The 555,732-nt window shown below is 43.0% G+C and overlaps 3 protein-coding genes across 14 annotated transcripts; 1 reads left to right on the forward strand and 2 right to left on the reverse strand.

Moving 5' to 3' along the window:
- Positions 1-78,513: 78,513 nt before the first annotated feature.
- SCGN (secretagogin, EF-hand calcium binding protein) lies at positions 78,514-100,189 on the reverse strand. 2 transcript variants are annotated; one of them, XM_084848115.1, is made up of 11 exons: positions 99,910-100,180; positions 98,259-98,329; positions 91,588-91,680; positions 91,178-91,267; positions 89,058-89,114; positions 88,651-88,728; positions 83,984-84,039; positions 83,622-83,667; positions 83,440-83,499; positions 80,287-80,355; positions 78,514-79,132 (listed from the first exon to the last, which is right to left on the reverse strand). In XM_084848115.1, exons 1-11 carry the CDS (start codon positions 99,980-99,982, stop codon positions 79,004-79,006), a joined length of 822 nt encoding a protein of 273 aa, XP_084704241.1. In that variant the 5' UTR covers positions 99,983-100,180; the 3' UTR covers positions 78,514-79,003. The 2 variants fall into 2 exon arrangements, with proteins under 2 accessions (XP_084704241.1, XP_084704242.1); XM_084848116.1 differs by lacking the exon at positions 83,440-83,499 and having other exon boundaries at positions 99,910-100,189.
- Positions 100,190-129,730: 29,541 nt separating this feature from the next.
- CARMIL1 (capping protein regulator and myosin 1 linker 1) lies at positions 129,731-369,260 on the reverse strand. 2 transcript variants are annotated; one of them, XM_084850111.1, is made up of 37 exons: positions 368,411-369,260; positions 363,659-363,756; positions 254,361-254,411; positions 249,601-249,660; positions 246,496-246,617; positions 245,590-245,687; positions 245,154-245,224; positions 244,899-244,972; positions 239,125-239,200; positions 236,912-237,000; positions 236,033-236,127; positions 232,885-232,971; positions 224,302-224,405; positions 222,120-222,197; positions 221,952-222,028; positions 219,192-219,296; positions 216,612-216,681; positions 208,799-208,880; positions 207,013-207,112; positions 206,863-206,917; positions 201,864-202,036; positions 195,084-195,152; positions 178,900-178,993; positions 177,866-177,964; positions 176,841-176,969; positions 176,519-176,650; positions 173,895-174,070; positions 171,487-171,574; positions 169,905-170,054; positions 151,233-151,299; positions 149,042-149,238; positions 148,691-148,797; positions 143,832-144,261; positions 141,386-141,458; positions 136,510-136,743; positions 135,264-135,404; positions 129,731-131,715 (listed from the first exon to the last, which is right to left on the reverse strand). In XM_084850111.1, the coding sequence occupies exons 1-37, from the start codon at positions 368,448-368,450 to the stop codon at positions 131,579-131,581; spliced, it is 4,128 nt and encodes a 1,375-aa protein (XP_084706237.1). In that variant the 5' UTR covers positions 368,451-369,260; the 3' UTR covers positions 129,731-131,578. The 2 variants fall into 2 exon arrangements, with proteins under 2 accessions (XP_084706237.1, XP_084706238.1); XM_084850112.1 differs by lacking the exon at positions 135,264-135,404.
- Positions 369,261-423,791: 54,531 nt separating this feature from the next.
- On the forward strand, positions 423,792-483,562 carry LOC146347205 (cytidine monophosphate-N-acetylneuraminic acid hydroxylase-like). Of its 10 annotated transcripts, XM_084850087.1 has the most exons (16): positions 425,798-425,954; positions 426,444-426,572; positions 426,898-427,185; positions 439,470-439,673; positions 441,819-441,910; positions 445,200-445,309; positions 449,873-450,063; positions 454,915-455,062; positions 456,846-456,927; positions 457,715-457,852; positions 467,176-467,311; positions 469,956-470,099; positions 471,262-471,436; positions 473,257-473,373; positions 480,164-480,279; positions 483,135-483,562. In XM_084850087.1, the coding sequence occupies exons 3-16, from the start codon at positions 427,175-427,177 to the stop codon at positions 483,214-483,216; spliced, it is 1,746 nt and encodes a 581-aa protein (XP_084706213.1). In that variant the 5' UTR covers positions 425,798-425,954; positions 426,444-426,572; positions 426,898-427,174; the 3' UTR covers positions 483,217-483,562. The 10 variants fall into 10 exon arrangements, with proteins under 10 accessions (XP_084706211.1, XP_084706215.1, XP_084706217.1 ...); XM_084850085.1 differs by lacking the exon at positions 425,798-425,954 and adding an exon at positions 423,792-424,145 and having other exon boundaries at positions 426,444-427,185; XM_084850086.1 differs by lacking the exon at positions 425,798-425,954 and adding an exon at positions 424,040-424,145 and having other exon boundaries at positions 426,449-427,185.
- The last annotated feature ends 72,170 nt before the right edge of the window (positions 483,563-555,732 follow it).

A 555,732-nucleotide genomic window follows, 5' to 3' on the forward strand; every position in this document is an offset into this window, starting at 1 on the left:
GGGAGTTTAACTTTTCATTTCCCTACCACAGCTGTAACAAAAATCACCTCTTCTAAGCTGCTATTTGCATTTCAAGGGAACCCTCCATTGATGACAATGAGAGTTTCTCTTGACATGGAAGTGACATTTCAGTTGTTGGCAATTATTGTTCATAAGTTCCACATTGAGCAGGAAGGAAATGGCAATACAAGTCTTAGGAGCAAAGTATTCAGTTGTTAATTAAGAGCCACTTCCAATGGAAGATTTTGCAACATTATTCCTCTGGGAAAAATTGCTATGAACAGAGAATATCACTGTTTTCCACCTGTCCGTACTTTGGGGTGCACTTCGCCACTGCTCCTGATCAAGCTGTGCATTGATCTTTCCCACACCTGTTCCCAAGGTTATGTCAGAAGACATTGGTGCCAATTTTGAATCACCACACATCTTGATTGTTCTGCCGGATCAAGTTCACATGGAGTCACTCTGATGCTCAAATGATCCCATGACATTTCTGTATTAGAGAGATCACAGAGAAATGTTAATGCTACTGGTACTCATACATGGATGAACAGTTTGGAATATAAATTACAATATGAAGAAGAAAAATGCGCACAGTGTTCAAACGTAAGGCAAAGCCCCTGTTGGTGAATTTCCCCACAGGGGTTTTTGTTAAGACAGAGGCCATCATTCTGAATATTTAAGGCATGGGGGGGCAACCCTGAAGCTTCTCCTTACGCGCAAACTCGGCAAGGGTGGGTTGTTGGGGTGGTTGACAAGCCACCCTGAACCCATGGGATGTTTTAAGGTTGTGAGTGGCTTGTCAACCACTTCAACAACCTACTATGGTGGGTTTGCACGTAATGAGAAGCTATGATGTGCCCCCGTCGTGCCCCAATATTCAAAATGCTGGCAGCCGCCACAGCAAAAAACCCCACAGGGAAATTCTCCCATAGTGGCTTCTCCTTACATGTGAACAGAGCCTCTGTGTGACAGAAGATGGACCCAAGTGTGCAGTAGAGCTTCCATATAACCATATCTGAAACACAATTAACCCCAAATTGAAATTGATCTACAGTCTGATCTAAGGGTGTGTTTGCATCACCCCGCTCCTGTCCGAAACAAGAAGCGGCAAGCTATCTCTGTGTTATCATTCTTCCTGCTTGGAACGTTGTTGTTCTGTTTTTTGGGGGGTGTATTTAGTTCTCACCTGCAAAGGATATCAAGGAATCACAGCATCACAGAATTGTGGACCATCTAGTCCAGGCCCCTGCTGAGCCAGGAGATAGGAGAAGAATTACTTGTGCGTACGCATCACACAACTGGCTCCAATGCTCCAGTCCTAACCCAGTGTGGTGTAGTGGTTAGAGTGTCAAATTAGGGCTGGGGAGATCCCAGTTCAAATCCCTACTCAGCCAGGAAACTCACTGGGTGACTTACCTTATTTGATTGTTGTCAGGATAAAGTAGATGCGGGGGGGGGGGGCAGAGACCCATGCCTTGAGCTTCTTGGAGGAATAAGTAGATGGGCGTCTCTAGCCTGCTGTTTGTAAGTATATAAACAGTTTATAAGTGCAGGCCATAGTGCTTCTCAGCCAGTGGACCTGATCCCAATTAAGCATGGATAGTATCTTTAGACATGACATGGAAGACTGTAGAATAGTGAATCATTTTTTAATGAGGGATTCACTTTCCTACAATAAAAGTCAGAAGCAGAAATTCCTAATAAATTACACCAGCAGTGTTGCTAGGCATTTAAACGATTTGGGGCCAAGGCCCAAAGGACACAAATCTGCATAAAATCTCAGTGGCTTTCGATACCATCGACCATGGTATCTCTGGATAGGTTGTCTGGGTTGGGAGTTGGAGGCACTGCACTGCAGTGGTTCCGCTCCTACTTGGATGGCCGACTCCAGAAGGTGGAGCTGGGGGATTACTGCTCTGTGCCATGGCAATTGTGCCATGGGGTTCCACAGGGCTCTATTTTATCCCTTATGCTGTTTAACAACTACATAAAACCGCTGGGGGAGGTTGTCTGGAGGTGTGGGCTGAGGTGCTATCAATATGTGGATGACACCCAGTTCTACCTCTCTTTCTCATCAAAACCAGGTGAGGCAGTAGCTGTTCTGAATCAGTGCCTGGGCACGGTAATGGACCGGATGAGGGCCAATAAACTGAAACTCAATCCAGACAAGACGGAAGTACTGTTAGTAGGTGGTTCGTCTGCCCGGCTAGGTGATATTCAACCTGTTCTGGAGGGGGTTGCACTCCCCCTAAAAGATCACGTTCGTAGTTTGGGGGTGCCCTTGGATCCAGAACTCTCACTTGAGGCACAGGTGAAGTCAGTGGCACGGAGCACTTGTTATCATCTTAGGCTGGTATACCAACTGTGCCCTTATCTGGACAGAGATAGCCGAGCTACAGTTATCCACGCTCTGATAACTTCTCATCTGGATTACTGCAATGTGTTATACGTACATCAGGCTGCCTTTGAAAATTGTCCGGAAACTTCAACTGGTCCAAATAGGGCAGCAAGATTGTTAACAGGGACTGGCCTGCGAGCTCATATTACGCCAGTACTTTTTCAGCTGCACTGGCTGCCAGTCCATTTCCGGGCCCAATTCAAAATGCTGGTATTAACATTTAAAGACCTTAATGGCTTGGGGCCAGGTTATCTGAAGGCTTGCCTCCTCCCATACGTGCCTGCCTGGACCTTAAGATCATCCTCAGTGGCCCTTCTCCATGAGCCCCTGCCAAAGGAAGTGAGGCGGGTGGCTACTAGGAGGAGGGCTTTTTCTGCTGTGGCACCCCGGCTCTGGAATGAGCTCGCTAGTGAGGTTCGCCTGGCACCTACATTGTATTCTTTCCAGTGCCACATGAAGACCTTTTTATTTTCCCAGGCATTTTAGCTTTCTAGACTTTTAGCTTTGCTGTTTGAAATCTGTATTTTAAATTCCTACACTGCTGCTAGGTTTTATTGTGGTTGTATTGTTATATTGTGGTTTTAATGTTCTATATATTTTAAATTATTTTATTATGTGCCGTTTGGTTTTAATTTTTGTGAACTGCCCAGAGAGCTTCGGCTACTGGGGGGTATAGAAATGAAGTAAATAAATAAATATAAATATCTCAAATATAACAAATTCTTCAGTTAATTTGTACCCTTACCCAGATCATCTGAAACCAATGGAAAATGTCCCCCCCCCCCAAGCTTTAATTGCCATGCAGGGGAAAATTTTGGGTGGGTTACCCAAAATTTTGGGTGGGTTACTCTTTGGGGAGAGTTAACCCTCCCCTCCTCAGCTGCAATCCCCATTGAAAATTTCCCCCTGCGTGGCAATTAAAGTAAGGAAAACCCCTTCCATTGGCACCAATGGACAATTAAGGCTCTGCGGAATAGATTTGGGGCCCCTGAAAAGAGATCCAGGCCCAGGGCTAGCAAGGACCTGATGACCACCCAAATATGGTACAAACTGCAACAAAATTTCCCAGTATATATCTGGGGAAAGCAGCCAGTGTGAATATACCAGAAAGTTTGCTATAGCAGCACAAAAATGTTTGTATCAATCACTAAGGGCGCAATCCTATGGGCATAGGCGGCCACTTCCAAACTCGGAGGTGACCACCTAGCCAATGCAGGGCAGGAGAAGCAGAGCAGGGGATGAGGCTGGCAGACAACACATAGGATGTGTTGTACCAGCATTTCCACCTTCTCTGCCCTGGAATGCCCCATTTGGCCCCCTCCACACTCCTCTTCCAAGTGAGGCAGTGCAGAAGGCTGGGAAGGTCAGTTCTCTGGGAACTGATCTCGCAGTGCGGGCTCCGAGGTCTGTTCCCGGAAAACCACATATCCTATGGCCGTCTAGCTGCTGACTAGCGGCCCTAGGATTGCTCCCTAAGAACACCAAATTGTCAGAAGACATGATGTGTCTCTGACACTTCAGTAATATACTCTGGTAACACCAAGAGATATGCTGCCACTGCAAATAATTGGGATTGGACAACTACTCAAACTGCAATAGAACTAAAGGAGCAATCCTATGCATGTTTAGACAGACAAATGTCCTACAACTTCAAGCACTGTTAAATCATGCTCACGACTCATGAGTAAGTAACATTTTACTAGCCTAACTCACAGTTCAGTCCTATGCATGTTTATCTAAAAGGCCCACTCTGCTTTACAGGAGTGTAGATAGAATCAAGGCCGTAAAAGCTCAGTCTGCTTGGACATGCTCGGTTGACATTTCTGATGTTTAATACTTTCTAAAAGTTAGCTGAGTATTTAGCATCTTTTCCCTCGAAAACAAGTTGATTCTGTGGTTCCCCAGGGGAAGGATTGTAGTCAGAGGAAAGGTTCTTTATGGCCATTTTGCCCTCACCCATTCCCTTAAACCAAACATTAGCAATAGTACTCTGATATCTACACTGTAAATTCAATCGGCAACTAGAGTTATCACCATTTCATTGCTTCCACCATTCATTTCCCCCACAATGATATCTGCAGTGCCTATTTTAAATCTCCAGCTTATTTATTCAGAAATGTCCTAGTTATTTATTGTGATTTTAATCATCTGTCAAAGATTTCACATTAACATCTTAGAAATAGTTCACTATTCTTTATATGGCTTGGTTATCTTTTGGGGCTTCAGGGAAGGAGGAGAAGGAAATCTAAACTTGTGACCAGTGGTGGCACCAGAAAAAAAAAAAAATGCTGGGCACAGAAAGGGTTAGAGTTAATTTCAGGGTTAGTGGGATAGGTTTCTGAATGAGAAATAATTATATCTATCACATCAGCATTGGCTCTATTAACAGTATGGGAAGAACAAATGCAGAAGTGACATCTAAGGAATTAATTGTGTTCATGCCGATGGCAGCTTGTAGGCTAATAGCTAAAAGTTGGAAAACTGCAGGTCTTCTAACACTGTTGGTACGTGGAGCTGTATCAACTTAAATAAGCTAAAGGAAAAGTATCCTGCCTTGCTTAGGATAGGCGGCCACCTCTGAATTCAGAGGCGGCTGCCTATCTAGTTAGGACTGTGCCTTAAATAGAATGAATTTATTGGAATTCATTATTTCTGTATTTTCCTTGCTCTGCTCCTGTCCTTTAGACTTGTTTCCTCATATTTTCTAAAAGCAGCAACAGGGGGAAAGAGTGATATCAGAAAGCAAAGGGAAAGACAAATAGCATGTTCTAGTCACAGATTTTTGTCCTGGAGGAGTAAACGAATGGGTCTTTATCTCATAACTGCCCTTACTGGCTTCCTAAGCCTGAAGCACTCTGGGAAAGGAGGTGGCAGGGAAAGTGTAGTCAGTGCTACTTAATAGATCTCTAACGCCAGGGCCAGACCTACCATGAGGGGGTTGCCTCAGGCAGCTAATTCTGGGTGTAACGAAAGGGTAACGAATAGTAGTTTAGAGAACAATCTTATGGTCCCTGGGAGAGCATCCCAGGGAACATAGGTTTGTTCAAAGTCCCCCTCCTGAGGCTGTAGACACTGCTATAATCTCAGGAGAGGGACTCTGAGTTGTGATCCCCCTCCACTACCCTCTTGCAGCCACCATGAAAAGAACTATGCCAACTGCTTCCCACGGTTGCAAATGATGACTTGGAGGGAGGGAAAGGGGGCACTACTGTGGGTGGAGAGCTAGAGGAGAGGAGAGGCCAGGATACAAGAAATCCTATGGCTTCTGCAGCCCTGGCTCAGCCTTGAGCAGTGTGCCTTTTCTAGATGGGCTCAAAGGCCCATCTAGAGGAAAATTTTGTAAAAGGAGGACAGAGAGACAAAAATTGCCTGTTGCTCCTCCGGCCCTGCTGGCAGCAGTCCAGCAGGGCACTGGATACAATGAAGTATTTTTATGGCCAAAGGACGGGAAGAGGCACAAGTGGAATTGTTTTAATCAATTTTAATTCTGCCTGTAATCCACCTTGCATGCCATATTTTAGTATTCAAATCAAACCAATCAGTCAATACATTTTCTGCTTCAGATGCCAAAATAACTTGACTGGTTTTGGGTACTATGCACATTGACTTCCAGGGGTGGGCACCATTTGCTGCTTTGCCTCAGGCAGTAAAATTTATTGAACTGCCCTATCTTAATACCAATTTAGAAGTAAACAGGGTTTAATATATTTCTACTTCCAAATCTGGCACTAAAAGCTGGCTAGGGGCTCAGTGTTTGAAGCACCTTGTGTTTCTAATGTATTCTTCAAGACAAGTGCAAACGTTCTACCAAGGACATTGATCTTGTGCACACCTTCTGATAAACCCATACTTTGTGTGGTCTTCTTCGTAATTTTAGGCTTTACAGTAAAGAAGTATTTTCTCCAGCAAACTGAGAAAATACATTTTTGGCCCGTGTTATTTTTGTGACTGTAAACAATCACTGTGGTTACCACAAATCATCTGGGTGGTTTTGCTTCCTGTTCTCTTATAAAACTCTCCTGTGTATTTTGCTAGCTCAGAAGACTGATGACAGGTAAAAATGGAACAAAAAACATTTACATTTCTGTGCAACCATTACAGAATTCCTCATTCCATTTGCTACCATCAGTCCATTGCAGCCTTGGTGAATTCAACACAATGGTAGCAGTATACATTTAGAGTTATGAAATCATTGTTTAATGTGGTTCCATTTAATGTGTCCAAGCCTTATAAATTATTTGGTGAAGCAATAAACAGTGTTCCATTAGCTGTTATAGCCTAGATCCTGTGGATTTTTATGCACGTTGGCTCAGGAGTTAAATATGTGTAATAGACTTTTTAAAAAGTATGACCTCTACTGTGAATTTTATTGGTGTTCATTCCTTCCTGATGCATGTCTTCTTATGTTGATAACTACTTTATAGAGAGCTGGCAGCTGATACAGTTGCTAGTAAAATATCATTGTTCCCGCTGCCCTCATCTCACCTCCCTACCTGTCTTTCTTTCTCTGTATGCCTGCTCTGTGAGTCCATTTCTGGCAAGGGGAGGAGGACATTTAGATGGGGAAGCAATAGGGGAGCACAGTGGGAGTGAGTGGGAGTGGAAAAGACATGAGGGAAAGCAATGTGGGCTGGGTTAAGGTGAACAGCAACAGAGGTGGGACTGATGGGAGAAGGAAAGGGGAGAGGAAGCTTGTTATGAGGCTGGTTTGAGAAGTGGGGCTCCCCCCGTACCGCAATATTCTCAGAAGGGCCTGACAGCAAATCTGTCAGTGGCCCCAATTCAAAGGCATTTTAAACCCAGTTCTTCATCAAAGGCAATCTATATATTCCTTTGATTTTCTAACAATAATTCAGAGACTTGAATTATTCCTTCTCGAGAAAGGAAACTGAAGGAATATATTAATTTGATCCTGGTTAAGAGCTGTGTTGTATATTGTTTGATGACATAGATTGAGGGTATCTGCACTTTTGTAATATTCTTTGCTATTGTGGGTGTGACAAACCCCTACTCCTAATGTAGCTCAACAGTGTCGCTTAGAATGCCTAGTAAGTTGGCAACATGCTGGGCACCTAAATAGGCTCATATGAACTCTTTCTTCACCAATATGCATCCAAAACATAAGCTTTTTTTTTTTTTTTTGCGCAATAGGCTGTCTGGTTCAAACAGGCTGGCTCTTTTGAGATGTAACTTTAGGGTTGCTAGGAAGGTGGTTTCAGCCACTAGGAAATTTTCTGAATCCAAGACTGTACTCCAGTAGGCAACATGTAACTAGCCAGGTTAGACTGACTTTTTAAAATTTATTTGGAGTTCTGCGTGTGTGTGATTCTTGCCTTCCCTTGTTTATCTCTTTACCCCACCCCAAATAAACTCTTTTTAATATTTGGACATTTGGGTGTGTTGTTTTAGAAAAGAGTTCTCAGTAAATTCTTCCCCACATGAAGGAACACATGGCTACAAAGCTATCGCTTGTGTTCTTACAAATTTCACAAGTGTTGTAATTGTTAAGTTCTGTGTTTCTGGGCTTTCTGGCAAGAAAATCCAAAGCACCTTCTTCTTTTTCTTTTTCTTCTTAGAGCTGGGCTGAAGGGAGGAGTCCTTGGCAATGGGGTTCAGAAACTTCTCTAGCAGTTGGACAGACTATGGTATATCAGGAGGTTCACCCTGACTGGTGGTAGCTTTGGGGGGAAACTTGTAGGAAAGGGTGCACGAGTAGGGAATGTTATTGCCCCTCCCAGATCTGTAACACCAGGATAGCCATTCTGGTTGTGTACTATCCCATATGGGTGAGCTTCATGCGGGACACTTGGTTTATAAGCCTCCTTTTTCCTGAAGGAGACCCCTGCACTGCCAGACAAGTTGCCCCAGGTTGGTAGAACTTCAGAAGTGAGTCCCAAGGTAGCTTGAAGAGCTGCTGTTAGAGGAGGGGAAAATGAAGAAACCCCAGTCAGTGTGTGATTAAGTTTCAGGACTAGGCCAAGACAAGACCATGGTGGCTATGTCAGGAACAAGACCAGGAGTGTCCATTGTCCAATCTAGTCAGGATTTGTAATGTGGGCTGGAGCCCGAGATGAAGATGGAGCCGGAGTAGGAAATGGAAAGCTGCCAGAATAGATGTTCTACATTGTTGACCAGGCAAGAGCACAAGCTTAGGCCCCTAGTATTTATACCTGGTCTAGCCAATTCAGAGGCTTCAAATTGCTTGCCAACCACAAGGGCACATGCTGTGATAATGGTCCACATTTTATTTTAGCAGGGATTTTGTTGTTGCTGTTGTTCTATGTCCCTGAAAATCACAGCACACCAATGAGAATCCCTTCAAAATATAACTCTCAGGCTGTAATTTTGAGCCTTCTTAATATCAGTTTTCTTAATCTAAAGCAAATGAAGCTACTCCAAAGTATTTAGCACTGCAAGCTAATGAGACGCAATAAACTCTTCGTTAGTGCATTGGCCAATAAACAATTAAGAAGAGGTCTTAAACATTTTTGCTTTTAAACCTCAAGTCTACTAACGGTGGAATCATTTGCATGTATAGCCAAAATAAAAGTCTTACAATTCCTGCATGCGCCAGCGAGCATGGCTGGCTGGTGTGATGCTGGGAGTTGGAGGACTTTTTTCTGTCTAAACATGCATAGGATTGCATCCTAAGCTGTTTTGCTTTCTGTTCTTGATTTAAACTAAGATTATATTAAGGGATGGCCAGATTTAGTTCCCAAATAACTAACTAGTTCTCAAACATTTAACATAAAATGGTACATTGATTTCCTATTATATACCAATAAATTTTTAACAAAGGAAATCTCTTGGGCTTATCAAACAGCTAATGGTCTGAGAAAGCCTAATTTGTCAGACCTTTGAAAGCAATAGTTTTCTCTGAATACGTCATGTTCCTGGGGTTGTGTGGACTAAATATCGATTCAGCCTTACATCCTAAACTGCTTCTTCATTACCTAGAAGCGCAGCTACCTCACTTCTTTAAAACTAGATTCTGAGAATAATTTAGGATGCAATCCTATGGCCGCTAGTCAGCGACTAGACGGCCACAGGATAGGTTGGTTCCCGGAGAACTGACCCCCACCCCCTCCTGCACCACCTTGTATGCAGTGTGGTTTGGCCTCACACTCTGTGCTTGGAAGAGCAGCAAGGAGTGGCAAAAATGGTGCATTCCTGGAGGTGGGCCGGGGCAGTCGGAAATGCTGGTACAACACATCCTATGTGTTGTCTGGCTGCCACTTCCCATGCTCCGAGGTCCCGAAGCCAGACAGCCAAAATTGGCTGTCTAGCCATGAAAGCAGGGTCAGGGGAGCGAGGAGGAGATCTGCTCTTCACCACTCCTCCCGCCCTGTACTGGATAGGTGGTTGCCCCCGGGCTTGGAGGTGACCATCGATCCAGATAGGATTGCTCCCTCCACCTCTGTTTTAACTTTAATGAGCCCATGCCTGCATTGTCCATTCCCACTGATATTATGTGGTGAAACAGGTCAAAATAGAGAATATCCTAATTTACCTAGGAATTACAGTCAGGGCCAGAAATATTGGAACAAGGATAACTGTTTTGGCACTTTGCCTCTGTACACCACCACATTGAAGTTGAAAGGAAACACACCCAGATGGGAGTGAAGTCAGGACTTTCAGCTGTAATTCAAGGGGTTTGACAAAAGTGGGGCACTAACCATTCAGGAAGTACAGCCAGTGGCATACCCGCCCCATCGTTGGTGGTTCATAAGTAATGGAACAAATGGCTGACAAGCAGCTGCATGGCCAGGTGTGGCCTGTTTCCTGGGTACCCCATGACCAATCAAGCAGATCAAAGGCCTGCAGGTGGTTCTGAGTGTTACATTTGCATGTGGTAGCTGTTCACTGGAACTCCCAACATGAGGTCCAAAGAGGTGTCCATGCGAGAGAAGGAGGCCATCATTAGGCTGAGGAAACAACATAAACCCATCAGAGAGATAGCAAAAACATTGGGAGTGGCCAATACAACAGTTTGGAACATCCTGAAAAAGAAGGAATTAACTGGCAAGCTCAGCAACCGCAAAAGGCCTGGAAGACCACGGAAGACAACTAAGGTGAATGACCGCAGAATTCTGCTCATGGTGAAGAGGAACCCTTTCACAACATCTAGCCAGGTCAAGAACGCTCTTGCGGAGGTAGGCATGTCATTGTCAACATCTACAGTCAAGAGACGGCTTTATGAATGTAAATACAGAGGCTTCACAACAAGGTGCAAACCACTGGTAACGCTCAAGAACAGAAAGGCCAGATTAGCCTTTGTCAGCAAACACCTAAAAAAGCCTGTCCAGTTCTGGAATAAGATTCTTTGGACTGATGAAACCAAGATTAACTTGTACCAGAATGATGGGGAGAGAAAAGTAGGGAGAAGGAAAGGAACAGCTCATGATCCAAAGCATACCATATCATCTGTCAAACATGGTGGAGGCAGTGTTATGGCATGGGCATGTATGGCTGCCAATGGAACTGAGTCACTGGTGTTTATTGATGACCTGACTGCTGATAAAAGCAGCAGGATGAATTCTGAAGTGTATAGGGCTATACTTTCTGCTCAGATTCAGCCAAATGCTGCCAAACTGATAGGACACCACTTCATATTGCAGATGGATAATGACCCAAAACATACAGCAAAAGCTACCCAAGAGTTTCTCAAGGCAAAGAAGTGGGATGATCTTCAATGGCCAAGTCAGTCACCTGATCTCAACATAATAGAGCATGCTTCTCACTTACTGAAGACAAGACTGAAGGCAGAAAGACCCACAAACAAGCAGCAGCTGAAGGCAGCTGCAGTAAAGGCCTGGCAAAGCATCTCGAGGGAGGAAACTCAGCATTGGGTTCCAGACTTCAGGCAGTCATTGACTGCAAAGGATTTTCATCCAGGTATTAAAGGCAATCCTTAAGTTTGAAATGATGTTGGTTTGTTCCATTACTTATGAGCCACCAACGATGGGGTGTGTGTGTGTGTGTATGCCACTGGCTGTACTTCCTGAATGGTTAGTGCCCCACTTTTGTCAAATCCCTTGAATTACAGTTGGAAGTCCTGACTTCGCTCTCATCTGGGTGTGTTTCCTTTCAACTTCAATGTGGTGGTGTACAGAGGCCAACTGCCAAAACAGTTATCCTTGTTCCAATATTTCTGGGCCTGACTGTATGTAGGATGACCCTACATTGGCACCATTCACGTAGCACTGCTATGCTACTGGCATCATTGAGAAATGGTTGGTACCTGTTATTGGTTGCATTCAGACATAATACTTAACTATGGTTTAGTGCAGGAACAGGAATCCTCGAGCCTGGCGGCCTAATCCAGCCTGTGGAGGTTCCAAATCTGGATCACAAAGGGTTGGGCACCCTCCATGAGTCCCTTCTTCTCCCCTCCCACCCTGGCCTGGAGGCTTTAGGAGGAGGTGGGGGCGAGAAATCCCCTTGTTATCTGCAATCTGGCCCCCATACCAAAAGTGATTCCTGGGCCCAATTTAATGTTATGAAAATGAGCCTCAAGCTCATCCATGCTCTCCTCCTCTGGCAGAGCTCTGAGGAGAACCGAAGCGTTTGCTTCCATTTTTAACTGCAGTTTTGTGTTCTGTCTAAACCCAAACCAGCCATTGATTGTTTTAGCTATGATTTACTGAAAAGCCAACTTCAAATCATGATTTAAGATTAACTACAGTTTAAGGTTTGGATGTAACACTAAATTGCAGTTAATTGAAAATGGAAGCAAACACTTCCAATCTCCTCCTCACAGCCATGCCAGAAGAGGAAAGGAGAGTGTGTGAACCAAAGGCTTGTATGTATAACACTAGATTATGAACCAAGCCACTGTGTGTAGTCCAGAAAGATGTGGGACAATGCAGATGGCCTTGGAGAGAATTAGATTACACATTAAACATGTTCAATACAGAGGTTCAGATATTGCCTAAGGTCCACTTCATCCATGATACTTTTCCTACAAGGAGTCTCTATTTAGGAAAAAGAAGCAGGTATTCCATCTCTTGTGAGTTGTAACTTGTGTTGATTTTATATGAGTCTATGGATGAAAAAGCTTCAATGTGCACTTTCTGTCTGAATCACAGGAAAAGAAACAGTTCTGCCACACCATGTATTCAGTGTACACATTTCTTTCCATGTGAAGTTTATCTCTGTGTAGGCACACAAATAATGTATGAGTGGTTCCTACAAATATGTCAGTGTTTCCAGCTGTGGTTGTGGCCCAGAATATATTCAAGATATGTCAGATCCTTTTTTCTACAGCCTACTAACCTTCCACCATATCTTTGATATAGGGAATGGCTGAGACTAAATTGTGAAGGCACGTGATATATGTATTCTGCTGAAGCTAAGAGAGACTGGAGGGGGGGTTGAATCATATTAGGACATGCTGCCGGGGAGGAAGATGTAATCTTTCCTAACTCCCTGTACTATTCCTATCTGAATTTTCCCCTTGAAGCTGTTATTGTTTCCACAGGAGAAAATATGCAGGTACCCATGTAGAGTGGGAGGATGAATTCAGACTCAGAAAATTGCATGGGGAAAAGGGTTAATCTTGATCCACCAGGACCATGGCCTTGGTCTAATTCTCCTTGGTTTGTAAAAATAAAAAATATCCCAACATCATGTCCAGTTTGTCCCTAGGACAAAAAAACATGTTAAGACTGTATCTGCCTAATGAACTATTGCACTATTTAACCAATTATTATCTGAGGTATTTAACTGACAAGGTGGTGGGAAATTGCAGATATCACACTGTATTTTTCTGTGCTAACAACTGAGACACTTTCATTTTGTTAACATTTCCCAGAGAGTAATTTTCTTCATGGTTACTTCATAGACCTATGCACCACTTCTCTCTTGTGCGTAAGGATTATTTCCTTGAGTAAGGGCTAAAAATGATCAGACCCATAGTTCTAGTCAGCAGTGTAAGTGAAGAGAAAATATTTTCCCGGAACAGCCTGATTTTACTGCATTCCACAGTCGTGTGTGCAAGTCTGGGTTACCATCTGTTCAACAGCAGTTCATGCAAATCTGACTCCGTGTACATTTCATCTGACTATCCAGCTGATCTCAAGACATAAGTTTTGAATTGTGAATATGTCAGGTAGGAATTCCTACAAGCTAGGCTTCAGCAGTATGCGAACCGAGAACTACCGGAAGTACAAGCTGGGTTTTGAAGAGGCAGAGGAACTAGAGATCAAATCGCCAACTTTCGCTGGATCATGGAGAAAGCATGGTAGGAACAAGTCCCAAGGGTCATTGAAAATCACGTCCAGGTACTGACCCACAGGATGTTTTCTCTGCTGCCCACATAAAATTTTTAGGATTATGCACAGGCGAGTCATTCTCCAGTCCCTATGCATACCACCCAAATCTAAGCCATGCAACAGGGATGTCTGATGTTACCATGCTGGTGCCTGCAGCGGTACGCTGTACTGCTGTAAAGCTCTTGAAAATGGAGGTGTGATCCACAAGCAAAAATGGTTTTCTTGTAATAATGTGAGAAGAGGCATCATACGCTGTAGCCAATGACTGTTCATATACTGGGTAGTATCCACTGCTGCCCTTGTGCAGGCAGACCAGGCATGCTGGAGGGGTGCACACATGGTCTCTACCACTGGCAGCTGCAATATAGCACTTCCAGGGAGAAGCACCGCAATGAGCGGAAATGGAAGTCATGCCCCTTCCAGAAACAAACATTTCTGCTTGTTGTGGTGCTTCCCCCTGGAAGCACTACGTCATGGCTGCCAGCAATAGGGGCTGGCCACCTGTATGCCGTCACATTGGATACTACCCAATGGACCCATAGTAGTGCAAACTTTTAAGTACTTTTACTGTGTAAAAAATTAATTAAAGAATAACAATCACCAGAATCTAAAATACAGTGATCCATGTGTAATTGTAGTTCTTATTTGAATGCGTGCCTTTCACTTGCACATACTCTCTATGGGTTGAATCCAGAATCTGCTCTGCTCACAGAAGGCCCCTCCATCTGAGTTTTGAGGATCTGCTGTCTCCCACCCTGCTGCTCACCCCATTCAACAGCATCTCTTGACTATAGCATTTTCAGGGGGCTGCATGGGCTGCTAGGGGATGGAGGAGGCAGCGCAGTTGGTCTAGTGTCTAAAATCTGGATCCATGCCTATGTATGTATGTATTTATTTTAATTGTAAAAAAATATATATGCTGCCCTTTGATACAAATATTCTCCAAGTGGCTTACAGAATAAAAGATAAAACAAATATCATACCAAATAACAAGATGAACATAACACTTGGGGCACAATCCTATGCAAGTTTAGACAGAAAAAAGTCCTACAACTCCTAACATGCCCCAGCCAACATGCTGGGATTGCATGGCTGGCTGGGGCAGGCTGGGAGTTGTAGGAGTTTTCTCTGTCTAAACATGCATTGGATTGTGCCCTTAATTATTCTGCAAGTAGAATTCCGACTGGACAGGCACCCACATTTTAGGGCTGACAGGTAACCCTGAACGTATGGTTTCCTGATGGATACTAGCAGAGAAATGTTTGTTTGTTTTTATCCCTGAGAAGGAGACTGACAGTGCAATCCTATGCATGGCTATGCAGAAGTATGTCCTATCTCAATTGGGTTTATTCCCAGATAAGTAGATAGGGGATTAACAGACATTAAAAAAAAAACACTTTAATGCAGTGTGAAAGTCTCTACTTTTGCTCAGTCAAGGTGGGGAGGGAGTGTTTAACCCTTCCCCCACAGTTTACCCAATGAAATTGACCCCCTAAAGCTGCTCTTAGACCTTCTCCTGTGGAAAAAAAAAATGCAAGCATGATACAAATATCAGTATTTTTTCACTGAGGGGACAACTGTCTGTTTGTTTTCTGTTCAGGCAGGGCAGTTGATAGCAGTTTTGAGGGGCAATGTAGATCAGGGAAATATCATGGGAAAGAGTTAAACATCCCTCTCCCTTTTGCTGCTTAAGTAAATTGTTGCCTGATGAAATTGGGAATGTCCCATGGCCAGGGCTGGTCCAAAACATTTTGCTGCCTGAGGTGGAATGGCACACTGTGCCCCACACAACCCCCAATTCAAGGTGCATAGTACCCACAGCTGTGCAATTTATTTTGAGGCAGAAAATCCCACAAGTGACTGTGCCTGGGAGTAAAATTGCAACAACAACAACAACAACAATACTAAGTATTAATTAAATTGTTAATGGTGGCACAACTCCATTGGATGCAACGCAATAACTTCATTTATTTAAAGGTTGCTTGGGCAAGTCCTCCTACCCCTCCTTTCCACCCTCCTCTACTTACAGTTCTGGTGTGATCCTTTCCTGCTGGCAAAACATGACTGATTGCTATCTGAGGTCAGTCTTGATGCTGGATGTCAAGATAAGAGTGGGAGACTAGCATGGCCACAGTTATTTTGTGAGGAGTCATAGAAGCTTTTAGACGTCAGGTTTTAGTTGTTAGTTCTAGGCTGTTCATTGTTCTGTTTGTGTGATTCATTGGGGACATGTGCAGAATGGGGGGAGAGGAGAACCATGATTATCAGCCATTTGCTTGCTATTGAACAAGTTTATTCTGGTTATCAGACATGCTGATGTAGATCCAGTTTGCATATAGGGGTTCATCAAACAGGGGCAGAAATCCACGTCAATACCGGGACTTTCTCCATCTGGTTTCATTGCAGGATTAGATCAGGTTCCTTTACACAGTTGTTTCTATCTTGTTATATTTCATTCCTTACCTTTTCGCGGGGTGACTACTTTTCCGCGAAAAGCCATTACATTCACTGGGGGCATCATGAAATTTCCTCCCTGGTTCCTGCCCCTTTCCATCCCCTCACAGATTACTGGTGGTTTGGTTATGATTGACATGCAATGCGGGTGGACAGCAACCTCTGCCGAATTGCCTGAACCCCACCCCCACAAGCACTGGTTTCCTGGCAAACTGCTGGAATGATGGCATATTAGCCATTCTGTGTTGTGGAGTAAGCAGCTGAAGCTGGGAGCAAAAGTTGGTGCGTTGCATTTAGTTATGGCACAGTGGCAAGCCGGCAGGTCAATATACCGACACGTTCACCATCCTGACATCACTGTTACCATCATCATGACTGTGCCCCCAACAACCCCAAACCAAGCAGGTTTTGTGTGCTATGGGAAAAGTACATAGGCAGGCCATTGTGCCCCTGTTGCACAGGCTGAAAAAATACTGCAATTTTCCATTTAGGGATAACACAGAATAGGCAGGGGGAAACAGGGGGGAAATCACTGGAGGATTATTATTATTATATTTATATCCCGCCTTTTCCCAATACTAGGACTCAAGAGGCTTTACAACATTAAAACTTATACAGTTAAAACCTATAAACAGAAATATAAATACAAGTGTACAAAAGTTAAAAATATAATTAAATCATCAATATTAAAACTGTAAAAATTATGACATCATGTAATGGATCCGCAAACTTCCATGAGTCGCCCATCATGAATGTGCGACAAATTGCATGTGTAGAGATGCCTGTAATGACAACCCATGGGTTGTTGAGGCTGTGCAGAAATGACTGAGCGTGCTGCCTCTTGCCCTCTCACCATGGCTTAGCATCCGCTTTCCGAAACAACCAAGGTTATTAGTCGTGACTTCTGAACCTGGTACACTGGGTTGTTGAGGGAGAAACAACCTAGAATTTAACCCATGGTTTGTTGTGGGGTTAAAACTCTGGGTGGTCTCCTCTTCAACAACCCAGAGTTTGGGGTTCATACATCATGCCAAACAACCCAGGAATTCTAAAAAGAATGCAAAGCAGACATGGTGAGCAGGTGGAAAGCAGTGTGCTCACTTGCACCCACACAGCCCTGACAAACCATCACTTAATTAACCCATGATTGGTTGTTACATGAAAACCAGGTCATACTTATTCTCAGAAACCATACAGAAAAAATGTTGCATGTGATTAAAGAGTGTACTTCCATAAACAAATGAGTTATAGCTTCTTTAGATTAATTCTAATATTGACCTGTATTTCCGCTGCAACTCTCTAAACTTTATGTTGTTGTTCAGTCGTTCAGTCGTGTCCAACTCTTCGTGACCCAATGGACCATAGCACGCCAGGCCTTCCTGTCCTGCGCAGTCTCCCGGAGTGTGCTCAAGTCCATATTCATTGAATCGGTGATGCTATCTAGCCATCTCATCCTCTGCCATCCCCTTCTCCTTTTGCCTTCAATCTTTCCCAGCATCAGGGTCTTTTCCAGGGAGTCTTCTCTTCGCATTAGGTGGCCAAAATATTTGAGCTTCAGCTTCAGTATCTGTCCTTCCAATGAGCACTCTGGGTTGATTTCCTTTAGGATGGACTGATTTGACCTCCTTGCAGTCCAGGGGACTCGTAAGAGTCTTCTCCAGCACCACAGTTCGAAAGCATCAATTCTTCAGCGCTCAGCCTTCTTTACAGTCCAGCTCTCACAGCCATACATTACTACTGGGAAAGCCATAGCTTTGATTATACAGACCTTTGTCTGCAAGGTAATGTCTCTGCTTCTTACTATGCTGTCTAGGTTTGCCATAGCTTTCCTCCCAAGGGGCAAGCGTCTTTTAATTTCATAAAATTAAAACTACAGTCTTAACCGTACCGTCTGCGGTGATCTTGGAGCCCAAGAAAATAAAATCTGTCACTGCTTCCATTTCTTCCCCTTCTATATGCCAGGAAGTGATGGCACCAGATGCCATGATCTTAGTTTTTTTAACGTTGAGTTTCAAACCAGCTTTTGCACTCTCCACTTTCACCCTCAACAAGAGGCTCTTTAGATCCTCTTCACTTTCTGCCATTAGGGTGGTATCTTTTGCGTATCTCAGGTTGTTGAGAATTCTCCTGGAAATCTTAATTCCGACCTGTGATTCATCCAGCCCGGTGTTTCTCATGATGTACTCTGCATATAAATTAAATAAGCAGGGCGACAATATACAGCCTTGTCATACTCCTTTCCCAATTTTGAACCAATCGGTTGTTCCATGTCCGGTTCTTACTGTTGCTTCTTGACCCTCCTACAGGTTTCTCAGGAGACAGGTAAGGTGGTCTGGTACTCCCATCTCTTTAAGAATTTGCCAGTTTGTTGTGATCCAAACAATCAAAGGCTTTAGTGTAGTCAATGAAGCAGAAATAGACATTTTTCTGGAATTCTCTTGCTTTCTCCATGATCCGGCGAATGTTGGCGATTTGATCTCTAGTTCCTCTGCCTCTTCGAAACCCAGCTTGTACTTCCGGTAGTTCTCGGTTCACATACTGCTGAAGCCTAGCTTGTAGGATTTTGAGCATCATCTTGCTGGCATGTGAAATGAGCGCAACTGTACGGTAGTTTGAACACTCCTTGGCATTGCCCTTCTTTGGAATTGGCATGTAAACTGACCTTTTCCAGTCTTGTGGCCATTGTTGAGTGTTCCAAATTTGTTGGCATATTGAGTGCAGCACTTTAACAGCATCATCTTTTAGGATCTTAAATAGCTCAGCTGGAATACTGTCATCTCCGCTAGCTTTGTTGTTAGTAATGCTTCCTAAGGCCCACTTGACTTCACTCTCTAGGATGTCCGGCTCAGGTTCAGTGACTGCACTATCTTGGCTATCAGGGACATTAAGATCTTTCCTGTATAGTTCTTCTGTGTATTCTTTCTACCTCTTCTTAATCTCATCTGCTTCTGTTAGGTCCCTGCCTTCTTTGTCCTTTATCATGACTGTCTTTGCACAAAACGTTCCCTTGAGATCTCCGATTTTCTTGAAGAGATCTCTAGTCTTTCCCATTCTATTGTTTTCCTCGATTTCCTTGCATTGTTCATTTAAGAAGGCCTTCTTGTCTCTCCTTGCTATTCTCTGGAAATCTGCATTCAGTTGGGTATATCTTCCCCTTTCTCCCTTGCTTTTTGCTTCCCTTCTTTCGTCAGCTACTTGTAAAGCCTCATCAGACAGCCACTTGGCTTTCTTGCATTTCTTTTTCTTTGGGATGGATTGAGTTGCTGCCTCCTGAACAATGTTACGGACCTCCATCCATAGTTCCTCAGGCACTCTGTCTATCAGGTCTAATCCCTGAAATCTATTCCTCACCTCCACTGTATATTCATAAGGGATATGCTTTAGGTCATACCTGAATGGTTTAGTGGTTTTCCCTACGTTCTTCAATTTAAGCCGAAATTTTGCAAGAAGCAGCTCATGATCTGAGCCACAGTCAGCTCCAGGTCTTGTTTTTACTGACTGTATAGAGCTTCTCCATCTTTGGCTGCAAAGGACATAATCGATCTGATTTCGATATTGACCATGTGGTGATGTCCATGTGTAGAGTCGCCTCTTGTGCTGTTGGAAAAGAGTGTTTGTTATGATCAGTGTGTTCTCTTGGCAAATCTCTATTAGCCTTTGTCCTGCTTCATTTTGTACACCAAGGCCATGCTTGCCTGTTATCCCGGTGATTTCTTGACTTCCTACTTTAGTATTCCAATCCCCTATGATGAAGAGGACATCTTTTTTGGTGTTAGTTCTAGAAGGTGTTGTAGTTCTTCATAGAACTGATCAACCTCAGCTTCTTCAGCATCAGTGGTTGGGGCATAGACTTGAATTACTGTGATGTTGAATGGTTTGCCCTGAAATCATTCTATCGTTTTTGAGATTGTACCCCAGTACTGCTTTTTCCACCCTTTTATTGCCTATGAGTGCTACTCCATTTCTTCTAAGGGATTCTTGCCCACAGTAGTAGATATGATGATCACCTGAATTAAATTTGCCCATGCTTGTCCATTTTAGTTCGCTGATTCCCAAGATGTCAATGTTCAATGTTGTCATCTCATGTTTGACCACCTCCAGCTTACCTTGATTCATTGATCTTACATTCCAGGTTCCTAAACAATATTGTTCTTTACAGCATCGGATTTTCTTTTCACCACCAGACACATCCACAGCTGAATGTCCTTTCGGCTCTGGTCCAGCTGCTTCACTCTTTCTGGCGCTACTTGGAAATTCCCTCTGCTCTTCCCCAGTAGTATATTGGACACCTTCCGACCTGAGGGGCTTATCTTCCGGCATCATATCTTTTAGCCTTGTGATATGTTCCATGGGGTTTTCTCGGCAAGAATACTGGAGTGGGTTGCCATTTCCTTCTCCAGTGGACCACATTTTGTCAGAACTCTCCACCATGACCTGTCCGTCTTGGGTGGCCCTGCACGGCATAGCTTATGGCTCCACTGAGTTGCGCAAGCCCCTTCGCCACAACAAGGCAGTGATCCATGAAGGGGCTAAATTTTATAATCTGATATTAAGGCATGAGCAGCAATGCTAAGGTTCATACTGGCAATTTTGTTCCCTGGATCTTGGTCAGACTGGTACAGAGAAATAGTCAGGTGAGAACAGAAGCGATACTACTGCTGGTAGTAGTAGCATTATTATTATTATTATCATCGTCGTCGTCGTCATCACTACCACCACCACCACTACTTTCCATATGTACCTACACATGCAGTGAGATTATCATCAAATGCCCTTCCCTGTATGCCCCTGCAAGCTGAGCTATGGGGGGGGGGCACAAGAGAAAGGACCTTTTCAGCCAGCCAAGGCCCTTTGTTTATGGAATGACCTCCCTAGAGAAGCTCTGTGACATTAAAGAAGGCACCAGTTAAAAATCTTTGTATTTTCACACACTTTTAAAAACTGGTTGTTGTTTTTTACCTTGTCTTACTCTGTGGAATATCTTAGCCTTGTAAACATATGTTGTTTGGTATGGTTTTCTCTTTCTCCATCTTTGTATTGATAATTTAACAGTGTTTTAAAATTCTATTTTTGTATTTTATGCTTTTAAAACTGCACGCCTATACCCACTTACCTGGGAGTAAGCCCTGCTGAACTAAGTGGGACTTACTTCTGAGTAGACATGTAAAATATGGCATTATGGGCCAAAACAGACTTTACTTTTAACTCCATATTTAGCAGCTACATCTCTTTTTTTCATTTTTACTCTACAGTAGGAGCCAGGCCCCTGATCCAGATCAGGACCCTAGCATGAGGGGTGTGTGTGTGTGTGGGGGGGAGGCTTTTAGGATCAGGATTGCCCCCCCTGCATCTACCCTAATTTTTTTTTAAAGCAGCTGCTGCAACATATGAATTCATAGTAGTGTTTGTATAATCAAACAATATTCCGGGCCAAAACAATGTACATTTCCAGAGAATATTAGTTGTTGGGTGTCTAATAAATTCAATAAATAAACCTATTATTATTATTATTGTGCCATCACAGTACTGTGAGAAGTTTCTTTAAAAATATAAACAGGTCCTTTAAAGAGCTTATAATTCAGAACAGTCTCCTGACTCAATGACTCGGTTCGCATGATCAAAAGAAGCCACAGTGGCTTGTTTTAATACCTACTGTGTGCCAGCACATGCCAGGTGCCATTTCCCTAATTATCTACCCGGGCACAACTTGTCGTGTCATCCAAACCCAGGCGGCATGGTTTGAGTGGAAAACAACCTTCAAATAACCCATGGCCTGTTGTAGGGTTATATCCATCCATCCATCCATCCATCCATCCATCCATCCTACCTCCTAATAGTAGAAAACTAAATATAGGACCATCTTGCTCATGGTGGTTGTTCAGATAGTGCTGAATAGCAGTATGTGTATAATCATTAATTCTTTAGTACAGCATTTCTTGTCAATACAGATTTAGTCCTTCCAAAAAGATTATTAAGTTGATATAATTGTTAATTCTATGAAGATGACTTAATTATAAACTTCTGTTTTGGCAATTATATGTATATTTTCTGGTAACCTTTGGATTTGTTTGGATTTGTTTGCTTGGCTTAAATATTTGACTTAACTACTTATGTGAAAAGCAATACAACTGAAATATCATGTGATAAAAGAAAAAGAATAGCAGTAGACATCATCACTGTATAGACTCTTGCTGCCTTTTGACATTCAGAGAAGAGAAGAAAGTTTAGCATATTTGGCTGCAGAAACTATGGTATTTGCCTCTAGGTTGTATTGTTTTGTGACTTTGGGTAGTGATTTTAAGCACATTCTCAGCTGGAAATATACCCTTTTTTAATTTACAGAAGGATCAACTACAAAGAACCCAGCCCCAAGCAGGATTATGCCACTGTTTTAGCAGACTGTATAGGAAGCATTTCCATAAGAATATACAGTTTCTTCTTTCAGGATCATAAGGAAAAGATATCAGGTATTCTTGAGAATTTATATTGGTTCCTGTATCATTTCCCAGAGATTTCCTGTTGAAAGTCCTTTTCCAGAATTGCCAGCAGTTGAAAGGAACATCCCTATTGTACGTGAACTCTTTCACCTCTGACTCCAGCACAATACAAAAACTCTAGAAATCAATGCCTTCCTGGTATTCAAACACTCATTTTATGAACTGCTGGCATGCTGTATATATATGAAGGTACTTAAAGTTCTTATTGCCAGTAACTAAGCCTTAGGAGAGGCATTTCAACCTTTTAAAATAGCTGCACAAAATCTGGGGAAACTACTAAACAATTAGTGATTGTAGACAATAGACAATAGCTAGATAGACCAAAGGTGTGACTTGATATAAGGCAACTTCCTATATTTTTAAGATGCTTCTCGTAACTACGTTTTTGCGTTTCACAATGGCCTATGACACCCTACCCCAACACAGTATGAGCCGACTTATGTAGATAAATGTGGCTGTACAATATCATTTTTCAATTCTCCTTCTGCTGCTAAGTTTTTCTAAGACAGTTGTAAACAGCACATATTTGATACAGTGTTTCTATTACATTTGGCCACACACTTTACAAAACAGAGTTTATAAGGAATTTATTCTGGTATTGCTTTAAAGATTACAAGAAAAACTATAGAGGGGTAATTGAAAGACTAGCCAGTAAATGGCCCCTTATCTCCTGAAAAGGGAGTTGAATGACAGTGAAAAAAAGAGTGAGGACTGTGAGATAAAGCAGGTTATAGGGCGAGTTAAATTCCTGGACTTTCCTGTAACTGGATTTTACAAAAGGAATTCTTTCACTTGTTAGTTCCACCCAGCACAATGTCTTTCCAGACCAGCCTCCCTTAACCTGGTGTTCTCTAGATGTGTTGAACTACAACTGCCATCATCCCTGGCACATCTGGAAGGCACTACAATAGGGAAGGTCAGTTTAGATACTTCCTACCATACTTTTTGAGACTTGCAATTTCTGGTACAACTGATCAATTATCCCCTATTTATATTTACATGAGTATCCGCTTCATATTGATGCATGTTTTATATCTACGATTAAATTATTAATTTAACAGGGAGGTATGAAAAATGTCTTTGAATTACACAGATGTGTGAGAGTCTGCAAACAATGCAGTATGTCTTTTTTAAAAAGCACTCTGTACTCTTAGTAACTTCTGTAACGACGTCTCCATTAATTTCAGAAGCAGATCCTCCATTCACAACATGCAGTATATTAGTTAGAACAGCCATGGAGTTCTGGTTCAGTGGCACAATCTTTGCTTCTTTCCTTATGTGAGCATCTTCTTCATTGTTTTAAATAAGAACATAAGATGAGCTGTGCTGGATCAAATCCATTGATCCATTGATCAAATCCATTTCAATCGGGCTTCAGGCCTGGGCATGGGACAGAAACGGCCTTGGTCGCCTTGGTGGATGATATGAGGAGGGCTCTGGATAGGGGTGAATGCTCCTTCCTTGTTCTCCTCGACCTCTCAGCGGCTTTTGATACCGTTGACCACGGTATCCTCCTGGACCGCCTGGAGGGGTTGGGCATTGGAGACACTGTATTGCGGTGGTTCCGGTCCTTCCTTTCCGGCAGGTACCAGAGGGTAGCACTGGGAGAGGAGGTTTCGGACCCGTGGCCACTTACTTGTGGGGTGCCACAGGGTTCCATCCTCTCCCCGATGCTATTTAACATCTATGTGAAGCCGCTGGGGGCTATCATCAGGAGGTTTGGGGTGCAGTGTCATCAATATGCGGATGACACGCAGCTCTACCTCTCATTCAAATCTTCACCAAGGTTGGCTGTAGAATCCCTGTCCAAATGTCTGGAGACGGTGAGTGGCTGGATGGGGAGGAATAAGCTGAAGCTGAACCCTGACAAGACCGAGGTACTTTTGGTGGGAGACAAGAGGAGGCTGGGGGATGTTGACCTGGTGTTGAATGGGGTACGGCTACCCTTGAAAGACCAGGTCCGCAGCCTGGGGGTCATTTTGGACTCCCAGCTGTCCATGGAGGCTCAGGTGTCAGCTGTGAGCCGGACAGCGCTGTATCAACTCCATCTGATACGGCGGCTGCGCCCCTTCCTTCCCAACCATCTGCTCCCATCGATAGTACATGCCCTGGTCTCCTCTCATTTAGACTACTGTAATGCGCTCTACGTGGGGTTACCCTTGAAGACGGTTCGGAAGCTGCAGCTGGTACAGAACGCGGCGGCTCGCCTGATTAAAGGCAGCCGCCGGCGAGATCACATCACTCCAGTGCTGAAGGAGTTGCACTGGTTACCAGTTGTTTTCCGGGCCAAATTCAAGGTGTTGGTTTTGACCTTTAAAACCCTATATGGTTCCGGCCCAGCCTATCTTAAGGAGCGCCTCCAGCAACACCAGACAGGCTGCTTAACAAGATCAGCCTCAGATGGCCTTCTCTCTGTCCCATCAGCCAGGACAGCTAGACTGGTGGGGACGAGGGAGAGGGCCTTTTCTGTGGTGGCCCCCACTCTGTGGAACTCTTTCCCTAGGGAACTCCATCATGCCCCCTCTTTAATGAGCTTCCGTCGTGCATTAAAAATGTGGTTGTTCAGGCAGGCATTTGGGGTGGGTTAGGGTATTTTAAAAAAAAAATTATGGTAGAATTTTATTGTTTTAAATTGTTTTATGGTATGTTGTACATCGCCCAGAGTGGCTGGGTGACCAGCCAGATGGGCGATTAATAAATTTAATAATAAAATAATAAAAATAAAATGAAAGGCCTTTCTAGTCCAGCATTCCTCTGGGAAACCCACAAGCAGGACACAAGTGCAAAAGCGCCCTCCTGCTCATGTTCCCCAGCAACTGGCATACAGAGGCCTCTGATACTGAAGGTAATACGCAACCATCATGACAAATAGCCATTGATAGCTTTATCCTCCATGAATTTGTTCAATCCCCTTTTAAAGCTGTTCAAGTTGACGGCTATCTTTGCTTCTTGCGGTAGCAAATTCCAGTTTAAATATCTGCTGTGTGAGAAGTACTTCCTTTACATTTTAAAATTTTTATTTACTACATTTTCTGAATCCTAAAGAACAAGTCGGGTACAACGAAGTGTTGCAGTGAGAGTGTTCCATTCTACTCCATTCTGTTCCCCATCCCACCCAGTTTTCCATTTATCCCCCAACTGTCATCATGCTCAGTCTTTAATGGGCTATTTTGGGATAGGGGTTCCCCTAATTTTTGTTGTGGTTTGTTTTTTGCCTTTCTGCAGATCTTAAAGTTCTTGCTGATTCCACCCTCTTGTGCATGGGTGGTATCATTTTGAATACATAAGGAATGACACTTGGAAAACTGAGATAGCTGTTGACGTGTAAAAGAAAGAAAGAAAAACTTGAGCATGGCACAAATGGGCAATGCACATTTTGGGTTGGATCCAGAATCTGCCTCCTGCAAGAGGAAGGTCTTTGCTGGCAGAAGGTCCAGGTCCCTCTGCCTAATTTTTGGGAATCCCTTCTCTCCCCCGACCCCACAGCTCACCCCATTCAGCAGGGTCTCCTGACTATCTCTGTAGCATTTTCAAGGGGCTGGAAGGGCTGCCGCAGGAAGGAGGGGAAGGGGGAGTCCACTTCTACCAGCGCAGTTGATCCAGCTTAAATCTGGATCCAACCCTTTGTTTATTAAATAGGTTCATTAAACCTATCATTTTTATTAAAGATGTTGATAGGGTTATGCCAGAAGGACATCTGGCGAAAATGAGCACAGAAAAGTGGAAGTTACTGCATCCGAAGTTGAAATGAAATGGAGCAAGAGAAATGCACATTCTCCACCAAACGTCTGTGACATTGATCAGTCCACAATAGGATCTTAGGCAAAGGATGGCTAATGACCTGACACATCCCTTCCCCTCCTGCAGGACCACATAAGCTCCATGTGTGGCATGGTTGTGCCATACAGAAGCCTATTAGGTATGTGGGCACCCACTGCACTGTTCCCAAGTCTGGGTTTGGTGGCAGAGCTGGTGTGAGGAGGAGACAAGCTGCTGCTTTGCCTTGGTACTGGGGCCCCTTGTGCCAGATTGTAGGAGCTACATTCTCAGTGCCACAAAAGCTCATCATAAGCCATTTCCCCACCCCCTCTCTTTTAGAGATTTAGCCAAGAAATGGAGGAGGCATCCATAATAACAAGATGATTGTGAGCCAAGTTGTATGCAGCTGCAAGGAAGCTGTGCAGCTGATTATTGATGTATCAGCCAAACAAAGGGTGCCTGCTGTTAAAAGGCAACAGTTTACATGGCAACTGGGAGAGCTTCACCTCTTCTCAGCTCTGCTTTTAGCTTTTTGATGAGCACAAGCTTGCTGCTTCTGAGCCAGAAGGCAAGTTCAATACAGAGTAGCACACCATTCATCAGTCTTAAAGCTGTGTATATAATCTTTGTTCCCAAGCTGAAAAGGGAACACATCTGGAAACCTCCTACTCCAGTGCTATTGGGAAACCAGCCAAGGGGGCAGATGATCTGAAGCTGCCAAAAGGTCTTTGAATATCAGCTATTGGGAAGCAAAATTGATAGCTAGCTAGATGTCCAGGTTGCTGCTCCACACTGAGCCTTAAGTAAACAACAGCAACCAGTCCAGAAATACCAACCATACAATTAACATGGACCAAAGCTAAAAGCCCTGTAGCACCCTGTTCTCCTTCTGCAGAATGTTAGTTCCTTCCCCGTACCTAGGGAGGCCACTTGTAAATCACCCAAAAAGAGGACAAAAGAGGACACAGATTTGCATAAAATTTGCATGTTGATTTATATGTAGAGATATAAATTTAGAAATAATTATTATAATTTAAATAGAAATACAGTACATCTTACCATGGTGTGGAAGACTGACCGGGTGACCTGTGTGCCTCGCTCGGTCTGCTGTCCAGGTGCTGTTGATGGGTAGCTTCAAGGCCCAGCTGTTCCTTCTGTTGGCTCTTTATTTCGGAGTTGAACTAGACATCTCTTTAGATAGAGGACAACTTCAAAACTGAGGACAGTCCTCTGGCAGGTCTTCAAATAGAGGACTGTCCTCTGTAAAACACCACCCTACGTCTAGCATGTGTATTCAGTTCCCAGTTTACTGCCTCATTGCAAGACTTGAACTTTGTGGATTGAACAGTGTGATAAAACAGAGATAAATTGGGATCCAGATGCTTGGTGAAGCAATCATGAAATCACTTCACAAGAAACAATGCCAGAGCACACATTTTCTCAGAGTGAGTGCACCACATTCTATCAGCTGTGGTTTGGAATTGACCCCATTAATTAAAATTATATAAATTACATATAGCTGAAATAACTGAATGAGGATCTCTGACCCTCTGAACCGTGCTGTTTCCAATGCAGCTCTTAACACCTAAGAAAGTACTATGAAAGACAATGTACATACTTTTGAATAATATCTTCCAATTTCACAGCTGGGCAATACTTTTATTAGGACCAACCAAAATTTCACAAAAATGTGCAAGCTTTCAAGTTCTCCAGAACTCTTCATCAGGCTAGGTGGTAAAAAGAGCAGGGGACAAGGGAAGAAATAGCAATGCTCAAAAATTTGACCAGGTGTTGCTGCCATGAGGTCTGCAGCATAGATAGGCCCAGTCTCAAAAGGGAGATCAGCAGTCATATTTGTAAGTAGTTTTTTTTTTTTTAAAGTTGGGATCTGATTAAATGTTTGTTCAAGTCTTACTGTATGATGTGAACCTCCTTTTGAGAGCAGTCAGTGATGATGTTCAGTATTTACTCTGATCACTGGAACAAAGAAGTTGCTTCAGAGAAGAAAGAACTGTCCTGACAGCTAGTATCAACCTGCTTTAGAATTTCACATCTTCACCCTCCCTTCCCTCTCCATTCACCCAAGACTAACCTGTTTGCTTACTTTTCACAGGGAACACAGCCACTCCACATAACTGAGGAGGAAAATAAAGTGTGGCTGCCATCTACAGACAAGTTGAGTATTTCAAACAGCTTCACGTTCACACATAGCTGGTTCTGAAGATGAAAAGGTAGTGACAATGGTTTTACCTCGCCCTGAACCTCTACAACAAGGGTGGGCAGATTTAAGGCTTGTGGGATTACTTTGGGTTTTACTAGAACCCCAAGATCCAGCAACCAGAGCTAGGTGCAAAGGACATTTACACAAAGAATTCTGAGCCCAGGAGTTTGTTTCAGGTACCAGAAGAACAGAAAGAGCTCAGTCCCTGCACTCACAAAAACTACTCCTGGGGCCGATCTACATTGCACCCACCATCGCAATGAATTCGGTGTCCTGTCGGGTTAAACGCTCTTGCATTAAAACGTGATTATTCACACTCACCCATTTTCCCCATTGCGGTGCTTCATCGAATGCGCGAGCTCGGTTCACACTCGAGCGCTGGGCTGTTTTCCTGCGCGCGCTTGTCTGATCTCGGATGCTAAGCGGGGTCGGCCCCAGTCAGTAGTTGGATGGGCGACCGCCTGGGAATCAGGCTTCCTGCGCAGAGCTGGGTGTTGTTGTATCCCCTCAAATGAGACTAAGTTTTACCCCCTCCTATCCCCGCTCCAGATTTTTTTTTAATTAAGGCGTTATCCACGCAGAATCGGGGCTTCTCCGCGATGTTTTTTTTTCTAATTCAGGCATGATCTTTGAAGATTGGAACTTGTGAACAGGAGGGAAATACAAATGCCGCTGCATATGGAGGTGGGGGAGGGGACTACGACTGGATATGGTAGCAAAGGTGGAAAATCAGAGCACATTAAGGGGAAATACCAGGATATCAGGGTATTGAAAGTGGGAGAACGGAGGTGGGAAATTCCGGTTCCAATTCGAGGTGGCCACTGCGTAGTGTGAAAGGCAGGCAGTGAAACCTCATTGGAAGCGAAAAAAGGCGGTAAGTGTAGATCCAGCCCTGGTTACCCCAAGCTTTCTTCATTTCAGCAGTATAATTTAGGGTGGGGTCATTTTTTTGCTTGTTGTTAAACAGTTGGGAACCAGAAGTCCTTGTCAATCTACTGCAGATATCACAGCAATCAGTAGATCTGTTGTCTGCCCACCAGTGCAATGCATACAAGGAACACAATGACCTCATCACTTGCAAAGGGAAGCTTTTGCATTCTTCTTGGGACTTGGTGAAAACTACAGGACAAAACCCGTCTTGGCTTTCATGTGTGACTCTCTGAGAAGGTGCTGAAAGCATGTTTTCATTTTGTATAAGCTGACATATCATTGACATCATCTTCTTACCTTTAAAACTAGTTAGGGCACATAGTGGGTATGGTTACAGACAGTCCTTGGTTGGACTGAGGACTTCACAGAGTGGCTTTTAAAATGCTTATTGCTTTGCAAATTATAGTGGTTTTATACTGTACACCTCTCGGCAACTATCCAATCACAGCTTCTGGTATACTAGCCTTCCGCAACCTGGTCCTCCCCACTGGCCCGAGAAATGTTGGACTACAACACTAATCACCCCCAGCCAGCATGCTGGTTGGGGATGATGGGACTTATAGTCTAACACACCTCGGGGTGTGTGCACGGCAGGTTGGGAAAGGCTGTGGTATACCTTATAACAAAAGCTTCAAAGGCTTCTTTCCCCAACCCCCCCAAAGGCTCATGTTTTTACTGAACCAGAAAACCTGGCATGCTCAAGCTCAGAATCACAATACATAAAGTCTTCCCTGGAGCACAATTTGCCTCTTATACCATCCTTGGATTACAGTTAAAGCATATGAGCAGCTTTTCTCTTTCCCCCATGAGCTATTCATCATCATACACTCATCTCATCTTCCTTGTCTGTCCATGCATTCTTTATTCTTTCTGTCCTGTATTTTGCCCTGTGGGAGAAAATTTCACAAGGTGTTGGTCATTATAGCCACAGCATAGTCACAGGTGAAGGGGGAAGTATTTGGAAAGTTTTATTTCATTTTATTAATAACCTGGCAACAGTGATTTGGAAGGTTTTACTGCCCCCAAACACTTCAACTGTGCATCTGCATCTCCCCTGCCTGAGCATACAGCTCTTTAGGGGTTACAGACTGGGGTGGGGGGGATGATTTCCCTACTGGTGGACCCCATCTTTACAAGGTTTCCTCCCCAAAAGAATTATTGATAGGCTGCCACCACTACGGTTGCCAGGAGTCAGGATGAACCTCCTGGCAACCTTGGGATGTCCAGTTCTTTGGGGAGTCTTTGAGCCCTATTGCCAAAGACCCTTCCTTTCAGCCCAGCCCTAGGACAAAAAAAAACCCAGAAAGGCACTTTGGATGTTCTTGCCCAAAGTCTAGAAACAAAGAACAAAATGGTGTGAAAATCTTCAGAACAGACGTTTTAGTTTTGTAACCATCTCATCTCATAGTCACCTGTGACTATGCTGCGGCTATAATGACCAACACCTTGTGAAATTTTCTCCCACAGGGCAAAATACCGGACAGAAAGAATAAAGAATGCATGGACAGACAAGGAAGATGAAATGAGACAAAACTACTACATGGAGAAGAGTTTCAAGTGAGAAATTTCTTTTTAACACAATGCAGCCAAATGTCCAAATATTAAAAAAGGAGTTTATTTGGGGCCAGGGAGGGGGGAAGACAACAATCACACCCACAGAATTCCAAATAACATCAAAAAGTCAATCTAATTTGGCTAGTTACACGTTACCTACTTGAGTAGAGTCTTGGGCAGTATCTAACACAACACTACCGCTAATGGAAATTACATTGTGCTAGCATAAGTGACTGCCAGTGCAGTGCCAATAGCTCTTGCTGGTGCAATGGGTGGGGAGGTGATCTTAGCCGATTCCCTTTTGAGCTTCCTGCATCGCCTCTCATGCAGCTCCAAAAGGTCCTCAAGCCCGCCAGAGCAGCTTTTCAGGAGGCATAGCAGGCTGTAGGGAGCGCATGTGCAGAGCTCCACTAAGTGCTGCTCTAGATTCAACACAGTAGGATTGCTAGCTCTTGAAATAAGAACTTAGGAAGGAGCCTGTGGGAAGGAGGACCAGCCAGCAGCTGCACCAGGTGGATCCTGAGCCTGCTTCTGCCCCCGCCAAACAGGTACTTAAGGTGGGGCTGCCAGAGGCTGCTCGGGAAGGAGCACTTAGTGTCGCACTTGGAGTCGCAGGGAACAGGACCTGAAGACCCACCCACCTGCCTCTCCAGAGACACCAGCAGCCACAGATACCAACAGCAAATAGCAGCAGCAGAGGGCAGCAGCTTTAACGATGAGGGAGAAAGGGGCAAACATGGACTTTATCTGCTCCTTCTTAGCTGCTGTTCTCTTTTATCTTTTATATTCTTTTACACTGTTGAACATTTTTATATCCTAACATTTTAATATGTGCCTGGGAGGACTATTGAGCAACTCAGGGGGTCGGGGAGGTGCCACTATAACTGTGGTCACGGGAGGCTGACCCGGTATGTATTACTGAGACCTGGATGGGGGAATTGGGAGGGGTCACTCTCTCCCAGTTGTGCCCCCCTGGGTACTCAGTGCAGCACCAAAACCGACTCGAGGGTCAGGGAAGGGGGGTTGCTGTGGTCTATAGGAATTCAATCTCCCTCTCCAGGCTTCCTGCTCATTCAAGTGCAGATCTTGAGTGCTTGTACCTTGTGTTGGGTACCCGGGACAGATTAGGGATTCAGTTGGTGTACCGCCCACCCCGCTGCCCATCAGACTCCCTGCCTGAGCTGACGGAGGTGGTCTCGGACTTGGTGTTGAGGACCCCTAGGATGATGGTCCTGGGGGATCTCAACTTCCATGCTGAGGCCGCTGTATCCAGGGCGGCTCAGGACTTCATGGCCTCCATGACAACCATGGGGCTGTCCCAACATGTCATCGGCCCAACGCATATAAAAGGATACACGCTTGATCTGGTTTTCTCGACTGGGCAGGAGGATGGTGATCTGAAAGTGGAGGAATTAACATCTGTCCCTTTCTCATGGTCAGATCACTTCCTGCTGAGGTTTAGACTCCTGGCAGCCTTCCCCCTCTGCAAGGGTGGGGGACCTATTAAAATGGTCCGCCCCTGGAGATTAATGGATTCTGAAGGATTCCAGAGGGCTCTGGGGGATTTTCCTGCTGGTATGGCTGGTGCTCCTGTCGAAGCCCAGGTCGCTCTGTGGAATGCAGAGATGACTCGGGCGGTTGACACGATCACGCCCAAGCACCCTCTCCCTCTGAGCAGAGCCCGGCCAGCTCCTTGGTATACACGAGAGCTGAGGGCAATGAAGCAAGAGGGGAGACAGCTAGAACGCAGGTGGAGGAAAACTTGTGCTGAGTCTGACCGAACACAGGTAAGAGCCCACTATCAAGCCTACTTTGTGGCGGTGAGGGTGTAAAAGAGACAGTTCTTTTCCACCAGCATTGCATCTTCTCAGTGTCATCCAGCGGAGCTTTTCCAAGTGGTTCGTGGCCTGTTACATTCTGGGCCAGGGCGAGAGACAGTGGAACCCTCGGTGGCACGCTGTGACGAGTTTGCATGGCACTTTGAAGATAAAGTCGCTCAGATTCGTCATGAATTGGACACCACGATTAATACAGTTCCATTGGTAGAGGCGTTCAGAGCACCGTCTGGTCCAGTTTTATTGGATGAGTTTCAGTTACTGAGGCCTGAGGATGTGGACAAGGTGCTTGGCCAAGTCCGATCGACCACTTGTGTGCTTGACCCTTGCCCTACATGGCTTATTAAATCAAACAAGGAGGGGATGTCCGGCTGGGTCCAGGAGGTTGTAAATTCCTCCTTGAGAGAGGGAGTGGTGCCTGCCACTTTAAAAGAGGCAGTAATTAGACCACTCCTGAAAAAGCCTAACCTGGACCCAGAGGATGTTAATAATTATAGGCCAGTGGCGAACATCCCCTTCCTGGGCAAGGTGCTTGAGCGGGTGGTTGTAGGACAGCTCCAGGCACTGTTGAATGAAATGGATTATCTAGATCCATTTCAATCGGGCTTCAGGCCTGGTTTTGGAACGGAAACTGCCTTGGTCGCCCTGTGGGATGACCTCTGCCGGGAGAGGGACAGGGGGAGTGCGACCCTGTTGATTCTTCTGGATCTCTCTCAGCGGCTTTCGATACCATCGACCATGGTATCCTTCTGGTTAGGTTGTCTGGGTTGGGAGTTGGAGGCACTGCATTACAGTGGTTCCGCTCCTACTTGGATGGCCAACTTCAGAAGGTGGTGCTGGGGGATTATTACTCTGTGCCATGGCAATTGTGCCATGGGGTTCCACAGGGCTCTATTTTATCCCCTATGCTGTTTAACATCTACATGAAACTGCTGGGGGAGGTTATCTGGAGGTGTGGGCTGAGGTGCCATCAATATGGGGATGACACCCAGCTCTACCTCTCTTTCTCATCAAAACCAGGTGAGGCAGTGGCTGTTCTGAATCAGTGCCTGAGCACGGTAATGGACTGGATGAGGGCCAATAAACTGAAACTCAATCCAGACAAGACGGAGGTACTGTTAGTGGGTGGTTCGTCTGCCCGGCTAGGTGATATTCAACCTGTTCTGGAGGGGGTTGTGCTCCCCCTAAAGGATCACGTTCGTAGTTTGGGGGTGCTCTTGGATCCAGAACTGTCACTTGAGGCACAGGTGAACTCAGTGGCATGGAGCACTTTTTATCAGCTTAGGCTGGTATACCAACTACGCCCTTATCTGGACAGAGATAGCCTAGCTACAGTCATCCATGCTCTGATAACTTCTTATCTGGATTACTGCAATGCGTTATACGTGGGGCTGCCTTTGAAAACGGTCCGGAAACTTCAGCTGGTCCAAAATAGGGTAGCAAGATTGTTAACAGGGACTGGCCTGCGAGCTCATATTACGCCAGTACGTTTCCAGCTGCACTGGCTGCCAGTCCATTTCCGAGCCCGATTCAAAGTGCTGGTATTAACATTTAAAACCCTTAATGGCTTGGGGCCAGATTATCTGAAGGATCGCCTCCTCCCATATATGCCCGCCCAGACCTTAAGATCATCCTCAGCGGCCCTTCTCCGTGAGCCCCTGCCAAAGGAAGTGAGGCGGGTGGCTACTAGGAGGAGGGCTTTTTCTGCTGTGGCACCCCGGCTCTGGAATGAGCTCCCTGGTGAGGTTCGCCTGGCACCTACATTGTATTCCTTTCGGTGCCAGGTGAAGACCTTTTTATTTTCCCAGGCATTTTAGCATTTTAGCTTTCTAAACTTTTAGCTTTGCTGTTTTAAATCTGTATTTTAAACTCCTGCACTGCTGCTAGGTTTTATTGTGTTTGTATTATTATATTGTGGTTTTAATGTTCTATATATTTTAAATTGTTTTATTGTGTTCTGTTTGGTTTTAATTTTTGTGAACCGCCCAGAGAGCTTTGGCTATTGGGTGGTATAGAAATGAAATAGATGATGATAGATAGATAGATAGATAGATAGATAGATAGATAGATAGATAGATAGAAACTGGCTGGCATCTGAGAGTGCAAGCCTAAGGGCTGTGGTGGGTGGGTGTGGGTAGCCTTGGATAGGTCAAGGGGGTATTGTCATGGGGCAGGCAGAGCCAATAGTTTCTGGTGGGCCAGGGTTGGAGCCCAATTGTTACTAGGGGATTACAAGAAAGATCCCAGCACAACTATTCACCTACATTATACATCTTTAAAAAAGAAGTCTGTGACAGGGAAAAATAGCCCTCCTCTTGCTTTTCTGGCAACTGGCAAGAAAACAAGGATGGACAGTCTTCCCTTAAAAAAAAAGAAAAAAAGTTGGGAACTCTATTATATGAGAGTTTATGCATGTGCTTAACTTAAAACATATGCTCAGTACTGGGGATTAATTCCCAGAGATGGGCCGAGACATTTTTGAGGTTGGGGCAGAAAATCTGAATGGTAGTCGCATGATGTTAAAAATATAATAAACGAAATAATCAACAGTTTGCTGTGCTGCTCTGTAATGGTACCAATGCCAGCTCCAGGTTTTTGAGTGCCTTTGGGCAAGAAATCCTCAATGGGTCCCCTCCCTCAGTTGCCACTGCTTTGACCCCCCCACCCCATCGCAACTGCGCAGCAATGCAGCTTTGAATCTGCATGCCCTGCGATACACTTGCAATGTACTGTGCGCTTCCCTTACAGACTCGCCGTGCCCTTTTTTTTGGCCATTTTACTGAAATGTGCAGCTGTGCAGTCCCACGAATGTGGGGGCGCGAGACTTCAGTGGCTGTTTTGTATTTGAGGGGCTCTGCTGTGTCTTTCTGTCCCTTTTTAGGTTAAAGTGGGTGTTCTGTGCTCCTTCATTTCTGCACTATCAGTTTGTCAGTTCCCCAGCCCGAGACTCTCGCGATAGATCTCACTCACAAGCGTGAGCGCTACGTGCCTAGCCATCACTCTGAAATGGTGGCTGGAGCAATGCTGGTCCTCCTGCAAGGCTCCCCGGCCCCCAGCCCTTGGGTCCTGTGAAGATACAAAGCTGGAAAACTGTGTGAAAGTGTGATTAAATAGATGAAAACGCCCTTCTTTGCCTCTGTAACTGTGCAGCTGCAAAGGGATGGGGGAGTAAAGGGGCGTCACAGAGCGATGCAGGCACTACGCATGCCTTCAACACACCCACTGCAAAATGCAAAGTCGGTTCAGGGAAGGAACAGACAGCCCGCAACCGCGGGGAAACCCGTAGCAAACCCAAAAAATCGCAGTAAAACAACTCCTTGGAACTCTGCATTTTCCAGGTGAAAACCACGGATGGCTGCAAAGTCATGACTGTGTCATCTATCACGAAAGACCTCAACTCATACCCGCCCCGGAGTAAAAGCCTGGTGTAGATGGGGCCCTGAGTCTACCTTCTCACCACCATTGTCACCAGCTGCTACATGCCCTCATCTTCTTTCTCATCATTGCAACCACTTGCTTGTTTGACGGGCAGAAAATCAGGGAACAAGTAGGCAGTGGCACCTCCTGCTCCTCTTCCTCTGGGCCAAAGTGAGAGGTAGATGAACAAGCAGGTTGCAAAGGTAAAGAGGAGGAACAAGTCCAAAGGGCTCTTGTCAGTGGGCCCTTGCTGGGGTGTGGGCCATTGGCAGGTGCCCAACCATGCCTAATCTTTGATGCCAGCCCTCCTCATCTGCCTCGTGAGGAGGGTTGCTTCATCCTGTCTAATGAGAGGACAGGTAATTGTTGACATCCCTAAACCCCTTTCGTACTCATAAACAGATGATAATAAAATCATGGGTTTTACCCCGTTTCTTCAATACATGATCCTACTTCATCTGGGGGTTATAAGATGATGGCATTAATGATGGTAGAATACAGAATCCGAGCATAGTAATTATTCTAGAGTAATATAGGGTGTTTCTGTGTGGTATTAGTTCATAGCATATATTGTACATAATGGCACACATTTTCATATTGACATACGGATATTCTCACTCTGTGATAGTCTTGGTAACTGATATACACACAATTAATGCTCTCCTGATAGTGTCCTCTAGTAGTTTATCAATGGATCAACAACGGTTGTGCAGGGAAAACAACAATACAAATAGTTGTCATCATCTTCTAAAAAGCAACTGCACTATCTCCCCTTATATCAATACTGCTTAGTCCTATATGACTGCATTGCAGTGAAAGATTAAGACAAGCGGTCTCTTAGGTTTATGATACCCCCAACATATATTCAGCCTTTTCTTGAAAATTTCCAAATAAGATTTCACAATCTCCTATCCCTTAAGCAACTTCTATTGGTTAGTTCAACTGCTTCTTCTAGTTCAAGTACGAAATACACACTGAAATGAGAAACATTAATGTTAAGCAGGGCCAGATCTACACCTTGTGTCATATCGCTATGATCCCATCATGGTGATGGTATATCCCTCTTGCACATTTATACTTTGTAGTGCACACAGTGACATCTGTTGCAGTATTTTGAATAATACAGACTAAAAGGCAGGAAATAACACTAGAAAGGTGGTATGCGTAATGCGTAATGTGCCCCAACAACCATCAGTTGTAAGCAATGTATATCTCTAACTATATTTGCAAAGTAAGTCATATTGCAAGCTCCAGTTCTCCCTCTAGCAGGTAGGTGGCAGAGTTCAACTATCTGTGTTGCACAATGCGAGACTGGAAAATGGCAAGAAAATAGGAGGAGGAGGAGGAAAATGGAATAAACAAGATGAAACTGAAAATCATTTCATTCAAGAATGTGAGTTTCATCCTCAAAACTCAGAAGGCAGGACGTTAACTGGTGGGAATGATAACAGCTTTCAGATGGCAATCCACTGAATGCCAGCAATGGCATCTCATCAGTTCTTACAGCTTGTCCCAAGAGTAGTAAAAATACAAAACACAATCCCATAAATTTTAGCCTTTCTGGTTTCCAGAGCTAAAAAAACCTCTGGGAAATGAAACATGAAATGCAATGCAGATGGAAATTACAAACAAAATGAACAAATTCAATTGGGAACAAATTGCAGAAACTTCAAGGGTCATAATCTTCTATTAGCTCCTTATGGCATCACAGGTGCTCTGGCACTCTTCATCAGCCTGGTGCCCAGATGAAGGCTGTGCAATAGTATCTAACCATCAGCCAGCTCCCCTTCTCTGCCCTCAAGCTGTATGGCTGGCCTAGACCGAAGACAGGAGGAACTGTCATTCTTGGTTCTAGTTTCATACTAGGCCTATTCTCATCACCCACTTGAGCCTGTAGCAGATGCAGTTTTGGCTAACCCATGATGACCCTCAGCCATATTGCCATAGCCTGAGCAGATTGTGTGACACCTGTTCTGAAGTCAGCACAGATCACCTTCCGGCACTTGATTGTACCTGCCACTTTCAAGTGGAGTTGCAAATAATGCCACTGTGAGATATCACTGCCAATGGCTAATATTCTGAAGACAGAGGAGCTTAAAATGAGGCTCATTTCTCTTGCCTCATAAATTCTCTCAGACTAGCAAGATAACAATATTCAGAAAGCATCCTCTCCAATGCCTGGATAGATTTTATGGGATCTGTCATGGTGAGGGCAATACCATCCACCTATAAATCTGATTTTATGGTTGTGAGCTGCTTTGAGAACTGTTATGGCTGGAAAGCAGCATACAGAGATTGTGAAATAAATACATCCATGCCGAGTTCAGAAAGTGTAGCTGGCAGTTACACAATCTGCTCAACCCAGGGCAGTGTGGCTGGCCATTCTTGTGGGATAAACAAAAACTACAGCTGCCACAGGCCCATCATGGGCTGTTTAGGGCACAATCCTATGCATGTTTAGACAGAAAAATGCCCTACAGGTCCCAGCGTTACCCAGCCAGAATGCTGGGATTTGTAGGACATTTTTCCATCTAAACATGCATACGATTGCATCCTTAATATGCCATTGACACAGTCCTGTCCAACTTTGTGCCCTCCAGATATTTTTGATACAGCTCTGACCCTTCCTGATCATTTGCCCTGCTGGTTGGAGCTGATGGGAGTTGTAGTCTCAAACATCTGGAGGGCACCAGGTTGGGGGAGCCTGAAAGGTAGTTAAATCAGCCCAGAGGACTGGCTTAGTTTTAATTTCACATAGCAGAATAATGATAATTGCTGGATTCTCTGTAGGTATTACTGTTAACCCACCCCCTGAAGGTAGCAGAACTTGCACGTGTAACATAATGGATGTACATATGTTAAATGTAGACAGTTTTCAAATTGCTTATCAGCTTCCTTGCACTGAGTGTGAATGGATTCTTCCTCTATCACTTGTATGTAGCAAAAGCCCACACAGGCCCATTTAAAAGTAGCTGCCAAATACATGAAAATATTTTATACAGGGCATGTAGAATAACAGAATGCCTGAAAAGCCTGGGCATCTCAGAGGAGGATAAGTGTCGGAGGTGTAACAGTCCACAGGCTAATCTAGTACATACATTGTGGAACTGCTCAGTAATGATGCTCTTCTGGTTTGATGCACTAACCAGGCTCAACGTGGTCCTGGATACCTCACTGAAGGTAAAAGATGCCCGTGCCTTAGTTGGTTATATCCCAGGCATGCTGCTTGGTTTAGTAAGGCTAATGGCTAAGCATATTTTCCTTCAAAACTGGAAAGCAAAGCAAACCCTGTCACATTCCCCCACTCCCCTCCCTCCAAGTCTGAGCCTAGCAGTTGCAGGTCCAAGAGTTCCAAAGTGGTCAGCACAAACAGGGATCAGGCAAAAGGCAAGGTCTCAACAATAGGGAAGTCAGAGAATTTCACCACGAATCTCGGGGAGGCCAAATGCCAGCACATTCGGCCCCCGAAATCGGTGGCGAAATGGTCTGCCACCCCCCCGCCACCCCCGGGACGGGACTTACCTTGGGCAAATCTTCCTGGCAGCGGCAGCTCCGGCGGCGGTTCGGCGGCGGCGGCTGCAGCAGCCAGTCTTCAGCTGCCGCCGCTGCCATTTCCGGTAAAAAAAACCCCAAAACAAAAAAACGTGATAGGCTATGTAAAGATTTACGTAGCCTATCATGGCTAGATTTTTAAAAAATACCATTTGTGTTCCCCTTATTTTCGCCGTAATCTATGTAAATTTTTACGTAGACTAGACGTGCCAAAATAAGGAATGCAAATGGCGGCGCCCATGGGCGCCGCCATTTGCGTACGCACATTGTTGTTTTTTTACTCAGCCGTGATAGGCTACGTAAACATTTACGTAGCCTATCACGGCTGACTGCAGGGACGCAAACGGTAGCGGCTACAGCCGCCGCCATTTGCGGACCTGGCCGGCCAGGATTCGGGGGGGTAGGGACGGAGCGCCTCCACCCCCGGCCAGAATTTCGGGGGGGAGGGACAGAGCGCCTCCCCCCCGGCCAGAATTTCAGGGGGAGGGACGGAGCGCCTCCCCCCCACCTCGAATCAAATTTCGTGAAAAGGTAAGTGACTTTCGTACATCCCTACTCAACAGTCTAGGTAACAGACAACAAGGTCCCAAGGCAACACAGCAGACAAGGAGCAGGCAGAAGGAGGGTCAGAATTCAGTCCAGAAGTACTCAGACCAAGAATCAGGCAACAGAAGCTGGATTCAGGAAGGTTTCCAGCAACACTCTCAGCCTTACCCTGCTGCTTTTATGCAAAGGCTCTCAGAGCCACACCCAAGCTTCAGATGCGAGCTGTTAGTGACTGTAGCCGAAAAGCAAAATACAGCTACAGGGCAATCGACAATGTTGGTAACTCCATTAATAAAGAATTAACGTTCTTAGCTGTTGGCTAGAATTGTATTTTGGCAATATAGCCTATCAGCCACTTTTGTCAGATATCCTCAAAATGGGGGGTGGGGGATGGGATATTACAGCTAGTCCATAGTTCAACAGTATTTTGATTTGTTTTTGTTTTTTTATGGGATTCTGGAGTGTAAACTATTCTCCTAACTTGCCATACATACATCTTCTTGTGGACTTTGGCACCCTAGATATTTTGTACTGAAGAAGGGCATAGTTGAAGTACAGATTTGCAGTTGCAGGGTTAGAGCTACCTTTGTCATCTAAATTCAGCCCATCTGGATATTTGCAGCAATGCTCCCGTAAAGCTAATAAAATAAACAGCACTAATGCAGGAAATGATATCAGTAACAGCACCTCAAGGAGGCCCTGCCTTATGCAGGGTTGCTGGGAGTTCATCAGAGATTCCGGTGATCTTTGAACAGTCAGTAACAAAGGCTTGCTGCCTTTTGTTTTAGTAACACATGAAACAGTCATGACCTCAGTGACAAAGCTGATCTTTGCCAGCAAGAGATAAAAAAAATTAGTGGATAAAAAAATGTAGAGGTGGAGAATGGACTTTTATATTACATGGTGACATGTAATATTACATGGTGACAAAGCAGGGCACAGAAACAACTAATCAGCTTTGATGTGGAGCAGATGTAGCCCTGCATTCCACAGGAAGAGAATGTTTGAGGCCCCTCAGAAAGCAAGAAGGAAGTAAAAAAAACCTACAACAACCAGCAAACATTTTTGAATTAATTTAAATGTAAGAACGTTCCATCCAAAGCTTTCTGCTTGAAAAACAAACATTTAAAAGATTTTAAAAAATCAAAATCCAATGGAAGGTGGAGATATACAATAGATGAAAAACGGAAGAAAAAAGTTGCAATATATTGTTAATTTAATTTTATATAAAATCATTAGAAGAATCAGAAGAGGCTGTGTGGTGTGTCGTATGGTTTTTCCACTCTGTTGATTATTTAATGCAAATATTTTTTAAAAAGAAACTCCAGTCTATCATTCCTCCCCTTAACCTGATGCAGTTGCGTTGTGCTACTTTTACCTCTTTACAAACTCTTTACCTTTAAAATATTCTAAGTGTTTTGAGCCATTCCTTCAGTGGAAGAATCTTACCACTTTTCCAATATCCACCAATAATTCATTAAAGTGCTACCCTTCCTTCACTGGATTTTTCAGAGCCACTACAGAGCCACCCAGCCACTACAACTTCTAGTCATTTTTGTCAGACCACAAATATCCAGATGAAGTCTAGGGCAGCTGAGTAGACATGTACAGAATTGCACTGTTAGACATCTTCTCCAGTGAAAGGAAAACAAAAATATGTTATTTTTATATTTCAGCACATGCTTTTTTTCATAACATGGTATTTTTTGCATTCTGAACTTCTCAAATGAATTTGATTTGAAATATACCGAAGAAATCTCTCTGGCGAAGTAAAACCATAATTGTCTCCAGCCCCTAACAACTGCGTATTGAAACTACCATTTGAAGCACCTGGAGGTCTCATTCAAGTAGGACACTATCATGTAGGTGAGAATATAAGAGCATTCAAAAAGGTTTCAAGATGGGTAATTTCTTTCATCTAGGATAAAAAAGATTACTTTGGGAGCATGTCTGACTCTGTATTTTTGAACAATAGTTTACTATGGTCTTCCCAGCCAGAAGGAAGCGAAAGTAAAGACTGACAGGGTAATTACAGAGGAACAGAGCCATGGCAACTGGTGTTGTCTGCAAATTTCTGAAGTTCGCATTGAACATAATAAAAGATGCAAAGAACGGGATGATTGAACCATCTGTACAGAGGGCAGTGGCAACCAGTCACGGTTACAGGTGGTCTGTTTAAGTATTCGGAAAGGATGGTTAAAATTTGATGAGGTGGGAAAAGATGGTGTGATAGGCTAGTACAGGAAGAGTGGTTATTTTTTTCGCTTTATTTCAAAAGGATAAATGTCGGTGGCTCCTGCCTGTTACACAGCAGTGTTCCTGGATGGATAATCACACCTCTTAGAGAAGAAGTTGCCTGGTATGTACATTGTATGGATGGTTCCAAGAGCAACTGGTATAGGAGACAGCTGGGCAAACTTCACGTTTGTGGGATATACTTTGCTTCTGTTTTTAACTAAATTCCTGAGATCCACCACCTAGAGCCAGGTGTTTGCATAGCTCAGCCTTCCCCCACCTGATGCCCTCCAGAAGTGTTGGACTACAACTCCCAACCAGGTTGGGGAAGACTGGCGTAACCGCTCAGACATACATGTAGAATTTTAAAAGGCCAAAGGGTAAATCTGAGCACATGCTCTTTAATTACCAGAACTGAGCTCTTGGCCTTTTCAAAGAAAAATCCATTGCTGGTTGGTTGCTCCCACCCTCACCCAAGTTTCCTTCATTCCTGCTCCCAGAGAGCGAGCGAGCGAGCGAGCAAGAAATGCTTAGTAGCTGCTATTGATAAAGAGCTGCAAGTGAGAAAGCCGAAGTCACCCAAAGATCTACCACCAGTTCTGATCTATCTTTTGCTCATCCCTGCTATAGCACAACTCCATCTTGTCCAGTGTGTATTCCTAGCACCATTTTGTAGAAGCTCTCCCCACCCCATTACCAGAGTGGGTGGGTGACCAAAGGGTGGAAGCAGTGGAGGAGGACACTTGGGGAACATTAATTCTTGCCTGTCTGCTCACCCTCTACAGTGCTGCAGTGTGTGTTTTAGAATGAGAAGCAGGACAGATCGCCGAGTTTGCGTCTTTTCTTCCTCCTTCCCCACCCCCTTTTCCTTATGTGTCATGCATATTAGATTGTAAGACTGAGGGCGAGGACTGTCTTACTACTGATATTTGTAAGCCCCTTTTGGGTACAGAGCAGGGTAAAAATGTGGTGTTGTTATTAATAAATCAGTGGGGGATAATCTCCTTGCAAGGCTATTCCCTCCCCCTAACTCCAGCAACCCTACATGTCCTTAATTAGGCTGGCTACTTCTGAATCGCCAAAAAAGGGTACAAAAAAGGACGCCAATTTGCATAAGCTAATCTATATGTATAGCTGAGAATTTAGAAAGAATTATAATAATTTAAATAGAAATACGGTACATCCCGCTATTGCACAATGATCTTCAGTATATTTCAGTCAGGAGCCACTTCAGACACCACCACTAAGGCAACTTGGGGCCTTTCCTGAGCCATGGGGGCCCTCTCCTCTTCCCCCACCTGGTCAAGCAGCACTGCTGTGCACCAGGCTGAGCTGGGGGCTTTTTCAGGCCTCTACTCCCCATTGCCTAAGCAACATCTCAGTCAGTCACCAAGTGATCAGTGATCAGAGCAAGTTCTGACAGGCTCACTTGGTCTTTGGACTGGGTTAGATCATTTTCTCATCACTGAGAGAGGGGTCCGCTCTTTTTCATGCTGGAAAATATTCCAGCGCAAGTCCAAATTGTTCTCTCACTCAACCATGCATACAATTTCCTCTTAAATGCCTTGTGCAGTGCACCACTGCAGGTAGCCGATCACATGGCTCTTAGTCTCTTGGGCTCCCTTGCCGCCTCTCAATGGCTGATTGCTCTGGCATTCTCCTCTTTCTTATCACCTGCCACCTCATTTTATGGTGGGCAAGAACCCTCCCAAGGTGGCTTACAACAATACAATCCCACATGATAAAAACCCATAGAATGATACAGCAGCTAAGATGCATAAAAACAACACCAGCAATAAAACATCTGCCTAGATAGTAGTAAAATCTACAGCACAGTTGCATCTTACAGCTGCTGAGCGACAGGTCTCCTGGCAGGTCTCTGACAGGTCTCCTGAGCGACAGGTCTCCTGACTCCCTGAGGCCTCCTCTAGTAGTCCAGATCACAGCAGCTGGCCCACTGCTAGAGCGAACAACAAGGCAAAGTTAGAGATTCCCTGCTGAGAGACAGCAAGTAGTGCAAACAGAGAGAGAGAGAGAGAGAGAAGAGGAGGCGGACAGCCATACTTGAGGTAATTTGGAGCAGCCAATGGTTCTTGGGTTTGCAGTGAAGAACAGCATGTTAGCGTGGAAGACTGTGATCAGGTGACCTGTGTGCCTTGCTCAGCCTGTTGTCCAGGTGCTGTTGATGGGCAGCTTCAAGGCCCAGCTCTTCCTTCAGATGGTTCTTTATCTATATACTGGCCTTGGCTGGACAACCTTTCAAATACAAGACACCTTTCAAAATAGAGGAGAGTCCTCTGGCACCTCTTCAAATAGAGGATTGTCCTCTGTAAAAGAGGGCACGTGGCCATCTGACAATATATGGTGCTCCTAGGCCTGTGCTTCCCAGACCTATGAAACTTTGTCATATGGAAAGGCCATGCTTCATTTGGAAGAAACAATACATTGGGGAACTGACACAGGAAGCGTTTCCAACAGTGTTTGAAATGAAGGGATAGGTAGGGGCTCCTCACCACAGTGGGAAAGCATTCAAATTACAATACTTGGAAACACTGAACATTAGTCTGGTGCACTGATTCTTTGGCTACCATCACATTTTCAGTCCTTTTCTCTGCTACCCTGAGCGCATGCAACAAAGATGAAACCCGCATTGGTTGAGCTTTGATTTGCTGCTGTTGTTGTTTGTACCAAAGGGAGCAGTGATGAATTATCTTTCTTTTGCACAAAATCCCCCCCCCCCGACAACCCTGAGAGAAAACTGAAAATGTCCCCTCCCAGAAATGCTCTTTGCCCCTTCTGTGTTTTCCCCGGTATTTTTCCCAGCTACATTTTCTGCCTCTGCAGCTTCTATTTTTTGGAGCCATCCATAATTGCTGAAAGCTTAGCAGCCATGTGTACAGTATGCTGTTGAAGTAGCAGTTTACACAGGCGGTGTCTCTATAGAACGGTGGCCTGTTCACGAGCCTAACAACAGTCCTGCATATTTTCAAGGTATTATCCCATATGCCAGGAGTGTTGAACTGCTTTCAGCCTGAGGACCGAACTTAATTTCGGAAAAGCCCTCACCCAGGGGCGGGGATGGGACATCACAGTAGTGGGTGGGATCAAAGGTGAAAGAGGTGGGGCCAAACACAAATGGGGTGGAGCCAAATACCAGCATATTTTTGCTTAAAGCTCTTACTGCAACTAACCCATAGGAGAGACATTTCAACCATTTAGAATAAGGAAAAACCATGGAACCCCAGAGGGCCAGATTGGGACTGCAGGCAGGCTGGATTTGGCCTGTAGGCCTGAGGTTCGACACTCCTGATATATATGAACAGCAAATACATTCTACAAGTGCCGATTCTTACGTAGCCAAAATGGCCCCATTCGCGTAGCAGAAGGAAGAGGTATAAGCAGCCATCTTTGGGAAACCCCAAGGTTTGGAGAAGTACCTAAAAAAAAAATATTGGGAGGAACAACAGCCTAATAAAGACTGAGCATGCTCAGGGACCACGGAATGCTGACTGACTGTTGAACGAGGGTGGCTGGGAGGGAATAGAATGGAGTATCCTGGAAGAGGACATGGCTGGCTGGAACCCTGAACAGGAGCACTCCACTTTGCACCATTTTGTTGCAAGTCCCGCTTAGATAAGAACTGATTGTTCTCCATGTATAACATGGAAAGAAAATGAGTTCTCGTCTTAGTGGAATCAGACCGTCACCAGAGGAGGTGGGGGATATATGCAGGGGGACAATTGGACAAGCAAGTAAAAAGTGCCTTTCCTTCAAGTAACCACAAGGGTCCGGCAACAGGGGGCAGGCGGAGAGGTGAGCTATTTGTTTGGGGGTTGCTTGCCTCCTTGCTCTCCTCTGGCACCACCTAGGAGCACTCACACGTAGGCACAGTTCATACAAGTAATGTCCAATGGGCTGGCTTAGGCCTGGAGATTCCGCACCCCTGCTGTAAATGGAAAGACTGGCACAGCTACCTCTTGCCCACACGTACAGCTACCAAGAAAAGCAGAAGTGCTCCCATACTATTGAGGGCCACTTCCCTCAAGGAAAATCACTCAGGGGCAGCGTACTCGGTGCAAATGAGGCTGGAGTTGGTGGCAAGTGAGGCCGAAACCATAAGTGGGTGAGGCCAAAGCTGGCAGTGGGGCACCCATTTTCTTTCTGCCACCCCCCCTCTCTTTAAGTCTCTCTGCCACTTCTCTCCCTATCGAGCCCTCCACTGCAGCAATTTGGCTTAGAAAAAAGGCTACATTCACACGAATAAAACCTTCTTTCTAAGTCTAACAGATGTGTGTGTGTTTTCATGCAGTGCATAGGGAAGGCAAGGCTAAACTTTTCCTCTCCAGCTTCCACCTGAAAATCACCCTCACAAGGGAATATAATTTAGGTAAAAAGCTCCCATTCGCATGAATGGGAACTTTTTTCTGTACACGTAATGTGTTTGTGGGGGGGGGGTGAGAGAGAGAGGGGGGGTGGAGCAGGTCAAGGAGGGGAGACTGTTGGCTGGTTCCAAAAGCACCATCTGCTGCAGGATAGATGTTCCCCACCCATGTCATACTGCGTAGAGCTACGGCATACATGGAGCAGGTGGTTCAAAGCCCGGTGAGCTGGGTATCTAGGAGCAGGAGGGCAAAGAGAGTTTCCTTGGTTGCTCACCATAACATATGTTTCCTCCATACTGGTGGTTATGTGAGAACAAAGAGCAAATTAGACTCTTCAAATCTCTTGTATTCCAAAAATCTAAACGTATGCAAAATATTCCAAATTTTGGCTTTTTTGATGGAGAGTGCTGACATACTGAGACAGATATTACAGAGACAGACCCTCCACCACTCCTTATCTAGGTCTTGCCTCTAGAGGAAGTAAAAGCTGACTTCTAGACTGGAACTGCTCACTGTTCAATGTAAAAGAATTTCGTTTCTATTCACAAATCATGTGAACATGTCCCCTTTGCAATCCCAAACACAAACACAACCAGGAGCATGTTTCTTTTTGAGAAATGTTCACAAATTTCCAAATTTGTGAACATGTTTGAAACATTCGTATTGAAATGTGCATTTCCCCAACAATACACATGTTCATGCTTTAGTTAATAGGGGGGAGAGGGAACTTTCCCTGTTTGAATGGCCAAAAACAGGTTGAAAATGAAAATGGGAGTGAGCTGAAATTATAGCCTTAAAGTGTTTTTTGGAGAATTTAGGCAAGCTCAAAAATCACTGATGCTTGTGTTTGGGTTTATTTCAGAAGGAAATTATTTTTTGTTTGATTCTGTATATTTGCAATGTTGTAATAAGTTCCATTTAAAAATAAATAAATTGCTGGTTCTCCCATCCCTACTCAAGGTTATCCTCACTCCTTTTTTTTATTTTATTAAGGTGTTCTGCACATGGATGCACTTGGCACAAAACAGGATTGGGGAGAGGGCCAGAGTGGGGGGAACATAGAACTTGATGTGTTGCAGTGAGGGAACATAGGCTCTTCCTTTCTTTTCCTTCCAAAGAAACCTCCCCACAAAAAACTCCTAACCCACTGGAGACTGTGCATGCATGGTGGCATGGCACCTCGAGAGCAGAAAGCAGTGTGGTAGCGGAAGCCCTCCACCAGCTAAGGCTGCCAGGCTGAAGGAAAGAAAGCAACTGCTACATCCCTTTTGCTCTAGCTGGGCCCCTCTATACTCAAGAAGGGTGGGTGGTGGGTGAGGCAGCTGGCTCCAAGATGGGAGGTAAGGAGGGAGAGTAAAAGGAGGAAAACTTCCTCTTCTTTCCGCTGCTTGTTTTCTCCCTTCCATGACTTTTTTCCACAGGTCCACACTTACCTTTAAAGTGGTATAACTCTAAGGACCAAACTACATGTGATGTGATGCTGAGTTGAATGGAGTTTGAAGGGTTTTGTTTTGTTTTTTACAAAAACAAAATGCAGCAACAGTGGCTACAGGCTGAAGCAGAATACTTGCACAGGCTGATGAGTGGCTCCAAAACCTTTAATTTCTGATAGTTTTTCTGCTGAAAATCATGCCCCCCCCCCAAGTGGCTTCTCCCTGCCAGATGTGATTTATCAGCAGAAATAAGTGCTAGGGTTAAGACTCCTGCCCCCAGTATGTGAGGTCCACTTCAGATTGACTGTATTTGCTTGAAGAAAGAGAGACGCACCATCAAGAAAAATGTGCACCCACTGAGTGATGTGTAATACAGCTTGAGAGCTATTTTCAGCATTAGAACTCCCCCCTTGCAGATCTTTCATTTCAGACTGCAGTCTTTGCTGCTGAATTCCATTAAATACAAAAACCATGGAATGGGAGTGGGAGGGGGACTACACGCAAGTTAGCATCATGTGCAGCCCTAAATGAATACACCGATGTTGGTTCCCTTAACTGTTAAGATTTAACATCCTATGTATAATTGTTCTTAAAATACTGTAATATAAGACTGTTATTTATTTATTTTATTTTATTTATTACATTTATTAATCACCCATCTGGCTGGTCACCCAGCCACTCTGGGCGATGTACAACAAAAACAATTTTAAACAATAAAAAATATCCTAACCCACCCCAAATGCCTGCCTGAACAACCATGTTTTCAGTGTGTGGCGGAAGCTCATTAAAGAGGAGGCATGGCAGAGTTCCCTAGGGAGGGAGTTCCACAGAGTGGGGGCCACCACAGAGAAGGCCCTTTCCCTCGTCCTCACCAGCCTAGCTGTCCTGGCTGATGGGACAGAGAGAAGGCCATCTGAGGCTGATCTTGTTGAGCGGCCTGTCTGGTGTTGCTGGAGGCGCTCCTTGAGGTAGGCTGGGCCGGAACCGTATAGGGTTTAAAGGTCAAAACCAACCCCTTGAATTTGGCCTGGAAAACAACTGGTAACTAGTGCAACTCCTTCAGCACTGGAGTGATGTGATCTCGCCAACGGCTGCCTTTAATCAGGCGAGCCACCGCATCTGTACCAGCTGGAGCTTCCGAACAGTCTTCAAGGGTAACCCCATGTACAGCGCATTACAGTAGTCTAAACGAGAGGAGACCAGGGCATGTACTACTGATGGAAGCAGACGGATGAGAAGATAAGGGCACAGCCGCTGTATCAGATGGAGTTGGTACAGCGCTTTCCGGCTCACAGCTGACACCTGAGCCTCCATGGACAGCTGGGAGTCTAAAACCTAAAACCTATGTTAGACCTACAACATAGTAACTGGTGAGCAGGAATGTATGAGAAATTTGTTTTTGTTTTTTATCAGGATTTACCCAGTTTGCACCTTCCAGATTGAACATGGACTCAGACACAATCTGCTAGCAATGTCATTTGCAGGCATAAAAAAAAGTCCAACAGCATGCATACATTTGAAAAAAATCCGTACTTTTGAAAAATGTGTGCAAATACACTTTAATCAATGAGAGAAGAATGCATACATTTCAAAGATGTGCACAATTCATGCATTCCGTTGGAAAAATGCGTATGAAAATAAGCACGGATTTTCTTGCGAAAAGAAAAAAAAACAGGCTTACAATCTGATACAGACTTGAGTCAGAATGAGCTTCAAGATGGAATTCGGAGAACTTTGGTGAGCTCAAGTTCTTCTGCTTTGCACATCCCTACTGGTGAGCTAAAAGTCACCACAGGCAATAGCAAACGTTAATCCTCTCCCCAAGTGTTGCTAATTGTTTTTCTGTTTTTCCCGCAGGGCTTCTGTGCCTTCTGTGCTCATCACAAGCTATGTGATGAGAAATTCAGTCAATGAAGTTTTCCCCCATCACCACTGCATCTGCAAGCCAGGAGAAGTAGAATCTGCCAGACAGGAGCCTTGCCAGGAGAAAACTGGCAACCTGAATCATCCATGAGCCATTAATACCATGGAGCATAATCCTTAGCCCTCAAGACGTAGGGTTACATCACACAGGCAGAGAACTCCACATCAATGCCAGTTCTTTCCCCATCCAGTATCATTGCAGGACTGGGTCCTTCTCTTTTGATGGCTGTCCCCATCAGGTTATTTTTCTTTTCTTTCCTTCTCATGGAGGTGGCGATGCCTTTCGGGGTGTAGCAATAATTCTGCCCCTTTCCCTCCCCTTACATGTTACTGGTGGATGGGAACTGACACGCTGTAAGTCTGCAACCCTCAGCACACTTACTTGGGAGTAAGCCCCGCTGAACTTAATGGGGTGTTTTGAATCAACAGAAGATGTTGATTCTGAGTTTGGTGGTGTGGGGGATCAGATCTCTCCCCCTTCCTTTTAGGAACCCTCTTTTCCCCACAATCAAGAAAAGTGCTCAAGCATTTACATGGCAGATATGTGGTTTGAGAGAAATGCACTTCTTTGGCATCATCTGGTGCTGCTGTTGCAGAGCGGGCAGCATGCTGTGGCCAGGATTTGGGCAGTTTGGCAGGGGGGTCGCCTTGAAGCAAAGGAGAAAATTGCCGGCGGGAGGCAGGGTTGGGCGCAGATCTTTCCTTCCTCAGCAAGGCTTGAGCAGAGGCAGGAGTCGCCCTCCAACCGTGCACCCTCCTCTCCTTGCAAGGAAGGGAGAGAGCACAAGCCCTCATGCCTGTCAAATCTGCTCGGTCTCCTTCCGTGCAACCCTGCTCAGGACATGACCTGCAGCCCATTCTCAGTGCCTTTGTCATCCTGACCGTGCCCCAACAACTGAAAACAAATGCCCACAGCCGGTTTCTTTCGCTATTGGAGAATTTCACAGGGAGGTCAGGGCACTCCTGTTCTGTGGGCTGGAAAAAATACATTTTTTGCGTTTGGGGAAAACACGGGATAGGCTGGAGGAAATGGCAGGAGACACCCTGGAGGGTAACATCGTCATCTAAAGAGCCCGCAAACTTCCGTGACAGAGCCATCTCAAAAGCAGGATAAAAGCTCCATGTGAAGAAGCCCATAGTGATGGCCACCAATTTGGATGGCTTTAAAAGGGGTTTAGACAAATTCAGGGATGATAAGGCTATCAATGACTACTAATCCTGATGGCTATATGCTACCTCAAGTATCAGAGGCAGTCTGCCTATGTACACCAGTTGCTGGGAAACATGGGCAGGATGGTGCTGTTGTACTCATGTCCTGCTTGTGGGTTTCCCATGGGCAGCTGGTTGGCCACTGTGTGAACAGAATGCTGGACTAGATGGGCCCTTGGTCTAATGCAGCATGGCTCTTCTTATGTATGTTTGCATTTAATGTATCTGATCTTTTTTTAAAGTAGTAGCTGGGGTGAGTGGGAAGGGTAAAGATTAGGAGCGTGGTGTGGGGATGGAATTCACTTAGCAGCAATTCAGCTCAGTTAGTCTGATTAGCCAGTTTAGACTCAGGATGTCATGATCTTGGCCCCTCTTTAGATGGCAACATGTATTATTTCACCTATTTCAAAATATGGTAAAGCCAACCCTGCTGAGTTTGAGGGCCCTCCTGTTCATTCAGCTGAGTGGGGTCCTGGTCGTTTACCCCAAAGTACTGTCCTAATGGCACCACTGATCAAGGATTTTTGCCATCAGGGCAGGACTTTATGGAGGGTAGAGATTTTTGTCAAGATTGTGGTGAGGGAGCAACAGGATTCAAAAACCTGTCCTTGCACACCATAGTCCTAATCTTGACACACACACTCCTCATGGCTGTTATTAAAGAAAAAGAAAAAGTGAAACCATACATTTCCACTACCATCTAGTTTGGTTCCAAGACACTGGCCTTGTTCGCATGTAATAACAACCCAGAGTGTGGGCTAAGTATGGTTTGTCATTAAATCATGGGTTATTGTTATGTGCAAACCCTGCACTATGGTTTAACTATGTGTTGTTAACTATGAACAGACCAGGAAGAGAACCAATAGATTGTTGTTGGGTTGTGAACTCTGGGGTTGTTCATGGTTAACAACTCATAGTTAAACCACAGTGCAGGATTCACTCGTAACAACAACCCATGATCCAATGATAACCCATGATTCAACCCGTACTCTGGGTTGTTGTTACCAGAGGTCAACATGTCCCATTAAAGCCCTGCTATTTATGCAACTGTTGCCCAAAAAGTACAGTTTATCATGTAGGCTTCAAACTCCAGTTATTCAAGGGCCAAGCACATGTAATATCCTAGACTTCATAGCTTTGAAACTCATCCTGTACCTATGAACTCAAATTGTTTTACTTGGCAATGAAACTCTAAAGGTGTTTTATATATATATAATTCCTTTTGATTTGAAAAGGACTTGTGCTGGAATTTCTTATTACAATAATTCAAAAGAAGTTTTAATGAAAAGAGAGGGGGGAAATTACTATCTCTCATGTTAGCATTAACAAATTCAGACCTAAAGAAAAGAGAAAAATGCAAGTCTCCCAATACCCCAGCCTTCCCTAACCTCCAAATGTGTTAGACTAGAACACCCATCATCCTCAGGCAGCATGATCAAGGCTGCAATGACCTCTCTCCACAGAACCAAATGGAACTAGAACAACAGAATAGAATAGGAAGCAGTGAATTTTTTAAAAAGGAAGATGAGAGAGAAGCAACAGCAGCAAATAGTGAGACAGCAGAAAAGACATGGGAGAAAAAAAAGAGGAAGGGGGTTGAAGCCCAGCAACATTTGGAGGGCTACACAGTCCCCATTGCTGTTTTAAAATGACTTTTTATTTCAGATCAGTAGCACCCTTACCTGCTCCTTGTTTCTTTCTCTTCTTTATAACTGCCCCCACTTTCTGCCTTCCTTGTTTTCTTTCTTTCACCCCACCATTCTCTCTCGCAATCCATTCATGCATAAGTTTCACTGAATACTATGGGACTTACTTCTGAGTGAACACACCAGACTGTACATCTCATCCCTGCCACCCCCTCCAGCCCAAGCCCCATACTCCACATACCCAAACCCTCCCCTCAGGTGAAAGCCTTGAGCTCAGCGTGGCTGGATGAGTGGTGGCGGTTTGCACCACAAACTCCCGCTGGCTGCCTCTGCTTTTCTCCTCCAGGTGGGTAGTTGGCAGCACAGCAGGAGCAACAGGTAGTTCGCGTTGCATGGCAGCCATGATGTACGGCAGCAGCTGAGGATGGCCAGGTGTCCTATTTTGCAGAGGACAGTCCTCTGTTTGAGGGTGTCCTGTATTTGAAGGGTTGTCCTGTCCAATCCTGGTTTAAAGATAAAGAGCCATAAGAACAGCTGCCCATCAGCAGTTAGCCCCCAGACAGCAGGCTGAACAGGCAGACACACAAGTCAGTCTTTCACACTGTGGGGAGATGTACTCTATTACTATTTAAATTATATTTCTAAACTGAAATAGCTTATGCAAATTGGAGCCCTCTTTTCTGATGATGCATTTCCTCCTTTTTCGAAATTCAAAAGGCCCAGCCATCAATTCTTTGGCTGGCTGGCTGGCTGGCTGGCTGGCTGGCTGGCTGGCTGGCTCCCCAATCCCTTGCTGGCACTTGGGTTAGATAATAGGAACAACTCTGCATGCTTCCAGACACTAGGGGGCGACAGAGAATGTGTTGTACCAACAGATGCTGGCTGCTTGCTTTGTTCATCTCCCTTGTTGTCCTGTAACTTAATCTGTTCGTTTCTCCTACTCTCTTCCCCTTCCTCTTTGCTTCTGCAACAGGCAACATGTGCTCTGTCCCTGAGGAAAGCAAATAACCATAGCTCATGCCTTTGCTTGCTTACATGCATCCAGCTTTAAGGGGTGCTTGTAGCTGAACAGCGTTCGCCTTCTTCAACAATGTGTATAAAAGCACTAATAAAGTAAGATGATTTGAACTTCTTCAAAACTGGCTCTAGCCTGCATTTATACCCTCTAATACTAAATGCTGTGTCACTACGCTTTCTTTGTATAAGGCAACTCTGCTGTAAGTCACACCAGGCTATCCAACAGCTTGAACAAAGTGCTGCGGGGCAAAAGCCAGGAGGGTTGCCAGGGCGACTAACAGGTCCACTGAGCTTGCTGGGGCTCACAGAGCATGCGTAGCTTGCCACATCATATGGTGATGGGCAGCAGAAGTGGTAGCACCATGATCTGCAATGGGCAGACGTGAGGCCAAGCCAAGCAGTCAGAGAAAAAATGGGCATGGGGTGTGGGCAGTAACGGTGGCAGGGAGCCCTCACTCATCTGTCGCCACCAGAGGATAGCACCTCAGTTCACCTGATTATAGGGCCAGCCTGTATAACGGACTGCGAGGGACCCTTCATGGTGCATTTGAAACTCCTCTGTTTATTATTACTTTTCATGCAAACATAACCTGATAAGAGCAGAGATGGCTGCCTGGGTCTTGTGCTTTTTCAACGTTCTTAAAGACATTTTAATCAGGTCATCAGATGATAACACTTGATAGATGGTAAAGTAAACTGGGCTACCCTTCAGACTCTCTTCTATCATCATCACCATCAGGATTGCATCTGCTTCTACTCGGGCAAAACAGCAGTTGGCTCAAGTGAAGCAAAGATTTTGCACTCAGTGGCCTCATTTGCTGCATCATGTTTTGTTTTTACATTTGCTCACTCTGGTCAGCCATAGATGCACTCGACAGCTGCCCAGCAACAGAAGGGCTAAGTGGCCTTCGTGACAGATTGTTCTGTTTAATGTCCTGCTCTTCCCTTCCCTTGAAGGAGAGCTATCAAGGCTGGTGTATTATGCTTCATATGTTGAAGCTAAACTGAAACTTGGAACATAATGTATTTTTAGTAGCCAGGATGTCTGAATACTAGAAAATCCAAGCAGGGTTCATTACAAAGAGAAGCATTATCACTTACTACCCTTTCATACACTTTTAGATGAACATGGGGCGGAGGGGAATCAATATTATAGGTGTTCGGGGGATTGTTCTTGAGTAGTTCAGCTCAATCCTGTCTGGGAAATGCTGGGGAAAGGATCATTCAGCATCCCCGAAGGATTCTGCTCATGGAGTCCTACAGGATTCCATCACATTCTCTATCAACATATATATGAAACTACTAGGGAGGGTATGGTGGTGATTTAGACTTAGCACTTATGTGCTATCTTGATGCTGATGTCTCTATTAGTTTAATACCTTTATTAGTCACAAGACTAAAGTCACAGGAAATGGTAGAATTGCTCATTTTGTGACCTTTTAGTTGGCCTAATAAAGGCATTACACTAATATGTACTTTAGAATTTTCTAATGGCCAACACAATTACTTTTACTTTCTATATGCTGATGTTCACTCAGCTTGAGGCTTCTTTATCATCTGACTGGCTGTTACATACACACCTTGTTCACACAACACATGCCAGAATATGGGTTGAGTATGGGTTGTCATTGAATCGTGGGTTGTTATTAGCATGGCTGTGTTCACACAACACAAACCATGGCTTGTTAACCCACAGTTCTCAACCCAACAACAAACCATGGGTACTTTTTGTAGGTTGTTCATGGTTAACAAACTATGGTTTGTTAGTATGGCTGGCTTTACATAGCACATCAACCCACGATTTAACAACCCACAATTCAATAACAACCCGCACTCAGCTCACACTCAGCCCATACTGTGGCTTGTCCTGTTGGGTGAACTCAGCCATAATGTCTGTCTGTGACTAGAAAATGTACAGGAGTGAGCTGAATCAAATTGAATTTAGGTAGGCAAGAGATCAAGACAGAAGGAAGGCACACACATGTTGTTCATTTTGTATTAACTTACAAGGCACTCAAGAATGTAATAGGACATACTGTAGATTCACACCCCAGCCAGCCAACAGCCAAAATTGACCTTTCACTTTCAATAAGAGAAGAGATGTATATTGGCAAATACAAGAGGGTTGGACCTGACTTAGTTAAATTTGGAGTAGACCCATTGAAATAAATAGCACTTAATCAATAGGACTAACTTATTTTCCATTGATTTCAATGGATCTATGATAAGTCTGGATCCAACCCAGAGGAAGTAAACTCACAAGTCTTGGAGAATAAATAAGAAACATACTGTATCCTTCAGTCTACAAGAAGGGGCATCATTCTTGTAACTGCAGAAACCTTGCATGTAAGCCCACTTACATACAAAAATGTTCCCGCATTTCTGGAATCCAAACCCCAGTCCTAGACCAGAGGCTAAGTAAATCACTCTGGGTTCACTACACTCTTTCTTCTCACACAACCAGCGTAGATCTCATCATGAGATCCACATGGGCCTTCATATTCAGATCACTGTAGTTTATGGCCAGGGAATACCCATGCTGGACATTCCCATCATGTTGCTCCCAATGAACTTTGGAATGTAATCTTGCTGAGGTGTTCCACCACGAACCAAGCTTTCTTACCTAATCCTTACAATTGCAGTGATGCTCTTGGATTTACACTCCCAGGTCTCTTTGTGCCCCATGACACCTCTGCATTCAGGCTTGTTTCCCCTGGCTACCTAGGCTGTTACTGGCATCTTTTCCAGAACTTGAATATATTTATGTTAATTCAGTGCTCACTGTGCTGTTTGTAGGGACTTTTACTTTACAGTACCAGCTCGAAGACTTTTACTGAATTATGGTTCTCCCTTTGATCAGTGAATTATTCCCCTAATTAGTCTATGAATATTAATAACTGCTAAGCACAGTGAAGACAGGTGTCCTAGTGCTGCATTTATTTCTTTTGGAGAAAGCTTGTTTCATGGAAACATCTTTGTATTGTTTTTTCTAAAGCAGATTTTTTAAAAAATGGAATGATGCCCACCTCTGCAGCACATGCTTTTGGAGAAATATGATCTGGGATGCAATGTCATTTGACCACATTTTAAATCAAGAGAACACAAGTAATAGAACGTGGAACCATGAGTCATTAACAGTTGTAAAGGTCACCCAGTTCCAAATCTGGCACATACATTTTTGTGGGGGGAATTTGGAAACGTGGCACAAATCCTAACAAGTAACTCCAAAACAAGTCTAAGTGTTGCAGAAATTACATTCGACAAATCATGTTTACACCTTTTATTGCCTCCTGAAAACCAGTACAAGTATAGAACTAATCGGGTTTTGAGACAAACTACTACATCTGGCAATGGTTGTATAGGGCAGCCTGGAGCGCAGCCTTGAGATCCCATAAGTAAAATGTTCTGTTATTAAAGGTTTTCCTAGCCAGATTAAGAGAAAGAAAGAGCATGTGTGTTCTGTGACAACACTGCCTGGAATTATGTCATCATCAAGTGCCTGGGAATGGGAGTCTCCTACGAGATCAGGGTGAGGCTTATGGTGGGGCAGGGAAAACATCTGCATAAGAGCCCAGGCATCTGGGGAGGGGCCTGTTTATGAGCACTTTCAACATTACGTTAATTACTCTGCAACAACCTCTGTGCATAGTAAATAATTCGGGAACATATTCTAGAGCAGGAGTGGGCAACATTTAGGCCAAAACACCTGGAGGTCTGCAGTTCTAGAGCATACACTCAATTCACCCAGGGCATTTGCCAGACCCAATGGATTCACTGTCAATTCATGGGAACTGAATGCACCGTCTAGAACACATGTAAGTAGACTTCAGGCTTGCTGGACCCATTTTGCTTTTTTTACTAGGTTGCAAAACAGTGGCTTAGAGCCAATTACCTATTTTGCCGCATGAATTACACTCTAGTATAATTTGTGGGTTTAATTTTTGTGTACCACCCAGAGGATTTTGGCTATTGGGCGATATAGAAATATAATAAATAAATAATATGATTTGCATATACAGATCTACATCTGAGCTACTACTGATCAGAAATTCATACAGCCTAATTTCTGTGTGCGCGTGCGCACACACGTGTCTTTTCGTCGCTACTGTTAAAAAATTGGGGAATTAGAAATCACTAATTTGATTTAGTGCAAAGCCTCCAACAATCTACCACTAGATGAAGATATACCTTCTGTGTTCTGCACTAGAACACAGGCAATACCAACACTCCTTGTATCTGTCCTTTGGAGGGGTCTATTACCAGATCAGGTAATTCACTTAAGCAAGCGGCCTTGTGCAAGTCATCTTAATTTCCTCATCATTTTTGCTTTTATTTTGTTTTGTGGGGCTAAAACTGGATCACCCAATGCATGCCACCCTGAGCTCCTTGTGGGGAGGGGAAGTAGGGTATAAATATGATAAATCAACAATTCTATTTTTAGTAGCCAATCCCAATGTCTTTATGATTTATCCTTTGTGTAATGGGCAGTAGGAAGGAATGCAGAGTTTGATTTTTTTTTTTTAACCACTGAGAAGCATGCTGTAGCCACCCATGTGTACATCCTTCATTCAGTGTTCTTCACTGCAAGGACCAAGAGCCATTGGCACTGGCAGCTCCCAGTCACTTCAAGTGCTGCTCTTCGCCTATCTCTCTTCTCTCCCCGCCGCGCTCTCAACCTCTCTCTTTTTGCAGTACCTGCTCACTCTCAGCAGGGGCTTTCTAGCTTTACCTTGTTGTTTGCTTTAACGGTGGGATAGCTGCTATGATTTGGGCTATCAGAAGAGGCTTCCAGGCATCAGCAGCTGTAAGGTGGGGGAGGGAGAAAGAGGAGAATGCCAGAGCAAGCAGCCAACTAGCACTGTGGGGGAGGAGCCCAAGAGGCAAAGAGCAATGTGATTGGCTAGCTGCAGTGTCTTCCTTAACAGATGGTAGAGGAGAAACTGAATGTGCAGATGTCAAAGTTCCATTTGTGACCTGGAGCATCTCTATACCAGCCTAAAATCCCATATTTAAAAAGGGGGCTTTCTGCTTCTGTTTTAAATGCAGGATCACAACGGACTCCCTTTAGACATGTTTTCTTTCCCCCTCCTTCTCCCCCTTATCTGTGTCTTCCACGTGTTTCATTGATCTAGCGCCTCTTCTTGCGGCTTTTCCTTTTTCACTGAGGGAATGCAAGCAGAGTAATTTGATACCTCATTATCTCCAATCTATTTAAAACTGGAACAAAGGTCATTTAGTGCAGGAGATGCCCTGGAGGTTAACGTCATCTAAAGAGCCCCCAAACTTCTGAGAGTGAGCAATCCCAATAGCAGGATAAAAGCTCCCTGTGAAGAAGCCCCTTGACTCCATGAGCAACTCCTTAAGGATCGCTTGCCTCCGTAAGAGTCCCACCTTCCTTTTGTTACTTTCCCCTTTCCTCTAATATGGGATTTAGGCTGTAGATGTGGGGTGACTGACACTCTAGACACAGGGTTTAACTACAACAGTTTACTAGTAGATTTAAAGCAAACGAATTACAACCAAAGGTAATTACACAAGAGAGTTGAGTGATACATAAGGCATTAAGTGAAAATTTGCAAAATGCAACTTCCTTTATCGTAGCTGTCCTTAGACTTTTCTAGGTTGCTTCTTCCTGCTCAGTCTTCAGACTCTGCTCTCATTTCAGGCTCTGGCTGCCTTGCTCTGGCTGCAGCCTGCTCTTTCTGATTCTTACTGGCTCTCTCTCCCTCTTTTATACACCCTCCTCCCTCAAAACCTGAAGTACAGCTTCAAACCTGAAGAACTGAAACAGACACTTAATGGAAGAAATGAAACTACTCCTCTCAGGGTTACCCCCTCCCAACAGAAACTCCAGGCCTCTAAGCCTGACCTTTCTTCCTTTTTCCTCTGTAGGCCTCAAATCTTCACAGCAGGCAAGGGAGAAACGGCAACATGGACATGCGCTGCAAGATTTTGCAGTACAGAGTAAAGCAGGGCACTCTCTCAGGGCATTTCTACTGCAGCCTAAAATCATGCTTTTAAATGGAGCTTTCTGCTTCCATTTTAAATGCAGGATCACAGATGACTCCCTTTACATGCACTGCCTTCCCCCTGCCTTCTCCCTGTATCTGAATCTTCCATCATCTTTCATTGATCTTGCTCCTCTTCTTGCTGCTTTAACTCTTTGCACGGAGGTAACTGAAGCGGAACACAACAGGGTAATTGGATAGCTGATTATCTGCAATCTATTTAAAAACAGAACAAAGGGCATTTAGTGCAGGAGGGTCACGGCATCGTGTAATGAGCCTGCAAACTTCCTTGAAGGAGCAATCTCAATCGCAGGATAAAAGCTCCATGTGATGAAGCCCTCAGTGATGAGGAAAAGATCCATACCCATCCAAGGACTAAGTGAGCCTCTCAGACTTTACCTGCCTGGTGACTTGGCAACTGACAGAGGCCTAGCCTGGACAACTTGGAGGGGAATGGGAAGCAGAGGCTGTAAAAGCCTCCAAGTCTGGTGCACTGCTGAAGTGGGGAAAGGAGAGCCCCCCAGACAAGGAAAGCCCCCCAAGTGGCATCGGTGTCAGTGTCTGAAGTCAAAGTGGCTCCTGCTTGAAAATGATCACTGCCTTAATTCTTCAAGACCTCTTGCCAATTAAAGTCCAAACTGATTACTATATGCTGTTACCTACAAGTTGAACAGAAAAAGCCACAGTGATAATTAAGGGAGGAAGTTAATTGGAGTAATTCATTTCAATGCATCAAATTAGTCTCCAAGCCTCTATTCTGCTCTGTTTGTAATTATGAAAAACTACATAATGCTGGAACACCATGATTGCTCCCAGGTAAGATGACAGATGCTGTACAAATATAAGAGCTGGTCGATTTCCTTCAGCCTCATTTGCAACTAAGAAACCAAACAATTAAATAGACTTGGATGAGAAAAAGAGAAAATGCATGTCATAAAACCAAGCCACTGTTTTGCAAGTTGTCTCAAGCTGTTACTACTTCTTACTGTTGCTGAATTAAGTTCGTGTTCCATCAACCAGCTCTGATTGATTTAGAAGTGCAAATAATGTGATGATACCTAAATATGAAATTTGCATAATTTATTCTGCTTTGGGCAAACTTTATAAACCTGGCTTTGTAGGGTGCAAATTGTGTTTTTTGTTAACATGCAGCAGATAGGAAAGCCTCTGTCTTTACAAGCAATTGCTCCAGTGCTGATTTAAATCAATGGGCTTAAAATTTCACTTAGTTAAGCTGGCTTTGTTTGTGAATGGAGTAGGAGCATTTAATACCCGGGTGTTATCTTTGCATTCAACTAAGAGTAGACGGAGAACTTTAATCATAAGAACATAAGAAGAGCCATGGTGGATCAGACCAAAAGTCTATGTAGTCTGGCCTTATGGTCCCACAGTGGTCAACCAGATGTGTATGGGAAGCCAACAAACAGAACATGATGCAATATCACCCTCCCACTCATGCTCCATAGCAACTGGGGTGATATGTAGCCATTGAGAGCCTTTGTTGTTGTTCAGTCGTTAAGTCGTGCCTGACTCTTCATGACCCCATGGACCATAGCATGCCAGGCCTTCCTGTCCTCCGCTTTCTCCCGGAGTTAATTTGTCTAATCCTCTTTAAAGCCACCCAAGTTAGTGGCTATCATTGCATCTTGTGGTAGCAAATTCCATAGTCTGACTGTATGCTATGTGAAGAAGTAGTTCCTTTTGTCTGTTCTGACTCTCCCACCATTCAACTCTATCAGATGAAGCCAGGTTCAAGTATTATGAGGGAGGGAGGGAGGGAGAAAGTCTCCCTGTCCATCTCTGCTCCCTGTCCAAATACACTCTTCTTTCTAGAGCTGCACTGAATGGGGGCTCTATCTAGTCAAATCTAGAAACAAGGATTATTCCCTACAAAGTGATTCATTAAACTGGCACTGAATATAATTTGCTTAATAATTAGATCTAATTATTAAATTGCAACCCCTCCTCCCAACCTTGAACATCTGTTGCAGAAGACCAAGTGAGAACTGTAAAGAGTTATTATACATTAGAAGTTGTCCATCTCTTCTCCTTAGTCCTCTGGTGGAGTGTGAAGCATTTTTCTCACGGTCCAATGCATCACATGCATTCAGTTGCCTCTCACTAACAAATTTGCCCATGCTTATGTCAACGTTTTATTCACTACGCAAAGGGCATCAAAACAATGCAACCCAGTGCTGAGTCTCACAACCTGCTCAGTTTGGGTAGCATCTGTGACAGAAACTCAATCCTGCCTTGGCTTAGAGCAGCATCCACCTGTGGCAAAGCAGAAATCCAATGTCCCCTCCTATTGTAGTGGTGTTCCAAGGGCAAATCTGGATTGAATCCAGTGCATGCCACAGTGCCAGCTTCTCATGGCTATCTCACCATGGACTGGCACCACTTGAAGTTAGCATGGCTGATTTTTGTCTCGGAGCTACAGTAGGCTGAGATGATTGTAACAATTAGTCTCCCAACTGAGGAGGGCTCCTTCACACATGGAGCTTTTATCCTGTGATTGAGATTGCTCCTTCATGGGCTCTTTACATGATGCCGTGACCCTGCTGTGACCCTCCCGGCTGTCTCCTGCACTAAATGCCTTTGCTCCATTTTTAAATAGATCTCAGATAATGAGCTATCAAATTACCCGGTTGTGTTCCTCTTGAGTTCCCTCCGTGAAAAGAGTTAAAGTGGCAAGAAGAAGAGCAAGATCAATGAAAGATAATGGAAGACTCAGACACGGGGAAAAGGAGGGGGGAAAGGAAGCACGTGTAAAGGGAGTCAGTTGTGATCCTGCATTTAAAATGGAAGGAGAAAGCCCCGTTTTAAATGCAGGATTTTAGGCTGGTGTAGAGATGGAGGGACTACAGTTCAATGGCAGAGCACATGCTTTGCATATAGAAGGTCCCATCTCCAACTGTTTCATTTTTTTTTAAAGGATCATGTAGCAGGAGGAATGTGAAAGATCTCTGCCTAAAATCCAGAAGAGCTGCTACCAATCAGAGTGAATAATACCAGGCTAGACGGACAAAGAATCTGACCCAGCATAAGATATCTTACCTATGTATCTACAACATGCACGCTGTAAATTTTTAAAAACTAAAAGCAGCCATGAGCAGCTGAAAACTCAAGTGGAGGATGTATGGGTGGTGATGGTGGTGGTGATTTTCCTTTTTCGGCCATTGTCATACACAAAATTGTGCTCCCCCACTGCTTTTCTAGCCTTGGAGAAAAGATGTAGGGCACTCATTTCACCATGGCATCATAGTGCTAACATCACCCATTGGTAATAAGTTATTTGTAATATATTTAGGAGAAGGATCCTGCACTCAGCCAGATACTACTCTGTTCTATTGATTAATTGTAAGTGTACACATAAATTAGCATATGTGACTCTTTTTTATTAAGCATTTCACCTTTTTTGGAGTTTCAGAAGTGGTCATCCACTAGGTTTACCACTTCTAGAGACTAGCCTCCACCCTACCCTTTACTCAATTAGGCTCAGAAGATTTCTGCATACAGCACACTCACTTTATTTGTACTGGAGGTTATTACTTTACCTATTTTTCCAGTGGCAGAACAGGGTAAAGCAGACTGAAAAAGGAGCAAGGAGTCATGTGACAGACTGGGAGAAAAAAGGGAGCAACATATCACTTTTCCAGAAAATGCTGAGCAGATGAGCTGAAGGAGGTGAATAATGAAAGGGAAAAGGGAGAATTAAAAAGAGAGAGGTGGAACCTGGCCTCCCATTATCCAAGTGCTAATGGAGCAGAGAGTGGAAGGACTCTGAATGAAGGGTTTTTGTCTTGACATATTAGCTGGGCTGTCTGAGATTCTCTGGGTAGATAGACAAGTTGATGTTTCTCTCACAGAAAGAGAAAAAAATCATATCCATCGTTCCCAGTTCCACAGCAAACCTAGCTTTTCCTAGCTTAGAGTCAAAGGCTTGATCTCTGTGGCTTAATTTAAAACACTGATGTAAACTCTCCAGTTTGCTCAAGTACCCATTTAATAAAGCCAATCTGGTGAGTATCAGAGAGACTTCACTATGTGGCGGGACCACATTCTAAAGAAATGTTCAGTACATAAAAATTATAGGTATAAGTCAGACTAACTTTTTCACATTTTAAAATGACTGCGTGTATTGGGTCTTCAGGTTGTATAGACTTTTATTCTTAAGGTGGCCATTGAGAATAAGGTATAAAACAGGTGGAGAACATTATAGAAATGTGCTTATATACTGTTGTCTCTCAATTTTGGTCTTTTGCCTTGCCTACTTTGTGTTTGGGGCTTGTGGTAAGAAGCCTTTAATTAATCTAGAATATATAAAAACCTCTGGTTATAACATGTTCCAGGTTTCCATTCATACACTGGAGCAAATCCAAGAAATTTGTTGGGTTTGAGAGCCACAACAATATGAGGAAAATAACACCACAACACATTGAATGAACAGTGTAATGCAGGGTTTTTTGTTTTGTTTTTAAAGATGTATAAAAGGCTGGCAGGAGATGTTTTGCTGTTCATTAATATCTAAAAGCTTTTTAGAAGAAAGCCATGTATGTTTTCTAAAAAGCAAAATATTATGTTACACAGTTCTTTTCTGAAAATAGCCCCTGTATTCTAAGTAGAAGAGATGGAAAAATAATCCTCCGAGAGATTGCAGTAAATAAAATACCCTTTTAAAAAATGAACGTTGTAAAAGGGGAACAAATGTCATGTGGGTATATTGGTACTTGTTGTTCTTAAAACCAGCCATATTGCACATTCCATACAATAATTGTTTTAAAAAATGGATTTGGTATACACTGAATACACTTTAGAAACCAGAGAAACAAATACAAAAAGAACATAGAACAAAAATGTAAACAAGAAGAACTGGCTGGGTTTTTAGCTCAGAGGATGTGAATCACCTTCCTTTGACTTCTGAACAAAGCCATTTCATGCAGCATTTTCAGTATGATTTAGCATTAAGGTTCAACACTCCTACTATACACACTTACTTGGGAGTAAGTCCCATCAAAGACAGTGGAGCTTACTTCTGAGTAGACATACATAGGACTGCTCTGTTAAGTATAGTCCCCCCCCCCAGTTGTTGTTTTGCTCTGCATTTATTTTAATTGTAATTCTGTATTGATGTGCTTTCACTACCCTGATAGCTTTACTGAAGTGTGGTCTAAAAATCTTTTAAATACTTAAAAAAAACACCCAATACTGCCCATTTCAAGAGCGGGACAATGGGGAAGGGAAGCAGATCCATAGGTAGGCTGTTGTTGTTGTTGTTCAGTCGTTCAGTCGTGTCCGACTCTTCGTGACCCCATGGACCATAGCACGCCAGGCCTTCCTGTCCTGCGTTCTCTCCCGGAGCGTGCTCAAGTTCATATTCATTGCATCCGTGATGCTATCTAGCCATCTCATCCTCTGCCGTCCCCTTCTCCTTTTGCCTTCAGTCTTTCCCAGCATCAGGATCTAGAAGCAGAACTGTACCAGCTAAAAATATGTATCGTTTAGTAAGACTGCCAGATAGTTATTCATGAGAGAAGAATGCAAAATTATATCCTTGCACATGAACATTGTGTAGAGAGGATGTTATATTTGGAATGATTTGACAATGACTTTCCTAATTCTGTTTCTTTTGGGAAGTTGAATAATAAGGAAATGACACATGAGGGTAATCAGGAGAAATTTAGAGTTCAATAATGGCCTTCCCAGAGATTGTCCTTGTGACGTTCCTGTCTCTGGGTTATTCTCCCTCCCATTTCCATATGCTTGAAACTGAAAAATAACCCCAGGACATCTGCCTCACCGAATCCCAAAGCTTCAGCCCTTTTACCTTGTGTCAAGGAGACACCCACTATGTTAACTGTTTCCTTTAACTGATATAGGAGTAGTAACAGGAAAATAGATTTTTCTAATTTGGGAGCATTAACAAATCAAGCTGAGAAATGGAATTATGTATATAAATAATAAAACAAATACAATTTTATTATTTACAAGAAAGTTTATAAAGGTTATTATTTAATCATCTTATATGTACTCCTAACCTATCCACCTCTTCTAAACCCATCACCCAAACCAGTCTCACTAGATGTACATAAACTGGGTCCCTAAACCCTAAACAGTTGAGACTGTTCAACTGCAAGTCTCTGTTTTAGACCCCTGAGAATCCTACTCACTCACAAGCCCCACCCACCTTTCACTCACACACCAACATTCCATTCATTATGTCTTACCTGGATAACATTCTGCAACTCAGACACAAACATTTACTTTACCATGCATATGTTACAGTCCTCTATTGATGGGTATTAGCCATCATCATCAAAATTTCTTAGATGGCTTTCTCAAAAAAGAAAAAAAAGATTCAAAGCAATTTACGATAGAATTAAAACATACAAAATTTAGGCTGGATCTACACTTACCACCTTTTTTTGCTTCCAATGAGGTTTCACTGCCCGCCTTTCACACTATGCAGTAGCCGCCTCAAATTGGACCCGGAATTTTCCACTTCCGTGCTTCCACTTTCAATACCCTAATATCCTGGTATTTCCCCTTAATGTGCTCTGATTTTCTGCCTTCACTACCGTATCCAGTTGTAGTCCCCTCCCCTCCTGTCCATATGCGGCGGTGTTTGTATTTCCCTCCTGTCCAATCACAGCTCTCAGTGGCCCCATGTCTTCTTCCAGCTACCAAACACATAGCTTTCTCAGCAGCCCCCATTTCCTCAGCAACAAGCAAAGGGCTGGATATGCACGCGCTTGTCTGATCTTGGAAGCTAAGTGGGGTTGGTCCCGGTCAGTGCTTAGATGGGAGACCTCCTGGGAATCAGATCTTCCTACAGTGAGCAGGGGGTTGTTCAAATGAGATTAAGTTTTACCCTCTCCTATCCCCTGCTCCAGATGTTTTTTAAAAAAATTCAGGCGTTATCCTCGCAGAATCGGGGCTTCTCCATGAATGATCTTCAAAGATCATGCCCCAATTAGAAAAAAAATTGTGGAGAAGCCCCGATTCTGCGAGGATAATGCCTTAATTAAAAAAAAATCTGGAGCGGGGATAGGAGGGGGTAAAACTTAGTCTCATTTGAAGGGATACAACAACCCCCTGCTGAATGCAGGAAGCCTGATTCCCAGGTGGTCGCCCATCCAACTACTGACTGGGGCCGACCCCGCTTAGCATCCGAGATCAGACAAGCGCGCGCAGGAAAACAGCCCAGCGCTCGAGTATGAACCGAGCTCGCGCATTCGATGAAGCACTGCAACAGGGAAAATGGGTGAGTGTGAATAATCACGTTTTAGTGCAAGAGCGTTTAACCCAACGGGACACTGAATTCATTGCGATGGCAGGCGCAATGTAGATTGGCCCCAGGGGTGGACAACCTTTTTACTGTTGAGAGCTATATTCTTTAACAGGTAATCTGTTGGCAGCTGATTTTGGTGATGGGTGGGGCTGAAGCCAGTGGTGGGCAGGGCCAGAGCTAAAAGTGGGTGTATTGCCCCCTTTCACTTTCTGCCTCTTCCTTCCCACTCAGCTGGCTGCCAGGGAAGGGACAGGTCACTCTTGCCTGAGGTCTGAACTCATTGCATGAAGAGAGCTTTTGAAATTAGGCCGAGGGGCACATGAAATTAAGCTGCAGGTTGCCCACTCCTGCATTAGACTAAAATAGGTTTAGGGCATGGTATCATTGTATCAAAAGGCCCTTTGGCTCATATGGTTGCATTGTTGTGTCCTAATTAGAAGATGTTGCAGGATTAGGGCCAGTTTTGCAAGCTAGAGTTCCTTTCCACAAATATCACTTTTTATGCAATTGGAAATTATGAACAAGCAATCCACCCCACTCAGTGTTGATATTTAGGCCGATAAACAAGATGTTTCACTAAAGTGAGCCAGTCCTGCTTCCCACTAACAATAACTCCCTTTCATTCACTACCTCTGTTGTTCCCCTTTACTTCTCCAAGCATTTCATGCTGCAAATGCAATTGCTCATGGAATGAGTGAAAAAAATACAGGTGCAGCTAATGGCCGAAAAATAGTAGTAATAATAATAATAGTCCTTAATTATCTGCTGCTGTCTCTCTCCGACAAAAAAAAGAAGGCAGTGGGGGGTCTTTCATAGCTATGTCCCAGCATGTAATTACACAACAATGCCCCATTAACTGTTTCACTTCATCAAAGCAACTTTCTGTTCCCAATCAGATGATTGTTACCATTAGCCATCCATTTTAAGAGATAATACCGGTAATTAGGGTGTACCTCATGATGGGTTATTATTATTAGGTGGCAGATGCTAAGCGATACTCTTGTTGGCAGCTTTATAGACAATTACTTTCATTAGTGCCAACAATATTTTCTTGCTATACAAACACACACACAGGCAGCCATGTAGTTTAATCAAAATATTGTAGCATTTTGTTATGTTTTTGATTGTATTTCTGGCTGCTGTTCAGATTAGTATCTTCAAGAGTCAAAGAACTGAATATACGTTTCTCCTTATACCTAGGTATGCTCAAATGGTCCCTATTTATCAGGGACAGTCAATGTTTGCTGGTAACTGTAGCTGATAAATCACTGTCCTGATCAGGACTAGCCCAGGACATTTTGCCGCCTGAGGTGAAAGGCAAGATGGCGCCTCATTATTCCACATCCAGAAGCCAACTAGACCAGCATTTTTGAATCATATTCAGCGTCCTCCGCTACAGGCGAGCTTAGGGCTTGCAGGGCAGGTGACAGGGCATACATGGTTCTGTTCTCCAAAGCAGGGGAATGGCCAGAGGGGAACTGCCACTGCTGCCTCCCTGCCCCCCACCCCACTAGAGTGGCCACTTATGCATCACCAAAAAAAGAGCCAAAGACAATCCAGGTTTGCATAGAATGTGCATATGCTAATTTATATGTATAGAACTAGATCTAGAAATAATGACTAATTTAAATAGAAATAAAGGGCAGTATCCTACCAGGCCACTGTGCTCCCACTGATTGTATTGTGCTAGCAGGAGTGACTGCTTGCACAATGGGGATTTAGCATTTCTGAAAAGTAACCCTGGAAATGAGTGAAAATACTCTTTTTGGGACAGGTCAGCAGAGTTCCCTCTGAGAGCTTCTCTGACCTGCCTCATTCCAGAAATGAGCATTTCCACCCATTGCAGGCTACTTTTAGAAATACTAAATTCCTGTTGTGCCAGCAGTTGCTCCTGCTGGCACATGGGTGCAATAATAAGTCTCTCCTTCATGGAGAAGACAGCAGCCAGATGTCCTGTGCGCTTGCTCGGTTTGCTGTCCAGTTGCCATTGATGGCAAACTTCAAGCTCCTGCTCTCCCTTCTTAAGGTCCTTCATCTTTAAACCAGACTTGGACTGGACAGGCCTCCAAGCCTTGAAATAGAGCAGGGGTGCACAATGTCCTGCTGTGGCTGGGCTCAGCCCTGTAGCAAACTAGGTGTCAACAAAGCCCAATGTCAAAGCACAGTATTACCAGTCCAGGAAAACAGGAGTCCGCAGCACAAGATATCAGTCCAGAGAGAAGGAAGCAAGGATTCAAGATACAGGGAACTGAAAAAAGGTGTGGTTCTAGCAAACATCAGGTTTCAACTGATAGCATATAAACTGGAGTTTCCAGAGCCCCACCCAGGGCTTAGCCGAAACACATCAGAGGCTTCTAAGGAAGGCCCTACTCACAAGGAGTCATTTATCCAGACCAGATCACCTTTTGTCTGTCAAAAGTTGGTACAGGTGTGCCTAGTACTGAATCACTAGAGAGCAAATGATTACAAGAGGGATGGCTAACAAAACCAGCTTGCTGCACCCCCTGAGGCATTTTTGCCTGGTCTGACACTGTGACAGGGCACTGCCCAAACTGGTCCACACCAAAAAAATGAGTTGAACACAAAACCATCAGCAGGATTAATTGACCTTGAAAATGTTGATTAGCTAATGACCAAGAGACAGGATGGAGTGAAGAGTTATCTGCAATGGGTGAGGTCGATGTATTAAATTACCCTGCCCACAAGACAGGTTTGGGCAGTAATAATTTAGAATGAAATGATGGCATGCCAAAATGCTTTAGTTGAAAGATTGTATCTTTATAACCTATTATAATTTCCAGTATAATAAATGGAGTTACCTCAGGAAAGTATTGGAAATGGAAGCCCCACAAATGCGCATTTTGAGCTGGGATCATTTTCACACACTCAGAGGGGGCTGCCAGGCATAGCACCGCTTTTACAAAATTGCCTTATCCAGAAAGCCCTGCTATGGACTGAAAACAAGAAAAGATTTGCACATAGTGCCATAAGCATCTAAATACCACCACCACCACCCGGCTCCTGAAATTATTGCTGGAAAAGTACTTGTGTTCTCTCTGAGGAAGAAACATGATGCTTAAATATATTGGGTGACTGAATTGCTGGAGTCCTGCTGGGTAGTAAAAACAAAAGAAACCACCAGCATTTAGAATGGCTGTCTAACTAGCATAATGGACTGAACCTAGCAGGCTGCCTCAATGCTTTCTGCAAGTGCTCATGGGGATAAAATTGGCAAAGTAGGTCTAGCTGTAACAATGACTAACTGAAATGCCTGGGGGCCTGGCATCGTTTTTTGAAGAATAAGAGATTTTCTCTAGGGAGTGGAATATGTTGCTTCTGCAGTAAAAAGGGGGGAAATGCCTGCTTGGCATGAGATCAGTTTTTGGATGGCTCACTTTGGAGGCCAAGATTTAAAACAAAAATATTCCTTTTTTTTAGTGAAGGGTAATGAACAACCTTCTGCTTATCCGACATGAGTAGTAGAGAGCCAACCTATGGCATCTAATCTTACTCAGCTTTGATGGATCTTTATTCTTGTGAAGATGGACCTTAGATACTTGTACTGGGTTCTTGATGTAGTGTTACATTTGCCCCATGGGCTTACCCAGGTTCTGCTTTCTTTGGAAGGAGGTTACTGTAGTCTTATGGTATTTGTAGTATTTTATTTTATTACAAATATACAGATTGAACATAGGTGAGGTACACAGCATAAATTCCCCACCACCAAACTCCACTACCACCCCCATCTGATCTCCATGGAGAGCCCCATCCCAGTGCTTCCACAGCTTACAGCAGGGTGGGCAGAAGTTAGATTTGGATCTACTGGTAGATCTCAGAGTGATTTGCAATAGAATTTCTGGCTCCCAGTTGCTTTACAATAACAACAAAATAACTCTTCCCCTCCCCCTTCCCTCAATTATGCTGCTGAAATGAAGAAAGCTTGAGGTGATCAGGCGTGGATTATTATGGGGCAGGACTGTGAGCCCTGTTCAGTTCTGGGACTCAAACACATTCCTGGGCTCAGAATTCTTTGCTTCTAAGTCTTTTGCACCCAGCTGAAGTTGGTATAGCTGGGGGATTCTAGTAAAAAAACCAAAGTAAATCCCACAAACAGTCCATCATGATTTATTTAAGCTATGCTGGGCTGTGATGCATGCTGGTGGCCGTTTTGAATATTCAAGCCACAGCTTGTTGTGTTATCTGAACCAATCAATCCTCTTTGATTGGGTAACCCTCTTACCCTGGTCTGTTCAGGGTAATGCTAAGGTAGTTTAACCCTCGCACAGCCCCTCCACTTAGATGGCAACATGACAAGCAGTGGCTATGGCTTGAATATTCAAACACAGCCCAGCACATGCTGGCATGAGCCACAGCCCACTGCGGATTAAGTAAGCCATGGTGGGCTGCACTGATCGTGCCAAATTTTCAATGTGTCTGTAGATGGCAGCCACACTGTATTTTCCTCCTCAGTTGGTTGGTTCTAGTCAAAAAATGAGGTAGATCATGCAAACCTGAAGCCTGCTCACCTCTGACTTACCAAGACCCAAACCCATCTCTCCCTCCCTCTCTCTCTCTCTCTCTCTCTCTCAAGTGTTCCGTTTAAAATTGTGTAGAGGGAGCTCTGGCCCCAGCCCCTCCACTCCACTCCGGACTTGCCCCTTTTGAGAGGGGAAGGTCTGCAGTTAAAGTGTAACCGCTTTCAAGTGAAGGTGATTACAAAGCTCTTGCTGGATGGGGAACCTTAATAAGGCAGCTTCTATTGTTTCTTTTCACACAAAGGCCTGGATTACATCATCCTTAGATAGGCTGGGATGGCATGCCTTTCTACCCCACTCAGAAGACTTGAGGAAGAGCCAGCTATTGAGAGAAATCAGCCAGCAATTTCCCTAACAGAAGATGTACCTGGCAACTTTACCACTAACTATTAAGGATATTTTGGCAGTCCTTTTGGCTCCATTAATCCTTTCCTGCCCAAACCCCCAGTCTTATAAAATTCTAAGGGGTGTGTGTGTTAAATGGTCCAATAGCGGAGCAGAGAGAAGTCTACAAACCTGTGTTGTAGTAGTTCCTATTTTCACAATGAGCTATGACTTTGAAGGAGCTTTGCACCCGAATCATGCATGCCAGCTCCTTCTCTATGCAATATGAACACATTTATTTTATAACGAGTCAAGAGATCATAATAAGTCACTGCTTCCTCTTAAACACAGGTTTCTAACACATAGGTATACCTAAGACCTAGACACCTAGATACATCCGTGTCATAGACTCTTGTCCAATCTGGCTGATTCTAGCACACTGGAATAGGCCATCTGTTTCAATTATGGCTTCGGATAGCGCTTGCTTGACTTGATAGTCCCAGGGCCTGCTAAGGTAACATGTGGTCCAGGGTTCTGCATATCCTTCCATGTTGCAGATTTTTTGCACAGCCACGGACAGACCTTGTAGTTTATAGGGCTGCTGGCCAACCTAGTGAACGATCAGATGCTGTATGGTTTGCAAGAGTTAGATGCACCAAGTTAATCAGAACCCTGCATGGAAAAGACACAACTCTGTGCCAGCATGACTAGAACCATTCCATTACAGTTTCTGGACTGGCTGCTTCTACACCTGCAGTTGATGATGGCATTTGGCTCTTGATTGTGAAGGGTATGAATGCTGCGATGGTTCTGGGAAAGAGCCAGGACAGTATTCCAGCTTGGCTTGGTTTTACAACTGGTAGCAATGTTGCCATGAGAACTTGCTTCGAAACTTTTGAAGGCAATACAAAAAAGAATGGAAATTTGGAACACACTGTTCAGTAAACAAAGAACTGTCCTGCATTTTGGAGTTGCTCTGCATAGCAGGATAAGCATTTGTGTAGTGGTTGAAAAACTTGCAAACAAAAAACCCACCATGGGGGGCTCCAGTTTCATTTTTTCAAGTCTCTCATCAACAAAAAAAAGCTCTTCGTGTTTCATAGTCTCTTGCTAAATTTCCTTTGTGCACTCTAGATTTGTAATACCAGGAAACCAGGATAATTTCCTTTTTATTTTGGGGGGGGAAATGAGCTCAGCAAGATTTATTTATCTTTTGCTTCTGAAAATACATAATTTCGGACTCTTGTTTTTGACTGGAGTTGGTGGAGGATTCTCTAACAGTTTAAGGAATAATTTAGAATTATTTCCAGGTAAAATAGCCTCTTTCCCTCCATCCCCCTCTGAAAGTGGAGTGTCAATATGGACAAGCAGGCAGCAAACTGAATGTGATTTAAGGGTTCAAGGCAGCCACATACATTTGAATCTTATCCAGACCAGATGGCTTGTATAAGCAAGTCTCTCTTAGCCACAGCTGCCCTCTTCCAAAACAGACAAGCTTCTGAGTTTAACTAATGTGTGCTACTTTCCTATGCACTTTGGAGCAATGAACAGTCACATGGGGATAAGGAGTAGGGAACTAGACCCATACCTACATGCATACAGCCAGCTCCAAAGTAGCTTATTTTCTACTGATGGATGGTGCCCAGGTGAGCCATTTAGGGAAGGGAATACACTGGTGTTGTGTTTCAGATCATGCATGATTATTCTTAGCAGGCACGTATATTTGTGGCTGACTGGCTGGTTCTTCACATGTAGCAACTCTTTTTATATACAATGAATTAACAGTGCAATCCTATATATGTATGTCTACTCTGAAGTAAGTCCTTTTGAGTTCAGTTGACTTACTCTCAGGTAAGTGTCCATAGGATTGCAGCCTCAACATACTAGGTGGTATATATGCAAAAACCACAAAGTCTTTTGCTATTAAAAAAAAGAAAAGAAAGGTGGCTGGCCTGCGTTAGTGGCATTGCCACTGCTACTATTGTGCTATGAAAAAAAGGAACCATAACAAATGCTTTCAGTACATCCTGCTATGAATTTTGCCCTCCTCCTGAAATGGAAATTCTGCTTCTGCCTATCGAGGTTTTCTGACACTCTGTTATTTTATAGCTGGAAGCAGTTTTCTTGAATTTTAAGAACTTAAACCCAACTTTACAAACTTAACAGGTTTTTAAATTAGTCTGTCTTGGGGGCATATGCTGAAATAATTTAAATGTGACTACTCTTTTCCCAGAGATTAAAGCAACTCTATTATTTACATTTGTTTCCCATCCCTGCAAGCAACAAAAAAGCAATCTAGTAAGTTAAGCTGAAGGACAGTGACTTGCCACAGGGCCTTCCCAATATGCTTTCGAGCTGGGGGGATGTTGAGATTTGACAGTGGGGTTTCCCATCCAGCCCAACACTCCAGTCTTCCCCAACCTGATACCTTCCAGATGTGTTCGACTACATTGCCATCACCCCCAGCTAGCATGGCTAAACCGCTACATCAACCAATCTTGTCACAGTTAAACCCCACCCAAAAGAAAAGAGCACCCTCAAGGAAAATAAAGACATGCCAGCCCAATTGTCAATCAACATTAACAAAATAATTTTCTATCCTAGTAACCAGCCAGAGCCCAGGTGCTCCATCCCTAAAATGGGTGGGTGGATCACACTGCCTGATTGCCATCTGGATAAGGAGGGAACTATGCCCATAAAGGCCCTATTCCGGCCCCTCAGGGCAAGTCTCATTCATGGAACCAAAGTGCAGCCTCAGGCTTTGTGAGACCCTTAGACAAGGAGTGGGGAACTTGACCCTCCAGATGTTGCTGGACTACAATTTCCATCATCCCTGACCACTGGTCATGCTGGCTGGGGCTGATGGTAGTTGTAGTCTAATACATCTGGGGGGCACCAGGTTGGGGAAGGCTGCTTTAGTCACTACTCCATATTAGTTCTTTTGCTGGCACTGTTTCTGTTCCAGAAGTATTAAACAAAAATACTGTCAGATTGAGTGTAATATAAAGGAAGTGAAGCGTATTTGAGTCCCATTAAAGCATTTAAGTGAACAATGCTTAATTTTATCTGGATTGCAGCCAGTATACTTGGCACACAATGAAAGCTCATGGAAGGTGAAGGTACAGCTGGCTATAGAGAGAGAATAACAATGAATAATAATATGAAAAGGAGGCACGAAACGAAATATTTCTCATTCTCCTGGTTATACTGTTTTTTCCTTATAACTGGCTGAGCCAACTATGTTTAAGTCTCCCATTTGACATTCTATTTGCTTCTAACCCTGTTTGTAATATAGCAACTCTCTTGAACACTGAGATATCAGAATGACATTTGAGTCACAATTCTCTCTTTCAAGTTCAAATGTTACCTCAGATTCCACACCTATTTTCAAAGGGAGGGGGCAGGAAAATGCAAAAGCCCCAACCTGAGGTGGCAAAGTCTGTAGGGAGGAGTGAGTGTTGGGGCGGAAAGGAAGAGGCAGCCATCTTTAAGTCCTTGAAGTTGTGAGGTCCTGGCATATGTTGCTTAAGGGTTCAGTCCTATGGACTGCGCTCTTGCTGCTCAGAAGCCCCCAAACTTGAAGGATTTTGAGATTCCAGTGCTGTGCCAGGCTGAAGCTGGCATGGCAGGAGGACTGGCAGAGGTGATCTTTGCCTTCCCGTCCTCTGATCTCCTTTATTTTTGCTAGATGGACTGTTTAGCCTGGCTAGTAAAGGTGCTTCGGAGGGAGAGGGAAGGAGGCTAGAAGGGGCTCAGGATAACTCATATCCTGGCCTTTCCAGGCTCCTCCCTGCCCCGTCCACTGACACACACCCTTTCTTCCTCCTCCGAGGTTGCTTTTCTGGCCTTCGGAAGGCAGCTAGCATGGTTCTTTCCATGCTGGCTGCGAGGGAGTGGGGGAGGAGGATTGGATCTCCAACTCCCCGTTCAGAGTTCTGTCTCTGACCTCAGAGGCGGGAATCTGAGCCATTGTATGGTCTCTGGGATGCTCGCCCAGGGACCACAGGATTGCTCTCTCTCAGTCTCACAAGGCCTGAGTCTAAGCTTCGGTTCCACTTGCACCAAGAGGCAGGAAAAGGGCCTTTAAAGGCCTAGTTCCCACCTTAGCAACATGTTAATCAGGCAGTACAATCCGCCCACCCATTTTAGAGAGGAAGCCCCCTGGGATCTGGCTGGTCACTAGAAAGGATTGTTTTTGTTAGTGCTGATTGTCCATTGGGCTCAGTGGCCATGTATCCTCTTTTACAAAGGACAGTCCTCTAGCTGAAGGGCTGCCAGAGGACTGTCCTCTATTTGAAGGTGTACCTTATCTATATCTTGACTAGTCCAAGACTTGCTTGAAGATAAAGAACCATAAGAACTGCCACCCATCAACAGCACCTGAACAGTAGACTGAAGAGACAGGCACACAGGTCACCTGGTCATAATCGTCCACATTATGGTGAGATGTACTGCATTTATCTTCTTATGGACATTTTCAGGTTTTTAAGACACTATATATGGTGTGTGTAGGGGGGTGCAGGTTGGGGTGAGAAATTGTAAACAATGAGGTGAGAAGGAAATTAAAGGCAAAAATATTTAATGAAGGAAAGTATCCTTTTCATTAAATACTTCACAGCCGTCCCCCGCTGCATTTCCCTTAAAAAAACAAAAACCCAACCCATTTGCAGGCTAGGTAACAACTCTGATCTAAAGCACAGTCATATCATATGCTACTTTCCCTCCCAGCAATATGGGTATAACGACCATGAACTACTTTGCAGTGCTAGTGTAACCCATAGTCAGCCACAGTACCCCCCCCATCCCACAATAAGGATATAATGGCAGATTTTATTTACATTGGCAGGTGTTTTTTAAATAGTTACAAATGCAGTAAAAAGAAAAGAAAAGGAATTTTTGTGTGTGCAAGAAATAAGACCTGAGCTAGAAAGAACACAAACTCTTTTAATTCCTGCTACCCATTGTTTCACGCTGGATATGCTATTGCCCAATCATAGCTACACTAAAATTCTGAATTTCCCAGTTGTTTTCCACAGGTGTTAATCACAATTCCATGAGAGTAGACCCCCACCCCAAAGTTGGGGGGGGGGCAAAATGAACCAGGAAGTCCCTTCTGCAGACAAGTCTTTACTCTAGACTTATCTCTATGGCTAAATATTGATCCTAGGAGAAACTCCACTCATTGGCTAAGCACACTGAAAGGTTGTAGCAGGCACATTTTTCACGGAATGATTGGACAAAATGCTTGTCCATTTCTCACAAAACAATTGGAATGCGCCTGAATATTTTGCCTCATATTTTGGATTCTACAAGGACAGGAGACTTGTTCTTTTTACTTGAAAACTGGGAACCTGGGCTTGTTCTTTTTATTTGAAAAATGGGAATCTGGGCTAGCTCATGGGCCCTCTGAGATATTGGGCCAGGGGCTACAACCCCCTTAGCCCTGTGTTTAGTCTGGTTATGAGGAAGTCAGTTGTGACTGTCTTACTGAAAATTTGTGAGACATCCCATAGTTGCAAATAACTTTCCCTGGTTTGAATTATACATAATATTTACATTGGGTTTACATTATATACAAAGACACCTATCTGTGACAGGACTAGGATTGCCAAAGAGGCAAGGGCATAAGAGTCCCATGGTGGGGAAAAGCAAGCCATATTAAAGATGGATTTGATTCTAGCATAATCTGGGGAGGGAGACCAAATCTGAAAAGGCTTGTATAAGAGGAGAGAGTTGTCAAAGGCTAATCTATGGCTTGATGCACACCAGAGAGATGGATTCTAGGTGCACCAGGAGGAAAGGAGCTGGAATGGAAGGGTACTAAGATCAGACCCTGCCAAATATCATCTTCAGGAGCCTTGATCAGGGAACAGGCTCCATTCTGAGATGAGAAACGCTTTTTGCTGTTTCTGTCCAGCAAAATCTCTGCTGTTTCCAGCTATGTTCTGTTCTGCCACTTGATATGTTCCATGAAAGAGAGAAAGACACCACATCAGCCACGTATTGCATGACCACCAGTTTGTGGAGTATTACATATTCTTGTAAATATAGACACCAGCTCTATCTGTTTTCTAAACTGCTGCTTTTATTCTTATGCACACACAGTGAGCTGCCTCCAATACTATAATGCTTGCATGCCTTAAAAAAGAAGTACAGTCAGTTTCATACATCACACAGTTGTCACAAACATGGAGCACTGAGAAGAAAAAAAGGGGCAGTGGTTTTAGGGATGTAGCCTAGGGAATGGAACGTAATCAAACGTAATGTTATGTAGCAGCAGTCCTGGTACAATGACCACATGTCCTTCTGATAGACCAGTTAGAAATCCCATAGATAACATCTCCTTTGGAACAGCTTGGAACTAGTTACTGCTCATCATCACATGGTTTCTATTTGGCTGCATCTTTGTAAATGAATATTCATATCCACTGTGAGTTGCCCCTATCTTTTAGGTTCAGCATAACAGATATTATTAACACAGCACTGCAAATGTTCTACCAGCACCAGCAGGCTCTCGCAAAAGACAAGAACTGGCAAACCATCGGAGAAGCACATTCAGGCCTACGGGGTAATTTTAATTCCCAGACACAAGGCAAGTTCAGATTTTTGAATTTTTCCATCCTTGTTCACATCACAATGGCGAAGCAAGATCTGGCGGAACTTGTCCAGGTCTGTGCCGCTAATGCTGGGCTAAAAGGGAGGAAAAAGAGAGAGGGATGACCACTAGATGACAAAATATTCTTCTTACTTAGTAGTTACATTTCTAATATTAAATATTTATGAGGATTATGCATGCATGTAAATATTTACTGTACTTTTAAATCACCCACTCACCAAAGTTCTCTGGGCAGTGTAGAATACATTAAAAACATACAATACAAAAATTAAACAGAAATTAAAAATAGCCCAGAATAAAACTAAGATAAAACCAGCAGCAAAGAATAAAACCATCTCAGCACATAAATTATGATTAAAAGGCAATGAGAAGAATAAAGGGGAGATTCCAAGCAAGTAAAAACCATCAGTCCACAACAGAACTGGAGTCAGTTTGGGCACGATCCTATCAAGAGAGTCAGCAGCCTCTGACTATCCTATGCAGGGTGGACAGAGCACGGACGGGATCCTCTCCTCCGTGCTCCAGCCACCCTGCATTTGTGGCTAGATGTGCATTTTCACACATCTAGCTGTGGCTTCGGGGAGGGGGAGGGAAGGGGCCTGGAGACCTGATAGGAAGCTATCTAAAGCGGCTTCCGCAGTCTCCTCCCCTCCCCACCCATGGGATTGCCCCCTTTTCTCCCTCTCTGCACTCCATTTACAAGCATGGAGATGGCGGCGTGGGGGAAAGAACTGTGCCAACTACAAGGGGTAGGGGGTGGGAAGCACGGTTTCTGGAAAGCGAGGTCAGACAACCTCAGTTTCCAGAAACTGAAAAATCCTATGGCTCTCTAGACAGTGTGTAGTGACCATAGGATTGCTCTCCCTGTTATTTGTTCTTATGACATGTTTTCAAGCTAATGAGCTAAGGCATTGGCAGTAGGGTGGTCAAAATATTCTTCTTACTCAGTTACATTTCTAATATTAAATATTTATGAGGATTATGCATGCATGTATATATTTACTGTACTTTTAAATCACCCACTCACCAAAGTTCTCTGGGCAGTGTAGAATACATTAAAAACATAAAATACAAAAATTAAACAAAAATTTAAAATGGCCCAGAATAAAACTAAGATAAAACCAGCAGCAAAGAATAAATGACCTCTGAGATATCTTCAAACTCATGATTCTAAGCAAGTTTTATAACAAAAACTATAGGGGAAAACATGAAACCATTAGGAAGTCACCTTAACAAGTTCCATCATATCTTTTACAAACCCATCCACCTCTGGGCCTTCAAGTGCTCCTGTCTTGCTCTGGAATATATATAAAAAACATGCAGTTTTGTAGAATAAGCATATATACATTGATAGTTTTCTGCCTGTCCTCTTTCTGACAACATTATCTTCAGCCTTGCAAGTTATGTGCCAGGGGCATTGAACCTCTTTCAGCCTGAGTGCAACATTCAATTTTGGAGAAGCTCTTGGGGAGTTGCATTCCAATGGGGGGTGGGGCAAAAGGGGCAGTACCATCTGGGGGAACTCTGGAGGGCTAGATTGGTATCCCATGCAGGCCAGAGTTGGCCCACAGGTCTGAGGTTAAACAGCTTGGCTACAAGCCTATGGATGTTCTATGCCAACTGAGAAAGTAACTGCATATTCCTTGTATTCATGGTAAGGCTCTCTCTTGATGTCTGTCAGGGAAATGTAGGGATGTACGAAAGTCCCTTACCTTTTACGAAAGTTGATTTGCGGTAGGGGGGATGCGCTCCATCCCTCTCCCCGAAATTCTGGCCGGGGGGGAGGCGCCCCATCCCTCCCGCCGCGAATCTTGTCCTGCCGGGACTGCAAATGGCGGCGGCCATAGCCGCCGCCGTTTGCATCCCTGCAGTCAGCCGTGATAGGCTACGTAAATGTTTACGTAGCCTATCACGGCTGAGTGAAAAAAACAAAAACAAAACCACGCGTACGCAAATGGCGGCGCCCACGGGCACCGCCATTTGGGTTCCTTATTTTGGCACGTGTAGCCTACGTGAACATTTACATAGACTACGGCGAAAATAAGGGGAACGCTTATTTTCACCATAGTCTACATACATGTTTATGTAGACTACATGTGCCAAAATAAGGAAAGCAAATGGCGGCTCCCATGGGCGCCGCCATTTGCATACGAGCGGGTTTTTTTTTCCCCACTCAGCCGTGATAGGCTATATAAACATTTACGTAGCCTACCATGGTATTTTTTAAAAATCTAGCCGTGATAGGCTACGTAAATCTTTACGTAGCCTATCACGTTTTTTGTTGTTGTTTTTTTAACTTGGAAATGGCGGCGGCGGCAGCTGGTCGAAAGACCGGCTGCCTCAGCCGCCGCACCGCCACTGCACCGCTGCCGGAGCCGCTGCCACCAGGGACATTCGCACAAGGTAAGTCCCATCCTGGGGGGGGGCGGGGGGCAGACTGTTTCGCCACTGATTTCGAGGGGCCGAATGCGCTGGCATTCGGCCTCCCTGAGATTCGTAGCGAAATTCTCTGACATTCCTAGGGAAATGACCATCAGAACTTATTTAAACATCAGCAGAGGAAAGTATAACAGCTGTGCTTCTGCTATAATGCAGGTGGTAAGTAATGTATTGTGATATGGCACTTGTAGCAATAGCTTCTTTTTATCACATGGAATGAAACAGCAGTAGGTATATCAATATATGCTTATGGGTTGAAATCCACTGGAGATAAACCAAATTGAGGGAAGTGCTAAAGACATTGTGATAACTAACTTCTTACATTCTCAGTTACCAATCAAGTCAAAGTTATGCAAGGTTTAATTGGTATAGTCCAGTAACTGAAAAGATAAATGAGTATGGAGTTTCTGAAATGTTGTGGAACAGCTTAGCTATTTGTCTGCTACATCATAGGTTAAAATTGATTCATTATTGATAAAAACCTTCCACTGGATATGGCAGAAATGGGTGCCTCTAAATCTTCCTCTTATTTGTGTCCTGCAAAGAGTACCAGATGCTAAGGATAAACATCCTGGGATAGGTATCAGATCTAAGGACAGGCAACTCTGGTGACAAGCAGCTCCAGAGGACACCTGTCAGGGCTATCTACTCAACAAATTTATTTATTTATTTATTCATTCATTCATTCATTCATTCATTTCATTTCTATACCGCCCAAAAGCTGAATCACTCAACCGCTGAAACTAATAGTACAAACAATTCGTCTTCATTGTTAAAACTGACAGCGCTGACCTGCATGACCAGCACTGAGCTAACATTTGTTTTTTTGTCTTATAAGCAGGAAAATGTACAACATGAGTGGACATTCGACAAAAGATGCACATGTGAGTGAGTGTGATCAGATCCATGCATGCACATTTTTCAGCTTATATGTCAGACATAAATCATGTATTCTGATTGTGCATCAAAGTCATGAAATGTGTTACCAAGTAAAGCATTCAAAAGTTAAACAAATGAAGGGGGGAAGGTGCTTCTCACCTGGAGCACTGTTTGGTCTAGGACCAGCCCTGATAGATGTCACCTTTGTGCTCTGAGCTTCCCAGGGGCTTCTGTCTAGCTACTGCAGGAAACAGAATGCTGGACCATTTGTCCAACCCAGCAAACCAAACTATAATCCTTATAGATTACTGGAGCATTAAATATCTCCCATACAATTGGGGATGTCAGAGAAATCTGCAACAAACAAAACCACATGAGTTCAGATTTTCATGAATCTGACCCATGGATTCTGCAGTGGACTGGCTTCTCCCGCGTTGGGTGGATTCCATGGACTTGAAGACCAGTTCTCTAACTTTCACGAATTTTGCAGAAATTTCATCATAGAAAAAGACGCAATTTTTTTAAAACCCAGCCAAAAATGCTCATTTCTCCCATAGGCTAAAGTGTAAAAATGGGAATTTGGGGGGGAATTTGCACATTTTTGCACATGCAAATTTATGCAAATTCAGGGGGCAAATCTGATTCCATCAATGGGCAGATGACAGAACAAAAGGTGCCTGACAATCCATGAAACACAGATGGAATGGTTTTTACACATTCCGGCCGTCTCTGCATACAATACATGACCACCTACTAGAAGGTGAAGGTAAGCGTAATGTTGCACCAGTGCCCATGGCTTAACTGGGGTTGAAAGGCAATCTGTGGATGTTTTGGCAGCCCCTCTCCACGACTCACCCAACAACATAGCATAAATGCCTTTATAATGTACTACTGAACTATGTGAGGAACTCAGGAATAAACATTAGTGAATTCACACCAATAGGGACTGTGACAACACAGCATCAGTAAGATGCTTAAACATTATTCTAGACTCCCTCACTCTGTAAGGCTTGATGATGTGACACCTAATCAGCAGTAATCCCAAACCTACAAAAAAACTTACAACATCATAGTGTGCAAAGATTTTCTCAAAATCTCTCTTCCTTTCTTCTGAACTACATGCCTGAATGGAAGAGGGGGAAAGAAATAAGGAATAGGTTGGGGTGTTTTTTGTTTTTTTTTAAAACACCTTCAGAAACTGAGGAAAAAATAGTAACTAAATGCACTGAAAATTACTGTACTTACATCCAGTTTAAACTGAAGGAGAAAATTTTCCTGAAGAGCCAGAATCCTAAATGGAAAGAGCCAAATCATCATATTCCTAGATATTATCACCTCTGCAGAGATAGGCAGTTCTGCTTGACAGATCTCGCGAAGACAGACGATTATGAGAAGCAAGCAGGCATTTTCAGAAAGAGCAGCATGCAACACGAAAAGGGTTTCCATCTTTTTTCTAGACAGATGTTCTGAGCCTTTAGCAGGTGCATGACAGGCAGAAATCAATGTGTCACTTTTAGGGCACAGGGACATATTGGTGAGGAAAGCTACACCTGTTGAAGCTACTGCAAATTCCACAAGCCCATTCTGAAGTAACAGAGGCCATCTACCTTGCCAGGTCATTCAGATCCAGCCTCCCATCTTTATTTTTGTCAAAGAGCTTCATCTAAAAAACAAAAGGAGGAAGGCTTTGTAAAATTGTTAATATAAGGAAAGATGGCAAATGACTATGCAATCAATTTTTACTGTTCAGAGTGATATTGCCTGTGCTGTTGTGAGTCATGAGCATGGATCAGTTGTGTTGTGGCTTGGAGATGCCATTGTAAACCCACCCCAGATTTCTTCTAGGGATCTTTGGTCAGGGCAACACAGCAACTTTGAAAGGATGCTTTATGGCCCTCCATCCACCTGTTCGGCACTTAATATATGGGTGAGTATGATATAATTTCCTTCTTTCATTCCCAAATTATCTTTCTCCCCAAATACCCCACTGATGTGATATTTTGTAGTGTCTTTTCAGAAACCAGACTAGAGGTCTCCAGGGACAGAGCAGGCTAAACATGAAGGAAAATAGATATCAGATTATTTTGTAAGCCACTCTGAATCCTAGGGGTAGGGTAATAATTATATGCATGTGCAGGTGAAAGTTCTTGCTGCCAATAATTAAGCCTTAGGAGAGGCATTTTAACCTTTTAGCATGGGAAAGAAGATGCACAAACACCGGGAAACCACCAATCAGGGGAAAGGGGGAGGGGAGTGGCATTCCAGGGAACCCAAGAGGATTTGGATTGGGACCCAAGGCCCACAGGCCTTAGGTTTGACACCTCTGGTCTAGAGGTTGGAAGATATCAGCCAGCAGAGGAACAATTCTTGTGCTCTCTTCCTTGAGATGCACAGGTAAGTGAGCATTTTATCTTGCTAAGCCTTGTGAATATATTTGGCACTGGCAAAAAGCTTTGCCTCTATAGGAATATGCTTACAGTTAGGAAATTTCAGGCGTGTCCTAGCATCAAGATGCTCATCCCAATGAATATGACAGGCTTTCTCCTCTGTCTGCAATATATTCAGGTTTTGCTTAACAATATTCTGATTGTTCCCTTCTGGACTGATTTGCTTCTCTTCGCAGTCCCCCATCCTTTCCCAGCTATAACTCTGTTGCAGGGCACAAGAAAATGGCCATCATTTTTCAGAAAGACGGGGTGGGGAAGAGGTTGAATAGAGTAGAAGTATGAATAATTCATGATAAAAGGGTGTTGAGAAACTGGATTTAATTTTTTAAGTGCATGAAGATGATTTGGTGTATTGCATAGTTAGTCTGCAGTTCTAAAATATTCAGTGCTGGGCTAGTAGTTAACCTTCCTTATATGAATGTTATCTGTTTATTGATAAAGCTCTGAAAATCCCATGGTGAGGTAGTGGGAAATCTTTCCCAGTTTCAGCTGCACCTCCAGTTTCAACTAACATTTGCTAGAAACTCTCAGTACACACTTTCTCTGCTTCTGCCTCTTCCAAACTGCCGACTTCTATTTCTCTCTCACACACACACTTTACATCTGTCCCCATGCCTCAGCTGGAGGGGATCACCTTCCCCAAACTCTGATGGGGATCTCATTTAAAAATGCAGAGAGATCCTCAACTATCTCCTAATTGTTAGATCCCATTGAGGAAACTTCAGCAACCTTCCCAAACTATTAACCAATGATCTGTCAACCACCAGCCACAACAGCTGGAAATGCCCGGGATCTCTTCACAGTAGATGACTAAATGGAATTCCAGGCAGAACTGGGACAGTAAGTCTATGCTTTATGGGTTCCTATAGGAGCCTTTCACCAATCTAACTAGAAGAGGCCTGTGGTGGCAGTTTTAATACTAGTCATAATGGCAGTGTTTGGACATAAAAGAAAACATGGTTTAGTGTTACAAGAGTGAGCCTAGCCTCTCCTGGGCTCACATACTTCTCCCTCACTTCTCCTCCTCCAGTGTGGTTATGAGGAGATTGGAAGCTTCCATTTCCATTTTTCATTAACCACATGTTAGTACATCATCTGACACTGTGGTTAATCTTAACTATGGTTAGTGAAAAAAAGTCAGTTTCATAAACTATTGTTTGACGCTGGCTTGTTTCCACTAATCATAGTTAAGATTAACTACAGATTGTCTGAGTTCAGATGGAACGACAAACTGTGGCTAATCAAAATTGAAAGCAAAAGCTTCTGAACTTCTCATAGCTATGCTGGAGGAGGATGGGGTGTACGCAAGCCATGGGGGAGGCTAGGCTTGTTCTTGTATTGCTTTACTATGGTTTAATGTTATATCCAGCTCAGCCCAGTATAAGCAGTCTACTTTTTTCCTATACACTCTTCACAAAACACTTTCCAGAATTTTTCACAGATTTCATTTTCCCCCACTCAGGGGCCCCATTCATATTAGTGGTGTGGGAGCTGCTTCCTCATAGTGTCTTCCCATCCCATGCCACTGTGGTAAACGTTTGAATACCAAAACCACTTGCATGGTTTAATTTGAATCAGGGCTCATTACTAGAACCTGTTTTAGTTGCAAAGGATCCTGTAAGCAAAATTACCCACCAAGAATTGGACAGATGCAGAGACAGCAACACTCTCAAGATTTAGTAAGCAGAGAGTTAATCCAAGCAAAAACCCCATGGAAACACAACATATGGATTTTTCATATGCCCTGAACTGTCTGTTGTTCAGTAGACAAAGGTGCTGTTTTATTCAATAGAAGCGTATTGTGTGTCTCAAATGAAAGCCCATTGCTGACAGGCTGACTAATATTATCATGACCCACTATTCTAGCCAATGAATAATAATAACCTTAGTCCTGATGTGATTATTTTGGTAGCCTAGGTAATGTGATTTGCAGATGAATAAACCAGTAATGAGCTTTCCTTGCATGTAATTTTGACAAAATGTAACTTTGTGGATTACAGAATGCTAAAACACACACACACACACACACACACACACACACACGGGATATACTAACGACAGTACAATCTAATATACCTGAATGGCTTCAATGCTGCATAGCATTGTGCCCCAAGTTTCAAGTGAGGTAGATACATTTTGGGAGATGTTGCATAACCAGTGGCCTTTTAAAATTCAATATAATTTCCCCCTTCCCCAGATGCATTCGAGACAGTTACAGCTGGAAGGGGGTGGGGACATAGCCGATTAGTGCTAAGATTCCAAGAATGATTTTCTCTTCTTCTGGGAAACTTGACAGATGAGGTTTAGGACAAAACTCTCACCTTGGTCAGATTGGCTGATCACTGGATTTACTTTCATCTTTCCTACTACCTTGTGTCATAATGGCTGGCCACTTGTATTTCACTCACTAAAGTTTTTCCTTTGTGTATGAGCACTCCTGGCATGATGTTGTCTTCATCCTTTGATACCACAGACACTGAATGAAGTGCTTACAACACATAGTATTATGGTGGCTCTGGTCCTTCCTGGATGAAGGGTCCCAGGAAGTGGTGGTGGTGGTGGGACTTCTGCTCCACCCCATGGCCACTGGCCAGTGGAGTGCCACAGGGTTCCAACTTGTCCCTTGTGCTTTTCAACATCTACATGAAACTATTGTGGGAAGTAATTTGAAGGTCTGAGCTGTAGTGCCATCAGATGAGGATGATACTCAGCTCTACCTCTTGTTTCCATCTAATGAAGCTAGGGAGGCCACTGAATGCCTGATTCGGTGTCTGGAGGTAGAGGGTAAATAAGCTGAGACTTAAGCCAGACTACAAGGAGGTACTGTGGGTAGGGAAACCGACCAATATGGATAGTGGAATGCATCTTAGAGGAGATTGTTCACTCCCCCGAACAACCAACTGCACAGTTTGGGACTGGTCCTGGGCTTGGTGCTAACTGGGGAAGCTCATGTGGCAGCAGTGGCCAGGAGCACTTTTTACCAGCCTAGGCTGGTATGCCAGCTGCAACTCTGTCTGGAAATGGAGGATCTTGCCTAGTTATTCATGTTCTGGTGACATCCAGGCTGGACTACTGTAATGTGTTCTATGTGGGGCTGCCTTTAAAGATGGTTTGGAAACTTCGGTAGGTGCAGTATACCGCTGCCTAGATATTGATGGAGACTGGGTGGTCTGCTCATGTGATGCCAATACTGTGCCAGTTGCACTGGCTGCCAGTGCATTTCCAAACCCAATTTAAAGTGCTGTTTTTAACCTTTAAAGTCTTAAATGGTTTGGGCCCAAGTTACTTGACAAACCACCTTTTCTTGCACTAGCCTGCCCGCACTCTGAGGTCATCAGTAGAGGCCCTTCTCACCTGTCTGCCACCAGGGGCAGTTAGGCTAGTGAGTACAAGGGAGAGGGCCTTCTCAGTGGTGGCCCCACACCCCTGGAATCAGCTTCCATCAGGGGTTCATCAGGCCCCTTCTTTGCAGGTCTTCAGGAAGGCTCTGAAGACTCACCTGTTTTCACTGACCTTCCCGTAGTACATGAGTTGCAGGTTTTATTGGTGATATATCTGTTTGTATAGAATTTTATTGAATATTTATTTATTGAATTTTATTGTATTTGTTTTGCATTGTTTTGCCTTGAGAGGTTTCTATCCTCAAAGGTGGCCTTAAAAGATTTTTAAAATAAAAATAAATCAACACAGCACAAACACAACACCCAATATCTAATAGTGATCCTTTGCTACATAGATCCATCCTGTACAACAAATCTTTAGCCTGCTTAGAATACCCAGGAATTACAAAATTAATGCAAGGAATAAGTATTATGTCCGCTGCTTACCATGGTGTCAGTATATTCCTGCAGCTTTGCCTTAGAAATAGTTTTCCCATGTTGCTGAAAAAGATCTTTCAGAAAGTCCTGTTGTCAGGAAAGAAGTAAAAAATCAGTTTTTACTATTTCTGATTCATACGGAGGGTGCAATCTTATGGGGATAGTCGGCCGCCTCTGAACTTGGAGGTGGCCAACTATCCGATGCAGGGCAGTCGGAGAACGGAGGGGATCTCCTGCCCTGCACTCCGACTGCCCTGCATTTGTGGCTAGACAGCCAATTTTGGCTGTCTAACTGGGGTGCCTTGGAGTGAGGGTGGGGGGAGGCCGGACGGTGCATAGGAAGTGTTATCCAAGGATATCTATTGACTAAAGAAGGCATCTGGATAAAGCACAAGAAGAATCTCTAGAGAACTTACTTTGAGTTCACCAGCTGAAATAAAACCACTGCTATCAGCATCGTATTGCCGCCAAATCTGCAGGGGAAAAGTTAGTAAGACATTACTCTTTAAAAACAGGTATTTAAGAAGCACATTTATTACAACATCATTTAGGAATGAGTTGAAGAACATCAGAACTGTCTGGATATCAGGGGTTTGGGCAAGTGATTATATTGTAAATAAGGGCTCTAACTAACATGGGATGGGGTTCAGATAACTGGAGCTGGTTGTACTCCTTCAGTGATTTGTCTGTATGTAACTTGTACTCCCTGTTGTACAGCCATACAGCCAGAGAAGAATGCATGGTATCAGATGGAAGTCTGGGTCTTCCCTTCTGCTTATTCAGATTTGTTATGTGCCCATGTGAATAACACAATGACTAACTGACTCATCCTATTCTCCTGTTCTCAGTCATCCTTAAGGTAGCCTATATTAAGCTGTACTTTTAGACTGAAATGATACACCCAGCTTAGAAGAGATTTTATTTTGAAAAATTAACTTTCCAGTATAATTGATGGTACCTATTCCTGAAAAAGGTGATGCATACACCTCAGTACATACATAAACATTAAAGAACTTGGATACAGAAATATCTTTTGTGATTCATTGAAAACCTTGAGACAGATCCTCAAAGGATGTGAAGTTGTGGCTTTTCAGTTAATTAATTAATAAGCAGCTTTTAACTAGCTTTTCATGAGCCTTTGGCACATGTTGCCATCATCTTGTTAAGCTTCCCCCCCCCGATATAGAACTTACCTTTAATACTGTTTGTTCTGCCAGGGACGGGTGGGAGGAATACAGGTGTATGTGGCACAGGTGTATCAAGACTATATTTTTCCCCTGGAGCAAATGGCAACTGAAGGGCAGATTTAGATTAAGAAAACTACATAGGGGAGATGGCTAACCTCCCCAGTCTCCGCATGGGTCTCCTGATCAAATTAGCAACCTTCCCCATTTAGTTAAAAAATAAATAAATTGGGAGATCACTTGGATAATGTGTAGGTGGGCCTTTAGATGTAAAGCGTATAATGGATCCATTCCAGTATCCTAGACAATTGGGGGCCAGATGTTTGGGACTTGGACTCCCAGAAGTCTCTGCCAGCGTGGCCAATGGTCAGGAATGTTGGGAGTTGAAGTCCAGAACATCTGGAGGTCTACTTTATTCCCACGCTGTCCTAAACAATACTACAGATTGCCTGCCTCCCACCCCTGTAGCTGCAGGCAAGTCAATCCCAGATTTTATATTGGACTGGAAAAATGGGAGAGAGCATTCTGAGAAGAAGAACTAGAAAGTGATTAGCTGTATGCTTGTATGGTGGCAAGGAACATGAAACCCTCCAGTACATGTAGCCTTTTAAGCATCAAGTGTCATGTTTCCAAGGTTCCAAAATACAAAGGCACAGCAACATTAAGCAGGACTTCTGGGGCGGCGGAGGGGGGGGCGGTAAAGTGAAAGTTAAAAATAATATTCTTGAATTTAATAAGCAGCTCATAAAAGTTGCCACCAGACCATGTTAGGCAAGATGTTGCCTCTTTCATAGCGGATACATTCTGTACTGGATTGTGTAAACTAAGAAATTGTGCTTCACAATGGATAGGTAAGGATGGTGCTGTGGCTGCAAATAAACATAAAGCAGGGGGTTGGGGCAATTTTTAGAGCAAAAGTGGTGTGTGTGTGTGTGTGTGTGTGTGTGTGTGTGTGTGTCCTGCCCTGCCCTGCCCTGCCCTGCCCTGCCCTGCCCCACCACCCATGGCTTACCTCCCTCCTGTCCAAAATCTCTGGAGCTTTTTCTTTGACCACATTTTAATACTGGAAGTGAGCCCACCTGAGGAAAAAGCAATGGGGAGGAAACAAGGCTATAGCTGTGGGGAGGTAACTACAGGTTCCTCTCACTCCTGTACCCTCTTTGCTCTAAAAATCAGATCCTCCACCTCCTGCTTTATACTGCAGTCCTGGATTTAAACAAATGGGTTTTTTGCTGACACATGCAGTTTGGGCCTCAGTGTGCACCCAATATACCAACCTGATTTAATAAAAAATCAACAACTTATCAGCCATACTGAAAAATTGGCCACACACAGCATGAAATCACACCCACCCGCATGAACTCCACACTGTTGTCCAAAGGTGTTTCTCTTCGGAAGAGCAGGAGAAAGTTCTCATCCTCCAACAAGATCATATTTGCAAGCTAAAACAATAGTCATATAAAAGAAGAGTTTACATTTGTGTAATGTAACCACTACTCTCAATCCATATGCTATTGTGGAGTACATGATATATGGGCTACATCCCAAGGTGAGGCATGGGGCAAGGCAGAAGGAGAAATAGCAAAACAGTGGCAGCAACAACATCTAAATCAGAGCACATTGCTTCGTTAAAAGAACATTTGGACACATGGTTCAATGCTGCATGACCTAATAGCATTTGTGACCCACTCTCTGTTGTGCAGTCATCATTCCTCAATTCCCTATGACCCATCTTCTAAAAGTTCAAAATAAAAGCCAGTACCTCTTGTATCTGTAAGCGTCCATCTGCAGTCACATCATACGTGGACATAAATCGTTTTTTCACCCTCTGAACCTTTTCTTCTGTTATGGTGCTCTGTGATATGAAAAGCAACAGACTGACCTTACAGTTATGGATAACACTAATTTTCTGAGTATGATACATTATGTCCTGTCTCTTTAAGTTCAGCCATGCAGGACCTGCAGCGTATATATTCCTTATGCTGAAGGGAAGGGATCTTGTAGTAAGAGCCAGTTTGCTCTGGTCTGCTAATAAAGACTCACAGTTTAACACACCTTGCATCCTGCCTAGATTGGAAGACATATTTGGATGCAAAGTGGAGGACATGAACAGGCAGGCATATACACACACACGCACACACAGAGTATCAGTTACTACACAGAGAATCACAAGACCTATAACAGTTCAAGAGCCATTCCATCCTTCTCTGCAGATATAAAAAGGATTATGAGAAGAAAAGACAAAGTCATGGAAGCTTGAATGTACCTTTACATCTATCCTTAATTAGCAGTTTAGCTGAGAATGGGAGACGATGGTGTTACGGAAAGCTTAGAGGATGTAGCAGTCAGGAAGATAGACAAGAACTTTATTATCTCTCTCAAACAAGAACAGAACAGCAACAGGAAACTCCTGACCCCACACAGATACAATTAAGTCTAGTGCCACCTAGTTACTAAACTATATAATGACACTGTCCACACAGATGGAAACAGAGAGCTTCCATATTGTATAAAAGGCTCAGGAGCAGGCAAAAAGTGGAAGACATTGAAATTGTCTCTGAAATATTCCAAGAACAAACTGAGCTGGATGAGACCCACTGCAACAAGGGCTGAAACACAAAAGCATTCCAGGCAACAGTTGCAAAAGGAGTTGACAACAGGAGAAAACAACACCGCTGTTTCTGAAAATATGTGTTGTGGCAAGATGCATCTGGCCCAAAAGCAGTAGCATGTCATGCATGTGGAAAATTAAATAGTTTTGCCTCCTTGAGTAAGACAACCAACTCACCCTGCAGGGATAGCTAGGGATCCCAGCCTGAAATAATTTCCAGAGGGGTAGCCATGTCAGTCTGTTGTAGTAAAACCACCTTCAAGACAAACACATCTGTTATGATGTAAAGTTCCATGGACCAGAGTCCACTTCATCAGATGCATGAAGTGTAATCCTCAGTTGACAGTTACATATGGGGGAAATGTTTTAAGCCGTGGTTTAAGGCCAATGAAATGAAAAAAGGTATAGCCTGTGACAATTCATTTGTATATATACTTGCCAACTGAGGATTGCTCTTCATGCAGTGGAACCTAGTCCACGTAAACGAATGCTATAATAAATGTGTTAGTCTTCAAAGTGTTGCTGTACATATGACGTATCTTCAATAAAAATAGCAGACTCATTTTCCAAGTGAACATCCTTATGTAACCAAAAATGGCATCAGCCATGCACAACAGGGAGGGGTCAACAGGTTTGGAAGAAATCCCAAGGTTTGCAGAAGGACAGCAGATATTTAGGAAAAGAAACATAATGGGGGAGCCTGCCAAAAACAGCTGAATGAGCACTGACAATGTTCGCTGGTTGGTGTGCGCGTGTGTGTGTGTGCGCACGCATGCGCATGTGTGGGCAGCGGGATGGGGAATGAAAACTGGGGAAGGGAAATAGAATGGAACGCTATAAAAGGAAGCATGGCTAGCTGGCATTCTGAACAGAAGCATACCATACTGCAACATTTTGTTACAGGTTACACTTGTTCCTATAGAGTTCAGTACTAATAATCTGCTGGCATACTACTGGAAGCACTGCAGTCTGATATTGCATTCCTATCTTATGGTGATCTGTTAGGATTTCAGATTTTCAGAATATGAAATCCTAACAACAACAATAAGGAGGTGCAGGACTACACATTTTGCCAAAAGCATCCACCACAGCACTTGTAATGGCTATGAGAAACAGCTACGTCAGCAGAACATTTTGAGAATGAATGCAAGTGGGTCCAAAGTATGCATCCCTCAATGTTACAGAGACCATTAGGAAACAATGTTATGCAGGAGCTGCACAGAACAGTAGCCAGCCAGTGGTAAAGACTTTGCTACACAAGGTGACCTGTGAGTAACTGCCAGTGGGATATGTTGTTACAGTGACCTTACTTGTAATTGCCCACCTCTTAGTAACCAGATAGTAACCAGATAAGGGTGCAATCCTAAATCTGCTTAGACAGAAAAAAGTCCTATAGCTGGCTGGGGCATCCTGGGAGTTGCAAGACTTTCCCCCCATCTAAACATGCACAGGATTGTTACCTAAGATGTATAAAAAAAGGATTCTAGCCTTAATACAGGGACACTACTGATGTGCTCACCCTGGGGACTGCATAGTGACTGCATAATTTCAGTGGCTTCTCCCAATATCCTCTTCAGACCTTTGGATGATAATCCAGATTATATTATATTATTAGCACAGTCCTATGGGATGCACCCTGGGTACTTGTAAGCCTCTGAACTCAGAGGCGTATGTGTATCCAGTGCAGAGCAGGAGATGCCTTGTGCCTCCCACTCTGCATTTTAGTGATTTTGCCCACCTAGTGGAGGCTTCAGTGATGGGGAGGGAAGGAGGCTGGGAATAGCTCATAGCCCCACATCCCCAGTCTCCTCCCCTTCTCTGGGAATGCCTCCTTTCCTCCCATCTCTATGCTCCATTTTGTGATCCCAGAGAGGTAGCCCGCGCAGTTCTCTCCATGCCAGCTAGGAGGGGGAGAGGGAGGGAGGGAGCAGACAGCGCAGTTTCCTGGCTCTCAGCTCAGAGTCCCGTCAATGAGCTTGGAGCCAGGAAAATGAACAATCCTATTTCCCCCCAGACACTGTCTAGGGGACATAGGATTGCTATCTCCTACAGTTATAAGTTCCCCTATTTACATGTGTGCACCCTTTTTCACTGACACCCTCATCTACCCTGAGGGAGATATAATGGCATTCTTCAAACTGTTGTTGCCAATTCAACAACAATGAGAAGAGGCAGTTTTGGATCCCTACTGTAGTGGATCCCTCTTAAAAAGTCATGCCCAAAAGTTCTCCTTTTGGACATTCACAAAAATTAAGCCCAGGACTCCACAGTACACCAAACTCAACTGAAAAACACTGAATTCCCGTTTCCTCCACCAGTGTTTATTCCTCCCTTTCCGCATTTTGCATGCCTGCTGGCTTTTGTCATTCTATTGTTTTTCCAGCTGGGGTTGCTTTCTTGCATTTAATGCTAGATGAGAACACATCAGAGTAGCTGAGGGGGGAAAAAACACAGAGCTACAGTGGTCATTAGGGAGAAATAACAACAGGGAACACAGAGGTTAAAAACAATCATTATGAAACTGTTTGCTATTCAAACAGAGACAACTTTCAGAGCACATAATGCTATCTATTTTATTGCACTCTAAATCTTCAAAGCACAGAAATAGCAACTAATTCTTCTTCATTATAACCTTGTTAGATTGCTAGGTAAGCATGCTCATATCACTCTGATGGACAACAAAGATGGTCTGATAACTTCACATGGTGGATAAGCCCCTGTGAAAACAAGGGAGATTTTATTCTGTTCTCCACCTCTGTGCTCTTACAGAATTATTCCATTCTTAGGGTCTACAGTACAGCAACACTAGGGAAGAACTGTGCATCAAATGCATGCAGAGGCATAACTGACTAACACCTTAAGCACAGCAGAGGGTGCCCATTTCCCAACATAACGTGGGGGACAGCATGGTACTTACAGATAAAGAACTGTGATGAGGGATGGGTGTTAATCCCTCTTGCACCAGACTCTTCTCTCCTGAAAATGCTCCTCAAGGCCTTTTTTCTCCAGCTAGGCTTACTACTGGCTACAGAGCCTGGCAGTAAACACTAACAATTAAGAACTGGTTGGAGGGGGAGGGAGCTGTAGGAGAGGACTGGTGGATGACGGAAGAGTTAAGCACAAGCTCCTATCTGCAAATCTTCTTTCAAATGCTCCCCAACTCACCTGCCCACCTCTGCATGAACGTTATTAGGAACCAGGGTTGGGAGCCTTGTATTGCCTTCATAGCGTTGTCTAGTTCTTTAAACAGAATGCCAATGCCACCAGAGGAAATACCATTGTGGGCAAAGCTGGGTCAGTATCATCAAGCCCAAGGTCTTGGCAGACTTCAGTTCTGATAGGAAGCATTTGGTGGAAACCTGGACTTCGGAAGAGCTGGGGATGGACTCTGGCAACATCGCTGAAGAGTGGAGTTCCGAGCTAGAAGCATCCCCTCTTTTTGAAGAAGCCATTCCTCTGGACAGCCTTCCCCAACCTAGTGCCATCCAGATGTGTTGGACTACAGCTCCCATAATGCCCTTATGAGAGTTATAGCCAACACATGTGGAGGGCACAAGGTTGGGGAAGGCTGCCTTAGGAGGTTTCCTTGGGTTGTATCCAATGTTAGTCTAACTCCCATTGATTTCAATGGGTCTGTCTAAGTAGGACTAACATTGGATACTACCCTTTGTCCCCTCCCAGATCTCAGCTCCCACAGATGTAAGCCTGCCCTACAACCCCCCATTTACTCTTCAGAGTGCTTAATGTTTGAGGGGAGGGAACAACCTAACTTCCCTTAATATAAAACACCCAAATGGAATCCCCCACACTTTCTACTCAGTCTGGTTCATGAGAAGCACATGTTGTACCCTTATTTTTATATTCCCACTTCCTTTCCCTTTCCTGACAAATTCTGGAAGGGTTTAATGAAGTTGAACTTTCTTACTGAGTGCCTTCCTACACAAGGTTTTTACTGTACACTCGTGACTGCTCATTCATGGTAGTTTGCAGGTCCTTTACATGATGTCATCCTCCCCCAGGGCCTCTCTCATGCTTTGCAATCATTATCATGTTTTCCACCCCCCATTAAGGAGGAAAGTCTGGTATTATTCAGAAATGGCGGAATGAGAGTCTCATGTAATTGAACAATTCCTCTATACCACAGCACCATCTAGTGGTTGTATAATAAAATACATAGAAAGGCAGAGAAAGAACACCCCCCCCCCCAGAAAAAAGTATGTGTAAAGGAGCCAAGCTTAATCCCACAAAGATTCTGGAAGCAGAGCCTCCAGAAAGGTGTGGGATAAAAGCCTCATGTAGAAATGCCCTGAAACAAGTGCTAGCAAAAAACCACTGAGACACTGACACTCACCTGTTGTTCACACATTATGAAATACATTCTGTCTTGAAACAAGAATATTCAAAATGCAAGTGAAGAAAGAAGACTGTATGAAGCAGCCTGCAATGTTCACCATGAAGAATTTGAGCCCATTTTCACTCACTAGATGTACTACATTAGGCGTAGCCAATCCAATGTCTTCCAGATGGTTTAGACTGCAACTCCCACCAGCCCCAGCCAGCATGGCCAATGGTTGGGGATGATGAAAATGGTAGTCTAAATATCTGGAGGGCACCAGATTGTCTACCCATGTACTACATCAATTATTGGTTATTCCAAGGGCACACAGCAACAGTTCAGAAAGAATTTCTCATCATTCAAGGGGTTCCCTTCTCCCTTCTCTCTCATGACTTATCTGTCAATAGAGAATACAAATCCAAAGTTGACATGAGTTAAGACGTTATCCATTTAGGACAACTGATCACATAAACAAGCTCATAGTAGTCTTCTAGTGTTTCTTCATATCCTTTATGGTATGGTAATGCTAAATAGAGAATAGGCAAAGAAAGCACTTGTCAAAGGTTGTCTGCTCTTTTTCACTGTTTTGAACAGCAGGCAAACAAAAATAAAGGGGCACTATGTCAGCTGAAATGAAACAGAAGATGACATGCATATAATTGGGCATGCAGTTGACTCTATAGTTACCCTTACAGCTGTTTCTAAACAGATCCCTTTTCCTAAGCAAGTGTAAATTAACTCTGGAGAAAGCCCCATGTTAATTGATTTTAGAAACCAGAATATTGCATCTGCAAAACTAATCAGCCCTGTTTTGAATGAGCATACACACACACAGCTGTTCTCCTTCCCTTCATCCAAACTAATGTCTATGCAAGCCTCTTGGTTCATTAATTTAACTAAATGTGGAGGGTGAGTGTGTGTGTGTGTGTGTGTGTGTGTGTCAGTTTACTAGGGAAACAGGTTTGCTTTATGCCAGAGTTATGACCACTGAATGGGGCAGGGGCAGTGTGGAGACGCAGCACAAACAGCAATAATGCGGTTTGTACACCTGTTGCAAAAAGAACCTAAGTGGAACTTTTGCTGCTAATAGAGAACAATGTTTTTTCCTAGGGAAACAAATAGCCAGGGTGACAAATATGGTCAAACACTCATCATAATCCAAAACAGCAGGCATCAGATGGCCAAGGCAATGCTTGGGGAGCCCTTTAAAAATAAAAATCTGCCTTTCAACTGTTTTGCAGGGAAGGAGAGAGTGAATCCAGACTCCAGCATACACACCTCCAGGTGTTGGAGGTGTGTATGCTTTCAACTGTTTCGCAGGGAAGGAGAGAGTGAATCCAGACTCCAGCATACACACCTCCAGGTGTTGGAGTGAGGAGAGGATGTTTCATTCAGCACTCATTTGCCCACAGGGTTCCCCATCCAGCTAGGAATATGTGTACTTCATGTTTATCCTCACATGCAGATAATATGATGCAGTACTTACCTCACTGCCCAATGTTTTTAGCAGATGATGAAAAAAGTTATCAAGCTCCTTCCCTGCTATGTAACCATTGTCTAAAATTAATTAAAATGTAGATATATTATTGGACATGTAGTGTTAATATTTGGAGTTGACTCTAAACCCAACAAATTACACATACCATAAACATTTCATAAATCTTTGAATGCCTTATTTACTTAGAGAAACTCAAATACATTTAACCAAACTGGCATGCATAAGCAATATGTCAATGTTGTTGGTTTTTTATATTTCTAGTTAAAAAAAATGCAATTAATTTATTATGATTTTAAATTCAAGATTTTTCTTCTTCATCTTCAAATAAATAAAAGATAGAAGCTTTTGGCAAAATTCACCAGAACCTTCCCTTTTGACGGAAATGAATGGAACTGTACCAGATGTACAAACTCAATGTTTATAGAAAGGGATCTGCCTCAAGAATTGTATTGGCACAAACATGGGAGAATCTGGGTACAAGGTGCAAGTTACTTATCCCAGAGTAGGTTCCAATAACTGTGGAAAGATTTTTGGCATATAGAACTCTGAAGCAAGTGAAAGAGGAGAGAAGGGGAAAACACACACTTATCAGAAAATTAAAATTTAGATTTTAATTTAGAATAAATAAGATCTGACTGAAATCTATGTTGAATTAAGTATTTATCTTAATGCAGATAATACATTCAGAGTGATATTTAATCAGGAGAGATGATTTAGACTGTAAGCTCCTTGGAGCAGAGACCTCTCCTTTTGCTTCTGTAACTCTGTAATGCATCATGCACATTGACTGCAGTATAATAATAATATTGTAAAGACTAGCTTCAGTACTGAGATACAGTAATGCTTATTTTAACCAGTAAATTAATTGGTTAAAATCAGGCAGTTATCAAGTAACAGCACATTCCTAGCCATGTCTGCCCAGAAGAAAGTCCCACGGAGTTCAGTGGGACTTAAATCCCAGGCAGATATACATAGAATTGTAGCCTAAATGGCTCAGTCAGACAACAGCCGTAATTCCACTATCCTCTGTCAAGCTGTCTCCCATCTACAAACGCAAGACCCTTCGAGATGATCGCGGGAATACAAGTATCTTGGGGGGCCAAACAGCTGCATGTAGAGGCATCAGATGAGGATCTGCTAGACCAGCCCTCCCCAACCTAGTGCCTTCCACATGTTTTGACTTCAACTTCCATCAGCCCCAGACAGCATGGCCAATGGTCAGGAATGCTGGGAGTTGTACTCCAAAAGAGCTGGAGGGCACCAGGTTGGGGAAGGCTGGTGTCCTCCACATGTGTTGGACTACAACTTCCATCATCTGGCTGGGGGATGATGGAAGCTGTACCCCAATACATCTGGAAGGCGCCAGGTGGGAGAAGGCTGTGCTGGATGGAACCAAAGCAAAAACTGCCCTCCAAGCCAAGAGTGTGAATATAAACTACGGACGAGCACTGACGCTCCCTCCTGCATTCACGCGGCGCCTGGGTGCCCTTCAGATGATTTGGGCTTCAGCGCCAGCCGGCACGGCCAATGGTTAGGAATGCTGGGAGCTGTAGTCCAAAGCCTCTGGCGGGCACCAGGTCACGGAGGGCTGTCCTGGGCGCTTTGCCCGGTTCCCGTTCCCCGATCGGGGCGCGCTCACCGTCGGCGTCGAAGCGTTGCCAGAGGCGCAGAAAGCCGGCCGCGTCCAGGCCCTGCAGCGGACCGCTGTCCATGGTGCTGCTCAGCGCGGCGGAGTTCTCCGGGCGGACGGAGAGCTCCCAAGCCGGCAAAGTTCAGCCCGGCGCGGGCCGCTCCCTGCAGGCTGCTCCGGCTGCTGACCTCGAGTGCCGGCGCGGCGGCGGGTTTTCAGGAGGCAGCCAAGCTGGAGACACGCCCCGCGCTGCCTGCCAGGCTCCCACCTGCTGCTGCCTGGGGAGAAGGTCGGAGCCCGCCAGAACGCCAGGCAAAGCCTGCCGCCGCCGCCGCCGCCGCCGCCGCGCCCGCCGGATCCGCGCTTCCTCTCACAGCTGCTAGGAGCACGGGCTCGGTGCCCCACCAGTGGGGCATGGTGCCCTCCCCGCCGCGGAAAGAGACTCCTGGAGCCAGCTTTTCCTTGCCAAGAGATCAGCGTAAAGAGAAAGTATCGGGGAATTTATTGGAACGTGTTCTCAGGAGTAGCACTAGCTCAGCCTCCCCCAACCTGACGCCCTCGAGATGTGCTGGACTACAACTCCCACCAACCCCAGATCGCACAACAAAATTGTCAGGATAATGGGAGTTGTAGTCCAACACATCTGGGTGCCACATTGCAGAAGGCTGCACTAGCCATTGGTAAAAGCAGGTATATGAAAACAGATGTGCAAGCTGGAATTCAGAAGCCACTCAACTTAAAAGGGCCTTTAAAGGAGCTACCTTGGGGGAAATGAAACAGCTGTACTAAGGGCAGTATAAAAGTGATTCATTGGTACAATTGATTCACAGCTACGTTCCTGGCAGGAAGAAACGTGGATTCTGAACCTTGCTTGAAATAAGTCTCTTTTCTTCTTCTTGCCATCCTGCGCAAGATAGACCATTGCTCTTTAAATTATGGCGACTCCTGTGTTCTTACTTTTCAATATCCACTGACCTGTGATTACTTAGCATATGTCACCACCAAAACCATACAATTCTGACCCCACATACTGATATTTATCATTATTTTAACAGGCTGAGAGAGGAAAGATAGCAAACTGCCAATTTCTCATCACCACTTACTTTTTTGATATGTGAATGTTGATACACCTTGACAGTTGCAAAGACTGGGGTGTACAATAATAGTTTCAAGTTAGAAGACATCACAGAGAATATTTCTCTGATAAATATTCTGGATGAAACTGGATTATTTTTATTCGCTGTATTTTTATCCTTTCCAGACAATTCTTATCTTCCAAAGCAACTCAGATCAATAAGAAAGTTAGGACCCACCATTCCCTATCAAACAACAGTAATGATGATCAGTGTGATGTAACAAATTCTAACTTGGACAAAAAGCCAACGTTGTATATAGTCAGGGTTATTCTTAACATCCCCAGTAGTAATGTATGGCTGTGAGAGCTGGACTGTAAGGAAGGCTGAATGCCGAAGAATTGATGCTTTCGAACTGTGGTGCTGGAGAAGACTCTTACGAGTCCCCTGGACTGCAAGGAGGTCAAATCAGTCCCTCCTAAAGGAAATCAACCCTGACTGCTCATTGGAAGGACAGATACTGAAGCTGAAGCTCAAATATTTTGGCCACCAAATGCGAAGAGAAAAGTAACTGGAAAAGACCCTGATGCTGAGAAGGATTGAAGGCAAAAGGAGAAGGGGATGGCAGAGGATGAGATGGCTAGATAGCATCACCGATGCAATGAATATGAACTTGAGCACGCTCCGGGAGAGAGCGGAGGACAGGAAGGCCTGGCGTGCTATGGTCCATGGGGTCACGAAGAGTCGGACACGACTTAACAACTGAACAACAACAATTCTTAACATCACAGCTACGGTTAGAAAACCACTTTGCTTATCTCTTCAGCCAACATGGTAACAAAAAATAAGAATGCATCCCTATTGCTTTTCTTGTTCCCCCTTTCTCCTTCCAGTATTCATTTTCAGTTAGTGAGATTCCTTTATCAAAGGCTTAAATTTAACTGAAAAACAAAAAAGAGCCAAGGCAGCAAAACAAAAGGTGTCTAAATGAAACCCTAGAGAGAGAAAAAGAATGCACACAATACAGTCCATGTTTGCCCAGCTGCTCCATCTATGGGTGTGCAAGTTTGATTTGCATGTGTGGTGACAGTTTTACTGTATTTGGTTTATCTGACTGAAATGGAGTCAGACCACTTTTTATGGGTCTGTGTACACCACTTCATTTCTATATAATTGGAACCTACTAATGGACTCACAAAAAGCTTTGTTGTTGTTCAGTCGTTAAGTCGTGTCCGACTCTTCGTGACCCCATGGACCATAGCACGCCAGGCCTTCCTGTCCTGCGCTCTCTCCCGGAGCGTGCTCAAGTTCATATTCATTGCATCAGTGATGCTATCTAGCCATCTCATCCTCTGCTGTCCCCTTCTCCTTTTGCCTTCAATCTTTCCCAGCATCAGTGACTTTTCCAGTGACTTTTCTCTTCGCATTAGGTGGTCAAAATATTTGAGCTTCAGCTTCAGTATCTGTCCTTCCAATGAGCACTCAGGGTTGATTTCCTTTAGGAGGGACTGATTTGACCTCCTTGCAGTCCAGGGGACTCGTAAGAGTCTTCTCCAGCACCACAGTTCGAAGGCATCAATTCTTCGGCGCTCAGCCTTCCTTATAGTCCAGCTCTCACAGCCATACATTACTACTGGGAAAACCATAGCTTTCATTATGCGGACCTTTGTTGGCAAGGTGATGTCTCTGCTTCTTACTATGCTGTCTAGGTTTGCCATAGCTTTCCTCCCAAGGAGCAAGCATCTTTTAATTTCATGGCTACAGTCACCGTCTGCAGTGATCTTGGAGCCCAAGAAAATAAAATCTGTCACTGCTTCCATTTCTTCCCCTTCTATATGCCAGGAAGTGATGGGGCCACATGCCATGATCTTCATTTTTTTAATGTTGAGTTTCAAACCAGCTTTTGCACTCTCCACTTTCACCCTCAACAAGAGGCTCTTGAGATCCTCTTCGCTTTCTGCCATTAGGGTGGTATTGTCTGCGTATCTCAGGTTGTTGATAATTCTCCCAGCAATCTTAATTCCGACCTGTGATTCATCCAACCCGGCATTTCTCATGATGTACTCTGCATATAAGTTAAATAAGCAGGGCGACAATATACAGCCTTGTCGTACTCCTTTCCCAATTTTGAACCAATCGGTTGTTCCAGCTCTGGTTCTTACTGTTGCTTCTTGACCCTCATACAGGTTTCTCAGGAGACAGGTAAGGTGGTCTGGTACTCCCATCTCTTTACGAATTTGCCACAGTTTGTTGTGATCCACACAATCAAAGGCTTTAGCGTAGTCAATGAAGCAGAAATAGACATTTTTCTGGAATTCTCTTGCTTTCTCCATGATCCAGCGAATGTTGGCGATTTGATCTCTAGTTCCTCTGCCTCTTTGAAACCCAGCTTGTACTTCCGGTAGTTCTCGGTTCACATACTGCTGAAGCCTAGCTTGTAGGATTTTGAGCATCACCTTGCTGGCATGTGAAATGAGCGCAATTGTATGGTAGTTTGAACACTCTTTGACGTTGCCCTTCTTTGGAATTGGAATGTAAACTGACCTTTTCCAGTCTTGTGGCCACTGCTGAGTGTTCCAAATTTGTTGGCATATTGAGTGCAGCACTTCAACAGCATCACCTTTTAGGATTTTAAATAGCTCAGCTGGAATACTGTCATCTCCGCTAGCTTTGTTGTTAGTAATGCTTCCTAAGGCCCACTTGACTTCACTCTCTAGGATGTCCGGCTCAAGTTCAGTGACCACTTATACCACACTAAATCAGTTAAGGTGCCAGGAGGCTTTGCTTCTGTGGCAGACTAACACAGTGACCCCTTTGGAAATTCATACCTAATCCTGATTCCTGTACCAGTTATTTATCTGATTCCAGGTGTGTGTGTTTTAGTGTGTGGTTTAGCACATCAAAAAATTGGGACAAATCTGGGTAAGATACATACAGGTGGAATTCTAAATTGCTTAGATGAGCATTTTGCATTACAGAACCCGGAGGGAGCTATCCTATGGCCGCTAGACAGCAGCTAGATGGCTGTAGGATATGGTGTTTTCTGGGAACCGACCTCAGTTCTGGGAACCTTCTCAGTTCCCGGAGAACCAACCTCCCCCCACTTCCACACTGCCTCTGAGGCAGCGTGGAACAGCCCCATCCTCTGCACTCACAAGAGAAGCGCAGAGCAGCCAGAAAGGGGCATGGCTGGGGGCATTCTGGGGCAGGGAGAGCGTAACTGCCTGTATGTCACATCGTATGTGTCGTGCAGCAGCCTCCTTCCCCACTCCATGCTCCCATGGCTAGACAGCCGCAATCAGCTGTTTAGCAGAAAAAGCAGGGCAGAACAAGCGTGGAGGGAATGATCCCCTCTGTGCTTCCCCTGCCCTGCTTTGGATAGGCAGTCACCTCCAAGTTCGGAGGCGGACGCCTATCTAGATAGGATTGCTCCCTTAGAGACTGTTCACACAACGTGTTAACTCATACTCAGTGGTTGAGTGTGGGTTGTTTTGAACTGTGGGTTGTTTGTTGAACCGCTGGTTATTGTGTTGTCTTAACACAGTGAGGGTGGCTTGTTAATCATGTAGCATGGCTTATTTTTCTTGAACAAGCCACCTTGAGAACCCATGGTCTGCTGTTGGATTGTTCAGGATGGTTAACAAGCCACCTTGACTGCATTCAGACATGATAACCCACCCTGCAGAAAACATGCTGTGTTCAAACATGCTAACCCATGGTTCAACAAACAACCCACAGTTCAAAACAACCCACCCTCAACCACTGAGTGTGGGTTAGCATGTTGTGTGAACAGCCCCAAAATCACAGCCTTTGTCCTCTCTTTCTGCACTTTCTTCATAACTTTCCCCATGCTTTAAAACTTTTAAATCAGATTGTTGCACAGCAATCCCTATGATTAGATCCTCCCTTCTTTGTGCTCTGTACAACTTCTAGCTACTTTGCAGCCCCATGACAGTACACTTAACTAAGGGCAAGGTGTCATAATTTCCCCCAAGGAACCATGGGAATTGTAGTTCAGGGGATGGGGAAGGCCACAACTTTGAACAATTTTCCATACCTTTACAAAAATACAGTTTCCAGGGATATTTGGGGGCAGGAGTCTTGACAGTAAAGCAAATAAGATAGTACAGAAATAGTAACATTGGAACAATGAACCAACATAAAGTTGAAAATGTTCCTATCAGAGGGCCCAATGCTTGCATTGGTGAGGGGAGAGAGTAGGCCTGGCCTCCTTATTTTTTCTGCTATCCCCAGTTATTATTTTTTATAAGGCTTAGGGCACAATCCTATTCATGCTTAGACAGAAAAAGTTCCTACTACTCCCAGTGTTCTCCAGCCAGCATGGCTGGCTAAGGAACCCTAATCTATCCTGTGGCACCATCTATGGGGCAGAGCTGATTGGAAATTCAACTGACCCACCCCCAACAAAATACCCAGGAACAAGAGAAGGTTTTAGATATGTGTGGAGCACAACAACCACCACACAAAACATTTGCAAGGAACAAAATCATGAGAATTGACCCAAATACAGAAGTCACTCGCTAATAAAAACTTGCTTGGCTGGATGGTTTAGAGCTTCACCACACAAGAGGAAAATCCCACATCCTTACTGGGGTTTCTGCTCCCAGATTCTTTGTGGAATTAAGATTGGCTCCTTTACATGGGCAGACACATGCTTTGAATTGGGGAATTCATTTCCTGGCAAGTTCTGTATGTTTCACTTTCAGCCATTAGATGGCACTGTAGTTATAGCAGAACTGTGCAATTATTATATACAGCTGATATATGGGATTAACATTCCTTCTCGGGTTATCTCCAATCTTTTGAAAAGCAGGATAAAAGTCAGAGAGCACAGGAGATGACCTGAGGATAAGGATGTCATGTAAAGGACCCGCAAACGTCCATGAGTGACCAATTACAAGTGTGCAATAAAAGCCTCATGTAGAAATGCTCAGTCACATCAGGGGTGCAGAACCTCTTTCAGCCTGAGGGCACAAGTATATTTTGGAGAAGCTTTCGGGGACCACATTCCGGCCAAAAGAGGTGGATCCAATATACCAGAAAATACCAGCATATTTTAGTTTAAGGGCACAATCCTATGCATGTTAAGACAGAAAAAATTGCTACAACTCCCAGCATCCCCCAGCCAGCCTGTCCAAACATACACAAGATTGCCCCTAAAGCTCTTGCTGCCCAATACCTACACTTTAGGAAAGGCATTTCAACCTTTTAGAATTGGGGAAAAAAAGTGCACAAAAGCCAGGAGCCCATGGAATGATCTGCGGGTGGGAGAAAGTAGGCATGGCCATCTGGGGAACCCTGGAGGGCCAGATTGGGACCTCAGGTGGGTCGGATTTGGCTCCCAGGCTAAGGTTCTGCACACCTGGTTTAAATCAACCAACGAGAGTAAGGGATTCGCTTTAAAAGAAGGCTGCAGTAGACGAAGATGATGGCTGAGGGGAAATGGGGCTGGTTCAACATGGGTGGGTGAGGCATGCTGGGAGTTGTAGTCGAACACGTCTGGAGGGCACCAGGTTGGGGTATGCTATGCTAGCTCAAAGGCAACCTGGAAGCCTATGTTAAAGTAACCAGGACTGAAAATCTTGGATCAAGTTTGGTGGAAGTTATAGTTCATTTAGAGGTCCCATTTCCCACATACTTGCCTTTTGTGTGCTTTTTGCTATGTATTCCCCTGTATTAACATTTTCATAAATATAATACATAGAAATTCAATGAAGCTAATCTTACGTCAATAAAACCCACCAACCTTTTATGATAATTGAGCACAAAACATTTGGATGTGTGAGACCATTAAAGAAAAAGGCACTGCCACCAGAATAGAAGTATTTAATTAACACCATGAGGTCCTAAACTGAGTAGAATCACTATTGTGCTATGGATAAAAGGTTTCTGAAATGTTCAAAGTGGTGTCTAGAACAAGAATTGCTTCCATATCTAATGGATGGGCTTAAGCAAACCCTTTTATTACTCCCTCTACCACAATTTTCTGAGTGGGAGGAGTAATAGGGGAAGCTAGGGAGAATAAAGAGCAATGGGTGGAGAGGAATAGAATCAGGCAGCCTTCTTCTTCCTAGTTCTTGGCATCTACAAAGTTTTCTTTTCTTTACTAGGTATGGAACGTCCACACACATCCATTGTAAAAGGGTATTCTTCAGTTATCAGTTCAGTTAGATATTAAGGAATTGTACTGCAGACAGACAAAATCCTACAAGCTAGGCTTCAGCAGTATGTGAATCAAGAACTACCGGAAGTACAAGCTGGGTTTCAAAGAGGCAGAGGAACTAGAGATCAAATCGCCAACATTCGCTGGATCATGGAGAAAGCAAGAGAATTCCAGAAAAATGTCTATTTCTGCTTCATTGACTACGCTAAAGCCTTTGATTGTGTGGATCACAACAAACTGTGGCAAATTCGTAAAGAGATGGGAGTACCAGACCACCTCACCTGTCTCCTGAGAAACCTGTATGAGGGTCAAGAAGCAACAGTAAGAACCGGACATGGAACAACCGAGTGGTTCAAAATTGGGAAAGGAGTACGACAAGGCTGTATATTGCCACCCTGCTTATTTAACTTATATGCAGAGTACATCATGAGAAACGCCGGGCTGGATGAATCACAGGTCAGAATTAAGATTGCCAGGAGAATTATCAACAACCTGAGATACGCAGACAATACCACCCTAATGGCAGAAAGCGAAGAGGATCTCAAGAGCCTCTTGTTGAGGGTGAAAGTGGAGAGTGCAAAAGCTGGTTTGAAACTCAGCATTAAAAAAATGAAGATCATGTCATCTGGCCACATCACTTCCTGACATATAGAAGGAGAAGAAATGGAAGCAGTGACAGATTTTATTTTCTTGGGCTCCAAGATCACCGCAGACGGTGACTTTAGCCATTAAATTGAAAGACGCTTGCTCCTTGGGAGGAAAGCTATGGCAAACCTAGACAGCATAGTAAGAAGTAGAGACATCACCTTGCCGACAAAGGTCCGTCTAATCAAAGCTATGGTTTTCCCAGGAGTAATGTATGGCTGTGAGAGCTGGACTATAAGGAAGGCTGAGTGCCGAAGAATTGATGCCTTCGAACTGTGGTGCTGGAGAAGACTCTTACGAGTCCCCTGGACTGCAAGGAGGTCAAATCAGTCCCTCCTAAAGGAAATCAATCCCTCCTAAAGGAAATCAACCCTGACTGCTCATTGGAAGGACAGATACTGAAACTGAAGCTCAAATATTTTGGCCACCAAATGCGAAGAGAAAACACCCTGGAAAAGACCCTGATGCTGGGAAAGATTGAAGGCAAAAGGAGAGGGGGACAGCAGAGGATGAGATGGCTAGATAGCATCACTGATGCAATTAATATGAACTTGAGCACACTCCGGGAGAGAGGCCAGGACAGGAAGGCCTGGCGTGCTATGGTCCATGGGGTCACGAAGAGTCGGACACAACTGAACGACTGAACAACAACTACAGACAGTGCTTTGGTGTTCTTAGTGCCATTGCAATGGAGGAAGTTGGGGAAAAAACTAGAATTAGTTGGCTCTGCCTCCGCCTTCTACTGGCCACCCTGCCTTGTCCTAGTAGCCCCAATGGGTTCCATCTGCCACTGCACATGAGAGTTTCTTTGCAGAAACCTGCCTTTCTCACTTTCCCCATAAAATTAGCATTTGGGCAGCCAGTTTCCAAGATCACAGGCTCCAGTGTGATGCTGGGGCTTGGATGCCTCTTCTGCACCATTTCATCACAGCCATCATTATTGCATAGTTCTACCAGCTACTATTCTTGCAACCTTGCCTTGAAGATAATGTGTTAGATGGCCTCAAATACAATAAACCTCCTTGTTTATGGCTTTTGCAGCACCCTGCCTCCCAGGTGCTCTAGCCTGGATCCCAGTCCCTGCTCCTTATAAAGGAGGACATTATTATATAATAGCAAAACACTGGTTGTTGTTCTGTTTCAGGACACTGAAGGTGAGAGCTTTTCTATATGAGCCTCTTAATTGGCTGTTAATTCGCTGTATGTACTTTTGGTTTCATCACAGAAATGAGATCTGAGCAGTACACGAAGAGTGTTTGCTCTTTTTTCCACTGCATGACCTCTAGGTGGCACTGTGTTATAGCAGAATAGCACAAATGCACAACAAGGCATCGCACTTCTTTCACTTTCACAACTAAGGGCGCAATCCTATGTTGATAGGTGGCCACCTCCAAACTCAGAGGCGACCGCCTATCTAACGCAGGGCTGGAGAAGTGCGAAGGGGATTGTCCCCTCTATGCTTCAGCTGCCGTGCATTTGCAGCTAGACAGCTTAATTTGGCTGTCTAGCCATAGGAAGGCAGAGTGGGGGAGGAGGCTGCCGGATGACAAATAGGATGTGTCATACCGGCATTTCTGCCTTCCCTGCCCCACAACGCCCCAGTTTTACAGCTCCATGCTCCTCTTCTGAGCATGGTGCTGTTCTGAGCTGCCTGCCAGGCAGTGCAGGAAGGGGTGAAGGTTGGTTTTTCGGGAACTGACCTCAGAGTGCGGGCTCCAAGGTCGGTTCCCAGAAACCCACATATCCTATGTCCATCTAGCCACTGACTAGAAGCCGTAGGATTCCTCCCTAAATGCCACATTTTCCCAGCTCTAAAAAAACTCACTGAAAGTGCTGGTTAGACACAGAAGCGAAACTGGAGGATCATGGCATCATCTGAAGAACCCGTAAACAACCGTGAATAGCAAGTGATGAGCATATAAGTGCCTCATGTAGAAAACCCCTTATACAGGGTTCTTCAAAATGATGGACCCAATTTCAAAGCAGTATATTTCATGAAAGCAACATGTTACAATTACACCAGAAGTTACAAACAGTTTAATGAGTTATCAAGTTTTACTAACCACTTTATAAATGCTCTATGCGCACATTGTGATGGTTAACTTTACCGCTTAGATGAAATGTTGCTTCATCACTAAAAATCAAATGCAGTAAGAAGCTGTCATCCTCCATGTTCTGTAACATCACATCACTAAATTCTACACGCTTTCCTTTGTCACCTGCATGAAGAGCCTGTACCAATTGCAACTGGTATGGCCTCATGATTAAACGTCACCTTAACACATGCCAGACAGTCGTATGAGAGATTGCAAGTTCTCAGCTGGCACGATGAGTGGACTTGCGCAGGCTACGCTGAAGACTCTCTTGAATTCTTCTCACATTTTCCTCTGAAGTGCGTGGTCACCCTGTGCTCTTCCCCTTACATAAACAGCCTGTTTCCTCAAATTGACAGTACCAGCGACAAATGCTCTTTGGCATTGGCAGATCAGTGCCAAAACACCATTGAAACGCACGCCGCACCGCAATTGTGGATTCAGTCCTGCTGAACTGCAGAACATAAGTCCTGTGTTGCGGGGTCGCCATCTTGCGAATGACTGAGGCTAGGAGCTGTTTGTGCACTGAGAGAGGCATCTAGCGGTAATCATCTGAAACTCTATGCCCCAGCCTTTCAAGTGGTAAGAGTTTCATTCATGGGCGGTTCGTGATTGCAGAGATATAGCGATTTCAAATCAGGTCCATCTTTTTGAAACACCCTGTAATAAAGGCATATGTTGAAAATGACACGACAAACCAATCCTTAGGACAAACTGCAGCAACAGATAAATTGTCAGGATGAATCTCCTAACTCATCCTAGTCTGTCCAGCTGCTTGGAGAGTTCCTGAGCCCTTCACCAAGGATCCCTCCTTTTAGCTCAGACCTAGGAGAAAATAACAAGAAAGGTGCTTTGGGTTTTCTTTTCCAAAGCCCATAAACATAGAATTTAACAACAACAACAAAATCCTAAGAACACAAACAGTAGCACTGTAACCAAGTGGGGGAAGAGTTGAGTAAGAAATGCCTTTAAAAACAACGTGGCCAAATGTCCAAATATAAAGAAGTTTATTTAGGAAAAAGGGGGGAAAGAGAAAAATGAGGGAAGGCAACAATCACATACATACACTGAATTCCATTTTCTAAGAAAGGTCAGTCTAACTTTAGTCATGTTGCCTACTTGAGTACAGTCTTGAGTCCCAGAGCATATGCAGAGTTTATTATGGAGATTAGTCTCAGAGAGCATCTTGGCCCTCAGTTAGATAGTATATGGCAAGCCCTAGAAGGTCAGAGTTAAGCCTTCTTTTATGGGGATCTTCATTCAGTAAAGGCCAGTCCTTTAGCAGAGATGGATGCTTGTTCTGTTCAATAATGCAATAGCCTGCATTTCTGATGTCAGTGGTCTAGCCAGCAAATCAGAAAATTACGCAATGGTTGGACTCACCTTCTCAGTTGCTATAAATATACATTTCAAAAGCTCAAGCTGGTTGGAACCAGTCAATCTATTAAAAAAGAAGAGGATGGAGGTTTTGGTTGCAATTTTTGAAAACAAACCAGTGAGATAAGTTTATTCAGGTAGCCTGGCAGGGTGCTAGCTGACCAGATGCTCTAGAGGGCACTATGGAGCACTTCCAGGGAGGTAATGTTCTGTCACTGGCAGCTGTAAGAGACCCATTTATGCAACATTACAGGCTTGAGTAATGTTGCATAAATGGGCCCTTTATGGCTGCCAATTACGCAACATTACCTACCCAGAAGTGCCTGAGCCACCACTGTTGCACCCAATGGCGGCTTGCTAGGAGGAAGGGTGGCCCCGCAGCTTTGCTGGGTACTCACCAGGTCATGATGAAACGCACATGCCACTGTGAGTAGGGGTGGGCGGCGGCGGCTCAGTGAGAGCCCAACCAAGCTGAGTGCAGGTGAGTCCATCCATCCCTAATTACAGCCTGGCCTTTAGAAAGAACCGTGTCTTGTTGCACCTTAAGACTAACACACTGATTGTGGCATGAACTTTCATTGGCAGTCTCTATTTAATCACTATTTGCCGCTGATATGTGTTTGTCTCTAACATGGCACAGATGGCCATTTTATGAATCTCCAGAAAAAGAGGAAATACATCATCAAAAAAGAATACAAAAGAGGATGCTGGTTTGCATGATATTTACATAAGTTCATTTATATGTATAGATGCTAATTTAGAAATTATTGTAATGTAAATAGAAATACAGTACATCTCACCATAGTATGGAAAGTGTGCCTGCCTGTTTAGCCTCCTGACTAGGTGTTAACTGTTGATGGGCAACAGTTCTTTATCTTTAAACTGGGCTTGGACAGGACAAATGTTCAAATACAGGACGGTCCTCTGTCAACCCTTCAAACAGAAGATGGCTCTCTGTAAAGCAGGACACCTGGTGTTATGACAGTGGGAGGGGGGATAACTTCTCCGCCTGGCGGATCCCTTCTTTATGTGGGTTCCCCAGGAAAAGAACCTCTAATAGGCTGCCACCAGTAAGGATGAACTTCCTGACACGCTCTGTCTGTCCAGCTGCTTGGGGACTTTCTGAGCCCTACTGCCAAGGATCCCTGCCTTCAACCCAGACCTGGGTGAGGCGGGAGGTACTTTGAACTTTCCAAAGGCCAGAAACAGAGAACTTCATCAAGACCCTTTAAAATTTTTAGAACACTAACAGTAGCTTTGTAAACACACAGTCTTTAATGTGGGGAAGAGTTGAGTGAGAAATCCCTTTTAAAACAACACAGCCAAATGTCTAATATAAAAAGGAGTTTATTTGGGGGGAGGGAGAAACGAGGGGGGGAACAGGGAAGGCAATAATCACATACATACACAGAATTCCAAACAAAAATAAAAAAGTCAGTCTAACTTATCTAGTCACATTACCTACTTGAGTACATCCTTGGGTCCTTGAGCAAATGTCAAATTTATATTGCAGAGAGGATGTTCAGAGAGAGAGAGAGAGAACACATCTGGATTCTAGTTAGCTGGTATCTAGGACAACTCTAGAAGGACTGAGGGGATCTTTTTTTAATGGGGATCTCTGCTCAGTAAAACCCAGTCCCGTTGCCGAGATTGATGGCTGGTCTGTCCAATAACATGATAACCTCCATTTCTGACGTCAGTGATTTAGCCAGCAAATCAGAAAACTAACTAGTGCCTGGACCCACCTTCTTAATGACGGTAACTTCAAACTCAAAAGCCCAAGGTGGTTGAAACCAGCCAGCCATTTCAAGGGTTAAGGCTTTGTCCTTATTTTGGAAGACAAAGAAGGCTAGATAAAACTATTCAGGTTTCCCACCAGGGTGCCAACTGACCAGATGCTCCAGGGGCCACTGTGGATCTATATCAGAGTTAGGGATTTGTCACACCTGGCCTCTCTTTACCCACAAGTGGCATGCAAGTTGGGAGGGCAGCAATTACAAGAAAAGGTGGTGGTAAAACCTTTCCCATTTTTGATCACCTTCCTCCATTGCTGCCTTGCTATGGATCTCTCTGCATACCTAGTGCTGAGAGGTGTAAATCTGAAAGCTGAAGACTCACCTTCCAGAGTCTTACATCCTTTGGGGATCTAAGTGCAAATTGAGTCTAATGTATGAAACACAAATGGTATTCTACATTTAGCATAGTCCTTGTTAATTTTAAAAGTCTGAAAAGTGCATTTAAGTGGATGCAAAACCAAATATAATATTATGATAGGGAATGAATAGCACTAATTAAATTGTCTGCATCTGTTTTTTGCTGTTAATGATGTATTTTGTCTTCACGACTGTAGAGTAACACTACAAACAAGCTAGAATTCTCATACAATACTGAATGTGTTGACAAAAGTGACTGCAGTTGCTAAACCACTTTGCATTTGCTATTTTATGCTCACAAGCAAAGCTTTGCTTGCAGAAGAAAATGGTTGTCTCGCAAATGCATATCCAACTTCCTGCTCCCCTGAAACTGTCAAAAGCTGTTACAAGATTCAATGAACTTCCTTCAACCCTATTAGCTGTAAGATGTTGCTAAAAATATTGAATTAAGTATTTCTATGACTGCAAGACTATCAGTATACGAACACTATGCCAATAAATAATACATCCTTCAGTATCCAGGGCCACCCTCTGCTGGAGAAAGATTGCTGTGCTTGAGGGCCCATTGGCCTAACCTAACTACTAATTGAAGGCAAAAGGAGAACGGGACGGCAGAGGATGAGATGGCTAGATAGTATCACCGATGCAATGAATATGAACTTGAGCACGCTCCGGGAGAGAGCGCAGGACAGGAAGGCCTGGCGTGCTATGGTCCATGGGGTCGACTGAACAACAACAACAACAACTACTACTACTACGTCATGCTTTCTATAAGAAGTCGGTTGGCCACTTATGGATCACTCCAAAAGAGGAAATGCATCATCAAAAAAGAGGACAAAAGGTGATGCCAATCTACATATGTTCATTTATAAGTCTAGATGCAAAATTAGAACAAATTATTATAATTTACATAGAAATACAGTAGATCTGAGAAGAGTGGCTGCTCCTCCCAATGCCAGCCAAGTCCCCCACCACCTACATCCTCACTGTTAGATCTGTGATTGGAGATAATGAGGGACATGCTCCTGAGCACTGCTTGCCCTCCCAGTTGGGAGGGGCACAGATAACAAGGGGATTTCTCCAGGGGGTGGGGCTTGGAGGCCAAGTGCCCACCCCCTGTAGGAACCAAAGGAAGCTCTGTAGGCTGGATGGGGAACCTATGCAGGCCAGAGATTCTCTGACAGATGGAGTTAGATACAACCATGTCCCCTATGTCTCAATATTTTTAGTACTAATTTGCAGACTACCAACCCTCCTGACAAATGCCTTTAGTGCTCTTATTATGCCAATGGAAGGTATATTGACTTCAGGAAGAGAGCCCATTTCAGCTGGTCTTATTTCATTTATTCATTACATTTCTATACCACCCAATAGCCAAACCTCTCTGGGGGCATCTCTTTTTGTTGTTTATTCGGTCAGTCGCTTCCAACTCTTTGTGACTTCACGCCAGAGCTTCCTGTCAGCCGTCGCCACCCCCAGCTCCCCGAAGGTCAAGTCCGTCACCTCCAGAATATCATCCATCCATCTTGCCCTTGGTCGGCCCCTCTTCCTTTTGCCTTCCACTTTCCCTAGCATCAGCATCTTCTCCAGGGTATCCTGTCTTCTCATGATGTGGCCAAAGTTTTGCCTTTAACATCCTTCCCTCAAGTGAGCAGTCTGGCTTTATTTCCTAGAGTAAGGACTGGTTTGATCTTCTTGCAGTCCAAGGCACTCTCAGAATTTTCCTCCAGCACCTCAGTTCAAAAGCATCCATCTTCCTTCGCTCAGCCTTCCTTATGGTCCAGCTGTCGCAGCCATAGGTTACTACGGGGAAGACCATTGCTTTAACTATGCGGACCTTTGTTGTCAGTGTGATGTCTCTGCTCTTAACTATTTTGTCAAGATTTGTCATTGCTCTCCACCCAAGAAGTAAACGTCTTCTGATTTCCTGGCTGCAGTCAGCGTCTGCAGTAATCTTTGTGCCTAGAAAGACAAAGTCTGTCACTGCCTCCACGTTTTCTCCCTCAATTTGCCAGTTGTCAATCAAGCTGGTTGCCATAATCTATTATTGACATAATAGTCAATAAAACAGAAATAGATGTTTTTCTGAAACTCCCTGGCTTTCTCCATTGCATTTAAAACGGGGCTTTCTGCTTCTGTTTTAAATGCAGGATCACGACGACTCCCTTTTTCACCCGCTTCCTTTCCCCCCCTCCCCTTTCCCCCTCCTTCTCACCATATCTGAGTCTCCCATTATCTTTCATTGATCTCGCTCCTCTTCTTGCCACTTTTCCTCTTTTCACGGAGGAAACTGAAGTGGAAGTTGGAACACAACGGGGTAATTTGATAGCTCATTATCTGTGATCTATTTAAAAATGGAACAAAGGGCATTTGTTGCAGGAGATGCCTTGGAGGGTCACGGCATCATGTAAAGAGCCCACAAACTTCTGTGAAGGAGCAATCCCAATCGTAGGATAAAAGCTCGGTGTGAAGGAGCCCTGGGTGCTTCTGAAAAACTAACACCCTAAAATACAACCTTATTTCTTGAACAGCTGCAATATCAGTGGTCATTTGGCACATCTTTATGATCAATATTGTCTTTCAAACATCTTTCCCTCCAGTTCATACATTATGGGTGCAGTATGAAAGCCGCAGTCCACGTCCTCCCATGAAAAAATAATCTCATTAACACTATCAGCTCCCAGATGTGGTCCTGAAAGCTAGTTTGGAGTAGCAGCTACCAGAAAGAGCTGAAAACCAGGAAGTCCCTCATTCATATCTCATTTCAACCAGTTGGCCTTAGGGCAGTAATGATCTCTGAGCCTCAGCCACCCATCTGAAATAAAGGGATAATACTACTTCAGTTATGGTAAGGGCCACCACCTCCCCAGCCCTGCAGAACATGCTTTGAAAGTGCAATTCCAGCAGGATCCACATTTCCAAAGGGCTCTGTCAAAGGTGGGCAACTCATGGTGAGAGAAGTCAAGGGGGAGGCATCAGGGGCCCCATGGGTTTGGGGGCTTTGTGCAGTCCATGGTCTTCCCACCTCTGGGTTATGTCAATGGTTTGGGTTAGCTTTTTGAAAGGTAGGTTTCTAGCTCTGAATATCAGTACTGACAACATTTCTTCAATGGACATACTTGCTAAGGGTAATTTAACCCAGGGTAGGCCTGAGTATAATGGATACTCAAAGGCTCACTAAGGGGTCTTTGAACGTTGAAATGAACATTCAGTGTGGAGGGAGTAGATCAAAGACAGGTGGATAGCTGAACAAAGTTGATGCATTACGTTTAATTTGGCTCCTGCTATGCAAGAATGCAACTGAAAAACAAAGAAAAATTAGATTGTACTTTTCACACTCAAAACAAACTTCAACATTTTAATAGGACCTAACCCAATTTTTTAAATATTTGTTCTCAACAGCTGTGGTCTGAAGAACAGAAGGGGTTGAAAAACTTGTAGCATTCCCAACAAATAGTTACACCAGTAAGTATATATTGCTTTACTTACACTGATACTTACAGATACTTTTCTTTGGATGTGTGAGGCCCACTATAACCTTGTTAGTTACAGAGGTACCATGTCATCCAACAAAAAGCAACTCGCCTCAGCGTTTATAGTGAGTAAAAATCCCCTCCAGTGACCAAGGCAATCTCAGGGAGGTGCCATGTTCTCGGCTGTTTTGTATATCAAAAGCTAAGCCTCTATGCTAGCTTTCATTTGGTGCTTCTCGCTCTCCAGCCCTGCACCTCATAAGGGGAAAGGGGGAGTTGCTTCCACAGGAGTGGAGGGAGACCTGCAGCTACTATCCATGTTGTTCTTGTCTGAACTGCTGATGTCATTTGTATCTTGTCACACTCCAATCCTGCACCTCATAAAGGGCAGGGAAGGGGAAACCACTTGCTCGGAAGAAGGAGAAAGAGCAGCCACTCCAATCCCTTGAGCTGAGAGGCCCCAGTATGTTTTTGGTTGTCACGCTCCAATCCTGGGCCTTGTACGAGGGAGCTGCTTGGTCAGGAGAGGAGAGAGACATAGAGCTGCCCTCCAGCATCATGTTCTTCATACCTGAACTGCAAGGTCTTAGGTGTTGCCATTTGGCCGAAGAGTGAGCTGCTTCCTCAGATGGGAGGAGCTGAGAGCCACCATTCCATCTCTGCGAGGCTCCAAGGCTCCGTAGGGAAAAAGCAGTCAAGAACAGCCGCACGCCAAGCAAAAGCACTGAAGTGTGTGTGTGTGTGTGTGTATATATGTGTGTGTGTGTGTGTGTGAGAGAGAGAGAGAGAGAGAGAGAGAGAAAGAATGACAGAAAGACTAATGACAGAGTATTCAAAAATATATTTAAGCTGAACATTTTGGCATCTGCCCTCATCAGTAGCTCTGCTGTTAAATTTTAACAACAGAGCTACTGATGAGGGCGGAGCCTGAAATGTTTAGCTTAAATATATTTTTTGAATATTTTGTTGCTAGTCTTTCTTTCTTATATATTTTACATTAAGACTCACTGTATCCACAGTGGATCCAGAGCCCCCTTGTTGTTTTGCTGTTGGGCCACCTTTCACCAGCCTCCCTCTTCCTCCCCCCCCCTCTCTCTCCTTGGAAAGCAGGCTTTGTGAACCCCTTTGAGGCATTGCAGCTGAGCTCTCTTGGCATACATGGTCCCTAGTTGCTGCTGTAGTTGTTTTGCAGCTGTTGAAAAGATACAAAGCCATTGGAGTGCTGGCCCCCAAATCGCAACTGACAAGGGCGATCACCATTGCATGCCTCCTCTATAATGTTCAGAGTGGTGTCTGCCAGTTGTGAGGCATTGCACAATGCTATGGGACATGACCAAGAGATGCAAAAGGCAGGTTGCTGTGGTGAAGCAGCTGTTTTGCCTCTCTCCTGACCTGAGGGCAGGAAGAGCAAGGAAGTCATGAGCAAATAACCTGCTTCACTTCAGCACCAGCTCCTTTTCCTGCTCCAAGTGAGGGAAGAGGAGAAGAAAAGCACAGAAGCCTATGCCAGGAAAGACCATCTCTCCACAGGAAGCCTCTTTAACTCAGGCTTTGGGGTCAGAGCACTACAAAACCATGGCTCATGTTCCTGCCTAAAATGGCGCCTCTCTCCTGCAAAAGAAATACACTGCTGAAGACAAATTCAAACAGTGTCGCAGCAGCTCAGATACAGGACAGCCGGTACCTGTAGGAGAGCCACCAGCCAGGAAGAGGGAGTGCCTGCTGCTGCTGCTGCTGCTGCTGCGGCCACCACCGCTCTTCCTGTGGGCTTCTGCCTGCCAGACTGCCACTCCCTGCAGGACCAGGCCCCCAGGTACTGAGCCAGCTGCTGCTGACTGTCGCCACCTGTTCCTCCTGGAGGAACCATATAAGCTGGCTGGCTGAGGTGGCCTGGGAGAGCCAGTATTGGCAAAGGGGATGTTTTGATTTTTGTTTTAACTGTTGGTGGGGGGTGGGTTTGGGGGGGTTGAGTTTTTAGGGGTGGGTAGCCTGCCTGATAGGCGGGAGCGAGGGGGCATGTGTCCAGTGGGGGGAGTGTTGGGGGCCAGACTATACCGAGGCTGGGCGGCAGGCGCTGGCGGAGCACTAGGGGCAGGCCATGCCTGGTAAGGGGAACAAGGGAGAGATGTGTAATATCTGTGCCCTGTTCTGGGCCTGTCCAGAGCCAAAGGATGGATGGGGGAGGCAGGACTCCACCTTCTGGCCTTCGTTGCTGCTCTGCAATGCAGGTCTGTTAGCCAGAAAACATCTGTCATCCAGGACATGATCTGGGATGAGGGTGCAGACCTGGCATGTATTACGGAGACCTGGCTGGCTGAGGCCGCTGCTCCAACTCTGGTGGCCATGTGCCCAGCTGGGTTTTCGTACACACAGCAGCCAAGGGCTGGGGATCAGGGAGGGTGTGTGGCTGTTACCTACCTGGTGTCCTTGGTCTTCACCAGACCCCTTTTCTGGGAGACCAAGGTTGCTGAGTGCATGTACTGGAGGTTGGGCCCAAAGGGCAGTCTGGGGATTCTGCTCGTGTACCACCCATCCCGCTGCACGACTGACTCCCTGGCTGAGGTGCTTGAGGTGGTCTCTGATGTGTGTGTGCAGTCCCCCAACTTATTGGTGTTGGGAGACTTCAATGTACATTCAGAGGCCATCCTCACGGGGGCACCTCGGGACTTCATGGAGACCATGGCTTCCTGGGAGCTGTACCCTATTCCAACTGGGCCCACCCATGTAGCTGGTCATGCACTAGACCTTGTATTTGTTTCTGGAGAAGTGGGGAGTTTCTTCCAGTGTTTCTGGGAGTCGGGGGTATATCCACCATGCCCTTGTCATAGTCAGATCACTATCTGGTGATGTTGGACTTCTCTGTTCCACATCCCCTCCGCAGGGGTGGAGGACCCATTAAAATGGTCCGCCCCAGGCATCTTATGGATCCGAATGGATTCCTGAACACGCTTGGGGATTCTCTGCAGCACACAAACAGCCACTCAGTCACGGCCCTGGTGGGTGGCTCGAATGCTGCAATCACTGGGGCATTAGATGAGGTGGCTCTGAAACACCCTCTCCCCCGGAACAGGGTTTGAACTGCACCATGGTTTAATCCACGGTTTGTTGTTGTTGTTCAGTCGTGTCCGACTCTTCGTGACCCCGTGGACAATAGCACGCCAGGCCTTCCTGTCCTGCGCTCTCTCCCAGAGCGTGCTCAAGTCCATATTCATTGCATCAGTGATGTTATCTAGCCATCTCATCCTCTGCCGTCCCCTTCTTCTTTTGCCTTCAGTCTTTCCCAGCATCAGGGTCTTTTCCAGAGAGTTTTCTCTTCGTATTAGGTGGCCAAAATATTTGAGCTTCAGCTTCAGTATCTGTCCTTCCAATGAGCACTCAGGGTTGATTTCCTTTAGGATGGACTGATCTGACCTCCTTGCAGTCCAGGGGACTCGTAAGAGTCTTCTCCAGCACCACAGTTCGAAAGCATCAATTCTTCGGTGCTCAGCCTTCCTTATAGTCCAGCTCTCACAGCCATATGTTGCTACTGGGAAAACCATAGCTTTGATTAGATGGGCCTTTGTCAGCAAGGTGATGTCTCTGCTTCTTACTATGTTGTCTAGGTTTGCCATAGCTTTCCTCCCAAGGAGCAAACGTCTTTTAATTTCATGGCTACAGTCACCGTCTGCGGTGATCTTGGAGCCCAAGAAAGTAAAATCTGTCACTGCTTCCATTTCTTCCCCTTCCATATGCCAGGAAGTGATGGGGCCAGATGCCATTATCTTAGTTTTTTTAATGTTGAGTTTCAAACCAGCTTTTGCATTCTCCTCTTTCACCCTCAACAAGAGGCTCTTTAGATCCTCTTCTCTTTCTGCCATTAAGGTGGTATCATCTGCGTATCAGAGGTTGTTGATAATTCTCCCAGCAATCTTAATTCCGACCTGTGATTCATCCAGCCCGGCGTTTCTCATGATGTACTCTGCATATAAGTTAAATAAGCAGGGCGACAATATGCAGCCTTGTCGTACTCCTTTCCCAATTTTGAACCACTCGGTTGTTCCATGTCTGGTTCTGACTGTTGCTTCTTGACCCTCGTACAGGTTTCTCAGGAGACAGGTAAGGTGGTCTGGTACTCCCATCTCTTTACGAATTTGCCACAGTTTGTTGTGATCCACACAATCAAAGGCTTTAGCATAGTCAATGAAGGAGAAATAGATGTTTTTCTGGAATTCTCTTGCTTTCTCCATGATCCAGCGAAAGTTGGCGATTTGATCTCTAGTTCCTCTGCCTCTTCGAAACCCAGCTTGTACTTCCGGTAGTTCTCGGTTCGCATACTGCTGAAGCCTAGCTTGTAGGATTTTGAGCATAACCTTGCTGGCATGTGAAATGAGCGCAATTGTACAGTAGTTTGAACACTCTTTGGCGTTGCCCTTCTTTGGAATTGGAATGTAAACTGAGCTTTTCCAGTCTTGTGGCCACTGTTGAGTGTTTCAAATTTGTTGGCAAATTTGTTCCCCTTCATGGATCACTGCCTTGTTGTGGCGAAGGGGCTTGCATAAGTCAGTGAAGCCATAAGCTATGCCATGCAGGGCCACCCAAGACAGACAGGTCATGGCGGAGAGTTCTGACCAATGTGGTCCACTGGAGAAGGAAATGGCAACCCGCTCCAGTATTCTTGCCAAGAAAACCCCATGGAATGTATCACAAGGCTAAAATCCATGGTTACAAGCCATTAAACAGGAGGTGAGATGGCTAGAGCGCAGGTGGCGGAAGCCTCGCTCCGAAGATGCTTGGACACGGGCTAGAGCGGTATCTTCAGCCAATCATGTGGCGGTGAAGGCAGCAAAAAGGAATACTATGCTGCCTCTATCGCATCTGCAGAGTGCTGTCCCAGGAGGCTGTTCCAAGTGGTCTGGAGCCTGGTCAGTCCAGTTGCTCCGGAACCGCTGGAGTATTCTAAGGCCTCCCGTGAGGCCTTGGCAAGGCACTTTGTGGATAAAATTGATTGGATTAGGAGTCTTATTCTGTGCGCTGTTTATACAATTAGCGAGCGAGAGGTGGTCTGTAGCAAACTGGATTTGTGGGTTCGGTTCCAGCTTCTTCCTTCTGATGAAATGGACAAGGTGCTTTCATCTGTAAAGCCAACCACCTGCTTACTTGATCTTTGCCCATCTTGGGTCATTATGAGCTGCAGAGAGAGGCTGGGTGAGGGGATCAGGGCGGTGCTGAATGCCTCCCTTGAGGAGGGAGTGATGCCATCAGCCCTCAAGGAGGCAGTGATAAGACTGTTCTTAAAGAAGTCCTCCTTGGATCCCCAAGTTTTGAACAACTTTCACCCAGTCTCGAATCTGCCATTTTTGGGTAAGATTATTGAGTGGGTGGTGGCGATGCAGTTGAAGGCACACTTGGAAGAAGCCGATTATTTAGATCTGTTTCAATCGGGCTTCAGGCCTGGGCATGGGACAGAAACAGACTTGGTCGCTTTGGTGGATGGTATGAGGAGGGCTTTGGATAGGGGTGAATGCTCCTTCCTTGTTCTCCTCAACCTCTCAGCAGCTTTTGATACCGTTGACCACGGTATCCTTTTGGACCGCCTGGAGAGGATGGGCACTGGAGACATTGTATTATGGTAGTTCCAGTCCTTCCTCTCCAGCAGGTACCAGAGGGTAGCACTGGGAGAGGAGGTGTCGGACCTGTGGCCGCCCACGTGTGGGGTGCCACAGGGTTCCATCCTCTCCCTGATGCTATTTAACATCTATGTGAAGCCGCTGGGGGCTATCATCAGGAGGTTTGGGGTGCAGTGTCATCAATATGAGGATGACACGCAGCTCGACGTATCATTCAAATCTTCACCAGGGTTGGCCATGGAATCCCTGTCTAAATGTCTGGAGACGGTGAGTGGCTGGATGGGGAGGAATAAGCTGAAGCTGAACCCTGACAAGACCGAGGTACTTTTGGTGGGAGACAAGAGTAGGTTGGGGGATGTTGACCTGGTGTTGAATGGGGTACAGCTACCTTGAAAGACCAGGTCCGCAGCATGGGGTCATTTGAGACTCCCAGCTGTCCATGGAGGCTCAGGTGTCAGCTGTGAGCCAGACAGCACTGTACCAACTCCATCTGATATGGAGGCTGCGCCCCTACCTTCCTAACCATCTGCTTCCATTGGTAGTACATGCCCTGGTCTCCTCTCGTCTAGACTACTGTAATGCGCTCTACGTGGGGTTACCCTTGAAGATGGTTCAGAAGCTGCAGCTGGTGCAGAACATGGCGGCTCGCCTGATTAAAGGCAGCCGCTGGCATGATCACATCACTCCAGTGCTGAAGGATTTGCACTAGTTACCAGTTGTTTTCTGTGCCAAATTCAAGGTGTTGGCTTTGACCTTTAAAACCCTATATGGTTCCGGCCCAGCCTATCTCAAGGAGCACCTCCAGCAACACCAGACAGGCCACTTAACAGCCTCGGATGACCTTCTCTCTGTCCCATCAGCCAGGACAGCTAGGCTGGTGAGGACAAGGGAGAGGGCCTTCTCTGTGGTGGCCTCCACTCTGTGGAACTCCCTCCCTAGGGAACTCCACCATGCCCCCTCTTTAATGAGCTTCCGCCACGCACTGAAAACTTGGTTATTCAGGCAGGCATTCGGGGTGGGTTAGGATATTTAAATAATGTTTTAATGTATAATTTTCCTGTTTTAAATTGTACCATTGTACATCGCCCAGAGTGGCTGGGTAACAGGCCAGATGGGCGATTAAGAAATTTAATAAACAAACAAACAATTTCAGTAGCCTGCTGCCTGCCAGCCAGGCAGAGCTGGTCTGGGAGCTGAGGGGAAGCCCTTCTCTTCATGTCATTCTTGCTAGAGAACCTTGCTGTCAACCAAACAGAGGATCCTTCCAGAATGAAAGCCTGCCCCATGAAACCCTGAAAGTGGTGGGGAATCATTTTCAGCCCATGGGCTGAATTCAATCTTGGAGAAGCTCTCAGGGTCTGCATTCCAGTGGAGGGTAGGGCTAAAGGCAAAGTGGGCAGGGTTAAAGGCAAAAGGTGTGTGGCCAAAATACCAAAAAACCCAGCATGTTGGAGCTTACAGCTCTTAAAGTAACTCAGCTTTAGGAGAGACACTTCAACCTTTTAGAATAGGGGAAAAAACTGCACAAAAGCCAGCAAACCACCCAATGGGAGGGGCGAAAGGGGGTGGGGTGAGGGTTGGAGAAAGGGTGTGTGGCCATTTGGGGAATCCTGGAGGGCCAGACTGGGATCCTGGGCCTGAGCTTCTCCACTGGTGGCTTAGGGAAGACTTAAGATCAATGGCTACTAGTCCTGATGGCTATATGCCACCTCCAGTACCAGAGGCAGTGTGCCTATGTACACCAGTTGTTGGGGAACATGGGTGGGAGGGTGCTGTTGCGCTCATGCCCTGCTTGTGGGTTCCTGGTCAACAGCTGGTTGGCCATTGTGTGAACAGAATGCTGGACTAGATGGATGTTTGGTCTGATCCAGCATGGCTCTTATTTTCGTAAAACGGTTAGAAAATGGGTAGGGTTGGACTGGAAAGCTAGATAGCACCTCTTCTTGGCAACTTAGCTGGACCCTATGCATAGCCAAGAGGAGGTGTTGACTCAGATGTGATAACTGCCTCTACCTAGCACCTCAGAAGAACTTGCTGGTTTTCCAGTGAGGCTGTTCACACAACATGCCAACTCACATTCAGTGGTTGAGTGTCGGTTGTTGAACTGTCGGTTAGCGTGTTGTCTGAACCCAGGACATTTTCCACAGAGTGGCTTGTTAACCATGCAATGTGGCTTGTTGACCATCCTGAACAACCCAACAACAAACCAAGTAGTCTCCAGGTAGCTTGTTTGAGAAAAATAAGCCACACTGCATGGTTACTAAGCCACCCTGTGGAAAATGCCCTGGGTTCAGACAACATGCTAACCCACTGTTCAACAACCCTCACTCAGCCACTGAGTGTGGGTTAGTGTATTGTGTGAACCCAGTCACTCTTTTGTTGTAGGGGAGGGGAAGGGAAGGAAATGCTCAGATACATTCTACCAGTGTTAAGGGCAAGCTGTCCATACCTGCCCACACTGTGTTGGCCTTGATCAAGGAATTAGCAACCAGCCCCAACATTTTTATTTTCAAAATTAACAGCACGGTATTAAAAAGGAGCCAACATACATAGTAATTGAATGTGGGAATCCTCCCTTACTCTATGAATACTGATTTGATAATCATATCTAGTGAGGCAGAACGTATGTAGCTGCCCTTTTCCCAGTCTCCAGCTCTTTAATAAATATTGAAGATTGTATTCACAGTGTTTTGGAAGACAGAACTGATGGGAAATAGGGAAAATATACTCGCTTAATTTTTATTGTTTTCACTGTGCCTTTCAGCAGAAATTAGAGGTTAACTTTGCTCAGTTCAAGCAAATTGGATTTGGCCAGATAGCAGTTCCTCCCTTCCCCTTCCTGGGCTTGGTCAATCTAATTAAAATAATTCTTCTAAGATAGCTTTTATCCTTCTCTGGCTCTTTTCACCTCATCTTACTGGAAGAAGAAAAATGACTCAAAAGGTGGGGACTCCAGGGTCAGTTTGATTTGCTCATCAGATATAATTAAAGACAACCCCCTTATGATAATGACATTACCCAAATTATTCCTCTAAAGAAAGATGAAGCTTTGCAGTGGCTAATCTCTAGTTCTCCTGGGCTGATTCATTCCCTCATGGGCTACTTGTTCACTTTATATTATACAAATCGAAAGAAGTTAATCCTCTAAACTCAGAGGGAAGGGCTACCTTGGGGGCAAGCTACATGGTATATGTAAATTCCTGGACAGCTTTTTAAAAATGAAAAACAACCTTGAGAACCTGTATGCTTAACCCTTTGACTACCAGCCGTTTTTCTTCTCAAAGCCCCCCCCCCCCCCGCTTTTCCTCTTGTCAGATCCCAAATGTGTTTTTACAGTGGTAAATTGCACACTGGGTCCTTGCAAAAGAAATGAAAGGACAGCACTGAGAAGAAAAGGCCTAAGCATCACCTATTGCTCCTCCACTCAAAAGAGGAGCTGCCCAAGGCTCTTTTTCCATCTTAAAAAGAAAGAAAAATTGGGGGGCTTCATGACATGAATTTGCATATAACATCTTGTTCACTCTTTAACCTTTCAAGCTAAGGCTGTAATATTTTTGGCTACCAATATTTAATGATCACAGTTAATGGACCCAGATACACATTGGTGCTGGTTTCTGCTAACAAGAGCTTTATATAGATGCAACACAGAAAAAGAAAGATGATTCATTTACAGAAACAGTCAATTTTGCTTGCTATATATTCTGGATTGGATCAGCTGTGCTGATGGAAATGGACATCCCCACCCTTTCTTCCCACAGCAGACCCTCCAACCTCCTGAAAATGCTAGTTAGGAGACCCTGCTGAATGGGGTGAGCTGGGAGGAGGGGGGTCCCCTCAAATTGGGTGGAGCCCTTCCTGTTGTGAAAGGCAGATCCTGGATCCTGTTTTAATGGTGAAAGCTGCCCCAGAATTTTTATACCGAATGGTGATAAATCTATTAAATAAATATTGGGATAATAGAAAATCTAGTATGCCATTCAGTTCCTCTTTCTGGAAATGCCAGGGGTACAGCTACTACTAATTCAATTGTCCTGTCATCATGGCATTATTCCTTGTAGCCTTTCCAATTGCCCGTACCAATTCTTGTCCTAAATTTTTAACAATCTGTCAACTCCTCCCCATTTTATATCATCTTTACTAAAAGCATACATCCTCATAAGATCAAATTCATCAAGGTCAATGTGGTTAGAGTGTTGGGCTAGGAAGATCTGGGTTCTGGTCCCCACTTGGCCAGTCACCAAATCTCAGACTAACCTACCTCACAGGGTTGTTGTGAGAATAAAATGGAAAGGAGGAGGATCATGTAAGCTGCCTTGGGTTCCTTGCAAGAGGAAAATGGTGGTGGTCATGGGGGTATAAATACAATAACTAAATAAGGCTTTCAGATTGTACAGACCTATAGTGGACTGCTCTGATGAAGGTTTTATACTGATTGTGAATTAACTTATTAGCACAGGAGACTTTTGCTGCCAGCATGTGTATGAAAGTGTAAATCTAGTTAAATTTGGATATGGATTCCTATATTTTACAATAATCCAACAAAACTAAATATACATGCCGAGATCCACCCATGCAGCACGTTTCTTGAAAGTTTCCACTGCAACCTCACATACTTCTAAAGCAGCAAAGTGCTTTTTAATTTAAAATAAAGATGTGCCTTGTCAGTAGTGCAAGTGCAAATAAAAGATGAAAATCGCTTCTGGCTGTGTGAATTGTTTTCCTTATGTGTGCATATATACGCTTAGTTAGATTATGTTCTAACATCGTAAAACAATTCCTTTTAAAACAACAAGAAGCAAAAAGATTTCCATGAAAGAGAGCTAACAAGAGGGAATCAACCCCTTAGAAAGACAGGTACAACAATGAAGAGTGCACTTCAACAAGATTGCCACTCTTTAGATGGGGAACTCTGAAATTGGACCCCTCCACCCATCCAAAGCCCTGCAGGGCAGAGTGGGTGGAATGCCTCCTGTTCGATCTTAAAACACATTTTCAGCTAGACAAGTCTCTTAGAATCTTGTTCAGGTTTTCCCTCCCCAAAGATTGCAGCTGTGTCTATGGATGGGGGTGGGGAATTCGCACCATCCTAGGGTCCCTGGGATGACCTCCAGGGTACCATAGGATTGCTCTGTCTGTCAAAAATAATCTCAACTTGCATTAGAAGATGTTGTGAGGGTACACTTCACTACTGGGGGAAAGTGTTTAGAAGGTGTTTGAAGTTCAAACATTTGAAATCCTAAAAATAGTCCTAAGGGATAATCAAAATTACTAGCGGTAAGCATGCTAAGATGTTTGATAAAATTGTATCATATTCAACAACTCTGAAATAGATCAAAATGGACAATCACCAATATTAGAGGTACTTGCTTGTCTAAAATGTAAGCCGTTCCCAAAACTTACTCATTGTTTTCAAGAAAGTGTGTGTGTGTGTGTGTGTGTATATAAGTAAGTAATAGAAAAGTGTGGTTAAAAAAAAAATACACCAAGCCAACAATAAATAAAACAGATATCTTGTTAAGAGTCTCAAGATTAGTGGCTGAAAAAGCAAAGGTGAGAAGAATGCAAATATTAAAAATGGAACTTTATTCTAATGGAGCAGAACACAAGGCCAGTTCTCTAAAGAAACACACAGCACATAGTTCAGGGGCATAAGGCTTTAGAATAGTCAATAAAACAGAAATAGATGTTTTTCTGAAACTCCCTGGCTTTCTCCATTCTCCAGCGGATATTGGCAATTTGGTCTCTAGTTCCTCTGCCTTTTCTAAACCCAGCTTGTACATCTGGCAATTCTCGTTCCATGAATTGCTGGGGTCTACCTTGCAAGATCTTGAGCATTACCTTACTGGCATGTGAAATAAGTGCCACTGTTCGATAGTTTGAACATTCTTTGGTGCTTCCCTTTTTTGGTATGGGGATACAAGCTGATTTTTTTCCAATCTGTTGGCCATTCTTGTGTTTTCCAAATTTGTTGGCATATGGCATGCATCACCTTGAAAGCATCATCTTGCAAGATTTCAAACAGTTCAGCTGGGATACCGTCATCTCCTGCTGCCTTGTTATTAGCAATGCTTCTTAAGGCCCATTCAACCTCACTCTTCAGGATGTCTGGCTCTAGCTCACTGACCACACCATCAAATCTATCCTCGATATTATTATCCTTCCTATACAGATCTTCCATATATTCTTGCCACCTTTTCTTGATCTCTTCTGCTTCTGTTAGGTCCTTGCCATCTTTGTTTTTGATCATACCCATTTTTGCCTGGAATTTACCGCCAATGTTTCTAATTTTCTGGAAGAGGTCTCTTGTCCTTCCTATTCTATTATCTTCTTCCGCTTCCGCGCATTGCTTGTTTAAAAATAATTCCTTATCTCTTCTGGCTAAGCTCTGGAATTTTGCATTTAATTGGGCATATCTCCCCCGATCACTGTTGCCTTTTGCTTTCCTTCTTTCTTGGGCTGCTTCCAGTGTCTCAGCAGACAGCCATCTTGCCTTCTTGGTTTTCTTTTTCTTTGGGATGTTTTTTTTTGCCGCCTCCTGAACAATGTTGCGAACTTCTGTCCATAGTTCTTCCAGGACCCTATCTACTAAATCTAGTCCCTTAAATCTGTTCTTCACCTCCACTGCATATTCTTTAGGAATATTAGTGGGCTCATATCTAACTGATCTGTGGGTCTTCCCTATTCTCTTTAGTCTGATTCTAAATTGTGCAATAAGAAGTTCGTGATCTGAACTACAATCAGCTCCAGGTCTTGTTTTTACTGACTGCATAGGTGTCCGCCACCTTTGGCTACAAAGGATGTAGTCAATCTGATTTCGGTGTCGACCGTCTGGTGAAGTCCATGTATAAAGTCGTCTCAGTTTTAGGTTGTTGGAAGAGAGTGTTTGTTATGCACAGTGAGTTGTCTTGGCAAAATTCTATCAGCCTATGTCCCCCGTCATTTTGTTCTCCCAGACCATGCTTGCCTGTAATTCCAGGTGTCGTTTGCCTACCCACCTTAGCATTCCAGTCTCCTGTAATGAAAATAACATATTTGTTTGGTGTACTATCCAGTAGGTGCTGCAGATCCTCATAGAACTGATCTACTTCTGTTTCTTCCGCATCTGTGGTTGGGGCGTATATGGGACGTATACAGTAATCCAAATATACGCATCTCAAATACGCTTAGCAAAATCACTTTTTTCTGTTGGTTTGGAATGATATGGGGCAGGATGCAAATTAAATGAAACATTTATTTTATTTGAGATTATTTGGATGATAAATTAATAGCCTCCTATGAAATGTAAATAAGTCCTCATAATTATTTCTAGATTGGCATATATAAAAATTAGCATATGCTGATTTTATGCAAATGTACCAACTGACATAGCCACCTGTAGCATGGTCAGGGCTGCTCACTCCAGAGAGCGTTGAACCACATGCCACTGCCAGCGGCATGCACAGCACCACCAAGCGCTTGCAGTGCCATGTGGAATGCTGATCCACGCAGGCCAACAACTTTGGTATGCGATACTGGCACGTGCAGCAGTTCCCATGCCAAAATGTGGCACATCTCTAAGCTTCACTAGAACCAGTGGAACTAGAAAGAACATTAAAAGCTTCTGTTGATTTCAACGTGACTCAGGTGCAAATAATGAAAATCAGGAGTGTGATCCACCGAGTTCTATTTCTGCAGGTGTCTCATTGAAATGAATGGGGTTGGTGTAAAAGGAGCAGTGCATGATGGATTGCATCACAGAAGTATGCATGAAATTATGGGATGACATGAACGGAAACAATGACTGACCTTTAACAGGATACATTGGGGTGGGTCCACATTAAAGTATTTACGGTTTATTATGTATAAAAATGATCTAAAACAATTTTAGAAGCTTGGGCAGTATCCAATCTGCTTACACTATTGACGTACCACTAGCATGTGACCTCATCTCTAGTGGTATGCCAATAGTGTAAACTGGTGCAATGGGTTTCCCTGTAAAACCTGCTTAAACTATTGGTATACCACTAGAGGTTGCTTACACTAGGGGTACGTCAATAGCATAAGCAGATGGCAGTGTTGGATACTGCCCTTTGTCTATATTTTTTAATGTACTTGAGGCGAAAACTATAGACTTAAAAATTATATTCAAGGGCAACAGGAGAATATATCTTAAAGATTAGAGATTTCTATTCCAGTTGTAAAATCATTTTTATTGGTACAAATATACATTATGAATAAAATTCCTTCAGCCTGTATTGCAAAAAGATGCCCGTGAAACATATGCAAAGAAAAAAATGCAGAATTGCTTTTACAGACAAGGAACTACTTTTCTTTTAGAAGTACATGTGAAAAGTTAGAGAGGATGCAGACAGACCCTAAGGCGGCCTCTAGGAAATACCAATATGAATAAAATGTCCATTGCCCTCATTCCAATCAACAACATACATTTACTTATGGATGTGGAAGCATAGCAAGGTATTAGTAATTCTGTTTTCTTTGTTGTGCTTTTGAACAGTTCACAAATGTAAGATTGTGTTCTTATATACAGTACAACAAACAAGGAAAAAAGCCTCCCAAAGAAGAATGTAAAAATCATATCCAAGCATCTAATATATATTATTTATACAAATTATTTTATTAGTGTGCTCTGTTGATATAATTACAATGTGCAATTGCATTCAGCAAGAATATATTTATAAAGTTGCGTGCAAGTTTGACACATTTACATTCAGCAGTACAACACCTCTCCTGCTGTACAGTGTGGGTTAGTGTAAGGAAATGTCCAGTTCATTTGCTTGGGGGTTTTTCCTCCCAAAGCAAGGCATTATTTTTGTAGCTGCTTCAGAGAAATTCAAGTAGAAGATTTGGAATAGTTGCTGGCTTTAGCAAAGGCATGAAAAGGAATGTCTGAAATCGTACAAGTCAGAAATACTAGAGAAGCAAATTCATGAAATGCAATTAGCAGTGCAATCATTGCCTTTTCTTAAACCATAAAATGCTTCTCTATAAAAACAGCTGATGAAAAAGAAGGGTAATTGATAGCTATACCCTTTTATTACAAAAGACCTTGCACTGCCAAGCACATGACCAACCAACTAAACAAAAATAAAATCTTTATCTGCTTCTTCTCCAGAATCACTGGACTTGCTTCCTTGCTGGCCATCTTTACTTAAAGACCGCTGCTTCTGCTCCTGGGAGTCATAAGACTGGTATCCCGGGCTTCTCTTTGCTCCTGTATCAAAATATAGAATGTTTAGCTGGGAAAAGCTCAAACACCGCTAGATTACTCATCAGGCACTCCCTGCAGACCAGGAATAAGCCAGGACGTTCTATGGTTTTATTCCCATTTTTCTTGAATATCATCCTGAGAATTCTGTGCAACTCAAATGTTTGTATCCTGAATTCTGAACACTAGCTGGTGCTGGTCCAGACCCAAAGGGTCTCATATATAGTACTGGCCTGTTCACGGCTGGCACAGCCGATTATTACAGCAATCACCATTTTTGTTTTGCAGTGGAGGAGCACTGGGGCCAATCTCACAGAAATGATGGGCAACGATATGTTAGGTGCTGCAAAGGGATCCATGTTCAGCTTGCCCATGCTAGGTAACAGCAATAATCTCGTGTGTGTGTGTGGTGGTGGGAAACTAACTTGAAACCAACAGAAGGTGACAGAAGTATGATGATGTAAACCAGTCATACACCAGGACTTGTTTATGTTGAAGACATAACAGCAGCTTTTATAATAAATGAACCTATCAATAATTATTAGTTTAGAAAACTGGTGAAGCCAAGATGTTGGTAGTATTTAATCAAATAAAAGTCCACAGTATAGCCATTTCCTACAACGTCTTAAGAAGTAGCTAAGTTAATAGCAAGCTATTACAGGCGTACAGACAACTTGTCACCTACAAAGATAAATGGACTGATACTAAAATCCTCTTATACTGCACACACTGTCAAACTCATTTCATCATAGAGAAAGGGTGGGTAAGTATAAGCAGGATCCTCTGCCACTGCTATTTAGAGCAAAATCATTGCCACAGCAAGGATGTTATATGGAATGCACAAATCAACAGTTAAACCACGAATTAGCAACCTTTCCTTAAGACAATAACTGGAATTGCTCTTGCTCTCTTTAAAGCTCTGATGACTTACTCATATTCTCAACAAATTACAGAAGAAATTGCTCCACATTTGGTAACTGAGCACATCTGCTTGTTTCTCATTATTCAGCACAGACCAAAAAGAGAATTCCACTCTAGTTATCATTAGTAATATGAGAACATATTCACAGGAAAGCTAAATGAAAGATTAAGAAGCCTGAGAGAAATGAAGGAAAGGGTTGAAAACCTATGTGTTTTAAAACTAAAAATCAGATTTAAACATTTGATTGCTAAGCTGCAATACACTGCATTTAGGTAATTCAAAGCCCATTTATATCAGCACTGAATACGTAAAATACAAAACGTTATTTTTTGCTGGCAGTGCTTTTGTTCAGCACATTTAAGAAGTGGCAGGGATGAGAAACAGCTCCTACCATATAAAATTGAGAACATGATTAAAAACGTGTTCATGTTAGTTATAATTTTGTGCTATTCATCAAGACGGCAACTCTCTGAGGGACATGTGAACCTCTCTCTTTTTGCTTAAATGTACATTACAGTTCAGTTTTTTCCATGGTCTGTTATACTCACAAAAGGAAAATGTAAGTAAGTCATCAGTGCTGAATATTAAAACTCCTATTCTGGGTTGCTACTATGGTATGGTGAGATGTAACAATTAGTGATTTGCCCAAATTCATATTATTTTGTTCATAATATGAATGTGTCACCAACTTGGGACAAAAAACTAAGGATCTACGAGGAGATGTACAGATGTAATATGTGGAAACAAGGAAACCTTGTGTGAAGGAATGAAATTGATCATCATTTTGAGTTTTGTTTTTAGTTATAAAAATAGCTGCTTTCCATTTAAAGGGTAAGTTAGGGCCTTCCAGATGTTGTTAGTCTCCAGCTCCCATTAGTCGTAGCCAGCATGGCCAATATTCTGGGCTGGTGGGAACTGTAGTCTAACAACATCTGGAATGCCACAGGTTCCCTACTTCGGTTAGAGGTTCAAAAGTTCAGCCCAGGAAACTGAAATTTAAGTGGGGGTACGGAAAGAAGGCTAGATACTATGGGAAAAAGAAACTTACCAAAACTCTGACCACCTTTTTTAGGGTCAAACTAAAGGGGACTCTGAATACATAGCAAGCAGCTATGTCTTTTTTCCTTTCTCCAAAGTAAGTGTGGGGGACCTGATCTGGATAGGGACCCCAGGGTGTGTGGAAGGGAGGCTTTACTCTTCCCTTCTCCCCTCCACACCCCCATCTGCAGTGGGCCCAATCCAAATTGGGTGCCCCATGCCTCCAATTTCCATCTCCCAAAAGGGATCTATTCTGTAAATGGAATTTCTTTTTGGCAATGCAAATTGCAAATCCAGGGGTCCCAATCCAAACTGGGACCACAGTGTTACACCTAAAATTTAAATGTACATTTAAACCATCATTGTGGCAAATGTTCACGTCATACTAAGATCACGGTCAAAGAACCGTGATTGGCTGGAAGTCCCTATATTCTTAGCGAAAAATCTAAGTTTTGCCTCCTTGTACTGTGTGAAATGCCCCGAACATCATCATACTGCTCTAATTGGGCTTTTCTGCACTTTGCTTGCCTGACAGCAGATGCAGCACTGAAGACATTTCTGATTAGTGTTCAGATCCCATTTATGGCAGATATACAAGGTAACAGAAATTCAAGTGATGGGGTATGTGGGCTAAACTAGATGTGACATTAAATTCTTCTTTGCATTGAATGAGCAGGTTTTTTAAAAAAGGCAAATACATAGCATCACTGGGTGGGGAGCATGATAATTATCAGAATCACAGCAAGTGGGGAGGGGCGATTTACCCTTATCTCCCCTGCTGAGTTCCTGAGGAAAATCCCTTCTCTGAAGCTGGTCTTTGCAATGGCAAGAAAGCCATTACTGGCACCAAAAGAAATGCCATTTTCAGAAGAGAAATCATCCTTAGGAATGCAGCATGGAAGAAAAGGGTTAAATTCCCACTCCATGCCTGCTGGGATCCAATAGTTATCAGACCTTTCCAGCAGATTCCATTTGCATTTTTTTTTTAAAACCCTGAATGGTAAATGCAAAAGTACATTATTAACATCAAGTCACCTCAAGTTTAGCCCTGTAAGTGAGAAGGAAATGGATGACAGAGGCTGCAGCTGAACATGAAAGATGATGGGAGAGGTGATTAGTACCATGAGCTAGAAATGGAAGCAGTCCCTATGGAAGGAGATATGGCGTCAGAGAAAGAGAGCACACCCACATGTGCACATGCAATTAGAATACATAAAATAGGTAAGCATACACATTATTACGACCAAACTGGCCCTAGTCATAACCATGAAGATTGAAAATGGCTGATTTCCAATAGGTGTGAGCCAGTGTGGAGTAGTGGTTAAAGTAGGGGTTAGAGTGCTGGACTGGGACTTAGAAGATCTGTGTTCTAGTGTCCACTTGGCCATGAAGCTCACTGGATGAATTTGAGCCAGTTACTATTCTCAGGCTAACCTACCTCCCAGGGTTGTTGTGAAGATAAAAAGGAAAGGAGGAGGACTATGTAAGCTGCCTTGAGTTCCTTGCAAGAAGAAACAAGGCGGGACATAAATGTAATAATAATAAATTAAACATTTGCACCAGAAAAAGTCATCAGGAAAATATACATTCCTACCTTCATGTGAAAGAGATCTGATAGCAGGCTGGGAGCTGCTTTGATCATCTTTTTCTTTATCAGAAGGAACTCTTTTCAAAACAGGTGGAAGCAGAGCGATTTTAGGGGAACCTGGACCAGATGGAGACTCTGGGATGTCCTCTGTGGAAACACCAGGTGCACAAAGTCAGACAAATCCCATTTCCAGTTGTACAGCTTCCAGTAAAATCACCTACATAACCAACCAACCATGCAAAGGCATTTAATATCAGCCTTCAAAATACTGTTGGGACGTTCATCTATCCACTGCTCTGCTCCCTTGCCTCTCTTTACCTGTCATCACGCTATATGGAAGGGGGTAGGCAACCTGGTGTCCTCCATATACCAGGTGGCCCAAAAGTAGGTACACAGTTGTTTAGAATGTTGATGGGAGGGGGAGAGAATGTGTGAGTAGAGGATGTGTGGGTGGAGTCAGAATGACAGTTGGAAAGAGTAAGTGACAGGGAGTGACAGTTAAATCAGTTAAGTGTAGAGAGTGAGGGGAGTGAGGCCCTTAAGTAGGTATACGTAATAATGTAATAAAATGCAAATAAACTATACTGTATACCTACTTTTGGGCCACTCTGTATTTTAGACTACAACTTCCACAAACTCTGGCCATTGGCCATGCTGGCTGGGCCTTATGGGAGCTGCAGCCCAAAATATCTGGAGGGCACCAGGTTGCTGTCTCCTGCTCAGTGGAGGCTGGTGGCTCTGATGTCAGTGGGGTGGTGAGTCCGCTCCGGGTTTTAGTCAGAACCAGTCAGAATACTGAAGATATCCAAGGTGCTCCACACTCCTTTAGGGTTCTGACTGGTTCTGACTGAAACCTGGAGTGGATTCACCGCCCCACTGACATCGGAGCCACCAGCCTTCATTGCTGTATGGCTTCTCTCCTTCTCTGTTGTCATGATGTGATAGGAAGTTTGTTTAAATCAGACACAAGAGAAATGTAGTAATCTTGGGGACCTTTAGGCAGCAGTATAATGAAAAGTTACTAATTAGTATAGAGTGTCTAGGGAAATCTCATTCTTTCTCATAATTTACCATTAAAATCCCATTTTTAGCATTTAAGAGGTTATTTAGGATTAGCAGGGAAGAACAATTAAAAACTAACACTGAATGAAAAAAAGTCACAATTTTCTAAAATTTATTCAGGATGTTACAATTTACTTTTCACACATCAGCCACTGGTTTAACACTATTGTTGTTTTAAAAGGTTTCTCACCAGTCCGAGAGGCAGACCGTGGCTTTTGAGGAACTGTTGGTCGTCCTGCTAGGCTGGGCTTTATTGACTGAAGGGGAGGCTTTGGACTGGTAGATGTGCTGGAAGAACTTCGTGTCCTTGCCCCAGTTTCTGTCTTTGGTTCTGTTTTTGAATTTTTTTCTGATGAGACTGTGATGGAGTCACCTTTATTCAGGGCAAGCCAATTCTCTGGAGAGGACTGATGAGGTTTAGTTACTGAAACAAAAAATGACCCAGCAAACACTAAGATCAAAAGTGCTAAAGTTTTAATATTAAAAGTTTCTAGTCAACATAGTTGCAGAGAAAAACAGATAGACATGGAGGAATATGTATGGATTGCCAATAAGATATGCTACTACTGTCTCCCATGACCCCTTTGTTTTGACCAATGAGAATAAAGCCACTTTGACAAGTAATTCCAATGAGGCAGCCAGTACATTCTTCATCTCAATGGGCAGTATCCAATGCTGCCATTTCACCACTGACATGGCACTAGTGTAAGTAACCTCTATTGCAATGTGAATAGCGTCTGCTGGCATGATAGGTTTCCCCAGAAAATCTGTCGCACCAGAATACACTATTGGCATTGTGCTAGAGGTCACTTATGGTAGTGCTATGTCAATTGCATAAGTGGAGTTGCAGCACTGGATACAGCCCTGTGGTAGCATTAGAAGGAGAACTTGCACCCTGATTCCTAGAGTGTTTAGGCCTACATTTCGCTGCCTAGATTTTTGCAAAGTGGCTTGGCCATGAGTTCCCCCAGTAGGACAGAGGAGGCATGGCTGACTTCTTAAGGGGGCACAGGTTGATTCTTTCTACACATGGAAGAAGGATGGGATAACTGGATGTAGTCCCCCTTTCATGGAGCATCTTAGACACAAGCCAGACATAAGCTTGATATGAAGGTGTGCACCTGCAGAATACTCACCCCCTTCCTATCTGAAAATACCTTCATCTCTCTCTTGTTCTTTGTTCTCCGGTAGCTTCAGAGTTCCAACAGAAAGTTTTGTCAAGCAGAAGAGCACTGGACTGAGTTTAAAGAGCCCCAATGTGCCCCAATTGACCTTGTCTCAATATGAGTCTCTGCCTCCAGTTAAAGTGACTGGGGAGTTGCCCCATCCTGAAGACTGTTGTCCAGATAGTGCACCAGAGAAGGAACCAACATCCTTTGGCAAGATCAAAGGATCTTGACTCTCTATCTTTCAGCCTAAGATAGGTGATCACAAACAACAGTGAGGTAGTTTGGGGGTGTATGAATTTCAGAGCTCCAGAAATAAAATACAAGGTTTTCTTGTGAATTACAAGATAGTATGACAGAGCAGACTGGAATTCCTTATTCATGTTAACTCTCCAACGGCAATCCACAGAACATAAAGATGTTCAACTCCGCCCAAAGGTCCAGTTTTCTTATTCTCAAAGCCAATAGGAGGAGCCGCAGTTCAGTGTTAGAGCACCTGCTTTGCATACAGAACATCCCAAGTTCGATCTCTAGCATCTCCAGGTAGGGCTGGAAAAATTCCTGCCTGATACCCTGGAGAGCTGCTGCCAGTTAGTATCAACAATACTGGGCTACACTGACCAATAGTTTGACTCAGTATATGTTGGTTTCCTATGTTCCTAAGCCTAGCTTGTATGTGTATGTGAAATTCAATCCAATTCTTCTACTTGCACAGTTTATAATTGCATATAATCCTACCCTATTGAGCTGCATGGGCATTTAATTAATGCAGAACATTATAGCCACAATTCATGACTTGGCTCAGCTAACTGCTATGTTACTTCTTACAGCCCTGCTGACCCCAGGAATTCAAAGTAAGGTGATTCAAGATGCAGGGCACTTTCCAAGATATTCTTCTAGTTTATATAGATATTTTTGCTTTTGCATTGTATGCATGTAGTGGGTGCCTGTAAGTGTTCAATTCATGGGAACAAGATGTTCTTCCAACTTTTATTCATATTTTTGGTGTGTTTCAGAATTATAGGTATAATTTGAACATTCTTACACGTCCTATGAGAACAAAATGTTACCTGTCCCAAACTTATTTTAATATAGTCCATAACCTCCCACTGGTGAAATACTCCTAACCCAAATTCTGTTGCCTGTGAGACCTTCTTCCCCTTTTATCACCTAAGGTACAGATCAGGGTATTTCACAGACAGGGCTTATGTAGCCAAAGCACAAAAGCTTTCCAGCACATATACACTGTATGCATAATGAGCAAAATAAATGTTTGTGGAGTTGGCCACATGTGCTGATCTACATGTGGTTTACACACTATTTCTTCCACGGAAGTGCATTCCATGCATCAAACTATCATGCACAAACAGCCCTTACAAATGTTTTCAGTTATAGAAACTGCCCTGAGATCTTGTTTGGCTATTATGTACTTCATCTACCATGAACTCCTATTTTCCCCAGAATTCCAGTTATAACACTGTACTGAATCGCTTCTTCTGTTTCTTTAGTGCCTCTGCTACTGGGAGAAAAGGGTCTGTCGTGAAGGCAGTGTAGTTTTGTGAGCAGAATGAGAGGGCCATCTTGATGGTTGCTGCAGGAGCATGTAGGTGCTGGACAAGCTGGAAGACTAAGGGCAGGAATGTATAGTGAGAAGAATGCTCTGAGGCAGAATAAACGAAGGACAAAGGTTCAGGAACTTGAAAGAAGAATGAGTGGACAAGGCAGGAGGCCTGACAAGAAGAAGGGTACAGGAAAGGCCAAGGAGAAAACTTTTACAGAGCACAGAGACAGGAGGAGCTGTTTACTTTTGACAAAAAGGGAATATATAGTCGGAAAGTTTCAGAAGCTGAAGAAGCTGAGAAGCCAAAGAAACAGTGGCAGCAGCAGGAGGAGGCTAGTTTGAAGGAGGCAGCTATTTTACAGCCCTGAAGTTTCTGACATGACAAGTAGTCCATATATTTTAGAGGAATCACAGAAACATGCCATGTTTGTCATGGACAAGGAACACTATTTCTGACAATGATCAATTCCATTCTGCTTCTTCGCGGGGATCCTCCAGTCTACAATTCCTTTAAAAACTGTGAAGTGTTTCTTACTTGTTCATTTGCATTTATAAGGCAGTTCTATAAAGGCTCGAGGGCAAATGCACAGCACACACTCAGAGCCACTTCTGTGTTCGCAGCCTTAGTGCCTGGAATTTGATTTCTAGGCTTGGCATAGATGATGTTACTAGTTGATTATTCCCTGTTGGGAACTTTCCAGGTTAGCTTCCCCACGGTATAGTCACCATGCTGTAGTGAATGAAAATGACGCAACTGACAGGCAGCTAAGCAGTTGACACCAGCTACATGCAAGGCAGACCAGAATTATCTCCTATAGAGGAAGTCAAGGAATATAGCAAAGTAGGTCAGCTTTCATAAATGTAAGTAACAGGAATTATTCTGGTTATAAAAAAACCTGGGCAGAATATGAATAAATTCATTGCACTTCTAAAGCAATCAGACTACAAAAGGGTTTGAGGGAGAGACTTTAGGAATCATAGCCTAACTGCCAATCTGTTTGGGGCACTTTGATGGAAACAAAGAGGAAGATTTTGCTTCCTTGTATGTGATAGGTTAAGCAACTCTCAAGGGGGCTGCTAGACAAGTATCAAATTTATTCTTCTGCCTTGGTACCAGTTTTTATCGGTGGGGTTAAATGGATCCCTGGATGCTTCCTTAAAAGGGTTGTTGCATTATCACTTTGCTGCTTAGAACAAGCAAACCAACTAGAACCCAGCAACGAGACACTACCTTTTGGCCCATAGTGGGCTGGAATCTCTACCTGGTGAAATTGGCCATGGAGGAAGGAGAGTTAGTCATCCTAGGAATCGGTGGATCCTAATGGTGACAAAACTCCTTGCAAAGATCTACCTGAACTTGGCACCAGGGCTGATCTGTTCAGGGGGTGAACAGCACCAATGATTTCCATGGCCAGTGGTGTGATGCATCATGCAGTCATGCAGACTATGAGCTTTATCTGCATAGTACAATCAAGGACATTAACAAAAAGTATTACTTCCTCTAATCATTATTTTATATGTCTCAACAGGCTTATTCAGGCACAGAGTGTGTAAAGGACCGGAAGTGCCTGGGCAGCCCATGCCCCCAATGTGTCCCTGTATGTATTTAAGCTCCACCCCCTGACCTTTGTGTATTTAAGGGACTGCTGCCTGTCTCACTATGAACCTGCCAGAGTATTAACATCTGCAGGACAAGCCCTTTTGAGAGCGTCATTAACCTCAGGGCTCTTGTGTCACTGACTTTCTCATGTGTGGCCCAAATTGTGGAATGCGCTCCCTCAAGAATTAAGATTTGCCCCCATTCTGTTGGCCTTTAGAAAGGGTGTGAAGATGCATCTTTTCAATTCAGCCTTTTAAAATATGTAGTTTTTAAAGTTTCTATTGTTTTAGGGTTTTATTATTTAATTGTTGTACAGTGCCTTGATGGTCTTTTAACAGATAAGGTAGTATAGAAATGTGAAAATAAATAAATAAAATAAATAAATTCAGCTGAAGGAGGTTTCCAAGCAAATTCAGCTAAACTTAGTCTCCTTATGATTGGGAACCCCAATAATGCAGGGTTCCTGATCACTGGGAGGCTTCTAAGTGCACTTAGCTGAACTTACTTAGGATCATTCTTTAGTCCTTCCTTTTTCACTGAATGCGTGAAGGTAAGGATTGGAGGGCTGGGGGATATAAGACTGGCTGCTACAGATTTTGTGCCATCATGGGTTCAGGCTGAATGCGTGAATAGGGCTTAAGTTATCAGCAATAGCAAGCATGCAGGCAATAGTTTCAAATTAATAAGGTCTCATTTTGCCAGCCTTACAGAACTCTCTAAGTAGGTTGGAGCAACACACCTGTACCACCTCCATCCAGCCGTTCCAAGTTCACTGAGAGATCTGTCGAGTCTTTTGCATCATTCCCTAGTTTCTTTAAAACAAACAAAGAGCAAAGTGATAAAGATTCTTTTAATTTTTTTTACTATATAAACTTCTAGGTCTCCTTTCCAAAATGTAGATCACACATTTCATTTAAGTAGGTTTATAAATCACCATTTCCCAAAGCTCAGAACTATATCAAACAACTGTAATGTGGGGCTGCCTTTGAAGAGTGTCTGGAAACTCCAATTTGTATAGAACATGGCAGTCTGATCACTAACTAGGATTCAACTATTGAGAACATATTATGTTGACATTAAAAGAGATAGATTGGCTGCCAATTTGTTTTGCGGCTCAAAGTGCTGGTCTTAGCCTTTAAAACCCTGACCACAAAACCTGCCTGCCAGTTAAGATCTACTTGAGAGGCTCCTTCCCAGGTGCTCCCATCTTCTGAAGTATTGGGGGGGGGGGGTGACTAGAGATTGTCACCACTATAAGGGTGTTAATTCCAGTGGTTAAACTCTCTCCCTAGACATGTGCATCTGGTGCTGACTCTGCTATCTTTTCAGTACTAAATGAACTCTGTCTTGTAATCCTGTGTTTTTAATAAGGTCTGAGATCCTTTTAACTGCCTTTTGATGTTTTAACTGGTTTTATCAGCTGTTTTTATTGTTTTCTATTGCTGCTTTTAATTGCTTTTATTGTAGTTTTACCTCTTTTTTTTTGCTTTTAACTTTATTGAGGATAAATGTGACAAAGTAGGATAAACAAACATTTATCCTGATCTCGTAGCATACCTCTATTTCTCCTGGATTTTCTTCACCCTGCAAATATCACTTGTGGAAAAATGCCAAACAGCTTTCCTTTTGGCCTTTGTATACTTATTTTATAAAATGTAATACAACAGCAGGCAAAATATCCTTTTGTCATGATATTACAATAATATAGCATCAACTTAATTGTAATCCTGTTAGAGCAGTTGAAATACCATTTAAGAGGCTACTACTGTACTGAAATAGATAGTCATATGGGGATCACAATGCCTCTATGAAGGTATGTGAATTCCAGAGTCTTGCTTCAGATCACTACCACCTGTGTTTCCCATCTTCATCAGTTTTATGTGGCATCAACAGCTTTTTCTTGACAGTGTGCTACACCACAGGCATTAGCTATTACTATCATAGTAGATCCAATACACCATTTCAGTAGTCTCAAACCCTACAGAAACATTTCTATGTTATAGGATGACTAATATAAATTATTTGGTATTCTGTTGCCTTGAACTCCCTGGCTTGACATCCCCACACCCTCATCAACTTTCACTCTAAGCATCCTAAGGATATTAGGTCAGAGCAATGGATCTATTGCAACAGGGGTAAAATATACTAGGATGAAAGAAGATAAGAGTGTTGATATTATGCTAATCACACAAAGTAATATGTGTGACTAGCCAAAATGAAATGAAATGAAGCTTGTTAGAAATGAAGTTGTTTCATTTTTCTAAAACAAAAACATGACATGTACATAGCAAGAATGCTCTTGACTGCTATGGGAGATTTAACTAAAATAAAATAGCTAATAGAAGAAAGCCACTTAAATCATCTGTCTATGTGGCCCTGTTTATCACATCTCTTCAACCACTTTGCAACTACTAAAATAAACCCTAATAATCTTAGCTAGTAGAAAAAGCAGAAAATTAGCTGTTTATTTCAATGCAACTACTTATATAAACAATGTAATTGTTAACCTTTTCAATATCTAACTTAATTTCCTAGCTATTACAGGAAATATCATCATCTAAAACTGATCTGCCTGACTCCCTCTTGCTGGAGAGTTCTTAGTTTTAAACATTTTGATCTGCTAATTAATCCATGCCACATAACCTTATTTGTATCTCATTTGTTTCTGTAGTTAATATTTGGCTCTTCAAACACTAGGTGGAGTAAGACTACCACTAAATATTTGCTTGGAGACTAGTTGACTATCCCCATTCACTTATCTGCAGCATTCATGCCAATTCACACATCAAATTCAAAGCAAAAATACACACACGCAGCATTTGCCATCTTTCATTTAGCACACACCTGCTCATCGTCAGTAACTGTAATAATACTGTACTAGGTCATGCATCAAGTAGTAAATTCCTTATGGTTTTGTTTCTAAATCAGCTTGATGTGAATTTAAACAGCCATCTGTATCTTAAAGCTTAGACAATATGCTAATTTATCTTAATACATATAAACATGTAGAAACTATATGTCCTAAGGAGGATTTTGAGGATAACCTCCTTGGCTAATATCAAATGTCTCAAGATAGCCACCAATATGAGCCACATTATTTAATGCTATTATAGGAATAATCTACTTGTAAGAAACATTAACTGCTAGGAACTGGCTTGGACAACTAAAATGAAAAGATCCCTCACCTTTTGTGCTGATGCAGCTCTCCTCTCCTGTTTGGCTTTCATCTCTGCTAGAAGGCCACTGCCCATCACTTGCACCCCATACCGACGCCCTCCTTGAGGGCTGCCTTTACTGTCACTCCTCTCAAGTTTTGAAGTATCCTCTGAGGGACCCTCTTCTACGGATTCTGGTGTTTTTAATTCTTCAGTTTTTTCAGTGCTGCCGTTCTGCTCAGCTGATTTAACCTCCTTCTTTGTAGTATCCACTGTAGAGCCTTTTACAACACCTTTGGGAGGTGAAGGTTCCTCTGACACCAGTACTGTTTGGGGACGTTCAGATTTGGACCTAGATTTGATTAAATTGAGAAAGCCACTTTTTCGAGAATCTCGTTTTTTCTTGTCATCAGCTGCTTCACCAGATTCACTGGTGTCTGAGCCTTTTGTTGAATACTTCCTAACGGATAAAAAAAGAGAATACATGTAAAACATAATGGCCTCACTTGGATAAGAATGAGCATGGGTGAGCTTTGGGCTCTCACATTCCCCTTCTTCTCTCCTCCTCTGGTATGGAGATCAGAAGTGTTTGCTTCTGGTTTTGACTAACCATGCTTTAGTGTTATGTCTCCACCTAAAAAAACTGCAGTTAGTCTTAACTATGGTTTACTGAAACAAAAAATCTTCAAACCCTGGTTTATGAAGCCAGCTTGTTTCAATAAACCATAATTAAGATGAATCGCAGGTTAGGGGGTTCAGCCATCACCCTAAACTGTGGTTCACTGAAAATGGAAGTGAAAGCTTTTGATTTCCTCCTGGGGAGGGGGAGCATAAGAGCCCAAGGCTCAGTCAGTCTTGTTCACATAACACTAAACCAAAGTTTAGTGTTACATCCAAACAAGACTTATGAGGGGTTTTAAATATTATTATTAGCATTTGATTTAGAGTTTCAAGTTGCTTCTCCTGGAAATAGCAGTTCAGTCTAGTTTCTGAACAGTAGTTTCCATCTTGGAAAACTCAAATGTCGGTCTGTGCATAGTTACCAAAAGTAAGCTACTTACCTTGCTTCTCATGTTTCATATTCAGGCCAGCACTGCCACCCAAGTAGCTGAACAGCTAGTTCTAAACATTCTTCTATTAGTGCAGTTATGCCAGCCCTAAACACACTTAATTGAATGAACAATCCATTGAAAGAAATCGATCTTATCTTTCAAATAAGTGTGTTTATGGGTATGGTATAAAGTCATTGAAATCTAAATAAATATGAATGTCCTTTCTGTGAGACAACTCTGCTTTCTCTAGTATGTGTTATCTGGGGACTAAACTGTCATGTCTCTAATTCTGCTATGTTCTCTTCTCCCCTGTATGAGACGGATAATTGGTCCATATACTTCACTAAGTATATGGTCTAATTTGACCGGCAACAGTCTTTTCCAGCTCCCTCCTTGAGAGGTGAGAGAAGAACATGGAATGAAACAAGAGCATGTTATAATTAATCTAGTATTACAAACTTCACCCAGATTCAAGGGTATGTACATTTTACTGTGATACATTCCTTCAGCGTGGAATCATTTGCCTGGACAAGAATTATAGATCACCTGGGTGTGGCATCTAGCCAAACAGTTACTACTATAGCATTGGAAGGAGAAGTCCACACCTTCAACCCAGCAATGAATTACAGACCACCACTCACTATCTGCCTTTGAAATAACTTTATTTTGAAGAGACAACCAAACAGAGTAACGTATGAATGTGTGTTATGTGTCTGAGGACACTTACGTGGTATCATGAAGTATGACGAAAACCCACCATAAGACATTTTATTTTGGTTTCTATCCCCTTTTTATTATTGTTGTTATTTCTGGGTGTGTAATGTGTGTTGGTTTGTTATCACTTTTTTGGTTGTGTTATATAAAATATATATATTTAAAAAACAATGGGGTATTAGGACCCAGTGAATATTGGCTGAATTTTGGCTTGCAATCTGAAAGGAAACTGTTGGAAAGGCTGGAGAGATGAAGAAAGAGTAAGTAGTGAGTGAGTAAAAGAAGAGTAAAGTTAAAGTAAATGAGGAGTTGAGAACTTCCTAGGTCAGGGGTCTGCAACCTTGGGCATTTTGAAAAAGTGCTCTGGGCACCACCACAAATTGGCTGTAGGGGGTGGGCAATCACGAACATTATGGGAGCACCCCTCCTTATCTCTGTGTGTGTATATTTATGTACCCTGTGTGCGCGCGCTACTCTCTCTGGCTCTTCTCTCTGTCTCTCACTCCTCTTTTCTCTCTCTCTGGCTTATTTCTCTCTGTCCCTGTCTCTCTCTTCTTTCTTTCCCTCTGGCTCATCTTTCTCTCTGGGTCCTCATTTCTTTCTTTCCTTCTCTCTCTGGCTCCTCTTTCTTTTCAATGTCTTAAATAGGAAGGAAGAAAGCCCTTCCTGCTGAGAAACGGCTGGAGGGGTTGAAGTTGACCCCCCATCAAGGACCCTATTGCCACAAGGGTACTTGATGGGGGTTGACTTTGCCCGCCCAGCCATTTTTTTGGCAGGTAGGACTTTTCCTCCTCCCTATTTAAGATAATGGGCAGATCAGTCTGTTGTCTTGAATAGGGAAAGGAAAAGCCCCCCAGCCAAAAATTGCTTCAAAAGTCCTTGCCCCATGGGTCCTTGATGGGGGTGGACTTCACCCCCCCAGCTGCTTTTCAGCAGGGAGGACTGCCCCTCCCCTGCCATGCAAGTGAATGGAGGACTTGCTCCATTCAGAAGGGGAAAACAGAAGGGGACCTCAGGCTGCAGAAGGGGAAAACAGCTTGACGGGGACCTCAGGCTGGCTCGCGGGTGCAGTGGCGCTCGTGGGTGCCACATTGGGAGATGCTTGTCCTAGGTTGCCAAGGAGAGGTAGCTGTCTTTAATCAACTAAAAGCAGCCCTTAAAATTAGCCTTCCCCCAGCTAGTGCAACAAGAGAATTTGATTAGAAATCTCCCCACAGCTAAAGACAGCCACTGAAAACAAATATTTAGAAACTGGAAATATGTGTGTGTGTGTGTGTGTTTGTGTGTGTGTTTGTGTGTGTATTCATTCCAGTTGTTTAAGGATAAGACGTTGTTATAACAAATACAAAAATATGAATATTTAAGAATACAACCTAAAAGTGCCAACAAAGCTACCCTGTCTTTTCAGCATATATCCACACTTTCAAGATATTTGGATAGCCAGTCAGCAAGAAACTTTGATCATACAAATAAGTGATGCTAACATCTTACAATGACAGTTTAGCAGTTTTTCATAGCACCTTTTACTAGCAATTTGCTACATAGCAAAGAGAGTCTCATACTTCATTCTGTTGATTTTCACCATCTGCTTGCAACTTAATGGCTACTTTCACTTGCTTAAGTTCCACAGTATCCAGTAGTTTGCACATGCCATTTTCTCAACTTCAGTTTTTTAAAGTGAACGTCAAACATGAATAAACCATCATCTTATGCAACTATAAATTAGCCTCATTCATGATGCTTATATTTTGTTTGTAACTTTACACTGAAAGAATAGTTTTTTTTAGCATTTGGTTCTGTTAAGCATACATGCAACTTGTGGACTTTAGGATGGGTCCTTGCTCTGCAGAATTGTATGTATTCCCTATGGCTCAATTACTTAGACAAGCTGATTATAAATAATGTATCTTTATATGAACAGAGAAGTAAATCTTATTGTCAATTCATATTTAAGTGGGTTATCATAACCAGGTAAAAATATATTCAGTGTGCTCCATGAAATAAGAATTTAGTGCTGTATCATATTTAATAAGTTGCCTCAAAATCATCACATTTGATGTGTGTATGTCTGTGTGCATTTGCATTATTTCATTTGCATTATTTCAATGCTGTTTGGCACACTTTTGTTCCACTGGATGCTGTTTCTCGGAACCTTGTTCCTCCTTCTTTTCTGCCATCACTCTTTTCAGCTTCATTTGCTTAGGCTGCTGTTTATCCAAACTGGCTGTGGCAACCATGTACAGTGCCATCACATCACATGCAGCATCGTGACACCAACAAAATCACGTAGATTGCCACAGCCGATAGAATTAAATGGCAGTAAGGGAAAAGAAGGGAGAAATGGTACAGAGAAGAAAAACTTAGAATGCATATGAATTTGTTCAAAAGAGAGTGTTGCAAATTGCCCAAAATGGGAGGCTCGTTTGGACATTCATGACTGGACAGAGCAAGTAGTTTCCAAAATGGGAATAAGGCATGCCCACAGCTGCTATCCTTCCATCATAGCGCCTAAGACTGACCCGCCAGCTGTTGCTATGCTGACAAGTGGGAAAGAGGACAAGAGGCTTAACAGAGGCAGTGCCGATTGTCTGCTAGGTGATGCATTCAGGCTGAAGGAAGACCACACATATACCTGGGGTTCTAGACATGGGATTCATACCTCAGAGCACCCCTTTGCACAGGCAGTACAGAATATTTGTGAGTGGAAGCCTCTTTCTGCTTATAGATCTTTTACACTGCCCTGGAACAACTGTCTCCAGTCGTTAAAGGTCACAGAATATGAACATTGCCCATTACTACTATTTAACACTATCTCTGCTGTTATCTCAGTTGCTACCATAATAAATCCCAATGAAGTAAAGTGGTACTATGCTGACGTAAATGACAAAATTGGCTTTTAGAATACATTATTAACTTTGAAATACAAGTAACTATGCTAATTTCAAGCAAGCAACAGAACACACTTGCTATTTGGCTTCGGCTTTGGGGGGAAAATTCCAAAATCATTTTGATTTTTAAAAAGACAAAAATCCCATCCAAAATGCTCCTGCACCCTATATAATGAAGAAGAAGCGTACAACAGCTTCTGCTAACTTGTTTAAGAATTAATTTTTAAAAACTTACTTTGAATCCATTTTTGTCACTTTCTTGGTGAAAAATTCATCGACACCTTCATCTACTCTTCCCATCAGACCATTCTGTTCTCCATCTTGAGGAGCTGCAGTACTCACCTAATAAAGATATATAGTCTTATTTAATCTAGAAGTTTGAAGGTTCACGACCGCTATTATGGCAGTCAAAAGAAATCAATTGCCTATTGGTTTCCTTAAGAAGGGTCTGACAAAGGACAGATAGGTAAGCAACATAACAAGGCAGAGTTTGACTATCATGCATCTTAAGGCATGGCCTTAAATCTCATAGGCCATTCAAATACACAAGAAGCAAAATGTCTTCATCAGCAACATGTTCACTCACAGCAGCTTGTGTTGGCTGTTGTTTTTTATTCCTTTTAGGCCTTAGTTTTGTAAAGTGCTCCAGTTTTTTCCCTTCCTCAGAAGGCAGCTCTGAAATGAACCCAGATGTCCGTCTGTCCAGCCTCCCAGAAGGGAATGGGGGGTCTTCTATGTGGATAGGAACTTCCTCCAGTGCTTTGTCCAAGTCAAACTCCATCTCTAATGGAAATATTTAAACTTTATTAGGTTTTAATTTCTCTCTGCAGTCAGGTATGTCGAGGTCCAAAACAAGCATTACTTTAAATGTGTGTCTAGCAGCGACGCCTTAAAAACACACACAAAACTATAGAGTAAGTGAAGGCCTCTGATCCAGATTGGGATCCTGAGGAATAGGGGGCTTTTAAGATCTGGATTGGATCCCCTACTCTAGAGTAAAACTGAAAAGACATAGCTGCTAGACACACTTTTAAAGTAATGTCTGCCTTGGGCTGTAAGATGAGCATAATTCTGAGTCAATGACCTCACTTGGTAAGAAGGGGCATCCGTAAGCAGAGGAGTCTGAGCTGGCTTGGACTAATGGCCAGACCATGCATTGACCATTGGAACTGAGCCTCTGGGCTACATGCTCACTCCTCCCTTCCGTATTTCCTGGTTTTGCAGCAAACAAAACCTAGAAACCATGGTTTGGATATGGTTTTCATTTCAGGTTTGCCCAGTTTGGATATAATAGCGAACTATGGTTTGTCTTAAACCAGAAAATGCAGGAGGGAATCTGAGTCCATGAGGGAAGGGAAGGAGGAGCATGCAATATTGAGGCTTGGCCATAACCAGACCTATAGCATCTAAACATTGTTTCTTTCACAGTATCTCTAAATACAGAATTGCAGATCTCGAATGGTATAGGTACATTCTTTGTAGAGAGGCAGGTTTGTGCATACCCAACACCCCTTAAAATACCTTGAACATCAGTGTCTTTTTTTTTTGCACGGTTAACTCATATAAACCAAAATATATGATTTTGCACGGTCCAAAATAGGGCAGCAAGATTGTTAACAGGGACTGGCCTGCGAGCTCATATTACGCCAGTACTTTTCCAGCTGCACTGGCTGCCAGTCCATTTCCGGGCCCGATTCAAAGTGCTGGTGTTAACATTCAAAGCCCTTATCGGCTTGGGGCCAGGTTACCTGAAGGATCGCCTCCTCCCATATGTGCCTGCCCGGACCTTAAGATCATCCTCAGCAGCCCTTCTCCGTGAGCCCCTGCCAAAGGAAGTGAGGCGGGTGGCTACTAGGAGGAGGGCTTTTTCTGCTGTGGCACCCCGGCTCTGGAATGAGCTCCCTAGTGAGGTTCGCCTGGCGCCTACATTGTATTCCTTTCGGCGCCAGGTGAAGACCTTTTTATTTTCCCAAGCATTTTAGCATTCTAAATTTTTATCTTTGCTGTATTAAATCTGTATTTTAAACTCCTGCACTGCTGCTAGGTTTTATTGTGATTGTATTGTTATATTGTGGTTTTAATGTTCTGTATATTTTAAATTGTTTTATTGTGTGTTGCTTGGATTTAATTTTTGTGAACCGCCCAGAGAGCTTCGGCTATTGGGCGGTGTAGAAATGAAATAAATAAATCAAGTTAGACTAGAGCAGGGGAAGCAATCTGGTGCCTCCAGATGTTTTAGACTACAAGCCAGTGTGGTGTAGTGGCAAGAGTGTTGGACTAGGAGCTGGGAGATCCGGGTTCTAGTCCCCACTCAGCCATGGAAGCTCACTGGGTGACTTTGGGCCAGTCACAGACTCTCTCAGCCCAACCCACCTCACAGGGTTGTTGTTGTGAGGATAAAATGGAGAGGAGGAGGATAATGTGAGCTGCCTTGGGTTCCTTGCAAGAGGAAAAAAGGCAGGATATAAATGCAATAAATAAATAAATAAATAAATATCTCAGCTAGCATGGGAATGGTCAGGGGCTATGACAGTTGTAGTCCAAAACATCTGGTATCCTAGCATTGGAAACAAAACATAACCAACACAAACCCTTCTGACTTACCATGACACTCCTTCAAGAGACTGTATTTCAAAAAAATCTACCTACTGAATCTGTGCCATAGTAGTGCACCAGGAATTTTAACCAGAGGAGCTTATTTCCTATAAATCAAAACTTAAGGAAGTAGCTTAATACATTATGGATAAACAGAACCACCACAAAAGAATCATACTTACCAAAAGCTCTGGATACAGGCCTTAGCATTCTACTGTGGATACTCTTCCTTTTAGATTTAGGAGTCATCTACAGTTCAAAAAGGAAGCAAAATTTCAATGGCTTCTTCCCACATCTTAAGTGGAGATAAGGAAGTTAACTGTGCCTTTTTAGCCATTAACTCTGAATAAGACTAGAGTATATTAATCTTTATACTACAGAGTCAACACAGCTGTGAAAGATGGAGCAACCTACATTTCATTCTGGATCACAAATCAAGTGTATTATTAATTAAGCTAACTCTTCAGAAATATTTATAGAGATTGCTGTGTTGGAAAGGACCCAAGCTTGATGTTCAGAATTCAAAGTGAGTTTGCAACATCATGATGTTTATTTTTATTTCTTTAAATGTGGTTTGAAGTGACATAAAGGGGGAATACAGAGAACAGATAAATTCCGTACTACAAACTGTGCAAAGTGACATTCTTGAGAAGTTATTGAAGTCAGGTGGTAATGTTAATGTTGAACCTGAAACTTTGTACGCTAGACAACTGTTAACTTAAAAATGCTACAATAAATAAAATAAACCCAATGATGTCTATCTTGTATTCAACCAAAGTTTACTCTTGTCATCATCTTCTCTATCCCCATCCCCCACCTACAGTACCACCTATGAGTTACATATGAAGATTTAAGACTTTACAGCTATAACTGTCTAGTAATTTACAGCATACCGGTTTGCTTAAAGCTCCAACTTTTGGAATCATGCAATGCCATGAGTACCTGTCATTTATCTGAAAATAGGAAAGTCTTCACAACTGTAAAACAAAGCTCAAACATAAAGATTAATAAAGAAGAAAAATAAAACAAAAAGTCTACACACACTTATTTATTTAATTATTTATTTATTAAATCTCTGTATTTCATCTTGTTATGAATTTCAGACCATGGTAAACTCTGAATGGGGAGTCTCTTCCGATATATGCCAATCTGGCCTCTAGCTGGTCCCTTCACACCAGATTAAAAGAACCAAGTAGCCCCAGGCAATGACCTTGCATACATTTTTTCATGCAGCACCAAACTGGTGGGCCTCAATTCTAGCTAAAGCTTGAACTGTCAGCACCATTAGAAGGATACTAAAGGAACAGAAACCCAAAATGGATGAGAAGATTCATACTCCTAATGCCAACCAGTTTATTAAGGTTTGCCTTATACCAAGGGTCTCCGACCTCTTTGGGTCAATAGGCATCTGGAATTTTGAAAGACTATCATGGGCGCTCTTACAAAATGGCTGCCACGGGGCAGCTTGCCCAGTCATAAAATGGCTGCCATGGTGGGCATGACCAGTCACAAAACACTCATTTCTCAGAAGGCAAACTGGTGAGACTAAAAGAACAGTAACTTACCCAAGAACTTAATACAAGGCAGAGGTGGGGTCTGAGCTCCAAAACACAAAATCATTATTTTCAACCCAAAGAAGATGGTGCTGAAGGGCAACACTTCACATTGCAGCATACCAGATTCCCAGGTTTTTTTTTAAAGCATAATTAAAAAAAAAACCTTAAGTAAAATAAAAATCAGGAGGGGCAGGAAGACTGGTGGGCACAAAGAGAAGTGTCTGTGGGCACACTAGTGGGCACAAAGAGACTGGTGACTGGTGGGCACAAAGAGACTGGTGACTGGTGGGCACAAAGAGAGGTGTCTGTGGGCACACTGGTGCCCTGGGCACCAGTTTAGAGACCCCAGTCTCGTACAATATCTGTTTTAATTAAATATGAGACCTAGATAGAAGAAACCAATATAATAGCTATTGAATAAATTGCACTTCACTTCAGAAAAATGCTACAGACTCTTTGGTTTCTGATTAAGTTCTGCCAAAACATATTTGAAGAATGGAAGACTGCGTTGAGCATTTACTGATTTTAAGATACAGCCTTTGACTCCACTGACAGAAATGAACTATAAACAAATAGTTGTCAGTTTTAGAAGATACAGGCTGAAGTAGAACACCAATCCATCTTGGGTGCACTTCATACATTTTGACTAGGAAGGTCAGCAATGTCTGCTGACCACCTTGCTTTTTAAATGGTTTATTGATGCCATGGTTCACGTTGACAATGATGCCAACTTCTCCCCCGCCCCCCAATCCCATCTTCCTTGCATAGGAAGGCAGGCCAGCTACTGTTTAGCTGTATACAGACAACATTATAGAAAACACAACAGTACTGTATCATTTACTAGTAAAGACAGTGATCTCATTATAAATGACAGTAACAGGAAGAACTTCATGGAACATAATTAAATGCGCCATACTACTGTGGCAAACACTGAAGCACCAGTTTGAAAATAATGCATGCTATTTCTGTGACAGAAGTCATAAACATTAAGTTACACTCTAAACATTTTTGTGAGTATCATCATAGCAGCTCTACAAAAATAAAAGCAGGCAGCATTGTATATTACAAGAGCAGTTTTACACACACACACACACACACACACACTTTTTGAGGATTTTTAGTAGGCTTTATAAAAGAGGAACTGTTTCAAGGTAGATGTGGCCACCCACACTGAGTTTCCCCCCTCCATAATGCACAATAAAATATACTAGAGTCCTGACATTACCAAATTGTTTCTCCATCCTTGCCAGTAGCCACCACTGACATGAAGTAAGGGTAGAGAAATGCACAGCATGATGATATCAGAATTTAGGTAAGTTTTGTTGTTGTTGTTGTTCAGTCGTTCAGTCGTGTCCGACTCTTCATGACCCCATGGACCATAGCACGCCAGGCCTTCCTGTCCTGCGCTCTCTCCCGGAGCGTGCTCAAGTTCATATTCATAGCATCGGTGATGCTATCTAACCATCTCATCCTCTGTCGTCCCCTTCTCCTTTTGCCTTCAGTCTTTCCCAGCATCAGGGTCTTTTCCAGAGAGTTTTCTCTTCGCATTAGGTGGCCAAAATATTTGAGCTTCAGCTTCAGTATCTGTCCTTCCGATGAGCAGTCAGGCTTGATTTCCTTTAGGATGGACTGATTGGACTTCCTTGCAGTCCAGGGGACTCGTAAGAGTCTTCTCCAGCACCAAAGTTCGAAAGCATCGATTCTTTGGCGCTCAGCCTTCTATAGTCCAGCTCTCACAGCCATACATTACTACTGGGAAAACCATAGCTTTGATTAGACGGACCTTTGTCGGCAAGGTGACGTCTCTGCTTCTTACTATGTTGTCTAGGTTTGCCATAGCTTTCCTCCCCAGGAGCAAGCGTCTTTTAATTTCATGGCTACAGTCACCGTCTGCCGTGATCTTGGAGCCCAAGAAAGTAAAATCTGTCACTGCTTCCATTTCTTCCCTTTCTATATGCCAGAAAGTGATGGGGCCAGATGCCATGATCTTCGTTTTTTTAATGTTGAGTTTCAAACCAGCTTTTGCACTCTCCTCTTTCACCCTCAACAAGAGGCTCTTGAGATCCTCTTCGCTTTCTGCCATTAGGATGGTATCGTCTGCATACTGGAGGTTGTTGATAATTCTCCCAGCAATCTTAATTCCGACCTGTGATTCATCCAGCCCGGCGTTTCTCATGATGTACTCTGCATATAAGTTAAATAAGCAGGGCGACAATATGCAGCCTTGTCGTACTCCTTTCCCAATTTTGAACCACTCGGTTGTTCCATGTCTGGTTCTTACTGTTGCTTCTTGACCCTCGTACAGGTTTCTCAGGAGACAGGTAAGGTGGTCTGGTACTCCCATCACTTTAAGAATTTGCCACATTTTGTTGTGATCCACACAATCAAAGGCTTTAGCGTAGTCAATGAAGCAGAAATAGACATTTTTCTGGAATTCTCTTGCTTTCTCCATGATGCAGCGAATGTTGGCGATTTGATCTCTAGTTCCTCTGCCTCTCCAAAACCCAGCTTGTACTTCCGGTAGTTCTCGGTTCGCATACTGCTGAAGCCTAGCTTGTAGGATTTTGAGCATCACCTTGCTGGCATGTGAAATTAGCGCAATTGTGCGGTAAGTTTGACTAATCATTAAAGCAACTTGTGGCCTCCAGATTATGTGAACTGCACCTCCCATCATGCCTCACCATTAGATATGCTGGCTAGGGCTAAGGGGCATTGCAGTTCAACAACACCTGGAGAGCCACAAATTGTTTTGAATTAAAGAGAGAGAAGGCAACTCAACAAGGGGATGCCATTTTCACCAGCAGCCCCATGCTTATCATAAAATGAGAAGTTCTACTCTAAGGAACTGGATCTCAGAAAGGAAGTCTGATATTTTTTAAATAACCCTGAAGCTTTCTTCTGCAGGAGTATAAATGATGGATGGCAGGTACAAGTATTTTTCTGCATTTAACTTTCTGTTAAAATATTTATGGCTGCTAATTAGAATTTTTAGATTTCAAGGGGGGAGGATAGTTCTTCTATAAGCTTGTCGAGTCTAATATCTATCAGCTGCCTAGGTAACCAGCTCTTGGACCAAAAAGTGCAAGTTAAAGAAATGAAATGATTTCAACCAGTTAATTGGAATCGAAGGTGCACGCCCCATAGTGCAACAATTAGGAAGCTGCCAAATGAGCCATCATTTCCCCATCACAATCCTTTTCTTTGCTCTAGAGCAGTTTCTCTGGCATCACTTTCCTGCCATGCAAAAGTTGATCCATGCCTAGTTGATCTTATCCATACCCTTGTAAGTTATTTTCCTGGTACCTTCTACTCCTCTTTTGTAAACTAATAGGAAGACCCAACTCCTGCGTACCCTCCTTGAATTCCTGCTGGAAACGATGGACATTAAAAGGAACAGCAAGGCTTATGCCTGCAATATGGAACTTGAGAGGGGAGTAAGAATGGAAGCCTCTCTCTCTCTCTCTCTCATATACACACACACACCTGGATAGGAAGAGGTCACAACTGTCATTGCTTTCACAATTTCCAAAGCATTGACCCTGGGGTGTTAATGACAACCTGAGAATTGGATGCAAATTGATTCAGTCTGCCTGTTGGGTAAACCAAGGAGCAAGCGTAGTCCAAGGCAGCAAACATAGCAACCTAGTGTGGCTGCTGAGCGGTCCCCACAGGTCTGTATGGCCCAACTCCACAAAGAGGTCCCATGGGGCAGTTGTGGAGAGTCCACCTTTGCTTAAGTTTTCTGATACATCTGAAAGCTTCCCATTTAATTGCCAGCCTTTGTATGGCGGTGATCTTGGGTAATCTTTGGTGTTAATTTGATCACCATACCATTCTCCCATTCCAGTTGTTCACTCTTTCTTGAGTAATGGCAGGGGTGGGGAGGTTTCCTTGTGGTCTTCAGCACCTAGTTCCTTGTCCACTTCTATCTCTGGGGAGTCTGACTTGGGATCAGTGGGCTGAATGAGCTTGTTTGATATGGGAGCAGAATCCAATCTCCTGCATTCTTTACATTTGAAAATTGGGGCTGAATGGGAGGATACACAGTTTTGCTCATTTTCCCTACACTGGTGTCGACAATTGCTTCTGTTTGGGTGAAGGAAAAAGGATTCCCATTCCTGCTGGCCTGGTCTTGAGGAAAAGGCGTAATTCATGGAGTGGAAACTGGAACACTAACCCAATTTATGACTGCAATGACATGACATGCTGTGCAACTGCTTTCCTGTTAATCTAGCTGCTGCCACAAGTTGGAATAATTCCATTTGCTTCTATCCTAAAAGGAAAAGGAATGGTTGGGAAGGGGCAGAGGGAGAAATAAGTCTTGCCTGGAAGTTACACTGGGTGTGCTGGGCTGCGGTCCTGCCCAATCCCATCTCTCACCAGCATGGAATGGTGGAAAGTGGTAAGATACCTGGGCTATGTGCATGTGCAAGTCAAAAGCTCTCTGTCCCTCAGTCCTGTAGGGCCATGACATGCTCTCACATGCAGATAGTTCTAAAGTAGCAATAGTGAGCTCAAATATAGCTATGCTTCCTGGTCACTAGGACATCAGGAGCACTTGCTCAATGGAGAACTCTGCATGCCTCCTGTCCAGATGGAAGGGGCAATCCCAAAGGATTAAGAATGCTCTCCTGGCTCTGGGAGAGAATATGTGCTAAATCCCATTCTATGTTTTTTGAGAGACTGGAGCAGTATAGGTACCAACGTGTTTTTATGACAGCTTAATTCATGGATCTACCTTATTTCATTAACCATAGCCCCTCATTTTGCAGTCAAATAAAATTAGTGGAAAGTAATCTTGTGTTTACCTTCTCCCACACCAACCTGCCCACATTTTGAGGTCATCAACAGTGGCCCTTCTCACTTGCCTGCCAACAAGAGCAGTTAGGCTGATGAGTACAAGGGAGAGGGCCTTTTCAGTGGTGGCCCCGCATCTCTAGAAGCAGCTTCCATCAGGGCTTCCTTGAGCCCCTTCTTTGTAGGTCTTCAGGAAGGCTCTGAAGATGCAACTGTTTTCTCTGGCTTTCTCATAATCTGTGGGCTGCAGGTTTTATTGGTAACATGTGTTTTTTTATGGTTTTTATAGTATTTTATTGTAACTTTACTGCTTATTTGTATATTTTTGTATGGTTTTCATTTTGTACACCACTTGAGAGGGTTTTACTCTTCAAGGCAGCCTAAAAATAATAATAAATAAATAAAATAAATATGACAACCTTGATGTTTGTGGGTGAAGATGGTTATAAAGCGATTAGCATTTTTTGTGCTTTTACACTGTATAGTTTCATTATAAAGCCATGTTTAATCAGTATGTTAAGGCATTCTTTTAAAGGTTCTGATCATTCAACTGAATTTGAACAATTTTCAAACACAAGCACTGATCTAGACATATGATAGATCTGCAAATTGCATTCATTCATCCTAAAAGGCAATCCAATTACGGCTGCCTTACAGATGACATTTCCCTTACTCTAGTGCAAGGGTTGGCAACATGGCGACTGTGGGCACAGAATAACCTGCCAGGATCTCCAAATTCATTGAAAAGACTCCCTCAGGATCGTCTCTTCTTCCTCACCTGCCATCTATGTCCTCCCCACTGCCACACTCACCTCAGCAGTCCTAATGTGAAAGCAGGAGGTGAGCACAGTGGCGACAGGGCTGGGGGAGGAAGCAAGCATGGTGGCTGGTGCCCATGGGAACATTTTTCAACACGTGAAATGTGCCCATGATCCCAAAAAGGTTGCCTACCCCCACTCTATTATTATTATTAATTTCATTTCTATACTGCCCAATAGCTGAGTATCACATAAAACACAACGTAGGACACGATAATAATACATGTGCCTATTTAGGCGAATACACCTCTGGGAGTGCACTCTAAATAACAAATGTTCCAACAAGAATACCAGTGTTAAAACAGATATGTATGCTTTTCACACATGGCACTGTATATAATGGGGCGCACAACCATTTTGGCCCCAAAGGCCACATGTGATACTGGCTTGGGGGTTGGGGGCTGCATGAACATGTGCACACATAGATACACAGACGCGCGCGCACACACACACACACGAGCAATTCTGATACAGAGAAGAAAGAGCAATCTATATGAGAATTTCTGGAGGAGGGAGTGAAGAGTATAGGCAGTGAGGAATTTGGTAGGAAGGGTCCAGGCATCCTTGGCGGGCTGCAGTAAAGGCCTTGAAGGGCCACCAGTTGCATAGCCCTGGTATATTGGTTTTAACCCCATACACCTGAATAGATAAAATATTTGCATGTGTGAAGTGACCCTTACTTGTCCATAATCCAGTGCATTAAGAAAATGCATACGAGATACAGGGGCATGGGAAATGTAAGAGCACAAAAAGCAAATTTGTTGCAAGTGATGCAAAACAAATCGTAAAGGGAAGGTCCTGTAATGCAAGTCCAAGGTAGGGATGCTCAAGGATTTAGTTCGGTCCACATTTTTAAGTGAACTGTCATGATTTGCTCTTCCTGGACTAATACATGTATTTCAGCAGCTATCCTTCAGTTTCATACTTGTCAGAATGTTGCAATACAGTTCTAGCTCAAAAAAGTACCAAAATATATTAAAATGCTAATTAAAACAGGTGTTTAGGATAAACTGTGTACAAAAATGCATAATTTGTAAAAATATATATATTAAAATAATGTTAATTTTAGTACTTTAAAAACAACAACACAGACTGATGTGGAAACAGGATGGAATGGATTTATGAATGAGCATATTGTGAAACTGACTGGTACTGGAAACAGACTGATTAGTCCATCCATAGTCTAAGGGAGACAAAGCAAATCCTTCCACGTGACAAGTTACAATCCAACTCTCAAGTAAAATTATTGTGCATGCTACACCAGATTCCTAAAGTGAGATTATGATGATGATGATTTTTTTTAACATGGGAGTATCACCTGTTATATCCCACTGCAAATAATTCAAGCCTTCTGCAGCACTTGTATTTGTTGATCCTCCTTAAATTAAAGCCCGGCTGGCAAACTGTCAAAAATGGAAGCATAGAACTGCCAGAGAAAGCGAGCATCTAAGACATCTTGCCTACTGATTCTCCCACGGCCCAAGGGGAAAAACTAGGGATTTCTCTGTTATATCCTTTTATAACTGGAAGAAGAAATCACATTTTGAAACATATAGAGCATCAATCTTGGTTTTAGGAAATATTTTACATGCCGCTGCTTAGCACAATTTGAGCTGAAATTACTCCAGAAGAGGTTAAATACAGTACTTTCCCTGTTTCTATTGCCACTTGAGTTCTGTTCCAGCCACACAAACCTGCTGAATACATTTTCATTCAGATCAGATTCAGTCTCTTTTTCTCTCCTCCTTTTCCCCTCCAAAGTTGCAAATATAGCATATTTGATTGGCATTTGCCAAGCAGAGACAATTCAGTGTAACAGAAAATATGTCACCTTACATGTCTATGACAGAAAACACCTACCTTCTGCTTCTTTGAAGCTTTCACTTCAATAAATTGCACTTAGCATTAATGCAAAACTGAATCAACAAATTAACTAAGGCATTAACTAGCGTTATGTGACTATTCTGCTTGGTTTTGCTCTCATGTCTTCTGAGGGATGTTTTAAATTCACCACACGTTATGCTAGCTAAAACGTCCCATAAAATCCAACTTTGCTTTGAAATTGTTGCCTATTTCTTTCAGTAACTGCACACTGATGATACTACATTCTCCCAGGAGATTAGTAAGGCTTTACAGAAGCAAATGGAGCAAGAAAAACAAAATCGGCAAGAACAGCAAAGCTTTAAAAAAAATACTTACACTTGTACAGCAGAGAGTCTCCATGCAGCCAAAAGAGAAAGATAAAAGAATATGAATGGGCAGAAGATAAAGCAAGAGCAGTTTCAAGAGAGAGGAGAGATGGGGAAGCAGCGCTGAAATTTGGCAAATAAAAAATACTGAAGCAGAAGTACTGAAGCAGAGATATGCAAAAGTGAGATACAAACCTCTTACATTAAGGAAAAATGGCAACAGCTTTATAACAGATGCATATAGGCGTGCATCTTTCTCTGTAGTTTCATTTACACTCAGCTACAATTCTTTGAAGTGTGCAGTTATATAATTGTCCTGGTGACCAAACAGGGGCAAGGGAATATGAAGACTTCTACTGTAGAATCTAATAGCATGTCCAAAAAACTTGAGAATCTTGATTTTTATTGAAATAATGTAAGTTTCTGACCCAGTTGATTGAGGGGTGGTAGATCCTTCAACTGAACTTCTTCTTCTTCTTCTTCTTATTTAGTAGAAGTAGTAGCAGCAGCAGCGGTATGAACCATAGCTCAGTCTTACATCATGTGCATCACGTTCCAGGTCCAATTTCCAACAGCAGGGATAGGTAAACGCTTAAGACACACACACGTGTTTGGTGCTCAAATGCCATTAACAAAGTAACATAAAAACAAACAAAGTGACTAATGGCCCAAATCTATGCATGTTACGCAGAAGTTAACATAGAAGTTCATGGAATTGTGGCCTTAGTTGCCATAGCAGGAAAAGGCATGTTCTCCATAATTTGTGAATGCACATGTGATACAGGGACTTGTGTTTTCACCAAATCACACTTTGCAATTTCATTCATATACATGCACTTTTATTTTAAAAGAGCAGTCTAACAGAGCATACAAGAAGGGGGCAGGAAGGTGAAAAGCAAATGTCTGCAGAATTAAAAGAAATGCATCTGCAGATTACTTTTAATCACTCCTTGTCAGGAATGATTCTGAGCATGTGGAGATAGTTAGCAGCTCAGACTCAGAATGGAAACAGCCAGAACTGGGGGAGGTTTCCTCCCTAGAGAGCTCAGATATGGATAGGCATTATTCTAAGGAACTTGGCTCACAGATGGCTCGACCTGAAGGGCCCCCCCCTTTCCACCCCCATGAGAACCCAGGTCTCGGAGGAGGAGAGTGTGGGGTATGACCTGAAGGATGCTAGAGTCCGGGGCAGAGCGAAGCGGGAAAAGTTAGAGGCGGAGCTCAGACATTCCACCCGGTTGGCTATGCGTGGTGGCACAACTGTAAGGGAGGGGCATTCCCCCCCCCAAGTTATTCTGGCTGGCAAGTTCTTGTTCAAACTGCCAGCAACGTCTCTGATTCCAACTTGGCTCCTCTATTGATATTTGTAATTGTGTAGAGTAGCTGCTTTTCTTTGTAGCCTGAGAGTCCCCGAGGATTTGCATTTGTAAGGAACCTGGTAGCTAACTAATAAAGTAGTGAGCCTCAAGCCTGGTGCCTTGGAGGGTGTGATTGCGAATAGAGAGGACCAAGGAACTTCACACTCCTGTAATTTTCTAAATTAATTAAGGATACTTTATCCTGAACAATTTTATTCCATGAAATGCTATACACATACGCTTAGCTTGTGGTTCGCTATATATACGTGTGTGTGTGTGTGTGTGTGTGCACACGTGTGCATCACCTAAGACAAAGTGGTTCTGAAAAAAATATATGTTTTGTTTGTTTATATCTCTGACATCTAGACTAAAAATAAAGTCAAATGGGGCAGAATCAAACAGGGCGCTTACACTCCTGCTGATTCTCTTACACCCCGCCAATTCCCTTGCACAAGAGGCCCCATGGCGATTTAGGGCTTCTGGGGAAACCCAAAATGAGTGGAAATTCTCATTTTTGGAAGGAGACAGGCCAGCAGAGCTCTTATAAGGGAGCTCTGCTGACCTGCCACCTTCCAGAAACAAGCATTTCTGCCTGTTTCAAGTTGCCCTGGAAGCCCTAAATTACCATGGGGCTGCTTTCAGAAACAAATGTTTGTCCCCTAGGATGCGCTAGATCTCCCTTATGTAAGCAGTGGGTCCTGCTTGTGCAAAGGAATTGGTGGGACCTATAGAGTGTGGAAGGGAATTGGCGGACTAGAAAGGAATTGATGTAAGCACCCTGTTGGATTCTGGCCATGGACTCCATTTCTATGCTCTGTTGAGTTAGCCAAACACAACACACAGCTATGCTCAGTGGTCTGAGTGATGGCATGACAGTTGAGAGCTAGTTCCATGCTGCTTTATGAAATTTTAGCCCCCTTTTCAGGACACAGATTTCAAAATTTAAAAAGCATAAAGTATTAAAGAACTATAACAATTCTATCCCCAATCTAAAAACAGCAGCAGTTAAAACACCCAACATGTCGCACTTCAAGGCAGACCAGAAAAAAAGGTGTTCAGAGTCCATTTAAAAGCTGATACAATGGCGCTGTATGTACATCTCTATGGGGAGAATTTCATAGGTGCGGTGCCAACACCAAAAAGGCCTAATCTCCAGGACCTGCCAGCCTAATAGACCTGACCAGTAGGTCAAAGAGCACAGCCTCTGAGGCTGATCTTAAGGTCCAGGCAGGCTGTTATGGGTGTAGAATGATGCATTTGCTGAAGCTTCAGTAAAGGAAGAACATCCTGATGTACCATGGAAACCTTGCATACTCTTGGGGAGGAGAGAGTGTTACCATTTGTCTCTTGCTCTGCATTCTAACTCACAGGTTCTAACAAGACACAGTTTTATGCCAGAGGATTTGTCCTTAATTGTAATGGGGAGAGAGCCTGTGCCATGCTTGCTTCACACATGGTGAAGTAGCTGTTGCAGCACAAGTCTCTCCTTGTATTGCAAGAACTACAGAAGATTACATGACTGGGTTGCTCAGAAGTATGGATAATTAGAGAAGTGGAAAACAACGTTTCTTTGCAATTATTTGAGTGAACAGCTAAAAAACTTGTTTATGGGCAAATGCATGACTATGGCAACGTGATGCATGGAAAATCACTGAGACCTCAACATTGTTTAGATGCCTTCCTACTAGCATAGTTGATACTAGACGAGACCCAGTGTAGTGTAGTAGCTAGAGTATTCGATTGGGACTCAGGAGATCCGGGTTCTAGTCCTTTCTTGGCTACAAAGCTCACTGGCTTTGGGTCAGTCACTGACTCTCAGCTAACCTACCTCATGGGGTTGTTATGAGGATAAAATGGAGAGGAAGAGGATCATGTATGCTGCCTTGGGCTCCTTGCAGGAAAGGCAGGATATAAATGTAACAAACAAAAAATAAATAAATAGATCCCACAGTTGCTCCCATGCCAGTCAAAGAAGTAAAGTTTACTACCATGCAGGCTACTGCTATGTTGTCATTAGCTAGATAACTCTGAAGGGCCTGGGTGTTGTATTTGTAGTTTTAGCTAGCACAGAAAGCAAGGGAAGCATTATAAGCACTAATTAAAATTAAAGTTAGGCTGCAAGTCAATGTTACAGGTCTAAACAAAAATACTTAAATACCCTTTTCAGCTTTATAAGGCAAATAAAATAACTTAAACTACAACACTAATGCCAACACCATACTGCCTGCCCTCTGACAATGAAAGCCAATTCCCTCCTATGCCTATTTTATAGAGTTTTATTTTCCTTTCCTCAAGCTTTGAGGTTAATTCTGGCTAGTGCTATCTGAAGGTATATATTCATATAGAAAATAAGTACGTGCACGCAAGCACGCACGCACACACACACACACACACACACACACACACCCCTCTCCAAGCAGGTTATGATTTAATGATGAAACCAGAGTGAGTGAACCATGAAACACTGAGACAGGATAGAATGGATAATGATCTATTTTTAGTATATAGTGTGAAGTCTCCAAGCAAATTGGATTGGCCTGAACAGTCTTAAGAAACCTAACTGAGGCCAAACTAATCATGAAAGACATTAAGAAGAGTATGTGGAGGGTCACACACACAAAAAGTAAATATATAAAATGTCTGGACAAACAGTAAGTAAACTTGCTTGATGCTAGATTAATCAAAGAGATCTTAGAATAGTGCAGTATATTAAACAGGGATGTTCTAATGATAGCAGGTCAAATATCTTATTGCAAATTTGAGCGCTCTAAGATTTGAAGTGCAAATCACAGCAACAAATTTGATTACAACCAGATTCATAGAATTATGATGCAGACCACATTACGAGATCAAGGGGAGAGGGGATGGATAGAACTGAGAGAAGGAAAGAGAGAGGGAAAGAGAAGTTCCTTTCAAAGTAAAGTAGAAGGGGAAAGGAAGACGTTCTGTGAAAAAATGAGTACAAACAACAGTGATGCAATGCCCATGGTCCAGACAAAACAAATGAAATTAATAATAACAGTTTGGTCTCTGAGCTATTTTAGAAGTATGTCAAAAAGTTTTAAATACACATAGTGGTAAGATCTGAAAAAAACCCATAGCTGACTTTTGGAATGTCAAAACGAATTCATAATTTCAGTCCTCCCTGCTTCCCCTCTCTTGTTGTTGTTGTTCAGTCGTTCAGTCATGTCCGACTCTTCGTGACCCAATGGACCATAGCACGCCAGGCCTTCCTGTCCTGCCCTCTCTCCCGGAGTGTGCTCAAGTCCATATTCATTGCATCGGTGATGCTATCTAGCCATCTCATCCTCTGCCGTCCCCTTCTCCTTTTGCCTTCAGTCTTTCCCAGCATCAGGTTCTTTTCCAGGGAGTTTTTTCTTCGCATTAGGTGGCCAAAATATTTGAGCTTCAGCTTCAGTATCTGTCCTTCCAATGAGCACTCAGGGTTGATTTCCTTTCGGATTGACTGATTTGACCTCCTTGCAGTCCAGGGGACTCGTAAGAGTCTTCTCCAGCACCACATATTCCCCTCTCTGGAACCCACTAAATAAAACTATGCCCATCCCCATACATTGACCAACTCAATATCAGATCTCCAAAACTTGTACACTGGCCATAATATTTCACAGTACAATTTGAAAGTGAAGGATAATTATACAAATAAATCCTGAGGAAAAATATATATGTCTGAAAAAAATTAAGTCTACAGATCCCTTCTTGCTATCAGATACTGTAAAGGAAAGACCCTTGTGCTTGAAAACATTACCTTCCCAGAACTGGCAATTGGAATGGGAATGCCTTTGAATACAGGACTGTTCATATGAACTGTCAAATTATCTCTTATTTCAGCGCTTGATGTGATTTTATCTAAATTTACACAGTCTCTTTATGTGGAAAGGTGTAAAAGTGAATATCTAACATCGTGCACTTTAGTGCTACCACTTCTGTTACCATTTTTTAATTATTATTATTAAATTTATTAATCGCCGATCTGGCTGATCACCCAGTCACTCTGGGCGATGTACAACATACCATAAAACAATTTAAAACAATAAAATTCTACCATAATTTTTTTTTTAAAATACCCTAACCCACCCCTAATGCCTGCCTGAACAACCACGTTTTTAATGCACGACGGAAGCTCATTAAAGAGGGGGCATGACGGAGTTCCCTAGGGAGGGAGTTCCACAGAGTGGGGGCCACCACAGAAAAGGCCCTCTCCCTCGTCCCCACCAGTCTAGCTGTCCTGGCTGATGGGATAGAGAGAAGGCCATCCGAGGCTGATCTTGTTAAGCGGCCTGTCTGGTGTTGCTGGAGGCGCTCCTTAAGATAGGCTGGGCTGGAACCATAAAGGGTTTTAAAGGTCAAAACCAACACCTTGAATTTGGCCCGGAAAACAACTGGTAACCAGTGCAACTCCTTCAGCACTGGAGTGATGTGATCTCGCCGGCGGCTGCCTTTAATCAGGCGAGCCGCCGCGTTCTGTACCAGCTGCAGCTTCCGAACCGTCTTCAAGAGTAACCCCATGTAGAGCGCATTACAGTAGTCTAAACGAGAGGAGACCAGGGCATGTACTACCGATGGGAGCAGATGGTTGGGAAGGAAAGGGCGCAGCCGCCGTATCAGATGGAGTTGATACAGCGCTGTCCGGCTCACAGCTGACACCTGAGCCTCCATGGACAGCTGGGAGTCCAAAATGACCCCCAGGCTGCGGACCTGGTCTTTCAAGGGTAGCCGTACCCCATTCAACACCAGGTCAACATCCCCCAACCTCCTCTTGTCTCCCACCAGAAGTACCTCAGTCTTGTCAGGGTTCAGCTTCAGCTTATTCCTCCCCATCCAGCCACTCACCGTCTCCAGACATTTGGACAGGGATTCTACGGCCAACCTTGGTGAAGATTTGAATGAGAGGTAGAGCTGCGTGTCCTCTGCATATTGATGACACTGCACCCCAAACCTCCTGATGATAGCCCCCAGCGGCTTCACATAGATGTTAAATAGCATCGGGGAGAGGATGGAACCCTGTGGCACCCCACAAGTAAGTGGCCACGGGTCCGAAACCTCCTCTCCCAGTGCTACCCTCTGGTACCTGCCGGAGAGGAAGGACTGGAACCACTGCAATACAGTGTGTCCAATGTCCAACCCCTCCAGGCGGTCCAGGAGGATACCATGGTCAATGGTATCAAAAGCCGCTGAGAGGTCGAGGAGAACAAAGAAGGAGCATTCACCCCAATCCAGAGCCCTCCTCATATCATCCACCAAGGCGACCAAGTCCGTTTCTGTCCCATGCCCAGGCCTGAAGCCCGACTGAAATGGGTCTAGATAATCAGTTTCTTCCAAGTGTGCCTTCAACTGCACCGCCACCACCTGCTCAATCACCTTGCCCAAAAATGGCAGATTTGAGACTGGGCGAAAGTTGTTCAGAACTTGAGGATCCAAGGAGGGCTTCTTTAAGAGCGGTCTTATCACTGCCTCCTTGAGGGCTGATGGCATCACTCCCTCCTCAAGGGAGGCGTTCACCACCGCCTTGATCCCCTCACCCAGTCTCTCTCTGCAGCTCATAGTGAGCCAAGATGGGCAAGGATCAAGTAAGCAGGTGGTCGGCCTTACAGATGAAAGCACCTTGTCCATTTCATCAGGAGGAAGAAGCTGGAACCGATCCCACAAAACCGGTTTGCCACAGGCCGCCTCTTGCTCACTAACTATCCACAGCGTGCAGAGTAACACACCTAATCTGATCAATTTTATCTGCAAAGTGCCTTGCCAAAGCCTCACAGGAGGCCTTAGAATGCTCCAGTGGTTCCGGAGCCACAGGACCGACCAGGCTCCGGACCACTTGGAACAGCCTCCTGGGACAGCACTCTGCAGACGCGATGGAGGCAGCATAATATTCCTTTTTTGCTGCCTTCACCGCCACGTGATAGGCTGAAGATACAGCTCTAGCCCGTGTCTGATCGTCTTTGGAGCGAGACTTCCGCCACTGGCGCTCTAACTGTCTCACCTCCTGTTTCAGAGCTCATAACCGCGGATTGAACCATGGTGCAGTCCGAGCCCTGTTCAGGGGGAGAGGGCGTTTCGGAGCCACCCGATCTAATGCCCCAGTGATTGTGGCATTCCAGCCACCCACCAGGGTCTCGACCGAGTGGCCATTGGCATGCCCCAGAGAATCCCCAAGCGTGTTCAGGAATCCATTTGGATCCATAAGACGCCTAGGGCGGACCATTTTAATGGGTCCTCCACCCCTGCGGAGGGGTTGTGGAACCGAGAAGTCCAACGTCACCAGATAGTGATCTGACCATGACAAGGGGGTGGTGGATATACCCCCGACTTCCAGATCACTCCCCGCTGATCACCATCAACTAGTGTTTCTTCGAGATACATGTGATATGATAATACCTAGCCCAAAATTTACACATTAGCTACTAGTAGAAAGGTTTTAATTAATAATATTATGTTACTCCTTTTTCAAACCAGTTTCAGTCAATACAGACAGTTGTAAATGCTGTTTGTTTACAATTGGACATACAAAAGAACAATTGCCGAAAGAATAGCTGTGTTAATCTATTACAGCAAAAACAACAAAGATTCCCATGGCACCTTAAAGATTAAAAAAAATGATTATGGCATAAGCTTTCATGGACACACCATACCTCACCAGATGCAAAAAAAAAAAAGGGGGGGGGATACAAAAGAAGGAACTCAAAATTCTGATAGTTTGGACAAGTATTTTTGATCACATTGCTGAAGCAATCAGTGCTTTCTGGACTGAATAGCTGATTCATATCTTTTATGTTCCATGTTTATCTTTTTCAGATGTAGTGGTCATTCTGACCCAAAGGTACCTTATAACCTCTTGTGGTGGCTGAGATATTTATTAAAAAATTCTAAGGGGAGGTGGGCGCTGCTCAAGAATACAAACACATGGTTTGCATGAGAGGATTTAACCTTAAAGGCAGCCTATATATATATATATATGTATGTATGTATGTATGTATGGAAAATATCCTACTACCTGGCATCCCCAGTTAAAAAGATTTGATGTGACAGGGCTGATAAACAATTCTGCCAAAGACGTGAGAGATCCTGAGTCAAACAGAGTAGACTGTACTCAGCAAGATGGGCCAACGATATGACTCATTAGAAGGCATATTCATTTGTTCGTAAGGGTAGCTGGAATTCAGAAGGGGTCTTGCCTTGCTCTGTACTCAGTGAATTCTATGTTACCGCATTTCTGACATTCTGCAAATCACCAATGCTGCACCTATTTGATTCTGAACTGTGATGGAAAGCTGATAAGGAACGTACACTAATAACAATATTTTGCTGTAAATAGCTTAGGAATTCTGCATGTTATGGAAAATGTGCATTAAATGGACATTTACAGGAGGCAAGTGAGCCAACAATACATTTTTAAAAGTTTGCTTTCAGCAACGATTCCCATTTGTTACTAAAGCAGCAACTCCATAGGAAACTAGATTATGGTTCACAAATCACTTCTATTCCTTCCTGGGTCCTTCAGTAATATTTATTTTTTCATACACAAGTTTAATGCATTTAAAATCATGAACAAAAGAAAGCAGCATGAACAAAAACATAGAACCAGAGACAAAAAAAAGATTACCATCCCCTTTATAATTCTTACGGACCTCATACCAAAAAACCCTAAATGCCCTCAACTAAAACCAGCGTACAAAAAATAGTGGGCAAAATGGTTCCATAATGAATAGAATCATGTCCCAGGCAGAAGGTTCTGTTTGTCACAAGCAGTAGTTTGCTACTGCAGCGTGGCCTGATGTATTCCAGCAATCAAACCTTATATGATAGCAGTCACATCTATGAGTAATGGAAGCACAGCATGAAATAAAAGATATCATAAACAGATAAAAATACAGTGAAAAGGGAAAGAAAGTGCTATTCTTCCATTTGTCTGTAATATTTGTTATTGACAAACATTGGGCAAGCTACAAATATTTAATAGTTCCGTTTTTTTATTATTATTTATTTGTTTGTTTGTTTGTTTGTTTATTTATTACATTTCTATGCTGCCCCATAGCTGAATAATGAATAGCAGATGTTTAAGTTAACTGGAGAATCTTTTGAGTACAGAAATCTAGACAAGGGCTAAAGGTGTCTTACCATGCATGTATCTAGGTCTTCCAAACGTTCAATTTCAGTCAGCTCCTCAACTGTGATGATGGCACGTTTAGTGGGTTTTTCCTCTGCTAGTTCCATGTCTAGTGATTCCTGGTGGGGCAGGGGCTTGCCTCGCCTGGTCAAATGATCAGCCTAGAGGAAAGGTTAAAGTGGAAAGATTGATGAAAAGCAAATCTACATAAATGCTGCCAAAGCGCAAGTGTCAGCTCAGTTCTGTGATCAATGCGTCATCGAGTCATTGAGTTGGAGGGTGCCTTGTAGGCCACTGAGTCCAACTCCTTGCTCAATGCAGAAAATCCAGAGCTGGAGCATTCACAAGAGATGGCTGCCTGAAGACCTCCAGCAAGCGACAGCCCACTGGCCATCTAGGTAATTGGTTCCATTTTTGACCTGTTCTAACTATCAAGAAGTTTCTCCTAATACTCAGCAAAAATCTATTCTGTAGCTTATGCGCATTACATCTAGTCCTGCCTTCTGGAGCAGCAGAGAACAAATCCTTACTCTATTTTACGTGACAGCTTTTAGGGTATTTAAAAGGGCTATTATGTCCTCCCTCAGTCTTGTCTTCTCCAGGCTAAACACACCCAGTTCCTTCAACCTTTCCTCACAGCATTTGTTTTCCATGCCACTGACCATCTTCGTTACATTCCTCTGAGCCTGTTCCAATTTCTCTACATCCTTCTTAAAATGTGGTACTCGAAACTGACCACAGTGGTCGCGATGAGGTCTGACTAGTGCAGAATAAAGAGGAACAATGACTTCCTATGACTTGTCAATGTTTTTCTATTAATACAGCTTAAAACTGCATTCACCTTTTTTGCAGCCACTCCATACTGATGACTTATGTTCACCTGGTGATCAGCTACAACCTTGAACTCCTTTTCACATGTACTACTGCCAAGCCTGTGCATTTATTTCCCTTCTCCCCTAACTGCCTTTAGTATATCCTTCTTCATAAACTCCTACCCCATCTTGGTTTACTTTCCCAGCTAGTATGTTTAGCCACTGAATTTTACCTAGCACTTCTTGAGCTTATTAAAATCAGCTTTCCTGAAATTCAAGGTGCACATTTAACTATGCTCATTTTGGGGCCAGTAGGCCTAACAGGAAATAGCAAAGAAATATTCTATTTTGCTCCAAAATGACACTGTTTTCCTATATTCCAGTCACAGATAAGAACTTCTGAATAACAGTTCCCTGACTATACAGCATGGGTTCATCTGATCAAGATTGTGCAAGTGTGCCACACCATAGGCCTGTTTTTAAATTTATATCTAGCTGAGCTTTCTGTCATTCTAAACCCTGCCTAAAGAAGGGTATCATGTCATTCACCTTGCTACCCTATCACAATCGATGCAAACAGGCTCAAGCAGGATCAATGCAAACAGACTCATACAGATATTTTGGATATTATGGGTATTATTGTGGCATTCTTGTAACTACAACACGTTACAGAGAGATGAGCCATAGTGGAAGCCATAGTGCAAGTGAGAGCAGCATAGCAAGCACATCATGCTGAGCTGTTATAATATCTTGAAATATTTAGACCTGTGCAGACACTCACCAGCCTATGATGGCAATGTGACAGGGCGTCAAGGATCCCATCTACTATTTGGTCTGAGAGAAATGAGGCAACTGTCAGCTTCACTTCACTGTGTGGAAGTTGAAAATGAGAATATAAACGATTAATTCACACAAGAACATCCTCCTATCATTTACAATACTGTTGTATGGTGTAAGAATTATATAGATGTCCTAAGAGAAATATAGGAATATACATGCAGCAGAGAAGACATTTCATAAAAATGATTATTAATTTTAATCTTAGAGAAAACACACAGACAGAATGGTGCGCAATCTTTCACCAAATGCATGAAATGATTTCTAACACCAGGAATGAAAACATCTAGATGATGAATGGAATATAAAGCACCTGTTAATATTTAAGCAACAATGCACTCAAACGTGTTGCAAGAAATAAATCTCGCTTGAAGTGAATTTTGTTTCAAGAATTACATCTGGAATATGTTTCCTGCTCCCTTGTTCATAGCCTTCCATTTGCAACAAGGAACCTAATTCGTTACTTCTGTACTATCCACTCTCATTGTTACTTGGCTGCACACGGTACTTTTTACAATGTAATGTGAAAACCCCTTAACCTGAAGTACTTGTATTTACAATACTGCAAAACCTTAAAGTGGCTTGTCAATGTTCTTTCTCATAGGGTCCGATTCCTCTTAGAGAGCTTCAAATAAACCACCAATATTGTTACATACCATAGCTCATGAAGTCATGGCAATTCTGCATATGGCCTCAGCTCCAGTGTATGGCTGCCCATGTCATTGGCATCAAGTTGCAAAATGCAAGAAGAGGGTAGGGACAGATGACCCTCAGAGTGTCCTACTAACCTACTGAGCCACGGATGCTTGGGCAACCTGCACCAGTCTTACACTATTGAGAGGAACAGTTTTCTGATATGGAGTAGAGCTGGACTGCTCAGGTTCCCTTGGAAGGAACACATTGCTATGGCAGATCTGGTGACATTTGCCACTGCTTGTACTACTCCAGTTTAATAGGATCAGGCTGTAAGCTGCAAAAACTAACACGTTTACATTTTTGTAACAACTAATCTCATGGCTGTTGCTTTAGTGTTAAACAAGAAGATATCAAACAGAGGCTAATTGGTGTAATAAAAAAACACATGTAGGTAATACTGAGACAGTAAATCAATATTTCTTTGTTAAATTTGTATTCTGTAGAGATTTCATGGGAAGGATTTTCCCCCAACCTGGGTTTATCATCATGTCTAAGAATTTTTTTCTAATGCTGGTAAACCATGTCTAAAACAAAATATTGAAATAAGGTATAAGTTAACATTATCTATGGCACTGTAGCCGGAATATCTGTTCCTACATATGATAAGATTAACAAATCCCCGGATGGACATTTGCCACACAGCCTATGTCCGCAAAGCAGTCAAATGCAGCTTTGGCATGCCCAAAGCTGGACATAAAAGAAACTAGTGCATGCATTAGAACCTACCTAGGAGATAAGCAAAGAATAAAACAGTTGGACATCCAGGGCATTAGTATTTGCCTTAGAGTAGCTTTCCCTAACCTGGCTTCCTCCAGATGTTTTGGACTACAACTCCCATCATCCTTGACCATTGGTCATTCTGGTTCGGGCTGGTGGGAATTGTACTCCAAAACATCTGGAGGACAGCTGGTTGGAGAAGGCTGCCTTAGAAGGTAGGCAGTAACGGATGTTACGTCTAGAACAGGAGTGCAGAACCTCTTTCAATCCGAGGGCCAAATGCCATTTGGAAGAAGATCTTGACAGCCACATTCCAGCAGTGGGCAGGGCTGAAGATAAAAGGGGGCCGGTGCCAAAAGGTTAAAGGGGCAGGGCTAAAAATTCCAAAATAGCATATTTTAGTTCAAACTAAAGTACTTACCATCAGCAACTAAGTTAGGAGAGGCATTTCAACCTTTTAAAATGGGGAGGGGGAATTGCACAAAACCCAGGAAACCACCAAACGATTAGTGATTCAGGGAAAGGAGGTGAAGCCAGAGGAAGGGGCCATGGTCATCTAGGGAGCCAGATTGGGTATTTTATTTATTTATTTAACGTTATTTTTAGGTGAACTTTAAGGACAAAACTCTTTGGCCCCCAGGCCTGAGATTCTGCACCCCTGGTCTAAAACAACCTGTATTAACTATTGGCCACTCCACAGGAACATAGGAAGCTGCCTTATACCAAGTCAAATTGCAGGTCCATCTAGCTCAATATTTCTGACTGGCAGTAGCTCTCCAATGTTTCAGGCAGGGCTCTTTCTTAGCCCTATGTGGATATGCATGTGCTCCACCACTGAGCTACACAGTCTCTCCAGGAACAGGTGTCTGCTTTCAAAAATGTACAATTTAAGTACGTGCACTGCTTCCACAGAAGAACATAAAAAGCAGATTGACTTACCTAATTTTATTAAGGATGTCAATACCAGACTGCTCCAAGAGAACATTTTTAACAAAGGTCCGTGGAATGGAAATCTTTTCAGTGCATGCCTCAATCAAGTCTTGCCTTATATGTGCTTTTTTCATTGCACTTGGACAGAGGTTTTCTGCTGCATCCACCATAGACTCAAGCAGTGTCTGTAACAAAAAGCAAGCTTTTAAAAGAAACCATATGGACCGTGACACTATCTCATTCATATCACTACATACTTCCATAGCTGAGTTCTGAGGCAAAAAAAAATATGTATATTTATTGCAGAAGTTGGCTGTGTATGATGCTGATTGGATGGCAACTGTGATATGATTAAGAATTTCCCGCCCTCCAATCACCGAAGTAGCTATGGGTTTATAAATACCCAACCACATATCCTTTGTTGTAGAACAAGATGACAAATGAATGTATAAACATTCATATGGCACTTTTAAAAAGGCAGGTAACCCCACCTGAAGCACGGGGAGGGGCAAGATTGGCAGCTGAGCCACCATTAAGTTAACTAGTTTGCACATCTGTCATTTCAGTTGGGAAGCCAGGACAAAGCTAAACTCACACCTCACACACTGGCGGACCCATTAGGAGTTCCCATCTTATACATTTCCCAGCATTTTTGTTAATTATTAAAGGCCTCATAAAACTTGTTCTCTGGTATTGTACAACAGTTAAAACATAATAAAGCAATAGAAATCACAGTAAATAACTGAAAAGCAGGGCAGTATAAAATCCCAATACAAAATACAAAGCATCAGGAGCTCAAAACAACTCGCAGGGACTAAAGTAATGGGTTAAAAGGTTGTAAGATCTTTTATTTTAATGCTGCAGTGTTTGGTGCCTTCCCACATACTAGACTTCGATTAAAGGATTCCTCTTAAGAGCTTCCCCCTTGGTGCTGCTGTGGGTATGACTTCATCACGTTCTACATGGTCCTGCCTTATGGGAGAAGGCTGGAAGAGAGGGCCTTTCCAACTCTATGGCTCTGTTTGGATGATCATACCTTGACTTGGGATGAGATACGAATGAACTTTTAACCCATGCATGAAGCCCCTTCTCTCTTTGCGGCACAAGCAATCAAACCAGGAAGACCCTAATTCACTGTAGTTTCCCACTTTGGAAAAATGGGAACCCACTATTACCAGGTTCAGAACATGGCAGAATATTAAACCACCTTCAAACCATTGCTTAATATCCTGGCTTGTTCTCAAGCTGGTAACCATACAATGGGATTTACTTTCAAGCATCAATACATAGGATTGGGGCTGCATGCCTGGAAGCTCTATACTCTGGAATCTTGTGGAGAGTGTTAACTTTGTTTATCTTTGGCATGCTGGGATTTGAATAAAACTGTTATGTAAAACCTTCATATAAAAAGGGTAAAGGGAACTAAAATCTCTCTAAATTGAAACATTTTCCTCCTCATTAATTTCTTTAATTTAGACAAAAATAATTAGTAATGCGGTATTTCTATAGTTCTTCATTACCTTCCCACTGACTAAAGCATTTTCTTTTTGTCTCACATGAGCAGAAGTCCAATCTGCAGTTTTAGAGCTGCTGCTTAAGTTCACAAATATTAAGTTCACACAGTTGGAACCAGAATTCACTGTGGGAGAAATTCTACCATTTTTATGCGTGAGGATTATGTTTTCACACAGATATTGCTGATGGTGAAAAACCTCCAGTGATTTTTAGGTATTGCTCTGTTCATGACTGGATAGATGATGTTTCCCTTAGTTCTCTAACTGCCCTTACAAGGTTACCTATGCTACTGCACTTTGCCTAGGAACTGGGCAATGAGAAAAAAGATGTTTCTTGGAATCATTGTGGTGAGACTGCTATTTACTGTTGTCTGACCAGAGTGACAATAGGAAATCCTGATTTAAGGATGTTCATCTCCACTGTAAGTGTTCTTCTGATTATATCTCCAGGGGCTGGTTGATACAAATGGCCCTGCTAGGCTAAATGGTTCTCTAATATGGTGTGGTATATCCTCTCTTTGTTTCCCAGGAGTTTATTTTATACCAAGTATTACTACTTCTATTGAATACTTTTTAAGGAGTGATTGATTTTCGGAATGGCAGTTTACCTACTCTCTCATTTTCAATATCAATCATGTCAGGGCCAGCATCGCTAGGCACCTGCTGAGGCCCATACCCTAGCAGCTGCCCACTGCTGAATCAGAGGCCCCTAGCTCTCCCCTTTGTCCTTGCTGTTGCTGTCCATCCACTTGACCTCTCTAAGTGTATGAGCAGTGAAATGAGCAAGGAAAAGAAGCAGCGGCAGCCTCCCTTGCCTAAACCTCTCCTTTTATGCAATGGTGTGGATTGGGCCCAGAGGTAAGGGACAAGCTAATGGTCAGTGGAAAGAAGATGGGCCTACTTAGGGCATCTTGCCCAAAGTGCCTCTCAAAATCTGGAGCCAAAACTGAATGATGTAACCGGGGTTTATAGAAGTTCCCAGATCTCATGCCTGTTACACTCAGAGATTTACACACACACACACACAAAAACAGTAAAGGAAAATTATGATGGTTGTCTTCCTCTTCAGGCAACATCCCACATTTCTTTTTCTGACACCAATTCTTTATTAGTCAATACCTTGAGCTGATCATCAACCACCCTGGTGACCTCCCCAGCCATTGATTCTAGTGTCTCTTGAATTGGATTGGATAAGGAGCCATTTGCTCCTGCCCATGAAGCTCCACCAAGATGATACAGATTTGGTAATAACTGTAAAACAGATTGCAACAAGGTAACCTGGCAGTTAACATCAATATCTACAAATACATGTTAAGCAGATGAACATAAACAAAATATATTATTTAAAAAACTTAATACATATTAAAGTAAATATTAACACCATCCATTCTAGTGATGGTACACCTGTGATATGAAGCACCAAGCACCTGGCACCACTTACTGTTTTGGAGTTCTTAGCATCTTTCATAAGTCTTTCTGCTGATTTCAGATCTTCTTGTATAGTGTCAATGCCACAATTTCTTAATGAGTTGAGGTGGTCTTGTACTTTGACACATATTCTGTCAATCATCTACATAGGAACAAAATGGGGATGGAGCAGAACATTAAAACACATCAGAAAGAAGACATAAAATATTAAACTGTAATGTGAACAGAGCAATGAAGTGGTAATCTTTTCTTGGGTTTAGCAGTCCACATGGACATGGTGGAACTGATATTTTGCATGTCTACATTTATCTATCTGATTTTTATACTACCTTTCAATAAACAATCAACAATGGTTTACAGAAGTTAAAAATAGAAGAAAACTGCAACAATCATGGCAGAATGAGAGTTCTTCTTGAAACATAACAAGAGAACAGGTCTAGTGGTCTATGGCTCCCCACATTACTGAGGTTCAAACGCCTTTGTGTCATCTTATTTCCTTCTGTGTGCTCGCTGTAAAGAACGATAGAGCATATTTATTGTCAGTAAGTCAAAAAGGTTGCAGCAAGAGGCCAACTTCAGCTTGCACTTCTATGGTAACAATCTTGCTCCAGACTTAGAATGGTGTTGGGGAGGCCAGAACCTGATTTTCATTTTATTTCATTCGTTACATTGCTATACTGCCCAATTGCTAACATTTTGGGAGGAATATGCAATGTTCAGGATTATGTGCACTGGGCTGGATCCAGAGTTATGGAGCTCCGCTCACAGAATGGGACACACTCTGGTTCATTTCTTTCCTTCCCCCTGCAGGTCCCCTCAGATCTGTTCCATAAGGTTGGGGACCCTCCAGAACAGCATGAGAGCGGGTGCACGAGGCTGCACGAGATCCATGAAAGTAACTTCCCCACCACTAGTATTCAAGGACACTTCCATAGGATCCAAGCTTCTTCCATGAATGGAAGTTCACAGAAGGGCATCTTTGGATCCAACCTACTAAAAATTATCTTAGTTTTTTAAAGAAGTGTAAAGTGCACCCACCTGCTGCGTAGTGCTAGTAACTATACCCTGCTGAAGTCTATATGCTTGCTCCTGTAAATATTTCCGTGTCTCATGATTGCGAAGTAAATAGTTTTCTATCTAAGAGCAGAAATCAAAGTAATCTATGAATCTATATGCCTGAGCATGCATCCAAACACACATATGCATTGTTTTAGTTGACAAGAACGAAGAAATGTAACTTCACACAGTTCATAGAAAATTAATGCCTTACAGTGCAATCCTATACCTGTCTACTCAGAAGTAAGTTCCATTGAATTAATTGTGGCTTATTCCAAATTAACTCAATTATTAAGCGGCATAGGATTTCAGCCTTAGTTATTCATCAGAGATTGGCACCTTATTCTAGACACATTAGACACAACTTTCTGCAACACAGCATGTTTACAACTAAAGTGGAATATCAGAATCATCAGTGTCATCATACACCCAAACTTCTGACATATTACAGAAACACAAAATCCTGCCAGAAAACAAAATTTATAACATTCCAGAAAAACGACAGACCAAGGTCCACTAACATTCTAAAACGCATCCTCTTATTAGCTCATTACCATGCATTTGTGTAGGCATAATCCTTGTTGCCTTTTGCGTCAGCCACAGCGCGGAATATCTTACACACTTTAAAAATAATGACATGCACACACACATATCCCTAAGTACCTAGGAATATGCACACAAGTATAACCATCAATTTTTATCTGTTAAGTACATTAAAATTATCACTGTTTAATTAGTACCACATAGGACTTTTCACTATTCAACCATTGCTGCCATTGTTCTCACTTCCCATGTATTATGTGGAAGGGAAGCACATTTCCATGCTGTTGTGATTCTTGGTTATCTTAACCTCATAAACCATGCTCAGATGTGCCCATGGGGGGAAAATTAATGCTCAGTAAGTCCACTGGAGAATTCTATTCAGTCAACCATGAAATCATGATCATTTCAACATATTAGCTACTTTGTTTCTCCCTGTCCACCCCAATTTGCGTATTGGTAACTATAGGCAATACCTTCTGAAGTGCCTCTTCGGTTTTCTCGGGGCTTGTTTTGAGTGCTTGAGAAGCATCATTCACAGGTATAGGCATGAACCTTAGGGTATAATTCCTTCAAAACAAGTTTAAGCAATAAGATTAGATGCACACAAAAAATCATTATATATGCTTCCCTGGTCCCTTTATCTGATGCACACGCATTACTTATAATACTATACACACACTGGGACACAAGTTACGTTTTCCAGGTCAACATTTCACAAGTAATCATGTGTCTTTAATACACAGGTGAGATGCAATGTGAAAAAGTTGCACATCTGAGCAATTTTCCAGGATACACAAATAAAGGGTATTTCTTAAAAGGGCATTTCTTAGTTACAGCCCTTCTTAGTAGTTTAGCTCTCAATCCTGTATGTAGATGTATGAAGATAACTACTTTTTTGAAGTTAAACTTGTTCCAGAAGGAACTCCACTGAAATAAACAGAGGTTGCACACAACCTGCTTTTGTGCCATATATAATTAGATTTGCTTTTGTTTCTACACAAATTGTCAGCAGGTTGTAAGGACAACAGCGCTTTCTGATTAATATGGTCAATTACCAACGAGCACGTATATACATTATTTTGAAAACTGATTATAAAATGAAACACCACAACATAATTTGCATTCCACTGTGTATCTGTATTGTAAAGTCTTTGGTTGTTCTGTCTCACAGATGCACACTTTTACGAGTCCCCTGGACTGCAAGGAAGTCAAATCGGTCAGTCCTAAAGGAAATCAACCCTGACTGCTCATTGGAAGGGCAGATACTCAAGCTGAAGCTCAAATATTTTAGTCACCTAATGCGAAGAGAAAACTCCCTGGAAAAGACCCTGATGCTGGGAAAGATTGAAGGCAAAAGGAGAAGGGGACAGCAGAGGATGAGATGGCTAGATCGCATCACCGATGCAATGAATATGAACTTGAGCACACTCAGGGAGAGAGCAGAGGACAGGAAGGCCTGGCGTGCTATGGTCCATGGGGTCACGAAGAGTCGGACACGACTGAACAACAACAACAACAATGAACTTTTACTACTTTTCCACATATGCTGTCAGTACAAAATACTTTAGACCCAGAGCCAGGAATCTCAGTTTCAATTACAACACAATACAAACAGAACACAGAAAAGCTTGGGAGGAGTGCCCAGTACAAGAACAAGCAGCAGACAGCCATTAGGATACCATCAAGATTTTATTGAATTCCCTCCCTAAAGAGGCCCACAAAAGTCCAAGATTGCATGCATCTGTTTAACCAGTAAAAATCTTTTAAATATTTTAATTAATTTTCCAAATACAATAAAAACATGAACAAATGAACAAAAGAAAAGAGAAGAGAAAAAATAAAATAAAATAAAAATACATAAAGTTGAATTCTATTGACAGAGGGTAATATATTTAACACATTTTCCACTTTTACATTACAATCACAAATGTGAACTAAATCCATAAATGGCTTGGAGATTTATAGAATTCTTCGTATTACGATTTGTATTTATTCTCTTTTCCATAATCTGAGGAAGGACCTTGACGGATATTGAATACCTTGCTGGTCTGTATATGAAATAAAATCACGCCCTACTTTATAAAAATCAGATACTTTAGCTTTACCTTTAACTAATCTAAGTTGGTGTGTCAATTTTTCTGCTATGGCTATTTGCCACAGCTCTGTATACCAAGAATTTAATGTTAAGAATACTGCATTTTTCCAACATTTTCTATTACCCTGCAAGCTGCCATCAGCATAAAGACTATCAGTCCCTTAGATGTCACTTTTCCATTTTGTTCCTCCCAAATTGTTAATAAACCTAATGCTGGTGTGGCATAGAGAACTTGATGACTGATGTTTGCCATTTCTGTAAATATCCTTTTCCAGAACTGTAACACAATAGGGCATGACCACCACATATGAATATATAAACCTTGCTGATTGAAATCTCTCCAACATTTTGTAATATTTGCATTATTTATCCTTGCTAGACGCACTGGTGTAATATACCATCAGTGTAATATTTTTAAAGAATTTTCTCTAAGGATTATTGATACAGTTTTCCTTGACTGAGTCGTCCATAATTTGTTCCATATATCTTGGTCTATTTTTATTCCAACATCATCTTCCCATATTATTTTCAATCCTGTTGACATACTTGTATCTATTTCAATTAAGTGTGAATATATTCTAGAGATTAGTCCTTTCATATTATTCATATGTTCCATATAATGCGTTCAAATTTAGTCATATTTCCAATCATATTTTGCCTTACTGTAGAATTCATAATAAGATAATGTAATTGATGAAAAAGAATCTAATTTATTTGTAGTCCCTGAAGTTTTTCTTTTAATTTTGCTACAGTAAGAGGGGTTTCATATTCATAAAAATCTCGCATTTTATATGTCAGGGTTGGATCTGAGCCCATAGAGTCCCAAAACAGCTCTGATTCTGAGGAAGAGATACGATCCATGGGAGAGGAACCCGCTTATTTTTCAGAGGCGCAGCTGGAGGAAGAGCCCCCCCCCCCGCTCACGTTCCTGGGAGCGACAGTGACCCTGGTATGGAGAGGGAGGGACAACCTGAGCTTCTAGACATGAGGCACAGAGACAAGCGAGAGGTGGTGGGCGCTGAGAAGAGGTGCTAAGCTTGATTGGCACGATGACAACAGCTGCACCCTGAGGCCCCAAGGGAAAGGGGGAGAAGCTCCCCTCCTACTCCTTAAGTTCAGAGACTTGCTGCGCTTTTCTCCAAACGGAGACCAACTGCCATCCTAAGTCTTAGTATCCCCTGGTAGGTTGCTCATTTGTATTTCCACTTAGTCTCAGGCAATTCACATCTGTAAGCTTCATTAGGTTGAATGGAAATAAAGCCTTGGAAAGGAGCCCTTTTGTCTGCATGTTGATTCTGGCTTCTTGAGGATTTCAGAAGGCAGCAGGGGCATTCCTGACACTATATAATCCTTTTTCTCTCATTTGGCATATTGCTCTGCTTTATCTAAATATGAGAAGCCAGGATAAAACATGAATGAAAGCAAAGGGGAAATATCTGGGATTAATTTTTCTATTTTTTCCCAAATGTTTAAAGTAACATGTAAAAAGGGATTATCTACCCATTCGGAGTCTGTTATTCCCCCCCCCCTCCGAATATAATTTTTTCAATTAATTGTACGTATTTCCTTGTTGCTTCCATACCTAGCCATAATTTCTCTGAGGTTCCCTCCAAATATGATACTATGGTTCTTAATTGATATGCTTCATAATATTTTTGTATATTTGGCTCTCCCCATCCCCCTTGATCTAATCTTTTTTGCCTCAGGCTTTTGGCTAGCCTTGGTCTTTTACCTTGATGGATAAAATTTGTAAATATTTTTTGCCACTGTGCCAAATCCTTTGAGTCAATTGTTATAGGGAGTGAAAGAAATAATTTAATTTTGGCAGTGCTACCATTTTTATAGTGCTAGTTCTGCCCATAATTTGTAAATGTATGCGAGACCACCTTTTAATATCTTTTTTTATTTGTCTGATCACTGGATAGAAATTCAACTGCTGAAGTTTGTTTAACTTTTTTGGAATAGTTACTCCCAGATATTTAAATGATTTATAGATTGTTGAAATACCTATACAATTTTGAATTTCATATTTTGCTTTGGGTTTAATATTTATATGTAGTAATCCATATTTTTTATAATTGATGCGTCCTGCCACTGCTCCATACTCATAAATTTCTCTCATTAATTTTGGCAAAGCATCTTTTGGATTTGTAGTTAATATTGCCACATCATCAGTGAACATATTGATCTTATGTATTTCACCATTTATTTCTAGGCCTCTGATATTATTAGTCTTCATGGCCGTTGCCAAAGGTTCTAAAGAAAGGATAAAAAGCAAGGGTGACAAAGGGCAACCCTGTTTAGTTCCTCTGCCCAGAAAGAAACTCCTTGAACCAAATCCATTTACTCTCACTGCAGCTTTTGATCTTTGATAAACTGACTGTTTCGCTTTCATAAAGTGTTGTCCAATATTTAATTTCCCCAGGAGTCCAGATATAAAACCCCATTCCAAATGGTCGAATACTTTCTGTGCATCGAGGGATAGAATTGTTAATGGTGTTTCTTTCTTTTTACTAATATGAATGGCATTCAGCATTCTTCGTATTGGGTCTATTTGTCTTTGGGGTATAAATCCCGATTGATCAGGGGAGACATATTCTTTTATTATAGTGCTCAGTTGGGATGCAGAGACTGCAGTGAATAACTTTGTGTCTTGATTTAATAACGCTATTGGGTGATATGAATCTAATTGATCTGTTTGCTTACCTGATTTTAAAATCACTGTGATCCTTGCATTTTCCCATGATAATGGTGATTTCTCCCATTTCATTATCTGATTGAATAATATTGTCATGTACGGTAGTAGCAAATCTTTAAATTGTTTATAAAATTCTGGACCATATCCGTCTATACCTGGAGATTTCCCAGTCTTTAATTTTGTTATCACATCTTCTATTTCTTTACTTTCAATTGGCTTACTTAGAATATTTTTATGTTTATTCTTCAATTCTGGAATATTTAATTTTTGTAAGTATTCACCAATTCATTTATCAGATAGTTTATCTGAAGAATATAATTTTTCATAATATTTAGCAAACTGTTCTGCTATTTGCTCTCTACTATGTATTTGAGTAATACTGCATTCTACTGTTGCAATTTTATTTGTTTTTACATCTTCTCAGTGTATTCACTAGTAATTTTGAACTCTTATTGCCAAATTCATAATGATTCTGTTTTACACATATAATGATTTTGTTGTGATGAAATCTAATTCAATGATATCTAAATCTTTTCCAGATCATTACAGATCTTTTTGATCCTGTTTTTTTATGTTTCATTTCAAGTTCTTTTATTTCTGCCTGTAATTTTAATTTTTCATAGTTAATGTTCTTCTTTAATCTCCTGAATACACTGGCCTCTCAGTACAGATTTTAATGTGTCCCATATTATATGCGTTGGCATTCCTACAGTTATGTTTTCTTTAAAGAAATTCTGTATACCTTCTTGTAATTTTTTTCCTAGATTCTGATTTAGTTAGTAAGATTAAGTATTAAAGCTCCACGTGTAAGTAGTTGGTTGCTGTCCAAGAATATTTAAATCTACCCAAACAGGTGAATGATTGGATATTTTTTTTATGCCAATTTCTGCTTTTACAATATTTTGCGTTAAATTAGCTTATATTAAATTAAATCTATACTAGAATAAGTATTATGTCTATGTGAATAATAAGTGAAGTCAATCTTCTGTGGATTATCTACTCTCCCGGCATCAATAAGGTTGAATTCCTGTAACAATTTTGCCAATTTATTTCCTTTTATTTTGTCCTTTATGTTTTTATTACTTCTTTTATCTAGAGAATCTGTATGAATCCAATTTAGGTCGCCCCCTATTGTAATTTCTCCTTGTTTAAATTTGTCTAATTTTTTAAGAGTATCTCTTAAAAATTTAATTTATTTCATGTTTGGTGCATAAATAGAGGCAAATGTAAATATTTTGTTCCCATAATTCCCTTTCACAAAGTTGCAACATCCTTGTGGATCTCTCACTATTTTCTCTTTTTGAAATAAAAATGCAGTTTAAAAAATTATTGCTACCCCTCTTGACTTAGAATTGTTGTTGTTGTTCAGTCGTTCAGTCGTGTCCGACTCTTCGTGACCCCATGGACCATAGCACGCCAGGCCTTCCTGTCCTGCGCACTCTCCCGGAGTGTGCTCAGGTTCATATTCATTGCATCGGTGATGCTATCTAGCCATCTCATCCTCTGCTGTCCCCTTCTCCTTTTGCCTTCAGTCTTTCCCAGCAGCAGGGTCTTTTCCAGAGAGTTTTCTCTTCGCATTAGGTGGCCAAAATATTTGAGCTTCAGCTTCAGTATCTGTCCTTCCAATGAGCACTCAGGGTTGATTTCCTTTAGAATGGACTGATTGGACCTCCTTGCAGTCCAGGGGACTCGTAAGAGTCTTCTCCAGCACCACAGTTCGAAAGCATCAATTCTTCGGCACTCAGCCTTCCTTATAGTCCAGCTCTCATAGCCATACATTACTACTGGGAAAACCATAGCTTTGATTAGATGGACCTTTGTTGGCAAGGTGATGTCTCTGCTTCTTACTATGCTGTCTAGGTTTGCCATAGCTTTCCTCCCAAGGAGCAAGCGTCTTTTAATTTCATGGCTACAGTCACCGTCTGCAGTGATCTTGGAGCCCAAGAAAGTAAAATCTGTCACTGCTTCCATTTCTTCCCCTTCTATATGCCAGGAAGTGATAGGGCCAGATGCCATGATCTTCGTTTCTTTAATGTTGAGTTTCAAACCAGCTTTTGCACTCTCCTCTTTCACACTCAACAAGAGGCTCTTTAGATCCTCTTCACTTTCTGCCATTAGGGTGGTATCGTCTGCATATCGGAGGTTGTTGATAATTCTCCCGGCAATCTTAATTCCGACCTCTGATTCATCCAACCCGGCATTTCTCATGATGTACTCTGCATATAAGTTAAATAAGCAGGGTGACAATATGCAGCCTTGTCGTACTCCTTTCCCAATTTTGAACCAATCGGTTGTTCCATGTCTGGTTCTGACTGTTGCTTCTTGACCCTCGTACAGGTTTCTCAGGAGACAGGTAAGGTGTCTGGTACTCCCATCTCTTTCAGAATTTGCCACAGTTGGTTGTGATCCACACAATCAAAGGCTTTAGCGTAGTCAATGAAGCAGAAATAGACATTTTTCTGGAATTCTCTTGCTTTCTCCATGATGCAGCGAATGTTGGCGATTTGATCTCCAGTTCCTCTGCCTCTTCGAAACGCAGCTTGTACTTCCGGTAGTTCTCGGTTCGCATACTGCTGAAGCCTAGCTTGTAGGATTTTGAGCATCACCTTGCTGGCATGTGAAATGAGCGCAATTGTGCGGTAGTTTGAACACTCTTTGGCGTTGCCCTTCTTTGGAATTGGAATGTAAACTGACCTTTTCCAGTCTTGCGGCCATTGCTGAGTGTTCCAAATTTGTTGGCATATTGAATGCAGCACTTTAACAGCATCATCTTTTAGGATTTTAAATAGCTCAGCTGGAATACTGTCATCTCCGCTAGCTTTGTTGTTACTAATGCTTCCTAAGGCCCACTTGACTTCACTCTCGAGGATGTCTGGCTCAAGTTCAGTGACCGCACTATCATGGCTATCAAGGACATTACTATCATGGCTATCAAGGACATTAAGATCTTTCCTGTATAGTTCTTCTGTGTATTCTTTCCACCTCTTCTTAATCTCATCTGCTTCTATGAGGTCCCTGCCTTCTTTGTCCTTTATCATGCCCGTCTTTGCACAAAACATTCCCTTGAGATCTCCAATTTTCTTGAAGAGATCTCTAGTCTTTCCCATTCTGTTGTTTTCCTCGATTTCCTTGCATTGTTCATTTAAGAAGGCCTTCTTGTCTCTCCTTGCTATTCTCTGGAACTCTGCATTCAGTTGGATATATCTTCCCCTTTCTCCCTTGCTTTTTGCTTCCCTTCTTTCCTCAGCTACTTATAAAGCCTCATCAGACAGCCACTTGGCTTTCTTGCATTTCTTTTTCTTTGGGATGGATTGAGTTGCTGCCTCCTGAACAATGTTACGGACCTCCGTCCATAGTTCCTCAGGCACTCTGTCTATCAGGTCTAATCCCTGAAATCTATTCCTCACCTCCACTGTATAGTCATAAGGGATATGATTTAGGTCATACCTGAATGGTTTAGTGGTTTTCCCGACGTTCTTCAATTTCAGCCAAAATTTTGCAAGAAGCAGCTCATGATCTGAGCCACAGTCAGCTCCAGGTCTTGTTTTTACTGACTGTATGGAGCTTCTCCATCTTTGGCTGCAAAGGACATAATCAATCTGATTTCGATATTGACCATCTGGTGATGTCCATGTGTAGAGTTGCCTCTTGTGCTGTTGGAAAAGAGTGTTTGCTATGATCAGCGTGTTCTCTTGGCAAAACTCTATTAGCTTTTGTCCTGCTTCATTTTGTACACCAAGGCCATGCTTGCCTGTTATCCCGGTGATTTCTTGACTTCCTACTTTAGCATTCCAGTCCCCTATGATGAAGAGGACATCTTTTTTTGGTGTTAGTTCTAGAAGGTGTTGGAGGTCTTCATAGAACCGATCAACCTTAGCTTCTTCGGCCTCAGTGGTTGGGGCATAGACTTGAATTACTGTGATGTTGAATGGTTTGCCTTGGATTCGTACTGAGATCATTCTATCATTTTTAAGATTGTACCCCAGTACTGCTTTTCCCACCCTTTTGTTGACTATGAGTGCTACTCCATTTCTTCTAAGGGATTCTTGCCCACAATAGTAGATATGATGGTCACCTGAATTAAATTCGCCCATTCCTGTCCATTTTAGTTCGCTGATTCCCAAGATGTCGATGTTCAATCTTGGCATCTCATGTTTGACCACCTCCAGCTTACCTTGATTCATTGATCTAACATTCCAGGTTCCTAAACAGTATTGTTCTTTACAGCATCGGATTTTCTTTTCACCACCAGACACATCCACAGCTGAGTGTCCTTTCGGCTTTGGCCCAGCCGCTTCACTCTTTCTGGTGCTACTTGGAAATACCCTCTGCTCTTCCCCTGTAGTATATTGGACACCTTCCGACCTGAGGGGCTCATCTTCCGGTGTCATCTCTTTTAGCCTTGTGATACGTTCCATGGGGTTTTCTTGGCAAGAATACTGGAGTGGGTTGCCATTTCCTTCTCCAGTGGACCACATTTTGTCAGAACTCTCTGCCATGACCTGTCCGTCTTGGGTGGCCCTGCACGGCATAGCTTATGGCTTCACTGAGTTACGCAAGCCCCTTTGCCACAACAAGGCAGTGATCCATGAAGGGGTGACTTAGAATTACCCGGTCCTGAATAGTGCTGCCCATAATATCTGTGTTTCAATCATCTGTCTTCTTTTTTGCTATGATGCATCTCTTATATAATTCGCAACTCCCCTTCGTTTGATAGGATCTCCCATTCCTCTAACATTAAATGTGTAAATTTTAACATCCCCTTTTGTAGCCATATTCATTCACTGTTCTAATACTTCTCTACCTACCCTGTATTTTCCTCTCCATATATTGTTTTAAGCCCTCCGTCCAAACATTTAAATAAAACTGAAACTGTGTGGGTATCATATGAGAGTCCCACTCATATCCAAAGTGGGACGGCATGGATTAACTATATCCATGCCATACTGTGGCACCTTGAGGGGGTACATCTTCTCTCTCCCCACACCCACGCCTATATACAATTTACCCTTCTTTAAGTAAACACGCACATCGTATTCAACTCCTCTTTTACTTGAATATTTATCTCTTTATAGCATAATGTACAGTTTCATCTCATTGGGTATCTCAAATTTTAAAATCACTTATTTTTAACATTCTTCGTTTTAAACTCATATAACCCATTAATAATATAGGATCATCATAACTTATCTAACATGTTAAATTAAAGTTGATTGTTCACTCCTTTAACTTTCATTTAAATTTTGCTTGTCTGGGAAGTTTGGGACAGCTTAGAATTTCAGTTATTTGTCTTGTTCTTTGATTTTTCTTCCTTCCTGCTGTCCTCCTGTGATATGTGCGCCACTCACTTTCACCATTTTCTCCTCGTCCTTCTTCTTCTGATACCTTATCTGTATTGTCGGTGTCGTTAATCTCACTTGGGCGTTCCAGCTGTAAATCTTCCAAAATTCTCAGTGCTTCTTTTAATGAAGTTGCAACATAAGTTTTATTTTCACTTTGCACAATTAGTTTGAAAGGAAACCCCCAGTGATATTTAACTTTAACTTCCTGAAGTTTTTGTGTAACTGGTTGCAGAGAATGTCTTCTTCTAAGCATTTCAGAGCTTAGGTCTTGCATGAACATTACTGCATGTTCCTTATAATTTAGGGATGGAAGTTTCCAGACGTGTCTAAGGAAATTGTCTTTCACTGCCTATCTTGCAAAACACACTATAATGTCTCTTGGCTTTACAGTGCCACTTATTCTTGAAATTGTAACTCTGTGTGCTCTTTCAAAATCTGTTCTTTTCAGGGGGGTGTCTGGGACTAGGGAGTTAAACCAGTCTATGAGGAATCCTATCATATCACCCCACTCCACAGATTCTACCAACCCTCGCACACAAATGTTTATATGTTGACTTCTGTCTTCTAGGTCTGCTATTTTAAGTTTCGTGGATCTAATTTGGTTCTCCAATCTCCTTAATTGCAATCAGCTGTCTAGGCTCAAATGCAGGGCAGGAGAAGCATGGCGGGAACGATGCCCTCCATGCTTCTCCTGCCCTGCATTGGATAGGTGGTCGCCTCCAAGTTCAGAGGGGGCCGCCTATCCCCATAGGATTGCACCCGAAGAAAGGTAAAATGCATGTATAATTAGATAATACATTATTCGTTTTTTTTAGCCCTTCTGTGCCTGATTTTTTTCAATAAATACTGGTGTAGGAGTGGCGGGGGCAGGGGGGACAGATGGATAGGGACCTAGGGACCCTAGGTCCCTAGGTGTGTGTGTGTGGGGAGGGGGTTTAACTGTTTGCTCCCACTGCAGATGCAATCTGAATTGTGGCCCACATGCCTACTATCTGCAATTGAAGGAAAGCACTGATTGGCACCATGGGAGCCATGATTTGGATCACAATTGTGGCAGAGGCAAAGGGTAACCGCCCCCCCTCCCCCACACACACCATGTTCCTGTTATGGATCTCTGCCGCCCCTCCGCCCCCACAACACCAGCTTTGGGTGGGGGAAATCATCCACACAAGGGCCAGTGATGTGAGTAACATCGTATCTAATTTGACACTGAGCTGCAAGCGTTTAAGTGATCATCCATTTTGGACAAAGCGAGCCAAACTGGGTCCAACGTCAGGCTTTCAAGACTTCTATTCCAAAATGTGTCAAATCTGTGAGATTAGAGGTATAAAGAAGGGGCCACCGTTGCTTAGTGGTTAAGGTGCTGAACTGCAGACTGGAAGGTCGGGAGGACAGCAGTTCAAGACCTGAGTGCCACATGACGGAGTGAGCCCCCGTCTTCAGTCCCAGCTCCTGCCAACCTAGCAGCTCGAAAGCAAGAAATTGCAAGTAGATAAATAGGTACCGCCTTGGCGGGAAAGGTAACAGCGTTCCGTGCACCTCGGTGTTCAGTCATGCTGGCCACATGACCACGGAAGCGTCTTTGGACAGCGCTGGCTCTTCGGCTTAGAAATGGAGAGCACCCCCTAGGGGCGGACACGACTGGTTGGAGACACCTTTACCTTTACCTTTTAGAGGTATAAAGACAGCCTTTCTTTTTGCTAAACAATTAAATGAGTATTTTACTGTCCCAATGCAGTGCCAGCAATTCACAGGCCAGGGCTCATTACCATTTCCACTGATTTCTCTCAGCACTTTGAAGAACTGAGACAACTCTGTACCTCTTCTTCAGTGCAACCGACTAGCTAGATAGCTACTAACGTGAAAAGGCATCAAGCAGGCCTTCACATAATTAACCCACAATAGTATGGCCACCTACTGTGCTGTTCCTGGAGAGAAATGTATTGAGGTATTCTTGCTGGCTTTTCTTTCAAACAAATTGTATGGGTGCATACATTAACGTTTCAGGCTACCCATTAACTATGGCGGAGACTGTTGTGATTCCCCTTTTCTTAAGGTATCTTCAGAAGTACGAACATTGTTAATCAGGTAGAAATATTTGGCTAGCTGCAAAATAAAATGTGAGTGTACTATAGAACCTTACGTGTTGCACAATCACATTTTTTTCTTGGCTGATACACGTTGTTATTCTTTAAGTGTGTCCAATGAAGAATATGACATGCTTTTGTCATCACCGTCTATAAATTACAATTCAAACATTCAAATGCTTTATCTATATTATATCTCAGTTATCCTTTTGGACATTAAAGACGTTCTAGGAATACTTCAGGGTCACCAGCACTAAAGAATCAAAGTCTGAAGAGACCTGTCAGCCAAATCCATCTCACACTGAACCCTAAACCTACACAACTGCCCAGACCATAGTGGACCACAAGCAAAGGGTTGGTGAACTACAGAGCAACCTCCAGGGAGTTCAACAAACATCTGAGCCAAGGCAATGAGGTGTAATGGTTAGTGTTCGGCTTGGATGAAGGACACCCTTATTCATTTAACTCTTCTGTTCAACTAGCAGGCAACTTACTTTCTCTCAACAGTTTTGAGAGTTATGTTAAAGAGGATAAAATGCCAATACAGAACGGCAACAGCTGCACAGATTGGTCTCTATTCCCAATGCATTTTGATATATATTTTTCAAGGGAAAAATTCTTACCTCTAAATACAAACCAGAAAAAAAACAGCATCCAAAGGATTAACCAGCATATATTTTACACTCAATGGACAGAATATAATGGGGTGTTTATGCCCCCGCTGATTCTCTTCCGTCTCAGCCATTGCGTTGAGCAAGCAGCCCCCACTGCTTGCTTAACAGCAATTTAGTGCTTCTGGAGGCAACCCCAAACTAGCAGAAATGCTTATTTCTGGAAGGAGGCAGGTTGGTGAAGGTCGCATAAGGGGGTTCTGCTGACCTGCCTCCTTCCAGAAACAAGTGTTTCTGCTCATTTTGGGACTTCCCCTAGGAAGTGCTAAATCTTCCTTGTGTAAGTGGTGGGTCTTGCTTGCACAATGGAATTGGCAGGTCCCACTGCTTGCGGAAGGGAACTGGTGGGGGTGTTAGCACCCCCTTAGATTCTGCCATATGCTACTGAAAGTATCACAGGCCAGTATCCAAGTGTGTAATGCTGATAGCACAAATGACGCTGCGCTAGTGGAAACTAGCTTCCGAACTATGCAAAAGAGGGGAATCCAACTAAAGTTACATTTGCACAAATGTGCTTGCCCAACCAGTTGTATATTATGCATGCACAACCACTTGCACAATGGGAAGATTTGGTGGAGCTCCGCTTGTGCTATTTGAGTTTGCAGAATGACACCATTGGATAATGCCCATAATATATTGAGTATAAAATCTAACGATAAAATGCAACTGAGCTCCTTGGAGGAAGAGTAGGATAAAAATTAAATAAAGTGAATTTATTGTATAAAGAAAAGCAGGATATAAATGTTTAAATAAACAAGCAAACAAATAAGCAAATAAAATATAGCAATCTATCAAAAACTTGTGGATTTAAAAATTGTTTAAATTTAAGGGTTTAATATTGCATTTTATTGCTGTATATTGTAAAACTCCTTAGGGAGACTACAGTCTTGAAAGGAGGCTAAGGGTGCAATCCTATGGCCACTAGACAGCAGCTAGACAGACACAGGATTGGTTGATTCCCGGAGAACTGCCTCCCCCGCCACCTCGTAGGCAGCATGGAACACCCCCAGGTTCCGGGCTTGTAAGAGTAGTGCAGAGTGGGGCAAAAGAGGGTGTTCCCAGGGCCTGGGAGTGGAGTGCGGAAGTGCCAGTATGATGCTTCCTATGTGTTGTCTGGCCTCTCCACCACCACTCTGAGGTCCCACGGCTAGACAACTGAAATCAGCCATCTAAATGCAAATGCAGGGCAACCAGACTGTGGAGGAGAAGATCCCCTCTGCACTCCGCCTTCCTAGCATTGGATAGGTGGTCGCCTCTGAATTCGGAGGCGGCTGCCTATCCCAATAGGATTACTCTCTCCGAAATATAGTAAATAACAACAAAGCCACATGTTATTGGGATGTACAACAGGTGTACTCCTAGTCTATTTAACTTGGGCTTTTTGACAATAAATATAGCAAATAGCCCTCAATGCAAATACAACCTACCAACCGAGTTTTCCAGTAGAACATTTTGGGTTGGGGATAGCTACCCAATTAAAATTGGCTGAAGTTTCATCAGCTTTAATAGTGTATATGTTGGAACGATATCTAAACAAAATATAATATTTTGCAGAATTAACTTGAAAAAATACTTGAAGTTGTTCCAGCCTCTATTGACATGTTTTTAACTGCTGTGATCCTAATCTATATGCTTGCAGCCTTTGTCTTCTGGGTTATAATAGATTTTTTAAATGACAAGGATTGCCCCCACCCCCTGCTCAATCATTAGTACTCTTTGAAAGTGTGTTCTGAAAATTGGCATGATTATAATGCATAACATTTATGTCATCCTGATGCTGGGCTTTGCATTCTTAGCCCAGCAGAGCAACTGTCAATAAATCATTCCTTATTGTACCAAGGTAATTAAGATGAAAAAATACAGTGCTCTTCCTTGTTCTTCATAATAGTATACTGATTTCTGTAACAAATATGTTACATCACAGGACATGATTTAAAAATCCCCTATCAATTATTTTGATGCAGTTAAAAATAAAATGGTTATATTTCTTCTAACTTTTCTTGTTGCCAAGAAATGGAGACTCTATTTTATAGAAATTCTTCTCCCTTAATCAAACAAACAACCTAAGAACAAAATAGCTGGCCATGTTACTTAATTTGCTGAGAAACATACAGAACAGGATGTTTCCAATAAGGTTTGAAATAGATTGTATAAAATATAATTTCTTCCCTTAACCAGGGTTGACCAAAAAAAGGCCATCTTCCAAGTTTAGAGCTTTGTTGATCACATCTGAGGCTCCAATGCTATCTCTGGCTTTTTGAACATTGAAGGAAATAGAAGATGACTTGAGTTTCTATACCAAATAAATAAGATGCCACCTTGAAAAAATCATGGCTATTCTCTTAGCACCAACATTTCTGCTTTCTGACGATACTTTCACTCTCAGTGTTAGGAAAAGCCCCCTTTTTATTTATCTTGGCAGTAAGAAGTCACAGATTATAAACAGGATGTGAGAGAGCCCTTTTCTGTCAACGAGATGTGTGTTGTCAGTCCATAAAGAGATTCCCCACCCCAGTGTTGGCCATTGACTTCAATGCTGTCTGTTGATTTTTCATCAACTGGAACTTCACCAAGATGGCACTATTTGAGCATTAGAAAACCATGATAAACAAGCTGGGCACTGGATTTTATTTCTTATTACATAAGACTCTTAAAACTGCAAGCAGTAACTGATTTGAAACCTGGTAGATCAAGCAGCAAAAGCTTTAACAACATATTACAACTTGCCATCTCATCGATCAGTACATCTGAGAACATGAAAATGTTATGGGCTCTTCTAGGGCTTGCTGTCATTCAGGCCACACAAATGTAGCAGCTCAGTCATTCCTGTCCCAAGTTTTATTAATCCCTTATAAAAGAGGTTTCCTCGTCCATTTGTTTTCACAGCTATCAGATTAAGTTGCCTTTTAGTTTGAAATGACTGTGGCTTTCCTCTTAGCAATAAGGAACATTGCAATTGAAACTGAGGCGTCAGTTGAAATTACACTTCTTTAATAAACCTCGAATGTAAACAACACTAATGGGTTCTGAATTTATTTGAAACCTTTTTGCCTCTGGTGTGTTACCATAATAGGTAATATTCTATATTTCACATTTCAAAATTTGATGAATAAAACATAGGGCAGTATCAAAGTCATCATGAGCAGTATTGGGTATTATATTGCACTAGCTTAAGGGACCTCTGGCACGACACCAATAGCGTTAGCTGGTGTGATGGGTTTTCCGGAGAATCCCATCATGCCACCTAACGCTATTGGCATTGCACTAGAGGTTCCTGATGCTAGCGCAACATAATTTTCCTTAGCACTTGCTTCAACTTGGATACTACCCATAGACAATGCCCTTTCTTTCTAACAATAAATGATAGCCTTGTTAAACTTTAAATTTCCCCATTTCAGAGAAACCATATTCTTTCCTTCAGCAGCCCAAAAAGGGCACTTTTATTGAGTGTTTACAGTAACTAAACGCATTTTAAAAGAACATACTGAAAGCCAAACTAACTAAAGTGTTTAAAAATATGTATTTACTCCACAGTTTTAAAGTAAAAAAAGTCTAGATACTGGAAAGATGACTTTATTCATATGAAAAAACAGTCCTCTCGTTTTTGAAATCTAATTACGCATCCATTTATTTCCTGAGAAATTAAATACTGATATACAGGTGGGAGGAAGAGAAATCTAAGCAGTTCAATTTTTATTTATACCAAGCAATCCAAAGATAGACAATTTTGAGGTAATTATACTGAACAACTGCATAGAACTTACTTTTCTAGTGCCACTGCTATATCCTGGAAGCCCTGAGCAGTGATATTATTCTTGTCCCATATAACAGTTCTGTCGGGAAAATAGAAATTACACAGATACATCAATGAAGCTGTTAAAAGAAACACAAAAAATATGTTAAACACTATCAGTAACAGGGCATTTTCAGTCTTTGGAACTGGGCAGATAAGACCATTGGTCACATATCTGTAAAAGGGATTTCTTTGTACATGTAAAACAGTACATCAGGTGACTCTTATGCGCCACCTAGTGGTCAAAGGCAAAATCGCCACTCCAATTAAGTCTTTTAAATGTCTTTCCTGCCTTTGCAGCTCAGTTTCCGATGTCAAGCTCAGGAAGCACTAGGATTAGTGAGAACAGTGAAACACAAACAAGGAAAACAGGACATCTCGCACTCTCTCCAGATAGGGCTTTAAAAGAAACCAAGTGTGACAAAATAAGAAAATTAATCTCCACCAGCAGAAACAACCATAACAGAATCTGAATCTAGGGTGTGGCCCTGATGTACTGTTTTACATGCACAAAGAAATCCCTTTTGTGGGTAAGTGACCAATGGTCTATTCTCTTGTGCATGTAAATAGTACATCAGGTGAGACATACCAAAGCTTGACCCATGTAGGGAGGGATTCAACAAAGTAGTAGCTGCTTAATGACTGGGAAGGATGTGTTGCAAGACTTGCTTTCCAAAGGCCACCTCAGCAGAAGCATATAAGTCAATCCTGCAATGTTTAACAAATGTGCTAGGATTTGCCCATGTAGCTGCCCTACAAATCAGTGCAGCAGAAAGCTGTCAATGTCACAGCTGCTCTTGTAGAATCGGAAAAAAAATTGGTAGGTGGAGACAACTTTAGGCAGGAATAGGCTAGGGAAATACATGCCTTTAGCCATCTACTCAGAGTGGCGTTAGAAAACTTCCATCGCAAGGAAACAGGATGGAATGACACAAACAGGGAATCTGACTGCTGAAAAGTTTTGGTTCTGCTGATATAGGCCTCAGGGCCCTCCTGACAACAAGGGAATGCCATTTCATTTCTGAGATGTGCACAGGGGAAGGACAAAAAGTGGAAAGAATTAGCTCTTGTTGACAATGAAAAGGAGACAGAACTTTAGGACAAAGGGGTTAGTACGGAGCACCACTCTATCTTTATGGAATATACATAGGTGTCTATCCACAGACAGGGCATTAACTTTGGAGATCCTTCTGGCTGATGTTATAGTCACCAAAAATAAAACCTTGAAAGAGAGCAGTCGGAGAGATAATGATTTCACGGGCTCGAAGGGTGGCTTCTGAAGTGTGAAAGTACTTTATGGAGATCCCAGGAAGGGAAATGGTGTTGAACTGGAGGTGACTTTGAAAAAGCTCTGCACAGGAACTGTTTAAGAAAAGGATGAGAGCCCATGGATCTATCTGGGTTTTTTTGACAAAAGAATAGATAGCGTTGAAGCCTGATGCTTGAATATAGTAGGCTTGAGACCCATAGCCAAACTGTCTTGCAGAAATGCTAAGTGGTCTGAGATTCTAGCTTTTTGAGCCCCAAATCCTTTTCTTAGTACACCAAGTGGAGAATATCTTCCATGTACTCTGGTAAATTCTGTGGGTAGATGGTCTCCTAGAGGCCAATATAATATTGATTACAGCGGGGGAGAGGCCTGCTTTGGCAAAACGGTTCCTTTCAATCTCCAGATGTGTCACTGAAGCCATGCAGGGTTTGGCTGAAGGAGATCGCCTTGAGATAACAGGTCATCCCACAGATGGAAAGGCCAAGGAGGAGCTGCTGCCAGAGTGATCAGGTTGGGAAACCAGGGTCTCCGTGGCCAAAAAAAGGGAGCCACTAGAATGACTCTCGCCTTTTCTTCCTTCACCTCCACAGAACCCTGGAGAGAAGAGGGAGCAGTGGAAAAGTATACAGAAAACCTACCAGCCATGGAGAAGACAGGGCATCCATTATCTCTGCTTCTGGAGATGCATAACAGGAGAATAAACTGCTGACCTGGTGACTGGCTTCTGATGCAGACAGCTCCACCTGGACTCTCCTAAAACAGGAGACTATCTCTTCGAAGACTTCTGGGTGAAGCATCCATTCTCCTTAGTTTAGTGGTTTCCTGCTTAGCCAGTCAGCTTGAGTATTCTCTCCCTTGCTTATGTATTCCACAGAGAGGGCTTCTAGGTGATCTTCCACCCAAAAAAGGAAGGAGTCCACCTCCTTAGAGGTCTGAAGATTTAGTTCCTTCTTGATGGTAGAAGTGTGCCCTTGGCTGTGACATTGTCCACCTGGATGAAAACTGATCTGAGAGGAAGTATTTGCATCAAGAGTTGAACCTCTAGCCTGGCCGCCTGGAGCTCTAGTAGGTTGACAGGAAGCCGCGACTCCTCCTCCGACGAGGTTCTTTGAACCATCCTCCCCTTGCACAGAGCTCCCCAACCAGAAAGGCTGGCATCTGATGCAATCACTGTTTTTGGGGGATCCTGGAAGGGGATCCCTCTCTCCAGAACAGGACAGAGGAGCCACCAGCAGAAGGAAGCTAAAACAGTCCTAGACAGATGAATATTCAAGTGACATCTTGAAGCTATATCATTTTAGAAAGGAAGAAGGGCCTATTGTAAGGGATGAGAATGAAGTCTTGTCCAAGGAGTTACCTGGAATGTTGACACCATGAGGCCCCAAATGATCGTTAGATCCATAAGGTCAGCTGACTTCTTGAAGCAAATCAATTTGACTGCAGTTTGAATTTTGGAGAACCTCTCTGGAGAGACAGCCATGATCCCTACTTGTGTGTCTATTAAGGCTACCAGGTGGAATATTCTGAGATAACTCTTTTGATTGTTGACCAGAAAACCAAAGTCCTTGAGACATGCCAGGACTTGCAGGTTGTCCACTGCCTAATGCTGAGAGGCTGACTGGATGAGAAAATTGTTAAGGCAAGGGTATATTGAGATCCCTTGCATGCGAAGATGTGCCACCAAAGTGACTGTGATCTTTGTAAATACCCTGGGACACAAAGCTAGGCCAAAAGGTGTAGCTCTGTATGGAAAATGGGACCCTTCGAAGGCAAAATGGAGGTAATTACCAGCGCCAATGGTTGAGGAAGATAGAAACATGGACATAGGCTTCTCTGATGTCCACTGAAATCATGAACTCTCCTAGGCAAAGAGCTTCTTTGATGGACAGAAGAGTCTCCATCCAAAACCAGCAATAACAGATGAAGTGGTTGAGAAACTTGAGATTCAAGACAGCTCTGACGGATCCATCTTCCTCCGAAACTGTAAAGAAGTGAGAACAGAACCCTAATCCCTTCACTTCTAGAGGCAACGGTTCCACTGCTGCAATACCTAGTAGAAGATGGATGGCCAATTTCAGCATCTCCCTCTTGGCTGGATTTGCTGTGGTTGGTGATGGGGAAAAATAGTGGGGAGATCAAGATGTCAGCTCCAGATGCAGACCGAGCAATGAGTCTCCAAGACTCAATGATCTGAGGTGATGGTCAGCCATTTGTCGATGTACCTGACAAGACGACCACCGACCAACAAAAGGCTGCTATCAAAATTGGTGCCTGTATCCCTTTGACATGGTGGATGAGCCATATCTAGTGGAGAAGTTCTGTTGGCCTTTATTTCCTCCTCGGGAACAAGCTCAGGCAGGATGGATGGACGAAACATCACTCCACTGCCCAGAGGTTTTAGAGAAACAAAATGGCTGGCTGGTTTGGTAAGGCTGAAAAGATCTCCTAAAGAAACACTTGTCTTCCTTCTTTCCTGCCATGGGCATAGTCTTTTTCTTTTCTTTTGATGTGACTAGGACATCCTTTAAAGTGTCATCCCCAAAGAGCTTGCCCCCAATGAAAAGCTCTGACGCTAAGTTGGACTTAGAAGGAGGAGCAGCTTCCCAAAGGCAAAGCCAAAGGAGTCTCCTGGCAAACACATCAGCTGCTAGGGATCTAGCAGAGAACTGAGCCGCATCCAAAGAGGCACCGGCAATAAAAGCTACTGCCCTAGAGACCTTGAGAAGGGTCTTATGTAATCTGGCTGGATCATGAAGTGCCCCGTCCAACACATCTTCCAACCACAGGAGGGAAGGTATGGAAGAAAATGATGCTGAAGCTGCCGAATAGACAGGGATGCTGCTTCATGGGCCTTCTTCAAACCAGTATCCAGCTTGCGCTCAACCGATTCCTTGAGCTGCACATCCGTATCTTTTGGGTGAAGAGCACAATTCACCAGAGCTACCACGGATGCATCAATAAGCGGGACTTTAAATGATCCATAATAAGCTGCTCTAAAACATGTTTGTTAGCAAAAGTGATGGATTTCTTGTGCCTCAAAGGAGAATTCAGCTCACCTCTAATCACTTTTGGGATAAGAGCAGGCAGCTTCACCACTTTGGTCTTGGGCTGAGGATCAGGACAGACAGCTGCCATCCTAGAAGTAGAGGGGTGACGAGCTTCCTCTGAAGGAGCCAAATCTAAGGCTGCCATAGATTTACATAGCAGGGGAAGCGAATGGGAGTCCTGGAATAGGTGATACGAATCAGGCCCCTCAAGGTCAGACTCATCAGTCCACTCCTCTTCATCGAAGACAATTAAGTCCACATCATTCTCATCTGGATTAGAAGAGTCCAGATTTAGGTTAGACATTTTCTTTTTAACTTCCTCCTAGGCACATCACGAGGATCTGGAGATATATGAACACTGTCTCAAGCTGGAGCTGAAGGAGCCTGCTGTGTCGTTTGGAGACAGCCAGATGGCTGCACAGCATTTCTAGATGTAGCAGACATAGAAAGAGTTAAAGGCTGAGAATGAACCAAGGCATCCTTAGCCAGGTTAGCTAATAAAGCTTCCTTCAAGTGCTGTAGAAGAGAAGGTGGAATTTCCAGAGAAACTGAATCCCCCAGATTGCTGCCTAATTGTAGGGGATTGACAATTTTGGCGGGAAAAAGCTGTGGGCCTGGAGGATGATGCCTGTTCCCACAGGGTGGTCTGTGAACCCCTGGAACTCCTCCAGGGAAGATTGCATTGAAAACGATCTTTTCAACGCTGCCCAAATTTCCAGCCAAGCCTGTCTCTCTGTCATCAGAGAGATCTTCATCTGCCCTAATGCTCCTTCTGGCCAACCACCTGGGAGACGATATAGCAAAGGCCAGGTTCCTCCCTCTTTGTCCTCCTCTTCTTCCTCCTCCTCTTCCTCCTCCCAAACTCCCAACATCCATACCAGCCAGGGCTACGTCACTGCAGGCACTCAATCTTGCTCTGAGTCCTGCTGAGGAAAACCCCAAAAGTGGAGAAAAGGGAGCTCTGGATGAGATGGAAAGGCTGGCTTTTTCATAAGCTGTAGATGGACAAGCTGCTTCAGTGCGAATGGGAGGACTGTCAGTAATGGTAATCATTATTGCCTTTCCATTGCTCACAGAGGCCACACAGAGGAGGCTTGTGAAGAGCCTAAGGAGACTGCAGGGTGAGGTTTATGAGGAGATTTGGGGGCAGACACAGTCTTGCCTTTTGCTTTCCCCATAGCAAGAGGCAGAGCCGAAGGCAGAAGGGGGAAAGGGCTGGCCAAATTGGAGTGGGGGAGGTTGGAGGCAATGATGAAGGTAGCTGACAAGAATGGAGAAGCTGTGGTGGGGTGTGTGTTTTTTTTACTGTTTTCCCTGAAAGGAAAAAAGATTGGGAAGGGAGGAAAAGAGAACAGATAATAACACACAGATGTGCAAAAGTTAGGGAGAAAATGGAAAAAATAAGCCTGAGTCAAAAGAACACAGAGGGGCGAATCCACAACCACTTTAGTGAAGCATAATTGCAAAAATTGAGTTTCAAAGACGGGAAAGACAGTTAAAAAGACTTAATGGGAGCAGCGATTTTGCCTTTGACCACTAGGTGGCACAAAAGACCCACCTGATGTACTGTTTACATGCACAAGACAAAACAGCACAGGAAAGGGTAGTTGTATAATGTATTTTCTGGTGGAAGTATAACATCAGAAATAAAATATGTAGCTATTTCTGTCTTTTCCACCAATTTGTGATTTAGCTACTTCCTCCTTCCATAGAAACATCTCATGCTTTCAATTCCAGACAAGTTTTTTTAAAAAAATGTTTATCCTGGCTTTTCTTGTCAGAAGACGAACTCAGTGGCTAACAATATGCAATCCCAAACAAAATTAAAAAAGAGAAGTACAGCTGAAAGAAAACCAAAAACACAAGCAATAGAACCCAACAACGATCAATAACAGTACATAAAAATCTGGCCAGCCAAAACAATGATGAAACAGAGTCAGAAAGAATTTCAATTTAGCCCAAAGGGCCAAAAAGTCAGGATTTAGTCTGGCTCCTGAATTGGTTATTTTGTTTTTACATTGAAAAGCAGACATAGGAAGCTCCCAATTTCTGAGGAGTAATGGTAGGGGCATGGGCTGCTTTACCCTTTGCCCTCTTATTCTTAGTTCATTTAAAACCGCTGTCCTCAAGCTGCTTTTTTCCCTCTCAGAAGAAAAATATAAGGGAAAACAGCTTGGGGAGGATAAATTGAGTAGAAAAACAGCATGAAAGGAAAGGGTTAAGCAGCTCCCTGTCACAACTCCTTTAATTTGGACTGCAGTGTCTAAGCTACTTTTCAATAATAATAAAAAATGAGGTGAAATTCGACAATGTGAAAGAAACACATGAACAGTTTGGCTTTGAGAAGAACCAGGGCTCCTGGCATGCAAAAAGAAAGATAATGCTCAAGTTAATAAAGATGGCATGTTTAAAAATGCAAATATATTTCCAGTACCTGAGTTTGGTGTTTATCTGAAGAGCCTTTGCTAGCATCTTTGCTCCCATGTCTCCCATGCCATTTCCACTAATATCCACCTTTGTAAGAGATGTATTGCTGCCCAAAGCATTGATGATGATAGTAACCTCTGTCTTCAGCTTGGAATCTGCTAGAGACAGTGACTGCAAAGGCTGCGGAGTAAACAATGGATAACATTACCACACTACTCTTATGCTAGTCTGAATGGTGGCTGGGGAATGCTTTGAGTTGTTGGGCTTTTTTTTGTCTTAACATGCAAAGGATTGCGCCCTTAGAGTCAATTATCATTTTTACCAGGCCCAGGTCTTTTATTGCTATTGCTTTAGCTGTTTCAAATTGTTTTAAATTTCTGTACATTAAAGCTTTACTATTATGTTTATTATGCTATATTTTAGGGTACAATTTTTTATAAACCGCCCAGAGAGTTTTGACTATTGGGCAGTATAGAAATGCAATTAATGAAATAAAATGAAATTCTAGAACAGAGTGCTAGAATTATCATGCTGCAACTCAAATCCATGCAAATCAGTTGATGTTACATCAACTCTCCATGGATTCACCTGTTCATATTCTTTATCAAGTGACTGATTTGATTGCATCAACATCCATGCCTTAAGGATGATGTGAACAACCTGAGTTCTAAATCCTGTGAGTCGTCTACACAAATCCAGTAGCCAACTTCTGAACTAAAGGAGTTCAGTCCTAACATGTGAAGGTTTGTGGGGCTGGGCTGTTGGGAATGTGATGAAGAGGGCAGGGCCAATAAGCACATCCCCACTCACTCTCCATGCAGTGGAGAAAGCCCAAATATGGCTTATATTAGAAGCCCCAGTGCATTTGTGGAAGCTTCGTTCATAAATTTTGGCTTAAACTTTAGGGTGAAAATAGCCACACATTCTTAATCTGGTGGAAGTGCTTCGAGCATATAATTCACTGCCCTGAAAATAAACGCCTCAGAATGCAGTGCATGTTCAACCCACTAAGCTCTTTGTTTTTGACAGCACCCAGAAATACAGTTGCATCTGAAGCTCACTTGTAAAAAACAAAAATGTAGCAGTTTTTTACATTGCTTGCAAAAGATTATTCGTTCTTGCTGTAGCCATACAAATTTTATGCCAGTTATTAAAAACCCAGAGGGATGATGCTAAGTTGGAGCTGGCCATTATGCAAACTAAGAAGGCAGTGCACTGCGACTGCATAATTGGAAAGCCTGTCCTTGACAAAGAAATGCAACCGTTTTACTTTAAATGACAGCTATCAAATTACTATATTAATTCTCCTAATCTCCAAGTGCGTCCTTACTTTATTCTCCACATAATTTAGAGAGTATTAGCTTCAGATTAGTATGGTATTTGGAAATGGCAGCAAAAGTTTAATTGAGGTGCTTCGTGCTTCATGCTTCTGTAACAGAATCCAGCATAAAGCTGTAACAGTACAGCTCATCTTTCTAAAATACTAATCAGTTCAGCAGAACTTGTTTACAGCGTGCATGACAGAGCACAACATTTTAAAAATGAAATAGAAAGCTAATCAGAACAGAATACAGGAGTTCCCATCATTACTGAAAGTGATAAGCTTCAGTCTCCTCCATAATATGTACATCCTGTGGGTGCTTGTCCCTCTTCTACAATCTGGCATGTCTGTTTTCTAACCTGCTTTTTCTGCTTCACTGTATCACTGGGGCTACCAGTATTAACTGTGGGTCACTTGATCTGCAGTCACTGTCCCTGCAAGATCATGGCTTGGGACCAAGCTATGTCAAAAACCACCTTCTCCCATACGAGCCTCACTCTACAATTATTCAATAGCAGGAAAAATTAGAGGCCTGCCCATCTCTGCATACTGCAGATATTTAACTATAGGAGGAGATAACTGTCCTCTTCTTTTCCAGTTGTGGGAATTTGTTCCTCTTCTGTTGCTCAGGATAATTTCTATGTCCCTTTGATACTCGGGGGACTTTTTTTTTTTTGTCTCATGCTTATTAATAAGAGGTCTTCCATGGTCAGTATATCCCTCTCAGGTAAACTATTACAAAATATAGGAACTGTCCTTACCCTAGCTACAGAGTCTTAGCCTTGTAATTACTATTTTAAATCTGTAAAGGGGGGTTTCCCCAGTTCCTGAAAGATCTTCCTAACTTGGACTCCAAAATCTGACTTATTTTCTTCCAATTTAGGAATGTGGCTAGACAAGTCACAACTGCCCTTATCTTCAACATCTCCCACTCAGGGAAAGTGGAAGCACTTGGCAGCAGTAAAAGTATTTATCTGCATTAGTGCGCAAAATGCTATTAAAACTGGCTCAAAGTAATTTAATTTGGGATATTTCTCGAAATCTCCTGTCTACCAATTGTCCAGTCAGAAGACATTGACTTCCTAATAAAGACAAAGGCAAAGAACTTAGCTTTTATTAAGATTGGCCTGAGGTGAACCATCCTTTGAAACAGTAAGGTTCTTATAATGAGAACATGGATGGAAATTCTTGCTCTGGGAACCCAGAAAGCAAAAGAACCTGAGCTGTCATATTAAGGTCGGAGATCACTTATCCCTGGAAAAGAGACCTAAATTACCATTATTATGTACGATTATTAGTTCCAAGGGTGCTTTAGCATCCCCTTCAGTTATCTGTTTCAAATTAAGTCTGTCCTCTACAAAGAGGATATCACTGGCCCCGTTAGCCAAGGTTTTCAAATCCCCTGGACCATGAGAATCATCTACAAATTCAATTTTCTGGATTTAGAGCAATAGGCTACAAAAACCAATTTCTCATTCGGGGGAACTGGGAGAACTCTACCCCTGCTTGATTTCAAACAGCTCATTTTGTCCAAATGATTGCATAAGATGTGAGACTAATTTTTGAAGCAATTTAGGAAACCCTAAAGGGCTAGCTTTACTAGCTAGTCATGATACTGGAGACTGATACCTAGTTAGTGCTATCACAGACCGCAATTTTAAACTGAAATTGAAACGGATATATAACAAAACAAATAAAACGGAACTATGATTTTCAAAAGGCCCTGATTAAAAATCCCAATATTGAAATGTTCTTGAATACGTAATGCTTAAATAATCTCACTGGTAGCAATAATAGTAGTACCTATAATTTATAATATAAACCCCTTAAATTGACAGATTAAAAACCTATTCTCCCACAACAACTCCTTTGCTCAGAAAGTTAGGGGCCAACGCGGATGATAAAGGGGAAACACAGCTGGATAAGCTGCTCCTTCCTGCAACTGTCTCTCAACTCCTATTCCTAAAATAGCCTCATACCAGTTTATGCGTATGCTCAACTAGGGTTGGCATACAATAATGATAAGGTATTAAAACAGCTGGAATGCCAAAGATAAAGCAAATAAATCCCCTTAAACAGCCAAACAAACTTCCTCATTCTGCACAAGTATTGCCTCGAAGTTCAACGTCACTGGTGTTGTGTTTTGGCTGTCACCACCCTCCACAGCAGCAGGCTTGGGGGGGGGGGGTGTTTTTAGCCATTCAGCATTCAGTGTTGGTTACTTGGTCTCACTTCACCCTAGACAGAAACTACACTCTCAAGTAGATAGCCAGGTGCTGTGCATTACCTGAAGTTGTATGTCTGGGAGTGTGGGGGAGAAAGCAGTAAAATCCAATCTTTGCTTTCCTTCCAGCAGGTGACTTTTACTGTCACATATAACAATGCCAACCATCTGTTCAGCAGATGTGTAAGGGCAATCATAGGCCACAAATAGACATACTCCATTTAGCTCCTAACAAGGGAGTTTATCCAAACATCAAATCTGGTGTTCGCTTTCACCACAAAGAGTATGTTGATCAAGAGAACACAGTCTGAATGGGTGCTCAGCAAATATTCATTTTTTTAATGCATTGTTTAAATGTCTTTGGCTAGGATCCAACTGTGGGGTGCTGGGAAATAACCATTTTTTCCATTGCCCTAGCAAGCGCTAGTTACATGGCTCAAGAGTTGGTTTACGCTAGCACAACATCATTAGCACTAGCTAGCATACAGTTGGATCCTACCCATTGTTTCCATGGTTAAGGTAATGGAACTCACAAATGGGACCTCCAACAAAAAGTTGTAGTGTTTTCTGTTTAGGGTTCCTGCGAGCCATATACTCCAAGCATGGTGCTTCAGTACCACCCACTGGTTTTCAGTTTTCTTTTTTCAACCAACACACAACATTCCATGGTTGCTGAGCATGTTGAGGCCTCGTTGGGTTGGGATTTTTTTTTTAGGGTTTTTAAAAAAAACTTGGGGTTCCCCTGAGCATGCTGATACCTTCCTCTTGTTTCTCAGTGGGCCCATTTTACATGTATTTCTGTTGGCACTCACTACTATCATTCACGATTACTGGGCATGATTACATCTGCATTGGCTCAAAGCATTTTACCACACACAAAACTTTGAGTTGTGAATGTTTAGTTTCAATGTGTGCTCATATGTATGTCTACTACAAGCTCTCAGCATGTGAGGATACAATCAAAAAGGTTTTCCTCACAAATCGATTCCGTAACATCACCTCATAGTGACTAGCACAAAAAACAATGGAAAATTGTGGTCTGGACCTCACTAGCAAGGTAAATTGTGGATCTCTGAATGATTGTTAAAGTACCTATGATTGCTAGATGCTGAATAAAAATTAAACGGGCCCTACCTATACTTAGAATTTTAAAAGTTTAACACTTTCAAGTCAGGCTTTGTTGTTATTTTTGCAATGCATTGCTCATTATTTGTTATATAAATTTGGACTGATTAAAAAAAATAAACATAAGCAATATTTTCAAATATTAGTCAACACTTTATGACAACCTTCCCCAACCTGTATTGGATTACAATACCCAGCATCCCCCAACCAACATGGGAGTTGTAGCCCAACACATTTAGAGGTCACCAGGTTGGGGAAGGTTACTTTATAATAATTGAAGGTGAGAAATGGTGATGCTCAACATGATATTAAAGTAGTAAAGATAACAATACTCACTGAATCTTCATCTTGAATCATTTGTACTAAATTATCAAGTACAGGAGCCAGATTTCTGAAGGAGGTAACAAGCAAGAGAAGAAGTGAAACCAGTGACTTTTCCTTTATTTTTGTTCCTTTTTCAAAAAATTGAATAAATAAAAATCTTACTTGGATTTCATGTTGTTAAAATTTTTGCCTAATGCCAAGTGTCTTATTGATCGGTTTTTACTAAGCCAGATTATAAGGGTTGAAAGGTCGGATTCTAGGCCTGTGAGGAATCAGATTACATACAGAATTAAGAACAACATTCCCATGAATCTATTTTGTCAGAGGAGTTTGAATCAACCATACCAGAGTAAGGGGAGTGACTAACACAAGCACACCAATTTAAGGTGGCACGTCCTACCTTACAGAGAATAGTCCTCTATTTGATGGGTGAACAAGGGCCTTGAAGTTTCCCATCAACAGTTAACATCTGGAGAACAGACTGATTAGGCAAACAGCTCACCTGATCACAGTCTTCTCCACTATGGTGAGATGTATTGTATTTTTATTTAAATTATAATTATATCTACATTTGTATCTATACATATATATTAGCATATGCAAATTTATACAAATCTATCCACTTTTGGGGAGTGATGCATTTCCTCTTTTTTTGAATGTTGGTAAGTGGCCACCTACACCAATTTAATTACATACCCTCATTATTTAGCAGCAGCATATACAGGGATGAAAAAGGGATAGTACAACCCTTTACTTTCTCAGGGAAGAACTGTACATTTCCTAGGAAAAGTAGGTTTGGGAAGGGGCAACTTGAAAAGAAATAGCAGCTTCTCCACTCCCAATTGCCAACTTCCCGAAGATGATTTTCCCTAAGAAAAGTAACCATTGCAGTTTTGTTACATGTATATGGGTAGTTAGATGCACAGTATAATAGCTGGAGACAGCAATGTGTTTAAGCATTGGAAACCTCTCTCATTCATTTGAGATTTATGACTACAATATATGGCTTATCTAATTTTAATAGCTTTGAATACCAATATACAATATATTTTGGCATTTAGAAGCTATAAACTTTCCAACCATTTCATCAGTGGCTTATGAATTGTGGACAATTAAGTTTGAATATGGCATGTGAATAAACTGAAGCAACCACTCTTTGGCTCTGTGTCTAGAATGGAAGGGACTATCTGATGGATGCTCACTTCAGTATCAGGCTTTCAGAGGTTTGTGGAAGAACAAGAATTTGCTTGTATTACATACTTAATCAAACACCTCTCACTGTACCAGCCTACGCATGCTCTTAGATATGTGGGGGAGATCAGTCTCATTGCCCCACCATTGGGGGAAGTACATTAGATGGTGACATGAGATAGTCTTCTGTTTACAGCCCAAGAGGTAGACTTGGTGCCAACCTGACTATAATTTCAGCACTAGGGCAAGGCCTGTTTGTTCACCTGGGCATTTACAACTGGTTTGCTCTGCTGTGAATTGACTGATTTGTTTATCAGAGTTTACATATGTGTGCGTGTGCGTGTCTGTATATATTCTATTGTTGAATTTTTGGCTGCTATTGTTACCTGCCCTAGGATTTATTTTTTATGGAGGGATAAAAAAGGAAAAAATAAATAAGTAAAAAAACCTATCCCAGACCTATGTTGTTGGTTTTTTAACAATAACACATCACATAATGAAATCAGACTTATAGTCCAATCCTAACTATGTTTACTCAATGTATCTGGTTGATTTCAATGGGATTTTTGTCCAAATCATTGTTCTTAGGATTACCAGCTAAGAACCTATTCCTATTCATGTTGGGATGAAAGTAAGTCTCACCAGCATGTAATTTATTTCTCAAGTAAAGATGCAAAGGATCACATTGTAAATGACTCATATTCGTTAATCACTTCTCTGTACACACATTATTATTTGAACAATCAGTATGTCTTACCATTATCTGAAATATCAAGGCTGGCGATATTATGTATTTCTGCTATACATCCTTCTAAAACTTGTGCACCTCCTGATCTTAGCTAGAAGGAAACAGAAAGCATTACAGAGGGTGCCTTAACTACAGGGTGCTGAGAATGTGGAACTGGTAGCAGAGGTTTTGCCAACAGTCAGAACTACAGTATGAATAAAGTTGGAGTACTTCATTTTTCTAAACATAACCATTACCATGTGGTTTAATTCTGATCGCAGAGGAATAATATCTCTTACAAGGCATATACCGATGATGATGATGATGAAATTAATGTCGTCACCACAAGCAATTTCCTGTTCCTTTAGGAAGTTCAAAACAGCTTCCACAGGGTTCCTAATTTTCTCCTGATCTAACCAGTGTCCAGGTACACACCCATGTAGCTTCAAAACTGTTACAGCATCAGGTGATCACAGACCAGTCACAAGTGTTTTTCAACCTGTTGGAGCTTCTTCAGGCTTCAGTTATAGACTGCTTGGCTGCTGACCACCCAGTTTTCTATTGGACCCACAGGTAAGTGAAACAAGGAAATGAAAACAACCAAAGCTAAACAAGCTTCAGGTGAACTCTGAGGTGCAAGTCTGGTATTGAAATGAAGCAAAAGATTTGGACTATGTGGTCTTGTTCTTTTGGTTTCCATCATAACAAAGTAACACAAACTGATTGATGTACCAAACAGGTACTTAAGGCGGGGCTGCCAGAGGCAGCGCCTCAGCGTCGTGCCAAGTGCGACGCTAAGTGCGCACTTAGCGTCGCACTTGGAGTTGCATGGAACAGCACCTGAAGACCCACCCACCTGCCTCTCCAGAGACACCAGCAGCCACAGATACCAGCAGCAAATAGGAGCAGCAGAGGGCAGCAGCTTTAAAGACCAGGGAGAAAGGGGCAAATGTAGATTTTATCTGCTCCTTCTTAGCCGCTGTTCTCTTTTATCTCTTTTATCTTTTATATTCTTTTATACTGTTGTATATTTTATACCCTACCATTTTAATATGTGCCTGGGAGGACTATTGAGCAACTCAGGGGGACAGGGAGGTGCCACTATAACTGTGGTCACGGGCAGGGGGAAGTATGGTGTTGGGGGATTAACAGGCCAGCTGAGGAGAAGAGGGGCTAGACACCTTACAGCTGTCCCCTCTTCTGGTTCTTCCCCCAACCTGATGGTTCCTGGCAGCCTTACCAGTCTGCCCTCAGGCCTGGTGGTGCTGCTGCTGAATGCCAGGTTGGCCCAAAATAAAATCTCCCTCATCCATGATTTGATTGTGGATGAGGGGGCTGACCTGGTATGCATTACTGAGACCTGGATGGGGGAACTGGGTGGGGTCACTCTCTCCCAGCTGTGCCCTCCTGGGTACTCAGTGCAGCACCAACACTGACTCGAGGGTCGGGGAGGGGGGGTTGCCATGGTCTATAGGAATTCAATCTCCCTCTCCAGGCTTCCTGCTCATTCAAGTGCAGATCTTGAGTGTTTGTACCTTGTATTGGGTACCCGGGACAGATTAGGGATTCAGTTGGTGTACCGCCCACCCCGCTGCCCATCAGACTCCCTGCCTGAGCTGACGGAGGTGGTCTTGGACTTGGTGTTGAGGACCCCTAGGATGATGGTCCTGGGGGATCTCAACTTCCATGCTGAGGCCGCTGTATCCGGGGCGGCTCAGGACTTCATGGCCACCATGACAACCATAGGGCTGTCCCAACATGTCATCGGCCCAACGCATATAAAAGGACACACGCTTGATCTAGTTTTCTCAATTGGGCAGGAGGATGGTGATCTGAAAGTGGAGGAATTAACATCTGTCCCTTTCTCATGGTCAGATCACTTCCTGCTGAGGTTTCGTCTCCTGGCAGCCTTCCCCCTCTGCAAGGGTGGGGGACCTATTAAAATGGTCCGCCCCTGGAAGCTAATAGATTCCGATGGATTCCAAAGGGCTCTGGGGGATTTTCCTGCTGGTATGGCTGGTGCTCCTGTCGAAGCCCAGGTCACTCTGTGGAATGCAGAGATGACTCGGGCGGTTGACACAATTGCGCCCAAGCACCCTCTCCCTCTAAGCAGAGCCCAGCCAGCTCCTTGGTATACACCTGAGCTGAGGGCAATGAAGCAAGAGGGGAGACAGCTAGAACGCAGGTGGAGGAAAACTCATGCTGAGTCTGACAGAACACAGATAAGGGCTCACTATTGAGCCTACTCTTTGGCGGTGAGGGTGGCAAAGAGACAGTTCTTTTCCACCAGCATTGCATCTTCTCAGTGTCATCCATCGGAGATTTTCCAAGTGGTTCATGGCCTGTTACATTCTGGGCCAGGGAGAGAGATGGTGGAACCCTCGGAGGCACACTGTGATAAGTTTGCAAGGCACTTTGAAGATAAAGTCGCTCAGATTCGTCATGAATTGGACACCACGATTAATGCAGTTCCATTGGTAGAGGCGTTCAGTGCACTGTCTGGTCCAGTTTTATTGGATGAGTTTCAGTTACTGAGGCCTGAGGATGTGGACAGGGTGCTTGGCCAAGTCCGATCGACCACTTGTGTGCTTGACCCTTGCCCTTCATGGCTTATTAAATCAAACAAGGAGGGGATGTCCAGCTGGGTCCAGGAGGTTGTAAATTCCTCCTTGAGAGAGGGAGTGGTGCCTGCCATGTTAAAAGAGGCGGTAATTAGACCACTCCTGAAAAAGCCTAAACTGGACCCAGAGGATGTTAACAATTATAGGCCAGTGGCCAACATCCCCTTCCTGGGCAAGGTGCTTGAGCGGGTGGTTGTAGGATAGCTCCAGGCACTGTTGAATGAAATGGATTATCTAGATCCATTTCAATCGGGCTTCAGGCCTGGTTTTGGAATGGAAACTGCCTTAGTCGCCCTGTGGGATGACCTCTGCCAGGAGAGGGGCAGGGGAAGTGCGACCCTGTTGATTATCCTGGACCTCTCAGCGGCTTTCGATACCATTGATCATGGTATCCTTCTGGATAGGTTGTCTGGGTTGGGAGTTGGAGGCACTGCACTGCAGTGGTTCTGCTCCTACTTGGATGGCTGACTCCAGAAGGTGGTGCTGGGAGATTATTGCTCTGTGCCATGGCAATTGTTTTTATCCCTATGCGGGATAAAAATCCCTATCCCTATAAATATTTTATCCCCTATGCGGTTTAACATCTACATGAAACCGCTGGGGGAGGTTATCCGGAGATGTGGGCTGAGGTGTCATCAATATGCTGATGACACCCAGCTCTACCTCTCCTTGTCATCAAACCCAGGTGGGGCAGTGGCTGTTCTGAATCAGTGCCTGGGCACAGTAATGGACTGTATGAGGGCCAATAAACTGAAACTCAATCCAGACAAGACGGAGGTACTGTTAGTGGGTGGTTCGTCTGCCCGGTTAGGTGATATTCAACCTTTTCTGGAGGGGGTTGCACTCCCCCTAAAGGATCACGTTCATAGTTTGGGGGTGCTCTTGCATCCAGAACTGTCACTTGAGGCACAGGTGAACTCAGTGGCACGGAGCACTTTTTATCAACTTAGGCTGGTATACCAACTACGCCCTTATCTGGACAGAGATAGCCTAGCTACAGTCATCCATGCTCTGATAACTTCTCGTCTGGATTACTGCAATGTGTTATATGTGGGGCTGCCTTTGAAAATGGTCCGGAAACTTCAGCTGGTCCAAAATAGGGCAGCAAGATTGTTAACAGGGACTGGCCTGCGAGCTCATATTACGCCAGTACTTTTCCAGCTGCACTGGCTGCCAGTCCATTTCCGGGCCCGATTCAAAGTGCTGGTATTAACATTTAAAGCCCTTAACGGCTTGGGGCCAGGTTATCTGAAGGATCGCCTCCTCCCATATGTGCCTGCCCAGACCTTAAGATCATCCTCAGTGGCCCTCCTCCGTGAGCCCCTGCCAAAGGAAGTGAGGCGGGTGGCTATTAGGAGGAGGGCTTTTTCTGCTGTGGCACCCCAGCTCTGGAATGAGCTTCCTAGTGAGGTTCGCCTGGCACCTACATTGTATTCCTTTCGGTGCCAGGTGAAGACCTTTTTATTTTCCCAGGCATTTTAGCATTCTAGACTTTTAGCTTTGCTGTTTTAAATCTGTATTTTAAACTCCTGCACTGCTGCTAGGTTTTATTGTGGCTGTATTGTTATATTGTGGTTTTAATGTTCTATATATTTTACATTGTTTTATTGTGTGCTGTTTGGTTTTAATTTTTGTGAACCACCCAGAGAGCTTCAGCTATTGGGCGGTATAGAAATGAACTAAATATATAAATGTGTGTGTATGAATAAGCACTGGGAGAGAAGAGAAGGCACAAAGCCACTCGCATTTTATCATATGGATGATATTGGCTTAACTGGATTGCAAATCCAGCTGCTATTTCCTATAAAAGAAGCAGCACTAGAGCTGATCCACACGATAGAAAAATAAGGTGGTACAGCTGTTTTGGCCCTGTTCTACAGTGAAATGCAGGTGGAGAATTTATTCAGTGCATTCGGTGAAATGCAGGTGGAGAGTTTATATACTTGAATTATCTCCCATGTCAAAAACTCACTGCACATAGAAAAGCTAGTGTATAAGGGAGAATGCTACGCTTGTAACAGGCGATGCGTTATTTGAGGGTTGTTTCCCCCTCTAACAAGCCATGCTGCCTAGATCTGCATGGCACAACAAGCTGCGCATGGGTGGGTAATTAGGCAAATGGTTGCACCAGACCTTAAGCAATCCCCTTGGCATGTTTAAGTCATGGTGACTGGCCATTAACTTTTCTTCAGGAGGGAATGTTTGACATGAGGAGCATTCAGTCATATGATCATCACTTCAGAATACTGGGGGGGGGGGCACATGAGCATGTACAATTTACATGCTAGTTATTATGTACAATTTACATGCTAGTTATTATGTACAATTTAATTCAGCTTTGTTAGGATCAAGTAACAATAGTAAGTATGGATGGTAGGTAATGCTGTATGCTTGGCTCACTAAATACTAACAAATTATGTCCAAATATTACAAACATCAGCACATTCTGGTCAGATGCATTTTTTAATAAGCCAAGAAAAATATTGGTGTCCAGCCATTTCCTACTTAATATTAAAACATACACAGGCCATTTCAGTTAACTGTGTGTGAATTGGAATAAGTATTCATAGTAGTTTCTGGGATTAAGTCCTTTCATTTTCAAAATAAAACTTTAATAGTCATCAAAATATAATACTAAGAAATATTCTAAAACCTCAAGATTGAAATATGACCTAGAAGTTAAATACAGTTTTCTTTTTGTGGTTATAAATTATATACAAAATCCATGGTCAATGTATTGTCTCCCAGTACCATTTTTATATCAGCCTAGATTTTCAAAAGGTGGTCCGCTTCCAACCACTGGAGTGCAAGTTTGCAGTAATTCAACTGCTCTCTCATGATCAGCATTGTTTTATGAGATTGCTGTGTCTGCAGTTAACACAAAACTGGGGAGCAATACTGAGTTTTCTTCAAATTCTTAAGCCTGTCCATTAAGAATCCAGTGGCAAATCTTATGTAGGCCTTTAATCAAGCTTGAACTAAACATTCACCAGTATTCCTTAAGAACTGTGCTCAAGTTTCTCTGCATTAAACTCCTGCTCCCACAAGTGCTGGGCCTTCTACCTACCTAATAGCTGAAAACAAATTTTAAGTGCTGTTAAAAACTCATGCATTTTCTTGGTGGTATCTACAAATGGAGTCTGCCTCCAGTTGAGAAAGTCAACATGTACCAGATAAAAGTGTCAAATGAATATTCTTTATGAGTAATGCCATTTAGCTTTCTCAGGACTTTCAGTCAATATTCAAGATTTTACTTGTATTTTTTAACATATATTTTCAGATTTTATGTTATGTTTAATTTACAGGGCTGAGACTGGATAAAAATAATTTAACTGCAGAGCACAATTTCTGTACATTGAATATACATCTCAAACCTATTTTAAAATGCTATAATAAAGGCATTAAAGACACAAGCATTTTACTAATGGATCACCTTTCCACATTTTTATAAACAGCAGGTTTAGCACTCAAAATATAGCATTTATGATTACCAAGCATCTCTGAAATGAAAGACGAACACCCAAAAGCAGAGACTCAACTGAGAGCCTGATGAGTTATTACTTTGTGAACACTGTATGAGAGGGATCAAGCCTTGGGTTCATATGCACCCTCATCCTGCCATACCCTCCACTGCCTCCCTTCTCATTGGTTGAACCAGCCTAGTACTGGGATGTTATCTGTACTCAGAATCTCTCTGAACCTGTGATCTATTCCAGGACAGGGTGATGTTTTCAGGGTGATCCCACATATAAACAAACAGTATTCGGCTGGCTCAGCTATCTGGGAAGCAGGGGATGGGGAGTGGGCATAAGGCAAGCCCAGAGTTCATTCCCTCACAGGGTGGTTCCATAGTTTACACAGCAGCCCAAATTGTTGCAGATACACTGGTGTTACACCCATGTTTCCTCCAGCAAACACTTAAATCATAAATGATACATATGCATTGGGGAACATCCAGGCTGTTTGGGATTCCCAGACACAGGCATGTGAGCATTTAAAGGCATGTGTATACCAAGCCTGAACCTGGTATAAGGATAGCTTCAAAGTAACAATAAACTAGGCCTTTACTATTCTTTGACATTAATATTCTTTGATTAATTCTGCTATAAAAAAATCAAACCTGTTCTATGGCCAAGTATCAGCAACCAGATCTTCTCCAATTGAAAAGATGGATAGCAGAAAGAATACATGTAGTGCAGACTTCTCGAACTCAGTAACTCCCAGATGTTTTGGACTACAACTGTCAGCGTCCCTGACCACCGACCATGCTGGCTACAGCTCAAGTCCAAAACATCTGGAGGGCACCAGGCTGAGGAAGGCTGATGTAGTGTATAGGCAGGAAGTGCACTGCTTTTGGGTTAATAGTTTACAAGCTGCAAATAAGCCATGATGTGTACTTACACAGTGACCAAGCTAATGGAAGCAAGGAGGGAAAAAAGGGAAATACATCAGTGCTTAGCAACTAAAATATTTTCTTTCTTAAAATCAGCAATATAATGTAATGAAGCTCTAGTTCAGTGTTAGTATGTTTGCAGCTAGATACAATTGAGGTGCTGAGGAAAATTAATGTGTTTCTAAGCAGGATGAAGCTCTGGCTCTGGACAAAGTGGTCTGAACTGGCAAAAAGGAAAGGGAAATCTGGATGCATTTGGCTTTCTGCTTGATATGAATGCATTCTTCTCAGGTTCAGAGATGGTAGATAAGGCAGGAGCAGTACTTTGGCTGCTTGTTTACATGGCTTGGGACTGGAACCGGCATATTTATAATTGGCAGCTCAAATTGTGCAGCTGATAAAACTGAAACTCGCGCCCGCCGATAACAGCAACAACAGAGTCTATCCTCATGAACAAAAAAAGCAAAATGGAACACAACCCCAGAGAGCCTTTTTAGTTTTGCCCATGGACTTGTATAGACCCACTGATACTGTCTAGACGTTTTTATTTTAACAGCAGGCCCCTATGTAGAGTCAAAAACTTCATCTGAATCTCCCTCATTTCAAACTAGATTCCCATGTGTTGCTCCTGTTCAGAAAAACAACAAAGCAGTAGCATGCGTATGTATATGCACAAAGCAACTCAGGTTCCATAAATATGCAATAGTTTTTTTAATCCATTCATTACTTCTTCAACATGATGGGACATACAACTATATGGATCTCATATATTTAAGGGAACAGCAATATAATTATGACATTACAGATTGTATTGGTAAGTATTTCCTACCTCACAGCTACTGAGATCTAGAAACACCTCCTTCAAATTTTGGTTACAAGCAAGACCCAATAAGAGTGCTCTGAAAAATAAATTCAAATTATTATGGAATCCCAGAATGGAAGTTTCTGTATTAATAAGTTTAAAAAGTCATTTCAAATATATTTGCATTCTTAAAAGGCATTGGTAATGTTATTTCTTAAAATGTGTTACTTCACATTTAAAATCTGAAGGAATATGCTCACTCAGTTATGATATATAATGTCAAGCCATGGTTCGGAGATGGGAGAGTCCCTACAAGGTCTCACATTCCTCTGTTCCTTCTGTGCACAGGTTTCCTCCTCTCCTTTGTAGCTTGGAAATGGAAGCAAAGTACTAGCCACAGTTTGCTAATTCAGATATCATGGCAAACTATGGTTAGCAAAAACCAGGAAGCAGAGGAGAGAACACGCACGTCTTAACTGAGACAATATGTTAACACCTTTCAGTTAAACGCAATTCAAATGAAACATTCCTTACATAAATACTCAAATATCAATCAAGCGAATTCCAACATAAGGTGAAAGAACTGCTTGATTTTACAGTTCATAAAATAGAAATCATAAAGAACACAACCCTGCAAAGCAAACACATAGCCTTTCATCTAACTGGTATTCATTTAGCACAAAGAATGTTAGAATATGTTTATGTATGTGTATTAGGGATGATGAACTTGATGAACTTGGAGCACACGACTTAATGACTGAACAACAATTAGGGATGGACAAACATGCAGAGTTCAAGCTCACTGATATTTGCTGAATTCCTCCTAGAAGCTTGCTTCATTTCATTCAGGTTCCCGAACACAAGCATCTTTTTTTTCCCATAGGGAAAAATGCACATTTTTGATCGTGAAAAATATGTATGTTTAAAACTGCGCCCTCAAAATGCGTACTTTCCCCCATAAGCTAAAGCATGAAAATGCAGATTTTGGGAGGAAATGCACATTTGCACAAGTGTGCACTTTTGAAAGTGAACATAAGTTTGTGTTTGTGAAAATTTCCCAAGAATTGAACTCCTGCTCTCACTCGCATTCAGGGTTGCAAACAGCACATATTCACATGATTTACAAACAGGAACAAAATTGCTCTACATCCCTAATGTCGCTGGGGGCTACCATCAGGAGGTTTGGGGTGCGGTGTCATCAATATGAGGATGACACGCAGCTCGACCTATCATTCAAATCTTCACCAAGGTTGGCCGTAGAATCCCTGTCCAAATGTCTGGAGACAGTGAGTGGCTGGATGGGGAGGAATAAGCTGAAGCTGAACCCAGACAAGACCTAGGTACTTTTGGTGGGAGACAAGAGGAGGTTGGGGGATGTTGACCTGGTGTTGAATGGGGTACGGCTATCCTTGAAAGACCAGTTCCACAGCCTGGGGGTCATTTTAGACTCCCAGCTGTCCATGGAGGCTCAGGTGTCAGCTGTGAGCTGGACAGTGCTGTACCAACTCCATCTGATACGGCGGCTCCGCCCCTACCTTCCCGACCATCTGCTCCCATCGGTAGTACATGCCCTGGTCTCCTCTCATCTAGGCTACTGTAATGCACTCTACGTTGGGTTACTCTTGAAGACGGTTCGGAAGCTGCAGCTGGTGCAGAACGCGGCGGCTCGCCTGATTAAAGGCAGCTGCAGGCGTGATCACATCACTCCGGTGCCGAAGGAGTTGCAGTGGTTACCAGTTGTTTTCTGGGTCAAATTCAAGGTGTTGGTTTTGAACTTTAAAACCCTATATGGTTCCGGCCCAGCCTATCTTAAGGAGCGCCTCCAGCAACACCAGACAGGCCGCTCAACAAGATCAGCCTCAGATGACCTTCTCTCTGTCCCATCAGCCAGGACACTTAGGCTGGTGAGAACGAGGGAGAGGGCCTTTTCTGTGGTGGCCCCCACTCTGTGGAACTCCCTCCCTAGGGAACTCCGCCATGCCCCCTCTTTAATGAGCTTCTGCCACGTGTTGAAAACTTGGTTGTTCAGGCAGGCGTTTGGGGTGGGCTAAGGAAATTTTAGAAATGATGTTTTAATGTGTCATTTTATTGTTTTTAAACTGTTTGTATTATTGTACATTGCCCAGAGTGGCCAAGTGACCGGCCAGATGGGCGATTAAGAAATTTAATTAATAAATAAAAATAATGTGTATATATGTCAAAAGGTCAACAAAACAGAATTAAACTGCTGAATATGTGTTATCAGTCTTTATTAGAATCTTTAAGATGGTGGTAATACCTTAACCCTATATACAAATTAATCCAATCTGATAAATCTACAGTAGATACAGGGCTGCTTAGATGTTAATCCCACTCTCCTCTACATGTGGTGAGATTAAGAGTGAATATACTGGGTCGAGACAACCCATGTTCAAACCAATGCTGGATCTCCCCGTTTGGGCATTGACTTCTGCATGCATGGGCAAATGGCCACTCTCAATCTCACAATACATAGGATTGAAGGTAACATTCAAACAGATCTATTTTCCTACTCACCTACAGGGTTACATAAAACAAAGACACCATGAAATTAAAGCAGTCGTATCAAAAAATGTGCAACACACTTACTTTAGAGTCTCAGGAGGGAGTTTCGTCCCTGAAAGGTTCATCTGCATCAAAGCAAATGAACTGCTGAAAAACTGTTTGAATGATGGTGGGACATCCTTGCCCTTTCTATAAAGAAGACAGACAGAACAAGTGAACATCCCACATCCTCCAAAGATCATTAATGAATCCAGTTGTTTATGTTTATTATTGCCCATATAATGCAGTAATTGTACATAAGTTCATTTACAATCCAAAGAGATACACTTATTAAAGTTTATCAGAATACTATAAAATTCATTCATCATCCCCAAACATTTGGATCAATGAGCATCACCAACTGAAAACAAAGTGGAACATCAACCCTGGTAGTCCACAAAGTTTAATGCAGGGGTGGGCAATGTGTGGCCTTCCAGATGTTTTGGTCTACAAATCCCATCAGTCCTAGCCACACAATCAATCATGAAGGACCATGAGAGTTATAGGCCAAAATATCTGGAGGGTCACATGTTTCCCATCCCTGGTATAATGGCACAGGTAAGAGGAGCAAGGATCAAAACTGGCATGAAAAAAGGAAGTAATTTTCACATGTTCCAAAATAAAAATGAAAAGCTGACATCTAGCTGTGCTTTAATCATATGTTTGTCCATTACTTCTTCATATAGCCATACTATATACTAAAATGTTTCTTTTTCAAGCACTGTTAGAGTGAAAGAGGAAGGACACAGCTCACAAGGGATACTTCACAAATGACATTTCCTACACATGAAAAATTGCTACACGTAACATACACCCCTCATGCTGGCAGGGGAATACTGGGTATTGTATGACTGCTGTCTGTCTAAACATGCACAGGATTATGCCCTAAATTGTTCATTTAAGAGCTCTCAGAATCAGAGTGTTTCTGCAAACCCTTCTCATAGGCACCTTTAATTTCCATTAAAGAGAAAATCAGTGCTCTCCACAATTCTTCTTCAAACAATCCATTATTTCAATGTAATGGTACTTTGACCATCCTTCTTTGATTGAGTACTTTCTCTATATTGGTAATGTTTATTTTTTGCATAGAATACTCTAAACTTAGCTTGATTTATACTTCCATGGCAAAACTGTATAAATAGAGAATAGAAAACAAATAGAGTAGTAATTTAAGGAAACACTAGAGCTGTGCCAAATATTTTCTGATTTAGAAATTTGCTTTAAAAGTAGCATATTCAACACAGCCAAATCAATATATTACACACACACACGCGCGCGCGCACACACACACACACACACACACACACACAAATATATACACTTATGTGTTGTTTCACTGGTGTTCAATGACCTTTTGCTCCCTGAGGTGCTGCTTCTTGTTGGCACCATTTACTTTCTTCTTCAGTCTCATTTCCTCATTCTGCCATTTAATCTGATTGGATGTATATACAACCTGCATGCTTTTGTTTATCGCAAGAATGCAGAACCTCAGCCTGGGGGCCAAATTTAGCTGCCTGGGATTCCAATTCAGCTCTCTGGGGTTCCCCAGACAGAATGCCCCCTTCCCCAGCCCCAGCCCCTTTTCCTGAACTACTGATCATTTGCTGGATTTTGTGCACATTTTTCCCCATTCTTAAACTTTGAAATGCCTCTAAGGCTTAGCTACTGGCAGTAAGAACTCTAAGTTAAAATATGCTGCTTTTTTTGGTATATTGCCCCCCACCCCCCGTACACCACTATAATGTGTTCCACTAGAGCTTCCCTGAAAACAGCCCTATGACAAAAAAAGGCTATGCACCCCTGGTTTATAGAAACCCATGACATCATTGCATCAGATAACACTGCAATGTAATTGTTATGGGGGAGCCACAGCCAATAGGACTAAATGGAAGTATGGGCAAACGAAGTCAGGGACTTAAGGACAAAGAAGGAAAACAGCCCTGGGAAGAGCAGCATTGAAATGTGAATACGTTCAGAACAGCTGCTGAAAAAGCACTGAAAACATGAGCTGCTTTTCAATGTTCATGAAAAAGAGCACAAAACACAGTAAGTCATTCCAGCTCAGGCCAAGTTAATAGGAGCCTCAATTCATTTCAAGAATGTTTATTCAAGGGGGAAATAGTTCAGCATCTCTTGTTGACAAGAATGTCATTCTTGAGACAAGAATGTAATTCTTGAGATGAACGGAAATAGTTCAGCATCTCTTGGATTGTAGCCAATATGTTCCCAACTATGGAGAACCAAATAATGAACGCTAGCCTAAAAGAAAATTGTGGCAGAACATTACAGAAAGATTAAGCGTGCAATACTATGGCGGCTAGACAGCAGCTAGATGGCCATAGGATTGGTTGGTTTCCAGGAACTGCCTCCCTGCCCCCTCCCCCTCCCGGGCGGTGTGGCTCGTCCCAGGGCTTCGTGCTTGTAAAAGCAGCGTGGGGAGGGGCAAAAGGAGGTGTTCCCAGGGGCACGAAGTGCGGAAGTGCTGGTACAATGCTTTCAATGCATTGTCCAGCCTCCCCACCCTCCGATGTCCCGTGGCTAGACAGCTGAAATCAGCTGTCTAGCCGTGAATGCAGGGTGGCTGGAGCGCTGAGGAGATGATCCCGTCCACACTCCTGCTGCCCTGCAATGGATAGGCGGTGGCCTCCGAGTTCGGAGGTGGCTGCCTATCCCAATAGGATTGCTCCGTAATATGTAAAGAAAGTTCTTTGAAATCGTGTGTGTGTGTGCGTGTGCGCATGCGTAGAACATATATTAATGATTCAGCACCTAATTTACAGCAAAAGTAGTATTTTGAATGCTGACCTGTGAGAGAAAACTGTCCTGGATAGGTTTAGGATGGCAAGATGCTGAAGGCAACCATGAAGAAGTGCTCCACACATCTAAATCATAAAGAGGAAGATAGTAATTGTACACAAATACCAATCTGGAATAGAAAAGCTGGAGTTCTCTTTAGTAAATAAATAAAACTACCATGTCTAATGCACACTCTGTATTGGATAAATCCAGATGAACAACGGCATTTGGCTGAGCCAAAAAATTATACAGGAACTATAAGATAAAGAGAGAAATAAAATAAGTTTTAGTTTTCTTGTAGCATCCATCTCTACTCTTTGAAATGGAAAGTAATCGCTGTTCTGATAAATAATCTTCTTTCACCCTGATATTACGACATGTAGGATCTTAAATACAAAATACTTTCTAAATACTAATGTAAACTCCCCAGCCTGCATAAGATCTAATACCAGCCTTGACATGCATGCTTAATTTTAAATAATCAGTCAATTCACTACCTATTTGCAAGCAATAACAATTATTTAACACAAAATAGATTAAAATGCCAGCGACTCTTCAATCCAATACCACAAAATCCCCAGTCAATTTAAGTTAAACCCTTACAAAAGGATAGTTATCAATTTGCATTTGAATCTAGTAATTTGTTCTGACCAGCATTTATATTAACACATCCTCTACCCAGAATTATAATTCCTCAAGGATTTCTGAAACAATTTCACAAACTTGAAAATTTGAGACCTATATACATTGTTCAAGGGGTTTGACATTGACCGTGTTATTTTTTCAAGATGCACCAATTCACAGAATAAAATAGCAGAAAGCCAGACTAAGTGACAAGCCTATTTTCTCTTTTGCGGAATGCCTGCAAATCCATTTAAAGCAATGTAAGGAACTGTTGTTTAACACCATGCTACATGAACTCGATTGTCCAATGCACACATAGTTGAACCTGGACCTAGTTGTCCCCTTAGGTCAGATTTACTAGGAGACCAAACTGAACGAGGCTCCAAATGTGTAGTCCCTATAGAATGTGGGGCTGGGGGGGGGGGTCTAATCCATCTCACTCACTGGCGTGTGCCTGTCCCACTTTTTTGCTTACATTACATCCACTACATCGGATGCTATGCGGATGGATTTCTACTCATTCAATAGAACTTTCCTATCCTTGCTTCCCCCTGCAGCCCCCCATGCTGGAGGAACCTCCAACACTGGAGCACACTTGGGGGTGGTCATGGATAGCTGCAGTGGTGGTGGGGAACCCACTACGCTGGAAGATGCCACTCCATCAGTGGATGGACACATTTGGCTGTCACTCTATATTCTGGGTAAAAATCAGCTAACTCCAACCTGTGTCCCGGATGAGAAGCAAAGCTTGCCCTCAAACCTAGTTCATTTACTTTTCTCCACAGAACCTAGGGGGAGTCACCATGTTTTATGGGGTAGAGCAAATAGGCTGGAACAGGGGACAAAGGAGGGCAAAACCTACCTCATCCCCGCATTCCTGACACAGGATTGTCTGCATTCAGATGACAATGATCCTGCAAGGGATGGAAATGCATCTCCCTCCCCTCCTTCATCTTATATGATGGGTATTTTGCTAGTATTGAATAAAGCTAGTATTTCAAAGTAGTTATGAAAGATTCTAGCAACTTGTATATTTTGAACATATAGGATTCCAAAATTGTATACAGCTGTGACAGTAACTTTTCAGTATTAATAGTTACTACCCATATACAGAACAGGGCAACTTTATGATGTATTAGATGATAAATGGGGAGCAGTGATATATTTCATACTATAAAGCAAATATTAAAGAAAGACACTAAACACCCCATTCCCTTTTGCCAACCGTTTGTCCAATTAATATAAAAATCTCTGCTGGAATTTTTGGAGTCATGAAACCACGTTTCTTTAATGCAAATTGTTACTACATGTTTTGTTCTATGAACTTGCAAAGGCATACATGTGCGCAGACGTGCACACAACACACAACATCAGGGTTCAAGCCTTTTAAAAACAGAGACACCTGTTGACCTTCAGCATTGTAGAAAGTTAGTTTTGTGAAGTGTTAAACAGAAGCACATGATTCAAAGGCTTTAGCAAATAAATATTTTCCCCAATCTTTGCTATTCAAAGAATAGTGAGAAGATGTCCCACCTCACATTCTGTGGCTTGAATTATAAACTTAGGGAAGAGAAGCACCTTCATGTTAGGTTCTGTATGGGAACCATCAGCTTGTATGCCTTAGAAATGCCTTTTGCTATTCTTGATACGTGGCCTAAATTTTGGTTTTCTCTTTACTTCATTCATCACTTTAACATAACAGCTTAGTTTAGAAACTGAAAAAATTAGCACCTACTGAAAGATCATCACCCCGAAGAACATTCCCTGAGAGATCAAGGTGGGTGAGCGTGGTAGCTAAGACCTGGTTGGCACTCAGTGACTGCGAAAGGCTGTTCATCCCTGCAACAAAATGGTCAACATTTGCTTTTGTTGTGTTCAATAAAGTATTAGCATACACTCTACAAGTACACAGTTTCGATGAAAAATGTAATAACCTCCTGTTCTGCACCACATCAGAAGAACATAAACAGTAATGAATATTTAAGAAAACAGCACCATGAGAAGAGGCTATACTTTATATATGCTGATCACCCTCAGTTCTCATTGGAAGTTTAATGACTGCTTTATACACAGAAATATAAAACTACATAATACAAGTACACATATCTGTAGGAGGCTGATCTCAGACAAACATTTCATTTGTAAGGTAATAAAAATGTTGCCAGACAGATTATTAGAAGAATATTTGAATACTGAACTCATACAGTCCTGTTTAAATAGGAAAACTATTCCAGTTCTTGAAACAAAAGAAGAAGAGGGTGATATGTGATATGCAGGTTACCAAAATGCCTCAGTCTCTATGCAACAGGCTTATAGGCTAAATGACACAGACCAGACAAATGTAATGGGAAGGAAAGCGTTAATAAAAAGGGAGCCTGGAAGGGGTTAGCAGAGAGTTAACTGGCAGTAAGTAATGGCTGAGACTTTAGTGATCTAGGGAAGATACTGCAGAAGAATTGTGTTTTGATCATCTGATAAAGATGTGAAGCTGCTTCAAGTTAGAGATAGCAGGATGGGAAAAAGGAACAAATGGAAAAATGGAGTGAAAAGAAAAAAGAAACTAAAAAAATGTGTTGCATCAGTAGAAAGACAATTTATTAAGAGGATTAAAAAAAAATTAAACACACAGACTCATTGTTCACTTTTACAACTAACTCTACCATTTATGGTTACCCCCAAAAGTAGAATGAGAAGACGTTTAGAAAAAGGCAATCAACATTCAAGCAACCAAGTTTAACCCAGCCATGTAACTAGCTATTTGTCTACAAAAAAACAAGGACAAGGAAAAATAAGGAAGCTGTACTCAGGGAGGTTGAACACACATCTGATAACTGACAGAATTATCTGACAAAGGATTGTATGCCTCTAAGTTTTAAGAGGGATTCGCCTGCTACATCCATAGAACTATTATTAGCAAAACTGCAAGTTTAGTATAAAAGAAGTTTAATACATTGCAAAAGAAGATTCACCAAAGATGTATGTTAAGACATCTAATTAAATTTGAAAAAAGACTGGTGTGGAGATTGCTATGTAAAATTCAATGGAAATCTTAATTTGAAGTTTCAAATTACATATACCATTTAAATACATAAAAAGGCATGAATACCAAGTTCTCTTCAAACTGAAGAGCACTGTCCAATAGTATTTGTCACTATCTCCCTTGAAAAGGTGTGTATGTGGGGGCAGTGGGGAGGATTCCACTTTTATATTCTGCTGGGATGCGTTTCCACGTGACAGGAACAAACAATTTCTGTATATAACCTTTAATTTTAATAAAATTCAGCCTTTAGGCTTCTGATAAAGCTTTCCAACTGTGGCTGAAGAAATGAAGTGCTGTCTCCAAGGAAAAGGAACGTTTTAGAAGATAAGCTAGGCATAAAGCCACAAAGCTTTAAGAGACAAGATAGCTGAAGGTTCTTTTTAGAGAGACAACAATCACTGGTTTGTAGGAGGAGGAAGATCTCATACACAGAGACATAAACTCTCAGTAATACCAACAGTTTTGCTAGGAGAGCCATTTCAGTTGGATTTTATCTTTGTAGTAATACTGAGGGACTGATCTAGTACAGTATAGGGTGTTATAGCATAGGGTGTAGTGCACAGAAACTCCCTGTACCACCAGTTTGGCAATTTTCACCTAAACAGAAAGTGCAGAAAGAAGACCTCGAAAAAAGCAAACACAACACTGAATATAGTTTATCCTGCAATTGTAGTTCCTTAGTCTGCCTGGACTTTGGCATCCAGGCCCAGCCCCCTATTGTCTCCCCTTCCATCACCACTGAGTGCCATGCAAATGGTGCTGAACATCTTCTAAAACTGCATTGTGCAGACACAGCCTAACTCTCCCTGCATGTGTAAGCAGGGTGTCCCTGAGTGAGAGCAGGGATCCCCTGACAACAGCTGTACTTGCATCTCATTGTTTGCCCACCCTGGGTGAGAGACAGGGGATTGGGGCTTCATGTACCAGAGTTGCTTCTTCTGCCCAGGGTGACAGCCTGGGCAGAAGAAGCAACTCTGGTACATGAAGCCCCAATCCCCTGTCTCTCACCCAGGGTGGGCAAACAATGAGATGTAAGTACAGCTGTTGTCAGGGGATCCCTCCTCTCACTCAGGTAGTTAGAAGCAGAGCCTCCCCTGGGCAAGAGCCAGGGAGGAGAACTGTTGCCACACTCCAGGTGAGAGATGGAATAAGCACGAACTAATGGAAGTAGGTTGTATGGCTAGGAAATAAGCACCTTCCTGTTCTTTATATTGCTTGGTTGGTTGGCAAGCCTGATGTCATAGATGTGACCAGTGTGGCTGGTTATAACCACAAGCTACAAACGGTGATTGTGTTGTTTGGTTGGGAGTGACTGTTGGATGAGTGAAGTGTATGTGTTGAATGGTTGAGTGTACGTTTGAATGGTGGGTGTGTGCTGAGATTGTGTGAGTACTTCTGGTGTGGTAAGGATGTGCTTGGGAAACTCTGATACAGGGACCCAATGAGGGGGTACCACTATTCCAGTGACTTGGGCCAGAAGGAGATAAGGCAGGAGGAGGGGGTTGGGACATCAAAGTAGAATGGGCCACAGATGTCTACACACTGTTCCCCTTCTACCCCCTTCCTCTAGCTCTAATGTGCCTGGTAGCTCATCCACTGAGCCCTCTTGTCTTGTGGTGGTGCTATTTAATGCCAGGTCGGTCTGCAATAAGGCCGCACTCATTCATGATTTAATCATGTATGAGAAGTCCGACCTGGCATGTATTACTGAGACTTGGGTGGGTGAGCTGGGTGGGGTTGGCCTGACTCAGCTCTGCCCACCTGGGTATTCGGTGCAGCACTAAGATAGGTTGGAGGGCCGGCGGGAGGGGGGGTTTGCTGTGGTTCATAGAATTTCCATCTCTATCACCAGGAGACCGCTCCACCTTGGAGCAGGCCTTGAGGGGCTGCACCTGCTGTTGGGCCATAGAGACAGATTGGGGATGCTGCTGGTGTACCACCCACCCTGCTGCCCAGCATCCTCCCTGACTGAGCTGGCAAAGGCAGTCTTGAGTGTGGTGTTGGAGGAATCCAGGACAGTGGTTCTGGGTAACTTCCATGTTGAGGCTGACCCTAGAGTTCCAGCTCAGGACTTCATGGCCTCCATGACAACATTGGGGCTCTTTCTGTTTGTCATCGGCCCAACACATAAAGCAGGGCATACCCCTGATTTGGGTTTTGCTCCAAGTTGTGAGTTCGGTGGTATGAAGATTGGGGGGGGGCATGTAACCCCATTGTCATGGTCAGACCATTTCCTGGCGAGGTTTGCACTCACGGTATTACTTCCCTCCTGCAGAAGTGAGGGACCCATTTGGATGGTCCGCCCCAGGAGACTGATGGAATCCAATGGATTTCTGAATGTTCTTTGGGATTTTCCAGTGGAGAGAGCTGGTGATCCAGCCGAGGCCCTAGCCTCACTGTGGAACAGTGAGATGCAGAGGGCCATCGACTTGATTACAACTGAGTGCCCTCTCCAGCACTGTGTAGCCCATTCTGCTCCCTGGTATTCCGGGGAGCTGCGGTCAATGAAACAGGCTGCATGTCGGCTAGAGCGCAAATGGTGTAAGACTCGAAGTGAAGATGACCGAGCATGCTCTAGAGCACATAATCAATCATGCCTATTGCATGGCGGTGGGGGCAGCAAAGAAGGCCTATTTTGCTGCTTCCATTGCATCCTTGAGTAGCTGTCCAGCGGAACTCTTCCGGGGGGTCTGGTGGGTGTTTACACCCTCCCCAGCAAATGGGGCCCTGGCTCCATCAAGGACCTGCTGTGAACTTTTTGCATTGTACTTTGAGGACAAAAATCACTTGTCTCTGCAGCGAACTTGACAGTGTTGTTATCACAGTTCCAGTTGAGGTGTCTGATGCCACCATCTGCCCAATTTTGTGGGATCAGTTCCAGTTCCTGAGGCCTGATGATGTGGACAAGATGCTTGCAATAATGTGACCGACCACGAGCCCTCTTGACCCCTGTCCCTCCTGGCTAATAAAAGCTAACTGAGGAGGTATGACTGGGTGGGTCCAAGGAGTGATAAATGCTTCCCTACAGGAAGGGGTGGTCCCTGCTGTCCTTAAGGAGGCAGTAGTGCGGCCACTCCTGAAGAAGCCCACTCTCGACGCAATGGTATTAGACAACTACCGCCCAGTCGCAAATACCCCTTTTTTAGGGAAGGTTCTAGAGAGGGATGTGGCAGAGCAACTACAGGTACTCTTGGAGGATAGTGATTATCTAGACCCATTCCAGTCTGGGTTTCGATCTGGTTATGGGACTGAATCAGTCTTGGTTGCCCTTGAATGCCCTTTATCAAGAGAGGAACAGGGGGAGTGCAACCCTGTTAATTCTGCTCAATCTCTCATCAGCTTTTGATACCATTGACTATGGTATCCTCCCAGATTGACTCCGTGGGATGGGTATTGGACGCATTGTGCTACAGTGGTTCCGGTCCTACCTACAGGTCGATTTCAGAGAGTAACATTGGGTGACTATTCCTCAGCCCCTTGGCAATTGAGCTACAGGGTCCTGCAGGGCACCATCTTGTCCCCAATGTTGTTTAACATCTATATGAAGCCACTGGGAGTGGTCATTAGGGGATTTGGAGCTAAATGCCATTAGTATGCCGATGACATGCAGCTCTATCTCTCTGTGACATCTGAATCAGGAGAGGTCGTGCAAGTCCTGGATCAGTGTCTAAACTCAGTAATGGGCTGGATGAGAGCCAATAAACTGAAGCTGAATCCTGGCAAGACAGAAGCCCTGTGGGTAAGTGGTTCTCGAGTCTGGGAGATAGGCATTTTGCCTGTTCTGGATGGGGTTGCACTCCCTCTGAAAGATCAGGTTCGTAGTTTGGGGGTACTCCTAGATCCATCATTGTTGCTGGAGGCCCAAACGGCCACTGCAGCTCAGAGTGCCTTTTACCAGGTTCAGTTGGTTCATCAGCTACGGCCTCTCCTGGACAGGGATAGCTTGGCCACAGTAGTTCAGGCATTAGTAACCTAAAGACTGGATTACTGCAACGCGCTCTATGTGGGGCTGCCCTTAAGGCTGGCCCGGAAGCTGGAGCTAGTGCAGAATGCAGCAGCTCGGCTGTTGTCGGGAGCTGCCCCTTTTCAGTGTGTAACTCCTCTGCTGAGGGAACTGCAGTGGCTGCCTATTTGCTACCGGGCCAGGTTTAAGGTATTAGTACTAGTGTACAAAGCCCTAAACAACTTGGGACCAGGATACCCGAGAGAGCGCCTCCTTCTTTACCAACCTGCCCGGTCACTGAGGACATCAGAGGCCATGTCCCTGGTGGTTCTACATGGCCTATGGCCCAGTTGGAGTCCACCAGGAAGAGAGCCTTCAGCGTAGCAGCCCCCTTCCTGTGGAATTCCTTGCCTTTGGAGGTCAGGCAGATGCCAGCGTTGTGTTGCTTTCGGCACCTCCTGAAGACGTTATTTCGAGAGGCTTTCCCTGAGTGACCATCTGCGGTTTATTATGTTCAGAATCTGTTCTTTTAAAATGTTTTAATAATTATGGGGGTTTATTCTTTTATCTTGCTGTTCACCACTCAGAGATCTTTGATGGGAGCGGTATATAAATATTGTAAGTAAGTAAGTAAGTAAGTAAATAATTGTTTTTGCGGTGTGTTTGCCCATTTTTTCTGCCACTGAATTGGAGCTCAGTTAACACCAATAGCAATTATTAAGGTCTAGACCAGTGGTCTCCAAACTTTTTTGATCTCGCACTCCTATCAGTAAAAGATCTTTGAGCACGCACACCCCCAATATATGTAAATTCATTTCTAAATGATATACACGTACTACTGTACTAATATATTATGTACATTATAAAACATACATAAAAAACAGAAATTAAAGAAGGATGAGTTAAAGATGAAATAAACAGTATTTTTTTTTAAAAAAAATAATGTATTAATGGTATAAAAACCCTTTTTGCTCTCACTAAAAAAATATTATTATTAATAATATTGTTTAGTGAGAGCAATGCGATTGAAGATGCTTCATTATTTTTGAAAATCTTGGTTTGACACTTTGTGATACAGAGATTCAAAGGTCTGTTTCTATAATCATCATCATCATCATCATTACTATTATTATTATTATTATATTTATTATTATATTTATACCCCGCCTTTCTCCCAGTACTAGGACACAAGGAAGCTTACAAACATTAAAATATATACAATCAAAACATGAAAATATACAACAGTTAAAATATAATTAAACAACAATACAATTACAACTATATTAAAAACATTAAAACAGCATTTTAAAACAGCATTTTAGCGGCTTACCCCCAGGTTCCAACTATGTCCCAAAGGCCTGCTGGAACAAGAATGTTTTAGCCTGCCTCCGGAAACACAACAAGAAGGGAGCCATCCTAGCCTCCCTGGGAAGGGCGTTCCACAGCCGTGGGGCAGCCACTGAGAAGGCCCTCTCCCAGGGTTCCACCAAATGTGCCTGTGACAGTGGTAGGACTGAGAGAAGGGCCTCCCCAGAAGATCTTAGGACACGGGCAGATTCATAAGGGAGGATACGGTCTTTCAGATAACCTGGACCAGAAGTGTATAGGGCTTTACAGGTCATAACCAGCACTTTGAATTGTGCCCAGAAACAGACTGGAAGCCAGTGAAGCAGTTTAAACAAGGGAGTTGTATGCTCCCTGTAGCCAGCCCCAATCAACAGTCTGGCAGCGGCTCTTTGGACCAACTGCAGTTTCTGAATACTCTTCATAGGCAGCCCCACGTAGAGCGTGTTGCAGTAATTGAAATAGGATGTAACTAAGGCATGTATTACTGTGGCCAGATCAGACATCTCCAGGAACGGGCGTGGTTGGCACACTAGTTTTAACTGCGCAAAAGCACTCCTGGCCACTGCTGAAACCTGAGCATCTAGGCTTAGGGCTGAATCCAGGAGCACCCCCAAACTGTCTTCAGGGGGAATGCAACCCCATCCAACACAGGCTGAATCCCTATTCCTTGATCTGCCTTTCGACTGACCAGGAGCACCTCTGTCTTGTCTGGATTAAGTTTCAATTCGTTCTCCCTCACCCAGTCCATTACTGATGCCAAACACTGGTTAAGGACAGAAGCAGCTTCATTGGAATCTGGTGGAAAGGAGGAGTAGAGCTGGGCGTCATCAGCATATTGGTGGCACCAAACTCCAAAACTCTGGACAACCTCTCCCAGCAGTTCTAAGTTCAGTTTATTTCAATACTTGGTTTTAATGGCTGTCATAGCTGAAAAAGACACCTCACAAAGATACGTAGATCCAAATGGAAGAAGTGCTGCACTTACTAAATCATGATACTCATTTTTCAATCCCATCCACCAATTATGCAAAGGTTTTTGTTGAAATTCAGCTAGTAAACTTCCATCTTCCCTGATGTCAATCAGTTTTCTAATCTAATCGGAAGGTGATGCATTTTTATATTTTTAACAAAATGTAACAAAACCCACCAAAACTCTTCATTTGGAAGATTTTTAAACAGGTTAGAAAATTCCATTTCAAAGTTTTTAAAATGTGCAGATATGGAGTTTTTATAGGTGACACGCTTACATCATTTTCGGCAACAAAATCACATATCAACAGAAACATTTCCAAACATCCATTTTCAAAATGCTCCCTCCATAGCACGAGTTTCTTTCACAAAGCAGTTACTTTCTCAGTCATGGTTAAAACCTTTACCTTGAAGGCACAGATTAAGTGTGTTTATCTTTTCAAAAATATCTGCTAGGCAGCATACAACTGACAGCCACTTGTCATCACAGAAAAGGTCAGCAAATGTGGAACAAATTCACTCTCTTTTGGCAGGATGGCAGCTACCCTGGTGCCACAGCCAAGCAAGCAACTGTGCCTTCCTCTGCCGTGCCTGGCAGAGACTGGCGCAGTCGCTCTCGGTGGCCACGGCAGAGGCAGGATAGGACTGGAGCCGAGAAATGCCATGGACCTTCCCTCTCAGTTCCCATCTCATCCTGCTGCTGCCCCTGCCACCACCATCATTGCACACAATGGTAGCTCATCAGGGTAGCAGGACACTGCTCAATTATCAGGTGGCTCGTGCACCCCAATAGATCATCTTGTGCACTCCACACTGGAGAACACTGGTCTAGACCAGAGCATCCAGTGGGACAGCAGCCCATTTTTTTTTAACAGTGGTAGTGTGATGCAAGATATGGTCCGACTCTATGTTGCCAACTTGATCATGCTAGAAATGTTTTGAATTGAAGTAAGCATTTAGGCAACAGATGCCAAAAAGGCAGCTCATGTGTCATAATGAAGTACATTGATTAAACATACCTTTAGGTGATAATGAGGTTTTCGATAAATTTAATTGTTTCAGCCCCTTTGGTAGTTTGGCAAACTGAATACTTAGTGAGGACACACCTGTAAAAGAACAAAACAAAGCCCCACACCAAAAGTGGGGAAGTGTTTACATCAAAAGCAGTCTTACATTTCTACATTGACAGGTAATATGATCCAATTGACATTGCATTGAGCTTGGAACTTAAAAGCTACGTTCAAACCACTGCTCAAATATAGACGCAGTCTGGCTTCTGGCAAGTCAGGTTTGTAAAATGAGACAGTAACCTATTTTGCAAGGCTGCAGTGAGGCTAAGAAGCATAAAAAGAGGTATATTAGTAATAAAAGTGATGCTTTGTTCTCATATCTTAACTGTTACTTATGACACATCTACACCAGAGGCTTAAAAATAATCATTCTCCTCCCCTAGGTAACCTAGGACTGTAGTCCTGGGAGGGCTTCTCTAACTAAGAAGTCTAACTAAGACTGGTATAAGACTGATGAATTTGTAGTGCAGTGATGCCTTTAGGATATGACCCTAAGCACACTTACTGTTAATACATTCCACTGAAATCAATGGAAATTAACTTGCAGGTAAATTGGTTTTATTGGAATGGCAAGTTTTAAACAATAAAGACAATTCTTTTGAAGTTAATGGATGTACTGGTGGTAAAAATAAAATATATGTCTGTGTCTCTTCCCACCAAAGGGAAAAACATAGCTATTTAACTTCAATTTCTTACGTGAAATAAGACTTTTACCAAGAAGAGGACATACTAATGTGTAGCTACTTCTGAAATATGTAAGGAAATAAATGAGAATTCCTACTGTTTGATATATACATAAGAAGACCTAAATATTTAGATTTTTTAAAGGAACAGGAAATCAGATGATGGACAAGTACCCAGACCCGCTGAATTACTTAACTGACACTTCTCGTAACTTAGACTGAATCCTGGGGATTTAAACATGATTCAGTGTTGTGCTATACACCGATAAGCTTATCATTCATTATTGCTGCACTGACAGGTTGCTCTAGACGCTTATGATACTGATGACAGAAAGAACCTCCTCGTTCGTTGAAATATATGGTAATATTTAAGCTTTATACTACCAGACACGAATACATCTATTTACTCAAAACCATGTGAAATAGAACACTGAAAAGAGGAACACCTGTCACTAGGGAGAATATTATGGAAGTTCTAACGTTTTCTGTGGCCAATTTCCCCCCTCCATTCCAAACTATTTATCCATTACTATTTTAACTTAAATGCCAACAACTTCTGTAAAATTAAAACAAGCTCATCTTAATTAAATTGATGGCCACTTTCAAGGATAATGGCCTGCTTTCCCCCATAAGATCGGGTCAGGCTGTCACATTGGATGTAACCACCTCGTATTGTTTGCAATCTAGAGGTTCCTCAGCCCTTTGCCCAAGGCCAGATGCAGCGCCTGCTACCTGGAAAGTGCCAACAGCTGGAGGTGGTGGGGAGTTCCAGACTCTTGGAGGCCAGGGCGGCCCACCCAGGGACTGAGCCAGTGATTGGCTGAGGCAAAATCTGCCCTGGGTTGCCAGGGTGGGTTTTAAAAGTGGGCTGAGGCCGAGACATGGGGTCTCCCTTCATCCTGGTGGTCCTGGACCTGCAGACAGCTGGTTGCTATCCAGGGAGATCCATACTTAGGTATGTAAGGATAGGCCAGGTAGATTTATTATTTTGCTTGGGTGTGCATTCATGAAGCTCTCTGTTTGTAATTAAGTGATTTAGCTTTGTACCCTCTGTGTAACCTGCTATTTCCATTCTTCCCTTTCCCTCTACCCTTTTATTTTGATCTTAATAAACCTTTATCCAACCTTTAGTTGGTGAGATCTCTCTGCATAACCTCAGTGCTAATTTCAGTGCCTCTTGGCTTACGAGGGTGGCTACCAGGTATTTTGGGGGACTGAAAGGCCAGGTCTGGCCAGTCCTGTTTTTGGGAAGGGGGTCCTGGGATTGGGTCCTGGGAGGTCCTCCCTCGCAGGGAGGTTGGGGCCGGTCCCGGCGGTGGGGATCCCTTCCTTCCCCCCCACTTCCTTGACATGGTGGCAGAGGTGGGATAAGACACTGAGGTTATTCAGGTTGGTTTGGTATAGAGGGATTTGGAGAGAGTGAAGTGTGAGAGCTTTTGAACTGCACTCCAAGGTTTGTTATTTTGCTAGCTAGGAACTATGCAGTTTCCAGCTAGGGCAGGTCCGGGACAGGACCGTAAAGTTTCGTTCCAGCTGCCAAGGCTGGATGCTTTTATCTCCGGACCGGAGGAGAGTGGCGGGCCAACCCCTGTGGCTGTTGCAATGGCTGAAGGTTATCGGCTGGCAAGGAGAAGGCGGGAGAGCCTGATGCTTGGCCCCCGACAGTAGCAGCAGCAGGCAGGAGAGCACAGAAAGTTGGAAGCATACCTTGTCGGAAGCTCATGAATGGGAGGAAAGACTGATGATGCTCCAGATCGAAATTCTGGGGCTCCAGTTACGTCTTTTGGAAGAACAACTTCCCTCTGGCTTTCCTGACAAGACTGTTGCCCAGTTGGGGACAGAAATTTTGGGGCTCTGAAAAATGCTGAGCCCCTGGCTGACCAAGTGAGCGTAAACCGGCAGCGTAATTCCTCATGTCGGGCTAATGCTCAATGCCCTGGGAATGGGGGAGGAGTGAACTGGGCTGAAGAAAAATGTAGTAGCTCTGCATAACCTCAGTGCTAATTTCAGTGCCTCTTGGATTACGAGGGTGGCTACCGGGTATTTTGGGGGACTGAAAGGCCAGGTTTGGCCAGTCCTGTTTTTGGGAAGGGGGTCCTGGGACTGGGTCCTGGGCGGTCCTCCCTTGCAGGGAGGTTGGGGCCGGTCCCAGCAACGGGGATCCCTTCCTTCCCCTCCCCTCCTTCCTTGACTGCCATTATAACTATTAAACATTGCTTGGTTTACACTCCAAGCTAAGCAACAATAGCTAGACAAAAGAAGAAAGAGAGTTCTTGGTCATCTATGAACGAAAGATATCAACAAAACAATTACACTAGGCAGAATGTTGTATTACTCAGACAAAATCGGAATGAAATCACACTAATCCTCTTATTAGGCTTGTATCAGGAAGGAAAAAGTAAGTGTTACAATACCTCTGTCCTCCAAGGGGTTGCTAGCAAGGTTAATTGTTTGAAGTCCTGAGTTGGGATTATGGGACAGGGCATTGGCCAGTTTCTGTGCAAAATCTCTTTAAGAAAGAACAAAACCATAAAAAGGATTATATTATCTTTTGCATCACACGATATTTAGGAGCTTGATATGAACTGATTACTTGAGAAGTATGCGTAGAATCAGGGAAGCTGGGTATAATGCTGCAATCCTGTACCACTTCTCTTTTAGATTAAGGGTGGCTTTGCGCATGTACTGCATTATGCATTCAGCGGGGTTTCTGTGTGTGGTGCTGCACTAGTCATGGAGGAAGGCAAGTGTGCAAGGGGCAGGGAAGATATGTCTATTTTTAGTAACACACACTGTTTGCAGTGTTTTTGGATGAGGAGCTACACACTAAAGGGATACTAAAAAGCATTTGGTATTTCCCTTGCATATATGTGCCTCTGTGATATAGAGAACGCATAATGTATAAAGAAAACACATTCAAATGCATTTACAAGGTTGCTCCAAGGCAGACCTGTTCCCACAATACAACATTCTTCTCAGCCTGATTGATGTTTTCTCTCTTAAGATTTCCCTTTAATCATTTACTAATCTTATTTACAGATCTACCATGCACTTATACGAGTTCAAGTGTTATATGTTTTTAACTGCCCTGCAAAGAAGTCATATAGATGAAGGCACAATTTTTGTTATGTACATTTTAGCAATTCATAGTGCAAGTCTACTCAAAGGTAAGCCCCAATGAGTTTACTCCTAGCTAAGTATATATGTGATTGCAGCCCCAGACTCATAGCTTCCTCTGATACTAGTAGACTTCACTAAAATACTTCTGTGATTTAATTAAAAAATTGTCTTACGTTCTAAGACCAGCATTCTCCAGTACTAGCTCTTCCAGTCTATTGGATCTGCTCACCACTCTCAGGATCTGCTCACAAACATCAGTTGACTGTCATGACAATAATGGTATAATATTAAGTACCAGAGAAAACACAACAGTCAGTCTAAAAATGTAGCAAATAATGGCCTGCCTCTATACATGACGTGGGTGCCAGAAACTGCTTTCAGGTGGTCGGTCTCCACAGAAGGGTTGTAAACTTTTGTAAGTGAATCACCACACAAAGAATTAAATTTTCCATCTTGTGTCTATCCATTCCTCCATCTGATGAAGTGGGTTTAGCCCACAAAAGCTCATGCCTTAGTAATAAAACACTGTTAGTCTTTAAGGGCACAATCCAATGGGGATCTTCTCCTCTGTGCTCCGGCCATCCTGCATTTCAGATGTCTAGCCGGAGCTGGGGGAGGCAGGCCAGACAGCACATAGGAAGTGTCGTAATGACACTTCCACCATCTCCACCCCTTCCCACCTCCAGGAACACCCCCTTTTCCCCCACTCCATACTGCTCTTACGAGCACGGAGCTGGGGACAAACCACACCTGTTACTAGGTGGTAGGGAAGTGGTTTTCTGGGAACTGACCTCGGAGCACTGGCTCCGTGGTTGGTTCCCGAAAACCTAATAAACCTACGGTTGTCTAGCTGCTGTCTAGCAGCTATAGGATTGCGCCTTAAACGTAATACATAATAATTAAGGTGCCACAGACTCTTTTTGTTTTCATACCACAGACTAACACGGCTGCCCCATCTGAATCACACAAAGAATCTCCACATCAGAGCCAGTATCCCATAGGAAGGCACGGATTGGTGAATGTTTTGGACAGGAGACTGGGTACACATATGCATAAAACTTCACAACCCTGGTTTGGATCTTCCACCACACTGAAAGCTGTTTTTCTTAGTGACCATGCAGCCCACATGATGCAAGAAGGGGCCTTTCACTTGATGCTGTAAGCAAGAGTTGGGGGTAATTTAGAGTCATGATGTGGCAAATTAAAAGAGCATTTATTATGGGGAAAATGTGGTTGAATTCAGTGAACCACTATCCCTCCTGCCACATTCATGTGTGGATGCTTTTGTAGTTAGTCACATACACGGACAATTCTTGCATCCATAGCAAGACACAATGTGAACACAGAATAAGGTTACTTTTACTGTACTTATTTGCTAACTTTTAAAATTTTCTATCTGCTCATCTTGATCTTGTATTTAATAGGTATTTCATTCTCCAAAAAAATATCAGAAGTGGTCCAGCCTAACACAGTGCTTTGCATCATCCTAGGCTTTACAAATGAAGTCCAGTCCTCCAGTTTTATCTCACTTGCCATGAAAAAACACTATTACACAAAAATAATGTGAATGACTTTTTAGACTGCCCAATAAACAAACTTGTCAGGGTGGTGGACAAATAAATCTTTAAGAACACAAGATATAAAGTCACAATTTAAACAATAACAAAATAGCACAAAATAAAATGACGCAAAGCAAAATCAGTGGCAAGGGGTAAGAAAAACAAATGAAAAATATACAGGAAGGGATCTGCACTACTAGATGGGCTTCTTAGACACTCACACAGCTTCTTAGAGTACCAAGTAATCAACATTACTTGGAATGACACCGGGAAGCCTTTTGGCCAATTGTATGAACTCATGTGCCTGGGGAGTGGCCTGAAGAATCCAGTTGCAAGTTTATGTTATAGTCAGAAGCAAATTACAAATGACTTTGCTGGGTCTGTTCACGCCATTTAAAAAACAAAAACAAAACTTAATTGTTAGCTCTATCCAAGCAAGGCCAATCCATCTCAAAAATCCATCTCAAAATCCATCTCAAAATCTCACTGGTACACTTAAACAATAGCTCTCATAAATAATTCCAATATTAGCTGCTCCTTTTGAATGCAGTAACTAAAAACTTAAAATCCTAGAAGGGAACTTTCTCTCAAGAGAGTTGCTTAATGTCCGGACTGCTTAAAAAAGGGATGTACCACTTCATTATCTGAAACTACTTGACACAGCTAAAAATAAGATGATTTGTCAATTTTTGCAAGTGAACCGCATGCAGAATTGCAGCAACAATATTTTCATTCTGACTGTTATAACCTAAGATTATCATAAATTCAATAAAAGTAGGTTCCAGGAAATCATATATCTGATAGTCACCCTTTACCCTAATACTTACTAACTTTAGGTCCTTGGAGGAAAGCTTTGTAAACCATTGATTGTATTCCAGGGCCGCAACTATTGGTATTAAATCCCTAGGGGGAAAAAGCACCATATATTGAAAAAAAATTGCAGGGTATAACTGACTTGAGATAGAGAAAATGTTGGAATATATTTTATAATCTTTACAAGCTGAAAGGGTATAGTAGATAGGGGTCATACATATGTTGGAAGGAAGGATTAACTCCACTAGATAATAAAGAGGTGGTAACCCTTTGTCCAGAAATGTATTGTAAACATTCTCTCATAGGAATTAATATTTTCTCTGTTTGGTAATTTGTACGTGTGTGTGTGTGTGGGAGAGAGAGAGAGAAAGAGAGAGAGAGACACACACACTAACAACAGAGTATCAAAATATATTTTAAGCTAAATGTTTTGGCACATCAGTAGCTGTGCTGTTAACCATGTATCAGGAGTGGCAGTTAAAAAAACCACCACTCTTGATACCCAGTTAACAGCACAGCTACTGATGAGTCTGGAAGTCAAAACGTTTAGCTTAAAATATATTTTGATACTCTGTTGTTAGTCTTTCTATCTTTCTTATACATTTTATCTTAAGACTGACTGTATCCACAGTGGCTCCAGAGCCTCCTTATTGCTTTGCTTTTGTGCAGCTTTACATCAACGTTTAATATACAGTACTGTGCAAAAGTCTTAGGCCACCATTAGATTTGTTGTTTTAGCAATGGTATAATGACCATATATAATTATTTCTCAGTCTCTTCATTAGAATACAACCAGAAAATACAGGAAATTTGTATGCAGTATTCAACAATAGAAAAAAAATCAGAAAAAAAGCTTCCATAAGCTAAAGTGGCAAGTATTTAGTGTGACTTCCCCTTACACTAGAGTAACAGCAGACGCCTGGCCAGGAATGGTCTTTGTGGAAGGGTAGCAGCCAAGAAACCACTTTTGCGGAAGGGGAACAGGGTGAAAAGGCTAAGATATGCTAAAGCTCACGAAGATTGGAATGAGGATCAGTGGAAAAGAGTATTATGGAGTGATGAATCCAAGTTTGAAGTTTTGGGGTCCAATCGTCGACAATATGTGAGAAGAAGAGTTGGAGAGAGATGGATGAATGAGTGCTTGCGGCCTTCAGTGAAACATGGTGGAGGGTGTGTCCTGGTTTGGGGCTGCATTTCTGCCAGTGCTGCTGGCGATCTTGTCCGTACTGATGGGATCATGAATGCTGAAAAGTACAGACAGGTTTTAATTCATCATGCCATTCCTTCTGGAAAGCACATGATTGGGAATGGTTTCAGTTTTCAGCATGATAACGATCCCAAGCACACTGCTAATGCAGTGAAATCATATTTAGTGAGGAAAACAGCTGATAAAACTGACAGTCATGGACTGGCCTCTACAGAGTCCAGACCTGAATATTATAGAGGGAGTATGGGATCACTTGGACAGAGAAAGAAATAAAAGACAACCTACATCTAAAGAAGAACTCTGGGAATTGCTGAAAGAAGCCTGGTATTACTTCAGAAAACTTCAGGACAGTCTCCCCAAAAGAGTTCAACATGTGCTTAGAGCCAAGGGAGGTCACACTAAATACTGACTTTTGCCTGTACATATTTCCTGTATTTTCTGTTTGTATCTTCTTAATACAGAGACCAAAAAAATAATTATGGATGGCCATTAAAACTTTGCTAAAACAACAAAGCTGGTGGTGGCCTAAGACTTTTGCACAGTACTGTATATATGGGCTGGATCCAGATTTAGTCATACTAAGAGAAGTCATACTTAGAGTGAACCAACTAAAATCAATAGGACTTAAGTTAGGCATGACTTAAGTCCCACTGATTTCTATGTGTGTACTTTAAGAATGACTAAAATCGGATCTAATCCAATTATTTTTGTTAAATGTATTATTATTTTGAGCCAAAGTACATGAAACATGTAATGATTACAAATTTTAGAGAGCTTCATAAATGTACAGATCTCTTATGAACTGGAGGTGGTAAGGTAAAATGCAAACAAATCTGTTTAGTCTGATTTTTCAGAGCAGGCATATGTTCATTAATGAGTGAGCACCTGGTTAGGAAATTATTTCAGCTACTGAATTACATTTTTTTATCAGTTTGCGCCACTTTTAATCAGCGTTGTAATCATAACTGAGAGCTAAAAGACTTTAGGCAGTCAGATGATTTCACATAATGCTAAATCTGAATGTATCAGCCAACATCTCTCATCTCTCTTCTGGGATTACATTATATTCTAAGCATGCTGGACACCTACGCAAAACATAACACTATCCACACATGCTCTCCTCTAATTGTAAGGGGTATTATACAAGTAAAATTATAACATGATTTTCTTTCCTTTAATCTTAGCCTCTTTAATTTGATATGCTGTACCTCTGTCAGCTTCTCCGTGAAATTAGAGGCACACTGTTAAATGCTTGCATGCTAACCATAGTGAAATCTTATTAAGTGTTATCACAGCATTTAGTATGCTGTATAGCTCAAATATAGCTCATATAAATATATTTAACATTCTTGAATCATACAATGGAATTTAAATCACAGCAATCACTCTGAAGCTCAAGCCATTTTAGTACAAATTGGTTTTCTTCAGAGTACTTGTCTGTTTTCTTAGAGATATTTCATGCTCAAGTTTCAACTACAAAACAACGTGTATTTTATATTGGCATAAACAAAAAACCAAATACATACAAATGTGGGAAAGCTATACATTAGCCTACTTCATACAGAAGGGCCAAACCACAGTTTAGCCATCAAAAACAGGATTTAGGTTCACGTGCTCTGTCTTTGCCTTCAGTCCTTCCCTCATGTGTTCAGATTCTTTCTGTCTCTGGTTTGAGCAAACTACCATTTTCCAATGATGTCCAAATTGAGCAAAATATGGTTTGTACATAGTGAGGAGAAGGAAGAGTGACCATGACTACACTACAGCCACTACAGTGGTTTTAAGTTGTTTTATTGCACCAACAATGTAAGGTAAAGGGCAGGCTATACAGCTAAATAATAAATAAATTATGAACCAGCCATTATGACGGGAACCAGAAAACTACTTTAGCTGTGCCTAAGGACTTCCCCAGGCACACCTAATGAGATTTTCCTTTTCTTTTTTTTTTAACAGCAAGATCCTCAACTATATCACAATTTTTTGATAGTCCTCTCAAGTTATGTGGTATTAGGTGGGCGGAGTGCTATTTAAGAAACACAAGCTCAAAGGCCCCTCGCATATGCAGTTAATGGTTCTTTGCATCTTGGCCTGTGCATTTATTCCTGCGTAAACATGTAAGCAGACAAATGGATGAATAGGTTTATATATAAATAGCATACACATTTGAAAAATGTACATAAAAGTGCGTACTTTTGAAAAATTCTCATTAAAATGCATACTTTTGAAAAATGTGCACAAGCACATTTGAATTGATGAGAGAAGAATGTGTACATTTCAAACATGTGCACAATTGATGAGTACATTTGGGGGAAATATGGATTTTTATGTGGAAAGAAAAAAACAAAGCTTGCAATCTGATACAGACATGAGATGGAATCAGTTTCAAGGTGGAATCTGGAGAAATTTGACGAGCTCGAATTTGGCTTGTATGCCCACCTCTAGTTGAAGAAGCAGGCAATTAAGAGGAACTTTCGAAACTTGATGGAAACCACAATTTTGATGCATATTCCAAAATGGTTAAAGATCAGCAAATATTATTTTTGACTACTTCTTCCCATACTCTAATATGTAGTACTAAGGTTTTTAATAGATTAGACATTCAGGCAATCTATCCAACTAGGTTATCTTTGATGACTGCTACACTGGTTGTCACAAAAAGATACATAAAAGAATACAGAACAGTTACAAAGTACTCCAATCCCACTGACAGTCAACTTTCGATAGTCTGAGGTTTTAAGACACCACAGTATGATCATGCAAATATGGAAGGAAACAATGAATGTGAGAGGGGACTTGCAACAAAAGGAAGCTGTGCCTTAGCAAGGAAGCTAGTATTCAAGGAGATGGGTTTTGTGCTGCTTTCCAGATGGATAAACCAGGCCAATCATGATCAATACCAGAAGACACAATGTATTGATACATTTCTGTCAAAAAAAAAAAAAAGCTCACAAATTCTTCCCTATCCCCCTCCAATTAAGGGGCATACATTATACTGATACAAGTTAAGGGTTTTGGCACTTTCTCTTTCCCCCTAGAGATCTCAGCTCAGGAGACAAAGTCTGTCACGTTCAAAAGTTAGGTTAGTTTTCAGCTGCATGACAGCATGGACATGGCCGCCCCATAATAACCTTGCAAGCCAAGTCCAGGATTCGTAGAGTCGTAGAATAGTAGGGTTGGAAGGGGGCCAAAAACCATCGAGACTTACGGAGCCCCTGACAAAGTGCTGTCTAGTAGGCCTCTTCACATTGCCCCTCCCAACTGTGGGCTTTTCTGGCGTGTGGACAGCAGCAAATAGCTGAGAAATGACTTTTCCCCACAATGCCCTGTAATGGCACTATGTTGGGCACTCCAGGGCACTGTGGGAAATTTTAAATAGCAGCTTCCCAGCCCCAGCTGTCGTATGCATGTACAGCAATGGTAGATCCTGCCAGGGTGCTGAGCCCCTGCAGCTGCCTGAGGTTGCTGGGTGATGACAGCAGCCCTGCTTGCAGCAACCAGACACATGTTTTGAACCACACTTCTCAAACTTATTCTTTGCAGGAGTACCTAGGTCTTGAAAAGATTTCCATGCCACAGTTCTGCAGAGTGAATGCCCTACATGATACACGATATTCTTCCAGGATCTAATAATTTCCTAGGCACTTACATAGATCAAACAGTAGATAAACATTATCACCACCATAATCTGATGACAATATCCTCACTACAGCCGATATAGCCACACAAGCAGACCTGAAAACAAGGAGTAGTCTGCTCTCTGAAGTAGCATACTGAAACCATATGAAATTATCTTGTAAAACAGTTGGGTCTTTACCAGGAAATCTACCTTTGAAAACCTCCCTTGACTGAGAAAGACTTAGTGTTTTGCTCCACTGTGACAATAAGCCTTTGGAATCGATATGGTTTAATATTCCTAGGCTTTGAACAAGAACCTGCTTTCCGCCAATGTCTTAAATGAGATTCAGTGATTTCAAATTACCTTCTAGCACACAAATTTCAATATTTAATTTTTATAACCCAGTTCCTATTTTCTACCAAGGGAGTAAATAATTTTAGAATTCCCGGTGATAAATGAGGAGGAACACCCAGTTCACAGTTCATAAGTATGGCCAGGACCCAAACTGGCATGAGCGGCTGTTCCAGCGGTACCCCCATCAAAGAGCAGCCTCTTATAAGCTCCATCAAAAGATAAGGATCCCCTTCCCCAAGTAGCATGCCATGAAGTATGACGGCTTGTTACTAGAAATTGTTTTGCCCCTACCCAGTATGTGACTGGGTCACACCCTATAAGTGCAAGGAAATAAGTGTGTGTGTGGGGATATAAAAGCAGTTACGTAAGAGCAACATGGCAGAACATACAGATATACTGGCATCCCAGCAAGCTCCCAGTGTCATGATTAAACAGATGCATACTTTTAACATTTCAAATGAGTGAAAAAAGGAATAGTTTTACAGGTGCACAGAAGTGCTGTGAAAGTAGCACCTAATATTACTGGGGACATAATAATAACTGGTCAGTTAATTACACTTCTATAACATACTTCAGACCTAGAGCAATTTATAGAATATCTTAGTGTTTACCTGTGGTCAAGATGGCTAAAGTCTTGTAAATTCAATTCCCTGGTATCTTGAGTCAGATAAATTGTATCAACATCCTGGTTAGAAAAAGCACAATTAAACATATTTTACAGGAAAACTAGTTCACTTGGTTTTACAAATTGCTGGGATAGTAGAAAGGAAGTGTTTCGTTTTGGTTAATTTTGTTTGTTTGTTTGCCCCTTGGTCTCTGCACAGCTAACTGAAAATAACCTCCACCAATGAGATTTCTGTACTTACCCACTGAACTTCTTCCCTATACGGAAACCCAAGCCAGTCACAAACACATGCGTACATTTGAGAAAAACCTCCTAGAAACAAAGAAGGAACACAAACCATTTATCTCTACGGGGAATAAGTCCTTAAAAGCCGATGCACATATCTTAAAAGACACTCTCTATTTTACTTTCTTCTGAGCACATATGCTATGCTACATGAACAATACGAAACTAACTGAGCTGACACCACATTTGTCTGTAATATACAGCAGGGTACAATAAAGCATAAAAATAGCATCTTCCCACACCCGTCACAATGACACTCTATTCTAACTACACCTTAGAGCTAATTATACTTTAACAAAAAGCTAAACTTGCACCAGAAATAGAATTAAGCTTCCTAGTACTGGAGATTCCCTAAATTACACATTGCAATCTGAAAAAGCACACACACATACCACATGGTCCTAATTCTGCCACAGTTTGGCTGTCCCACAGTGTCTGGAGATTAGCTAGTCTTTCTGGGGGCTCCATAATTACTTTTTTCATTATTCTCCTGCATGCAAGAGGAAAATTCACATGAATTAAAAGACCGGTTAAAACATAGCATACCATGTTATAGTTATCTACATAAACTGCAGAATTCAGTGGGCCTGCAGTCTATGTCAGAAATCTGAAGGTAAGGCTGAGCTGAGGTGGAAATTATGCTTTCAGTCTCTCCTTTCCCATTAACCAATCTCCGGATTGGTTACACTGGCACTTATAGCAATGCAAAACTTGACATAAAGACTCCCCAGGTGAAGTCTCCCTGTTTAAGGACTGGTTCAAAACACTACGTTTTTTATCCATACGAAGTCGTCCGCAGAAAAGTGTCTTGTGTCAACCAGATGATTACAGTGGCACTCCTCTGCAATATGTATGATCACAGCAACTGTAAAAGTATGCTACTGTCACAAAACCTGTTGATGACTATATCCACAATCACCTGATGCATACGATGTTTTTCCCTGTGTGCATGCAAATGATGGGAACTGCTTGTGCAGACAAAAAAAATGTATTATAATTTCAAACCATGACTTCTACTGGATGCCTGAACCCTGACTAGGTCAATTCTCTAGGTCTCTGGTACACTGTCTGCATTGAAACCCACTCCACTGTTTTCCTTGGCAGGAAAAGCTTGACAAACATTCTCAAATGTTTAAGGGGGTGGGGGGAGGTAGAAGAACAGCATAATCAGCACCTCCCTTGCAATATACACATATACACACATACAGATACAGTCTATATAGCATGTGTCTGTGTGTGTCTGCGGCTGAATAACTGGACATTGAACATATGCTACCGTTTTCCCAATGAGTACCTACACTGGAGACAGACCAGGGAATATCCTCCTAAGGCATGTTCCAACATGTGCCAACACTTCATGCACATCTTCGGATGAAGCCAGCTTCATAGAAATGTTGCATTTTTCAGTTTCTACAATCAGCTGCATAACAAAGTTGGGGAAATGTGAGGTAGCATATTTAAACACGTTTTAACAATGTTCCCCCCCCCCCGAATACCACTTCAGTAACCAATAGTAGGAGGAATATTTAGTAACGCTACCCTGTTACTAAAAACAAATAATTCAAGTAAGAAGCTATGTTCCTTTACAGCAAGAAATGTGTTTGATTATAAACTCTAAAATCTCAGATGCATGCCTGTAACAATGCCAACGATGTTATCAGATCATATAAACATTTTGGTCATTGCTATTACCATCTGACCATCTGGCTTACAAGCCTTCCAAAGAACTAAGCTGGTCCTTCAGTCTAGCACGTCTGCCTCCCATGCATCTCCTTCCAAATGGCATGACATCACAGAAGATATGGGGGGAGGGGAGCAAGATGTGTAAAGGAGAGCAGGATGTTCAGAGTTCACCACCCCTAACATTTTTCCACTTGTGGAGATGGGATCACATGTGACGAGGGAGAGTGTAATGACCCCTCACTGTACCCTTAGGACAAAAGGAAATATGGAGATCTCCAACCAGACTCCAGCACATCTTTTCACTGTAAGAGAATATTTGAGTAGATGGTGGAAGGAAATGTTTCAATGGGGAGAGAATCTTTTAGCACCCTTTTCTTAAGAAACAGATGCAAGGAGTTCTACTTCCCACTGAAACCTTCTTCAACTACGTATCCATGAAAATGCACCAAAAGTGGAAGGTCATACAGACACATTCTGAACGGCAGTGCAGTATAACAGTAGTGTTATATCTCGCTATACACGATCAATAAGGAAGAACAGCCATGCAGCACAACAGTCAAGGGACAGAGCTTGACTTTGGTTGTATAGGGAGTGCTAGCTGATTACCAATTCTCTTTCTCTGAAGACCTACTACTGTTTCCATTTGGATCTATAGGCAGAAAAAAAAACTGGTGACAACCTATAATTTTAAAAAGCCACTAATCAAAAGAAAGTATGCTCCTAGTCAGTCTCAACTGATGTCTGTGAAGTGGCCAGCACAAGTCCACTCAATGGTCAATGATCTTTATAAAAAAAAAACAACTTTTGTACCATGTGGCTGCATCCACTCCAATATCAACTAAAATATGAACCTACCACTTCCAACAGAGTTATCTTACATGATCCATCTCACTACTAATTAATCCTATGGCTGTAAACCAAACACAATGGCCCACTTTGAATATAATGGCCGAAGTACTGTTTGGGTGTAGGTAGGGATGTATATTATGTTCTGTTTAAGCCCGATGGGATTCTGCAGCATTTCTGTTCTGATAAGTGGACTGTAGATTTTTTCCCTCCCGATTCCGAAAATAATTTGTGCATTTTCTTTCACGTTCTGCCATTTCTGCAAATTGGAATTTGTGCAATTGGGGGAGGGGGATCATGAAATTTGCACAAATGGTGCTGTAATTTTTTTAAAATATATTTTTTTATTGGTGGTCTTGCGCAAGTGTGCAGGATCACAAGTCCACCTGTCCACATTATGTACTGTGGACAGTACTTCTTTGACAAGTATATATTCCATACTTGTCAATTTCATCCTTTACTTCAGCACTTCCTAAGCAAAAGTGGGGGGGGGGGATGACTGACAAGTTCTTTGACAAGTAGGCTCTGCTGGGCTAAACAAAGTAGTGTGTGGGGAGGATGAAACTGACAAGGATATTGATAAGAGGGGAATATACCTCTGCAGGCTTTCTCAGCAGACTTGCAATCGTATGCTCTTGCCCAAGATCGCCAATAATTAAAAAAAAATACAGCACCATTTGTGCAAATTTCAAGACCCCCCCCCCCATTTTTTCGTAAATTGCCTCCATTAGAAAAATCTGGAATCCGAGTATTGGCTTGACTTGCTGCAGATTGAGTCAACACCAGCAGGGGGAAATGGAATGAAATCTGCTGAGCTAAAACAGAAAAATCTGTCAAGTTTTTGCCCCCCTAAATGGAATTCTCATACATCCTGAGGTGTAAGGTGTGGTCCTTGTGCACTTCCTGACTTCCTGTTTTGTGGCAAACCTAATTTGCTGCTATATCTGAATAGGACAAAAATCACATTTTGCCAGCAAACCATAATTTGAAATGGGTTTCAAATTACGGTTTGCAAAACCCTAGTTTTCCCAGTTTGGATGTAATGGCAAACTAGGGTTTGCCATGAACGAGTACTTCAGGGAGGGAATCTCAGTGCATTAATTAAGGAAGGAGTGGGGTGCCTGAGGCTTGGGCTCAAAAGCCAAACCATGTTTTGGTTGTTACATCTGAACAATGCTTTTCCTTGAGAGAGAAAAGTGTGGAAAAAGTATATACTGGAGCATGTGGAAAAAGTATATACTGGAATGTAAAAGGAACACAGACATTTAAAAGAGCTAGCTCTGCAAGCGGCAGATTGGATTTCTGCCTCCTCCTCATTGAACAGTGCTACAATGTTCTCCTAGATTTTGCATTCAGAAGTTGCAATTGTTCATATTTTCTTTGGCCAAAGAGGAGTAAAACTGCATTGGAATTGTTCCTGATTTTCTTTTATAAAGGCAAGCATTACTTTCTGTACAACAAAAAGACAAATCAATCTATTTTTTGTGTTCCAAGTTACAGAAGATCTTAATTTTTTTATCTTCCTGTGAATGCTCCTTCCTTTCTCAATTCAGCATCTTAAAAGCTTATAAATGAAAGGTTTTAACAGCATAATTAAAATACTGTTGGTATTACATCTGCATTTCTTCCATATCTTCTTCATTTATTTCTTCTAAAGGTGCAATCCTATGCATGTTAAGACAGAAAAAAACTCTTACAACTCCCAGCATCCTTTCAGCCAGCCATACAGACTGGGACATGTTGGGAACTGTAGGGCTTTTTTGTCTAAACATGCATAGGATTGCACCCTAAATGAAGCAGCCTAATTAAAATATTTCTAAGCTGCCAGGTAGCATTACTGCAATATTAAATCCTTTTATAACTAAAATATTCACCTGGCCTGGTTTATTGCAGGTGATCCCTTGGATTTCCAAGTAGCTGAAAGTTAGTTCTAGCTGTAATTCAAACAGAATAGGAAATTACTTTGATTTATATCAAATGTAGAGGTAAATACACATTAAACAGAGAATAAGCCATTAGATATATAATGAACACCCAGCCACCCTGTTATTCACATTCATTCATTCATTTATTTAATATATTCATAAAATACTATCAGTGTGCATGGCACAGCATATAAGAGAAAAGGCTTCAGCCCTGTTGAGCTTATATCTAAAATCCAACACATAGGAAACAGCAGAGGAAGGGCAGTTCAAGTCGGGCCAGCTTGTGGACAAGCAAGCTGGAGTCCGGGGTCCAAGGCACCAAAAGCTCGGTGGACTTGACCCCCCTCCCCCCGACAGATTTCTCCAACATCCCTAAGAACAAGATGGAGCAAATGTGGTGCCAGCACCAGCAATACTTACACACACACACACACACACACACACTCACTCTCCAGTCAGATTCCATTCAGTCTGTCCCATGCAGCCACATTCTCAGGGATTTTTTTAGAACTGTCAGCAGTAGGTGCTCCGAAAAGGAGCTGCAAAATGCGGGGGAGTTACTATCTCCCCTTCTGGAGTAGCTAGAGACTTGGGGAAAGTGTTCAAAAGGTGGGGGACACTGAGAAGTGTCAGTCCAACACTTAAAAGTGAGAGGATCCCGTCGCCAAGAGCAATATCTCCCCACACTTTTGGTGCACCTACTCATTTGGCTTCTCCCCTCTGCCCCCTCCCCCTTTTGGTGCTTCTTAATTGCGCTCCCAGGTCCCTTTTCCCCCTTAGTATTATTTCTCCCCTGGTCCTTCACAACTGTGTGCAAGTTAGCCTATGCTGCCTCATCTTGTCAGTTTCCTTGTATGTTTCCTACTCCCCTTGGCAGTTCCCTTTGACAGCTGAAACAGACAAGAAAATTGACCAGGTAAGGCTACACATATCAGGCAGCCGTAGGAGCGTACTAGCACACTTGCGCAAGACGGACAAAAACAATAATAAAAATAATGTAATAATAATAATAATAATTAAAAAATTATGACCCCAATTGCACATTTTTGAGTCACTGGAAAAAAAATGCCAAGGAACGAATGAGTCACTGATGAGATTGTGAAAAGTGAGTGGCATGGGCTTTTTTGTCTATCGCAAAAACCCACGATACAATTTCTCTCCTGGGTTCAGATGACACGGCTACCCATCATGGGTTAAAATAACTCACCATGGGTTCTCACTGTGGCTTATTGCAGAAAAATAAGCCACCCTGCAGAAAGTGCTCTGGGTTTGGATGACACAACAACCAACCATGGCTGGCTGCCCATGATGGGTTGTCGTGCCATGCGAATCCAGTCCATGTGTGATTTTGGTGAGGGATGGTGTACAAGTGGCAGGAACCAGATCATAGGAAGAAAAGAACAAAAATAAGTAGCATTCTCCAGGAATTAGGAGGCAAAGGGTAGAAGGGGAAATGAACTGGTAGTTGGAGATAGAGCAACGTAATTTGAGTTAGCGCAATGACATCATTGTATACTGCCCACAGTAAGACAAATGTTATGTTTATTTTATCCCAAATAAATATCCATGACTGCAACAGAAACATGGTCTTTATTCTCTGCTGAAAATGATGAAATAAGTTCCAGTAGAACATCTGAGATCATTTCCCTATGAACAGCAATTCTAATTCAATAAAAGATTCAGCTTCTGTTCTGTAATAACAGAAAAAGCAGCACCTCTCCTCCATGCCTAAATAGAAAATGTACTGCAAGTGTACTAATTTACAGATTAAGTTCAAGGACAGATTTGTGTTAATCATATTATCCTTAGCTTCCCCTCTTTTCCCCCTTTCCTTCAGCTGGAGGAAGAAAGGATTTAGTACTTTTTGGATTTTTCAAGTTAAATGCCAAATGTATTTTTAAACCTTGACCATATCTTTATGTTTCCCAATGTAGCACATTTAACCTGGCACATTCACCGTAATTCACATTTCGGTAACATTACTGCACTACAATTTAGACTGTGACTAAAGCTTCTATATATGCTGTATATAATCAAAGAAGAAAAAATTAAGTGCCACTCCTATTTTGCTAGTTTTCTGGAGTTGTTTGCACAAAAGCAAAAACAGGGACATCTACCAACATCATGTTAGCCAGAGTCCATGTGGGATGAATGATTATCTCCAGATACAAATTCATCATCTGTGAATAGCAAAGAAGTCTTTCCTCTGCCAAGACAATCATTTCCAATTGTCATGAGAATCAAAGTATTTCATGGAACATGCTGTTAGACAAGTCATAAGATGCAACTCCAGGCTCCACAGAAAACAGCAGATACTGCTCCACTGGGAATAAATAATGTGGGTACAATAAGCTACATAACATTCCCGTTTTATAGCTCCAATACAACTAAGAAGGCTAAATTAATTATTGGTGCAGGGGGGTGGGGAATGTAGCCCAACAGCAGGTTTGGGGGCTTGGACAGAAGGGGATATCCACAAAGTTCTATATTGAGTCTCCATGGATCCCACCACTTCTGCCAAGCTCGAGCAGATGGAGTAAGCAGGATAGGGGTATTTCAATCCTACCAGGTCCTGGTTGACCCAAGCCTAGGAAAACATCTCTTTGGAGGAAGAGAATTAGGATTCCTCAGCAAATCCCACTCCCAAAGAAGACCATGGGCAACCTCAGTAGTCCTGTTGCAGGGATGACTCACCTGAGGTCTCAGAGAAACCTTTCAACCCTGTCCCGAGTTTCCTCATCCCATGGCTCAGCAGAGCAATGACAGCGACAGACCCCGAGGAATGCTCAGAGTTGTCTTCCTGGCTACCAGAAAACCCTTTCCCCCAAAGTTTACTCAGGAGCAAGGGTTTACTCATGAGGAGGAAGAAACAGACTGATGGATCAGGGACAGCCAACATATGACCTCATCCGCACATAACACGAACCTATGGTTTAGTTAACCCATGGGTTGTTGCCCTGCCCAGGGTTTGGCTGACAGATGATTGAACAAACTGTGGTTTACTTAATCCCTGGGTTGCTTGATTCCCTTGTCCTTTGCCCGCTCCCTTCCTGTATCCCAATGACTTTGCGGTGCTGTAGTACTGGCACGTAGAACTGCTGGGTTTTTTTTTTACCACTCATGACCACCATCTCTATAGCCTGGTGAAACAACCCATGAACAACCCACGGTTCCAGATTTACACATAATGGGCCAGTGTGCACCACATGACAGCCCACCATGGGTTACGTGAACCTGGCGAGCATAGGTTATGCGAGAGTTAAACAACCCTCGCATAACCCTAGAACAGGCCATGGGTTATGTGAGGGTTGTTTAGCCCTCACATAACCCACACTCACTGGGTTCGCATGATGTGACAACTGCTGAGGGGGGATTGGATATGCATAGTAGCGCTCGCAGATGCTGTGGCTTGTTGTGGGTGAAATGACTCACAATGACCCACGCCGTGTTATCCAAACCTGGTCAATGATACCATACTGTGTTATCCCAGCCATGGTTTAAACAACCCAGAATTCACAATTCAACAACCAACAATGGGTCTCTTTCTGGGTTGTCTGTGGTTAACAAACCATGGTTTGTTAGCGTGGCTGGGTTTGTAAATCATGACAACCCAGAATTCAACAACCATGGGTTAGCATTATGTGTGAACCAGGTCTGTATATCTTCAGTCTTTCCCCAGATCTTTTCTGGGTTAACAGCTCTCATTGAGCTTCCTTGCTTCAGCTTTTTGCTTAGGAGAATCCTCACTGTGAAGATGGCAATGGCAGCAGGCCCTGACATGGTGCTAATGAAAGCAACAGCATGCACCAGGGCCTCAAAAGTTTCTGGTCAAGCCTATTACAGCCTGACATGACAGAGGACCTAATAGAGTCTATAAAGCACCCAATTTCAGAATCTCCCACAAATTCATTAGAATAATTCATTCCCCAAATCCAGTGAGGACAATTGTTTGATATAATTCTCTTGGATGTGTTTGTCATCTTGAAATAAAATCACTAGCAAGAGTACTTACAACGGCTAATAATGATGTCCATTGTGAACAGAAGATGAATTAGGACTTCTATCCTGCAGATATAATGCTACCAGACAATTGATCTGCTTAAGATTTCCATAAAATTAACTTTCACATTTGACAGCTGTTCGTTTCGTGCAATTTCCCATCCACTCAAAACATACAGCAATCACAAACACAAGCACAAATCGAGGAGCAACAAACAGCGAGGAGATATTTGGAGAATCCTGGAGAGCTTGAACATAGCTCATTTCCCCATCCCTAGTGACAATGCAACACATGACCCATTTAGCTTATCACAAATCTTCACATATCCATTCATGTTCACCATGGGCAGGTTTGTATTGCACAGCAATGGGGGAGGCTTGTATTGAACACACATCTGTATTTAACATACATTGGCTTCTGGGCACATGATGGTTTATTCAGGTATCTCCGTATTTAACAAGGACAGGCCAAAAAAAAATTATCCCCGGCCCCCAATTGTGTAAATTGATTCCAAGTCTAGCATTTAAAAGATTCCAAGGACAAAACAGGACAGGATGCAAAGCATTTCCTACAGAATATGCACTATTAAGCTATTTTCAGGTAGTCCCTGACCCCATAGTTAATTACCATGACCATACACAGTAAGCTAGTTTAAAATAAGTGAACTTTAACATACTGTTAAAAAAAAGTAATGAAAAATTAGCCTTACCTTCGTAGGAATGCGGGAAGTTAACAGAAAGGCCCGACATGATGTTAGCACCTACAAAATAAAGAGCAAATGTTGAAAGCAATGTTCAGCTTTAAAAACAAAAAAACCTGAACACCCTATACTCAGAAGGGTTTACATGCTTAATTTTAACAATATGCCATATATCCTTGATATCTGCAGATTAACAGTCTTGCATCCACATGAGTGTGCATAGACTTGCAGTCTTTTTATCAGACACTCTGTCTTATAAGAAATATAATTCCAGCTTTGAGTCTCTCAGCTGACTAAGCCCTAACAGTCTCCTCTGGAATATGCTTGCAATGATTTGTTCAAAAGAATATTCACCAAACCCCACAACAGGCCTTGTTTAGGCCTAACAAGATGTTACTATAAACAAGTGATTGTCACTCATCCACGTATCTCCTGCAAGATCTATGGAAGGCATATGAATGAATCATCACATTCTGGATTTCCCAGTCCCCATTCCTGGATGCCACTTTCAAAAGGCAGGGAAATAATGAATATGCTTGTGTTGCATCTTTTACTAGATGTTACCAGGAAGATGCAGGTGAGTCACTTACCTGGGCCAGTAACAGCCACATGCTCAGATAACATGTAGTAAGGCTGCTTGTGCACTTCATTTTCAAACTGAACAAGAACACTTGACCTTCTACAGTGTACAGTAGTGGTCATGACGCTACACTAATGAGTCTAAATAGTCTGGAGTACTTATTTCCTATTAACCTTCAAGGAGAATTAGGCTTCCATGACATCCTAGGACCATTAAACATTTGCACAAACCCCCAAGTGTATAGGAGCGCTGCAAGATCAATATTTCAAAGATAAAAAGAATGCCAATTACAATGCCTGCATAAGTGACACTCATTACATTTTTGACACTGTGTTGGCCCCAGCCGTGGGCATTGAGCTCTTAGGTTAGAAGTGCCAAGACAGTGATACATCAGACTCACAGGTTTGCTTACAAGGAGTACTTTATTGGGTAACTTACAGCACACAGGCATACCAATGGTTGGATCAGACAGCTTCTCTGAACCCCCAGCCATTGGGTACAATGGGTCTTATACTCTACAGGTTAGCATCAGTAAGCAGCGTAACAGCAGCACGCGCCCCTAGCGTTCATTCTCAGCATAGGCTAGAAGTGTTTGGTTCTCAGGCACAGCCACCTGTAAACAGACTTTGCTTCCCAGGCACATCAGAGATAAAGACTCTCCTCATTAGCAAGGAATGCACCAAGAAGGCTGTTATCGGCCTTTTGACTCATCTGTACATGCTCAGAGGCTTACTAGCATGGGAATTGCACCAATAATGAACTTAAGCAAGCATTACGGATCTCTAGGCCCCTCTAACACTACAAATGACTTGGCTACACTCCTGGGGCCAATACAGGCACTATCCTGTAGTAAAAATAAAGATGCCCTGTGAAATTCTAAAATTAAAAAAGGGAACACATGCCATCCATCAGGATGAGGCATGTTACAAGTCCCCTTCATGCATTATTCACATGAAGGCAGGCTCAGTGCACTGAAGGGTTGGGCCACACTGTTAATCCCCACACTGACATTGGACATAACATTGCACACTAGCTCCCCCCAACCCGCAATATCCGTGCATTAAGTGTGGATGTCAGCAGCAGGGAAACCTACATATGTAGAGATATAGATGCACAGTATCCCCCACCAACACTTAATATGTGGATCTTGGGAGTGGGGCTAGTTGGTGCAGACCTGGGTGAGGGCTGGTGGCATTCAGCTCATAGAACCCACTTTCACAGGAGTAATGCAAGAAGGGGTCTTTAGACATGGAAAGTTCTCAAAATGAATGGCTATCCTGTACTATACAAAATAACTCTCCCACAATCCCCTGGACTCACGAATCAGACGTAGTGTAGATCCACTCCCATGTCTAATTCTTGTAGTATACTGGCCCAGTAGTCCCCATTCCTAGCTATAAAGTGAATCTGATGTCAATCACTGCTGCTACCATGCTAAACCTGGGACTCATTCTGCTACTCTGACATTTCAGTCTCTCATCAGCAGAGGGAACAGGTCCTTCAAATGCTACAGATGAAAAGAAACATAGAAAAACAAAGACATCAAACAAACAAACAGGTCCATGAGGAAAAACAATTCAAAATCCACATCTGAGTACCTTTATTAAGACCAACCCAAATGCAACATCAAAATGCAAAATCGTGTACAAGCTTTCCAGTTTTTGAGAACTCTTCATAAGGTGGAACAAGGTGCAGAAGAGTTCTGGAAAACTTGAAAGTTGGTACTCTTTTGTGGCCTTTTGATTGGTCCTAATAAAGGTATTGCCCAACTATGGACTTAGGAAAAGCACAGTAGCCCATGCTGCTGCTTCCATCGCTTTCCGGTAGGACTTGCAATGTAGCCCACTGAGTAATCCACAAAGTATGAAGTCCAGAAATCAGTGACAGAGGATTGCTATATCATAGCTTCAAACTATTTTAATTAAATTTCAGTGGGATGTATAGTCCTTCAGGGATGCTATTGGAAAAACTTTATGGAGTGATTTAACCCATGTACATGCTTTCCATTCACAGGATGATCCTCTGGAATTTTTTACTGTCACAAGACTGCACATACTGCTGACACTGGAACTGCTCCTAATAGCTCCAACATCATCAACACACAGCCTTTCATATAATTATTCAGTTTCATATATCTATGAAAACTCTGTTTTATATTGTCTATTGTTGTTGTTCAGTCGTTAAGTCGTGTCTGACTCTTCGTGACCCCATGGACCATAGCACGCCAGGCCTTCCTGTCTTCTGCTCTATCCCAGAGTGTGCTCAAGTTCATTATATTGTCTACAGATGGTATATATTTGTATTAATTCATGGATAACCATTAGAGAACCTTTGTATAAGGTTATAAACTCTAGGTTTTTCTTTGCTCCAATATTTTTTTTGGGGGGAGTCACTTATAACACAATCTGCCAGGTTTCCTGATCTTTCAAGCACACACACACACACACACAGGTAAACTGACACTGGACACCCAAATTAGTGAGACCCCTTTATTGAAGGAAATCCTATGGCAAAAGCTTAATGGTTATACGCTTCAGGAATTATATAGCTTATGGTCAGTAGCTATAGGCTCTATGTAATTCCAGAACAGTCCAAAGCCGAAAACTTTGACAGAGATCCACAGAACAGGTTTCCCCATTGAAATCTCTGAGGCTCAAAACACAGGGGAAGGGGCTCAGGATTCATGGGGTCAACCTTCCAAAGCAATCAAATCTCCACAAACATCATAAGGAACTGGAATTACTCCTGAGATCATCCTTCCCAGGCAATCAAAGGCAGGAGTTCTAGAAAAGGCCCCACCAAATCCACACACAAAGAAACTTCATCTAACCTTGAACTTTCGTTGGGATCTCTGTGCTATATAGGCGAGGCCATTAAGTCCAAGAGTAAGTCCACCCAAGAGTTCTACGCCACTGCTTTTGTCTTGGTAACTCCACACTGCATGAGCCCAGATTAAAAAAAAAAGTCCAAGAGTCGGGATCAAACCCAGCCTCCTGGCACCCTGGGCTGACAACAAGGAAGACACATAATCCACAGCAAAACGAGAGTTCAAAGTCTATGAATACCACCACAGTACTCCTCATGGCAAGTCCTTAGCAATCCAGCAATTACGTTTCAACCTGGGTTAACCTTCTGCAAATCCCACCTCACTTCTGTCAGGTTGTCACAGACAGCTTCAAGCCTCCTTCCTGCCAAAGTCAGACCAGCAGGTAGACTGGGAGAAGGATGACTCCCACTGACTCTACTCTGAGAACACTGACAGAGATAGGCTCACACAGATTCTGACATTCCAGGCCCAAGCCCTTCCAGGCGACTTTTAATCAAATCCTAGTTATAACCTAAAGGCCCATTACAGCGCTGAAGCTGGGCCCCAACAAAATCCTATGCATGTTTAGACAGAAAAAATCTCCTACAACTCCCAGCATGCCCCAGCCAGCACAGCCAATTCACCTCACTCACTCCGAGTTTTGCGGCCTGCAAGGGGATGACAAGGGAAGGAGGGTACCAAAGAGGGTAGACCTGAAGGGTGGCAATCCTACAGATGCCACTCAGCAGGCACAGAATGTTTCGCCCAATATGCTGCCTGGCTAGTTGCGGGCATAGGCCAAGTTGCCTGCTCTGGTCTTCCCCTTTGCAGATTTTCAATAAAATGTGGCCTGAGTCTTATACCATATACTTGTGTCCCATCTCTTTATTTCCCCCGCTCCTTTTGCTCGCAAGGCTTTTAGCCCAGATGGAAAACTCACTGCTACAATTACCAGCATTTTAAATCAGGGTTTTGAAGCTTGTTTCAAATCCCCAGTTAAAAGCAAGCCCTACTTAGCGTCATCCATGGTTCAAGTCAGTGTCAACAGAATCTTTAACCATGTTGGGGGAGGATGTGTGAATTCATGCAAGAATGAGAAGGCAGCACATGATCCTGCTCCCAATTCCTTACACATGTTTAAACTATTGGGAGTACTTTGTCTCCACTGGTACCCTGATTCCCGGTTTCAGACACATCAAAAAACTTCTGATCTCTAATAAGATCATCAGTTGCTTACCTTACCCTCCCCATCCTATTTCTAGCTGCATCCTTGTATCTCCTTACCTTCAACTTCACATTTGCTCTTAAACAATTCACTAGATTGTTCATCACCAAATATATCAAAATTATTTGAATTTGTTGAATCATCTGAATTATTTCTCAATTCTACTGGCTTTTCTCAATTATTGAATTTGAATTATAAAATAATAATTAAAATAATGGGAAAGATGTCGATGTTCACATGACTGCAAGTTGCTTCATATCTAAACAAGGATTTGCTGCTGCATAACAAGAAGATTACGTGAATTCTGCAATGATGTCTAGCAACTGAGCATCCCAGATTAAACTTCATTAAAAAGCAACAAAAAGGTGTTTACTGGAAAAAAGCGACATGACCAGAATTCTAAAAAACTTATACAATTATCTGGAAAAGTTTTAAATGATAAATCTTTTACCAATTTAAAGATTATTGTGTGCAGTTAAAAAACAACAACACAAAGAAAATGAAATTCATGCAAGAACGTCCTTAGATGCTCTCAAGAGTATTCAGAAGGTTACTTGGGTGGGTACCTGCAAGCACATAACAATGAGATGTGACCTGCATACAGAATGGCATATTTTATCGATGCCAACCTTATAAGTGACAACAAATGTCAGAAAGCAGCCAGACAGCTGCTTAACCTCACAAAATAAAACTTCAAACTGCTCTGAAGATATAAGCCCACCAGAAGTATAAAAAAATCCAGTGGATAATTAAGTATTTGTTTTTTAAAGAGGAACCTGAAATGACCGTCATTCAGCCTCTGAAAGGCTGTAGTGTGTTAAAAACAGGGAAATCCATTTAAAGTAATTATGATCTGTACATCATCATTTTCTTGCTTACTTTTTATTTAATATAAAATGGCTTTCAGCTGCACATGTTTACACATACATACTGCCAGTGTGGTGTAGTGATTAGAGTGTTAGACTAAGACCTGGGAGACCAGGGTTCAAATTCCCACTCAGGTATGAAACTTACTGGGTGACCTTGGGCCAGTCAGTCTCTGAGCCTGACCTACCACAGAGGGTTGTTGCAAGAATAAAATGTAGGATGAAGAAGAAACACATTTGTCATGATGCGCTACCAGTAAAAAGGGTCACATATAAATGCAATAAATAAATACAATATAAAACATGTACCTCTTCACTGGCTGCAAGTTTAGCTTTTTCAATGGCAGAATCTTAAAGCTTGAAGAGTTTCAAAGGCCATCAAATTTAACCACTTGACCCCAAATTGGAACTTACAATCATTGTCATCTATAACATGAAACACTTACACTGTAATACCGTAGGCCAAAATGTTAAAGTAGCAAGACTGCCCCACTAATTATACTGCAATATTATGTTTGTGAACAATCCATAACAGCTGAGGGAATTAAACAATAGCATCTGTAAAGGCAACAGATGGGAGAAAGCTGATGATAACAAGGACGTTAGAAGCTGTGAGGAGAAGGCAAATGGGATAAAAGTAAATTTAAACTTTACAACCTCCATGTGGGCTGTCATGTTTAAATTAGTCCAGGCTAGCAAGAGGCACTAGCAGAAGAGGCACTAACAGTTTAACTTGTATTATGGATCATTATTTCACAGCAGAAATTGCAAGTGCAGGCCCTTGATCTGGATCAGGCCCATAGTGGGGAATAATGGGTTAAAGCCCCCTATTTCCATGCTAGGTTCCCAATCTGGACTGGGCCCCTGCACCTACTCTAGACTAAAACTGAAAGAAACCCTTAGACTGTTGTTTTGGCCCTTAGACTGATCTGCTGTTAGTTGATTGTATGGTTATCTTTTCATTATTTCACTTTATGTTGCAAGTTGTCTTTAAGACCTTGTGGTGGAAAGGAAGTCCAACACCGGCACATTTGACTTCAGAAAAGGAAACTTCTCTAAAATGATGGAAATAGTAAAAAGAAAGCTGAAAGAAAATGTCAGGTGGGTCAAATCTCTCCAGAATGCTTGGGGTTACTCAAACCCATAATTCAGGAAAGGTAGTACAAAGTCCAAGAAGTCGCTAACATGGTAACAATCAGTGTCAAGGAAGCTATTGGAAAAAAAGAAGGCTTCCTTCAGAAAATGGAAATCCTACCCAAATGGGAACAAAAAGGAACACAAACTTACACAAATGAAATGCAAGGAGGCAATAAGAGATGCCAAAAAGAGAGAGAGAAGGATTGAGGAGCACATCTCTAGTAACATAAAGACCAAAAATAATAAATACATACATCAGAGGCAGGAATCCGTCTAGGGAGGCAGTTGGACAACACAGGACCTAAAGGAATACTAAAGGAGGATACAGAGATTGCAAATAAGCTAAATGAATTCTTTGTATCTGTCTTCGCTGCAAAAGATGTATGGCAGATATGCGTGCAAGAACTGATATTTTCAGGAAAGGAGTTTGAGGAACTTCAGCAAATAGCAATGACAAGAGATTAAGTTCTATATTGTATTGACAAACTCACAAATCACCAGGTCCAAATGGTATCAATCTGAAAGTTCACAAAGAACTCAAATGTGAAATTGCTGATCTTCTAACAAAAATATGTAACCTGTCTCTCAGATCAGTCTCCATATCAGAGGACTGGAGAGTGGCCAATGTAATGCCATTTTTTAAAGAGGGATTGAGGAGGGAGGAAGGAGAATGTCCAGGAAATTACCAGCTGGTTAGTTTGTCTGTTCTGGGTAAATTGGTGGAAAGTGCTAGACTAGATGGAGACTGAGCACAAGGCAGACAAGGAGGCTGAACCCCACACCAAACCATTAAAACCTCAAAACATTAGTTTCCCTTGAAGTAATTTTCCCTTCAATTAATTTGTTCCCCACATGAACCTATATGGTGCTGTCAAGAATCTGTAACAGCAGTAGGAAGCAAACCTTGCTAACCCTTTTCAAGCACCAGTACCAGGTCTTGACTCAGAACCTCAACAAATAATTTTTTAAAAATCATCTCACACATGTGAGATAGCATAGAGGTTATTTGTTGCATCTGCACATTGATTTTTCATCAGGGGTGTGGGGTTTTGCCCTTTTCCAAAATGTTAGGTTTTAGTGCACTGTGAATGTAAACCCTAAATAATGTGTTCCAAGACAAAAAGACAAGCAGAGACGACAAGGCTTTTGAGAAAGATGGGCAATGCCATCTTACTAGAATATTGTGTGCTTTGTAAGATTAAAGCTGTGAGTTGACAGTGAAAACGTTCTGCAACAAGCCCCCTAATCTGTAGTCACCTACCTCTCATTTCACAGAATCATAGAATAGTAGGGTTGGAAGGGGCCCACAAGACCATCGAGTCCAACCCCCTGCTCAATGCAGGAATACAAGTCACAGCATCCCTGACAGATGGCTGTCCAGCCTTGTCTTGAACGCCTCCAGTGTGGGAGAGCCCACCACCTCCCTAGGTAATTGGTTCCATTGTCGTATTGCTCTAACAGTCAGGATGTTTTTCCTGATGTTCAGCCAGAATCTGGCTTCCAAGTATTTGAAGAGCACTATCATATCTCCCCTCAGTCTTCTCTTCTCAAGGCTAAACATGCCCAGTTCTTTCAGTCTCTCTTCAAAGGGCTTTGTTTCCAGTCCCCTGATCATCCTTGTTGCTCTCCTCTGAACCCTCTCCAGCTTGTCTGCAACCTTCTTAAAGTGCGATGCCCAGAACTGGACACAGTACTCCAAATGAGGCCTAACCAGCACTGAGTAGAGGGGAACTAGTACTTCCCAGGATTTGGAAGCGATGCTTCTATTAATTCAGCCCAAAAGAGCATTAGCCCTTTTTGCAGCCACATGTTGGCTCATATTCAGCTTGTGATCGACAACAATTCCAAGATCCTTCTTGTTTGTAGTTGAGCCACGTATCCCCCATCTTGTAACTGTGCATTTGGTTTCTTTTTCCTAGGTGCAGAACTTGGCATTTATCCCTATTAAATGTCATTCTGTTGTTTTCTGCCCAGCGCTCCAATCTATCCAGATCCCTTTCAATTTTGTTTCTGTCTTCCAAAGTATTAGCTATCCCGCCCAATTTTGTGTCATCTGCAAATTCGATCAGCATTCCCTGCACCTCCTCCTCCAAGTCATTAATACAAATGTTGAAGAGCACTGGGCCCAGGACTGAGCCCTGCGGTACCCCGCTCGTTACCTGTACCCAGTTTGAGAAGGTCCCATTGATAAGCTCTCTTTGAGTCCAATTCTGTAGCCAATTGCAGATCCACCAAATTGTTGTTTCATCTAGCCCACTTTGAGCTTGTTTGCTCATCAGGATATCGTGGGGCACTTTGTCGAAAGCTTTGCTGAAGTCGAGGTATACTATGTACACAGGACTCCCACAGTTCACAAGGAGGTTACTTGATCAAAAAATGAGATCAAATTCATCTGGCAGGATTTGTTCTTGACAAATCCATGTTGGCTTCGAGTAATCACTGCATTGTTTTCAAGGTGCTTCCAGATGGATTGCTTTATCATCTGCTCCAGAATTTTCCCAGGGACTGATGTCAGACTGGCTGGTCTGTAGTTCTTTTTGAAGATAAGGACAACATTAGCCCTCCTCCAGTCATCTGGCACTCAACCGTTCTTCATGATTGCTCAAAGATAATAGACAGTGGCTCTGAGAGGTCTTCTGCCAGTTCCTTTATTACTCTAGGGTGCAGTTCATCTGGCCCTGGAGATTTGAACTCATTCAAAGTAATTAGGTGTTCCTTGACTATATGCCTATCGATCTCAAGCTGCAATCCTGCTCCATCAGCCTGTACTTCGCCTTTGCCAGGGGGGTCATAGACCCTCTTCTGGGAGAAGACTGAGCCAAAGTAGGAATTGAGCACCTCTGCCTTTTCTTTGTCATCTGTTATCATTTTGCCATCCTTATTTAAAAGCTGAATCACCATTTCTTTCCTCTGTCTTTTACTATGCAGCTGAAGAAAGCCTTTTTGCTGCTTTTAGCATCCCTCGCTAACCTCAGCTCGTTCCCAGCTTTAGCCTTCCTGATGCCATCCCTGCAATTCTGTGCTACCTGCCTGTACTCTTCCTTTGTTACTTGGCCTTCTTTCCACTTCCTATATGTGTCCTTTTTTGTTTTCAGGTCATCTCTAAGCTTTTTGTGAAGCCACATTGGCTTCTTCTGTTGTCTTCCACCTTTTTTTCTTGTTGGAATGGTTTGTAACTGTGCCTTTAGAATTTCCTTTTTTAAAAACTCCCACCCATCTTGAACTCCTTTTCTCATTAGAGTCGCTTGCCATGGGACCTTACTTATCATTGTTCTGAGATTATTAAAATCAGCTTTCCTAAAATCCAGGGTACACGTTTGGCTACAATCGGCTTTTGCTTCCTTTAGAACCATGAACTCAAGTATAACATGGTCGCTTTCCCCCAGAGTTCCTGTAACTGCTACTTTACCCACTAGGTCATCTCTATTGGTTAGGATCAAGTCAAGGATAGCCAATCCTCTAGTTCCTTCCTCTACTTTCTGTAGGAGGAAGTTATCCGCCACACAAGTCAGAAATTTCCTGGAGGGGCCATGTTTTGCAGAATTTGTCTCCCAACAAATATTGGGGAAATTGAAGTCCCCCATTACTACTACTTCATGCTTCCTTGAAACATTGGCTATTTGCTTTTCAAAAGTTTCATCCTCGTCTTCTCCTTGATTGGGTGGCCGGTAGTAGACTCCGACCACCAGGTTCCTTTTATTCTTTGCTCCATTTATTTTAACCCAGATGCTCTCGATGGGGCTACCAAGCTCATCATCCTGTATTTCTGTGCAGAGATATGTATTTTTAACATACAGTGCAACCCTACCTCCCTTTCTGTTCCTCCTGTTCTTTTTGAACAAGTTATATCCTTCCATTGCTGTATTCCAGTCACGAGAGTCATCCCACCAAGTCTCAGCTATACCTATCAAGTCTTAATTTCCCTCCTCTATTAAGAGTTCAAGTTTGCTCTGTTTGTTCCCCATACTCGGGCCTTAGTATATAGACATCGAAGACCACGTGCTTCCTGGTCTGGCTTTCTTCCTACATGTTTGTGAAGACTATTATTGGGCACTATTAGAGCTGTTCTCTCTGTTGCAGTGCATGAGCCTTCGTCCATTGTTACCCCCAACTTTACATCTCCCTTCCCCATAGCATTCAGTTTAAAGCCCTCCTGATAAAGTTCTTCATGCTGTGGCCAAACACATTATTCCCAGCCTTTGTGAGGTACAACCCGTCCCTTGCCAACAGTCCATCTTCCAGGAAGTATAGCCCGTATTCCCAGAATCCAAATCTCTCTCGTCAGCACCACCTGCGTAGCCAGTCATTCACCCAGAGTATTTTTCTTTCCCTTTCTATCCCTCTTCTAACTACTGGAAGGATGGATGAGAAAACTATCTGGGCCCCAAAGTTCTTGAGTTTCCTTCCCAAAGCTTCAAATTCTGACATGATTTCTTCGTAGCTCCGCTTGGCAGTATTATTTGTTCCCACATGGATGAGAAGAAAGGGAGACCTGTCAGTGGGCTTTATGAGTGCAGGCAACCCTTCAGTCACGCCTTTAATCTGTCCTCCTGGGAGACAGCCTACCTGGCGAGTCCACAGGTCTTCGTGACATACTTGGGTTTCGATCCCATGCAGCAAGGAGTCTCCCACCACTACTACTACTCTTCTCTTTCTGTTGTTGTAGGCCTTGGTTTCATCGCCTCTGCTTGGCTGACCTTCAGCCTCTTGCTCACTCTCATGCTGGTTCCCTTGTAATTCTTCCTCTGCAGGCTGTCCTCCAGTCTCATCCTCAAGTACCTGGAAACGGTTCTCTAGTTCCACTGCCTCCACTGGTGCCAAGTGTCTTCTAGTTCTTCTGCTCCTGTCACCCTTTTCCAAGGAGTATCCTCTACTGCATTTTTCCTCACCTCAGCAGTTTCCTCTTCTGCCTCAGCTTGCTGTTGCTCTTCTAACTCCTGTACTTCACTTTGCTGCTGTAGTTCCACCGTTCTGTCCAAGAACTCTTCGTGTTCTCTTATTCCCTGGCAGGTCGACACTTGCCACTCCAGTTCTCTTACTTTTTCTTCCAGCAGTGTGATCAACTTGCACTTGTTGCACATGTAGGCCATGTTGTTCTCAGGCAAGAAAACAAACATGACACAAACCTTGCAGGTCAGCACCACTAGCGAGTCTTGTCCTTCCTTAGCCAGCATGGTTCTTTCTGTGCCAGCAGGGAAGGAGAGTGGGGTTGGAGCTCCGATTCCCAGCGCTGAAGTCAGAGTGCTGTTTCCAACCTCGGAGCTGGGAATCCAAACCATCCTATGGCCCCTCAGATGCTAGAGGGGCCATAGGATCATTCCCTAAATGCATATTTTTAAATTAACAATTTAATTCTTGTTGTGGAAGAAAGCCTGAAAATGTGATCGCTAAACACAATATATATTACTTCAATACAACACAAGGCATTAAAGTCATAAGTCATAACAAAAATGGAATACATTTACTCAAGTTAATAGATACACTTATTCCTTTTGAAGACGGTTATGCTATAAAACTATAAGGGTCAAGAAAATACATTTCACTGCCATACCACAGCTACATTACATAACCTACCCTCAATTCCCAGTTTACTACCTCTTCTTTTCTTTTCCAAATACTACACACTTTTCTTAAACATATTTTCTACACAAAAGTTATACAATCTATTAGAGATTTCTTGAACACTTTGCTATGTGTGAGAAGGAGGATTGTATTCACAAGGAAATTGTGAAGTTGCAATTGTGCTTGGGTCTCCACTTACTTTATCACAGGGGAATAACCAAAAATAAAAGTACAAGGAGAACCAGGGATATATCCACCATTTTAGAGTCAAGATGGATGAGGCAGACCCTTCCCAAATGGGCAACCACATGTCTCAGAGTTTCCTTGTTAACATATCCATTAAAACTCATTTTAATACCGAAGGCTGCAATCCTATATACATCTATGTGGCAGAAAGTCCACTGAAATCAATAGGACCTAGTCTGGGTAGATATCCATAGGATTGCACTGCTAGTCTCTAAACGTAATATTCATTGGAACTGTATGGGATCATTACCTAAATCATAGTTCCTATATTGTACTTTACTTGCTTCAGAACTATTTAACATGAAACATGCCTGTCTCATTACATCACTATGTGTGTTTTAGATGAAACACATCTAGAAATAAATGATGTCATTTTCATCTGCCTCATCATTAATACTGGGTAATTTCTAATTAAGGTTCCAATCCATGCAACGGATTGCACTGTAATTGACCTTTATGTATATAACACTCATTTTCTGTGCATCAAAGTGATTTGAGCTTTAGTTAAAAAGAAGAAGGCAAAAACCAGCTCAATCTTGGAGCAACACTGTTGCTTCTTCAGTTATTTCAACCACATGTTTTTACAGCCTGTGGAAAGATTATCAGTTGTCTCTCCTCATACCATGTTGCGAGTTTCGTTTTTAAAATTTCAGAAGCAACAAGAACATCTACACTAAGCCTCCTCCTACACCCTAGTACATTTCATTCTATTGCTCCTATTCTGTGTCTCTTCATTAGTGGAAGTAATTCTTGTTCCTCATTTGTATCTATCTTCCAAATAATTTAGCTGACGTCTGCCTGTTTCCCCTTGGCACATAGCCAAGATGCACATACACTAAGGCCCTTGTCTAGACTACGGATTTGCCTTCATATCTGCTACCAGGGCAACTTCACTATGGAGACATTTGGGTGCTCCTGGCATTGGTGGCAATTTGCTCCTACTTAATCCAGGCCAACTCTGCAGTATTAATATGAGACCGTTATCCTATGTCATTTAAAATGGAGCTTGCTCCAAGATAACAAGTGGAACTTTGATGAATGCATTTGGAATCAGGGAAGCCTAAATAATATTTACATGCCAACAGTACATCCTTAGGTTTAAAAATGATTGTGTTGTTGCTTTACAACTGGCTGTTTTGTTATTTATATTTAGTCTGTATTTTAAAAGTGTGTATATGTACGTATATGGTCCGAAGACTAATTCAATAACTGCAATCATAATTGCTTTTCATAAGCAGAGCAAGTATATTTTACTCAGGACCTAGCATATCTTAATGATGGGTTTATATTTTGTTCCAAGGCAATTTGGTTAACTTTCCCTCTAGGTTTGTGAGCAGTTGACAGCTTTGCCAACAGGTAAGACTGAATACCCACCCTCCCTCCACACTGCATGCAGTTCTGTTTCTGTACAAAAAGGAGCCTGACAATAGGTCTTGCTTATTCAGTCTTTTTTCCTCATTCCTTATTTCTCTCCGACTGGAGATGTCAGTTTCAATATTTTACAGACTATGCCACCTTCTGAAAGACAGACTTGCTGAGTTTTACATATTATGTAGTAGGCATACAGAAAGCCTGAGGTTTTGTTTTTGTTTTAACCTGCAGAGAATTTAAATGAAAACTGAATGCTCAACAGGGGAAGAATTTAATACAATAGTTCTTTTAAGCCATCCCACTTACTTTTTGTCATCAATAACCTTATAAAATAGCCAGTGCAGTTTGAAAGTACTCAATATTCATACTGGTTCACCTTGGTCAGAGAAGAACTCCTATTTTTACAGATTAGGCACTAATGCGCTAAGAAAACAAAGTTAATATTTTCTAGAAAACAGCCTCAGTCTCTCAAATTCACTTTTACAGAATAATTAGAAATTATAAAATATACCAGGTTAAGAGCCCAAGATAATATATTTCCATATTTGGAAGAATCTCTTTTTTAAAATACAGAGATGCAAATGGGAAAGTCATATTATATTCAAACCTCCAAAGACAGGATCACTAGTTACAGCAAAAGGTACAGAGAACTTAATCAAGGTCTTCTAGCATTCTTGACCATTTACTATTTTCAGTGGCTAACACTTCTTGTAATGAAGTGCAAAATGGAAACTATATTTCTATAAACTAGTGTCTCCACTGCATCTAATGTTTTCATGAATATTTCTCATTTATTTACTTACATTTGCATGCTGCCACATAACAAAGTTCCCCATGTGGCTTACAATAAAAATAAAACAAAAACAAAATATGCATAAAACCAAAGGCAGCATAAATACAGCAATGAACAAGACTCATAGCAACTACAATATTAAAACACACATTTTAAAACTGAGAAGCTCAGGCTACATGAATTATTTGAACGGCCTGGGTGAACAGAACCTGGCAACAAAAAGACCACAAGGATAGTGCCAGGTGAACCTCTCCAGGAAGGTTGGTTCTCACAATTGTAAGGTGGTTCATAAGCCACAGTGGCTTGTTAACCACCCTGCGTGTGCTGGTCGTGTGCTGGTGGGATTAGCATAATTACCCTTGGAAGCACGGCTTGTCGTTTGCGAACCCGGCCAAGGTGGCTTGTTACTCATGGCAACAAGCCACCCCAAGCCCTACAACAACAAATGGGTTCTGGGTAACTTGATACCCATGGCAACAAGCCACCCTGGTTAAGTTTGCACAATAAGACAAGCCACACTACCAAGGGTCATTATGCTAATCCACACACACACACACACACACACACACGACCAGCACCCACGACGGGAGAAATAAGCCACCATAGCTTATTTACCCAGACATGATCGTGCAGACCAGGCCTGTATAGTTGGCAAAGCACAGGCGTAATATGGCAGAGTCCCAGTTAGCAATCTTACAGCCCTATTATAGGCCAAATGCAGTTTCTGTAATGTTTTTAAAGGAAGCCTCTCATACATTGCAATAGTCTAAGTGGGAGATGAGCAGAGCATGAGGACATTTAGCCAAGCTATCTCCATCCAGGTAAGATCACTATGGGCATATCATCTGAAGTTGGTAAAAGGCACTTCGAGCAACAGAGCTCAGTTGAGGCTCTAATCACAGTGCTGGATTAGCAAGTAATCCCAGACTGAAAACCTGAGTAGGGGTTTTGACCCTAGCTAGAAGAGACTGAACACCATCCACCAGGTGGATTTCCTTCATAAATGTGTTTTACAGTAGTTTCTGTAGCACAATTCCCTTTAGAACTCTGGGCCAGTTATAAATCAGGGGAGAGAGAGATTCAAACACTGTTTATGCACAACAGCAGTCCAGTGTCCAGGCTGCAAACCAGTCTAGAATAGGCACCTGGTCTATAACTGCCTTAGGAAAGGATTCCACTGATCCACTGGTAGATGAAAGAACTAGTTTATATCATGTAATAACAAGGGAGTTTATTCAGCACTGAAACAAGCTGCAATTGTGAAGGCAGCCCTCCCCCAGTAATAATTTCACATCAGTTGTCATTATCCCATGAGAATCCATTAAAGTAACTTCCTTAGAAGCAGACTCTTGTGCTATTTAAATCTGTGGATTGAGCAATCGTAAACAAGTTACTTTAATGGAACATCATGGGATCTGTGACAAAAGATGTGATTTGGGGGGCTGCCTTCACAACTGCAGATTGTTTCAGTGAAGAATAAACATTCTGGATATTATTATTATTATTATTATTATTATTATTATAAAATCCCGCCTTTTTTCCAATACTGGGACTCAAGGCGGCCTTACAATGTTAAAACTGCTACAAGTAAAACCTATAAATAGAAATAGAAATACAACTGTATAAAAGTTAAAAATATAATTAAATCATCAACATTAAAATTGTAAAGACATTAAAACATTAAAAGACAACCAGAACAACAAAAATATTACATGATATAAACCAGTTATTTATCAGTGATCAGTGGAGTCCTTTGAGACAGTCATCAGGATCACAACGATGGCCTTTCCCAGAACAGAAAGTGGCCAATACTGGATGTATGGTGTAAGAGAAGTTGTTAATTAAAAAGTAAGTACTGTTAAGGTTTGTACATGCTCCATGTCAGTCAAGACATTTTGGTTCAAGTCAGTACAGATTCAGAGCTCCTAAGGCAGACTTTTACCTTGGAAGTTTTTCATACAGACTTCTATTTGACAGCAAAGAGGTCGCATGTTTCAGTTAAAAAGAAGAATGCAAACTTTTGAGCTTCACAACATCCCCTGCAATGTGTTGTAAGGTCACTAGCTAAAGACAACCAAAACAGGAGGGGGAGCTCTTCTCACAGTATTCAAGCCATGGAGGGAAAGAAAAAAAAGCTGTTCTTTCACCTTTTCCTCTTTCAGTAATGCCAGTCACCCAAGTAGTCCACAAAAAACTACTTACTTTCCAGACAAACTGGGCACTGGTAATTTCCCATTCATGTTCAAGGAAGTTTGTCCCTCATTTAAAAATGTATGTTCTGTGCCTAAATTGAATAATCATTCAAATCTGATTGTTGCAAATAAGGTAAACAATAATTCTAAATCAAGATATGTTTTTATGTTACTTCATTCAATTTTCCCAAATGTAATGAGCAGCCTAGGCCTGGGATCAAAGAATGTCTTTGATGCATACAAGCACTTACATGAGCACACCAGGACTCCCCCAGGTTATCTTCCCACCATAGCTCCTTGTATTTCATTGGACGGGTATCCTGAAATTCCACCAAATATTGGGAGCAGCTTGTTGCACAGAACAGAGGGCCTGAATTGATAAAGTGGTCCGCAGAAGCCTTGCTGCATGGAGCTCCTTGCATGACTCTTTGAATCCAGGCCACAGACAATTTTATTTTCCTAGGAACTGCCAAACCACTCTGAAGTATGTCATAGTAGCCCAATTCTGTTAAGTGAAATCAATACTCCACAGAACCAATGAATGGCATTAATTAACCAAGTACAGTACCATATACTGCCAAGAGGTTCAAGCAAACCATGAAATTTTGTCACTTTACTCCTAATACGCCAATGAGTGTAAACCTGGTCCTCACTCCTATACATCTGCGGGTACGCACGTGCTCTCACTACCACAGCTATTATAAGTGTCTGCCCCAACCAATTAAAGCTCGAATTGGTTATATAAACAGTCTGTTTCAGTTTCCCACCCAAGAATAACAGGCAGAACCTGGGTCAGCAGTGTACTTTACTATCTCCCTTCTAAAGAGGGGCTGTAGCAAAAGAGGCAGTATCACAAATGCAGTTACCATCAGTACTGGATTCCAGAGTGTATGTGGATTCCAGAGCATAGTCCACTCAGTTCAACTGTTTAACATCTACATGAAACCGCTGGGGGAGGTTATCCGGAGGTGTGGGCTGAGGTACCATCAATATGCAGATGACACCCAGCTCTACCTCTCTTTTACATCAAAACCAGGTGAGGCAGTGGCTGTTCTGAATCAGTGCCTGGGCACGGTAATGGACTGGATGAGGGCTAATAAACTGAAACTCAATCCAGACAAGACGGAGGTACTGTTAGTGGGTGGTTCGTCTGCCCGGCTAGGTGATATTCAACCTGTTCTGGAGGGGGTTGCACTCCCCCTAAAGGATCAGGTTCGTAGTTTGGGGGTGCTCTTGGATCCAGAACTGTCACTTGAAGCACAGGTGAACTCAGTGGCATGGAGCACTTTTTATCAGCTTAGGCTGGTATACCAACTACGCCCTTATCTGGACAGAGATAGCCTTGCTACAGTTATCCATGCTCTGATAACTTCTCGTCTGGATTACTGCAATGCGTTATACGTGAGGCTGCCTTTGAAAACGGTCCGGAAACTTCAGCTGGTCCAAAATAGGGCAGATAGATTGTTAACAAGGACTGGCCTGCGAGCTCATATTACGCCAGTACTTTTCCAGCTGCACTGGCTGCCAGTCCATTTCCGGGCCCGATTCAAAGTGCTGGTGTTAACATTCAAAGCCCTTAACGGCTTGGGGCCAGGTTACCTGAAGGATCACCTCCTCCCATATGTGCCTGCCCGGACCTTAAGATCATCATCAGCGGCCCTTCTCCGTGAGCCCCTGCCAAAGGAAGTGAGGCGGGTGACTACTAGGAGGAGGGCTTTTTCTGCTGTGGCACCCCGGCTCTGGAATGAGCTCCCTAGTGAGGTTCGCCTGGCACCTACATTGTATTCCTTTCGGCGCCAGGTGAAGACCTTTTTATTTTCCCAGGCATTTTAGCATTTTAGCTTTCTAAATTTTTATCTTTGCTGTTTTAAATCTGTATTTTAAACTCCTGCACTGCTGCTAGGTTTTATTGTGATTGTATTGTTATATTGTGGTTTTAATGTTCTGTATATTTTAAATTGTTTTATTGTGTGTTGCTTGGATTTAATTTTTGTGAACCGCCCAGAGAGCTTCGGCTATTGGGCGGTATAGAAATGAAATAAATAAATAAAATATAAATAAATAAACTCAATTGTCTATAACAAGTGACATAGGAAGGAAGTGAGCCATATGTCAAGTAGTACTTCAAAGGTGTGCCCAACTTTCCTGGAATTGTGCTCTTTTATTGAAATCGTCAAACCAATTCATCTGGGCTAGGTTAACAGGAGTTATTTTAACAGATCTGGAATCATCTGCTTTTTAAAATAAAGATATGTAAGTCCAAATTGCTCTTTTAAGATTTGAGACTGCAGTCCTATACCCAGTTATATCCCCTTAGTTCCATTGAGGTTAATGGCCTTAAGCACAACCCAACTGGGTACAGGATTGTAGCCTTAAACAGTTAAAGCTATAATAACTGAAAACCCAATATGCATCAAACCCTGGGAATCCACCACACCAGATTATTGAAATACAAAAACTGTGATTGTCTTTTTCTATCACTGTCAACTAGACACTTTTTCTCCATGATCCAGGAACGTTGTTATTTGAAACTATTATTTTACAGTCAGTTCCAGTGTGAGAGCTGGAGTCTATACAGCAGGTGGTATCCACAATGTGGCATTCGCTGTATTAAGTAGCTGACTTTATCAGGTAACTGTTCCTATGACTCTCATTTCTGAATTATGTAATCCATGCATCTGAAGAGTGAACTTTGAGCTCACCATTTACACATGTTCCATCATTCTAGAAACTACAGTCTGTGCAGACTTTTTAATAATAGGCAAACTCACACATTCATCACCTGAGGACATAACCCAAGTTTAATCAAAGAGCTTAAAAGGGTAATTGGAAGAACAGCAAAATCACTTTCTGAAGATATGCCAAGTTCTGTTGGCATACACTGAAAGCCTATTAACTCAGGCACAGAATAAAAGAGCGAGCTAACTTGCCCAGTATCAGGATTACTTCATTATTCAAAACCACTTTGTGAAAAATCTAATAGGAAAATCCATCTAGTTATTGAAGCATCCAATTTCTCTCTCTAAATTCTAAATACAGAGCGAAGTTACTAGAGCAGCACACCTGAGGACATTAACTTAGAGTAGGGGTAGGCAACCTTTTTGGGCCGTGAACACATTTGGGTATTTATTTTTTAATTCTATTTGAGAAACTGTCCTAGGCACCACTACAAAATGGCTGCCATGGGAGGTGTGGCAAAGGACAAATAACCTGCCCAAAAGACTGAGTGGGGGTCAGGTGAGGTGGGGGTCTGAGCCTCAACACACTAAATAATTCCTTTGAACCCACAGTTTTCAGCACCAACAGAAACACATTTCACAGCAAACCCAGCTGGTGGTAAGAAAATGTGTTAAATTAAAAAATAAGTGGGAGGGGTAGGGCATCTTGGTGGCTGCCAAAAAAGATGTCTGGGAGTGCGTTGGTGCTGATGGGCACCACATTGCCTACCCCTAATTAGAGGAAACTTCAGTGAAGTGCAAAAAACAGTGGCATGCCTGGGACATGTTTGTATCTTGAGGAGAGCTATCCATATTACAGCTTTTATTACAGGAGTGACTTGTTTTTTGCACATCCATGAATTAAATTGTAACTTGGGAAGCAGATATGCCACCTGTACAACTGAAAATTAGCAGGTCTGTCCAAAACAAACTTGCTAGTGCTTCTAGTTAGTCTATTACACACAAATTAATTACCAGAAGGGTAACTGTTCGTCTGTTTCAGAAAACCTGAAGAGTTTTGTGGCACCTTAAAGGCGAACAGATGTATTGCAGTCAAGATTTTTGTGGACTTGGGGGAGGGGATGTAAACTGTGGGGCCAAAAAACTATGAACTTCACAAGGTAGTCTTAACATTTGTACGCAAAGCTAGAATGTATAAGATAAGGCAAGTGACTATTCACAACAGCAGTAATTGTAACACAATCTTCCTAGTTTTGCTATGCTAACTTAACACGTATGGCAGGACAAAAAACACTCGGTCCCTATTAAGTCATAAATAAATTGTTAACTACCAACTGAGATTGCTGTATTTGCAAATTAAGCTACTTTTACTTCTCTCTGATTTAGGAAGAGAGGAAGGGAAGTATGACATCCAATAAACCTAGAAAGTGGGTCTTGAAGCTGAACTGCAAAGAGACAAGAAACAAAAAAAACCCATTCCTGATACATTTATTGGTTTCTTTAAAGAGTACAGTGATCTGATACTATTTTTTTTTACTATCATCATAATTTTAAAATAAGCCTCATCAAAATGAAAGCAAAGCTCCAAATAAATCCAACACCATTCCCCCAGAACACCTGCTTCTGTTTTGTTCTACGTTTCAAGCATCTCCTTAGCCACAGAAAGTTGACTGAGCCAGGGTACGAGAACCTTGCATCAAATAAAAAGCATTACTGAAAGTGTGTCAATCAACCTGACCGATCCTTTAAAGAAAAATAAAGCCTACCAAATCCCACTGTGTATACATTTGAAAGAAACTGACTATGTTGCCAGACCACTGTAAAAATATATGTTCCTATATAAAAAGTGAGAGAGATGTTTTCTTTAGGTTAAACCAGCAGTTCTATAGTAAAGGACCTCCGCAGGAGTTGCGAGATTATTAGGTCAGCCCGACAAAATGCATACTAAGGCCCAAATCAACAGACTGCCCCATGCAGCAGTGCACAATACAGACTGATGGCACCGTCAGCTGTGTCAGTGCTAATCACAAGTTGCAGGGGTGGGGAACTTCTTTCACCCTGAAGGCCGAATTCAATTTAGGAGAAGTGAGCAGGGCAAAAGGGGTGGGGCCCATAGGGTAAAAATACTGACTTCTTTTAGTTTAAAGTTCCTAATGCCAGCAACTAAGCCTTATGAGAGGCATTTCAACCTTTTACAATGGGTAAAAAACCATGCAAAAGGTGGAAAATTACCAAATGATCAACAGCCAGGGGAAAGGGGCATGGCCATCTGGGGACCCCTGGATGGAATCACAGAGGAGAGCCACATTTGGCCAGCAGGCCTGAGGTTTCCCATCCCTGACATATTCAGTTGGGGGGGGGGAGCCAGTGTGGTGTAGCGGCTAGAGTGTTGGACTGGGAGTTGAGAGATCCAGGTTCCAGTTCCCACTCAGCCATGGAAGCTCACTGGGGGACTTTGGGCCAGTCACAGACTCTCAGCCCAACCCACCTCACAGGGTTGTTGTTGTGAGGATAAAATGGAGGAGGAGGAGGAGGATTATGTATGCCGCCTTGGGTTTCTTAAGGAGGAAAAAAGGCGGGATAGAAATGTAATTAAATAAATAAAAAGAAATGATGGGAACTCCACTCCCAACAACAACAAAAAGAAAGATAAAGCTCAATACAGCTGACAGAACCAGTCATCACTAACTTGTCCCAATGATTTTCATAGGACTCAAGTTCAACTAATGTAGTTTGGATCCAACCTAATATCATTAGTTGGGTTCAACATAAGCTCTTCTAGGGAGGTTTAGGCAACCTGTGGTTGATGGCAAAAACAGTCTTTCTAAATTCACCTAAATTTGAATTTCAGTTAAAATCCTCTAAAAATTGAGATAAGAAGTGCTTAATGGGAATTCATAAAAACAACGAGTTTGACCCTCTGAAATCAGTTCCACTCAGAAAGCGAAAAGAAAAGAAAGAGAAGAAAAAAAGAAAAAAGGAAAAGATGAAAACTTCATCTCTCACTCACTCTTCTACAGTGCAGCTACAGCTTAAAGCAACTACAGGCTTCAAATACTCCCCCAGAAGACAGAATGACACTTTATTCTCTGTTTTGTAAGACACATAAATACAATTAACAATTTCTGAGCCAAAACAGACATGTTTCTGGAGTCAATATATTTAACAGAACAACAAAACATAGATTCAGGTCACTGGTATTGGGAAGTGAACATGCCTAGATTTAGAACCAGCACAACTGCCAAATTAGGTAAAATGCATCAGGGGAGGGGGTATTTTTGTTTTATTATTCTTTGTTTGTGTGAGTCTCATTGAGGGCTATTTCTGACCATATGACTTTGCTATGTATTCAAAAGAAGAAAAAGTTACACAGGAAATATAAATATTACTAATTGTAGGACATATTTCTGCAGAGAGCCATGATTAGTCCAAGTATATAGATATCTTTCTCTCACATGTCTACACTTGTGTTTTTAGATAGTGGCCTTCTGGAGTATAAAAGCAAAGCAAAAAGCAGATCCTGGAAACAAACTAGAATTTTAAATATTAACTTTAAAATATTATCTCTTTGATTTACCCAGTGCTCCCTTACAACAGTAGTATATGGGGCAGGGGATGATATTTTGCTCCTTGAGAGGTAGGTAGCAATAATTACAAGCCAATTTTTTTTAATATGGGTCAGCAATTATGAAGGGAATGCTCAAGACAGAGAAAAATATTTTTTTCCAAGAGTTCTGTTTGACACATAATTGTCAACCCTAACCCTAACCCTCAGTTCCTTTCCAGGACAAATGTCGTTGTCTTGCAATGCCACTTGGGAACTGGAATGTAGGAGAATGCAGCATACTGTCTAAGGAGCCATGCAGTAACGCAGCTTCTTCCAGCCTGGTGCCCTCAAGATGTGTTGGGTTGCAACCCCGATCAATCCCAGCCAGAGTAGTTTGCTGCCTTGAAATATACAGTACACATAAACATAGGGCTATCTCCAACATTACACAAGGACACTTTCACTTGCACAATGGGACTTTCCCTTCCCACCTCTGCAGCCCTCTGTGTGACCCCAAATCTGCTCTGGTGGGTCCCCCAACCCTCTGGAGCAGATCTGGGAGAGCATGTGGGAAGCTGCTGGTGGACAGACATTGTTGGATACAACCCTATGGCTATAAATCTTGATTGAGTAACTTGTGGCCCTTCATATTTATTTATGATAAATATATCCTTCTCCAAGAGCCCCTGCGAAAGGAGGTGAGGTGGGTGGCTCCCAGGAAGAGGGGCCTTTTCTGCTGTGGCACCCCAGTTGTGGAATGAGCTCCCTAAAGAGGTTCCCTTGGAGCCTACGTTGTACTCTTCCAGTGCCAGGTGAAGAACTTTTTATTTTGCCAGGAATTTTAGCATTCTAGTGTTTTACCTCTGCTATTTTAAATTTGTTACTGTATTTTAAATCCCTGCATTGCTGCTAGATTTTCTACTGGTTATACTTTTATACTGTAGTTTTAATGTTTTAATGTTTTATATTGTTTTTATGCTGTACTTGTAGTTTTAATTTATGTGAACCACCCAGAGCGCTTTGGCTATTGGGCGGTATAGAAATGTTATTTATTTATTTATTTATTTATTTATTTATTACACCTCTAACTGCCCAATGTGGTTTCAATGTTTCACAAACATTGAAACCACAAAATGTCTTAAGTGACAGTTCTGGGTCTAAGAGCATCCCCAAACTACAGAACTGATCTTTTAGGGGTAGTGCAACCCCCTCCAGAACAGGTTGAACATCACTTAGCCAGGCAGATAAACCACCCAGTTACAGTACCTCCATCTAGTCTGGAATGAGTCTCAGTTTATTGGCCGTGATTCAGTCCATTACCATGCCCAGGCACTGATACAGAACAGCTACTGCCTCACCTGGATTTGATGAGAAAGAGAGGTAGAGCTGGGTATCATCTGGATATTGATGATTCCTCAGCCCACACCTCCGGATAATGCCCCCCCCACCGCAGTTTCATGTAGACGTTGAACAGCATGGGGAATAAAATAGAGCCCTGTGGAACCCCATAGCATAGTTGCCAAGGCACAGAGCAATAATCCCCCAGTACCACCTTCTGGAATTGGCCATCCAAGTAGGATTAGATCCACTGCAGCGCAGTGCCTCCAACTCCCAGCCCAGACAGCCTATCCAGAAGGTTACCATGGTCGATGGTATTGAAAGCCGCTGAATGATCCAAGAGAATCAACAGGGTCACACTCCCTCTCTCTCTATCACTGTAGGATGACCTTTGCCGGAATAGGGGGAGTGCAGCCCTTCAGATATTTATTTTGGCCTACAACTCCAATCGTTCCTCATATTGGATATGCTGGCTAAGGCTGATGATAGTTGTAGGCCAAAACATCTAGAGGGCCACAAGTTGCCCACCTCAGTTATAAATAATTAAGCAACCTAATTCTTGTCTTCATTTCTTTACTTATGTACTGGTGTTTTATCAAGATATTCTAATTAGAATATTACATTAGAATTAGAATTACATTCTAATTAGAATTAGAATGTAAACAAAATTACAAAGTTTGCATCTATAGTATTATGGATTAAGGCTGTAATTTCTAGCAGTCTTAAATTGTTGTGTAATATGACATTTATCCAAATGGTCTAGAAAACTCCAAAAACATGTGGATTCTCCAATTTTGGCGTAAGTCACAGTGCTATTTATGTAGTTATCCTCTGCCACAAGGCTGCCTCAAGTACACCGACCTAAAACAAACAGTATCAAATTTAATGAGGTCCCAAAATATTATTTACATAACCAAAATGTATTCTTTCAGTTATGAATCATAATTAAAATTATTTCAAATAATTCTATTCCTTCCTGTCAAAAATCCTTCCTGTCAAAATTCTTCATGAAGAGATGAGAAATCAAGATACAGCATTAAGTTCTAGGGAAGATTCTCTGTGTTAGAATGCAATGAGGGGTCATGTACATAACAGCAAGAGGAGATTTAAGGTGGAATTGTGGGGTAAAGAACTGATGTCTCCAATCCACCAAATTTGGGCACTGTATCATGAATAATTTCCTCTATTTTCTTATAGAACTCAAAATGTTTGTGCATATCAGGAAGATGTGGCTTACTGCAAATACTAATATTGGCTTATCCATTTCCTTAACTTCCTCTGGATTCTTGGAATAGCACCGGAAAGAGTATTACAAAATGCGGAGGAAAGGATGAGATAAAAGCCAGCCGAGTCCTGTACACCAGTGAAAACATCTTGCACAGATCTCAGACATGCTCTTCTTTCAGCAATATTTTTGTTTGGAAAGAAAATTACAGGTAGGAAGCTGGATGTCTAACTATGGGCTAAGATTTCAATAAGAAAAGTTTCCTAATTAAAATACTCACACATATCATGTATTGGTGTTCTAAACAAGGCTGACTTAGGCAGTATTACAGCATTTCTTCGAAAAAAGTAAAGCTATTCCTCTCCACTCCAGGCCACAGAAAGCTTTATTTAGGCCCTATTAGGAGAAACTTAAAGTGGGGAAACTTTTTAACAAGCATGCCATGTTAAATTAATTAGAAATGTTTCAGCATTTGTAACTATATGCACTTTATTTCACACACACAATTCCAAAAAAGAATGGCACTCATATTAATTTTTTAATTTGCCGCTCTACGACAAGGCTGCATATTGTCACCCTGCTTATTTAACTTATATGCAGAGTACATCATGAGAAATGCTGGGTTGGATGAATCAGAGGTCGGAATTAAGATTGCCGGGAGAATTATCAACAACCTCCGATATGCAGACGATACCACCCTAATGGCAGAAAGCGAAGAGGATCTCAAGAGCCTCTTGTTGAGGGTGAAAGAGGAGAGTGCAAAAGCTGGTTTGAAACTCAACATTAAAAAAACTAAGATCATGGCATCTGGCCCCATCACTTCCTGGCATATAGAAGGGGAAGAAATGGAAGCAGTGACAGATTTTACTTTCTTGGGCTCCAAGATCACCGCAGACGGTGACTGTAGCCCTGAAATTAAAAGACGCTTGCTCCTTGGGAGGAAAACTATGGCCAACCTAGACAGCATAGTAAGAAGCAGAGGCATCACCTTGCCGACAAAGGTCCGTCTAATCAAAGCTATGGTTTTCCCAGTAGTAATGTATGGCTGTGAGAGCTGGACTATAAGGAAGGCTGAGCGCCGAAGAATTGATGCTTTCGAACTGTGGTGCTGGAGAAGACTCTTACGAGTCCCCTGGACTGCAAGGAGGTCAAATCAGTCCATCCTAAAGGAAATCAACCCTGAGTGCTCATTGGAAGGACAGATAATGAAGCTGAAGCTCCAATATTTTGGCCACCTAATGCGAAGAGAAAACTCCCTGGAAAAGACCCTGATGCTGGGAAAGACTGAAGGCAAAAGGAGAAGGGGACGGCAGAGGATGAGATGGCTAGATAGCATCACGGATGCAATGAATATGAACTTGAGCACACTCCGGGAGAGAGCGCAGGACAGGAAGGCCTGGCGTGCTATGGTCCATGGGGTCACGAAGAGTCGGACACGACTGAACGACTGAACAACAACAACAAAAATAGTTTGCAGGAACAGCCTGAATCAGGAGCACCGAAGGAAACCCACTAATCAACAGCTAAGAAGATGACACAGGAAAAACAAGCATGTGTCAGTGGGCAAAGCAGCAATTAGGGAACTCTAAGGGTACAAATATAGAAGATCAAGCATAGATACCACTGTACTACTTCCCAAGGCTTTCCCTAGAGTTTTCCCATAGGAGTTAAATCAGAAAAGTCTTTCAATTTGTGCCCATAGGACTCTTCCAAGTGAACTTATTCACAAGCAGCCACGCATGAAGGATGCAATGCAGAGGAAACACGGGTGCTTGACATAAAAATTGCTCCCTAGCATCATAACTGCTACTACAGTTCTGGAACTGTGCCTACCATCTGTAGTTTGGACCTGAAACCCTGTCCCCAAAGAACAATCTCATAAGGCTGCAGCCACATCTGGGAGCAGGAGCATTTCTTTTGGGAACTGCTGCAGCAGTGCATCACATCCAAAGGTGACTGAGGTTGTCATTTATCTGTTACTGTTCTCCTCCTTTTATTTTATTTTTTGTCATTGCTGTATTATTTTATTGTGGTTTATTGTTTGTTCACATTTTGCAATTTTTTTATCCTGAAAAGTGGATAAGACATTTCTTAAATAAATAAAACAAATTGTGGTAGTGGGATACTGTATATTTATTTGGGCTGAGGAACACATCTTGGAGGTTCGCTAGAGCAAAATTGGGAATCACTATCTTGCCTGTGGTCGGCAGGGGAAGATATGGTGGCAGCAGTAGAATGAGAAAGCATAGGGGAAGGGAGATCAGATGTATGAACACCATTCCCCCTTCTAGTCCTTCTTCAAGCCCATGAGGTTCTGGTCATCTTGGCTGCAGCCCTCAAGGGCTTAACATGTTGCTGCTAAAAGTTAGGTCTGTGAATGTCAAGACCTGTGCAATCCAGGTTTGATCCTGGATGAACAAGCCGACTTGGCATGTGATGAAAGAGACCTGGTTAGATGAGGAGGGTGGAATCAACAAGTTCTAACACTGCCCCCCTACTTTCCAGGAGGCGAGATCTGACTGACCAGGAGTCAGAGCTGCAATGATCTATTATGATTCTATCCTCCTAGCAAGGTGCTCTGCCTGACAGTGTCATAATTTTGAGTGTGTTAAGCCCCATAGCAGGCCATCAAGACAGGACTGAGATTCTGTTGGTGTACTGTTCACCCACAATGCTCCTACCTGAGATGGCAGAGGTGCTCAGGTGTGGGTTTAGCCTTCCTCAGATTAATTGTTCTGGGGACTTCAGCATCCATGCTGAGACCCCCTTGGTCTGTGGCAGCTGAGGATTTCATGATCTCCAAGACAACCATGGTCCTGTCTCAATTTCTGTCTTTATCCATTGTGCAAGACACACATTTAATTTGGTTCTTGCTAGGAAGGATGGTCCCCTTCATGGATCACTGCCTTGTTGTGGCGAAGGGGCTTGCGTAACTCAGTGAAGCCATAAGCTATGCCATGCAGAGCCACCCAAGACGGACAGGTCATGGCGGAGAGTTCTGACAAAATGTGGTCCACTGGAGAAGGAAATGGCAACCCACTCCAGTATTCCTGCCAAGAAAATCCCATGAAATGTATCAAAAGGCTAAAAGATATGATGCCGGAAGATGAGCCCCTCAGGTCAGAAGGTGTACAATATACTACTGGGGAAGAGCAGAGGGAATTTCCAAATAGCGCCAGAAAGAGTAAAGCGTCTGGGCCAAAGCCAAAAGGACACTAAGCTGTGGATGTGTCTGGTGGTGAAAAGAAAGTCCGATGCTGTAAAGAACAATATTGTTTAGGAACCTGGAATGTAAGGTCAATGAATCAAGGTAAGCTGGAGGTGGTCAAACATGAGATGGCAAGATTGAACATCGACATCTTGGGAATCAGCGAACTAAAATGGACAAGCATGGGCAAATTTAATTCAGGTGACCATTATATCTACTATTGTGGCCAAAAATCCCTTAGAAGAAATGGAGTAGCACTCATAGTCAACAAAAGGGTGGGAAAAGCAGTACTGGGGTACAATCTCAAAAATGAAAGAATGATCTCAATACGAATCCAAGGCAAACAATTCAACATCACAGTAATTCAAGTCTATGCCCCAACCACTGAGGCCGAAGAAGCTGAGGTTGATCAGTTCTATGAAGACCTACAACACCTTCTAGAACTAACACCAAAAAAAGATGTCCTCTTCATCATAGGGGATTGGAATGCTAAAGTAGGAAGTCAAGAAATCACCGGGATAACAGGCAAGCATGGCCTTGGTCTACAAAATGAAGCAGGACAAAGGCTAATAGAGTTTTGCTAAGAGAACACGCTGATCATAGCAAACACTCTTTTCCAACAGCACAAGAGGCGACTCTACACATGGACATCACCAGATGGTCAATATCAAAATCAGATTGATTATGTCCTTTGCAGCCAAAGATGGAGAAGCTCTATACAGTCAGTAAAAACAAGACCTGGAGCTGACTGTGGCTCAGATCATGAGCTGCTTCTTGCAAAATTTCGGCTGAAATTGAAGAACGTAGAGAAAACCCCTAAACCATTCAGGTATGACCTAAATCATATCCCTTATGAATATACAGTGGAGGTGAGAAATAGATTTCAGGGATTAGACCTGATAGACAGAGTGCCTGAGGAACTATGGATGGAGGTCCGTAACATTGTTCAGGAGGCAGCAACTCAATCCATCCCAAAGAAAAAGAAATGCAAGAAAGCCAAGTGGCTGTCTGATGAGGCTTTACAAGTAGCTGACGAAAGAAGGGAAGCGAAAAGCAAGGGAGAAAGGGGAAGATATATCCAACTGAATGCAGATTTCCAAGGAATAGCAAGGAGAGACAAGAAGGCCTTCTTAAATGAACAATGCGAAGACGAAAACAATAGAATGGGAAAGACTAGAGATCTTTTCAAGAAAATCGGAGATATCACGGGAACGTTTTGTGCAAAGACGGGCATGATAAAGGACAAAGAAGGCAGGGACCTCACAGAAGCAGATGTGGCAAGAATACACAGAAGAACTATACAGGAAAGATCTTAATGTCCCTGATAGCCATGATAGCGCGGTCACTGAACTTGAGCCAGACATCCTAGAGAGTGAAGTCAAATGGGCCTTAGGAAGCTAGCGGAGATGACAGTCTTCCAGCTGAGCTATTGAAAATCCTAAAAGATGATGCTGTTAAAGTGCTGCACTCAATATGCCAACAAATTTGGAACACTCAACAGTGGCCGCAAGACTGGAAAAGGTCAGTTTACATTCCAGTTCCAAAGAAGGGCAACACCAAAGAGTGTTCAAACTACCGCACAATTGCGCTCATTTCACATGCCAGCAAGGTGATGCTCAAAATCCTACAAGCTAGGCTTCAGCAGTATGCGAACCGAGAACTACCGGAAGTACAAGCTGGGTTTCGAAGAGGCAGAGGAACTAGAGATCAAATCGCCAACATTCGCTGGATCATGGAGAAAGCAAGAGACTTCCAGAAAAACATCTATTTCTGCTTCATTGACTACGCTAAAGCCTTTGATTGTGTGGATCACAACCAACTGTGGCAAATTCTGAAAGAGATGGGAGTACCAGACCACCTTACCTGTCTCCTGAAAAACCTGCACGAGGGTCAAGAAGCAACAGTAAGAACCAGAGCTGGAACAACCGATTGGTTCAAAATTGGGAAAGGAGTACGACAAGGCTGTATATTGTCGCCCTGCTTATTTAATTTATATGCGGAGTACATCATGAGAAACGCCGGGTTGGATGGATCACAGGTCAGAATTAAGACTGCCGGGAGAATTATCAACAACCTCGGATATGCAGACGATACCACCCTAACGGCAGAAAGTGAAGAAGATCTAAAGAGCCTCTTGTTGAGGGTGAAAGAGGAGAGTGCAAAAGCTGGTTTGAAACTCAACATTAAAGAAAACTAAGATCATGGCATGTGGCCCCATCACTTCCTGGCATATAGAAGGGGAAGAAATGGAAGCAGTGACAGATTTTATTTTCTTGGGCTCCAAGATCACTGCAGACGGTGGCTGTAGCCATGAAATTAAAAGACGCTTGCTCCTTGGGAGGAAAGCTATGGCAAACCTAGACAACATAGTAAGATGCAGAGACATCACCTTGCCGACAAAGGTCCATATAATCAAAGCTATGGTTTTCCCAGTAGCTACGTATGTCTGTGAGAGCTGGACTATAAGGAAGGCTGAGCGCCGAAGAATTGATGCTTTCGAACTGTGGTGCTGGAGAAGACTCTTACGAGTCCCCTGGACTGCAAGGAGGTCAAATCAGTCCATCCTAAAGGAAATCAACCCTGACTGCTCATTGGAAGGACATTTACTGAAGCTGAAGCTCAAATGCTTTGGCCACCTAATACGAAGAGAAAAGTCACTGGAAAAGACCCTGATGCTGGGAAAGATTGAAGGCAAAAGGAGAAGGGGACAGCAGAGGATGAGACAGCTAGATAGCATCACCGATGCAATGAATATGAACTTGAGCACACTCCGGGAGAGCGCGGAGGGCAGGAAGGCCTGGCGTGCTATGGTCCATGGGGTCACGAAGAGTCGGACACGACTTAATGACTGAACAACAGGAAGGATGGTAGTGAACTCTTGAGTAGGGGAGTTTGAGATGACAAGGGGGTTATGGACAGATCACTATTTAATTAGGCTTAAATTTACCGGGGTTCCTAACCTCTACATTCTTCATTAGGATGGTCAGCTAACAGAGACTGATAGATTCTGAGTGGTAAGGAGCCTGTTACATCTTGAGCCTCAAGAAGGGGAAGAGGCCCACTGTGATCAGTCTGAAAGGCACTTTGCTGATAAGCTTGCTCACATCCATTCCAACAGACTCCACATTAATATCAGGATCTATAGATAGACCTGCGGTGTCTTGCCTGTCCTGTTTTGATGAATATGTTTCCATTTGTTCAGTCTGTGGATGTGAACAGGTTGCTTGGATGTTTGAGGCCAGACACTTGACCTCTTGACCCTTGCCCTTCCTGACAAATCAAGGCAGCCAGGGAGGAAATGATCCAGTTCGGTGGTGGAGGCTGTGAGTACTTCCTTAACAGAGAATAAGGTGCCAGGCATATTGAATAAAATAGTTTTAAGACCACTGCTAAATGAAACCCTCACTGAACCCCACCACCCTAGATAACGAACGGCCTGTGATTAATTTGCCACTCTTACTCATTTATATCACAATCCTTTAATAAAATTTACCAGCAGTTTACATTCTTGGGCATGGAGGGAGGGCCAGCAGTACAACCTACAGAAGTGTTATGCTAGTTTGAGTTCATGCTCGCCAACTCTGCTGAGGATTTTCTAGCTTCCTCTAGTTTGTAGCTCACTGGGAAGGATTTAACGGTCTCCAGCTGCTAGTGCTACTTATATTGCATTAGTGGAAACCAATGCGCATGTCAATAGCACTTGCTAGTGTGTCTGGTTTCCCAGGAAAACTGTCACAATAGGAAGCACTATTAACATTGCGCAAGTGTTGGTTTCTCCTAGCACAATTCAAATAACACTAGCAACCAAATGCTGTTGGATCCCTCCCTATGTTTTTATTATTGCTTTATTATTGTTATATATTTTATTTACAATGTTTGCAAGCTGCCTTGGGCCCAAAAAGCAGGGGAAAATGATTCTTATTAAATTAATTAATTAAAAATTGAACATAGCTTACTAGGCTGAGCAAGTACACCCTCTCTCTGAGGCCACTTCACATATTACATAGTACTTTGAATAGCAGTCATAAAATATTAAGCACCTATCTGTCCAAAACTATTTTTTCAAATAGTACAGAAGCTGTACAGAAGCTTACAATCTAATTCTGTACAACCTGTACAGAAGCTTACAATCTAATAGGTGAAAAAACACATTTAAAGGAAATTATAGTGCTGTCACTACTACTAAGGCTATGTTATGTAGGGATACTTAGTTTAAACTAATGGACAACAGGGCCATTACCAGCCAGATAATAAAATATACCACAAGCAGAAAACCAGCACACAAGGTCAAAAATGCCTATAGGGTTTAGCATCTCTGTGGCAAAAACACAACAAGGTGGTTCAAGCCTGTCAAAAGCATTAACATTGAAGAAAAGTACATGTCTGAAGTGTGGGTTTGACAGGTACTAAAAATAGAATCTTTTCTATGAGCTGACACTTAAAATAAATTGTGAACTTGCAAGAGTGACTTTTACAAATCAGGGTAGAGTTTACCAGTCTTAAACTTTACAAATGCCAAATGTCATCTTAGTTTTGAATGTTGTGGAACAGAGGAAGGGAGAAGAAGAAAACATCAGAAACATTTCAGATGAGAAAAGATCAAGGTCAGTTTTGTGTAATCAACTTATATCTCAAAATCTGACCTACTCATTTGGAAGCAATTCCACCTGCTAATTCCTAAAGGTTAGATGCAGAGTGAAGTTCCACTTATGGAATGCTCCCATTCATGGAAGAGAAGAAGGTGATTTTCGACAATTTCCCCATCCCCATGCAAATTGGAGGACCCTCTGGAACAGTGTGAAAGATGGAGAAGGAGGCTGCAAGGAAAAGGAAGAACTGGTGAAAAGTGGAACCTATCCCATAAGGGGAAGTTCCCCAACTGAATCTCAGCCAGGTCTATGTTTTTCTTTCTATTATCCACCCGTATAACCAAAAAATAATATTCAGATTCAACATATTTACTTCAAGGTAAGGAAAGTTCACAGATACTCCTATATAACCTGATAGCTGTTGCCTGAAACTTGTGAACTGATTTAATTGAAGATCTTTCGTTTGATGCCATGAGGTAATGAGAAAACGTGTGTGTGTGTGTGTGTGTGTGTGTGTGTGTGTGGTGAGCTGTGTGCTGAGATGGGCCATTCCTGCACAGAGATGTGAAGGCTTGGAAAAAACCCAGAAAAATTTGGGGGAAAATGGTTTTTTTCCTTTTCCTTTTTACGAGGACCGTTTTTGGTCCCCCCCCCCCCCCGGCCCCAAAATTGGAGAAATTGAACAGCTTGGATTATGAAATATTTTCTTTTAGAATTTAAGGCAAAGTATTTATATATTGTTACCCAGCCTTTACTCCCCCCAAAATGATTTCTAAAAGCTATGTAATAAGAACATTTTTATAGAAAAACTAGAGATGTAACATGTCTGGAAATAATGAAGCCATGGAGGAAAATATTTTTTAATCCTCTCTGTATGATTCTCACCATAGCTAGTTCTTACATTCCTTATTAAAATTATTGATCTAAAGTATATTTTACTGATAGACATTTATGCTCCGCTTCCCAACATGTGAACAGAATCACCATTGTGCATTCTTGACAGTAAATGTGCATTCTTGACAGTTTGGATTTTCTCCTATAGCGTCTAGTGTTTCTGATGCTGTAGCAGTCATTTAGGGAGCAATCCTACCGGGATAGGCGGCTGTCTCCAAATTCGGAGGTGATCGCCTATCCAATGCGGGGCAGGAGTAGCACGGAGGGCATCATCCCCTCTGAGCGTCAGCCGCCCTGCATTAGCATCTGCCTAGCCTTGGGTAGGCAGAGCAGGGAAAGCGGCGCCTGGACAACACACTGGATGTGTCGTACCAGACTTCCGACTTCCCTGCCCTGGCATGCCCCCAGGAACGCCCCGTTTTCGCTGCTCCATGCTCCTCTTCTGAGCGCAGAGCAGTTCTGCACTGCCTACGAGGCACCGTGGGAGGGGGTGATTGTCGGTTCTCAGTGAACCGACCTCAGAGCACGGGAACCAACCTATTGTATGGCCTTCTAGCCGCTGTCTAGCAGCCATAGGATTGTATGGCCTTCTAGTCGCTGTCTAGCAGCTATAGGATTGCACCCTTAATGTAGTTCTAATCTATTCAGACAATAATGATAAAATTACTGAGTTTACTTTTAAACATTTCAAGATATAATGATAATTTTATGAGTCATACATAAAATAGCTTTAGGAACAGAAAGGCTACTTTATGTTCCTAAAGCAGCCCTCCTCAACTTAGTGCCCTCCAGATGTTTTGGACTACAGTGGCCGGCATTCCTGACCCTGGTCATGCTGCCCGAGGCTGATGAGAGATGAAATCCAAAATATCTGGAAGGCACCAGATTGGGGAAGGCTGACTTAAAGCAACAAAGTGACTTTAGATCTGTAAAGAGTGCTAAAATAAATAAGCATTGCTTATTTTTCTATTTTTCCAAAATTTCCAATTTTTACAGAAAAAAAATGGGAAACATCCGTTTTTTCCCCCATGGCATCAAAATTTCTGGAAATTTTACATCTGTATTCCTACATACATCACTTCATTTGCAGTCAAGTGATGAGCACACATGTGAGCAAGCCGCAAATCCCACATATTTCAAGGCAACTTCCTTCCAAGCAAGGGCTCATCTAGAAAACTGTTTCGGAAGGAGACAGCTGGGCATCTAGTGCACACCTACGTGCTGCAGTCCACATACTAAGAGATTTCATCAATGGTAGTTCTTGCTTGCTGTTCTAGTTTCTGCACTTTCACCCTATATATACAAAAATGATTAAAGAGAAGTTATATTTTTTAAATAAAAATAGGGAAGATATAGTTGGCTACAGAATCAGACTCAAAGAGTGCTTATCAGTGGGATCTTCTCCAACTGGGGAGAGGTGACGAGCGGGGTACCACAGGGCTCAGTCCTGGGCCCAGTGCTCTTCAACATTTTTAGTAATGACTTGGAGGTGCAAGGAATGCTGATCAAATTTGCAGATGACACAAAATTGGGCGGGAAGCTAATACCTTGGAAGACAGAAAAAAAATTCAAAGGGATCTTGACAGACTGGAGCACTGGGCAGAAAACAACAGAATGAAATGTAACCAGGATAAATGCCAAGTTCTGCACCTAGGAAAAAGAAAACAAATGCACAATTACAAGATGGGGGATATGTGGCTCAACAACACTACAAGCGAGAAGAATCTTGGAATTGTTGTCGATCACAAGCTGAATATGAGCCAACAATGTGATGTGGCTGCAAAAAGGGCAAATGCTCTTTTGGGCTGCATTAATAGAAGCATAGTTTCCAAATCCCAGGAAGTACTAGTCCCCCTCTACTCAGCGCTGGTTAGGCCTCATCTGGAGTACTGTGTCCAGTTCTGGGCACCACACTTTAAGAAGGATGCAGACAAGCTGGAAAGAGTTCAGAGGAGGGCAACAAAGATGATTAGGGGACTGGAAACAAAGCCCTATGAAGAGAGACCGAAAGAACTGGGCATGTTTAGCCATGAGAAGAGGAGACTGAGGGGAGATATGATAGTGCTCTTCAAGTACTTGAAAGGTTGTTACAGAGAGGAAGGTCAGCATCTCTTCTCAATCATCCCAGAACGCAGGACATGGAATAATGGGCTCAAGTTACAGGAAGCCAGATTGCAGTTGAACATCAGGAAAAACTTCCTGACTGTTAGAGCAATATGACAATGAAACCAATTACCTAGGGAGGTAGTGGGCTCTCCCACACTGGAGGCATTCAAGATGAGGCTGGACAGCCATCCGTCAGGGATGCTCTGACTTGGATTCCTGCACTGAGCAGGGGGTTGGACTCGATGGTCTTGTAGGCCCCTTCCAACTCTACTATTCTATGATTCTATAGACAGACAACCTTTTATCACACAATAACTGCAGCATGCATGTAACCACTTTGTAAGTGGTTACATAACTGGTATTATCCCGCCAAGTGTCAAGGAGAATTTTACCTATCACTATATGGAAATATGACACAACATATACAGCAACATGTTGTCTACATCATCCATAATCAGACTTCCTGATTAAACCTGTCTTGTTAAAGTACACATTAAACAGTTTTCCCTGCAAAGCTACTTAAAGTGTCTTGAGTTTAGGAATACACAATACAAAACCATAGAAGACAACTATTGAAAACACTTCTGCAAATGTAGCTTTCAGGTAATGCTTTCATAACTGAGTTTTTAAAGCCTAAACAAATGTGCATGTAAATAGCCCTTTCAGTGATTTATGTACCAGTTTTTTTTTGGGGGGGGGGGAGAATCAGCTACAACAGGAAATACTTCTGGGCTGATGTGTCCAAAGGAAGATATGCTCTTTCACAACATCCTTTATCGAATCCAGGTCTAGGGACTTAACTGCCAGAGATGAGTCAGTATGTGCGCTACAAATGTAGATCCAGTCAAAAAGAAGGGCCGATTTATGTTATTAAAGAAATTTAGCTCCAACAAATTTAATAACCTTCAAACCCAGCCTTTGTACAGAAACACATATTTTGTTCCCTGTATTTTCTTCAGGGAGATACAGTGATCTGAACACCCTTTATCCAGACTGGCTCACAAAAAAGTTCTTACTAATCAGGAAGTTATGAGATTTAAGTCCTGCTGATCTCTGTAAAAAATCAATGTCAATTATATAGTGCAGAGATTACTAGAGAGAGAACCACCTACAATTTCTCAAACTGGAACAACCAGCACACTTCTGCTTTTGAAGGGAATGTCTACTCTGCTGTTGGTAAGAAAAAATGACATTATTGGCCTACTTTCTTGCTTTGGTGGTAAACCTGTGTCTAAGTTGTGCCATTTCAGATTAAAGGTGGGGGCTCACATGATGGAATTCTCACCATATTAAAAAAAAAAAATCCCTACTCACAGAAAATTAGCATGGGGGGGGGGAACTAGGCAAGAACATGCTAGTTTACTACATGCAGGATTCCCACCCCCACCCCCAGTATGGTGGAGTATCATGTGGGTCCCACCTGTGGTCTGAAGTGATACAGCCTAGATACAGGTTTTACATTTCAGGAAGGATTATTTTTGATTTCTGGGAAGCTTACAATAAATAAGTATAAGTATTAAAACAATACAAATACGTAAAACTATAAAACCAAAGCACCATAAATACAACAAAAAGTAAAACTTATATCAACCCTGCAGTTAAGACACAGATTTTAAAACTGAGTGACCAACATTACAAAAGTTATTTAAAAGGCCTGGATGACCAAGGGTTTCACTTGGCATTGAAAAGACCACAGGGATGGCACGAGGAGAAAGCTCCTGGGAAGCCTGTTCCATAACTGGTGTGGCATATGCCCGGTGCAGAGGTTCTTTCAAAATATGTTACCAATATGTAGGCAACCATGGGTTACCTGTTTAACCAACTATATTTAAATTTCTCACACAACCATCTTATAGAAAGATTAAATTCTTCACTCTAGATATAGGTCATACAGAGTTTTTTTTATTTCCAGAAATCACTCTTTCAGACAAGATTTTTCTTTTGTTTCTTTACTATAAAAGTATCATCAAAACAATACTACATACAAAGCTTATATATGCATAGATTCAAACACATGATACATTCAACATCATCTCAAGTCAACGTTTCTAAGTAGAGTAGGAAACAACTGTTAGTTTTAAGCTTACCAAGATGGTTTACATGCAATATGTTGGGGGTAGCTGATCCAAAAGGACAGCTTCCCAATGTTGTGTGTTCAAAGTCTTCTTTATATTCACTTCGGAGGCTATAAAATATATTTACCTTGCAACTATCAGTGAGGTTAAGAGTCGCCGAAGATGCAGCAATACAACTGGTTGAGGGAACTGATCAGTTCCCTCTGCAATCCCAGGGGAGCCTTGGAAAAGACAGAGCGTTAGGGTAAGACATCCTCCCTGGAGGCAATTTTTAGAAGGGTTTTTTCCCCCTAGAAGTGACAGGCTCAGGGAATATGCATGACCTATGCAGCTGGCCTAGAACAGACTAGGAAGCAAGGACAAGTAAATCAGTGACCGCCTGGGGTACTGAGAGGGAGTGGGCAGAACATAGCTGGAAGGTATGTTGAGGGGGAACACTCCCTGTCCTAAATAAGAAATCACCTCTGTTTGGGTAGATATGCATGCGAGAAGGCAACCTTTCAAATAAGCTGGTCCCAAGACATTTAAGGTTTTAAAATCTCCAATTTAAATTGGGCTCAGAAATGGACTAGGGGCCATATAGCCAACGAAGGACAGGCAAAGTATGTTCAAACAGACCCCGTCCCAGTTACTAATCTTGTGGCCTATTTTGGACCAAATGCAGTTCTGAACAGTTTTTAAAGGCAACCCCACATACAGCACATTGCAACAGTCTAACATAAGACAAGATCTGCAGGTTCAGACCAAAGTCCTATCTAGTTCAGCATTCTGTTCCTATGGCGGCCAACCAGATGCTCGTGGGAAACTCACAAGCAGGACACAAGCAGAAGAGCACTTTCCCACTCATCTTTTCCAGGAGCTGGTATTCAGAGACACACTACCTCCAAAACTGCATGTGGTAAGTAACAGCTTATCATGATCTGCATCATGATGATCTGCCAGGATCACATATATGTGCAATTCAACATGTACATATGGGTAAACTCTGATTTTCCCTGCTGTCGGCACAACAGAAGAAAAATCTTTTTTTGATAGTTCCTCTGACAAGGTGCATGTCTAATCTAAGGTAGAGATAATGTGCCATAGAAAATATTAAAGATCTGACAGCTCAGAGGCAGACTTACCTCAGTAAGTCCCATATGTACCTGCCTGTACCTTAAATTCATCTACTAATGTCTCTGCATTCTGAGGCTTGGAGGGTGACAACGAGAAAGCTTTTTCAGTAGTAATCCCCCAGCTCTGGGATGCTCTCCCAAGGGAAGCTCGCCTGGCACCAGACTAAGACTTTGCTGTTCTCCCAGGCTTTTTTTTTTTGTAATGCAAAGTCTGTATTTTTAAATATGTTACTATTTTTGTGATATTAACAGAGGAAGCAATCCAATGCCCCCTAGACAGAACCTGGGGGCCAGGGGATAGGGTATTTCAGATTCCTGGATCTGAGGTCAGGGACATTGCTCCAACCTTGGAGCCAGGAATCAAAGCTCCACACCGCCTTCCCTCGCAGCCAGTGCAGACAGAACTGTGGCAGCTGCCTGTCTAAGGAAAGGGGACTTTCCTGATGGAAAGGAGGGGATTGGAGAGGCCAGTTTATGATGTATCCTGAGGCCTCTCTAGCCTCCTTTCCTCCCCCTCTGCAACGCCTCAGCTAGATGGGCAAAAAAGCCTGTCGAGTGGAAATGCAGAGCAGGAGACACAGCAAAGGCAACAATTACCTCCACCACACCTCTCACTCTGCACTGGGTACTCATAGGCCTCCGAGTTCAGAGGCTTACAAGTATCAAGGGTGGATTCCACAGGATTGTGCCCTTAGTCCCTGCAACGTTGTTTATTACCCTAATCCCTGCAATGTATTTTGTGCTGTTGTTGGGATGTTTATTCATTTTATATTGTTGAATTTATGGTGATTTTATTTGTATTTTTATCATTATTGTAAACCGCCAAGAGACATTTATTTTATGAGGCATTTAATAACTTTAATTAATTAATTAAAATTCTTATACATACTTTTTAAATATCAGGGAATATTTGCAAGAAGGTCTGCAGTTCTTTGTCAATAGCAATTGGAAGGGACTAGTCCCAGCACAGCCCAACTCAGAGACGGAAAGAGCAATATGGCTGCTGCTTGAAAACACAATCACATGGAGGCAGCTAAACATGGCTGGAGGTTGTCTGAAGTGGTTCTCCCTTCAATACTGCTACTATGAAAGCCTTTCTCACTTTGCAGTTCAATCATGCCTACCAAACTATGAAAAGAAACAGGCTACGCTGGTGCGGATGAGATCAGGGTAACTGTGTAGTGAGGCATTTTGCATAAACTGCTTGCTGTGAGGAGCTATCTTAACACAATTGTGTTCCAAGCAGCAAACATCTTGCGCTTTTTGTATATGTGAATGAGGCCTAAAACCTCTGTGTACTGGTAGTTAGAATGCCCAGAAGTGGATTGCAGCATCACTTACAATCCCAAGAGGATAATTTTAGGAATACTAGCATTGCAAGGAGAAAATACCACAGTGAAGCATATCAGAATGTGAAAGCTGTGCTTTTTATTTTCTGCAGAAAGTTGTTGACCTGCTAAACAAAAAGTGAATAGGCTGCTGATGGCAAAAGAGGGTAATTACTGAGGGTGGAGGAATTTAACTCCTAATCCTCACGTTCTCCTCAAAGGCATAATAAAAGCTAAAGGTGGAAAAGCAGAACTAGTGTGTATACAGATATATCCCATGTATGTCTCATTGAGCAACTTGGGGCAAAGGTGGGATATTAATGAAATAAAAATGAACACATTTTAGCAATATGGAAGCAGTTAAGAGTCAAGAAAACTGTATTTTAAAAACTGTGTTCATTTTTTAAAGACGTTGAACAAACGTTTGATCAGATAGAAATGCAAGGCATTTGAGGGGGTGGGGGGAATTGCACAACTCCAACCCCACCCCCCCAGAAGCATGGAAGAACAGCAAGAGGCTATTTGGATTTGAGTTGGGGACAATACGTTTATTCTTTGAGCAAGGGGGAGGAAGCAGAGTTTACCAGAGCAAGAAAAAACATATGTGTGCACACGCACACACCCCTGTATACAAATACATCTGCATGCAGCCTAAGCAGAGACCTTTCCCTACCCCCTCCCACCCCACTCCAGCCAACAAATAGGCTGCCTGACATGTAGCTACACACTTGATATGAAACCAGATGTGGCTGTGTCTATGCAGGCTGATTAAAATGAAAGCATATTTTTATATGTAATTAGAGCACTGAAGAATTTGCTGAGGCACTTTCCAAAAACAGCTCATAAAAAAGAATTATTAATACCATAAAATGTTAGGCTTTGCATTGTTTCTGAAAGGCTCATTTCCCACCTTGGTGATTGAAAACTGACCTCAAAACATACTGACAAAGTATTACATCTCTGACCCCCACCCCCCACACAGAATAGCCTCAAATTTTGTTACCTATTATTAATCACTCAAAAGTATTTTTAAAATCGCATATAAACATAGGATAATAATTGAAGCTTAGAAGTGAAAGGCACAAAACAATTCCATTAAAGCCAACATTTCAACTTCTCCTAGCTACACTTAAAATAGCTCATTGCAGCCCTCCTCAACTTGGTGCCCTCCAGATGTGTGCTGATGCCTAGAGGGCACCAGTTTGAGGAAGACTGGCTCAATAATGCATTATGTTTTATCTTCGAAGCTGGGGGTTGCAACCTGTGGCCCTCCAGATGTTGTTGGACTTCAAGTCCCATCATCCCTGATCATAGACCGGGGCTGACAGGAGTTGGAGGCCAACATCATCCGGACAGTCACAAGTTGCCCACCCCGACTAAGGCTACAACCCTATATACACTTACCTGGAAGTATGCCTCACTGAATTCAATGAGACTTACTTCTGAGCAGACATTTATAAGACTGCACTGTAAATTTACTCCAACATTCAAGACTTTACAATGCAATGTCTACTCAGAGGTATGGCTCACTGAATTCAACGGATCTTACTGCCAGGGAAGTGTGTACAGAGGATCACAGCCTCAGGACACAATCCTATGCATGTTTAGAAGAAAAAAGTCCTACAACTCCCAGAATGCCCCAGCCAGCCATGCTGGAAGTTGCCATTTTTTTCTGTCTAAACATGCACAGGATTGTACATAGTAAATAGGATTGTGCATAGTAAATCAGTCACAATCCAGCCATAGTTAAGTATTTCTAAAACCAACTGATTTCAAATAGAGGAAATAGAGGAAATAGAGGAAATCTAAACATGTGCTTTACTCACCCATTGAGGATCATTTTAGATACACTAGCACTGCAAGGACATAATACTACAGTTAAGTATAACAGAATTTAAAAGCTGTGCATCTTAAAAAATAGAGATGAATAGGCTGTGTACGCAAGTTGACCTTGCTACCAATTCTCCTGAACATAGATATAGCTGTTCCCTTGACTATGCAAATCGAACAACAGCGCAGGTCATAGCTACAGCTTGAGCCTAAATGCTACTCCCCCTACATGATCCATACTGGCCTTTCTACTAACAAACTACCTTCAAACGTGACCTTAGACCGGTGGATCTTGAGCACTGCCTGAAACAACAGCCATGATCTTTTCAAGCTATCTGCATCCCCTGGTGGCAGTGTTGAGCTCCGAACCACGTTGGTATCTGGCTCTGCTGAATATCACAGCCAACTTCCAACCAGGTTTTCATCTTGCAAAGGCCACAGACTTGGCTGCCTCCAAGTTATACATGCCGCTCAAAATTCCATACATAACACAAACACTGTAGTGGGCAGCTGAGTGTCAAGGAAAATTACTGACTATCCAAAAGGGAAAGCACAAACACATTTTGCACAAATGACGGAGCCATACTATTGAATACGTCATTTATTTATGTGCACCTTGAACTGCTCTGGCAGAATGACAAATACTTTGAGATTTCTTGTGAAAGCTCCCTCGTTTTGTAAGTCGGGCTTATCTGTTCTGCCTGCAGTGGCTGAGTAGGATAGAGAAGGACAGAACAGTGATGTTTTGTGAATTTGGATGAAGATGATAAAACAATGAGAAAGTAATCCATTACCCTTGCCAGCCTGCCAGAGGACTACACTGGAATTTTCATTGCAGAAAAATGCATTATAGGACATGCTGAATCAGCAGCTTGACAACGATGGAATAGTTAGACCAGTTTCCACACAAATAAAGTCCTATTCACATGTTAGCATGCGAAGCAGGCTACAGCAAAAATGGTAAACTATGAAGGGTCACAGTTGTGATTTTCTTCTAGGAAAACTACTTCAGAATATCCCCAGAGCCACATGCAAAAGGACCTTTTCCTTTGCCACCCCTGCTGGTTGAAATGCGCCTGCTGACCTCATTGAAGGTTTTTAAGCAGGCATTAAAGACGCTATTATTCCGGCAGACTTTCCCTTTTTAGAGCTCTTGTTCCTTTTGCTGACTTTTGTATAAATAAATAAAACATAAAATACTGTTTTAAGCAGTGTTGTTTTAAGGTGTTTGTTATTGTTGGATTCTTTAAAAATCGTTTTTAGTTCAAAGTTGTTTTTAATTATATGTTGTTTGTATATATTGTCCAGACGTTTTTATGTATTTTTAAACTTTGTATATTGTATTTTGATGTTTTAACTTTTGTAAACTGCCCAGAGAGCTTCGGCTATGAAATATAATAAATAAAAATAAATAAAATAAACAGAGGGTAAGCCATGCACGTTCCTTCTCTACCATCTCATGTTGTTTGCTGGACTTTTCCTGGAACAAGCAACTTATCTGATTGGACTGAGGGATTAAATAGAGCATCACACATATAATTTTATTCATACCATGCTGTTGTCAGCCAATGTTGTATACATTTGGCAAAGAAAAAAATCTGTACCTTTCTAAGAAACCCCATCAAATGTACTGCTCTACAGTATAGATGTTGAAGCATTCACTAACATAGCACATTTCCTGAAGCATATGAAAAGGGCATTATGTTTGGAGGGAAGAAAGCAACGTTTATTTTAAAAACAAAAGACAGGACAGCCTCCTTTTTTCTACTCTGTGTCCTACTACATTTCATGACCAAACAGGGCTGTTCAAGAAAGCATTCCTTAACAGACCAATCCCGGTTTCTACTGGCATTGTTTTTTAAAAAGCATGAATTTAAGGTGGTGTTTTAATCTTTTATTCTTTTACTGTTTTATCTTTCATGTTCACCACTCTGAAATCTGTTTTGGATATGGAGCAGTATACAAATATTGTAAACAAATAAAATCACCATTGAAATTCCCATAAATGCCAGGCCTTTGGGACAGAGTATAATCATATACACTGCATGCTTGAAAAAACATAGCTTAATTACTAATGCATGCAGTGAGTTAGCCATAAAGGCCAGAAATCTGAATGCCCATCTAATTCAGAAAGATTTTAAAAGGCACTGCTACTGCTGCTGTATCATTTTCAGCGTGCTTGATGGAAGGCTGCAAGAGCACTACAAAAGTTAGAAAAGCTCCCACAAAAGACAATTCAGAATAGGAATGTATGAGAAATTTCAGTTCATTTTTTATTAGAATTTACACATTTCACAACTCTCGGAATCAAACACAGACCTCAATGCAATCAGCAGTTGAAGTCTGTACATTTCTGAGCTTGCACTGCTCAGAGCAACAACAACAACAAAAGCATTTTAAAATGCATACATTTGAAAAATGCACATGAAAAACTACACACTTTTTGAAAACGTGCACAAACATTCTCTCAACGGGAGAAAAATACATCCATTTCAAAAATGTGCACAATTAATGTGTACATTTGGGAAAATATGCATGAAACTATACACAAATATTGGTACAAAAAGAAAAAAAAACACAGCTCACCATCTGATTTGGCCATGAGTCGGAATGAGCTTTGAGGTGGAATTCAGAGAATCTCAATGACCTTGGGTTTTTCTGATGAGCACATTCCTAATTCAGAACAGCATTCATGGACTGTGTGTTACTCCTGAAAACTTCAAACATTAGAATGTGTAGGCATTCAGCTTTCTAAAAACTAGATGGCACAATCAATAAATAAGAGAATCCACATGCCCTCTGGATCACTATGTAGATTCTGCTGCCAACCCAAGAAGTTACATTTTGTCTCTACATGAACTTAGGGAGCAATCCTATCTAGATAGGCGGCCGCCAGAGGCAACTGCCTATCCAAAGCAGGGCAGGAGAAGCACAGAGGGGATCGTTCCCTCCGCGCTTCTCCTACCCTGCTTTTTCAGCTAGACAGCTGATTGCGGCTGTCTAGCCATGGGAGCACGGAGCGGGGAAGGAGGCTGCTGTACGACACATAGGTTGTGTCGTGCAGGCAGCTATGCTCTCCCCACCCCAGAACACCCCCAGCCACACCCCTTTCCCGCCGCTCTGCACTCCTCTTGCGAGCATGGAGGACGGGGCTGTTCCATGCTGCCTCAAAGGCAGCGCAGAAGTGGGGGGAGGTCGGTTCCCGGAAAACAACATATCCTACGGCCATCTAGCCGCTGTCTAGAAGCCATAGGATTACTCCCTCCGGGTAGTATCCCACTGTGACCAGACGCATGGCTGGTCCAGCTAGTTCTGTTGCACAAGTGGCCTCCAATGAAGATTTAGCACTTCCAGGGGCAACCTGAAACAAGTGGAAACACTGGAAGAGAGCAGGTCTGCATAGCTCACACAAAGGATCTGCTCCCCTCCAGAAATGAGTGTTTTTGCCCCCAAAAGCGTTAAATTGCATGGATGGATAGGACTGGCTACTGCCCATAATCTCTATGTAGGAAAACACGTCTACTCTGTTACGTTTGAAGTACTGCATGAGGTTTAGAGGGTGGAGGGAACATAGGAAGGTTCTTTAGATCAGACTGTCCATCAAACCCAGTATTGCCTACTCTGAATCATACTGACTAATCTGATCCTTTTAACTCGAGGTGCCAGGGTTTGAAAAGGACTGGGAGCAGATTGCTCCAAGTATATAAATCAGGCAACCAATATGCACAGCAATATACATAAACTTCCTGATCTCTTGTTGTGTTCGCAGTGAACACAAACCCATGATGCACTTCAAAAGTTACAGTATCCTTCAGAAATTCAAACAGGATATGAACCTGACTGCTCCCCCTCCTACACTGTGGCCCATTCTGCCTGCTTTCCTCTGCTATGACACTATAAGTGGTATAATCTGTGGAAAGATCTGTCAGCTGAAATATCCCCAATTTCCAAGAATTGTGATTCTCACCCCTACTGCGATTACTCATACAGCCCAGAAAGCCCCAGAATATGTCAACAAAGCAGACAATCAATTTACTTTGAGGGAAGAGAAAGAAGGCACAGTAATAGATTTAGTGATGCTATTTACCTAAGTACCAGTAACTGAACTGTGGCCTGTACTTAAACATTAATGTCTGCAAGCACTTACAATCTAAATGGCAAAGAACAGAAGTATACCAGACAGGTATGCCAAAACATTTATAATGATCATTTTGGGGATTTTGGGGACTTTTTCAGTGCACAAAGTGCTATGGAATTCATACTTCATTTATCTTCACAAACAATCCTATAAAATATGTTTGGATAAGTGGCCTGTGTCCAACCATCCTGCAAGCATCACGACTATGGGAGCCTCCCATATCTGCACTGATAGATCAGCACTCAAGCCTTAACTTAGGTTCTTGCTTGCTTTAGCAAACTAAAAGCTAGATATCTTTGTGTTCATTTCTCACCTAAAGATTATGGAAGCATATTTTCTATACAATCTACATATATCTGACATTTCTGACACTATTTAGTATCTACTAGAGCCCTTCAATTTGTGCCACATTGACCTTTACACCATTCCCCTCTTTGCAGATGATAAACTACGAGCTGTTGGAACTTTGGAGATCAGTTATCAACCGTTTTCAAAAGCTTGCTCACTCCAACTTGAAGAGAATTTCAGTGCTTTATTAATTTTTTATATAGCAACATCAGTGTGCATGGCACTTTACAGAATACAAGAGCACATGTCCCTGCCCAAGGAGCTTATAATTCAACACATGAGAAGGAAGTTGAAGCAGGGGTAAATAGGAAAATATGTGATTATTCCAGTTAAACATACACAGAGCCTTTCTACACAAGGCATTTATTGATTCCTCAGTCACGACAGATTACAGGTGCTTTACACAATGTCATCATCCTCCAAGGCCTCTCCTGTTCTTTGCAACCATTATAGCATGTTTGTTTTTTCTAATGAGGAAAATCTGGTATTTCTGTGAATGGTGGCATAAAACCCTGGTGTATCTGCAATTCTGCTATACCACAGTGCCACTAGTGGTTGCATAATGGAACATATAGAAAGGCATAGAAAGAAAACTCCCAGAAAAAAAAATGTGTAAAGGAGCCATTCTTAATCCCACAAAGAATCTGAAAGCAAAAGCCTCAGCAAAGCGGCAGGTTAAAAGCTTCATGAAGAAAAGCCCTTAGGCTTGTTTACAAGTTTAATTGCGGTACTACAATTGCAATTGTAGGAACTAGAGGGTTGTGCCACAGGTTTTAAGGAACCGGTGAGTTTTGAGAAGCAATTCGAAGAAAATAAGCGATAGAATCATGCAACTGTTTTACAGGAAGCCATACAAGGCATAGCGAGCAGGAAAGGAAAATAATCTTTGAGGGAACAGTAGAGGGTGTTTGAGCAAATGTCATGGGCAGGGATACAAATGGATATTAAAAATCAAACACACAAGGGGGGCAAAGCCATGGAGGGCTTTGAAGGTAAGGATGAAGAGCTTGTGGTAGATCTAGGAGAGGATAGGCAGCTACTGTAAGGATTAAAAGAAGGTGAGTCACTTGATCAGAATGAATTATTTTGGCAGGACAGTGTTGGATAAGACATGGGGGAACCAAGGTGAAAAAATAGGAGAAGATTGCAATAGTCTAGGCAAGAGATGACCAGGCTTTTGTTAAGGTACAGAGAGGACAGTGCCATATTCTTGCAGTATTGTGAAGGGAGAAGCAGCATGATTTGACGAGAGACTAAATATAGGGAATATAAAGAGACACTCAAAAGAGTCAAAGATAAAGTCAGGGCTACATGCCTGTTGAATAGCACAGATGGTAACATTGCTGGATCTAGGAGGCAGTGAATGGATTAAGGAAGGGTGTCGTGTGTGATCAGAGTGAGAGAGATATTGTGCTGAATAGAGGGTTGAGGAGATCATGGTGAAAAAAAGGACCCAAGAGGAGAAAGCTGCAGTAGTTAAGGCAAGAGGTGACCAGGCCTTAAACCAGAGTTTTTGCCCAAGGAGAAGTGTGTTTACAGTGTTATAATTCCTATGAATCATATCATTTATCCAGTGATTTACCATGTATCCATCCCTATAGGATAATTATGTGTGGAGAGCCAGTGTGGTGTAGTGGTTAGAATGTTGGATAGGACTTGGGAAATTCGGGTTCTAGTCCCTACTCAGCCATGAAGCTCACTGGTTGATCTGGGGTCAGTTACCAGCTTTCAGCCTAACCTACCTCACAGGGTTGTTGAGATAATAAAATGGAGAGCAAGAGGACAGTGTGTGCTGCCTGGGGTTCCTTTGAGGGAAAAAGGCAGAATATAAATAAATATAAAAATTATGCATCTGTTGCACTATTATCATTTACTGCATATAGTCTGATTTTAGGTATCATTTAGTTGGCATTTACTCTACATTCAGTCAGTATTCATATGCAAACTATGGGCAGAATCTTATTCTCTGTATCATGTAGTACTGCTTATGCTGTAGCTGAAAGACAGATCAGAAATTCTGGCTCAATCCTTGCCTCTGCCAAGATCTTATTGGGTGGCCTTAGGAAAGCTATTTTCTCAGATTCACATCCACCCCTGCCTGGGGATAATAATACTGAGCTACTGATATTCTAGGGGCCGCGGTGGCTTAGTGGTTAAGACGCTGAACTGCAGACCGGAAGGTCGGCAGGACAGCAGTTCGAGACCCGAGTGCCGTGTGACGGAGTGAGCTCCCGTCTTCAGTCCCAGCTCCTGCCAACCTAGCAGTTCGAAAGCAAGAAATCGCAAGTAGATAAATGGGTACCGCTTCGGCGGGAAAGGTAACAGCGTTCCGTGCACCTCGGTGTTCAGTCATGCCGGCCACATGACCACAGAAGCGTCTTCGGACAGCGCTGGCTCTTCGGCTTAGAAATGGAGATGAGCACCACACCCTAGAGTCAGACACGACTGGTTGGGGACACCTTTACCTTTACTGATATTCTATGAAGTGCTATATACATGGTAATACAATCAATACAGTTTCAGTAGCCTTGGCTATGCCCAGGTTCAACTGAGAGTTGGTCTATTGCATAATCCATTCTGCCATGCTCCTTCTAGCAATGCTGTGACTAGAGGTGGGGAAAACACTTTCACCACCCCCACACCACCCCCCAGCCAGGAATAACAAGCCTACAGCTACTTATTATCTGGCAGGGAGCTTGTGTGACTGGTCCAACCAGTTGCTTCAGTAAGCTGCTAGCATGAGTAGAATATAAAAAGGTCTACTGCTCCTGGCTGCTAAAACTGCCCTGAGCAAGCAAAACACCTGGAGTTGTAATTTAAAGCCAAATTTGTGTATGTGTGAGAGAAAAAAAGAGATAAAGAGAATGTGTGTATATGAATGGGCAAAGGAGTATGTAAGAAGAACAGAGAGCTTATGCATGTGTTGTATGAATAACGGAAGGGTGTCTGAACTAGGCCTGAAGGGGATACAATTTGGAGGGAAGATCCCCATTGTATTTTAAGGAGCACAGCTATCACTGCTAGGGGTCTTTTCCTCCTTCAGTCAGGACCATAGATGGCATCAGTCTGAGAACAGAAAATATACTGAAAACTGTGTTAAAACAAGGAATAAAGAGGGCATTCATAAACTGTTTAGTGCTCACTGTAACCCTCCAGCTAACTGGAACGGGATGTAAAATGATAAGCTAAAGTTATTTGTACTATACACACTAAGAAAGGGAAGTGGTTGGGCGTATTCCGTTTTGCCTAAAAGATATGCTGCTTAATAAAAGAGGATTCAACAGCAACAGGAAAACAAAATGTTACTGATCACATTCGACACTAACAAGCATACAAACTATTGTATCCTTTTAAAGGAAATAAACTATCCTTTATTTTTTAAAGTTAACTATTGCATAGACTTCTTGCTTTTAAAAAGAATCTTACAGCCAACCCTTTTGTAATATTAACACCTTAACAAAGCCACTCATCAACAGGCCAAGGATGAGAAAGCCTTTGATCTTGGCAAGAAAGAATGCTCAGGGAGGGAGGTTGCATTACAGCAGCTACGTTTGGCTGCCAGAAAATCCTCGACACCATTTTAAGGGAAGAGCCTGTTTTCTAGTACTGAAAAGCATCTACAAGGGTTTCTTCCCTTTCCCTGCCCTTCCTGATAATACTGCAGTTCCAATTTGAGGATGAGAAGGGTGCTGGCCACACCATTTTCTATCTCTCATCTGCTCAGTATTGTGTTTTAGTTTCCTTTTCCATCTACAAAGCTGCTTCCCTGTCCCCTCACCTTGAGAATATATTCTTTCCAAATACCTCCCAGTCAAAATGCTCTTGTCACTTAATGCCAATTCCAGGTAGATTTTTTAAGAATAGAAAGGTTTGCTTTATAAATTGACAGACTAGATGGCAGAGGGGAACTGCTGCAGGGAAAGAAGAAAAATTGGAGTGAATTTCTTTGGGAGAGAGGAAAAGACAGTCTCCTAGCCTGTTTAACCCTGGCTTTGAAAACAGCTGCTTGCTGTGCTGGAGGCTTGCCAGGAAAGTGTGGGCAATCTTTAGTTTTCAGAAAGAAACTTGCAGGGACTTGGGTCAAAAACCATCTGCACTATCTGCTCTTCCCACAGAATTAAAGAGAAGGGCTGGCTGCCACTTGCAAGGTGGAAAGGGAGAGGCAGTCTGCATTATTCAGAGGCACTTCTACTATAACTTTGCTGGTTACTGAAAATAATTTTGTCTACTAAGCCTGGACAGAATTTGTAGACTTGTGAGTATTATACAAAAACTTAGGACTCAGTCCATAAATAATAGGGGTAAACGCATGGCTTGGAAGGAACGCATAAGCCTAATCCACAACTACCCACATCCTAGTTTTGCATTTTTTAGAAGGTGACTCATGAGCCACTTCATTCCACCAAGCCTCCTTTCCCCTGTGCCATTATGTCACACAGAAAGTTTCAGGTGTGCTTGGCTTGTGATGGTCCTGGGACAGCAGCCAACAGGAGGACAGAAAAGTTGAGAGAATGATGAAAATAATCACATCTCCAATAAAGAGTCCCCAAATAGTCAACACTGTACCCTGTGAGAGTTTATCCTAAGCTGTCAGTATTTCCAGTACCCTGTCACATGCCTGGAGAGCTTCCTTTCACAATATTAGGTGGTAAGGGTCTTTGTGTAAGAGGTTACCTTTACCAGGGCCCAAGATTTGTTTCAAAGATCCAGCTCAACCCAAAACCCATCTCTTTGGCACTATCCACAGTCAACAGCTACTGTTCTTTAATGCTGGATGCAATTTGTGATAGATCTACACCAGATAAGACAGGAAAAGCATGAGAGACAGAAGGAAAAAAAGTCTGATCAGCCAGAAATTTATTACAATTTAGCTGAAGATTCATAAAGCATGCATAGACACATTTTCCACCAGCATCCATAATTGCATTTTCTTTTCTTTTTTTAATCATTACTTGCCATATGGTTTCTAAGTTAGCAGGGTAGGTTACAGTCACATTTTCAAACATTTTTCCCTGCAAACACAAGGGACTTCTCCAAATAAAAGTCAAGATTCTTCTTTTTTTCCCAGCAGCTGTTGCACTAACAGCTAAAATAACTCATGACAGAATAATGAGAATTTTGCAAGAGCTTGGAATGTTCATAACAGTAGCAGCATGAGAAGAACTGGAAATATGGCATGGAGTTGTTTTGAAAAGAGGAAAACTGAAATGCTAATATTTATTCTACCAGTCCCAGTCATTGACCAAATTCTTAATTATGTAGGGAAAAAAAACACCACAAGATACAACCGTGTATGACAATCAAAATAAATTATGCAAATGAGGCAAGGTATTTTACTCTCAGTTTAGAAATTATCTGAAGTTGGGCTAGGCTGAGCTCTGCCTTTCCCTCACTAAGCATGAACCACTGTTAACCAAACAACTATAAATTACCACCTTGTCATGTCATGTCAAAAGTCACTGGAAAAGACCCTGATGCTGGGAAAGATTGAAGGCAAAAGGAGAAGGGGACAGCAGAGGATGAGATAGCTAGATAGCATCACTGATGCAATGAATATGAACTTGAGCACACTCTGGGAGAGAGTGGAGGACAGGAAGGCCTGGTGTGCTATGGTCCATGGGGTCACGAAGAGTCGGACATGACTTAACGACTGAACAACAACAACATGTCATGTCACTGGGCAAGGGTCACCTACAATTCCCGAGCTGTGTAACCCAGGAATTGCCAGGGCTGAGTGAAGTGATAGGCTTTCATGACATGCAAACCTGGAAAGTCTGGGTTGTTTATGGGTTAACCCAACAACAAACCATGGGACATTGTTAAACAACCCAGGAATTGCAGCATGATGTGCTAACTGGGTCACTGACTAGACCGTGACCATACTTCTGAGCCAAAAGACCTGAAGAACAATAGGGCTGAGAATGACTGTAATGTTTCCTTCATCACCACTCTGAGTGCCAAATTTTCCCATTTACTTCTGATAATGTGTCTTCCAACTTTTCTGTAGGCTCCAGATAATCTGGTGCTCCTTCCTTGCCTTTCCTAGCTTGGGCCATGTTCTCCAGAGACAACATGAAAACATCACTATAGTTTTGTCATCACTTCCCAATAAATTGCTCAAGGAGAGGAGAGGGCAAAGGCAAATCCCTTTCAGGTTCCTACATATGTACACTAAGGGCTTCTTTGTTAATTTGTCATGGACTTCCTTGAATTGTCAGGGGCTGCAACCCAACATTTCATGGACTTCTGTTTGACATATCTTGGCTTTGTAAAACAATAACAACAGTAACAACAAAACAAATACTGAATGAAAAAATGGTAGAAATAATCCAGTTGCAAATCTGTTGAAATTATCATCTAAAATTAAAGATGAAGACGAAAATAGTGTTAACAAATCCTAATATAATTTAAGAGTGACTAGCAATATGTCCATAATAAGAAAATATGAAAATGTGTTTCCTGGCACATCACTACAGCACAGTCACCAGGGCCTGCTCTACCAGATGCCATGGTAAGCCATGAGGCTGTGGTGGATCAGGATGGCCAATGGATCATGCCCCCACACCACCCACCACCCACAAGGCTGCCCATCACTGTTGCTGCCAGCCCACTTGCCTGCTGTGAAGTGCCACCACCACCACTTTTACTGCAGGAAGGCAGCCCACAGAGTTCCTTTGGTCTCTCCGGAGTGTGGACCTATACTTCACTCCAGCAACAGGGTCCTTCCACAGGGCGAGGCATTGTGGGCCAAGTGGCCATAAAGAGTGCCTGCTGTTGAACTTTAAACAGTATTTTACGCTTTAAGCAGTAAATATTTGCCACCAACGTTGCAAAGCGGTGGCACAGGCACTCCCCAGGGCCACTTCACCTACAATGCCTCACTCTGAGGAAGGACCCTTCCTCCAGAGCACAGCACTGAGGGGCAAGATGGGCCCAGACATTGTGCCAGCACCTGCTAGCTAGCCAGGGACTGGAGGCGGGGTGGGGAGAAGCGGGGGAGGCCGCCTGCTTCAGGCAGTGTAAAGCAGCTATATATGTTGTGTTGAATAAAAAGGAATATAAGGCAGCATTTTGCCCAACTTCCAACTATTATAGATTGCTAGGCTTTGCTTTGTACATCTTGAAAAGTATTCAAATTGTTTATGTATTTGAATTAGTACATCTTTCACTTATGTGTTCAAAATTGTTTTTAGATATATGTTGTCCGTGTGTGCGCTATCTGTTTATATGTTTATGTAAATGGTTATTGTACTTTGTATAATGTATTTTAATGGTTTTTTATTTTTGTGAACTGCCCAGGCAGCTTCGGCTATGGGATGGTATAGAAATATAATAAATACAATGAAATGAAAATGTTTCATCCTTATGGTTTAATCTCAACTAAAAGGGTAACCGTTATGGCTGACAGTCAGGAAATATGATAGAATTGTGTTCTCTAGTTCTGTTTTCCAGACTCCGCTAGGACACATTGGCTTCCAAGAAAGCTTTTGAACATTAATATATAAACAGGTTTCCATTCCAAGCTATTCTTTACCGAGTCATTCCTTATGGAAAGGCATTCCACTCCAGCATCCATTTCCTATGTCTAGTTTATATTTAGAAATCTTTTGTTGTTGGTAGTAATTTTCACAAGTCTCATTTGATAACATAATTTTAAAAAACTCAACATATTTTAAAAGCCTTTTAAAAATATTTTTATTTATTTTTCAAAAGAAATTACAAAAAAACACATTCTTATTAATTCAAAATCCCTCCCCAGTCCCTCCCCCAGCTCAAACAGTTTCAGAATTCTTCTTCTCCCCTCCTTTATTTTCTGTCTCTGTTCCAGGGTAATATATAAATTCATCCTATTTCATTCCTTTATTATCTTTTTCTTTTCATGAGTCCCACAGATTTCTGTAAGTTTCTATCAAAGTTGTTCCATTCGACTCATTTTTCATAATATATATATATATATATATTCCAATCCTTCTTGAAGGTGTCTCTTTTCTTTATTCCTCTACGCACTCTTAGCTTGTGTGTCAACTTTTCATTTATTGCTATGGCCCAGATTTTTTTTTTCCACAAAGATATTGTCAACATCCAGGCTATCTTCCAATTAATTGCAATTAATTGCTTCTCAGCTGTCAACAAGAAACCAATTAATGTTTTTTTCTCTAATCTCTCTATTTTCTTTTACAAACATATTCAGTAAAGCTGATTCTGGTGTTTTACAAATCTCTTGATCAGTGATTCTTTCCATTTCTTGAAATATTTTGTCCCACAATTTTCTAACCCTGCTACATTCCCACCACATATGTATTTGAGTACCATTAATTCCACATCCTTTCCAGCACAAAGGTGATAGATTCTAATTCATTTTTGCTAACTTCACTGGTGTCAAAGACCACTTCTGAACCAACTTTAATCCACCCTCTTTTATTTTGGTGGATATTGCTTGAAAGGGAAAATCTATCTAAAACTTGTTTCCAGTCTTCTTCCTCTATTTCCTCATCTGGATGCACCCGATCTTGTCTGATCTCAGAAGCTAAGCAGGGTCAGCCCTGGTTAGTACTTGGATGGGAGACTGCCTGGGAATCAGGCTTCCTGCACTGAGCAGGGTGTTGGACTCGATGGTCTTGTAGGCCCCTTCCATCCCTATGATTCTATGAATATCCCTTTCCTATAGCTGCTTTATTGTTACATACCCCCTTATCTCCTGCTTTATCAGAATTGTATATATTTGGGTTATTGTACCTTTATCTCCTAACTGATAATTATCTACACATTTTTCCCATTCTGTTAAATCCCATGTACTTTACCTTCTTATCCTTCTAATTCTTATAAATTGACTGATTTGCATCCATACTACCCATGACATTCCCATACTTTGTACACGATTATTCCATATTTCTTGTTACTTTTGTCAAATTTCCATTTTTTTAAGCCTTCATTAAAAAGTTTGTCATTAAAATTGTATCCAACCTACTAAAACTTTTATATACTTCTGAAAAATATGCATGACCATATTATTAGGGTTTATTTCGATCCAAGCATATCCAAGCGTAAATATATTTTTTTCAAAATTTCCATATACCAGGACACTCTTCTGTCTGGCTTTAACATTATTCTTCATTTCGTATTGCCCATTGACATTGCCCCCTGCAGATTCCAGTTTAAATCTCCTGCAATGATTTTTTCTGATTTTGAGAATCTGTTAACTTCTGTAGAAAGTTTAATTGATTTGTGTTAGGGCTATATACTGATGCCAGTGTTATTCACTCTTTATTATTATATATCCCCTCTACAAATACATATCTCCCCGTTTTATCTTTCATCATTCTTTTTAGTTGAAAATTTATCTCCTTATTAATTAATATCCCTACCCCCTTGTTCTTCTAGATCCTGGAGCTAAGAATTTATGTCCCCATTGTCTGCTACCCAATATCCCACTGTTTGACTTTGGTTGAGGAAGTTCTTGCAAAAATAATATCTCAGGCTTCATTTCAGATATCAGTTTATACATTCGAGTTTGTTTTACCCAACCCCCTTCTCCTCTTATATTCAGAGATGTACACTGTACCATATTTATTTTACTTCCCTTTTACTTATTCCTTATTTCCAATCCCTCCCAATGTCCCCCCTCGATCCCCTCTTCCTGAAAGGTTCTTAGCTCCTGCTTCCAAGAGCCAGTATCTTCTTCAGTTTTTTTTAATTTCTTCCTCTCTGCTTTTATCTCCAAAGCTTATCACTATAGTATCACAATACTCTTATATAAATACACAGAATATTTAGACAAATTTACAAATTTAAAGAGAAAAGTTGTGAGACAGAAAAACACACACACTGTGTCTTTTAAAAGTGTCTTTAAAAATTATATACAATGTTTTTAGGACATACTATCACAAAATTAAATGTTATCTATACCCTTCTGAAAAACACACAGAGTAAATTAGACAGTTCCTTTTATTTGGAACAGCTACTGCTTAATGTGCAGGATGCATGCTTTTTTAGCAGTATATGCCAGTGTCACTTAGTTACCTGGTCTGATGGACTGTTTCACCCCGATCCATCACTATTCCCCTGCATCTGCTGTTTGCAGTAGCTGCCAGCTCCATGTTTATAACACCACGTATGTGCTTGTGCATACACATAGTTCTATACTATGGCCAATGAAAGCTGATGTATGTGGCAGTGCTTCACATAAGTTCACAATTTAGAAGTGGAACCATTATGTGGAACCACCAGCATCTTCAGTGGAACCACCAGCATCTTTGATTTAAAGTTTAGAAACAAAAAAGCAATGCATTGGTGGGCAACACAGAGAACTGTTTTTGGTGGAGAACGAGAGAGCAGAATCAAAGACATTGGTTAATTTATGGAGGGCTCAGCCTCAGCATTTATTTTCAGTGCTGCAGCGTAACCTTCAAAAATTTAAAGAACAGATGGAGGTGTACCTGAGAAAGTGCAAATCCAAGGGCTTTCACATCCAAGAATGTTGATCCAGATTGAGAATATTTTTCTAGAAATTAAACACTGATCAAGAGATAGATTTAATATTCCTCTTTGGGACTAATTCTGTTTCCTTGGCATGACAATGAAGCAGAAAAAAAATAAATTATATTTGTATCATACTGATTCAGACATATTTAATACCCTTCCTTACCTGCACTATAGAGAAGTGACTGTAACTGGGCTGCAGTTACAATTCCCTACAACTGGACTTTATACCTTTCCTTATATTGTCTGTACTCACAGCATTAGTTATTATCATCATCATCTTGCTTCACACATTCCTTTGTTTTATATATAGAGAAAAAGAAAATCTGACGGGTGACTGGCTTTCTGGAGGATGCCCGAAATATCTTGCACTGATACGATGTTCTGTATTTGAAATTAAACTGAGTATCAAAAATGCAAAACATCTACATAAGTTGCTGCATTCGCTACCAACCAGGAAGAAAACACAGTAAGTACTAATTAAAGAAGCCACCTGTAAAAGAGCACAATTTACAAAAGTGCACAAAAGTATACTGTTACTCATTTTTAAAAGTGGCATGGAAGCTCCAATGACCAGCAGTGGCCAGGACTGTAAATCTAATACCTTCATCAAGAGGCTGTTATGACTGCCAGTCCCCAAGCCAATTTACCTGGAGTATCTCTACTTAAGCATATAAGATTACTTCAGGGTAGGCAACTAAAGACTGCAACCTGCACACAGAGAAAATACATTTGAATCATGGGAAATAATGCTTATGCAATCAACAGATTAGCTTTCCATCCTACTTATATGTACCTTACACCCCTATTAGGCAATTAATAGTGCAATGCACATCCCACCTGGTGAGAATACACATACTGAGTGGCAGCCTCAATAAATGGATCTTATTTACAGAATATAACTTACTGCCATACACTTGTTTACTTTCCACTTACTTAGAAACACAAACCTTTCCTAATTTTTAGTTTTACTGGCTTTGTGAACACAAAGTATAATATCCACTGCAGATTTATATGTTGTACGATATAATTTCTTGAGTGACATACATTTGCACCTTGCACATTGTATTGAAAAGTATACTGTACATTTTCATGATGAATTATAATTTGACCTACAGCACAACAAAATATAAAAACTTCTTTTTAAAAAGCTGAACAAGTAACATAATTAGGAATGATAAACTAGCTGTTGCTAGTTTTTCTCCTTGCAAGAATTGTGTACATTTGTTCTGATATATCAGGTTTTCTATATTATGAGCATGCATTGCAATTGCAAATTACATTATGAAACAATGTCTTGTTTGCCACTGTAAAAGTACATTGAGCATCTCCTCTTTATATGGCAGATCACCCCAACTATCATGAATACAGACTGCAATCCTTTACCTAATTCATCCAGAATTGTTGCACTCAGTAGGATTGTTTTGTAATTTGACTAGGAATATCAGTTTTCCTTTTTTCTAATGTTAATAAGGTTACATGCCTATAATCAGTTCGTAATGGGCAGAAGCAGTATTTGCTGGTCACAACATCCTACAACATTGTATCCTTGAAGTGTCATCCACCTTTACTATTTTGTTAAATTTTGTGAAGTGGAAAAATCCCCATCACTATGACAGGTATGTGGAGGAAAGTTTGCATGTTTTATGGACCCTGGGGATACAGTGTGTCATTGTGCACTTGGTGCACAGATGCATATATGCCTTCAGTGTGGAAACAAAAACAATCCGTAAACAGAAGAGAGTTAAAAATGGCTACAACTTTTATTGGTAACAGCTCACAGAGCTTGGCGTGGCATAGGACATGGATCCATACTTCAGAGAACAGCCCACAAGCTAGAAGAAAGGTGATGGGGTAGCAGGAATCTCTCTCTCTCTCTCTCTCTGTGTGTGTGTGAGTGTGTGAGTGAGTGTGTGAGTGAGTGAGTGAGTGAGTGAGTGTGTGAGTGAGTGTGTGTGTGAGTGAGTGTGTATGTGAGTGAGTGTGTATGTGAGTGAGTGTGTGAGTGGGTGAGTGAGTGCGTATGTGTGTATGTAACCACATACACATATTGGGTGGTTATAACTTTTGAAGAGAACTGGAGTAGTTTTCTTCTAGTTTTGTTTTTGTAATTTTCTTCCTGTACGTTCCTAAGAGTACAAAAAAAACCCCCACATTATGAAGACCTGCAGTGCTCTATTGGACCCCAAGAGTAAATTTTACCTGGAGGTTAGTTCTGATCCAAGTAGGCTTTATCTTGAAATAGGAGTTCACACTGTCATAGTGCAAAGCTGATTTCCTATTTGTACATTTCCTTCTGGAAAAACACACACTACCTATAAGGCTATTGAGAATACAATGGACACCTTCCATAATTAGTGCAGAGCCCAGTATTTCACTTAGGCATTTTAGGTTTTGTTTCGCGTTCTCTTCCATTTCCTTATCCAGATAGCCCAATGATGATTGCCTAATTCTTGGGATGTATATGCTCCCCTCCCAAATGCATTTTTGTTTTTAAAAAGTTCAATTAACATTGTGGGGCCCAATGTACCTCATCAGTTTTTGGAACATGGTGCTCATAAAATCTATTTTATATATTAAACTCGAGTCATTTTAAAATAAATTGTATCTTTATGCCCAGATAGGACTTTAAAGGGTCCACTGGAACCCAATAGTGGATTCATATAGTAAAAACAAATAATGTAAGGCGGTTAAACAGCAGGGGTGGAGGCATCATGACTAAAGTGCATAGGGAAAGGGTCCCTTCCAAGCTGTATTCCTGAGAAAAATCCCCCTCCCATGCAGCTACTAAATTTTTTAAAACCTGGTGTGCTTTCTAAGATGTGCTTAGCTTCACCCCCCACAAACTACCAGATTTCTGCCAGTGAGGATCAGGCTACACAATATAAGGGGTGGTGTGTTATTCTAAGTGCAGCAATGACTCCCCCCCCTTGATAAACGGCTGTATTCATTCCTATGTAGGCAGAAATAAATAGGAGAATGCACTCAAGGGCACCACTGGTTACAGGCCAAACCTACTTCTTGCCCCTGGGAACTGCAGTGACCCATATCTTGGAGAATAAGCCTGCTCCTAAATGCATAGCCCCGTCCTATGTTATGTGACAGAACACTGGAAACTGTCTGGCAGATAAATATTTTGTTCAAATATTCTGGCTGTAATCAGTGTTTTTATGTCACTGACATGTGGATTAAAACACTTATTTTATGCTTTCTGTTGTTGTTGAAAGAAGTAAAAACATTACCAAATGTTAGCTGTTTCAGCAGCGCTCATTTAAGAAGTAAATATTAAAGCTGCTCTCCTAGGCATCCTTACTTGAAAATAAGCCTCAGTGACAACAGTGAGACTTGACTTCTAAAAAAACCTGGGTAAGAGGATTGGGCTGCACGTCCATTTAATTAGTACTGGCTTGTGCCTGCAGACTAGGTTCATTTTGGTAACATAACACATACCTCTCAATAACATAGTCACATTCTTCCTAGCTATAGCTTCACTACGAAGCAGATTTTTACACATTTTCCACCACCTTTGTATCTCTGCTTATATATTATTTTGTATTTGCAAAAATCCCAAGAGATTTTTTTTTGTTCTGCTCTTACTTAAAAACTATTCATTATATATTTAATCTTTATTTTTCAAGACTACAATAACTAAGATGCCCTTTATCCTTCAGGATAATACTTGATTCAAATGACTAAACTTCCTCCTTCTCCTGCTACTATTGCTTGGTTGCAGCTAACACATTCACCACATTGATTCAAGAGCTCTGGCAGTTTAAAGAAATCTCATAGTTTTAAAGTTTGTCACTGCCCCAAAATTATCCCAAATTTTGGAATAAACCTTATGAAATTTGGAGGCTGATGATAACCATATATCACTGAGTTTGAGAACTGTCTTGTATAATTAATCTAATACATTTTTCTGAAAATAGAGCCCATTTCCAATATAACTCTTAATCTGAAGTTCTAATTTTCATGCCCAAATGCAAAACACAGATTTTCTAAAAACAATTCATGCATGTGCATTAATAGACTAACGTAGGGACCTCAGTCCATTTGATACAATTTCTATGTATTGTACCAATCAGTGTTTGGTAGTGAGGGGATCAGGAATCTGGATGCTAGACTTTGTTACTTCGACACAGACATGAACTCTAGATAGGGTATGGGGCTGACCTGTGCTGTTGGCAAACTCACCTTGCTGGGAACTGTAGTTATATTCTCTCTTCTACCCCCTCCACCATCAAAAGCCACACAATATACAGGAAACAATCAAAATCCCTTTCTCTAGAACACAACCATATTCCAAGTACACAAAAAAACAAAGCCAAATGCAATGACCTGGTTTGGATGACATGACAGCCCATGGCTTAAACAAATGAGATGTTTAACCCATTGGCTGTCATGCATGAGCAGGAGAGAGCAGACACACTGCCTGCAGTGTGCCCGCCACTTCCACTTTTCCTTAGCAACCATGACAGGCTCTGTTGTAGGCTGCTTAACATGTCATCCGAATCCAAAGCCCTGTGTTGCTTAGGGGCTAAACAACCAACGGTTAACCCAAGAAAAAGGCATGGGTGAAATAAGCCACGGTGGCTTGTTTAAATCAGCAGTGCATGCTAGGTGCCATTAGCTAACTACCCATCTGGCTGTGGCTTGTCATGTCATCCAAGTAGCGCATCCATGGGTTATTCAAAGGTTGTTTCCATCTCAAACAAGTCATGCCACCTGGTGAGTAATTAGGGAACTGGATACCAGCATGCACTAAAGATTAAATAAGCCACCATGGCTTGTTTTGATCGTGCAAACCATGACTGGCCCAAAGTCACCCACTGAGCTTCATGGAGACTTGAACCTGTGTCTCCCCAGTCCAGTACTTTAACCACTACACCACACTTGCTCCATACTAGCTAACATAGTATAGTGCTGAGTCTTGAATTAGGAAAACATTTTCCTTGGAAAATAATGGAACTGGGGTGTGTACATCATTTATAGCTTCCAAATATTAGCAGAAATTATTTTAAACGTTGTCCCCTACTTTTTTTCCAATAAACTGGCACGCAAACAACTCATCTTTGCTTTATTTGCATATGCTGCTGTGTGATGAAAAATGTGAAAGTAGCTACGACCTCTGCTTTTACTAGTCTTAAAATATTTGCCTTTCCATCTGAGAATGTTGTTAATACAAAATTAGGACATTTCCATCTGAGAATGCTGTTATTCTAATTCAGAATTCTATTCCTCCACAGATATACAGGCTTGTTGTATTACATATGCAGAGAACTCAGAAGGTCTGAATGTATTCCCTCCAATCTCCCTGCATCTTTTCCTTGATCAATATGTTGTACAGAGCTTCAATTTAGCACATATTCTCTAGCCTAGTGTCTCGCTCCCATATTAATGACCGACTCCAACACACAATAGCACACAAAAAAGAGTTCTCAACAGTCACAGTTATAGCTTTAGTTATCATTAGTCAGTTCCCAATACACAGTTTCTGTAAACTCTGAACCCAAAGCAAAGGGAGAATGAGGGTCATTGCACAAACTGCCCTGCTTGCACTGGCTGCTTTTGTCTGCCTGTAGTGAACAAGTAATTTGTTTTTTGTTGTTCAGTCGTTAAGTCGTGTCCAACTCTTGTTAACTGCAAACAAAAGCTGAAATTTTGCACAACCTATCAAATCACATCAATCTGGTTTGAGTGCTGGCTTGAAAAATTTCAAGCTTCTGTATGGGGCCAACAAATCAATTCTCTTATTCAGGACAAGCAGGCAGCATATGTGAGCACAGGGCCGGAAGCAGGGAGTGATCAGCATAAAGCAAGATTGGCGCATGCACCAGATCCGATTTCTTCTTGCGTAAAATTAATGGATGTAAAGTCACACAGAGACAATGGAGGGAAAATGCAGCTCCTTTATTTGTGATACACATTACTACCCTTCCTTTCTGAAGGACTGTGCATCTGTCCTACAGAGACACAGGGAACTCATATTTGACAGAATCCCGGAAAGCCGTCTTTCTCTGAGGGATACACATTCTTCTGCTAAATCCATATACGTATACATAGTGGCAGGTATGCCTCCCCAGACCTACTAAACCCATGCTGCAGTATATCTTATATCACCCTTCCCCAACTTGGTGCCCTCCAGATGTATTGGACTACAACTCCTATCACCCCATGGCCAGTATGTTGCATTCTAACGCATCTAGAAGACACGAGGTTGGGGAAAGCTGTCATACATGGTAAACATATTCTTCTAGTTGTGTAGGTACTAGTTTTGTACATCCTCTCCACACAATCAGGACCATAGCCATGATCCCCCTGTGATATAGCAAAGGTATCATGTTCTGCCCTTCAAGAAACTGTAAGATAATCCAAAACAGGATGGATTCATTCACCACAGCAAGATGCTTTTACGATACATTATTACCTAAAATAAGGGAGAAATCCTTTGGCCCCTAGACAGCATCTGGGGGACATAGGATATTTTGGTCGAGACCCTGGTGGGTGGCTGGAATGCTGCAATCACTGGGGCATTAGATCAGGTGGATCCGAAACGCCCTCTCCCCCTGAACAGGGCTCGGACTGCACCATGGTTCAATCCACGGTTACGAGCTCTGAAACAGGAGGTGAGACGGCTAGAGCGCCAGTGGCGGAAGTCTCGCTCCAAAGACGATCAGACACGGGCTAGAGCTGTATCTTCAGCCTATCACGTGGCGGTGAAGGCAGCAAAAAAGGAATATTATGCTGCCTCCATCGCGTCTGCAGAGTGCTGTCCCAGGAGGCTGTTCCAAGTGGTCCCGAGCCTGGTCGGTCCTGTGGCTCCGGAACCACTGGAGCATTCTAAAGCCTCCTGTGAGGCTTTGGCAAGGCACTTTGCAGATAAAATTGATCAGATTAGGTGTGTTACTCTGCACGCTATGGATACAGTTAGTGAGCAAGAGGCGGCCTGTGGCAAACCGGTTTTGTGGGATCGGTTCCAGCTTCTTCCTCCTGATGAAGTGGACAAGGTGCTTTCATCTGTAAGGCCGACCACCTGCTTACTTGATCCTTGCCCATCGTGGCTCATTATGGGCTGCAGAGAGAGACTGGGTGAGGGGATCAGGGCGGTGGTGAATGCCTCCCTTGAGGCATCAGCCCTCAAGGAGGCAGTGATAAGACCGCTCTTAAAGAAGCCCTCCTTGGATCCTCAAGTTCTGAACAACTTTCACCCAGTCTCAAACCTGCCATTTTTGGGCAAGGTGATTGAGCGGGTGGTGGCGGTGCAGTTGAAGGCACACTTGGAAGAAACTGATTATCTAGACCCATTTCAGTCGGGCTTCAGGCTTGGGCATGGGACAGAAACGGCCTTGGTCGCCTTGGTGGATGATATGAGGAGGGCTCTGGATAGAGGTGAATGCTCCTTCCTTGTTCTCCTCGACCTCTCAGCGGCTTTTGATACCGTTGACCACGGTATCCTCCTGGAGGGGTTGGGCATTGGAGACATTGGAGATATTGCGGTGGTTCCGGTCCTTCCTCTCCGGCAGGTACCAGAGGGTAGCACTGGGAGAGGAGGTTTCGGACCCGTGGCCACTCACTTGTGGGGTGCCACAGGGTTCCATCCTCTCCCCGATGCTATTTAACATCTATGTGAAGCCACTGGGGGCTATCATCAGGAGGTTTGGGGTGTGGTGTCATCAATATGCGGATGACACGCAGCTCTACCTCTCATTCAAATCTTCACCAAGGTTGGCCGTAGAATCCCTGTCCAAATGTCTGGAGACGGTGAGTGGCTGGATGCGGAGGAATAGGCTAAAGCTGAACCCTGACAAGACCGAGGTACTTTTGGTGGGAGACAAGAGGAGGCTGGGGGATGTTGACCTGGTGTTGAATGGGGGACGGCTACCCTTGAAAGACCAGGTCAGCAGCCTGGGGGTCATTTTGGACTCCCAGCTGTCCATGGAGGCTCAGGTGTCAGCTGTGAGCCAGACAGCGCTGTATCAACTCCATCTGACACGGCGGCTGCGCCCCTTCCTTCCCGACCATCTGCTCCCATCGGTAGTACATGCCCTGGTCTCCTCTCGTTTAGACTACTGTAATGCGCTCTACGTGGGGTTAACCTTGAAGACGGTTCGGAAGCTGCAGCTGGTACAGAACGCGGCGGCTCGCCTGATTAAAGGCAGCCGCCGGCGAGATCACATCACTCCAGTGCTGAAGGAGTTGCACTGGTTAACAGTTGTTTTCCGGGCCAAATTCAAGGTGTTGGTTTTGACCTTTAAAACCCTATATGGTTCCAGCCCAGCCTATCTTAAGGAGAACCTCCAGCAGCACCAGACAGGCCGCTTAACAAGATCAGCCTCGGATGGCCTTCTCTGTGTCCCATCAGCCAGGACAGCTAGACTGGTGGGGACGAGGGAGAGGGCCTTTTCTGTAGTGGCCCCCACTCTGTGGAACTCCCTCCCTAGGGAACTCTGCCGTGCCCCCTCTTTAATGAGCTTCCGTCGTGCATTAAAAACGTGGCTGTTCAGGCAGGCATTTGGGGTGGGTTAGGGTATTTTAGAAAATGTTTTTATTGTAGAATTTTATTGTTTTATTGTATGTTGTACATCGCCCAGAGTGGCTGGGTGACCAGCCAGATGGGCAATTAATAAATTAAATAAAATAAATAAAAAATTCCTGGATCTAAGGCCAGAGACAGTGCTCTGCCCTCAGACCCAGGAGTCCGAGCCATCTGCTGGTACCAACTCGCAAATACAAGCTCATAGTGGGGTGAAAGGGGTGTGTGCCAGAAGGCAGGGAGGGGAGGAGATTGGGGACGTGGGGATAAGAGCTACTCCCAGCCATCCCCACCCTCTTTCCCTCCCCATCCCCATCCCCATCCCCCAAGCCTCCGCTAGACAGGAAAAATGCCCATCTAGCTCTGCATTTGATATTTGTAAGCCTCTGAGTTCAGAGGCTGACAAGTACCCAGGGTAGACAGAACAGGATTGAACCCTAAATGTGTTTAATATTTAAATTGCTAGAATCTTTAAATTGCTAGAAGACTTCAGGTGCTTTAAGATGGTGATTCTACTGCAGCAAGTTTACAGCCCTCAGTTTGCTCAGCACCCCACTCTGTATACAATACAAAATCTAGCCCTGCTAAATATGGTGCATAACCTATGGTGACTTCAAACAGCAAAAAAACCTATCATACCTAAAAAAAAGAGAACAGTGTAAAAACCTATTAACAACTAGCCTACAAATGAAGAAAGCACAGTCCTAGCTTGGGTCCAGCCAACATGGATATTCCTCCATGCGCGTGCGGATGTTCAAGTTCAGACCTTGTTCTGATTTTACCCATAGGATGATTATTGCATAGAGTGAAGGGCTTGTTTTAATCATAAAACAGCCCTGTAAATAGGGGGCTGGCACGGAGAAAAAACAACAACAGCAGAGTAGCAAGGATTTAGTGAACCTCCATAAATGTATTTATATGGCCTCAAAGTAGCAAAGTATGTACTGAAGCACTTTATAATCTCATGGATCCTGCAATATAGTCCTCTGATTCATCTCATACTACTTACAGGAAGTATATCTGAAACAGGCACAAGTCAAGCAGGACCTTACTCTTTGTGATTGCATATACTAGCCTTTCCCAACCTGGTGCCCTCCATATGTTTTAGACTACAATTCCCAGCATTCCTGACCACTGGCCATGCTGGCTGGGGCTGATGGGAGTTGAAGTCCAAACAACTGGAGGGCACCAGATTGGGGAAGGCTGGCATATGCTATAATTGCTGCCAGAACTGACATGAATGAATGAAAGCTATGCCATAATACTACTTGAGAGATTGATTGCATTAGGACAAGCATATCTTGCCTATTAGATCGATATGTGCACAAGCCTTTTGCCCAAGCATGCAGCCCCTTCACTCCTCCCTCCTTAGCAAACAGCAAACCGGGAATTCTCTACTTAACCATAATTACCCATTTTGTCCAAACCAGGAAAATATGGTTACCAGGTTCAGAATAAGCAAGGATCTTAAACTATGTTTTGAAGTTGATTTAAGATCCTGGCTTATTCTGAAGCTGGTAACCATAGTTTCCCTGTTCAGACGAAATGGGAAACTGGTTAATTAGAGACTTCCTGGTTTAATAGCTGTTCACATGAAAAGGCTGTGACTGCAGCGAAAAGGCCTGTGCTTACAACTTAGTAAGATGAGATATGATCATCTTAACTGGGCCACTGTATTCAGAATCCCATTGTTTACAGGACAGAGACAAAGAAAAGCAGGGACTGGAGAAATACAATAGGATCCCCGCATCCCCTCAAAGAGCTTGAGGCGTTTTGAAAAAAAAAACATAGCTGCTTCTAGAGTTTACATTCACCCTATGCTTCACTTTGGGAAACAGGGTTGTAGGTTTGTGTAGTCTTTTAAAAATATATTGTTTAACTAGAGGTGAAAGCAGGACAAAAGAAATGGAAAGCAAGGTCTCTGTCAAACTACTTTCAACTCCTAAAATAATTATTTGTATCCACCCAAAGACAGCTCAGCCCTCTAACCAAAATCTAAGCAGAGCAAGATGTTGTTTTAAAACAGGAGTGGGGGGCGGGGATGGTGGGGAGGATATGTGCATGAGGTAATACATTTGAATCTATTTATATTGGCCATGTCTGTAAATTAGAAACATCAGTACTGTTTGGGGGAAATGGAGAGTACTACAAAATAAAGTTTACAGGTGGCTGTACTTGCAGAAGATTCATATTCTTCCAAGAATATTGTATGTGGGGAAAATACTGTGAAAACATAATGGAATTCCCCTAGCTAATGTGTTAAAGCATATTTACACCTTGGACTTCAGTGACTGTCACGATTAGTAAACAACTAGGAATGGATGACTAATGTGTCCGGGTGGCTAGCCTGGAAGATGCAGAGCATAGACATTCAGAGAATACAATTAACTGTGCATGCAGGAATCTGTAACTGTACTAAGCATTTGTTAGTTGAGAGCCAACACATTATGCTTCTTTTCTCTAGTTTTCTTCTCAGTTTAAGTAAAATTCCACTTTATATACAAAGCAATCCTACATTCCAATACGCCAGGGAAAGAGACACACACACACTGCCACTACACTGGCTCAAAGTCTGTCATATCTTACACTCGCCCAGCCCAGTACAGGAGGGGGAAACCAAACTTCTCTAAAAAGCACAGAATGGAGCAACAGCCACATCCCAGCACCTATGGCAACACCACCAGTGCCCACCAGTTGTGGAGAAGTTGCTGAGATGACATGGCAAAGTTGTGGAGATATCACAGAGATGTCCCCATTTTAGCCAGACATGGGAGGATCCAATTCACTCACATTGACAGGGAGACACCCTCATTACATTCTCCCACCCCACCCACACAACCTGACAGATAATGCTACAGCATTTTCCACTGTGTGTGCCACTTTGGCACAGGCAGAAAGACCTCAGCAACTAAGAGCCTTGGACATCCCTTCACCAAAGGTTCAATTCGCATAGAGCCCACTGCTGACAAGTACTGTTGTTGTTTTTATCACAGCACAAAGGAAAGGAAGGAGAGGCCATATAATGCTGCACCCCCATGGCTCCCTCAGGAGGAGGCTTGCAGACAGCACGCATAGCTTTCCTTGGGACAAGGGTTCAAGATCCACTGAGGGAGGAAGACAGTCTTTTGCCAAGAAGGGAAAAGGCAACAAGATAGGCAACAAGGGAAGCCACAACCACACACTGACAGCAGGAGCCTCCACTGCATAGGGCAAAGGGCTGGGAAACTAGAGATGTGAATTCTAGTCTCACTAGAGGGAATATGTACCCACTCACTTTTTGCATGCCAAGTCACAAAAGCCATGTCAGAGGCAAAAGACAGGGAGTTTCCTGGACTCAAACCCACACCCTAATAGCACAGAGCAGCTCTCTACTCATTCAGCCACAGCAGCAGACTGGAAAGAGCCGTATCATGGGGCATTTATCTCCCCTTGCCTCAAGATACTGCATTTTCATATGGGATTTGAAGGAAGTAAGAGGGATATATTTGGGAGATATTCTTGGAAGCAATATGAGAGAGAAAGGAAGAAGCAAGAGAGAAAGAGAGGAGTCATTTGATGGAACAGGAGACCTTTGGATGGCGCAGAGTGCTAGAGAACAGGTTAGAGGCAGGGAAATAAAGGGATGTAAAGGCAGAGATACAAGCGATGGACAAGGCCATGGAGGGCTTTGGAGGTAAGGACGAGAAGCTTATGCTGGACCTGAGCCCAAGAGGAAGTCAGTGTAGGGATTAAAGGGAAGAGGGGTCACTTGATCAGAGCAATTAGAGGTGAACAATTTTTTTCAGAAGAGCTGGATAGACATGACGAGACCAAAATGAGACAACAAAAGAACAGTGAGAAGAAGATTGCAGTAGTCTAGGTGAGAGATGACCAGGGCACAGACCAGTCTTTTTTCGAAAAGTTCAGAGAGGAATGGACATATTCTTGCAATATTGTAAAGGGGGAATTAATATGATTTGCTGATAGACTCAATATGGGGAGTAAAGAAGAGAGAGAAAGGAGTCAAAGATTAAGCGAGGGCTACATGCCTGTTCAACAGGGTGGATGGTAACATAGTCAATGTATAAAAAGATTAAGGCTCGGAATGTACAAGGAGAGGAAGGATTGGAAGGAAAGATGTGAAGTTCAGCCTTGGACATATTAAGTTTGAGACAATGATAAAGCATCCGAGCAGAAATCTCAGAGAGGCAGTTGTAGATGCAAGATAACTACACTAATTCCTTTCTCCTGTAGCTATTGCTAAGGAACTGACAACATTTGCACACAATAGTAAACCAGAATTCCGGAGATTCATAAGTGTGCTGGTGCATGCAGCTAGTTCATACCATCTTGGCTCCTCCCACTAGGATGACTGCCTAAACCAGGGGATACAGAACCTCAGCCTAAATCCGGCTCTCCAGGATTCTCCAGATGGCCACCGCCCTCCCCCTGGCCCCACCCCCATTCCTGGACTGCCAGTCAATTTATGTTTTCCTGCCTTCTGTGTGCTTTCCTCCCATTCTAAAAGGTTGAAATGCCTCCCTGAAGGCCTAGTTACTAGCAGTAAGAGATTTAAGCTAAAATATACTGGTATTTTGGCTCTGCACCCCTTTGCCTTTGATCCCATCCATTCTACTATTTATCCCTCACACCACTGTAAAGTGGCTCCCAAATGTTTCTCTGAAATTGAATTTCGCCCTCAGGTTCAGCACCCCTGAGCTAAGCAAACCAGAAATAGTTTCTTTAACAAGTCATCAGAATCCAGGATCATGGCTTGTTGCTCCAAACAAACCAGGGATCATAAGCCAAGAACAAACTCTGATTTGTGCTTCTGGCTTGCAAAGAATGCAAATAAACCAGGAGCCCAGGTTTGGATAGCACACTAAACAAAGCAATTTGGGGGGGGGGGATTTAGCTAGTCAGGCTAGCCAAGCATGCAGCTTGTTTATGGTAAACCAGGATTCTCCAGAATTCTGGCTTATAATTACATGCGAAAACAGCTACTGTCTCACAAGCCACTCAGGTTCAAGCCCCACTGTGATATTGCATAACCACTTAGCAGTACTTCCATCTTCCATCAGTCAGCTCTTATGCCCAACTGTGAGAACATGGAATTCAGTTTGTTTGCTTATTTTATTTATATTTATTTTCTATGCTGCCCAATAGCCAAAGCTCTCTGGGTGGTTTACAAAAATTAAAACTACAAATACAGCATAAAATATAATATGAAATATAAAAGCTTAAAACTACAGTATAAAAGTACAACCAGAATAAAACCTAGCTGCAATGCAGAGATTTAAAATACAACATCAGATTTAAAACAACAGAGCTAAAAGACTAAGATGCTATAATGTTAAAATGCCTGGGAAAATAAAAAGGTCTTCACCTGTCACCGGAAACAGCACAATACAGACGCCAGGTGAGCCTCTTTAGGAAGCTGATTCCACAACCAGAGTGCCACAGCAGAAAAGGCCCTCTTCCTGGTAGCCACCCACCAGGGGCTCCCAGAGAAGGACCATAGAAGATGATCTTAGGGTCCAGGCAGGTACATATGGGAGGGGATGATCCTTCAGATAGCCTGGCCCCAATCCATTTAGGGCTTTGAATGTTAATACCAGCACTTTGAATCGGGCTTGGAAATGGACTGGCGGCCGGTGCATCTGGGAAAGTACTGGCATAATATGATCTCACTGGTCAGTCCCTTTTAACAATCTCACTGCCCTGTTTTGGACCAGCTGAAGTTTCTGGACCATTTTCAAAGGCTGTATAACGTATTGCAGTAATCCAGACAAGAGGTTATCAGAGCATGGATAACTGTACCTGGTCTATCTCTGTCCATATAAGGACATAACTGGTATATCAGCCTAACCTGATAAAAGGTGCTCTGCGCCACTGAGTTCACCTGTGCCTCAAGTAACAGTTCTGGACCCAGCAGCAACCCTGAACTATGAACCTGGTTCTTTAGGGAGACTGCAACTGCCTTCAGAATGGTGGGGGGGGGGTCTTGGGGGGGTCTTGGGGGGGATCTTGGGGGTAATATTCAGGGGAAAGAGAAGTGCATTTTATCTGTTTTTCATGGAATCAGCTTTGGTCCATAAGGGACACACAAAGCAAGAAAAGCCAAGTGTACAGTGCTTCAAAGAAACATATATCCGGGTTTGGTAGGGGGAGTAAAATGGATCATCATCAACCTGGCAGGGGCTGCTCAACAAATGAGAGAGGCTTGTTTCCCACCCCTGTCTAGGCTCCCCCTTTTTGTATGAAGCCTAAATCCCCAATTCTCCAGTACAGCACCTGAAGGTTCCCTATGACAGCATTCCCCACCTCCCGCAATTTCGCTCCATTCCAGCAAAGTGTCACAGAGCTATTGCTTATTCTGTCCTTTCAACTTCTCTGGGTACTTTCTCCCTGCTTGCAATGACACGCTCTCAAGACATCACCAGATCTGTGACTTTACATAACATCAAAAAAGCAACTCTACACAATATCGGGGACGTGATTTAACACAACAGAGAAGCGAAGTAATGCAAACATCAGAGGAGTGCATCATCACGGAAGCTAATTACTGGCAAAATGGGAGTGCAGAGTGATCTTGAGGGATGGAAAGGCTCAGTGAGGTCAAGGCCAGATGAAAGACACACCCCTGGGCAGGGCTATCATGCCAAAGTAAATGCAGATGACAGGGACATACAGTACCGGAAGTGCTGACAACCCTAATTAAAGAAATAAAAAAGAGTAAAAGTAGTCTCAGAAAATCCAGCTTTTCCATCAGAAATCTCCAGGGTAGCTGCAGATTGGCCACAACATCATCTGCCATAAATGACCTCGAAGTGCTCCCAATTTGCAGCAAATCCCCTGTGAGGACAGCCCCCAGGTTGAACATCACCTAGCCGGGCAGACTACCCACCCGCTAACAATTTATTCATCCCCTGCTCTATGTCAGGGGGAAAGCTGGTTGGAAGGTAAACAGTGGAAAAAAAGATTGAAGATTGATTCTGTCCTTTAAACAGGAGAAGGGAAGAGGGGAAGGAGAATGAATTTTTTCCATTGCCATTTACCACCATACATCCTTACGCATTTTACTGTAAGAAGTGGGAAAATATAATTTGTTCTGAATTTTCAAACGCTTCACTAACATATGACTTGGGAAACTATCGTTTGAGCACTCCCTGCAAACCAAAATTGCAAACCATGCTGGCTTGGAATGATGCGAGTTACAGTTCAACACATCTGGAGGGTACAAGGTTGGGAAAGGCTGCTACAGTGTTATTTTCTTCTGATACGACTATGCACCTCCAAACAGCAGCTATACAACAGGCAGAAATGCAGCACGTGGGGCTTCTCCCTGAGATTGCATCTGTGTGCCAGGAAAAGCTTCACCAGTTGTATTTCTGTGTGTCATGCTGTTGCTAAGACACGCAAGCCCTAAAAGGACTTGGGTGGGGAGGACATAATTCATTAACCCACAGCTTAGTTTAAAGTTCCATATCTTGGGGGGGGGGGTTGTTATCTAAATGCCAATGTAGTAAGGAACAGTAACATTCTGCTCGCTGTTCAAGGCTACTTAAAAGAAGCTAAAAGCTAGAATGTAAATAGAAGTTCTTGAATGAACAAAAACCACAGATTGGAATGTGCTGACTGGCCAAGTTGGTATTCAAAAGGACACTTTAATATCAGCAAAAGCGTTACCAACTGCCAGCATTTTTCTGATGGGTTAGCAAAATTCTTGTTTTCATGTAGCTTTAGTTATGCAATTAGGTCCGCCTTTAATAATATCAACTCATTGTGAAAAGCAGTTAAAAACAGTCAGCTGCCATAAAAATACAAATAATTTACATCACTCTCAGTGTGAGGCATTAATAACAGAACATACACATAAGCAGATGGTGAATTATTAAGATAAATTTCACAGCACTTTGTTTATGGTACATTTCCATACTTTATGGCATACTGACCAAATATTAAAACCCCACAAGATTAAATAGACAATCAGCAACCCACACAACTTTCACTAGAGGCAATATTAACAATCACCATGCTGCCTCCAATTGCTCTTTAGATACACTTCCAACTGTGTTTTGTTTTGGTAAGGTACAAACGGAAAAAAACACTTTATCTCCAAACGTGTCCTTCACTATACTCCTAAAATTCCTCACAGCAGGCATTAGGAGCCTATGCAGACGCAACACTCCACGTCTCTTAACAATATCTAAGAGGTGGGGGCAGCTGGATCACATGCTACCTCCTAGAGAACTGCTCCTCTCACCCATAAATCCTTCCCACACCTGATCATTGATTAAGGGTTCTGCTGGCATCACCAATCATCATGGCTAATGTTAACCAGAGTCTGCTTTTAACAAGAATTTGAAGCACAGCAGTGGTTAGTGTAAGCCAGGGACAGGCAGGCTAGTAACAACTGTATGCACTAGTAAATTGTGGATTTATTTACAAGGTTGGCCTAGGAAGAATTCAGTTCAGTGCATAAAATTGTTACTAGAATTCTTTTTGGTCCAAATCCAGCACTCTGACAATTTATACAGGCTTTCCATGGTTAAGAGAACTAGGAATACTCCATATACAATTGCCTAACAAGCCCCAAGTATCCAGAATTTTCCTGAGTCAAACTCCATTGAACAGACCAGTGTTTTTCTATGGAATGCTGATGCCTGCACGGTAGGTAGACACACATTAATAATATACCTGCCCAGACCCTATGGTCATTTTTAGAGGCTCTCCTTCAGGTGCCCCCACCAAATGAAGTGAGGTGGGTAGCTACTAAGGCCTTTTCAGTGGTGGCACCTCGGTTATGGATGCCCTCTGGAATGCCCTCTCCCAAGAGGCTCGCCTAACACCTACACTGTGGCATTTTCAGCACCTGGTGAAGACCTTTTTATTTCCCCAGGTTTTTTAGTCCTTCACTTTGCATTTCCAGAGTTTTATCCTATTGCTGATTTTTACTCTGTTTTATTCTGTTTTAAAATTCTATAGGTATATTATGTTTACAGGTTGTATTTTAGGGTATTACTTTTTGTGAATTGCCCAGAGAATTTGGCTATTGAGTGATACAGAAATGTAATAAATAAAAAAATAAAATGGGAAATCTTATATACCTATTTTATGTCTTTACCCAACGACCTCAGTTACCCACATGAACATGGTGGCTAGTCATGGTTAAGATATAAGATATAGGATGCTATTGCCTAGAGACTGGCTTCCAAAGCCTGATTTCCAAGTATCAGTTGATACTTTTAAGCACTTAGAAGTATCAAGACCATAGCAATCTGGTGTGTGGTCTATTATATTGTATTTATTATGATTAACTTTAGAAATCAACAGTCTCCTACCATCCTTTCTTTACAAAGAAAACAACCTTATATTAACAAGATGTTAAGAAAAGGGTCATCTTTAAGAGATTGAAAGCATTTTTTAATTGAACCTCTTTGTTTTACCAACCCCATTTCAAACAATTTGTTTATGCACACTGCTCACAGTAAATGCTACCTGTATTTCTGAAACATATTAATAGCCAGCAAGATTTTAAGTTTTGTAGAATTGTCTTCCATAAGAAACATTCTATCCCAACTTCCTTCAGCTTTTACTTATATACATAACACCTCAACACCAGACCTGCAGTTTGTGTTAATCGCTCCACTTTATCTTTAAGTCAACATTTTTTCTTTGCAAAAAGTAGTAACAAAGTGAAATCTACAAAGAGGTCAAGAACTCCTCTAGTCTAAAACACAGATTTCCTGCTTAAAACATCACAACTCAAAACGCATAATTAGCAATCTTGCTGAGTAAGCAACACCTCTAGAACATGCCACAGCAAATCAGTGCCTTAGATCACCACATAATGCTCTCCACAGGTAAAGTCAAATTGCCAAATGGAATTAAAACACAGGCTGCATTTAGAGATCTACTGCCAGAACTGCTGACAGCAGAAACAAGGACATTTCTCTTTGTGGAAAAGGAAGAAGAATGGAGAGTCCATGTGTAGACTCCTTCAATAACACAACTTTTAAAGACTTGTGGTGGTGGTGGTTTGGCATATAAATCTCAGTCTTCTTAGTTGTAGAATGCATGTTGGGCTTTGAGGTTTTTTTAAAGCTTGTCTCGCTAGGTCTACAACATGTGCTAAATCCTTCAGCAATCAGGTACATGAATATCCTATCCTAAATGATTAACTAGTCACTGGGCAATGGAGAAAATGGTTATGTGGATTTACAAACACTTTTGGTCTTGTGTACTCTTGCATCAAGAAGAGTTACCAACCAGTGAAAAGCTGAAATGAATCCATCCCAAGTTTTCATTACTTTTCAAGAAGGCTAATGCAGAAACAATCCACACTTCGTAATATAAAGAAAATAGTGTGGAAATGTATTAAAAATTACATGCATATTTTACAGTTGAGAATCTCTCATAGGTACATACACCAAATTCTCTGTGTTCACATCAGACATATGTTGAAGCCAGAATGCTTAGGGTGCAATCCTATGCCTGTTTAGACATAAAAAAAAAAGTCCTACGACTCGAAGCTAGTTGGGGAATGCTGGGAGTTGTACGACTTCTTTCTGTCTAAACATGCGTAGAATTGCGCCCTTCATTTTATTTCTACAAAACGTGATGCATAGTCTAAAAGGTGAGCAATGAAGAGAAGGAATCACATAAGAATATCTACAGTGTAACAAGTTGTTCAGAATACATATGAATGCAATTAAGAAATTCAAGGTCAGTTAACATCCTTGTCAGATCTCTATGTGCTCTTCATTTTTCCATAGCAAATAAATATAGTTCAGAACTACAAAAAGGGTTTTGTTTTATTTTTTAAATGAAAGTCCAACCCCCAAAGTCTTTGCTCCCTCTCTCGCAGCAATTTCCTACGAAGTGAGGTTAGCCTGAGGTTCTGTTGCACTTAACATACACAAATCACTAAGGATGAATTCACACTTGCACAATTCATCACTCAGTAGTTGCAGCATCAAGTAATGGCCAGCATCACAGAGCTAATATAGACAACCATTTTACTACACAGCCAATCACATTACCTACATCTGATGTGCAGAAAAATTATTTACTACTTAGCAGGAATAAATATAGACAACCAAGGTACCAGAAGGTGAGAGCGCTCACTCCAGGAAGTTTGGTTGCTTCCTGTATGGGCTTTGTGGAACAGCTTGAAGCAGCTTGAGTTTCTCCATTATACTATGCATTCCAGTGCAGGCAATTCATAAATGCAACTGTAATTCAGGACCTGCTGATGAAATTAAATTATATATTTTATTATTTTATCATCCCCAGCACCTATTGCTAGCAGCTTTATAATCCAGATACAAATACTCCCATGCTAGCCTACCATTTGGAATTAAAGTGTTACAACTATCCATGTTTGCAATTTTTAAAATGGTACACTTCCGAGAAGCAAAATTTGTTCATATAAAATGTATATATTATAAATGGATTGTACTCAATTCCATTAACATTAAGACATAAAATAATGCAAGTTTTACTTCAAGACTTGGCCTTGTGAGATACTTAGCTTTCAAAGACCACCTTTTCTGTCTTATCCATTTAAAAACAACAACACCACATGTACAGGGAAAAATCCACTATTGCAGCCACTTGTTTCATTCCTGCCAAGCATCTGACAAAGCATGAGCCAGTTCTTCCTGTTTACACCCTAGTAAAAGTCAGTTCTAACAGTGCAGCCCTTCACAGCCCTTCAGAAATGTAGGGAGGTGCAGAAAGCGAGTGAGTGAGTGAGACAGTGTGACAGAGAGTGAGAGAGAGAGAGAGAGAGAGAGAGAGAGAGAGAGAGAGAGAGATTGTGTGTGTGTGTCTGTCACACACCCCTCTGGCAAACCTATATCCATTTCATAATTCATCCATTTCTTTAAAAGTCCACCTTTTAAAGAAGCAGCAACTTTTTGAATAAAAACTGAGATGTCAGAAATTGCTCTTCAGGAATGGCAACATTCATTCTCTCTTTCTCCAAGCAATTCTACATTTCAACCAAAGGACAACCGGCAGGTGCTTTGACACAACAGCTGAACATGTTTAGCTTTTACCTAGCAGGAAGGGAACACTTTAAACAACCCTTCCAGAAGGTTACAGAGATTATAAAGTACTCCCCTTTGTACTAACAGGTGCACTGGAACACCAGAACACCAAGAAAACTTAAAACTGATTTAGGAGTATACAGTGACAGCAAATGTTTAAGTGGCAAATCATTCCTAAACATCAGTTACTCCAAACAGATGTCTGGTGGAAAGACACACCCTTATCTATCCATATTATACTAAATTAAAACTTGAGGTAAGACTTATAAACAAAATATTGTCAATGAAGCTTTAGAGAAAGACCAAATAGCTACCAGCATCAATTTTAGAAAGAAACACTAATGGGTTATTAAAACCCACTAGTTTGGGCATGCAAAGTGAATATTTTTGAAATATGTATTGAGTAATAGCGTTTTCTCACCACTGTTAACAACCAAAAATCCTCATTTATTTTTTCAGACAAGTAGATGGAAATGAGAGATAAAGCAGAGTAGCATCTGCATACTGATGACACTTCAACACAAACTCAAACAGCTTTGCAGGCCAAAATAAATGTATTTTCCAAGCAGTGGAAGGCTATCAGAGAGGGGGAGAGATCACAGAATCATAGAATAGTAGGGTTGGAAGGGGCCTATAAGACCATCGAGTCCAACCCCCTGTTGCTGCTTCTACTTTTTACTGTTGATTACCTTACGCTCCTCATAGGACTTGGATACCTGCATTGAGCTGGGGGTTGGACTCGATGGGTCTTTATAGGCCCCTTCCAACCCTACTATTCTATGATTCTATGAAACTTCAACATGATTTCCCCCATGTAGATATTAAAAAGCACAGATGATAAGATGGAACATTCTGGCACTCCATAGGCCAGTCTTTGTCAACCTGATGCCCTCCAGATGCTTTGGACTGCAACTTCCATCAGCCCCAGCCACCATGGCCAGTGGTCAGGAATTATGGGTGCTGCAGTCCAAAACATCTGGAGGGCACCAGGATGGGGAAGACTGCCATAGGCTAATAGGTGTCAGGTAGAACAGAAGTCAGCCAGCATCACCTTCTGAGACCGCTCCTCCAGGGAAGACTGGAACCATTGTAACACCAAGCCTCCTATGCCCAACTGAGGTAAGTGATCCAGAAGATACCATAGTTGATGGTACTGAAAGCTGCCAAGATGTCCAGGAGAACCAAAGGAGTTCCACTCTCCCTGTCCATTCCCCAGTACAAGTCACCCACAAGGGTGACCAAAGCTGTTCACATCCCATGGCCAGACCTGCAACCAGACTGGAATGGATCTAAATTCCAGTATAATCCAATACTGTCTGGACATGATAGTCCACCATGCACTCCAGCACCTTGCCCAAGAATGGAAAATTTGACAATGGACATAGTTATCTGAAACTATAAGATCTAAACTGGGGTTTCTTTAACAGAGGCCTCATCACTGCTTCCTACAAAGCTGCAGGGACCTCACCATCCCTCAAGCAGGCATTAGGCACCTCCAAGGTCAGGCACCCAGCTGAGCTCTGATTTCACAGGCAACAATGGGCAAGGGTCTAAAGAGCAAGTGGTAGAACTCAAATCTCCAAACAGTTTGTCCATGTCCTCTGCTTGTACAAGTTCAAAGGCATCTAGAACAACATGACTAGACTATGCACAAGCCTCATCCTTCTCTTGTCAAAACAGCAGCACATAAATCAGTATAAATGATTTGTCCACAAAATGTCCAGCAAAGTGCTGACAATGGGCTTTTGAGACTTCAAGCTGTTGTATTCCAGAGTCTACATTCAAGAGGCCTTTAGCAGCCTGAAAAAGGTTATGCTGAACAACACTGAGCAGCTGCAATGGTGGTAAAAAAATAAGATTTATTTGCTGCCATCACCACTGCAAAGAAAGATTGAAGTTGGAGTCTTTCCTATGTTCAATCATAGTAATTACAAATGTTCCACCATTTGCACTCTGAAGGTGTTTCATCACCCTCAGCTCCTTAAGAGTACCAGGGAATTGACACTGCTTCGTGACTGGGCTGAGGAAGATTGGGGGTCATCCCCTCATTACAAGTGGAGACCAGGGCCTCAGCAGAACTTCCAGCTAAGCCTTCAGGAAAATTCCCAGGGGAACTGAGAAATCCATCCGGACTCATCAGCCTTCAAGGGAGGACCATCAAACTCTGCCCTCACACCTGCCTGTTAAAGGTAGTCTGAAGGTCAAACCTGATCAGGTAATGATTTGTCCATACCAATAATGGCTTCTCCACCCACAGATCATTTTTCTCCAATCCAGAACAGAAAACCAGATCCAAAGTGTATCCTGCCACTTGTATTAGGCCAGCCCACACTTGGAATGAGACAGGCCCATGGTTAACATAGTGACCATAAAATCCCAAGTTACACCTAACAAGTTAGCCTCAACATGAATACTAAAATTCCCCAAGACCACTAGCCTTGGGTACTCAAGACCACACTCAAGACCATTAAGCAGCTGCTGCCATCTTCATTTCCCATTAATCCTCTGGCCTACATAATGGGGCTCAGAGACATTCTTAGGAAATGAAGACCAGAGAGAAAGAGAATGGATGGGTATGTGTGACTGTTTGAGAGAGTGCATGGGTGGTGATCCAGAGCAAGAGAGAAAAAGAGATGGGATAATGAGATGTCTGGCAGAGGAGAGGGGGAATCTACATCTCCCATGTGACTAGCTATACCTCCTATGGCAGCCATTTTGTGGTGGTGCCCACAATAGTTTCTCAAATTGCCAAATGTGCCCACAGGCCCAAAAAGGCTGCCTACTGCCACTATAGGACGGTTACACTGGAGAAAAGAAGCAAATTTCAAAACTACTTTATATCCTATAACAGCTAGATCAGCCATCATCCTTCATTATTTGGGTTCTGAAGCAGGATTATTCAAGTCAAAAGGGAAAGGCTTGTGTTTGGGTCATGTACTAATTTTGTTTCCCTAGTTTGCAGACCTAGTTCAAGTTTAGTTACTTGTCCCCACATCAGTTACAGTAAATATTATCTTCCCAGTACCAACTCAACACCAACACTCTGTGTAGTGTGTGTGCGCGTGCGTCTGACAGCAACAAGATTTTCATAATTGGCTGAATGCTGACAACTGCAAGATTGGTGCTGCTACGTATCATTTTAAAAGCAAATGATGCATACATTGCTAGTAAAGGGGCAGAACGCAGAGAATGGAATTAATCATTTTTATATTTCCATCTATAGTTTTTAAGAAAGTTGTCCAGTTCTGTCACCTAAGCTCATTGATAGTGATATTCAGCAGTATAAAAACAATCTTATCAGGCTTCCTAGGAAGAACTAAATAATACTTGGCAACCCAACTGTTTTGACAGGTAAATTCTAGTAATAACTGCTTTGGGGATAATTTGCAGTTAAACTGATTTTTATACTTTAACACGGAGAACCACTGTGTGACCTGAGTGACCTGTTTACTATCAGAATAGAAGAAGTGGGAGCTGAAAGAAAATGCTGCAATGTATCCTCACCTTCTAACAGAAGTACTCCTGTTCAGGGTGGCAGCCAGCCATACCCACCTCCAGGGTACTCTGTTACTTCCCCCCCAACCCCAGTTTTCTTTTCCATCTGACATTCAACTTTCCATGGCTATCGAACATGGCCAGTTCTCTTTGGAGGGAGGGGGAGGGATGCTTTTTAAAGGTGTTTTTAAATGAAGTTTTTTGTACTTTTGCAAATCTTGGGATTCCCCCAAGCATGACAATAACCTCCCTCATATTTCTCAGCAGACCCATTTCAGCTCCAATTCTTTCAGCCTTCACCACCTGAATACACTATGTTTCTTTCTTTTTAGCTATTCGAATTTCTACCCCTGGGTTCACCAGCCTTGGGCTTGCACCCTTTGTGCTGCTGTCTGCTGCCAGTGATTTCCCCTTGCATAACTCCTACCCAGTAACAATTGGGGGGTGGGGGTGGTTAAGGGGAACTGCTGCAATACCTTTTTATTTTAGCAGGTGTATTTTGGGCATGGCTGAGGACTCTCACCACCATCACTTAACCCTGCCCCACCTCCAGGCCCCCATCCTTCCCTCTGCATGCTTGGGCACAATTTTAACATGACACTCAGTGTAAATAAAAGACACAACCATGTAGAATCACATATGCCTGACATCCTGTCTAAATAGGTTCACCTTGTTTGTAGATGTGGAATTACCATACCAGGATTCATAGCAAGTAATGCACTGGTAAGCTAATGTGGAACACACAGAAGCTGGAAATTCAATTTAGTTGCAACACTGGGCATATGGGACTTAAAGGTAAGCTTTTCATTGCACATCTGCCATCATATTTAAAATCAGCCTTATGACTAGGGATTACAAGTAGAAAGAAGTTGTTGCAACATCTCATGAAATCAACAATTTTCTGGTTCTAAACCTATTAATTAAACTCCAACCACACCCCAAACAACATAACTTTGTCCAAAATTATAGTGCAACACAGACTCCCATATCCACTGCAAAATTACAACAAAATCACTCTAAGGAATGATACAGACTTCACAAACTGGGTTTTAAATTCATTGCCCCTCTACATGGTGGAATAACCCTCTGAAATGAGCACCAGTCATCTGGAAACTTCAACTGGTGCAAATTGTCACTATGCTAGATTACTGTCAGAGACTAATTAATGTCTCTAGTACTGTTTAATGTGCACAATTGTTACCTGTTCATTTTTGGCCTCAACTTACAGTGCTCGTTCTTACCTTAAAGTCTTAACTGGCTTGGGACCCAACTACCTTAAGAACAACCTCCTCACATATATACCTCCCTGTGCACACCTTTCAACGTCTGAGGCCTTAGGCCAGGCACCCCCACCAACAGAGCCCTCTCAGTAGTTGTGCCAACTTTATGGCATGCCTTCCCCATGGAGGCCCCAACATTAACTGCCTTCAAATGCTAGGCAAAAAACTGGTTCTTCAAGAGGGTCTTTGGATCAGTTGACTTTTGTGTTCAATTCCTTCCTGCTGTTGTAATAGGTTTTTATTTTCTCCCTTTAACACATTGATTACAGATGTTTTCATTCTTTCTCAGGCAATTCTATTTACTTGATTATTTCCATTTTCCCACTGTTTATTTTGGTATATTGTTTTGTTGTTTGTATTATTGTTTTAATTATTGTTTACAGCTTTGAGATTATCTTTCAAGAAAGTGCAATGTGGATTTTAAAAATAAATTACATGCTCACTAGAAGAAGTTATTTTCCAGTTTCACTGCTAAAGGACTCTAATGATGGCAATCATCTAATTTTACTAGAAGTAGAAATTAACAATAAAAATACAGGGTGTTTCAAAAGGATGGACCCGATTTGAAATCGCTATATCTCTGCAACCATGAACCGCCTATGAATGAAACTCTTATCACTTGAAAGGGTGGGGCACAGAGTTTCAAATGATTACCACTAGATGCCTCTCTCAGCGCACAAACAGCTCCTAGCCTCCTGCCTCAGTCATTCGCAACCCCGCAACACAAGACTTATGTTCTGCAGTTCAGCAGGACTGAATCCACAATTGCGGTGCAGCGTGCATTTCAATGGCGTTTTGGCACTGATATGCCAATGCCAAAGAGCATTCGTCATTGGTACCGACGATTTGAGGAAACAGGGTGTTTATGTAAGGGGAAGAGCACAGGGTGACCACGCACTTCAGAGGAAAACAAAAGTCAACATGTTTTGTGCCGTTTCTCAAAAAAAGGTTTATGGCCCTTTCTTTTTCGAGGGAAACACAGTTACGGGGCAAATGTATCTCAAAATGCTGCAGAACTGGCCCTTCCTACAACTTAATGAAGATTCCAGTGACTTTATTTTTCAGCAAGATGAAGCACTGCCACATTGGCACCTGCAGGTTCGACGTTTTATAAATGACACACTGCCTCAACATTGGATAGGCCGCATGGGACCCCAAGACTTGGCGCTACACTCTTGGCCCCCAAGATCTCCAGACATTATACCCTGTGACTTTTTCCTGTGGGGATTTGTCAAAGAACGTGTTTTTGTACCACCATTAGTGACTAATCTGGATGACCTCAGAAACAGAATCATGGCAGCGGTGACTTCAGTGGAAGAAGACACTTTGAGAGGCATTTGGGACGAATTCAACTATCGTCTTGATATTGTCTCTACAGCAGGTGGAAGGCACATGGAGCATTTATAAAATGGTTAGTAAAACTTGATAACTCATTAAACCATTTGTAAGTTTTGGTGTAATTGTAACATGTCACCATCGTGAAATATACTGCTTTGAAATTGGGTCCATCATTTTGAAACACCCTGTATATTGTTGCTTTATCTCGGAAAGGACCTAAAGTCTAAGAAAGAGCAACTTGCCTAAGGGCATGCCAGAGCAAAGATTTGAACTGGAGATGTCTTGGCGTAGAGCGCAATCTTTTCAAGTGCAACCCTATGCATGTCTACTCAAAAGTAAGTTTAACTGAGTTCAATGAGGCTTACTCTGAGGTAAATCGGTATAGGATTCTAGCCCTAAACCACTTTGCTTCACAAGGAAAAAGGTACAATGAAACAAGGCATAAAGAATGTTTAGATTAGGCTACCATTCAGGCACTGCTTCCTGAATACTGAAAACAACAGAAGAGGAAGGAGGCAGCTGCCTATAAGAAATTGACATTACAAAATTGAAAGTAAAAAAATAGAATAAGAATTATTAATCCATCCCTTTCAAAGGATGGAAAGGAGAACAGCAAAAGTGACATGTAAAACTACACTTCAGTTACAAAATGAAACGGTCAGAGGTTTGTCTGCATACTTAAAAGCCCAACTCCTCCTTAACATCTCATCATGATAATGACAGGCTGCACAGGATAGCTTCCTATCAGAGCATGGAAATTATAACAGATAGGGCATGGCTTCTCTCCATTTCTGGAAGATCTCCTCATGTGATGGTCTGTTAAGGGCCAAGGTTTGGGACTTTCTAAAACACATGCAAGTATTTATTTAAGCAGCCATGGATTGGTACAAATGTATTTTATTGTGTTTTTTTTATTTTAGTATGCTCTATACTTGAATATGTTTTTTTCCTGCTCTAAGGTTATGGAATAGATGAGACCATAACTAAGAAGGAATGTAACTACAACCAGTGGGAGACATATGTCTCTACAAATGGATGAGAAAGAGGAATTAGGTAGGCAGAGCAATTTCCAACAAGTAGTGCTTGGTGCCTAAATTGAGAAATTCCCAAGGACTTCAGAGCACATGCCCCTTAGTCTTGATATACATGGAATGCCTTTTAATATGGGTAAGCTGGTATGAAATTCTGACCAATACAAGGATCAGCTTTGAGATGTATTCATGCCTCATGGTGAATTCATACGTGCATGTGTACTGATATTACGTAAAGCGTTTGTAGAAGGTTCCCATCCTATCTATAGGCCTCCACTACTTAGGTTTTCATCATCCAGCTAGGAAAGGATAAGTCCTGAAAGAACACAGTGGCTTTACTTAGTCCTGCCTAGAACAAAGTAAGGAGTTACTCATGGTATTGAGAAGAAACTGATGACAATAAATTAAACAGCCCAGATTGAACACACCTTTTAGTCATTGCCACCTGAGACAAATTGCACCTTTTCTGGTCATTTTTGCTTGCCATTAATAGCAACTTCAGCAAAGGAGATCGTTACCTTGTCATGGTGCTGGAGCTTGAGCACCTCAAATGACGCCATGAGAGAAACCGTGAAGGGACACCCAAGACGGGAAGGTCATGGCAGAGAGGTGAGACTAAATACGATCCCTGGGGAAGGTAACGGCAACCCACCCCAGTATTCTTGCCATGAAAACTAAATGGATCAGTACAACCAGAGATATGTCGGTATACCATTGGAAGATGGGCCTCCCAGGTCGGAAGATGGTCAAAATGCTACTGGGGAGGAACAGAGGATAAGTTCAACTAGCCCCAGATGTGATGACGCAGCTAGCTCAAAGCCGAAAGGACAGCTAGCGGCCGACGGTGCTGGTGGTGAACGACGAATCCGATGTTCTGAAGATCAACACACCATAGGAACATGGAATGTAAGATCTATGGGCCAGGGCAAATTGGATGTGGTTACTGGGGAAATGTCAAGATTAAATATAGACATTTTGGGTGTCAGTGAACTGAAATGGACTGGAATGGGCCACTTCACATCGGATGACCACCAGATCTACCACAGTGGACAAGAGGACCACAGAAAAAAATTGAGTAGCCTTCATAATTAATGATAAAGTGGCTAAAGCAGTGCTTGGATACAATCCAAAAAATGATAGAATGATCTCAATTTGAATTCAGAGTAAGCCATTCAACATCACAGTGATCCAAATATATGCCCCAACCACAAATGCTGAAGAAGCAGATCAGTTCTCTGAGGATCTGCAGCACCTACTGGATAATACACCAAAAAGAGATGTTATTTTCATTACAGGAGACTGGAATGCTAAGGTGGGTAGTCAAACGACACCTGGAATTACAGGCAAGCATGGTCTGGGAGAACAAAATGAAGCAGGACATAGGCTGATAGAATTTTGCCAAGACAACTCACTGTGCATAACAAACACTCCTTCCAACAACCTAAAAGATGACTTTATACATGGACTTCACCAGATGGTCGACACCGAAATCAGATTGACTACATCCTTTGTAGCCATAGGTGGCGGACACCTATACAGTCGGTAAAAACAAGACCTGGAGCTGACTGTAGTTCAGATCATGAACTTCTTATTGCACAATTTAGAATCAGACTAAAGAGAATAGGGAAGACCTACAGATCAGTTCCCCTTCATGGATCACTGCCTTGTTGTGGCGAAGGGGCTTGCGTAACTCAGTGAAGCCATAAGCTATGCCGTGCAGGGCCACCCAAGATGGACAGGTCATGGCAGAGAGTTCTGACAAAATGTGGTCCACTGGAGAAGGAAATGGCAACCCACTCCAGTATTCTTGCCAAGAAAACCCCATGGAACGTATCACAAGGCTAAAAGATATGACGCCGGAAGATGAGTCCCTCAGGTCGGAAGGTGTCCAATATGCTACTGGGGAAGAGCAGAGGGTATTTCCAAGTAGCGCCAGAAAGAGTGAAGCGGCTGGGCCAAACCCGAAAGGACACTCAGCTGTGGATGTGTCTGGCGGTGAAAAGAAAATCCGATGCTGTAAAGAACAATATTGTTTAGGAACCTGGAATGTCAGATCAATGAATCAAGGTAAGCTGGAGGTGGTCAAACATGAGATGGCAAGATTGAACATCGACATCTTGGGAATCAGCGAACTCAAATGGACAGGCATGGGCGAATTTAATTCAGGTGACCATCATATCTACTATTGTGGGCAAGAATCCCTTAGAAGAAATGGAGTAGCACTCATCGTCAACAAAAGGGTGGGAAAAGCAGTACTGGGGTACAATCTTAAAAATGATAGAATGATCTCAGTACGAATCCAAGGCAAACCATTCAACATCACAGTAATTCAAGTCTATGCCCCAACCACTGAGGCCGAAGAAGCTGAGGTTGATCGGTTCTATGAAGACCTACAACACCTTCTAGAACTAACACCAAAAAAAGATGTCCTCTTCATCATAGGGGATTGGAATGCTAAAGTAGGAAGTCAAGAAATCACCGGGATAACAGGCAGGCATGGCCTTGGTGTACAAAATGAAGCAGGACAAAAGCTAATAGAGTTTTGCCAAGAGAACATGCTGATCATAGCAAACACTCTTTTCCAACAGCACAAGAGGCGACTCTACACATGGACGTCACCAGATGGTCAATATCGAAATCAGATTGATTATGTCCTTTGCAGCCAAAGATGGAGAAGCTCCATACAGTCAGTAAAAACAAGACCTGGAGCTGACTGTGGCTCAGATCATGAGCTGCTTCTTGCAAAATTTCGGCTTAAATTGAAGAACGTAGGGAAAGCCACTAAACCTTTCAGGTATGACCTAAATCATATCCCTGATGAATATACAGTGGAGGTGAGGAATAGACTTCAGGGATTAGACCTGATAGACAGAGTGCCTGAGGAACTATGGACGGAGGTCCGTAACATTGTTCAGGAGGCAGCAACGAAATCCGTCCCAAAGAAAAAGAAATGCAAGAAAGCCAAGTGGCTGTCTGATGAGGCTTTACAAGTAGCTCACGAAAGAAGGGAAGCGAAAAGCAAAGGAGAAAGGGGAAGATATACCCAACTGAATGCAGAGTTCCAGAGAATAGCAAGGAGAGACAAGAAGGCCTTCTTAAATGAACAATGCAAAGAAATCGAGGAAAACAACAGAATGGGAAAGACTAGAGATCTTTTCAAGAAAATTGGAGATCTCAAGGGAACGTTTTGTGCAAAGACGGGCATGATAAAGGACAAAGAAGGCAGGGCCCTAACAGAAGCAGATGAGATTAAGAAGAGGTGGCAAGAATACACAGAAGAACTATACAGGAAAGATCTGAATGTCCCTGATAGCCATGATAATGCGGTCACTGAACTTGAGCCGGACATCCTCGAGAGTGAAGTCAAGTGGGCCTTAGGAAGCATTAGTAACAACAAAGCTAGCGGAGATGACAGTATTCCAGCCGAGCTATTTAAAATCCTAAAAGATGATGCTGTTAAAGTGCTGCATTCAATATGCCAACAAATCTGGAACACTCAACAGTGGCCACAAGACTGGAAAAGGTCAGTTTACATTCCAATTCCAAAGAAGGGCAACGCCAAAGAGTGTTCAAACTACCGCACAATTGCGCTCATTTCACATGCCAGCAAGGTGATGCTCAAAATCCTACAAGCTAGGCTTCAGCAGTATGCGAACCGAGAACTACCGGAAGTACAAGCTGGGTTTCGAAGAGGCAGAGGAACTAGAGATCAAATCGCCAACATTCGCTGCATCATGGAGAAAGCAAGAGAATTCCAGAAAAACGTCTATTTCTGCTTCATTGACTACGCTAAAGCCTTTGATTGTGTGGATCACAACAAACTGTGGCAAATTCTTAAAGTGATGGGAGTACCAGACCACCTTACCTGTCTCCTGAGAAACCTGTACGAGGGTCAAGAAGCAACAGGAAGAACCAGAGATGGAACAACCGATTGGTTCAAAATTGGGAAAGGAGTACGACAAGGCTGCATATTGTCACCCTGCTTATTTAACTTATATGCAGAGTACATCATGAGAAATGCCGGGTTGGATGAATCAGAGGTCGGAATTAAGATTGCCGGGAGAATTATCAACAACCTCCGATATGCAGACGATACCACCCTAATGGCAGAAAGCGAAGAGGATCTCAAGAGCCTCTTGTTGAGGGTGAAAGAGGAGAGTGCAAAAGCTGGTTTGAAACTCAACATTAAAAAAACGAAGATCATGGCATCTGGCCCCATCACTTCCTGGCATATAGAAGGGGAAGAAATGGAAGCAGTGACAGATTTTACTTTCTTGGGCTCCAAGATCACCGCAGACGGTGACTGTAGCCATGAAATTAAAAGACGCTTTCTCCTTGGGAGGAAAGCTATGGCAAACCTAGACAGCATAGTAAGAAGCAGAGACATCACCTTGCTGACAAAGGTCCGTCTAATCAAAGCTATGGTTTTCCCAGTAGTAATGTATGGCTGTGAGAGCTGGACTATAAGGAAGGCTGAGCGCCGAAGAATTGATGCTTTCGAACTGTGGTGCTGGAGAAGACTCTTACGAGTCCCCTGGACTGCAAGGAGGTCAAATCAGTCCATCCTAAAGGAAATCAGCCCTGAGTGCTCATTGGAAGGACAGATAATGAAGCTGAAGCTCAAATATTTTGGCCACCTAATGCGAAGAGAAAACTCCCTGGAAAAGACCCTGATGCTGGGAAAGACTGAAGGCAAAAGGAGAAGGGGACAGCAGAGGATGAGATGGCTAGATAGCATCACGGATGCAATGAATATGAACTTGAGCACGCTCCGGGAGAGAGCGCAGGACAGGAAGGCCTGGCGTGCTATGGTCCATGGGGTCACGAAGAGTCGGACACGACTGAACGACTGAACAACAACAACAACAGATCAGTTAGGTATGAGCTCACTAATATTCCTAATGAATATGCAGTGGAGGTGAAGAATAGATTTAAGGGACTAGATTTAGTAGATAGGGTCCTGGAAGAACTATGGACAGAAGTTCGCAACATTGTTCAGAACGCAGCAACAAAAAACATCCCAAAGAAAAAGAAAACCAAGAAGGCAAGATGGCTGTCTGCTGAGACACTGGAAGCAGCCCAAGAAAGAAGGAAAGCAAAGGCAACAGTGATAGGGGAGATATGTCCAATTAAATGCAAAATTCCAGAGGTTAGCCAGAAGAGATAAGGAATTATTCTTGAATACGCAATGCGCAGAAGCAGATAATAGAATAGGAAGGACAAAAGACCTCTTCCAGAAAATTAGAAACATCGGAGGTAAATTCCAGGCAAAAAAAGGTATGATCAAAAACAAAGATGGCAAGGACCTAACAGAAGCAGAAGAGATCAAGAAAAGGGTGGCAAGAATATACGGAAGATCTGTATAGGAAGGATAATAATATCGGGGATAGATTTGACACTGTGGTCAGTGAGCTAGAGCCAGACATCCTGAAGAGTGAGGTTGAATGGGCCTTAAGAAGCATTGCTAATAACAAGGAAGCAGGAGACGATGGTATCCCAGCTGAACTATTTAAAACCTTGCAAGGTGATGCTGTCAAGGTGATGCATGCCATATGCCAGCAAATTTGGAAAACACAAGAATGGCCAACAGATTGGAAAAAAACAGCTTGTATCCCCATACCAAAAAAGGGAAGCATCAAAGAATGTTCAAACTATCGAACAGTGGCACTTATTTCACATGCCAGTAAGGTAATGTTCAAGATCTTGCAAGGTAGACTCCAGCAATTCATGGAACGAGAATTGCCAGATGTACAAGCTGGGTTTAGAAAAGGCAGAGGAACTAGAGACCAAATTGCCAATATCCGCTGGAGAATGGAGAAAGCCAGGGGGTTTCAGAAAAACATCTATTTCTGTTTTATTGACTATTCTAGAGCCCTTGACTGTGTGGATCATCACAAATTGTGGCAAGTTCTTGGTGGAATGGGGATACCAAGTCATCTTGTCTGCCTCTTGAGGAATCTGTATAACGACCAAGTACCAACGGTAAGAACAGACCACGGAACAACAGACTGGTGTAAGATTGGGAAAGGAGTACGGCAGGGTTGTATACTCTCACCCTACCTATTCAACCTGTACACAGAACACATCATGCAACATGCTGGGCTTGATGAAGCCAAGGCTGGAGTTAAAATCGCTGAAAGTAACATTAACAACCTCAGATATGCAGATGATACCACTTTGATGGCTGAAAGTGAGGAGGAGCTGAGGAACCTCATGACAAAGGTGAAAGAAGAAAGTGCAAAAGATGGGTTGCAATTAAACCTCAAAAAAACCAAGATTATGGCAACCAGCTTGATTGATAACTGGCAAATCGAGGGAGAAAACGTGGAGGCAGTGACAGACTTTGTCTTTCTAGGCGCAAAGATTACTGCAGATGCTGACTGCAGCCAGGAAATCAGAAGACGTTTACTTCTTGGGAGGACAGCAATGACAAATATTGATAAAATAGTTAAGAGCAGAGACATCACACTGACAACAAAGGTCCGCATAGTTAAAGCAACGGTATTCCCCGTAGTAACCTATGGCTGCGAGAGCTGGACCATGAGGAAGACTGAGCAAAGGAAGATGGATGCTTTTGAACTGTGGTGTTGGGAGGAAAATTCTGAAAGTGCCTTGGACTGCAAGAAGATCAAACCAGTCCATATTCCAGGAAATAAAGCCAGACTGCTCACTTGAGGGAATGATATTAAAGGCAAAACTGAAGTACTTTGGCCACATCATGAGAAGACAGGATACCCTGGAGAAGATGCTGATGCTAGGGAAAGTGGAAGGCAAAAGGAAGAGGAGCCAACCAAGGGCAAGATGGATGGATGATATATTGGAGCTGACGGACTCGACCTTGGGGGAGCTGGGGGTGGCAATGGCTGACAGGAAGCTCTGGCGTGGGCTGGTCCATGAAGTCATGAAGAGTCGGAAGCGACTGAACGAATAAACAACAATACCAATCGTAAACAAACATATGATATAAAGAAGCGACTAGCAGTACTAAGTTAATAGCCATTAGTTGAGAAGTCAAATGGTTAAAAAAAAAAGAAGTTAGATGATTAGGTTACAATTCAATTGAAGCTGACCGACATAATCCTAAGAGACATCTCAGACTCGTAAAGAATTCACCCAAAGCCAAGCTAAAATATCAAAGAACTGAAAACAGCTCCCAGAAATAGGAAAGGGAGGGAACACATTTCTAATGCCAAATGTAACAAGTTTGAACAGACTGTCCCCTATTATGGAATAGGAAGAGACAGGTACTACCTAAACATTACATATCCATCATGCTTCACCTAAACAACACATAAACCACTGTTCGGCAATATGGGTTGTCTGTCACGCTAGAAAAAGAGGAGCATGGCAAAGCAGAATATAGCCTGGAAAGTTTTCTATCACTTATGCAAAATATGACATCAAATTATCGTGCACATTTTTCAAAAGGTTTCCCCTAGGCAGCAAGTAGAGGTCTTAGGAGCTGTAAGCCACAGATCACAATTGTCAGTATGCATTTTAGCAACTTTCTGTATTGATTTCCTTCTTACTTTGTGCTTCAGCTTCCTTTCACATCTTCTAAATACCTTATATTGTTAAAATCTTTTCCTAGAACATTTCATCCTAAATAAATGTCTTAGGGCGCAATCCTATGGGGATAGGCGGGTGCCTCCAAACTTGGAGGCGACCGCCTATCCAGTGCAGGGCAAGAGAAGCACAAAGGGGATCATTCCCTCTGCGCTTCTCCTGCCCTACATTTGCGGCTAGACAGCTGATTTCAGCTGTCCAGCTGCGGAAAGGCAGAGCAGGGGAGGAGGCTGCCGGATGACACACAGGATGTGTCGTGCCGGCATTTCGGCCTTCCCTGCCCCAGAACACTCCCCAGAATGCCCCATTTTGGTCACTCGGTGCTCCTCTTCCGAGCGTGGAGCTTGGGGCTGTTCCATGCTGCCTGCGAGGCAGTACGGAAGGGGAGGAAGGTCGGTTCGCCAGGAACTGACCTTGGAGAGCAGGCTCTGAGGTCAGTTCCCAGAAACCCACATATCCTATAGCTGTCTAGCCACTGACTAGCAGCCACAAGATTGCTCCCTTAATCATCTAATCTTTCCACAAATATCTAGTTGCCTTAATTCCTGTACTTTACTTTCTAAACCCAGTTATAGTCTCCCAATTAGGAGTGCCGTTACAGATTTTGATTAAGATATATATCAGAGTGCTGACTGAAATAACCTCCATTATTGTGGAGGTTGCTAAAAAGTGCTTCTGTATGGCACTGTTCAGCTTGTTGGGATTAACATTTAAAAGCCCCTCAATCATGCAAGTTACCACAAACAACATGGAAATACTAAATAGGATTGGGCCAACATCTACTAGAAGGGGCTTTCAAACCATATTGAGTGCAGCCACATGGAAGCATTTCATTTATTTATTTATTTATTGCATCCAGCCTTTTTTCCTCTTGCAAGGAACCCAAGGCAGCTTACATTATCCTACTCCTCTCCATTTTATCCTTACAACAACAATGCTGTGAGATAGGTTGGGCGGAGAGTCTGTGATGGGTCCAAAGTCACCCAGTGAGCTTCCATGGCCGAGTGGGGACTAGAACCCGGATCTCCTGGCTCCCAGTCTAACACTCTCACCACTACATCACACTGGTTCTCAGTGTGCAGCCTCCATCTGAGACCTAGCATTTAAGTCGTTGAGTATTAGCAACCTTTGCATACTTGCATTTTAACACAGCTGGCTTATAATATATTCATGTTTCTTAACCAAATCCCCACTCTAGTTAAGGATCTTTTATTTAAGGTTCTTTTTATTTCCTTGAGTTAAACAGACCATGACATTGCAAAACAGTTACCAAAACTTCTTTCCCTGATGGAGAAATGCCTGTTAACATTGGCATTTATCTCAGCCCTGTCTGAAACTGCTAACTGCTGAGAACAAACTGGAACAAAAATTAGGGATATATCAATAACCTAAAGAAAAGCAGGATCTTTCAGAAACTGTAAAAAAGTGCTGAACGCCTAAATGCACAGGATAATTGCAATCAAAAGGATAATATCTTGCACTGGGAACACTGAGAGTAGATGAGCTATGGAAAATACAGAAGTGAAAATGTTTAATGTAGAGACTGGAGGATTACATTGGTGATAGATGTTTTCGTGTGTCATGTTTACGGTGTTGGACTAAGACCAGGGAGACCCAGAGCTGTATCCAATGCTGCCTGTCTGCAAGCAGGGCCCACTGCTACTTCCTTTCTGCAAACGGCCAGCCCAACCAATTCCATGGCACAAGCAACACCCCCACCCCTTGTGCAACTAAGATTTAGCACTTCCAGAAGAAGCCCCTGAACAAACAGAAACACTCCACCAACCTGCCCTGTTCCAAAAATGAGCGTTTCCACTCATTTCAGGTTGCCCCCAGAAGCGCTAAATCTCCGTTGTGCAGGTTGTGGATGCCTCTTGTGCAATAGAATTGGTGGGGCTGGCCGCTTGCAGGCAGTCGCTGCTGGATTCTGCCCGTAGGTCCAACTCTCAACTCAGCACAAAGCTCACTGGGTGACCTTGGGCCAGTTACTACTGCTTAAACTATTTATTTATAATATTTATATACCACTCCACATCAGAAGATTTCAGAGCAGCGAACAACATGGTAAAAGAATAAAACAGGTTAAAAGAGTTAAAACACTTTTTTAAAAGACAAACCCCAACAAAATGGAATTTAACAAACCACAGCTGGTCATGCAAGGAAGGCCTCTTGATATAACATCTTCAGGAGGTGCTGGAAGGAACACAATGTCGGCGCCTGCATGATCTCTAAAGGCAGGAAATTCCACAGGAAGGGGGCCACCACACTGAAGGCTCTTTTCCTGGTGGACTCCAACCGGGCCATGGATCCATGTGGAATCACCAGGAACATGCCCTCTGATGACCTTAGTGACCGGGTAGGTTGGTAAGAAAGGAAGTGCTCTCTCAGGTATCCTGGTCCCAAGTTGTTTAGGGCTTTGTACACTAGTACTAATACCTTAAACCTGGCCCGGTAGCGAATAGGCAGCCAGTGCAGTTCCCTCAGCAAAGGAGTTACACGCTGAAAAGGGGCAGCTCCCGACAACAGCCAAGCTGCTGCATTCTGCATTAGCTCCAGCTTCCGGACCAGCCTTAAGGGAAGCCCCACATACAGCGCATTGCAGTAATCCAGTCTTGAGGACTGTAGCACCGTGGTCAAGCTATCCCTGTCCAGGAGAGGCCGTAGCTGGTGAACCAGCCGAAGCTGGTAAAAGGCACTCCGAGCCGCCGCGACCACTTGGGCCTCCAGCAACAATGATGGATCTAGGAGTACCCCCAGACTACGGACCTGATCTTTCAGAGGGAGTGCAACCGCATCCAGAACAGGCAATGAGCCTATCATCCGGACCCAGGAACCACTCACCCACAGGGCTTCCATCTTGCCAGGATTCAGCTTCGGTTTATTGGCCCTCATCCAGCCCATTACTGAGTCTAGGCACTGATCCAGGACTTGCACAGCTTCTCCTGATTCAGATGTCACAGGGAGATAGAGCTGCGTGTCATCAGCATACTGATGGCATTTAGCTCCAAATCCCCTAATGACCGCTCCCAGCGGCTTCATACGTTAAACAACATTGGGGACAAGATGGTACCCTGCGGCACTCCATAGCTCAATTGCCAAGGAGCTGAGGAATAGTCACCCAATGTTACTCTCTGAAATCGGCCTGTAGGTAGGACCGGAACCACTGTAACACAGTGCCTCCAATACCCATCTCATGGAGTCGATCCAGGAGGATACCATGGTCAGTGGTATCGAAAGCTGATGAGAGATTGAGCAGAATTAACAGGGTTGCACTCCCCCTGTCCCTCTCTCAATAAAGGTCATCCATCAGGGCAACCAAGGCTGATTCAGTCCCGTAACCAGGATGAAACCCAGATTGAAATGGGTCTAGATAATCAGTATCCTCCAAGAGTGCCTGCAGTTGGTCCGCCACAACCCTCTCAAGTACCTTCCCTAGAAAAGGGGTATTTGCAACTGGGCGGTAGATGTCTAATACCGTTGGGTCCAGAGTTGGCTTCTTCAGGAGTGGCTGCACTACTGCCTCCTTAAGGACAGCAGGGACCACCCGTTCCCATAGGGAAGCATTTATCACTCCCTGGACCCACCCAGTCATACCCCCTCGGCTAGCTTTTATTAGCCAGAAGGGACAGGGATCAAGAGAGCACGTGGTCAGTCGCATTACTGCAAGCATCTTATCTACATCAGGCTGTAACAACTGGAACTGATTCCACAAAATTGGGCAGATGGTGGCATCAGACACCTTGACTGGTACTGTGCTAACAACAGCATCAAGGTTGCTGTAGAGACAAGCTACAATTTTGTCCTCAAAGTGTGATGCAAAAAGGTCACAGCAGATCCTCGATGTGGCCAGGGCCCCATTTACTGGGGAAGATGTTAACAACCACTGGACCACCTGGAAGAGCTCCGCTGGACGGCTACTTGAGGACGCAATGGAGGCAACAAAATAAGCCTTCTTTGCTGCCCGCACTGCCATGCAGTAGGCACAATTATGCACTCTAGAGCATGCTCGGTCGTCTTCACTTCGAGTCTTGCGCCATTTGCGCTCTAGCCGACGTCCAGCCTGTTTCATTGACCACAGCTCCCCAGTATACCAGGGAGCAGAACGGGCTACACAGTGCTGGAGAGGGCACTCAGTTGTAATCAAGTCAATGGCCCTTCGCATCTCACTGTTCCACAGTGAGGCTAGGGCCTCAGCTGGATCACCAGCTCTCTCCACTGGAAAATCCCAAAGAACATTCAGAAATCCATTGGATTCCATCAGTCTCCTGGGGCAGACCATACGAATATGTCCCCCACCCCTGCAGGAGGAGAGTAATGCCATAAGTTCAAATCTCACCAGGAAATGGTCTGAACATAACAATGGGGTTACTTGGAGCCCCCCAAACTTCAGACTACCCATCTCACAAGTTGGAGCAAAAACCAAATCAAGGGTGTGCCCTGCTTCATGTGTTGGGCCGATGACATACTGAGACAGCCCCATGGTTGTCATGGAGGCCATGAAGTCCTGAGCTGGAACTCCGGCGACAGCCTCAGCATGGAAGTTGAAGTTACCCAGAACCACCATCCTGGGTTCCTCCAACACCACACTTGCAACTGCCTCCGCCAGCTCAGTCAGGGAGGATGCTGGGCAGCGGGGTGGGCCATACACCAGCAGCATCCCCAATCTGTCTCTATGGCCCAACACCAGGTGCAAACCCTCAAGGACCACTCCAAGGTGGACTGGTCTCCTGGTGATAGAGATGGAAGTTCTATGAACCACGGCAACTCCCCCCGCCCCAGCCTAGGGATGTACAAAAGTGACTTACCTTTCCGCGGATTATGTTGATGGTGGGGGGGAGGCATTCCATCCCTTCCCCCGGAATCCTGGCCGGGGGGGGGGGGGAGGCGCTCCGTTCCTCCCTCCTGGTATCCTGGCCAGCCGGCTGTGCTCCACAGCGATTCTACGGAGCTGCCGGCCGGCTCCACCAGCAGCCGGACATCCGGCCGCTGGCTAGCAGGGACGCAAACGGCGGTGGCCATAGCCGCCGCCGTTTGCGTCCCTGCAGTCAGCCGTGATAGGCTACGTAAATGTTTACGTAGCCTATCATGGCTGATTTTAAACAAAAAACGCGCGTACGCAAATGGCGGCGGCCATGGCCTCCGCCATTTGCGTTCTTTATTTTGGCACGTCTTAGTCTACGTAAACATTTACGTAGACTAAGACGGCGAAAATAAGGGGAACGCAAATAGCGTAGCGTTTATGTAGACTAAGACATGCCAAAATAAGGAATGCAAATGGCGGAGGCCATGGCCGCCGCCATTTGCGTACGCGCGTTTTTTGTTTAAAATCAGCCATGATAGGCTACGTAAACATTTACGTAGCCTATCACGGCTGACTGCAGGGACGCAAACGGCGGCGGCTATGGCCATGGCCGCCGCCATTTGCATACGCATGTTTTTTGTTTTTCTTTTTTAAGTCAGCCATGATAGGCTACGTAAAGATTTACGTGGCGGAACTTTCGTACATCCCTACCCCAGCCTTCCAACCTATGTTGGTGCTGCACCGAGCACCCAGGTGGGCAGAGCTGAGTCAGGTCAACCCCACCCAGCTCACCCACCCAAGTCTCAGTAATACACACCAGGTCAGCCCTCTCAGCCATGATTAAATCATGAATGAGTGCAGTCTTATTGCAGAACAACCTGGCATTAAATAGCAGCACCGCAAGACAGGAGGGCACAGTGGAAGAGCTACCAGCTACATGAGAGCTAGAGGAGGGGGGTAGAAGGGGAACAGTGTATAAACATCTGTGGCCCATTCTACTTTGATGTCCCAACCCCCTCCTCCTGCCTTATCTCCTTCTGCCCCAAGTCACTGGAATAGTGGTGCCCCCTCCATGGGTCCCTGTATCAGTCTCTCCTAGGCACATCCTTACTGCCATAAAAATACCCACACACTCTCAACAGCCACTCACCATTCAATTATACAATCAACCATTCAACACATACACTTCACTCATCCAACAATCACTCCCAACCAAACTAACACAGTCACAATTTGTAGTTTGAGGTCGTAACCAGCCGGTGGTCACAGTTAGGACATCAGGCTTGTTAATCAACCAAATAAAGCAGAGAACAAGTAAAGTGCTTATTTCTTAGCCATGTAACCTACTTCCATTGGTTCATGCTCATTCTATTTCACCTGAAAGGTGGCAAAGCAGTTCTCTCCCCCCCACCCCACCCAGGGGAAGCTCCACCTCTGACTACCACAACCTCCCACCCTGGGCAGAGAAGCAGTTCTAGGATATGAAGCCTCTATCCCCTGTCTCTCACCCAGGGTAAGCAACAATAACATATGGAAAACTGCTGTTGTCAGAGGATCCCTGCTCTCACTCAGGGACACCTCACTCACATAAGACAGGCAATCAATAGAAGACCAGGATGAAAGCAGACCAAAAAGGAAGAGAAGATAGAAGGCACCCTCGCCCTCCTGGCAAACCAAAGGGGCAAACCAAAGGGGCAAACCAAAGGGGCATCCCCCCCCTTGGGGGTGCCTCTGTCAGGGCTGCCCACTGGTGGCAGCCCACCACTTCATAGCAGGGCAGTTTTTAAGTCTCCACGATGCCTGGAGGTCTCAAGGCTCAGAGATAGCACTCTGTTCCGGTTGGCTGGAGAAACTTTGGCAGATGCTCCCACTCACTCTGCAATCAGCGTAAGCCAATACAAGGCAGGATACTGGGAGATGGGGGTGGGGTGGGGGTTACAGGTAGCAAGCAACCAGCTTAAACTATTGCAATGTGTTGTGAGGATCCACTTTATAAATAAATGCATAAATAAATATAGTTTCCTTTTCTCCCAAAACTCTGTGCATGTTCAGAAAATCAAATTCTGTAACGAGTCACGAAAGAGTAGCTACTGAAAAATTAAGGCTCCAATCCTACACACACTTACCCAGGAGTAAGTCCCACTGAAGTCAGTGAGATTTACTTCTGAGTAGAAATGCATAGGACTACAGTAAAAGTGACTGTTGCTTTTGCTATAAATGCTTTTAATTTCTTCCATATTTATCTCTAATTTGCATTCCAAAATTGTGTTTGTTAACTTTCAAGGAGTCCACTGAGTTCAATGGTACGTGTGCCCTAGCAAGTGTGCGCAGGATTGCAGCCTCAGAGTAGAAGCACTGTTATGAATCAGGCCCCAATCTAAAAGTAATTACCACTTTTCTCCCACTTCAGATCTGACTCCAACTGGGGAGACGCAACAGGAAGAAACAGGGAACCTCTGGATCTAGGGGTCCCCAGACCTTAGGGTAATGTTTGGGGAGGGGTATACCATCACTAGGCCAACCTAAGAGTGTTCCCCTCAAAAAGCATCCCCTAAAAAGCCTTTGAAGGCAGAGCTAAAGCCAAATAAATAAATACATTATTGAAAAACAGCTAGTTTTAGGAAACTGTACACATAACCAAAGACAGATGAAGTATATTCACTAACAAAGTTATGTTGTGCAGAGAACAGGTCCATGTTGGGAAACTGGCCCAATGTCAAACTGGTTGTGATGGAAAGCAGCCATGTCTGTTTATTCATGCCTACCCTATTGACATACAAAATAGCGGGTGAGGGGATCTAGAGAATCACACTGAACTCTCTTCCGCTTTATTTCCACATGCTCTTATCACTTCAAGCACTTTTCTCCACAGCCATGATAGCAGAAGTAAGATGGGACAGAGAGAAGTGAGTCTGAAACAACAGAGCACAGACAGATGGAGAAGGTTCAGCTCTCCGCACCCATGTGCAGTATTTGATTAAAGAATCTGACATACACACACATACACTTTATTCAGTAGGGCAGCACATACTTCAACTGGCCCTTATTCTCTTTCTGTGGGCCAAACTAGATGCTACCCATACTTGGGAACAACTTTCCCCACACTTTTAAGGGAGTTTCAAGGGCAATTTTGAACAGAAAAATAGCTGTGGCTAAGGGTTAAGTGCCATGTATTCAACACCACCACTTAAATGTTAGGTCTCTCAGGGGCTGGCTTTTTTCAAAAAAAAAGTTGTGGGGTGAGGTTTACACATCTGAGAGTATTGTGCGTACTCTGGCTCTCGGAAACAGAAGTAAATTCTTACCCACTCTCCAGCAGATGGCTAGGCTTCCACAAAGATTGGACCAAGTTTGGCAATCAGGCAAAATACAAAAAAGGCATTTCTTTAATCTCTCTGTTTAGAAGAAGAAATGCAAAGAAAGAAAGAAAGAAAGAAAGAAAGAAAGAAAGAAAGAAAGAAAGAAAGGAGGGAGGGAGGGAGGGAGGGAGGGAGGGAAGGGGTGTTGGGGCTGTGACAACATGAAAGCCAAGTTGTTCCAGTACAATCCAGATTAGATTTTCTGAATGCAAAATATGCTGGATTTGACAGGTGTGCTCGAGATTACCTGGTGGATATGAAAAGCACAGAATAGATGTTTGTTATTGAGGATGTTAGTTACCAGAATTCAGCACATGAACAAGATATTTAGACCATAATGATTACAGCAATTAGCCTAAGAAGCTGCAACAGGAAGCTCTTGATGGGGTTTCATGAAAGGACAAGATTTTCATTTCTTAAGCTTTGAGTTGCAGGGGGGATGGTGGAAATGGCTCTCTTCCCAAACAACCCTTTTGAAATACATGGAGCAGATAACTAGCAAGTTCTCTGTTAGCTATTGGTGAATGAAGAGAGAAGTTACAGGCCAAAAGGCTGAAATAATACCACATTCATAAGCCCTTTGTTCATGAGAAGCACCAGGCCCACAGGATCTCACCTGTAAGCATACGGTTTTTGAAGTCCAAATCCTAGTCAAAAGCATTGGCATTTCTTTGTAAATGCCCGAAGACATCTTTTAAAAAACTCTTCATTTTCAGTATATTGTAAACCTAATTTACAAATGAAATTGACCAGATATTCTGTTGTTCAAAAATGATGACAGAATATAAACTACGAATATTTTGGTAAATAGTCAGATAACCTACCAGCCTACCACACAGACGCTAATCTTGGAAGGGTTGCCAAAGAGTCAGATATTACAAGCCACAACGTTTCTTTCCCCTCCATCCAGATCCACAAGAACAGCTGGGTTCAAGTTATAATGGCACTGACATGCCTATTACATACGCAAAATTACGTTTTTAGGATACAGAATCTACAGTATATATAAATCTAGAACTTCTACCCCATAGTTCCATATTTCCGATCCCGCAAATCACCGAGATGTGATAGCAACTAATTGGAAAAGTGACAAACTTCTAACTCTAAATCTATGGTAATGTCATTTATGGTCAATTGCTCTGGTTGAAAATTTTACTAGCAAGGTTAGAATATTTAGAAGGCAACATGACTCAGACTCTTTTACCAGTACCTGGTATTGCTTTATGGATTACATCAGAAATGAGGCCATCGAAAGAATACCACCCACACGGAACAACTGTAAGGAAGGATTCCTTTAGATAAATGAACTTGGAATTTAATTCAATAATTAATTATCTGTGCTACCTTTGTCAAACTGTAAGTTGCCCTGTGTGTTTCTTTGTTGTTGTTTGTATGAATCTGTATTACTCACATAAAGATTGAATAATTTTTTTAAGGCATAAAGGAAATCCACCCTCTACCACTCTTGTAACTAACAAATTACAAGTACAAATAGCTGAAGAGTTACCAACCTGAATGAAATGGACAGGCCTAGAAATAGCAGATGCAACTTGTGAAGTAAACTATGGGAGAAGGTGGGTTGTCTCTAGCTGATAAGATTAAACTGAAGGATGAGGAACAAAGGCCAAGGAGTTTATTTAGAAAACTTTCAGTGCTTAGGGGTCGGTAAATAGTGTTTCTTTGTTTGTTTTAAAACTTACCAACAACAGTAACAAACAAACTTTTACTGTTATTCCTAAATCAATATGTAGGAATACATGGTGAACAAACTGGCTGTATATTTGAAGGAGGTTGTTGTATCTCCTAAAGCACCTGTCATGTTACCATGGACAAAAGTTGACTTTAAAAGGCTATACAATCTCTGAGGGTCAAATGACAGCAGCAGATCCATGCCTTTAAATGCATGTAAAGAAGGTGGTGGTGGATCTGATTTAAAGATCAAAATGTGTACACTGGCAAGGAGCGTAGAACCTTCCCGAAAGCCAGTTACTTCCCGAAAGCCAGTTCCCACCACCCAGACATTTCTCAGCTGCACTTACTTCCTGTATCAGAGACCAACTGAAGAAAGACTGATAGCAAGGGACAGACTGCAGAATTTTTTTCTTGAAATTAGACCCCACTCTACATGCTTTAAAAATGATTGGTTAGACCCAGGTTTAAATATATGTACTGCCATCACATGTAGGTTTAAGCCCTGCAATTTGAGGCACCTGTGGACACTAAGCTTAATAGATTCCTGAATGGAATTTCTTAATAAAGCAGATCAAGTTAATAAATGACTTCAAGCTGTTTTGACCGGAAGGTTAAGAAAACATCAGACAGATCAAGGAGGAAATGAATTGCCTTCAGCATGAGCATTAATTATTTGCGGGGGGGGCAGGGTTCTCTGGGATGTTTAAAACTATATCACTTTAGAAACAAACTGAAAGCATTCACTATATAGTTAAACCAGAACCTAGTTTAGCCTTAATTCATAATGCCAGCATTTTTATATTCTGTTAGACTCTGATAATACTCTTAAATTGGCAGTGGCACTCAAAACCTCAACCATCTTGTATCTGCATACAGTATCAACTTTACATCCCTTCAATACCGGGCTCTGTATGGTTGGCTGATTTTCTGAGAGTTCACCCCACAGGGCTGTTGTAATGTTGAAAGGCCTGCCACCATGTGGATGGGACCAGTCACATGGGTCCTTACTACCCTGTGTCACTATAGCTGGAATCCAGTTTCAACAGTAGAGCTGGGGTGATGTTTATTTATTTATTACATTTATATCCCACATTTCTTCCATTATGGAACTCAAGGTAGCTACCTAGGTAATCTCCCCTCCAAGCACTGACCAGACCCAAACCTGCTTAGCTTCAGCAAGGTGGCTGCCTCATGCCTTCAGACTATGCCCTGGGTTATGCACTTGTATGTGCAATATCTAGTTTGGCCCTTAGTGCCTGCCCTTTAACTATGGAATTTCATCTCCAGAAGATACTCCAAAGCCACTGCCCGATTAACTCCTAGAATCAGTACAAGATTTTTGTAATTTTAGTGGTCCAGCATAGTGGTCCAGTGGGCTGAGGGATTTTAGATTTAAGTACTATTTTGGCCACCTAATGCGAAGAGAAAACTCCCTGGAAAAGACCCTGATGCTGGGAAAGACTGAAGGCAAAAGGAGAAAGGGACGGCAGAGGATGAGATGGCTAGATAGCATCACGGATGCAATGAATATGAACTTGAGCACGCTCCGGGAGAGAGCGCAGGACAGGAAGGCCTGGCGTGCTATGGTCCATGGGGTCACGAAGAGTCGGACACGACTGAACGACTGAACAACAACCTGGCTGATATGTATATTGTTTGTATTCCCCAATGCTTTGGGAACAGGCAGGCTACAAACTAGATACATAAACATAAGCCAAATGGTCTAAACGATCAAGCAGCCGAATTCTTGATGTCTGGCTTGCTCTGCTCGCTCCAATTTAAAAATCCAATTATGAATTCCCACAGCTGAAAGTTAGGTATTTTAAAAGGTTGTTAAAAGCACAGAATTCACTCCACCATCAAGAATAAAGTTTACAAAGCAATAAATCACATGGACCACTTCAATTTTTAACCATGTCTTAAGCCAGACATTTAACATAAAGAAGCCAATGGTACAACTCAACACCACATTATTGAAATAGGCATAGACGCTCTTAACTCTCTCATGGATGGCTACACAATGATATAATTTCTCAGCATTGAACTGGACGTGGATGAAGATTGTAAAAAGTGTTAATTAAAATGCAGACCTGGACAGAGCTGGAAACACTGAGTAAAAATTTCCCAACTAGTAAATTTGCTATGTTTAAACTAAAATTAATCAAGTGAAAACCACAATATTTTTTGTAAGAAGTCTGCTTCTCTAGAGATCTTAAAGATCCACTGTCAAGGTATCCATAAATAATATAACTATGAAGTTCCTGTCAGTTTCAAGCAGGCTTCATTCTAGTTTCAGCTTGTGTTGAGACTTTCTGGGACCTAAGAGGTGGGCTCAATGATTGTAAGCCTCTGAGTTTGGAGGCTGAAAATCATCCAAGGCAGAGCAGGAGGCACAGCAAAGGTGATCTTCACCTCCCATCCTCCCACTCTGTATTTTACACTAGACGGGGGTGGGGTGGGGTTCGCAGTCTAACTGGGGCATTTCAGAGGAGGGAAGGAGGTTGGAGAGGCCTCAGGAAAAATTGCATCCTAGCCTCCAGTCTTCTCCCTTCCGCACCCACTGAAACACCCCTTTCTATGTCCTCCAAGGTTGTATTCCTGATCTCGGAGAGCAGCCGGTGAGGTTCTTTCCATGCTGGCTGCGAGGGGGAGGAGAAGGGGATTCGGATCATGGATTCCGCCCTCCAAGGTAGGAGCGCTGTCTCTGACCTAGGATCTGGGAATCTGAAGTATCCTATGGCCCTCTGACATGGTCTAGGGGCCATAGGATTGCTTCCTCCATTTTCTAAAGTGACACATAAACTTCAAGATAATCAATGTAAATAAAAAGTAATGTCAGAAGGAGTATGAAGATATTTGAAGCAGCAGTAAGTATTTTAAAACATATTTTTCTATCTTCATTCTTAGAATAGGCAATGGGTACTCTTTCAAAAGATCCTAGATCTTATACGCTAGTTTCACATTTCACATTAGAACTCCAGAAGTCAAATGCATACAAGGCAGAAAGGGATGGTAAAACAAGAGAAAAATCAGAGTGGGGGGCCAGCTACGCTCAATCTTCAAGGTACTAGAGATTTTGCAATAGTTTCTGTAGCTTGTGAATCAGTCTAATTAATGTCTCTTCTAGTAGGGATGGTGCAGGCGCCTGATTGAGTCCAGAAATCCGTCGGAACCACCCCTGGCCTCATCCCCAAGCCCCACTCACTGAGCCCCTGCTTGCCCCTTGCCTGCACTCAGTGAATAGCCTGCACTTACCCTGGTGGCCTCGCCGAGCTTCGTGGTTGCCATTTTTTGAGAAATAAAATGGCGATCGCAAAAATGCGTATATTTCTGCACACATAAAAATGTGCATTTTGTGTATACACATGTTCGCATATGCATGAAAATGTGTAATTTTTAAAATGCGCATTTCGCGCGCGCACAAATATACACCTTCACAAAAATGTACATTTCACACATGAGAATATGTGCCTTCGCAAAATGCACATTTTCGCTCATACAAGGGCACGTGCATTTTTGTGATTGCCTTTTTTTTTCTTTTTTTAAGGCAACCACGGAGCTCAATGAGGCCACTGGGGTGAGTGCGGGCTGCTTGCCAAGCACGGGAGGAGCTTGAGTGTGGTTCGGGGACTGGCGGGCAGGGGCAGGGACTGGAAGGGCACCCAGAGAACCTGCACGGGGGTGAGTTCGCACATCCCTACCTTCTAGAGAGAGTAGCATGTTTTATGTGCCTGAGAAAACAATGTATTGACCATTGTCAATTGGGCTCTTGGCATACTCATCTGTATAAACAACACACATGAATACAAGATTAACTGAAGCTAAACTACAATTTAAAAGCTAGCAGGAAAAATAGTTACAGACTTCTGCTGACATATATTTAGAACATCAGAGATTTCATGTTACATTGACTTTCACATTCTTTTAAATATAGTTTGATGAGATATAATATGCTATGCATACATTAAAACTGCAGACACCTAAAACTCCTGAAACCATTCAGACTGATAGTAAACACTATCAGATAAACACATTTTAGTCACTGCATTTGAACTTCTGACAATATAAGTGGAATTCTGCCCTAGAACACAATTGTGGTTCTAGATAGATGGGACAAGTGAGTCAAACTCTAAAACGACCCAGCATTTAGCCACCACAATAAGGGTGCAATCCTATGGCTGCTAGGCAGCAGCTAGATGGCCACAGCATTGTTCAGTTTTCAGGAACCGCCTCTCCACCCCCTCCCCAGCCACCTCATAGGCAGTGCAGATCATCCCTGGGCTCTGCACTCAGAAGAGGAGCACAGACCAGGGCAAAAGGGGGTGTTCCCAGGGCGGGGAGTGCAGAAATGCACTACGACACTTCATATGCATCATCCAGCCTCCCCACCGCCACTCCGAAGTCCTGTGGCTAGACAGCTGAAATCGGCTGTGTAGACACGAATGCAGCGGGCCAGAGCACGGAGGAGAAGATCCCCTCCATGCTCTGCCCACCCTGCATTGGATGGGTGGTTGCCTCCAAGTTCAGAGGCGGATGCCTATCCCGATAGGAATGCTCTCTAAATGTATTGTCCTCGCTACTGTGGAACAACAAATTCCTCAGTTTGATCATTGAGGAATACCTTAAGAATGTGGCAAACACTTGGTCAGTTAGCAAGACCAAGAGGATGCTGTCTCGAGTGGGTGGGCCACCACAACTGGCCCAAACTGGGAGATTAACAGTGCAATCCTATATATGTCTAAATAGCAGTAAGTCCCACTGAGTTCAAAGGGACTATTTCCCCAGGTAAGTGTGGCTAAGTCTACAGCCTAAATGCTACGTTTCTTTTTAATAACTTAGTTCAAGGCCAAGCGACATCAGTAGAGGTGCCCCAAGCATCTACATCCTGTACAATACTTGATTACCTAACACAGTCTTGCATCTCCTGGGCTGACTCTGCATGGGACAACAGGACTCCAGCTGTTGCAGTTATCACCAATCCTTGAGATGTGGTAGTTCCTGTATATTTATCTAGAATCTTTGAACTATTTCTCTCATTCTAAAGGTGTGGCATAACCATTTATGCTTATGCTACACTGGTGGGCTGCAACTGTCCAGTAATGACCAAGGTCACATGCACAAAGACAAAATACTGTGAATGGACAGAACAGGGAATGTTTTCCATCCTTCATTTTGCATTCAAGTCCAGAAGATATCAAAACACAAAATATGTACACCTCTGTTAAGAATGGTGCATACACCTTTAAATTTCTCCTTTCCACAAAATACAAAGACATACTTTCCCAGTTGCTATTTGCGTATTTCACATAAAAAGTAGCACTTTAGCTATATAAGCGTCATTCTAACTAAGTCATTGCACGTTAGTATCCATAGTATACTAGCGCACTAATGCATTAGTATTCACAGTATAGAGAGAAGAAATGGCCTGGTTTGCATGATCCTTGCAGCCCACCGTAGCTTATTCAAGCAATGGTGGGTTGCAGCACTTGCTGGCAGCTACTGTGAATATTCAAGCCATGGCAGGTGGGTGCCACCGCTTATGATGTCTGAACCTGGCAAGCATGGGTTGTTGCCATGGTTAACAAACCACCCCACAACTTTTGTTTGTTAACCACAGCAACAACTCACCCACACTGGGTTTGAATGTCACAATAAGCCACGGCAACCGCCCACCGCAGCTTGAATATTCACAATGGCTGCCAGCATGTGCTGCAATCCACCACTGCTTAAATAAGCCACAGTAGGCTGCAGCAATCATATGAACTGGCCAAGCTAATGTTCCTTAAGTCCTCAAAAGAATGTCAATGGATCAAGTATATCTGCCATTGATATCAATAACTTTTTGCAAGCCAAAAGTCAGTCGCGTTCTACTACTTGAATTAATCTGTCAGTCAAATATGCACACAATTTAAAAATAAATAGGCCCCATCAACTAACATGCATATTTCCAACCAGCAGCAGGGAAAATGCAAGCTGTGAACCCTAGGGCCATGAATTTGAAAAAGGAGAGAGTGAGAAAGAGACAGAATCCTTGTAGAGATATTGCACAGAAAGTATTTCAAATTCTTTAAGAAGCTAATCTCAGAAAACAGTAAGCGATTTATAGATACCACTACTCCTCAACAAATACCTTAAATGAAGACTGAGAGCAAAATGTTCCCATTCATGGGGTGGGATGGGCAATTAGCATTTCTTAAGCAGAAACCCACCGCCTCTTCCATACGCCTAATATGTATAAACTCTATGAGGGGATGGTGGAGATGGCTCACCACCCTAACAACCTCTTTGAAATATATGAAGCAGATAATTAGCAAGGTGTTTGCTAGCTGGAACAACACCCCACCGCAAATATCTAGCAGAGGAGCATGAATCTAGCAAAACCTTGTTGGCCTTGACCTTCTAATTTAAACTAAAGGACCATCACTTAGAGGCCAAAAAAATATATAAAGAAATAACTTCTTCAAAATAAATATTTTCATCACAGAAACAGAACGTACTTACCAATATTTTGTTATCCACTTTGTCACTCTTGACTTCAAGCTTAACTTTCTTTTTCACAGAAATTTTTATCTTCCTCCCAATCACATCCTTGACACTTTCTGAAATAGCGGAGAATATAAAATTGCTTTCATTGTCAAGAAGCAAGGAAAATATGTAGCTATGCTATTATACTGCCAAAGGAATGTTCTTGCACTCAAATAATTTTAACTGCCTTCCCCCCCTTAAAATAAAGCTTTTCACTATTCTTATAAAACAGTCCAAAGTCATATATGGTTATATACCCATATGACCTCCATTAAAAAAATAAAACAACCTTCTTTGTGTTCATGAATTTATTAAATAGATGAATAAAGTAAAGTTTGAAGAAGAAAGCACTGGTTTACTTTCTCCTCTCACAAGAGAAGCACATCTATGAACTAAAAAAAAAAAGTCTGATTGATATTAAGTACTCAAAGGCTTGATCTCATTCACTCACTCATGTTACACAGCAGGCTCTCACATTTTAGAAGTTAAATAACTCCAGTAAAAGATCACTGCTGTTCTACATGTAAGCCAAGTCGCTCCCTCAATTGTAACACCAGAACAGTTCCAGATGTTCTTATCTGACAGATGTAGAATGGCTCTCAGTCCAGCAAACAGTAGTTTGAAAAGGAATTACACATGCACAGGATGCATTATCAACCTTCAAATTTCACATGAAACATTGTACAGACTGCAAGCAGACTACACTGCTGTACTCGAAGTCGAAGCATGACCATGGGAAATCTCTTGTTAAATGTCCTTATAGTAGTTTGACAAACACTTCAGTTTAACACTGAATCTCCAAGCCAAGAGCATGGAAAGATGCCATAGCGATATATCCTCCACAGAACTATTACTAGCACAACTGCTGCTACATTTTGATGCTTGGTCTTGACTCACCTCAAGTACAATTTGTCACACATGTCAAAGAACTCAAAGAACTTTTGGACATTTTTATCTTACTCTGGAAGGAACAGACCAGGACTTGACAGCCACGGCCAGATTTAACAGCAGGTAACTGCCTGGGTTGTCAGGCTCAGGGATCATATGTCACAGGCTATCTACTCAACACCTGAAACAAATACTATGAACACTTCATCTTCACTTGTAAGTTGACACCACTGACCTACATGGCTAGCATTGCAGTAATGTTTATTTCTCCCCTGTTTATGGGGAAATTTACAATGTATGTGCCCATTCAAACTATCTGCATTTGAGTGTTTGCAAACAGATCCATATGTGCACATTTGTCATCTCATATGAAAAGACCGAATCATGCATTAAAATCATGAAATGAGCTACAAATGCAATAAAAAGCAAGGTCTTCCAGAACTGAACAAGTGTAGGGAGGCACTAAAGACAGTCCTCCCTTGGGGCATTGCTTGGCCTAGGACTGGCCCTGCAGACAGCATAGATATAGATACCGCCATCACTGATGGAGTTGGACATTCTCTATGCACAATCCAAGATGAAGGCATTTTAGAGCATAAGGCTGCTCCTTTCTTGGATCTACCTCAATAAACATGATAGCAGCATCTGTAACTCATTATGATTAACTTAAAATTGATCTCTTAAGGAAGAACTTTGTTTCTATATCAATTTGAACATGATAATATGATGCAGATGGTACTGCAGTGTCAGCAAGGGCATATAGGCAGAGTTCAGAGGGGGCTGCATATCCAGATAGGATTGCTCCCTTAAACATGTTAAAATGCTTGCGCAAAACATTTTGTTGCTCACATAGTGTGTTTTCATGACCATCTTAAAGAAACTTACCTAATGCATCATGGGATTATGTATCTTGTAACACATTAACCTACAGTGTAGGAAGGAAAGGTATCACTTCTGAAACCTGATCCCCCCAAAAGTCCAAGGTGACTGCACAAAATGGAAATGGAGGAAGTTTTGCTCCATCCTGAAAACACAGCAGGACCTTTAGAGCACACACAAGTATGTATGATCAAGCTTTAATTCTGAACGCTGACAGATGTTAGGGTAAGTGATATTATATTAATCATTAAAACATCTAATTTATGTATGCAATGGAAGAAATTCAGCTTTGTTTTTCTGGATAAGCAATGTACTAATTTCTCATTTAAAATCCATTCGTCTCAGAGACAATTTATCTAGAAGTTGCCAAGAGCGGACATTAAATATGCTCAATGGTTCAAAATGTATTGCTTCTACACCCAACTCTTCACCATCCCTCCAGCAATGATTTTTTTTAATGAGTTTTCCCCACAATTATATACATTAAATAACCAAAGCAGCCTTCTCTTCTGACATACTACATTATTCAAACCAAGTTCCCACACGTGCTTCAAAAAGGTTCTATGCATGGAGATATCCATCCATTGATTTTAGCAGGATCCCTGTAAATACAGGTTTTCCATCTATTGCCTATGTTCTTATAAACTGATTTCAATGCGGCCCCAGAGTGCTATCAGTACAATGTGTCTACTGTTGTGAATCAGGATATGTACAACAGTGTCTTCCTGCCCTTTCCATGATATTTTACATAGTATAATTTTGAAAAATACTTGATTGTGTTTGCAAGAAATAGGAGACTAAACATTTAACATCTGCAGATCAATCTAACCAAGACTGTCTTCCACTTATGCCCAGCTATTTCAAGGAGCAACCCTCATATATGTATTTGCATGAGCAGTAGGGAGATTGGAAAGGAAGGCGAGTGGTGAATGATGGATAGTTCAGACAAAATGATGTGCTGCATTTATGTATTATTTATTTATTTACACAATGTATATACTATTCTACATCCAATAAAATTTAGAAGGACAAGAAGAACTGCATCTTTCCTCAGCACGTCACTATGTGTCAAGCTACGATCTAGATACACTTACTTGGGAGTAAGTTCCACTGAACTCAATGGGCCTTACTCCCAAGTCAATATGCAAAGCATCAGGCTACCAGCCTCAGCTATCTCCCTGTAAAATGGGAACCCCATGAAGTTGCATTGTGTGTTTGTGGTGGACTAGGTAAAGGAAATATTGATATATTCCCCAGTGAGGCTTGCCAATGTCAAACCCTGTATTTAAATAAAAAAATATTGCTGTAGGCTGCCCTGAGAACTTCATTACAGGGCAGCATATAAATGCCTAAAATAAATAACTATACATGTCCAAAGTAAGTGACTACTTACTCCAGTAGATAATTCTTTCTTTAAAAAAAAAAACCCAGAAGAGCACATATTTTTAATTGAATGAGAGCTGAAGGACCAGGAACATCAGCTCTGCTCACCAACTACCCCCTTGCAAACCGAGACACAGGCAAAGGGCTTTCAAATATATATATATATCTTTCCACCCCAAGTGTGAATAGCAACAGATGCTTTGGCACAGCCATCCCCCTTATACACCTGAACAGCTGAACCCCATATACCTTCACCATCCTTCCCCAACCTAATACCCTCCAGATGTTTTGGACAACAACACCCATCATCCCAAGCCAGCAGGGCCAATGGTCAGGAATGCTGCAAGTTGTAGACCAAATCATCTGGAAGGCATCAGGTTGTGAGAAGGCTAGCCCCTGCCATGGCTTGTGCAAGGGAAAGAGCAGGGCATAAGGAGAACATTCTGGAGAATGAAAGGCTACAGGAGAGGTAGGCAACCTTTCTGGGCAGATTTGGGAAATCTGAGAAACTGTCCTTGCCACCATCACAAAATGGCTGCCATGGGAGGCATGGCAAAGGACAAGTAACTGGCCCAAAAGATTAAGTATATGGCAGAGGTGGGGTCTGAGCCCCAACACATTAAACAATTCCTTTGAACCCACAGTTTTCAGAACCAACAGAAATATATTCTACAGCAAATCCCAGTTGCTATTAAGAAAGTGTCTGCGTGTGTGTGTGTGTTTTCTCAAAGTGGAAGGAGTAGGGCACCTTCACAGTTGTCTACCCCCAGGTAATGGAGCTCTTTGTCTGTGTCTAAGGGCCAAAACAGACATTACTTTAAATCCGTATCTAGCAGCTACATTTTTTTTTTCTTCATTTTTACCAGAGAGTAAGTACAGGGGGCTGATCTGGATAGGAACCATAATATGGGGGCTTTTAGTTTTGCAGGAGAGAGCTAAGACACATTTAATGGGGGGTGGGGAGGAAGAGACCACTACGAACGGAGATTCTGATGGGGCCAGGCGGGAAGACACACACACACCCCGGCTTGAGTGAGCCCCTGGGCTGCCGGCTGCCTTTCCCTCGGCTGAACGCCAGCAGGGCAAGGGAGAAGAGGAAACGCTGGCTTTAAAGAACAGGCAGCCTTAGTCAGCCTCGCCTCAAGGAGTTAATATTGCTTTCACTTAGTTGGCTTACAGATGCGGAACGTTCCGTGCTGTTTGCCTATTTCAAAGGCTTTGAAAGGCTGTGCAATTCCCCCCCCCCCCGTCCTTCCTTTCACCCGTAAGCAAATCCCCTCCAGCAACAGCGATGCAAAAAGAGAGGAGGAGGAAAAGCTGCTGGGCTGTCGCTCACATACCATCAACACCTATACTCTTCCGACCTTTCTCGCCGACTCCCCGAGAAAACAAGCAACTCCACCTTAGAGGATTTAACGCAAAGGGCAACAGAACGACTTGAATGCGGGGAGAGCAGAGACAGACTTCAGCCCTCACCTGAATATCTGCGACAGGAAGCGACCCCTCCTCCCCATATACTCCATGCACTTAAGCGCAGAAGGGGGAACGAAGGGAGGAGGAAGACATGCACATGCTTACCTAGCAACTCTTTGGGAACGTCTGAGCTCTCTTCAGTCATTGTTGCCCCCCTCTTCTTTTCTTTTTTAGGCCGAGGTGTGTGTGTGTTGGTTGCTGGTGACAACTACCCGCGTCCGTCCCCCCCTTCTACTTTGCTCGCCACACAGGCGAATAAAATCAACTCCAAAATGCTATTTATAAAAATAAAATTTAAAAAAGAGGAGAGGAGGGGGGGAGCTTCTTGCGCCCCTTGCTGCCCGTAGGAGGCAGAGGGAGGGGCTGAAAAGACGAGAAAGCGAGGGGCAGTTACGAGATTATTGCTACACGACGCCTCTTCATTTCAGCCGCAGAGAGAAGCCCGGGCGGGCTAGTTATTTCCACAGGCGCAATAGCCTTCCTGAGCAAAAGACCGCAGCACAAGCTGCCTTCCCGCGGCACTAATCCCCTTCCTTGCTGCTGCGTCTGCGCTCCTCAGGTTCGCTTTTCTCTCCCCTCTTCCTGCTGGCTGGCTTTCCTTCCTTCCTTCCTCCCGCTTTCCCCTTCTGCCTCACGCAGCCACCTCCTGGCCCGAGGTGCAAGCGGAAGGCGTGGGAGGAGAAGGCGGCGGCGGCATTCCCGACTCCCTCAGAGCCCAGCGCGGGCGAGGGTTTCGTTTCATATGCACACGCGCGGACACACCGGCTCCAGTCCGGCGGCGGCCTCTTCACCTCGCGAGAGCGAGTAGCCGCCGGCCCGCCGCCGAGAGGCTCTCTCGCCGATGTAGCCGTCGGACGGAGAGGGCTTACTAGGCGCTCGTCGAGGCAGCAGCCGGGAGGATTTCTCTCACTCAGCCGCGTTTCCTGCCAGCCCTACATTTGCGCACAGATTCCATGCGCACAGCCAGGCAGGGAGGAGGAATATAGGACATTTGTAGCAATCCCCTCGATCCCTCCTTCCTTCCCGCGAATCACAGAATCCAGAAGCAAAGAGAGCGATAAAGAGAGATCGGGGGCCATCTACTGGTCTGAGGCGGCCTAAGCCTGGGCGAAAGCGATCTTCCCTCTGCCCCACCCTCATTTTTATTTTTTCTTGTGGATCCTAAAGAAAGATAAGGTTCTTTGAAGAGTGCACTTACTTGGGAGTTATCCCCATCGAATTAAATTTATACGCATTGGGTAGTATCCAATAGAGTAGACTCACTGAAATGAATGGGGGTTGTGTTAGTCATGACTGACTTACTCATTTCAATGGTTCTCTATATAGGACTAACGTTAGATACTACCTCTTTGATTCTGAGTAAATACACATTGGATTGGGCTGGAAGGTGGTGCTCTTATGCACGCTTACCTGAAAGTAAATCTCATTGAACTTAATGAGATTTCTGAGCAAACATGAAATGCATAGGACTGAACTCCAGAAATGGGTCAGGCTTTGCTTAACTCTTCATTCTCTCCTGCCCAGCTCTGGAGCTGTGCTGTTATGCAAAATAAAGAGATCCGTTATGGATGGTCTTCTGGCCAAGGGGTGGGCGAATTATTTGGGACAGGGGGCCACACTGCCCTCCCCTGAAACCCACTGGGGGCCACACCCCCACTGCTGCTGAATATGCCACCGCCACAGCAAAAAAAAAATCCTGTAATTCTGCAAGGAAGCAAAGTGTACAGAGAGCATGCTCCTTGTTGGCAAGCAGAATCGTGGTCCTGGGAGGCTTCTGAGAGCTCGATTATGCTTGCAATCAAGGCACACACTCCCCACACACCTTGGGTCTTTGCAAAACCACTTCCTTTTTTGCCACCACCGCAGAAAATGTAGGGGGGCTGTAAGTGGCCCACCCCTATTCTAGCTGAAGACATAACAAATATAGAGGATATTTGGTAAGACTCTGAAGCGGTTCATTCTAAAAAGAAAGATGCCTAGGCTGGATGTCCCCACGTGGCATTTCAAACAAGTCCCATGGCCAGCAGTGGGCTCAAGCCTAAGAATGAAACACATTGGTAATGCTAGGAAAGCCTGGGACACTTTATAGGGTCTGACTCTGGGTCCAAAAGTGAAAAGGAAGCTGAAACAATAGGGAAAGGTACACATAGGGCAGTTACTCTGACTCCTATCTCCTACTGCTATCACAAGTTGCAACATTTGACTTGGCAGATAAAACTGCTCTTGTTACCACCATCATATTTGCCAGAAGGAGGCTTATCTGTTTGGGGTTTGGAAGACAGACCTGTTCATGACTCCCCAAAGACTAGTACTGCTAGCCAATGGATCAGCGGACTGGCTGGCCGGCCATATACAGAGAGGTGTTAGTTTGTTAATCCCTTGTCCCGTAGTGTCTTAACCTGGAATGAAGAACTGAAATTAATTCATCAAATTGCTTTATTTTTTAAACACCTTGATAATCAAAGTCTGCTGCATCCCCAGTCTTATTTGGAAATAGCTTGGAAATACAATACAATTTACCTAGATTTCCAAAATTAGTCCAGCCTAAGTAATTCTGGACTTTTAAACTATCACTCCACTCTGCCCTCTGCTGGTACTTAAAGGCCTTGCTAAGCCTTTGCATAAACCTCTAGGGCAGGGATGAGCCTTCTAGGTGTTTGGGCCTATAAGTCCCACCTTCCCCATTGTTCATGCCTGCTAGGACTGATGGGAGTTGTAAGCCAAAATGTCTGGAGGGGAAAAAAGAGGGAGGAACCCCAGATGCCAAAAGAATATTTCTTTGTAGGCCCAACACGCCTCAGAAGCACATTTTCAGCAAGGACCCACCAATGCATGGGACTCCTGTCTGATGTGCCACAAGTTGCCCACCCCTGCTCTAGGGGCACTGGGACACACTGATAACATCATTATTAGCCTGTCTCAGAAATCTGAAGTCTGTGGCCTATGTGATAACTCGGGCCCCTCCCCGTTGTCCCCTTCACATTACTTCCTCAAGAGGCAGAGGAAGCGGCTGGAAGGATCAGATGGTCATGGGCTTCTAAGAGGTGCATCTAGAGCAGCTTGACATCAGGTAGTCCTTTTCCAAACCTGATGTCAAACTGCTCCATCCAGTGCCCAGCTACCCTATGAATGTGTAGGAGAAATATCCAAGGCTTCCATAAAATCTTTGGCTCTCACGTCCCTTCCTCTTCTGTCATGCAAAGTGGGGAGTATTGGGGCAGGCCTTGATCTGGGGTGTGAATGCCTCCAGGCTCATAACTAGATCCATTTCAATTGGGCTTCAGGCCTGGGCATGGGACAGAAATGGCCTTGGTCGCCTTGGTGGATGATATGATATCCAGAGGGCTCTGGATAGGGGTGAATGCTCCTTCCTTGTTCTCCTCGACCTCTCAGCAGCTTTTGATACCATTGATCACAGTATCCTCCTGGACAGCCTGGAGGGGTTGGGCATTGGAGACACCGTATTATGGTGGTTCTGGTCCTTCCTCTCCGGCAGGTACCAGAGGGTAGCATTGGGAGAGGAGGTCCCGTGGTCACTCACTTGTGGGGTGCCACAAAGTTTAAACAAAGATTTAACATCTGTGTGAAGCCTCTGGGGGCTATCATCAGGAGGTTTGGGGTGCGGTGTCATCAGTATGCAGATGACACACAGCTCTACCGCTCGTTCAAATCTTCACCAGGGTTGGCCATGGAATCCCTGTCTAAATGTCTGGAGACGGTGAGTGGCTGGATGGGGATGAATAAGCTGAAGCTGAACACTGACAAGACCAAGGTAGTTTTGGTGGGAGACAAGAGGAGGTTTGGGGATGTTGGCCAGGCATTGAATGGGGTACAGCTACCCTTGAAAGACCAGGTCCCTGGCCTAGGGGTCATTTTAGACTCCCAGCTGTCCATGGAGGCTCAGGTATCAGCTGTGAGCCGGACAACACTGTTCCAACTCCATCTGATACAGCAGCTGCACCCCTACCTTCCCGACCATCTGCTCCCATCAGTAGTACATGCCCTGGTCTCCTCTCGTTTAGACTACTGTAATGCGCTCTACGTGGGGTTACTCTTGAAGACGGTTCGGAAGCTGCAGCTGGTGCAAAACGTGGCGGCTCGCCTGATTAAAGGCAGCTGCCAGCGTGATCACATCACTCCAGTGCTGAAGGAGTTGCACTGGTTACCAGTTGTTTTCCGGGCCAAATTCAAGGTGTTGGTTTTGACCTTTAAAACCCTATATGGTTCCGGCCCAGCCTATCTCAAGGAGCACCTCCAGCAGCACCAGACAGGCCGCTCAACAAGATCAGCCTCAGATGGCCTTCTCTCTGTTCCATCAGCCAGGACAGCTAGGCTGGTGAGGACGAGGAAGAGGGCCTTCTCTGTGGTGGCCCCCACTCTGTGGAACTCCCTCCCTAAAAACTCCGCCATGCTTCCTCTTTAATGAGCTTCCGCTACGCATTAAAAACATAGTTGTTCAGGCAGGCATTTGGGGTGGGTGAGGGTATTTTTAGAAATATGATGTTTTAATGTAAAATTTTATTGTTTTAAAGCTGTTTGTATTGATGTACATCGCCCAGAGTGGCCGGGTGACCAGCCAGATGGGCAATTAAGAAATTAAATAAATAAATAAAATATAATAATGATATCATTCCTTCGCACCACAGCCTGGACTTCCAGACTAATTTAGATCCCATTTTGTATCCAGGAGATAAAATCCAATGACACATTCTGTATACTCTTTTGAAATAAATGTGTGCTTTAAAATGTATGTTATAAGTGCCTCTTTGCATGACATAAAAGTGCCCTTTTGAGTTAATCCCTCAATTAAGTTTATCCTTAGCCTCGGCTTGGCTCAGGCAAGCCCCCTTCCCTCATCCCATCTTTGTGCTGCAAAGCTCCACAGCCCTCTGAACATGCTTAGAATTATTATATCACTCTTATTGTGACCTCAGAATATCCAGAGAATATTTCCAAAAAAATTAAATAGCATGATGAGAGTTAACCAACAGTGGCCTAATTTACAGAGGGGTTTTTTCACAATGACGTCATGATGACACACTGATCCTAACAGCAACAATTTAAAATTTAAATATGCTCTGTACCACCCCCCAAAAAAACAAAGATCAGGTGCACATGGGGAGTGAGTGAGAAGGAGCTAACATAAGTATTGGTAAATAGTGATTCTGAAAACTGTATGAGAAGTCTAACATTATTTTCAAATAAAGCAGGGTGAATTACGAATAAATTAGTGTACTTTTGTGGGCTTATGGAAAAGAAGCCCACTAGTTGCATTTGATAATGAAAAACAATGGTAATAAACTATTCACCACGTTTCATGCATTTCTCATGATCAGCTTACCTTTTAACTAGTTACTGAACCAGTCTGCATGATCGCCGCAGCCCACAATGGTTTATTTAAGCTACAGTGGGTTGCAGTGTGTGCCAATGGCCATTTTTAATATGCAAGCCACAGTGGGTGGTTGCCATGGCTTATCATGTTATGTGAACATGGCAAGGGTGGCTTATGTGAGGGTTAAACAGCCCTCACATAACTGTAAGACTGCCCGTGGCCAGCATGCACCTCAGCCCACTGTGAGAGCAGTGATTGTGCGAGCCTGGTCTCTGGACCAATTCACATGATCGCTGCATCCCACCATGGATTATTTAAGCCACGGTGGGTTGTGGTGCATGCTTGTGGCCATTTTGAATATTCAAGCCATCATGGGCAGGCGCCGGGGTTTATCGCATCATCCGAACCTGACAAGGGTGGGTGCTTGGCATGGTTAACAAACCACATACAACCCATGGGCTATTTTAGGGTAGTGGATGGTTTTTTAACAATGCCAACAAGCCACCCTTGTCGGGTTTGGATGACACAATAAGGCACAGTGCCCATCCACTGAATATTCAAGGTGGCTGCAGGCACACATGGCTTTAATAAGACATGGTGGGCTGCAGTAATTGTGCGAACCAAGTCACTGTCCTTTTAATTGACTTTTTAACTAGTTGACAGTGGAAATAGTTAACTTTTAATTTAACTCAAGTTAATTTTAAAAGCTACTAACTTTAACTAGTTATATCTTTCATTAACTTTTCCCATAACTATTATCAGACTGCTACACCCCCTTTTGCTTCTGTTGCCTTCTAAGCTTTTGTGCCTCAACAATCCCCTTATTGTTTTCTGTCCAAGATAGCCTTTTGCAGTTCCTTTGAGGCAGGGAATTCCTTTCTGTCATGTAAGAATGTTATGCATAGACAGATTGTGGCCTGGAAGCTAGATGGGAACTCCTGGGCATGTACAGTGCAAGCTATTTTATTTATGAAATGAAATAATTTTTTCTGTTACCTGTATTTCAGATAACTTTTTCTTCTCCAAGTAGGTTCAGTCAGGCATCAGTGGTTTTGCTCTCTATCACATACCAAAAAGAAAACTTGTAATATCATATCATCACTCATGTGGATTGGGTGAAAGTGATTTAAGGAACAGTTTTTAACTCAAACAGTTCTTAGCCCTTTAGACTCCCACCCTTTTTTCTTGTTGAAGACTCTATGCTTTTCAAGAGCTGCCTATCTGGTGCAAGCTCTTCCTTGCATGGAGAAATTGCACCTGTTGAACTTCTGCTTGTCATGCAGCTATTAAATTATTATTATCATCATCATCATCTTTCTATACTGCCCCATAGCGGAAGCTCCTTGGGCAGTTTACAGAAGTTAAAACATTAAATACAATATAAAAAGTTTAAAAGCCATTTACATAAAAGCACACAGACAAATAAAAACAACTTTGAACTGTCAGTCATAACTAAAGACACATCCAGGATAGATTAAAACTCACCATGTGCTGCCAAATGCCTGGGAAAACAGGTCTTAACCTGGTGTCGAAAGATAATAATGTTGGCACCAGGTGAACCTCATTGGGGAGCTCGTTCCACAGATGGGGGGGGCCACCACTGTCTCATTGCTTAAAGACAAAATGCCTCCACTAGAAAATAAAGCTCCAATTTAATAAAATATCTTAATCAACAATGATGTACATCAGGGCCAGAGCTCAGATGGAACACATGTGTTGTTTGCAGAAGATTTCAGGTTAAATCCCAGCATCTCCAGGTAGGGCTGGGAAAGACCCCTGTCTGAAATCCTAAAAAAACTGCTTCCCAGCCTTTCCTAACCTTGGATCCCCAGATGCTGCTGCAACAACCATAATCCCTGCCAATTTGCCCTGCTGGTTAGAAAAAAACATGTAGACATGCCTGAGCTAGATGGACCAATGGACTAAGGGTAGGAAGCATTGCTCTTACTCATCATGAAGACCATCAGACAGAGGGCAATGGCTCCTACCCCAGGGACCTCTGGAGGAAAACAGTGCCTGCTGCCAGCCACAGAACTCCCAGGAGCACCATGTGCAATGGCAAAAAACATTCAGCTGGCTATCAGTTTCGTTAAAACTTTTGTCTCCCTGAATTCCTCTCCCACCCCATTTTTGCTGATGTATTTTAATATAGAAGTAATTATCAACCCACCCATTCTCACACCTCCTTGACACTTACAGGGTACTTTGGGGAAATGTGTTGGTTGCCACTTGCTGTCAGATGAAGGAATGTCAGCCTTACTTGGTCATGAACTGAAAGAAAAGGAGAAAAGGCAGTGGCAGACCTTCCAAGGGGGGCGGGGGGAGGCAAAGGGGGCAGTTTGCCTCAGGCCCCACACAACAGGGGGAACCTTGAGCAAGGGTTATTTTATTTTAATAAAATGCAAGCCATTCACATGATCCAAGGCAAGGAGAGCATTTTTTTTAATTTTGAAAAACATGTTCAGAATGTTCCTGCTGCTCTAGAGCCCTTCCCTGGATGGGAAAGGCTTTGGAGTCTGCCTGGTGCCCAGTGCCAGGCAGTGCTAGCCCCCCTAATTAAGAGGGGAAGTGCCACAAAAAATAAGGTCAGCTCAAGTTGTTAGCCTGAGCTGGCCAATCAAAGATGATCCCTTCCCTCCACAAGGGAGGGGTACTTTGGGGCAATGGGGGTGTTGCACAGAGGAAGAAGGTTGGCTAATTGACTGGCCAGTAAATGGAGTAGGTGGCTGGCTGGTCAGTCAGTGGCCAATCAGAGACACCTGTGGGTGTGCTCGGCAGTCCAGGCCCAGTTGAATGGAGTGGGTGGAGTGACTGAGGCACAGTATCTGCTTTATTTTCACTCTACCCTTCTTCAGGGTGGGGTGGGGAGACCCGACCCACTAGACAATCACTGTTTATTTTTTCTTATTTATACCAGTATGTTGTTTTGTGTTCATATTTATACTAGTATGTTCTTTTATGTTCTAAAAATCTTTCCAGTCTCTGTTTTGGGTGTCTGGAGAAATTCATAGGTGGTGCTGAGTTGTAAAATGCAACACAAATCTTTGTTCTCATCTTGTTTACACCATCTCCCCCCGCCCCCATGACTGGGAAAAACATCATTTCGTGACCTCAGCTAGAAATCGCTTTCTCTGTGTTGCTATTCTGGATAAATTGAGGTGGGGATGAGCTGGGGTGGTATGAACTGGTTTTAAATTGGGGCCTTTTTTTGTCTTTGGGACCTAAGTAATTAATTGGCCTCCATTTTGTGGTGCTATACAGTGCTTCTCAGTCTATTTTTACCTTTTCCCTTCTTTTGGTGGTGCAAAGTAATGCCAAACTCAGCATTGACTTCAATTGCCTGCTGTCTCAGTTTTCCTGTGTGTGAAATGGGTTTCCCCGCTTTCTTCCAATCATTGATAAGTTGCCTTAGAACACATATTCCTCACTAAATTCTTCCTTTTTCTGCTTGCTGGGCCACTTTTAAAAAAGCCTGTGATTATCTATACCAAATATTCAAGGGCAACTTTTTCAACAATTTCTTCCCATTGTAACAGAACTTCTGATCATAATCCTTACTCCACATTGGCTGGTTATATGGTGTACCTTGTAGGCTTTCTTTCAATCGTATGCATTTTCACTCTGAAGTTATAGTAGTGCAATGGCTCTTGCATTCTTGACTGTACATAGAATTACAGTGGTACAGGGCATAGTATTTTATTTCTTGTTTTAAAAAGAACTATCAGCTCATGTTTTGTATTAATATTGTATTCTATTCCAGGCTTCTGCAAACAGCAAGTTGAGGAAGCAGCTCAGAACTTGGTTCTGGAATACTTCCTGGCAGTGGTTACTACGCCTCTGAAAGCTCTGTGTGCATAGTTCTTCAAGGAGTAGTGAATCAAGGATAGGGGTGGTTGTAAGGGGAGGAGGAGGCTATACACCTTTTCTCCCAGCAACTTTAACTAAATGAAAAATAGTACTACTCATAGAATCATAGGGTGGGAAGAGGCCTACAAGACCATCGAGTCCAACCCCCTGCTCAGTGCAGGAACCCTGATTCCCAGGCAGTCTCCCATCCAAGTACTAACCAGGGCTAGCCCTGCTTAGCAGCCAAGATCAGACAAGATCAGGCACATCCAGCCCTTTGCTTTTAAACATCTTTTTTCACCAAAGTTTCCTTTAAAAATTGTCAATTTGTAAGAGATAAACAACATATATTTAAACATGAAAATACTCGGCCCAGTAACAGAGGGGACGCTGCTCTCCAAACCCCTTTTAACATTAGGTCTGAAATATTTTTAATTGGCTATTGAAGAAAGATTAAATGTACTAATAATTAGTTATTACAGTCAGGGCCAGAAATATTGGAACAAGGATAACTGTTTTGGCAGTTGGCCTCTGTACACTACCACACTGAAGTTGAAAGGAAACACACCCAGATGGGAGCAAAGTCAGGACTTTCAGCTGTAATTCAAGGGGTTTGATGGGGCACTACCCATTCAGGAAGTACAGCCAGTGGCATACACACACCCCCATCGTTGGTGGCTCATAAGTAATGGAACAAACCAACATCATTTCAAACTTAAAGATCACCTTTAATACCTGGATGAAAATCCTTTGCAGTCAATGACTGCCTGAAGTCTGGAACCCATGGACATGACTAAATGCTGAGTTTCCTCCCTCGAGATGCTTTGCCAGGCCTTTACTGCAGCTACCTTCAGCTGCTGCTTGTTTGTGGGTCTTTCTGCCTTCAGTAAGTGAAGTAAGTCTTGTCTTCAGTAAGTGAAGAGCATGCTCTATTGGGTTGAGATCAAGTGACTGACTTGGCCATTGAAGAATATCCCACTTCTTTGCCTGGAGAAACTCTTGGGTAGCTTTTGCTGTATGTTTTGGGTCATTATCCATCTGCAATATGAAGCGGCGTCCTATCAGTTTGGCAGCATTCGGCTGAATCTGAGCAGAAAGTATAGCCCTATACACTTCAGAATTCATCCTGCTGCTTTTATCAGCAGTCAGGTCATCAAGAAACACCAGTGACCCGGTTCCATTGGCAGCCATACATGCCCATGCCAGAACACTGCCTCCAGCATGTTTGACAGATGATGTGGTATGCTTTGGATCCTGAGCTGTTCCTTCCCTTCTCCCTACTTTTCTCTTCCCATCATTCTGGTGCAAGTTAATCTTGGTTTCATCAGTCCAAAGAATCTTATTCCAGAACTGGGCAGGCTTTTTAGGTGTTTGCTGGCAAAGGCTAATCTGGCCTTTTGGTTCTTGGGCATCACCAGTGGTTTGCAACTTGTTGTGAAGCCTCTGTATTTACATTCATAAAGCGTCTCTTGACTGTAGATGTTGACAATGACATGCCTACCTCTTCACCATGAGCAGAATTCTGCGGTCATCCACTTTAGTTGTCTTCCGTGGTCTTCCAGGCCTTTTGCTGTTGCTGAGCTTGCCAGTTAATTCCTTCTTTTTCAGGATGTTCCAAGCTGTTGTACTGGCCATTCCCACTGTTTTTGCTATCTCTCTGATGGTTTATGTTTCCTCAGCCTAATGATGGCCTCCTTCTCTTGCATGGACACCTCTTTGGACCGCATGTTGGGAGTTCCAGTGAACAGCTACCAAATGCAAATGTAACACTCAGAACCACCTCCAGGCCTTTGATCTGCTTGATTGGTCATGGGGTACCCAGGAAACAGGCCACACCTGGCCATGCGGCTGCTTGTCAGCCATTCGTTCCATTACTCATGAGCCACCAATGTTGGGGGTATGTGCATGCCACTGGCTATACTTCCTGAATGGGTAGTGCCCCACTTTTGACAAACCCCCAGCTGAAAGTCCTGACTTCACTCCCATCTGGGTGTGTTTCCTTTCAATTTCATTGTGGTGGTGTACAGAGGCCAACTGCCAAAACAGTTATCCTTGTTCCAATATTTCTGGCCCTGACTGTAGATACAAATATTTCAATATTTATTTTTTAATTATGTAGATATTTATATGTATACTATAGTTATCCAAGAAGCTGGGACTTTTTAATGGGATGTATGGTCTTTCATTTATATATAATTTCAAAATGATTATGTTTGTCTGTAACAGGGGGCCCTTGAAAATTCCATTGCCCCAGGCCCCCAGATTCCTCTGGGCAGCCCTGGGCAGGGGATCCCATTTTGTAAAGCAGGGAAATTCCATGTAACCACATTTATAAACAGGAAGCAGAACCTTACAAGCATTTATGAATATATAGTTTATAAACTTCACATTACACCCACAATGTACAACATGTGGAACAAACTTTTTTTTTAGTGTTTGGTCAGGAGACAGGTTGTGGGGAGAAGGTGCTATTGGAAATGCTGCAGTGCTGAAGTCAAGATCTTTCTGGGGACCTAGATTTTCAGTGACTCAGTTCTTTGCCACAGTATTAGAATCTGTTGCCTACTATTCTACATCCTAAAAAGATGGATCAACATGTGAAACTCATAGGGCTTCTTCACACAGAACTTTTATCCTGCTATTGAGATTGGTTACTCACAGAAGTTTGCAGGTCCTTTAGATGACATCTTTCAACCTCCAGGGCATCTCCCGCACTAAAGGAACTTTATTCCATTTTTTAAAGATCAGAGATAAAGAGCAAGCAAATTACTGTGCTTGAGTTCCCTCATGAAAGGAGTTAAACCTGCAATAAGAGGAGCTAGACCACAGCGCCATCTAACAGCTTTATAGTGAAACATATCGAAGACTCGGATAACGGGGGGAAGGGGGGGAGGAAGCGCGTGTAAAGGGAGTCTGTCATGATCCTGCATTTAAAATGGAAGTAGAAAGTCCCGTTTTAAATGCCGGATTTTAGGCTAGTGTAGAGATGCTCATAATCAAAGCACAGCTTTGGGGGTTCAAAAGCATTTGCATATAAAATACAGAATTCCAAAGATTGCTTTGCAGGCACTCCTGTAGGCTTTTTGTATCCTTTTAAAAAAACCTTTTCTTCCACCTGCTTTACCTGCTGCCAGCCTAGCAGCCTTGTTCTGCCACTGGATCAGGTGACCCAGTGATGCTGCTCCTTGGAGGACAGTGGGGTGAACCACAGCAACAGATCACCTTCTGCAAGCAAGAAGCCAGAGTCAAGAGTTTTCCCTGCAATCCACTTTGGAATCAAGTGTAATAACGAGGCTCATGGGCATCCGCTCATCGAGGCAAGGGGGTGCAACCGTGTCCCCCCCCCCAATTCCAGTGATGATGCCATTCCAAGAGCAGCAGCAACGGCTGCTGTGCTGCACCTGTCCCATCTCTCTCTACTTTCAGTTTCCAGCCACATGGGTAAGGCTCAGGACAGGACAGAAGGTCAGTACATCAAACATGGGAGTAGGGCAGCTCAAGTAGCTCCATTCTGAGAGCAGCAACAGCACCTCATGCTGTGTATGCCTGCCCCAATTCTACTCTCTAATTCCTTGCAACACAGGCGGATGAGGCCCAGCCAAGGGAGGTCAGTAAATTAAACCTGGGAGTAGGATTCCATCAAGGTCATTTGAGAGTGGATACAATGCACATGGTAAAATGTGGACCTGGAAAGGGCAATGAGGCTGATTTTCTGACAGGCCCAGCCAGGCAGCACCATGGTCTGTTAGGCCCTCGGTTTGGTAGCCTGTGGAACACCTGCCCCATAAAGCAATGGGCATTAGTACGGGTTCCCTCACTGACAGTAACTGCAAATCACTGACTTCCCATCCTGCTCAACCTGGCATGGGCCCTTGGCTGAGTTCACTTTAATTTTAAGTGAACCTGTGACTTGTTTTCCAGCCCACAGATGAAGTGGGGAGAGAACACAGGAACGTTGCCCATCTAAAAAGTGGGAGGGAGTGTTGTTTGTTGTTCTCCTAGTCCCAGAATCACAAAGGAAGATGCACTCTTTAGGTATAGTGGCTTTTATCATTCCCCCCCCCCACCTCACCCCCATAAACATGTCTAAGATTGGGCTGTTAATGTTGGTGTGAAAGAAACTTTAAACCCTATGCTTTCATCCACAAAGGCTGGAAAAGTGCTGAAAGGGAATGTAAGGGAAAGGGAGAGATGGCTGACAATCACATTATGAGGATAGCCATTCCAAATTTCATCCATACTCATGGGCATCTGCAGGAAGAGGTAAAGAGGGAAAATTGACCTCCTGGGGATAAGCCATAATTTCCAGATTCCCAGCTTGCTTGCTTGCTTTTTTTAAAGCAGTTCTCTAGCCCTTGTAGAACCAGAGATATGAGGCCAAACATGCAGCCGCTATTCTGCCTATTTATTTTGTGAGAAACTATCCTGCTCCCACCTTTCAGTGTTTTTAGCCAATGAATGAAGTCACAGCAATGGTTAACACACCAACTATCTGGGCATGAGATTAAACGTGTGCCAAAACTTTTTATTTTTAGGCGCATGTTGAAGACACATCTATTTATGCAAGGCTTCCCTGTGTCATTTAGCCTGCCATCCTATGGATATGTAGATATGATATATTCTATGTATTGGTTTTTATATTTTTAAGTTTTTATTATTTGTACACCATTTTTGAAATCTGTAGATGAAAGAGGTTTATAAATACTGGTAAATAAATAAATAACAAACACACAAGTGTCTCCAGCAGCCAAGTGCTAATGCTGTACATCTGTAGGGGGCCATGGCAGCAGCAATGCTGTATGTCTGCAGAGGATGGCAGCCGTACCACAGAGGTCTTGATAGCTACATTATCTGTGGTGCAGCCAGCAACAGCATCTGCTCAGCCTCATCCTACCTTTACACAAAAACACACACGCTGTTGCTGTTCATCCTCATTCACACGTATGCGCAAACTCACATGTGTATGCAGGAACAAAGGGACCTTTTCCAGAGGTGTGGCATGCACACAGCAGAGTTCTGCACTGTGCCGCAACAAAGTGGGGAAGAGCAAACAAAAAAAGGGGGGGGTGGAAACTCAAACAACCATGCAAGTCCAAAGTTACAGACCTTATTATTAACACATGCACATAGATTACAAAAGAGAAAAACAGCTTGGTTAGTAAACCATCCCTCTAGCACAGGGGTGGATACCTTATGCACCCTTCCCGGATATTATTGGACTGCAAGTAATTCTTATGATCCCTCCACATTGGTTATGCTGGCTAGGGCTGATGGGCATTGCAGTCCAACAACATCTGGAAGACCACAAGTTGCCCACCCCTGCCCAAGCACATGGCCTAACATACTAGTTCTAATAGGCCTAACAGAGAGAGAGAGAGAGAGAGAGAGAGCGGGATTACAGAAGTTAACATTTGCCAAATAAGGAGTGACTGGTGGCAGCATAGAAATGGCAAGACAGGAGGTGAGAAGCTATAAACCAAGCAGAAGTGTAAGTGCTGGTGAAAATGGTGGGCTGTGGAGGTGAGACCAATAGAATTACAGAAGGAAAAGGAAAGAAATGGAGCATGAACAGAAAATTACCTTGCTTCAGAATAAGGTAAATCCAAAAGACCTTTCTTCCTGGTTGGTCATGGTTACTTGGGAAGATACTATGAGCACAGGCTATCAGGTCTACTAGCTTTTTGTTGGAGTTCAAAGTGAAGCAAAAGCCTTGAGCTGCTTAGGGCGCAAGCCTAACTAGATAGGCAGCCCCCTCCAAACTCAGAGGCGACTGCCTATCCAAAGCAAGGCAGGAGAGGCACGGGGCGGGGGGATCGTTCTCTCTCTGCCTCTCCTGCCTTGCTATTTTTCACTAGACAGCCATTTAGCTAGACAGCCGTCTAGCAACAGAGGGGCCACCTGGGAGAGGAAGCTGCCATACGACACATTGGATGTATCATACGTGCAGCTCCGCTTTCCCCACCCCAGAAAGCCCCCAGCCCCACCCCTTTTCAGTTGCTCTGCGCTCCTCCTGAGCCCGGAGGATGGGGCTTCTCCACACTGCCTCGGAGGTAGAGTAGACGAGGAGGGAGGTCGGTTTCCGGGAACTGACCTCGGAGAGCAGGCTCCAAGGTCAGTTCTCGGAAATGAGCATATCCTATGGCCCTCTAGACAGTGTCTAGTGGCCATAGGATTGCTCCCTTAGGCGCTATTGGGTACGAAGTTATCAAGAGGCACCCAAAAGATGGCTCTGTTAGACTCTTGATATTTGCAGCGAGGATGGGAAGATTGAACAGAAACTTACCTGTTATTAGGGGCCTGGAGCAAAGCAATTTGGTTGCAAAAAATAGAATTGAAAATTATTATTGTTATGCATTGAATTTGGCCCCTGAGAGCTTCAGCTATAGGGCCATGCATAAACTGGAAGAAAAACTACTACTACTACTAATAATAATTAGTAACGATGATGTTAATTCTTAAATGGGGCTTCTCCTTAGACCTGACTACACTGAAGAAAATAACAAACACGATGAGAGGCAGGGAGACTTAGGGAATGGAGACAAGAAGGGGGTGACTAGTTAAGAAATTACACAAATGATCGAAAAGCTGGCTCATTGGTTGCGCTTAGCTCGAGACCTTTGGTACAGCTTCCCCAAAATGCTCTAAATTCCCTGCTTAAGCACTATCACTGGACTCAAAACCAGCAACATATTATAAAAGGACACAAGCCCGCTGTGAGGCACCCAAAATAGAAGCAGGAAGCTCACAGGTTATGCTGCATCGCATAGGGAACCAGGCATTGGATACAGTGGGAGCTTTAACAGAGGGTAACACTTTCTCTTGGGTGTACAAGACAAAACATCTCTCTCTAGGCAAACAAGGCAACAAGGTGGTTCAAGAATAGAAATGGGGGATTCTGGCCCTGGAAACATGGCTAAGCATCAGAGTGGAGTGGGGATAGTGCTAGGAAAGTATTATGAGGAATGGTCTTGGAGACCAAGCGAACCCTTGGTTAATCTTGGAGCTGAACTAAAACCCACAGAAGGGCTGGGTGCCCAGGCAAAAAAAAAGAACAATGAGTGCCCAAACTGTGTCAGTGACAGCATGTGCAACTTTCCTTGCAATCTAGTTCTGTTATGTCAGGAGCCCACAACCTTTGCAGTTCACACACATACACACACCCCACTAGTAGCAAGGTATATAGTTTCTCTGTTGACACTAGCAGGTGGGGAACTTTATCTACTCATAAGTGATCAGGACTGAATCACAGCAGTACTTTCAAATAGCATTCCAAATACTAAGCCTTTGCATGTTTACTCAGAAGTAAGCATGAGAAGCATGTCTACTCAGAAGTAAGGAGGACAAGCCTTTGCATGTATACTCAGAAGTAAGCAGGGCAAGCCTCTGCAGCACAAGTCTTAGATGTAAGCAGGACGGAATCACTCAACCGATTCCTCCTCAGACCTCACACCCTGTCCTGGCAGAGCTCTTCCCTCCAGTCTCTGCTAAGCCCTGAGAAAGGCAGCATTTTCAGTGTTTAGCAGGGGAAAGCTCTTATATCTAATCAGCTGCTGATCAGAGATAAGAGCTTCTCTTTGCTGGGAGTGGGGCAGGGCCTGGGAAGGAAGCTGGCAGGTAGATCAGTTGGGCTGCGGGGGAAAGGTGGATGGGGTGTTATTAGCTTCGGGGGCACTGAGAGCTGCTGAGTGCTGTATGCAGCCTGTGGGCATCACAGGTTGCGCACCCTGCTTTGTGGTTTCTGGCATATCTTTCTATATCTTATGGAAATATTTATTTTCTTATTACATAACCTGATCTCTCCATCATGTTGAATTGTTTTGCAATCAGCTTGACATAGGCCCTGTTTGAATATATTCAACTCATTGTTTAAGATCTTCTTCACACTTTATGCTTCTCCCACCAAGTGCGTGCAATGCAAGTGCATGCAATGCAATGTACATAACATCAGCCTCATGTACACATGGATTTTGTGTTATTTTCTACATAGAAGTGCTTGCGTTGCATGCACTTGGTGGGAGAAGCATAAAGTGTGAAGAAGATCTTAAACAATGAGTTGAATATATTCAAACAGGGCCTATGTCAAGCTGATCAGCCTTTATAAAACTTTGATTGTAGTTAATATTTTATTATTATTCTAATACATTGTGTGGAAATGTATTCAATCTTGGTTTTAAATGTTCTGAAGGATGAATCTTAGGCACAGAATACTTCATAAATCTTAGCTCTGTCTACAAAGAGTACTGCCTACAAAGAGTAGCCTCATTAACATATTTGAAATAGAAGTCTATTCAGAAGAAATATTCACCTTCTGTATTATTATGTCATCCGCATCTGTATTCAGTTTCCCATAACCTTTATTAGAGAGGCCATCAACACTACAAAAGCACCACTGTGTGTGTTTTTTAAAGAGCATCTCAGCTCCAGGAGATTAGTTTTCGCTTAAGGCATAATCCTATGCTTTTTCTACTGAATTTGTTTAGGATAGGAACTATTACACAACATATTGATTTGGTTTTTGAAGGACCTTGTGAACATACAAAGCTGCCTTAGATCCATATAGCCCAGGGGAGGGCAACTTGAGACGCTCCAGATGTTTTTTGGCCTATAACTCCCATCAGTCCTAGATAGCACATCCAATGGCAAGGGAGGATGGGAGTTGTAGGCCAAAACATCTGGAGCGCCACAAGTTGCCCACCACGATCTAGCCCATTACATCCTACTTTGATGGGCAGCAGCTCCCCAAGGCAGGAGTAGACAAGCCAGGGCCCTCCAAATGTGTTGGACTACAACTCCCATAATCTCGGACCATTGCCCATGCTGGCTGGGGCTGGTGGGAGTTGTAGTCCAAAAAATTTGGAGTGTACCAGGTTGCCTATCTCTGCCCCAAGGGCTGAAGCAGAGAAATTCCCAGCTCTGCTACCAGAGGAGACTGGGTTGAGGAGCCTGCAAAGTATATGCTGTACCCCACTGTCTTCTCAAACCCTTTTTAAAATAATAGATCATATCATTAGGACCGACAATGCACACTACAAGCCTTACAATGTATTACAGTTCTTGGAATTGTAAGCATTGTTAGTGGCCCTGCATAAGCCAGTAACAGTGCTATCCTATATGTGTCTACACAGAGACAAGGTAAAGGGGTTAGCTGTCAAGGAATCATCATCAGCTTTCAGTGCATTTACTCCCAGGTAAAGGGGAATAGGTAAGTGGGTATTCCAGCCAGAGTCATGCTTTCCTAGGCCTTTCCTAAGCCAATGTAATATTTAAGCCTAGTGTTCTGCCTTATCCTGCAGAATTTATCTCACTGAGCATTCTCTTCTTGCCCTGATCCTGCTAGGTGCCACATCTAACTGCTCAATGGAGAGTCCAGCAGAAAGTTGGGTAAAGCAAATACCCTATTTTTCAGTATGTTCATTAGCTTCACAACAAGGTCACATTAGGGTAAGTAATATGAGAACTTGGGACCAGTATTTCCCCAAGCAATACTGGACTGAGCTGGGCAGACAACACCTGTTAGGTCCACACATTTTACTTGTTATATGGAGGCCTCTTGAGTGTACTATGTGGACTAGAATTGTTATCATTTTTTGCCAGTATTGTGTATATGTACATAACTGAAAGCTAAGGGTTACCACAAACTGGGCACCAATGAAAGATTCAACGGAAGTCACTATCAGTAAAAAGAAACAATCAAGTTTCAACATCTGAGCTTCAAAATTGAACTTTTACTTAACACTATGTCACAAGGACTATGCCAGCCTCCCCACACCTGGTGTGCTCCAGATGTTTTGGCCTTCAACTCCCATCTGCCCCAGCCAGCATGGGCAATGGTCAGGAATTCTGGAAGTTGCAGCATTCTGGAGGGCACCAGGATGGGGAAGGCTAGACTATGCAAACATTTCTGCTAAACAGAAGCTACAGACACAAGTGTCTGTGTCACTCAGAAGTTTCCTGTAACAGAGTTATCTCTCAGCACAGAAATCAACCACAAGACATGTGTCGTGTCAAGGACTGGGTCTCTTAGTATGGACAGTTTAGAACTATATTTTTAGATCTCAGCTCATTGATTATTTGACTAAATTTTGGACCCCTCAGTTCCCCCTTCTGAGGGCATGAACTCTCTGGCCCCAGTGGACCAGGCATCTATGCTTGCATGCCCTTGTCTCTACCTATCGGTTTCCACAAAAGGCTGAACCCAGGAAGCTGCAGTCTTTTCACACTCTGTCCATCAGGATTTCCCACCAGTAAATACATAATGTCATGGCTGAAACATCCAATGTAGCTTACTATGTGGATCATTATCATGACATGGAGAGTCTGGAGTTTCCAACGTGGCGCCCATGGGCACCAATGTGCCTGCAGACACCTCTCTTGGCATCTGCCAGGCTCCCTGCCCCTCCTGATTTTAATTTTAGTTCTTAAGATTTTTTTTTAAGTTTTAACTGGGAGATTGCCATGCTGCAAAGCAAAGTGCTGCCCTCCATCACCATCTTTATTTGGGTTCAAAAGACTATGTTGTGTTTTGGAGCTCAGACCCCACCTCTGCGTTGTACTTGGGTTCTTGGGTAAGTTACTTTTCATTTAGTCTCACCAGTTTGCCTTCTGGGAAATGAGTCTTTTGTGACCAGCCATGCCCACCATGTGCCCACCAACCCAAAAAGGTAGGGGGGGCCTGCTGCCATCTGGTGATTCTAGTGTAGGGTGGCCATTTACACATCACCAAACAAGAGAAAATGCATAACCAAAAAGAGGATAAAAGAGAACACTGTTTTGCATATGCCAATTTATATGTATTTCTGCAAATTTAGAAAAAAATACTAAAATTTAAATAGAAATACAATACGTCCCACCATAGTGGGGAAGACTGTGACCAGCTGACCTGTGTGCCTGCTCAGGCTGCTGTCCAGGTGCTAACTGCTGATAGAAGATTTCAAGGCCCCTGTTCTCCCTTCATATGGCTCTTTAATTTTAACCCAGACTTGCAATACACAGCCCTTCAAATAGAAGACTGTCCTCTGTAAGGTAGTACACATGGCCACCCTATCTAGTGGCTGTTAATGAAGGTGTGCAAATTCTCCATGCATAGTGGAAGTAACATGTTAAGCCACACTCGGTATTTTCTATCTGATTTTATTCTTTATTTTGTAGTTCAGGTTGTTGTTGTTTATTCGGTCAGTCGCTTCCGACTCTTCATGACTTCATGGGCCACCCACGCCAGAGCTTCCTGTCGGCCATCACCACCCCCAGCTCCCCCAAGGTCGAGCCCGTCACCTCCAGAATACCATCCACCCATCTTGCCCTTGGTCGGCCCCTCTTGCTTTTGCCTTCCACTTTCCCTAGCATCAGCATCTTCTCCAGGGTGTCCTGTCTTCTCATTATGTGGCCAAAGTACTTCAGTTTTGCCTTTAATATCCTTCCCCCAAGTGAGCAGTCTGGCTTTATTTCCTGGAGTATAGACTGGTTTGATCTCCTTGCAGTCCAAGGCACTCTCAGAATTTTCCTCCAGCACCACAGTTCAAAAGCATCTATCTTCCTTCGCTCAGCCTTCCTTATGGTCCAGCTCTCACAGCCATAGGTTACTACGGGGAATACCGTTGCTTTAACTATGCGGACCTTTGTTGATAGTGTGATGTCTCTGCTCTTAACTATTTTGTCAAGATTTGTCATTGCTGTCCTCCCAAGAAGTAAACGTCTTTTGACTTCCTGGCTGCAGTCGGTGTCTGCAGTAACACTTTGCGCCTAGAAAGACAAAGTCTGTCACTGCCTCCACGTTTTCGCCCTCTATTTGCCAGTTATCAATCAAACTGGTTGCCATAATCTTGGGTTTTTTGAGGTTTAACTGCAACCCAGCTTTTGCACTTTCTTCTTTCACCTTCGTCAGAAGGTTCCTCAGCTCCTCCTCGCTTTCAGCCATCAAAATGGTATCATCTGCATATCTGAGATTGTTAATGTTTCTTCCAGTGATTTTAACTCCAGCCGTGGCTTCATCAAGCCCAGCACGTCGCATGATGTGTTCTGCATACAGGTTGAATAGGTAGGGTGAGAGTATACAACCCTGCTGTACTCCTTTCCCAATCTTACACCAGTCTGTTGTTCCATGGTCTGTTCTTACCGTTGCTACTTGGTCGTTATACAGATTCCTCAGGAGGCAGACAAGATGACTTGGTATCCACATACCACCAAGAACTTGCCACAATTTGTGATGATCCACACAGTCAAAGGCTTTAGAATAGTCAATAAAACAGAAATAGATGTTTTTCTGAAACTCCCTGGCTTTCTCCATTCTCCAGCGGATATTGGCAATTTGGTCTCTAGTTCCTCTGCCTTTTCTAGGCAGGTTCAGTTCAGGTTATTACATTAAAAAAATTGTGTTCCTTTTCTCTCCATCTCCACTAGAATCTCAATTTAATAATTTGTGACTAGGCACTGAATTGAGTGTCCATTTTATCTTTATCATGTTAGTCTCCGTCAGGGCCAAGTTTACATCAGTAATCAGTAAATAAGTGGCTATTCTCTTCATCAAAGCAAGCTCTCAATTGTCTGTTCTTCTATTCCTGTCTGTCTTGACTGCACCTACAGCATATCTTTCCTTAGCAACTTTATTATTCATTTTTATCCTTCCCCCATGCATAATCTGCTTCTGGCAGTAATCTTAGCTGTTCCACTGACAGCAAAATTATAAGGTGCTCAACACACAGTGACAATTCTCTTTCTCTGGCACTAATTCATTTGCACTGCCATCAAGGAAGCATCATCAAGTTTTCAGTGCATTAACAGCCTTTTATTGATAGGAGGCATTAGTTGCACATTCTTTGCAGGAGGTCAACATTATTTTGTGATGTCCTGTTGAATTTTCTATCCTGGGAAATTCTGTTTGTTTCTAATATCAAATATCTGGATTGCCAGCAAAATTAGCACAGAAGAAAGAGAGGTTCGGCAGAGTGTGAGATACAAATGGATATAAACAGATCAGCCTTTTCACTACACAACAGGGTCTGGCATTTGTGACACAGCTAAAATTATTTGGTTTATCTTTATTGCTGCCAAGAAAAGTCTGCCAGGATTGGTTTGAAAGCATTTTAGACATTAAAGGTGCACCTTCACCTTTACTTAAGAGCTGTCAAGCACCCACTGCCACTGCCACCAAAGCTGTTTCTGTGTTACTGGTTGGACATGTTCCACAAACATTCACAGTATCATACCATTTATCTTACATCTTCTATTGACACACCTATAACAAACATTTCAGAGGGGTTTCCTTCTGATACAGAGATATTTCTAAGGGCCACCCCCTTTCCATACCTACTTGCAGTTATCAGTATCCTGTTGCTTCTTCAGGGTGTTCTCTGAAGAGCCCCTAATCCTATACATGTCTTCACAGAAATCAGTCCGATTTAGTTCAGAAGGGGTTACCCCAAGGCAGTGTGCGCAGGATTGCAATGAATAGAGTGGGACTTGCAAGAAAACATGCATATACCTATGCTGTAAGGTGGCCACTTAATGCATTGTTTCCCCCAAATAAAGGAAATGCATAATCAAAATAGAGAACAAAAGAAGATATGGATCTGAATAACATTTGCATGTGCTAATTTATATGTATAGACACAAATTTAGAAATAGTTACTATATTTTAAATAGAAATACATACATCTCAGCACAGTGACCAGTGTGCCTGCTCAGTTTACTGTCCAGGGCCTGAACATAGTATGGATGTTACCATGATAATCTGGCATTTATTTGTACGTACACTACAGGGTAGATCTCATAAGCTGGATGTAGTTCAGGATCAGAACATGGCCTGTGCTTCTCATGTGATGTTGAGATGGCTGACAACCTAAGGAGTAGGGATGGAACAGAAATGTATTTGGTTTGCATTTTAATGCAAGCCTATGTAATTTGGAGTTCTTGAACCAATATGTGAACTGAAACACAGTTATCCATCAGTGTTCACACGTCTCTGAATTTTGCAGTGTAGTTCTCCAATCAATAAATGTGTGCAAAAATGCATATATTCATGAAAATAATATATAGAAATGCATTATGTTCAGCCAATATTGCATACAAAAATGCATGTATTAGGAGAAACACACACAAAAATACATTTTTGTTCAGACTTTAAAAAAAAGTCACAAACAGATACGGAAACCAGACAGAACAAGATTGGAAAATGAAACCAACAGGAACCAAAATTGACAAATGCATCCATACTTGTTAATGAGAAAGCAAAACATGCTGAAACAACTTTTAAAATAACAGTAGGGTGGCCACACTCCCAGGAGACCCATGCAGAACTTGTAGTAGATTGCTTTGCTAGGGTTTTTTACGGGGGGGGGGCGGGTTGCCATAATTAATTCTGCACTGCGGAAAATTTAGATTTTTTTCCCCCTGCCAACAGCAAAATATAGGCTGTCGGCTGCTCAGGATGAGCATGAATACAATTAGACTCTTGACAAAGCTCATTAGTATTTTATCTGCAGCACTGATGGGATTATTCAGTAGGGGGGAAGGTTGTTCTCACAAATTTCCTGGCTATGATTACAAAGGAGGGAGGGAGGGAGGGGGGGAGGGAGGGAGGGAGAGAGAGAGAGAGAGAGAAGTGGGAAAGAGCAATTACCGCTCTTGATTTTTCATCTCTCCCAGGCCTAAATGCATGTGACAAATCCATTAAAATGAAATAAACTAGATACAGTCTTTCCAGACAGGTGAGGCTCAACCTGTACAGTTTTCTCTCTTGCAAAGGAAAGGTGACGAAAATGATCTCATACATTACAGGAAATATCAATACATGCAATGACTGAGAAACAGTCACTATTGGCTGCAATTATTTGAGATCTTAAGAAGTGGTTTCTCCTTAGGAATGCCAGCAGCACTGGTTTTTAATGAGCTTGTTTTAATTTGCAGCAGAGAAGGCTGTTGCATTGCAAGTTGATTCTTGGATGACTGTTTCTCACATACACACACCCAAAGCCTAGGTCAGCATCTTTAAATGTCAGTGAGTTTGACTCAAACTTAGCCATTCTTTGCGTAAATCAGTTGAAATCAATGGGACTTGAGTTACAAACATCCAAACTCCCCATCCTCAGTGAGCAAATTATTTTGTGTGCCAGAACTGAGATAGTGGCAGACACTGATGCTTCCCCCACATACATGCAAACCTTACGTAGCGTAACTGCAGCCTTGTATTTAAGTACTCGCATGATGGCCATAGATCAGGGGTGGGCAGAAGGTAGATCTCCAGATGTTTTGGACTTCAACATCCAGAAGCCCTTGACAGCATGGCCAATGGTTAGGAATGCTGGGAGTTAAAGTCCAGAACATCCGAGGATCTACTTTCGGCCTACCCCCTGTCATAGATGACATGCAGGCGAACGAGCAGCCTGGCAGTGCTCTGTCTCTCCTCTATGGCCAGCATAAAAACCAAGCAAGCTGCCAAAAGAGGAAAGCCTCCTTCTCCTCCTCCATGACCAACACAGAAGTGCTGAGGACTGCTTCAAGAGGGATGGAGTTGTCTCTGGCCCTCGTCTGTCAGCCCCAACAGGGTGGTAATTTGGGGGGCAGGGAGCAGGTTAGTTACTTTTGTTGATTTATTTACAAAGTTCCGGTATCGCTCACATATCTCTGATGTGGTGAGGACTGAGCTGGTTTGGAAATCACAGTAACAATTCCTGGTTTGTTCAACTCAGGAAATGCAGGGATGAATGGAGCCTGCGAGCCACATGCTCATCATTTTTTATTTTAATCAACAACAATTCCTGGGTTACTTCATGATGTCCAAACCTGGGAACTCTGGGTGGTTCATCGGATAAACAACCCAGAATTAACCCAACAACGGTCCATGGGCAATGGTTGTTTAGCCCTAGAACAACCTAGTATTTTCAGTTTCGGATGTCACAAAACTACCCAGCAATGGGGCATTCCTGGGTTGTTGATTAAAAAGGAAATGAGAAATACGTGGCTCACGTGTTCCACTCATCTGCACAATTCTGGAGTTAAATTACCCAGGAATTACAGCCGTGACATCCGAACTGGTTCATTGGGTTTGACCACTTTGGGCCTAAACAGACATTGCTTTAAATCTGTAGCTGCATCTCCTCCTCCTCCTCCTCCTCCTCGAGTAGGTGCAGGCCCCCGAATCCAGAATGGGACCCTAGAATGGTGGTAAGGGGCTTCTGGGATCCATATTGGTGACCCTGTACATACTCTAGAGTAAAAAAGGAAAAAAGGCATAGTTGGTAGTTGAGGATTTAAAGTAATGTCTGATTTGACCCATAGTCAAAACAGCCACTAGACCGAGTTCGTATGCACTGCAGTTCTTTCCCTCTGGTTTCTTTGTTTTGTTTGTTTCTTTTTAAGAGTAAGGTAGTTTGGAGGAGTGTTTCCAAACACAGGATACCTTGTTTTCTGCAACAATGCAAACACCTGTTTTGGATCTTCGCAACTAAAGCAACTCCTTAAGGAAGTCCTACCTAAAATCTAACTCCATGCTTTGCATGCACTTCACCCATTATAATGTACCATGGTGCAACAAGCATCCAAAGCATGTGAAGAAGGTAGCCCTGACTGTCACCACCTTGCCCCCACTACCTCAGCCAAAGCTTTGCCCACCAAGGAGGCCATTAATCAGCTGTTAATCTGCTGCATCTACTTTTGGTTTCATCGCAGAACTGAGATCTGAGCACAACATGAAGAACATTTCCTTTCCTGCTTTTCCACTACATAACCTCTAGGTGGCACTATGGTATAGCAGAATAGTGCAAATACACAAGAGGAAATTGCACTTTCTTTTTCTTTCACAATTAAATGCTGCATTTTCCCTGCTCAAAAAAAATCGCCAAAAGTGCTGGTTAGACATAGAAAGGAAACTGGAGGGTCACAACGTTGCCTAAAGAACCTGTAAGCAACCGTGAGTAGGGAATGATGAGACCATGATAAATGCCTCGTGTAGAAAAGCCCCAAGCCTCTAGCCCAAAGTTCTTTCTCTGAGGGTCAAGCTAAGCATTCTGCCAATTATGTAACATGCAGTTCCCATTCTTTCTTTTTTTATTCTTTACCCTAAAGGAAATGTGTGTGGATCTGGACCAATGTGCATTTTAAAGAAATACAAGAAAGGAAGCTGCATGCTGCACAATGTATCTTTTGAACTTAAGAACAAAAAGTACCCAAGTTTATATGGCAAAATGCACACACAGAACATAAGAAGGGCCATACTAGTCTATTATTCTGGTCACTCAGTGGTCAACTAGCTGCCAGTGGTCAACTAGCTGCCAATCACAACCTCAAGATCTCTTTCTTGGTCAGTTACCACTAGTTCATATCCCATCATCTGATATGCAGAGTTGGGATTTTTTGCCACAATGTGAATCACTTTACACTTGCTTACATTGAACAGCATTTGCCATTCTGATGCCCATTCTCCTAGTTTGGAGAGATCCTTTTGGAGGTCTTCACAATCCCTTTTTGTTTTAACCACCCTAAATAATTTGGGGTCATCAGCAAACATGGCCACCTCACTGCTCACTCCTAACTCCATATCATTTATGAGTAAGTTTAAAAGCATTGGTCCCAATACAGATCCCTGTGGGACATCACTGTTTATATCCCTCCAATTGGGGGAAGTTAACTTTTATTCCTACTCTCTGCTTTCTGTTTGTTAACCATTTACTGATCCATAAGAGGGCCTCTCTTCCTATTCCATGACTGTTAAGTTTGACTTTGTCAAAAGCCCTTTGGAAGTCCAAGTAAACAGTGTCCACTAGATCATCCCTGACCACATGTTTACTGACACTCTAAAAGAATGCTAAAAGGTTAGTGAGATATGACTTACCTTTGTGGAAGCCATGCTGATTTTTTTTCAGAAGGGCTTATCATTCTATGTGCTTACACATTTTATCTTTAGTAATGCTTTCAACCAATTTACTAAGAATAGATGTTAAGCTAAGTCTTCCATTTTCTGAAGGAAGCCTTCTTTTCTCTAATAGCTTCCTTGACACTGCTCGTTAACCATACTGGTGGCCTCTTGGACTTGGTGAGACCTTGCTTAACCTGTGGTATACATTCTAGCTGAGCTTTTCTACTATTGTGGTTTTGAGTAACCTCCAAGCATTTTGAAGGGATTTAACCCTCTTGACTCCCCTTTTCAACTGCCTTTTAACTAGTTCCCTCATTTTAGACAAGTTTCCTCTTTTGAAGTCAAATGTGTGGTGAGCTTCCTTGGCAATTTTCCACCTAAATATATATTAAATCTAATAGCACTGTGGTTTCCAATTGGTTCAACAACATTTACATCTCATACTAGGTCCTGGGCAGCACCACTTAGGGGTCACCTCCCCTCTGGTCTGTTCCATGCCCAATTGTTCTAGGGCACAGTCATTTAGGACATCAAGAAATTTAACCTCTTTGTCATGACTCAAACATGCATTCATTCAGTCAGTGTGGGAGTAATTGAAGTTACCCATTATTACAACACTGCCTTGTTTGGATGCCTCCTTGATTTCATTTTTCCATCTCAAGAACACCCTAAGCATTCTGTTCTGGGGGACAATAGTGTGTTCCTAGTACTAAATTACATTTGGTATTATCAACCACAGATCTTCTGAGGAGGAGTCTGCCCCTTTTAGGTTTCCTAGTCTGTTTGGCACTATGCCCTCTTTTACATACAGAGCAACACCTCTTCCAGTACACCCTTCCCTGTTCTTCCTATAGAGTTTATATCCAGAGATGACTGTATCCCACTGGTTCTCTCTATTCCACCAGATTTCTGTTATGGTTCCATTAAGTTCTCCTATAAAACAGTTCCTGTGCATACTATTGGCCCCTGTCCTGACCCTGCTGCATTGCTCACCAGAGTTCTTGGTATTTTGTTTAAAGTTGTTATAAAAAAGAAGAAATGGCATATTAGGTTGTAAGATGACACTGAATCTTGACATGTAATTGTGATATAATGGGAACCCTTTCTGGCCATGATGAAGTAAACATGTTACGTAGTTGTGTATGAAACAGAGTAGATGCTAATTTGAGGCTTAAGCTGGCTGTAAAATGTACCCTTGGGAGCTGGAAGGGAGGAGCCTGTTTATTAGCTAGGCCTGCAGCTAGGGTTGTCAGAGAATTCCACCATGGACTCCAGTGAGGCCAGATTCTAAAGAATTCTAAACCCCCAGAATCCGTGGCGGAACGGCCTCCCCCCTACCATCCCGCGGAATCCCCCCGGGGCGGAGCTTACCTGGTGGTGGATGTGGTGGCGGCGGCAGCAGCTCCGGTGGCGGCTGCAGCGGTGGCTGGTCTCCCGGCCAGCTGCTGCTGGGCTGCTGTGGCCGCAAGTGGTGGCCGCTACGCCATTTGCATGGCCGCCTTTACCATGATAGGCTACGTAAATACTTATGTAGCCTATCACGGCAAAGAGCAGGGGCGCAAATGGCATAGAAGCTGCCATTTGTGTCCCTGCTCTTTGCCTTGATAGGCGACGTAAATACTTATGTAGCCTATCACGGCTGACTGCAAGCACGCAAATGGAGGCCACTACAACGGCCGCCATCTGCGGCAGCAGCAGCCTGGCTGCGTCCAGAACTCCGGCTGCAGCTGGCCCTGGCCGGTAGCTCCACGGAGCCGCCATGGAGCGGAGCCGGTCCGGGGAGGATTCCAGGGGGAGGGATGGAGCGCCTCCCCCCCACTGCCGATGCCCCAGAACGGATGGGTGAGTAGGATTCGTACATCCCGACCTGCAGTCCAGCTCTAAGGGAGTCTAAACCCATCAGGGTAAGGTAACATCTTTCTTTATGTCTGGGCAACAATAGAGATAAGATTGGTCAGGCAGGCTTATGATTGGACCAGGCCAAGTAGCCCCGAATACAGAGTTGGTTGTAAGGAGACAAGAAGAGGGAAAGCTTTAAGGAGAGATTCTGTGGCAAAAAAGCCAGCCTGTTCTTGTCACAGAAAAAACGCCAGGCCTGCCAGGGAAAGGGATCAAGGAGTGAGTGAATGCCACCTAAGATTTCCAGGCGAGTTGCCACTGTAGAATAATTTTCTGTGGCAGTTACCACAGGAAAAGGCATAGGAGTGGTGTTCGGCCAGGGCCCAGCTTGCATGGAAATGGAATGAGAAGCGCTTTCTGATTATATTCGGATTTTCATGAAATCGCTTTGGTCCTTCAGAAGCAAACAAAACAAGAAAAGTAGAGTACACTCTACCTAAAAACCCGCTTTCACGGGTCACACAGTACTTGAAACTCCGATACTTCAGGGTTGGGTGGCCGGAATAGAACTGAATGTCATCAACCCTGTAGGTGCTGCTCAGTGAATGAGAGAGGCTTGTTCCCTGCCCCTGTCCATGCTCCCCTGCTCAGGGAAGTTTACTGGAAGCACTGAATTTTAGTTCCCCTACAGTTTACCCCACACCTCTCCCCTCTCATCCACCACTGGGATATTGTGAAAGATTAAAAGATACCGTGCTATTGAGAAAAACAGGCTAATGGGTGAAGCAGCTACTGCGCTATTGTGAATGCTTGAAACCGCAGGTTGGATTTATAAAAATCCAAACTAATTTGGGTTGTTGCAGATTTCTCTGACATCCCTAGGTAAAGCAGCTACGGTGATATTGTGAATGCTTGAAACAGCACTACTGCACTGTTGTGAATGGGGAACACAGGGTACATCCTGTGAATGGGGAAAGCAGCTATTGCAGTATTCTGAATGATTGACAACTGCACTATTGTCAGCGGGAAAACCAGGCTACATAATCTGGATGGGTAAAGCAGCTATGCCGGTATTCTGAATGATTGACAACTGCACTATTGTGAATGGGAAAACCAGGCTACATAATCTGGATGGGTAAAGCAGCTACTGCACTTTTCTGAATGATCAAAACAGCGCCACTGCACTATTATGGATGGGAAAATAGGCTGCATACTGTGAATGGATAAAGTGGCTACTGCGCTCTGCCACATATTGTGAATGGGAAAACAACACTACTGCAATATAGTGAAAGGATGAAACAGCGTGAAGTAGCACTAAGCGGGAAAGAAAGCCTGTGTCCAAAAGCTCCCTACTGGGAATGGGGGAAAAGAGGGAATGGGGGAGAGGGGCAGCCCCACCCCTTGGCCACATCACTGCCAGGTCACAGAGGCACGCCCAGGATTTAACGCAGGGGGATGGGGCACACTGCAATGGAACCGTGCAGGAGGTGCATTTAAGGAAAAAAGATACACTAAAAGGACTTTCTGAAAATGTGCCTTTTCCAGAAGGAAGCTGCAGGGCTCCTACAGAGTGGCAACAACATCATCCGTCACGAACAACCCTGATATGCTCTCACTCTGCACTAAATCAGCCAAGTAGCTTTGGCTCAGGCCTTAAGAGAAGATTTCTTCCTGAGTGAGTAGTGGATAAGGCCAGCAGCAGGCCACAACCAGAAGACCTGGGAGACTGAGCCCCAGGAAGCAGAAAGAAGCTCTGCCAGAAGGGGTTTAGAATTTGGAGGAGATACTCAGGAAGCACAACCCGATTCCTATTCCCATATCCCCATGTAAGAAAAAATGAAGTGCATCTATCATTCTCCTTGAACCCAGGGCAAAGAGAAACTGCAGGCGAGAACTCTCAGAGTGCATGCAATAATTCCTGCATGTGGCCCCTAGGTTTATACATGTATGTATGTATGTATGTATGTATTTATTTATTTAAAATATTCGTATCCCACTTTATATCATTAAGATCTCAGGGCAACGTACAGATAAAATCAATTTAAACAGTATAAAACAATAAATAATTTAAACAGCTAAAAACATATTAAACCATTAAACAAGCTAATAATTAAAATCTAAAACAATAAAACAGTTAAAACAGTATGCTACTTTAGGGAATGCATTTAGCCCACAAAGGCTTTGGTAAAAAGCCATGTTTTTACTTGGTACCAAAATGAAACCAATGTGCATGCCAATCGGGCCTCCAAGGGGAGGGCACTCCACAACCAGAGTGCCACAGCAGAGAAGGCCCTCTCCCACGTCCCTCCATAGTGTATGTCTCGCACTCGTGGGATGCAAAGGAGGGCCCCTCCAACAGAGCTCAGTCGTCAGGCAGGCATATATAGGGAGAGGTGCTCCTTCAAATATCAAGGTCCCAAGCCGCTTAGGGCTTTAAATGTCATCACCAGAAACTTGAATTCCAACCGGAATTCAGTGTTTTGCTATTCAGTGCAATTCCTTTAAAAGTGGTGTTTTGTGATCTTTATGAGATGTTCTGGTCAGCAGTCTAGCTGCTGCATTTTGCACTAGCTGCAACTTCCAAGTCATCTTCAAGGGCAGCCCCGCGTAAAGTGCATTGTAGTAGTCTAATTGGGAAGTTACCAGCACGTGTACTACTATGGCTAGGTTATCCCTGTCCAGGAAAGGCCATAGCTGGAGGATCAGCCGAAGCTGGCCCCAAGTACTCTGGACCACGGAGTCCACCTGGGGTTCCAGTGACAGGAATAGATCTAGGAGCACTCCCAAGTTCTGCACCTGCTCCTTCAGGGGGAATGCAATCCCATCCAGGACAGGTTGCTTACCCAGTTCCTGGACTTGGGAGCCACCAATCCACAGAGCTTCCGTCTTGTCAGGATTTAGCTTCAGTTTACTGGCCCTCATCCAGCCCATTATAGCCTCCAGGCACTGGTCCATCACCTTCACCTCCTCAGCCGACTCTGACGACAACAAGAAATAGAGCTTGAGGTGCAAAGCTGACCATGGGGGGGGGGGGCACCAAAGGAACTCCTCGCCCGGGACACTATTTATCATGGAGCCAGCCCTGCATGTATTGATGGGACACCACAGTTGAGGAAAAAATGGACTCCATGGCCTGAGGCAGGGGTGAGAATCCTCTGGCCCTCTAGCTGTGATTGGATTCCAACTCACATCAGCCCCAGCCAGCAAGGCCCATGGAAAGCTGTAGTCCAACAACATCTGGAGGCCCGCAGATTCACCACCCCTGGCTTAAGGGTTGAGATTGTTCCCACTCCACATGATCCATAAAAGGCTACCTTTTGTAATATCAAGGTGTCCTAAGGAGCCTAAGACTAGTTCTGCAGTTGGATTACCTCAGGGCATGGCTGGGATCTGAAGAAATTCTTCCTCTCTTGAGATTCTGGACTATAAAATCTTTTACCTCCCCACTCTCTTCCCTTCAGCAGCACCTTTTTATTGGCAACAATTGGTAGAAAGCGGCCTGTTTTTTTCACAGCATGCTCCTTTCTGAGGGGACTAAATGTTCTGAACAAAATGTTAAACAGTTCTTCAGGTGAGCTAGCATTGACACCTAGTGGCCTAACATTGTCAAAAGAAAGAAAGATTGAATATATAACTCAAACGTTTTAACTTCTGTGTAGGCTTTCTGTATAGATTATTGCTGAGAGCGAGAGAGGGGTTGCTTTAAGGAGGTCAGGGAAAGCTGGGGATCTTGATTGGTATTATTTTTCGGTATTAAAAAAAAGAATATACTCTTGAATCTAAACTGTACCGAAAAACATCTTTATGGGACAGAAATTGTGTGGGCCTGCAGATAAAGCTATTTCAGAATAATATTTTTAGGACCACAGGTGGTCCAACTATATTGGGCAGGTGGTCCAACTATATCATTTTCTTTGGATGATTTTTTTTCCAGTTTCAGGGGAATCACAAACACATTTGAATTCAAAAGAAAGATAAGGCATGTTTACATTCAGAAAGACTTGTCCCTTCAGGCAAATTCCAAAGTTGCTCCTTCGTATACAAAGTTTAAGTACCGACATCATTTGATAATTATTCTTGGATGGCGTTAGTTATGCACCTTGTAACACACATAAACTTCCTAGATTTTTGATACCCTTTGCAATTTTTTAGTGAAGATAGATATGAAATATATTTTACAATGTAAGATTTTACTTGCGCATGTAAAATAGCTTCTGCATTTGTTTTATTGCCGTACTACTCCAGTTGTACAGAAAAAGGACATAATTATCAGTATATATATATATATATATATATTCACATTCATAGAACATAGAGTCATAGAATAGTAGGGTTGGAGGGGGCCTATAAGACTATCGAGTCCAACTCCCTGTTCAGTGCAGGAATCTAAGTCAAAGCATCCCTGACAGATGGCTGTCCAGCTTCATCTTTAAAATGTTATTTAATAAAAGAGCAATCCTACGCCCCCTAGACAGCATCTGACGGGTACAAAGGATTGTTTGGTTCCTGGGATCCAAGGTTGGAACCAGAGCTCCGACCCTGGTGCCCAGAAACCCCACTCCCCATCCCCTTCCTGCCCCTTCCTAGTTGGCATGGTTCTCTCTGCTCCTGCTAGTCTCTGTGCTCAGAAACGGAGTTTGGAGACAGGGAGAAGGGGGTAGTCCCAGGGGTAGGGCGGGTCTCCAGGCTCCTTCCCTACCCCTCCCCAAAGCCAGGGCTAGATGGGTGAAATCACCCGTCTAACTAAAATGCAGGGTGGCTGTGCTCCAGCCGCCTTGCATAGGATTGTCGGCAGCCTCCAGTTTTGGAGGCTGGCGACTATCTGGATGCACCCTATGTGTCTCATGCAGAGAATGGCCTCTTTTGCCTCGGTTATGCTTAAAACGCATCAGACTTTTATTGAAATTAATACACTCAACTGCTATATGAATTATCCGTGAATATATTTACCAAGGTTAGTAGGATTAGGAATCAAATCTGTGCCTTGTATTAGCTGTTTTGTTATTATCTGGTTTCCTTATAGCGAAAACAAACAGAGAGCTAATGGCGAGGGCTACAAAACTAAATGAACCAGGGTGACTTCTGGGATCCTTTCTTTTCTTTTTGAAGGAAGGCATTTGTTTATTACTCTTTGGAACAACAATTTCAACACACATTATTCATATAGTTAATTGATTATAGTGATAAAACACATATCTGTATTATATGTCTGTATTTTCTATTAATATTTAAATCAAAAAGTTGTGATATTATGTAGAATGGTCTGGCTCCTGTTTTCTGACACCAGCTAAGGGGAATCATAGGCCTGGTTTTCATGTAATGCTAACCCATGGTTTATTTAAACCATGCTTTGCTGCCTTACTTAGCATTTGTCTGGCAGACAATCGAACAAACCATGAAACCCTGAGTTGTTTGTTTCCCTCCTCCTTTGCCCACTCCCTCCCTGTATCCAAAATGCCTTTACGGCACTGTAGTACTGGCATGTAACGAGGCTGGGTTTGTTTGTTTTTAACCTTTTTTGCCTGCTGCCTCTGTAGCCTGGCAAAACAACCCATGAACAGCCCATGATTCTGGGTTTGCACTAGGGATGTCAGAGAATTCCGCCACGGACTGAAATGGGATTGAAATGGCCCTTCAGTCTGTGCCACAGAATGCTCTGCAGAACGGCACCACGAGATCCTGTGGAGCCAGCAGTCATGCGGCTTTTTTTTCGTCGTCTGCAAAGAGTCGTGGAATTTTCGTAAATAAAAACACAGTGTAGTATATTCCAATAATAAATACGTAAGTTTTTTTTTAAATGAATTGTGCTCACTGCCTTGTTTGTGGGTGTTCTTTTTAAATTGAAATCCTCCGTCTCCGTTTTCTTTCAGCCAAAATACTTCCTCTTCCTAGGGGCTTCCCAAAAGAAGGCTTTCTTAGGTGTGCCTGAGTGAACTATAAAAGAAACCTTTTAAAATGACCATGCCGGTCCCGGAGTGGCATGGTCATTTTAAAAGTTTTTTTCTTTCTTTAAAACAGCATTGCTTTAAACAAATAGTTTATCGTTCAGGCACACCTAAGAAAGCCTTCTTTTGGGAAGCCCCTAGGAAGAGAAAGTGTTTTGGCTGAAAGTAAATGGAGACGGAGGATTTCAATTTTACAAAAAATATGTAAATAGCGATTCTTACAGAAGTTATGCAGATTCATGGAGACGGCTGGGCACCAGAATTATGGTTGTTGCTACGGATTTATCTTTGTATTTTTTGGAGCGGAAAAAAAAGAGGAGAATTTTGGGGGCTCGTGAACAGCGGAATGGAGCACTGGCCGCAAACTGTGGAAGTCAAGTGGCATGGAAGGTACACAGTTCATACATCCCTAGTTCGCACATCATGATAACCTATGGTTTAAACAACCCACAGTTCACAACCCAACAACAAACTATGGGTTCTCTTCAGGGATTGTTCATGGTTAACAACCCATAGTTAACCCATAGTCCCAGGTTTGCACACAATGACAACCCATGATTCAACAACCCATACTATGGGCTGCTGTTACATGTGAACCACATCATAGAATCACAGACTTGGAGGGGACTTGTAGTCCAATTCCCTGCTTTCTGCAGGAAATCCAGAGCTCAAGCATTCCCAACAGATCTAATTAAGTGGTTCCATTGTAACGCTGGGCTTACCATAGTAAAAAAAAAAAAGTGTTAAAGCGTTTGGGAAGGAGTTCGAGACCCGAGTGCTGCGTGACGGAGTGAGCTCCTGTCTTCAGTCCCAGCTTCTGCCAACCTAGCAGTTCGAAAGCAAGAAATTGCAAGTAGATAAATAGGTACCGCCTCGGCGGGAAAGGTAACAGCGTTCCGTGCACCTCGGTGTTCAGTCATGCCGGCCACATGACCACGGAAGCGTCTTCGGACAGCGCTGGCTCTTCGGCTTAGAAACGGGGATGAGCACCGCACCCTAGAGTCGGACACGACTGGTTGGGGACACCTTTACCTTTTCTACCTTTTATTTTCAGGAGTTAATCTGCATGCTCTCCCACCCAATTCTCTCTTGCAAATCTCATCTAGCCCTTATTTTAGCTTTATGAGGGAAAAATGGGATTTGGAATCCCATGTCTCCATTGTTGTATATAGACTAGCCCTTAGAATCCATATTCTATCATTACACTTTGCTAAATATTAAAAGCTAGTCAGGCATCATCCTGAGATGACATAATTTGGACTGAAGAACCTAGTGCATTCTTACATTTTTTCCCCAGTGCATTGGACCTTTAAGATCTACATTAATAGATTCACTAGACAAATGTCACAGACTAAATCAACAGAAGGGGCGGGGGAGATGATGCAACTTTGTTCTTTGTTCTAAAGCAAAAGAGCAAGCGAGCTATGAATTGGCAAAATGTGAAGCATCATGAACTGCAAGATCTGTCTTTGGGATCTGATTTGGGTAGTGGATCTGCTACCTTGTAGGAGTGCCCATGTGCTTCAACTTATTATCTGATTTTGTACTCTTTTAGAGAAGGCAGCCCTCTATTTGAAGGGCTGTCCTGTCCAACTCCAGTTTAAAGATAAAGAGCCATAAAAACTGTTTCCAATCAACCATTAGCACCTGGGCAGGAGACTGAACAGGCAGGCACACAGGTCACCTGGCCACAGTCTTCCACACTATGGTGAGATGTACTGTATTTCTATTTAAATAATAATTATTTCTAAATTTGTATCTATACATATAAACCAGCATGTGCAAATGCTATGCAAAACAGCATCCTCTTTTGTCTTCTTTTTTAAATGATGCATTTCCTCTCTTTTTTCATTTATTTTTTGTTTTATAAATGGAATAAACACTACCAACAATATAATCAGAATCTTCAGTTTCCAGCAATTGTTGTTCAGTCGTTCAGTCGTGTCCGACTCTTCGTGACCTCATGGACCACAGCACGTCAGGCCTTCCTGTCCTGCGCTCTCTCCCGGAGCGTGCTCAAGTTCATATTCATTGCATCCGTGATGCTATCTAGCCATCTCATCCTCTGCCGTCCCCTTCTCCTTTTGCCTTCAGTCTTTCCCAGCATCAGGGTCATTTCCAGAGAGTTTTCTCTTCGCATTAGGGGGCCAAAATATTTGAGCTTCAGCTTCAGTATCTGTCCTTCCAATGAGCACTCAGGGTTGATTTCCTTTAGGATGGACTGATTTGACCTCCTTGCAGTCCAGGGGACTCGTAAGAGTCTTCTCCAGGACCACAGTTCGAAAGCATACATTCTTCGGCGCCCAGCCTTCCTTATAGTCCAGCTCTCACAGCCATACATTACTACTGGGAAAACCATAGCTTTGATTAGACGGACCTTTGTCGGCATGGTGATGTCTCTGCTTCTTACTATGCTGTCTAGGTTGGCCATAGCTTTCCTCCCAAGGAGCAAGCATCTTTTAATTTCATGGCTACAGTCACCGGCTGCGATGATCTTGGAGCCCAAGAAAATACAATCTGTCACTGCTTCCATTTCTTCCCCTTCTATATGCCAGGAAGTGATGGGGCCAGATGCCATGATCTTCGTTTTTTTAATGTTGAGTTTCAAACCAGCTTTTGCACTCTCCTCTTTCACCCTCAACAAGAGGCTCTTTAGATCCTCTTCGCTTTCTGCTATTAGGGTGGTATCATCTGCATATCGGAGGTTGTTGATAATTCTCCTGGCAATCTTAATTCCGACCTGTGATTCATCCAACCCGGCGTTTCTCATGATGTACTCTGCATATAAGTTAAATAAGCAGGGTGACAATATGCAGCCTTGTCGTACTCCTTTCCCAATTTTGAACCACTCGGTTGTTCCATGTCTGGTTCTTACTGTTGCTTCTTGATCCTCGTACAGGTTTCTCAGGAGACAGGTAAGGTGGTCTGATACTCCCATCACTTTATGAATTTGCCACAGTTTGTTGTGATCCACACAATCAAAGGCTTTAGCGTAGTCAATGAAGCAGAAATAGACGTTTTTCTGGAATTCTCTTTCTTTCTCCATGATCCAGCGAACGTTGGCGATTTGATGTCTAGTTCCTCTGCCTCTTCGAAACCCAGCTTGTACTTCCGGTAGTTCTCGGTTCACATACGGCTGAAGCCTAGCTTGTAGGATTTTGAGCATCACTTTGCTGGCATGTGAAATGAGCGCAATTGTGCGGTAGTTTGAACACTCTTTGGCCTTGCCCTTCTTTGGAACTGGAATGTAAACTGACCTTTTCCAGTCTTGCGGCCACTGTTGAGTGTTCCAAATTTGTTGGCATATTGAGTGCAGCACTTTAACAGCATCATCTTTTAGGATTTTAAATAGCTCGGCTGGAATACTGTCATCTCCGCTAGCTTTGTTATTACTAATGCTTCCTAAGGCCGACTTGACTTCACTCTTGAGGATGTCCGGCTCAAGTTCAGTGACCGCACTATCATGGCTATCAGGGACATTAAGATCTTTCCTGTATAGTTCTTCGGTGTATTCTTTCCACCTCTTCTTAATCTCATCTGCTTCTGTTAGGTCCCTGCCTTCTTTGTCCTTTATCATGCCCGTCTTTGCACAAAACGTTCCCTTGAGATCTCCGATTTTCTTGAAGAGATCTCTAGTCTTTCCTATTCTGTTGTTTTCCTCGATTTCTTTGCATTGTTCATTTAAGAAGGCCTTCTTGTATCTCCTTGCTATTCTCTGGAACTCTGCATTCAGTTGGATATATCTTCCCCTTTCTCCCTTGCTTTTCGCTTCCCTTCTTTCGTGAGCTACTTGTAAAGCCTCATCAGACAGCCACTTGGCTTTCTTGCATTTCTTTTTCTTTGGGATGGATTGAGTTGCTGCCTCCTGAACAACGTTACGGACCTCCATCCATAGTTCCTCAGGCACTCTGTCTATCAGGTCTAATCCCTGAAATCGATTCCTCACCTCCACTGTATAGTCATAAGGGATATGATTTAGGTCATACCTGAATGGTTTAGTGGTTTTCCCTACGTTCTTCCATTTAAGCCGAAATTTTGCAACAAGAAGCTCATGATCTGAGCCACAGTCAGCTCCAGGTCTTGTTTTTACTGACTGTATGGAGCTTCTCCATCTTTGGCTGCAAAGTACATAATCTGATTTCGATATTGACCATCTGGTGATGTCCATGTGCAGAGTCGTCTCTTGTGCTGTTGGAAAAGAGTGTTTGCTATGATCAGCGTGTTCTCTTGGCAAAACTCTATTAGCTTTTGTCCTGCTTCATTTTGTACACCAAGGCCATGCCTGCCTGTTATCCCGGTGATTTCTTGACTTCCTACTTTAGCATTCCAATCCCCTATAATGAAGAGGACATCTTTTTTTGGTGTTAGTTCTAGTAGGTATTCACAGAACCGATCAACCTCAGCTTCTTCGGCATCAGTGGTTGGGGCATAGACTTGAATTACTGTGATGTTGAATGGTTTGCCTTGGATTCGTACTGAGATCATTCTATCGTTTTTAAGATTGTACCCCAGTATGGCTTTCCCCACCCTTTTGTTGACTATTGAGTGCTACTCCATTTCTTCTCAGGGATTCTTGCCCACAGTAGTAGATATGATGGTCACCTGAATTAAATTTGCCCATGCCTGTCCATTTTAGTTTGCTGATTCCCACGATGTCCATGTTCAGTCTTGCCATCTCATGTTTGACCACCTCCAGCTTACCTTGATTCATTGATCTTACATTCCAGGTTCCTAAACAATATTGTTCTTTACAGCATTGGATTTTCTTTTCACCACCAGATACATCCACAGCTGAGTGTCCTTTTGGCTTTGGCCCAGCCGCTTCACTCTTTCTGGTGCTACTTGGAAATACCCTCTGCTCTTCCCCAGTAGTATATTGGACACCTTCCGACCTGAGGGGCTCATCTTCCGGTGTCATCTCTTTTAGCCTTGTGATACGTTCCATGGGGTTTTCTTGGCAAGAATACTGGAGTGGGTTGCCATTTCCTTCTCCAGTGGACCACATTTTGTCAGAACTCTCTGCCATGACCTGTTCATCTTGGGTGGCCCTGCACGGCATAGCTTATGTCTTCACTGAGTTACGCAAGCCCCTTCACCACAGCAAGGCAGTGATCCATGAAGGGGTTCCAACAATGCAGTATTCTAATAAAAAGAAAAAAAGGAGGCTAGCAAAAGAAGGAAGAGAAAGAAAAGAAAAAAGAAAAAAACAGAATTATATTAAACTTCAATAAGAACAAACCAAATATCCAAATAGCCTTATAGCACAGAAAAAGAAGCAAACAATCCATTTCCATTGGCCATAAATTACCATTCAGTTAACGCGTATTAATAAACATTAAGGGTTTAGCCAACAAGGAATAGTAGTAGTAGTAATAATAATAATAATAATAATCCCATAATGATAGTAGTAATAATACTAATTAAAAGGGAGGGCAAAGAAGTTTAAGAAAAGGATAAAAACAGGAACAAGTCATTTGTAAATTTTAAGTAATATCATATCTAGATATATTTCTATGTGTATACACACATACACACACAAATATGCACTCATTTCCTCTTTTTTGATGATTAATAAAGTGATCTAACAATGATCTTGATTCTGGAAGCGCCAGTCCTTATGTAGCCGAAACAGCACCAGCCACACACAAGAGAGAGGTATCAGTATCTTTGGTGGAACCACACGTTTTGCAGAAATACACACATACAAAATTAAAGAAAAGCAAAAAACAACCCTCTCAGTTGGGGGAAGGGGCAAAACTGCCCAATGAGAACTGAACATGCTCAGTAGCCATGGAATGCTGACTTACTCTTGTGGGGTGGAATGGAAAACAGTGGTGGTGGTGGGAAGTTGGAATCCTGAACCAAGAGCGCTCCACATTGCAGCACTCTGTTGAGAGTCCCACTTGTCCCACTCTACCCACCTGATTCCAGGCAGCTTGTTCAACAGATGCAAATCATAAACAAGAGTAATTAGGAACCTTTGATCAAAGCTGGGTGATTTTTGCATAGCCTGTGTGTTGACAGATCCAAAAGCACCCTTAGGAAGCCATGCAGCATGCTTTGTTCCTGTGGGACCCACCTGTTAAGTTCCTGGCTTTTAAAAAGACTCAGTTTTGTAGGCCAAAACTTACAGACTATTTACTGAAGAACAAATTAACTGGACTGAACAGGAAAATGAAAGTAAAGCACAAGAACAGCCTGAAGGTGGAGTCTTTAGCTCTAACCCAGTTTAGTAAAGACAATTAATCAATTGCTATATTCCTTTCCTCTTAATTCACAACCCAAATGTAATATTTCCAATAACTAGGTGCTCTTGATTCTCTCACTGAATAATGCCTCTCTTCAAGAGCAGATACGTCTTCTGACCTGCAGGTTATCTGTCCTTCACTAGTATCTCTGTCCTTCAGATTGGGAGTGTTGGGGAATGATCCCAAATTGGTTCAAAATTCTCAGTCACTGTGTTGGGCTCCAGTTCTGGCAGAATCTCATTCCTCTTAGGCAGCTGCTCTGGTATCTCAGGTGTGTCGGTTTGCAGGCAGATGTAATCCTGACCATTCGGCCCTCACTTATCCAAACCTTAAAAGACAAAGGTCCTGGTTGCTCTTGAATCCTGCTTGGAATCCAGGTAGGTTGGTGAGTACTGAAACTTTTGGTATAGACAGGAACCTGCACCCCCAAGACACTCTTTGGCGTGACAATCATGGTTTTTGAAGGGCTTGGTTTTTTTCCATTTCTTCCTTCAGCTTGAGATATAGTAAATTTCTATTCCCCTTCTCATCAAGAGCTGGGTAGAACACTGTGATAGGTGTGACTCTATATTTCAAAAGGAATTGAACCAATTTGATCTCTAAGCTTCTCTTGCTCATATTCCCTTATGCCCTCTTTGAAGGTCCTCACTGCTCTCTCTGAAGGCCATTTGAAGCTGGTTGGTAGGGTGCTGTTTGAATGCATTTGATTCCAATTTTGTTCAGGAGCTCATTAAATATATGACTAGAGGTAGTCCATGTATAGCAAAAATCTGTTCAAATTCATTGTGTTCAGTGGGGCTTCCTCCCGTGTAAGTTGGTTTAGAATTGCAGCCAACATTTCCCAGAGGCCTTCTGAGAAACAAAAAGAGGAACATTTAATAACAACAACAACAACAACAACGAGAAGGGGAATCCTTTCCAAAATGGGCAAGCTGAAATCTGAATTTGAAGACTTCATTGTGAACCCAGTCTTCCAGAGCTCCCCGACCCTACCCCAATTTCGTCACATCCTAGCAATCTGCTTCAAATTCAGTCTTCAAATTCAGAATTCAGCTTGCTTATTTTGGAAGGGATTCTCATTATTATTATTATTATTATTAATGTTCCTCTTTTTGTTTCTCAGAACTCCTCTGGGAGATGGTGGCTGCAATTCTAAATCCACTTACAGGGGAGGAAGCCCCATTGAACCCAATGGGGCTTACTTCTGAGTAGAGATGCAAAGAATTGCAATGTTCTCCATTTCTAGCTCCCCACCCCAATTTCACCGCATCTGAGCAATCTGCTGCGGTGTTATTGCTCCCCACCCCATTTTTCCCCATGTGTACACTTTTGCGTACTACTTCCACCACCACCCCTTTCTCCTTCCCCCTGCTCACAATCCTTAATAAGGCGGAGAAGTGATTTTTCATAACAGAGAAACTACATAATATCAAAGAAGCACATTGTTGCAATCCCAATCTAAGAGAGCATCAGAGAAGCAAAAGAGCACTTTAGGGTGACTTACTACAGTTAGCCTTTAACCCTTTCACTGCAGGAGAGTGAGATTTATTTCTTACTTCTGAGTAAACATGCACAGAAGGGAGGGAATGTTAAATATTGAAACCAGGCTAACTAAAGTGATTGAGTGTCCCCACTACTGCAGTAACAGGGGTTCTTTGATTTTCTGTAGTTTCTCAGCTATCATGTAAAAACCCATCTTCGCTTTATCGCAGTAATGCACTTTCCAATTTATGGGAGCATTCATAACGTAGTAGCAGCCGGGAGGCTGGACAGGGGTGGGAAACAAGCCTCATTCATTAGTCTCCCCACCGTTGTTTACTCTATGTCCACCCACCCCATACCTCACTTGTAAATAACTCCACTCCCCCCCCCCCGCAAGGCGGCTGTGGTTGGTGAAGCTGGAATGCTTACTCTGGGTTCACAATGGAACGGCAATGCACTATTTAGATGTTGTGTTTTTTAAGGGGATTTTTTTTTAAAGGTAGAGGCTGCGGAGCAGAGCACAACTATACTTTTGGGGGGATGGCCACCAGAGATTAGTGGTAGGCAGGGTCAAGTAAATACCATAAGGTAGCTCAGAACTCCTGAACGGCCAGCTGCAAAATGACGGAAACATCAGGGAAACCCAGGGAGGGGAAAACATTGGGGGAGCACCCCTTGCCCGGGGTCAGTGAGGTCACTGCCAGGTGAAAGACACACTCCTGGGCAGGGCTATCATGCTGAAGTAAATTCAGAAGGTTGGTATACACTGCAACAGAAGTGCATACAAGCTAAATTAAGGAAACCAATCAGACTAAAAGTAGTCTCAGAAAAACCGTTTTTCTGTGAAAATCTCCGGGATGGCTGCAAGATGGCCATGACATGAAGTGCCCCAAATGACCTCCAAACGCAGCAAACTTGCAGTAAATCACTAGTGGAGACATCTGCCAGGACAAATGTTTTAGTAATGCTATGAGGCCTTTTAAGCTTGACATAGCTTATGGCATCAGCATGTCATAATCTGGTCCTGGTAGCCACCCTAACTATGTATCATATTCAAATACTAAAGTTAATAGTCTACTATATTACTACGGTACAAAAGTTAATGTGTACCAATTGCTAGAAAAAACTGGCTTAAATTGTTTAGTCTTCTGATGGCTTAAACAGTAAAGATGTTTAATCAGCATCTATACGGAAAACCTTTCACCAATATAACTGACCATAAACCTTTGGTAGGGCTAGTCAAGGTAAATAAAGCAATACCCATCACAGCAGCTGCCCAACTATAGCACTGGGTATTGATTCTAGCAACTTACAAGTACAAGATCATTTAATAGTTTGGTTGTTGGTGCATCTGCAACAGACTCCAGAAGTCTTCTCAGAAAAGAAAGTGAACTAGGTGGTAGCCTATCCTGTCTAGGGTAATGCACTTTGCTTTCTTGCCTTTTCTTTGGCCTGACTTGGTTGTGCAGCCTAATAGCACACCACCCCCTGCAATTTCTTCTTAAGTGTCCAATCTTCTTGCATTTATTACACTGGGACCTGCCCATTTGATGGCATTCAGTTTTACTTGTTTGCCCCATGCAAGTTGATTTTTTTAAATGTATACACCACATTACTGGTTACTGTTTGCCCTGGGAGGCGCTAACCCTGATTTCATGAGAATCTGTATTTAAACGGAACTACCTCAAAATCCATTTCCATGTAGATTGGCTCTTGATTGTGCAACCTGCTAGCCTCCACCCCACCCCTACAATTTATTCCTAAGTGTCCAGTCTTCCTGCATTTATGACACTGGGACATTTTGTATCTACAGACTGAGGCTGCCTGCATTCCTCCACAATGAAAATACCTCTTGAGGTTTCTAAATGGCTGTTGTGAACTTTCCAATTGGTTTATGGACTCATGTAAAGTTTCTTTTTTGTCTAGCTGTAAATCCTCTAATTTTTTGCTGGTGCCTCCATGGCAGTGGCCACCTTTACAACTTCCTGGGAGGTTAGATCACCATCTTCCAGTAATTTATTTTGGATGTTAATATCCCCAATTCCACAAGCAAATAAGTCTCTCAATATGTTTTATGGAACATTCCCAAAGAACAGTGTCCAGTGAGTTTTTTGAGATCATCTACTGACCCACTTTGCATGTCACAGTAGCAAATCGTGGGTTATTCAACCCATATTTTGCGGAAATGTATGTCATGTGCGAGCCACTTCCACTTTTTGTAAACAACCTCCGATTGGCCTGATTGGCGGTTCTGACCATGATATGTGAACCCAGAATGCTAGGTTGCTGAGGGGCTAAACAACTCAGCAGTTAACTGATGGTTTGTTGTTGGGTTAACTGCTGGGTTGTTTAGCCCCTAAACAACCCAGCGGTCCGGGTTCGCATGTTACGCTCAGTCACAACCTCCAGTCTGGCTTATTGGAGGTTGTTTACAAAAAGTGGAAGTGCCTCACACACAACACACATCCTGGCAAGTTGTGGGTCAAATAACCCACAATTTGCCATCATGATGTGCGAACTGGCCCATACACTCTGATATAGATTCATCTTCTGTCCTCCCTCTGTTATGGAATTTAAAAAGTTCCACAATTATACATGGCTTTGGAGTATAATGTTCAGACAAACTCTTTTTGCAACTCTCCCAGATGTTTAACCCTTGGCTTTTGTGACTGCAACAAACTTCTCAACAGGGAATACAGTTTACTGTCACACACACTGAGAAATGTTGCCTTTTGCTTTTCCACATCTGTGATCACATTTGCAGGAAAATAGTGGCCCACTCTCTCCACATATTTCTGCCAGTCCCTGCCTCTGCATTAAATTCCTCAATTTTCCCATTGGATGACAAGTAAGATTTTCTTGTGGCCACTGTTAAATTCTTCAATTTTAAAAGAAATTAGGTTCTACTCACCTTTTTAGGTTCAAATCACATCCTGTTATTTGAAGAACAAACTGCACTGAATAGGAAAATGAAAGTAAAACACAACAACAAGGTGGAGTCTTTATCTCCAGCCCAATATAGTAAAGACTTAGAATTAATTCATTTCTACACTGCTGATTTATGTCCACATTTTAGTCTATCCTGTGTTGGCTCAAACTTCACAAAGCCAGGAATCTGAAAGTTAATGTGCCCTGTGCTCAGTAACGATATTGTGCAATGTCAAATTGTGCTTACTTACAAGCAAATCAGGATCAGGACAAATATTTTAGTAATGCTATGAGGCCTTTTACACTTGACATAGTTTAGGGCATCAGCATGTCATAATCTGGTTCTGGTGGCCACCCTAGTTATGGGCTTCTTCACACAGACCTTTTATCCTGCTATTGAGATTGGTTACTCATGGACGTTTGCAGGTCCTTTAGATGTCATCAACCTCCAGGGCATCTCCTGCACTAAATGCCCTTTATTCTGTTTTTTAAAAAGATCCGAGATAATGAGCTATCAAATTACTGTGCTTAAGTTCTGCTTCAGTTCCCTCATGAAAAAGGAAAAGCCACAATAAGAGGAGCTAGACCACAGCACCATCTACTGGCTGTATAATGAAACATATGGAAGACTCAGAGAAGGGGGAAAAGGAGGGGGAAAGTGGCGGGGGGAAGGAAGAGCATGTAAAGGGAGTCTGTCATGATCCTGCATTTAAAATGGAAGCAGAAAGCCCCGTTTTAAAGGCGGGATTTTAGGCTGGTGTAGAGATGCTCTATGTATCATATTCCAATACAAAAGTTAATATCCTACTATATGACTAAGATACTAAAGTTAATGCGTACAGATAGCTAGAAAAAACTTGCTTAAATTATGTGGTCTTTGGATGGTAATCAGGACAGGTAATCAGGATGTAATCTTAGATTAGGGATGTACGAAAGTCACTTACCTTTTCGACGGGGTGATTAGAGGTGGGGGGGAGGCGCTCCGCACCTCCCCCCGAAATCCTAAACTATCCGGCTCCGCTCCGCGGCTACTCCATGGAGCCGCCAGCCAGGGCCATCTGTAGCTGGAGTTCCGGCCATGGACGGGCTGCTGCGGAGGCAAATGGCGGCCACCGTAATGGCCACCATTTGCATCCTGCAAAGCTGCTGTGATAGGCTACGTAAGTATTTACATAGCCTATCACAGCAAGCCAAAAAACAACAACAACAGCGTACGCAAATGGTGTCGGCTGCAGCAGCCGCCATTTGCGTTCCCTATTTTGAGCCATTTTAGCCTACGTAAATATTTATGTAGGCTGTTACGGCGAAAAAAAGGAACACAAATAGTGTAGTGGGCGCCATTTGCGTTCCTTTTTTCCCCTCCGTTTTAGCCTATGTAAATACTTACGTAGGCTATCATGGCCTCCACAGGGATGCAAAAGGTGTCCCTGCATTAACTGTGATAGGCTACCTAAGTATGTGTAGCCTATCACGGCTATGATCAGGAAGCGAATGGCGGCCACAGGGCGGCTGCCATTCGCAAGTCAGCACGGACGGCAGTAGGTAAGTGCTCCGTTTCGCACACCTTTCGTGGGTTGGGGGGGCGGGGGCTTCGTTCCGCCATGGATTTCGTGGCGGAATTCTCTGACATCCCTATCTTAGATTGTAATCAGCGCAGGACATGCCCTTCCTGCTGCCTCTTGGGTGGGAACTTGATAGAAAGTGTTTGGTATTAATAAGGAAGAGAAAGATGCGCATTTTTGCAGCTGGCTAGCATAGAGGTCCAAGGGTGGGTATGCTGATAGTTTGGGGAACTAATGCTGCCTTAAAAATCCATACTGTTCATCTGAGCGCTTACATGCTGTCCCTATTTTTATATAAAACAATACTGCTAGAAGCAGCAGGAAAATAAATTAAAAGTAGCTATTTAAAAACAATTCCATTAGGACAGTTTCAGGTGGATTAAAACTCCCCCCCCCCCCCGAAGCTATAATACTACCAGATTTTTACTGCGTGGCAGGAAGACATAAATGAGTGGGCAAGACGAGCCTCCCTTGGCAGAGAGTTTTAGAGTCTGGGCACAGCCACTGAAAAGGCCCTTTCCCTGGTCTCCCTAAAGTTACTCCTGGGTTTTGGAACACACAACAAGGCTTCAGTTAATGATCTCAGCAGAGAGGCAGGTTTGTATGGGAGAAAGTGATCCTTCAGATCAGGGGCACAGATGTCTCAGTTTCTCAGGGTGGGGGTGGGTGGGATGGAGCTAAACTTGGGAAAGGGGGCTAGGCTTATTTGTTTACATTTATTTATATATTTATATTTCTGGAAACCATCCTTCATCAACAATGGATCCTAGAATGTTTAAAGCCACATACTAAAATAACTAGTACTCAACAAAAATATTACATTTTAATTATGATAGTTTACACACTACCGCAACATCCATAGTCCTATACAATATACCATCCAGGTTGAAGCCCAAGATAAAAATAAAAAAACTCTTTTTATGAATTAAAATAAATTTGTTATAGCTAACCAGAGGGAGCACTGAAAGGTAGATAACTAAACAAACCACCAAGGAGAAGAAATACATTCAGGATATGCACTACTAGGATTTTTCCACACTAAATGTATTTCTTCTGATTGGTGCTGCCTGGATTAACTCCTTAACTATAAAATGAACTTTTTATGTCCACGTAGAACAGCCATGTGATTGAGCCTGGCTTGCCCCATGCTTGATCACAGAAAGGTCTTTATTTTACGAATGCATGAGAACATGATGAAATAGGTATCGTAAGGCTGATTTTGATCAGATTTGTCAATTCTGGTAGTCAGTGCTGCAGATGTTTGCCTTGTGTCCCACTCAGAAGATCAGCCACATCCTGCAGAGCTGAAACTTTAACTTTCCTCCCCCTTGCAATATCCAGCAGCATATCACAATGAAGCTGTAATCGAGAAGAATCCATTGTCAGTTGTGTAAAAGCCTGCCATGGATGTGTTATCAATCTCTCCGATGATAACCTTGTCAATTTTGTTCATGTGTTTGCACACATCTGAGGAAAACCGATTGTGTAAACTGCTGCTGACGTTATCAATCACATCATAAAAGATTTTCCTGTAGAATTCCTCAGGAGACTCAAACTAGTGAGGCTCATACCCAGCATCAATGTGTCATGGAGGCTTTCTGTGCCTAGGGAGGATAGGGCTTTCTAAATCTAAGTCTTTTTCTGTCATAGTGGTCTTTGTCCAGAACTCTTCAAAGTTGTTCCTCAGTTGCTTTGCACTCACCTTGGAAGATACCAAAAGAAGTTCTGCTCGATAGAACTGTAGGTTTCTTTTTGAAGTGCTGTATTTTGTGTGTCCAAATGGCCAAACACAAACTTCAACAGCTGCAGCATGAAGAAAGAAGCAAACTTCTGCAAGCTTTGCACATATCACTCTGCTTTTGCCCCAGCATCTCCCCTTGCCTCAGATGCCACATCCTCAAAGAAATCAATGAGCTCTCTATAATTAAGAGCAACTGACTTTAAGGAAGCTGCCTTAATGGTCCATCTGGTGGGGGCAAAATTGTTTCTGATGTATGGTCTCCTCTCCCCCGTGAAAGTGTTTAAACCAGGCAAGATGTTTAGGTGAACTTCTGACAAAAGTGATAAGGTCAGCTAGTTCACCTTATCACTTTTCTACACATGGCAACTTTTCCTGATACTTCCTGCACCACCAAGTTCACAACATGGGCCACACAGTGCACACAGAATGCTCTTGGTTCCTCTTCCTTCACAAGAGCCTGCAGTTCACTAATGCGCCCAGCTACATTTGATGCTCCATCATAGCATTGACCACGGCACCTGTCGAAGAAGATTAAAGTGGCAGAGTACATCTTTCAAAATAGCAAAAAGCGTTTTAGAAGTTATAGCATCAGTCTCATAAAAACCCCAAAAGAATTGCTCCACAGAAATTTCTGCTGTGGCAATGCGAAAGGAAAATGAAATCTGCTCCTTTGCAGTGATATCTGTCATCTCATCCACAATCATACTGTAGTAAACAACTGCTTCAGTCCCTCTCACTAATATACATAGAACATTGTGAGCCATGATCTTAAGAAACTCATTCACAACCGCTGGTGAGATCCATTTGTAATTTGTACGATCCAGCCTTCATCTCAGCTGGGGAACATCATCAGGACAAAGCAGCAAGAGTTAACTAAGGTTTGATCCTTCCTCAACGTGGTCTCGAACTGCAAGGCCTTGACAGGCAAGATATCTTACAGAGGATAAAGTTTTCAGGAGTGCCTTTCTAGCTTCTTGCATTTGCTTCTGTTTTCCTTCTGAGCAAGTGACATGAACATTTACCCCACCTTCAGCAGCCATAACTTGAACCAGGGGCATTGCTAGGTTCTTAAAAGATCTGGGGCATAGGCCCATAACTTAAATTTGCACGCACGCGCGCACGCACACACACACACACATCGCCAAGTCTAAGCAGACCTCTAATATATATGTGTGGGGGGGGGTGCATGTGGTGTGCTTACATGCGTGCATAGATTACATACATAAGAAGTGTACACTGACCCCCACCCCCACCCCATTTCAACTCAGACCCTGCTTCAGCATTTTGGAAAACATCCCACTTCTGCTCGGGCCAGTTTGTAGTCAGTCCACTTCAGCTCAGCACCAAACCTGCGTCAAGGTTTGGAAAAATGAGTCTTTATTCTTCCAGTTTACTACCAAGGGAAATTAGAAAAAAAAAACCTGTAACGTTTTTCTCTTGGTCAGGGGCCGCGGTGACTTAGTGGTTAAGACGCTGAATTGCAGACCGGAAGGTCAGCAGGACAGCAGTTCGAGACCCGAGTGCTGCGTGATGGAGTGAGCTCTTGTCTTCAGTCCCAGCTCCTGCCAACCTAGCAGTTCGAAAGCAAGAAATTGCGAGTAGATAAATAGGTACTGCTTTGGCGGGAAAGGTAACAGCGTTCTGTGCACCTCGGTGTTCAGTCATGCCAGCCACATGACCACGGAAGCGTCTTCGGACAGCGCTGGCTCTTCGGCTTAGAAATGAAGATGAGCACCACACCCTAGAGTCGGACACGACTGGTTGGGGACACCTTTACCTTTTTAGAATTACACCTGCCCAATGTCAGAAAAAATAGGTGCAGGGTTCATATTTTGATTTTCTTTGAAAGGGAACTGCCAATAACATTGTTATTCCTTGGAAGAACTGGATAAAAATTTCAGGATTCATTGCCCCATCAGAGGAGATGATGCCTACCAAATTTCAGAATGATAGCCACAAGGGGTTTTGTGCAAGGGTGGCCTTGACATTTTGAGGTCTCCAAAAGAAGATATATTTCTCTCTCTGTTTCTTGTGGACCATTGTTCTGAAAATTACAGACAGCCTAGAAGTGTCCCTAAGTAAGAAGTTTCAGAAGTATAGGTACAGCTGTTCATGTGGAAGGGGAGTTCTCCACTTTGGAGGAGGGAGTGATTCGTTTTCCTTTCCATTCATCCCCTCCCCAATAGTTTTTGGGTAGATTTGTATGAAAATGCACAGGTCATTAGAGGTGTCCCCCAGGCAAGCAACCTGCAAAGTTTCTGAAGGATATACATTCAGCGGGGAGGCCCCGCTGCGGGTTGGCCTGGCCGGCGGCGCCGCAACCTGGCTGGGCAGGATTCCAGGGGGGAGGAACGGATCGCCTCCCCCCCCGTCGAGGATTTCGGGGAGAGGGACGGAGTGCCTCCCCCCCCACCATGGATGTCCCTGGACAAAACCAGGTAAGTGTTTCGTACATCCCTAGCTGCGTGACAGAGTGAGCTCCCGTCCTCAGTCCCAGCTCCTGCCAACCTAGCAGTTCGAAAGCAAGAAATTGCAAGTAGATAAATAGGTACCGCTTCAGCGGGAAAGGTAACAGCATTCCGTGCACCTCGGTGTTCAGTCATGCCGGCCACATGACCATGGAAATGTCTTCGGACAGCGCTGGCTCTTCGGCTTAGAAGTGGAGATAAGCACCACCCCCTAGAGTCAGACATGACTGGTTGGGGACACCTTTACCTTTTTACCATGCTCACAACTCAGGACTTATTTTTGAGTAAACATGACAGAACATCAAGGCTTAAACCTCCCTGCAAAAGTAACTTGTGCTGGAAACCTATGCACACTTTCTTGAGGGTAAGCCTCATTAAACATAATGGGGCTTCTGAGTAGGATTGCACAAACGAGCAGTATTTATCTCCACTTAAAAAACAAACCAAAAACTCCTATTTTTTATTAAAGCTTTCTGTTCATAGGAACATAGGAAGCTGCCTTATACTGAGTCAGACCTGGGTCCATCTGGGTATTGTCGACACTGACCGGCAGCAGCGGCTCTCCAGGGTTTCAGGCAGGATTCTTTCCTAGCCCTACCTGGAGATGCTGGGGATTGAACCTGGGACCTTCTACATGCCAAGCATGTGCTCCATCACTGAGTTACAGCCCTTCCTATTACTGGATAAGGGCAAATGACAAACAAAACAGCCCCAGATTTATTCCCCTGCAACCATGTGAACCCACTTTTGTCAAAGGCTTTAGTGAGGAGAAGGAGGAAAACCAACCCTCTTGTCTGTTTGTATAAAGTCAAATACAGTTCATCACTTCTCTTGCCCACCAAAGAGAATTCTCTTTAAGAATTCCCCAAGATATGCCCTGGGTGGAATAAAGTAGAGAAAGAAAGAATAGGATAGGTGAGGGAAGAAGAAAAGAAATTGGTGATTGGAAATGTGGGGCTGGGGTGTGTAGAGAGAATTCCTTAAGCCAAGTGGCTCCTTTCAGAGAGGTAGTACTTCAGAGGAATTTAGGACGCTGTGGAGGGTTTGTAAGGATTTCACATACTTACATTAACTTTATGAGGTGAGGTGGCTGAGGGCTTTTTCTAGCTTTTAAAAAAAACCCTCTAGAACCTATTTAAAAGCCTCAGCAGTTCCTTGATCATGATGCCACATAGTCCTAACCCTCCTTTTGGAATAATTTGAGCCCTACAGCTATTTAGAAGAAATTAAAGTGGAGGGGGAGAAAGAAGTTTGTGGAGGCTGATTGGATCCTTTATTGTACTGAAGCTACTAAACTTCTGCAGAAGCCAAAGATTCCCGTTTGGGGCAGTGAAATCAGATGCTGTGTGAAATACCAGTATTTCACATGGAACTCTTTCTTCCCTTCCATCTTCCTCTTCAAAATTTAATTGCAAGCAAGCTCCCAACAGTGAGCATGTAAGAGCAGAAAAGTAATGGGAGAGAGGTTTTTTGTACCTCAAAAAAACAACAACCCTACACCAGAGATTAGGGATAGTGACCTCCTAATGGTCACCTTAAATACCTTCTGGTTAAGATCTCTAATCCCCTGTGTGGCTTGACAGTTTTTACTTTTTTAGTCTTTGAGAAATGGAAACTTTATGCATGGCTAGCCCAAAAGCCACTGGACCTAACTGTCTGAAATCTGGCAGGTTCAGTCAGCTCAAGCAGATTTTGCAGTCATGGTGGAATTTGCACTGTGCTGTTTGACACTTGCCCTGATTGAACTCAATCAGCACACCTTACGAAGGGCATCTTGTTTGGACTGGGGCCTGACTTGAAGAAAGGACTCTGGCCTATCCCTTATGTGCGGTCCCACTATCAATAGCCATAATTTATTGTTTAGGTGGTCCCACCAGGCCTTGGGGTTGTGGGATGCTCTTCTGGTCATATTCAATGGTTGCACTGTCACCCGCTAATGCTTGAGCCCTCAGCACTGTGCACTAATGATTAATTAAGTGCCATACCCTTTATACTGTAGCCTGCAAGCCAGTTAAAGAACAACCTCTCCACGTCATCTCTCCTCCTTCCCTTGTTGCCCGTCTTCCCTTTTGTCTCACCTTTCCCTTCCTCCATCTCTGGTTTTAACAGCGAGAACATATCTAGATAATCCCCATCCAAGATATGTTCCCTCACCTTTCGTGAGAGGTGAATGCGGGGGGGGGGGGGAATCTTCATTGTCCCCGTATGTAGGGGTGATGGACTCTTCATCTGAGCTGCTCTCTCCTGTTGCCCACACCTCCCCAGGCTTTCCCTTTTCCCTTGCATTCTTTGCCCTGTGGCACAATGCCCACCCGGGGAGGTTAGGGGTATGAACTCCCACTGCCCAGTAATCCCTGGAGGACACACCTGATATTCCCCTGCTGTCTGTCTCCCCTCTGTGCTTCTTGGGTACTCTCTTGTCTTTTCAACTCTTCCAGGTTTTCCTGGCCTTGGCCCTGCCCACCCTGGAGGTGGTGTGATCCTCCTCCACACTTGAATCTCCTGCTGTTCCCTGGAGCCGCCCACCCACACCCACACCGCCCCGGGCCTATTCACACAGGGCTGTACTGTTGCACTGCATGGTGCAGAAGGCCGCGTTGTCCTTGTGGGCTGATTGGTAGGAACTCTTGGAATGGATGTTGCCACGTGTTCCGTGTGCTCATTGAAACAATTCAGTACCTGTGTTAGGCCTTCCATCAGTGTACTGTTTTCCTGTCCCTCCACATTATTACGAACCCTGCTCCCCCTGCCCCTCTTTGGGTTCACTGCCACTGGGGGCTTGGAGCTGGGCCTCCTGCTGCTTATGCCCCTGGTGTGAGGCAGAGAGTGTGGTGCCACTCTAGCCCCCCCCTCCAAGCTTGCTTTCTTTGGTGGCATTCTGTGGAATAAATACTAAGAGAGAAAACAACATGAGTGACCTGTGCCCTCACCTTTGCCGTTTGTCCCTTGGGCAGTTCCTATCCCCTGACCCTGCTTCATGCCTCTTTTTTGCGGGGGGTAGGAGTGGGGGTGAATGGAGATGGACCTGGGTTCTGCTGCATGCAAACACGTATTGCCCTCATGTACTGTTCCCTGGCATGTGCACACCATTATGCCTACTCATGTTCATTTTATTTATGCATTCATTATTATTAATTCCCTGTTTCATTATTAGTATCATCATCATTATTACCATTACCTGCATGTTGTTATGCCTCCAGGGTACCTTCTGGGTGGAGCTGGGCTTGAGCCATAAATGTCCTACCTAGCCCATATTGCCCTATGCTTTCCTTCTTTACATTCCCCTTGCCCTTAATCAATTAATTAATGTATTTCTTTATCAAATTTGGTTGCCTTGTCCGTTATGTCTGTATATGTGCGTGCGTGCGCACACGCACACCATAGCCTCTACTTGATTGTGCCCTTTCTGAAATTATGTTGGCGGGCGGGTAGGGGCTGGTTGTAGAGACTGGGCCCTTTAAGGTTGGGGGCTGGGTCTTACTCAAAAGGTCTGTCCCCCCGAGCCTCACACAGACTGAAGGCAGCCATGAAATTCATAGAACAAATGAGCTACAGCAAACGTAAGTAATGTTGCTTTCAATGGGACATTCCACACCTATTTATTCAGCCTTTTGGGGCAACGACACTAGAAATACTGCATCCAGTTCTATTCACCACCTCTAAAGGAATATTCTTCCTTGCTTGCCTTTGAGGATGGGGCCTGGGTCTTAGCCACAAGGCGTGCGCTCTTAACCTGAGCCAAGTCCCCTCCTGACCATGGAGGGAAGTGCCGTGTTAGCCCTCTCTCTTTTCTGAGCTCTGTGGGCCTGTTGAGTAACTTCTGCCTTGCCCTCAAGCCCTGCTCTCCTTGCCCTGTACCTTGCCCTATAACATTGATGGGAATGTTACAGAAATCTCACGTTGCCACCATTCCCTCACAATTGCCATCCCCCAGGGGAGGGGGAGAAGCATGTTCCCTCCCTCTGCCCAGTCAAACTGCTGCCGCTCGCTTCCTCCCCCAGTGTGTGTGTGAGGGGAAGCTGCCTCCCTGCCACCCCCCAGGCCACCACCAACATGTTTCCCCTTGCAGTTCCAAACTCCCCATGGGGGGAGGGAACATGCTTCTCCCCCCCCATCCCAGATTCCACAGCCATGCTACCACATTACCAACCTACCTAGGCCACCAGGAGCAAACAACAGCACAAGATTGGACCTTTATTGTTGCCGTTGTTGCCGCTGCTCCTTCCCAGCTTCTGCCTTTGCTGGAGCTCAGCTGCTTGCTGGTCTTCTGCCGCTGCTAGCTGGGCTTCCCTGCTACAGTCTTTGCCTCTGCTTGTTCTTCCATCTCTGCCTGGTCTCCTCTGAAGCCAGCAACAGCAATGGCGCCAGCCAACACATGAGGCCCTGCTCTTTCATGAGCCAGGCAGACCAGAGAGGGAACTGCCTGCCACTGTTTCCTGTTCCCATGTGGAGCGTCTTCTCATAGCCACACCCCAGCCGAGCCAGTCGGCCTTTTGATTGGCTCGGGCACCATCGGGCTGCAGGGAGGCACTGCTGCTGCTGCACAGCTCCCTTCCTTTCCCGCCACAGGACCTGTGTGCACCCGCAATGGTGGCTCCCCGGTAAGCAGGAAACTCGATTTGTCAACAGTCACTCAGTCAATAACTATAGAAAAAAAAATATGTATTGCTCTAGCCATTATATTTGTCATAAAGCAGAACCTCAGACCTGGGGCTAAATTTGGCCCTCTGGGGTCCCAATCCAGCCCTCTGGGGTTCCCCAGATGGCCCCACCCTCTTCCCCTGGCCCCATCCCTTTTCCCTGACCACTGATGGTTTGGTGGTTACCCAGTTTTTGTACAGTTACCCCCCCCCCTTCTAAAAGGTTGAATGCCTCTCCCAAGGCTCCCTTTTGCCTTTGGTCCCTCCCAACACTGGAATGCAGCTGCCCAGAGCTTCTCTGAAATTGAACTTTGCCCTCAGGGTGAAAGAAGTTCTGCACCCCTGTCTTAAAGAGTACTTTAAAATTGACTGACGAGTGCAAACCTGGATTTGCTGGCTGGGGTTGATCCAAGTTGTAGCCCAACACATTTGGAGGGCACCAGGTTGTGGAAGGTTAAGCAAACACACAGAACAGTACATATCTTGTAATATGTGCAGTAATGGTGAAGTCGGCGTCTAAGCATCCCTCATCATCAACAAGTAAAGCATGTGCTCACAGTCTTAGAGTTAAAAGGCAAAGATTCCAGGGCAGATGGCACCTCCCTTTTTAGGGGATAAAAAAGAAATCACTCCAAGTCTGGTACCTTTTTGGGGTGCTAACTGAAATGCCCTAAAATGATTCCCCCCCCCCCAGGATTGAACCAGCAAGTACAAGGAACATTCATCCACCCACCACCTCCCTCTCCCCACAGTTAATAGACAGCCTTCCTTCTTTGCTTCTATCTGCTTTTTTCCTCTGCAAAATGATAGGCTATCAGGACCCCAAACACACACATTAGAGTACACACTGCCCAAGAACTCCCTTTCCAGTTAGATCCTTGGCTGCTGTCTCCTGCCTCCAGTCCATTCTCTCCATGGTCCCTAGATATTAAGGGGGGGGGAGAGAGTTCCTCAGTGCCCCACACTTCCCACCCAAATTATGACTATAAGGTTCTCATCTTCAAAAGGCCTGTTGTACTGAAGCAAGATTTTTGTGGCCTATTAAATGGCAGATTGATCAAGAAACGCAGGAGAGACACAAGGAGGGTCCAGGCTGGAAGGGCCAATAGTGGGAAGAAAAAAGCAACTTTTTCACCTGGAAGCCTTTGCAGGATTTTAGCGCCTGGCAGGTGACAGCAGAGCTATTAAAAAAGGCAGTGCGGGGAGGAGGGAGAAAATCCAGCTTAATACGTGCAGATCGCTCAGCAGTCGATGGAGGAACAGAATGGTGATATTGTATTCCAGTCAGCCAATTTCCAGTTGTTAGATAAAAATAGTCCTTGCTTTCGGTTTAGAAGGAAAGGATGCCAGGCAGGCAGCAGTGGATCCAACACTATTTTATTGAAACGTTTTGCAAAACGGGTGCAGAGCAGTCTGGACCTTGAGACACGTGTGCAAAAGCCTTTTATACCATATTGCTTCTATTGTTCTTACCAGTAACCAATGAAACAGTTAGTACATCGGCTCAACAAGTCAATAGCCAATAAACAGTCAGTATCAGCTTACCAAACTGTTAGTCATGAGCACGTCAGTATGATTTTCTTTTTGCTCTGCCTACATTTTTTCGCCACTCGGGCTTTTATGTAACTTGAGACACCAACAGTTACGGAGTCTCTTTTTCTAACACAGTCAGGCATTTTCAGTCTCCATCCTTGCTGGACAAACACTACACTACATTTTCAAGAAAACGTAACAGCTACAGCAACTCTTGTTCCTCGGTCCATTGAATATGTAATTGATATAATTATAGGACTGACACTGATTGGAGAAATCCCCATTGCATGACCTCAGGGGAGGAAAAAAATCTACCTTTACCTCCCAGTGCTCTGCTGCTTTTAAGATGTTTTTTTTCCTGCCTGGCTCCAGCACCCAAAGTGAGCTGGTATGGAGAAAACATCTTAAAGCCAAGGAGTGCGGGCAGGGACTTCCACCCCCTTGTATTCCTTTTTAGGTTAAACGTTAAACCCCTTCCTCCACTTTACAGGTGAACCAGCGACCGTGTGTGCAGTAAATTTGTGTGCATCTGGTTTGGCCCTTCTTTGGGGATGGGCACACTGGTGCCCAGTCGTAGCTATGTTAAAACCTTGGGTTTTTTCATTGATTTCTGTGGAAAGCTCTTTTCTGCCCTGGGGATGTTTAAAAACGGCTTCTCAGCAGGAACCATTGCCTACTTCAGAGATGCAATGAGATGGTTCTCTGATATTTTTCAATCTCTGTTAGAAAAGGTGATGATCGGGAGGCAGAGTCCGAGGATGATAACTACAGCCTGGGAGCAGATCCATGCTGGACTGGTGAAGCGTCAGTGGGGATTCATAGCAGAAGATCCGTATCAGCATATTGGAAACAAAGGTAGCTCTAATTATGTAAAAGAGGAAATAAACCGTGAGTGGTCTAGCCTCATGGTTTCAAGCATTCTCACAGTAATAGATTTAACTGAAATGACCATAGCTTGTGCCAATGCACGTTGTGTGAACTGTTGTGCACAAGTGCTTCCCACGCACTTTTAACTCTGTAGTTTTCCATAGGCCAGGGAACTTACCTCCACTTCATTTCTTAGTACCAGTTGCCATGGATGGTATGGACAGCAGCCAATTTTTTTCAGCCACGCCTGTGATCTTCACAGTTTTTATCAGTCTCACCATATATGTAGTAACACTTCACCTCTTCGTTTCAGTTTTTTCCTGGATGTTCACCATTGTCCCTTCCAACCGCTGTGGCTGTTCCCATTCAAAGCGGATGCTTTTCTAGCAACACATTCTCAGTCTTTGCACTTTCCTATAGTTATGGTAAAACACTCCAAACCTGTAGTTGCCACAGTGTCAGTCCAGCGGTAATTTACAAATCCGTATTCCAGAACCAACCTACCTTTTTGAGACAGAATACAAGTTAATGACTATATTTTTATTGCTGGGAATTCAACATAATTTCTCTCCTCTATCTTCTAATCTATCATGGAAAAAAGGTAAGATTTATATATTCATTTTTCTTCTACATATTAAAGCATTTTAAAGCATACAAGAGATATGCGGAGTAATCAGGAAATTATATTGTGTATGTGTTTCCACAATTAGGAAATTGTGAAGTATGCAAGGTAACTTTTATAACTTCACTTCTAGAGAATTTTCCGAAAGCACCATTTTTCACTCTCATGTCTAAACTGGAAATAATGCTAAAAGCAAATCATGGTGTGGGGGTGGGGAGTGGCAAAATAAAACTTTGTTAGGGCTCTGGTTCTTAGGAACTAGATGATTTCAGTATTAAAAATGGTTCTGAAAGTTGTAAGGATATCAACATTATTAGTAACTCAGAGCCAAACTAGATATGATGGGGCAGCAACATTTGTGGTTCTGTTCTTTATATGTGCCCTTTTCACATCTAAGACATGGGATGGGGGAGTCCATTTTTCACATAACATGGAGTGTGTGGGTGAGGGGAGTGACACTCACCCCTTCCTCCACTTTCTTGCATTACACTCTGTTGGTAATGTACCAGAAGTGAGCTCAGCTGAGGAGAAAATGGGCTTGGCGACGACAGAGTATTGACAAGGTAAGATGGGGGAGAAGGCAGAGTCAGGTCCCCTCAGACATGCACAGACGCATGAATTAATTTGGCGCTAGTTCATAATACAAAAAGCTTCATACAAAAGCGAATTGGCTGAGATAGTTAAAATATTTGGAAGGCGTCACCACTGTACAAAATGTTTTAGTCTCCCACAACTTATCTTAATGTTGGTGTGTAGCATATTAATGAGAGAGGCTTTTGCTCATACTCTGAATTAGCTTTCACTTAAAGGAGCATACACCACTAACTATTTACAGATATATTATGCTATTTGTGTAATGCATATGTTATCCAGTGAGTGCCATATGAAATGTAGATTTCCTACATAGTTTTTTGCAGAGTTAATGTTAAGAAAACATCAGTTAAGACTCCCTAGCTATGTCCGTTGGCAGTTGCAATGACAATATCACACACAGTTGATATCGCACAGTTAACTTCCATGACTGGAGGCAGAGGGCTGCTTTTTCTATGAAAACAGTTGCTGTGTACAGATAAAAAGGCATGCATTCGCGAGAAGGGGTGGTACAGCTGTCTGGAATGCCGTTTTCTTGGTAGAAAGGCAGGGTACAACTCAGATAAATAAAATAGATGTTTGATCATGTACAGACAGGAATATATCCTTGAAAGTTACTAGAGTGATTGATTATAATATATAGTCTAACAGCAGGTAATTGCATGAGTATGGGTGTGTAAAATGTAGTGCTCAAGAACAGTCTTTCAAAAAACACATGTATTCCTTGCAGAGCAAAAACGCTGTATTATGTCTCAGAGCTTTACTCGGGAAACAGCATCCCTTCTGGTTGTACAAGTTGGCATTGCCTAATGAAATACTTGGTCATTACGTAGCAATGTTTTTGTATACCCTATAGTCTGCGTGAATTTACATTCTCAATGGATATGTGTGTGACGGATCTAATTCCTTAATGTAGGTTGAGTATTTGAAAGTTAGCTTCCAAAACAAATATTTTTTCTTTTAGTAAGGATCAGTTTATTTCAGCTGGTCAGTGGAGGAAATAAAATTGAACCAGTTAAACAAATGTAAATAGCTGGGGCTTTTCTGTTCATCCTGTAACAAGTGGCACAAACGTCACCACGGCTCAAAATTGAAAGCAGTACGTGCAAAGCGAGATGTCTTGTGGGGAGGAGCAGGGGGTAATCTGTTCATTCCAGCTATTCTCCTAAGTATAGGGTTACATTTTGTATGGCATTGAACTATGGCAAGCTTATTCAGTTACAATCTCTATATCTCATACAGAATAAGTACTTCAAGGCTGCCTTAGGCCTCCTGCCAAGTTCACTGACGCGGTTCCTCATACAGAGGTAGAAGAAAATTGTTCCATACTTCAAGCATGTTGTAAGACAACCTATTAAAATGATCTAGGGCTGATCATTCAGCTACTCTAGGCTACTTCATATGTTCCTGCTCAACAGGAGAAAAGCAGACAGGACACACCTTATGGTTCGCAATACTGAGTGAAGCTATTATTATGAAAGGGCGTGCTTCAACTTGCTGTATTTAAAGGCAACTGCAAACATCATCATTTCATTTTAAACCGTAGGATATTCCAATTCAGCTTGATCTGGCAGCAGAAAGCCTCCCCCAGGCTCAAGGTTAAACTATGTTACTGTTATTTATTCATATTTTTGAGGAAACGGTTTGTTTACCTCCTTGAGATTTGAGCCCCACTTCAGGGAGTAAAATGTACTGAGCACTTATTTAGCTTTCAGTCGATGGCCACAGAAGTCCTTGAAGAACATTATCTTATTTGAATTATTTTACAGATGTGCTTGCAGCAGTACGGGAAGCACATCTTTACGATTTTTACTGCAGCCTTTATTGACAAATTGGGAACTCTTGATAACTGATAAAAGTTTGCATCTGCCAGAAGATAGGGCAGGGCAGAATTGCCACAGCAGTTGCAGGGCAAGTTTTGACGTGCTTTCATTCTGCTGTATAATCCTTATACTTTCTTCCTTGAAATAGGATCTTTGATTTAAGTCAAGGCCATTCAGTTACCAAGAAAACAAGTGAAATTATTTGAGACGAATAACTCATCTCAAACAGTGCAGTAAGAGGTTAATTCTCCATTAGATCCCCTCTTTCAGATGAACTGATTCAGAATAGTTTATTCCAGCATTATTTACAAGATAAAAAGAACCTAAATCAAAGTAGTTAACAGAGTTTTTGTTTCCTAATTAAGAATGTTGAAAGATATTCTTCTGTTTGAAGTTGACAAGAACAATACACAGAGTGCTGGTAGAGGGAGTAGTTTTAGCTCAGCTTGGCTTGCCACGTTATTCCCCCAGTTACTCTCACCAAGGGGGTTTCTCCACAAGCGATTTACTCTGAGCTGGCTGCGTTTGGAGGTCAGTAGGAATACAGGACGTTATGGCTATCCAGCAGCCACCCTGGAGCTTATCACGGAAAAAACGGATTTTCTGAGAGTACTTAAAGTCAGAGTCTTTTCCTTAAATTGGGTTCTCAGTGGTATAGTTGTTGTGTGCCCTAACCGCCTCCCCCCCCCCCGCATTTACCTTGGGTATGCTAGCCCTACCCAGGGGTGTGCTTTTCACTATGACCCCGATCAAGGGGTGTTTCCTGTCTCCCTCCCCTGTGTTTCCCAGCACAAACCAATTAGTGTCTACTCAGAAGTAACTCCCATTGTGCTCAATGAGGCTCGTCCCCTGAATGTCCACATCAGAATTTACAGAGATCCCCCTCAATTGAAATGGCACAGTTGAAAGCACAAAGTCCCTAAAGGCTGTAAAGCACAATCTCAAGGCTCCAATTCTCCATTGTTTGGTTTATTGCCTTAGGAAGTAACTACTTCACACCTTTGTTGTAGAGATCCTGTGCAGCACTGGGCTAGAAAGGGGGCTGATTTCCCATCCCTGTTTCCTACCCCCCTGTCTTTCCCAGCACAAGCATATGTGTGTCTACTTGGAAGTAACTCCCATTGTGCTCATTGAGCCTTGTTCCTGAAATGCAGGTGCACCCAGAGCTTCAGGGAAAAGGAGAAAGATGGGGAGAACCAGGGGGGGGGGAAGGCCTCTCTTATTGGTTGAACAGCCCCTGCCAGTCAGATGACATTCACTCCAACTCCCCTCCCCCACTTGGAAGTATGTTCTGTGAAGCAATTTTTACTGGTGCAGAGCAGTCGCTCATGGAGCCCTGCATGGACCAAAGCACAGCAAAGCTGATTTCTTTTTAAAAAAGGAATCACTTCTCCTTCCATTGTCATGGAAACCCCCCAACTTACTGCCAGTCTTAGGCTGTGGTCCAGGCTCCTTCCTCGGGGAGGGGGAGGGCTGGTGTGGATTGGTGTGACAGGGTTATTGTTATGGTTTTGTTCTTTAGAAACAGGTCTTAAAGTACTTAAGGTAGTTGGATCAGAGAAAGCAGAAAAGGGGTAGAGGGACCCTAGATATTAGGTATTCCGTCAGCCAGATCATAGAGATGAAGTTATGGGTTAATATATGACAGATCACAAAGTAATCATTTAACCTGAAAGGATTAGGGTCAGTAGTTAAGTGAAGGTGTATATGAAATGCTTTTAAGAAAGCATTGGCTGGATATAATCTTATTGCAGGAGACTCATCATAAGGGGTCAGCCACTAAACTATTGCAATATGCAAAAATTGTTCAGATCTATGCTGCAGTGGGTACCTCAAAGTCCAGGGGGGTACTTATCACATTGACAAAACATTTTGAATGTCAAGTCACAGACATACTGAAGGACCCACGGGGTAGATACAGTGCAATAACAGGAAACAAAAGCCCAGAGAAGTTTATAATTAGGTCCATTTACAGGCCCAACTCAAACCAGGTGCAATTTTTCCAGGAAATACTGGAGGCGATAGAGGAATTTAGAGAGGGCAAATTGATCGTAGGCGAGGCCTTAAATGAGATTGCAAATCAGATACTGGATGAAAGTGGGACAGCTAGGCTGGCTAGGGGCATGCTTACTGGCAAACTGGTGAAAGCCTTTCAGGAGCATTTACTCCTGGATACATGGAGAATTCTTCATCCAGGGGGAAAGGACTTTACATTCTTCTCACACTGGCATAGGTCATACTCCAGACTGGATTTTATTTTAAGTCTCTTGGGAAGTGTCTTCATGAGCAATTTGGTGTGAAGTTACAGCAATCCGAGGTCCTTCATGACAGATGACATCATCACAATCCTTTGCCAACCAGATGCTTCTTTCCTGAAAAGCCACATTGTCTGAAGCTCCTTTTATTCTGACTTTTTAAATTATTATTATTACTGAAAGTGGCTCCCTGGCAGTTTTGCCACAGTGTGCCATGTCCCTCCTTCATTAAATCCTGGTTGTGCCTCTGTGACCTGGCAGTGACATGGTCAGGGGGGTGGGAGGCCACATTCCCTCTTGCTTCCCCAATCAAAGTAGTTTTTCCCATATTCCCACCTTCTGTGCATGTTTACTCATAAGTAAGAAATAAATCTCGCTCCCCCACAGTGAATCTTTAAAAGATCTCAATGCATACAGAGCCATGGTAAATTGCTAAAGCATTTAAAGGGTTAAAGGCAAACTTTAGTAAGTCGCCCTAAAGCATTCTTTCGCTTCTCCATGAAATTGCTATCTCGATGCTGTGCTTCTTTGATGTTCTATAGTTTCTCTGTTATGTCAAGTTGCAGTAGTGATTATTCGAGATCATGGGAGCGTCTCATCTTATTGCAACCAGGGAGAAGGCAAAGGAGAAAGGGGGTGTAGAAAATAGGGTTGGAAGCAATAATTCCATGGCAGGGTGTGAAATTTCCATACGGTGAAATTGGGGGGCTCTCATGGGAAGCCTTCAGATGCTGCACTCCAGAATCTGGGATTTTGGCTTCTCAAGGCAAAACGTGCACACATTGGGGAAAAGGGGGGGATAATGTAGTAGCAGGGGGGAGCTTTCAGAATTGGGAATTAGTTGCTCTCCATTCATAATAATGTAGTAGCAGGGGGGAGCTTTCAGAATTGGGAATTAGTTGCTCTCCATTCATAATAATGTAGTAGCAGGGGGTGCCTGGACATGGGGAGGGCAAACAAGAGTCTCTGGTTGAGCAGCTCCTGACAGTCTAAAGATGTTCAGTTCTACTCCCCCCCCACACACACACACACACCTGGAACTATGTTCCTTTCAAGTGCTGTGTGACCCCTGAAAACCGGATTTTAAAGGTACGGTATGCTCGACCTTTCTTGCTTCATATGTCCCTGATGGACCAAAGCCAATTCCATGACAATCCGGGTAATCTTCCAATGCGCTTCTCATTCTGTTGTCATGAAGATCCCCTCAAAATCTGGGCACCAAGCTAAAACAAGCAGAGACTGGCCTTATAACAGTCTCCGATCATGCCCCCACCATGTACACCATTACTTTGGGACAACCACGATGAAAGTCATACTACTGGAAATTAAACCCTCTCCTGTTACAGAGGGAAAACATCAAGGAATGGTTAAGACAAGACATAAGAAATTATTTCAAGAACAATAACACCACCAAATTTAGGAATTACTACCATTTGGGACTCTATGAAAGCAGTAATAGCAGGGTACTGTATCAAAATGGCGAGTACATTAAAGAAGCAATATGAAACTTTAAAAAAAATTACTACTAGATATTAGGTCATTAGAGGCATTCCAGAAAAAAGTGGAGAATCTTCTAAACTGAATAAAAAATGGAATGAACGACAATCTATTGAAATTAACAAAATAACAATGAATTTGCAATTTACTACTTTTTTATGAATTTGGGAATAAGAACTCTTATTACCCAGTAACAATAAATGGGCAGAAAAACAGCTTGAACTTGTATGCAGATGATATTGCAATTATCTCAGCCAATCCTAAACAACATTTGGAAAAGATACCTTCATTGCTGGCTACAGGGCATGGTGTCTGGATAAATTACAGTAAATCTTAGCCCCTAATTTAAATGCAGAGGGAAAAAATGCAAAAACCAATTCAAACTACCAATATCATCTGAACTGATAAAGTATCTGGGATATGGTTACCTAGTAATTTACATAAACTCACTAAACGTAATTATCAATCGCTTTACAAACAAATAGTAAAAACACTCGCAAATTGGTCCAAAGTGAAGCTACCTTGGTTAAGAAAAGTCACAACAACTAAAATGCTATTTTACCTAAAATAGCATTTTTATTTCAGGTGTTACGTGTTAGTTTAACTGATCAATTAATTTTTTTTAATGGCAGCAGTTATTAAACAATTTTATTCACTCAGACAAAAAGGCAAGACTGGGTCACAGTATCTTATACAAGGACAGTAAAAAAAGGGGGGGATCTTAGGTATACCAAATTTACAACTTTGTTACACTGCATATCAAATTAGACAAGTCATACAATTAATGAATCTCACAGGGGACAGACAGAACATGGGTAAACATGGAAAAGGGTCACCCAGCTACAGGAAAAGTTAGAGCACTACCATTGTATGGGACAAAGCTAAGAAAGCAAAACCTGATATTGAATCCCTTCTTAAACAGCAACATATGTACCTGAAAAAAATAGTTTAAAGTTTCCTTTCCATCACCTTTCTTGCAACACCCACCTTTTAATAATGTTGATAAATTAAAATAGTTTGAGCATTGGGACAGTTATGAACTATAGATGGGGAGACCTATTTGAGGGAATTATCCCTAAAACAGGAGCCTAATTCATGGTCACCTAAGTGCAGCTCCTTGGTTGTCAGTCGACCAAATCATTCACCCCACCTCCAGCACATATGTTCGGGCACAGATTATGCATCTGCTATCACAAATAGAAGCACTGATTATTGAAAGGCCTGGTCTCCAAATTGTACAAAATATTGGCAGAAGTTCAATCTGGAAAAAACAAACGGAGCCAAGATTGCCTGGGAATAGGATCTGGGGGTTCAGTTAACACAAATGGAAGGGAATGCTGTTGGGACCATACCATCCTCTAAATCTATTTCTTCTAGGGTAAGGGAAAACAGTTTAAAGGTACTGTGCAGGTGGTGTCTCACCCCTCAGAAGGCAAGCAGGATTAAAAAAAAATTTCATGTACCAGAAGTGAGCTCAACTGAGGAGAAAATGGGCTTGGGGGCGACAGAGTATTGACAAGGTAAGATGGGGGAGAAGGCAGGGTCAGGTCCCCTCAGACATGCACAGACGCATGAATTAATTTGGCGCTAGTTCATAATACAAAAAGCTTCATACAAAAGCGAATTGGCTGAGATAGTTAAAATATTTGGAAGGCGTCACCACTGTACAAAATGTTTTAGTCTCCCACAACTTATCTTAATGTTGGTGTGTAGCATATTAATGAGAGAGGCTTTTGCTCATACTCTGAATTAGCTTTCACTTAAAGGAGCATACACCACTAACTATTTACAGATATATTATGCTATTTGTGTAATGCATATGTTATCCAGTGAGTGCCATATGAAATGTAGATTTCCTACATAGTTTTTTGCAGAGTTAATGTTAAGAAAACATCAGTTAAGACTCCCTAGCTATGTCCGTTGGCAGTTGCAATGACAATATCACACACAGTTGATATCGCACAGTTAACTTCCATGACTGGAGGCAGAGGGCTGCTTTTTCTATGAAAACAGTTGCTGTGTACAGATAAAAAGGCATGCATTCGCGAGAAGGGGTGGTACAGCTGTCTGGAATGCCGTTTTCTTGGTAGAAAGGCAGGGTACAACTCAGATAAATAAAATAGATGTTTGATCATGTACAGACAGGAATATATCCTTGAAAGTTACTAGAGTGATTGATTATAATATATAGTCTAACAGCAGGTAATTGCATGAGTATGGGTGTGTAAAATGTAGTGCTCAAGAACAGTCTTTCAAAAAACACATGTATTCCTTGCAGAGCAAAAACGCTGTATTATGTCTCAGAGCTTTACTCGGGAAACAGCATCCCTTCTGGTTGTACAAGTTGGCATTGCCTAATGAAATACTTGGTCATTACGTAGCAATGTTTTTGTATACCCTATAGTCTGCGTGCATTTACATTCTCAATGGATATGTGTGTGACGGATCTAATTCCTTAATGTAGGTTGAGTATTTGAAAGTTAGCTTCCAAAACAAATATTTTTTCTTTTAGTAAGGATCAGTTTATTTCAGCTGGTCAGTGGAGGAAATAAAATTGAACCAGTTAAACAAATGTAAATAGCTGGGGCTTTTCTGTTCATCCTGTAACAAGTGGCACAAACGTCACCACGGCTCAAAATTGAAAGCAGTACGTGCAAAGCGAGATGTCTTGTGGGGAGGAGCAGGGGGTAATCTGTTCATTCCAGCTATTCTCCTAAGTATAGGGTTACATTTTGTATGGCATTGAACTATGGCAAGCTTATTCAGTTACAATCTCTATATCTCATACAGAATAAGTACTTCAAGGCTGCCTTAGGCCTCCTGCCAAGTTCACTGACGCGGTTCCTCATACAGAGGTAGAAGAAAATTGTTCCATACTTCAAGCATGTTGTAAGACAACCTATTAAAATGATCTAGGGCTGATCATTCAGCTACTCTAGGCTACTTCATATGTTCCTGCTCAACAGGAGAAAAGCAGACAGGACACACCTTATGGTTCGCAATACTGAGTGAAGCTATTATTATGAAAGGGCGTGCTTCAACTTGCTGTATTTAAAGGCAACTGCAAACATCATCATTTCATTTTAAACCGTAGGATATTCCAATTCAGCTTGATCTGGCAGCAGAAAGCCTCCCCCAGGCTCAAGGTTAAACTATGTTACTGTTATTTATTCATATTTTTGAGGAAACGGTTTGTTTACCTCCTTGAGATTTGAGCCCCACTTCAGGGAGTAAAATGTACTGAGCACTTATTTAGCTTTCAGTCGATGGCCACAGAAGTCCTTGAAGAACATTATCTTATTTGAATTATTTTACAGATGTGCTTGCAGCAGTACGGGAAGCACATCTTTACGATTTTTACTGCAGCCTTTATTGACAAATTGGGAACTCTTGATAACTGATAAAAGTTTGCATCTGCCAGAAGATAGGGCAGGGCAGAATTGCCACAGCAGTTGCAGGGCAAGTTTTGACGTGCTTTCATTCTGCTGTATAATCCTTATACTTTCTTCCTTGAAATAGGATCTTTGATTTAAGTCAAGGCCATTCAATTACCAAGAAAACAAGTGAAATTATTTGAGACGAATAACTCATCTCAAACAGTGCAGTAAGAGGTTAATTCTCCATTAGATCCCCTCTTTCAGATGAACTGATTCAGAATAGTTTATTCCAGCATTATTTACAAGATAAAAAGAACCTAAATCAAAGTAGTTAACAGAGTTTTTGTTTCCTAATTAAGAATGTTGAAAGATATTCTTCTGTTTGAAGTTGACAAGAACAATACACAGAGTGCTGGTAGAGGGAGTAGTTTTAGCTCAGCTTGGCTTGCCACGTTATTCCCCCAGTTACTCTCACCAAGGGGGTTTCTCCACAAGCGATTTACTCTGAGCTGGCTGCGTTTGGAGGTCAGTAGGAATACAGGACGTTATGGCTATCCAGCAGCCACCCTGGAGCTTATCACAGAAAAAACGGATTTTCTGAGAGTACTTAAAGTCAGAGTCTTTTCCTTAAATTGGGTTCTCAGTGGTATAGTTGTTGTGTGCCCTAACCGCCTCCCCCCCCCCCGCATTTACCTTGGGTATGCTAGCCCTACCCAGGGGTGTGCTTTTCACTATGACCCCGATCAAGGAGTGTTTCCTGTCTCCCTCCCCTGTGTTTCCCAGCACAAACCAATTAGTGTCTACTCAGAAGTAACTCCCATTGTGCTCAATGAGGCTCGTCCCCTGAATGTCCACATCAGAATTTACAGAGATCCCCCTCAATTGAAATGGCACAGTTGAAAGTACAAAGTCCCTAAAGGCTGTAAAGCACGATCTCAAGGCTCCAATTCTCCATTGTTTGGTTTATTGCCTTAGGAAGTAACTACTTCACACCTTTGTTGTAGAGATCCTGTGCAGCACTGGGCTAGAAAGGGGGCTGATTTCCCATCCCTGTGTTTCCTACCCCCCTGTCTTTCCCAGCACAAGCATATGTGTGTCTACTTGGAAGTAACTCCCATTGTGCTCATTGAGCCTTGTTCCTGAAATGCAGGTGCACCCAGAGCTTCAGGGAAAAGGAGAAAGATGGGGAGAACCGGGGGGGGGGGGGAGGCCTCTCTTATTGGTTGAACAGCCCCTGCCAGTCAGATGACATTCACTCCAACTCCCCTCCCCCACTTGGAAGTATGTTCTGTGAAGCAATTTTTACTGGTGCAGAGCACCAGGTATACCAAATTTACAACTTTGTTACACTGCATATCAAATTAGACAAGTCATACAATTAATGAATCTCACAGGGGACAGACAGAACATGGGTAAACATGGAAAAGGGTCACCCAGCTACAGGAAAAGTTAGAGCACTACCATTGTATGGGACAAAGCTAAGAAAGCAAACCTGATATTGAATCCCTTCTTAAACAGCAACATATGTACCTGAAAAAAATAGTTTAAAGTTTCCTTTCCATCACCTTTCTTGCAACACCCACCTTTTAATAATGTTGATAAATTAAAATAGTTTGAGCATTGGGACAGTTATGAACTATAGATGGGGAGACCTATTTGAGGGAATTATCCCTAAAACAGGAGCCTAATTCATGGTCACCTAAGTGCAGTTCCTTGGTTGTCAGTCGACCAAATCATTCACCCCACCTCCAGCACATATGTTAGGGCACAGATTATGCATCTGCTATCACAAATAGAAGCACTGATTATTGAAAGGCCTGGTCTCCAAATTGTACAAAATATTGGCAGAAGTTCAATCTGGAAAAAACAAACGGAGCCAAGATTGCCTGGGAATAGGATCTGGGGGTCCAGTTAACACAAATGGAAGCGAATGCTGTTGGGACCATACCATCCTCTAAATCTATTTCTTCTAGGATAAGGGAAAACAGTTTAAAGGTACTGTGCAGGTGGTGTCTCACCCCTCAGAAGGCAAGCAGGATTAAAAAAAAAATAGCCCCCTGTATGTTGGAGACAGTATTAAGGGATAGGGTCTTATCTACATCTGTGGTGGACATGTGCCAAGGTACACCAATTCTGACTGGAGGTGTTTAAAGAGGCAGAACCAGTAATGGGTCAGACTATTACACAGTCCCCACTACTGGTGTTGTTAAATTTGTACAGAGGTGTGGACAAAAATATTTAATATAAAGAACTTTTAACATTTTGGGGGGTTGCAGCTAAAAAGGAAATTGCAGCTCATTGGAAAACAGAGACTAAAATGGAAAATAAGGGCAAACCCCCACTAACCATGTTTTAACTCCCATTGTTTTCTATGGGAGAGTAAACCATTGATCTCTCTTGGGACCTAAAATTGTTTAATATTAAATTGATTGTGCCCATGCCATTAGTTGGCAGTGATAAATAGTAGTATTTTGCCACAATAGGATATGATCTAATCTATATTTATATTACTTAATCTCTAAAGTCAAACATTTTCACCCACGGTTGTTTTACAGTGAAAAGGCAAGTGTTAACAATATGCTTGATAAGGGATCATTAATTCCTTTTACAAAAGTTGTTAAGTGTAAACTTCAACGTGTTTTGTATTAAACCAGACTTCTTTTCAAACCAGACTATTAAACAAATAAAGCAACAATTCTTCACTCTTTGGTTTCCAACAGCGTGGAACAAACAAGTAAAATACTTCTGTCTCTCACTCCTGCTGAAGTTGCTGTTCTCAAGGAAGGAATAAATTTCCTACGGAACAAAGCCGATGGAAAAAATTACATCTTGTACAAGGACACAGATACCCTGCGAGCATGCAAGAACATGTGCAAACACCAAGGAGGGTTGTTTATTGCAGACATTGAAGATCTAACAGAAACGTAAGGCAGGATTTATGCCCCATTTTGCCCTTGCTTCCTTCCCAAGCTTCCTGCAACAAACATGGAAAGTAGTAAGAAGGCAGGTAGATCACTCTGGTTTGGGGGTTGGGTTTTTGAGCTGCTTGGTTAAATCTGAAGCTATCTGTGCGGATGGGGCTCAAGACTTGAGTCTGTTCTTGGTGGCAATGAGTCAGCCTTGAAGGATGAAGGACAGCCACTTGCCCTTAAGCCCATGGAGAAAGTGAAGGTATTATCTGCCAAGAATCACCTATGAGTGTAGATGAAATGGTCCTCACTGGTCTTCTGGTCTTCACTGCGATGACCAGAAACCAAACCCCAATTCCACAGAAGACAAGGCACCCCTCTGCCCAAGACCCCCAGTATCACCCCCCTAACTTCACAGAATTTCACCACCAATGGGCCTGGTCACAGATGGCTCAAATGCAGAGAAATGCCTGCTTAGGCATTACAAAGTCTGGATGCATCAATTAAATCAGTGTATTTAGATGCATATCATTAGAAGTTATTAAATATTTATGCAGTATTTGTGTCAAACCCTTCCTCTAACTCAAGGGTGGGAATCATGTTGTTGGACTGCAACTCGCATCAAGTCCTAGCCTGCATAACCAATGGTGAAGGATTGCTGGGAGTTGCAATCCAACAATATCTGGAGGGTCACAGGTTCCCCGTCCCTGCTTTTACTTCCTCACCACCATCCTTCTCTTCTATCCTTCCTGGTCCTTTCCCTAAGATTTCTTTATGGTAATCTACATAATTATACAATAGATGTATCATACACGTTATGTATAAATATCACCTCTTGTGTTACATTTTCAGTATGTGTAACAAGTTGCTTATTCAGAAGAAAGAAACTCACTGTTCCCTGAAATCCTTGGAGTTTTGCTGGAATCTAGGTGTGGTTTCAAAGATGGCACCTGTCATTATTTAAACTCTCAGCTGTGAGTCACTGAAACAATAAAGTTCCACTTCTCCTGCAAGGCGCCAGTTCTTGAGCCTGTTTCCTAGACCTTCTTACCATGGGACAACGTTGTGCCATGCTGCAGGCCTTGGTTCTGCACTTCTTTAATATCTGCCCAGCACTCTGATGTAGGGTGGTACCCTGAAACACCGGCCAACCTTGCACTTCTTTCTTGGGATTGGAATTCACTGACCTTGTTCAGACACATCTTGGGGCAGGGTGGTTAGCGCTACCCGCTGCAAGAGCCCCTGCCACCCATGCAGTTAACCATGGCCCGCAGCATGGTTAGCTGAACCACTCTCTAACCAGCCTCTCTAACCTGCAGTCCTCCAACCACTCCATCACGCACCACAGCAGCCTTAGTGTCTCATATGGCCATTACAGGAGCGGGGCTGCTGATAGCTGTTGGTGGCCATATTCTTCTTTCTTTCTGATTCCGTTACAGAAATAAGCAAAAAATAAATAAAAATGGTGGAAAATTCTGCAAAAATTGCCGTATATTGTTAAAACATGCATTATCCCCTTATATCGCTGAAACACACATGTGTCCATGTGTGCATATGCATTTTAGCGATATAAAGGGTAATGCACATTTTGGCGATAGATGGCAATTTTGTGCAAATGCATATTTTAGCAATATGGCGATTTTAGCACAATTTTCCACCGTTCTTATTTTTCCCTTATTTCTGTAATGGAAGTAGAAAGAAAGAAGAAAATGGCCACCAACAGCTACCAGCAGCCCTGCTCCTGTAATAGCTGTTTTCGGCCGCTGTTGCCGCGGAGCTCTATGGAAGCGCTTCATAGAATAGTAGGGTTGGAAGGGGCCTACAAGGCCATCGAGTCCAACCCTTCGTTAACCACGGGGCCAGTTCAGATGTCACGCTATGCCATGGTTAGCACTGCTAACTATCTTGCAGCAGGTGGTTTGTGAGCGTGGTTTGTGTGTGGTTAGTAAGCCACTATGGTTGGGTCTGACCCCCATTCAGACGTCATGCTAAGCCACCATGGTTAGCTCAAAACTCCTAACCATCATGGCTTAGCGGGACGACTGAACAGGTACAATGAATAGCCCTGTGATACTACATATTGATGATCATTTTTGCTTGAAGAATTCACATTCAAAATTTGCACTGGCTCCAGCTGTCTCTGTTGTCTTTTTAACCTAGATGTGTACGTTGCACTAAGCATAACTGGAGGCTGGATGTGAGCACAATGAAATATGTTAACCCTCCAGACAGCTTCTGTCAAGATGAACTAGGTAAAATGATTTCAGTCAAAGCTTTTAAATGTCTATTATTTTATAGAAGTGCCACCTGTCATGGTCACACAATGGCCATGGGCAGCACCGGCCCACCAGGGTGGGTCATTGTGTCATGCACCGCTCACACTTCTGCTTGCTGCTCGCACCCTCCCTATTGAGATAGCTCACACAGACAGTGGACAGAATCCCTATGCTCTTTAGTGTCTATCTGGAAGGAAGACAGCCAGCTAAGCTCTACCGGCCAGGACTTAGCCCATCTTTCCTTCCTCAATGCTTCACTTGGCACTCAGTAAGCATAACCCAAATGGTCTAGGCAGCATGAGGAGAAACCAACCTTTGAAGATGCAAATAAGGAAAGTAATCTAGTCCAATAATCCAATTAAGGAAATTTATTGAAATAAAGGTTAAAAATAGGATAAGGGAAAGAAAGTACTGAGATAATACAGGAAGACAAATCCTACACCAGAAATCCTGGTCTATCTAGGATCTATACAAGTAAGCTAGTAGAGCAACTTATTTCAGGGTCTCTTGCTGACATTTCTTAGAACTTCAAAGTGGATGAAGAGGAACAAAGAAGGGATAACTCAAAATGTGCACAGATACATGGTTTATGCTGCCTTGTGAGAGGAAGGTTTGACTGACAATTCCCACTGAATTGGCCAATGGGCCTCAAGTCACAAAAGCAGAGGATGCTCAGGAAAGGGGTGATCAGTATTAAAGATTTATCTTGGAAAGATGAGACATGGCAGGGATGCTCCTAATCTTTCCCTGCCAGACACCTATGTGTATTTGAGTGGGGTTGCACGTGAAACATACAGGATGGTTTACATGAAATGGAAACAATGAAATGTGTTTGCAGCCACATTTAGTTAAATGTCAACTTTGTCAGGCTTTAGGCATCGTGACACCACCCTTATTATATTCTTTTCATCGAGTCAAGAAACATGAAGGGCTTCTAGTAGAGGCTTTTATTGTGCAATTGCTTCATTTACAGAATATTACCAGGAGGTGGGGGCAGGTTCCAGACAACATAACCCCTCCTGCGTTTGCCCACGGTTTCTTCCGTCTTTTTTCTTACCACACACACACACAAACCAACGGTAGGAAGGAAAGATGGAACGACTATACAGTGCCTTTTGATTAGTTAAACTAGAAGCCATCCATTATCATTTTTGCCTCTATCGCATCTGCAGAGTGCTGTCCCAGGATGCTGTTCCGTCCAGAGCCTGGTCGGTCCTGTGGCTCCAGAACCACTGGAGCATTCTAAGGCCTCCTGTGAGGCCTTGGCAAGGCACTTTGCAGATAAAATTGATCAGATTAGGAGTGTTATTCCGTGCGCTGTGGATACAGTTACCGAGCAGGAGGTGGCCTGTGGCACACCGGTTTTGTGGGATCGGTTCCAGCTTCTTCCTTCTGATGAAGTCGACAAGGTGCTTTCATCTGTAAAGCCGACCACCTGCTTGCTTGATCCTTGCCCATCTTGGCTCATTATGGGCTGCAGAGAGAGACTGGGTGAGGGGATCAGGGCAGTGGTGAACGCCTCCCCTGAGGGGGGAGTGATGCCATCAGCCCTCAAGGAGGCAGTGATAAGACCAAGTTCTGAACAACTTTCGCCTAGTCTCGAATCTGCCTTTTTCGGGCAAGGTGATTGAGCAGGTGGTGGTGATGCAGTTGAAGGCACACTTGGAAGAAGCCGATTATCTAGATCCATTTCAATCGGGCTTCAGGCCTGGGCATGGGACAGAAACAGCCTTGGTCACCTTGGTGGATGATATGAGGAGGGCTCTGGATAGAGGCGAATGCGCCTTCCTTGTTCTCCTCGACCTCTCAGTGGCATTTGATACCGTTGACCACGGTATCCTCCTGGACCGCCTGGAGGGGTTGGGCATTGGAGACACCATATTGCGGTGGTTCCAGTCCTTCCTCTCCGGCAGGTACCAGAGGGTAGCACTGGGAGAGGAGGTTTCGGACCTGTAGCTGCTCACTTGTGGAGTGCCACAGTGTTCCATCCTCTCCCCTATGCTATTTAACATCTATGTGAAGCCGCTGGGGGCTATCATCAGGAGGTTTGGGATGCGGTGTCATCAGTATGCGGATGACACGCAGCTCTACCTCTCATTCAAATCTTCACCAAGGTTGGCCGTAGAATCCCTGTCCAAATGTCTGGAGACAGTGAGTGGCTAGATGGGGAGGAACAAGCTGAAGCTGAACCCTGACAAGACCGAGGTACTTTTGGTGGAAGACAAGAGGAGGTTGGGGGATGGTGACCCGATGTTGAATGGGGTACAGTTACCCTTGAAAGGCCAGGTCTGCAGCTTGGGGGTCATCTTAGACTCCCAGCTATCCATGGAGGCTCAGGTGTCAGCTGTGAGCTGGACAGCGCTGTACCAAATCCATCTAATACGGCAGCTGCGCCCTTACCTTCCCGACCATCTGCTTCCATCGGTAGTACATGCCCTGGTCTCCTCTCTGTAATGGGCTCTACATGGGGTTACCCTTGAAGACGGTTCGGAAGCTGCAGCTGGTACAGAATGCGGCAGCTCGCCTGATTAAAAGCAGCCGCCGGCGAGATCACAACACTCCAGTGCTGAAGGAGTTGCACTGGTTACCAGTTGTTTTCCGGGCCAAATTCAAGGTGTTAGTTTTGACCTTTAAAACCCTATATGGTTCCGGCCCAGCCTATCTCAAGGAGCGCCTCCAGCAACACCAGATAGACTGCTCAAAAAGATCTGCCTCGGATGGCCTTCTCTCTGTCCCATCAGCCAGGACAGCTAGGCTGGTGAGGATGAGGGAGAGGGCCTTCTCTGTGGTGGCCCCCACTCTGTGGAACGCCCTCCCTAGGGAACTCCGCCATGCCCCCTCTTTAATGAGCTTCCGCCATGCATTAAAAACATGGTTGTTCAGGCAGGCATTTGGGGTGGGCTAGGGTAATTTTAGAAATGTGATGTTTTTAATGTTGAATTTTATTGTATAAACTGTTTTTATTGTTGTACATCACCCAGATTGGCTGGGTGACCGGCCAGATGGGCGATTAATAAATTTAATAAATAAATAATTTATTTATTTTTTACCCAGGCCACCCCTGCTATCCAGTATTCCAGGTGATGCTCCAATGCACCATTTGGACCACAAACACCTGAAGGGGGGCTTTCACATTCATACCAGTTCATTGTGCAAAGGAAGCCAAAGGAGCATTTTGGCATCCAGATCACAGTTTAACTGAACTGATTAAGCTTTGCCTCTTGCAGCAATATAAAAAATAGTAGTTTCTTTCTCTCATTTCTAGTAGTTGAACCAGATACGGATAATGGACTTGTGCTAATTGAACTGCATCCCCCAAATCCATGGGATTCAGAACCTAGAAAACCTGAAGATCTGGCTTTTGGAGAGATGCAGGTAAAGAAAAGTCAGTGACTTTTGTCTATGAGGGTTTGCTGTACTGACCATGAGCCTTTCTACATGAGGCATTTATTGTGTGCTTGTTGATTCCTCACTCACAGTTTTTTTTTTCTAATGAGGAAAATCTGGTATTTCCCGGAATGGCAGCATGGAACCCTGGTGTATTTGCGCAATTCTGCTATACCAAAGCACCACCTAGTGGTTGTGTAATGGAACATATAGAAAGGGAAAGAAAACCATCAGAAAAAAAAACATGTGTAAAGGAGCCAGTCTTAATCCCACAAAGAATCCAGAAGCAGAAGCCTCAATAAAGTGGTGGGTTAATCCTCATGTAGACCCCCACCCCCTCAAATCCATCCTACGGCCAAAGTGTTTGCTCTGTACTATGTTAAGCAATAGACTAAGGGTGCATCCAGATGATGGCTCCGTACACTTCCAAAGAAAAGGCATGGTGCAGCTGTTTTTTTCAGTTAAGAAAATACAGGTGAAGTGGTGGGAAAACACAGGAGGTTTACAAATGACATCCTACCCCATCCTGCCCCACTTCAAGCACTGGATGTACCACTTACACAAACCAATGCCAGTTAAACTGACTGCACTCTGATTTAGTTAAAAAATTATGTAGATAAGCATTTTTGTTTCAACTGTGTAAAGAATTTGATTAACAAAATTGCAAAAAGTACTTGTGTGAAAATCAGTAAACATTGTGCAGTAAATTGCAATAAGCCATATTGCAAACTCCTTTTGAATTTCCCCTCCCTTTCAAAGGGAGTTTGCCATGCAGCACTGGGGAGGGGGAGATATGTGGGTGTTTCCAGATGAGTATTTTATCTCACCATTGCCCTGTCTCATTCATGGAATCTTACAAGGGGCCTAGATGTCATCATCTTCCACTAGTAACTCTTGCAACTTTTCTCGCTGCTTCTTTCATCTTTTCCCTTACCACAGAAAAGGAGGAAAAGACAGAGTAGCTGCATGATACCCTCTGAGTGGTAGTATTAGGAGCCCTCCATCTGGAAGCAGTGTGCTTGTGTGTGTAAAGTTACTGTTTAAGAAATTCTACCCTGAAGTTTCCTTTATCATGCCCGTCTTTGCACAAAACGTTCCCATGAGATCTCCAATTTTCTTGAAGAGATCTCTAGTCTTTACCATTCTGTTGTTTTCCTCGATTTCTTTGCATTATTCATTTAAGAAGGCCTTCTTGTCTCTCCTTGCTATTCTCTGGAACTCTGCATTCAGTTGGGTATATCTTCCCCTTTCTCCCTTGCTTTTCGCTGCCCTTCTTTCGTGAGCTACTTGTAAAGCCTCATCAGACAGCCACTTTGCTTTCTTGCATTTCTTTTTCTTTGGGATGGATTTCGTTGCTGCCTCCTGAACAATGTTACGGACCTCCGTCCATAGTTCCTCAGGCACTCTGTCTATCAGGTCTAATCCCTGAAATCTATTCCTCACCTCCACTGTATATTCATCAGGGATATGATTTAGGTCATACCTGAACGGTTTAGTGGTTTTCCCAACGTTCTTCAATTTAAGCCGAAATTTTGCAAGAAGCAGCTCATGATCTGAGCCACAGTCAGCTCCAGGTCTTGTTTTTACTGACTGTATGGAGCTTCTCCATCTTTGGCTGCAAAGGACATAATCAATCTGATTTTGATATTGACCATCTGGTGATGGTGATGTCCATGTGTAGAGTCGCCTCTTGTGCTGTTGGAAGGAGGTCAAATCAGTCCATCCTAAAGGAAATCAACCCTGAGTGCTCATTGGAAGGACATATACTGAAGGTGAAGCTCAAATATTTTGGCCACCTAATGCGAAGAGAAAACTCCCTGGAAAAGACCCTGATGCTGGGAAAGACTGAAGGCAAAAGGAGAAGGGGACGGCAGAGGATGAGATGGCTAGATAGCATCACTGATGCAATTAATATGAACTTGAGCACGCTCCGGGAGAGAGCGCAGGACAGGAAGGCCTGGCGTGCTATGGTCCATGGGGTCACAAAGAGTCGGACACGACTGAACGACTGAACAACAACAACCCTGAAGTTTCCTTGGGCTAACAGTTCTTTGGATCCTGGCCACTTATATCAAGCATAAGCTTAATCTAAGAAACTGCATATTTGATTAATAGAAGTGGAACCTGCATCAAAATGTTGCAATATATCCTCTCTCCTAACAAGAGATCTCCTGTTTATTTATTTATTAAATTTATTAATCGCCCATCTGGCTGGTCACCCAGGGTTCCACCTAGCCATTCCTTCCAAATAGGGTGCTTCATTTTTTTTCTCCTGTCCCACCCCTGTGTTCCATTTTCTCTTTTCATAAGAACATAAGGAAAAAGCCATGCAGGATCAGACAAAGGGTCCATCTAGTCCAGCATTCTGTTCACACAGTGGCCAGTGGGAAACCCACAAGGAGGACATGAGCCCAGGGTCCCCAGCAATGGTTTTCATACTGCCTCTGATACTGGAGGTATCATATAGTCCTCAGGACTAGTAGCCATTGATAGTCTTATCCTCCCTGAATTTGTTTAACCCCCTTTTAAAGCCATCCAAACTGGTTGCCATCACTGTATCTTGTGGTAGCAAATTCCATAGTTTATGCACTGTGTGAAAAAGTGCTTCCTTTTATCTGTCCTGAATCTCCCACCAATCAGTTTCATGGGATGACCCCGGGTTCTAGTATTATGAGAGAGGGAGAAAAATGTCTCCCTACCCACTTTCTCCATACCGTCCATAATTTTGTACACCTCTATCATGTCTCCCTTTACTCGCCTTTTCTCCAAGCCAAACAATCCCAGCTGTTGAAACCTTCTCTCATAGTGGAGTTGCTCTAGCCCCTTGATCATTTTAGGGTGCAATCCTATGCATGTTTAGACAGAAAAAAGGCCTACAACTCCCAGCATGCTGGGAGTTGTAGGCCTTTTCTCTATGTAAACATGCATAGGATTGAGCCCTTAGTTGCCTTTTCTGCACTTTTTCCAATTCTACAATGCCTTTTTTTTTAGGTGTGGTAACCAGAACTGTATACAGTATTCCAAGTGTGGCCACACTATAGATTTGTATAAGGGCAGTATGATATTGGCAGTTTTATTCTCAGTTTCTTTCCTAATTATGCCTAACATGGAATTTGCCAATTTCAGAGGAGCCGCACACTGGGTTGACATTTTCATCGACCTGTCTACCACAAACCCAAGATCTCTTTCCTGGTCAGTCACTGCTAGCTAGGGATGTTGGTGGAATCCATCCGGAGGGTGAAGTTCAACTTGATCTGTATAAAGCTGTGCCAGCTTGCGGATTTTCGGTGGCTTTTTCTTTAAATTGCCATATAACCAAATTGTGGTCTGCAATTTGCACAAATCAGGCATTTCATGACTACATTTTGCGTGAATTAAGCAAATTGCAGCTGCAATTTGTATAAATGGCGATTTAAGGAAGGGAGGAAACAAGAAAGCTCCCAGATTTTGTGGGGAAAGCCTGCAGCTTGGCTTTCAAATACAAGCCGAACCGGTGGCTCAGGGGAAATCTGGTGAGCCCCAAAAGGGCCAGATTTCCCTGCAACAGCCATCCCTACCACTAGCTCAGATACTGCTAGCTCAGATGCTTATACATGAAGCTGGGATTTTTGCCCCAACATGCATCACTTTACATTTGCTTACATAGAACCGCATTTGCCATTTTGATGCCCAGTCTCTCACCCTAAATAATCTGGTGTCATCAGCAAACTTGGCCATTTCACTGCTCACTCCTAATTCCAGATCATTTATGAAAAAGCTGAAAAGCATTGGTCCCAATACAGATTCCTGCGGGACCCCACTACTTATATCTCTCCATTGGGAGAATTTGCCATTTATTCCTACTCTCTGCTTTCTGTTCTGTAACTGGTTTCCAACTGTCACTCTACATTTTGTGGCTACTGAGTATGCTAAGTCTTCCTTGGGCTGGGAAGTGGGGTGGGGGGGCTCTTTGATTTAAAAAAATGTTTTGTTTTTACTTCTGCAAACCTTGGCATTTCTACAAGTATGCTGATACCTCTTGATCCCCATTTGGGTTCAAATCCTGCCAGCACTCATCAGCTATTAGAAAGCTTTTGTTTTATCCAACAGCAGTGTAGCAATGTCAGAGATATTCTGCCAGAAAAAAACAGATATACAAAGAACACACAATCAAGAATACAGCTCTCAGAATATGTTCTTTGCATTTTTCTTATATTCAAGTCTTCACTTGCTTAACTTGATTTCGTCCTTCCACTTTATACATCATCACAAGGAGTCTTTTGCATAAAAATCCCCAAGTCCAGATAAGTTAAGGGGTGGTTCCAGATGAGGCTTTTATTCTGCAGTTGCCATACCTCAATCACGGAATTTTAAGGGAGGGTCCAGACATCATAGTCTTCCAGTCATAACCCTCCCATGTTTTCCCACTGCGTCTTCAGAAAATCCATTAAGAATAAAAAGATGGAATAGCTGCACAATGCCTTCTAATTGATAACGCTAAAGGTTATTTTCAGGTACACAGAACATGACAACATTGATCAGTCTAGTTCTTGGATTTCTTTCTGTTCCTAGGTAACTTATCTAACTCATGCATGTATGGACCTCAAACTAGGAGACAAAAGAATGATATTCGATCCATGGCTAATTGGTCCTGCTTTTGCACGTGGATGGTGGTTACTTCATGAGCCACCCAGCGACTGGTTAGAAAGGCTTTGCCAAGCAGATCTTATCTACATCAGCCACATGCATTCTGATCATCTCAGGTATCTGTGCACGTGATACAAATCAAGGGTTAGGCTTGCCAAAATCAACAAGTAGTTGTGTTTGGCCATAAGAAATATTCCAAAACCTTTGTTTGGACAAAGCTTTCTCAGGCCAACCGAATGTGGCAAAATAGTGTACAAACCTTTGAGTTCTTTGGAACTCATCAGGCTAGATGACAAAGCAAGGGATGGAGGAAAAATGCAGACTCTGTGGCTTCAACATCAGCTAGCTTTTTTTCTCCCCTTCTGCTTGTTTTGTTTCAAGCCCCAATTCTGGACCGTGTGATTATGGTCATTAATACCTGAAGGAATTGTTCCAATGTGTACTTGCAAGATTGGCATACACCACACACATACAAAGCAAAGTTGTCACAGGTGCTGTAGTGATTTATCCTGAAAGCTATTGTTCTTCCTCAGGTATATTTGTATTGACTGTTATTAAGATAATTATTTTTCAGAAATTGCTCCAGCTGAAGAGAGATATATTGAAATGCCCGGAGCACTGGATTTCAGAATAAGTCATTAAGGGTGCAATCCTATGGAGATAGTCGTCAACTTCTGAACTCGACTTTCCAATATAAGGTGGCCATGCTCCAGCCACCCTGCAATTTTGGCTAACTGGGGAGCTTTGGAGCAGGAGGGGGGGAGGCCACATGGTGCATAGGAAGCTGCGTAACGTGGCTTCTGCAGTCTCCTCCCCTCCCCCCGGGACTGCCTCCTTTTCCCATCTCCTCACTCCATTTCCAAGCATGGAGATGTAGCTGGTGCGGAGAGAACTGCACCCGCTATGAGGGGGAGGGGGCAGGGAGTGCAGTTTCTGGGAAGCAAGTCTGGAGCCCTGACCCTGACCTTGGTTCCCAGAAACTGAAACATCCTGTGGCCTTCTAGATGTTTCTAGTGGCCATAGGATTGCTCGCTTTGATCACCTTTCTTGCAGTGGATTCCTGCAGCTGCTTTCTTGCTTTTTCAAACTTGGAGGACTGGCCATTCAAATAAAAAATGGAATTTTCTAGGGGTGAAAAATCAAACAAAATGAGTACATGCTAATAAGCCTGGAAAGGGTCAGTGTTGGGATAGATAAATCGAGACTTATACTTGGGAAATCCAGGCAGCATGCTTGGATTAATATACTGTTGTATTTCAGCCCCTATTCATGTAGTATTTTACACATAGTTCCTATAAGGAACCATTTAGCCAATCACTGTGGCAGCAGTAAAGTCTATGATATCCAATATAGGAGAAATCGCAAGCCAGAACTATTCTCAATGAATACCTTAAAAAGCAATTATTCCAAATTTGCAATACACCATAACACAGATTAGATGCAAATAACTTACTCAAAGTTGAAAATCTTATACCCAGATGTCACCTTTACATACCCATAATCCAAATTAAAATTTGATACATCAATGTTCAGTTCATCTGAAATATTTTCAAAAGCTTCCAGTGTGACAAAATATCAAATGCCTATTCCCAGATTGTGTTGGCAATTACTTAAAAACATTGTGCTGGCAGAAAAAGAATGTATAGGCAAAAATGGTCCTTCATGTGTTAACAGAAATATTTCCATTTTTAGGTTGTAATCCTAGATACTCAACAACAATAATATATCGTTCCCATTGAACTCAGTGGAATGTACCTGTGAATAGACATGCATAGGATCATGCTATAAGAATGTAACACATTAAAATACCTGATGTACTGTTGTGGGATTTATTTCAATAAGTGGGGGCAGAGGTTCAAGGAATCTAAATTTACCTTACTTTATTTTGAAACATTGGTAGATATACAGCATAGCATTGTACTACTTTAATATAGTTGATATGGTACTCTTATTTGAGGGCCTTCCACTTGGGTGTCATCCACACTGAGACACTTTCATAGAATCAGAGAATAGTAGTGTTGGAAGGGGCCTACAAGACCATCGAGTCCAACCCCCTGCTCAGTGCAGGAACCCAAGTCAGAGCATCCCCGACAGATGGCTGTCCAGCCTCATCTTGAATGCCTCCAGTGTGGGAGAGCCCACTACCTCCTTAGGTATTTGGTTCCATTGTCATATTGCTCTAACAGTCAGGAAGTTTTTCCTGATGTTCAGCCGGAATCTGGCTTCCTGTAACTTGAGCCCATTATTCCGTGTCCTGCACTCTCGAATGATCAAGAAGAGATGCTGGCCTTCCTCTCTGTGACAACCTTTCAAGTACTTGAAGAGCGCTATCATATCTCCCCTCAGTCTCCTGTTCTCAAGGCTAAGCATGCCGAGTTCTTTCAGTCTCTCTTCATAAGGCTTTGTTTCCAGTTTGTTTCTTTCCAACACAATTCAGTTTAAAACTCCATTTTCATCGAATCGGATGTGCTTCCCCCACGGCACACGCAGCCAATTCAAGCACCATATACAAAAAACAAAACAAAAAAAGAATAGCTTTTGCATGGCAGACTGGAGGAGAAACAGCATTAGTTTGTGCATATGTGGGTGCATGATAAAGGACAAAGAAAGCAGGGACCTAACAGAAGCAGATGAGATTAAGAAAAGGGGGAAAGAATACACAGAAGAACTATATAGGAAAGATCTGAATGTCCCTGATAGCCATGATAGTGCGGTCACTGAACTTGAGCCGGAAACCCTAGAGAGTGAAGTCAAGTGGGCCTTAGGAAGCATTAGTAATAACAAAGCTAGCGGAGATTACAGTATTCCAGCTGAGCTATTTAAAATCCTAAAAGATGATGCTGTTAAAGTGCTGCACTCAATATGCCTACAAATTTGGAACACTCAACAGTGGCCGCAAGACTGGAAAAGGTCAGTTTACATTCCAGTTCCAAAGAAGGGCAACGCCAAAGAGTGTTCAAACTACCGCACAATTGCACTCATTTCACATGCCAGCAAGGTGATGCTCACAATCCTACAAGTTAGGCTTCAGCAGTATGCGAACCGAGAACTACCGGAAGTACAAGCTGGGTTTCGAAGAGGCAGAGGAATAGAGATCAAATCGCCAACATTCGCTGGATCATGGAGAAAGCACGAGAATTCCAGAAAAACGTCTATTTCTGCTTCATTGACTACGCTAAAGCCTTTGATTGTGTGGATCACAACAAACTGTGGCAAATACTTAAAGTGATGGGAGTACCAGACCACCTTACCTGTCTCCTGAGAAACCTGTACGAGGGTCAAGAAGCAACAGTAAGAACCGGACATGGAACAACCGAGTGGTTCAAAATTGGGAAAGGAGTACGACAAGGCTGCATATTGTCACCCTGCTTATTTAACTTATATGCAGAGTACATCATGAGAAACGCCGGGTTGGATGAATCACAGGTCGGAATTAAGATTGCTGGGAGAATTATCAACAACCTCCGATATGCAGACGATACCACCCTAATGGCAGAAAGCGAAGAGGATCTCAAGAGCCTCTTGTTGAGTGTGAAAGAGGAGAGTGCAAAAGCTGGTTTGAAACTCAACATTAAAAAAAACGAAGATCATGGCATCTGGCCCCATCACTTCCTGGCATATAGAAGGGGAAGAAATGGAAGCAGTGACAGATTTTATTTTCTTGGGCTCCAAGATCACCGCAGACGGTGACTGTAGCCATGAAATTGAAAGACGCTTGCTCCTTGGGAGGAAAGCTATGGCAAACCTAGACAGCATAGTAAGAAGCAGAGACATCACCTTGCCGACAAAGGTCCGTCTAATCAAAGCTATGGTTTTCCCAGGAGTAATGTATGGTTGTGAGAGCTGGACTATAAGGAAGGCTGAGCGCTGAAGAATTGATGCTTTCGAACTGTGGTGCTGGAGAAGACTCTTACGAGTCCCCTGGACTGCAAGGAGGTCAAATCAGTCAATCCTAAAGGAAATCAACCCTGAGTGCTCATTGGAAGGACAGATACTGAAGCTGAAGCTGAAATATTTTGGCCCCCTAATGCGAAGAGAAAACTCTCTGGAAAAGACCCTGATGCTGGGAAAGACTGAAGGCAAAAGGAGAAGGGGACGGCAGAGGATGAGATGGCTAGATAGCATCACCGATGCAATGAATATGAACTTGAGCACACTCTGGGAGAGAGCGCAGGACAGGAAGGCCTGGCGTGCTATGGTCCATGGGGTCACGAAGAGTCGGACATGACTGAATGACTGAACGACAATGTGGGTGGAGTCCCGCAGCATCAATGAGCTTCCTTAAAAAAAAAAAAAAAGTCATTAACCTTGTGCGCAGATCCGCCCCTCCGGATGAGCGGGTTATGAAACACAAGGCAAAGATATTCCCTTCCCCACCTCTCTCCACGCTCCATGCTGAGTAAGTGCAGTGGAAGACAATGGGAATTACTTCTGAGTAGGCATGTTCAGTGGGCTGTTTTCAGTGCAGAAGAGGGGATTTTAAAAGAAGAATAGTCATCCCAAACAGTGTGCTGACTTTCTCAGGAATATGGCTCATTTGGGAAAGAACTTAACATAATCAATGGAGGGTGACACCAACTCCTCTGCTCAGGCCCCTCCTTTGATGATGCAGCTATCCCTTCCTCCTATCAGGCTGCTCCTGCCAGCTGGCGCCATAGCTGGTATCGTTAATTGACATCACACAGACTCTGAAACCGCACTGAAGCTGACGCGACAGGAAAATCCATCACAAAATGACTTTGCAAAAATGTGGGTTTTATGGCATGAAAACCCTTGGTTGCTGCAGAGAAGGGGGGACATCATGTGCCACGACTATGTTTGAGGCCCACTAGGACTGGAGTAAATCCCCCATCTAGACGGGTCCTTGATGTACTTTACACTCAACAATAAATTCACCTGAGGATTAGGCTATTATGCTGGTTTTCCCTAACTGCACTTTTTCATGTTCCCCTTTTCCTACTCTCCAGTTACCCTACATTGAAGAAACTTGCTGAACGGAAGCCAGATGTGCCTATTTATGTTGGAAAAACAGAACGGCCTGTGTTCTGGTTCCTTGACCAGAGCGGTGTAAAGCTGACCAATATTAATATTGTTCCATTTGGAATTTGGCAACAGGTGTGATATCTTCCTATTTCTGAAGTAATATATTTCCTTTCTGGAGAATTTGCTTTGTCACACAGAAATAATTCAGAAGTGTCTAATCATCAGAACATGATCAGGTCATGACTAAGACGAAACAAGATTTAAAGTTTTCCCCCCACCAAACATAAATTATCCTGTGATTAAACTTTTGCCTCCATTTTGATGGAATGATACACTGAATTTCCCATGCTGCCATTGCTAGTCACTTAATATTAGGCAAAGGATTCCTGCATGGGGTGAAAGGTGAGATCCACCACGGAGCCACTGCAACATTCAGAGCGCTGCTGGCTGAGGCGCCGCTAGGACAGGAGATACAGGCCGTGGCTTTTTTGCCAGTTTTCCTCCTGGTGGTTCTCTATTTTTTAAACTTTCCTCCCATGGAAAGTGGCTCAAAAGATCCATAGGGTCACCACTTATGAATTGCCAAAGAAGAGGATATGCACCACCAAAAAAAGAGGACAGTGATTTGCATAAGATTTGCATATGCTAATTTCTATGTATAGATGCAAATTTAGAAATTATTATTATTTAAATAGAAATACAGTACATCTCACCATAGTGTGGAAGACTGTGGCCAGGTGACCTGTGTGCCTGCCTGTTCAGTCTGCTGTTCAGGCGCTAACTATTAATGGGCAACTGTTTTTATTATTCGTAATCTTTAAACTGGAATTGGAACTGGGTGGGACAGCCCTTCAAATACAAGACTATCTATGTGAGGACACATAAAAAGAGTGGCCACTCTACCCTGGAATGCCCCATTTTAGCTTCTGAACACTAGCAGTGTTAGATTTATGCCCACAGAGCTCTCCACAGGCGTAACCGGCGCCTCTTGGGTAGACATATCCTCTGCACCTGATAGTAGACCTCCTCTCCTCTGCCCTATCCTAATCCCCTTCTAGCCAGTGATTCTGTAGGTTAGGCTTGTCCTCTAAAGCAGCTTGAAATATAGTGTGTGTTGCCCCTTCTTAAGGACCCATATATTGTGGATATAGTCTGACATGGAATGGGAAGCTATAATTGAAACCTAGAACAAGATTAGTGTGTCTTGCAAACTTCCCCAAAAGGAGAAATTGCTTTATATTCCTTTCCCAGGCCATATGTGTAAGATGAGCATTGACCATGTGACACCAACAGTTGATGTTGGCACAATGGGCTAGATGAGGTCAGTAAACTGAAACTGAATCCTAACAAGATGGAAACTCTGTAGATCGGTGGTTTCCAGCTTCAGGAATTGGGTAAGCGACTTGCCTGGGGTGGGGTTGCACTCCCCCTGATGGAGCAGGCACATATCTTCCCATCCCACATGCAGAAGCAAACTAAAACAACTGCTTCAGCACTACCGCAGTTGAGGACAACAAGCCAGCTTAGGGAGTGCAGGACAGGTTGCATAGCACCCACAGCTCTGGCCTCCAACAACTCACTGCTGCTCCCCACCCTACCCAGCATCTGCCATCTGAAGCAGCCATCTCACTCTGGCTAATGGTAGGGCCGGCCCTGCATTATTCCCTACTTAGTAATACTTTCTAAAACAAAAAGCCCTCCAAAATGGCTTGCAGTCCTAAAGATAACAAAATGGAAGGATAAAGATTGCTTGTCTTCATATGTAGTGTGAAGATAAAAAGGAGACAGCACTAGACTGGATTTCAACAGTACTTCTATAGCCATAGATGCTGTTGTCCTAAAACAGAAATAGAAAGAATGTCAATGCTAAAATGAAGCAGTTCATAGTAAGATGTGTGGTCTAATTTATTTCAAGGTGGACCAGAATCTTAGATTTATGATACTGATGGATGGTGTTCATCCAGAAATGGATACTTGCATCATTGTTGAATATAAAGGTACGTGAATATAACAGTAATTAGTCTTTTTAATAGTCAATGGATGTGCTTTTTAATATTTACTTTCAAAGAAAAAACTGAAACAATTCAAATTTACTGTGCAATTTAGCACAACAGTTCTATTTTCCAGGTTTCATCCACTTTGCTTTTATTGGTTATTGTCCCCAAATAAAGAAAAACAGTTCTTTCTCCTTTATAGTTCAGACGTTTTCCAACATAAGGTTTATCTTGTTCTTTTTTTTAATGATGTGATGCTTTTAAATAGCCTTTCCCCAAATTGTGATATGTTTGTTTGATTTAATACCGTGTTCTGTACAGGGACTGTAGCTGATATGAACTGTCAGGCTCCATCCTATGCACGTGCTCTAGCACTTTAGGGTCAGCCAATAAATAGTTGCATTAAAGATGAGCCATAAAGAAAAGCTCAGTTCCCAAACCAATTCCAGCAGATAGTTATGATAAGGCCAATGTAATTCTTCTGAAATCCAGAAGAATCTGATGTCATCACCTATGTGATGGTGATGAATGAACTTTAACAAAAGCAAAATGGAAATGGATATCAGAAATACAAGAGCATTTTGAAAAATACTCAGAATTGACCAAATATGCACATGACAACATTTGCATGGTTGAAGAAGATAGATCTTCTATTCCTGCCACCTCTGCAATGGGGCTCAAAACCCTGCCTTTCCAGGAGCCATACAGCAAGTTGGCGATCATCATGTTCAGGATAGTGGTCAAGCAGAAGTCACAGGGAGTGAAATACTGTGAATCTATTTTTGTATAGGGCATAAAATCCTAAATACCGTGGACTGCACAAGGCCTAATGGCGGAAGGCTTCCCAAGGACGTTGACCTTATGATGAGTGACTTTGCAGGTGGAGCATCAGGATTCCCGATGACATTCAGTGGAGGGAAATACACTGGTAACAAAACAATGTCTTAATTTAGATATTTCAGAATATTTTGGAGCCTCTGTTGTCCAACACTCTCATTGCAAGCAACGTGCTTATTCCTCGAGAGATAAAGGGCTGATGCACAATTGCATGTTGATCGCACAGTAGCTAGTCACTTGAGGGGAAGGGGGACATGGCCACACGCTCCACCATTCCCGTGTTTGACCAGCCTATGAAGAGGCTCTGTGTGTGTGCTGGCATACCAGCGCAGATCTCCTCCACAAGGGAGGTGGGGGGGGAGCCTGATTGGGCTAGGGCTCAGCCTCGTGTTGAAGAGCTGTATGCAATGTGCACTTTGGTGGCAGAGGCTGGCACTAGCCCACATGGCACCGCAACCCCCTCCCCATGTTCTTTCGATGCATGTTAAGGTTGTATGAAGCTCCCTGTCGTGACTAGCAGCTGAATGTGTGAACTTCCTTCACTGAAAACACAGAGGCAACATGAGATGAAGCAGGAGTTCTACCAGTGTTGTTTGTGTATGATGGCTACTTCACACATGCACAGATCCCATGTGTTGCACTCATCTCGGCACGCACTCGGTGAGCCTGCACAAGCTGCCTAGATCAGGGATTCTAAAACTTCCTGCCCTCACAGCCCACTTGAGAGAGAGCTGAAAATGACTGTGGCCTATCAGTCATGAAATGGTGATAGATGGAGGCAGAGTTTGGCATAATCAACTGGCAACTGCTGATAATTATTTTATACTGATATCTAGTCTGTCTTTGAAAATTGCTAGATTCTTTGCTGCAGCTGTTTCCTTGTAGCAGGGAGTTCCATAATTCAGCTTTCTTCAAGTTACGTACAGAGATTGGCTTGGAGGTATCATTACTCGGCCTCCCCATTTCTGGAAGAATATCCTGATCCAGAGGCTCTAAGTCTGGGTTTCCAACACGGAGCACATATGAGGACCAATGTGCCCACAGAACCCTCTCTTGGCACCCACCAGGCTCCTCGCCTCTCCTGGTTTTAATTTTATTTCTTATTATTTTAAATTGCTTTTTTTTAAAATCTGCGAGGTTGCCATGATGCTTTGGGTTGAAAATATTTCGTTTGGGTTCAAAGGAGTAGTTTTGTATTTTGGAGCTCAGACCTCGTGGGCCAGTTGCTTTTCTATTAGTCTCGCCAGTTTGCCTTCTGGGAAATGAGTGTTTTGTGACTGGCCATGCCCACCATGGCAGCCATTTTATGAATGAGCAAGCCCCTCCATGGATGCCATTTTGTGAGAATGCCCATGACACTCTCAAAATTCCAAATGTGCCCACCGAGCAAAAAAGGTTAGAGACTCCTGTTCTAAGTAGAGAAAACTGTTTATTATATATTGGTTTTCTCTCCCCCCACCCCCAATATGCCTCTCAAACTCTTCTTACCCATCTCCTGTCAGTCTTCTCCCTTTTTCTTTCAACTTGTACCCTATCCCCAACTACTAGGTTACTTCATCCCTCCCTCCCGCTGCTTTTACATTCACGTCCCCCTATAGCAACTTCCCTCTCTTATCCCCTTCCTCTTTATTCCCAGATGATGATGATGATGATGATGATTAACCTTGCTCTCTAACCAACTCCCACTGGCACACCAGCCTATGCAGGGTGCAACCAAATCACAGGGTGGTCAAGCAAAGAGGCACTGAGCAGCCTGTTGCACTGAGACTCACCTGAAGGTTGGCTGAGACCCAGTGGTGGGTCCTGACTCACAGTTTGAGAAACACTGGTCTAGATGCAAGTGAATCATCTTCCTTTGGTACGAAAAGCACATGTACATACCCCCTTTTAGGGGAGGCAATTGCTCTGGGCCCCATATAGAGGGGATTTCATCAAAATAGATAGATAGGCACTGCCACATTGTTGACAATGTTTTTGTTGTTGTTCTAGAATCCCATTAATATGAGCTGTATAACCCTAATTGGAAACTCACAAAGCAAACTGCGCAATGGGGTGGTAATGTTCTTTCTCTACGAATTAACTCAATTAAATACAAATTGACATTGGTGGCTAGTGCAGAACCAATTAGACTTAATGTTTTAAAAGTGGAATCAGTTACCATCACACCTCAACAACAAAAATAGCAATTGGTGCTCTTTCCCCACTTACTGCCTTTCCTGGCAGAGTCAAGTAGCCAGGCCAGATATATTGTCTGAGAGACATCATTCCAAACCAACTCTGGCATCAGTTGCTTCTGATTGATCCTGGTTGATTTCTTCTTGACAAGCAGCAGCTGCCTCTGCCTGTATGTTTGGCTTCAGAGCAGCTTAAGACAAGCAACTGAGGCCTACTCATCAATCTGTATCCAACCTCAGTTTATGACACAGCAGAACAGTAACTGTAATGGGAGTTGCCACTGATCTTCCTGAATAGACTTGATAGTGTGGCAGAGTTATTTTTCATTGTTCCTGCTCTATTCTGTATACACTACATTTCCCATACTGTCATTGTAAGACTGGACCATTTATTCTTCCCCAAATCATGGTGCACTGGAAAGGGATGCAGAAGCATTAGTGAGAACTCACCCCAAGGAACTTCAAATTTCTCTGTCCTCGGAACTAAAACACTTAATCCACTTCTTAGATACTACAGAGGGATGTGATGGATCCGAGACAAGTGTACATAGGATTCTGAAGCTAATTTGCAAAACAGAGTGGTTGAAGTTTTTTCAGATCATACCAAAGCTTTCTGCCTTTATCTAATTGCCCATTTCAAGTTGTGAAAGAGAAAGAGCATTCTCCAAATTATCTTTTATTAAAAATAAATTACGGTCAACAATGCTGCAGTCAAGACTGTTGTCAGTGTCTGGAAACACTATAAAATGGGATCTTCTGAAGGAAAGTACTTTTGATAATCTCATCTCTGAATTTGCTGCCAAGAAATATTGAAAAAAATGGGATAACATTTTACAGAAACTTAATTATGATTATGTGTAAACACTTTTTTTAACTTTATTGAAGCTGGGTTGCAGTTAAACCTAAAAAAAACCAAGATTATGGCAACCAGCTTGATTGATAACTGGCAAATCGAGGGAGAAAACGTGGAGGCAGTGACAGACTTTGTATTTCTAGGCACAAAGATTACTGCAGACTCTGACTGCAACCAGGAAATCAGAAGACGTTTACTTCTTGGGAGGAGAGCAATGACAAATCTTGATAAAATAGTGAAGAGCAGAGACATCACACTGACAACAAAGGTCTGCATAGTTAAAGCAATGGTATTCCCCGTAGTAACCTATGGCTGCGAGAGCTGGACCATAAGGAAGGCTGAGCGAAGGAAGATAGATGCTTTTGAACTGTGGTGCTGGAGGAAAATTCTGAGAGTGCCTTGGACTGCAAGAAGATCAAACCAGTCCATCCTCCAGGAAATCAAGCCAGACTGCTCACTTGAGGGAATGATATTAAAGGCAAAACTGAAGTTCTTTGGCCACATAATGAGAAGACAGGACACCCTGGAGAAGATGCTGATGCTAGGGAAAGTGGAAGGCAAAAGCAAGAGGGGCCAACCAAGGGCAAGATGGATGGATGATATTCTGGAGGTGATGGACTCGACCTTGAGGGAGCTGGGGGTGGCGACGGCCGACAGGAAGCTCTGGCATGGGCTGGTCCATGAAGTCACGAAGAGTCAGAAACAACTGAACGAATAAACAACAAACAACAACTAGTTGATGAAACATGAAAAGAGGATCCCATATGCAGAAGGAGTGCTATTTGTTTTGCCAGTGATTCCAATGTATTAATCTTTTGTCTTTCAGTTTTAGAGACATAAGATCTTAATATCCTTCTAATGTCAGTTACAGATGCTTATTGAAAGGATTGCATGCATATTTAGGGTTTTTTCCCAGCTGAAGGCTGGAAAGTGACTATGGGCAGTATCCAGTGTGGGTATCCAGTGCTAGTGCAGCTGGAAGCAGCAGTTGCAGAAGCAAGTGGAAAGGGTAGAATCATTCCTTTCTGGAACAGAGCAGGTCAGCAGAACTCGCAGAAAGGAGCTCCGCTGAGATCTCCCATTCTGGAAACAAGCATTTTAGCTCATTTCTAGGGTTGCTTTAAGAAGCGCTAGTTCCCAGAAGTGGGTCCCACAGGCACAACACAGCAGAGGCAGTATTGGATACTGCCCATTGACACGTGATGCAGTGAGAAGGAACACCCCCCCCTCCAATGAAATTCACCCCTTGGGCCTCCCAGAGTCTTAAAAGGGGCCTGTACCTGTATGAACACTGGAAAATTTCACAAAACTCTTCTTTCAGGTAGAATATAGACATTATAGAGAAGAAGCTATTTGTAGATAAATAAATCAGAAATGTTCTGCATGTGGGAAAACAGAATGTAGACTGTAATCCTATGCACATTTAAGGAGGGGTCAGTTCCATTGAATACAGAGGGGAAGAGAAAACAACAGAACACCACTGGTATTTATCTATAGTTCCCAGCTAAGACCAGTCAAATGTATCAAGTGATCTACAACCCATCTGGACACTTCCCTCTCACAGGCCTTGGGTGATATGCCTGTACTTACTTAGAGACATCTGCCCAACCCTAAAAGGATGCTCACCACCAAGAACAGACCTCACAATGGAGATTCAGACACAGGAACCAGACCCTATGCCAGACCCAGATGCCAACTCTATCCCCATATTTACTCTGGCAGCACTATTACAGGACCTAATAATGCCATCCACAACATGACGGGTTCATACACCTGCTCATTCAACATAGGACAAACAGGCCATCTCTACACAAAAGAACAAATGGACACAAAACCGACATAAGGAATGGCAATGTTCAGAAACTGGTGGGGAACATTTCAACCTCCAAAGTCACTCTGGGCATGTTCTCATGTCACACTAAGCCACCCTGAGAAGAAGCCACGGTGGGCGGTGGCTTGTCCATTACTCCCAACAGACGATTGCCTGCTCAGTGACTTCCTGTGGCTTGTTTCTCTCTCAGTCCCTTTCAGGCCTCTAGTCCGCTGCCAGCACATATCCCAGGGGCCTTTGCAGCAGCAATCTCAATTTCTTCGTTCCCTCCGTCAGCACTCTTTCTGCAGTTGTTCCACTGCAGTTGCTGCTGACAAGGGACACTCCCCCACCCTCTGCATCAGATCACAAAAAGGATGTAATTTTTTGAGCCCTTATGATTGCAGAAACACGTTCACAAGGGTTTTTATTAAAAAGGTATCTTGCACAAGAGCGAAAGACGACCTTTCCAGTATTTAGACAACCTTCCCCTTATCCCCCTCTTGTCAACGTCCTCCACTTCGGTGCTTCTCTTACATGGAAGTAAGAACACCAGCAGGAAGGCATTCGCTAACTTTTTTTCCCCTGCCATGAAATTTGCACAAATTTCTCCACCATTTTCTCCTAGTGCCATGCACTTTGCGTAATTTTTGTGATCCCAGTCACTGCTCTGTAACCCTTATATACATCTGACAGCTAGCAATGGAGACCTCTAGAGGGAAGCAACAAGCCCAAAGGGCAGGGGGAGCCAAAAGTGGCTGGAAGAGAGAAGGAGTGTTTGGGGCAGGTGTGCTTTTTTCAGTGTAATGTGAAGCAGCCTTTAAAAATAAAAGGTGTTTGCTAGGAAGGGAAATGCCCTGACGAGGGAAACTCCCCCACCCTTCCCGCATCCGACCACAAAAGGAAAGCATTTTCTGAGCCCTCGTGAATGTGGAAATATGTTCTCAAACTTTTTTCTTTCTTTGGCTTCTTGCGCTCTTGTGCATGACCACTAGAGCGCCTGTCCTCTATTGAGCCCAGCAGAGCCAGATCTCCCTCTTGTCAATGTCCTCTTCAGTGCTTCCCTTACTTCAGCATAATAGCAGGCAGATGCTCTCAAATTTGTGTTATAATGTCCTAAGGAGACCCATTGAGGAATCCCTTCCCCCACCCTCAGAAGGAAGGAGAGAATCACCTCATCTATAACTTCATTCCCTTTTCTGTATTGCTCTGAGTCTCAATACAAGATTTGTCTCTTTTTTTAAAAAAACTGATCAAGGCTGTAATCCTATAGAACTTACCTGGGAGTAAATTCCATTGAATGTCCATATACTTTCCAGAGGGGTAGTCATGTTAGTGAGCTAGTTTGCACGATCATGCTGGCTGCTGCCATGTGACTTTTGAATATTCACGCCGCAACCATAGTTTGTTGTGTCAGAACCCATGGGCTGTGGGCAGTTTGTTAACCACACCAACAACCCACTCTTGCCATGTTCAGACAACACAATAAGCTGCAGTTGCAGCTTGAATATTCAGAATGGCCACCTGCGCATGCCACAGCCCAGGGTGGCTTAAATAAACTACAGTGGGCTCCTTGATTGTGCGAACTGCCCCACTAACATGACCACCCCTCTGGAAACTATATTCTGATGTAGCTCAAGAGTGCTTCGTAAGAGTGTTTGGTAAGTTAACACCATTCTGGTATGCCTGAATAGAGCAAATCTCACCATTTTCTTCCCCAGTCCACACCCCAAATTTAAGCTTTTTCACACAATGGTTTGTGCAGTTACAACTGGTGAGCCCTTTTATATTTCAGGTGTAGGATCATTGGTTCCAGCCACTACATAATTTTCTGATTTGCTGGCTAGGCCACTGACATCAGAAATTGATGGTATCATGCTATTGGATAAAACAACAGTCAGTCTCTGCTAAAAGGCCGGCTTTTACTGAACTCAGTTTCCCATACAGGAAAGAATTTGCTCACTCCCTGTCATCATCCTAATACTATCCAATTAGGAGGCCAGAGATGCTCTCTCTCAGGCCATTCTCTCTGCAAGGAACTCTGTATATACTCTGAAGCCCCAGATTCTCTTCAAGTAAGCTGCTAGGTTAGATTGACATTGTTAATTTTATTTGGAATGCTGTGTGATTGTTGCCCCCCTCCCAAATTCTTTGTTTATATTTGGACATTTGGCTGCGTTGTTTTAAAAGGGAATTTCTCACTAAACCTTCCTCACAGGCAAGATTGTACAGTGCAAAGCTACTGCTTATGTTCATAGGGTTTTCACAAACTTCACCAGTAGGGAAAGTCTTCCTCCCATTCCCAGATCCTTAATATCTTCCCATAGACATCTGGTTGGTCACTGTGGAACAGAAGGCTGGAGCAGTGGCTAGGTCTTTGGTCTGATGCAGCAGGGCTATTAAACTTAGGAAATAAAGCTCCTCCAGCACAAATGGAAACTTTTTTCCTAAGGTGAATAGCAGCCTGGGGTGGGGGTGGGGTGCATTTTTATTGAGATTGCAGCTGGGGATGGAAGTGTTGAACCTCCCCTCCTTGTACTCCCAATTAAAATTAGCACCCCCACACTTATTATTAAACAAACAAACACCTTGATGTGCTTTCTATTGAAACATTTAGATTCATATCTAGTTTGGCCCTCAGCCCCTGTCATTCATGCACACCTTGATGACTTCTAGATTAGACTATTGTAAAGTGCTTTGTGTGGGGCGTCCATAGAAGGCTTCCTGGAAATTTCAGTCAATTCAAAATGCTGCTGCCTATCTTTTGACTGGAATAAACCAACAGGAACATGTTACATTGGCTACCAGTACATGCCTGAGCACAATTGCCAGTTTTGACCTATAAAGCTTTAAATAGTCTGGATCCAGAGTATCTCAGGATACATTTATTCCTATATGAACTCCGTGCTCCAGAAGCTTTGAGATCTGCCTGGCAGTCCCTGCTTGGGAACCTCAGCTTCTGCTAGGAACAGGGCCCTGATAGTGTGGATGCCGTCCTGCAGAAGGTGTGCTTGGCCTCACTGTTGGCTTTCTTCCAGGAGCAGACAAAAACACTAATTTTTCATCAAGCCCTTCAGACCACTGTCTGGTAAAATTGCTGTCATTGAACAATGATAAGCCTGCTGTTTGGTTGTTGGATTGTTTGCTTGCTTTAGGGCGCAATCCTATGGGGATAGGCGTCCGCCTCCGAATTCGGAGGCGACCGCCTATCCAATGCAGGGCACGAGAAGTGTGGAGGGGATCATCCCCTCTGTGCTTCAGCTGCCCTGCATTTTCGGCTAGACAGCCGATTTCAGCTGTCTAGCCGTGGGATGGTGGAGCAGGAGAAGCGGCTGCTGGACAACACAAAGGATGTGTCATACCGGCATTTCTACCTTCCCCGCCTCGGAATGCCCCCCGGAATGCCCCATTTTCGCTCTTGAGCGCAGGGCTGTTCCGAGCTGCCTGTGAGGCAGCGCGGGGGTGGGGAGGTTGATTCCCTGGGAACCGATGTATCCTATGGCTGTCTAGCTGCTGACTAGCGGCCATAGGATTGCTCCCTTAATTGACTATTGTTTTTGCATGGGTTCATTTTTTTATATTATAAACCACTTTGTAAACTAATATTGAAAAGCAATACATAAATGCTGTAAATCCATCAGCTTATCAGTCATTAACAAGAGCAGCCTTCCTCAACCTGGTGTTCTGCAGATGTGTTCGATGGACTGCAACTCCCATAATTCCCAGTCATTGGCTATGCTGAACTAGCTCTTGTGTGTGTGTTTTCAACAGGAAAAAAAGGTTTGCTACAGCAGAGAGTTTTCATTCCATCATAGCATTACAATGGATTATGTACCAGCTGCTGCTCTGATTCAGGACAAATAGCAAGACAAGGGTATTGGGGATGAAAAGGCAAGCTTCATGTTGTTTAAATTACCTCAAAATCTAATGTCAAAAGATTTTGCTGCCAGCTTAGGACTCATGAACCAGCTTTGGGTTTCATTTTGTATCCACTTTTGTTTTGTTTTGGTTGGTTTGGACTGAATTTTAAGAGTCATCATCTAAGCACTTTCCCACAGCCCACCTCCTGACTGAGCAATGGTCCAAATCCAGCCTAGGTTAAAAGCATTTTAAAGTGTCAGCTGCTTTCAGTGGGAGAGTGAGGCTGGCACCATGGAAATGAAGAGTACTTCTTTAACTGGATCAGGCCAAGTTTTTTGGAAGCCTTTGCAAGGAAGTGCAAAATAAGCCCCTGCACCCACAATGAAGCAGTCAGACAATTGTTTCACTACCAATATTAAAATTAGGTGACCAAGAATGGCAACTAATGGTCTGTGTGATTTGGTCCAGAGAGCTTGTTTAAAGGCTCCAGTTCTAGAATGTGGTCTCATGCCACCTTTCTGTTTTCCTCTCTAAATATCAGTAAGGCAGATTTCCCTGCTCTATTCTGCAAAGTCTTCATTTGCTCTGTGACTGTCCTACCTGATTTCTCTCTGATTAAAGTATGTGAGAGGAATAACAATAACAAATGTATATATTAAAATCCTTGCAAATAAGATGTTTTCCTGATATATCTGATAAGTACTTTGGCTTTTCAGAGGCATGGAAAGCACAATTTATTAAAACTGAAAGGAAGAAGTTGCTGAATTATAAGGCCCAGCTGGTTACTGACTTGAAGCCAAAAATCTATTGTCCTTTTGCAGGATATTTTGTTGAAGCTCATCCTTCTGACAGGTACTGTATTCTGGTTCACTCACAACACACTGCATGTATTATAAATGCACAAACAGTTACGCATTTATAGTTTTGCACAAACACCAAAAGATCAGAGAACTGTCTTGGTGTGATGTCTGTGCCTAGTGTCATCAAAAGCACTAGTGCCATAAAAAAAAAAAAGGATTGCTTCCACATTTGTGGCATTTTATTTCATAAGTAAGTGAAATCTGCCTTGTAGATGAGGAGAAAAAATTCTGCAAGTAAGCACAAGAGGTACATTGGGTGGCTATTGTGGGTGTGGGGGGGTGTGGAGGTCTCAGTGGTGGTACCCTGGTTTTGGGATGCTCTCCCCAGAGATACTTGCCTGGATCCCCACCCCGCTCTTGTTGTCTTCCACCATGCTTTTAAGCTTTTACTGATTTGTTTTGTCTTATATATTATTTTTATATTGCTCTTATAGATTTTCTGTTTTAGCTTATTTTTATGTGTTTATCATTTCATTGCATTTTAAATTATATCATACTGTAAACCAGTATGATAACTTGATTGGGCAATGTATAAATCTTAAACTCATAAATTATATATTAAAAAAAGCTGCTCCCTCGCCTAGTTATCCAAGGCAACAGAAAGCCCCATGGGAGGAAAGACCTGATGGGGAGGGCATTCTGAGCTGAAAAACAGCCAGCAGAAAAAGGGTGAATCACTCCTTCCCTTCAGTATTCCTCTACCAAAAGGTACAGTCTCTGAGGATTATTCTCATTTTTTAATGGGGGATTCACTCCATGCATTTCTGTATAATAATTTGTAGTTTGCCCTTTACTTCCTAATAATATGCTTAGATTGAAGCCTAAGAGGTAGAACATAAAATAATGCTGGATTTGGTGTTGGGTATCTCTTCATCTGTTTCTCATAACCTCCCACCATGGCACAAAATATATCAGTTTATTATCAGTTGGTAGGGATCTTGAATAGGCATGAGGCCCAGGGGAAGCAGACTGTAACACAGGGCTGACTGTCTGCTCTGGGCCACATCAGGCAAGGCAGGGATCACATCAGAACTTTGGATAGCACATTGCAAGAAGTGATGGCTGGAGTCTTCTCCCATAAGGAGCTGTTACTCCAGTAAAAGTCTGCAGTCAACAGCCGTTAAGAAGGCTGGTGGAGCCTGGTCTTTCAGTGGTTCCATCTCCACTGGATGTTGACTGTAGCTGTTAAAGGGCTGGTGTCTGTTTCTGTAGTCTCATGTGTCTTGCATGGCTGAGGGACAGGAGAAGCTGCAGGGGAGTCATCATCAGAGTCAGAAGATGACAGAGTTCCGTCCTCACGTGTATATAAGGGGGTACTGAGGGCTCTCCCTGAACTAGAGGAACCTGTGGCCCAGTTGAATCCAAGTCCTCCTCAGGATAGTGTGGAGCCTCAGAATCAAGGAACAGGGCAATAGGTGTTCTGAATCTGGAAGGCAACTTCTCATGAAAAAGCTGGGTTACACATTGCATTAGGGAGTTGCTAAGAAAAGTGAAATTAAATCCAAGAGGTTCTTCTGCTTGTGCAAGAGCTTACGCAAGAAGTTGCACATATCTTTTTCTGCTGGGGCTTGGGGATCACAGAGAAAGTTAAATAAGGCCATATCGGGTAAAACCTCTTCTGGTAAGGTCACACCCAATAGAGTTGAATTAAGCAAGGTCATGGCATGTAAAGTCAGGTCTGGGATAGGGATGTTGGAGAAATCTGCAATAGATTCAACTGAGTTCAGATTTCTATGAATCCAACCTGTGGGTTCCACAGTTGGCCAGCTTTTTTCCAAGTCACGTAGATTCCATGGATTTGTGGAGCAATTTTTCACTTTTGGGAGGGGATTTGCGCTAATTCGCATTACTGCTAATTTGTATTAGCGCTAATGCGAATTAACACAAGTAAAATAAAATTCTGGTAAAAAATATCCTATTTCGTCAGCGAGTGGATGGAATGAAAGATGCCTGACAATCTGTGAAAGAGAGTTAGAATGGATTTAACAAAATCCGTAAATCCATAGTCTGGGAGCATGCAGCATGGTTTTGATACATCCAGATTCAGGCAGACATGAGGAGAACCACACAAAACTCCTTGTGAGCTCTACTGGCTGTAGTTCTCCCACTATTGTGAGTAGTGGAGGAATGTTGCCTCAGCAAAGAGCTGAAGCATCTGAAACCTTATGAAGGCTGGCAAGGCCTGTTCTGCTGTTAGCTCCTTCTTCCCAGAGGAGCTTGCTACGTTCTTTAAATGGCCCTTGTCTGGTTCTGTAACAGGGTCTTCTACAAGGCTGAGGAGATGGAGACATTACTGGGGACTCATCCCTGGCTCTGTGGATGGCGGAAGAGCCATGGTCCCAGGCTAGGGAGGCAAAGGGGGAGGAGCTGAATGTTCCCCCAATGAGTGGACAGGCTGTATCTCTTCCTCATCTAAGTCTTCCTTGGAGCAGCACGGGGACCCAAGTTCTGGGGTTACAACAGCACAATCTCTTGCATAAGAAGAAGCATGCAAACTGCTATAGAACCTACCTATTATGGCATTGACTGAACTCCTGCAGAAGCAAATAGTGCTAGTGGCTATTTTCTTTCCCACCCATGGTTCTTTGTCTCCAACTTTATGAAAACAGCAAATTGTGTCTTTTCCCTTAACCTAGCTATATCAAAGAAACCAACCTTAAAAATGACCCAGATGAGTTGAATGGACTAATTAAAAAAAAATGTAGTGGCGTTTCGACATGGACACCAAAACCTGGAGCCATGTTGGATTTGGCAAGAATTCTCACAGATCCAACCGACAGGTGATTCTAACTTCTGAAATAATAACTGTGCATTGTTCTTAAAACGTTCCAAAAGTTTGTATGCAAGCAAGTCTCTTAACCAACTTCTGCTGAACTGCTTTACAGCTGTGGGCGGGAAAAGTACCCTCAGAAAGCTGAGAGATCCATGTAGCTCAGTGTTGTCTATTCTGACTGGCACTAGCTCTGACCTTACAAGGGTTGTACTACCTGGTGGTGCCAGGGATTGAAGCTGGGACCCTCTGCATGCAAGCCTCAGATTGTATTCAATGTTAGTCTAACTTAAATCCCATTCGTTTCAGTTGGGTATTGAAATAGCACCAACACTGGATACAACCCACGTTATTTACCACTGAGTTGGGAAGCATTCAGTGGTTTCTTTCTGGCCACTGTGAGAAACAGAAAGCTGGTCTTTGGTCTAGTCCAGCAAGCTAGTTCAATTCTTAATGCTTTCCACAAATACCCACCTGCAAGTAGAAAACTAGTGGGTCAAGGAACCAAGGGTTTAGCTAAGCAAAGATTTATCACTTGCTTCTGCTGATTGCATACACTAGCCCTTAGTTTTGCTTTGAATCATTGTACAACATTATAAAGTAAAATCCCTTTACAGTACTGTAAAGAAACACCTCCACCCACAGTGTATATGGAAGTATGGGAAATATATTCATCTGTTGCAGGGGTGCAAAACCTCAGTCCCGGGGGACCAAATGCATCCCTCAGGGGTTCCTCAGAGAGCCATATCCTTTCTCCTGACCCCTATCATTTGGTGGTCTCCTAGCTTTTGTACATTTTCGCTCTCACTCTCGTTCTCTCTCTCTCTCTCTCTCTCTCACACACACACACACACACACACACATTCTTAAAGTTTGATAAGGCTTAGCTACTGGCAGTAGGAGCTTTATGCTACAATATGTGAATATTTTCAGCCCTGCCTCTTTTGCCTTTGGCTCCACCCACCACTGAAATGAGAGCTTCTCTGAAATGGGATTTGGCCTTCAGGCTGAAAGAGGCCCAACACTCATGATCTAGTGTAGGCACTCAATAGGCAGTCAAGTGCTACTAGAGATCAGATAGTGTAAGTCTCATTCACTTTAATGGGCCTTTTGTCAGTAGAGCTCTTTGATAACTTTATTATTACTTACAAACTCTATTTTCTCTCTTTTAGTATGGGAATTATGGATCCTCCAGCAGGGACAAAAGTTTTCAAAGAATCATGGGACTTTAAGCCATATCTATACACTCTTGGATCCGCAGCTGATTATGAGATATTTCTCTATCCTTCCTGGGTGAAAGAATACTATGTTTGGGCTGGCTTTAAAAGCTACAACCTCGTGATAAGGGTAGGCTTGTCTATACATTATTGCTCAAAGGCAAAATCACATTCCACAAGAATATCCATTTTTTCAGCTATTTAAAAAAAACACCACACCTGTAGCACCTTAAAGACTGACAAATGTCAACATGCTTGATTTCATCAACATCCTAGAGGTCATCAAATGCATGAAATGGACAGTGGTAATATTGGAGATATATGTAAATGTCTGAAATGTAATAATGTTGATGCTATTACAGATTAATTTGATGATGCCCAAAATTAGAAATATATCTTTCTACTTTTCAGACCTAGACCAATGAATGTGAAAGATGTACAATATTTAAATTACTGTCAAGCAGGAGTGTTGCTAGGCCTGGGCCAGGGTGGCCCCAAGTCTCTTATCCATGGTCCTGGCTCTCTAGGGAGCCAACTGACTCGTCCCATTTTTAGTCTCATTCACTGCTGCTGTGCATGGCTGGAGCCTGGAGGTTGCAGTAGGGAGCCCAAAGCTGGACCTTAGAAGAGCTGCTAATCAGCTGTGATGTGGCTGGGGTTGGGGGTAAGGAGAGTAGAGGGAAGCCTGGGAAAAAAGCATTTGTCACAGCAAGAGAGCGGCTGGTGGGGCTCTCCAGACCATCTATCATTTGAAGAGCTGTATTGGTCAAGTAAGCTCTTCAGAAAGCTGGCCAGGCCAAAATGCCTGACTGACACGGTCCTTTCTCAGGGCCAGGCATTATGGAAGAGGTGTCCCAGGAGTTTGCCTGTATCTAGCTAACTTGCAGAATCCTTCACAATTCGCTTCAAGGGGGGAAATGGAGACTACACCTATCCCAATAAAATGAAACATGACAACTTTATGGTACCTTTTCTCTCGATCAGTATATGTAAATGCAAAACCACGTTGAGTCCCCTTTTCCCTGCAAAAACTCAAGAGAGGTTTGTTGACTTTGTGAACTGGTGCGGTGTAGTGGGTATAGTGTTAGATTGGGACTGCGGAGATCCAGGTTCAAGTCACTACTTGGCCATGAAGCTCACTGAGTGACTTTGGGCCAGTCACTGATTCTCAACCTAACCCACCTCACAGGGCTGTTGTGAGGATGAAATGGAGACGGGGAGGATTCCCAGGCAACCCCAATTTAAGTGCAGGCAAAAGCAAGGCCTTCCTCAGCTTCTCCTCCCATTTCCCTCCCATGTCTCCCTCTCTCCTTTTCCTCCCCCTCCCTGACTCAAGCAGCTGCCACCAGGCATCAGGAGGTTGTTCAGCTTGCCCTCCTCTCTCCTCTCCTCCCCCCCACTCCCAGCTGATTCTAGCAGCAGCAGCTGCCACCAGGCACAAGCCCCACCTCCTCCCCTGCCACTGGGCCCAAGGCTCTGCCCCAGCTCTGCCATCCCAGCAAGAGCTGTGTCCTACCCTCCTCAGTAATCACAGTCATACACAGGTGGCACAGCCTGAATAGGGCTGGAATCTTCATCTTAAGGCTTTCCAAGTCATCTGGTTTATTACAACTGGAGACAAGCCAATTTCTATGCTATTGTAGTACAAATGGTGGTCAAGGAGCCTCTCTCTTCAGAGAATGATGATTTCTGGCCTCAAATTAGGCTTGTCAAAAGCGTAGGCAAAGCAGTCAAACATATAAACTACTGAACTGAGGCAACAAGAATCAATAATGTTGAAAATTGCAATAAGGGATATTAAAAAAAGCACAAGAATGAGGAGAGCAAGCAAAAACTGACTACTTTGGGGGACTACGTAATCAATCTTCAGCTTGTTCTTTAACAAACATATACAAACAATATAGTGGAAGTCATTTTGTTGCTGTATATATATATATATATCATACCTAGGTGATAGAAACTGATGATGATTTCAATCCTTTGCCTGGAGGCTATAACTATTTGGTGGATTTTTTGGACTTATCATTCCCAGCAGAGAAACCAAATCGTGACTATGCATATGAGGAAGTAAGTTGCATGTTTGTAATACAAATGTATACCTTCACATGTTCTCCAAAATTTCCTTTAATTGCCTGTTAGTGGCCCTGATCTGTGGGTGGGGTGGGCAGACAGAGGGAAAGCTTGAAGAGCTTTTCACTTCAATTGTCTTGAGGAGAGGAAAAACTCTTGGGAGGGGAGAGAAGAAGGTATAGGAAAGGAAGGTTTTAAAAATGTTTTTGAAATGCACTTCAGTGGAAAAACTGGCTGCTGCCATAGAGGATTTCTAGAGCATGCTGGGAAATGTATTCCCACATGCTCCATAGATCTAAGGGCTTAGTCAATGTATGTCCACAGGGGCAGGGGAAAGACACCCCTCACACAAACCCTGAATTCCTCTGAAATATTTCATTTGGTGTATGGAAACTAGAGAGTTCTATCATCCCCACTTGTTATCAGAGAACCTGGAAAGTGATCTGAGACCATAAAGGAGTAGTAGCAAGTTTCTAGGTGGAAAATCCAGTTCCCACGCTGGATTTGTTCTAGAAGAGGTCCTCGGCCAGCAGCAGCAACTGCATTAAGAACGATGCTTGTTCAGTGTGCTCTAAGCCTGGCCCTGTTTCCACAATAACGTAAGAAGGAAAGAGTGGCTTACTCGCATTTTTCCAGGAGCCATTTTTGGCCAGGGCAGGGCTCCATGGGGGTGTGCATTGCCCCATTTTAAGTAACTTCTCCTAATATACTTCTGGGTGGGGGGGGGGGGCTGGAGTGAACATCATCTGAGTGGCAGGGGCTGCTCAACCAATAACAGAGGCTTCCCCCCACCCAGGATCTCCCCCAGCTTTCTCCCTAATGAAGGTGCAAATTCGAAGTAATTACTTCTGATGTACACAAGAGAAGTCTCCTAATGAGCCCCAATCTTTCTAACCTGTTGCTGCAGCATTTGAGAAGCCTCACTGAGCACAATGTTACTTCTGAGTAGACACTAATTGGTTTGTGCTGGGAATCACAGGGATGGGAGACAGGAAACACAAGGGCCTCTGTCAACTGACATTTCAACAGTTACAGTACTAAACAAATAAACAAATTTCCTTCAGAAATTTCCCTGCAGTTTATAAGGAAATACATTATCCTGTACTGTAGTGTTTTGAAACAATATAAACTGTGCCAATAAATATGTTCAATATCATCTCCCATAGTTCCACATCTCCCACATTGTCATTTGGTCATGGATATATAGACACAAGTGTTTTAGGAGTCAAATACCATCTGAACATAACCTTAAAAAAAAAAATGCAATTCTAAGCTTCTTCTGGAGTTCTTTCCCCCAGATCTCTCTCCCATTTTCCTAATAGGGATTATGACTCCTATCTTGTTCCATAAGAATTTTGAAAAAAATAATCACTTAAGGTACAGCCCTATGCATGTTTAGACAGAAAGAAGCCCTATAAGTCCCAGCCAGCCGTGCTGACTGGCACATTTTGGGAGTTGTAGAACTTTTTCTGTCTAAATATGCATAGGATTGTGCCCTTAATAAGCCTTTTGAGTTGTGCTTTGGCCCTGATGTCTGGCTTGCTCCTCACTCCTGTCTCCTGTTTTGTAGTGATGAATGAATCCGTCAGGTTTGGTTTCTCTCGGTTTCTCATTTTTCTAACTTACATTTGGTTTGTCCTGAACTTTGAGATTTTTTAACATTCACATGAACCTTTGTATGCATGTTTGTATGTATTTTCCCCAATACATGGATTTTTGCATGCAATTTTGGCTAGTATACACATTGTTTGCTAGTACTTTTCCTAATACAATGCATTTAAAATATTTTCACTAATATACCATTTTTTTTTCAAATTTCAAAGGATTATTGACTTTCAGTTTGCATATTTGTTTAAAAGTGCAAAATTAATGAATTTCTCCCCCATCCCTGTTGAGGTTCAGATGTATTTGGTTCTGACATACTCCTTCAGTCCTAGCTATGGCTTCTCCTATGGCTCATGGAGCCTCAGATTGCTTCCCCTCAGCAAAGCCCTTACAGCAACCATCTAGACAAGTTTTTTTAAGAGCAGGGAAAATGTGGTATTATTTCTGAAAGTGAAAGAAAACACTTTTTCCACTTATGTATTTGTGCTATTCTGCTATACCACATTGCCACCTAGAGGTTATATAGTGGAAAAGCAGGAAAGGAAATGCTCTTCATGTAGTGCTCAGGTCTCAATTCTGCAATGAAACTGAATGTAGATATAGTGGATTAACAGCCTTGTGTAGAAAAGCCTTCAGTTTTCTTTTGAAATTTGCATGTCTTCACATTTTGTAATGGAGTTCTCCAATTACGACAGTGGAACCAATTACCTAGGGAGGTAGTGGGCTCTCCCACACTGGGGGCTTCCCCCCCCCAGCCTCTCCCCCAGGTTTCTCCCTAATGAAGTGCAAATTAGAAGTAATTACTTCTGATGTGCACAAGAGAAGTCTCCTAATGAGCCCCAGTCTTTCTAACCTGTTGCTGCAGCATTTGGGAGAGAAGCTTCACTGAGCACAATGTTACTTCTGAGTAGACACTAATTGGTTTGTGCTGGGAATCACAAGGATGGGAGACAGGAAACACCCACTGGCCGGGGTCACAGTGAGTGGCACACCCCTGGGCAGGGCTAGCATACCCGAGGTCAATGCAGGGGTTTAGGCACACAGCAACTATACCAGGGAGAACCCGACTTGAGGAAAAGAGTTGAACTTTAAGCAGTCTCAGGAAATCCAGTTTTTCCCTGATAAGCTCCGGAGTGGCTGCTGGATGGCCACAACCTCATCTATCCCTAACGACCTCAACACAGAGCTGGGTCAGAGTAAATCGCTGGAGAAACACAGCCCCTGCCTATGTCTGACTTTAGCAAATCACACAAAAACTGAATACCCCATAGTTAGTTTGCATAAATATCCTGAAGTATCTTCTATAATTTAGTTTCATTGTTCCCCCTCATGGTTATGGGCTTATAGCAGCCCACTTCCTGGACCCATGTCCTAGGCCCTGGTCAAGTATACATATTCCATACCCCCTGTGCTTGGGCCCTGCCAAATGCCCTCCCCCTCAGGTTGCTGTGGGCCTTTCCCCCCTTCCAGGAAGGGGACTAAGATAAGCATAGTAATCCGGAAGTCACCCATTGTATCTCCACGTTAGAGTCCAATACAGGCAACAAGTAAGTAGTATTGGGCCTGGGAGTTGAAAGGAGGAGTGTGGTAGTGGTTATTGTATTCATTGACTTGTGGTTCAGGCATGGGTGTGGAGGATGAAGCCAAAGGGGAAGGGAGTAAGAAGTTCTGGGAGCTCATCATGTTTACTTAATTTCACTCTGAGCTGGCTTCAGGTTTTGAGCCCTAGGCAAGAGACTTCACTGCTGCCTGTGCACATTATACACACATGCACACACACACACACACACCCCTGCCTGAGCTGGAGCCACTACACTTCTTCTGTCATCACTGTTGGCTCCCTGCTCCACCTCCCATTGTGAACGTCCTCCACTACCACCACCTTCCTCTTGGCCACTGGGTATTCTTTCTCTGCCAAAGGCTAACAGTTTAATCATGGGCCCCTGCCAGTCCTAAGGGCATTGGCATTTGTCCTACACTACCCCTTTCCGTGTGATGGGTTTGGCAACTGAAAAATCTGTCTGCACTTTCAAATATTTCTTCAAATGAAGTTTTTTGTTAGATGAATCAGCCTCATTAGGGTGGGCTAGGATAGGGTGGGTAATGTTTGAGTTATTTAAAAAGAAAACTTTAAAAATGTCAATAAAATGTAAGTAAGAAAATAAATTCTTTGTAAAGTTAGTGAACATTGCTCGATGCATTTTCATGCAGCCTATACCAATAGACCCAGGGTGCTTCCAGATAGATAGAGGGCTCCTAGCACTACCAATCAAAAGGCGTTGTGCAGCTGTTCTGTCTTTTCTTCCTTAATGGATTTTCTGCAGTTAGAAAAAGGATGGAAGAAGTGGTGGGAAAACATGCAGAGATTACAACTGGATAGCAGTGTCATCTGGAGATACACACCCTGTAAAATTCTATGAAAGTGGTAGAGCGATTGCACATTAAAAGCCTTGTCTGAAAGCAGCCACAAGATCAAATTGCATGTTTTGTTAATTGTGTGGCTTGCACCCACATCAGAGATTTTTAAGATTTTAATCCTAGGTGTAGGGTCCCTGATTTTTATCAGGATCACAATACATTGGGAAGGGAGGTTTAATCCTTCCCTTCCCAGCCGTGGTCCTGATGAAAATTGCAGCCCGTCCCCTCCTCTATAGTTAGCCTTAGAACAAAAGTCTTATTGGCACCTATAGGAGGTAATGCAGCACAGGGATTTGATTTTCATCAAGATCATGACTGGGGAAAGAAGAGTTAAACTTTCCCTTCCCCATCCACTGCAGTTGTGAGGAAAAGCACTCCCCTCCCTGTGTTTAGGATTAAATATTTTTAAAACCTCCTGACATGGCTACAAGCCACACAATTACTGTAACGTGTAGTTTTGAGCCCCAGTTTTTTCTTTAACCAAGTTAATTTCCCCCTTCGGTACTAAAAGTATATTTTAATTTTTTCCAATGTTGCATAGCAACAAATTGAAAATATTTAAAATAAATAAAATCACATTGCATTGTTTTTGTAAATATTTCCCTTCCAATGAAAAACTAAGCCTTCACAATTGAAGATACTGGTTATTAGGTTTGGTGGTAGGTTGCAGGTCAGTAAAGTGTGTGTGTGGGGGGGGGGGCATGACACACTCCTCAAATGCTTAGGGGTAATTTGCACCACTGTCCTGATCCACAGAAAGTTGGGTGCACAGAACGTGAACAGACATCAGCTTTGACTGTACTGATCATGCAGGACTAGCGGCTAGGGGCAGGGGTACTTAGATTCACTCCCTTCATTTTTGTAATCCAAAGAAAGGGGTTTCTTTTACATTATATAAGCCAGTTTGGGGAATATATCCTGAATGAATTTGAACAAGGAGTCTGCTAAATTTTCTCTGACTCAATCAGCCAGGTTAAAATTGTATGACAGAACCACACCCTTTAGAGTTGCAGCTGCCCCAGGTAATTAATTTAAGTACCAACAAATACTGTTTCCAGAGGGGTACCCATGTTAGTTTTTTGCAGCAAAAGCTGCAAAGAGTCTTGTGCCATCTGAAAGACTAACACATTTATTATATAGCACAGGGCTGGCGTCAAGGGTAGGCATGGTTGGGCCCTTGCTGAGGGCCCACACCCCAGCAGGGGGCCACTGACAAGAGCTCCTTGGATCTCCTCCTCCACTCCACCATTGCAAACTTCTTGTTCACCACCGTCTTGCTGTGGCCCAGGCAAAAGTGGTGGTGAGAAGGAGCAGCAGCAGATGCAACTGCCTACTTACTCATTGGGGTTCATCACACAGGGGCAGCAATCTGCATCAATACCGGGGCTTTCTCCATCTGGTTTCATCATGGGATTAGATCGGGCTCCTTTACAAGTTGTTCCTATCTCGTTATATTCCGTTCCTTACCTTTTCACAGAGTGGCTACTTTTCTGCAAAAAGCCATTACATGCACTGGGGGCATCGTGAAATTTCCTCCCTCGTTCGTGCCCCTTTCCCTCCCCTCGCAGATTACTGGTGGTTTGGTTGTGATAGACATGCAGTGCGGGTGGACAGGGACCTCCACCGAACTGGCCGAAACCCACCCCCGCAGGCACTGGTTTCCCGGCGAACAGCTGGAATGCTGACATGCTGGACGTTCTGTGTTGTGTAGTAAGCAGCCAAAGTCGGGAGCAAAAGTCAGTGCATTGAATTTAGTTACAGCAGGGCGGCAAGCCAGCAGGTCAGTATACTGACACGCCCACCACCCTGACGTCACTGCCATCGTCATCATGACCACATGCCCAACAAACCAAAACAACTGCCCACAGCCACACACACACACACACACACACACACACACAGGTTTCTTTGCACTATTGGAGAAATACAGAGGAAGGTCATGGCCCTCCTATTGTGTGGGCTGTAAAAATGCTGCATTGTTTCCATTTGGGGATAACACAGGATAGGCAGGGGGGAATGGCAGGGAAATCACTGGAGGATTACAATGTCATGTAATGGATTTACAAAGTTCTGTGGATGGCCAATCATGAATGAGCAATAAATTTCCGTTGTAGAGATGCCCATTGTCTCTATGCCTGTCAAGCAAGTGAGTGGTAACAATGATGATGAAGAGGAGGAGGAGGAACAATAGCAGCTGGTGACAATGGTAGTGAAAAGGCAGACTAATCAAGGGAAGGGGCCCATTGAGTGTATCTTGCTCAAGGGTCCTCAAAAACCTGGAGCTGTCACTGATGTAGCATAATCTATCACAGATTACAGTCCGCTACTATGTTTGTTTCTCTCTCCTCCTGCCCCCAGGACAATTCCATTGGAACAACTCTTCCTACATCTCTCAGGGCATAGTTATTTAGAGTTTTCTGGCACTCATTCAAAAGCCCAGTTCAGTAGTCCTTCCTTTGAAACTGAGGGGACATTCAAAACCTATTTGTGATATGGCATGAGGGCTTGCTCTTCCAAGATGAAAAAGAGCTAAAGTTGGTCTTTGGATTCTACCTGTTGCTTATACCAGTTTTCCCCATCCTGGGACCCTCCAGATGTATTGGACCACAACTCCCATGCTTTGCTGGGGCTGATGGGATTTGTTGTATCCCAACACATCTCTGGGTGCCAGGTTGTGGAAAGCTGACCTACGCTGTGCAGGAGAAATAATTGATACTGGATTTTAGTGAACTTGTATTCATGGCTGTTTTGTCTTTTACTACAGATAAAAGCCCGAGTTAGTGTTATGAGGTATGTAGTAATGCATGGATTGCTCTGGGACGATCTATATATAGGATTCCAAACTCGGCTACAACGTGACCCTGACGTATATCATCATCAGTAAGCTCCTTTTTTCTGTTGTTGCCCTTCTGATTACCAGTTGTCATAGTACTCAATCTACCATTCTTTCTAAAATGCCCCTTGAAAAAATACCTCTAGGTGCAGATAATTAAACAGGTGGCAGCTGGTGTAACCCCACTGATTACAATAGCCCCATTTCTTATGTCTCAAGAGTACTAAATTTTATTCAGTCTTGTGAATAAAAGCCTGTGCTGAAGCAATTCACTTTATCATGCATAACAGTTATCTACATATGTAAGATGCAGAGGATGCTACAGCTCAGGTAGCATCCTCTGTGGCGCATTTCCTATGTGGCGCAGGTGAGGCAATAAATTGATGGAACAACCACCAGTTCCAAAACACCAGCCAGGATGGGCAATCTCACCTTTCCACTTTTCTGGTGGATCGGGTGGCGGGGTGGTGGTGTCTGCCTCATTAGTTTCAATGGGAGGGAAAATACCTACACCAGGCCTGATCCTGGTGCTTTTGGGGGGAACAAAGAGGTCATGGATCCAGTGATCTAAGGCTGCCTGCACTCCGCTCCTGGAACAGCCCATTTCATGGCCTACCACTGGCAGAACCTGGCAGATATTTGTCTACTGTTCACAGGCATACTGGGGTCCACTGGGGCAGATATTCCCCCCTCTAGTGGGAAATATCTTTAGACAGATAGATATTAGTAATTTGCTTTAAACAAGGGCCTCTGTAAACTAACATTTCAACAGTTACAATACTAAACAAATAAACAAATTTCCTTCAGAAATTTCCCAGCAGTTTATAAGGAAATACGTTATCCTTTACCTCAGTGTTTTGAAACAATATAAACTGTGCCAATAAATATGTTCAATATAATCTCCTATAGTTCCACATCCCCCACATTGTCATTTGCTCCTGGATATATACACACAAGTGTTTTAGGAGTCAAATATCATCTGACCATAACCTTAGAAAAATTAAAAATAATGTTCCATGGGGAACTTTTCCCCTAAATGCAATTCTAAGCTTCTTCTGGAGTTCTTTCCCCCAGATCTCTCTCCCATTTTCCTAATAGGGATTATGACTCCTATCTTGTTCCATAAGAATTTTGAAAAAAATAATCACTTAAGGTACAGCCCTATGCATGTTTAGACAGAAAGAAGCCCTACAAGTCCCAGCCAACCGTGCTGACTGGCACATTTTGGGAGTTGTAGGACTTTTTCTGTCTAATTATGCATAGGATTGTGCCCTTAATAAGCCTTTTGAGTTGTGCTTTGGCCCTGATGTCTGGCTTGCTCCTCACTCCTGTCTCCTCTTTTGTGGTGATGAATGAATCCGTCAGGTTTGGTTTCTCTCGGTTTCTCATTTTTCTAACTTACGTTTGGTTTTTCTAAACTTTGAGATTTTTTAACATTCGCATGAACCTTTGTATGCATGTTTGTATGTATTTTCCCCAATACATGGATTTTTGCATGCAGTTTTGGCTAGTATACACATTGTTTGCTAGTACTTTTTCTAATACAATGCATTTAAAACATTTTCACTAATATACCTTTTTTTTTCAAATTTCAAAGGATTATTGACTTTCAGTTTGCATATTTGTTTAAAAGTGCAAAATTAATGAATTTCTCCCCCATCCCTGTTGAGGTTCAGATGTATTTGGTTCTGACATACTCCTTCAGTCCTAGCTATGGCTTCTCCTATGGCTCATGGAGCCTCAGATTGCTTCCCCTCAGCAAAGCCCTTACAGCAACCATCTAGACAAGTTTTTTTAAGAGCAGGGAAAATGTGGTATTATTTCTGAAAGTGAAAGAAAACACTTTTTCCACTTATGTATTTGTGCTATTCCACTATACCACATTGCCACCTAGAGGTTATACAGTGGAAAAGCAGGAATGGAAATGCTCTTCATGTAGTGCTCAGGTCTCAATTCTGCAATGAAACTGAATGTAGATATAGTGGATTAATAGCCTTGTGTAGAAAAGCCTTCAGTTTTCTTTTGAAATTTGCATGTCTTCACATTTTGTAATGGAGTTCTCCAATTATGACAATGGAACCAATTACCTAGGGAGGTAGTGGGCTCTCCCACACTGGGTGCATTCAAGATAAAGCTCAACAGCCATCTGTCAGGGATGCTCAGACCTGGATTCCTGCATTGAGCAGCATGATGGGCTCGATGGTCTTGCAGGCCCCTTCCAACCCTACTATTCTATGATTCTACCCAAAGTGACTAAAATATCTATATCTGTGAACAAAATGCAAACATTGCTCTGAAGTAGCAACTTTCCATTCTGCCTAATGCAAGCTCTCAAAAGCTTGCATATTCTTACCACAAAAAAAGCTGGCCCAATAAAATATATGATTTTATGAATGTTGTATCTCAGTCTCAATCCCTGTGTCTTGTGCCCAGTCCATATCCACTAAAATGTCCCATGTGGAAGGCTCCTATAGCTGCAGCCACATAGAGGAAGTAACATAAGAGGCGACAGGACTTTGCAGCTTCCTGATGATCAGCTGCACAAGGATAAGAGGTAAAGATGGTATTCAAAAGCCATGTAGTCCAGTGTAGCTCACCAGAGGACCTGTCATAGGAAGCTGTCATACACCAAATTGGATCCATCTAGCTCAGTATTATCGCTATCAGTGGCTCTCCAGGGATGCAGAGAGGAGCCTTTTCCAGCCCTACCTGGAGATGCCAGGGGTTGAACCTGGGGCTTCTTACATGCAAAGCATGTTCTTGAGCTACAGCTCTTCCCTAAGTTTACTGTGGGGTGGAGGGGATTTTATTGCCTGTGGACTGGACCATAGAAAATAATTGAATTCAAGTTAAATGTAGGTACCATCCTGAGCATAACTCTATTTTTCTTATATTTTTAAAGGTTTTGGAATCACTTCCAAATAAAACTTCCTCTGACACCACCTGACTGGAAGTCTTTCTTAGCACAACACAAAAGAATCTGAAGTAAAAATTAAAAGAAACTCACTGTGCAGCCAGTAATGAGAGTTGCTGACAGAAGTCCCTCCCTACCAATGCTTCATTTCCTCTTGGATCCTTTATTGGAATGTGTAATTAATATGTACACTACAATAGTAATTGAATAATTGTTATTTCTTCCAAAAATAATTTCTGATCTACACACACACAGAACAATAATTTATTTAAATTGATGTATTTAAAATTATTTCTAGGCTGCCTTTATAGGTAGAACCCTACCAAGGTGGCGTCATCTGCTTTTCTGCTAGTACTATCTGGAATTACGGGTTTGAAACATTTTAAACTAATTTATTCAATAAAAATATGTCAACAGCTGTATACCTCTTATTCTTTGCAAGATAGCTACAAATTAAATGGAAAAAATAAGCCGATTTCATAAAGATTGTCTGTTTTCAGTGGTTCCTGAGGCAGATGTAGAAGCTGGAAAAAAGATATCAACTGGGCATTTTCATGCAATTAAAAAGTAAAAAATTTAGAAGACATGCTGGTTCATGTACATACTTAAACCAATATACAGTCTCCCACTAAAGGTCAAATTCTGATGCTGTGTCTGATATAAGCTTCACATCAGAATTGTTCCCAACAGGGGTAATAACATCACCACACAGGATGGCTATATAGAGCTCGAATCCTCTCCCCACAGCCCCTGGAAAAATCCAATTAAATCCATGGCATTTAGTAACCACAAGGCCAGGTGCCAAAGCCAAATACCCACAACAATTAAAGACCCACAGGCAAGCTCAGATCCTTAGAAAACTGTACCTGACGACAGAGCAAGTTAAATGTTTGGTCACTGCTAAGATGGCGGCAACCAGACTCAGATGGTCAGTTCTCCCATCCCAAAGGAACAAGTGGATACATTAGATGAAATTCTAGTATGAATCAAACAGCTTGGCATGATGTTAAGACTCAAAACAACAGTGCAACTCAGTCCAATCAATGAATGACATTCTCTCCTAATTGTGCTTGTTGTTAGAACCTATTGCTATGAAAATCTTTAATAAAAACAATGTTTACAAAAACCCAAATCTGTGCTAGCTGGGATTTTAGTTTTTTAAAATGTCAACACATATCTTGTTCACTCCTCTTATTTCCCCCATTTCCTGAAATAATATGGTTATTTGTCTAGTCTGAATATTTAAGCACAAGTCCTCTAGAAACAAACAACTGCAGGCGATCATCAATATTTCCAAACTTTTTGAGGTGGAAGAACGTCGTATTGTTCTGAAAAAATTCACAGGGTTAGGTGACGTCTTCAGTACCCTTACTTCTAATTATAAAAGTTGTTAAAAGCAATGAAAAAGTCCCCCAAATGAGATTATAATAAAGAACTGTCACATATTTATTTTATTTTTTCCCTCCACCAGTAAGGTAATTGAATCTAACCATGCCATTCACCACTGTTCACCTGCCAGGATAATTGAAGTCAAGTCCTATGAGTGTCTGCTCATTCATTAATTCCAGATATGCAGGCACATAGAAATACAGGTTGGAGGGTACATGTAGTTATATTCTTTATAAAGTTAATCCAAGTGTGATTCATGTAATGGCCACCCCTTTGATTCTGTAAAAATACTAGAGTCATTATGCATTGTTGAGCATAATGTGGCAATGACGCAAATTCTCTCTGGAGATGCTTTATTTAATTTACTTTGCCTTTTTTGATGTTAAAGCACACAGAGCTCATTTTAAAATAACTTAATTTGTCGTATTTTAGGCTAAAAAGTCTGTCTTATGTAACTGACTTTCACAGGAGCATCTAATGTTGGCCACTGAATACAGGTGTGGATTTAAGAGACTGTTCTTGAGATCTGGTTAGGACAGTTTGACTCTTATAGGACAGGTGTCTATAGACAGTTTACAGTTGATGAGATACAATACATTGCAGCCGGCTACAACTGTTTGGGCAAACCCCATCAGTTGCAATTTAATAATAATAATTAATTGCAATCTTGGATCTTTAAAGGCAGTTTAAACTAAAAGTAATATTGCTCCTTTGAAAAGTAAATGTCAGGCTACCACCTGGATGCTCAGCCATTAAAAGGCTTAATTTTAGGACAGCCTCCTTGCTCGGACACATTCTTCTGGTTTATGAAAAATATGTTTTCCATGTTATGCCAATATTCAAAGATTCATTTGCTCCTTGGATTAAAAGATGGCCCAGATTATCCAGTGAAATAAATCATACAAGGGGCAATATCAAGGTTTATTCTCCCAACAATTTCAGAATATGGCAACCACAAGAAAAATTAGGCTCAGTTCATACCCATGGTGAATCCATTTCAAATTGATGATGAACCATCTCTGAACATATGCTGCCATATTCTGAACATAGTTTGAGGCACATCATGTCATAGCTCCTTTAATGTGGGTTACTTATGGCATTCCAAAGTACAAGCTCAGCATGTGGCCATTTCAGCCCATAGCTTGCCCATGGGCTGAAATGGGCCAGACTTCCACAGGCTAAACGTTTCCCATAGCTATTCCACACTGATGTGGTTGCTCCAAGTGGCGCAAATATTTCGGCAACAATATATGATTTGCACGAGGTTTACTGAGTGCAAAATTTTGCAAGTTATGTTCATAATGCTCAGTGAACACTGAAAAACAACAAAGTTGACATCAGAGTCTGCTCATACATTATTGCATGCATATTTTTAATAATTGCATCAAGAAGGTTAACACAGAAACGGTGTGTGCTGACATTGTATTAAACAACAATATGGAGATTGGCCAGTAGGTGGCACAAGAACAGTGTTGTATGAAGCTAGATAAAAATGCAAATTATGCGGCATCTAAGTCACCGTGTCTGTTTGCCACAGTAAGATGGATTTTAATAACATGTTTAAAGCTGTTTAAATTTTGTGGTTGTTTTTATTTTAGATTTTACATGGCTTTCAAAATTCTTATGATTTTAGCCTTTGTTTTGTTAATCACCCAGAGAGCTTCAGTGATTGGGCAGTACAGAAATACAGGGAGGGAGCAATCCTATGGGATAGGCGGCCGCCTCCAAACTCAGAGGCAACTGCCTATCAAATGCATGGCAGGAGAAGCATGGAGGGGCTCGTCTCCACACTTCTCCTGCCCCGCATTAGCAGCTAGACAGCTGATTTCTAGGGATGTATGAAAGTCACTTACCTTTCCTTGGATTAATGTTGATGGGGGGGGAGGCGTTCCGTTCCTCCCCCCCGGAATCCTCCATGGCCGGCTGTGCTCCGTGGCAGCTCCGCGGAGCAGCCGGTCAGGCCCAGGCCAGAGCTGTCTGCAGCTGGATTTCCGGCCGCAGAGGGCTCTGGGTAAAAAACAACAACCATGTACGCAAATGGCGGCGGCTACGGCCGCCGCCATTTGCATTCCTTATTTTTGGCCGTCTTAGTCTACGTAAATATTTACATAGACTATGACGGCGAAAATAAAGGGGAACGCAAATAGCGTAGCGGGCGCTATTTGCGTCCCTTTTTGATTCACCATTTTAGTGAATCAAAAATTTTAGTGAATTTTAAAAAAAAATTTAATGAATTTTTTTAATGAAAAAAATTTTTTTTAATGAAAATTAAAAAATTTTTAGTGAATCAAATACGTAAATATTTACGTAGGCTAAAACGGCGAATCAAAAAGGGACGTAAATAGCGCCTGCTACGCTATTTGCGTTCCCCTTTATTTTTGCCGTCATAGTCTACGTAAATATTTACGTAGACTAAGACGGCCAAAAATAAGGAACGCAAATGGCGGCAGCCGTAGCTGCCGCCATTTGCATACGCGTGTTTTTTTTGGGGGGGTTACCCAGCCATGATAGGCTACGTAAAGATTTATCACGTCTTGTAAAAAAAAAAAAAAAACTCGACAAGACTGCAAATGGCGGCGGCGGCAGCAGCCGGTTGGAAGACCAGCCGCCGCAGCTGCTGCCGCCGAAGCCACCGCCGGAGCCACCACCGCCCGGAACATCCGCCCCAGGTAAGTCTCGTCCTGGGGGGGATCCGCAGGGGGGCGGCAGGCCATTCCGCCACAGATTTCGGGGGGCCGAATGCACTGGCATTCAGCCTCACCAAGATCTGTGGTGGAATTCTCTGACATCCCTACTGATTTCGGCTGTCTAGCTGCAGGAAGTTGGAGCGGGGGCGGCAGCAGCCGGACGACGCATAGGATGTGTCATACTGGACATAAACTCTTTTCAAAGTATCTCTGCCAAAATTTCCCAACTGGAGGCCGTCACGCGCAGATCCAATGTATGTATTATTGGGATTAAAAATCTGCCTACTGATGTAAATTTGCCTACCTTTGTGGACAAGCTTTTGCATGAGATACTCCCTGTGCCATCTGATTATTTACTTGATATTGAGCAGGCATTTCGTGTGCCAAATGCGAAAGGGACTGACCATATGATTATAATCCAATTTGCAAGAGTCTCCTCAAAGAATTATATCCTGTGTTTGGCATAGCGGGCGCTATTTACGTCCCTTTTTGATTCGTGGATGTCTTTTTTGGAAAGAAGATAAAGTTGTTTCCAGATTACATTAAAGAGGTGGCGAATAAAAGAAGGCAATTCATCAAGGCGGAGAATATGGCAAAACAAATGAACATACAATATTATTTAAAATATCCTGCTACATTTTGCATTGTTTTTGAAGATCAGACGAAGAAGTTCCTAAACCATGAAATGGCGGAGGCATGGCTGAACATAAAAATGCATGAGATTTCTGTTCCAGCCCCATGAACTGATAAAAATGATTTTTAAATAAGTTTTGTTAACTGTTTATGTTTAGTCTACATGATTCAGGCTGGGCCAGAAGATTACTTTCATTTTTCTTCTCTTATTTTTCTTTAAGTTCTCTTTTTCTAAAATAGATATGATATGCTGTATTTAAATATATTGTTTGAGGGTGTATTGTGCACACTCATTTATATATTTACTATAAAATATATCACTGATTGTAAGGTTGCTTTCGAGCTTTATTATTGTTGTTGTTGTATTAATATTATTATTATTATCATTATTATAAGATTACTCAGTAAGATTTTTGGTTGGTTGAATTGTTAAGCTTTATAATTACTATTATATTTTAACTTAAGGGCAATATATGGTTACTAGGAATTAATTGTAGGCCTGCTTTCTTGTTATAAGATTGATGATATGATATTGAAATGTAAGGTTGATTATTAAATTGTAATATTGCTAGTGATGTAGGCATAGTTTTTAAAATAGAATGGCATCTGAAGCCCATGGGTATTGGAGTTTAAATTTAACCTTTTAAAAGAGGAGAGGGAAGAAAAGAGAGGAAAAAGGAAAATTTCTTTTGTCTTTTCCTTTCTCTTTTTTCTTTACCTTTCTTTTCCTTTTTGTTATTGTTGTGTCCTCATATTGTTGTGTCCTTGCATTGTTGGGAAACTGTAGTTATTGATCAGGTTGTTGGTATTGTTTATTTCATTTATAAAGACAAAATAAATAAAAAGTATAAAAAAAAAAGATGTGTCATACTGGCATTTCTGCCCTCCCCACCCCGCCCCGCCCCAGGAACACCCCTTTTATGCTGCTCCACGCTGCTCTTACAAGCGCGGAGCGGTTCCGCTCTGCCTACAAGGTAGCTCGGGAAGGGGTGGGGGTCAATTCTCTGGGAACCGACCTTGGAGTGGGGGCTCCAAGGTCGGTTCCCACAAATTGACCTATCCAACGGCCATCTAGCAGCTGACTAGCAGCCATGGGATTGCGCTCTAAATCTCTAATAATAAAAGATGATGTGCATGTGTGTGGGTGTCCATCTGTCAGCTCCATAGCACTAAGACTGTGAAACCTAGACATCTGAAATTTGGCATGCATACTAAGGGGACCCTAGGGGTGTGTGCCTCAAGGTTAGTTTGTTTTTCAAATGCATTAATTAATTTTACTATGGCTGAAATGTGGCTGAAGCCTGCAGTAATATCTTCTGTCACTGGGGGCAGACTTCCCTAACCAGAGCATAGATGTGCAGTTGATACAGTTTGAAACCAGGGCAGAGTAGTAGGCTGAGGGACAGTTCTATGGCTGCCCCCACCCCCTGCTTTGGAGCAGCCCACCTCAGGGGAATGGAGTGGACAGGCATCCTGGCAGGGGCCTTGCTAAGGTGTACCAGCGGATGTAGCTTCACTCAGATGGGGCTGGCAGTCTTCACTGTATCAAACTAAGGAATATTCCAGTCCATGTGAAGCCAGGTCCATTCGCTATCCTGTAACATAATGAACAATTAATTAATCCATAATAACACACACCAGGATAGGCTCAGGGTTCTAGGAGTATGGCTTTTAGCATGTTCTGGCATTCTACCGTGACTATAATTGAATTGTAAATGGGGAAATAAAGATGCTACAAGAGTCTTTGTTGGAAAGTAAAATAAGGCTCCATTCCTAAGCATGCTTACTTGAAACTAATGCTAACTCCATCAAAATCAATAGGATCTCCTTCAGAGAAAATGTGTTTAGGATGTGGGTATTAATGTGGAAAATACAGTATCTCTCTTTCCGAAATCTAACATGTGGGACAACACTCTTCCTCCCCGAGAAATGTATTTTCCCTGTTCTATGCCCCCCAATATAATTTTGCTGGTGCCCCCATTCCCTGGCACCTGTGCTTCCTTTTCCAGCCATAGCTCTGAGTTCTGGGTTTCATTGCTCAAAATCAGAATTTCATTGCTCAAAATCAGCGTCTACCAACCACACCCAATGTGTATTGGAGAGAATAGACAGAAAAGGGAAAAGGCACCCTGCTGGCACTGCCCAAGCCCTCTCTCTGCACTAAAGCAAAAAGGAAAGGAAGGAAAGTTTCCAATTTTTGTGAACTGTCCAGAGAGCTTCGGCTATACAGTGGTACAGAAATGTAATTAATTAATAAATACAGAAGTTCCAGCAGAGAGAGGAAGTCTTGATTCTGAGCCAAGCTCTTATTTGCCCTAGGTGAAAGCAAGAGTGAAGAATGGGAGAAGGAGTAGGGGAAAGACAGTCTAACCAATATCTCAAAACCCCACCCCCGTCACTAAGCCAGATGGAAGTTCTTCAAAGGAAAAAGGAGCCGCCAACACCAGCAGCACAGTAGCTGCCCCTATATGCCCCTAGTGCCTTCCTGAGGAACACCCCCTCTCTCTCCCTCTCTCTCACACACACACACACACAGCTCTCCTATACCTAAATGCAAATAGGCATCTTGTTTTCTTCCATGTCCATGATTATGTAGATCAGGGGTGGGCAACTTGTGGCCCTCCAGATGTTTTGGCCCACAACTCCCATGATCTGTCACTATTGGCTATGCTGGCTAGGATGGGACTTGTAGGCCAGCAGGGCAGGCATTTGTTGAAGGCCCACATCCCAGCAGGGGCCCACTGACAAGAGACCCCTGGAGTTGTTCTGCCTTTTCAACATTGCAACCTGCTTGTTCGCCTGATTCTCACTCTGGCCCAGACAACAGTGGTGGTGAGAAAGAGCAGCAGATATCAAGGCCTATTTGCTCACTGGCTCTCTGCTGTCAAGCAAGCAAGTGGTAGCAATGATGAGAAAGAGGACAAGGAGCAACGGTAGTTGGTGTCAGTGGTGGTGAGAAGACTCACGGAGGGAGGGAGACCATTGAAGGTGTCTTGCTCAAAGGCCCTCAGAAGCCTGGAGCCAGCACTGATCTGAAGGCCCACAAGTTGCCGCCCCTGATGTAGAAAGAAATGTAATGCATTAGTTGTTTGTTGTCCTTCTCCCTCCATGCCTCCAACCCCACAGCATGGTTGTTGTTTTTTTTAAAAGCAATCAGTGTTGGAATTCACAATATTTTTCTATATACACGGTATATAGATGATGGATGGATGGATGGATCGCAACAAGGCACTGTAGTGTAGCCTTGACAAGAATGAAGCTTTGGACTGCTGTGCTGGTAGGTAATGTACACAAATAGCATAGCAGCAGTGGAGGGGGACTCCAGATCAGAACCTCAGTGGGGTAGGGGGTTAAAGCCTCTGTTCCTCGACTGACTATGGTCCCTATCTGTATCAGAGGGACCTTTAATTTACTTACAAACAATAATCATACGATTGGTAATTGTTTGAATTAAGTTACATCTGGTTTTGACCCTGATGAACTATATTTGAATGAGGATGTCTCCCATTTGAAAGAGAAGAGACTCACATGCAGTGTGCTGCATGCTGTTTGTTTCATTCTGTCAAGATGCACAGTTGAAGTACAGATGTTAGAAAGACAGGCAAGAATGAGAACATAAGAGCCCTGCTGGACCCAACCAAAGGCCTAATCTACTCTCACACCCCCTGTCTTGCAGTGGCCAATAAGAAGCATCAGGAAATCTTTTTAAAGGGCAAACTATTATTTCCTAACCAGCTGTATGACTCAAAACCAGTTGGAAAGAAGGGTATGAAAATAATTCAGGTGTCATTTAAGGGTTGCACAGAAACATGAATGCCTTGTTTGTAGAGCCAGTTTTCTCTCAGCAATTAGCTTTAATGGAAGTGGTAACAGGATCAAGCCTATTATTGGGGATGGCACAAGAACAGAGGTGTAGGCAGCAAGCAATTCTGCTGTGGTTCTCAGAAGTACTAATGAGCATACTTGCTTTAAACTCTTCTCTTTTGACTGAATGCTCTATCTCAAGAGAGAATGTCTTTTAAAAACATTTTATGAACATACTTGGCACAAATTGGGCATGCGCCCCAGATGAATGGAGCTGAGCCACGACAGATGGCCATTATTCCTCTGGACCGCCCACTCTTCCCCATCTCAATTTCTCCTCTTTCCTTCAATTCCTTGTCTTCTGCATCTCTTCCTTCAGCCCAGATCAACTATCTTTATGGCCTTCCACCATTTGCCACTTCCTTCAGCTTCTGCCACCTCCAGTGCTCCTTTCCTGGATTCTAGTGGTGGCATCATTTGGCCACTCAGCAACAGCTGAAGGCCTCAGGCATGTGCCAGCAGTTACCATTAGGAGCCAGTGGGAGCACCTGGGGCTACTTCACATGGAGCTTTTATCCTGCTATTGAGATTGTGACGTTTGCGGGCCCTTTAGATGATGTCGCAAACCTCCAGGACGTCTCCTGCACTAAATGGCCTTTATTCCATTTTTAAATAGATTGGAGAGAACGAGCTATCAAATTACCCTGCTTGTGTTCCCTCCGTAAAAAAGTAAAAGCTGGAGAAGGCGGGGGGAACAGGGAAGGGGAAAATGAAGTGTGTGTAAAGGGAATCCGTTGTGATCCTGCATTTGAAACGGAAGCAGAAAGCCTCCTTTTAAATGCGGGGTTTTAGGCTGGTGTACAGATGCTCCTGGTCTGGACCAGGCGAAGGCAGACTTTAGGGAAGCTTGTAAAATCTACTTTGTTTTCTTTGCTAGAGCCCCAAGATCCACCAACCAGAGCCTGGTGCAAAATACATACATTTAGAAATAAAGAATTCTGAGCCAGGAATTCTTTTTGAATGCCAGAACTGAACACAGCTCATCGTTCTTCCACATAAGAATCCACTCCTGGTGTCCCCAAACTTCTTCATTTCAGCAGTATAATTTAGGGTGGGGGGGGTTCATTTTGTTGCTGTTGTTAAAAAAGCGGGAGTCAAAAACCCTTGCCAATCTACTGCAAATCACCGAGACATCTACAAACAGATCCAGATCTCTTTCTGCCCACCCCTGGCCTGAGCAATGCAGATGTCTCTGTGGTTTGTTTGCACAGAAGCTGTCAGTATAGAACAGCCTTCCCCAACATGGTGTTTTCGAGATGTGGACTGCACCTCCCATCATTCCCAGCCAAACTATCTGGAGGGTAACAGGTTGGGGAAGGCTGCTATAGAAACAAGAAGGTACAGCTGCTGGTTTCCCATGACACTTCCATCTCTTGCAGGAAATCCCTCTTTCAGTTTGGGTCTGGAGAGCAGGTCCAAGTAGTTCTAGGTATAGATAAAACTAGGGATGTCAGAGAATTTTGCCACGAATCTCGGGGAGGCCGAATGACAGCGCATTCGGCCCCCCGAAATCGGTGGTGAAACGGTCTGCCACCCCCCCCCCGCCACCCGCCCGGGACGGGACTTACCTTGGGCGAATCTCCCTGGCGGCGGCGGCTCCGGTGGTGGTTTGGCGGCGGCAGCGGCCAGTCTTCCGACCGGCTGCCACCGCCGCCATTTCCAAGTTAAAAAACAAACAAACAAACGTGATAGGCTACGTAAATGTTTACGTAGCCTATCACGGCTGAGTGAAAAAAACAAACAAACGTGCATACGCAAATGGCAGCGCCCATGGGCTTTTTTCTTTCTTTCACTCAGCCGTGATAGGCTACGTAAACATTTACGTAGCCTATCACGGCTGACTGCAGGGATGCAAATGGCGGTGGCTACGGCCGCCGCCATTTGCAGTTCCGGCAGGACAGGATTCGCGGCGGGAGGGACAGGGCGCCTCCCCCCCAACCAGAATTTTGGGGGGAGGGACGGAGCGCCTCCCCCCCACCGCGAATCAAATTTCGTCACAGGTAAGTGACTTTCATACATCCCTTGATAAAACCCATATATTACTTTCCATCTGGGGAGATCAGGACAGGGAGAAGCCAATAATGATGAGAAAGACGTTGAGGAGCAATAGCAGCTTGTGACAATGGAGGTAAGATGGTTCACTCACTGAGGGAAGGGGCCCACTGAGGATGTCTTGCCCAAGGGCCCCTCAAAACCTGGAGCCAGGATTGGGCACTCGTAATAGGATCTTTTGCATAGCAGCAGCCCAGTTGTAGAATGCCCTCCCCAGGGAAGTTAGTCTAGCATCTTCCTTGGTGACTTTTGGACAGCTGGTGAAGATGATACTGTTCTGCTAAGCTTTTAACAGTTAATGATGCTTTCTGTTTTTATCATTAATCCCCAGTCTTAAAATATGTTTTAGGTTTTTGTATTTTTATATATTTTAATCGTTCTATTTTTATTGTGCATCATCTCGGGCACTCATTTAGTGGAGGGGTGATCCAAAATTATTCTAAATAAATCAATGAATATTTTATACAAAGGATTATTTTACTTGCTAATTTTTCCCTGTTGGACATTTTAATACAGTAAGCATGTTAAAAAGGAGCTGGGAAAATAGCAGCACTTGCAAAAGTTTGACAAGCGTTGCTACCTAGCAATCCAAAGTTTTCTATAGCCTATTTGAGTTTCAACGTAACTGGGTGTGACTTGACTCAGCAGTTTGCATTTTTACTGTGTAATTGAAAGTCTATTTCGCCACAGTAATATTTCAACGTAAAACTGTGGTGAGAGAACATGCTGGTGTTCTTTCCTTTTATTCTGACACTTTACATTCTTTTATGGAAAAATGAGTTGGTGGCAGTACGGGAAGGGAAAACAGACTCCCATAATTAAGCTTTTCTGAAATTCCTTTTTGTGCTCTGGAACTAGAGTATTTAATGCAAATCACCCATCAAAACCTTTGTATTATAAAAAATAATAATATGGCTTGGTGCCGACTGTGTGTAGAATCAGTAGCTTTTGCCTGCACAAAAGTAAAATATATTGAAAGTGCTTTATTCCACAACGTATATTAAAAGAACAACAAGCAGAGGAGGACAACAAGCAGCAAAAAGCGAGAAAACATTCTAATAGTTTGCCGATAGTGTCACATCCATATGGACATGCCTGTATTCTCTATACTTTTTACTTACCTTGACTGTAAAATCTGCCTAGGGGTGGGATTGACAGACCCTTTAATGTTGGTTCTAGAATGTGTATTGGAAACATTTCTCACGTTTTGTCTCCAGTTGCCAGGGCTTTTTAAAATGTACAACCAGACACAACATGTGCAGCTCCAGGGAAAAAAATGTGCAGCTTCAAAAGAACATTTGTGCAGTTCTAAAATTCAAGGTCATGCAACAGTTGCATTGTGTTGCTGATATTCTACTGAAAACAGTGGGATTTCTGAGAAAACAGTCTTAGGATCAGTTTGCAAGTATAGCATCCTGGTCAACCATGTTTAATATCTACTATAAAGCTGCAGGTGGAATGCTATTCTGTGTTTATTTTGATATATTTTAATTATGTTTTCTTGAGTTTTTGTCCTTTCCGTTTCCATAGGCTACCCCTATCTCTTGTCAAATCCCAGACTGCCAAGACCTGCTATGAATCATATAAAACTTCATATTAGAATAGACAGCTGGAGAGGTGCAAATCTACTTGTATGTAGCAAGGAGAATGTGCATAGACTCATGTTAACTAACTCTTGGATGTTAACGGATACCAAGGTAATACAGGAATAGGGGAGCAGCAATTACTATATATAAGCCGCGGAACAATCTAGTTGGTTTTATCTCTCATCTATTATATAGTTTCCTCAAGATATTATAAAATAATAATAATAGAGAACATTAGTTATTGGGCAGATTAAAATATTATTATTAATAATAATAATTTAGGAAGTATCTTAACAGCTAGGCACTGTGCTATGCTTCAGTAATGATATTGCAAAATCCTTGCCCAGAGTCTAAAAAGCACAAGCTGCCTGTCTAGAAGCACCCAAGATAAAGATAAAAAAGGGGAAGACACAGAAGGAAGGGAAAAGGACGGGAGGCAAATATTAGAGGTCAGAGGCATGGGAAAAGACTATGCTTTCAAACATTATTTGAAAACAATTGGAAGGAGAAACTAGTGAGGGATCAAGAGGTAGGAAGTTCCAGGAAAAGGGGGCAGCAAGAAAGAAAGCATGGGAAAATGAAATAGAAGAAGATTGCCAAGAGCAAAGATGATGGGAGGGCAAATAAAGAAAAAGAAGATAGCATAGATAAGAGTGGGCTGAAGAATGAGGAGATATAACAACAAAAAAGATCCAATAAGGAAATGGAAGCCATTGAAGGGAATATAAGAGAGGAGAAACATGGGCTAAATGAGATGCAGAAAAACAAACAAATGAGCAGCAGTTAAGAATGAAGGAGAGAAGGAAAACTGAGAAAGACTCAGATTAGAAAGAAAAGAATGGCAAGAATTACAGTAGTTAGGCTGGGAAAGATTGTGAATAAACTAGTGTCACTTGAGTGACAGACATGCAGGGTTGCTCAGCACAGTCTCAAGCATCAGAAATCTTGAGATATAATTTAACATGAACACATAAACCAAAGGAATACACTGTTTTAATCAGTTTCAATGCTCTCTTACCTCCTCTTTCCTTGTGACTGATCTTGTTTAAAATATTAGGGGCAATATTTATGACAACATGAACAAAATAAAGAAACCACACCTGTCAACAAGTCTAATTACAGCTCCATTTTTATCCCCAGCCCACATACACCTGCTGTTATGTCTTACTTATTAATGTAAATTTTGTATTCTGAAGCAACTATAAGTGAATTGTGAAAGAGACAGGGGCTGTCACAGACAGTTCTAATTAAATAAATGTCACTTCATTCACATAAAGTTCCTTTTGCCTTTCAGTTAGTGCCTTTCGAGCCTGCTTTTGTATGGATCTCAGCTGCACAAATTCTGAAAAAGATGAGGGAAAGGATGCTGGGAGTCTCAGCCACATTCTAGTTAATTATTATCAGTTTATTTATATAGAGCCACCAATGTGTATGGTGTTTTACAGAATAAATTAAGCAAAAAAAAAAAAAGGCAGGATCCTACACTGAGACACCTGCAATCTAATTTTTGACAGTTAGATTGGATGGGGAAAAGCAAGTGTAACTAGTCTAGGGTGGCAAGCTGCAAGAGAGGACAGGATTTCTGCAACTTTAATAGTTCTGTAGAAGATGGAATATCAGCAGGCATAGCTTCTCAACAAAGTGCAGCAACTCTGTCCTCTTGCACATCTGGTTATCGCAGATAATAACAGCCCTAGTAGTTTAGACAAAAGGCATATTAGTTCGGCATCCTGCTTTCCACAATGGCCCAACCAGATACCTCTGGGAAGACCACAAGCTGGAATGAACATGATAGCCATCACAGTCACTGTCAGCTCAGACCACATCAGTGCTGTAACCATCTATCTATCTGTCTGTCTGTCTGTCTGTCTGTCTATCCATCCATCCATCCATCCATCCTATCTGGCTGGCCCCCCTTGACTATAAAATATTTTAAAAATATGAAAGTATGCTGTGGTGAACAGCCTCAGTGCTTGTAGGCCCTGGTATGCCTATGCTGGCCCAGATGCTGACACTGAAACTTTTTGCCACTGCTTCCATTGCTTGCCGCTCTCTGGGTGGTTGTTTGGCTCCCCCCTGGGCTGTGGGGTCCTGGACTTTGTGCTTTTCTACAAGAGGCATTTGTTGTGTGCTTGTCATTCCCTACTCACAATTGTTTATGGGTTCTTTACGTGACAACATGACACTCCAGTTTCTCTTCTGATTTTAAACAGCGCTTTTGGCGAGTTTTTTTAGAGCAGGGAAAATGTGGTAATTTCACAAAAATTGTGAAAGCAAAAGAAAATGTTTTTTCACTCATGCAATTGCACTATTTTGATATACCACAGTGCCACCTGGAGGTTATGTAGCAGAAAAGCAGGAAAGCAAACACTTCATGTAATGCACCGATCTCAGTTCTGTGATGAAACTGAAACTAGACGCAGTGGATTGACTGCCTTTTGTAGAAAAGCTCTTTGACCCTAAGATCCAGCTCAAGCTACGTCACTGTTTGGGGTGGGAGGATTGCCTGCATTTCTTTTGCCAAAGTTTGTGTTCCTTTTTGTTCCCCTCATTGTGCAAAACTTCCATTTTCTGAAGGACTTCTTACCTCTAATAGCTTTCATGACTCTGCTTGTTAACCACAGATGCTCTTAGACTAGGTGGTAGCTTTCCTGATGTGTGTTGTACATTCTACCTAAACTTTTAATATTGTAGTTTTGAATATTACTGGAGAGATTTGACACTTTTGACTTTCTCTTTCAAGTTCCTTTTTACCAATCACCTGCTTTTTGTGAAGTTTCCGCTTTAGAAGTCCAGTGTCACTGTGTTGGCTTAGCTGTGGATTGCTTTCAAGGTAATGCTGATGGTGCTGGATCTGAAAGGGGGTGGGGAGTCAGAGTAAGGATTTAAGGGGGTATGTCTCATGGTCTGAGCAACAAGAGAGGTGAATGACTTTTGACAGCATATTTTTGCATACAGGTGAAAAGAGTAGGATGTGGCAAGGAAAGACCTAAACTAAACTACTTGAATTTAAGACATTTAAGTGTCGATACAATCAACAAGAAAGCTGTGACTTAAGCACATACCCTCAGAAGTAAATTCCACTGTCTATAGCAGGATTTATTTCCTCATAAATGTGTTTAGGATCATAGTATTCACTGGCTTAAATTTAAACCAACAGAACCAAGGGTGCAATCGTATGCATGTTTAGACAGAAGAAAAAGTTCTACACCTCCAAGTGTGGCTGGCTGGGGCTTGCTGGGAGTTATAGGACTTTTTTTCTTTCTAAAGTTGCATAGGACTGAACCCCAAATGGTTAAAATCCAAATATTGGTATACTATGTGTTCTAGATTGGACTGAGTTCTTGTTAGGAGGTGGATCAATGTATGCCAAGTGGCTTAATGTTGAAAATGCAACCATGTACCTCATTTTAATATAGAAACAACAAATGGACAATGGAGCTTTTAATGAAACTGGTGTGTGTTTCTTGAAATGAGAACTGAAGCTACTCAGGAGTCTGCGATGTTCTCAAGTTTCACTGGGAACATTGTGCTCAGCTCAACAGTGTACACTGCAGTTTTAAATGACTTTGAGAAACAGGACATTGGGGAGAGTTTTAGGGCTCAATCTTATCCATGTTAGACAGAAAGAAGGTCCTACAGTTCTCAACTTTCCCCAGCCAGCATGGCTGGCTGGGGAATACTGGAAATTGTGGGACTTTTTCTGTCTAAATATGCATAGGATTGCACCCTAACAGTACGTGGTCTTCAGAAGTCCCTTCCTTTGTACAGACAGGAACTATGTAGGCAGCTTATGCGAAAGAAACAAACATTCTTCATTCGCTGAATATTAGAGCACGATATTAACAATTTTCAGATAAATGTACAGGTAAAACACTTGCACATAATTTTAGGGGGAGGTTTGATTTTAGACAGGGTAGAATATTTTGTTCATAGGTGCATATTTGTGCTACTGTCTGAAGGGACATTCAATTCAATAGCATAATACATGAGGTACTAATTTTCACACACCATTGTGTCATATTAATGCTCCTTCAGGCTATAATTCTATAGACACTTCTCTGGGAAGTAAGACTGGATGAGAGTGGCTTGTCTAGGGCGACATAGTAAGTCCATGGCAGACACTAGATCTGGACCAGGGAGTTCCTGATACACAGCTATCTCTTAGCCACCACACTACAGCAACTAAGTGAAAAATACACAACCCTGCCCCAAAGGGCTTACAGTCTCAAAGCAGATGGTAGAGAGAAGGTTGAGTGAGCAGAAGGACAGGATCAGCTCTCACTAAAGAAGATTGGTTTGGTTTATCATCCACTGTGCTTCACCTAATGCATATTTGGCACCCTGGCAGTCTACTTAATGGGAAGCCAATTGTTTTCTGAGCACAATTCAAGGACTCAGTTTGCAGTATTGCAGTGTGCTTAACAAGCCACTTGTTTGAGGGGACTATAACTCAAATAACCCATGGGCTGCAGTTGGGTTATTTGGGTGCTGCTGCCCACCCCTCCAACAAGCCATGCTACCCAAGTTCAGATGACATGGCAAGCCGTGCCACCAAGGGTAATTATGGAAATCCAGCCAACACACAGGGCAGGGGAAATAAGCTACCATGGTTTATTTCCCTCACTGCAGTCAAGCGAACTGGCCCAAGGTGTTGGTCTTAACCTTTAAAGGCCTAAGGAAGCAATTGTATGCAGGTTTAGACAGAAAGAAGTCCTACAACTCCCAGCACTCCCCAGCCAGCCATGTGCCCTAAACAACTTGGGGGCTGCCGCCTGTCTTGCTATGAACCTGCTCAGTTATTAAGACCTGCAGAAGAGGCCCTGTTGAGGGCGCCATTACCTGCAGAGGCCCGTTTGTTGGGCATGTGAGAAAGGGCTTTGTCCTGTGTTGCACCCAAACTATGGAATGTGCTTCCTCAAGAACTATAATTGGCCCCACTCTCTTGGCCTTTAGAAAGGGTATGAAGATGCATTTTTAAAATTTAGCCTTTTAAAATGTGCCTTTTAAAAAATGTTTGAACTGTTTTTACTGTTCCTGTTTTTATTGTTGCAAGGTTTTATTGTTTTTAACTGTTGTACAAAAGCTGTGATGGCTTTTAGCAGAAAAGAACATAAGAACATAAGAAGAGCCATGCTGGACCAGACCAAGGGTCTATCTAATCCAGCATTCTATTCACACAGTGGCCAACCAGCTGTTGACCAGGAACCCACAAGCAGGGCATGAACATAATGACACCCTCCCACCCACATTCCCCAGCAACTTGTGTACATAGGCACACTGCCTCTGGTTCTGGAGGTAGCACATAGCCATCAGGACTAGTAGCCATTGATAGCCTTTTCCTCCAGGAATTTGCCCAACCCCCTTTTAAAGCCACCCAAATTGGTGGCTATCACCACATGCTGTGGTAGCGAATTCCATAGTTTAACTATGCGCTGTGTGAAGAAGTACCTCCTTTTATTTGTCCTGAATGTCCCACCAATCAGCTTCATCGGATGACCCCAAGTTCTAGTATTTTGAGAAAGGGAGAAAAATGTCTCCCTCTCCACATTCTTCACACCATGCATAATTTTATAGACCTCTATCATGTCTCCCCTTACTGCCCTTTCTTCCAAGCTAAACAATCCCAGCTGTTATAATCTTCTCTAATAGGGGATTTGCTCCAGTCCCTTGATCATTTTAGTTGCCCTTTTCTGCACTTCTTCCAGCTCTACAATATCTTTTTTGTGGTGTGGTGACCAGAACTGTACACAGTATTCCAAGTGTGGTCGCACCATAGATTTGTATAGGGCAGTATGATATCAGTGGTTTTATTCTCAATTCCTTTTCTAATTATGCCTAACATGGAATTTGCCTTTTTAACAGCGGCTGCACATCTTCATCGAGCTGTCCACCACAACCCCGAGATCTCTTTCCTGGTCAGTCACCGCTAGCTCAGATCCCATCAGGTTATACTTGAAGTTGGGATTTTTTGCCCCAACGTGCATCACTTTGCCATTCGGACGCCTGTTCTCCCAGTTTGGAGAGATCCTTTTGGAGCTCTTCACAATCCCTTTTTGTTTTAACCACCCTAAATGATTTGGGGACAGGCAGTATATAAACGTTAATTAATTCATGCCTGCAGTAAAATGTTTTGTTGCCTGTTAAAATTCATACCTCAGTAAACTCGTTAGTGCATGCCCAAATGGGAATGGCCAGAAATGCTGTGCTGGTTTGGCACTTTCTTCCAACGTCTGCTAATGGGTATGACTCAATGGGGATTCTGGGTATGACTCAATGGGGATTCTGGGCATGACTCAATGGGGATTCTGGGCATGACTCAATGGGGATTCTAATACACACGACTCGCTGTATAACGAGTTACTGGCGTAGGGGCGTTCTCACATGTGAGGCTTAAACTGATTTGCGCTTCAGCGGTCTATAGGCAACCCTACATTCATTGGCTATTTTATTTCAGTCCTTATTTAAGCATGTATAAGCGGCTGTTTTCTGTTTAAAAACGGTATCCAAAGCATTGCACAGAAAAATCTAAATGTAAACACTAGGCGCTCTCTTCTTTTTCTCCTCTTTTTATTTAACAACTTTTTCAATAATACGGGAACCTGCCCACGGCCTATCCCTTATATAGCACACGTCCACACGAGGCACAGAAGATGGGAGAGAAACTGCCACCTAAGATTAGAAGGGACGTAGAAGCAGATACCGAAAGAACAAAGCAAGAGACTGATTCTCGTCACCCTTTGAGCGGACACATTCCCCCAAATCGTCGACTTAGATCTAGAAAAAGTTTTATGTCAAGAACTAATATTCTAGAGGGGACCAAATAACAGAATCGAGTAAGTAAATGGAGGAATGAGATTACTGACTTGAGTATTTTAATGAAGGAAGAAATGGCCCCTGGAAATACTCTCCCTTATATAGTTTGGAGGACAATGAACAGGATGAGGGTAGGGGTACCAAGGTGTAAGACGAATTTATTTAAGTGGGGGCTGTTGGCTGACGACAATACATTTTGTGAATGTGGAGAAATCCAGGACCCAGCGCATCTGATGGAGTGTGGATTACTGCCAGAATCTTGTACTGTTGAGGATCTGCGGCAAGCTAACGACAAAGCTGTGGCGGTGGCTACATTTTGGCAGAGCAAAGTTTGATCTGGATACGAAATAAAAGCCCATCTGAGGAGGCGGAAAAGGGAGCCCAGCTTTGGCCCTTTTCCTAGAAACTCGCCCGGACAGGAGGGCGCGCGCGCGCGCGCACACACACTTGGGGGGGGGGTGGCGTTGATCCCCAGCTACCGGTAACCTGGAAACGGCCCTCGCCAGCACACCCGCCGCGCCTCGGGGCTGGATGAAGTTACGCGCCTCTCGCCCTCATGCATAAAACATGGCAGCAGCAGGCGGAGGAGGGCGGCGGGCTGCCCTGCGGAGTCCAGCCGCCGCCACCCATCCCCACTGCCGGGTTTTCCCAGAGCCACTGCCGGCGGGCCGCGTGCCCCACCGGCCAGAGACGAAACTGGGGTGCGCCGCTTCCCGCTTGGCGCTGCTCTCCTGGGCACGTGGATTTACGCAGGGACCTCGTCGCCGCCGCTTCAGGCTCTCGCCGCCGCTTCTGACCATGGACCTCTCTCCGCGCCTGGCCTGCCGCTGCCTGCTGAGGAAGAGACCTTGGAGGCGCCGAACCCGGCGCTGGCGGTTCAGCAGTAAGTGGCGGCGTGGGAGGCGAGAGCGCTCTGCTCTCCCCCGCTCCGAGTGAGGGGAGAGACTTCGTGTGTTCTGGCTCCGCTCCCGCCGCCTTTCTGCTGCCCTTCGCTGCACTCGGCCAGGGCCGGTTCCAGCTTTGAGTGTGTTGGGGGAGGGGGAAAGCTTGGAAACGTGCCCTCAGGGCGCCATCCCCTGCATTCCCGCCAGTGCTGGAATTGTGAAGCGAACTGTGAAATCCACACGCCTGACTCCCTTTGATTTCAGGCCTCCCCCCAGTCTTCCTCAGAAAGTAGCTTCAAAAAAGGGGCCCAGCACAAAAGGGAGGGAGAGGGGGAGGGGGCTCCTCCCCCCAGCCAGTGCACAGTCCCATTACACACTGAGCCCAAGCCCAACTGCTGAGTTGCCCTGGGTTGCTCCTTGCGGAATTCTGTCACCACTGAGCCACCTGCCCATGTGAGCCAGCAGCCAAGGTGGAGGTGTCTAAAAGGAGAAGCCACTGCCTCTGCTCACTCACCCGCGCTGTCCTGACGTGGCACTCGGAGCGAGAGCGTGAGCAGAGATGGGCTACTTCCTGACACAAGGCTTCTAGTGCTACCCATGAGAAAGCACTGGACAGCTAGTGCATCTTTTCTTCTATAATGGATTTTCCCCAGTAAGAAAAAAAGACAGAAGAAGCGGTGGGAAAACATGGGAAGGTTACAAGTGGATGATGACAATGTCTGGACCTCCTGTAAAAGTTCATGAACGAGGCAGGGTGATGGTGTGATAAAAGACTCATCTAGAAGCATCTCTGGCTCCATGCACCAATCTCAGCCTTCATTCACTTGCTATCCTGCCCTCTCTCTCCTTCCGGGTGGTGCTGTGATTGAGATTGAACCAAGCCAGCGGAATCTATACTGTCGCGCTGACAAGAGGGGGTGAGCAGAAGTGTCTGCAGTGGCAAGGAGCCACTGTCTCAGCTCACTCACTTATGCTCTCTTTCTCTCAGAGAATGGTTAGGAGTAACGTGTCTCTGGCTAGTGCAGCGAGATTGGTCCTAACCACTACCCCATCCAGAAAGAAGAAGCGCATATAGGCAAGCAAATGGAGGCAGTGCTTGTTCCTTGCACCTGTGCCTCCCATCTCAAGTCACTTGCCTGCTTTCTCCCTCTAGGCAGTGTGTTAGTTAGGATTGGGCCCACTGGACCCATTCCTACCTGCTGTACTAGCCAGAAAGAGAGCAGGAAAGAGAGAAAATGCAGGCAAGTGGCAGTTCCATGTTCCTGTTTGCTTGCTTACCTGTACTCTCTTTCTGGATGGCACAGCAGGGAGGATTGGGCCTACTGGGCTCAAGTCAACCCCAGTCAGCAGGTAAGACATGAGCAGAGGTGATGGAGGTGGCAAGGAGCTGCCTTCACTTTCCCTCTGGATGACAGGGCAACATACGACCCAAAGCACTTCCAACTACGGCATTGTAGTTGCATGTTGGGAGAGGGCAGCTGGCCTTAATAAATATTGAGTGCCTGCTTGGTGGTTCTGGGAGAGTTCACACATAATGACAGCCCATGGGTTAAACCCATGGGCGGGTGAGGACAAGCAGGAAAAAGTGTGTGCGCTGCTTCTTGTGCGCCCGCCACTTCTGCTGGCAATCAGCAACCTACGATCAGCTCATTCGAAGGTTCTTGAGCATGATGGGTGAACCCTGGGTTAATCGTTTAGTTGTTTAGCCCCTAAACAACCCAGCGCTCCAGGTTCACACCATGCCCTGTGAATGAGTAGCTGATCATAGGTTGCTGAGTAAAAGCAGAAGTTGTGGGCATGCAGGAGGCAGCACATCTACTCTCCCCTGCTCATGCAGTAATAATTACCCCACTGTTAATGAAGGAGAAAGTGCTTTCAGACACTAAAAAATGATTCTGAGGACCACCACATTTGGTCATTTGGGTCTCAGTTGGACACAAATTAGCTGTGTCCTTTGTCTACTTTAGCTATTTTTTTGTCCACAGCATAAAACACCATTCCTGTAGCTAATTAGGGTTGATTTTATGATGAAGTAGCTCAGCTGGCTTACTAAGTGAAAGAACATGTTGTGAATTCTCGCAGTTAATTAAATACCAAGGGATAGATTCAGATGTCCATTTCACCCCATCTAAGTTGGTGGGGACCCCAGAACAAACTTGTGTAAAGCAGCCCAGGGTGGCCCGCCAATGGCACCACAATTTGGACAAGCTTCAGAAATCTGGCTTGCTGAAATTGTGGTTGTTGTTGTTCAGTCGTTCAGTCATGTCCGACTCTTCGTGACCCCATGGACCATAGCACGCCAGGCCTTCCTGTCCTGCGCTCTCTCCCGGAGCGTGCTCAAGTTCATATTCATTGCATCCGTGATGCTATCTAGCCATCTCATCCTCTGCCGTCCCCTTCTCCTTTTGCCTTCAGCCTTTCCCAGCATCAGGGTCTTTTCCAGGGAGTTTTCTCTTCGCATCAGGTGGCCAAAATATTGGAGCTTCAGCTTCATTATCTGTCCTTCCAATGAGCAGTCAGGGTTGATTTCCTTTCGGATTGACTGATTTGACCTCCTTGCAGTCCAGGGGACTCGTAAGAGTCTTCTCCAGCACCACAGTTCGAAAGCATCAATTCTTCGGCGCTCAGCCTTCCTTAGAGTCCAGCTCTCACAGCCATACATTACTACTGGGAAAACCATAGCTTTGATTAGACGGACCTTTGTCGGCAAGGTGATGTCTCTGCTTCTTACTATGCTGTCTAGGTTGGCCATAGCTTTCCTCCCAAGGAGCAAGCGTCTTTTAATTTCATGGCTACAGTCACCGTCTGCGGTGATCTTGGAGCCCAAGAAAGTAAAATCTGTCACTGCTTCTATTTCTTCCCCTTCTATATGCCAGGAAGTGATAGGGCCAGATGACATGATCTTCGTTTTTTTAATGTTGAGTTTCAAACCAGCTTTTGCACTCTCCTCTTTCACCCTCAACAAGAGGCTCTTGAGATCCTTTTCGCTTTCTGCCATTAGGGTGGTATCATCTGCATATCGGAGGTTGTTGATAATTCTCCCGGCAATCTTAATTCCAACCTGTGATTCATCCAACCCGGCATTTCTCATGATGTACTGTGCATATAAGTTAAATAAGCAGGGTGACAATATGCAGCCTTGTCGTACTCCTTTCCCAATTTTGAACCAATCGGTTGTTCCATCTCTGGTTCTTACTGTTGCTTCTTGACCCTCGTACAGGTTTCTCAGGAGACAGGTAAGGTGGTCTGGTACTCCCATCACTTTAAGAATTTGCCATAGTTTGTTGTGATCCACACAATCAAAGGCTTTAGCGTAGTCAATGAAGCAGAAATAGACGTTTTTCTGGAATTCTCTTGCTTTCTCCATGATGCAGCGAATGTTGGCGATTTGATCTCTAGTTCCTCTGCCTCTTCTAAACCCAGCTTGTACTTCCGGTAGTTCTCGGTTCGCATACTGCTGAAGCCTAGCTTGTAGGATTTTGAGCATCACCTTGCTGGCATGTGAAATGAGCGCAATTGTGCGGTAGTTTGAACACTCTTTGGCGTTGCCCTTCTTTGGAATTGGAATGTAAACTGACCTTTTCCAGTCTTGTGGCCACTGTTGAGTGTTCCAGATTTGTTGGCATATTGAATGCAGCACTTTAACAGCATAATCTTTTAGGATTTTAAATAGCTCAGCTGGAATACTGTCATCTCCGCTAGCTTTGTTGTTACTAATGCTTCCTAAGGCCCACTTGACTTCACTCTCTAGGATGTCTGGCTCAAGTTCAGTGACCGCACTATCATGGCTATCAGGGACATTCAGATCTTTCCTGTATAGTTCTTCTGTGTATTCTTGCCACCTCTTCTTAATCTCATCTGCTTCTGTTAGGTCCCTGCCTTCTTTGTCCTTTATCATGCCCGTCTTTGCACAAAACGTTCCCTTGAGATCTCCAATTTTCTTGAAGAGATCTCTAGTCTTTCCCATTCTGTTGTTTTCCTCGATTTCTTTGCATTGTTCATTTAAGAAGGCCTTCTTGTCTCTCCTTGCTATTCTCTGGAACTCTGCATTCAGTTGGGTATATCTTCCCCTTTCTCCCTTGCTTTTCACTTCCCTTCTTTCCTCAGCTACTTGTAAAGCCTCATCAGACAGCCCCTTGGCTTTCTTGCATTTCTTTTTCTTTGGGACGGATTTCGTTGCTGCCTCCTGAACAATGTTACGGACCTCCGTCCATAGTTCCTCAGGCACTCTGTCTATCAGGTCTAATCCCTGAAATCTATTCCTCACCTCCACTGTATATTCATCAGGGATATGATTTAGGTCATACCTGAACGGTTTAGTGGTTTTCCCGACGTTCTTCAATTTGAGCCGAAATTTTGCAAGAAGCAGCTCATGATCTGAGCCACAGTCAGCTCCAGGTCTTGTTTTTACTGACTGTATGGAGCTTCTCCATCTTTGGCTGCAAAGGACATAATCAATCTGATTTCGATATTGACCATCTGGTGACGTCCATGTGTAGAGTCGCCTCTTGTGCTGTTGGAAAAGAGTGTTTGCTATGATCAGCATGTTCTCTTGGCAAAACTCTATTAGCTTTTGTCCTGCTTCATTTTGTACACCAAGGCCATGCCTGCCTGTTATCCCGGTGATTTCTTGACTTCCTACTTTAGCATTCCAATCCCCTATGATGAAGAGGACATCTTTTTTTGGTGTTAGTTCTAGAAGGTGTTGTAGGTCTTCATAGAACCGATCAACCTCAGCTTCTTCGGCCTCAGTGGTTGGGGCATAGACTTGAATTACTGTGATGTTGAATGGTTTGCCTTGGATTCGTACTGAGATCATTCTATCATTTTTAAGATTGTACCCCAGTACTGCTTTTCCCACCCTTTTGTTGACGATGAGTGCTACTCCATTTCTTCTAAGGGATTCTTGCCCACAATAGTAGATATGATGGTCACCTGAATTAAATTCGCCCATGCCTGTCCATTTTAGTTCGCTGATTCCCAAGATGTCGATGTTCAATCTTGCCATCTCATGTTTGACCACCTCCAGCTTACCTTGATTCATTGATCTGACATTCCAGGTTCCTAAACAATATTGTTCTTTACAGCATCGGATTTTCTTTTCACCGCCAGACACATCCACAGCTGAGTGTCCTTTCGGCTTTGGCCCAGCCGCTTCACTCTTTCTGGCGCTACTTGGAAATACCCTCTGCTCTTCCCCAGTAGCATATTGGACACCTTCCGACCTGAGGGGCTCATCTTCCGGCGTCATCTCTTTTAGCCTTGTGATACGTTCCATGGGGTTTTCTTGGCAAGAATACTGGAGTGGGCTGCCATTTCCTTCTCCAGTGGACCACATTTTGTCAGAACTCTCTGCCATGACCTGTCCGTCTTGGGTGGCCCTGCACGGCATAGCTTATGGCTTCACTGAGTTACGCAAGCCCCTTCGCCACAACAAGGCAGTGATCATCTATTGAATCTTTTCAAACAACTAGTTCCATAGGAATCCCACTAGGTAGTAACTGTCTCCACTCAGTGGGTGGGACCAGGAAGTTGCCTGAATCATTCTTCGAAGGAATCACATTGAGCCAGCACATTTATCGTGAAGAAGATCCTCTTAGTTTCTGTCTAATAGAAGCTGTCTAATAGAAGCTATCTAATAGCGGTGGTCAATTCAGAACCACATTGGTAGTGGAATTCTTTGCATATTTACTTGCAAGTAAATCCCGCTGTGTTTAATGGTGCTTACTCCTTAGCAAGCGTGTCTCAGATTGTAGCCTTAATAATTTACCTTGGCTTTATTGGGACTTCTTGTGAGCAAGTGGTTTCAGGGATGCAGCCAGTTTGGCTATGAACACAGCAGAACAAATGTGTTGACAAATACTTCATTCTGAAAACCCTCGCTACACAGGTCTGGCATGTACAAAGCCTTCTTGACACTGTGGGCAGTAGAACTGATCATTTATTAGTCTTGTGAGAGTTGGTGTTACACAAAACATGTCCTCTGACAAAATGATAGAAGTTGAAATGATGTTCAAGACACACCTGGGCTAACTGACCACTAGCAACAGGCCAAGCATGGAATCAGGTGAACAACCAGAAAAGACTAAGTGAGGAGATTAATTAATATATATTTCTGTCCCACCTTCAAATCCTGAACGTTCCCCAAGGCAGCTCACATTAAAACAACAACAACAACATACAATTACATTACAGGTGCATTTGTCCACCTCAGACAAACTCTGAGCATTGTCAGGGAGTGTTTCCAGACGGAGGGTTCCTAACACTAGTAACCAAAAGGCATTGTGCAGCTGCTCCATCCTTCCCTCCTATTTTTTTTTCTGGCAAGAAAAAAGGCAGACGAAAGGGTGAGAAAATGTGGGAGAGTTACAGCGGAAAAATATGTCATCTTTTGACACACACACAGTCTTGTGTAACTGAGTGTATGAGGTGACTGCAGGATAAAGGCTTTGTCTGGAAGCACCCAGAGTCCACCCCTGGGATAGAATTTCCACCCCTACCCTCATCATACTTTTCCATGTGCTGGAAACTGGGTAGTCTGTTGCCTGGCTGGCTCTGGAATCCTTACTCCCTTCCCACTAGGACTGCATGTATTTTCATTGTTCAAGGACAGGAATGGGGGAGACAAACACAGCAACTGTACTTCTGGTGAGCTGTTGTTGAGTGACGCCATCTAGATGTTCCGAAATCCAAAAGTGAAAAATAAGTTGGTGGATGACACAAACCAGCTACTGTGAAAGTCATGGCAAAATTAAGATGACTAAAACATCATTCTAGTCATCACTACAGAATTCGGTTTTAGCTTTGAATGTAGCAAAGGAACTGAATCTGGAAGCTCTGTATTGTAATATTACAGGAATTTGTGTGATATTTTGCTATCCAAAGTGTATAACTCTTCTATTGGATTTCTAATCTTGGGCAAACTTGTGTGTAGCAGTGTTTTAACAGAGTGTTATTTTGAAGGGGAAGTAGCACTTTCAGGGTGCAATCCTATGGAGATAGTAAGCAGCCTCCAAAGTTGGAGGCTGCCCAGTATCCAGTGCAGTATCCTTGCCTCTGTGCTTGGGCTGCCCATTCTAGCACCATTGCTAGAATGGTGATTTCGCCCATCTAGCTGCAGTGCTTCCAAGTGGGAGGGAAGGAGGCTGGGGTAAGCATAGGAAGCTGCATAACGCAGCTTACCTGGTCTCCTCTCCTCCCCGCTCCCAGGATCACCCTCTTTTCCCTGTCTCTGTGCTCCATTTCTGAGCATGGAGATGTAGCCAGAACTGTGCTGGCTTCAAGAGGGAGGGGGGAGCACAGTACAAGTTGAATCTTAGGTTGTTGAATTGTGGGTTGTTATTATGTGCAAACCCTGCACTATGGTTTAACTATGGGCTGTTAACCACAAACAACCCAGAGTTCATGATCCAACAACAAACCATAGGTTCTCTTCCTGGGTTGTTCATGGGTAATCCATACTCAACACACTCTGGGTTGTTGTTATGTGCAAACCAGGCCATTGTCTCATTGCATTCTGTGGATGAACATGCTTAGGATAAAGATGCAAGAGGTCGGTCACGTTAAAGACTTAATGAACTGGGATTCTTCAGCATAGTGCCTTCAACTTGCCCAAAACTTGGACCCTTCTAGAATCCCAGTCTACAACATGGGATTCTTTTCCAAGATCCATGCACTGCAGTGAGGGGGTGCATAGCTCAGCTGTACAGGGATGGAGCTCATGCACTGGGGGTGGAATCCACAGAAAAAGCTATATAAAGTCTTCAGTGCTCTCATGTGCTTAAAAGTTTCCTGCTGCCAAGTAACATCCATACATGGTACTAGGCCAACACAGAATACCTTCACACAATCCAGTCTTCGGTGGTGACAAAAGCCCAAAGAAAGAACTATAAGTGCATCATTCAATTAGTTCAGTACAGTTACAGTTTACACATCAAATTACATGTATAACTACACACATATGCTACATAGTATTAAGGAATTAAGCATGAAGACATTCTGGAAAAGAATGTACTTATTTTACAGATGGGAAATACAGAAGCCAAGAGATTCTAGTCCAAAGGACTAGAATGCATGGCAGAAAATTCAAAACTCTTACAAACCATAACCCTCAAGGAAGTAAGCCAGGTCGCATATCTCAAAAAGCATCTTCCTCCTGCTCTTGCCACTGTAAAAATAACCTGACACCCCAGTTCTATGCAGAATTAGGCTTCCTTAACTCTGCATAGGATTGGACTGCAACCCTCACAATACACAATCATCTGGCTCCTGAATTTTACTGGCCAGATTAAACAGCGGGAGGAGAGCCCATGGTTCTTGGCTGGACTATAGCAAAGCTGAACCTATGCATGTTTACTCAGAAGTAAGCCCCATGGTATTCCAAGAGTTTGCTCCTAAGGCTCTCCTTCCACCATCCCCCTCCTAGCCATCTATCAAAGGCTGCTCTGTACTGCTCTCCTCACAGAACAAAATGGCAGTGACAGCACTGCAGCAATTGGAGGGGAAAGACTTCTGCTTTTAGCATTGCTTCATTTCAGCTGGATCATGTTTTGTATCTTTGCTAAACAGGATGTCTTCTAGGCTTGGTGGACATGTTACATTACACTGCTGATCTCTTACTTAAACCATATTCCTGTCCTCTGTCACACTCAACTCCCTGCCCCCGTGGAACCCCAAAACCAGGATTGAAGCTGTTTTGCTTACCATTGTTAGTGCAGGTACAAACAATGTTACACCATGATTAATGCTGGGAAGAGATGGAAAGGGGGAATTCATACAGGATAGGGGAAGAGGCATGATTCCTATTTTTCAAATGATGTATTTGAAGGCCCTTTGTGCCTAGCCCCCAGCTGTGGAGATGTTGTTGAAAATACATTATATGAATGTTTATATATGTAATTATTTGCAGCTGGTGATATTTATGGTCAGTAAGGAAGTGTATCATAACTAGCAGCAGAAAACCCTGAACAGGAATTTACTGAGCCTTCTAACTACTTTGAAAATATACTGCATTTGTTTGTTTTTCCTTTTTCATCCTTGAAATGCATGTTGTATAGTCCTATCATAATAGGAGCAAAGTGTTAAAATAGAAAAAAGATGCAATTTTCCTCTTTTAAATTAATGGAACTGGAGTCACTCTTTCTTAAATAATCCACAAAGAAGATAATTCAGTGCTTCATCCTTTTTCTTTCAAATAATTAATAGAAAAGTGCTACAAAGACACTTGATAATAACCAGAGAACCAAGTTATTTCATGATGATAACATTTAATATTATACCAGTCGTTTGGCAGTTGCTGTGACAGAGACCGATGACCATATATTCTGCATGAAAACTCACCACAGAGGGCATACAACCTCATGGACAGCCAGTCATTTGTAGAGTCTGTGCAGGAATAGCCATATGGACTACTGGGAAGCCAGTGTGGGCTGAAGTCCTGTGCCTGTGCCTATCAAAGGGTTTGTGAGTGTGTCAGGTACACTGAATGAGTGCTCCTAGCACTTGGTATCCACAGGTGGATTCCACGCTACCAGCCTAAACGGACTAGAAGGATTAGCAGGGGACAAAATAGTAACCTTGGTGCATGACCAGCAATGGTAGCACCAAACTGCTAGTGAGCGCCTCCACATCTTATTCCACTTCCAGTTTTGCTGCTTCCTCCACTGAGGAAGCTATTATCAGGAACTGTCCTGAAGCGGCTCAACTAGAGCTGAACTAGATGCGACAGACAACAGAAGCTCCATATGCTCAAACAGAGAACTCTGGTGTAGTCACATAAAAAGGGGGCAGGAGTATGATTTTAAACAGTAAAAAGTAAGGGGGCAGGTTTGCATGACATGACAACCGGCCCTGCGATTAAGCTACGCAGCACAAGTTGTTCATGGAACAACCCACAGTGCATCTGACAAGACAAATGGCCTCACCATGGGTTGTCCTTCCCCAACGGACCTCCACCTGGCATCCCAGTATAATTAATTTTTCAGCCCCAGAAATGTGTATAAATGTGTTCATAATTTTTGTATTACTATTTTTTTGTCAGTCTTTCAGAGATCTGCAAGTGTGCATTTATGGCTGTCCAATATGTGTAGACTTGCCTTGTCAATATCCTTGTATGTTCCATCTGTCAAAGGCAGAGAAGTAGAGTATGAAACATGCAAGGAAGTTGACAAGATGAGACTGCATATAGGCTAATTTGCACACCACTGACAGTGACAGCTCGGGAAAAGGGGGTAAGATTGCCCTCTTAGCAAGGTGATCTGGGTTTTAAGTATTGAACTGACATTGGTGGGTTCCCTGCTTCCATTCCATACTTCCCCAAGTCTCCAGCATGTCCTTATGGGAGAGATCTAGGGGCTGCTGGGGGAGGGGGGGGTATAGGGGGGAGGAGAGCAAGGAGGAAGCAGCCCCATTAGACAATGTTGGATTTAACCCCAAATAAGGCAAACTATGGTTAGTACTGGCCTCCAAATTATTATCTGAAAGCATGACTTGAAGTTGGTTTGCAAACTATGGTTTCAAAAGGTAGTGCTAACCATAGTTGTTCAATTTTGATATTGCAGGAAACTATGGTTTTAGGAAACCTACCTCCCCTCCGAATAATTCAAGTATTGTTGCTGTGTAGAGTTCTGTTTCCCCCATTTAAAAAAGAATATTATAGAACTGGAAAAAGTGCAGAAAAGGGCAACCAAAATGACTAGGGGGTTGAAACACCTTCCATATGAGGAGAATCTAAAGTGATTAGGTATTTTTAGTTTAGAGGAAAAGATAACTGGGGGGTGGGGGGATGGGATGGTAGAGTTTATTAAGCTAAGCTTGGAGTGGAGCAGCTAGGTCAACAGAGATGCTTTTCTTCCTCATTATACTGGATCTCCACGTCATCTCCACGAAATTTATTGGAAGTGTGTTCATGAGATGCAAAATGAATTACTACTTCACAAAACACACAATTAATTTATGGAATTTATTGCCACAAAATGTGGTGAAGGCCCTTAAGTTGGATGGCTTTAAAACAGGTTGCCTCTGAATACCAGTTGCTTGGGAACAGCTATGCTGGACTATTCCAGCATGGCCCTTCTTATGTTTTTAACTAATTTCAGATCACTTCAGGTGCAATCCTATGCATGTTTAGACAGAGTTGTAGGACTGTTTTCTGTCTAAACATGCATAGGATTGTGTCTAAGGGCTCTATCCAGTTGGTCCCCTTGTGTATGCCATTAAGCAGGGGCAGCTATCCTTTGAGCACAGATCTGCATTCACAGGAGGGCTACTGAAAAGAGAGGGGCTGGTAGCCACAGGAAACTGCATGAATTTTTCCCCCTAAGTCAATGTGTTGAATATGGTGGAGCTGAAAATGCATGAACCACATCCCAGTGAAGCCAGTGCAGTGCTAAAGCTCTCATTCACCCTTCTCCAGCCTGGCTGGGGAATGATGGGAGCATCACACAGCAGCTGTGTTGTGTGGTGGTGGCTGAGGATGATGGGAGTTGGAATCCAACATACCTGGAGGGCGCCAGTTTGGGGAAGGCTGCTGTAGTCATTTTTTATATTTCTGGATATCAACCACAAACTATCACTCAGAACATTGACAATCATTCTTTTATTTTTACCTTAACATGATTAAGATTCTCAGGTCCTCAAACTCTTACAGAGCAAGGGTGAGGAACCTTTTTCAGGCTGAGGGCCAAATCCCCTTTCAAGGAACTTTCTGGGGGCTGCGTGTCAGAGATGGGCAAGAGGCCTGCAAAATGTGGGCAGGATTAAACAAAAATGAGCAGGGCCATCTCCTCTTTCTTGCATACACATAATACACACATCCATTCATTCATATATATGCACGCGCACGCACGCACACACATTTTCATAATAAACCACACATTCTCTCACTCACTCTCTCTCACACACACATACCATGCCCTCTACACAGCAGACTTTAAAGAAGCCTCCATTGGCACCAATTTTAAAGCCTAAAAGCACTGTGGGGAGCTCTTCTCTCCTCAGTGCTCCCTCCCCAAAATGCACCATGCACAGCAGTTAGGCTGGGAAAAAACCTCTTTTGGTACCAATTGCTACCTGGAGAAGAGGAGGGCATGCAGCACTCTGCATGGGGAGGCACTGTGGGCTACATGTTTAGTATACAGATAACCTCCCCTCCTTCCTGCTGTTCTGGAACAGGGCAGTAGTGACTAGTGAGATATGCTAAAGTTTCATTTTAATATCAAAGATTTGCAGTCTTCAGACTAAATCTAAACCTTGATGAAGAAAATGAGGCAAACATTTTTGTAATTTTCTTAAGTATTAAGAGAGGATTTGTAGAGAGATTATTTCTGGACCCTTTGCCATGAGGATTTGTTTAATGCATAGAAGAAGAGGAAATTGTTAATGAGGCAGCAGCTGATGGGTGAAAACAGGTCATTCACTATGACAGTCTGATTTAAGCCTGAGGCAATCATCTGAGTTGATACTATGAAATATACAATAATTGCCAGAGAGAGCCAGCATTAACCTACTTATCCATGGTTGAATGTGGTGCTGAAAAGACTTTGGGGTCTTGAGATGGAAAGGCAACAAAATGGGCGGCTGGGTGTGGATTGGCTGCTTTCTAAAGAAAGACTTAATTGTTTGGAATGCTGTACAGGCTGCAACTTCATTGATTTCCAAACATGTAACCCAGAAATGTCAGACAAACCTGTAATAGAAGACTTCTAACAAGAATGCAAATGTGCTTTGGCTTCTTTGTAATTGCTTGTTTTTCTTGCATTCTTGTGATAAATATAGGCTGGGGAGGGACCATACCTTAGTGGAAGAATACACAGTGGTGCAGCTAAGTAATTTTAGATTTTGGACTTAATGGTCTTAAGGGGACCTTTGAGATGGGCATATGTATTCAGTCATGTGGCACACAATAAACATTTCTCACCCCCACTTGACATGCTTTAAAATTGTTTCTACATTCCTGATATGTTAGAGCAAGAAAAAAAATGGTTTCCAACTCTGATAAAAAGCAAATACTCTGAGCATGTACAGTTTAACATTTTATACTCACTTAAATCATAGCACCATCATGACTACAGGAATAAAATAGAGTTTGCTTCTGCTGCCTGGATTCTAAACAATTGACTTGGTGATAAGCAACAATTTGTTGAAGAAAAGGATAATATATTTTTAAAGTAAAAATGGTAAAATGAGATTCTTTAACTATGTACAGGCCCATCTACTGCCTCCCTGACTATAAAATGTTTTTAAAAGGAAGAAAAGAAAAGATGCTATGGTAATCAGCATCAGCCCTGGTGGACCCTGGCTTGCCCATGCCACCCAAGTGCTGACTCTGGGCCTGTTTGTTGCTGCTTCCATCTCCTGCCACTCCTTGGGTGGCCATGCCATAGGGACGGACAGCTGGGCTGTGAGGCTGTGGACATTTGCCCCAAAGTCTAGCCCTAGCTGTGCCACTATGTTTTATATGCAGTTAGGCTGCAGGTTCAGTCCCTGGCACCTCCACTTAGAAAGATCAGGTATCAGGTGCTAGAAAGAACCTTTCTCTGCCTGATACCCTGGACAGCTGCTGCCAGTCATATTTAACAATATTACATTAAATAGAGAAATACTCTCACCTGGTATAAGCTTCCTGTGCTCCCCCCCAGTCTAAAATAGAAACTATTTGGGAATTGGATTGATTACACCCAACAATTAACTTTTTAGCCATCATTTCATCTGCATAGTTTTGTTGTTGTTATACAGTTCCTTCTTTTGGGAGCTTTTTTACATGACGCATCTATTGTGCCCTTGTGATTCCTCACTTATAGTAATTTACCGGTCCTTTATACAATGTCGTCATCCTCCAGGCCTCTCCCATGTTTTACAACCATTTTAGCAGGGTTTTTTTTCTAACGAGGAAAGTCTGGTAATATTTGTGAATGGCAGGATAAAGCCTAATGTATTTCTGCAATTCTGCTATAACATAGTGCCATCTAGTGCTTGTGTAATGGAGCATAATGAAAGAAAGAAAGAAACCCCTCAGAAAAAATACACACACGTGTAAGGGAATCATAGAATCACAGAATCATACAATAGTAGGGTTGGAAGGGGCCTACAAGGCCATCGAGTCCAACCCCCTGCTCAATGCAGGAATCCAAGTCAGAGCATCCTCGACAGATGGCTGTCCAGCCTCGTCTTGAATTCCTCCAGTGTGGGAGAGCTCACTACCTCCCTAGGTAATTGGTTCCATTGTTGTATTGCTCTAACAGTCAGGAAGTTTTTCCTGATGTTCAGCCGGAATCTGGCTTCCTGTCACTTGAGCCCATTATTCCGTGTCCTGCACTCTGGGATGATCGAGAAGAGATCCTGGCCCTCCTCTCTGTGACAACCTTTCAGGTACTTGAAGAGTGCAGTCATATCTCCCCTCAGTCTTCTCTTCTCAAGGCTAAACATGCCCAGTTCTTTCAGTCTCTCTTCATAGGGCTTTGTTTCCAGTCCCCTGATCATCTTTGTTGCCCTCCTCTGAACCCTCTCCAGTTTGTCTGCATCCTTCTTAAAATGTGGTGCCCAGAACTGGACACAGTACTCCAGATGAGGCCTAACCAGTGCTGAGTAGAGGGGGACTAGTACTTCCCGGGATTTGGAAGCTATGCTTCTATTAATGCAGCCCAAAATAGTATTTGCCTTTTTTGCAGCCATATCACATTGTTGGCTCATATTCAGCTTGTGATCGACAACAATTCCAAGAGCCTTCTCACTTGTAGCGTTGTTGAGCCACGTATCCCCCATCTTGTAACTGTGCATTTGGTTTCTTTTTCCTAGGTGCAGAACTTGGCATTTATCCCTATTAAATGTCATTCTGTTGTTTTCTGCCCAGCGCTCCAGTCTATCAAGATCCCTTTCAATTTTGTTTCTGTCTTCCAAAGTATTAGCTATCCCACCCCATTTTTTGTCATCTGCAAATTGGATCAGCATTCCCTGCACCTCCTTCTCTAAGTCATTAATACAAATGTTGAAGAGCACAGGGCCCAGGACTGAGCCCTGCAGTACCCCACTTGTTACCTCTCCCCAGTTTGAGAAGATCCCATTGATCAGCACTCTTTGAGTCTGATTCTGTAGCCAACTGTGGATCCACTGGATTGTTGTTTCATCTAGCCCACTTTGAGCTAGTTTGCTCATCAGGATATCATGGGGCACTTTGTCGAAAGCTTTGCTGAAGTCAAGGTATATTATGTCTACAGCATTCCCACAGTCCACAAGAGAGGTGACTTGATCAAAAATGCGATCAGATTCATCTGGCAGGATTTGTTCTTGACAAATCCATGTTGGCTTCGAGTAATCGCTGCATTGCTTTCAAGGTGCTTCCAGATGGATTGCTTTATCAGCTGCTCCAGAATTTTCCCAGGGATTGATGTCAGACTGACTGGTCTGTAGTTCCCAGGTTCTTCCTTTTTACCCTTTTTGAAGATAGGGACAACAGCCCTCCTCCAGTCATCTGGCACTTCACCCATCCTCCATGATTTCTCAAAGAGAATAGACAGCGGTTCTGAGAGTTCTTCTGCCACCTCCTTTATTACTCTAGGATGCAGTTCATCTGGCCCTGGAGATTTGAACTCATTCAAAGTCATTAGGTGTTCCTTGACCATATGCCTATTGATCTCAAGCTGCAATCCTGCCCCTTCAGCCTGTACTTTGCCTTTGCCAGGGGGGTCATAGACCCTCTTTTGGGAGAAGATTGAGCCAAAATAGGAATTGAGCACCTCTGCAGGGTTTAAGGAGCTGACCTTAATCCTGCAGAGAATCCAGGAGCAGAAACTTTGGTAACGCGTCAGGTTAAGTCTGTAGTGTAGATATGCCCTAGGTTTATAGGAGTTGCTAGAACCTTTTTAAATAATACAGATTGACTGTTCATTGTTGTTTAGGCTCCCCTGCTTTTCTTTTGTTTTATTTACTATTTCCATATAAGCAAAACAGGCTTTAATTTAAAAAGATGAGATAAGCCTTTCATCTGATATATTGTTTACAACACATAATCTTGTCTGCCTTGGCTGAGAATTCTTGTGTTACTTGGAAACCTCTACCTTGATGTCTGTTCCAAACTGTATGCCAGATTCCATAGAATGGAATGGAATGGAATGGAATAAGGAAAGGTAGAGAAGAGTAATGACATATTTTCCCACTATAAGTGAGGTTTTAAAATCGGCCTGCATAATCTGTGAGCCATTGAGTCAAATGCATATATTGGCCATGTATGACAACCCACTTTATACCTAGGACCATGCAACAGTGGTCATCAAGTGTCTGGCAGGCCACCAAACACTTGGCAGGCCTCAATACATGGCTGCTGGGCTGTCATCTGCTTGGTGACTCACAAGTTCTGCATTGGCCTCTTTTAAAGTATGTCTTTGACTTTACAGAATGTGCCATTATCATTCTCTTCTACAGAATCATTACTTCCTCTGACAAAGCTGCTCACATTGCATTCAGCTCCTGTTGAATAGGCTTTGTTACTTTGGATTCTCTTGAGCCCAAAGTAGTGCATATACTGGTTGCTATGACAGCTTAGACTAACAGCCCTCACTACCCCTTGGGTGGCTAACAGGACAAATGTGCTGTGCAGCTAAAGAGAAACTCTTTTTCAAGATCAGCAGCTCAATAACTTTCTATCATATATTCCAGCAACTTGTGCAAGCTTCCCTGAAGAAATATTTAGTACACAATACGGGGAAAAGTTAGTATCTGGCTAAATGTTGCAGCACATGTAGATTATCTATCCTTTTCCTGCTTGAGCCCTACTACAAGTGTTCATGTTTCACTTTCTCATGCATTTATGTTTCTGTTCCCAATGCATTTAAATGACTGAAAAACAGCCTTTCTGTTCTCCTCTTCCAAACTGCCTTTGCTTGCTTTCTTCTCATTCAACTCCCCGGTTACAGTTGTAAATAAAGCTAGAGGAATGCTTTCCAAAAATGTTGCCCCATCATGTTTTTGTGACTATAGTGTTAAGGAAATGGGAGAGGGTGAAGGGGCAGCCTTCCCCAATGTAGTGCCCTCACATGTTTTGCACTTCAACTCCCATCAGCCCCAGCCAGCATAGCCAGTGGTCAGGAATCCTGGGAGTTGTAGTCCAAAACATCTGGAGGGCACCAGATTGGGGATGGCTGCTATAGTGTTTGATGGTGCTGCATTGCTTGCTCCCTGTCTCAGGAGGGGTCGGAGTAGAATTCTCAGGTAAGCCCCCACTCGTGGGCCATCAGTGCTAAGCACGCAGGTTGAGAGGCAAGCCAAACAAACATATGACAACAAATCTGAGGACTTTTGGAGGCGGCTACTATAGTATATTTAATGGTCTCTCTCTCTCTCTCTCTCTCTCTCTCTCTCTCTCTCTCTCAAATATTACCTGAAAGTGAATGTTCTAAATCCTCCTCCTCCTCCTTCAAATTTCTATACCACCCAGTAGCCAAAGCTCTCTGGGTGGTTTACAAAAGAGTAAAACCTTAAAATACAATATAAAACATAATATAAAAACCATTTACATACAAAAACGATTTAAAACAATCAACAATACAAATCCCAGGAATTGTCAAAACCTTATCATACGCTGTCAAATGCCTGGCAGTCCTGGTGTCAAAATGAAAACAACGTTGGTGCCAGGCAGAGCTCACAGGGGAGAGTGTTCCATAATCAGGCCACCACCGAAAAGGTCTTCTCCCTTGTTGCCATCCTCTGAACCTCCCTTGGAGGAAGCACCTGGAGAAGGTCCTCAAATGATCATAGTCTACAGGTAGGTTTATCTAAACACAAATAAAAAGTTAAATCCCCAAGAAACTGCCAAGATAATAATCATTATGTAGGTGGGCGCACCCTTTAAAATACACAGGAAGAGGTAATAGGCAGGTTCACATGATCATTTTCATCTATGGTGGCTTAAATAAGCTACTGGGGTTTGCAGCATGTTCCGGGCTTCCCTAGGCACCTGTTCCATAACCCAACCCATTCATAAATTGTCTTGTCATCCAAACCTAGCAAGGGTGAGTTGTTGGTGAGGTTAACAACCCAGAACCCATGGGCTGTTTCAGGGTTGGCTGAAAATGATAGTGTGAACCAATCACTGTCTCTTCTATCTCTTGCAATCCCATTGGACTGGGAAAGGAGAGACGGCTACATAGAGCCAAAACACTGATGTATTGCAATTGTATGGCCTTAAAGAACCAAGAAAAGTGTAGCACTTTTTCCAGCCTGAATGTGCTCTTTCTGGCGTGGGGAATGCCTATTACAGCAGTCAGTACAAGAGGAGATAGTGCCACTCACAGGCATTTGACACCCATCATAAGCAAGCAGGTGCCTGACTGTACTTCTGTGGCAGTGCAGACCCAACACAAGTCTTTAGCAGGACAGAGACAGTCTCAGTTGTTCTGACAGATGCTTTACACAGGCAGATGGATAGGGAGATCCGTGTCTCCATTGGTTCTGCTAGACCTCTCAGTGGCTTTTGATGTCACTGATCATGTTACCCCTCTGGATTGGCTGGCCATGATGGGGTTTGGGGATGCTATATGATAGTTCCAGTGGTTCCTAGAGGGACAATCCCAGAAGGTAGTGCTAGAGGACCACTGTCCAGCATCTATGGGGGGTAGGGATGTCAGAGAATTCCGCCGTGGATCTCGGGGAGGCCAAATGCCAGCGCATTTGGCCCCCCGAAATCGGTGGCGGAACGGTCTGCCCCCCCGCCCCCCCCAGGATGGGACTTACCTTGGGCGGATCTTCCTGGAGGCGGCAGCTCCAGCGGCGGTTCAGCGGTGGTTCGGCAGTGGCAGCTGCGGCGGCCGGTCTTCCAACCGGCTGCCGCCGCCGCCATTTCCAGTTAAAAAACAACAACAACAACAAAACGTGATAGGCTACGTAAAGATTTACGTAGCCTATCACGGCTAGATTTTTAAAAAACACCGTGATAGGCGACGTAAATCTTTACGTAGCCTATCATCGCTGATTTAAAAGAAAAAAAATAAAACGCACGTATGCAAATGGCGGCGCCCATGGGCGCCGCCATTTGCGTTCCTTATTTTGGCACGTCTTAGTCTACGTAAACATTTACGTAGACTAAGACAGCGAAAATAAGGGGAACGCAAATAGCATAGACACTACGCTATTTGCATTCCCCTTATTTTCGCCATCTTAGTCTACGTAAACTTTTACGTAGACTAAGACGTGCCAAAATAAGGAACGCAAATGGCGGCGCCCATGGGCACCGCCATTTGCGTACGCACGTTTTTTTTCTTTTAAATCAGCTGTGATAGGCTATGTAAACATTTACATAGCCTATCACAGCTGACTGCAGGGACGCAAACGGCGGCGGCTATGGCCGCCGCCATTTGCATCCCTGCTAGCGAGCGGCCGGATGTCCGGCCACTGGCGGAGCCGGCTGGTGGTTCCACAGAATCCCTGTGGAGCAGAGCCGGCCGGCCAGAATTTCGGGGGGGAGGGACGGAGCGCCTCCCCCCCGGCCAGAATTTCAGGGGGAGGGATGGAGCGCCTCCCCCCCACCACGAATGTCACCCTTCGAAAAGGTAAGTGACTTTTGTACATCCCTACCCATGGGGGGTGCTGTGTAACCTGTAGTATCTTGTTTTGTCACCTCTCCTCTCTGATGTCCTTTTGTTGCCTTAAGTTGCTTCTTCAGTTGGCTTTGGGCTTGTTGAGTTGAAAAGGTTTGGGTTTTTTTGACACATCCCTTGATTTTATATCTGTTTTACCTGCCTTGACCTGTCTCCTCATCTGAAACTTTCAATATTGTTTTTAGAGATAGATGTTGTTTTCCTATTTTAAGTATGTTGTGAGCCACCATAAATGTTCTGTTCTTAAGTGGAAAGACAGGAGATAAATGTTTTCATAAATAAATGTTTTAAGGATACTTGGAATGCTATTATAGAATGGGGGAGGGAAATGTTGTTATAAGCCAGGGGAAGGATCATAGTTCTATGGTAGAGCATTTGCTTTGCATACGTAAGGTTCTGCGTTTGATCCCTAGCATCTCTAGTTGTTTTTTTAAGGATCAGGTAGCAGTTGATGGGAGGAAGCTCTCTGTGCCTAAGACCCTGGAGATGCTGTATGGTCCCACTGACTGGTGGTGATGGGATTTGTAGTCCAACACATCTGGAGGGCACTGGTTTGGAGAAGGCTGGAGCAGACAATACTAGTCTAAATGGACATATAGACTTGGTTCAAAAATAATGCTAATCCATGATTTATTTAACCCATGGTTGTTGAATCCTGGGCTGATGTGCTATATGAATTCATCCATGCTAACAGACCATGGTTTGTTAACCAGGAAGAGAACCATGGTTTGTCATTGGGTTGTGAACTCTGGGTTGTTTAAATCGTGGGTTGTCCTTACGTGTGAACCCAGAACTGTAGCTTGCTCATGGGTTGTTTCACCAAGTTACAGACTGGTTAAAAAACAACAACCCAGCCACTCTACATGGCTACAGTGCTACAGTAACTGAAGGCATTTGGGATAGAGGGAGGGAGTGGGCAATGGAGGAGGGAAACAAACAACCCAAGGTTTGAGAAAACAAACCACGGTTTATTTGATCTGTCAGACAAACCATGGGTACAGCAACAAATGATGGGTTAGCCATGCATTAAATAAACCATGGTTAGCATTATGTGAAAACCAGGTCATTGTCTGAGCTGGTATAAGGCAGTTTTCTAAGCTGGAACAGAGAGCTTTCCCACCTTACTCTATTTGCTTTGCCCCACCTGCTTTTTTGGCATTCATTACAATTTTGTATAAATTAAGGTGCCCAACAGGGAGGTTATGACTGAGATCCTATTTTAACACAATCAGATTTAATGTACCAGAGAAGCAAACGGGACATTATATGTCATTATCCAACAGAGAGAAAATTAATCAGTGATATAATATTATTTGAAGTTGGGTGTAGAGGGCTTAAATTAGTGAATGATTCCATTGCAAATGAGCTGAAGTGCAACTCTAGAGGAACCATCCGTAGTTATACATTTTGGCATTTAAAATTCAGATAACAATCATTCTTCACTTTAAATCATTTCTATTATCGTGTTTTATCATGTTATACATGAACTTGGTATTATAAATGACACAGAAGTTATCATTAGTATCTCTTCTTACTGTCCTTGGATGCCAGAAAGGCTTCTGTCTTACATTCAGATGATTTAAAGAATTTAATTATTGGGGAACTGCTGGGTTTACACAGTTGTCATTTAAATTCTAGGTCGGTGCTTTTAATTTAGCTCGGTTGTGAATGAAAACTCATAATGAAAAATATATTGCTAATTTATTTTTAGTATCTCTCTGAAATGAACAAAAACAAGTATGTAAATTCACCTAGTGCATTCTGACCCATTCAGCTGGATAGTATATTTGCTTTTAGCTGAACGTTTCAGTTGTTTGAGCATTCTTCTGTAAAGTGGGTGACATATTTTTCTGCCATCTGTTTTCGACCTAGTTAAATAGATTGCATTCAGACCAGCAAAAAGGGATGGCACAAGCTTTCATGTTGCGCATATTGTATACCAGGACCTAGGTACTGAATCACTTAAATAGGATGGCTGTATGTACCTAAGCCCAAAGTTCAGAAACATAAAGTAGGGATATATCAGAAGGTGAAGAATAAGAGCAATTTAAAAGCAACATGATGGACGTCCATTAACATAAAAGTATTACAGGACAATCCTGTGGTCTTACTCTGCTGGCAGCCAGTAACATCAACAAAATATAGTCAGGATCATATGCAATTCCAGCAGCAAAGAATACAGGAAAATGATACCACTTTAAACAAGAAGTAACATAGCAGCACCATCAGATATTCCCAGGGCCAGTTCATGGCATTGAATACCAGCAATGCCCCCACATTAGCCATGCATGGAAAATGATGGCAGAATAACTTCATGATGTCACCATATTAGCACACACACAAAACATAACCCAGCAGACAGCAAGGCAACCCAGCACACTATAGTTGCTGATAGACTCCAGGGCTTCCTACAGATAGGGGTTCAGTCCCCTTCCAGCACAAATTAAATTGCAAAGACACACATTTTTATTATTGTTACATGACTAATATGCATTGTGCTTTACAAAGAATGAGTGGATTCGTCCCTGCCCCAAGAGGCTTACAGTCTAGACCAGGTGTGGCAATGTGCAGCCTGTGGGCCACATGTGGCCCCGCTGGTCTTAAGTGTGGCCCCCACCGCCCCCAGATTTGCCACTGTGGTGGCAAAACAGCAGCAAACTGTGACACGAGCCTAAAAAGTCCAAATTTAGCATTAAAACAAGGTGCATGCCTTGTTTTAAAGTGGAGTGGGTAACTTGTGGCCTTCCAGATGTTTTGGCCCACATCAGCTCTAGCCAGCATAGCCAGTAGTGAGGGGTGATGGGAGTTGTAGGCCAAGAGATCTGGAGGGCCACAAGTTGCCCACCCCTGTTTAAAGCTATTGTTAAAGCATTTTAGGCCACCATCGTGATTGAAATTCAGTGGCAAAGTGTCATTGCTTTGCTGCTGCAGTGCGCAGCCATTGTGGAGCTCCTGGGGATGGTGGCTGAGGAATTAAAATTAGCCCCTGGAGCCCTCAAAGTTTCCCAGCCCTGATCTGAACAATGAGACAGGGGAGACAACAGAGGAACGGGACGGAAATGGAAGTTTGCTGTAAGCCTTGCCTATGCTCTGTATTGCATTGAGAGTAGAATTATTATCATTGCTCCTACACCTGTGGGAGGGCTACCTGGTTTCCTGTGGAGACCCAAGACAGATACAGGGACAGCCATGAGTAGTTCTCAGCAGCTGCAATAGATGGTGCTCATTCTTAGATGCTTGGTAGAGTTGGATGAGGGACTGAGTGAGAGGTAGTACTGCCAGTTTCTTCCAATTTCTAAGCCTCTTCTCTCTCCCCCATGGGTGCTCCTGATGTCAACATTTTGGATGTTTGCTGGCTGTGGTCGATAATATATGCATTGATAATATGCATCCCTCCCATGCAGGGAGCTGCAGTGGAACTCACAGTGCAGTTCCTGTTTGCTCTGCTCCATATGCCCAGGCTTGGACCCTACAATGAAGAATGGCTCATGAGTGCTTGACAAGTAGTGCCAATAACTGGAGTGGTGTTCACCCACTGTGCTCCCCATTGCTTTTATCTGAGGCTTTCTATACGACTGTTGGTGTGCCATGACTGGCTATGGAGATAATCAGTCAGAATTCAGTCGTCCGTTATGGCTACATAGTTGGAGTGGGCAGAGGTGTGGGAGCCCGTCGTTGGCTGCTTCCCATTTCGTTTAATGGGAATGTTCTTACTTACACTGCCTGTTTTGCTTGTGTAATGTCATGCCATTGTTGCTGATGTGACTGAGTGAACATAGGATTTAACTGTTCTTTCCATTCCATTCATGTCTCCCATCATTTAAGCCTTGCACAGGTGGAGATGTGGCAGCGTTGCAGTTATACTGGCGCTGTTTTTATGTTTTTATTATTACATTTATATCCCCCTATTTTCCTCTTGCGAAGAACCCAGTGCAGCTTACACGGCCCTCTTCCTCTATCTTATCCTCATAATAATCGGCTAGGCTGAGAGTCAGGGACTGTCACCCAGGGAGCTTCCTGGCCTGAGTGGGGACTAGAACTCAGCTCCCTTGAGTCCCAATCCAACCACTGTTTACTGTGAAAAAAATGTTTGTCCCTTCTACAGCCCAGTCCAAACCTGCCAGTGTGGTGTACACTGGCTTACAAGCAGCATAATCATAGAATCATAGAATAGTAGGGTTGGAAGGGGCCTACAAGGCCATCGAGTCCAACCCCCTGCTCAATGCAAGAATCCAAGTCAGACCATCCCTGACAGATGGCTGTCCAGCCTCATCTTGAATGCCTCCAGTGTGGGAGAGCCCACTACCTCCCTAGGTAATTGGTTCCATTGTCGTATTGCTCTAACAGTCAGGAAGTTTTTCCTGATGTTCAGCCAGAATCTGGCTTCCTGTCACTTGAGCCCATTATTCCGTGTCCTGCACTCTGGGATGATCAAGAAGAGATCCTGGCCATCCTCTCTGTGACAACCTTTCAAGTTCTTGAACAGCATGATCATATCTCCCCTCAGTCTTCTCTTCTTAAGGCTAAACATGCCCAGTTCTTTCAGTCTCTCTTCATAGGGCTTTGTTTCCAGTCCCCTGATCATCTTTGTTGCCCTCCTCTGAACCCTCTCCAGTTTGTCTGTATCCTTCCTCAAGTGTGGTGCCCAGAACTGGACACAGTACTCCAGATGACGCCTAACCAGTGCTGAGTAGAGGGGAACTAGTACTTCCCGGGATTTGGAAGCTATGCTTCTGTTAATGCAGCCCAAAAGAGCATTGGCCTTTTTTGCAGCCACATCACATGGTTGGCTCATATTCAGCTTGTGATCTACAACAATTCCAAGATCCTTCTCGCTTGTAGTGTTGTTGAGCCACGTATCCCCCATCCTGTAACTGTGCATTTGGTTTCTTTTTCCTAGGTGCAGAACTTGGCATTTATCCCTATTAAATGTCATTCTGTTGTTTTCTGCCCAGCGCTCCAGTCTATCCAGATCACTTTGAATTTTTTTTCTGTCTTCCAAAGTATTAGCTATCCTGCCCAATTTTGTGTCATCTGCAAATTTTATCAGCATTCCCTGCACCTCCTCTTCCAAGTCATTAATACAAATGTTGAAGAGCACTGGGCCCAGGACTGAGCCCTGCGGTACCCCACTCGTTACCTCTCCCCAGTTTGAGAAGGTCCCATTGATCAGCACTCTTTGAGTCCGATTCTGTAGCCAACTGTGGATCCACTGGATCGTTGTTTCATCTAGCCCACTTTGAGCTAGTTTGCTCATCAGGATATCATGGGGCACTTTGTCGAAAGCTTTGCTGAAGTCGAGGTATATGATGTCTACAGTATTCCCACAGTCCGCAAGGGAGGCTACTTGATCAAAAAATGAGATCAGATTCATCTGGCAGGACTTGTTTTTGACAAATCCATGTTGGCTTCGAGTAATCACTGCATTGTTTTCAAGGTGCTTCCAGATGGATTGCTTTATCATCTGCTCCAGAATTTTCCCAGGGATTGATGTAAGACTGACTGATCTGTAGTTCCCAGGTTCCTCCTTTTTACCCTTTTTGAAGATAGGGACAACATTAGCCCTCCTCCAGTCATCTGGCACTTCCCCCGTCCTCCATGATTTCTCAAAGAGAATAGACAGCGGTTTTGAGAGTTTTTCTGCCAGCTCCTTTATTACTCTAGGATGCAGTTCATCTGGCCCTGGAGATTTGAACTCATTCAAAGGAATTAGGTGTTCCTTGACCATATGCCTATTGATCTCAAGCTGCAATCCTGCCCCTTCAGCCTGTACTTTGCCTTTGCCAGGGGGGTCATAGACCCTCTTTTGGGAGAAGACTGAGCCAAAGGAGGAATTGAGCACCTCTGCCTTTTCTTTTGTCATCTGTTATCATTTTGCCATCCTTATTTAATAGCAGAACCACCATTTCTTTCCTCTGTCTTTTACTATGCGTGTAGCTGAAGAAAGCCTTTTTGTTGCTTTTAGCATCCCTCGCTAACCTCAGCTCGTTCTCAGCTTTAGCCTTCCTGACACCATCCCTGCAAGTCTGTGCTATCTGCCTGTACTCTTCCTTTGTTTCTTGGCCTTCCTTCCACTTCCTATATGTGTCCTTTTTTGTTTTTAGGTCATCTCTAAGCTTTTTGTGAAGCCACATTGGCTTCTTCTGTTGTCTTCCACCTTTTCTTCTTGTTGGAATTGTTTGTAATTGTGCCTTGAGAATTTCTTTTTTTAAAATGTTATGCTGATGTAACCGTGGTGCTTTGCCAGCATGGCTCCTCATGTCTTCACGTTCTGCCGATGCAAGGGGACTTAGATGGACCAGCTGATACAAGTTACAGGTGGGATAGTGCGGCTGGGTTTACACTGAGCTGTAGATGGGAGAAACATCTGTTTGACAGTAAAAGGCAGACACGGCACTTATGTCACCTTATTGCTCTCATGTACTTTAGAGCAGGGTAGACCAGCCTACTTCAACCTGCTGCCCTCCAAATGTTTTGGTCCTCAGCTTCCATTATCCTTGACCATTGAACATGCTGGCTGGAGCTGATGGGAGTTGTAGTCCAGAACATCTGGAGGGCTCCAGGTTGGAGAAGCCTGTAGTAGACTAGACTGGAGTAAATTTTGGGTAGAAAAGTCACACATGCAGGTGCTTTATGAATTAAGTAGTTCCTTCATGACACTTAGAAATGTGTAAATGTATTTTTTTAACCTCATGACAGTGAAAATCACTGTACTTGTATAATTTCTCTGGAGGAAGTAGTGATGTGTTAGCTGCATACTGAAGGTATGGGGGTGGGGAATGAAACATTAATATCTATATAGTCCACCAAGTGGCAGTGTGACTAGACTACTGAAAATGATTTCCTTGTATCTGCCAGGCCATTCCAAAAGTGAAAAGCTGAGAAAAAGGGCTACACAGTGAATAAAAGTGGTAATAGCCAACCCCTGCCAAAACCAGACATTTGCTGTGCATCTTGTGCTCTTTCCTGAAATGCTATACAGCACTTACCTTCAACTGGTGTGTCACAAGCCATAATTGGATTATACCTTGATCTGAAGTGGGTTACACTGGTGGTACCAGCAATATTTCCTCTGTGTGTGTGTGTGTGTGTGTGATAAGAGAAAGAGGGAGAAAGGGGAAGTGAGATAGAGGAGTGGGGTAGAAAGACAGTAGAGAGGACAAAGACAGAAAGCAAGATGGGCATATACTGTAATAAAATATTGAGTGGGTCCCATGGTGCGTGTCTTAGGTCTAAAACAATTGAAGACTACTGCTACAGAGTGCTATGTTGAGACAGCTCTATGTTAAGACACAAAGGGTGACTCATAGAATAGTAGGGTTGGAAGGGGCCTACAAGGCCATCGAGTCCAACCCCCAATTGTTGGACTTGGGTGTTATGCAGAATGATTCATATTTCATTGGGCATCCATATTTCACTTTTGGCTTTGCCTGCACTTATCCTGAAGTAGACAGAACCATAATGAAGCAGGCATTCTTCCCTTTACACATTAATACTGCATCCTAAATCTGCCTGAATATATAACAGAGAGCATATGCATTCAATTCCCTGTACTAGCAGGTAATCCGCATTATAAGTTTCCGCACAACTAGGAATATGGACACTGCTTCCCTTCCATGCCGTGAGAAATCATCTGCTATGTCTTGAGCCCAGTAAAAAAGAAAATAGGTCTGTGCGCTAGAAAGAGCCACTCTCACAACTGCATTACAGCAGGAGTTCCAGCTTGATGGGGGTGTCATGAGTTTCCAGCTCATAGCAAATATACTTGCTCTGTAATTGGAGGGGAACCAAAGGCAGGACCCAGGATGTGATAGTTGCATGATGTCTTAAATGCCTTTTGGCCACTTCAGAGCCATCTATAGCAGCCTTCCCCAACCTGGACTACACCTCCCATCATCCTCAGCTGGCATGGGCCTATGGCCATGCTGGCTAGAGAATGGTGGGAGTTGTAGCCCAACACATCTGGAGGGAACCAGACTGGGGAAGGTTGATCTGCAGTGATGCAACCCTACTTTCCCGAAAAATAATAGTAATAAATCTGGCCGTAATAGGGCTTTTACTTAACAGACTGCATTGCAAGTCATTCCCGGCTTGCTTTGCCAAAGATGACATGGAAACCACACTGTATGCAAGTAGTTCTGGTATCTGTGCCAAAATAATGGTTAATAAAGTTCTGGATGGTGAATATTGTCTTAGAGCTTCTCTATATTAAGGGAAAATCCCTTAAACTTACCAGGCCTTCATCCTCCGGAGTCTTTGCAGGTTTGTACTGGGCACAATAGATGCCCCTCCCCCTTGTTTTCCTGGTCCCTTTGTGGGAACATTTTGTATGCTTCATTTATGTAGCCAGTAGATGGTGCTGCAAGATTTCTAAAATATCACGCAATTCTTGAAGTACACCACCTCTTTGATGTGGTTTTTGGCAGTTTTTTTTGTTTTGTTGTTACTGCATTTTTGGTGGTTCTTACAATGGCAGAATAAACCATGAAAACAACGAGAGAGGCACCAGAGGTTGGTCGACAGCTGGTTGGCCACTGTGAACAGAATGCTGGACTAGATGGGCCTTTGGTCTGATCCAGCAGGGCTCTTCTTGTGTTCTTATGACATCATGAAAAGGACCCATGAACTGTCACAAGTGCACAATAAATACCTCATGTTAAAACGCCCTTAGCGCAGGCATTAGATATATAGAGTTCTGGCTTGCTTAACCATCTTTCCTAAGTTTTTATGGAGTAGCATTTTACGTAGTAGCTTCTGTTGATATTTATTCATGCACAAAGTCTTATTTCTTCTCTTTTTCACTTCTTTCTGTAGAGGTTTTATGAGCACTTTTTATAATTTTTGCTTCTATGGGATGTTGAAGGAAAATTGCTACTGTGCTGCAAAATTACTCTGATTCTATTCCTCAAGCAGTGTCTCCTGCTTATACTGCCTGTTTTTAGGCCTTCCTGGTACCTCCAAGATCTGTATAACAGTGACAGATGAAAGTGATAGGGGAATTCCAATAAAATATGATACTTGGGCTATGTTTCCACCAGCAATTTACCCCGAGCTGGCTGTTTGTTGAGGTCGTTAGGGATAGATGATGTCATGGCCATCCAGCAGCCACCCCGGAGCTTATCAGGGAAAACCTGGATTTCCCGAGACTGCTTAAAGTCCGACTCTTTTCTTCAAGTCTGGTTCTCCCTGGTATAGCTGCTGTGTGCCCCAACCCCTGCATTCACCTCGGGTATGGTAGCCCTGCCCAGGGGTGTGCCTTTCACTGTGACCCTGGCCAATGGGTCTTTCCTGTCTCCTGTCCCTGTGATTCCCAGCACAAACAATTTAGTGTCTACTCAGAAGTAACATTGTGCTCAGTGAGGCTTCTCTTCCAAATGCCCATATTGGAAGTAATTCATTTTCCCCACCCTATTACAGTGATCAAGTGCAGCAACAGGAGAGAAAGATTGGGGCTCGTTAGGAGGTTTCTCCCTCACTTGCACACAAAGGAAGTAATTCTAATTTCCACCTTCGTTAGGGGGAAGGGGGGGAGAACCTGGGGGGGGGAGCCTCTCTTATTGGTTGAGCAGCCCCTGCCAATCAGATGACGTTCATTCCACCTCCACCTCTATGATGCAGTGATGCAACCCACCTCCACCCCACCCCCACCCCCACCCGGAAGTACATGAGGAGAAGTGACTTAAAATGGGGCAATGCACACCCCCATGGAGCCTTGTCCGGACCAAAAGAGGCTTCTAGAAAAATGCGAGTAAGCCACTCTTTCCTTTTCCTTCTGTTGTTGTGGAAACACAGCCCAGGATACCCAAGTGGGTCACCAAAACAGTTGTTTCATTGCTATTTATTTTATTTTATTTATTATATTTATTTATATCCCGCCTTCCCAATACTTCCAATCTTCCCAATACTGGGACTTACAACATTAAAACTTCTACAATTAAAACCTATGAATAGAAATATAAATACAACTGTACAAAAGTTAAAAATGTAATTAAATCATCACTATTAAAATTGTAAAAATATTAAAACATTAAAAGACAACCACCACAACAAAAATAATATCCATATGTCACATTTTCACAGGTCCAGACTAGTTATCCCCAAAGGCCTGCTGGAACAAAAAAGTTTTTGCATGCCTATGAAAACATATCAGGGAGGGTGCCACTCTTGCCTCCCTGGGAAGGGAGTTCCAGAGCCTTGGGGCAGCCACCGAGAAGGCTCTCTCCTGCGTTCCCACCAGGCGTGCCTGTGATGATGGGATGGCGAGAAGGGCTTCCCCTGAAGATCTCAGGGCACGAGTAGGCTCATAGGGAAGAATACGGTCTTTCAGGTACCTGGACCCGAGCCGTATAGGGCTTTATATGTCCTGAACATTTATATGTCCTCAAGGATCTGTAGAAAATATATGCTTTGCAAGCCACTGAGGTGAGTACTTTGTTCTTAGGATGGGCAAATACTTATGAAATCCATGGGGGAGAAAGGCCACCCTTGAATCAGTTTTGGCTTGCACTCACTTTGTGTGTGTTCCATAAAAATACCAAAAAATGGCACCAGAGTTCTCAGACACTATTTATACATATATAAAAATGATTCCTTGGATATGCTTACACTTTAATGTGTTCAAACAACGGAGCTCAGAGTGGACCTATGCCAATGAAGGGCTGGGCTATGCAGAAAGGACTTGGTTCTATTCTTAATGGCTTTTACTAAGATCTATGGGACAAAATAAAAGGGCTGAAGTCTGGAACATGGTTTAGCCCCATACCTCCAAACTCTGAGATTACCAGGGACAAGTGGCTGCTCCACTGTATAGCCGTTTTCATAGGTTCCCCTACACATGTAGACTCCATGACCTGGTTTGCATGTAACAACAACCCAGAGTATGGGTTGCTGCCCTACTCAGAGTTTACCCATGATTTGTCTCCCAGACCATCGCACAAAGAGCCAGTTCTTTCAATTCCTGGGGCTGTGTTTGAGCCCCTCCTTGCTCCCACTCCCTCCCTGTATCCCAGATGCCTTTGCAGCACTGTAGTACTGGCATGTAGGGGGGAATTATTGTTTTTACCACTCTTGCCTGCTGCCTTTGTGACCTGGTGAAACAACCAATGAACAACCTGTGGTTCTGGGTTTGTACATAACGACAAACTATAATTAAAACAACCCAAAATTCACAACCCAATAACAAACTGTGGATTCTTTTCCTGGATTGTTCACGGCTAACAACCCATAGTTAACCCATAGTTCTGGGTTCATACATAATAACAATCCAGGATTCAACAACTCCTGCTCAATCCATACTCTGGGTTGTTGTTATGTGTGAACCAGGTCCATGTGTGGATGGAGAGTGAGACGATGGTAGTGGGACAAGCCCCTGATGTCTGCTTGTTTGATGGAATGTCTGTAAAAGAGAGTTTGCAGCTGTATGCAGAGTCCTGCATGGCGATATATCCAGGCACTCAAGGTGGTTAGCAAATGGTATTTGAGGCAGCTATTGTGATATGACACATTTTTAAGTTGTTTTTGTTTTATAATCCATTTATAAAAGAGAAAAAGAAAAGCATTTGCAAAACAAAAAATGTATATGTTCAAGGTTGTCATTTGTCTTTATTTTTCAAATTTTCTGATGAAAATAGAAAATATTCCGTGTACCATATGGGTATTTCTAATTAGAGAAATATACTTCATTAATACATAATACAAACGTATGCATTTACATTTTAGAGGCCATTTACAAAAAGTCTTCCAAGAGTCCACATGTGTTAAGAATGGGAACAATTGTCACCATATGTAGGGTTCAAAATAATGTTCAGTTCAGTTGAGATCTTATCCATTCTTAGGATATCCTAAATTTTATTTTACCATCTGCTGATGGAGGGACTCTCCCCCCTACCCCTACTCCCCCCCCCCCCGGTATGAAGCTGTTTGAAAATTGGTTGCTGTTGTAAGTCACATAATCAGATCTCTTTGGATTCGGGTGCTACCCTTAAAGATGACCTAAAAATTATTTTAAATAAAAGAAAAATAAATATTGACAAGAACCTATCTCTGACAGTTCCTTTGGGAGGTGATAGCAAACCCTGAGCAGCTGCCTAGATCAGGGGTAAGCAGAAGGTAGATTGGGATCGACTGGTAGATATTTGATTGATTTGTAGTAGATTAGGAAGGATTTATGACCTCCTATTGTTGTAAGAATAGCTGCCACAAAATGCCTCCTCCCCCGCTGCCATTATACTGCTGAAATGAAGAAAGCTAGGTCAGTGGGGCAAGCAGGAGTGGATTTTTGTGTGGAAGGACTGCAAGCTCTGTTTAGTTCTGGTACTCAGAACAAATTACTGGGCTGGGGATTATTTAATTGTAAGTGAATGTCTTTTGCACCGGACTCTGATTGGTGGATCTTGGTGTTCTAGTCCAAACGAAGAATCCTGCAAGACAGAAGTCTGCCGTCCCGTGGCTTAGATTACCCAAAGATCATAGAATCATACAATAGTAGGGTTGGAAGGGGCCTACAAGGCCATCAAGTCCAACCCCCTGCTCAATGCAGAGATGCATGCCATCTCTCTCTTTTTTATTTTTAATTGTTATGAAAATGAATGTTTGTCTAGAAAATGAGTCTTATTCAAAAGCGTGTGTCATACTAATGGTTTATTTTTATTTATATTGATAGATTCTAAATTGAGTTGTTATATTACAGCACCCCTTCATCTAAAACTGTTTGCTGCCATTATCTGCTTGAAAGGCAAATGACCAGTTAGCATAGATAGCAGATTCTGGAATTTGCTATAGCTCTTCCAGATTCCCAAAGAAAGCTGTTGCTATTGGATTCTATTGCCTTTCCAAGAGTACATATATGGTGGTACAATGAGTATCTGAGGTTGATAGGATAGCTGCTTTCTCCAGTGTTAGAAATACCTTACGTTCCAAGTTGGAGGTTTGGCATCTCAACTTCCAATCATATACACTTTCAGCAATTTTCAGCTGTGCTATAAACAGCATCTGTTTGGGAGCCCAGGAGTTTCAGATGCCTGAAGGAAACAAAAGTTGCTGTGGTGTAGCTTCACTGTCTGCCTTTGTTCTTCACTGCTGTAGTTTAGGGCTTGTCATCTTCTTTCATCTATGCCAGGTTTTATTGAGATGGTGGGGAAAGCAAGCACGCATCTACAGTTTAATTTGAAGAACTGATATTCTCTGTGGTTTGGCTTCTTATTTCTTTTTAAAAACTATTATATATATGGATCAACAGACCATTGATGTTGAGCGAACATTCTTCTCACACTTGGAACCAGTTAGGAGGTGACTTTTAATGCCAAAGAAAGGAGTTGACTGATCTTTCACACTAGCACCTAATGTAGAATAGCCATCATCTTCTTAGAACACATTTATATCCATATAGGTAAGAATACCTGGCTAACACCCAAGATAAAAGAACCTAGAATTGGCTTGCTCTATATATTCCCCTTTCTTATTTGATAGAATGCCTTTCTAGCTCTAGCACTGTCCTTCCTGAAGACTACTTTTTTTAGAAGTGTAGAACCCAGATTTTTAATGCGTATGTAGTTTTAGGCTAAGGCTTTTGAATAGCCTAAGGCAAAACTCATGGATATTCTTAAACAAAGGAAATATTATTCGAGGAAATAGAACATTACATCAGGCATATAAGAAAGCATACATAATGCAGTATGTTTACCCAGTACACTATTTTAGCTTAGATGCTGAAGTATGAACAAAGTGCAGTGGCAGATTAGTGACAGTGTATTAATCCTTTTCAGACAGGCCTTTGCTCTCTCAGCCAGAGAACAATTGTAAACACTTGAAGCCAATTCATACACTTTGATTGTTTAGCTATTTATGCTCTCATGTGAGTAGTGTAATGTTAGAGGAGAGTAAAACCACACAGCTCCTTCTATGAACAGGAAATGCTAGGCTACACATGTGGAAATACCTTTTAGCATAAGTAGATACATAGTCTCATAAGTTCAAACTCATAAGAAGTTCAACCAAACCAGGATCAAATTAGTTTATGATCCTGGCTTGTTCACTAACCGGAGTTTAAGTTCAGACCAAACAGGGAACTAGTTACTTTAAACTGGAAATGGGTACTTTCAATCTGGCATGTGCCAGAGAGGGCAGGGAGGAGCATGCAAACCTAAGGTTCTCTGTGGCTCATGCATATAACACTAAATTATGGTTTAGCATTACATTTGAACCAACCCACTGTTTGACTTGACAGAAAATGAAGTATGTTGAATCTATTTAAAAAACAAAACTATATATGACTAAGAAAAAAGATAGGCAGTGTAGCATTTTGCAACCTCTTCCTAAAACAAATGGAAACTTTACAGGCAAGATGTATGCAGTTTCATCAAAGCAGTATAATTCATTACTCTATCCAATACAGCTAATTTCATCATCACAGCTACTTTATATAAAAAATAAGAGAGGTTTTTTCCTTCTTTCTCTTGGTTTAAGTAACCAGTCCCTTTCAAGTTGGCCAGAATTCACTCAGACACAATATAGATTAACAATACCATCAGTAGGTCAGAAGGATATTGACATTTTGGGATAAATACAGCACAGGTTGGATGTGATAAGTCCATTTTATGTGCCAATTCTCTTATCCACTGCAAATCTTTCCTTTTAATAGCAAACTCTGCTGGCAAATGCTGACAGGATTGTAGCCTAAATGGAGCTAGTGAGAAACAAGAGGGAGGTTTTTGCATGGGAGAACTGTCAGATTTGCAGAAGTACAAAGAAGTTTTAAAAATCAAAAATAAAAGGGCACCCTCCCAACAAAAGCCACCCAGGGAGCACTGAGAATGTTCAGTGGCTGCAGAATGATGAGAGTCAGTTGGGAAAGAAAACCAAGGGAGGGGAGAACGGCATGGGTTGGCTGGAAGTGGTTGGTGAAGAGGAGGGCATTGTTGTGGCAGCCTGGGAAGCTAACTAGGAAAGAAGGCAAGGAGTGCAGAAGGGGTAAGGAGAAGAGTGGAAGGTGGACAGTCATATTTAAAACAGCCAGGAGAAGGAATTCAGAAGCTTTTGCTTCCACTTGAAGCCATCGAAGCTCATGTCCAAACCCCAACAAACTGTGCTTAATCTTAACTATGTTTAGTAGAAACAAACTAACTTCAAACTATTGATTATTAAGCTGGCTTGTTTCAACTACCCATAGTTAAGACTAGCTGTAGTTTAAGGTTTGTATGTAACACTAAACTGTTGTTAATTGAAATTGGAAGCAAAAGCTTCTAATCTTGGCGCAGTTATGCTGGAGGTGTAGGAGTCTCAGGTTGGGCCCTTAGCAATAGTTTATAGTTACATCTGAACCAGGCCACTGAGAAGCTATTTTTAAATGTGGGACAAAAGTGGATAAGGGAGGCAGGATGAAATGGTTCCGCATGGGATAACTAGAGGTATAGTAAAAAATGAAATCAAAACAACAGGTGGAGGTATCCTTGCTGGTGTTCATCTTCTTCTTCTTTTTTAAATCTGTAAAGAGTAGAGAACCTTTGGGCGTGGACGGAAGGAAGGACTGTTACTCATCATAGTGACATCATAAGTGATATCCAGTAGGTGATATGATACATGCGCAGCTATATTTCATGCATCCGTGGCAAGCGCTACCTGTGGGAAGAATAATATTTTACAGAGACAAAGTTGTTAAAGTATTGGAAAATGCAATATGAATGCCTGGATCTATTTTTAAAATTTTGAATATGTATGGCCTATATGTTGAGTCTGAAATCCTGTATTAACTGGATCATGGAACTGTGCTAAAGGCTCAGTACTAAGATCTGCGCAATTTTTATTTATGTATTTAATAAGTCCTCCCAAGGCGGCTTACATCATGCATACTGTTTTTTATTAGAACTAAAGCCTTTGTTAGAATATTCTATGGCAACCTCTGTTCTCAGACATGTATACCTGCTGAGGCTCTGGGTTACGGGGCTTCCCCACGCTCTTCTTCTCACCCCCCTGCATCCCCCATGCCCCCAGATCAGCTCTGGATGGTTCCCCAAGCTTCCAGAGCATATTTAGTAGGTATGTAAGGGGACTGCAGAGAAAGGGGAAATGGTTCTGCCACTAGTGTCCATTCTGCTGGCAGATAGACACCACTGGATACAACCCTCTTTATGGTCAACTTTATAACTGTTCCACAACATGCGCACACTCTGCTTAATTAAGTAGCATTTATTTCTCTGTGAAATATAAAATTACAAGCATCTCATTCCCCACCATTTAATCTCTGTTCCCACCAGAATTAAATACACAATGGAGTCAGCATTCATCATTCATCTATCAGACAGGTTGTAAAGTATGAACGAATGGCTTTTCACTGAGGCCTTAACTTTTAAATGCAAAGAAGATTAGTGAAATATAAAATGCTTCAAGATAAATTAATTCTGCATGGGTTTCAGAAGATTTTGTGGATATATAATTTGAATAAAGGCATGCCAGCCCTTGTCTGAAACATTCAGAATTTAATAGGGATGTGGATTAATCAGTTCCCCCCCCCCAGAATGTGTTACACATTTACTCTTAGATTCTTTACATAAGTGGGTGTTTTACATATAAATCTGTATGTGCTATGAATATTCAGTACACAGTTATTTCACCAGCCAATTGTCTTGGATGGAAGATAAATGAAAGCTGCAATCCAGCAAGCGGAGCAACCTCTCGGAAGAAGCCAGGGTAGCCGCCAAGACCCACCAGGTGCCTCCATGCTCAATGAACCACTGTAGAGTCCACTGTGTCTCAGTGCAAAGGAACATGGGATAGTGACCACTACTTTTCTTCCCAGCTTGAGGGCAAAGCTCAGAGGAATGGCAGTAGCTTACTCTACAATAAAGTTGCATTGTAGAGTTAAATGTACAGCATGGGAAATACAGAAGTGAAATACTTTACTGCTGAAATAAATGAAGGCATAAACCAGTTCTCTTTGTAAAGACAGATATGATATAAATGCAACTCAAAAAATAGTCGCTTGTAAATTCTGTTGAGATTGATGGCACTTGCAAGTATGTTTAGAATTTGGTCCTTCATGTAACCGAAGAAAGATTACTGTAGCTGTAGAATCATATCCGAAGAGGTGTTTTGTAATTTACAGCCTGCAGACTTGTATGCCATACTGGTATATTAAAAAAAAAAGAAAAGGTGGCAGTGAAACAGTAAAAAAGAAATATGATACAGAGTTGTTCTTACTGCTAGTAGGTTGCCATTTGCTCAATCTAGAAACATGAGCCAGGTTTTTCTAATCTTTAGCTAAGGCTTAATAAGAAATACACACAAACCAATGAAGAACTGAGGGAAAATGCACATGTCATAACATCATGCTCAGAGCTTGATGTCATGTTTTGGAAGTGCTGGTTTTTGTCCAAATGCTTGCAATAGCTCCAGATCTGAAGCTGTGAAAACATGGGATTCCTATTTGGGGAATATGAATTCTGATGACAGGTTCAGATTCCTGAGAGGTAGAGATGCATTATATTAGGAGTGAAGCTCTTCCTGTTTGCATACTTTTATCCACTGAAGACAGAAATGAATGCACTGCAGTTTTGATAGTAAATTGCCACTATTAAGTTTCAAGATGAATTAACTTTTTTAAAAGACTAGTTAAAGGTCTGCTATATTTTTAAAAGCATAGAATAGCTAAATTTAGTGTTCCCAAGTAATTACCCTGTTCTGTTTCACTTAGCTATTAGAGTGACCACTTCATGTTTTAGTACCGATTCAGACATGCATGAGCATTCATTGATATTTCATCTGGTACTCATTAACATGCAGTGCAATCCTATCCGTATCTAATCAAAAGTAAGCCCTATTGAGTTCAATGGGACTTGCTCCCAGGTAATTGTGTATATGGTTGCAATCTCAGTGTCTTGCCTTTGAACATATGGAATGCCTCAATTCAAAACGCTTACTCTTTGGGGTAATTATTTAATTTAATTTATGGTTACATTTATATGTAACTCTTCCTCTTGCAAGGAACCCAAGGTTGCCTACATTGTCCTCCTCTCCATTTTCTCCTCACAATAACCCTGTGAGGTAAGTTAGGATGAAGGTCAGTGACTGGGCCAAAGTTACCCAGTGAGCTTCACGGCCAAGTGGGGACTACAACCCGTGTCTCCCAAGATGTAGTCCAACCTGCTAACTGCAACACCACACTGGCTCTTTCTAATATGATAGCTACTTTGGTAGGTGACAGCTGTTTCACATGTGGAAGTTATCACTTGGTGTTACAGTTGTCAAGTGACAAAATGACACAAATACAAATGGTTTTTAGTTTACTCATGAGCATAAGAAGAGTTCCACAGGATCAGATCAAAGATCTATATCATCTAACATCTTTCCCACAGTGCTCAACCAGATGCTTCCAGATAAGCAGTCATGGCTAATAGCTGTTGATGGACTTAGTTTTCATCAGTGTGTCTAATGCCCTTTAAAGCCAGCTAAGCTAGTGGCTTCCAACAGCACAAGAGGCGACTCTACACATGGACCAGATGGTCAATATCGAAATCAGATCGATTATGTACTTTGCAGCCAAAGATGGAGAAGCTCTATATAGTCAGTAAAAACAAGACCTGGAGCTGACTGTGGCTCAGATCATGAGCTGCTTCTTGCAAAATTTTGACTTAAATTGAAGAACGTCAGGAAAACCACTAAACCATTCAGGTATGACCTAAATCATATCCCTTATGAATATACAGTGGAGGTGAGGAATAGATTTCAGGGATTAGACCTGATAGACAGAGTGCCTGAGGAACTATGGATGGAGGTCCATAACATTGTTCAGGAGACAGCAACTCAATCCATCCCAAAGAAAAAGAAATGCAGGAAAGCAAAGTGGCTGTCTGATGAGGCTTTACAAGTAGCTGAGGAAAGAAGGGAAGCGAAAAGCAAGGGAGAAAGGGGAAGATATATCCAACTGAATGCAGAGTTCCAGAGAATAGCAAGGAGAGACAAAAAGGCCTTCTTAAATGAACAATGCAAAGAAATGGAGGAAAAGAATAGAATGGGAAAGACTAGAGATCTTTTCAAGAAAATCGGAGATCTCAAGGGAACGTTTTGTGCAAAGATGGGCATGATAAAGGACAAAGAAGGCAGGGACCTCACAGAAGCAGATGAGATTAAGAAGAGGTGGAAAGAATACACAGAAGAACTATACAGGAAAGATCTTAATGTCCCTGATAGCCACGATAGCAACTTGAGCCAGACATCCTAGAGAGTGAAGTCAAGTGGGCCTTAGGAAACATTACTAATAACAAAGCTAGCGGAGATGACAGTATTCCAGCTGAGCTATTTAAGATCCTAAAAGATGATGCTGTTAAAGTGCTGCACGCAATATGCCAACAAATTTGGAACACTCAACAGTGGCCACAAGACTGGAAAAGGTCAGTTTATATTCCAATTCCAAAGAAGGGCAAGGCCAAAGAGTGTTCAAACTACCGCACAATTGCGCTCATTTCGCATGCCAGCAAGGTGATGCTCACAATCTTACAAGCTAGGCTTCAGCAGTATGTGAACCGAGAACTACCGGAAGTACAAGCAGGGTTTCGAAGAGGCAGAGGAACTAGAGATCAAATTGCCAACATTTGCTGGATCATGGAGAAAGCAAGAGAATTCCAGAAAAACGTCAATTTCTGCTTCATTGACTATGCTAAAGCCTTTGATTGTGTGGATCACAACAAACTGTGGCAAATTCTTAAAGAGATGGGAGTACCAGACCACCTTACCTGTCTCCTGAAAAACCTGCACGAGGGTCAAGAAGCAACAGTAAGAACCAGAGATGGAACAACCGATTGGTTCAAAATTGGGAAAGGAGTACGACAAGGCTGCATATTGTTGCCCTGCTTATTTAACTTATATGCAGAGTACATCATGAGAAACGCTGGGTTGTATGAATCACAGGTTGGAATTAAGATTGCTGGGGGAATTATCAACAACCTCCGATACGCAGATGATACCACCCTAATGGCAGAAAGCGAAGAGGATCTAAAGAGCCTCTTGTTGAAGGTGAAAGAGGAGAGTGCAAAAGCTGGTTTGAAACTCAACATTAAAAAACGAAGATCATGGCATCTGGCCCTATCACTTCCTGGCATATAGAAGGGGAAGAAATGAAAGCAGTGACAGATTTTATTTTCTTGGGCTCCAAGATCACCGCAGACGGTGACTGCAGCCATGAAATTAAAAGACGCTTGCTCCTTGGGAGGAAAGCTATGGCAAACCTAGACAGCATAGTAAGAAGCGGAGACATCACCTTGCCGACAAAGGTCCGTCTAATCAAAGCTATGGTTTTCCCAGTAGTAATGTATGGCTGTGAGAGCTGGACTATAAGGAAGGCTGAGCGCCGAAGAATTGATGCCTTCGAACTGTGGTGCTGGAGAAGACTCTTACGAATCCCCTGGACTGCAAGGAGATCAGATCAGTCCATCCTAAAGGAAATCAACCTTGAGTGCTCATTGGAAGGACAGATACTGAAGCTGAAGCTCAAATATTTTGGCCACCTAATGTGAAGAGAAAACTCCCTGGAAAAGACCCTGATGCTGGGAAAGGCTGAAGGCAAAAGGAGAAGGGGACGGCAGAGGATGAGATGGCTAGATAGCATCACCGATGCAATGAATATGAACTTGAGCATGCTCCGGGAGAGAGCGGAAGACAGGAAGGCCTGGCATGCTATGGTCCATGGGGTCACGAAGAGTCGGACATGACTTAACGACTGAACAACAACAACAACAAGCTAGTGGCTATCACCATATCTTCCAGCAGTGGTGGTGCAATCCTATGCATGTCTCTTGTGTTCAGTGGGATATACTCCTAGGTTAGTGTGTAATATGATTGCACCCTGAATTTTGTCAATTAATTATTTGTTGTATGAAGAAGTACTTTCTTTTGTATGTCCTGAGTCTGCTGCCTTTTAGTTTCACTGGATGACCCTCCCACTCACAATATCTCCACACTATGCATAATGTTATAAAACTCTATTATTATTTATTAATTTCTTTAAAGCATTTATACATTGCTTTTCTGCTCACCAGGGCCCTCAAAGCAATGTACAATAAAATGCAATAAAATTACAACATAAACACAAAAATGGCAGAGTCTTTAAAAACAGGCCAAATACAGTCTTAAAAGCCTCTGTTTTTGTAGTGGTAGTTGTATTTTCTAAAGTCTTTTCAAGGGTATCCCTATGTAGAGTGCATTACAGTAGTCTAAATGAAAGGCCATTAAGGCATGGATCACCATAGTGTGATCTGCCTTCCCCAGGTCTGCTCTGGAGTGTCACCTGACACTCCAGGAGCAATGCTGCGTCCAAGAGTACCCCCAAGTTGAGAACCTGGTCCTTCAGAGGGTGAGCCACACCATCCAGAACAGGTTGTACCCCCCAATTCCAGGTAGGATTGTCTAGTGACCAACAGAACCTCAGTCTGGTCTGGATTGAGCTCCTATTTCTTCACCCACATCCAGTCCTTCACTGCATCAAGACAGCAGTGGTTCAGGACTTCCACAGCCACCTTGGTATCAGTTGAAAAAGAGAGATAGAGCCTGGATATCATAAGTATAGTGATGAGACCCAACCCCTAAATCCAGATGACCTTCCCCAGCAGCTTCATGTAATTGTTAAAAAGCATATTATATTCTCCTTTGGTTGTCTTTTTTTGTCTAACCTAAAAAACCCACAAAATATTGTAGCCTTTCCTCATAGGGAAGGTGCTCCAACGCCCTGAGCAGTTTATTTGGCCTTTTCTGTGCATTGGGTATCCACGATATCATTTTAGAGATGGGGCAACTAGTACTATCCACCGTATTCTAAATGTGGCTGCACCACAGATAAGGGTGTCACAGTACTGGATGTTCTATTTTGAATCTCTTTCCTAAGACTCCCTAATAAGGAGTTTACCTTTTTTCACTGTTGCCGCAAGCTGATGTTTTCATTGACGTATCTGCCACAACCCCAAGATCACTTTCCTGTTAGGAGGTGCTATTATGAAACTTTTCATTGAATTACATTTCTGTTCTTGTCATGGCAGCTATTTTGAAAAGAAGAACACCCTGTCCATAATGTCTGCTTCTGCCTGCCTGCCTGCCTGCCTTCCTTCCTTCCTTCCTTCCTTCTTAGCATTGCACCTGAATTTTAAATGTGTAAAAATGTATTTCATCTGTTGGGGACACAATTTTCAGATGTTTAATGCTGTATCCGTTCCATATTTATTACACTGTTTCTACTTCTGCCTTGGCAGGCTTCCATTTTTAAGTGATGTATGTTTCCCCAGAACAAGTTGGAAGTGAATTTAATTTCTTTCAGACCTCTTTAAATCCAGTGTAAGCCCTTGGGACTGGTCATGAATTTGCCTCATTTAATTTTTTTCCCATTGTTATTTTTTTAACCCAGCCTTTCTAAAAGTAAAAATAACCTTGAAGTAAGATGCACAAAGAGAGAGCCCATGCCAGTGTAAAATTAGAGCGGGAGTACCTCTTAACTTGTGGATTGTGTGTGTGGCATATCTGTCTGGTGAGGGAGTTCTTGTGTGCAGATGTAGAAAATACAATGTGTAGTTTGTGAGTTCTGAGTAAGCATGGTGATGTGGGCTTTTTTCTGAATGAGCTGCTCTGTCCCCTCCCTCACAAACATTATGGCTTTGATCAGGTATCGCTTAAGTGACCACATGCAGAGGAGGATGCTGTGCCCCTACCTTTAATAAACTGTTGGATGCATGATTCTCAGTAGAAAAGAAGAGAGAATGAACATAAATCAGTTTGGCTGCCACTGTGAAATCCTTGCAATGTAGACCGGCTCTGGTTACATGTCAGTTTAGCAATCCCCATCCTGTGGTCTATAACACCTTGTTAATTATTTGTGAAGCAACAGGCTGTATGTTCTCTGGCTCACATTTTTCATACTGTACATGTTGATAGGCATGTAATATGAGAATAATCCCTTGGCTAATAGGCCTCTGAGGGACCAGCATCCTCCAATTTGGGAATTTCAAGAGTATGAGATAATAGTGCTAAATTAAGTGTTGTATACTGAGAGGGAAGCAATGGTGGGTATATCTGGGGGCTTTGCTGCTGCTTCTACTTCTACATGGTAGCAATAATGCCAAGCCAGAGAATGAGTGGGCCACTTCTGTCCACTTCTGTGGAGAAATGCAGGTGCTCTTTTTCGCCTGGCTTAATGGAAGAGGTATTAGGAACGTGTCAATGACAAATTGCAGCCACAAACAGAATGCTAATAGCTTTCTAATAGTTCCAGTTTGAGAGGCTGTATCTAACCTGTAATCATACCAGACTCAGCAGCCTAAGCCCCTATTTCCAACAACTTCCAGATTTCCTTTTCCTCCCTCCACTGGGCCTTGTGGGAGAGTTGACTGCAATAGTACCAGGCCACAAACCAGACAGGAGTAACTTTTCTAAACGGAACATCATTCAGGCGATATATGATATAAAGCAGAGGTGGAGAACCAATTTGAGGTGAGAGGCTGCATTGTCTCCCACTGGGCCTTCCATGGGCCAGATGACATCACTGCTGACATCATCATCTTGGCCCCACCCATTTTACATTCCTCTGTGCTGAGAGAGCTATGGAGTTCCATGCTTCTCTGAGCATGCAGAAAGGGACTTAGTCGGTACTGGGAGAAGCAGCTCCTCCTCCCAACACTGGCACCCATTTGGCACCAGATCCTTCCTTTCTCCCAGTCATTTTAGTTTTTATGGCTGTTTTCATATATGTTATATCTTTCCTGTGCTTTTTTTTTGTATTGTATTGCATTCTATTGTATTCATTTAGCTTTATGTAATCCACCTAGAAAACATTTGTTATAGAGTGGATCAAATATAAAATAAATAATCTCCTTTTCGGTACCAGGCCAAAAAAGCGATTTCTCTTTCGAAAAGATTTTGACTGACGGTGATGTATAATTGATTTTTAGTTTGTGGGCTGGTTTGGGTTTATTCCCGAATCCTGATAACAGAAAGCAGGATATAAAATAATAATAAAGCAGCAGAGCCGGTGACCAGAGGGGCTGTGACACCTTTGGTTGCAAAGTCCCACTATACTCGCAAAGATCAACCAGTGGGCTAAGGGTGCAATCCCATGCATGTTTAGACAGAAAAAAGTCCTACAACTCCCAGCATCCCCCATGGCTTGCTGGGGGATGCTGGGAGTTGTAGGACTTTCTCTCTCTGAAGATGCATAGGATTGTGTCATAAGAGGCCAAGGAGACAGCAAATGAAGAGATCAGTGAATGAGAAGAGAAACAGGGCAGTTTTCCATATATATACATGAGCTTGATTTCTTCTGTCTAAATCAGTGCCTGTTTCTGTTTTGTGGTTACCAAACCACCACTTACCTGCGCCATTTTACTTGGTAAAAATAAAACTTCTCTTAAAACTTCTCACATCTTGGAGGTAAAGGGGGGCTAGGGGTAAAGGGAGTAACAATATGGTCCTTCCTGTTTTCACCTTTTATATGTTGTGATGGCCACATTTCTGAATTTCCCTTCACATTTCAAAATAGTATTACAGTATGTATATATATAAATATATATGAATCACTTTTGCTGCTCAAACCCTTGAGGATGAAGCAATCCATCTTTAGGATTCCTGTGACCTAGAACTTAACTTTTTCCTGCACTTTTTTTTTAAAACTCTGGCCACTTTATCAGAGTGAATGTCGAGCAGGGTGGGCATTGCTTGTGGCCATGCTTTCCTCACCACAGGTTCCGTTCCCATGTGCCCTCTTTATCTTGTGGTTTCAGAAAAAGGAAGCAAACTTTGCTGTTGAAATTCTACAGAGGATTCTGTGCACAAATGATGTAGCAAGTATTGGTAAGTACAGGGAAAGGACACTTTGCATAAGAGCCCCCTGGAAACCAAGTGCAAATGTTAACTATGGGCCTTAAGCCACTTATTCACAAGGTAGTGGCAATGAAGTTATTATTATATTATCATTATTATTATTTATTACATTTCTATACCGCCCCATAGCCGAAGCTCTCTGAGCGATTTACAAAGATTAAAAGCATTAAAAATACAGTATAGAGAGCCAGTGTGGTGTAGTGGCAAGAGTGTTGGACTAGGATCTGGGAGATCCGGGTTCTAGTCCCCACTCGGCCATGGAAGCTCACTGGGTGACTTTGGGCCAGTCACAGACTCTCAGCCCAACCCACCTCACAGGGTTGTTGTTGTGAGGATAAAATGGAGAGGAGGAGGATAATGTAAGCCTCCTTGGGTTCCTTGCAAGGGAAAAAAGGCGGGGTATAAATGCAATAAATAATAATAATAATAATAATAATAATAATAATAGAAGCTTTTAAAAAACATTTACATAAAAACACACAAACGGACAGTATACACAGAGACAAAATATATCTAAAAACAACTTTGAGCAATCAACCATAACTATAACACAAATCCAGGATCAATTAAAACTCATCATATGCTGCCAAATGCCTGAGAAAAGAGAAAGGTCTTGACCTGGCACTGAAAAGATAACAGTGTTGGCACCAGGCAGTACTCTAAGGAGAGAGATCATTCCATAATTGGGGGCTCACCACCGAGAAGGTCCTCTCCCTTGTTACTGTCTTCTAAGCCTCCCTCGGAGGAGGCACCCGGAGGAGGTCCTTAGATGCTGAGCATGATGTACGGGTAGGTTCATGTTGGCAGAAGTGCTCCACCGGGTATTGTGGTCCCAAGCCATGTAAGGCTTTATAGGTTAAAACCAACATCTTGAATCGGGCTTGGAACCATACAGGCAGCAAGTGCAAGCGGTCCAGAGTCGGTCTTATATGTTCAGACTTTTTTGTCCCTGTTATCAATCTGGCCGCCACATTTTGCATGAGCTGCAGCTTCTGAACCATCTTCAAAGGCAACCCCATGTAGAGCGCATTGCAGTAATCTAACTTGGAGGTTACCAGAGCATAGACAACTGAAGCCAGGTTATCTCTATAACCCAGATGACTATAATAGCCCCTGGACATCTCTGAAAAGCTCCTCTGGGTGGCAGATAGAGGATTCAGTAGAGGCAGCAAGATGTTGTTTTTTGCTGTCCTCACTGCCCCTGAATATACCTTACCATAGGCACACACCAGCATTCGATTTCATCCACTAGGAGTTTTTCTCCATCTGCACTCAAGCTGTCTCCTATTTTGTTTCATCACTCTCAGCTTTGGGTTATACCACAGAGCAGTGCGAGCTCTACTCAGGAACTACAGGGATTTTGAAAAATACAGTTTTGTGATATCATGGCACAGTCTGCTCCAAAGATAATAAATTAATCTTATTCTGAAGAAAATAATTGAGTCCTAGAGAAAAGAAGAGCTTAAGGAATAGCAACCCAAGGGAAGGTAAACAGGTTGAAAAGAAACCATGAGGATTCAAGGGGAACCCTCACTACATTAAGGCCGTAAGATATTGGATCAGGGTCCATGTAAGGCCTGACTCAAGTGATGCACCCTGGGGTGTATAGCAACCTGTCTGTGGAGGTTGCCATCAGCTGTGTCTTGCCAGTGGGTGACCAGGGTGTATGAGGCTACCAGCACCATGGCCCGAAACACTCCTACAGCCAGGATCAGGAACTGTAGCTTGCCCAAGAGTAAAGGCCCACTCACCAGCAAGGGCACACTCACAAATGGAGGTTGGAACAGGAAATTGGTGTGGCTTGGAGCTCTGTCTATAAGAAGGAGAAAGAGGGAGAGGTGGAAAGCTGTCCTGGGCTGCTTTCAGAATATGCCTAGATACAAAGAGGAGAAGGAATGTGCTCTTTCCTCCTTCCTCTGAGACCTTGGGCAACTAGAGAGCTTTGGCTATGGGGTGTTATAGAAATGTAATTAATAATAATAATAATAATAATAATAATATAGTGGAGGGGGCCTGGAACAAAGGGCAGTATCCAATTTGACAGTAGCGCTAATGTAAATTACATTGCACTAGCGTAAGCAACCTCTAGCACAATGCCAATAGTGTATGCTGGTGTAACAAGTTTCCCACTGCATATGTGTGAAGTGGATCATCTCCCAGCTTGCAGTGAAATAATATTTGGTCATGTGGATATGGACATGTGAATGACTGAAGTATCATATACATTGATAGTGTTATACTTCACATAACACTGACTATAACGTTGCACACTTCTGCAAATATTTCTACCTGTTTTCAACTTTTGAACTGCTGTGCTGGTGCAAATGAGAGCGGTATCATCTGAAAGCAGAGAAAAAAGTAAAGTAGTATACTGTGTTAAGAGAATCTGTAGCTTTTTATCTTGGAGAGAGCCCCAAATGCACCTTTCCCTAGGAATTGCATTGGGCAGGTGTCCCCAACCTTTTTGGGCTGGTGGGCACATTTGGAATTTTGAGAGAATGTCATGGTCACTCTCACAAAATGGCTGCCATAATGGGCATGGATAGACACAAAACATCCATTTCTCATTTAACAGAGTTCCTTGTATTCAATTAATGCATGAAGTGGGTGATTCAAGCATGAAGGGGGTCTTTAGAGTCCTTTTCTTTTTGGAAGGCATGGAAGATATGTTCCATTAAGATATGCAGTATTTTTTTATTTCGTTGTAATATATAACATTGTGTGTGTGTGTGTGTGTGTGTGTGTGTGTAATGTCATGTGTATGAGTTCAGAGTTGGGGGTGGAATAGGAAACCAACTACAGCCTGCTACTTAGGGCCCATCATGCCATTGTTCAATGCCTTTGTGACATCAACAGCCATTACTCTGATCCCTGCATTCATCTCAGACCTATTTGTGTGTCTAGCAACATATCTCCCTTTAAGGAAAGCGATAAAACTACCAGCCTTAACTGGCTTGGAAGGAAAGGGTCAAAACAAATGTAGGCATACATAGGTGAACAATTTCCAGCTCATGGATTCCATCTGGGAATGATCTGGGACTGACATCACATTGGTCACCCTGGTGATCTATCTTCACCAGGAGAAGACTGGAGGAGTGTGATTCTGGTGTGTATCTGGGACATCCTCTCAGCTTGTGATACCACGAATATGGCATCCTTTAGATCAACTGTCTTTGCTGGCTGGGGGTGGGGGGCACTTTATTGTGGTTCTGTTCCAACCTCACAGGAAAATTCTAGAATGTATTGTTATTCTTTTCTGTGGGATCTCTTCTTGTGGGGCCACATGCACCATAAAATCTAAATTAAACCCCTGGGAAAGGTCATCTGCAGTTCTTTCTATTCCTTCTCCTTTCTGAACCAGGTGTGCTGGTGTCATACTTGAATGACTGCATGAGGGCTGAGATTAGATTGAACAAATTGAAACTTAATGCAGACAAGATGGAGTTGTTTATGGTGGGTAGTCCTAAGGCTAAGGAAATTATGGAATTATCTGTTCTGCAAGGGGTCCTATCTCCTTCTCCAACCTAGTGCCTTTCCATCATTGCCAGCCAGGTTGGTGAAGGTTGTCCTAAATCCATGTCAGTCAAAGGCAGTACAGAACTTCAGTTTTTTGTGCAGATTTCATCAGCCAGATGGATGTCAGCTGCTGGGAATAACTCCAATACCACAAGAGTTACATTTGTTACTGGTTTATTTCAATACTACTGGATCTTATCTTTGAAGTAAGGCTACACAACCTATACTTGAGGGAATACCGACTCTCATATAAACCTCACCATTCGTTATGTCTAGTAATGAGTCTCTGTTGCAGGCACCACCTTCATCAGAGGTTAAATGGTTTGTAATGCCTATATAGCTTTTCAGTTATGGCTTCACCTCTGTAGAATCTGTTTCCCTCTGAAGTTCACCAGGTGTGAGAACTGGGCTGCCCAGATGTACTTTTGAAACTTTTGAAACTGTTTTTACAAATAGTTATTTATTTATTTTATTTACAATATTTGTATACTGGTTCAAATCTAAAACAGATTTGGAGCGGTGAACACAAAAGATAAAACTGTAAAAGAATAAAAAGATTACACCACCACCTTAAAATCATGCTTTTTAAAAAACAGAATGCCCATAGAAACTGTGACTGGTCAGTTAAGATACCTCCTTGAATAGTGCTGTTTTCAGGAGGTGCCCGAAACAACAGGCACCTGCCTGACCTCCAGGGGCAGGGAGTTCCAAAGAAAGGGGGCTGCAACACTGAAGGCTCTTCTCCTGGTGGACTCCAATTGGGCCATAGGTCCATGTGGAACCTCCAGGTGGTGATTAGTCTTTAATGTGCTGGGAGTTTGCCTGACCTCTATTTTATTTTTCCCGGGGGATGAGAATAAGCTGCTGATATAGTTACTGAATGTCATATATTATTGTTGCTTTGATGTTTTAGATCATATTTTTAGATTTTTAAAACTTGTTTTATACTTGCAAATTGAACCTGTGCAAATTGAAAAGTTGATTAACTTTTTTCTAAATAAATAACTCATATAGTAGGATGCAACTGTGCTCCAGTGTTAGCACTAATGATGCTGTGCCAGCATAAAGTAACACTTGCAGAATGTAAGTAGCACTTGCTAGGGCAAGGGATAAAAGCAGTGATTTGCCACCAACATTTGGAGGCAAATCATCACTTTTCCCCATTACCCTAGCAGTCGCAAGTTACGTTGAATGAAGAGTGGTTTACACTAGTGCCATGTCACTGGCATTAGTGCTGGAACACAGTTGGATTCTACTCTATGTAAATAAACATAGGTGACGGGAGATATTTGGTGCTACCTATTACTTTTATTGTTGCGTTTTAATTGTGTTTTTATGGATCTGTTTTTATGTTACGTTTTAATTAAGATTTTGTTTTTAACCTGTATTTTATTCTTAGTCACCATGAGTGACATTTTCAGCCGAAAATGAAATAAACAAACAAATTGGGGCAAAAATATTCAGATAGTGGGCTAAAATACAGACATTTTGTCTTAGTGATTTAAATGGGCACACATTTTTTTCTAGTTCTGAAGCATCTCAGGGTTTGTTTTTTAAGACCAATCATTCCCCCCCCCCCAGAGGCACTGTGCTTATTTGTGTAATTACCACTGGGAATGTAATTGCATTTGTTTTCTTTAAATATATTACCATGTGTGCATATGCAGAGTGCATAGGGAAAGAAAATGTTGTTCCTGTTACCCAAGCAAATTGACATGAGCCTTCTGGGTTTTCTTACTGTTTTGACGAAAAAGGAGTGATGGGATCACTCTGCTTGATCTGAAGTCTCTGCCTAGAGTCAAAGAAAGCTGCAAGGGATCATCTCCTTTTGCCATCCAGCCTTCATCTCTCCTTCTCTTTCCTCTTACAGCAGGGGTGTTGAATTTCTTTTAGCCCTAAGGCAAAATTCCATTTTAAAGATGTTCTCAGGGGCCACATTCCAGTGGTGGGCAGGACCAAAGGCAAAGGGGTGTGGCCAAAATGCTAGCATATTGTAGCCGAAAGCTCTTACTGCCAGTAGCCAAGCCTTAGGGGAGGCATTTCAACCTTTTTTAATGGGGAAAAAACTGCACAAAAGCTGGAAAACCACCAAACAATCAGTGGCTGGGGGAGGAAGGGGAAGGGGGCATGACCATCTGGGGCACCCCAGAGTGCCAGATTGGGATCCCAGGCATGACAGATTTGGCTTCTAGGCCTGAGGTTCTCCACTCCTGTCTTAAAGGCGAATTTTCCCTAGATGTTGGAAAGGGGAAGAATGGGGAAATTTAGCCACTGAGAAGAGAGAGAGAGAGAGGGAGTGATAAAGTAATGTCAAGTGGTTCCTCCTTCCCTTCATGTGTGACTGCAGTCCCATGCAGCTTTCTCCACCTGTAGATCGAGGAGAAACTGGCAGAACTGAGATGCTGTCATGGGGTAAGTGAAACATGTAGTCCAGCTCTTAAGCACCTTAGGATGATCCTGTATTGCTCATGGTGCCACCAGCCCCTGCCCCCCTTATAAATTACACTCGTGCAGAGAAAGAGGTGGGAAAAAAGTGAAGGAGCCTTCTTTATGCCAAATCCTCTGATTTTTTAGAGATCATAAATGCATCAGATTAGCCCTGCTGGATCAGATCAAAGGTCCCCTAGAATGCAATCCTATGCATGTTTAGACAGAAAAGGTTGTAGGATTGTTTCAGGGACCACAGGATTGCTTGTAAAATCATTCCGAGTTGGAGACAGCTCTCCGACCTTGGAAGAGGGAGTTGGAGATCCAACCCCCTTCCCTGACTCCTCACAGCTGCCTCTTCAAGGTTGGAAACTAGACCTTGGAGAGGGGGAAAAGGGGGAGTTCCAGTGGGCATGGAGGGAAGGGGGCCAGAGAGGTCAGGATACAACACACCCTAAGCCTCTTCCAGCCTCCTTCCCTCCCCCTCTGAACCACTTTCGCTAGATGAGCTAAAAAAGCCCATCTAGCAAAATCTGCAGGGCGGGAGGACAGGGAGGCGAAAATTGCCTCTGCTGTTCCTCCTGCCCTGCATTGGATGATCAGACACCTCTGAGTTTGGGGGTTTCTCATCACTGGGGGTGCAGTCGATAGGATTGCACCCTTAGTCTACTTGCTGCTCTTTCTAACTCCATTCTAGACTATGGAGGAGAATGTTACTGAAGTTAGGGGTACTTGCTATCTGCTGTTAACTACATGTTTATTTTAAAAAGAATACAACTGTGCAGTTGTGATTCCATTGTAATGGAGCATCTGCAGTAAGTAAAGGTAAAAGAAGAAGGGTGGGAAATGCAAGAAGAAGGCATAGAAATTTATTCTTGTGGCAGCAGGTTCCAGGTTGTCCCTGGCTTCTCCAGTTACAGGATCTCAGCAAGCAGGTCTAGGAAAGTCTCTCTCTCTGAGACCTTCTGGTCACAAAAACCAGCCTTCTCTGACCTGGTGTCCTCCAAATGTGTTGGACTACATCATCCCCAGCCAGCATGGCCATACTGGGTTAGATAGACCAAGGACCTGATCCATTATCTGGCAGCTTCCTGTAATCCTTGAAGTGGAAGAAAAGAAACCAAAAAAGATTGTTTGAAACTAAAAGAAGAGGTGTGGCAGCTGCTCGTAAACAGGAAACATTTGGGGCAGCATACAAAACAGAAATTTAACCAGGACCCAAATTACAGTTACTAATGAAATGAAGAGACCAAGGAAAAAGATGCATCAGTATTAACCAATACTGATAATTTTCAAATGGGAAACTTTCATCTCAATTAAAGGCCTCTCACATTCTGCATACACACACACACACGCCCCACCAGATATCTTTGTGAGACACTTCACAGGCTGGTTATGTTGCAGGTGAGCCTGCCATTTAAGTGGTGAAAGGGAGGAAATCAGAGAGACTTCTCTTAAGGGCCTTTGAAGTGGAGCATTATTATTCATCACCAGGCTAGTTTGCGTGCTCATTTAGGTGACAGTTGTTTTCTCAAAAGGAAACAGCCTTTTGATGCTTTTTAATTTGTGAAAATAAAAGAAACAAGGGCTGTCAAGGGAACAGGCATCCGGATGTGGTGCTTTGAAAGCAGTGTACGAGAAAACAGATTTAAATCCACGGGAAAAATGGGTGCTGTAAGAAAGAAAGAGCCAACAACAACCAATCTGAGTCATTCTTTAATGGTTCAGGAACAGTGCTAAATGGCTAAATACTTCTATGGTACATTTATAAATGATGCACAGTGACTGTGCATCATTGCATTATAGAACGAAGAAGGAACCTCACTGGACTAGATGGTCTCACCCTGCAAGGCAATTCTTATGGAAGAACCTACCTTTTAAAGCAGAAGATTATACTAAGTAATCTCCAGCTTCTTGCAGGTCCCTCATTTATTGCCTTGCATAAGCACTGGGCTCTATTTCCATGTAGGAAATATCTTGCAACCCACATGTAGACAGTTGCATGCATATGGCAAGTACATATGGTTGGCCATGACTTCCTAGCATATGCATGTGCTGTTAAAAAGTGCAAGCACTGCAGTTGCGAATCATTTCCAACATGAAAATGCCTTCCATATGAAGAGGCTTACATTCAGTAATACACATGAGCATTTTCTCTTTCTGAGTATGTGCAAGCTTTTGAAATTCACAGAACATGAAAGATCACACATTTCTAATCAATATGGAAATACAGAATTAATATAACCACGCTTTTTGCCTTTAAACAATGCATTAATTATGTAACTGAGCTCTTTTCTCCA

The sequence above is a fragment of the Heloderma suspectum genome, chromosome 4, assembly GCF_057233095.1.
Source record: "Heloderma suspectum isolate Gila_16-S chromosome 4, 16-S_ref, whole genome shotgun sequence".
Lineage (NCBI taxonomy): Eukaryota > Metazoa > Chordata > Lepidosauria > Squamata > Helodermatidae > Heloderma > Heloderma suspectum.

Coding starts and splice junctions, on each gene's coding strand:
- LOC146347205 (XM_084850085.1), top strand. Junction 457,853..467,175: donor CAGTGGAGGGAAATACACTG/GTAACAAAACAA, acceptor TTGGCTTTTCAG/AGGCATGGAAAGCACAATTT. Junction 480,280..483,134: donor CCTGACGTATATCATCATCA/GTAAGCTCCTTT, acceptor ATATTTTTAAAG/GTTTTGGAATCACTTCCAAA.
- SCGN (XM_084848115.1), bottom strand. CDS start 99,982: ATGGACAGCGGTCCGCTGCAGGGCCTGGACGCGGCCGGCTTTCTGCGC. Junction 88,729..89,057: donor TTTCAGCTGGTGAACTCAAA/GTAAGTTCTCTA, acceptor TCCTGACAACAG/GACTTTCTGAAAGATCTTTT. Junction 84,040..88,650: donor AGGAATATACTGACACCATG/GTAAGCAGCGGA, acceptor TTTGTTTTTTAG/ATGAAGCTCTTTGACAAAAA.
- CARMIL1 (XM_084850111.1), bottom strand. CDS start 368,450: ATGACTGAAGAGAGCTCAGACGTTCCCAAAGAGTTGCTAG. Junction 216,682..219,191: donor CTCCCTCCTGAGACTCTAAA/GTAAGTGTGTTG, acceptor TTTATTTTTCAG/AGCACTCTTATTGGGTCTTG. Junction 149,239..151,232: donor GCCTGTATCCAGAGCTTTTG/GTAAGTATGATT, acceptor TATTTCCATTAG/AGATGGAGTTTGACTTGGAC.